The 519,072-nt window shown below is 42.0% G+C and overlaps 6 protein-coding genes across 38 annotated transcripts; 2 read left to right on the top strand and 4 right to left on the bottom strand.

The window, feature by feature from the left end:
- Positions 1 to 31,733: 31,733 nt before the first annotated feature.
- Positions 31,734 to 125,291, top strand: MEF2A (myocyte enhancer factor 2A). Of its 9 annotated transcripts, none has more exons than XM_054213649.1 (11): positions 31,734 to 32,152; positions 68,805 to 69,003; positions 74,786 to 74,989; positions 96,363 to 96,512; positions 99,616 to 99,835; positions 100,018 to 100,077; positions 110,210 to 110,400; positions 112,052 to 112,075; positions 115,734 to 115,860; positions 120,567 to 120,693; positions 121,196 to 125,291. In XM_054213649.1, exons 2-11 carry the CDS (start codon positions 68,950 to 68,952, stop codon positions 121,569 to 121,571), a joined length of 1,533 nt encoding a protein of 510 aa, XP_054069624.1. In that variant the 5' UTR covers positions 31,734 to 32,152; positions 68,805 to 68,949; the 3' UTR covers positions 121,572 to 125,291. The 9 variants fall into 9 exon arrangements, with proteins under 9 accessions (XP_054069624.1, XP_054069627.1, XP_054069628.1 ...); XM_054213652.1 differs by lacking the exon at positions 96,363 to 96,512 and adding an exon at positions 96,166 to 96,297; XM_054213651.1 differs by having other exon boundaries at positions 31,736 to 32,152; positions 96,363 to 96,500.
- On the bottom strand, positions 124,400 to 134,013 carry LYSMD4 (LysM domain containing 4). 4 transcript variants are annotated; one of them, XR_008468333.1, is made up of 4 exons: positions 133,155 to 133,833; positions 131,894 to 132,181; positions 127,122 to 127,825; positions 124,400 to 126,829 (listed from the first exon to the last, which is right to left on the bottom strand). XR_008468333.1 is itself a non-coding variant. In XM_054213667.1 (3 exons), the coding sequence occupies exons 2-3, from the start codon at positions 132,164 to 132,166 to the stop codon at positions 127,277 to 127,279; spliced, it is 822 nt and encodes a 273-aa protein (XP_054069642.1). In that variant the 5' UTR covers positions 132,167 to 132,181; positions 133,958 to 134,013; the 3' UTR covers positions 127,099 to 127,276. The 4 variants fall into 4 exon arrangements, 3 of the variants coding, with proteins under 3 accessions (XP_054069642.1, XP_054069641.1, XP_054069640.1); XM_054213667.1 differs by lacking the exons at positions 124,400 to 126,829; positions 133,155 to 133,833 and adding an exon at positions 133,958 to 134,013 and having other exon boundaries at positions 127,099 to 127,825; XM_054213666.1 differs by lacking the exons at positions 124,400 to 126,829; positions 133,155 to 133,833 and adding an exon at positions 133,923 to 133,974 and having other exon boundaries at positions 127,099 to 127,825.
- Positions 134,014 to 153,884: 19,871 nt separating this feature from the next.
- ADAMTS17 (ADAM metallopeptidase with thrombospondin type 1 motif 17) lies at positions 153,885 to 345,383 on the bottom strand. Of its 2 annotated transcripts, XM_054215400.1 has the most exons (24): positions 345,251 to 345,383; positions 344,190 to 344,551; positions 333,892 to 334,057; positions 317,789 to 317,961; positions 306,448 to 306,531; positions 305,703 to 305,860; positions 299,937 to 299,980; positions 271,661 to 271,766; positions 251,635 to 251,775; positions 250,167 to 250,317; positions 235,598 to 235,699; positions 233,765 to 233,910; positions 228,443 to 228,609; positions 225,616 to 225,743; positions 214,809 to 214,929; positions 212,204 to 212,278; positions 206,298 to 206,378; positions 199,541 to 199,698; positions 195,086 to 195,245; positions 192,978 to 193,113; positions 181,059 to 181,263; positions 176,565 to 176,717; positions 160,858 to 161,035; positions 153,885 to 158,550 (listed from the first exon to the last, which is right to left on the bottom strand). In XM_054215400.1, the coding sequence occupies exons 1-24, from the start codon at positions 345,318 to 345,320 to the stop codon at positions 158,399 to 158,401; spliced, it is 3,417 nt and encodes a 1,138-aa protein (XP_054071375.1). In that variant the 5' UTR covers positions 345,321 to 345,383; the 3' UTR covers positions 153,885 to 158,398. The 2 variants fall into 2 exon arrangements, with proteins under 2 accessions (XP_054071375.1, XP_054071376.1); XM_054215401.1 differs by lacking the exon at positions 212,204 to 212,278.
- A 14,933-nt stretch (positions 345,384 to 360,316) lies between these two features.
- On the bottom strand, positions 360,317 to 409,981 carry CERS3 (ceramide synthase 3). Of its 2 annotated transcripts, none has more exons than XM_054213997.1 (11): positions 409,853 to 409,981; positions 394,583 to 394,765; positions 392,582 to 392,699; positions 390,437 to 390,555; positions 386,657 to 386,714; positions 385,713 to 385,763; positions 384,392 to 384,484; positions 383,984 to 384,112; positions 382,132 to 382,238; positions 380,565 to 380,721; positions 360,317 to 363,987 (listed from the first exon to the last, which is right to left on the bottom strand). In XM_054213997.1, exons 1-11 carry the CDS (start codon positions 409,855 to 409,857, stop codon positions 363,856 to 363,858), a joined length of 1,152 nt encoding a protein of 383 aa, XP_054069972.1. In that variant the 5' UTR covers positions 409,858 to 409,981; the 3' UTR covers positions 360,317 to 363,855. The 2 variants fall into 2 exon arrangements, with proteins under 2 accessions (XP_054069972.1, XP_054069973.1); XM_054213998.1 differs by lacking the exon at positions 409,853 to 409,981 and adding an exon at positions 403,965 to 404,069.
- Positions 400,747 to 424,885, bottom strand: LINS1 (lines homolog 1). 15 transcript variants are annotated; one of them, XR_008468379.1, is made up of 9 exons: positions 421,724 to 423,761; positions 420,024 to 420,567; positions 419,835 to 419,924; positions 419,100 to 419,241; positions 418,240 to 418,830; positions 414,735 to 414,915; positions 409,543 to 413,760; positions 405,416 to 405,440; positions 400,747 to 404,131 (listed from the first exon to the last, which is right to left on the bottom strand). XR_008468379.1 is itself a non-coding variant. In XM_054213991.1 (8 exons), exons 3-8 carry the CDS (start codon positions 420,429 to 420,431, stop codon positions 412,824 to 412,826), a joined length of 2,349 nt encoding a protein of 782 aa, XP_054069966.1. In that variant the 5' UTR covers positions 420,432 to 420,567; positions 421,724 to 423,201; positions 423,774 to 424,368; the 3' UTR covers positions 400,747 to 412,823. The 15 variants fall into 15 exon arrangements, 8 of the variants coding, with proteins under 8 accessions (XP_054069966.1, XP_054069967.1, XP_054069965.1 ...); XR_008468383.1 differs by having other exon boundaries at positions 409,853 to 413,760; XR_008468380.1 differs by having other exon boundaries at positions 400,747 to 401,385; positions 403,965 to 413,760.
- A 229-nt stretch (positions 424,886 to 425,114) lies between these two features.
- Positions 425,115 to 456,731, top strand: ASB7 (ankyrin repeat and SOCS box containing 7). Of its 6 annotated transcripts, none has more exons than XR_008468439.1 (7): positions 425,115 to 425,249; positions 426,084 to 426,178; positions 431,644 to 431,730; positions 436,043 to 436,303; positions 443,395 to 444,000; positions 446,324 to 446,489; positions 454,279 to 454,402. XR_008468439.1 is itself a non-coding variant. In XM_054214386.1 (7 exons), the coding sequence occupies exons 5-7, from the start codon at positions 436,093 to 436,095 to the stop codon at positions 454,416 to 454,418; spliced, it is 957 nt and encodes a 318-aa protein (XP_054070361.1). In that variant the 5' UTR covers positions 425,116 to 425,249; positions 426,084 to 426,178; positions 430,669 to 430,727; positions 431,644 to 431,730; positions 436,043 to 436,092; the 3' UTR covers positions 454,419 to 456,731. The 6 variants fall into 6 exon arrangements, 5 of the variants coding, with proteins under 5 accessions (XP_054070363.1, XP_054070361.1, XP_054070358.1 ...); XM_054214386.1 differs by lacking the exon at positions 446,324 to 446,489 and adding an exon at positions 430,669 to 430,727 and having other exon boundaries at positions 425,116 to 425,249; positions 454,279 to 456,731; XM_054214388.1 differs by lacking the exon at positions 446,324 to 446,489 and having other exon boundaries at positions 443,395 to 444,004; positions 454,279 to 456,731.
- Positions 456,732 to 519,072: the final 62,341 nt, after the last annotated feature.

Raw genomic sequence — 519,072 nt, 5'->3', positions numbered from 1 at the left:
AGTTATTTTTAGGAAGATCATATATTTCCCAGTAATTGTTTTAAATGCATCAAAGAGCTTGCTGATATAAAGCCTGTGATTTATGGGTTCCCGCTACTTTTTAATAGCTGAACTTAAATCCTGGATTCACTGAAGCCATTTGGAAAATTGGGATTATTCCAAGCTGGAGCAAAGGGAGGGAGACTGGTATTTTGCCAAGATCAGCAGTGATTCATTCCCACATTCATGCTCAGCATCCAGTGAAGGGCAGAAGCTGGGAATGCTGTAAGGAGAGCTAGCAAGAGATTATCATGTTGAAGGTGAATCTGCCCTACTCACTCCCTCTGCTGCTACATAAGGTCTTTTGAATGAGAAGGACCAAATTCTGTCATGTTTTTCTTTCATCCTCTCTAAAAGCTGATTTATTCATAGAAACCCCAAGCCAACTAACTTGCCTCCTGTCTGTAAAGCATAGAGAGAACTGAATATTGGCTGTCCCAAAGAATGTCCCCATAGGGGTGAAGGACTGGAGAACACCTCAGGATAAATATACTTTGGAAATCCCTTACAAAGAGATGTTTTAGTGACTGCTTGGAACGAAGCAATGTCTGTATCAGGTTAGCCCAGCAGTCTCTGGCAGCATGAGTAGAAGCTCCAAGAGACCTGTAAAGGGACAGGGCGGACCCAGGACTCATCGCTGGCACATTCTGTCACGCTCCAGTGATATTTGGCCCCTGGACACCCGGAGTGAGAGGTGATCGCAGAATAAATGAGATTGGTGATAGTATAATGTAGATTAGGTGATAAGTCTTCAAGTAATATAAAAAGGGGAAACTTGCTGTGGTCTAAGATTTACTCGGTTTTGTTTAGCTTGAGGGTATTTATGCTGTCAGTGCCTTCACCAGGGTTCAGACTCTATCTCTTAGGACACACAGCTCGACAAATAGTCACTAACACATGGGCATGAGGAATGAAAGGGGCTGTCTGTCCATCCAGGAGCCCGTCCTCAGTCTGTCCCTCCCTTGTCTGTGCCGCTCACAGGGGCTGTGCTCCAGCTGCACGTCCAGTAGCCGCGGCCGTGCTTATGGGGAGAGCAAGGCTTTTACAGCAGGGCAGCTGAAATACTTCTTAGTTGTGAGCCCCTTGGGAACTGTCTTTCCTCAGAGAGATCTGTCCTCCTTGTCCTCGGGCCAGCTGACAGCGCAGTAAAATTTCTCATCGTGTTTTAGTTCTCCCAGCCCTGGGAGAGAAGCGCAGGGAGATGGTAAAGTAAATGGAGCCAAGTGTCCCAGCATGGTTCAGTCCCAGCAGAAAGGAAAGGACTTTTTTTTTTTAAATTTTTCTCTTTTGCAGAGCAGGGGCACAGCCAAAACAGTGTTTTCTTGTTTTCCTGATGTGATCATCCCTGTTGCGTATGTTTGAAGTACAATAATTCTGAGAGCACTGTTGTCATGATCGGGAGGCAAAAATAAGCAAATTTATATTTGTGGATAAGAGGCAGTAATAAACCCCTGAATTTCCAAACACATAGAGGGGCATTGACTTCTAAATACCAAAAATTCTAAGCCCTTACCTTGCTAATTCATGTGGCATTTGGAGGGGCTGTGGATTTTTATTTCATCCTGGTATTTGTGGTATTTCCTGCCATTAGTATAGGAAAACCCTTGTGTGGTAAATGCCGGCTTTTTCCTCCGTTGGTGGCAGCCACTGAGACTTGGGTTCATGAAAGGCAAACCATCCGTTTCAATACTGAAGGATCTCAGAGGTACCTGGGAAGGAAAATCTCATCGGGGTTGAGTAAGGATTTTAGTACTGTTGAGTGCCAGCTGCATGTCTCTGAGCAGAATAAATCTGGTCTTGAGATCCAAAAGTCCGGGGCTTAAAATTCATTGGGTGGCTTCAAAAGCTGTAGCTGGGAAATACAGTTGATAGTAATTTTATCACAACCTCTTAAAAGTAATCTGGGTATAAAGGTTTTGGGTACAAGTGTTGGCCCTGAGTCAGTAACCCAGCCTTCTGAAATTGCTGTTTTTATTGCAGATTAAACTGTAGATTGGTCCATTTAGATTTGTAATGGAAAAATATTAGCCAATGTACTTTCCTCCCCTCCACCCTCTATCATCAGGGCATATATCAAATTGCACTATCTGGCAGGGAGTTCCAAATGTTATTTGAGAAGAGAGAGGAATGCAAGCGATGTCAGCAGAAAACAGCTGAGTAGCGGTTAAATTTCTTTGGCCTGAACCTGCTCCACGGGGAAAAAGAAACGCAACAACTGGACTTGTTTCATTTCACCCCAGCACAAACCATCCTTTGGAAAGAGATGATGTTTGTGAGCAACTTCTCTACAGAAGCCGGGGTTTTGGGATGCTGCTAGGTGGACAAATGCTGTGGACGTGGCAGGTCGAGCTCAACGGGGCCAGTGCTGGCTGTGATCCCTCGGTGAAAGCACTGGACCTCGCAGGGCACTGGCTGTTACTGTTCCTTTGTGCAGCTGGAGCCTGTTGTTTTAGAGGGACAGCTTTGGGTTGCATCTCCATGGCCTGTTAAACTTTTTATCTACATTGGCTTTGAAGATAAAAGCCTTAAGAGCTGGCTCAAGTGAACTTGCCCAGTGCTGCAAAAGAGCAGTGGAGGCGCGTGCAAGGATACTGTTAGCTGAGAAGTTGGACTGAGCTAAATGGTACCCTTAATCCCCTTGATTCTGGCAGAGTCAAGTTAAAAGGTCTTCCCCACTTGGGGTGAAGGCTTTGCACGTGTAGATGCTGGTTCACTTAAGGGCAGCGCTGTCTCTGCGGTGGGAGAGCCCTCTTCTCTGCTGGCATTTGCTTTATTGCCAAGGGAAGAAGTCACTTCTGCAGGGTCTCACGTCACAAGCTGGGGATGCGTGTTGAATTTTTGGTCCACGGAGGCTTTTTGAATAAACAACAATGGAGCCAGCAAATGGCTAGAAACAGAATGGCTGAACAGGAGAAGAAAACTAAGTAAATGTAGCCCTTGTTTTTCTTCTACATGTCAGTCTACAGTGTCATCTGACTTTTTCGCCTTGTGCTCCCCATTTTAGCTGGATTTTGCCTGGTTATTCACATAGCAGAGATCCCCATTTTTCCCCTCATCTTCACAGCTTTTGCAAGCAACAGGAGGTTGCAGTCCCCTGACATGGTCCTTCTTGGGATCTTTCTTTTCTGACCAGGGTTTAGGGTCCCTTCCTTTGCTGGGTTCTTTGGTTTGCCCCATTTCTTGCCTCTGGACCTCTCTGATGGGACAGCTTGGTCTCCTCTAGGAGGAAAACCCAAGTGAGCAAGGGAACAGGAACCAGCTTTTCTCTGATCCCTCCCCAGCTTTGTTACGGCTCCCAAAGGGAGATTTTCAGCAACAGTTACACAACAGTCCTACTTGGATGCTTGAGTCAGATTATTTTTTTTTCCTAGCCCCTGATCTTTAGGATTGTCTCTAGCCTGAACCAGTGTCCACGCTTCACAAATGTTTTGCGTTGAAATATTTTCCAGGTGTAGTTGCCTAATTTATATCAGGTACTTGGCCCTAATTCCCACTGAATTCCGTGGGAGTTATGCAACTGTCACCGCAGAAAGTGCGGACAGGTGTGAAGGTCAATTTTGGGAGATTTTGTAATTGAATGCGAGAGGAGCAAAACAGACTTAAAAAAGACATGCTTTCTGCAATCCTATTTCTATTGCAGTCAAAGGAAAGGTCCCCCATCAATGTCAATAAAAGGAGAAATAAAGTATAAATCAGGAAATCAGAGGAAAATCAGAGAATTTGCCCATGAGTTTATTTTTCTTAGGGGTATGGAATAATTCCATAAACTGAGGAAATATTTCTGATAGTTGAGGTCTTCATTCAACACTAGAAATAACGCAGCTAAGTATTTGTGTATGTGAAATTAAATTCTTTAAAAAATTGTATGAATAGTTTTTCGTAAGTGACTGTAGGAATGACACCAATGTATTGAAACAGTATATTCAAGCTCCTAAACAAAATCCTATTTAGTGCTCTGAATCTTTTGTCTTTGAGTGTATTTCCTCCCTTCCTCAATCCAGTTGTCGGTGAGCTAGTCACATTGCCTAGTACGGCCTTCTAAAACAGATATGTTTTTTTTTTTTATTTGCATGCAAATTGGTAGGAGGCAGCTTGCCTGTAAATACTGTGCTAATCATTACAGGTTCCATGGTTCATCAGGACTCTGGTGCCTAATTGGCTGCGGGATTGCCTATAACTCTCGATAGCCTGATTCAGAGCGATAGGAACTGTCGAATCTACATAATAAAGCGCGTGTGATGAAAGGTGAGTGCACACCTACTTTATATGTGCGTTATCATTCTCATCAAGGTCAAAGCATTTTTTTTTCCTTTCAGATATACATATTCATAGAGCCTGTGCACAGCTAATGAGTCGGAAGATTAAATGGTTGTGGATTAAGAACAAGCCCTACTGTTCTCCTAATTAGATTGAAAGTTACTTAGTTCATCTGATTAGAATTCTGAATTCAAACCAGCTAACGCACAGGCACAGCGTTCCTCAGCTACTTGTGAAATCTGAGCGTAAGAGTCACTGGAACAGATTAACCGTCCATTTCATCCAGTCCCCCCAAATCTCAGAGAGGCAAATGCTGGAAAGTTCACTGGAATCCCCACAAATTTCCACAGGGGGAGGCTGACCCAGGGCAGAGGGGCCATGCTGCCAGGGTTAGTTAGCACACACGATCTCCATCCAGGATCAATTTCAGATTTTTTTAATATTATAGCAGGGACATTGCTATTTCTAGTCCCTGATAATAGCCATATTACCTAAGATACTAAGATAAGTCCTTGCTCTTGCAACTGCCATGCCTTAAAATGCCTGTCTTTTCTCTTTTCAACACATACGAAAGTATTTAATTAGTTATGACTCAAAGGAGTCCTTGCCTGAAGCCCCAAGTGTCGCCGCTCTTCCCCTAAGCTTGGAAGTAGTTGTACTGGTCCTAGGGCTTGGGAAGGGCTGCAGCATCATCAGCTTTAGGAAACCTTGGGAGACAAATGGCCAGGTCTAACAATAGGCATGAGTCAGTCGCTCTGCAGTTAGGTGATTTTGTTTCCTGTTGCTCTGCTGTCTGGGCTGCTTGTTTTGGGGAACAAATCCGTATTAATGTGTTATCTATAACATCCCTGCTTCCACCAAGGGGATCCCTCTGTGCATTATTTTCCTGACTGGTGCCGTGTATCGCTTCCTCCGGCTCCCCAGCCCCGCAGCTGCTCCTGCTGCAGCTGCCAGCGCCAGGAGTTTTGGCAGAGCTCCTTAACGAATGCTGCTCCAAGATGCTTGGCTTAACTTCATGGCACCCATGAACATTTGTCCTTTCTCTCTAATCTTCTGAATTGCAGGAGTGTTCAGTATTTGGGCTTTAGATCCTTCCTGGTTTTATTCAGGTGTAGAAAAAAGAAGAAGGGAGGGTGATGGAGGGTCTGTTTAAATATAAAGAAAAGAGATAATGGTTTGGGGCTACCTTGTCCTACTTCTTCCTCTTTTTTTCTCCCTCTCTTTTTTTTTTTTTTTTCTGTGTGTGTGCATCCATGCATTTATTTTAACTTTTCTGTTTGAAGGGACAGGGGGACCACAGGGTCTGACCTGTGTATTTAACAAAAAGAGAGCACTGAATGAGAAAATTTCAAGTTTTCACAGGTGTATTAAAATAGCATAAGATTCCTGTTTCCTTAATGAAAATGGGAGCAATGTGTATCTTTCCACAACAGATATGAAACAAAGAGAACTAAGAAACGTGTTGGCATTCAAAAGAGCAGGAAAGTAACACTGTTCCTGTCACTGTTAGAAGGTTAAAATCCTGCCTGGCAGCCTATAAACTATTTAAACGATCCTACAGAAATTCCACTTACTGAATCATCTTTGGGATTTATAGCTAAATCCTTCACCCCAATTGAAGACCCAATGTACTCACAGCCCTGCCGGAAAATACACATTAATGAGGGGAAATTGTAAAACTGGCCTGAAAAAAAAAAAAAAAAAAAAAAGCCCTCTTCAGCAAAGAGAGGTCCTTGCTGCAGTCCTTGCTTCACATGGCCACTGAGATGATGGCAGCTGTGCTGCTGTGATCATATGTGACCTAGATTTTCCTCACAGTAGTCCTGTGCTCTCCCTGATCTTGTGTAGGCCTGAATGAATTGAATAGAAGCATTTCTGGATGCTTTCAGAGAGCAATGATATCTTTTTCTTTCTCTCTCTCTCTTTCTCTTCAAACCACAGCATCTGTTCCCCTTGTGGTTTTCTCCCTTTGCTCTCACACAGTGGTTGTGAAAGAGGACAGGGCTGGCGTAGCTTTAATTTGGGTAATGGTGGATGGGGAAATCAGGGCAGGTGCGATTCCTCCTCGGTGTACCACGACATAGCAGAGTGTAAAACTCAAGTCCAGGGATTTTAGCGCTGATTGCATACAAAGGAAGATAGGAGGGCTGTTAGGAAGATGGAGGGGTGAGACTAGAGCATCAGGAAGCCCCGAGTTTGTGCACTGACCATGGGTCTGAGTTTGGCATCAATGCTCTTGGGTACCAGCACATTAAGCTCTCACACCTAGGCTCAGAAATTGCCCTATGTGTAAGCTCCTAATTCTCTGTGGGAGAAAAATTGGAGAGCCTCAGCTCCTCAGTGCATGCCCAAGATCTTGTTAATGCTGTTTGGCTGGATTATGTGTGGGCAGGAACAAGCTTGTTTCGTTACAGCACCCAGCAGAAAGTCTGAGACCATCCCTGGCTGCTGGCGTGGAGGCTGTGGCTCCTCGGACCCACTCTCCTCTTGGAGGCAACTTTTGACTTGTGACTTCCCAGCTCTGACACTGATGCCGTCTGTTTACATGAATAAAAATCGCTCCATTTGGAGGGTCTTGGTTAAATACTTGGAGGAAACTAGAAAGATCTGGTTTGATTTCCCTAGGGGGGACAGCAAGGCCTTGCAGCAAAAAAGGCTGAAGCAATCTGTAGGGCAGACAGCTAGTATTTCCTTCCTTCCTTCCATGCAGATCCTGCTGAGTCTGTCGAAAATTCAAGTTTCTAGGATCGGATACAAATTTTTTTAAACTTAAACCAAGCAACTAGCACTTACAGTCAGAGTCCAGTGGAGACTTTTAGATGCTGTTTTGATAGGAATAAAAATAAACGCTTATTCTCTGCCTCGGTTCATATGTGAAGTGAAATTGTAATGATCCCATCATCTGCTTTGCAGAAAGCTGTGAGGATGACTTCTCTTTAGTGCTGTCTTCAGTTACAGAGCTGTTCTGACAGTGGCGAGTGAGTGTTACAGGTGGTGGGTGGGGGTTCCTTCCGAAATTTTATATAACTCCAATATTATCTGTTCCTGTGATTGACTTGACACATGAATTCAAAACAGTTGGAGCTTCTCTCCCACTCTGGTATAGCAAACTGGATGTGAAAACGACACTTCCCCCTGGAAGCTGATAGTTTGCTGTTGGGTGCATGGTGTTGTGTTCCTTTGTTCCCTGAACATGGCACTTGGCAAGTGGTTTTTGCCACTTCAGGGTTGTCAGTTCTGTCTGCTAAAGGCCAAGATAAAGCTTCACAAAAAGCCTTTCACTCCAGACAAATCTTCTCTGTAATGTACTGACTTGATGACAAAGGAACCAGGAGCTTAGAGGTGGTTTGGATTATTTTTTTTTTGCCCCAAAGGGTGCACTCTTCCCTTGTCATGCTTTTATTTTAGTGTGGTATTTCCTACCCTGCTGTAAACACCAGGGTGGTTTTTGTCTTGTGACTGGGGCAGCGCTTTGCCATGACATTCCTTTCATAACGCGTTGCTGATAGCACTAGATGTGCTGCTGGCTGCGTCCAGGGCTTATCAGAGGGTTTGTACCGAGAGCACTTAGATAATCCCATGAGGGGATGCATTAGCAATAAGAAACCTGTATGACGCAGTGTTGTGATATGTTTGTGACAAAGCAGTATAAAATACACGGGAACAAATTTGTGGTCCTCTAGAAAGTTGTGATTTTGGTATAGCATGGTGAAGCAACATGTAGAGGGTGTGCTGGTCCATAACGGCATTGTTTAATCTGTAAAGTGGCCTCAGTTAGTTACTGATGGCGTAGTGCCAAGGGTGCCAAGCTGGGCAGCAGCATCTGCCCTTCTGAAGCCCCGTGTGAAATGCACATTGGTCACTATAAATGTAAGTAACAGGAATGCAAGGAGTATTCATACCAATGAAACTTGCTTGGCTTTTGTTTTCAGTTGGAGAAAACAGACCGAATTCGTCATAGGGTTCTCAAGGGTGTCTGAATACTTCAGAGATCCTCAACCGCTGTGACTCGATCCATCTTAGTGGAACTTGCAGCTTTGTCTGCCGAGGTGAAGCCTCACCATTTTTCATTGAGTTTTATTCTGTGATATTATTCCTTACACACCAACAGCATAGGGAGTCAGACATGACTTCACAATTACTGTGCTTTCAAATTATATGCAAATGGCCTGACCTAAGTCATAAATTGATATTCTGGCTTGTTTTTACTGACTCCTAGAACACAGAATACAAATCGCAGGCCACCCAAAGACATTGGATCCTATTCTGTGCACCATGCTTTCCCCCTGCAATTTGGCCATTATCTGAATGCTCAGCTCCAAATGGGAGAGGGGGGATGATAATAGATATAGGGACAAGGCAAAAGCCAGAATTCATGTATGAATAGGAATGAAAGGAAACTTTTGTACTGAAGGGATCTCTCCTGTGTATTGTGTCAGGACTGTCACAACCGCCAGCTGCCACAACAACCTTAGGGCAGTGGGATAAATACCTAAATGTAGGCAGACAGCAGTAGTAGGCAATGTATCTGCAAAACTGGAGATAAAATAGACGCAGTCCAACTGCAGATCCAATTATAATCAATGTAGGTTGTTTTAGGGACTTTGCAGAAACCAGGGTTTGACTTCACAAGCTGAAATGAGAAATTTAACAGGGATGAAGAAAGGCGTTACCACGCTATTCATAACACTCCTCGTTAGAAGCTGCCAGCTCTTCCTGCATAAAATGAAGGAAGCTACAGGTAACGGAAAAATAAATTGGTCCCTGTGGGCACAGTGATTTTGACTATCTGTGTGTATTAGAGATGAGTCCGATGTGCTATGAACTGCAGGTGAAGGTGAGGTACGTGGAAACCTAGTACGTGTCAGTGATTCTGGAGAGCTGCTCAGAAATGGTCAGGGTGTAACGCCACATTTTATTCAGGCTGAGGCTAAAGTAAACCCTTCCAAGAACACAGAAGTTGCTTGTTGGAAGAGTAAATGGCAGATTGTGTGAATAATGCTGAATTTTCTGCCCCTTTCTCAGAGTTGTACCTGGTAATGCGGGGCTTGCCAAAGCTATATGAGAACATTATGGTACAATGAGGAATTTGATGTAGTTTCCCACAGGTCAAGCCAGCTCCTCATCACTGGCTCATCTCCTCGTATATGCTTTTGAAGCACTGAGTTGTACATGGTACTGAAAAATGTCTGCAGCTTTTCTAAACCCCCATACAGCTTTGGCTTCAGTCGGAAGCACAGTTCTGTGGGCAGGGAGAAAATGTTCTCTGAATGAATCCATCATAAACATAGCGCCTGTCCTGTAATAGTTGGGGTTGGAGAATAACAAACTAATAAACCAAAGTCTTTTATTTCTACCCTTCTCGTAGATCGTATGCTGAAGGCTTCTGAAAAGTGCCTCTGTCTCTCAGCCACAAGCTAGTTGCAGAGGTGACCTTACAGCTTTCATTAGTCAGATGTGCTGAAGGAGAAATATTTGCTGGCTTTGCCTGGAAGCTCACAGCTGGGGTGGGTTTTAAATCTACTTGGGCAGGGCCAAAGTTCTTCCGTAGCTTTCTCTTGTCTAGAATAGGACTCTCTAGACGAGGATGCTGCTGACCACCCTACTGAGGCTCCCTAGTCTCCTGAAGGCTTTCTGGTCTGTAGTTATCCCTGGATATTTAGCACCGTGTAACATCACAGAGCTATTGCCATGCCCACGTGGCCGTAGGCAGCAGCTGTGACTCGGCTGCGCGTACTGGGCTTGCACGGTTTTGTCTGGCCTTGTACGAGATGAGTGAATGGTGACAGACAGAGAGGGACCAGGCTGGTCTGGAGGACCTGGGTTTGCTTGCCGAGATGTGGAAGTCCAAGCAAAATCTGAGAGATCTGAAAGCTGCTTTCATCTCCAGCTGTGCTGCCCAAAAGGAACTGAGCGTGGCCAGATATTGTTCACACTGCAAGTTTCCCAGTGAGCTCAAGACAAAAGAGAGCTTTCCTCAAGCCTCTCACACACGGGTTGTATACAATGAACGCAGTCCTGGAGAACACCAATGCTTTGTTGAGATATATATAAAGAAGATGGTCTTGCTGTCTGAGAGAACTTAGCACCTCTGTTCTCTGCCCTTTCACATGGTGTCTTTTTAGCTTTCCTGTGGCCAGTTTTGGGTGTAAAGCTGTTAACTCAAGAGCTTTTTTGTGGTCCATAGAGAGTTTTGTGGTGCTTCTCTCACCTTTGTTACAAACATGAAGATTCTCTCTTAGTGTGCAGGTGCACAAAGCTAATGAGTAAATGGTAGAGAATTGGCCTTAGGGGGTTAATTTAGTGCCTTCTTTCAAGCTACAGCACATGGTGTTCTTCTTTAGTAAGAGGACTCCAAGCTTACCTAGTGTGGTTTGTGCTCCTTCTGATGGCAGTTTGTAGGTTCAAACCTAAGGAGTAAAATGTCCCCTTCCAAGGGAGCTTGACATATATTTATGGTGCTAGAAATCACCTGGACGCTGAAGCAGTGCTTGCATTATAACAAGAAAGCCTAGAAATTTTTATATGGGCATTCTGGTTCATATCAAAATAAACAGGCCCCATTTCAACTATGGAAAATAAGACTTCATTGGCCTTGAGGCTGCCATGGAAAATCACAAAAATGACTGTCCTTTTCTTCAGGCTGATTTGTTCTTGTTTATTGTATGAATCATGTGCTCTGCACCCCCAAATGAATGCCAAATTGACTATGCAATGAATTGATGTTCCATTCATGAGACCAATCCGTGGTTGTGTGGCATTTTGGCAGTACCAGTCTCTTCTTCCATGGCCTGGCTTTCCCCAGTCTTTCTAAAAATCATGCACTTGTCCTGCTGGCCATATCCAGCAGCTTGTCTGGTCCCTAAGGGAGCCAGTATGTTCCCTTGAAGTTACACAGGTCTCCCATCTCTGTTCTATTCTCCTCTTTTCCTCCTCACCATCTCTGCTCTGCACAAATTACACCCAGAATGGAGCAGTAGGTTTTGCATAGAGGAGAGATCCCAGAGGGCATAATCTACCAAGTTGTTGCTTCTCCCTCAAGTTGCTTCTTTCACTGTCACTTTTCTCCCCAAGCTCTGTAGCCCAAACTCTCCCTGGCCTCCATAGACTGAGGACAGAGATAGCAGGAAAATGCTGCCTCAGATTAGTTTTTCTCTCCAGTCCTTTCTCTGTATCTCCACGTTTTCTCTGTCTGGTTTATTGCATTTGGGGACAAAGATTTTTTGATACTGTGCAGATAATACGATGGTGAAATACAACATTTGGTAAGTGGACCACCTGTAATCTTTGTCTTCACAGCTCTTTTTCTTATTCTTACATCTCGAATGTGAGATTTGGATTTGCACATTTTCCTTCCCCTGCAGCACAGCCGCCCTGGTACAAAGCATTGGCTTTATTGTATGTAACAGGTCCTAGAAAGTTGCTTAGATCTTTATTTCTGAGCTTGACACAAATAAAGTGGCACGAGCATTTTCAATGCTGTTCTCATTATGAAGGTATAACTTTTCCCTGGAACTCTACAACCACTTTTAGAAAAGAATTGGGAGCAATAAGAGTGAGTGACAGCTCTCCCCTCAAACCTTTTCTATTAACTGACAAGAAAGGATGCCATTTGCTTCCTTTGCAAATAAAATGTATAAAATAGTACTAGTGATACCTGAAAATATCATGTAAAAAGTGGTAGTAAAAGGCAGCCCTAGTATCTGTTGAGAACGGACGTTGCTCTTATTCAGTTTCAGTTGCGATGAGAAACGTACCTTGCAGACCTGACTACACGACAGGCTGTTTTGAGGAGATAGTTGCTTTACATTGTTTGACTGTACAAGGCTTTTAAAAATATGTACATTAAAAGTAGGCAAAAGGATTACATTACAAAAAATTGTGCATGCAAATGCAAGATCCTCCAATCCTTGAAAAATCTTCCCTAATATTATATAATAAGAAATACATATCTGTGCCTATTTTTACCATAATTTGCTTTCATTTGATGCCGTTCAATAGTAAGATTTATTATTACCCGCATGGAAAATATCCTGCCTGGAGGTGGCTGAAATAGATCCTGCAGACAAGTCATCAATCAGCTCGTGTTTATCTCTTCAGAGATCAGTGATATCAGTGGCAGGAACAATTTCAACCAATCCAAGAGTATTTACTGATAATAAAAGGAAATGTTCATGTGGATTTATACTGCATCTCTCCCCAGAGGTCACACAACGTTTTTGCAGGAGGGCTGATTTACTGAGCCTCGTTTAAAGATGAGGCATGGAAGGCTCAGAGGTGCCTGGGCTCCCTGCTTAGCCGGGGCTGGGAGCCCTTACCCTGATGCTCTCTTTTTGGGAGAGGGTCTACCTTTCCTGGTAGAGGTTGGCATGCGGAGGGCTTTAAGATAATGCTGCTCTCCCTGTCCCCGTTGCTAACGAGTTCAGCTAAAAGGATTTAAGACTAATGCAGACAAAAAGATCTTTTACATCAGATGAATAGCATGCAAAACAATTGTCTTCCATTTCTAAGAAGTGAATTGTAGCTTCTAACTTAACTCTGCGATGATTTTAAAGCAGGTCTTATATTTGTGTCCCTGATAGAGAGGTTTTTCAAAATTTTATGACAGCGTTCAGGACAAAGATCTATTGTCCTTGAGGCAAAATGACAACCCTGACTTTACCTAGTATTTGCCTCTCGGAGTAATCAGTCTGGAACTAAGACTGCAATTGTTATTTAACCCATGTATGACAGAAGTTTTCTTTCTCTCACTTTTGCTTTTTTTCTTTGTAAAATTCAGTATTTATACTAACTGAAACAAAGAGCACTTTGAATCACAACATGAAGTGTATGTTTTTTAAGAAGTTATAAAGGGGTCTTTTTTGTTTGATTTTTGTGGTTTTGTCTAAGGAAATTTACTGGAACATTCATTTCTGTTTGAGAGGAAGCTTGCTCTATGTGGACAATAAAGATGTTAAGATCAGGATGAATGTCTATGGGAGATAATAATAGTGAATAAAAAAATGCACCAGTCCAGTACTCATATTTTCCAGGAACTGCAAGAACTCAGTTCTGGGTTGTGTTTTAAATCTAAGCCCCATTGTTCCTGACTGGGTTCTGAGTCTCTCAGAAAGACTTCTTCTTTGTTCCTTTGAGCAGCTTCAATCTGAAGCATTTGGACCGTTTTCATATTTTAAGCAAAATTTTTAAGATCCACATGTCTTTTCTCTCATCCAGCTTTAGAATGTAAAGCAAAGCATCTTTTTACTATTTCCTGTTGAACATGAGCAGAGTACGTTGACACCAGCAAAAGTAATTTGACCTACAATGAGCCTGTGTGTGGGATGGCCAGCAGTTATCAATGGTACGTGATATGTGCCATTAATATATTGCTCCTCTTATGCCAGGGAACATGCCTTGTGAGGCAAAACAGCACGAGCGAGAGCTTCACCTCAGGCATCCTGATAGCCTGGCGTATGTGTTGTGGCGATGCTGACTGTACAGGCTGACATGATTTGTTCTCCCGAGAGATAGAAGGTGGGTGAGGACATTTTTTTCCTGTTGACGCTGTTGCACTTGGTAGCAATAATAATACGCCTGCAGTGTCAAGATCAGAATTTAGTTGTGCTCTTTTACAGGTGAATACCCTAGGGTGGCAGGACAGAGTTATTTCTCTTCCTTTCTTTTCTTTCGAAGCCAATGTTTTGGGGTTGTTTTTTTTTACAAAGCAAATGGTACTTCAGCCGTGAAGCACAGAGGGTGAGCCACCCTCTGATGCTTTGGCATTCACCCTGTCCACATCCAGGAGTCTGAGCGGGGTTTGTTAGTGAGTAAAGTTACTCTCCTTGTAAGAAATGTTATTTGGAAATGCTGTCGCTCACCCTTTTAAAGCACACCAGTTAAACTTTTTCCCTTTCAAAATGCCCACATAAGGTTTCCTGGCCCGGCCCAGCACCCACCTTTTGCCTCCGTGGTTGTGCTCGTTCTTTAGTGCCACATCATGTGTGAAACAGTCTTTCATACCAAGAACTACAAGAGCCCTAGATTCCTGTGTCACACTGCATTTGTAAGCCTAACTCTGCTATTGACAGATTGCTGGTCTGTGAGGCGGCTGTGACAATACAACCTGGCAAATATTAGCCTGGAAAACACTCAGGAGCTTGTTGCCATCAGCAAACCTGGGGTCCCTAAGAGGTCGTTGTCAGCAGTGTGCGGGGCGAAGCCATGCAGTACGATCGTGTTAGCGCTAAGCACAGAGCATGAACTCCTGAGACGGGACTTGGCACTGGCTTGTGCTCAAGGGCAATCGTTGGAGCAGCTTGTGAACAGGCAGCTTGCCAGCTAGACGGGCATAGCTGTGGACAGCTAATAGACCGTGTGTGTGTGCAGGGAAGGCAAGATGCACAGCTGGGAAATGGGGAAGAGATTTCTATAAACTTCTGCTCTGAGGGGTAAGAGTACATTCAGGCGATGCCAATCCATGGAAGAGTAAAGAAATGATTTCTGGCAGCTGAGACAGGTTCTTGGTCCGGCTGAATCTGACAGAATGCTGTGGGGGAGAACTGGAGATGTCACGGTTAATGAGTATGGAAATTATATCAGTAGCTTGGCCATCTAGGTTTTAAATGTTGTCAATCTATAACATGCAATACTTCAGTCTAACGTTTTCTGGCTGCCTAGTTTAGGGCATAAAAGCCTCTCTGTAATGAGGCGGTATCTATAGACAGCAAGCTGTTGATAGCGAAGAAGAAATCTTGGCTTCTCATCTCAACAAGTTAAGTTTAAATTAATCGGAAAAGATGGTGGGTAGGAGAGAAAGAGGGGTTGTTTTCTTTTGTTTTCACATCTTTGACACACCTGACAAGCTGAATTCCCCATGATTTTTCTGTCTCCCTGCTAGGCCTGCAGAAGCACTGTCTTAATTCCTCTCTTCTCAGCTCTGTGCGCACTCCAGCTCATGAGCTATGCAGTGACCCTCTTATCCAGCTCATCTTTGCATCATGGAGCGTGTTTAGAACCTGTGCCACAAATGATGGGATAAGGGAAAATCTATTTACTGTAAATACATTCCTACCTTGCATTTCAGTCCAGCAAGGGATAATTACCAAAACTCCAAGACAAAGGTGTTGTGTATCTTTCAACTGGTGTACGCAAAGGATCATCTTCAAGTCTAATGAGTCTGTGGCTGTTGCAGACGTCCAAGTGGGCCTTGCTGTCTCCAGAAGAGACAGAAAGTGACTCTGGGAAGGCAGAGTGTGGAATCTGACACTACTGTGTAATTGAGGAAAAAGAGGCCCTATGCATTATTTATGAGGAGAAGGCTGGGCTTAATGTTAACAAGTGAGAAGAAAGTGGCTTAAAAACACTGGCATTCTGCTGTTCTCTGTGAGCTAGGCTTCTGTTTTAAATTGCTTGCATTTTAAAGCTGGAAGAAGACAGAGTTATTTTTTATATCGTGTCTTATACTGTGAGTGTGGTGGTGTACAAGACTGGGGGAGAGGCAGGGATTGCCCCAAGGAGTGCATTCGGTTCACTCAAGCTGCGGCAAAGATGTGTCATGCATGCTGCCCTGTAACTAGCTAATCCCAATCAGCTCCAGGCAAAAGATTTCACTGCAAGACAGAAGCAAGCAGGATTGCTACCAATTTGGCATTTCCACTGGTCGGGGGCAGTTTTAAAAGCTGAGGAATTTCCTCTGAATCACTCTGTCCACCAGATGCCTTGGCCATGCCCTCTCCTTGTAACCACTGTCCGGCTTTGGGGTTGGATGAGCTGATCTTGTGGCTTTTGTCCTCTTACGGATCCCTCACCAACAGGGTCTGTCCTGTCTGCTGTTGGGGTATGTGCTGGAACTGGCAGGAGTGGTCCAGCTCACGCTGTCGCCAAGTCTCATCACTACAATGTCGCACAAATGTGCCAGGCTTTTGTTTTTTAGCTGTTTTCTGATTATTTTCTAGAGGAACTAGGCCTGGCAGGCTAATGTCATTGCTCTTAACGATGGCAACGTGTGATTATTGCCAGCAAAAGATAATGTGTTCCAAAGAGCAGGGGATGCTGAGCTGCCTTTCTTCCTCGGAAAACACAGCGTGGGCTGAGGCAGGGCACGTTCCTCCCTCCCTGTGGAGGAATCACCTTTGTTACGGAGCGAATGCTGCAGTTACTGTCTGCATGGCAGTCACATCTAGAGTCCCCAGGCAGAGCTTGAACTCTTGCTGGACCTCCTTCCAGATAAGCACATCCATTAAAGACCCCACCACAATGGGGTAAGGGCTTTTTCCCCCAGTCCACCCAGCAGATGTTATCAGATACTTGCTGATGGTGGCTGCTAACTGTCACCCTGCTTGGGTTGGAGTCCGTGGTCGGCATGTTTGTGTTGCAAATCTGGCACCCAGGACTAATCCATGAGCTTGGATTTCAAAAAGTTGTATACTGGTACCTTCTGCAGGTCCGAAAAGGTAAAGAACCCCGCTACTTACTTCCTTTTGTAAAGGCTACTAGTTTCTCCTGTCACCGTTTCTGCGTTACAGGCAGTTGTCCTTCCTATGGCATAAAATCCAGGCACTTTTTTTGCGTCCCAACTGCTTCCCGGTGTGATCCTGAGCAGACAGTACTTTGCTTCTAGGAAAAAAAATTAGCCCAGTGGGGTAAAAAGAGAATAAGTAGGCCTCTGTAAAAGTCAGGAAGCAAAAAGTGAACACCACTGCACTGGAACTGATGGGGGGAAAAGTACTCTGTTCCTTGATTTCTAACACTGGCTCATTGATTCTTCTCTTTGTTCAATCAGCAGTTACTGCTTTTCCTTATTCCAGGTTCATAAGTACTTAGTGGAGTGGGTTCATAACAGAAATACCCCTGAGAAATCATAACAACAGGGTGCAGAGGAGCTGAAGAACACTGGGATCTTACCTGTGGCCCAGAACAAATGTATTGGAGCAGGGAATTGCTGTTTCTAATAGGCTCTCTTGAAAGTCACTTTGCAGACAGGTTTGTGGCTAAGCTTGCGTTGATGTCCACAGGGGCCAGGAGACACATATCTGAGTGGCGAAAATGAGTAACACTTTTTTCTAGCATGAAAACAGGAGTACTGTTAAGTTTTCCCTGACTCCAGGCCTATTATAGCAAAGAAGGTAATGGCAGGAAGGACTAACGAATAAAGATGATTTCTGCAAAGGTGGATTTGGATCAGGAGAGGCTGGAGGTGAGGCAGAGCGATGGGGGAGGGAGGAAGCCCGTGTGGGGACCGGTGAGTCACGCATCCTCCAGCAAGAAGCACTGACTCATGGGGGAGATGATCACTCTGCTGTTCCCTTTCTGCTAAGACTGACACTCAACTTTACTCTGCAAGCTCCCTGGTTAGAGAGTGAGATTTTGAAGGGAAGAAGCTGGATACCATGGGAAACTGAAGTGAGAGGCAAAGGTGAGCCCTGGCAAGCGCAGCCTGAGTGGTGACACATCTGCGGAGGAACCTGTAGCAGCCGGAGGGGAGAACCCCCTGGTGCATGGGCTGCACGTGGAGCAGCAGTTCCGCTCCTACAGCCAGGCTCTGCCCTGGAGACTTCAACACCTGTTTGTGTTCCCTCTGCCGCAGGGTCAAGGCTCCGGTGCTCTCAGCACTGCTGCTGCCAGCGAGGCACAGAAACTCCTTGGAGCCAGACTTCGTAGCGTGCCATCTGGGAGAGGTGCCACCCACCTCTGCTGTGGTTTGAAGTTAAGTACAATCGATGGGAGTGTGGTTCTGATGCGTGTCACCTCCTGCCCGGCTCTGGACACCTTAACAGATGAAGAGAGCCATCACTTAGTCTGCAGTATCTTCAGATTTCTGAAAGAAAATACATCTTTTTTTATTACTTGTGTACACAGGAGAGCAATTCTGCATGGCTGAGGAAAGGGATCAGAGGGCCACGTGGTTTCTTCCTCCTCTGAGAAAGGAGGAAAGAAAATGTAAAAGAATCCAAAATGAGCCTAAAAGCTGATTCACGCTCAGTTTGTTACATCTTGAAAGAGATTTCTTATGAGCGAAGTGTAAAGAGCCCTAATACACAATGTGGTGTTGTAATTATTTTCAAAGCGGCGAATGGCTCCGAGTGTGTTTGTGCAGCGAGCGTTGAGGGCAGGGGCTGTAACTGCAGAGTACAGCCAGTCCCCGAGTCTGGGATCAGAAAATGTGATAGCAATTGCAAGTCAGTGCTGCAATTTTCTTTCACTTTACAAGTTTTATGTTGGTAATGTGAAATAATTAATGAACCAGAGCAGCGCTGCAGAGGGGGAATAATTTTAATGCTCTTTTTAAAGACGCTACTAAATCAATGGGGCAGTTTAAAAAGGAATGATAGCCTGGAGATTAGGAAACATAATACGAGAAATTAGGCAGGGTTTTCAGAGTGATCGAATCTCAAGGAGGCAGGTACTTCGTGATGTGCTGCGTGGGCACTGGATATTTGGCATACAATGGCAAAGGCAGAACTTGCTGACTTTTAGGCCTAACTAGTCAGGCTCTGCAACCTGGGTCAGAACTGAAGATCCCCAGGACTTGGAAAAGGCACTGAGAGACTGTAAAGCACAAGCTACGCTCCTGCTTTCCACTGTGCAGGAGCAGTATTTTTCCACTCCTGTCATAGGTCTTCTGACTACCAGCTACATAAGCGATGTCTACATGGTCTTTTGAAGGCAGATATGAGCTTACTCTGGCTGCTGTCCAAGAGAACCAGAAGCCATGTAGCTGCAGCTAATGTGCTACATGCCCAAATTACTGTGGCCTGCTGAGAGGCAGGATATTAGCTTGGGCTCGGGGCTCTGGCCAGCTCAGACCATAAGTAAAGCAAGTTTTCGTCTGCATGCAGGAAAGCATGTAGACAAGGACAGCCTGCTTGCATAGGATTTGGAAAGCCATTTTTATCATCAGTTAGGGCAGGTGAGGTGACCCTGTGAAGATCAGGCAGCCACAGCTCACTGTGCATCCTGCCCCAAGCACAAAGAGCAACACCACGTGGTTGGCCTCGGAGCCAGCCAGCTTCTCATGGCCAAAGAAAACTGCTTGGTGGGCTTGATCCAAATTCTGTGGGCCTCCAGTTGGCTATCCCTGTCGTAGGCATACCCAGAGTTTCTCTTCTGTTTTGGATGGCAGTGACTCGTTATGGACAGGGAGGGTTTGAATTCAGTCTTCACTGGCTCTGTGAGTTTCTGCATGAGCTGTATAATGTGACACCTGATTGTCCACACTGAATTCCGAGCTGTGAAGCTGTACGTGCTCGTGTAGTGTGTTTGTGCAGTCCAACTCTTAACTAAGAAGAAAGGCTGTCTCCATTTTGGATGGATATCTTTGTTGTTTTTTTCCTCCTAAACCGTTTCATTGTCTTAATTTTGAAGACTGCTTTGCTTAAGAAATTTCACCATGTATTACTATTTATTGTTAATGAAGGAAGCGCTGTGTGTGCATGTGCATCTCTGTGCATATGTACACGTGCTATGTATAATACAAGAAAGCAGGTATGTTTATATATAAGTACGTACACCAAATTCGGTCTTGCTTATCTTAGAATGATACATAAAGATATTAAGGATCCACATCAAAAACTAAGAATGCAGCCTACTGTGTACTAGGCAGCATCACGGTGCAGTGAATCAGGGGCCTCTTTTACCTGTCGCTCAAAAACTCTCCGGCTCTTATGTTTCCCCATCTGCGACATTTCTGGAACATTAAGGCATTTTAAAAGCAGGAATTTGAGTAACTGTCTCAGTTACTGAGGATAGAGCCACAATTTGAACAGGAAGAAGCTTTAATTAAAACAGACCGATCGGGTGAAATTCTGGCCCTGTTAGGGTCAATGGCACAACTCACTGATTCCTCCATGGAGTCAGGATTTTGCTCGTATCTTGTAACACTTGCCTTTTCTGAATTTGAGGCATTAGTCCTATAACAGAACAGATATAAGCTAAAAATAGAAAACAGTCTGACCTAAAATAGTTTGACATCCATATCATAGTGCTTATTGTCTGAGACTACATCTAAGTGACATGTTGATTAATCCTGAACTGAGGAAAATGTGATTCATTGGAAAGCACTGGGATTGTACCAATAATTCAGTACCAGAAGCTACACAGACATCGACTCAATAAGCAATGTTTCCAGTAAAACTTTATTTGCAAGCTGTCAGATTCATCTGCCATTTTCCCAGCTACTTTGGTTCACTTCTGAGTGGCCTGGATGAAATGTTCCAATGCAGTTCATGTGGGCTATCAGCTACTTTACTACAGCAACTTTTCCCCCTGCCTTTTATTGAAAACAAAACAGTCACATCAAGTCAGGTTGCTGTAAGCGGCTTTTAAGAGAGATGTTGGTTGCACTTAGTGCACAGCTGGGGCCAAAGTGAAGCTGTGTAAGTGCCTGAGCTATTCAGCTGGAAATTACATCTTGTGCAGGAACCTAAATGTCAAGTTCCCCAGTCCCCCTCGCAGCCAGAACTCCAACAACTCCCCTTTTCCCATGACTCCTCTTCACTTTCCTACAGATGTAGCTGTGCTTTCCTTCAGATACAATAAATCATATATGGGAATGCCACAATCTAAAGCAAAGCGAGCTGTCACCCAGGACTTCAGATGACACTTAGCCACATTAACGAGTAAACACAGCCCACAGGAAAGATGCCTTTTGAAATGCACTGTTTGTGTCAGCAGTGCTAAAACTAACAAACCAAAACAATGAGGGGGAAAAAAGGGAATAATCAGATGCACCTAAAGCTATAGGCTATAAAGTCAGATCAGTCAAGAAGAGCTCAAATATGAGCAAATCTTTGGGACAGTAAGTACATAAATTATATTTTCCATAAGCAATAAGGTAGCACATACTCCCCGTGTTGTAAGCAGAGGAAAGCACTAAAAGAAAGACTAAATGTAACCATGTGAAGAGAAGGGAGCATGAGTGAATGTGTTTCTTATTTTGGAACCTTCTCATGGCAAACAAGCAAGACTCGAGCCAAAATCTTCAGGACACAGAAGGAAGTTGGAACCGTTACACTGCCGCATGGCTCATGAGCAAGCTGGCATGAAGAAAGGGATCGGCTATACATTGTTTAGAAGGAGCCACACAGAGCACACACTATAACATGCATCCCCAGGGCGTTTGGAGGCAGTGACTATCAACAGTCAGTGGAACCGGTCCAAATTTATAGCAATGTAACTGTATGATAATTTCACTCTTGATGATGGAGGAGCAAAAATGTGCACCAGAAAAAAAGAAACAACTGGTGGTAGGGTATAGAAATGGTGCTGGGGAAATGGCTTTGCTTTACTTGATAGTTCCCTCAATTCTGACTCTTGTAGTATACACTCTGAAACCAGTTACTCTTCCATTGAACCCCTTCTTAAATACTAAATCCTCTGAAGGAACCTTTCAGATCGCTAACGTGGTGAGAGGAAAACAGTATTAGCTACAGTTCTTATATTTGTGGTTACTTCATGTTGGTACAAACAAAAGTGCTTGGTCTTGAATTAACAATAGCTGTGGTTTAGGTTTTCTTCCTTCAGTGATCCCCAAATTATGCTTGTGTGCATAATTTGGTACTAGAGGCAGAATAAACATCAACTGTAATAGCTGAATTTTTAAGGTTAATATTAAGGCTAAGTACATAACGTTTATTTTCTTCTGAAGAAAGCATGTATACTCTGGTTGAGGGGTAAGATGAAAACCATGTCTCTGAGAGCAATGGCTTAGTTCTGCATGATAAAATAAATAACTTCGATTAACTTCAAGCTCCGGTACCTCAGATGTTTGTTGTCACAGAGCAGCAGCTTGGCTGATTGGCAGCTCTGGTTTAGTCGACATGTGTTAACAGAAATTGCTCAATTTATACGGAGTACTTCAATCTGCTGTTTTAGAAGTTTCTGTCCCATATAGGCTAGCATTTCAGCTTTTGAATAAATGGAGGACTTGTAAGGGTCATTAAAGAAATTGCTAAAGCTTCTGCAAATGCTATAGGCCAGATTGCTGACTGAGACGCGTTGCATGCACGTGTCACTGCAGATACTTCCCAGATAATGGTACTGATTGAGATTTTAATCTGGACAAAGTGCTGGAGGCAACTTTCTTTCCAACACGCAATTATCCTGATAATAATATGCTTATTTTCTTCCTGTGTTCAAAATGTGTGGTCTGCTGCAACTGTGCAGTGTGCGTACAGTGCTTTTTGGAGTGAGGGAGAAAAACAGTAAATAAAATTCATGCCACAGCAAAGGGCACTTACAGCAGAAGTCCCAAAACATGGAGGACAATGTATTTTTACCTTGGATGGATGAGCCAAGTAACCGCCATGAGAAGGGGCTGCATTTCTTCCCACAGGCTGCAGGACGACTCCTTACTGGTTCTCAACAGCCACATAGGAATAAATTTGAAGCACAGCCTGCTGCTAGGACTATGTAGTATAGGGCAAGACTATAATTTTATTGTGCATATGCATCTTGTATCCTCCCTAGTGGGATGCTGATCCATAACGGAGTCTTCTAAAATCTCACACAACACAAAGAATTCAGATTAGTTTCCCACGGACATTCTCCATAAAAGAATTTCTTAGAAGAGAGAGCTCAGCCAGGAAATGGGAACTAGGGGGCCAAATTCCTTCATTCAAGGCAGTCTCCCATTGGTAAAGGATTTTAAAAAAATTGTCCCTATATGACTAATCCCAACTATGCCTCCCTAATTTCAGTAACGCTTTCTAGAGATGAAGGGTGAAGCCATTTGAGAAACAAGCTTTATTTGCTTTTTATTCATTAGGGATTTTTCTGCTAGATTGAATTACTAATAACACTTCATTTATTAAAATTTATGAAACCCAGATTTACTTTTCAGTATCTATATCATCTTCTGATCCTCAGTACTTTTCATCAAGCTCAAGGAATGAAAGCAAATTCAGCTGTTTCATGTTTGTTCGCAATTGACTTTTACCAGGATCATGTCAGCATTGTTACATACTTGTTATTAAATGATGGCAGAGTGCACATTTCTGAGACAATGCGGAATACCCATTCTTACCTCCAGCAGTTTACAACTGAAAATGATAGAGTGTACCAAATCTGCTAGGAGAGCCAGAGAAAGTATTGCTGCTTTCACAGCTACCTCTGTCCTTCTCTCTACGTTGTCTGCGGAGATAGCTGTGAATTTGGCTCACTTTGCACACTTTCTTAGTTTATATGTCTAATTGTATTTGTTGCTTGAAGTGAATGCACGTGCCCTAGGCGATGCACATAAGATTTTTTTTTTTTTTCTTTTTATGGCTAGTTGAAAGTCTTTCCATTTACGTTAGATTAAGCTGTATTGGATTTAGTTAAGCTTGTTCTGGGTAGACACTTTTATTCTGGACTAAAAATGATTTGTGTCAATTTACCTTAAATCCATTCCTAATTGACTTACACTGAACTGAACTAACACCTGATTTATGCCCTCAATTATCCCATTTTAACCAACGGCTCAGGCATGCTGTCCGGTTCCAGCAACTTAACGAGTTACCGCACATCAGTTGAGGCACGGTAACTGCAGCATGCCTTTCTTTAGCCTGCAGCCAACGTGAGGTTCAACGTGTCAGCTTAACCTCAGGGCCAAGAAAAAGAAAAGTCTAAACTGGTTTCTTCCATCCGAGATCGCCACGGGCGAAGAGCAAACACACATGGTCAATTACCGCGGCTCGGTTGATGCATGGTAAGTTGTCAAGCATGTCAGTACGTGAATGAGATCACTCATTCATGTATTCAGACCCTGCAAGTATCATTTTAAACTGGTGTTACATAAACAAGTATAACTATGGATATGGACACATGGACAAATTAGCGTGGGAATAACAAGTCTTTGTGCGTCAGCGTTTTCCATATGCATACCTGCATGAAATGCCATGTGATTTGAGGTAGCCTCATCCTTTTTTACCCAGGAGGAAGGTATAGCTAGGGCATGGTAAATTCAGAGCCTGGCTTCCATTGCAGTTATGATTTTAACCTAGTTTAGAACAGTTCAGCTTGGCTAAAGTGTAATAAAACAGATTTAAACCACTTCTACACCAGTTAAACTATCCCTATTGCGTATTTTACTCTTTGCTTAGGCGGTGCAGCTTTGCAGGTCAGATCTTTGAATTAATAAGAGACTTTCCATAGACTTTATAGAGCAGTATTTTAGAAGACATTTGAAGACCCTTCATTTTAGAGTCTAATTTAAAGATGAACTTGCATCTTTCTTAAAAAACAGCCCCCAGGACGAGCAATAAAAGAAACCCAAGAATCCCAAACTTCCAGCTTTCCTCCCAGATGACACTAGTTTTCTTACTCCACCCTGTGGGAGAGCTAAGGAGAAATTTGCTTCTTTCCAACAAGGAACACAACAGGATTTGCTAAACTGAAACTGGAGATACAAAAGTTCCAAATCCAGGATGAGTCTGGACCCTTTCAAACTATGATTGGGGCCAAGGAAAGATAGGATCAAACACAAAAACTTTGGATGCTTTTCCTTTTTATTCAATAACTTGACCTCAATCTCAGTTAATCTTTCTCTACTTCCATATAATGAAAGGAAAAATATTTGATTAGGTTATGTGAGATCACGTGGACTGGTTCAACACATGGCTGCAGGACCAGGCGTTATTATCCCGGCTAACGTGGACACATTTTGAACACTGCTTCTCACTCTGCTATCAGCCACCGCCACCTCTGCAGTAATGTGACAGCAAGAGAAAAAGGATGGGAAGGTGATAAAGTTTGCCCACGCAAGTAGAAAAGCACTTTCTGTCCAAAGCCAGCTGGCTTGGCTTGGAAATGAAATGGCATTTTAGCGTGAGGTGACCTGTTTACATGTGCATTGGGGCTCTGTCTCAAAACGCTTGTCCTAGATGCAACAGCAGGGGCTGTGAAATAGTTTATCATCGAGTAACCATAGGAAACAGGTGAGCTGTCTCACTGCCAGTTTGTCTTCTAAACTGTTTGACAGATAAGAAACCATCCTCAGAGATTGCAACAAATGTGCTACCGCACTTCATGAGCATATTTTTAGTAAAGGGTTGAGAAAGTATGCAATAATCTTAAATCACAGCCAAGAAAACCATAAACCCCTTAACAAATGCCTGTTCAGATACAGAACTCAGAATCGCGGAACAGTTGATCCATGTTAACACTCTGGTTAAATTTTTAAGGCTTGTTTTCCAAACTAAAGCAAACCTACAACAGAGAATCAAAGGCATTTTTGCCTTTACCTGGAAGGGCCAGAGGGAGTGGGATAGCTGATGTCTGTTATTTATCCTGTGGGACACAGAACAATCGTATTACAAGTACCTGCAAAGAAATCAATGGGAGATACATCAACGACACATTCATACTGAGGAGTCTGGACACCATTATAAAAGACCCAAAATGCACCTTGTAAACTGCCCAAGTTTAAGAATTAAACTGTATCTATATAAGTTAACTGCTTTAAAAGTTTCTTTGTTATGCCTTGAACGTTACAACAGATCATGCAGAGCCATTGTGGGTTCTGTATATGAAGCTTACAGGATCAGGGCAATAAAATGTGCCTTTTCATATATTCAGTTTGGTCAACAGTTTACAGTGAAGCAGAAAAAATGCAGGGAAAATAATGCTTAAATTTACATTTTAAGAGCAGCGCTAGCTGATTGCAGTGGGAGCTGAGGGTGCTCTGCACAAGTCAGGAGCTGGCTTTTAAGAGTTCCGTGAGTCTTTTGTCACTTGAAGAGGCTCCATCAACTTCAAATCTACTTTAAAATGTAGTTCAAAGACTTTTCAGGTATTATGGTCTCCTATATCTATTTCTGTCCCTTTTGTTTCCTAACAGCATGTGATACTGACCACACATACTGCTGTCAAATATAGAAATTAAACTTACAGAAAAAAGGAGACATTTTCTTTTTAATCTCTTGGAAAATTTTCCAGACTAAAGCACAGTTCTTAAATTGATAATATCCCTTTAAGAATTTATTTGCCAGGTAATGTTAGAAGAAAAAAAAGACTTTTAAGGTCAGTTTGAACATTAAAAAGACACCCTTTTAAATCAGTTTCAAATCTATATTAGAGATAATGGCAAACAGTGTTTGAACAGATCTCCAAATATATTCTACACCTTAAAAATGCAATTAACTTTAAAATCCCTTTAAGTGATTTCTAGCTCTTCGGAAAAAGGGCAAGATCTATCCTAAGAAATACTTTCTTGCATAAAAATAATAAAAATAGTTTAGTGTTGCAATATATGACAGTCATAATATGTATAAAGCTACAAAATTATTAACACATGAAGACCTGCAGTTTTTGAATAATGTAGTAAATATGATCGGTTTCTTAGAGGGGTGAAATCATACAATACCATCAGAAGAGAAAAGTACATTTTAATAACAAAAATATTGAAAGTAACTATTTTTCTTTAGATCTGCTAAGCAATCTGTGTGTTCTGTATAAGATGTCAAACTATACTGTGCATATGTACACTTTGCTCTCTCTATAAATATACATGTGCATGACACATTTCTAAAAGCAGTAAATGAGTGCTGGGGAAATACAGAAACAATGCAGTTCCTAAGAGAGGCTTATTTTTTCAAGTTATTAAAAGAAGGTGGCAAGCATTCATGAGGATATGAAAATTTAAAGCTGTCTGCAGGAAACTCTGAAAACCTCTGGTTAAGGCAGCTGCCAAAAAATCTCAGCTATGTTATGTCAGAATGTTTAATTGCAAGCTGCAATGTTAATGAATGGAAAGATATGGCAAAAGCAGGGAGTTTCTGAAGCAACATAGAGCAACCATGAAAATAAAATACCAAAGGTTGTAATCTTGAATACTGTTGGAAGCAGAAATTTCCATCCACGCTCTGACTCCTTTTCCTACTGTGCAGAATTTGCCAGCTGTCTGGCGAAGGGGAGAGGTAAGCTGCTCTGGATATCATCTCCTGGGCTCAAGGCAGCACTTTTTATGTCTATGTGAAGAAGTCAGCTTCTTTGCATTTGTCATTATGGGTGTTTACAGAAATGCAGCTTAGGAATAAGGGGAGGAACGGCAAATGTCAGAGTGCATTAAATAACGTATTTTCTACTTTCCAAGAAGCTCGCTCGCAGCATGATGTTACTATTTATATCAGATCTCTTAAACCCAGCTGTTGGTTCATGTTAACATGTAGAATGGTGAGAAAATCCCTGCAGAAGAGCGTGAATCCCAGAGAGACTTGTGTTCTGTCATTGTGAGGACCTATAAAATATCACAAGTTTTGCTGAGGTATGGATCAGGCGTGCAGTCAGCGAGGCATGCAATATAAATATTTCCCGTGTTGATCCTCCGGTATTAGAAGGCCAACAGCAAAGTAAAACGAAAAGTGCCAATGCTGCAACAGACGACTTCAGATAACTTAGCTCGAACCCCTGGCTGGAAAAGTTTGAAAGAGAACTTTTACCTGTAACTCAAAACTAGCAAATATACTGTACACCCACATTACAGCATTCTTAGACAAGCTGCGTCTGATCTAATCTTATGTACCTTGGCCACAAGTTCTGGAAAAACAAATATTCCCAAGGCAATCAGATTACTGAACGTACCATATAACGATGTGGAAATATTAGTGGTTTACAGAGGGCAGTTTATGAAATGGATTGAGTGAATTTAATTCATGCATTGTCAGGTAATTTGGATTTAACTAAAATAAGGAAGTCTTTTCTTGATTTTATCTGTCTTTAGTGGAACACCAGAGCCAAATAGTAGGGTAACAGCACTGCTCCCAGCCAGGGACAGGGATGTCAGGGGAGTTTGTTCTAAGCCAGCTTTCGGAGAGCGAAAGTCTGTGTCTGTACTGAAGCGGTCATTATGGGGTTAACAGGGTTACCCAAAGTGTTAATGGAAAGGAACCATTATTTGCTCCTCTCTGATTTCCTGCTCCCTAGGTGGGAGTCCCCCCGTCTCCTTTGTTTCTAATGCAAGTTCCCATCCTGAAATGCTGTGAGTACAATTTGGTTTTGTTGCAATAAGCAGTCCCTCACAAAATCTTCATTCATAGAGTACTTCCACCATTGTAAGTGAAACAATGTTAGGAATTAATCTGGCCTGCAATTTTAAGAAACCTTGTTCTTACAAGCTTGTTCTTAGACCTTCCTTCCCTATGAAGGATAACTTAATTGTTTGGCAAATATGCAAAAGCTACATAACATCCCCTATTCCTCTTACCTAGAATTTTAAAAGTCCTGCATTTTGTTTTAATACAAAGTTCACCTTTAGAAGCATGTGACTAAGACTTTTTCTCCAGAAAACAAGATGAAAAAAGCTGATTTCTGGACTATAAGGAACATTTGAAAGGACGCCTGAGGAACAGCCATGGTACATCTCTGGAATGTTTTGTAAGAAGGTCCTAAAATGTAAGTTAAAAGTTAGTGGAGATATGATTTTGGTGGTAGTGCCTCCAAAATACCTTGAACGGGTGGGTGGAAATGCACTGGAACAGAGATCCAAAGGAGAGCTTTATTGCCATAACAACTGCTGGATGATGACTATATTCAACTGTGAGGCTATTTAGTTAAAATTAAGAATACTCGTGTCTTTTTTCCCATATTTTTCTTCATATTTGCTGTTTCTCAGGGTTTATTTCTCCTTGGATATCACAGAAATTACACTGTCTGCTATTTGGCCAAGGGAAGAGATTTCAGGTGGTTCTTTTCAGTCTCTGGGTTGTATGTAAGATGAGCAGAAATGTGTTCAGTGGTTGTTCTCTTACATGTCAAGAGTGATCCTAGCAGATGCTTGTGATAATTTTTCACTTGTCATATTGACACTAAAGTGTGATGTTCTCTAAGGCTTTGTCATGTTGGTGCTTCTACGCTCTTATAAAGATCATAATTTTTCTCTGTAGTGTGGATTTTTCTTAATCACCTACAGCTTTGCATCCTTTGGATTATCCAGGTGCATTTGGCCTTTGCAGTTGTCCTGGAAGTTAAGCCTAACGCAGAACAGGGCCATTGAGTCATGGAGTGGTTTTAGGCATTCTTCTATGGTTTTATTTTGTGTCACCCTAAGGGGTGATATTTTTCATTTACGCTATTGTGACATGTGAGAACATCTGTGACCTCCCCGCCACCCATTCTTTTTCACTAGCAGTCCCAAGAGGGGTCTGCAGAGGCAGATGTCACAGCACATCATCGCGTATGGAAAACAACATCTGTAATTTCAATTGGATGCCGTATTTTGCACTTCCTTTTCTCAATTGTTACACAGGGCAGTGTTCAATTGAGGGAGGGATGCATTTCAGTGGGAAAGACGCTGCTCTGTACCCCTTAACTATTGTTTGTAAGGCATACATAGAAATCCCTTGAGCAACACATACTATGCTTATTCTTGTACTGCCACTGAAAAGGACAGATTAGAACCAATTATTTATCTTTTTGGCTTCCTGCTCTGTTTTTGCCAGCTTAGAATAATATGATTTCACACTGAACATAATTCATGAGTATATCCAGAAGTCCTTGCTTAGGCCTTGCTTCGGTGTCTTACTCAGATTCCCACTGACTTTTGTAACTTAAATGAAGAATTCAGGATTTTATCTAACATATTTTCAGCATATTGCTGTCAAGAGAGGATTTCATGGTATTAATCATTAGATTATAGTAATAGACCTCACAGATATTATGGATGATAGGTATAGTGACGAAGAAGAGAATAAACTATATTCATATAAAAATCAATGGCATTTGGACTGTTCATGTTGAGAATTTTAAGAAAACTGTATGCATTTAAATCTCTTCCCGATTATTATAGGTCAATAACAGTCAGCTTGGAAATATCACAGTAGATGGCAATTACTGTATTTTGTTATGTCTTTGTCTTTGACACCTCTTATTAGCTTTTTCTGAGATCCACAGTAAGAAGTGCATACTCTTGCATTTCTGTTTTGAAGGGAAGGTGGGTGTTTCATAAGTTGTTCAACTTATTTACTGGCCGGATATTTAACTCCCAAGTAAACTGTACGTTATAAATCCTAAACTTCCAAATTTCTGTGAGTTGTGAATTACTGCTTCAGTTTGAGCTAAAAGTTTGGAAACAGACAACAGAAATTTACATTCATTTCTTGGGAATGATCTTGGAGGATCTACCTTTTCCCTTCCAGTGCTGTGGTTATCACACTGCCAGTTGGGTGTTTCCGTCGTCATTTCTTGCATCCTGTTTTCTAACCATTTGTGGAACTACTTTTTGTACTCAGTTAATGATACAGTCTTCCAAACATAAAGAACACCCTCTCATTTGGATTTTCCAGAGAAAGTACTTTTGATTATCATGCCCAGAAGCAGAGACGGGCCCTCTCCATCAGTGATTTAGTGCTTCGAAATGTCTCCCATCATTTCACTCCGGTATCTTGCAGGATAAATCTGGAGAAGCTGTAGAGCGCAGATGATTTTTGGCAAGTATCTTTTTATCGTTAAAATTTTATTTTTGGGTCATTCTTCAGCTGCTGCCTTCTGTGAAGGAGAAAGACGCCAATTTTATGTCTTTTATTATGTGTTCCCGAGTAGTCTTTGCTACTTCCAGCAAAATTAATGGGAACTCTGACAAAGATAATGTCAGGTGGAGATGGATGGAGGAGGAGCCAAGGTGGGCTGTCACCTTAGCCTGGAGTCGAAGACGGAGCTCATGTCCTCATAGAACAGTGATTTTCACAGAAAGCTAGTGAGAAAAACATAGTAACAAAAAATATACATGCATAGTGGGGAGGTGGTGGTGGTTTTTGCGCTGGTGACAGGTAGCTGGGCAGTTTGTGGGTGGAAGAGCTGGTGTTGGTTTCCCGCTGCATCCTCCAGTGATCAGGCCTTGCAAGAGGATGAGGGACTACTTAATTGCGACTTGTTTTAATTAACTCAAGTACGTGGATTTGGGCCCTGAGAGCAAAGCTTTGCCTTGCTGGAGAGATGAGGGCAGGAAAGGGGGTGGGGGGGAGCAGCTCTGCTGGCTGCACGGCTTTCCCACCACGGTGTCTCCTCCTGAGGAGGGAGGCGGGCTGCGGGAAGGGGCTGCGGCCCCGCCGTGTCCCTCAGGCCCCCCTGCAGCCGTTGCCCCCGGCAACCCCTCAGTGCCGGGCGCGCGCGGCCCTGCCCTCGCGGGCCCGGCGCGTGGGCGCACGCGCCGCTCTCTCGGTAGGGCGGGCCCGGCTACGTGCGTCACTGGGGCGGCGGAGGGAGGGACGGGGGCCGCTGTGCGCAGGCGCTGTCGCCAAGGTTGGGGTGGAGGGGGCACGGCCAAGGGCTTCCTGCGCGGTAGGCCCGCGCACGCTCGGCTTTGATTGGCCGCCGCTTCCCTCGAGGTGTCCCTGATTGGGTGCACGCCTGTCACTCAAGGCCCTCACGTTTCATTACGCCCCGCCTACCAACTGCTCTCTGGTTGGCCGGCGCTGCTCTTCTCTGCGGGCGCTGATTGGCGCTGCCGCCCCTTCATTCCGGCGCGCTGCCCTATGGGCTCGCTGCGCCGCAGGATTGGGTCGGCGGTGAAGAATGTAGACCCGGCCGCTCCCCATGGTAAAACAAAATAATCCGGCGATGCTGGATGTTCAGAGCGGGGCGCTCGCAGCCCCGCCGCCGGCCGTAGGCTCACCTCGGGTTCCCCCACGCTTTCCCCCTCGTCCCGCCCCTGCCCGGCTCGGGTGAACGCCCGCAGCGACGTCCGAGGTGACAGGAGAAAGGAGCGGAAGGATATCTTTCGGAGACGACCGTCCGCCTGAGGAGAGAGAGTGTGACAGAGGAAGTAGTTCCGGCCCCGATTGGGCCTTGTTTCCCAAAAATAGCGCCCAGCGGGTATCCGTGCGCCGGTGTCAGTGTCTCCTGAGGAGCCTCAGCGGGGAGGAGGCAGGAGCGGCGGCGGCGGGCGGCGAGGGGACGCGGGCGGGTGAGTGAGCGGGGAGGGGGGGTCCCCGCTTTTGGGGGCGAGCGGGAGGGCAGGGGAGCGTCCCCCGAGCCCCGCGGCTCTGGAAGGTGCCGAGGGTCGGAGGCGAGGAGCGGAAGGCGAGTGAGCGAGGTCGGCGGCAGGGGCAGGGGGTGACGGGCGGGGGCAGTCGCCGAGGGGGGCGGCTCGGGGCGGGAGTGGGGGGGGAGAAGGAGGGTCCCCGCCGCCATCCCCTTCCAGCACTGCCGTACTGATAGGAGCGGAGCGGGGGGTGCCGGCGGGGAAGTTGGTGCGGGGGGCGGGCGGGGGAGGGGCGGGGGCGGTGGGGTGCCGGGGTCCCGCGGGTGGGCAAGTTCCCCGCGGCCGGGGCCTCTCCAGAACTTCCCTTACTGCTGGCTGGAGGGAGAGGATGGACATTTATGGACCAGGCCGACGGAGTCTGCCCGAGGGCTGGTGCACCGGGGAGAGAGGGTGGGGTATGAGGCCCTGGCGTTCGGGGAACACTGAGGTAAGATCGTCTTCGCCTGGGTGGCCGGCTCCGCTCCGGGGTGTGTGTGTGACTGGAAAGGCGGGGAGCAAAAGTACCTTTTGTCCTGCTTCTCGGCAGCCACGTTGGGTAAGCAACATCACGTTTAAAAACAAACCACCACCCCCCCCCCCCGCCCCAGGAGCCTATCCGTGGTATACGCTGGGGAAAACTGTCGGGGGTCGGGGAGGGAGGAGGTGAAGGTACAGATAGTTAAAGTAGTTGTACGCTGCATAAAGGTGTGTTGAGAAGGGGAGGAGAAACTGTTCGCTAATGTGTAAACTAGAGGATGTTTTTGTCCAGAGGGAGGAAAAGATTGAAGGTACAGCTGTGTTGTACTGTAAGTGGGATTTTGCGTTCGGCACCTCTGTGCAGAAGTCGTGAGGATAAGGAAAAGCGACTGTTCTGTTTCTGACTGGAAAGACAGTAAATTCTTTGAGTTCGTGGAGCTGTATTTTCCAGTAAATTTTTACCTGCTTTCGAGATGGTAGGTGGTGAAGAGAAGAGAATTGCTTAGAAAAACTGAGCCATAGTGACTTGTTTGACAAGTGATTAATTTCAGAGTTGAGAAACTGGAGTTCTGTAGGGGGAAAAAGACAATGTAAGAAGAGGGTTTCTTTTAATGCTTAGTGTGAAACCATTGTGTCCCATAGTAACGTAAGGACTAAATTTATTATTAACAGTGGGGAAAAGAGGTTCTGGGAAGCACAAAGGAAGCAACAAAAACAGTAGTAAGGAAAAAAAATGTGGTTTGGTATGGAATTGGTAATATAGACAGTATTTATTTTAAACCTTTTTCACAGTCTGCTGAATTTTTATGTAGCATGAGGGAGGGCTAGAAGCTTTCAAACTTACTTATGTTAACTGTCTATACACAATTGTTCCTTATACAAGTGGTTTTTTTTTTTTTTCATTTTTAGGAACTAGGTATCTATATTTTGATAGATATTTCTGTTGTCTTGTTATTGCTAGCTAGTGTTTAAACAACCTGCACAAAAGGTGTCAGTGCAACGTTCTTATAGTCTATGTTGTCTGTTTTTAAAATTATTTAAAATGTTTACCTTTTACATGTAAGAATGTAATCTTTGGTTATTTCCTCCTCTCTAACAAGTGATTTGCATTTGGGGGAGAAGTGTGAGGTTCCTTTTTTGAACTATCTTTCTCTTTTAGGTGATAGAAGATGTGCAAAATGACGTCTTTCAGTTACATAATTTAGAAGAATTGTAATAAAGCATGCAATTTTAACACCTTTGGTCACCAAGGGGCATAATTACAACATGATATGTTAAAATTCTATACTTGTTTAGCTAGCAAAACAAAAATGAGAGAATGGAACAATTTGCCTTGATGTTAAGGGATTTTAATAGTGCTGTCGAGTTGGAGATAAGCCTTGTTTGATTGAAGGTGTTCAGTTTGGGATTTAGGAAGGAAAATAACCCAGTGCCCTGCTTAGTTATCTTTCTTCTTCATAATTCTTTTCTAAATCTGTAGTTGACATAGTCTTCCAGAAGTAGTAGAGGAGTATCATCAATAAACAAGAAGAATCCTTCAATAAGAGGGACAGGATCTGCTTCAGAACAATTTTACTGTACATGGCGGTCTCTCTGCCGGTGCAGCTCATCTAAACCAGTTTTAATATTCTAGCATTTCTCATGATTTATTTGTGAGAAGGCGTTTACAGATTGTAAACTATGGTAGAAATATATTAGCCTTTAGCTTGTATGTTTGCTTGTTTTGCTCCATTTTTTAAGTGTGTCTTTAAACCAATGTGGTTATACCTCACTTCTATAAATGAGTGGGCCCATAGAATGCTTTGCATATACGTAGGTATCTGGATTTAAATTCCTATAATTTCACATAACATGCCGCTTTCTCTGCGAAACAAGGGATGAATAAATAAGTTAACACTGAATTTTGTGAAACTAGGTAAATTGATTCTACAGAATTGAGTCATGTGGATTAGTAAGATAAGGAGGACTTGGTGGAATTAAAACTTGAAATAATTCTGGAGAATAAAATGGCTCATTATGGCAGAAGACCTATCTTATTTAGGAACCTTATTTGAGCTGAAGTGTGTGCGGTTTACCTTAAACTGGTTAATGTGGGCAGCAAAGCTTTTACGGGGTTTATTTTAGAATGTTAGCCAAGTTTCTTGGATAACTTGTTGATGTCATTCTGTGTATTCTGGGCCTAAGCTCTGCTTCAGAGAGACTAGAAGCACCATGCAAGTCTGCGAACAATGCCATGGTACCTTGCCTGCTCTCAGTCATGCCATGCATAACAAAACACATCTGGTTAATTCTCTAACAGTAATAAAAGTAGTGTAGTATAATGCTATGTAATGTGCAAATCTGTATTAGTTTGGGAAGCAAGTTTATTGCCTAAATAAGAAATATCTTGCAGTTGTAATAACTAATTTGTTATGCCTTGCATGAGAGAGATCTTTGTTTACAGCTCAATTTTTAAAAAATATGTTTTCTAAAAATCAACATTAGTACATTTTATTCACCTCACTAAATTCTTATTTTTATTTTTAAAGGCCACAGGATTAAATACTCTTAGGCTTTGGGCCCATTCAGTATGAGAGCAGCCTGATACTGTGTGTAAAAAACTGGGAAATACTTTTCCTTGACATTGAAATAAACCTTACTTTGAATTAATTTGAACATTATGTGTCAATGTATATACCGCATAGCTTCTTAATGTGCAAAATGGCTTTATTTAAGTTTTCACATTTCTTGTATTTGAAAGCTTTATTTCACATGTGTAATAACGTGTTCTTCTGTTGATCAAATGGAACAAAAGTCCAATTCTCTCTGTGACTAATACGGGTGATTTTTGGTGCCGTTGCCTTTCGTTCAAATTTGATTTCTTCAGCTCTGGTAGTGTAAGCGAGGAAAATTGCAGTATTCCTCTATTTTCTTGTATGCTTTACTGCTAGTGCTGAAAGACTAATGCAATAATTATTTGAGTGGAGTAGCCAATGTGGTACTGAAAGTGGGTTTAGTTTAACTCTTTCTCCTATCATGTGAAGTGAATAAAGTCTCCAAAGGTGCAGTCAGACCCTGAAATAACTAAATATAGCTGACTTTTCCCCTGAATGTTTACAATATGTTTTGGTGTCTTACAAAGGTTGTAAGATTACAGCAAGACACTATTTTGATTGCCCACCCCTTTCCCCCAAGTTAGTTTTGTTCATCTTCCATTAAAAGATTTCAGGAACTCTTATGGGCAGCTAATCAAAATACATTTTAGGTCACTGATACAGTATCTAATGAACAAAGTAGTATTACAAGAGTTAAAAAACAGACTCCAACTACATAATATGACAATTACCCTCCCCCAGCATGTGTTCTGTGGTAGAGTACCAGCTAATAAATAATGCTATGGAGGGTTAAGTTTGTAGCCTGCAGTAGTGTAGTTTGCTTTATTTATTTCAAAGTAAGTATCTGATCTAGATTTCTACCTCTTAACTCCCCTCATACGGTGCGTTCTTATTTTAACACCTGATTTTTTCAAGTTACTGCTTATGGAGTTGAAAGGAAGGGATTTTTTTCTTCCATATTAAGGGACTTCTATTTTTATTTATCAACTGTACTGTGTAGATTTATGTTTAGTGGTTCTGTGAGAATTTTTTTAGATTTCTTTATCCTTAACTCAAATATGTTTTTCTTAAGGAACATAAACCCTTGTACTGTATACTCTCATTTCCATTTGACACTAAAGAGGAATTAATGTCTTGGAAGATGACTCTGTTCCTGAGATTTCAATCCCCCCCTGCCAAAACAGTCACCGAGTTGGAATATTTTAAGTGGTGTATATGGTAATCTTCCTTTCTCCTTTTCTCCTTAATCTGAGGCTGCAGTGAAGAATTAGGTAGAAATGACTATCGGGTAAAGACAGATAAATTTTGTGGCCAGTCTTTTTTCAAAATTTTGATGCAGGGGAATTAGAACCTTTTTTACAGAAAGCACTGTGGTTTTTGTTCCCTGTGTGTTGTAACAGTACAAGTGTGCCTATATAATGAGAAGAAAATACATCCGTCTTAATAAGAGTGTGATTAATTGAATTATTTTGCAGGGAATTAACTACTCTATATTCAAAATGTTAGTGATGCTTAATTAGGTAGGTCTCCCAGTTATATTTGTCTCTGTCCCTGAAGAGCTTTTGAATTCTGCCAAAGTCCTTATGGGCCAACCTAGAGACTTAAAAGTGCATTCTGTATTGCTTTGTGCTCAGCTGGATTTCACTAGTAGTTATTAAGTATTGTTGCATACCTATTTTAAATATACCAAGATAAAACATATTAGGAATTATCAGCCAAGCATAGTTGTGGAAAGGTGCATGCTTTGAGTTAAGTATCTGTGCCATTGGTGACAGAGCATCTTTTACTGGTGTGGTGTTTTTTTTTTACTTTTTTCTTTTTTTTTAATAACGAGCTAAATAACTAGGAGAAAAATGTGTTTGCCTTCACTGTGGTGGTTGGAGGTCACCTAAAAGAGTGGGGTGTGGGGGTGTAGAATGGATGGGTTTGTGCTCGTGGTACTTTTATGGTGATAATAGGGGGGAAGAAGGATTTTTTTCCATTTACTTCAAATCCTTTCAAATGTTTTTGACACTCAGCTTAATTTGAAAACCAGATTGCTTCCAACGTCATCATTTAGGATTTCATGGATTGGACTAATGTTATTTTTATTGTTTGAAAGCTAACCATAGACCTGTGAGAATATGTAAAATGGATATGTCATCTTGATACCTGCAGTAATACTTGCAAGCTGTGGTCAGTATCAGTATTGAGTGCTGTAGCAATATACACAGGCCTGAGCTTGTAATTTTCTGTAATCACTTACAATGTTTGGAAGGTCAAAGGGCATAAATTATTAAACTTTTAGCTATGTCATTATGTAAGCATATCTATAACTGGGCTGTGCTGGGGCTCTGCAGTTAAACATTTCTTTCTTGAAAATATTGGCATATAGAGTTGAGAGAAAGAATTCAGAGGTGATTTTAGTATCCCTTATGTGTAGGAAGGTATTGTAACTGTAAAAAGTTGGGATATGGAAGAATTACAGTTGTAAGAGAGTAAGTAAGTAGTTGAACTTTGAGAGACTCACAGATATACGCACACATACAAAAAGATGAGGGGTCATAAAGGGCAGAAGAGACTTGCCTTGGCAGTGTTGATTAAAGAAACTGTGTAAAGGTGTTAGGATAAGGGACTTTCCCCCCTTGGATCACGCAAAATCTGCAATACTTGAGTCCAGGAGGCTGAGAAAGAAGTTGCAATAGGGTTGGTTTTTTTTCCCCTCAGATATAAAAAAAAAAAAAGTGACAGTTTTTTTAATTGGTCATTTTTCTCCAGATGTTTTGAATTGTATTTAATTGACCATCTTACTGTTGTGTAAAACTTGTGAAGTATAGCTCAGAAACATTGTGTGAGGTTATCAACATTAAGGACATCTTGTTTTTGGTATCATTCTTTCACAGCAACTGCCCTCTTCCTGATATGACTGCATGCATCCTGTTTTAAAAACTGTAAACTGACAAGAATGACTGCTAATAAGTTGGTGTATAGAACAATTAAAAAATGTTACTTTTTTCCAGTGTGAGCTTTAAAGCACTGAGTCTTTTGAGAATATTTGAGAAAATGGTATGTTCCATCATCACTGCACTTGTATTACCTTGTCATGCAGTGAGGGTAATAAACTAAATATTTCAGTAACTAAATATTTTTATTTTTTCCTTGAAGCTGTTAAAATTATTGTGTAATGATACAATGTTTCAATTGGAATTCAGGTGTATTAAATTTATGCTTAGAAGCCCATTGGTTTCACAGTAAAAGGTATGGCATAGAAATACACTGCTCCCTTTCTGTACACGTCAAGTAAAAAGCACTTTCTGGTAAAATTTTTGAGCCTGTAGGCTGTCAAATTATGTTTGTTAGTCTGGGTTTGATAATGCACGTATTAGCTTGGCTAGTTGGCTTTTGGGATTTGAAGCTTTCAGGTGCGGGAGGATTTCCTCTGAGAGACTTCCTTAATATCCTCTTGTGTTTCTTTTGGAGCATTAGGATTTTTGTGGTTTGTGTGATGTTTTTTTTTTTTTGTTTTTTTTTTTTTGTTTTGTTGTCTTGTTGTTCTTATCTTTGTTCATGGCATTCCAATTGTTGGTGTCTTAACTTTTTGTCACTGAAACACGTGTGAAGATGTTTGCTTTGAGAGATGATGGGCTTGACTGTGAAAAAAGTGCAATCAGTAAAAGTATTAATGGTTTCCATTAGGAAGCACTAAATTAGAAGAACTCTTTCAGGGGAAGGAGACAATCCTGCATGGCTGAAGAGAGACGTGATCAGTAGGTGCAGGCAGGTATTAACTGGATATTGGATAGAGAGAATATGGGTATCTTTGCAGAAGTTTTGGTTATTAACAAAAATAGTCTAAAAATTTGTGAGGAGTATGTAGAGCATGGAGTAAGATTGTTGAATATCAAAGAATAATTTTCAGTTTTAAGTAGCCGCTTGTTGTTTTCTTTGTCACAAATACGAAAACTGCTAACGTGAGTAGCCATCAAAAAAGTAACGGGAAACTTACATATTGAATTAAGTAACATTTAAAAAATTTTATTTTACCGAACCTATATTACAAATTTGGATAGAAATACAGAACGTTCAGTGAAGGACACAGAGACATTCAGAAAGTCCCCCAGACATTGTTATTGGTTTAATATAAGTTGAAATTTGAAGGAGAGGGGAACAACAAGAGTTATCATAAGATAATTGTAAAATGATTTTTTTCCTTTTTTTTTTTTTTTTAAAAAGCTATTGGTGAATTTTTCTGTTTATCACTGTTAATTCAGTAGCTTCAAAGAATTAGTAAAATGTGGTGTTTAAATGATTGAAAGTTCTGGATTTTAAAACGTAAGTGATTAATGTTCCTGAATACTGGAGTCATTTAGATGCTTCCTGCAAAATAGGAGGAAAGTACTTTAAAAGCCTAATGATTTGTTTAAGAGATGTAATAGGGTCATGGAATAGTAACAGTAGTTGAAATTTTTAACTGCCTTAGTATTCTGAAGGATGCTCCTAGAGACTTCTAGTTGAAATTTTTTTTTTTTACAGGCTTACCTACATAGGAGGCCTGGATTCACAGTAAGATGAAATGCAACCTGATAGCCCACCATTACCCCACTAGCTGCTTTTCAGTAAATCTTCCTGCAGATGCTTTTAGCACGCCCTATGTGTGAGACTTCTCTAGTTCAGGGGGTTGCAGTCTTTTTTTATCTATTTGTAGATTCCCCATATGTTTTTTTGCTGATGGACTCTTGTACTGTCAAGTTAAGTCTGGTGGTGACATGCTTGTTTTCGTAGTTATCTTTTGAAGATGCCGTGGAATTAGTCAATGAATCCTGTTGTTGTCAAGTACATGTGTGTTTACAATGAATAGTGTGTTAGCACAAGGTGCTTATACAAAGCTTGCACCAGTCTTATCAGAAAACAGTGGTCATTCACTTCAGAAGAGGTGATTGGATCGGAGATTGAAATGCTGTGACTGGGAAGAGAACCAAGTAAAAACCTTTTTTCTTTTTTTTTCTTTCTTTTTTTTTTTTTTTTTTAAAAGAAGCTGCTAAAAGGACTTGGCCAATGTTAGAAGGTTATGATCCAAGCCCAGATCTACTGTGTAGTCATGTTATGAGCCCCTGCAGCACCCTCTGGTGATCCAGGCATGCTTGTGCAGTAGTTGGGGTCCTGGCTGAGCTCCTGAATGAGCAAAACCATCGGGTTTTGGTACAGGACTGAGGAAATACTTTAGAACAAGCCTAGGCTACAACCAACTTGATGTTACTAATGGGTGCTGTTGGGTTTTGCTGCCATTTTTTTTTTTTCTCTTTACCTTCTAATTTTTGTCTAAGAGGAGACGGAAGTCATTAAAGGATCTGTAGACTGTCCTGTTAATACTGGCTCTAGGCAAGCACAACCAGTGTGATTGCATGAGATAAAAGGATTCCAGCTTTATGGCTGGGTTGCTCAGGAGCGATTCAGGTATGGTATGGGGAAGAGGGAAGAACAAAGACAATATGTATATGAAAATTTTTATTCTGTGTACTATAGCCCATTTTATTTATGATATTAAAATATAGCTTGGAGAAGTGGTGGAGATAAATTTAAAAATAGTCTGAGCAATAATAGTAAAGTAGTAGTTTTGCAAGTAATAAAACTTACAGAACTTCCATTTCCCTTATATTTCAAGTCTTCTGTTATTCCCTGATCTTTCAGAGTATCACCTCTACACAGTGTATTTCTTCAAGTTCTCTAAATATCTTAAATGGCCTGCTAGCTGTGGCTAGTTGGAGTCCAGGTGCCTGCTGACTGCCTGAGTGATCCAACAGAACCTGCTGTCTCACTGGTTGCTCGCTGCAGGTCAGGTGCTTTGCTTGGGGGCTGTGTGTAACTGCCAGGTCAAAAGTTCTGCAGCACTTTTATATAAAGTCTTCAAAATAATTGTTAGTTTTACCAATGCGCTTGGCTGAAACTGGCCAATTGAACCAGAAGCTGTTAATGAGGGAGAATAGATTGTGATCATGTAAACCTCATTTTATTAGAAAAGCTGTGGGTAGTACAGTTCCGTCTTCAGGATTTTAGTACCATCATTAATAAAGCTCTAATCTTGTATCAGTAAACAGTGTTATTTTCTTAAGTGTTTTTACTTAACTTTGTGAAAATAAACTCTTAAAGGTAGGATGATTTAAAACTGTGTTCAGTTTCTTAATTCGCTTTTCTGTTAATGTATTTGATTTGATTTAAATGTCATATTAGGCTGTGATTCATTTGTTCAGCAGAATAAAAGTTAAATTTTAAATAGATATTTGTTTTGATGATGCCTGTTTGTAAGTATATGGAAAGATAGTTGTGTAGAACGTTTGTGATTTCTTCCTACCCAGAGAGCGCTGGTCAGGAAGTTGCAAAATTCTGTAATGGTTTGGGGATTTTGTGCAGAGAATTGACTCTGCAGCATTTGTACTCAGGATTTGATTCTTGTTATCTAGAATAGAAGCTCAAGGGGTTGTGATTGCAACTCCCTGTCCCCTGCTTTTCCCTTGCCAGACTTTGGACCATAATTGTATGTAGTTTCAGACAGCAGTTTACTTTTACGCCTGTTTTCTGGAGATGGGGGAACAGGAGCTTATTGGCATCAAAGAAAGTCAGAAGACCTGTTTGTCTAGAAACCGTCTGGATTTTTCAATTTTAACACCTTGTGTCTAATCTGCCCCCCTTCCCCAAGGAACAGAGCAGTGGAGGGACTATTTTCTTTTGTTCTTAAGAGATACTAATAAATCTATTTAAAATCCCTCTCCCCACCCTCCCATGTGAGGCTTATGTCTGTGTTTCATTGAGGACTTTCTAGATGCTATTTTTTTTAAACATGGCATTTTTAAGGTTGAATTGTTCAGTAATAAAACCTACCACAATGTTCCCGAAGATACTGGCTGACTAGTTGTCAAAAGAGGTTTCAACCTGCTTTTCCAATATGCATTCCTTTAATGAAATGTTAATGAGAAGATGATCTGATAAACTTCTTGAAACTTTCTGTGCAACAAACTCAGTCTGAGGATTTTTATTCAGATCTATTTCTTTTAAGGCGTCTATGTTTGTTTCTGTAGCTGTCTGTCTTGCGTGCATATAGATAATGCCTACAAGCAAGGCACAAAGATTTTGGTGTGTTGTTCTAAGACCTGAATGACTAATTTTATCAAGGTGTAAGGAAAAGCAGCCCTTCACGTGAAGTTTCTTTTGTGCTTGTTACAACTGTTAGAAGCAGGAGAAAGTAAGTACAGACTAAAATTTGGAGTTGTGATCTGACAAGGAATCCTCCAGGCTTATCTTGAATAGCTGCGATCACAATTCTTGCTTCTGTCTTATCTGTACTTCACTGCTTTTAATTCTTCATGGTCTCTTCTGCTTGATCTTAATGGCTTATAAGATACTTCACTGGCATAATTAGCTTATCTTAAAATAGTCTGATCTGTTAGCAATATTGGAACAGTAAAGGGACAGCCAGCCCAACAATCATTGGGTTTCATGTAGTGCACCCACAGAGATGTGTCAGTGTTTGGGCCACAGGGGAGGAAGGAAGGAGTAGGTGAGAATTTCTCAAAGATATAACTGGATCTTGAGCATGAATGCTTCAGCCCACTTGTGTTAGTATTTACAGATACTTTCCTTCAGTTAAAGTAACTAGAAAGCATTCTTTGTTTTGTTTCAACTGAGATACAAGTAAAGTCGAATGAAGATCTAAAATTCAGTTCCATGGGTGTTCCTTTGCATAGGTTGTTTTTTTATCCTTGTAGCTTGAGTGTGTCTGGCTAGGTTTGTCAACTTCAATGCTTGAGAGAGCGTGAGCCTCTCTCCTCTTGCCTCAGATTCCTTGTTTCAAATTTAGGAGTATTTCTGGTCTCAGACCTTTAAACTTTGAAGAGTCCTACCCTTAATGTATCTACTTTTTGAGACTCTGTATCTGGGTTTGACTACTTTCTGTGATTGTCGTCTTTTTCTATTTCCATCTCCTTCGACGCAAGCACAAACTTGGGCAAGGAAAGAATTGCAGACATTAATGAAAAAAATTGTTGTAGGTGTGTTAATTCTGAAGGGTAAGCTCTGTATTTTAAAATGCATATTGTTGGAAGATCTTGTGCTGCAGTTTTTGTGGTTGTCACAACATTCAAGGGATTAGAATACTTTTTGTTTCTTGTTACTATGCAGGAGAAGGAACTTGATTTACAATACATTCAGGTTGTTGCCTGTGATGTGATTTATTCCATATTTTCTGGAAGACATCTTTTTATATGGATTTCTGTAGAAGAGTAGCTCTTTTTCTGAAGTTCATAAAAAAAAAAAAAAAAGCCCCCAAATCAGGTGCCAAGTTGCCATGTTTTGTTTTTTTTTGTTGGTTAAAAATGGATTTCAGCATTTAGTATGATGCAACTAGCCCTTTGGTGAAATGTTCAGATCCTCAGTAGCTAATGCTATGCATACATATACTGGCTGCTCTTGACTTTAAACAGAAAATGTAGTTCTATTATTTCAATGTGTAAAACACTTTTTAGGGAAAGCTTGTTCTATTTTTGGATTGATAAATGTTCATTTGGAAGTCTAATAAGACTTTCGTATTGACATTTTTAGGTCCTGTTTTGTTTTTTGAAACCCTGCAAAAAAAACCCTTGTAAGAAATGCTTTTATTATGTAGTGTTTGAGTTTGCAGACCGTCACTGAAAGACTAACTTGGACTCTGTAAGATGTAGTTAAAAGCAAATACTCCTGATAATGTTTGAGTTCTACTTTCAGGTGGATTTCACATACTACCTCCATGCAGGAAGTGAGAAAAGTAGTTTTAACTATACATCTTGCAAGATTTCTTGAGCATTTCCTGTAAATGGCAATAACTTGGCAAGTCCTATGTGTAGTTTAATGTTTAAACTAACCTTAGTTTTACTTTGCTGGTGTTGCTGGTCCTCTTACATATGCAGATAGAGTTGTAGTATAACTGAAGATTGGGAGGTGGAACTTGCTTTTTTCCTGTTAGATCTGTGCATCCCAAAGGCTTGGTACAGGCACTATTTTAGTATCATTCAGTTTCTTACAACAAAATTATTCTTGTGAAACTTCTAGAACAGATTAGACGAAGTCAGCTTTCAGCTGAATTTGGTATTTACAGTCTTCTAATGCTTGCTTTTCTTGTGTTGTGTCTGGATTTTTTTTTCTTTTTCCCTCGTTTCTCCCACATTCATTAACTGTGCTTGCAATGAAGTTTTCAGTGAATTAGTTTCAATGCTCCAGCTAAGTCCTTGGCTGTGATGATGGTGTAAGTGGTGAAGATCTTATTCTGGTATTCTTTCTACCATGTTTCCTTGTGTCTGTTAGACCTATTTAGATGAAAATGCTGTAAGCCTGTGTGCTTGTTCCCTGTTACACTATTAATGTTTATGTCTTAGAAGTATTAGTAGAGAGATTATTAGGAGAGGAAGTCCAGCACAGAAAAGCTTCCTGTAGACTACTTGAAATAGTGGTGAATTCTAACGGGGTTCACATGGTAGTAAATGTGTCTTCTTTAATACACATTAGTCAGATCTTGCTGTTGCCTTCTTTATAATTCAGCATGTTGGCTGTATTGTAGTCAATACACAAGTTGCCTTAGCAAAACTTTCTAAAACACTATAAAAAAATAATACATAAAACCATGTTTGGCAAAAAATGCTAGAGTTCTAATGGTTACTGAGTATGTAGGGAACCATCTTTTCCTCTTTTTGGCATTCACATAAGCTCGTTAATCCAAGTCTTTGTCTCTTTCTCCTCTGCTGTATTCCTGTGCTAAATTAAATTATTTAACTTTTATTTTAGCAATAGGAGACAATTTGAGCAGAATTAAAGTAATGTATCTGTCTAAATGAGTGATACCTAATTGGATTATCATTGTTTGGAGAACACGTCTGCCATCATGCATTGTGAAACTACATTTCTGTTTGAGAGCTACAATAAATATTGAAGTCTCACTATTCAATCTAACGAATGTAGCTCTAGATCTGCACTTTCATTGCCACTCTTAATTTCCAGAATGCACCAGCGGGTTGAGAATTCTGTTCTGGAATTTCAGGACGTCTGTGAAGGGAGCTCTGGCTGCAGTTTAGTGGCAGAGAAGGGCATGTGCCATTTGCCCTCCCAGCCCAGTCAGCCTGTGGCTAGTCCTCTCCTGCTCTGTCTGCTGTGCCTGTCACAGGGGGTTTCAGCCGTTTTACTGCCCAGGGTTCATACTCTGCCCAGGGGAAGATGCAGTGGATCTAGAGATGCTCAGAGTCATTTGGATAATGAGGGAAGATAACGTCTGTATCTTTTTAATAATTTTTCTTGAAAAGGTGTTTCTGGGTTAAAGTGCTGGTTTGCTAGTCTCAGGCAATTAATGTAAGGAATTTCCTAAAACCAGAATGTTCTTCTCCCAGACCTTAGACCTGTGCATCTGATAGGTCTGTGCCATATGCTTAGACATGTTACAAGCTTATAGGCCTTACCTGTATTTCCTATAGAGCAACTTCCTCGGTTTATCTTAATGCTCACATTTGAAAGACTTGCTGAGGTAGCATACTGAACAAGATAAGATGGGAAAAATATTACAAATTACATCTGTCTTACAGATTAGAGACCAAATTAGGAAAACAGCCTTTTAGTCTGTTTAGCTAGAATTCCTCAGATCCCCTCTTAGATCAAAGGTAAAGCTATATTGTGATAGATGTATGTAGATAGGTGTATGCAGGCTAGTTTTAAACTTCTTTAATGTAGCTGTGTAAGTCAATGGCATGTTAGGATACCCACACGGAGAAGGCATTTATTTTTTTTACGCCTACCACTTGAAAATCCATGGTGTCACAAAATGCTCTTTAATTGTAGTACATAAATGGGGCAAACCTGTTTCTTAATGGAGAACATGTCGTAGAGAGTCATGTTTGTCATTTATGAAGTCCTTGAGAAACTAAGTTAATATGTTCAGTTACGACTGTTCACTAGCGAGATGTGGATGGCAATGCACCTGCATTTTTGAGGTGGGCATGTCTTATCACGTGGTCTCATGTGGTTTGTAGCTGTGAATTCCTGTTTCAGCTTTTCATCGTATCTTTAGCAGAAGAGTACTGAAACTTACTTGGTATGTTCCAGTAAGACAGATGACAGTCAGCACCCACCAACTTTTATTCTTTTTCCATTTGTTTCTTTATTAAATGTGGTTTGGTTATTTTTTTACATATTGTAAGAACATTAAGATTCTTTGATTTAGCAAGCCTTACTGCTTGAAATGCTTTCAAAAGTAGGCTTGAAGTTCCTCATTGTTATTGTGTGACAAACTTAAGTGTGTCGTCCTTAAAAAAAAATAATCTTATTTTTGTTTACATATTTAATTTAGATGATTAGACTACAATGAAGTTTGTGGCTTTCAGGACGACTTTTGGTACAAATTTTTTCTGTGGCCTAGATTCATGCCTCTGTTCTAAGAAGAAAGTTTTGGCTCAAGTGGCCTTTAACAAATAAAGAAAACTAGGGAGGTAGAAAATTTTGTTTTGTTTTGATCTGTGTGTATGACAGGACTTCTGAACTGTCCAGCATACAGATCTTGTGGTGTTGATAATGGTTGGATGACGGTGGAGGTAGTTTCTGCTCTGTTGTAATTTGACCTCACTGAATGGATGCCTGACTCTGAGAAGCCTTAACTTTAATTACGGACTTTGTTCTGCCAAATATAACTTCCATCAGCTCCTGCTATTTACAAATATGGAAGATAAAAAAATTAGAAATAATTTTCTAGTGAGAGTGATGCATTTTTATTTCTTTTCAGTTTTCCAATTGATACCTGTAGGTTAAATTAAATTGTGATGTGGAGGACGTCTGTGCCTCAAAGTTTGTCTACTAATCCATTGCTTTAGCAGCAAGTGTTATTTTATTGGCAAACCTTGCCGCCTTTTGAGTGTTTTGCTGTTGAGGAAATTTAAGATTGGTGCCTTGTCTTTGAAGTCGGTTGATTGCTTTCTGACCCTGGTGCAAACGCCTTAATCCTTGTCTCCCTGCCTAAGTGCAATTTAACAATCTCATGTACTGTTCTTTGTCAGTGTGACAGGGCATAACAGTATTTTGAAGAGGAGGTATTGCATGCCATGTGACTGGGCTAAAATGAAGTGATGTAAACAATTGAGGTTATGTTTTATATGATTTTTGGTGTTAGGCTCTGGAAGAGTGAATATGTCAGACTTAAGCTGTTTGTAATTTTTTTTTTTTTTGAGAGTTGGTTGCAAGTAAACCAGAAGTATTTCTCGCCCCCCTTGCCCCTTCTGTCTTTCTCTGCTATTTTTTTGAGCTTTCATTCATTTCACTTCCCAGTGGGTGGATGATGAGTGTTCTGTCAGATTTATCTGTTAAAGTGCTGGTGTTTTTCTCCTGAGGAGGAAAGAGAAAGTCTTGTGAATTCTACTCTCAGTCAGTATCTCATTTTTACTTATCTTAATATCTTCCCTTCCATTTTTGATTTGTCTTCTAATGCTCTCATGATTAAAGTTACAGACCAGTCAGCTGAGATTTTTGTTCCTTTTTTCTCACCTGGGGTCTTGAAAAGTAGAAGCTCCGAAACTGACCATTTATGTACCAATGCTTTTGGAGAATCAAAACAATTACTGTCTGATCTTAAAAACAGACCATCTGCATAGTTTTACATTATGCAAGCTGTGATTTTATTGATAATCGTGTTAGGTAGGTTTTGATTTCTGTTGTTGTGTTTTTGTTTGATTCTGAAATAAGAATAACCTGTAATGCATCAAACGGTTGCAGATAATTTATTTACAAGTCCTCCACTAAGCTCAGTGTTTTTTAAATGCTTTGTATAATACTGAGCATTTATTTTTTTTTTAGTCAAAATATGTTTCATATGATCTGTAAGACTGTAACTTTTCTCTCAAGGACCCTAATATTATTTGCTTGCAGTAAAATTTTGTGGTTTTTTTGTTTTTAGTTTTTATATATATTGGTGAAATTTGGAAGCTACATTTTTAGTGGTGCAGTCAGAAACATGTTAAGTAGAAGGATGAAAAACACGTTTTTTGTAGACAAGTTGTATTTCTTGATCCCCGTTCATAGTTTTGTCTTCATATTGAAGTGTACTGGTTCAGTTACTTCACTACTTTTCTGGGGTTTTTTTATCAGTGTAGCTCTTGTTTGTAGTTATGTGGTTTTTCTTTGTGAAACGAATCCAGTATAAGACTGTGCTAAATGTGTTAACTGTTGTATACTTCTAATGTGCTGGTACTTTTTTTTTTTGTGGTGTTCTTCAATGCTGTGACTTCGCTAATAGCAGGTCAGAATGGTATGTAACTCTTAAGTCATCAAGGTGGAAAAAAGTTTTCAAATAAGATGTAATGAAAAAATGGGTTCAAGTCTGATGCAGATGAAGTGGTGGCTTAAATAATTGAGCAGTAACAAGTCAAATGCAAAATTTATCAGAAGCAGACAATTGGAACATTATAATTCAGCTAGGCTCACATTTTTGACGGTTATGCAGAGGTGAAGCATGGTTCTTGAGGACGTGGTTTGTTTTTTTGTTTCTTTGCAGTCACAGCTTCTGCTCCCGTGGTTTGGGGGATGTTTGGAATTCTTTGGAATCTTGGAATTCTGGTTTGGAATTCTTACCAGCAGTTGCATAGAAATGTGTAAGTGCAAAGATGGCCCAGATTTGATGTTAAAGCTACCAGGCAGAGCACTGCTGTGTGTTAGCACTTAGTTAATATGGTGCTATTTGACCAGATAAAGTATCTCAATCATGTGCTTATATGTGATGCTGTATGAATACGTATTCTGTGGGTAGCTAATATAAGTGTTTCTCCTGGTTCATTAAAAAAACCTCTTCTATATTAGAGATGATTTGATACCTCCAACATGGTCCCTTAGTGCAGAAGTTCTAATGTCAAAATGAAACCTGGTCAATATATCAGGACTACTGTAGACTTCAGGTAGTTTGGCGCTTAAGTTTTGCGTGACTAAAATTGCAAGTGTTATAATGCTTTTCATCTGTAAAAATGTGGTATTCTGTATCTTTCTGTCAGTGCATTATTTGATAAATACTAGTATTCTCTGCAGACTAATTAAGGAATGACTGAATAATAAGCCAGTTTAAAGTATCATCTACTCAAAATCCAACCATTCTTTACAACATATCTGTACTTTTGCCTCTCTTTGTTCTCTTGATATGCCCATAGCATATCTTTATTGTGAATAACTCAGTTACCTGTTGATAGTTCTGTCTGGTTTCCAGATGTCCCCCATCCAGTGGAAAGGGAGGACCAGTGATGTATGAAAAATCTCGCGAAGTTTCTACTTAAGAGGAACAGTGTCAGGATGTGCTTGTAGTGTGCAGCAAACATGCAGCTGCAGCTTAAGTAGGTATATGAGATAACTTTGAAGTAGCCACTGTGGATATGGTTTGACTAGAGTAGCAACAGTCTGAGATTTTTATGAGGACTACCTGGTTAAATATTTACCAAAGGTCTGTATGATTGCCCCTGCCTCCAACTTCAATGCTGAAGTGATTACATTCTTACTGATAAGTATTTGAATTTGGGTTAGATTTATGAAAAGGATTAATGTGTATTCTTCCAGCAGAATACAGATACTTTTCTAATCTCTCTTGACCTCTGTGTTCAAGACTATTCGCCTTTTATTTTAGTGTTTTCTGAGGCAGCAGTCTGAAGCCATGAAACAACGTTTCCCCCTGTGTTGGTCTATAGGCAGCTTTTCGAAGAGATTGCCTTCCTTTCTTGATTAGGCTGGCATTCTCTGTAGCAGTATCCTCTTTTGTAGTATTACATAGGAAAGCATTGTGACAGAGGTTGATACAATATTTCTAGTGTGTGCTCCATTAATTTTGACAACTCAGATTTGTTTGTACTTTTTATGTGCCAGTGTGTATATTTCTATATATGTCAATATATGTAGAGACAATGTGTGGGTTTTTTATATGTCAGTATCTTTTATAGAGAACATTTACTATAAAATTGTTAGAACACTATGCAATGATACTTATTTAAAATGTATTCTACTAGTTACTGTGTACCCAGTTGGTTTAATAAACCAGTAAAGCATTTCAAATGTAGTTCAATATCCGATCCGGTTAATGGACTGTTTTGAATTTCATCGATCGTACACATCACCTATTATAGACTATAGTCTCGTGACCTTTTCCTTAAATTTTCATAGCAAGAGAGTAAGACAAACCAATTAGCTTTGAAGTTTTGAATCTTAAAAATTCATAATATAGATAACAAATGCAAGTCTTACATGTGTGTTTTAAAATAGTAAATGGGTCAAAGTAGCACAGGCATACTCTGTTGGCATCGTTTTCCCTTCAGATGGTTGTTTGGAATGTGAGGCCTCTTCCTATATTTGCTGTAGCAGAGCTGAACTCTAGTGTCACTTATAGAAGAAATTTAATACAAGCAGCTTGTACAGAACTGACCTGCTGCCATGATAGCATGTAATATATTTAGCATGCATGTGTCTAGTAACCGTGTGATCTTATGGAAGTGAATAAATCAGTGAAACTCTCAAAGGTTATAATTTCTCTGAATGTTTTCAGAGTTCTGTTGATTAAATGTTATCAGACTGTTTGAAGAGACTCGGTTTGTAACTAAGATGTAACCAACTGCAGAATTTGGAACACTGCAGCATTGTGTCTGCATATCAGTGTAAGAGAGGACTGAGAATTCAAAAGTAGATGGGTTTTTTTTAATCCACCATAATCTTTGCAGTATTTTGTTTGGGTTTTTCATGCTGTTATGTTTCAGTTTTGTGCTGCCATTATGACTAAAGATTAATTTTTAAATGAAATCTGAAAATAGCCATCTGATCCTCAGGTAATTAATCTTTAAGAAAATCTACAAGTGTAAATTTTGCCAGTGCTGTGATATTGTCAGAATTTCTTGGTATCATCTGTGCTTAAAAGCTACTGTGTCAGTTACGTGCCTTCTGCAGATTTAACAGGTCACCATTTGGGAGATGATGAGCAAGGAAGAGTGGTATATGTAAGTCCTCTATCAAGAGAATGTTACGAGGTGGATAATCTCTTTAATGGAATATAATCTCATGCAAAATCCTAATAAAGTTTAATACTATTTTCTCTGCTGGTTTGTTGCTGAAAGTGTGATGTTGGTTTATTGTTTAAGGTTTTTTTGATGTCTTATGCTGAGCAGAAAGACTGAGATGGCTTATTTGTTGTCTCCTGTTTGTTGCATGATACCATTTACTATGCAGTAGCAGGATTCTTCTTGCACTGTAGCTATAGGCCCAGATTAATAAAAATGTCCTAGGTTGAATCTGAGCAACAGTGTGCAGCTTTAACACTGAATACAGGACATCATATTTCTAATAACCCATTGCTAAGGGATTTACTTTGTCTCAGACTTGCATGATTGCATTCCATAAGCTTGAAGATTCAAGTGGGTTTTGAATGCTTTGGGAGTTCCTTTCTTCTTCAGGTCCAGTGGTCACACGTCATGCCAGTGAGGCTTAGCTAAAAGCAGAGGAATGAAGGGTTCCACCTCCCCCAGCTGTGATTTAAATTGTATGTCTTCCTGCTGGTAACTTTTTGTACCTCTTCCTGTTGAGAAGACTATGTAGGCACTTTCTTCCAGATAATGGATTGTTGGATTTTGTTTTTTGATGGTATTTCTCTAGATGTACTATCATTATGGGCTAGTAATCTTCTTCAAAGATTGAAGATATTTTCTATTGAATTCTTTAGCTTTGGTAGATACTGCATTTGCAGAAAAATTACAAGAAAGCCCAGTGGACTTTCTTTTGGGTACTTCAAGGACACATGTAGTAAAGCAACATTAAGTTTTCTTAAACATAATAGAGAACTGAAATTATTCCATAAAGCATAACAATATTCTGCACTCAGAGTTACATAGCTTAGCATATATACTGTTTCTTAGCCCTGCAAAATATAATTGTGTCAGAAGCTATGGTTGGTCTTTTTTAAGTGTTTCAAAATATCAATAATCCTCTTGCCCAAGCTCCTGAATTAATAGCATATGAAAACAACGAAGTCCGTTTACGGTTCCCATTTTGTTTTTCCATAGCAGGCTGGATTTGAGACACTGCAGAACCACCAGTGGAAACTCAGATCTATAGCAAAAGCTGTGACTTGTTTTTAGTGGGTTTGTCAGTGCTATTGACAAATACTTACTAAGTTCAGTTTCATGATTTAGCTTGCTTTTTCTCATGGCTCTTCTAAATAAATTTTCGTTACAAGAACTGAGTCTTGTGCTTAAATGATTTTGCTTTCAGAATGCCAAAGAATACCATGTGCATCCTTGAAGGACCTTCCCTGGAGGTGAAATCCTTAAAAGTGAATGAGAACCAGTTTCTCTTTAATGTCTGTTTGAATCTACTAAATTTAAAAAGCCATGTCTTTGTTCTACGCTTCATGGCATCAAATGGGATAAAAAGCCACAGATAGATAAACTTATTGGTAACTCTTTCTGCTGTTGTCTTCCATCACGCTTTTTCCTCTGCTTTTGGGGACTTCCCCTTCTCTTGAATGGCTTTCTTCCAGCTGCATGGGGTGAGCATCTTCACTGAAGCAAACTTGGACTCATTCCAAAAAAGAACAAACCAGTGAGACTTGAGAGCTATCTCACCTCTCTATGGAAGGACTATAGGGAGTATTACCATCTAGTTCAGGAATATTTTGGCTTCAGTTCCACGTACTGAAAGAATTAGGCAGGGGTGGCCATTTGAATAAAATGAGGTTTTGAGTCTGAGGATTCACTAGATAGACTAAGTACTCCTTCCTTTCCATGCCCAAACTGACATCGTGCAAATAATGCAAATGGACTGACTTGACAGCATTAAAACAGAAGAGCAGAAATCTTAGTTTACTGTGTTTAAACCAAAGCTCAGTGTGTTGCTGCTTTGTAGGTGCTGTATAGCTATGCGATAGACCTAGTTCATGCGTGCTATTACTGTAGTATCTATTACTGAACTGTGCATTTATGGTAGTCTTAAAATTTTATGTAGTACTTTTTCTGATGTGGAATACTAAAGGGTTTGCATTTTTTTGAGTAAGTGATGCATACGAAGGGGAGTGCCTGCCATCTGTAAAGGCTTCCTAATGTTGTTAATCAGATACTGCCATCGAAATTAAATATATTCAGTGGTAGACAAAGAGGAAGCAAAATCTACAAGAAGCTAGGAAGAATAATTTCCACAAGTATTGGTTGATCTAACATGTTAAGAGTAGTGCCTGCTAAAAGTACAGGGTAAGCTTGTTTTGATTCATATCTTCCTTTTGCAAGCAGGCAAATGTTTATTGTGTGGAGGATGTCTCCACCCCTCCTCCCAGTGAAGCTGAGTGCTGGAGAAAATGATGACACTGTATGTTGGTGAATTCTTACAAATCTAAACATAGACCATAATCATAGGTGTGTCTGTGCAGGGGTAAAAAACTATTAGCTTCAGATGAAATCATAAGCTGAAGTTTTGAGAACTAGGTGCGACTCAGTGGTCAACATTTTGGGTTATACTAAGAAGTCTTTGTTTCAAATCTCAGTCTAAAAGTCTGTTTAGCTTGGCAGCAGGATGAAATCTGCTAAAAGCAACCATCAGTCTGAAGTTTGTCTGAACTGCAGAGTGAATTGCTGGAAAGATACCTTTCTTCGAGTGGGAAATCAGGCAGAATTTTGTTGTCCTTGCGTTTTGTTTTTGTTTTGAATTTTCTTTCCTTTAAGCAAGTCTGAATGCATTTCCTTACAGCTTCTGTAATACTGCCTCAAAGTAGAGAATACGAGATGAGAACTGAGAGTCACCAATACAATTTCTTCATTAAAATCCACTTTACTAAGTCTTCCTTACATTTCTTATGTGTGGTCAGGAGTATCTCATATTTTGGCATACAGCTTTTGCCGTGTTTGCTGTAAGTTGGCTGTTTAGTTTTTGTTAAGCAATGTGTGGCCTCATGCAAAACTTGTGAAGCATCAGTTAGGGGAGAAGGAGCTGAGCTACCTATGTAAGAGCATGAAACTGGATGCTGGAAGTTTCTTGTCGTACGATTTATCCAGAGTTAGAACTTTGTCACTATATATCTGTATGTTGCAATGAGATTTAATAGATAAGTGAAGTTTTTGGGGTGGTGTATGAAAGCAGGTATATTCAAAGGTACACCAGTCTTATTGAGGGGAAAATAGGCTTTTAATACAGGCAAAAGCAGCAGTAATGCAGATGAACATATTAGGTCCTAGTTGTGCTGTCCCTTCTAGGCTCTGTCTTTGCTGATGCAGGTGAAATTGGAGATGAGGAGCACTGGTATCTCTGCTGTTTGCCAGCTAGCTGTCAATATTTATTGCTTCAGCTGCTGCAAGGCTTCCAGTCAGCATGAAAAAGAAAGCTGGTTTTAATGTCCTGAAGACCCGAAGTACTCAACAATAACTTTTTTTAAGAGGAGTCAAGATTTCTTGCAGGTGCAAGAGTGCTTTTAAGCAGGTTCTTTAAAATTGTGTATAAAGTGCATGCCAGTTTGCCATGGTTCACTTTTTTGTTCATATAATTCCATATAATCCTGTTCACCAATTATTTACTTAGAATGAGTACAATAAGACGCTGTAAAATAATTAAGCTAGCATCTGATTCTAGTATACAGAATCCACTTTCATGAATACATTTAATATGCAAGATATTTTTTTTTTTTTTTGCTTAAGGCAATAAGTATATAGGGTTTTTCATGAGGACAAAGTGGTTTATTGTCATACCAGAAAGGAACAGAAAAGATTGCAGATTCTTCCTTGTGTACTGCAGTGATGCTGTTAGAATAAAAAAAAAAATCATTTCTATGTCTAAGTAAGTATCACTTCATGTGCAGCAATTTAACACTGGCTTTAACCACTTGTTTCTCCAAGCTCAAAGGTTGACTGAGGTGTTTGATCTTGCACATGCCACACTTTCACCTACTATGGCTACAGGCAGTATCAGAGTTTTATAATGGGATGCAACTACTCTTACCAAAATAAGATATTGCTGTTAACGTTAAGTGTGGCAATTAGAACTAATACCTTCAAGGAGAAGTCATTCACGCCTGACTGCTACGTATTTGCTCTACAACTGAAATATGGTTCCTGGGTCTCTTGCTAGATTTTGTCAAAAGATGAACAAGAAGACAGGACAGCATGGATAGAAGGGATCCAGCAGTGTGTGTGAAATGGGCACTGTTTTGTGTAATTTTCCTAGGAGGTGAAAATCATTGATGTAGTAATTAAATGCTGAGATGTCCACTTTGACCATCTAATAGTGCAAGAGGCTGAGGCTGATCATGCAGTCTTCCCTTCTGAAGTGATTTCAGGGCTGCTTCTTTGCATTTCTGGCAGTCTCTTTGATAGCGAGGAGAATTATTTTTTCCTTTTCCAAAATCAGAATAGTAAACTGTGTGTGACTGTTTTTTGGTGTGTGGGTTTTCTTTGTGGTGCTTTTCTTTGTGTGTGTGTGTGGTGTTTTTTTTGTTTTTTTGTTTTTTTGTTTTTTTTAAATGCACAATTGCAAATCTGGGTGGCTAGCTATATTTATAGTCTCTGATTCCTCACCAGTCCTGGTTATTGTCAGATCTAGGCAGTCATTGCATCAGATAGTACTTGGCTGACTACGTAGTAAAGATGGAGACGTCTACCTTCCAATTTCAAAAAGCTTGCGTTTGCATCTAATGTTTCATGTCAAAGGTAACTGAATGTACTTGTTTAAATGGAAGAGATTTTCAGTAAGGGTAGTCTACAATAATTTGAGCCTGTCCGGGCTTCTGCTTCAGATTCCTGGCTACTTAATGTAATTGAAAATAGACCAGCTGCCTTTCAAATACATTAAGATACACCAATATCTTGCTTTTCTCAATATTCCTTGTTCTTGTTACTAATACATCTTGGGATGTATTAGGTTATCAGAAGGCCTTTGTATATTTACACATGGATCACTTAATTGATTTTTGCTTGGGACCTTGATTAAATTTTTCTGGGCCGTCACACGGCTTGATGGCATCAGTAAACTTGTTGAGGCTGCACTCAATCCCACCTTCCATGTCGCTGACGAAGATGTTAAACAGCACCAGTCCCCATACCTACTCCTGAGGAACGCCACTCATCTCTGGTCACTACTTGGACATCGAGCTGTTGACAGCAACTCTTTGAGTGCAACCATCCAACCAATTCCTTATCCACCGAGTGGTCCATCCGTCAAATCCATGTCTGTCCAATTTAGAGACAAGGATGTCATGTGGGACAGTGTCAAATGCTTTGCACAAATCCAGACGGATGATGTCAGTCGCTCTTCCCTTATCCCCCAGTACTGTAATGCCTTTTTGTGAAGCCATGTTGGCTGTCACCGATTGCCTCCTTGTTTTCCATGTGCTAGTATAGTGCTAATATAGAAAACTAGTATAGTTTTCAGGAGGATCTGCTGCATGTTAACTAACTGTGTATGCTGGGTTGTTGCCATTGCTAAGGAAAAAATAGTTTCAGAGTTAGTTTTAGAATTAAATTTCTATTTAGAAAACAGTTCTTATCTGAAGGTTCAGTGTACGATAATCAATGTAGTTTCGGTAACGTTTTTGCAAATGAATCAAAGTGGCTAGGTTAGTGCTAATGATGTATGAACACCCAGACTACCAGATATCACCTGCTGATAAAGGAAAAGATTTATATGCAGGAGAAGAAAATATTCTGAATAATATTCTTGCTCCTTTTCTTAGTAGAAACTGAGTTTACTACGGTATGTTTAGATGTTGGGGTATATATCTTAATGTAGTTAACTTTTGTTTTCAACGGCCTGCCCCATATTAGATTTGGACAGTCTTAGCTTGTGATTGCTTTTAGGGATATAGACATCCAAATGGAGGGCAGTAACATGAGCCCTGGGGGGGAGCTGGGGACAGGGGAGAGAAAGAGGGTTATGAAGTACTTGGCTCAGTAAAATGGTTTAGGTTGTAAGGAATTTCATAATTTCATTCTAGGCTGCTTTTAAAAGTGGCTGCTGAAATGAGACAGTTCATGGGAATCAGACTGTTTCTTGACTGTGGGTGCCTAGCACCATCTTCCTGAGTTCATTGACGTTGCCTGTATTCTACCTGTGTTTAAGCTTTTTCCACTATATTACTCCTGAGATGTAGCTGAGTGGATTCATCTCACCAGTATGTTATTTTATTATTTGCCACCTGTCTGCCACAGATTCTGAAACCTTTAGATTGTAAGGAAACAGTCTCCCTGTTTGGAAAGGATCTGCTGCAACTCTCTCCCAACAGTAATGGTGGTTTATTTTACTTAAATATAAAACAACTCATTTACTTAAAAGATGCAGGGAAGGGAATAATTCACTGAAACTTGGTTTTAATCTCTCTGAAGTACAGCATAACTTTTTTTTTTAAAATTTTATTCAGAAGTTTGAACTGGTGGTGTATCTGAATTTTGAAAGAGTAGACTGACTTTTGAACAAAGGCTATGGCAGCCTCAGAAAAAGAATCTTACCACTTATCTTTGTTAAAAACATGTAGGCGTCTTTATGGTTTACTGCATGTCTTATTGAGGCATGCAGGCTGTTTGAAGCATTATGTTGTCATGTCTGTCTGGTTCATAATTGTTGCACTTCAACAATATGACTGCATGCTGTCATTTAATCAGACGTTGAATAAATTATCAAGAAAGCTTTCTGGATAATTGTTCAGTGATTTAAAGCTTCTTATAGATTCTTTCATGTGTGATATCTCTTCTATTTGTCTTCTGTTTTCCTGTCCTGTTCCCTTTAAAAGGGGGGGTGCATGTATCTTGTGGAATCTCTGGAAGGCTGGAAGCATGGATTCGGTAAGAAAGAGAGTATGCTCAGGAGGGAAATAGTTCTGGAGACTACCTCTCATAGCACGTAAAAAACCCCCCTCTACCACCAGCCCCCCAAAAAAACCCCAACCAAACAACCCCACAAACAGGAGTTGGTCAAGAAGCTTGGAGCCTGCAGCTTGTGCAGAGCATGAAGAAAAGCTGATATATAGGATCAGGAAGAAACAGCTAGTTAAGAATGAGCTAAACCTTGGGAAGAAGTTTCCCAAGTACAAAATGGGAGCGTACAGTGCTCTGTGTCACAAAGCCACTGTTGACTGAAGCCAAACTTGGAAACGAAGACTGTCTTGCAAGGGCACAATGTGCAAGGAAGAATCTTGTTTATAATCCTTCTGTATTTCCATTCTCTCATCTACTCACCTTTGTCCCTTGCTAAGAACTTTAATAAAATCTGGTACTTTTTAGTTTGAAGTCTGATTTAAGGAAGTGCTCTGAAGGAGAAGGTATAAGCAGAGCCATGCGAAAGCTATGGCTGCCTTTGTATCTCATGACATTCCTGAAGTCAGCTGTAAATGTTTTTGATTGCTGTAATGTTTGTTCAGTAACATGTGTTGGAGTTGCCGTTCTGTGGCTGTTGTTTGTATTACCTCACCAGTTTGTACTTTGCAGGCAGAGTCAACAGTTTTCCTCTTCGTAAAAAGTAAAAATGAAACACTAGAAGTTTGGTCACTGATAAGTGTTCAGAACTTAACTGAATTTTGGAAGTCTTGCTGCAAATCACAAAATCAGTTTGCTTAAGTACCAAGCTAGCAGAGTTTTCTACATCAGGTAAAAACAGTGTTAAAGAAGATTACCTCATAACTTATGTTCTTTGTTTTTTTCCAGTAGAAGAAACTAAAAAACAGAGGCAATCAAGTGCCTTTTATAAACCTACTTCCTAAGGAAAAAATCTGCTGTGGTTTGTTGCCTTGGGAAACTGTGCCAGTTACACACCAGTCAGTTTTAATATACTGAGAACAGACTCTGTTTTGCTTAACTGGAGAATTGCTTATTTGGCATTTGCTACAAAGAAACTGAAGTGCAGCCTGCAAAATTTGAATACAGTTTTAAAGAGAGTATTTGAAGGATAAGAGTAATAAATCTCAAAACGTTGCCCTACAGTATGTGCTATGTTCTCAATATTTTTTCTGCCTGTCTTCATTTCTATAAATTTTAAATGTTATGTCAGGATGCTGTTTGAGTTAGCTCACTTGGCACCTTGTTTAACTTTTTTTGCTGAATAATGTAGCTGTGAGATGTGGTTATAATACGTCAGAATATATATAGAGGGATATTTTTGTCTAGTTTTTGGTTTATGGATGTTCAGTTCTTTACACGTGGGTTATTTGTTGAGGTTCTAAATGATTGTAAAATTAGCTGCCCTCAAAAAAGCATCCACTAAAAACTTGAGTACTCTTCAGAAAAGATAATCTTCTTAAATCATGTAGTTCTCGGAGGCAAAAAGGAGGAGGATACTCCTTATGGATAAGGATGTCCAAATAGAAATGCCAGGAACCTGACTTTTTAAGGTTGCTTTGACATGTTCTTGTTTATGTTTAAAGTGCTGCTCCCACTGAACTCAGCTTGGCATGGCTGTGTTAAAAAAAGAGAGCAAAGCTTTCAATTTAATTATCTACAAAATGATGAAAATAGTGAGCGACCACATAAATGAAAAAAACAGGTGATGCAGCTTCTCTGAAATTTCATGGAAATCTGACCAAATCAATGTAGTACTTTAGTACACTATTCAGCTCTTGTAACTGTGAAAACATCTTCTGTCCACTTGCAGTCCCCAGCCTTATTCACTGTACGTACTCCAATTTGCTCTCCTGATTTCCTTGGAGATAAATATAGATGTGACAAGTGGGTTAGAAGTGTTGTGAGAACTTCGAGATAGCGAGCTACACCTCTGCCAAATGCATGTTGTTATGCAAAATAAGATTATCTGTATCCCCTGATCTATTGATAAACTGAAGTTGAGATGGGAAAAGTAAGAGCCAAGATAGCAGTAATTAAAGCTTGAGTGCCACTGTGGTAACTGATGAAATACGAAGTCTTCTGGAAATAGATTTCCCAATGATAATACTTTTTCTGAAAGCCATGACTTAACTTAGGGATATGCAACATGTTTTAAGTGTCATCTAAAGATGCATCAATGAGCCTGAAGAAGATTGATGAAGTGTTGAGATGTTGCAAAAACCGGAAGAAAGCTCCATTCTGATTGGCAAACATATTAATTGGAAACTGAACAGTCCTGTGTATGTATTTTATTCTCTCCTCTTGTAAGATGAAGAAAAACATTAAAATGAACCTTTTCATTGTCCACACAGCTGTTTGTTGTTTAGTTAATTACCAGTGCTTGTGAAGGTGTCTTTTCAGCTGATTCTTACTGAACCATTAGGCTAGCTTTAAGGAGTGGAAAGAGTGGAAATGATTTTCTCAGTTGAGAATATAAGCACCATTTCAGTGATCCCCCGATGAAGGAGGTAACCGGCACGAACTTGAACATAGGAAGTTCCATCTAAACATGAGGAGAAACTTTTTTACTTTGAGGGTGGCAGGCTGCCCGGAGAGGTGGTGGAGTCTTTGTCTCTGGAGACATTCCAAACCTGCCTGGACGATGCGTTCCTGTCCAGCCTGCTCTGGGTGACCCTGCTCTGGCAGGGGGGTTGGACGAGATGATCTCCAGAGGTCCCTTCCAACCCCACCATTCTGTGATTTTGTGAATGCAAAAAGTTTGTTTCACAGGGTTCTGTTTTGTCTTCTGTAACAGAGGAGAGCTCTTCTCTAGCAGCTCTTTTTGTTGTGGGTGAAATGGTGTATAATTTAAAGCCATCCCCAGCAGACATGTTCTTGTCAGTATTTGGTAAGGTACGTCCTGGTGGCTCCCTTTTGAGGCAGAAGACGTGTGTGTGCCATTTTTTTTATTGCCACATGGTAGTTAGGTTCCACAGCCATTACAGATTCATAATAACCTAGAGACAGATGTTTTTGATCTTGAAAAACACTTAATATATTTTATATGTATATTTTACTTCAGGAAAGAAATCTTCCTTCTGTGGCTTATGTTGCGCAGAGGTCTGTGCGTTCAAAACCTGTGTTTAAATGCTTTTAGTTGCACTTTGAGCTTGTTGTTATGAAACACGTACTAAGTTTTAAACTAATTAAATACCTGCAAATGCTCTTCTATTTTATTGTGGAGCAATCACATCTAAGCTTAAGTTTAGATTTCTGCATCCAGTTCATTAATTTTCCAGGAGCTGTAAATGGAAAAAAAAGGGAGGATTATCTGGCCAAAAGATTTAAAATTGTGATCAAACTGATGTGGTTGTTCCAAAAGCTGTGGTTCATTCATTAAGAAATTAGTCTTTCTGGCCATAGCTTTTGAGTATTGGGTTTTATTTTGTTAATAGTGTCCAGAATCATCTTTCTTTGTGGCTATTTTTGTATACCATAGAAAAGTCGCTTCTTTCAACAAATTATATGATAGACTAGGAACAAGTTTCTTGAGAAACTCTCCGGAGAATGGTTTCCAGACTCTTACTCAGTCAGACAGTTGTTTTCTTAATCTGTTTGTAGAAGTCTGGCAACAGAATTCGCGTGATTTACTTAAAATATTAAGTTCTGCTTCTATCTAAAATTGGATTTTAATCCAGTATTGAAAGTTTAGTTCTCTTTCCGTCGTCTTCTTTCTCCACTGTTAGCTCATCAGTTTCCAGATCCAATTTTCCAACTGCTTTTTAATATGTTTTTGAGAATGCAAAGATAAATTATTTTAGAAAATATCAAGACTAAATTTATGGATGGGAATAATAAAATAGAATTTAATGTCACTTGAAAATATGTTGTAAAGATGCCTTGATAGTGGCTGTTTTGCTTCTAGAGAGTATAAATGCTCAGAATAGGATGATACGTATTTTTTGAACTTGAGTAGGCCAAGAAAAAAAAATTCTAGCAATGTAACAGTGTGAAAAAATATTTGGGTGTTGAGTTTAATTGAAATGTGAACCCATTTACTTTTAAATAACTAGAGCAGAATTCCATCCTGTCTCTGATCCTGGACAAAGCCACATTTGTCCTGTTATCTAGGAGTGCCTGTATTGTCGTAGGTGATGCTTATAGTTCCCGAAAACTGTTTGGTCCATCAGCTCAGGAAAAATCTCTCTTTAAAAAAATGTGCATTCCAGGAGTATTAAAACTTGTTTTAAAAAACAGGCATTTGAATCTTAGTTCATTTTTCATACATATTCGATCTCTGTAGTTCTGTTTGCAAGGAAATACAGTTATTCAGCTTTGTTTTGGACAGGACTTACTGTATGGAAAAGAATGGCAGAAAAGGCCGTTTTGAGCAACAGTATATTTAAATAGTGTTTGGGAGTTGCAGATCTTCAGTAAGACCATATTTTTTTGAAAGGACTTTGAGGTCTTTTCTAATATGCCTTCAAAACTTAATTTGAAAAGCTGTGTAACTTACAAATTAGAAGGTCAAAAATAGATTTGATTTTAATGTGGAAACCGAGGACCGTGTTTAGTTGCAAAACTCCCTAAATCCACTTTTAGACGTTTACTTAAATGGTCTAGTATCAAAGATGTGCGTTTTTCTTTCCAGCTGAAAGAAACAAGTGTTTTATGATGCATAAAAAAGAATATCAATAAAGAATTGTTTATGGCTTCCTGTTTTTTATGTTGTCCCACTTTTTAAAAAAAGTTATTTTGGCTAAGGGTTGTATTATTGTTTTATAACAATGCTTGTGTATCACTCGCGAGCTGAGGACCTTGGAGCGCTGAGGCCAGGCTCGTTTACTGTAAGGCTCTACTTGGATGTAGAAGAATGGCTTCTAAACTGAGGATGGAAAAAAGATTTATTTCCTAATATTGTGGTTCAGCAAGAAGTGTGACATAAATGACAACATGTAGTCTTGTTTTGAAGGGGTAGGCTGTGCTATTGTTTCATGCTTACATTTTGCATTACTTGCTGCGGTGTATGATGACAGGGCTATAGAAATGTGGCTGTAGGAAACATTTTTGTTACTATTTTGCACACCTCTGCAAAACCCCCAGCAAGAATCTGCGTGTGATCTCTGTTAAGTGCAAACATATACATAGGTAGAGGCCCTTTGCTTGATCTTAATTTTAAAATCTAGCTTCAAAGTGGTAGCAATGAATTCTGGAGCAGGGCCGATACAATGTCTAGAGCACAGTAATGACGTCCTATGGCTCTCAACATGTTTCGCATCCAAATCTGAGTGAATATATTTTGTATCATTTGGGATTTAGAAAAAAAAAAGGTGCCTGGAGCTGTATACTTACTTTATATGGGTTTGCATTCTCTTTGAGGTTATGAAGAAGTAAATGTTACTTTACTTCTGGGCAGTGAAATGGAGTCCATGCAGCCCTTTAAACTTTTGATTAATTATTTTGGTGAAGACATTATTTGACTCTTAATTTTTTCTAGCTGTTTCCACTTAGTGCAAATGGGACAGGGAGAAAGACCCTTACATGTTTATAGGTGCTATGGAAAAATGAAATACTCTGTGTTATCTGCCTTGTTAATGTAAAACAGTCAACACCTGGTAATGGGCCTCTTCTCCATCTTGATATGTATGGGAATATTTATATGCTGGTCACATCCTTGGTAAGCATGCAAAGTGCTAGTTAGAATTACCAGTGGATGTGCAGTTCAGCTGTGGTTTGCACAGTCTGTGCTCATCAGTTCATGTTTAGGGGCCAAATCTACAGAAATATGCGCACAGGCTCTTTTAAGACTGGAAAAAGACCTGTTAACCTTGATTTAGTCAAAATTGTTGTCTGCTATTTATTAAAACTTACCTAAGGTTTAGCAGTGCAAGATGCATCTATACAGATCTGTGTTTTCATGCAGCTGTGGCTTTTGAGAGTTATCATGCAAATTGTCTGACGTCATGACACTCATTTCGTGGTGTGCGTTGCAGTAAATGAGCTGTGATAGGCAGCTACTGTCAAGTGTAACCTGTAACCATGATGGTGAAATGAAGTTCCGAGAAAACAGAGAGGCAGAGGGAAGTAAAAGGAAAATAAATGGAAGGAGTATAATTCTGACACGTTTTTTCCTAACCTGTTCTGCCAGAAGGCTTCAAGACCTTGTGGAGTTCAGCGCGGATATAATTTGTTTCCACTGAACCCTTGAAAGAATCTTTTTAAATAGGTCAAATGAAATTTCCTTGCTTTTAAGTTTGTATAACTCTCACTGTTTATGAAACCGTAAGCAACCTTGACAACAAACAAACTGACCTGAGTTGCTGAAAATACGCAGTCATGAGGGTATATTTTTGCATATGGTTCTGTTGTCTTTCAGTATTTGGTGTGGCATTTTCACATGTGTTGGGGGAGGGAATAAATCCAGAAAATTTGGAATAAAATCTACTTTTATACAATAGTAGAGGCTTTTACTTGGACAGCTACAAATAGAATTTTTCTCGCTATTATTGCAAGCTGTCATTATTTTCTGTTTAAAGCTTATCACGAGGCACACAGGTTTTTTTTCCTTCTTTTTCTCTGTTTACTTTTATTATTTTAGTAGATGCCTGGAAATAATAATATTATTATTGTTATTATTATTATCATCATCATCATTTTATTTATATGTGCCTTTGAAATGTAAAGCAGTTTTGGTGGCTGTAATTTGATTCTGTCACTTAAGGAAGTAGGACTTTACCTTCAGCGAGGTTACTTAACGTTAGTTTCATGGGTTTTTTTCAGAAGTAAATGTGCGTTGATAATCATACGTCTGCTAATTTTCCTTTATTTGGGCAAAAGTTTCTTGATGATCTAGACAAAATGGCTTTGTAACTTAAGAATACCTAAGTATGTTTGCAATGCAACTATGATTTAGCAAAATTAAAACTTTGCTAATTACATTTTTGATGTAACCACATAGTGAACACAGTCTTCTATCTTATATAGTTTTGTCAGTCAGGAAGGAAAATAAAACTGCAACTCCGACATGATCGAGGATTAGAAAAAGGAAAAGTCAGTGCTCCCTTGAGAAATACAATACGCGTTTGTCATTGGTGGTAACTTCCCGTTTGGATGTTCGGAGCCTGCATGAAAAGTGGCTTTTTACTGCACAACTTACTCTGATTTTGCAGTTAGTGTCAAGATCCTTTTTACCCTAACCTTATGCCAAACTTATGTTTCAATTCTTAGCTTTGAAAATCATCTTGTATGTGACTTCAGAATGAAAGGATGCTGTATTTCAAAGCTGGGTTGCCTTTGGCAAATGTGTTTCAATGCCAGGTTTCTGGTGTCCATGGCAACCTGTGCAGAGGGAGGAGAGGCTGTTGCTGGCTGGACCTAGACAGGGACAGACATGCAAATGGAAATTTGGAATTTGCTAAGTGAGAAAAGCGCTTGAGGTTGAAGAAAGTAGCAGACCTGAGATGAGGCAACAGTGGACTGATTAAAGGGGGTGAGGCAGAGGTCATAAATGGGAAAGGGGTTGATGTATTTATGCCTAGTAGAGCATGCTAATTTTAAAAGACCTGAAATGACACCCCAAAAAGAATAGCAAAATGTTGGTCAAAATTACTGTCAGTTTTCCCATCTCCCTTTGTGTGATGGTACGTGAAGTAGATAATAGTGTTTCCCTGCTATTGTTTTTTCCATTAGTTCATGGAAAACGTTTCTGCATCTTTTTTATTTTGTGTCCTTAAGTGAAAATATGTATATATATATATATAGCATAATCTCACATCATATTTCTGTTCCTCTCTATCCTGTTTTCCCATGAGCTCCTTATGTTATTCATTGCATAGATTTGCTTTTGAGTATCTGTTGCAGAAGGTGGAAGAGCTGGGTAAATGAAATAGGACTGTATGAAGAAAGCATGTGGTCCCACAAAGTGGTTTTAAAATTGTGTTTTGAAGCACTGGTCTGTTTCCTCAGGAAAATTTTGAGAACCAGTAAATTTGCCTAGGTGTATATCTAATGCAGTAGAACATAAAATATTGTTATGCCTCTGCATAAATTTATGGTAGATTATCATAAAATTTTATATAACTCATATGTTGTATATTGTACACGCTGTGTGTCCTTCTGTTTCAGAAAGAACAGTGTGTAACTGGAAGGGTAGAGGAGGAGGGACAGGATGGCTGGCCAGAGAATGGCTTTTGCGTAAGAAGTGATTGATCGGTGTGGGATTCTTTAGTTTTGAGTAAAGGTAACTGAAGGAAGATACGATACAGGCATCAAAACCAGGACTGACACGAAAGATGAAGATGACTGTTTACTGCCTCGTATAATTAAAAATATGCAGACAACAAATATAATTAGCAGGATCAGGCTTAAATGTAAGGGTATGTCTTCTACGCTGATACATAACTAAGCTGTGGAACTCCAGGTGCTAAAAATTTACACAGATTCAGAAGTAATATTCATGGAAGAAAATTTGATGAACAGCTTTAAATCTATGATTCCAGAAGTTTCTGATTCAAAAATCACTGAATATCTGGAGAAAATGCTTTCTAAATATTGCTTTTAAGTGATATGTGCTTATTCTGTTCCTGTGTCCCTCCTTTACCATCCTAGTGATGTTTGCTAATAGCCACAGAGAAAATGCTAGATCAGATGGATCTCAGGTCTCACATGTGGTGGCTCTTTGTATGTACTAGTTATGATGGTGAGTGCTTTTAAAAAGCAGAGGAAGGAACCTGGTAATTCTGTATTCAGAGAACTGTTTCAATAATGTATGGTACATCTAAAAAAAATGAAGCCACACATGAAGGAGAAAACAAATTTTAACAGCTGCTTATAGAGACCCTTTTATTAGGTATGTTCAAGGAATGCAACCAGATTTTTGCAAAACTAAATTTAATGTATGACCATAGCATGAGTTGAGGACTTTTTTTTTTTTTTTTTTTAAATTTTAAGAGAGTGGGGCACTGACTGAAGACTGAATGTTTTATGAATTGAAGCTTAGAGGCCAGTGGATATTCTTGGTGTTTTTTTCTTTTTTCCTTTTTTTTTAACAAAAAAGCTATAAATTTATATGCTAGCTGTTGCTTTCCGTGTAAAATGTTTGCTGCGTGCTATTGGTTGTGTAAAGGCTTGTGCATCAGACCTTAGCTAGCTGTTAATACTTCTTTGGCAGCACCTTGGAAGAAATTTTTTTCTTGAAGAAAATAAAAGGAATGTAAGGCTGACGTATGTTTTAAGTGTTTTGATGTATAAACAATGTCTAGTGTGTATCCTTTTGACCAATGGACATAACATAATCTTAGTGGTGATTTGATTTTTAATTCCATGGAATAGTATGTCTAAGTACTGTTGGGCGTTTTATGATGTTTTACCAAAGCAGTCCTTTGTTGATATCAGGTAAATATAAAATGACATCCCTTCATTTTGTGATGTTCCTCCACCTCTGTTTTTCCTCCCAAGCTGTATCAGAATGTCGTGGTTGCTTCCTCAGCGTAAACTGAATGCATTGTGAAGTGTAGCCTGTGACTAATCGCCTCTTGCTGTCTCTACTTATTAACTGTCTGATGGTGATGTGGTTGCACTACTTTCTACACGTGGCCTCAAGGATATGGCATTGTGACACCCATATTAAAATATGCAAGGCTTGATTTCAAAAGACGTTTTGGGTTGGAAAGTTAGAGAGGTTATAAGCTAATAACTGTGGCTGTTTTTACCCCTTTTATTTTAATGAATATTAGGTGGTAGTAGAATAAGGCATACCTATTTCATGTTTATACATTCTACATCTACAGTTGATGTTCCAGAAGCTATTTATTTTCACTTGTGCTCCAGTTTTGTTGAATTAATGTTATCCTACAGTTCAAGGCATATGTTTGGAATACGGCTTAGCAATTCTTTTTACTGAAAATGCATTTAAAGTTTAAGTGTCAGTGTTTTACAAGTCAATTTGGTGCATTAGTACCAGATTAAAATATTATGGTGGCACACTGGTTTTTCAAGTTGCGTGCACCTGTATCTTTCTAAACAATATAACAAAATGAAACAGGTGCTGGACTGGTAATTGGTTATTGGCAAATGTGTAACTTGCATGTTATTGGAGAGAGAGTAACTGTGTGAATGTCTTAATTATTCATTGGTGTCTTGGTAGCTGTGAAATGGTTCTGTTGTAAAAACATTTTCTGTGATCTTTATCTATTTTAAGCAAAGATATTCCCTCTTCCCTTCTCCTTCCTGCTTTCCAATGAACCCTCAAATACCAGCTTATGAAATCAGATATAATTTAGTTTAGGAACAGAAACTTGTTATTACCATGGCTTGGTTTTGTTATTGTGATGATAATTTTACGAGAGAAACAGGAAACACAAAGCAGTATCTCTATAAGGTTTTCTAAAATAACGAATGGAGGTTACTAAAACTTTGTGGATAAATTTTTGAAACCTCAGATAATTCAGGGCCGAAAGCTGAGAGTGGTCAGCACTGCCCCCTTTGACAACTGTAAATTTTTAAGACATCCAACTGAAAGTGCATGAAATTATTGGTCATTTTAAATCTGTAATTTGTAGGTAGGATCTAGCAAACTAGTTGGAGTTTATTTAATTGAAACAAAGTATGTAATATAATATTTTACTAATGAGAATACTCGGTTCTTCACTGAAATTACTTTATGCTTGCACATGTTTTACGGCTCTACAGGTGTTTAATGATGCTTCTGCTTTAGTAATGTGTGAATTAATTTTTTCAAAATTTTATTTTCTTTAGGTGCTTATAAGAAGAAATAGGAACCTTTTCTCAAGTTGAAGACAAAGTAAAAGAAAACTGTATCATGTGTTAGAATACTGAAGAGTGACATTTCTTGGATTAGTATATTTCTGGATTGTGAAGCAAAAGAAAGAAGAGGCTGAAAATGGGGAGAAAGAAAATACAGATCACAAGAATAATGGATGAACGGAACAGACAGGTGAGAAACAAGGAGTCTGCATGAACAAGTTCATCAGTAATTCTAAAAATGAATGGAAATTTTGAATACGTTACTCTTCATTCACTCTTCTGAAGCCGAGCTTTGTCTTCATGTATCTACAGATGGCATTACCAGAGTACAAATAAGAAATGTCTCAATGGTTTTACTACTGTTCGAGGGAAAATTGTTATTTATAAGCAATATCAATTACTACTATAAATTTAAATGGTATCCTAGTCTGTATTTCCAGTACACTGGAGGATTGTGTTGAAACTGACACCTTACTTGATCTAATAGCTACTAGGAACACTTAGTAATGAAGATATAGAGAAAAGGATGAGAAATTCAGAAGGGATGTCATAAAAGTATTTGCTGCAGCCTCTTTGACAGATGAGTTTGACATAGCTGTGGACAATGATCTGCTGTGGGTTTGGCTATAATAATTAACTTTGTTAACATAATTCTATTTAAAAGCATTGATTTATATTCCTTGTAAGAACTGTTTACAACAGTCTTTAAAAATTGTCAGTCAAAAGGGAAGAGTGCTGTTTTAGGGAAAGCTCCTTAGTTGGCTACTCTTGCCCTAATAAAGGGGTGTCCTGTGAATTTGAAAAGTACCCAAAGCTTATGACTCTGTATAGAATTAGTTTTTCCTTTTAACTTCTAAATTGCTACATGAGATATGAAATAAGATTTTAATTGGATATTGAAATATATAGTGGGGTATCTGGAAGCTAGCATTTTTAAGGAAAAGTACTGTAGGAACGACTTAGGATATGTAAGAATAGTCATAGTGTGTCAGACCAAAGATGCTGCTAGGCCAGTGTCTTTTGTCCAATGATGGTCATAAGCAAATAAGTGTAGGGTAGAGGTGCACATGTTACACTACTCTGTAATCCTCTTCCAGCTTCTGACTATTCTTAGCTCAGGGATTTCCTGAGCTGGATGTGGTTTCCGTATATTTAGTAGCCATTAATGGATTTTTTTTTTTTCTGTTTTCCCCACCCCCTGCCGGTGAACTTGTTCAGTTATCCTTTGAGCTGTTATAAAGTTGCAGCATTTACAACATCTTTTGTCTAGGATTTTCTATAGGTCTATTACCTATTGTTTCTTGAAACACCTTTTATTTTATGCGTACTTACAATTCTGCTAGTTACTTAGCTCTTGTGTGGAAGCGGCAGCAGTCACTCCCTATCTAGTCTGTCCATCTTGCTTGTTGTTCTGTGGACGTCTGCCATGTTTTCTTATTTTCCCTTAAAATAACTCTTTCCGGCTGAAGCACCCTAGCTTACTTGTTTTAATGCATAATTTTTTACACACCTTTGACTATTCTCACCACTTCTCCCTAAACCTTCTTGGGTATTGCTGTGTTATTTTTGGTGGCAAAGGGACCCAGAACTGCGCAGCATTCAAGATGCAGGCAAAACATGGACTTACATAGTGGTGTGCTGATGTTTGTTCTCTGTTCTCTTCCTAGTATTTGATTTTCTTTTTTTACTTCTCCTTGTTCTCTGTTCTCTTCCTAGTATTTGGTTTTCTTTTTTTACTTCTCCTGAGCACCAACTTGATGTTAGTGTAGCGTCAGAATTCCATGAGACTGTTTGAGACCATTGCTGCTGACGTATCAGCTCGGAACCCATTGTTTTGTTTGTGAAATCAGGATTGTTTTTCTCCCTGTATCACTTTAAAGCAATGTAAACTCTGAGAAGACTATATATAGCAAGAAAAGTATTACTGGAGTTTGGGAGAAAGCCAAGTATTGTGTTTGAACAGCTTTAATCGCGCAGTGACTGTATGTTTGATGTAGATAAATGTCTTAAGTACACGTAGTAAAAGTAGATGAATTAATAACTTCAGTTCTTTCAAATCTTGCTCTAGAACTACGGGCATGTGGAAGAGGTGGAAATTGATCCCCCTCCCCCCTTTTTTAACTTATTTGGAGTAAGTTGGATAACCTTATTTTTGTTCTGCTTGAAATACAAATAGTGTTATACTATACCCTGACTTTGGTGTGGTGGGTTTTTTTTTCAGGATGAGTTGGGTTTTTTGGATCTCCATCTCATTGTTCAGATTGGAACAATGGAGAGGAGGAGGATTAGTGTATTTGTATCAATTTTTAGCCCACTTACACTATTGCTATGACTGAAGCAAAATAATGGGGATTAGATTCTGGTTTTGGCTCTTTTTTTTTTTTTGGCTACCACTTTTTGGGGCTTTTTAGTGATTAGGAAGAGGCTTTAAGGTCTAACTTAAAAATGGGATTAGGCTTGCCTTGTCCTTTTTCTGTGGAAAATCCAGAGATGATAACATACTGCATCTTGTTTTTAAAAGGTTTTAAAGAGATTAAATAGCTTTTGTTAGCGCAGCTAAATTATTTATGCATAGAGGTATTGATGGTGTTCTTTAACCCCACTGGTGTCCTGTGGTTTCGATAGCTAGTATATAGAGTCTTAACATACTGAAATGCCCTGATGCAAGGATATTTATTAGGCATTAATTTTCTTCTGAGATTTTGTTGTTATTGACCCGGATAAGGAGGGTATTTAGGGTTTGTTTTGCCAAATGAAAAGTATAGTTTGTCAGGTTTTTTTATGGCATATATAGCTGGTTAGTATGTCACTTATGAACATTCATATGAGGTCCCGTGTAGATGTTTAATGTGATGTTTAGGGTTTTTTTTATTTGAAAATACGAGCAGAATGGCATAGAGCTTTGCCTGCAGAGCAAGTTCATATAACTTATGTGGAAGAAAAGCTATTGTTCTATCAGAAGCATCTTATTTCTGATGGGATTGTATGCGAGCTCAAAACAGAATATATAGACCATTACTCTGGGGGATTACAGTTGTCATGAGACTGTCATTGTATTATTAATTAAGCGGTCTTATCTGCTCGAATGAGCTGTAGGACACTTATCTTCATTAAGCCGAAGAGAATAAAGTACGGTAAATTAGATATCAAAGGAGCTCAGTCTTGCTGCCTTTGCTCTCTCCTCCTTTCCCTTTTTTGCTAAGTAACATTAAAATAGTGCTGAGGAAGCCTTTGGCCTGCAATAAAGATACGTATTTTTGGTTTTAGTGTGGTCCTAAATGGCATACTAAATGACAAGGAAAAAAAAAATTGCAGAACTAATATTCTGCTTTCTGAGTTCTTAAATGACAAGTGAGTTGATAATAATCTATGTGCATTTACGTGAGGCTTGTACTTTAGCCATAGTGGGGTTTGGGTTCACCACTGTCCAAATACAATGTGAGAAATTGATGCTAGCTGAGAATCTCACAAATGAAAAATCTCATTAAGTGAAATAGTCTTACAAGAGGTGAGAAAGATAACATTTCAGTAGAGAAGTTAGGATCCCTTGCCCAGGATCGTGCGGGTCCTCAGTGGAACTAAGCCTTCAGTCTTCATTTAATGACTTGTCAAAGTAATATAGCACACACACATCTTGTTTATGATGCCTTTTTCCTGACAAAAACTGAACAGTAGTACCTGTCTATATCTGCTCACACTCAGGTAATATTCTTTTAAGTGTGTTGTAATTGACGTATCAGAAGAAGAACAACAGCTATTTAAAAAACCCAGTTTCCCCAAATCCCCAAAGGAACCCAGACAAAGTAATTCTTAATGTCCCATCCAAGATAGAATAAATAAATCCCAAGTGTTCTGAAAGAAGGATGTATAAAGTGACAGAACTGCTGGGGGGCTTATACAGGATTTGTTTTTAAAAAGCAGATGTATATATGTGGGTAGTACAATTTCCACCTGCGTTTGGGAAAACTACAGCCCATTAAAACCTACGATTGTACTTGGTCAACTTGTTGAATTGATAACTGAAAATACTAGCAGAAGATGCATTAGGGTAAAGCCTGTCAGATTTTTTGGGATCTTGTCTCACTAATGTATTGTAATTGTTAAACAATAAGTAGGTAAAAAGATCTGCTTACCCTAGTTGAATCTTGAATGTGTTACAGCACTCTTACATAAAATTGTTTCTGAGATAGTGCTGTATCGTAATGGAGCTTCTCACCAAACGTGCTTTAAAAGGGTTGAATAAAAGTTTATGGTGAGTACTCACTTTTCATCTGAACATGGAATATTCAAGCCTCACAAGAGGCTCTGTGATTAGTGGTCTTTAAACCCTAAGAAGTTTCTAAGTTAGAAACACTGCACAGGATCTTAGATGGAACTCTGGTTATAATATGCCTGACACTCCGTATTCTCATCTTTGTAGGTCTTCTGTTTATTACCTTCATTTCTGCTGTGGCTAAGTGTTAACAATCCAGGTTTTCAAAAGTCATAGGCACAGTGCACTTTTTTTTTTTATGGAAGTGGATTTTTTTTTTTTTAAATAGCTAGGGAGGAATCTCAGGTCCACAGTATCTTTGCAGACATTTATGGTGGAAGAGCAAAGTACGCATATACTGTTTTAATAGTACAGTTACTGTCAGCGTTCTGTGGACGTACTGTTGTTACTATATCTGTCTGCATCCCTCTGAGACTGTTTATGTGGTTGGAAGGATAGTACATATTTTGTATTATGGATAGTATTCAAAAAGTAATATGCCTGAGATACTTATCTCTGGAAAAAATGCCTTGAGGTGTGTATATACAGAACTTTGCCATCCATCTCCCAAAAACTTGATGTACACCTAGTTAAGCTATAGAAACCTATTAAACAGGTTTGATAGTTTCTTGTGGTTTACTTCATTCTGATCTTGCAAAAGTATTCTCACTGTTGCCTGTAAGTCAGTCATCTGTCGTAGAGGCGTATACTTTGAATCGTAACATGGGGATGTGGATATGGCCATAAACAGAGGTGTTCCCTTCAATACTGAAGCTTACATTGAAAGGCTAGATCCAAAAATAGCATCTTTATTGAAAAGGTCTCATCATACTAACTTTATAGAAGTAGATTAAGTGCCTTTTTGAGACACTTAAGAGGAAATTTAGTAAAAATGTTGTCCTTTAAGAAAAGCTGGCCTTAGCATCTGACCTGTGTCTGATTCAGCTTGATGTTGGATATGTTGATATTCTTATATCTTTAACTGACTGAAATCTTGTGGAAGGAATAATTTTTTAAAACTTTTTTTTATAACTGATGGTGATGTTTATAACTGTCTTTCCCCCTTCCCCAGTGGGCAAATGCTCCTTTGTGATGGTCTGTAATGGATTTATTTCCCCACAGCGGTTCTAATTGGACAGAATGATTGTTTCCTGATGCTCCCAAGTGGCAGAAAACAGCTTAAAAGTATAAGTAAATCTGATTAGATGGTTTAGTAGCAACAAAATAAGCATATTTCTTAGCATTGTATAATTAGAAATCATAGAAGCATAGTAACAGCGTTGCGTCCATTGACGCTGCTGTTTTCTTTGATTTTACTAGAATTAAGGTTGTGAGTAACTTGTAAACTAGTTACAGGATAACTCATCGTCACAGAGGAAAATATTGTGATACCTGGAAAGTCAGCGTTGGTTGAACAGAATGAAATATGGTTAGAGGATCATACAAACTTTAACTCTCCTTGGTAATTATATACCAGTGGAAGAGTTGTGGGGGTGTGATTGTTTAGCTTAGTCTAATATAGATCATTGGCCCTAGAAGTGACACCCAGATATGAGAAGCAGCTCTTTTTTTAAGCTTGTACACATGTTCAGTTGTGTTGCTTGTTAGTAGGAATTAATAGTATATTCCTTAATTGGTATATTCCTTGAATACTTGATTATAGTCTTTCAAACCCTTGTCATGTGTTAAAGAATGATTTATTTTTTTTTTTCTTCTCTAGGTCACCTTTACAAAGAGGAAGTTTGGATTAATGAAGAAGGCGTATGAGTTGAGTGTACTCTGTGACTGTGAAATAGCACTCATCATTTTTAACAGCTCTAACAAACTCTTTCAGTATGCCAGCACTGATATGGACAAAGTTCTACTTAAATACACAGAATACAATGAGCCCCATGAAAGCAGAACCAACTCAGATATCGTTGAGGTAACAATTTGAAAAGACACATCAGTTTTCTTGTCTCCTTAATACTTCAATTATAGAGCAATGTAGAGTATTTTAAGGTATTTTAACCAAATGTATTTAATAACATGAAAACCTTGTTAAAAAATGTAAACTACTGTTTTTAGTCTGGTTTGTCTAAGGCAATAAGTCTTTACGGACATGTTCTTTTCCCATCTGCCCTCCACCCCCTGCCAGTTTCTGGGAGACGTGTTTGATTTCAGCCACATTTGGCAATGGAAATAGAGGTGTGAAAGATGATATTTTTTTTTTTTTTTCTGGGGGAGAGAGGAGGGGAAACATTCAAGGTTTTCATGGAAAAAATCAATTGGATGGAGAATAAGGTCCAAAGAGTGGACTCAGCATAAAAGACAATTACAGTCGCCCCTTTTCTCTTCTGAGGTAGTAGCCACTTTACCAGTCAAATGTTGCACACAGTCAAATCAAGCACAACCTGTGCTGACCCTTGTTCAGCCAAAAAAAAAAAAAACACCCAAAAAAGCGACTCTGTGGAGCAAATGAACTTAATTAAATTTGTTGTCCAGTCACTCTGTATGTCAGGTAAAACATAGCAGTAGAATGACTGCAGTTTCTGCAGAGATAGATATTTACTAAAGGTAGTGGTTTCATCTACTTTTATTATGCTTGTGCTTTAAATAGAAACTCTTTCCAGTACATAATTTCTAAATTAGGTGCAGTAGAAATCAAGGATTTTCTTGGCAATTGGAGCCTTTATGTACTGTAACTGCATTTCAGATAAGAGTCATGTCTCCAGTAGTCCTGTAAATAGACCAAAACAGGTGGCTGACTTAAGTGTTTCATTTAAATTCTGAAGTTGTCTTCCGAACAAATGCCTTGCTTTTTAGGAATGATTTAGGAATAGTGATTAGCCTTATATATCTGAAGGGTCTATTGCCAAGGGGATCACAGAGTACAGGGAGGATACTAGCTGATCTTGTAAATAAGTTTTCAACAAAAATTAAATGAGAAAACTGAGAAATAAACAAATGCCTTGTATTTCTTCCTCAGAAGATTCTCTGTTAACTTGTCAGCCACCCCAACTTCTGTCCTTAGCATTGAGTACTAATAAGAGGGATGATACAAGCATTAAAGAGTTGGAGGAATATTGCTTAGTCACTGGATTAGTATAAATAAGGTATAGCCTCTGTAGAGGAAGGGAAAACCTAATTCTTTCGAGATGAGCTTTTGACTGTGACAGATATGAATTCGAGATAAGGAATACAAGCAAGTCAGTTAGCCAGGCTGACTTTTGTTCTGCATCTGAAGCCTCTTTGTGTTAAGACTTGTGGAAATAGAGCTTCTTCACATCATAAGAACTAAGAACCTCTTCCAAAATAATTGCTGTGCAAGGCTGCCTGTAGGTTTTTTGGGGTCTTTTTTTCAATTTTTTTTTTTTTCAAGGTCAAGTGTCTGACCCCTGGCAACTACATAAAAAAGTGCAGTTGGTAGCCAAGTGTATGTATGGTTTCTATCCTGGGGCAACATCCAAGGGCTTGTCTGCAGATTCTGTCTAATTTTTCTCTATAGGTTTACTGTATTATACTAGTGTGGGATTTGGGACTTTCATTTTTCAAACATAGTATAATTTAGGAGTGCATCTCCCAGTCTCTTCAGGTTAGGCCTGTGTGTTCTTTAGTTTGCTTGAAATGTTTTGGTTTATATTTTTTTTTCTTTCTTAGTAAAAAGTTATTTAGCCAGAGGGGAGTGTATACCTTTTTGCAGGGAAAGTAAGTTCTTTAAGCTTATGACTGTGTTCTAGATGGGAAAGTTAAGTCAGTAGAATGAAATATTTACAAGCTCAATATATGTGTAACGTAGAGTGATGTCTTCTCTCTGGATTCAAGGAAAAAAAATTGTGTGTACAGTATTTCAGGGACATACTCCACAGTTTCAGTTTTTGCAACTGATTGCATGTTAGATTTGCTCTGCCTACGTGGTAACTTTGTAGTCTATTAGCTGTTGTTCTTTATGCAATTAAGAGATTTCATTCATGGTTGGGTTTGGATGGTTTGCTTCTCACTATGTAAATAATGTCTTTAATTTAGAGAAACATGCCTTTTCAGTGGAAAATTCAGAGCTGAATTGGTTCAGTGGAGAATATGATGTGCTTTGGAGCAGACGCAGTGACAGTTACAGCATAGGTAGGGAAGAACGTAGGAGAAGAGATGAGATGGGGGAAGAGTAAGGCTCCTGTATTTTAGCACTAGCAGGTTGCCAAAAGCTCACTGCTTCAAGCAGTTTCACCATTGACAGGTGCTTGTGGCATGATAGAGGTGAAGTTACAGCACCAGCATTTTGGAAACGTTCTGAAAGAACAGCCTAAAAGGGCTTCTCTTTATTGTGCCTATGTAGAAATACTATTTTAACAAATAAAAATTACAACCTACTTCCCCCCCCCCCGCCCCCCCCCAAAATCTGGCAAATATATACTAAACCAATTTAGAATAAGTAATTCCATTTTATGGAGTTATAGTGGATGTATGCATCTTAGTTAACACTTTGGTAAGTCACTTGCCTCCTTGGATATGACAGATGGTATTTATTGTGACGTGGGCTCGCCGTGAAACTAGTCTTGACCCACTGTGTTCCTGATATGCATGACAGGAGGGGTTTTTTGCTGTGCTAGAAGGAAAGCTAATTCTACACAGCTCAGAAGCTGTATAAGAGAAGAAACAAATCTACTGTTACTTATTTTCAGTACTGGGTAGATGGTAATGTTGTAAATGATTAAGTGAAATTGATGAGACATCTTCCCCTTATAGTTGGCTCCTGTTCAATTTTGGCATAGGAATTGCTTTTGTATGCCCGGAGCCTGGTATCTTCTGTTGCTGCTGGAACGTTTGTGTGAAAACATAGTAGGAGGGAGAGTACTGGCATCTTAAATGAATGCTGGAATTTTTTTTTGATACATGCCCTTATGTCTTTCCCTGTACGTGTTACTGTAGATGTGAATGCTCTGTTGCTGTCTTATACCTATTCTTTCCTAATTTTTTTAGCCCTTTTATGTGTTTTCATTGGTCCCATTTTTCTTTGTAATTTCTGTTAACATTTCCTTGTCCCACATCCCCCCTCTTTTTTTTTATTCAATTTCTAAACGGTCTACCTAGCAATAAATTGTTGGCTTTTTTATCTATTTCTTACCATGGGGTTTTGTTTTCATAATTTTCTTTTTGTTTTCTTTCATAGCTACTGGTAACTAGTAACTGATAGGGATGTAAGGAATGTGGTTTTTCAGTCATCTTGGCAGAGTTACAGGCTGGAATTGGAAGTTACAAAACTTCGTTTTAATGTAAGCTTAGTTTTCTAAGTATCAGTAGTATACTTGGGGATGGTCTGTTCCCTGCCATTTGGTACTTTGAAGATTAAGGGAGAAGATCTTGTAACAGATGGCCTGCACACAGTTTTAAAGGATAATTTGTGTGGCTTTTTTGAGCTTGAACACAACCTCTTCAACTTCTTTGCTGTTTGAATCTGTTCTACAGCATTGGAAAAATGGTGAATAGGGAAAACAGGATTGTTTGAAATACTCAAAATCTTCAGAACGTAGGTCTGTGAAAAAACTTCCTTGCTTATCAGAATCAGGTATGATTTGTCTAGTGGGTTTTTTTAGGTGAATTTCTGCATCCCTCTGAAATGTGGAAGGTGAACACAGCTGATGTTGTTAAGGACAGTGAAACTTTGCTTATGATTGCTGATCTCCTGAACTTTTAGTAAAAGGCATTTTACTGAAGAGGCGGTGAGTGTAATGAAATTTTTAATTTAAGTCTCATGAAAGGAAAATAATATATCTTCTGTTGAAATTCCAAAATAACCCTCATATGATTTCAGTAATATAAATTATCATTTAAAAAAAAAATCTTTGATGTTTCTTGCTTTTGGAGAATATGGTTCTGTTCTTATCAGATGAGAGGTTTTGTTGTGTTGTACAATAAGTCTTATTTTTTCATAGTTATTTGAATGAAAGCTAGTGCTCTTGCACAGGTTAGGTGGACCATATATATAGGGATATTGAAAAAAAGTGAAATTTTCATTCATTGTGTGCTTTGAATTCTTGAAAAATTAGGATCATGTATTTAGTTTTATAAAGCTGTAATGGCACAGTTGAAGATTGTTTTACTGAAGTACTGTCTGTGATTTGAAGGACTTGCTGTAGGTGTTGCAGCATGTGATGCTTTAATGTTCATGGACTTTTTTCTGTAACACATTATTCTTGACAAGTAATTATTTTTCCTGAAGATAGTAGTAGAGTACTTCTGCAGACTAAAATGGGAAGAATTTCATGCTTTATCAGGATTCTGTATCCATATGGTCAACAGAATGTTTTAATGTATAAAAGACAATTTGAGAGCTTGGAACGTTCATCCTTTTTTGATCCAAAGGAAAAGAGAGAAATGAGCAGGCATTCATACTCAATCTTCTTTAGTGTAGGGGATGTTAAGATTATTACAGATTCTCTACAAGGCAGCACTTCTATGTCGTGCTCTTCTGTCCCTCAAGAGGACCACAGAAAGCAGCAGTCATTCACTTGTTCCCTCTCTTCTTATTCTGGGAGTCAAGGGCTGAAAACAGGCTCTTCTTGCTGGTTTAGTGTGACCTTTTTATCCTTTTTCCACATTTTGATGTTGCTTGAGTGATACAGCAAAACCGGGTTTATTTAACCTATGCTTGGCTCTGGGTGGGTTGTGCATATTCCGTCGTATCACCTCATCAAACTGAGGTGGTTTGATTTTTAGGAGCCTGTCTAAAATGTGACCTACTTTGCTGGTTGGTGTCTGTGCCCATGAGAATTTCAGATAAGTGTCAGTTAATGAGCCTCTTCTGTGCTGTATAGTTTAATGCTGTTTTCATTATAATATAATGCGCTGTATAAGGCTTAGGTTATACCCCAGATATTGACAGCTGTCCTTGAAATATGCAATAATCTGTAATAAAAATAATAACTAAAAAGTATTAAAAAATCCATCCTAAACTGTCGTGTAATTACTGTAAACATATTCTTGTGAAAAGACTGCTGTATTGGAATAATTACAATTGTTTCTTGGTTTAAGTTACAGCAGGTGATTTGGATGTTTGTACTGAATCTCTTAACTTGGGAAATGCTGACTCTAATAGGAAGGCGCGATTGTGATGACTTGGTGTGATAGTGGTCATGTTATAGTTTTGACAGAAAAGGGGCAAAAAGCAGGTAAATGTTAGCAGTAGTGTAAGTGAACCGCTATAATCTTACAGAAGCTGTATTCAGGACGTCATCTTGCATTAAAATACCAAATGGGCACTCTGTTTCTCTGCCTTTTCACAAAATTTTAATGAAGAGCTCTTACAGGAGCAGTATGTGTTCTTTAGTTATACACATATATAGTATCAGAGATGTGATTGTCAGATCCTAGCTCTGAGTAAGCACGTAGAGCTCATCTGCACACGTGGAGCCTGCAGCATAAAGAAGCAGATGCATCTCCACAGCCAGATGGAGCATATGCCAAGAGACAAGTGTAACAGTGTGGGGAGCATAAACAGAAAAGTTGGTGTTGAAACACTGTGTTTATAAACCAAAAGCTTTTTGGTTTTGTGTTTTTTTTTTTTTTTTTTTTTATCCAGTTTTCTCCACCTCCCCAGCATTGCTTCTTGTCCAGGCTATGGATTACCAAAATGTCTTTTGAACTGTTCCTGGTGCATCATACAACATAGTAGTTTGTTAACCATGTGACATTATGGTATTTTGGTGGCACTTGAATTAGTTCTAGCTTCTTTTTTTTAAAGTTTGGGTGAACCTCATATGAAATTGAAGATCTGGGAACTGTATCTCAATATACATGGATGCACACATACAGAATTGGATGAGGAAGATGTTAATTGATCCAGTTTCCTTCCTTCGTGGATACCTGGTGTATCCAATCTAGATATGCATTTAGCAAGGAATTTGGGCTGCCATATTTTGCTATTTAAAACTAAAAAGTAAGATGGTGGAAAGTAGATCACATCCTTCAAAAATATATTTTTTGAAATGTTTGAATAGAGAAGTTACATGGTAAATTATAAACATACGGTTACAAAGGAAGAGAATGCTCTACAACTAGCTTCAGTTGAAAGTGAAAACTGGTGCTTAATGTAAGTGACTAAAATCTCCTCCAAATCTACATGAAATATCGACATGGCTTTATAGAACTGAGTTAGTGCCGAGAGGCGATACTGTGAATGTTGATGGTTAGATGCACACTAGAGTTTGTGGGAAGGTTGACAAAGCTGATTAGTTAACGTTGTTGTGCATTCCTTCATATTTGATAGATGGAGAATTGCCAGAAGTGGGCTAGACTTAAGGGGAGGGTGGAGAGAGAGAAAGAAAAAAGCAAAATGCTATGGGCTGATAGAAGATTGTGTACTATCATATGTTTGGACCACTTGCTTTGGTCTCCAAATAGCATGGACCATACTGTGGAAATAAGTGGTATACATTTAAAAGAAGGAAGAAGTTTAAAAATGGTTTCAATGAAGTAAGGAAGTGACTTTGTAACCTGCTCATGATGCTGAGAAAATGTAGGCATTATTGGACTTGATTTGCTAAATGATTATGTAAATGTAATTATACTGCATATAAAATTTCAAATAATTTGAGACAGCACACACATGCCTTTGAGACATTTTAAAGAGGTGATTGAGGAGGATTTATGTATGGTTAAGGACTAAAGTCTCACTCTTAGCTTACTTTAAAAAGAGAGAAAATGCATAAAACCTGAAGTGGTCTGGAATACGATTAATCAAAAACATATACACATATATTTTTATATATAAATGTATAGTAACTTGAATCTATTTTTTTCTAGCAGAAGTGTTTACTAAAAACCTGGCTTGTCAACATGTTATGCTTTGGGGTTGTATTTCCCACTCAGGGTTCAGGAACTGGCTTCCTTGAAAAGTTTAAAGTGTGGTCAAGGTGGCAAATATTTATTTCGAATACAGTGACAGAAGACACCTGTGTATTTTGTGTTGAGCAGAAGTTTCTGCTTATAATGGTGTCTGTCTCTTCACTCTCCTTTATTTTATTTCTTTTTAATTTGGGAGATTTAAGTTCAACAGTTAATCCCCAATGTTGTTTTATTTGAGCTGTGTACTGTTATCATTAATTTGCCCCTTCTTGCATTTGTTAATGTTGTTCTATTTTAAAATATTCTTTTAATTCTTTGGCTATGCTGAAATTGCTTTGTTGACATGCCTTTTTTCTTTTTTTCTGTGTTTTTTTTTTTTTTATTTTAAATTACAGATTGTTGGTGACTTTAAGAAAGCTGACAGTGCTAGTTTTTGTTCCTATTTAATGTTATTTTGTGTTCCTTAATTTATGATACATGAAGAATTACCAGAAGTAGGGTAGACTTTTTTTTGTTAATAGCTTTGGCTTGCCTGCAGACAGTCTAAAGCTACACTTCCCTTATGTGTAAACCAGTGATTAAATTCAGTGGTTTAGGGTTAAGAACACTAAATTTTTTTCTACCTTTTAAAACAGTGCTGGTGTTTTAAACTTACCATGCCGTACTGGTATTCTGAATTTTTATGAATTCTAGCGGTAGTCACTAATTAAAGCATGCACACACACACGCGCGTGCACACACATATATATATATATATGAAGTTTGTCTGGAATGCATCTTTATATTTAGTGTCTGAAGTCTCTTGCTAATAATGGCTGTGGTTAGCTGTTGTATTACCACTAGTAATTTTCTGTATTTTCAGTCCAGATTGCTCTCTGTCCTACGACAGTCCTATGACAGTTATACTAGTGAGATTATTTTAAATCTGTGAAACAAAATTTGCTGTGATGTTTTCTTTTTTTTCTTAATAAATGAACAGAAAAAGATAATCACTTAATTGATGAATGACAGCTTACTTGGCTGTACATTAGTAGAATCTCAGATTGAATCAGATGGCTCTTCAGGAAGCTGTGCTGCATCAAATACTAGTAGGGGGCCTTTCTATGGTACCTGTCTACCGAAATCTCTGCAGAAGGAGCCCTGCTAATAGTGGATGTGGATGTATTTTAGGAACCAAGATAACTTTGTATTTCATCTAGGAGATACACGAAGAGTTTGAGTTGCTCATAATGGCATGGTTTTGTCTTTGAGAATTTCTTTTCCCCATTTATGTTTATCTCTCTTTAAAGGGGAGTGGATGATACCATAGGTCCAAATATCATTAGTAAAAAGAAAATAACTAAATCTTTCCTTTCCTTATGACAAGCTATCGGTGTTTTGATCTGGCTGTCTTAATGAAATGGTTAATTGTCCTGTGAGCTAGATGCTTCGCCAGTGTTTTAAATTCTATTCATGGACCAGAGATCATTTCTTTCCCTCTTCCTTTTCCGCCACCTTTTTACAGTTATCTGATGAGATAATGTAACTAATACATTAAACTTTTCCCCTTCTTCTCCTTCCTGCTTCCATCAAATGCCATTAACTTTTTTCCTGAATTTGACATGAAACCCAAAATAAAAATAAATAGATGTAGCTTAATAGGTACAGTAAATGAGTTGTCAACATCACAGTCTGAAAGATGACAGTTCTAAACAGAGCTGGAGTAGCGCTAGTTGAGGCACTTAAGTAGCAATTTTTTCTGTGCACAGATAACCATTTTCTTTGAAAAAATTTAAAGCGTGGCTTGATTCAGTTCCCATCACTACCTGCATATGTAGCTACAAGCTACTCACGATCAGTAAAGTTCCCAGAGAAGTGCTGTAGTTCTTAGAACAGTTCTGAACGTGACAGACATGACTATGGCCATGACTATTCAGTGTCCTGTCCTGCCAGTCCATGGTATAAGCCTCTCATAGTAATCCTAAAGTGTAGACTATATCTAAGTAGAAAGTAGTACTATTTAAAGGTTCTTTCCTGGGTTTCTAGTGGTACCATGAGTTATTAATGTTTCCGTTTGGATGATGTCAGAATTTTAAGTGTTTCATTGAACTCTGGACGTACTAACCATTAAAGATAGAAATAGCTAACAATGCTAATGAATATAATATTTTGAATTTTAATTACACAATGCTAACTACTTTAAATTTGTGTGATTTTTATGCTTTCCTTTGCAGTGTGCAGTATGTAGCTGTAAATGGAATAAATCAAAATATTCAACAGCCCAAAGCAGTAAGAGCAAAACTTGTTTTCACTGTATGTTTGTAACTTATTAGGGTGAGGTTTGAGTAAAGAAAACTTATGCTTTTTCTCATTTTACTGTAGAAAACTTAGACTTTTGTCTCAGACTGAGGCCTTACGATGTAGAACTTGCCATTAGGCGGAGTCTGTGGTGGTTTTTTAGGTTATGGCTATTGTAAGTATTTCTCACATACTTCCTATGAAAACTACCCTTGACTTTGGTTTATATTGCAAATTAGCAGATGTAGTACCATATTTACTCCACCCCTCCTCACAAATCTTTATTAAAACATAAACTTTGAAATAGTATTAGAAGCTAAAATATGTCAAATGTTTTAGACATTTGTAAAATAAAGATGCAATTTGAAGTGGAGTAACTGAGAGTGTTCTGAGAGATTCTGTAAGGATCCATCTTGCATCTGTGGTTCTTTGGCCCGTGAGGGTTTGTTGGAGTTACAGACTTGGATAACACATTCTAAAGAATCAAAACTTAATGAAAGCAGATATTTTTTTACTGTTGCATATAATTTCCATTCTTGGTGAATAATACATACCTCTTACTTTCTTTGGAGACTGTTTTTAGTATTTGTTTAAATAGGTGCTGCTAGTCAGCTACATAAAAACAGAGGTATGTTCAGAAGTCCTTTTTAAGGAATGGTGTCCTGTAAACGTATTGTCTAAGTCCATTTGATTCTGAGTCAGCTAATCATTGCCAGCCGCGTATTCACTAGGTCATTAGTATGATAAAGCAGACAATAGTTCATAGATAACTACAATTGACTGATGAAGGACTTCTGCAATTGAGAATGCCTCTGTACCAGAGATGAGAGTAATAAAGCACCAAGTATTCCGTTCTAAAACGGAGTGATTCTCCTCTCTTATGAAATCCTGTATTTATTTCCCAGCTGTGCAAGTGGTGTTTTTCAAACTGATTCTGCAGTGTGTTTCGAGAATGGTTTTGGTTTTGAAACTTACGGAGTAAGACACACAAAGTCCAGTTCTCACACCCACTGCTCTGGAAACACACGTCAAAGATCTGGTTCTGGATGTAACTGTTCTGGAAACACTGTGTTAAGTAGGATTGAAAATTGACTCTCAAGAAAATCTGTAACAGCTCACTGCTTGTTAATGCTGGAGTTCATGCAGGCAGTCACACAAAGGCATAATTATTTACTTGTATTAACAAGTTCTTCAAGCTGTGCTGGTCTCATGTATTCTGCAGCCCTTGTGTTGCTGTAGAATTTTGTGCTTTTGAAATTCTGTATTGACAGTTAGAAGAGTATATTTTTACTTTGCAATTTCAAAGCGAGGACTGTGGCATCTGTTAATCGAGAGTGAGTGGCTTTGCACAAGCTGTGCATGGAAAGAACAGACCCCAGAACAATACATCTCCTGGAACCTACAGTAAGATAAATAACTGTTCTCTCTGATGCTACTCTTGATTTCAGTGGAGAGTTAATCTAACCCCAGCTTTTGACTTTCAAGCTCATGTGTTTAATAGTGTCTTCAGCTGCCAACCCTGACAACCTGCCAGTGATTAACCACCATGCAGGGGGCAGCAGAAGTGTTATCTGCTTGGTCATTGCTGTTCATCAACCAGTGTTCTAGCATGAACTGTCAAAAAGGAGGGAGAGGGTCAACTATAGGATCCTTCAGTCCTAGTTGCCTTTTGGGCCTCAGCGTGTTTACATGCTGTGTTTCTGTTGAGAAGTTTCTAATACTTTGCTTTTGACTCATCTTAATGTTTGGGCCTTAAACTGATGGTGCTCCTGCAGAAGAGGGCTGGAGGAGTCTCTAGCCTCCAAGAAACACTGGCCTAGATCTTCGTGCCCTCATAAAAGCACGCAGTCGTGTAACTGACACGTGGGTGTGATGAGATACTCTTGATCGTATGATGAAGATTGTGGCTTGTTCATTGCTAATGTTTTACTGCAAGTAGAGTGGCCCATCTTGGCTGTAACACTCAGCGCTCATCTGAACAGAGGGCTTCACATTGATCCTTCCACCTGGTACTCCCTTCATCAGGTACCTGCGCACCTGTAACTGTTTTATTGCCTGAATAAAGGAAGTATTTATGGTGGTAGTTCTTGTGGTACAGACCTATGAATCTCCTAACAGCCCTTATTATATCATATATCATTCTTGTTCTTCGTAATACTTACCAATCAATAGACAGACAGTGTTAATGTCTCACTGTGACTTAGCAATGATAGTTATTACATCTTGTTAATGTCATATCAGTGATGGAATAGTTCACGTGGGAGCTTATGTGTCTGTAATTTATAGTGTAGGCTATGGAATGTTAGTTAAGTTAAATTGGCAGTAGTGTGAATTTTAACATTTCGGTGATGTTTTACTGGAATTATTTATTAGTTGCTTTCAATAGGAAGTAAATAATATGTTTTTAATTAAAAACTCCTAAATTCATTGGGAATATTGTGAAGATGTTTTAGACCAAAGCTCTTATATATTGTCCCACTGAAAGCTCTTCTAACTGTAACAAACCGATGCATTTTTTAATGCCCTGCTGTTTTTTGCATTAACGTCCAATTCAATGCTTGCTGAGCGTAGTGACTTTTTTAAAAAAAATAAAAATCAAGGATGCCAGAGCTAGTCTTTATCCACATGAATTGCACATGATAGAGTTAGGTTTACTCATATTTTGCTGTCCCTGATTCCCATACAGTCTTTTCTCTCTACCTCTCTAGGTCCCATCTTTGATATTTTCCCCCCACCTTTGATTTCCCATCCTCTTCTCAGGTTAGGTAAGGACAGTCTTCAAAGAGGTGCTTTGGCTTTTGAATAATTGACTCTAAGTGACGGTTATGCAAAGAAAATTGTATTAAGTATATTCCTTTGACACATACTTGAGAAGTTCGGTATTCAAAACATGAGTTGTGAAATACTTACTACGCCTTTGTGTCTTGAAGCCCTACATTCTAATGATTTTAATTCAGTAAAAATAGAGATGTATCGGCTTGTACCCCACTTCTCTGTTTCTGGAGAGGCTTGCTGCTTCCTTTTGTACATACTTATCTCAGTTGGCATTTTCAAGTACCTGCTTTCAGTTGTTTTACCCAACTTGCTTATTTTTGGAGTTGTTTTTTTTATGGTAAATATTCTGCAGTAATGTTATGAGCTGGGGTAATGCTTGTATGCCTGTGCACACACACACCACACCTGTTCAGTGCCCACACGTGTGCCCACGTATACTTTTAGCAATTTGTCTGTCTGTTCACCTTCTAGGTGAAACAAAATGGCATTTCCATACCAATATTAAAGGTAATTGAAGCTTGTTATGATAGACATTACTGTAGCCAGTTCCCATAATCTTACATGTGGATGATATTTTAGTAATTGTGTAAACCCTTAGAATCCACCAAACATTTTCTTTGGGAGTAGTTGCTATTTGCGTTGTAATTACTGTTTTGACAATAGTGAGTTATCTTGAGTATCAAGACTTTGAAATAGTTTCTGTTATCCTTTCCAATTTTCAATCTGTAAGGAGAAATTCAGGACAAGAAATGTTTGAAATAGAAATTTGATGTTATGGCATAGGCAGGTAGACCAAAAGAAACACATTCTTTTTATATCTTTGAATTGTAATCAGAGTTCAGAAAACTTTTCTTGGCACACCATGAGTAGGAGATAATATTTTTACTAAAGAACTTCTAAAAGATTATGAAGGATATTATGCAGATGGATTGCTACACTTGGAAACTTTTCATGTTCCATATGGCTTATCTGCAATATACTGTTGCTGAAAGGAGGCATTCAGTCAGCTACTGCTGTTGCTGATTTATATTTTAACCGTTGCAAGGATGTGAAGAGGGTATATATGGGAGGATGTGTATGTACGTATAGATATATCTATATGTTGTCACTTGAGTAAGGATTGAAAAAAGCATTTATGTACCATAAAGCATCTCTTTGAACATTGTAACGTAGAACTCTGTTTTGTTTGGTTTTACCATTAATTTAGTTTGTTGCAGACTGCATTCCCTGAAAGGACTATAAAATACGTTAAATTTATATGCTAAGGAATAGTTTCTGCTTCCTGAAGATGAACATAGATCTGCTTTGTCTTTTATTTTTAATAAAAAGATTGAATAAGATCGACTTAGACCAGCAATTTAGTACTCTTTAATGGAAAAAATCTAGTTGATGGTACTTTCTGTAAAACAGGTAAAATGAAAACCTGATCAGCAGTATAAAATTTAATAAGCTCTAAGTTCTGTAGAAAGTGAAACAATGGCAAAAGCATCAAACATCAGATTTGAGAGCTTGGCTTAGCTTTCACTGTGGAAACAGTATTATCAGTGCTAATGGATTACTAATCAGTTTAAGTCTCAAGAAGTTCATTTAGGAATGAACAATCCATCTTGTTTGTAGGTCAACAACTGAATTATAAAGTCCACAGTTTACAGATAGTGTTTCTCTAAAATCACAAATACAAATAAGGAGCTTTCTTTTCTATGCTTCCTAGTCCAGAGCATTGTGTAATATTCTGGGGGTGGACAGTGGGTTTTATAGCCCATAAAATTGTTAATTTTTTAGTAATTGCTTGTGGTTTATCTATTTAAAATAACATTTCACAGCAAAGATGGTTCAAGCTAGAATTTAAGCTTCATACCATACCACGTCTAAAAACCTTTTGTATGTGTTATTTTATATAAATGAGAGTTTGAATCCTGAGTGCCATCTTTATCATATCTTGGAGGAATTTGACAGCTAGCTTTCATGTTTGGCAAGCCAGGGATACATGTTAAAGTTTGCCAGATACTGGAAGTGCTCCAACATTTGAAACAAGACCGTGTCTTTTCTTAGAGTGGTATATAACAGGGACACCGATAAAACTTCAAATCATGAACATTTTTTGTCTGTAAATGAAGAATACCTTTGCCTAAAACTGAACATAGCAGAGCATTGCCTAAAGGCTAGGTAGGCTGTATTGCTAGGTAGGCTTCTAATTTTTTGTTTATAAAACCCTGGAAGAAGTAATTAATCCTAAACCTCCTTCCCTCCCCCCCCCCCATTCTATACTATTTGGCCAAGAAGTGTCATCATTGTAACAAGTTTTGTTAAAGTACTGTACTTACAATTTTTGATGTCTGGGTATTTTTGCATAATATCAAATTTACTTTTGAATTTTTTTTACTCTTACAGTACCACTACTAATTGAGCACAAGTATGGAAAATATTATTTGCGTAAGCTAAAAGTAGAGTATGTCAATTTTTCAGTTTTTAGTTAGTATACATTATTTTGGTTGGAGACCCTATCAGAAAGACTAGTGGGGTGTTGTTATTTAAGAAGCTAAGCTCTGCAAGTTGCTTAGCTCATGGAAATGTCTGTTGTAATCTAATTTGACCTCTTATGCATTTCACTGAAGTTTTGAAAGCTGGGCACCACTCTGCTTTACTGTGCTGTATGTATTTGTGGCTATAATGAGCATGTGAAATTCTAACTGACAGCATAGCAAAATGTAATTGAAAATGTGTCAGGGTACTGAAAGGAATAGTGTTAGGGCTAAATTTAAGTAGTCTCCTCACCCAAAGGAAAGGAAAACAGCTTCATAATGAAATTTGCAGATGCTTCAGTGGTTGAACTAGAGAATATTAATAGAGCCTGAGGAAAATTGACAAAATTTGTAAACATTACATAAAATAAGCCCATAGATCTGACTATCAACAAATAAATTAAAGCCTACAGAAATAATGCTGGTGAGCTTCAAACATAAAACACCGTCACCGAGTTGAACTACATGTTTTTTTTCTGGCTGTTCACTTCTGATGTGTACGCTGCACTTAGGATTCACTCCTGCTTGTATTTTAGACAGTGGTAAAATTCATGTACCGAACACCGCAGAGTCAAGCACTGAGTTTGCAGAACCATGTTGTTTCTTCAGAGGAAAGAAACAGAAATTCTGATACTTCTGAAGCCAGACTGACCTGCAGGAAGTTGAAAAACTATGAATAGCTTTCAGTGATTAAGAATGCTCCTCGGATACTTGAATATATTTTATACATAATATGGGAGAAATTATTATATGTAAAGGATGATACACTGTAGTATTGTTAGTGATGAAAGTGAAATATTTTGTGTTATAAAAGAAGAAAAGTCCAGCCTGGTTTTAGGCTCACCTTCTTGGCAATAGTATGTAACAGGAAGCAAATAATTAAGCAGTTGTCGTGCTTTCAGCATGACTTTTTGCTGTATGTAAAGTCTATAGTGATACCTGTAGTTCTTGGCAGCTGAAGTCTCTCTGCAGTGGGAAAGGAGCTGAACTCCATTAAAGGAGTATGCTGGTTTTTCTCTCACTGATGTTTCACATAATAAGAATGAAAGTGGTTGGGAGTTTGGTGCTGTGATTACTGTATTTGTCCTTCATTTTGTGAATATCTCAGAAAAGTGGTGTGGCTTTTTAAGTAGGCTGTGATTATCAGTGGTGGCTGAGGGAATGGTTTGCTAATGCCAGAATGGACAGGCCATTCCTTCTGCCTGCTTTTTATCTGTGGTGCTCAGCCCATGCACTGGAAAGCCACCTTATTCCTGCTACAATTGAAAATGAACCTGGCAAAAATAAGTTAAAGAATGGCCAAGGAGAATTTTCTGTCATTTTAGTGAAGAAAAAAATGACTTATTGCAGGGCCAAGCAAACATCAGAGTTGGCGTAATGGTCACCTCTAGGATCCTGCGCTTTCTGTGGCAGTAAGTTGTTACTGTCAGTCAGGTTGTCAAATGGCACCCACAGAGACTTCAGCAGTTCCCTTAAAACACGGGGAAATAACCTTAAAACGTGAATATCTGCAGAGATGGAATGTTGCACTGATCCTGAAGGCTATGGTATTGCCAAATACCTCTCCGCTGTCCTTGGATCTCTGTTTAAGGAACGATTTTTCTTTGTCCCTGATGACTGATAGGAAAGGCACTGCTGCAACCTGGGCTAATGGTGCTGGCTTTGCCATTTTATTGGCGTGAGGTGGCAACTTCACAATCTTTTGCCTCAGCAATGTTGTTCCCATCATGGATGACAGAGCGATGCTCAGTCCTGTCCTTCCTGCACAGATCTGTGCGAGTGCTCGGTGGCTGCGTTTGTGGCCGAGGAGCTTTTGGAATTTGGTGCAAGTGGCAGCAGTGTCCTCTCCCGCCTCGCTATTGCGTGGCAGCTCTCTAGAGCATCAGGAAACTGCTTCATTGGTTATCCTTTTGATAACCGTGGTGTACATGCCTACTGGAGCAGCAGTAATGTTTGGCAGTACTAATGGAGCCTTTCTGTTACTTCAGGCCTGAGGAATACTTACGCTTTTTAAAATTACAGTTTTTAAAAAAGCGTCTGCTACAGCTTTGTGCTGCTTCACAGTTTTACTGGGCTCTGACAGCAGAAACAGAACTAGCCACTGATTTTAGGCGAAAGGTTTGTCTTTTCCCAAGGAAATAATTTTTCATTTCAGTCTTAGTCAGTTTTTGGAAATGTTTTTCTGTATGATTTGGGATGAAACACCAACAAAAATCCTGTTTGGCCAGCTCTGATACCAAGTGCAAAAATAAAGCTGTTAACATGATATGTAGTAGCATTGAGAGCAACAGCCATTTCCTTTTTGTGTAACATTACAAGAAACCCAACACTGAAAATGTTTGGAATGAACTGACACTTTTTGCACTTTATAACACTTTTTGTATATGAGGTCATCCTACTTTTGTGCTTTAAGGCAGAAAAATATTATTTCCTGAGGTGACAATGAACATAATCAAGTTCTCTACAGTTTTGCCAGAGCTGGTAAGGAGCCCAGATCACTAATATCAGAAGCCTTGGCTTTTTAACCACACTCACTGAACTGGAGCACAAAACATGCAGTTGTGCTCTTTTAACCATTAGCAATGTGTCCTGTCAGAGTCGGATATCAAACCCAGGATCTTTCATGGGGAGGGGGACAGTTGGGGGCTGTCACTTAACTCCATCTCTGGTAGCAATAAGCTGTGTTTATTAGTTCAGAGTTTCTGGTTTCCAGAACTGCTGATGACCAGTATATTGAGCCAGTGTAAGTCTGTGTGAGAGAAGGTGCGTGCAGCTGGGCTGGAACAAGCCTCGGGAGAAGGTGGTGACTTGATTTCATGCTGTGGAGGCTCAGCAGGCTTAAAGCTCCTGCATTTCATGCTTCTCTGGTGGATTTTTGTAGAAGGAAACTTACGCTAAGATAATTACACTATGAAGGTTGAAGATCATCTTCGCTTCCTCATGGATCATACAATAAATAACTTTATTGTATTTTTGTAGTCTTTGGTATCTGTATTATTTGTTTCAGTGAAACTTACGTTGAAATGTAGAGAGAAGCTAATTATTTTTTTGTTGTTTTTATTTTGCAAGAAGCCCTTCTTCTGTTCCTTACTTGCTTCGTGCCAAAGCATGATTCTTTTCTTAAATTAGCAAAGCGCGGTGCAATTAAAAATTTGCATATGTGCGGGGAAGTTCAGGAAAATATTGGGGCTCTTGTACCATGTGCTTGAATGTAGTATTTAAACCTTGCATAGCTAGTCCAGCTGTTCTCATACAATGTTTTCTAAGCTCTGACATTAAAAAAAAAAGAAGTATTAAACTAATAGTTATAATATTTGATTATTTCAGTTTTACACAGTGTAACAGAAGCGATTTAAAACTTCTGGGTCATTCTGCAATATCAAGATGACCACAGCTGCCTGTAACACTTGTGTAGTGACTTTGTATGTCAACAACTATATTGTTGTGTTTGCTTGATTCTTTTACAAAAAGGATTTCATACCTGCCTTGGTTCCTTATAAATATTTCACATTATTTTCTGAGAAAAATCAGTACTTTTGTCTTATTGGTTACTTAATCCTGTCTAATATCAAAGCTACACAATCTCAATTACTGTAGGCACAATATAGTGCATTGGCAAACATGTTGGAACAATTTCCAGTAATCTTGCCTACATCTTAGAGGAAGTGGAAAGTAACACGGATTAACTCAAAAGGCTACACATTTCCTTAGATGATCTGGAAAATAAGACTTAACACCAGAAGGTAGTTTCAGTGAGCATCTAATAGCAAAACTTGAAATTTAATGTTCTTTTTCCCTCTTCTTGTAGTAAGAAAACTTATATATTTATTAACCTCAACTGCAAAACCTCCGATTTTTATTCCAAACAAGCTTGTGTATCACACCAGAGAAATAAAATTATCTTCACGTTACACAAGTATTATTTGGTCTCGCTAATTGGTATTCCCCTTCTTATCGTCAGAGTTAATAAAATTTCAGTCTCCATGATATTATCTTGTCAGTAGCTTAAGGAGGGAGAGTTACACTAATTGGAGAAGTAACAAATTTTAGCTATAGAGAATCTGGAGGGTGGAGTCAGCCCTTGTTTACGGAGTTGGCCTTTCCTGCGCCCCCACAGCGTGGTTCCCAGCAGCCGTGGCCTCCCATGTTTTCCCTGCGGCAAGGGCCTGTTATCGTGGCTCACTCCGCAGCCTGTGAGAAAGCTGAGGCTGGGCTGGCTCGCGTAGGCTTCGCCTGGCCCTGTGAACAGATTACAGCATTCCACTTGTTAGTACGAGCCACAGAGCAGAAATGTTTTACTATTATGTTACTGGGCAATGATAAAGTTGGCAGGCTTTTTATGGTTAGGTCCTCAAAGTGGCAGTTCGTGTTTTAGTGATAAGGAGACAGAGCTTTGGATATCAGACCCAGACTTATTATCTGTAACAGTGAACCGTGGCTTAAATCCTTCCACAATGACAGGAACCCCATCTGGAGTGAAGGTTTCCAGAATCTTAAATGGGAGATACTGAGGCATTTTCCTTCCTCATGAGTCAAAGCAGAGTTAACCCCATTGTTATCAAAAATAAAAATAACCGGTCGTCAAGAGGAAGGATGCATTTTTATATTTAACTAAATCTCTTCCTTTATATTAGAACTTTGAGTATAATTTTCAGACAGATCCGGGAGGATGAATTGGCAGCATTACACTGAAAAGCTTTCACTTGATTGTTTTAGAATATTGAAAGGAGCACTAATGAAACTCCCATGCTGCAATAGTCAGAATTGCTCTAATTTTTTCTGAAAGGAGGTGAACTAGACGGTACGTGTATTTCTTGCAAGATACTTTATAGTATCTAAATACAGCTTCTAATTGTGTTTTGGATGCTGCATACAGGGACGCTGAGCACCATGTAAAGACGTATTTGGATTCTATTTACAGATTTCTGTGGGTTGCGGGGGTTAAGTGTAATCCAGATTATACAGTGTTAACATTTTTCCTACTGATATCAAAGTGTGGAAGACTGGCAGGCTGACTTGTTAGGAAGGGCTGGGAGAGGGATAACAGGCTCCGACCTTGAGAGGCCAAACAGCCGGCCCTTGTATGGCCAAGTCCCTATCCGTGTCCAGCTGATTGGGCAGAGGAGCAGGATTGGTGCTGTGACAGGTGCTGGAGGAACCTACACCTGTTTTCCCCATATGCTGATTTAGTGATTACATTTTTGTGGGAGTTCCAGATACTGTGTGGGATACGCGGAGCAAGCCAAGAAACTTGAGAAGGAATTATAGCTTATGGTGACCTGTGATATTAAAGAATTTTGGACGGCATAATTGAATTTTCAAGTACTGCTTTAAAACTGAAATAGAAATAGGCAGTATTTTGCATATGTATGAATAGTGAGGAAGTCTTTTGTATTTTTTTATTGTACTAAAAATTACTAGATAGCACTTCAAGAAAAAATGCTGATGAATACTATAGTCTAAAACAAAATAGTTGGTGGTTTATTTTTTTTTTTTAATCTGAAATTCAGTGTGTTATGGAAACGTAGCTTCTATAGGAAAACAAACGTAATTTCCTTTTGGTGCTGAGAATGTCAGCTTGCAGATTTCAAATCTTTAGGATTTTTACTGTAAAATTCATAGAATATAGATAACTTCTCACAAAAAGGAAACACACAACCCCCGTCATGCCTGTATAGTCCCACTGCTGCCTTATGTACTGCTAATGTGTACTTCTTAAAAAATTTATATTGCTTTCCTTTTGAAACTTCTTTAAAACATTGAAGACTTTTCCATAGGTAATGTTTTAAATCTTGTTTCGTTATAAATGAGAACTGGTAAAGAATGATTTCTGATTGTGTAATAGGGTGAAAAAGAAAATCAACAAGGAATACAAATATCTTTCAAAATTTGGTCATGAGACCGGTAGTTTCACATCCTTTCTTTCAGTAGCTTATTTGTAATGCCTAGATTGCAGACAAGTTGGTTTGTGGTTTTTTTTTTTTTTTTTTTTTCCAGGAGATGTTGATGTGAGTTCTCCATCAGAAAACAGGAAGTAGCCCAATAAAGCAGTTGCATCAAGCAAGTGTAAAGGAGTCTGAAAAAACTTATATTTAGCAAACTAAGTCATTTTAGAGAGGGATTATGTAATTTCTTTTTATACTTTTTTGCAGTTCTCGTTATCATGCAGGATGACAGAAGTGCAGGAAAATCCTGCCTTTATGAGCTACTGAGGCTGTTACATATATTCATGTACTGCACTTCTTGAATTTGATTGAAAATTTTAGCCGCTGTGTTTCTCAGAGTTTAACTGTATGCTCTTTAAAATGTGAATATTAAAATTGGGATGCTAAAATCAATTTATTAAAGATCCAGTAAACTGGCTGTTAATTACCAGTGATGACATCAACTCCTTTGCCATAGGCTTGAATGTTCCTTGAATGTCAGGTAACTCCATCAGCCAGTATCTAAAAACGGTTTTGTATGGAACAGTGGAGACATGAAAGTTACCTGTGAGGTGGCACCTGGAAGAGTCTGTGCCTCCAAATGAACCTTTTCTCTCTGTGTACAATGCCGCTATTTTGAAAGACTAAGCCTGTCTGTTGAACAGTGAGTTTTGTATGTGAAAGTTCCATGTAGTTTCAGTGGCTCTGAATGATTCAGTAGTATACAGAACTTCTTGGCAAGTTAGTATGATTTGTATGTGAATTTTCCAATTGTATTTCAGACCTTAAGAAAGAAAGGCCTTAATGGTTGTGAGAGCCCTGATGCTGACGATTACTTTGAGCACAGTCCACTATCGGAGGACAGATTCAGCAAACTAAATGAAGATAGTGATTTTATTTTCAAGCGAGGCCCTGTAAGTACTTTTATTTTATCTCTACTTTTTATTTGTTGATCCTTTTTATTAACTTCATTATTTAGGCTCTGAACAAGAAGGAACACAGAGGGTGCGACAGCCCGGACCCTGACACTTCATATGTGCTCACGCCACATACAGAAGAAAAATATAAAAAAATTAATGAAGAGTTTGATAATATGATGCGGAATCATAAAATCGCAGTGAGTACTAAAGTATGGTTTGTGCTTCTATTACGTGCATGAGAATTTTCACGGTGTTTGCTTACTCCTGAAAACCACTGCAAAGACAAGAGGATGTAATAGTTTGAAAAGGGAATATATCTTTTTGGAGGAAAAATGAGAAGCTGATACTTGATCTCGTTAAAATACATTTTATCTTTAAGAAGATTTATCTATAGCTTCTCTCACACGCTCTCAATTTTTCATACCTTGTGAACATGAAGTAACGTTTCTGAATTTCAGGAGCGTAGCTACATTGCCTAATCCTACCTAAAATATTTTTATAAAGACAGATTTTGGAGTGGGATGTAGGATAGTTTATTTACATCTTGTAGCTGTTTATCTGTCTGCTAATCAGGATTTTACAGTCTTTTACAAGCAGGCAAATAGAATTGGATTAATTTTGTCATTAAATCAGTGGAATTTTATTTTGCTGAAGACTAGACAGAGACTTCTGCCGAATCGGAGCCCCAAAAGACTGGTGTCTTACTCTTGTTGAGATGCCAATAGGTACTTCCATGGGCACAGAAAAGATCCTTAATAATTTTGTCCCGAGTGCCTGATCCATTTGCAGCCTTAAGTCACTTAATTGCTTTGGGATAGGAGATCATATCTTTCTATAGTGTGATCAGAGGATTGTTCTTCATTTTAGTGCTACCTAATTAAAAAAGTCTGAACCCCACGTATGTACTGGGCAGATTGTTCACATTCTCCTCAGTATCATATATCCTCTTCAGTTTTGGGGGTCTAAGGCTTTAGTGGAGAAGGACTCTTGGAAGAGAATTAATGGCCTCTAGAACTCAAGAAGTTTGAGGGTAACAGTAGTGTAAATTTTGCATGTTTTTCATGACACTTAATTTCTACCTACAAAAACCAATTAGTGTTGAGTATTACAGGGGAAGTATTTTCTAAGAAAACTAATACAGAGCCCTGCCGCAGCCTTTGAATTTTTTAACATTGCCAATCTTGTAGCAATTAAAGTAAATGGACTGGCTAGGTTAATCGGCACAGACCCTGGGGTAATTGTGTAGTGCGTCCCCAAATGACTTGCTGATTATAGAAATTATTTCATTGTTCAGAGCAATAAGACCATCTCTGGGGAGTTAACAGCAAACTGACGGTCATGACACCCAGCATCACTTCTTTTAGCAAGTTCTTTATGCTTGAATGAAGCCAATATCTTTTGTTCCTGTTTTGTTTTGAAGCTTTTGATATCCAGCGCTTCTGTGTTGAGACATCATCAGGCCTAATTTCTCAGTATGATACAGCTAAACTGCTCACCCTTGATTTTCTGTGGTCTTCATGAACAGCCTGAATTGTCTGTGTGAACATCAGTGTAAATAGAAAAGGCAACATTATTTTTTAGCTCTATGGTTCTGTATTTATAGCTTAAATCGGACCTGTTATGGTTCTATTTCCAGTATTTAAGGGCCTGTATAAGAACATAATTTCTTTTGTTCTAGTGCACTCATTACTGTCAAAGGATAGGAATGAGGCAAAGTGTGAAGAATTCAGTCATAACCAAATGAGTACCATAGATGGGCAGAGGCGCAGCCTTTATTGTAAGGTGTGGGGGAAAGCTGTCACTTATTAGTTCTATATTGAGAAGCCTATAGAAAAAATGTTCCAACTGTTTGCTTCTAGCATTGTTTTAAGCATATTTCAGGTATCTCAAATTTAGTTTGAGTTACTTGACAGCATGCTGTTTAAAATCAACCTTTTTTTGTAAATACTAAATAGTTTCTTGAAGTAGATTCCTGTGAAAACAAATACCAGTAGTGCTTGTCATTAGTTAGATACTGTGAATGATTTGCTGGCATTACGTCACTGTGCTTCATTACTTTTTCCTTCCGTCTGTGCCAAAAATTGATAATTATTCTTAGGAATGCTTCAGTAGGGACAGTGTCATTGGCTCTCACTAGTGAGAGATTTTGTTTCTTGTAGAAAATGTATTATGCTCTTTTTGTTAGTATAGTTACTGTTGTATTTCTAATACTACCAAAAATGTCGTCCAGAAGGATCATTCTAAGTAAATTTTAAGCTGCACATGACAAAAGTGCATCTTTTTAAATATACTTGCTAGGTCATGAATGTTTGTGATCTGCATTTGACCTCTAAATCAAAACTATTATCCCTCTCTTCTGTCAAAAAATGCTACTGAATTTTTACCCTTAAATTGTACCTGTGATGGGTTTGTTTCCAGTAATTATGAGAGTTGTGAAAGAAAATAGTCCCTTTTGTTTCTCATCACTGTCAAAGGATAGGAATGAGACAAAGGCCGAAGAAGTTAGTCATAAGCAAATGAGTACCATAGATGGGCAGGCATCTAAGCTTTTGATTCAAATAGTTGTTGAATAACAAACATATATACTTCAGAAAAATAGTTGCCTTTTAAATAACGCTGTAAAAACGAGGATTTAAAAAAATGACATTTGCAAACCAGAAAGATGGAGTGGTTATTCAAAGCAGGGTTTTGTGGAACACAGCTCAGAATAATGGCAATTGAAATGTTTAAATTCAAATTACTGAACTTAGTGAATTTCTAAAGATCTGTTTACTCTTTTGAGTGTTGAAAAAGAAAGTTTTAGAAATTTGTAGCAATATTTTGGCAAGGTGATTAATAAAAAATGTTATTACTAACTTCTTCTTTTTTGTGTAATAACTGACTGTTTATTTTGTAATGTGCATGTTTATGCTTACATTTTGAAGGTGCAATGGTTTGTTGATTTGTAGCTATGTTTAGCTTGTCATTGCTTTGTAATAATTCAAATTAACTGATAAATTTGTTGTATTTCTGAGCCTGCGAATTCATATGAATATCTTCAACTTTTTGTATTTGAACTTTCAGTATTTTATGAGTAATTCTTTTGGAACTGTATTTATATGATGTATAAGTGTTTAACACCATACTCTACAACAAATGGATGTTTTAAAATTGTATGCTTGATAGTTTAAAAACTAACATAATTAATTTTTTTTTTTACTTGCGTAATTCTTGGCAAACTTTAATGTGTATTTTTACAACGTGCTATTTCTGCAAATGTAGTTAATGCTAATGCTGTTGTCTTGTGTTTGTTCCTTCTCATCTTTCCTCCAGCCTGGCTTGCCTGCTCAGAACTTCTCGATGTCGGTTACAGTTCCAGTGTCCAATCCCAACACTTTAACCTACAGTAACCCAGGGAGTTCCCTCGTATCCCCATCACTGGCAGCCAGTTCATCATTAACGGACACGACCATGCTCTCCCCACCTCAGACCACCCTGCATCGGAACGTATCACCTGGGGCCCCTCAGAGACCACCAAGTACTGGCAATGCAGGTAAGATTTCAGTACTATTGTGTTTTCCTTTGATACCCTCTTTTATTTTTTTTATTAAAAAAACCAAGTTCTTAATGGTATTGGTGCTTTTTTTTTTTTAGTAGCTTAAATTTTGAAGTACAAAGTGATACGATACTGTAATGACAGCAAGTTAGTTTAATGCTCTGGCTTTTTTTATTTAGGCGGAATGCTGGGGACAGCTGACCTCACAGTGCCAAATGGAGCTGGTACCAGTCCAGTTGGTAAGTGTCATATCATGTGTTTGTTGAAAAAATAGTATTGTGGTTTTAGTTCCACAGTTATTCAAAAGTAATTTTTTTATTTTGACTCTTTTGAGAAAGTGTCTGTGGAAGAACAAAGCTCATAATTTTCTTAGTTACCTTTTAATTGTAAGGTCTTGTAAAATTCTTATCAGGCACTTAACTTTTTACTGCCATGCCCTTTCCATTTCAGTAATATTTTCATTTTTTATTTTAGTGGTTTTCAGTACTAGCACACTCTTCCTTCTGTGTTTCTCTACAGGTGTAATTGCAGCATTCTAAAGAGATCTTATGTTTGCCAAATTTCTTACTTTGTATCATATCCACTGCGCTTACTAAACTATTACAGTAAAGACAACTCAGCTGTGTTCTCAACTTTAGTATTCCCAAGACCTGGATGTTTGATACAGGTTGTGGTGCCAATGAAAATGAAGAAAATACAGACTGTATTGTTTGTATCGCCATGTGTATCTTGCTAATTATTTTCTAGCAGTTACACAAAGAAAACAATAAATTTTGGAAGCCGATAGCTAGGTTCTGTCTTAATTTTGGAAGATGATCAGAATTTCTTTCAAAAACAAATTAGTGATCTTGCCAAAAATAAAATCCACAGTATTTTTTTTTTATCTTCGGTGAAAAGATATAATAGCACTTTTTCATTTAAATAATGTTTGTCTCCCCTAAACAAAATCTGGTACTCTGATAGAGGGCAGGCAACCTTTGAAATCTATCACGCCACAGAAAGACAAAATAAATGACAGTTCACCCGCTTCCTTCATGTTCCTTCCATTCCTTAAGATGTCTTGGTAATTGAAGGTCGATTCTGGAAATTTGCATAACTCTCCTCGGTGTGCGTTCATAGCAAGGAATTAGAGAAGCAACTGTTGACCTTTCAGTATTTGCCCACTGGCTACTTAGTGCGGCAACTGGCGAGAAGTTCTTTGAAGACAAAGTCAGGCTATTCAATTTATGAATAAAAAAATGCTGCAACTACAAGGCTGAAAGCACAGGATTGACTTTCCACTCTTCATCCATTCTTTGGCTATGTGCAGCAAAGATATGAAATATTAAAAGTGTGGTTTCCATTGGGTAAGCAAGATTTTAAATGGAAGAAACTTCCACAGTTGAAAAAAGATTACTATTTTTAGAAACTGTGGCGGTCAGGTGTTATTTCCATAGTGTTTCTCAAGTCAGACTAAGTAAGTTTATCAAGCCATTTCAGGCCTCTTTACCAAAATCAGGCTTTAATAACAGCAGCCTCAGATCTAACTCCTTCTTTCAATAAGCAAATAAAACAGTTGTTTACAGTGCTTGCTACAGAATATTAAACTGCAGAAATACCCAGTTACAGCAGCTTGGTGAACATATTTAATGCAGTAAAATGTTCCCTTCTTGCATTTATTAATAGTTTATGTGGAAAGTCAAAATGCATCGCTTATCTCTTACTTTCCAGAACATCACACCCAAAATGTTATATATATATATATATATATACCCACTCATTTCCAGAAAGACTTTTCATACAAGTAAGAGTTGTGGCTGTACAGGAACAGTGGAACATCTATAAGAAGTACCTCTAGCGAAACTCAGACACCTGGTTAACACCAGAATGCGAAGCCGCAGAGTACCCTAAGTTGTCAGAGCTCCACTTCCTACTAGGATACGGCATGGCTTCTTCTAAACACTGTCAGGTGTGCAGTAACCTTCTCAATTGCAACTAAAATCAAGAAACGATATATAACCAGATTAAGTAAATCTGCTAACTTGTCAATTTGAGCTTGGCAGCTGCCATTGAAGTGTGTATATCAAGTTAATTATGTCTGCAGACAACAATGGTTTTAGTTTCTTGCTGCATTTATTGTCAAATTCACTTTAAAACCCCATACTGTCTTATTTTAGCTTTCAGTCTTTTCTTTTAAACTTCTCAGGATTGGGAAGAATTCTCCTGTGGATATAGTTGTGGCAAGTCATGTGTCAATTTTGCAGCTCTCAATTTATAGGAGAGATGTCAAAGATAAAGATGGAGTACTGGCATACACGTATTCTCAGGTATTCTTATAGACAAAGGAAAAAAAACAAGTCTTACTCGATATTACGAAGTTTTGAGCATTTGAGACTTTGTTCTCATTTCATCGAAAGATACTTATACACCTTCACCTCTGAGTAAAAAGCAAGTAAAGGTTATCTTGCATAGTTGGGACCCAGTTCAAAGAAAGGTGTTGCAGAAAATGGTTCACATTTAGTTCACATGAGTCTCTTTCTCAAGTCCTGTGTAACTTGATTGGAATAGATATGATTTGCTTTAGCAGTCAATCTGCCAATTTAACAGTTTTGCTGTGGAAAATAACTTTGAGTAAAAATATCTGTGTGTTGTAGCAAAGATTGGTAGGTGGTTTTTTTTTATGTCTAGAACAGAAAATTTTTTGATCATTTTATAATAATTAGAGCTTATTTCACATGCAGCTGCCATAACCCTAAAAAAGTATTTTTAATATTTTTAAAATTTTACCTACCGCATAAAAAACACTTGCTGAAAATTTTTACTTGGCAAGTATATCAGTTTTGAGAGGGGAAAAATGTCCAGCATTATAACAGCGTTTGCTTTTGAGCTATCTTCCTGTTAATTAGATCAAATATTTTGGAGCTAAAATTTTCATGATCCTATTGCCCACGGTTAGTGTTAAACCCTGTTCAGTTTGTGCTCAGCTTCTAATATGCTTCAAGAATCTCGTATCACTAGGATGTGTACAACTTGCTGTTTGTTGTCAACATCATCATGGCTTGAACACATGCTGCACGTCTGTGTTACTGCCTTCAAAAGGCTGTGGATTCTAATTAGGCAAAGTATAGCCTCACTGGCTCTGAGTACCCAAATATGGGAGAGAGTTTCTTTGAAATGGAACTGAAAGGACTTGATGGATAGATCACCTTCAATTTTGTCATGAGGTCTGCTTCGCTGTGTTCCAGTAGATTCGGTATTATACCTTAAATCATCCAGAGGTTGCCAGTGAAGCACACTTCTGGTGAAGTTGTCCCATCCTTGCAGAATCTGAGAATCGGAAGGGCTCAAAAGAAGTGCCACAGTTACCCAATCTCTACTTTTATTTTCTGTAACTTTCGTGTATGATGTTGAGCTAGAATTGTGCAAGGGACCCGAGCTGCCTTCATTGACAAGGTTGCATGAAAACCATAAACCCTGAGACCTTTGGATTAAGATGAGCTCCCTAAATCCTTCCCAGACCTAGTTAATTTTGAAGGAGCTGTTGGAAGCGGAAGGTCTTTATGATCTTTCAAGGACAGAATATTATTTGTTTATACATTTCTTTGTCAGTGAAGTAGCCCTTTTGGTCAGTAATGCAGTTTATGGACCCAGTTATTCTTCTGGGAAATTATCTTCCCTCTTACAATTTTATCATCAGGAAAATGGATAAGAAAGATCAAGTCTTCTTGAGTACTGAATTTCTCCTTTTTGTTCCAGAGCTGCGTCTTCTCTAATGTCCTTGCTAATCTTCAGATTCAGGGAATGTGAAGTAACTTTAAGAATACTGAATTTCTTTGGAATAGAGCCAAAGGATATACCTGCTTGAAAAACTGTGTCTTGTGAGCTGTTGGATCCCTAACAGGAGCCAGTCTAGATCATGTGTGATCTTTTGTCCTGGCCTCAGGAAGGATTGTGCAGAGGCGTGACTGACAGCTTGGCGTGCACCTGTAAACTGCTTCTATAGTGCCAGAAAGGGGTCAAGGCAGAACTGTGAAAGGCCACACCTGTAAATGGCTCCCTTTGTCTTGAGGGTTTGGGTGATTGGGAGAGCTTTTTCTACATGTCTGATGATAAAGGATTTTTCAGCTTGCTCTTTCACAAGTCTGAATCAAGTGGCTAACATGCTGCAGTTCTTAAGAGTACACCAGAAAGCTTCAATTACAAAACAGCTTTCTGTGCATACCTTTCTATTCATGTTGTTTTGTTTATTAAATGAGAGACACTCCAATGAGAGGTATCCAAGTAACTCTGGAAGAACATAGCTCTTGCAGGAATTTTGCTTGAAACTGGATCGATGCTATCAGCCTCTTCCTTAAGAAAACAGACTTTCTTCTCCCTCCACCCCCACTCCCCAGTCTCTATGATCTGCAGCAGAGAAAAAGCTTGGCGCTGTTGTTGCAGATGGCCACTTTAGTAAAGCAGCTGTAAACCTTGAGCATATTGCTACTTACGGTTATGCATTTCTGGGGGTATTTCTGATCTGCTATACTCTCTCTTCAGTGTGACAGATAGTATATGTCACAGGTTGTCTTTCACTAGGCAGAGCTCCTCACTTCCTAGCTTGTATTGAAAGGAGTTTGACTTAACGTGTGTTCAACTGATGCTAAATGCAGCGGACAAAGGTCCTTGCTCTGTAGCATTGTTAGTCCTGGCATAATGTTTTGCCTTGCACTGATCTTTAAGATTATGCAGGTAAATACAACAGTCAGTGTTTCACCCTTCTTTCAAGGAAGAAGTTGAAGGATCCCCGACGAACACTGAGAACAGCCTCTTTAGTCTTAACAGCTTCCGAGCTCTCTGCGAGGAAAAGGGGTACGGAGAGTGAACTGCAGAGCAGCTGGTTCACAGGGCTGCAAGCTGAACCCATTTCCTTTGCTAGACGGTGTCAGCACATAACAAAGTTTGATCCATCCATCACCCTCTGATTAGATCAGCTCACAAGAAATGAGCTGAAATCAGCATGAAAAATATGCGGGTAGAAGAAAGCATTTGAGGTGTTCTTTTTAACTGTAGCCAGATCTCCTTGGAAACCACCCATCCGCATGCGGTCTGTTCAGCCCCTGAAGTACCCTTAGATTTTAGTTGAAATTTGTACATTGTTATGTGTGTTCATTATCTTATCATAATTTGTTATTTCCTAAGAGATACAAGACAATTCAGGTTAGAATTTGCCACACACATAACAAATTATTACTCTCCCAGCTGGGTTAAAAGTATTGCGCTATATCTGTTTGTGTGAAGTCTCAACATTTCTATGTCACCTTGCCCAGGCTACCACAGCACGCATCCTTAGATGTTCTAAACATATGATTCTGTTCTGTCCTTGGTTCTTTACCATTCTTTATGTTGGATTTGTTTAGATACATAGAAGTCAACAAGTTCAGAAAGTAGAACTCTGATTTCATTAACTGTGAACTGTTTAGTTGACAAAAGGACCTAAAAGGCATCCAATTGCCACTGCTAATGTTTCACACAAAGTTGAATAACATTTAGATACAAAAGCAGTATGCCTTTGTTTTAGGTTTGCTGCTGCGTTCTGAATAATAATCCTTGTCTTGAAGAAGGCTCATTTAAAATCTAAATATCCTTGACAATTGTCTCCTTTTATGTAGCTTTAGGCAAAAAAATAATTTCCAGCAACCTGGGAAATGGGGGGGATTTTAGTTTTGTAACATGAGTGAGCATTCCCTTGACATTTAGTCATTTGTATTTCTTTTTGCTGTGCTTTAATATCTAAAGTACCTCCTTAGAAGTATAAATCTTAAGTCGGACATGTTTCAAAATCTTAAATTGCTGTCAAAGGAATACTTTAATTCTAGTCATAGTATTACCTGAAGTATTGATTGGTAAGGATCAGTGGAAATACATTTACTTCATCTTCCTTGAGATGTTATAGTAAAATCTTTGCAAAGCTAGCAGAGGACTTCAGTTTTTTGAAATGATGGTAGAATCGTCAGTGATTTCTGTGCAAAACTGAAAATGGCATGAACTGCAAATGCTGCTGTTTTGGTTTGGTTTGTCTTTCCTGATTTCCACTTGAAGCTGTCATACTAAAAAAAAAAAAATTGAGTATCTAAAGCGCATAGAAATGCTATTGTATTAACTTGCAGTACATTTGTTCCCCCTCCCTGCCCTAGGTCCTACGTGTAAATGTTTTTCTTAAATAGATTTTATCCAGTCTTCTACATATGCAGTGAATCAATGGCTTATTGCAAACACAATTTTCTCTTTACTTCTACTTGTGTGACATTTGTTGGGCTGTATGATGTCACTTGAGACATAGATATTTATCTACTACTGTTGTTATTTTTGCTTAATCTTACATTGCTTAGCTGCTTGTCTACAGTTATCTTCCAAAACTCTGTATAACCGTTCAGTTTCTCCAAAGGTGAACCACAAAAAAAGATTAATGGCATCAATGACTATAATTTATTCCTTGAGTAGTAATAAGTACATGGAGTACTTTCCAGCCACGTGTGTTCATTGTTTCAGCTGATGTGATTTATATAGTGAAATATGAGTCTGGCTCATGTAATTGCATGCTACGTCTTGGGCTGCAGGACAATAGATGAGATTAAGCTGTATTACTTTTCTGAAGGCAGAATATACAATTGTTAAAATGGGTGGGTTTTAACATTTAGCTTCAGAAAAGAAGTTATTTCAAAATTAAACATTTTCTGACTAAACAAGAAGTAGACTAATGCACATTGGCAATGTTTGTTATCATAAAATCTAATTAAACTGTGATTCATATAATTAAGAGCTTATCATCTTTGCATTGGTGTCTGTTTTCCAAATAAGTGTTTCAAAAATGCTTTCATAGTCTGTTTTAAAGATTGAGTCTAATAAAACTCTCTTCCTTTGAAAGTAAAAGCAGTAGTCTTATTTTGCAGTTATGTGCCATTTTATATTCTGTTTCCATTTTTCAGTTTGATAGTGTTTTTAAACATACAGTAATTGTCTTTGGGAGAGATCTATAGTGGGTGGGGTAGATACAATTTCAGTATTATACAAAATAGTAAGTAGAATTTATGGGGTTATTGAAGCTTCAGTTTGGCAAACTGCCGTATAGTTGCATCATCCTGTAATCATTATCTTTTTCTGGCTCCTGACCTTACTCTAAGAAATACCATGCTCTTAGTTATCCTTTCGCTCTTAACTTGTAATTTGATTTTCTTATTAGATTATTAACAGGAAAAAAGGCTTTAAATTTCATATTAACAATGAATATTCTACAGTCTTACTGCAGCCCCAGCATGTGATTCATCAAATAACCAATAGAGATACTTCAGTGTTTGCTAAATGTTCAATGCTTGCTATTTATAACAAAGGGCTGCCATTGGATTAATACCCATAGTATTGCACACTTATGACATTTTTTTGTTTCTCCCATTCTTAATATATTTTTCTAAACATTCATTTTAAGAAATGCTCAGCCTTTTGTCAGAACAAATGCTCTGACTCTGCCCTGCCGCTGAACGATACTGCGCAGAGAAGCAATGGCAAGGACTTTGTTGTTTTTGACAGCACCACTAAAAGCATGAAATGTTTCTGCAGGGTTGGCAGAGCCTTGTAATAAGGGCTGCAGGAAATGACTGTATTGGGTGTGGAAGAAAGACACTGTCCAGATTTAACACACGAGCTACCGAAATACTTGAAAACAGAGGACAGGAAATGGTATCATAGGATAGACTAAAATGCTATACAGAACTTCATTGTTTATACAAAGTGTTATTGTTCTGAAGTTTAAATTCAACTCAGAACACGGCAGCTTTGGCGTATAAAAGGTAACACTGACAGCCTAGTGAGTAATAAAATGCTATGTATTACTAGATTAAAGCCCAGACTTTACTATTTCATAACAGTAAGTTCTTTAAATGTTCTGGCATTTTTGATGGAAATGGAAGATACTGTAACAATTTTTTAGATATGATTTGGTGAAAATTATGCTATTTTCTAATTATTTTTCCTCCCTCGTATCTGTTTCCAAGTCTACTTAGTTTTTACTCTGTGTCCATTGTGCGAGATTTGTCTTGTGATCTGATGCTATCTAGGCTGTCTGTAACTAATGTTTAAACTCATTTATAATGGATAGATATTGATACATAACTGTACTTAACAAAACTATGATTCTGTGAAAACTGTCTCAGTTTCAGGAACCCTAGGGGTAGAACAGAATTTAATTTCTCTTTGTTGTTTGGTTTTTCTGTGTGACCTAGCTGTAGCTAGTTTTCTCCTAGCAGTTAAGAGTATATTTAGCTCTAGTATGTATTCTCAGCTCCAGCTAAACTTTCCAACCACTTTAACTACATTTTATTCCTAACCGAGAAGCATCCCCATAAATTCTGCTGTTTTCTGCAGAGGAATGTAGAAGACTTACTCGTGAAATGTGGTTTTGCTGTGGTTTTTAATACAGAAGGAAGAATGCTGATATACAGAGCTTTTTCTTCTTTCTGCTGTGTTCCTTCTTTCCCCCATAACTTCTGAGTTAAATGGTAGAATTCTCAGAAAAGGTATTCCCATACCTCCCATACAAATGCTTCAGGAAAATACTAAATGAGAATAACTCCTCCTTGCTCTGTTAGTCTTGAAAACCTCAAGGGACGTATCAGATCATCCATGTACGGTCAGGCTTTTGGCACAGTAGAAAGTCTGCAAAGAAAGTAAATCTGGCTTTAAGGTTGTGAATTTACTGCTCATCCATATGTGAACGAGAATCCTGTGGTTGCAAATTCCAGATTAATAAGATCTACCTACTTACATTTTTTTTCTTTAAAAATATTTAGCAATAACTTCATTTCCAAAAGACTTTTATAAAACTCAGTAGAATATCTTCAGATCAGCGCAAGAGCTTTGTTGTAATTCTTACGTTAATCTTTGCTTCTTCCATTTCTAAATGGATAAAATGATACGTAGGGTTCCATTTATGGTGGACAGGGAAGAGGGGAGGACTGCATTTGGCAATTCCCCCACTGTGTAACTAGGGTCAGTAGTAATGGAGGCGGCTTCCTCATTAGCATCCTGCTGAATTCACGCCCAGGGTCTCAACATAAATACTAACGAAGTATCTGATCAGTACCAGTCACCTTCGTGACGAGTTGTGCTGTTACTGATAACGCCTTATTGTTCTTCATTCTTGCTAAGCTTTTAAAGGCATTAAAATTTTTGCTAAAGAAGGTAGAATCTGACACTGACAACTTTCTTATTTTAATTGCTTTTAGATTAATATGTACTTAATGTAATAAAATTGGATTGGGCATAGGGGCCTATTCAAATTAGTATAATAATACAAAATTCGTGCCAGTATGGCGCTACAGGCTATTAGAAGAGGAGACAGTGAACTTTGTGTAATAGACCTTTCCCTGAATTGTGACTATAAAGGCTGCTTTCAGAGCTGCGGTGTTAGTATAAACATAATCTTACTGTGAATTGTATTTATTCATACACACACATACACAAGTTCTGTAGTGTGAACTATAGGGTTCCCTGTTATGAAATTCCCCTTGCTTAATAACTTTTTTTTTTCATTTGCAGCTGAATAAGGTGTGTGTATTTTGGGAATTGTTGCTATAAATATGATAAAATTATTGGAATGTGTCTTTAATTTTTTTTTTCTGTGAAATGTATTTTTAGTTAATGTGATTGGTGCTTTTGTCAGTAGAAGGCAGGACCTGTAGGCTTTGGCTTGTCTAATTCTACTTAGAATGAGTATCAGGAGTAAGGTAGAGAAAAGACCTGTGTAAAATAAATCGATGGGAATAAACAGTGTATATATCTGTGTCCAGAGCTTGGAATGAATTTCAAGGGAAAGGATTTGTTCCCCTCATTGTTGCTAAATATAATAATCAGTATGTATTTTTGAGACCAAAATTAATTTTATTTGAGAGTAGGTACTGGTGTCCTGCAGATCTTGAAGATATTTGAAGAATGTGTTTTAGAAATAGCAACTTTATTCTCACGGGCAACAGTTATGTATAGTTGATGTTCTATGGGGGTGGGGATGAAGTGGGGCTGTGCAAAAGCACATACTTTTTTGCAAGCGCAGCCTGGAAGAACTTCAAAGGGCAAAATAAAAAAGCACAACAGATGTTATTGGAAATAGTTCTTTGACAAATGCTCTTCTCAGCGTTTAAGCTGCCACAGTGTGCCCTTGAGGTGATATTACCTTTACATATTGATCTTCTGATGAAAGTGGTTTTTGTTTGTTCGATTATTCAATACTACACCTCTTATGAGAAGCTTGTTATTAGAAGTTGTACAAAAGAAATATTTCATAATTTGTACACGTGCACCAAACTTTTGTATTGCTACTTCTCTTCAGTCTTACAGTACATTTTGTTTTTCCTCTTTCAGGAAACGGCTTTGTGAATTCTCGAGCTTCACCAAGTCTACTCGGAACTACTGGTGGTGGGAATGGCTTGGGCAAAGTTATGCCTACAAAGTCTCCACCTCCACCTGGAGGTGGTAATCTTGGAATGAACAATCGCAAGCCTGACCTCCGTGTTGTCATCCCACCCTCCAGCAAGGGTATGATGCCACCATTGGTAAGTTAAGACATTTGTTTTATGACTGACTTTGTAAAAGTGAAGTGTTCTGTCCCCATGCACGTAGAGAAATCTCATCTGCTTACCATAGGTGACAGTAATAGAAAGGTGTTTGTATTCTGAAATTTCACTAATGAAGATCTAAGTTATAAGTTGTTATGTTGGGAGTAGTTAAATTTGTAGGGAATCTTTTTTTAAAAGTAAAATAGCAAGTCTGACCTAAATGCTGTTAGAGTGTAATCCTAGAGACACAGATTGGGATTTTATTTTGATTCGACATCTCACTGACTTGGTACCAAGAACTTTGTTGGTTTGGAGGATGTGGGCTTGAAAAAGGTTTATGCATTATTCTGTGGAGGAATGGCTGATCTTATTGGTGATGTGAATTGTATTAACATGCCCTAAAGCACACTTGGTACCTATTTTTCCTGGCTTGTAATGGTTGTGGGATGTAAAACGTAGTGGTGATGATGGTCTGAGAGAAACACTTGTTTGATGTGGTGTGCTGGAATGCAGTCTTGTGTGTCCTGTGGTGGACGTCATGCCTTCAATGAAGGCATAAAAGAGTCATGAGGATCAGGCTCAGTCCCTATTTGTGTATTTTTCAATACTACTGTGCAGTTTGGCATGTTGGTAGTAATGTTTGTTCAGCCTAGATTTGGAATAGCACACAAGTTTCGTGTCAGGCATGAGGCAACGACAGCATTGGGACCAGAACAGGTCTTTCAGGAAGAGTTACTCTATTTTTCCTTTAATTTGGTTGGCCAGATCCTTTGGTCTTAGTCTTTCACTGTCATGTAGAAATTTTAAATGTCTATGTGTATGTTTTCTGTGTATGGAAGAATGAACCACAACCAAGAGTAGCAGGATATAAACAATACAAGTACTCTCTGTATAATTCTTATTTGTTTTTAAGCTACCACAAGTACTTACATTTGTTAACTGGTATTCATGATGAATAATACAAAATTAATCCAAGTAACGAAAGCTATAATTATCCTCAGAGTAAATGATTCTTGAAGTTTTAGGTTTTTTTCTAGGAATACTGAAGTGTAGAAGACAGGAAACAGACTGGCTGATTATTAAAGTGAAAATTACACCTTTAAATTAATGTGAAATAAGATATAAGAAGAGGATCTTGTTAATGCAGTTGTTCCCATGTTAGTGGTCTACAGTGTCTATTTACTGTTGTGTTGTTAAGAACAACATAATACTCAATTTAGGTTTTATCTGTCTCTGAGGAAATTGGAAAGAGATTTCAGAGTAGAGGTGCTGGGATCGTATGATGGTTGTATGTGGAAAATATTTTGTTACTGAGCTGGATGTTTATTGGATCAGTCCAGCCAGAAACTGCTGTGCTCCTTATCTACATGTGTCGTCAGTGTGTAGCTGTGTCCTTGTTTTAGCTAAGCTCTTTCTGCAGGAGTTTTGCCAAAGTGTCTGTTCTTTCAGTATGGTATCTTTTTAACTGACCCGAATTACGTAAAATATTATGCTTCCTAGTAGTATTATTTACAGAATCGGGTGGAAAATTCACATTACTAATTAAAATATATAAAAATCCTGAAGCAGAAATGTGACTTTTTCTTTCATTTTTGAAAGCAATGCTATTTTTAGTAACTGTGTTATCCCTCTTGTTTGCTGAGTACAGTCGGAGGAGGATGAATTGGAGTTGGTGAGTTGGGCTGCTGTTTGATGAGAGAGAGCAAGATGCTGAAAATGTCTTTGACTACAGTTTTTTAACTGTAGTTTTGTTACATATTTTAAATAATTCCAGTGTTCCCTTGGTAGCAGACAAAAATACATTTGTTTTATCAAACTCAAAACCCAACCAAGTTGAAAACACATCCAAAGTCTAGTGCTTTCCATTTGTAAACTTCTGGGTTTTTTTCCTGAAAATATTTCTGTTTTTCTTGGAGGGAACAGTGGAAAAGAGCCTTACAGAGTAACTGTCCATGTGTATATGATATTTACTGTCTTTTATGTAAAATACAAATAACCACCTATCATCCCCTAAACTATTGGCATATTTTTAGAAGGTGGCTTCACGCACGAAGTTCTTCAGATTGTAACACAAGCCCCGTATTACTTCTCTTATTTTCAAGGAGATTACATCATTGCTGGTGAGGTCACCTTTTTGGAGTTTAGAATTATTTCATCCTGCGTGAGATTATCAAACCACAGGGGTGTTCCCTGTTTACCAAAAGGAATAGAGAATTGCAGATGAATAATTCTACCTTTTTCCAGTGGAAAGATATTCTGCTTTTGAAAGGAAGCTCTTGGGATTTGTGCGTTTTCTATTTTTTTCGTTCCAAAAGGTTTTAACATTTGGCATTCTGTCTGGAAAATAACGTAAGGCTAAAATAATTCGTAACTTATTTTTAGAGCAATTTGCAAATTGTTTAGCTGCTGTAGCGCAAACCGTGCAGAAGGTGCTGCATCAGAGTGTGGTTGTAAAGATCCCCACAGAAGTCTGCCTGTTACATACCTTGATTTGGTTTGGAACATGGACCTGTTGCTAATATGAGGCTCTAATTGCATGAAAGCATGGAAAATGTAGTGATTTAGATATATTTCTTGATGAATGCATGCTGTTGGTTGATTTTTACCTTAAACGTGAGCAACAGATTAACAAAAGTAAGGGGAAATGATTTTTGAAAGTCAATATTTAAATTTTTAAGGTTATTGGAATGACTTGCAGTTATAAATGGCTGTCATGCATGTTCCTCCCACCCTTATAGAGGAGTGTCTGGTTTCCAGTGCAAGAAATAGAGCTTTAATTCAATGTAAAAACACTTCATCAAAATAGCATCGCAACTGGAATTATGCAAAAGCGCTTGAGTTAAGGTATTTCCTACCTGCTCCCAATCGCTGTGTGCTTGGCGGTGTGACACGGTGGGACGGGGGGGCGCGGGTGGATTCCCAGATGCTGTGTGGAGCGTGGGCCCTCTAGTGGCGTCCAGAACCGGGCTCCTCCGTTCGGAGGAGAAAGCTCACACAAAGAAAACGGAGTTAGTGGCTTCCTCAAACGCGGTAAAGAAATAGGAAGCACACCTGCAATGTTACGTCTCTTTTTATGCACATTTCGGATGCTAAGTCCCGTGCTAGAAAGCAGTTCCAAATCACGTCTGTGAACATGCGTTCTGTGTGGTCGGAACTAAGCACTGAATATGAGAACCAGGAATGGTAGCATAGCATGAAATAAAGGTACTGAATTCTTCCTGTTACTGCTATAATTTTCACCAGTTTAAAAAATAATAATAGAAAAAAAAAAAAGATCCTGAAAGTTGTCATGAATCTTTGGCTGAATCTGCGAGTACAACAAATATCAGACACACCTAAATATTTCTTAGTGTCTTTGTATGGCCAAGTGTTCAGGAATTACATTCAGAAATAAATTACCTCAGAAAACCACCTTTATTAGCCACTCAAGGAAAACCAACAACAACAACAAAAAAATCCCATGGGGAAATCCTTTGGTCTGGATTGTTTCCCAGTATACTCCTTTAACTTTTCCATTATACAGTAATCCCAACTTCATAGGCTCCCATCCAAGATAGCTTTGGAAAAAGGTCAGTTCCTGACAGATAGAAAAATCTGCTCTAATAACATATCTTCATGCCAGATAAAGTTGGTCTAGTGGAGATTTTCAGAAGTGCGTAAGTGATTTAAAGGGATAAATTACACAGAAAATTGGTGGGACTTTCCCTGGGAGCTCTGCAGCAGAGTGGGTGCATCTGCTGAACAAACGCCAGAGAACCTCCAAATTCTTGTAAGGCTCAAAGATGAGCGTTCAACAGCAGCCGGATGAAACAGAGATCAGAAACTGGTAAAACAGAGATCAGAAACTGGTAGCCAGTGGAAGACTGTAGCTAATTTTAACGTGGTAGCTGTGGTACATTTTTTTTTCTTTAAATGGGAAAGACAGAGGTCAAGGATTGACAGCCCTCAACTCATCGTCACAAGTTTAAGCTTAAAATTGAATAGAGCCATGTTTCTGTACCTGCTCATTCTGTTATTATCAAGAGAATAATCCGTTTTTAATATTGCTCAGTCTCTTGAGTGCTGCAGGTATTGAAATACTTGTATACCTTTCGGAAATTAGGAAAAAGCTAGTAGTAGCTTCAATCTTTTAAAGGCTAGGAAATGGAACTACCAAATAGATGGAAAGTTACTACTTTTGTAGCAAATATTTTTCCAGAGATAGAGAGCACCTTGCTTTAAAAATACATTTTCGGCAATTTGAAATCTAGCTCCCTTAATTGGGAATGCTTCTGTAAGAATGTAGAAGTACAGAATGTGGAGACTTCTGCTACTTCTAGTATTTCAAACACTTCTGTAGGTAAAGCTAAGTATCTGTTATTTAAAAATAAAAAAATGTAGCATTTCCTGTTCTTGGCAGTATCTGGCATGGCTAAATGGTGTTGAACTTCACAGAGGCAACTTTAAATCTTTCTTCAAAATATGAAGAGTAGCGCATTCTGTGACAGAGCAGCTCTGCTGCCTAGTGGCACTCACCACAGCAGTTAATACAAAGTCTTCTAACAGCAAATTTGGTTGAAGAGCTTAATTTGAGTGATGTGTGTGCTACAGAAGTGCATTCTGTTATTAAAAAGCCACATCGTGCCTACAGTTAGAACAGATAATCTGATACAATCTAGTTTAGCTGTTTTTCCTGTTAGAAAGCACAGTTGCTCTATGTGAACTTAAATGTCATTTGCTTTGAAATGTATCTGCATTGTAACAAGTACTCTCTCAGTTTCTCAGGAACCATGGGAACAGCCAAGATTTAGTTATCGCTGAGGTCTTATCAACACAAATGTAGAAGATCTCTGTGTTCCTTTCAGGACAGGTGTAGTCAGCACACTGTCAAAACTGGCAGCTACAATTTTGAAAATTGGATAAACAACTGGGAAGTGGGAGACTTCTCTGGTAGAACTGCATCTCACCATCTGCACTAAAACCCCTTCAAAAAATAAGACTACAAACTCTGAAATCACTTAAGAACTTCTGAGAATTGTTGTGTATATCCCTAAGAAATTGCATTTATTTTTATGTCCTACAACTCTAACACTGTTGAAATCTGCATGCATGGGAAGCCGACCAGTGAATCTTAATTTATTTTTCATTCCAGTTTGCGAAGATCATTTTGGTTGTCTTGAAACATTTTGGCTTGTTTAGAAAATCTATCTATCCTAACAAAAATGATATATTCCTAACTAAAAAATAAAGCAAAGAAACACATTTTAATTGAATGCTGTTATATTAGCGCTTGATTTTCCATTGTTCTAACTGATATCACAAGACGTGTTGTTATTTTTAATCGTTTATAGAATACCCAAAGGATAAGTAGTTCTCAGTCTACACAGCCTCTTGCTACCCCTGTGGTGTCTGTGACAACTCCAAGTTTGCCTCCGCAGGGATTGGTGTATTCGGCCATGCCTACTGCCTACAACACTGGTAAGCGTTGTTTTTAATACGTGGCTTGATTTGTCAGATGTACAAGGCCTTTGTGATTCATAAGCCCAGAAAATTGGCATTTCTGTGACACTTCACTTTATTTTCCTGTACAGTTCAAATGAAGGCTCTTATTCATCAAAAATGAGCCTTTAGCTTGTAAAATGTGCAAATGTTGAGACTTAAATCAGGAAGGAGCTTTCAGTCAGTCAGGTCGTGCACAGCTGAATACAGAGAGACACAGTAAAATGCATCGCTCATAGCAGTAGTAGTCAAGTATCCATCTGAGAACTGAAACAGCTCACTTCTAAGCAATAGTTGATAGCCCAGCGCATGCTGTCCTTTTTGTTCCGCTCTGCTCAGTTCCAACAGCAGGAGGGAATCGGGATTCTACAGGGGACTTCAATGCATGAGAAAGCCCAGATGTACAAAACCCAGACAGGGCCTTCTCCTCTTCAGCGGTTTTATCGAGAGTGAGGTGGGATTCACGGGGAGACATTGTCAGCATTTCGCTGTTGTGACTCTTTTATTATCTGAAGGACCTTAAAACTACCTTTTATCCAAGATGGGTACGATGCGAGGGATCTGGTAATAGAAGTGATTATCAGTTTGCCAGTTTGGAAACTAGTTCATGATGTGGTGCCTCCCACTTTGTCTCCGTACCAATAGAGTTAATTTTGACTTCAATCTCAACGTTCTCTATTTGTAACAGACCCTGTGTGTAATCAGTGAAGGAATTTTTTTAATCATTTCCTTGAAAGGCTGCAGCCTTGATGGTGTCAGGTTGATTACTGTTGATCTGTGATGCATAGTTATATTTTCAAATGCACCTGCAGAGAAGCTACCTTGCAGATAATAAATTTTGTAAGCCAGAGTTAAACCAGCTATTGGTTAAAAGCAAAAAGGGAAACAATGGAAATAATTCCCCAGTTCACTGTTCTTTTTAGGTGAGGTCTAGTTAAGACATTCAAATATAAGTGCTATAATTTGTTAAAACAGGAAATTCTGAATTAGGGACCACTGTGTTGGCAGTGTTAATATTGAAGTCTTATTTGGTAGGCTTTCAGATTAAAAAAGAATAAAAAAAAAAAATTAAAAATATATAATTGCTTCTCTCTCTTGCAGCGATAGATCTTAGGAACTGAGCTACACTGGAGAGCTTCCATTTCTAATGCTCAACACCGGCGCTCTGGCTAGATAGAAGCGCCCGAGGGTGGTGTTCTCTTCTTTCTGTGAATCTAGGGAGATCCACATCTCCGGGAGAGGAGATTCCCCAGTAGCATCTCTTCCCTGGACCTTACTCTTACTCTTGTGCAAAGGTCAGGACAAATAAAAAAAAACCTTCAACATTTGTAGAAAACGGCCAAAACCTGATAGAGAGGTTTTGTAATTATTTTTATTTTCTGCAAGGAGGGACGCCATCAGGAGTCTATACTGTTGGAGAATGAGTAGACAGAGCAACCATCCAGTCATAATGATTACCCCCCTAAAAAAATAGGAGATTTTATACATTTTCTATACTTTTTTTTTTTTTTTAGTTTCTGAAGTCTTCGCTACAGTTTTTCGTTCAGACTTGTGGCCATCTTCCAGCCAAACAACTCACATCTTTTGTTATTTGTATCTTTTTGTATTAACGTGCTCATTAACTGCCATTTCTTACCCTTCAGCACTTTCTGCGCGGGTTTGCCTCAGAGCGCTGCCCCCAGCAGTTACGGGCGTGCGTGAGGTTTGCATTTTGAGAGGGACTGTTTAGTCATCGGTGACAGTAAATATTCATACTGTGGTAGCACCCGACCAAATTATTGAACATTTATGGAAATAATCACCACCCTGAGGGGGGGTTAGTGTCTAAAGAAATGAACGAAGGAGGAGATGGGGTTGCAGTAACAGTATAATGAGCAGAGTGAAGAATTGTGCTTGGTGACTTGTTTTGGATTATGAACTTCAGTATGAATTTGCTGGACGTACAGATCTTGGTTTGATACTTGCCACAAAAATAGTTTATATATAGTATTTAGCGGCCGTTTGAAGTAAACAAGTAGTTCTGGCCCCTGCTTAGAAGACCCACCCTGAGTTTTACCTGTCACCTAACAAATCCCTTCGTTCTCTCATGCAGTCTGACGCTGTTTCGGGATGCAGTGTGGTGTGCGTCCCTCATCCAGAATAACCCATGAGCTGATGGCTAAAACATCAAAAGGATGAGAGGGCTGGAGTCTGAATCTCAGGAAGCGGCAAAGACAATTGAAACTGGTGTCCTGCGCAATGGACAAGTGCTGTTATCACTGGGATGTGATTTTAAAAACCAGCCCTTTTCCTTTGATAATGCAATAATTTGTGAAAAGCTTTTAGCCTTTAGTGTTCTTCAGACACTTTAAAATTGTTTCTATTATACTGAGCCTTTCAGGGGATTTGCAAAAAGAAATTTGATGTTGAAACCAAATTGTCATCTGGGTATTGTCAGGGTCGTCACCACTTAAGTAGCAACTTCAGTTTCGCAGTTCGAGGACTAAGATAAAATTTAGATACCTGAGTTGTTTTTCTGGATTTATAAGGCTTTATTGTAGTGCTGGAAGAGATAGACTCAGCTCTTAGATCCTTAATTAAAACATTGGATATCAATTTTGCACAAAGGCACTATTTTATATAATTTGTTTTGCTGGAGAAGTATTCTTTCTACAGCTTACTGGAGGAAGGGCCAGAACAAACGGAATTGCTTCTTCTGAAACAGGCATTTTTAAAAAATACGAAAAACCCACAGAGATGAGTTAAATAGTAACTCACACTTGAGCAGAGCATATCTAGCCATAAATTATATTACTGGCTTTAGGCGTGTTATTTTGCAAAGGCACAAACTTCAAAGGTATCTTGTTGTTAGGGTGACAGCAGTGATGGTTTCCGACACGGAGAAGACACTCTTTTGCATGAGGCCACTCATGTATGGAAATTGGTGTCCTGCTTTTACTGCTAGCAAATACCTGATTATTTAGGGAAATGGTAACGCCGCTAATTGTGTGTAGTGGTGGCATATGTGTTCTTTGGAAAAGTATCTCCTCAAACCCCTGTCATCAGACACGGTCTGTCTAAATTACCAGAAGATAATTGTCCATTATCATAAAAGCTATAATTGCAAAGAAAAAAATACATGGAAACTGAATTCCTATAAACATTTTATTCAGGTCTGCTCTTACAGAAATCCCTTTGGCACAGAATAGTGCATCCATCTCGAGCATTTACATTCCCTACACTTGCAGGTTGCCATAGGCCTGGCTGCTTTGAAGGTTGAGCCCGTGTCCTAGTCATTGGAGAGCTGTATTTTTTATTTTTTTTTTTTAGATTTTATTTTAGTCTTGCAAAAGGCCTTTGGATTGATCAGCTTGGGAAAAATCTTTCTGAATCTGCAGAAATACTTGTGAGGCTTTTTCAGAGTTCCAATAAAAATGTCAATTGAGAAGAAATCCAACAAAAGCAAAAAGGCAGCTGAGGTAGCTTCACCTGCCGGGGCACAGCTGGGCTTCACACGGGCTTTGGGAAGATCCTTCCCGTGATGTGCTGGCATCGCTGAAAAGCCGATACCCCACCGGCACCGCGCTCTCCTGCCTGCATAGGCTGTTAAAATGAGAAACCAAGGAGTTGTCCACAGCAAACAAGCTGGTGCGTGGGAATGGGGAAGTTGTTCAGGAAAGCTTATCTCAAGAGACAAATCATAATGGCGTTGTCATTTTAGGACAATACTAAAAAAACCAAACATCCCCCTCCCCCAAAACCCTCCACAACCAAAGAAACTAACCCCAAACTAAAGCAAAACACAAACCCTACTTAAGCAGAAGTTTTGGTTGATGAGCCGGCAGTGTACAATAAGTTTGGCTTGTAGCATTTTGTCGCGTTCTCAGGAGACTAGAAATTGTTTTAAGGAAGCTATATTACAAAATAATTAAAAGCAGAGAAGTGTTTGCAGCTGTTTTAAAACCTGAAAGAAAAGCATGAGTGATAATGATAAAATGAAAATAACTTCCCCTGTGTGAATGAAGTGAGAACTGTCGAAGCGTTACAACCTCACCAAAAGTAACAGCCCGTCGCTGACTGTTGATCAGGAATATATTGTACTTTTTATTATCCATTAAGTTGTATTTCTAAATAATTACAGGTTTTGCTCTAAATAAAGAGGTTTATTTTGTTTATTTGATACAGAGATGACAGTTTAATCAGACAAAATATGGGGTAAAGCTGTTGTGGGGAGAGGGAAAATGTGATGGGTTACAGTGGGACTGCACAAATGGAGGGGACAGAGGGGTCACCAGGGCTCCCAGATGCAGTGACTTTGGTCCCAGCACCCCTTAGGTGTCCAGTCCCAGCCCCTGTGCCTGCAGAAAAATGCATAAATATGTTGTACCTGTGGGTTTAGAATAAGCTATGTGAGACAGCAACATGTAGGAATTGAAAGCAGAATGCAAAAAAAATTGTCATTTGGAGGCTTTTGTCCTGTTAAGCTCCTTGTGAAGTTAGGAGGAACGCTCTTGGACTGCAGTTTTCATGTTTGGACTCCTTTTGGCTCAATTGCCTTTTATTTTGGGCAGAAAGCCTTTATATTTGTGTGTGTATCACATACATTCTCATGTCTTTATACATATATATATATATATGTATGTACATATAACAAAAAAGATAATTGATAAACTACTTTCTTGTTTATTTGTCTTTCCCCTTCTTAGATTACTCCTTGACTAGTGCAGACCTGTCTGCCTTGCAGGGATTTAACTCCCCGGGAATGCTGTCCTTAGGGCAGGTCTCTGCCTGGCAACAGCACCATCTCGGTCCAGCAGCCCTCAGCTCTCTCGTGTAAGTACCTCTGGTGTTACAGTACCGCACCCGCTCGGCAGCTTCTGCCACCTCAGGCTGAATAATCTGCACTGGGGAACATTCAGCACAAGACCATTTTGATTTCTTGTCTGCTGGTGACAGTGCGTTGCCTTTCAGGTTTGCTCCTTGGCTGGAAAAGCGTCTGTGTTCCATGTTGTGTGTCCCTTTGTCAGTTCAGTCCTCAAGCTGCGTCCCTGCAGGCCCAGCTTCTTACAGCGGAGTCGCCTGCCTGATGAACTTAAATGTTTGGAAACAGGCAATGCTTCTGTTTGGTTTTAACTTCTATAAATGCAGTTCAGACCTTTTAATTAATGCTTTTTTCAACTTTGTTTCCTCACTTCAGTAAGTTGCATTTATTTACATACTCATTTTGAGGGTGTTGAACCACAAGGCCACACCATCACACAGACACATGAATTGTCACTTTCTTTTCCTTTTTCGTGTTTTCTTATTTCTGCCTTTTTGGTTTTCTTTTTCCCAGTACTGGCAGCCAGCTATCTCAGGGTTCAAATTTATCCATTAATACCAACCAAAACATCAACATAAAATCTGAACCAATTTCACCTCCCCGGGACCGTGTAACTCCCTCTGGGTTCCCGCAGCAGCAGCAGCCACAACCGCAGCAGCCGCAGCCGCCGCCGCCGCAGCAGCAGCCGCAGCCGCCGCAGTCGCGGCAGGAAATGGGCCGCTCTCCTGTTGACAGTCTCAGCAGCTCCAGCAGCTCCTACGACGGCAGCGACCGGGAAGACCCGAGGAGTGATTTCCATTCACCCGTGGTGCTGGGAAGGCCACCGAATTCCGAAGATAGGGAGAGTCCATCGGTAAAACGAATGAGGATGGACACGTGGGTGACATAAGCTTGCGGTGTTGCCTCTTCAGTTTTGTGTTCTCAAAATGAACTGTCCTGACATATCTAAATTTATAAATAAGGACATGAAATAAGTATATTTATATGTATATACATACATGCATATATATATCTTCACATGCATATATATGTGCTAGTGTGTGTAGCATACACAGAATCATCAGGCACTTACGACAAACTTCTTGTATAGCTGCAGATGTCCCATGGTAAAACGTAACAGAACAATCCTGTAGGTATTGATCTAGTCTGGCACTTACCTGGACTCGTTGTTTTAATAATATAACCTGTTTTGCAAAGAAACCTTGTACCCGCATTATAATCCTACCACACTAGATTGCAGAAACCGAGAGGGCTCGCCTGTAGTAACGTCCCTGTGTGTTTTATTCAAGCTGTATGGTTACTTGTAGTTAAGAAATAATGCTTTGTAGCAGCAGAGCAGTAGAAAAGCAGGAAGAAGAAAGCAATACTGTACATAAAATGACCTTTATATTACCCAACCTGGCATGGGTCTCTATTGCAGAGGGTGCATGGAGAAGGGCTGATGCTATAAGAAATAATAAAAAAACAAAACAAAAACAAAAACCCTGTTTTGCACGTGCAAAAAAAATAGTGTATTGGGTCAAAGAAGTGATTTTTTTAATGAGTGAAAGAGAGACATAGAGAACTCGCATGAAATATTCAGAAAATATTAGCCTAGAAAATAGAACATTAACAAAATAAAATTAATATATTAAGTTATAATTGGAATATGTTTGACAAATTTGTTTTTACGTTCATACCTTTGAAAAATATAGAAACGGATTTTAGCTCATGTATATTTTATATTAAAGAAAACAATACCCTAATGAATTGAAGACTATATATAAAGTTATATACAGTACTTTTGAACACATTCTGCTATGAATTATTTATATAAGCCAAAGCTGTATGTTGTAGCTTTTTTGTAGAGTATAGTTTTATCTTATTTTGACTTTCTAGTTTTTGCTTTCAAAGATGAAAAGGAAAAACTTGCAGGCGGAACCTTGGGGGAAAAATAAGCCATGAACACTTATATGTAAATTTAAATTTGAGCCAAACTCTTTGTGTATATAGCATCCTAAATATATTATCACCTTTGGTGTAAGTACCTATGTATTGTACGTTCACCAGATTAAAAAGTATATTTTTGTGGATTGACGCCAACTTGAAAAAAGGCGAGGTCCTTATTAAGTAGAGTATTCACTGTTTAATATTTACTATTTTGTTAAATATACTGTACTTTCTTTGGATTTTAATTATTATTAATATTATTATCCAGATTTTTCAGAGGGTGTATAAAGGGGTTGTCCCCCTCACTGGTGGTGAATGTGTGCCGTTAAATTGTAATCTCTGTGCTGTATGGTTAAGCTTCATTATACATTTTATATATATGTATATAAATAGCAAAGTGGCAAAAAAAAAAAATAATCCGGTGTTAAGTTCATCCTGCATAAATATAAAAAATCTGTTACAACACATTTTAAGGCATCATTTTAAAGCTGCCTCTTCTGAGGAGGAAAAAAAAAAAAAACAAAAAAAACAAAACAGTGGAAAAACTTGACCTAATTTCTCATGATAGGGAAATAACACATATCAGATGAGCACAAAAGGTTTTTTCAGTTGGTAAGTGGTTTGGGATAAAGCCTCAGCCTCAGAAACAAGTTTGTGTTCCTCGTTGCTGCTGCCGTGAAAGAGGGAGGGATGCAGAGGCCTGGCCGGGAGGAGGGGTGGCAGTTGTTGGACGCGGCAGGGCCTGGCTGGGCCGAGCAGGGGCCACCACTCCGTTGAGGGCTTTGGGCTGGGTTTGAGCAGCAGAAAGTCTCAGGAGCCAAACTCGGTTTGGTGGCTGATGCCAGCCTGGCGCGGTGGAGCTGACGGGGCGGTAGGGAGCCGCCTGGGGAGCCCTGTCGGAATCTGGCCTCTTCCCAGGTCCCTCTGCGCGTCCCCCTGTCCTGCAGGGGGGATGTGTCCGCTTGTGCTGGGAACCAAAGTAACGAGATACAACTCAGTAGTTCTGGGGAAGAAACTACAGTGCTGTTTTATTATCCAAACTCCTCTGAAGTTGTCCCTCATATTTATTAAATTCTTGCTTGGGCTTTAAATTTTTTTTTTTTTTTTTTTTTTTTTAGTAATTTAAAAAAATGATGCTGTGAGTAAGAAGTGTGAGAAATGGAAATGCAGCGGGGACAGCGCTCTCCCCGGCTGCTCGCTTTAGTGGGTGACTGAAGAACAAAGTCAGTACCTGCGGCTTCCAAATCCCATCTCTTGTTGTCATGGTAACTTCTAAAAAACGTACAGGTTTCAGTTCGTTCCAGCCACTTACCTTTGGAAATTCTGCTTCATTTATTGTAGGTAGTTGTCGGTTTACAGGAGCGCAGAGGAAAATGAGACTTCTAACGGCAATGCTGTTTCCAAAGCGACTGAATTCACTTACCACTTCAGAGAACCTTTTAATGCTCTGAAAAGTTATGTGATTTTTTTCATTATTTATGCACATATATGAACTTTGCTGTACATCAGAGTGGGAGTTCTGCATTCACATTTACTGTCTATTTTCTTGTGTGCCTTATAAGATGGCTTTGCTGACTGTATCTCAATAGTCTTTATTTCTATGCAGGTTTTTAAACAGTACTATTACTGTTTTCTTAAAGAAAAAAGCTACATAAGGGTTAGAGTTTGTATTGAAATTGCACCAAGGAATTAAAAAAAACCCTAATAATCGGTTCTGAAGAGCTGCCCACGGGCCTGGTCCCGTGTTGCCCCAAACCCTGCACCAGAGTGGGCAGAAGAGACCTCCCCGCGCCTCCGCCTCGGGGGGCGTCTCCTTGCCACTGAATGAGTGGGAATCCTGGGTTTTAATACCAAGTAACTAACTTTGGAACATACTTTTTTTAGGAATTGTAAAAATGTTTTATAAAAAAATAAAAAGAGGACATAGCACAGATATTTCAACAGGTTCAAAAATACTTTTTTTAAGTAATTGTACTGACTGAAGTTGCAAGTGGATCCGGTCCTGGTCTGATCCCATTCAAGTCTGAATGATTGGAGATTTTTATCTTCTAATGTGACAAATCACCTCTCCATCTTTGAGCTCTCACCATAGGATTTAAAAATACACGTTATCAGGGATTCGTCAGAGAAAAATGCTTTAGCCTTTCCTTTCACTTAGAGGACACTAATGCATCAGAAACTTGCGAATTACTGTGCGCACAAGAAATACATAGTAAATAAGGAACAAAATAACTCCTAACAATTGATCATGGGAAGAAGTTAAATTAGAATGTGAAAGAAAGACTTAACAAATGTAAACATTTAAATCTTAGTAGAAACTTTCTTCACTTTGCTGTGCAAGAGAACACTGCTTTGCTATATTTAAAATGGCTTTTTTAAAAGAGATTTATGTATTTGGTAAATGTTTGTAGTCAACAGTTCACAAAGAAGCTGTTCACGGTTTAATGATGATAAGCCGTTTGGCGGCACAAGCTGGACTTTGTTGCCATCCTTGAGACGAATCTTTTAAGAAAAAAATAAGTTAATCTCAATTTTTTCCCTGAATGTGTTGTTTTTTCTTCAATATACAATAAATATTCTAGTGAACTTTTTATCAAATGGTTAAGAAAATGCTAGAGGTTGTTGTAAAATATTTGTATCCTGCATTCACTAAAGTAAAGATACTGGCTTTTACTGTGTACTCCAGCCTCTCTCGTGTTTGCAGATCATGCTCCTCGGGGCTGCATCTTCGCCTCCTGCTCCCTGTGTCTGAAACGCTCTTCACATTCGGCTTTGAAGTGTTGGTTTTAAACTGCAGCAATGATTCTTTTCCCCCCAAAATCTGTCTTGATTATACATATACTTGCTACTACATTCAAATTAAGAACTGATGCCGTGTGAGAACCGCATTGCCAAGAGTTCACAGTCAGGCGTGCTGTTCCCAGTGTCCTGTGGAGACGGGGCTGGGCATGGGGCTGTCCTAGGGCTGTGACACAACACAGTCGCGTTGCGGTGACAAAAAAGAAAGCGCAAGCTGTCTGGGGTGGGTGGTGCCCCTTGTGCTTTTATTTCATTTTGCTTTATTTAAAAATGTCATAACCCACCCCATCCTGAAAAAGAGAGCGATACATTTCCTTCACAGAAGAAAAAGTACAAGGGTGTTTGGTGGTTTTTTTTTCAGTACAAGATAGTTCAAGGGAGGGCAAAGGAGGGCTCTGTCCCCCTGCCCACCACCTCTGCCCTCAGCAGCTGCTGCCGGGCCCCTCCTGCGCAGAGCAGCTTTCAGCTGCTGCCGTCACACACTGCCCCATCCCTGGTCGGGCTCCACACACCTGAGCTGCCACAGACCTTAGCGTCAGGATCCAGGAAAGCATCTACCTCTGCCCGCAGGCCCTGAATCTGCTGAATTACATTTTTGAGACACGTTCTTCTCTGCAGCAAAATTCCCCAAAGCCTCGTTTCTGCACCCCTCTAGTGCGTACTGTTCACTGATGTGACCTCAGACTGACTTACCCACGGCTCGGGACACCACCAGCCTCCGAAGCTTCACTGGTCTTGCCTATGTGCTCAGAAGCTTTTTAATGCAACATCAGCAGTTCACAGAAACATTTAACATGCAGCAGCTTCACCGTCCCCATCCCATGAGGGCTTTCCACTTCTTTCTGTGACTGTCTAAGGTAACGCTGGGCTTCTTTCCTGGACCTTGCAAATTAAACGCAGCTCAGCAGTGCTCTCTCGCGTGAAGACTACAACCAAGGACCTCCAGTCCGTGTCTGAAATTGGGTGTTTGAGATGCACCTTTATGGAGATAGTATTCTTTTTTTAAAGTAACACTGGCTTGACCTCCCCTCAGCAAACGAGCCTTTGAGAAGGGCAGTGATACCACAGGCTTAACGCTCCTCTCACAGCCTCTTCCAATACTCCTTGGCCATCTGTGGTCACGCTGATGTTTTGGCGCTGGATGAGCAGCACCCTGGCAAAAGCAGGGGTTCTGCAATGAGCTCCACCTGCAGAGACACCGGACTTCAAGAGCCATCTCTGAAGGATTTCATCGAGGAGCAGAGGGCTGGGCTCCCCCTTCCCGGCAGTGGGCTTGAAGCATCTTAATAAACATTTACTGAGAAGGATGAAAAGATGAGGTGCTGCCAGCGCCCCCTGTGCCGTGGCACACCCAGCTTAATACACCTGACACCATCATTTTAGGCTTAAGTATGCCAACACTGCCATGGTCCGCAAGAGCTAAAATGACAGTACAGAGAAAAAAAAAAAAAAAAGTCCCCACTTATACGCTAAGCAAAATGTGTTTCTTAAAAATGCAAACAACCCCCAACTTTCCATTAATACTGCACTCTCTGTCTCAGCAGCGAAGGATTTGCTTCCTAGACAAGGCATTAAGAAATACCCGAAGCAAACAACAGTAAATTGCTACAAAATCCTGTCCCTCAACAGAGTTCACGAATGGTAAGCCAGCTGCCTGATGATCGTTATAAGCAGCATCCTTTTTTCCCCCCCCCAAAAAAAATCACCTCACCTCACTTTCAGTCACATTCAGGATTATAACATCAGCTACTTAAAAAAATTAAAACCAATCTGTATTGTCGTCCCCCTGAATGCACTCGAGTCAGCGTCACTGGCGTACAGGCTCCAGTGCTGAGAGGAGAGGCTGTACGTGGCTGCGTCTCCCCCTTAGGATTTTTTTTCTACACCTGAGCTTGGTAATTTCCCTTCCAATCCTTCTGTTGAAATATTTGAGGCTAGTGTTGTGTTGGAGGTATGGGCCACCAGGGCTTGTGTTTTAAAATAGATGATATAAAATACTGGCAAGACAATTCCTATCAGGAGCATAATAAAAACTGCATTCCACCACTGGATGCCACAGTCTGCGCCGTTACTTGTCTTCTGCTTCCCTGACTCGGGCCGTGGCCTCTCCGGTGCCTCCACACAAAACTCCGCATTTAGCTGGACGTCCGCCTGCACCGCGTCCTGAATGTTCTTGTCAATCCCCTTGAAGTAGTCACTCAGGTGTCTGCCCTCAGCAGAGCTGCTCGCGCCATCATCAGGCTCTGGTAAGTCCACGAGCGTCAGGCCGGTCTGGGAGGACGCAGTCGGGAGCGGCCTTAGTTCTCTGCCGTTCTCCGTTAACAGCCCGTGGGTCTTCACGGGGATCTTGATGGACTTCAATGCATACAAGTCCTGCTCCCGGATGAAGTTGTTGACGCGTTTGATATCCGCAACCTACAGAATCCAAAAAGGACACGAATATTACTGTAGCACAACCCAGTACTGAAACAGGAAGTAGCTATAAAAGTAGTGTGCAAGCAGCAGCCAGAAAATAAAAGCAAGCCGTGGCTGCAAGTGGCTCAGTGTTTTGCAGAGATTTCCCAGCTGTTGTGGGGATGCTCCAGGTCCTGCAGGATAGAGACAGTCCCCTATTAAACCAGTCTATAACCTCCTCTAGTGTTCTTGCACCTCATACATGCTGTATTTCGCTCCCTACTGGTTTTCCCTCCCTTTTGCATTCTTTACCCTTCTCTCACTTACTTTCTAATCCAAGTTAAAGCAAGAAGAGTCTTTATAACAGATCCTTTTTAAAACAGTTTTCATACCTGAAACAATGCATGAGTGTTTAAGGTGAGAGGGCAATGGCAGCAAGAGCAGGCCAAACCCTCCCCCTGCTCAGAAAGCAAATTCAGAGTGAACAGAGCTCCATCTTTGGAGCATACGGCAGCTTTGAAAGCAAAACCACAGCCTGGCAGAGAGCAGGCGAGCATCTCTCCCACACAGGCACGAGCACCCTTTGCTCGTGTTCCCAAGCACCACCCCTCTTCTGCACGACAGCAGCTCCACACGGCTCATTTCTGCACTGTTGGTAAATGCTCCTGCTGAAGGCATAGTTACAGCAACAATCTCTGTGCATCATCTCCGGTGGTTCGTGTGTAGGGTCCGCTATTCCCACCCAGCTCAGTGATGCAAATAGTGAGAACAGCAAGGAAGAACAAACCAGATGTACAGCACAAGTCACAAGGACAGCTGGTATCAAAGAAAAGACAAAGGCGAGGGAGCATTTCTTTATTTAATCTTAAATAAAGAGAAGACAGCTTAATACAGTATGCACGAGCAACAACCTAAGTACATGAACTTCTCAGCTGCCCTAAACCCTCTGTCAAAGAAAATGAACAGGACCGTCAGTGAGTGCAAGGAGCTCTCCACAGCAGCCAAGGAGACATGAAAGGAGCTCGAGGGAAAAGCTGGAGGATGCAAAACAAAGAAAACAGCAGGACCCCAAACCAAAGAGAAAGGCAACACGAACAAGTTACCCACCTCTGATACATCACACAGAAGAGACACAGTATAAGGAGTGTGCTTTCAGAGAAAGTTTGATTTGTTCTTTTAGAAATCTCGCAAATTACTGTATGAACTGCATTCACAAGCTTGAGGCTACCAGTGAAACTGGGGAACTAAAAACAACAAAGCACTTCACTTCCTAAGCGAACACGTTAAGTGCCATCAGCACCAAAATCGTTGATAGTTCAGGGCAAAGATCTTTTAAAAGACAATACACGATACACCAGAGGAGAGCGTGAAAACCTCTTCTCCCACTGCAACAAATGTTCAGGGCTACTTGCAGGCTGTGCTGCTGCCAGCTGGCTGCCAGGAGCGGGCAGGCACCAGCCCAGCAGCACAGGAGGTGCCGAGGAGAAGGCCATCCTCCCTCCCTCCCTGCAGGGAGTTCCCAGGGGCTGGATCGAGGAGCTCGCACTGGGCCGCAGGAGAGGGGCCGCAGCAGCTGTGCCTGCAGCGCTCCCTCCCCGCATCTCCCCTCCAGCCCCTACGGGCCATCAGGGAACCACACATCTACCGTGCAGTCTCTGAAAGATGGCCAGTCTGCTACCTCACAGCCAGCAAGCAAGACCCTGCTGAAGGGCAGAGCTGAGATGAATGCCTGAATCTCACATCCACTCCGCGACACTTGAGAAATCGGAAAATGGGACGTTTAATCTAGATCCTAATCTGGTGCCCCTGAGGCAAAAGGAATCCTCAGCTGCTGGTTCAGACTCCTCACAGCTTGCCCCAGCCTAACATCAGGACTTAAACCCTGCAAAATTTTTTAGTTATGAAATAACAATCTCGCCCAAAGCCTCCTAAATGGGGTGGTGCTTCAATTTTTGGTTTTGTTCCAATAAAAACAAATTATTGGGACAGTAAATATCCCCTGCAGTGTCTGCAATCAAACACTGCAATGTTGTGCTAAGGCTCTAGAAACAGAAAGTGGAGCAGCACTCACACAGAAACAAACAAAGCTGATGGGAAGAATGCGAGAACACTTGGCTGCACAAGCCATTTAGGCTTATTTTCTGTACTCATTTTTTTGGCTGCCGTGAGCTCCTCTTGTCCCAGCTAAGAACAATGCCAAAAGCAGGCCAGGACTATAAATGGTCAAGAGTAAAAATGAGAATTTTAAAGTGCTTTGCATCTCTGCCAAGTTATCTGCAGCATACACAAAGCTATTTGTTGCACTGTCTTAATACCCCCACCCCAATTAGGCCCTGACGAGTCTGAAACCAATGACAAGTTCTCATTGATTTCAAGGAAAAGCTCATCCCGGGTTTTTTTCAATACAGTTGCATGTATTTGTGGCTACAAATCTTCCTTATTGATGTTCTGGTAGCCTTTCAGGAGCTGCTTAATTGTGCAAGTAAAACAAAATACATCAAAATCTATCAGTGCCAGTTTGTAAACAGAAAAATGCACAGACCTCCAATAATAACAAGTCAGAAGTGCCCTTTATGGCAGGGAGGAGAACACTGACTATCTGATCCCTCGCCATTAGCTTGCTTTCTCCACTGGCCAAGCCCAGCAGCCTTCAGTGGGGCAGGCAGAGTAGATCTACCTGCACGCACTGGGGCAGACAGGCTCCAGGCATGGGGCAGCAGAGGAGGCAGATGAACAGCCATGGCAGAGACAGGACCGAGTCCTCCTGCGTTACAGTACAGGGGACACAGCAGAACTTTTCATGCCATAAACCAAAAGAGCTGCTCAGAATCTTCCTCCTTTGAGCTCACCAAACTGCTGTGGTTTGACATAAGTGGCAATAATGATGCAATTGCTCCTGCTTAGAGATGAGCATACAGTCATGACTACAAAGTCAACTGCTGTAGCTCTGTGTTTTCACGTTCTACCGGTGCCAATCAAGGCTTATTCAAGTCCTACCAGACTCGTTTCTTCACACGCATCGGGCTTGTCAGCAGAACATAGAAGGGTTTCTTCTTTGTTTTGTTTTTGTTTCTAAGGGAATGGGAGGGAGGAATTGTCGCAATTCCTCTAAGTCCTCTTGCTTCAGCTGCACCACACAGCTGTGTTGTTGAGCAAGACAGACTGCAATAGTATTGCAGCGGTTGAGCCAGTACCGTATCATTATCCCCATCCAGGTCACTGTCCAATGGTTTGCATCATGGAACTTTTTAATCACAGTCTAGCTTGCAGATAAAGGAGGGTCTAAAAATAGAGCTTTAACTGCTAAACAACAGGGTACTTCTAACATTCATATCAGGTAATTAAACTTTTCAACAGTTTTTCTATAAAACTCTGCATTGGAACAAAGAAAATGTATTTTGTAGTATGTCCCAACTCCAGAGAAAATTCACCGTGCACACCTGCTCCCTGCTGCCCGCAGATTGCTGAACCGCACACACTTCTGGGTACGATGGCAATTAAAGCCCACATACATCTGGACTCTGTGACCTGAGCTTTGGCAGCTCTCCTTCTCCCAGTGCACCTGTGTAGACTTAGACCCTCCTTGCAATATCTAAGCTCATACCTTCAAAAAAAAAAAATAAACACGCACGCCTTCCAGACCAGACTCCATCAGACTGGCATTTCTCTGCACTGATCAGTTTGCTTCTTGCTTCAAAAACTGTATGCTCCTTGAGAGCAGGGCTCTCACTCTCATTTCTGCACTCAGCTACCTACTTGTTGCCCTCACTTAAATAACTAAGTACAAATCATGACTGCTGCGCTGCACTTAGTCATTCAAATTAAACAGGAAAGCAGGTCACACAGGGCGTGGGGTTGACAGTATCTTCCCAGGCCGTGAGCACTCTTTTGTTGTTGTTGGGGTTTTTTTTTGCCTGTCTCCAGCTCAGTTTTACCCAGATATTGACCATTCATGATTTACACAGGGCAAACACGTCTCAGTGTCAAAACCACTAGACAACAGCATGCCTCCCTGTAATTCTGGAAACTAAGCTACATGTAAAATTCCTCTAAAGTAATTAAAATCAACCAAACAGAGATAGCTCTTACTTTACAACCATACTGCAGGGCTAGCTTGTTAAGATTATCATCCTCTGTAATCTCCCGTTCCAGAAGCACCACATCTCCAACTCTGTCCCGAGAAGTGCTGCATCGCTGCTGCTCCTTGCCCCTCGGTCGCAATTCCGTAACGTTGAGTTCCTCCTCTGATGACTCTTCTGAATCAGATCGGCCATTGGGAAACACATACACCTGCCTGCCTGGATAGTTGTGGATGGTGACAGGAGCCTGGAAGGATCTTGTCCGGCTCTCATTCAGCCTCATCTTTTATACCAGCGCCTGGAACAAAAATGAGACATTTTGAATTTCATAGAATCATAGAATTGTTAGGGTTGGAAGGGACCTTAAAGATCATCTAGTTCCAACCCCCCTGCCGTGGGCAGGGACATCTTCCACTAGATCAGGTTGCTCAGAGCCCCGGCCAGCCTGGCCTTAAAAACTTCCAGGGATGGGGCTTCCACCACCTCTCTGGTGGTGGAATTTCCTTAATACCAGTGTTTGTTTCTTAGAATGTAAGATTTGGGAAAATGGACAAAAAACACAGTTTTTGCACGCGTGTACACACACACAAAGCTTTCCTTTTACCCAGATCTTCTCGGGGGCAAACCCAAAAGATGCCACTCTAACAGCAATGACAGAGACCCGAGAAGCCTTATGTACACAAGCTTCAACAATGGCTAGATTATTTTCAAACCGTTGTTTTGTCCACCTGTGGACAAACCCCTGCATAACACTACTTTGCTACACATCTTAAATAATACTAGATTTTGTAAAAAAAAAAAAAAAAAGGCATAAAAAAGAGTCACTTGAACCAGGTGTCTCTAATGATGGTAAAAAAATCCATGGAACCACATCAGTTCTCCTACCAATACACATTAAAAACTGGCCAAAATTATCCTTCGCATCACTTTTCCAGAAGTCCTTTGTTCTCTACACTTTAAGAATCCGCATTTTAATTTCATGGAAGTGCACTTTTTTTTTTTTTTTAAATAAGGACAGCTCAAGTCACACCTAATTTCAACCTGAATGACAAGGTCATTTTGTTGCATAAAGGTAAGAACCTGCCTGAGCACTTTGTTTTAATTATTGATAGGTCTACACCAGCAAGTTATTAGATAGCTACTTTTTTTTTTTTCCTTCAATCCTCAGCTCCACAGTTTGTTGTCAGGAATAGGTATAGGTAAGAACAGAACCCCATTGACCTTAATATTCTTAATCTACTCATAAGGGATTGTTACGGTGAAACCACTACCATTTTACGGACTTCATTAGTATTCAGCATGGCAGCCACCGGCTGCAGGCAGGGTCACAGCTGGGCTAGGAGAGCTTAAGACTGAAAGCCACGGTCTCTCTGGCCACTCCTGTGGGACACTTCTGCCCTTCGACAGGCTGTAAGCCAAAGGTGCTCTCCTGACGCTCTTCCCTTATCGCTTCTCCTCAGGGAGGGACAAAACTCCTCCCCAGCCCGGCTCTGGCCGCCCCAAACCCCGCAGCCCTGGGTCGGGCCGGCATGGGGCCAGCCTGGCTCCCGCCCCGCACCAACACACGTGGCGAACGGGGTGCCGGCAACCACCGGGAGGCAGGAGCCCGCCTCCCCGCGCCCCCCTCCCTGTTTCGCCAGGGCGCAAGGCCACCCCCACGCCGGGATCGGCGCTCCGCTCCCGGGCCGGGGCCGCCGGCGGCGCCTCCCCGGGGCACAGCAAGGCGGCGGCCCGCAGCCCCCCTCAGCCCCGGGGGTGTCGACGCGCCGCTCCCCTCAACGCCGCAGGAGGTTCCGATCCCCTCAGCGCCTCAGGGGCCCCCGCTCCCTGCAGGACCCCGCTCCCCTCAGCGCCTCAGGAGGCCTCGATCCCCGCAGGGCCCCTCTCCTCACAGGGGGCCCCGATCCCCGCGGGGCCCCGCTCCCCTCAGCGCCGGAGGGAGCCGGGCCCCTGCTGCACGGCGAGACCGACCCTGTCCTGCCCCGCTCCCCTCAGCCCCGCGAGGCGGCCGGGCCCTGTCCCCAGCCCCCTGCACTGACCCGCCGCTCGCCGGCCATCGGCCACACGCACCAACCTAGCCCCCGCTCTCGCCCAGCTCTCCTCCCATTGGCTAGCAGCGCCGAAAGGCGGACCCTCAGCGCCGCCTGGCCAATGGGCGGCGGGAAAAACCCGTGGAGCGAGGTTGGTTGAGCGGTCAGCGCCGGAGCCTGTTGGCGGGAGGGCGGGCCCCACTTAAAGGGCCCGCGCCCCTGTCCCCGGCCCGGGCGGGACGTCGCGGAGCACTCGCGGGAGCCGGGGCACACGCGGGTGGTGTCGTCGTAATTAGATACCTGGTACTGGGGTTACATAATGCTATAATAAAGTGTCAGTGATTACATTGTCAGTAGATTGATTATACACACAAATATATCCCATCTACAGCAAACTTGGCCCGAAATTTCGGGAGCAGCGAGGAGCGGCCAGTGCGGGCCCGGGGCCGCCCTCCCGTGCTCGGCAGGGCCGGCGGGGGCCTGTGGGCACCGGCCCCTTCCCGCTGCTGGCCTTTGGCGAGGCCGGAGGCTGCGGGGCGGCTGGCGGAGCCGGTGGGGGGCGTTCTGCACTGGTATGTTTTCCTTGGCCCATCCCGACTCGTGGCTTATGTTTAAAAAACAAGCTCAGGACAAGTCTTTTAACAAGTTCCACATGCAAAGCTTTTCCAGGGCGGTGGGAGAGGAGAAGTGTTTCCTCGTAGCTGGTTGCAGGAATTAACCGGGCACTGCTGGCCCCAAGGGCTGGCGTGAAGGTCCCAAAGGAGATGGACTTCTACTACTTCTGCTACTACTTCTAAGTTAAATTAAAGCTGAGCACAGCTGCTGGCTATCCCCTTGCCTTCTCTCCGGGTGCCGGAGGCAGGGAAGGCAAGAGGGGAGAGTATTTCCTCTCCAGCTCTTGCTACCGCTAGGCTGGATGCAACATCAGTTGGGAAATGTCACACACTGGAGAGGAAGGAAGGCTCCTTGAGCGTGGATGTTATTTTCTTAAGCAACAGCCATTGCTTCCTCGCGGCTCTCGCATCTTTGTGGGGCTGAGTGGTGTCGGCAGGGCTGGAAGGGCGGTAGGAGAGTGGCCAGGCAGGACTGCGGCTGAACCCAGCTCCTCCGAGCAGCCAGCACCCCATCCCCGAGCAGGTGTTATGATTTCCATCCTGATTTTCCATCCCTGGGCCAGCTTGTCTCAGGAGCAGACGATTTTGGGGCTCAGCCAGTTTACATACCTTTCTGACCCAACAGACGATGGATTTAGTGTGCTGGAGAGGGCTCTACAAGAGTGGGGACTAGATGAGACATGCCAAAATGCCTTCCCTGAGCCACTTATAATCTCTCTGTGACTACTGAGTTCAAAAGTTATGAGTAATAATCACACTTTGTCAAGCAAATACAGGTTACTCAGGGTGACCTACTCGAACCTGGAAAATACAACTGCTAAGGTGATCTGGAAACACAGGGGAAACAAGCAAACTTTGTTGACAGAGCTAAAGTCTGGATTGGCTTACTTTACTTAACTGTCATTTACTGCTTATTATTTTTCTAACTTTTAAAATATCAGGAAGAATTATTAATTAATCTCATGGGAAGACACCAGGAAATGTAGATGGGAAATGGCTTCATCCTCCAGCTGAAAGATCCTTACAGAATCCTTATGAAAAGGTGGTTTTCTCCCAACAGTGGGGATGAAACAGCTGTTAAGAAAATCAAGCAAAAATGTTTTTAATAGTCAGACTCAAAATCATTTCCCTTCTCAGATTTGTCTACACAAATTGTAAACACAAGGTACTCGACTGGCATCAATTGATTGCAAATGGGTAATCTGTCACTGAGATGTAAACATCCCCGCACAGAGAACACTGCAGGTTTCTCCGCTGTCTCTCATACATTCTGACCTCTTTTCTGTCCGTCAGAAAGTCTTCCAGCGGTCCTAATGGAGAAAGAACGAAAGGCTCAGAACAAAACCCGCCAATTTAGAGCCTTTCAGGCCTTCATTATCAAGTGGAAAGGACAGAAGAAAGGCCTGTTTCGGTTCTTTTTTTGCCTTCATAGGCACTTACACTGCCAATTTGCTCCCTGCCTTTTATGGGAAATTAAAACAGCTCGGGATTTTTTTCTAACTGTCTGTGGAAGATTCTGCAGGGACCCACTCTGCGCTAGCTCACGGAAAGGTCCTTCACCTTTCTTACTTCCAGGAGCCTGACATACAACTCCAGTGGTGCCTAAATAGGACCTGGATGGATCTCGACAAATTCACTTCAGGTAGGACACGGAGAAGCTCCCAGTCCATTTTCTGGTGGTTTCTAGACCTAAGGTGTTACATGGACATAAACCACACCAGCCCTGCGGCAGCACCGTTTGCCTGCAGCAGCAGGACCCCAGGAACCTGCTGCTGTTGTGGTCCCATGACATGACTCTGCTCTCCCTCCCAGCAGTGCGTCTGCAAGAGAGCTATGCTGCAAAAAGATCCCAGTCCTCGTGAGAATTTACTACTTTAAATATGTATCGTTCTTGAGCTATAGGGGTCTACAAGATTCTCTTTATCTTGGCCTAAAATTCAGGTGGCAGCTGTGATAGTTTTACCAGGCCTGAATAGGGAAATGACAGGGAATTAGCGGCCGTTCGCTGAGTGCAGACCTGCCCCTTCTGCCCTCTGGGACCTTCAAACTATCATATTTTACCTTAAAATATTATACTTGTTCTCACTTCAGCAAGAAACCTGCTTCTAGCAGAGTGGGATAATTTCGCTATTAGGTCGTTAATCCAGCTAGGATTTATTACACTGAAAAAAGCACCACAACAGGAGGCTTTTCAAAATGTTTTAGGTACCTATCAGCTTTTTCCAGGCTTTTTCAGTGTGCGCATCCTCCGCTGATCTTTCCAGTGCAACAGCTGAAGCTCAGCCTTGTGTCATTTCCCAGCAGCTTTTGCTGACCCCTTGGCCTTTTCCTGAACCATTTCGCTTCGCAGCAGAATAGCTCAACTCTGCACCTCAGAACAGCTCATCCCCCCTGCTCCTCCAAGCTCGGCTGCGTTTTGTGTAAGCCAGGTTTGTTCAAGCCAAAGTAGAGAGACGTGGTGGCATGTCAGCAATCAGCAGATACATCATTTCAGACCCGGTCCCCAACGTGAACTGAGAGATGCGTCTGCTCAGTGGCTTTGTTACTGCAAATGTTACTGCTTTCCAGTGGCCTTGCTGTGCTGAAGCTCCATTGATGCAAACTGTGGTCAGTACGAAGAATACGAGGCCCCTTAACAAGAAATAAACTGTCCGTTTTGTAGGGGAGCTGATGTTGGCTCTGGGCCAGCTGCATGGATGATGTAATCATTCCAAATAATTGGAATATTTTTGTTGTTAGCAGATAGATTGTGAGAGCTGCAAAGCCCCAAACAACTGAAGTCTGCGTGGGAGCTGAACAGTTCAGTCATTATACACATTCAGCCAACATAAGGGTCCTACATCCCCTGAATTTCAGGAAGAAGTCCTCCTACCCCCAACTTATGTCAATGCAGAGGGCAACAGAACTGAGAAAACCTGTTCATTTTCACTTAATTCAAAGTAGCAATGTGTCCATGATGCTGGGCACCAGTCAGCATTCACATCGATGCAAGCTCCTTCCCAGGGAACGTCAGAGTTAATCACTTTGTGATAAAGAATCAAAACTTTAATGAAGGTTTTGGTTGGGGCTTTTCAAAGGGAGCATAATCTAGGATAGGGATCTCCTCTTTTGTCCCTGTGATTCCTGTAAGCTCTTGCTCAGATCCAGAATTGCTGTTCTCTTCATCACTTTGGTTTTGCCCCTGTTTTTTCAGGCTCACTTCAGACACGTCAGACACGTATTCCTTGTGTCTTTCTTTGCTTCTCTTTAAGCAGCCTTCTAAGCTCTGCAATAAAATCTATTAGTTGGATTTCAGATCACTCAGTGATAGTCTGCCTTCCATCCCTGGGAAACTAATACTTAATGAGCAACTCGCAGAAAGCATTTCCAGTCTCTCTTGCGCTGGTATTCAATTAACTCACCTGCCCGGAGATGGGCCGTTTCACACATCCATGCACACGTTGCTCGTCGGCGCTAACTGATGCTCAGGCTACAGCTGCTCAGGCTGGAATCTGATGGTTTCCAACTGCCCAGGACTAGTAGGAGTAAAAATTGCAATTCATAAATCACCAGGACCATCATTAATTGTGATTTCATCCATGATCTGGGATTAATAAAAGCAAGACAGAGTAAAATCATTCACCTGTTTCCTTCACCGTATAGGCTATTAACAATAAAAATGTAGAATGTGCAGTCAATAAAAGATGAAGAAGGGGACCCTCACAAGTAGCAAACTACTGTCCTGACACTACATACAGCACAAGTTAAAAAAATACTTCTTGAGTGTCTGCTTCTTGTACCAACCAATTATGCCTGTTTAATTTAGCATATACAGGGGAGGGCTCCTATACAGCACTGTGAGGCAACAGGAATCTGCTGATTTTTCTGATATTGCTGAATTATCTTAAAAAAAAAAAAAAAAAAGAAAAAGATGAGTATTCCTTTCTGTCTTTATTTCGGTGTTTCCTAGTGGGAGATTGGGAAGGCAGCTGTAGCAAACCACAGCCATGTTCAGGCCATGGCGTTATAGAAATTGCCTCTATGGCAAATAATTTATAAATGCTGGGCTTTGCTCTGGGTTTTGGACTAATGTAGCATGACCAATTTCAGTGAAGTTACCCCCTGTGCTAAGGCAGAAGTATGAGCCAAATATAACAAAATGATACTCTCCCTGGTGTCGGGAGTGACTAATCTTATGTGGGTACCGTGTGTACATTTGATTGAATTATATACACAGCAATAAGTTTAAGAAGTTGATACAGTAGGCACACAACACAGAGAAGAAAGCCTCAGTTAAATTAAATTAATTATAGGCATATACTTAATATAGTTAATTGAGCTATGGAGGTTACTCTGAGTGCACGTTTGGTAGCATTGGGTTACACCTTCCCACTTTTAATGGTTTCTCCTGTTGGAAGCAGGATTGTCTAGCTCAGCAGGTTCCAAACTTAGCCATGGGCAACTCCACAAAGGAGTGCTACTCCTGCCGTGGACTGCTCTTGAAGGGTCTTGGGCTGAAAATTAACACTCCCAGGAACGAGGGGATGGTTTAGGTGGCCGTGTCTGGGAAGAAGCACAAAGCCTGTGCCTGTGCTGCTGCGCAGGAGCAGCCCCGAGACCTGGCTGACAGCCAGCTTCACATCTTCTCTGCGGGGGTCTCCCCGGCTCGGGGCGACCCACCCTGGATATGGCCTACGCCTTCCTTATTCAAGGGTACCCCCAGTGTGACACCCAGCCCAGCAGCCCCCACCTAGCCCATCCCTCTGAATGGCCACGGCACGTGGCAGACGCTGTGGCCTGTGGCCCTCCCCAGGTAGGACTCTGCTGTTGCCTGCAATGAGGAGGGATTTGTCATCCCTCTGAGTTGGGGTGTGAGGTGCTGGGTACCCCGTACCCCTGACTTCTTCCACGGCAGCAGCACAGCTCTCACCTCCACCCTCGCAAGCTTTTTCTCCCGTTTGTAATGTATCAGGTGTTATAATAAAGACCCAGCTTCATCATTCGTCTCCCGCTCAGACATCAAATTACTCCCACCTACGAGGACTACATTTGCAACTCTCTCACGTATGCTGTGACTCTTAGGAATGAGACTTTTATCTCAGGAACCAGAATGCAGATCTGAGCAGCACTGCTGTCTCCTGGAGGAGATAACGTGTCTTTGCTCAGAGACCTAGTTCTGTGCTTGCCTTCTATCACGCGGCACCGTTTGGCAGGGGCTGCCTGGTTTATGTGATAGCAGACACTGAATTACTTCAGAAAAACAGAGACTTATTCTTTATATAAAAATGAATGACTAATTAAAAGTGGTTTTAATTTTGCAGTTCATATTTTCTTGGGATTGTGCCAAATTCTGGAGTCCGTACTCCACACCCTGTCCTTCTGGAGGAATTTGGCTAGGGAAAGCACTGTAAGATCTGTTCCCTTTCCTCTCCCTTACTCTTAAAATCCCTCCCCCCTCCTCTTCTCCCTTCCTGCAACTGGTAAATTGTGAAGAACAGGAATGTTCCTGGGAAGAAACCCAGGCAGAATCGCATTCAGAACAAGTCAAAGATTTCTTGCATAGCTGAAGCATGTGTTTGCAATCCCCAATTGCCGGCGCACGTAAGCCCTGCCAGCGCATGTTGTTCCCTTCAGATGTTCTCAGAGAGCTCTAGGCAGTGTCCAGGGCACTCTGTGGACAATGTTTAGCTGAGGCATTGCTCCTCGGCCCATCTGTTAATGCTGCCAGGGCCAAAAAGTCTCTCAGTGAAAGGATGGCAACCAGCCAACCCTACCTTTCCAAGAAGCTGTGTTAGTGATGGTCAGAGCCATTGGTCTGCGCGACCCCCCTGAGCCACAAACCGTTTGGGCCAGTGAGAGTTTGGCCGCTGCGACCAGCCTATCACCCCAGGCTTCAGGCAGGCAGTTTCCAGGATTGATGAACTCCAGAATAATTAGCACATGCAGCCCCAACAAAGTACTGCCCAACAGAGGACAAAAGCATGAAATCCCTGATGGATGTCCAAAAGGTAAATTATAACTGTTGCGCAGCAGCAGACAGAGAGCAAGTAACTACAGCCTGTTCTCCCTTCTCTGGAGAGCTGCCACTGACCCAGAGGGAATGTAACTCTTGCAAAAGGTGCCATTTAATGGTTCAAAACTGGAACCTGACAGGGCCAAGAAGGATGGGAATTGGGGGCTGAGACACTGGTTGGAAAAGCACAGCTTCCATGTGTTTGTGAGGAAGCTTTTGTCCTTGGCACCATGCGGAGTGCAGAATATTACAGGAGCGCAAAGTAAGTTCTTGCTCAAGCTGGTGCTGATACGGGGGAAAGGCAGGTTGATGAAAGCACCACTTGTCTTTCCAATGACCTTATCATGTGAGCTCAGCCTGCCAAGAGCTGTCTCTCGCTCTGTGCTCCTTGTGGTCTCAGCCAACAAGCCTGAACGCGCTGTGCTGATATCTGATATCGTTCAGCGTTGCATGGCAGCCTCTGAGTGTTGCACACGCATCCTTTCAGAACGGGACGATGACGCCGCTGTGCTTCCCAGTGTATCGCGTGCCTCCATGCTGGCTCCAGCTCGTCTCACTTCCAAACACGTCCACTCTGAATTTGCAATTTTTTGAATATAAGGTGCCCCAGGGAAGGCCCTGAGTTTGTGGGAGGATCAGAAGAGCCAGAAAGGTCTTCCAATGCAAGATCTTTGACCTCAGTAGCCGAGATGCCGTGCTGTGCTTAGCCTGGCTCTCCTTCCCTTCCAGATAGGATTCCCACATCCTTACCAGTGCTTGGCAACAATAATGAGCAAGTAACACATGGGGGCAGCAGCAGGCTTTCCTTTCTTGTCAATCTGGGAGCCCTTGGTTGTAGCATCCTTGCAAGGATCTTGCAGACCTGAGGTGCTCCAAGATTTGAGGGTGCTGGGCACAAGGCCAGAGTGACAGCTACAGCTGATCAAACTACGGGAAAAGCACGTCGTAGGAGAGAGGGGCTTTGTGGCCTCATGGGACAGGATGTCAGCACTGAAACCTGTGCTTTTGTCATTGCATCTGGTCCTTCTCGGGTTCCTGCAGTCCCAGCCCAAGCAGTTCTGTGCTCGTGTTACAGAGCACATTAAACGGGCAGACAGTTACAGCATTGTCTGCAATGGCAAATACGGCTGGAGTGAAAATCCCAGGTCTCAGTTCAGATTCCACTGCATCCCACGGGACAAGCCTTGCTGAGCTTGTTGCACTACAGGCAGGATGGAGCCCAGCATGTCCCTTTCAGTGAGGTGAAACGAAAAAAGATGCTGTTATCTGACTGAACCATGAAGAAAGATGCAGGGTTCATCTAATACCATTTATTGTCTTAGAGGCTCAATGTTCAGGTAGTGGGAAAAAAGCTTTGATTTTGGCTGTGAAGGTCTTAAAAGCCAAGTGTTCAGAATAGGAAGACTGCAGTCAGGGAAGTGGCCGCAATTTACATAGCAAGGCTCAGGGATTTTCTGGCAGGGCTATTTCCAGAACAGGGTGTCTTTTTTCTTGCTCTGGGTGAGCAGAACTTCAGGAGTTGCTTGAGTGGCTTGGCCGCTCACATCAGTGCTCCCCATTGGGTGAGTAATGGGGCATCTGAGTGGTATTGGCCAAGCTGATGCTGGAAATGGCAAGAAATGAAAAAAACCAGCAAAAGCCAAACCAGTCACCAGAAATTATGATGGATTAATTATAAGGGATGGGAAACAAAACAGCCCTGTGCTCCATGCGTAATTTAAAAAAAAATCAGATAAATGCCCAGATAGGAAAAGCTTTTTCTGTAACTGAGGCTACTACTTTTATACTTTAATTGGAAAGTGCTGTTAACACAACTGCCTGACCGAGGCGAGTGCAATAGCACAGCAGGGCTGTTGCAGATCTGCAGGTAAACAGCCAAATTGCATTTCTCAGCTTCAATCTGCGAATTTCTGAAGCCAAAAGAACAGCTTTAAATTTAAAACTTCTGTTGGAGCTCATGCTTCAATTGGGCTATGTGCCAGGACATGCAAAGACTTAGGGCATTAAGAGTCTCATGTAGATGAAAAGACAGTGGGGAGTCATTTGAGTTGGCTAGTAATGTACTAAGCTATAGCAGGATCTGCCTTCATCCTCTTTAAACCAACTTGTGGGGAGGAAAATTGAGAAAACTGACATTTTGTCACTTGTAATTGTTACAGCAGAAGCTAAGGCTAAGCGCGGCCCTGATTGATAGAACTCCTGTGTCCTGCACACAGCCCAACAAAGGGGTCCCAGCCCCAAGGTGGTTCTGCCCTTTCAGTAACTGGGCTGTGAAGTAGCCCCTGAAAATGCGCCAAGCCACTAACTGACCACCATTATGGACATATGAGCTGCTCTGATGTCTGTTGTTTTCCATTCACTTCAAACCATAATCTCAGGCAACCTTTAACTGCAGAATAACAGGACAGTTTTGCACTTAACCTTGTTCTTCCAAGGAGCTCAAAGTGTTTTATAAAGCTGCAGCCGAGCAATGCTAATAATGGTACCTCTGCTACTGCACAGTGGTTCCCTGAGTTACAGGGAAGTGAACTGATTCACCCAAGGCTGCATTAAGTGGCATTAAGTGATGGAAGATGCATCTGGCTGTCAATAAACACTTAGAAAAGCTGCAATTGCAAACTGTGAACAGTAGCAAAATGACACAAACACTAGCAGCATAATCAGCAGGTACCAAAGAAAACACAACCAGCCACATCAGTTTCTTGTAAGGAAAAGGAAGAAGAGCAAAACAATGTATTTTACTATGTGGGCTATGTCCCTGCTGGTTAATGCTGCAGCCCCCTGCACAGGCAGGCCTTAGATGGACAGGCTGAGAATAATTACTAGGAGTCTATGCAATCCTTTGCTGGGACTCTTCACTGCCAGAAGCTGCTTTACAATATTCCCAGCCTTTTCCCTAAGTATCCAACAGATTTGACAAAATTAAAGAAACGTGGGTCTTGGGATTCAAGGTCACTGGGAAGTCACTAATTGGGCTCCCAGCAGAGCCAAATGCAAGGAAGAACATTGTTAGCAATAAACACGGACAAATCTTCTCTAATTGGAGCCATGGAATGGGTATGTGCTTCTGGGGAAACCTTTGCCTTCCGTCTGGATCATGTTCACCACAAGGAGAAGGGCGCCAGTAGGCAGTGGGGGCTTTTATCATAGGCACCTTCTCACATGAGAGGAGAAAAAAAAGACACACCAAAAGCTTCATAAGCAGAAAAACCCCCACCCATAGCCCTGGCATAGGGTCTCTCCAAAGCGGGAGAGCAGCATTTCCACTTGTTTTGAGGCAAGTGCTAGGAAAGTCTCCTAAAAGCCAAGGGCCAAATGCTGATCTTCAAGGAATAGTCCTAGAGAATGGGTCAAAGACAAAGCAGTTGCCAGCTGCAAGCACAGCTCACATCTCACCTAGGACAGAAAGGCGCCATCCTGCAGCAGTGCCTGCGTACGGCCCTCTCAGCACAAGCGAGCAGCCATCTGTACAGAGCTGAGCTGTATCCGAGGGCTGTCCTGCAGCCAACTGCCAGCCCAGGCCCAGTGCGCAGGCAGCCAGGAGACCAGGACTGAAGGGCTTGAGGATAGAGCTGACCCACAGTGGCTGCGGGAGCCCTCGCCCTTTGTATGCCCACACAGGTGACGGGCAGGCAGCCTGAGGAGCCGCAGAGGTGGAGGCCAGGTTCACGGGCCCACAGTCCAGTCTCACCATGTAGACACCAACCTCGCAGGGAAGACTTTGTAGGTCCAAGTCCTGGACGCAAGACGGGAGTTTCATCCGTCTCCTTCATGTCTCATAGTCTCCTCCATGAAAAGTTGGTTCCAGGGTCATGCCCATGAGGAGACTGTTGACATGGTATGTGGCTGCATGGGAGCATGTTGGCCATGATGCTTGGCCTTCAAATCTGCCATCGTCCTGGGGAAGCTGTGCCAGGACACTGTGCTGCCTCTTGGAGTGCTAAAATCAGAGCAAGTACAACAGAAAAAAAAAAAAAAAGAAGGGGGGAGAGGAACTGTTAGGAGAATTAAAGTGACAAATGAGCAGACGAAAAGTACAAAGTGTAATTTTTCTTTCATGCTCCCCGGTGGGACTTGACCAGCAACAGAATGAATATCACAGACAACCAGGTGGCATTGGATCAGGTAACGCCCCCTTGCCCCATTCCTTAAAATTCAAAACACACAAACGCTGAGGTCTTGCTAAAAGCAAAGCACCGTCCCCTCATCTCATTGCTATCTGTAACCCAGAGCCTGTAGATAGGCAGCTACAGTGAATTAACATGAGCAAAAGTAGCTGTATTGAATTTGCTAACGGAGAAAAAAAAAATCACAGGCATGTTGTTAAGAAAGAATGAGAACTAATTCTCTCTGTTTATTCTGATTCGTTTTGTTTTATTGTGTTTGCCCTAGGAAACATGAGAGCTGGTGGGGATCATATTAGCAAAGAAAATAGAAGAGCAACAAGCTGATAGTTTAGAGTTCATGCAAACATTGTGCCAGTCACTGAACCAGAAAAAAAAGTTGGCTTAGAGGCAGTCACTAAGTTAAGAAAGGATCTATTGATAAGACACCCTTGGGGAACAATCTCAGAATGATGTGAAAGACCGATGGGAAATGGTGCTGCAGAGCCAAGCTAAACAACCGGGAGAGAATACTGCATCGTTTGGGTTTTTTCTTTTCTTTCATCCCAATTCTTCCCCCTTTATTACTAGAAGTAGTATTTTTGCCTGTAAAAATCTTTGTGCCTAAAGAGGTAACACCGGGGTGCGCTCCTGCACCAGTGCTGAACTTCTGGGTAGCTTTGCTTCAACTTGCTGGAGAAAATCATAGTAAAACTATTAGCTATGGATCTCTATATGATCAACATTGCCTGGACTTTAAGCATCTACACTTACAACCTCCCTGCTTGTGGGGAAAAATATATATCACAATGGTTTCAACTTACCAGAAAGCTGCTGTCACCAGCTGCTCTTTGTGGAAATGTCAGAGGAATAAGATCAAGTTCCAGGTGGCCAGAGAACACAAGCTATGGCTAGCCAGGAGGAGAAGATGCTGTCAAACGTGGCATCTGGAGAGGTGAGGAAGCCAGGGCAGCTCCTTGGTCCAGGAGATAAACCTTCATGCCTTTTTTTTCATAGATGTGATGCGTTTATAGATTTTCCCAGAAAGGGGCAGTAGAGACCAAACCCACAGGATGAATAGAAAGAGATGTCCTGATCAGAGAGAAATATAAATAGTGAGAATTATTTGCAATGTTTCTTTTCCTTGGCATATAGAGGCTCCACCATGTGTCCATTAAAATAAGAACAACGGGACCTGTATAGGCCAAAATGGGGTGCTCAGTGTAACACAATAATCTCAGTCCCCTCCGAGATGGCTTCCTTCACCTGCTTTTCGGAGGAAGGCACTAACCCTGCCCAAACATGGATGCTGTGTGGGTTGCAAGAGCTGGCACAAGGACACATAATGCATCGGGGAGCACTATATAACGCACCTCTTAACACTTACGTCACTACAGCAGCACGGCAACCTTTGAGTTGGCTTATTAGCAAGGGGAACAATAATAATTTGGGAAAGGTTTACTATCAGGGTCGTCAGTACCTATACCACGGCTCATCACTAATACAATTTGGCTTCCACCTAACCTTGAAAGAGAGGAGACGAGAAAAAGGGGTGCTTATACTATCAAGATTCCCAACAGTTGTTGGTGTGAGGCAGGGAAGCCCATCCCTGGACCACCTGTACAATCTCTTCAGGCTCTCTTGCACCACTCAGAGTTAATTCTAGAGCCAAATCAAGCTGCTTCCTGAAGGAAAAGGCACAGTTATTTACCTGGAACAAGTCCTGTACGTTTTACTTCATCTAAGCCACTTATCCCAGCCCTGTGCTATTGCTTTGTGCCATTCTCTTGCACTGTCCGTAATCCATAACGAAGGGGATGATTTTGCGGGTGGGGATGTCCAGGAGTTGTAGTCGTGGGCCAATACAACAGGCATAAACCATGCAGCCAGTCTCTTCCTCAAAGAATTTCTGGCCTAAGAATAAGATTTGAAAACATAAAAGCAAACAGGGGGCAACATGAGGTGAGAGACCAGCTATCTGCAGCAGAGGCGCTGAGGCAGGAACAGTTTTATCGGGAAACCAAGAACCCTTTCTGGTCCTGCTCTCAGCATAGCTCAACACACCAGCAAATTTGGCTGCAGAGTGAAATCTTGGCTTCCCCTGAAGCCAATGGCAAACATCCCACTGGCTTCAATGGGAGCAGGACTTCATGCCAGATCTCGTGCTTCCCATTCCTTTGCTGTAGCCATGAGAGCAAGCTTCCCTTCCAAGGCTGTGTCTGCAGCTAGGGCCTTCAGGAGCAGAAGAATGGCTCTCCTTGCAACCTGAGAAGTATCAATGGGAAAAAAAAGACTTCTTTTAAACAGAAATGGTGATTGCCCTAGTGAACAACTTAGAGTTATGGGGCTCTCTGGAGCCCCGCTTCTTTCTGGAATTTTCCCCTTAGGCTTTAACTGCCCACAGGGTGCACAGCAGCTGAAGCTGCCATACAGCTTTTGGCTGTATGAGCTGGCTTATGCAGCTAGCAACACTCATCTCTCCCAGTCTTAACACATCCCTCATGCCATACCTGCTCACATAACAGGACCTATACATAGTGTGACTTACCGCAACACAGCAGCAAAGAGGCAGGAGGAGACTTAGTTGGCCCACTTCTGCTTTTATCACAACAGAGTCGATGCCTATTGGAGGAGGTAAAGAACAGGATGCTGGAAGAGCTGTGTACTGACCACACAGGGCTCTACGTTTGCTCTGGCACGAGCATCTCTCTGCTGAGATGAGCATCTTGAGATCTCCAAGCTATTTGTGAGGTGGTAAGGTCACGGCTCTCATTTCCTGCACATCTTTGCTTTCCTTGGCAAAACTCAAGAATTTTGTTAGGGAAATCTTGGTGAGTGTTTTGTGATCAGTCAAGCACAACAGACTACATTACTGGAGGGTGTATACAGGACCTCCCGTCTTCTAGACATAGTAAAATGAGTCTGTGTGCTCCAGAAATTCAGGAGTCACCAGCATGGTGCTGACCACCTGTATTATTTCTTAGGTCACGCGGCATGTCTACTGGACAGATTGATGTCTGTACAGCTAACTGTTTGCATATCAATTCTAGAGGCAAAGGAAATTCTTCAAATCCCAGAGCACAAATGTGCACTGCTACAGAAAAGCAGGTGGAGATGTGCCAAGTTACAGCTCCTCAGTTGCTACCCCTGTAAAGAATGCCCTGCAAGGAAAACTGGAAAATATTTCATGAAAGAGCAAAGATAACACAAGACTATCTGGCAGAGGGTAGAATTTAATATTAATGGCTTTCCTTTAGTCACTGTATTTCCTGTTCCTAACTTAACCCTCTAAAATCAGCAATGGCCAGAGAAAGGCTATGAACTTTTGCACATCTACAAGGCCTTTCACTGAAAGATCTCAGAGCACTTTGCAAATATTAGGTGCCGCTGAGGGATGGCTGCCCCCTGAGGAGACTGCACTGGTAGACAATGGGCAGATGGTCCTTTGGCTGCAGAGGCCAAACACTGAAATTTGACTTCCGCCCACCTCTGCAGGGACATCTTCCTTCTTCGTCTCCCAGTTCATCACTGGAACCCATGTAAGAAGAGGAGCCGGGCTCCCCTGGAATTCACGCTCCAGGTTCAGTGTGAAAAACTCCTTCCCCCTGGACAGATGGGTAATAGATAGACAGCAGTGATGCGACTGGTGTCATTTCAGCCTATCAGCTACTTCAGGATCTTGTCCCTGGGGGTCCTCAGGGTTACACGGAGACTGCTCCTGGCTGTGCATGGCTCAGCTGCTGGTGTATCTAAACATGTCCATTAAACAACAGCACACTGAAGCTTGCTTTGAAAGTGAGCTGGACTAGCCCCATTTCCCCACCCTTCCCTGCCAACTGGGAACCTGGAGGGATCCAAATATTAGTCAACACGGGTAAAAGACGCACAACACATCTTCTCTGAATCCCGCGGTCCTTCGGTCAGAGGAGATCCTTCTATGCCACCCACATCTTTTAACCTGGCAACGTACCTGAATTGCTGAGCTGACTTGCCAAGAGAGATTTAGGCTGGAAACATCTCTAGAAAGATGGCTCTCATTAAGGGCTGAGGCCTGCAAAAGAGCACAGCGCTGGCTGGGGCACAGAGCTGGGGAGAGAAGCGTTAGTCATCGCCTGCCTCATGTTCGGCCCTTCGGACAGTCTCCTCTTTTGGAAGATGCACTGGTTGGCCCGTATGACTGTTAGCAGAAACTAACGAGCAGAACTGGTTGAAAATTTTCCATCAAAACAATATTTCTGTTTTGCCAGAAGATAGTTTAAAAATTAAGTGGAAAAATTAGAGAAAAGAGCCTGGGTTTTGGCTGACATTGTTGGTGACAAAAATCCCAAACTTGAGATTTTTTAGCCAAAAATGGAAGTATTTGGGGTAAGGTCGGGGAAGAAAGGGGAGGAGCCTGGCAAGTCTTAGGAGTATCCTGAAAAACATCTATGAAAATTTTGACAAATATGAGTATATTTTCGTCAATTTTTTTCCATAGTGAAAGATGCTTCTGCTTTTAGAACCATTCTATGGGGAGGCTGGAAAACAAACAAGCAAATGTGCTTTTTCTTTCTTATACATATGGCTATAGGTACTCCATAGCTTGTAGTATAAGCATAGGCAGTAATTCCTCTAGAGAGATAAAAAAAAAAAGACCAGATCTCTCATAGGAGCTGCCCAAGAGCCTACTACCCAAAAACTGTAATTCTCAGAAAGGGACACACGCAGAGCTGATTCTGCTGTGAGTTTGTACAGCTGATGGAAAGCCTCGATAACCTCGGAGTTGCCTTGCATACAAATAAACCGAGCCATGGGGACAGCCAGGGAAAAGGCACTGCTTGCGAAGGAAGGTACTGTGCACGCAGCTGTTGCAAAACCATCCGTACTTAATAGCAAGCCAGCCACAGGCAATGTTGCTGCTAATAACGTTGCAGAGAGAATGGCACATAAATACCTGGGAACCCGCAGAAAGCTGTTTTCCATCTTGCTTACACAATAATGTGGTTTTTCTTTTTCCCCTTTAAAATTGTTTCTTCAGCAAAACACGGTTGGGAAAATAAGCGGCTGGAATCTTCCTTAACCTCTGGGAAATGCGACTGACAGCATTTCTTGGGCTCAGTGTCACAGTCCCCTCCTCAAGGTATTGTTGGCCAGTATTGTGAAACGATGTGGGGAAGACGCCATGAGCGAGAGCAGCTGGCAGCTCTGGGGGCTTGCCAATGTCTGAAGAGAGCCGCAGTCTGTTAGTTCAAGCAGGGCCCTCCTTCCTTGACACAAAACCGGGCATAAAGCAGATCTGATGATGCTTGAAGTCAACGCAGCACAAGTGGCACAGGAGGTGAATCAGCTCTATGAGAAAACCAAAATGTGACATGATGTTATTAAGCAGCGGGGAGCAGGGTAGGTTTGATTTATAGTGATTTCCTAAGGAATTAGACCATGATTCTGGACAGGATTTATATTTTAGACAACACTTAATTTTTTTAAAGGTCGAATTCAGTCTAGATGTGGATTTCATACCTTTTCCTTAATGAGAGCAGCACTGGGGGAAGCACGCTCAGAAGTACTGACGTGTCCTGGCAGGGGCTCCGACTGCTGCAACTCGCCTTGCTGACAGCCCGAGCTTGACTCTCGTCCCACGACAGCCCAGGGTTACAGTCCCGGCGACTTCCACCACAAGCAGCTCTGGCTCAGAGCCGCTGAAGTGATAAAAGACTTCTTGTGCGATCATCTCAGGAGGAAAGTTTGGTGCCAAACAAAGCTGCAGTCTGGTTGGCCCTTTTTGCCATTAGAGGCAAAATCAAGGGGAAAAATACAGAGCTGGGGAAATAAATGGAAGCTGCAAAATGTTCAAATAATGTCTTTTCCAAGAAAATGAAAAAAAACCCAAACCACCCAAGAATGGCTTGTCTGGCTTTGCTGGCCAGGCCGTGGTTGCACTGATCTTTGTGTAACCTAAAGATGCTGTCAGAGGATACCTGTTTTTCACCAATTCATCGGCAGTTTGAATAGTTTCACTGCCTGTCTCCAGGACGGCTGCACAATCATGTTGTAATATGCAGTGACCTTACAGAAACTGTCAGTGATCTTTCAGCAGCTGATGTTTTTTGGGGTAGCGGAGCCAGCCGTACAGACTGGCGTGCTACCAGTGCTCTCCCGCTGAACAAATGAGCATTTCCCTCTCTGCCAGTCCACATTTTGAGCAGTATCCAGGCTTGGGGGCTGGATCTTGCAGCCCAGTTTCTGTAAGGGGCATCTGCGAAGTGATGTGAATTTTACCCTCTGCTACTTCCAATACCAAAACGTGTGTATGAGGATACAAAACCAGTGGGGAATATCCCTTTCCCTCCCCTGCCAGTGCGTTAACTGCAGTACAGGCTCGCTCACTCAATCACGAAGCAGCTTATACTCATCTCTGTGCCTTTTCAGATTGCTGCTGCCAGTAAACCTAGCTAGCTGCTTTGGGAATCTGCCTTTTCCCCAGGACCACCTCTGGTCTGCAAGCTCTTGAGAGAAGGACCGTTTCTTTGGGCATGGCGTTCCAGCATCCACATGTCTGGGTGTAGCTTCTAAGTGCCACTGCACAAAGAACACTGAATCATTATAAAAGACCTCAGAACAAAAACCAGCCAGAAAGCTGCCCAGCCAGAAACCACCCAGAAAGGGGAGACATAAAGCTACTACAGGAGTATGATGAGAAAAATGTTTTTCTTCAGAGGGCTGAGGGAGGAGATTAAATGCGCTTAAGCAGATGATGGGAGGTATTTTGTATAGACTGCAAAGGTGGTGAAGTTTCTAGCAGGTGCAAAGCAAGTTGGTGGGAGACAAAGCAGTTGCAAGCAGAGCAAGAGCGAAAAGGGACAACGATCATGCAGGGAAGGGAAGGCCACGAAACATGTCTGTGGGGACAAGAGGAGGAAGGACAAGGCAAGCACCTCTGGAGTTACACTGAGACTGCTGTAAGTCCCTGAGGCTTGGGAGAGGCTGGAGATGCCAAGGATGCAAGGGCTCACCTGGAGAATGAGTCGTGCCAGCAGCCGGCCCCACAAGCAGGCGTCCTGTAGGTTCCACCATGGTGAGCGTGCAGAGTCGCTCTCTCCCGAGGTCGAGGAGGATGCCAAGGTCTGTGGCATGACCCAGACAAGTCGCGCTGGAGGCTCCAGCTCCACCCAGACCACAGAGGGATGAAAGGATGAAACACCCAAACAGGAGCCTTTCACAGCCGAACAAGAGGAGCTGAGGGAAACCACAATTTTCAAGAAAGCCCAGCTGCTTCTCTCCAGCCCAGTGGCTGAGGCAGATACCTACCCCAGGCCATGGACCCGGCCCGCGTCTCGGCTGTGGTAATGCGCAGGGAACACATATGCAAGCCCCAGACATCAGCTCAGGACTTTGCTAATTGTGAAAGTCTGTCTGAGTGTCTGGCTACCATTTGGCAGACACGGCAGTTCTGACAATATAATAAATGTGGTACAGTGCAGCCTCCAGGCATTCTTCGTGGGGTCTGTCACATGAAAGTGGCATGAAAGGAGACGAGGTGATGCAAGACACATGAAGGTCAGCTTTGGAGACTCTCTGATTACCTTCTGGGTAGTCACTGCTAAGGGGAGTTTGTGGTCCCTCTCTGCTTACTCTCTTGTTTAAACTCTCCTTTCATAAACAGATAATCCTTTTCATCCAAAGTGAAGATGCTTCAGTCCTGCTTGTGCAAGGCAGTTATGCTGTTAGAAAGTCTCTCTCCAGGCAGACCAGCCCATTTCTAAAGAGTGTGAAGAGAAGCCAGAGACATCATAAAAGGACAAAAAAATGCACACAGAAAAGATAACTGGTCTTTGTGCAAAAGTAGTGTTTGAGGAACTCCTGTCTTCCTACTGACCTGCCTCCAAATCAAGATAAACAGAAGGATTCTGAAGTACAAGGTGTATGGAGAAGTATTATCAAGCACATTCAGCACAGGTCCAAGTACTCGCAGAAGAAATGCTGTTCAGGAGCAGTTCCCACAGCCTGCCTGTTTCTGGGTGCACTATATTCATACAGCAGCAGGACAACAAGTGAGGGAAGTAACTTGCCAGCAAGCAGGTTACCAGGGCTTCTTTTCTTACACCGTCAGAAGTGCGAGTGCATTGAACGTGAGTGCATCTGGCATGGTTCTTCTCTGCCTGGAACTCCACGGCATCTTCGTGTTTGTGCTGACACTCTTCTTCAATAAGAAGAAAGCATACCTTTCCTAATGGACCATCTGGTGTTGGGGAAAGCACAAAGGAACTTGAGGTTTTCACTGCACCAACAGAGCGAAGTCCTCCAACAGCAGTACTCTGGGTGATGGCACGGGGTTGACGCCAGAGCATGGTAATCCATATAGAGCTTTTTGTAAAGAAATTTCCTTCCAGAGAAAACAGGGTTCTGCTAGCATGCCAGAAGGGACCAAGAGACAGCTAAGGCTGCTGTGTACACCAGGACTTGCAAGAGAGTGAGGTGCAGGAAGGAAGCAGGTGGAGTAGATGGAGGCAGAACTAAACTCCAAGCAGCTGAGGAGAAATTATACTTTCCTTCTGGTATTTTTACGCCAGAGCATCAGAGCCATCTGATTCCACCTGGCTTTAATGATCTTGGCTGAGGTGTCTTGAATAAAAAGACAACTGAGATGACAACAGCTTCAAATCATCTGGTTCCTCGGTTAGGAGATGGGGATTAGGAATAAGAGAAAACCAGCAAACAGCTACATGCAAAATAGGCAAACTACTGGATTTATAGAAGAGATATTGGCACATACCAGGAAAATTTCAAGCCAAATGTATGACAACATTCCTTACACCCCTCCCACCCTTTGCCATATCCCAGCTTAATGTAAAGCCTTTTGGCTTCCAAAGGCTTACAGCTATGTTTTATTGTTTGAACAGGTCAACAATTGCAATCATATGTTGACTCCAGGCAATACACAAACACGATGATGTGTTAATATACAGCAACACTTGGATGGAGTTTCTATAATTTTGCTGCTGTTAACGGTATGATGGCAGCTGGGCTGGTATCTCCTAAGGCTACCTCTGAAAACTAGGAAGCCTATCAATCAGTGCTGTGCCATTACCAAGAAGCCAGCGTGAGATCAGTAAATGAGCTCTATTTTTAGTATAAGTATAAACTCAATTTCTGGAAATCATTTTGAGAGGAGGACTCTCACACTAACCGTACTTAAGGCTGCTTTAGAAAGGTGCTGCTCCCATCTCCAGGAACTGTCCATTTAACAAGAATTGAGCTGGAATGGGATATGGACGACGGCATCTTTGTAAGACAGGGTGGGAGAAGATCCTACAGGCATATCTGCAAAAAACATCTTCAACATGCTGAAGGGGGAATTAAATAGCACAAAGTTTCTGGCTGGTGCCTACAACAAAGACATCCAAAACACTTGGCTCTGAAGTAATTCTGTTTATTTCACACCAGGGAAGTGTGCAGCTAGGTTATGTAGATACCTTTCCAATGGATGGGATAATTTTGCTCCAAAATAAATTTCCACATGCTCAGCAGCCTTCATTGTCAGGTTGCGCCTGCGAGGCAGCTACCATTAAACGTACAGCAAGCTGCCACTTCATCTCAGCTCCAACATACATTGAAAGCAACCCTTCTCAAAAGCACTTGCAAAATGGCCCTCCGCCCACCCTCCTCCCGCAGCCTGCTCCGGCGAACGCAGCGATACCTCAAAGGGAGCCTGGCTCACATTTTCCAGACAGGCATTTTCTACTGTTGTGTCATTGACCACAGACCTTGCAAGGCATTAATCAGGTATTAACATTCCCTGTGCTTTATTTTGCAACCCGACCGGGACAAGACCCATCATTTCTTGATTTGTTAGCACACTGGGAACTCTGAGATGCCAGAATTTTAGTGACAAATGACCTTTTACACCTACCACAGCTATCAAACAGTTGGCCTAGACTTAACCGAATCCCAGTCTCAGTCCAGTATTAGACAGATGCGTAATGTGCTACCTACAGCTTCACTCCTTTCTCTTAATTTTCATACTAGCTATTTTGTCCTTTGCACTTTTTTCAAGTTCAGAAACCTTATTAAAGTTGTTATGGAAAAAATAAATTTATTATTCAACATACTCAATTTTTTCAAAATGGAATGATCCTCTTTTCTTTTTTTTTGGTTTTCATTTACAACCGGTTCCATTCAGTTTGACTGTTTTTATCTTTTCTATTTATAACCAGCACCAAAAAGAAACTTACCATGGATACAGTACATATGCAAATTAGCTAATGGAAAAATATATACATTTCACTCTGTAATGAAAAACTTAAATGATATTATTGCCATGGAGAATATATCCCTGTATTATAATAAAATATCAAGCAATAATCGACTGCTAAGATTCTTTTCCACCAACAAAAAATAGCACCATACATGAGATAGTGAGAATCTACACTCAATAACACAATTGTGCAACTAGAAATGTACAGTACTTGAGTAACAGTACAGAGTATTGTTTACAATATGGAAATACCACCACTGTAATCAAAAGAGCGTCAATCTCTTACGAACAACTAAAAAAAGTATTGTCATAGATACACGGAAACAAACAGCTTTCTTTTCACCAGTATGTAGTAACTGAGGGCAGAGCATAGCTGTAAATTCATAGTAAAGCTCCTATAAAATAAAACAGAAGTGCAGGAGTATTGAACAGAATTAAACTTTTTTATTATTATTATTTCCTGGCTATTATAAAATGGGAAGGTTGTCACCATATGAAGTAAGAGAATGTAATAAAATGGAGCTGTGTTGTGACATCAGTTTTTAATTAACAATGGTTTCTGATTATAAAAAAAAAAGGTTGATACACGCTAATCTGTGGGCTGTGAGAGCAAGTGAGGTGGTTTTTTCAGTGCTCAGACATTCAAAAGACTTCCTTGTAAACTAATGTTTCCTTAGGTAGGACCAAGAACTTGAATACAAATGTCCTTTAAGTCCACAACCTAGCATACTGGGACAGGCCACAGGTCTAACTAGCCTAGTATCCTGTTCTGGACCGTGGCCAGTAGTGAATTATTAGTGAAAACCATAAGAATTAAAATCCTTCCTCTCCTGTGCACCTTTCTAGGAGCCCACATTTTGCCTAGAGAGGGTGACAGATCAGCACCAGAAGGAAAAATGAGACCTGCTACTCAAAAGCACCTTTGATTTCTATTAATAGTAAATGCACATACTATCCTTCGAAGATAACAGAGAAGCTCGGTGGCAAATCCTTCAACAGCCTAATGTGAGTATTAGTAATGCCAAAAATGATCAGCAAGGGAGTGGCGTTTCATCAGGCCAGGCCACTTCACGGGCAAGCGTTGCCCATCAAAAGAAAAACAGCAAACTCCAAACAAGTGAAGGACGTAAGGGGACCCATCTTAGTCCAACTGCTGTGGGGTGGGGTGGTGGTAGGGAGGCAGCAAGGACAGTCACAGCCCTGCTGTATAGGCAGGGCTGTGCTACTGCAGGGTATGACAGCAGGCAAGGGGCGAAACTACCACTGTGAATTACCAACATAAATTAGGTCCTCTGGGTTCTGTCCGATCTCCTGGAACTTTCTCATTAGCAGTTCATCTACCTATTAATTTGCCTAACTGAACATCACTGTGGTATTGCCTAAATCTTCCTTGTCACCCCTGCCAGCAACATTTTCCATTGATTACTTGCTAAATAGTTACACAACCTCTGTGTTTGGGCTACAGGGTGGGAATAACAGAAGGAGGTCTGATCATGACTACGAGATGTCAAAAGAACATCCAGTATAATAAAAAACAAGTTGGAATCATTTCCCTGACAGAGAAAATCATCTGGGGCATTGGAAAGCAGATCTGTTTGAGACAGGCACTTGAGAAAAAATTGTGTGCAAATGTGCCTTTGTGCATACAGGCCAGCAAATGTGTGCACACACGCTCATTTGCACCACTAAGCACAGATGCGAATGTGAAGCCCACAAAGTATTAGCCTGTCGATGAACATTAGCTCCTTGTGCTTGAAAAAAACGTAGCCCTTAATAAAACGCTAATGAGCTATTCCAGTGAGGTCCTGGATATTGAAAGGATTGTAATAAGGAAGAAAAAGTTGCTTTAAAGATATGTTAGGTACTAACATATGTTTAGCCCTCCTTGCATTGAAAAAAAGAGGCAACAGCAACAAAGACAAGTTGAGGACAGGTGTGAGCTGCAACCCAGGCTGGCCCAGGGGCTGGGGGAAGTAGCTGGGCTTAGTTCTGCACCCATCTCCGAAGAATAAAACAGTAACACGCAGTTCTAGAGCGAGTACAAAGCTACAATTCATCCAAACGGCTCTGTTCGTATCATGAAGAGTGGGCTGTAACTTAACCACTGCACAACTGGCCTTGGACCCTGGCAAGGAAAATGATACATGTTGGAGCAAGATATGATAGAGAGACATTCATCTGTAGGACTAACGGAGGGGACAAACTCTGCCCTGGGTAGGGCTCCTGTTTCAAGTCTCACATCTCAGCGAGGAGTTTGGTTTAAAGTGCAGAGACATGGAAGAGGGTATCATGTACACAGCACTTGCTAAGTGCTCTGATAGCACCAATCTGATAGCACCAAACCTGACAGCACCACAAAAGTAAGACAGGAAGCATTAAAACACAGTGAGTAAAATCCTAACCCTTACTGAAGGCAATGGAAGTCTTAGCCTTATGGCTTCAACAAGCTCAGGATTACACTTTGAATGTCTCGTATCCCTGACTACTTTTGCCTCGAAAGGCTACGTAACCTCAGAAGTATACAAGAGCAAGAGACAGGAAACACCTGTTCTGCTCTCCACTCCATCCTTCACACAAAGGTTGTTCCAAATCCTGTTTCTGTACCGACCCTATCCAGTTTCATGGTCCTCTTAAAATCCACATTCAGTCTCGTTATCTGATTGACTTCTAAAAACTGGAGAGAAATTAGGCCAAGCGATCCCTCAGTAAACTCTTCTGGATGAAATGATTTCTGGCTTCTCACATCTCATGTAAACGGTTCTTGCTTAAAATAACTATCTACCACTGTTAATAAGCTTCCATTTCATTAAGCTTAGAGAAAAATTAAGTTTCATAAAAGAAACTATATTATTCTGGGGAAAAGAGAGAGAGGATTGTTTTTTTAAATCAGAAAGAAGAGCAGGCCCTATTAGTTGCTCTAAAAATATGACTTGGAATGTTGGATATAATTGTACTGAGTTTTCTGCAGGAATTTCAGAGACATCCATTCTCTGCTATCAGTTTTCACAAGCTTTTACAGCAAATCCTCTCTATAAATTAAGCCTTTCATTTATGTGTCACCCCAAGCCCACTCCACAGTGGAATAACTGTTGGGAATTGAAAACATCAGATGAAAGCCAAGATTAAAAGATTAAGTAATGTCTCTACCTTTGCTGAATTATTTTGCCAGAGGCCTTCCTCCATGGAGGTACCCATAACCTTAGTCAATGTAATCACTTTGCAACTCTTGTCCTGTAACGGTAGCAAGCCATCCAGTGGCTGGTGATTTAATATATTAAAGTAAAAAGCATTAATGAAAAATGTAAGGATGTCAAAATACGATAGAATGATTGGCTCCTTGAGATGACTCTTTCTGTTTGTTTTTTTAAGGTGGATGAGCGGATTACTTTGGTATCCAGTCTATAGAATTAGTTTCAAGTCTTATTAGGTATGCTTTGGAATCCACCACATTGTAGCAACTCATGAAGTTCCAGTACTCAGACCTACTAGTCCGTGATTTACATACAAATAGCTGTAATACCCTAAGAAGTAGCACAGGTTCATTAACTCTTCTGCTGCATCTTGTTTGCATAAAAGTCTCTGCAAGTCTGGCAACAGCGCTGATACCACCGCATGTCTTGGCACAGATTCTTCTCCCGGATCACCCTGCAGTACACTGTCCACTGGTCGCCTGTGCACTTGTACGTGAGAGCAGCTTTGGACGAGAAAAGAAAGGAGAAACTAGCAGATTAGCCAGAGAACAGCACTGCAGGTGTGATCAAAATCACTGCATATGAGGGAAGAAAGGGCCAATCTCGCTGTCAGCACTGGAGATCAGATGATGTTCTTCCTATTGAAATACCAGGCTCTTGGAAGTGCTTACTGCAAGGGTGTAGCTGGACACGGCTGGGGAGCGCAAGCCTCCTCATGTTGTACGTATTTTGCCTCAGTGACAAACTAACTATGGTTCCAGCCAGGCAGAGTGTTCAGAAAACATGACGTGGCTGAATAAATTACTCATCTTGCAAGAACATCTAAGATAGACCTTATGAATCTGAGATGAGAGACTTCATATACTAGAAAGACACTGAGCCACAACCAAGGCTAGGACTCTAATATTTTAGAGGTCCAAGGTTCCTCATAGGTTGTGAAGTAAGACATGTAGGAGTAAGACATGTAGACTTACATGAAGTAAGCATGTCTAGGAAGCGACATGGGTCAGGTGCCTGAGGAACAGAATAAACCCCCTCTGAATTTGTCATCACTGAGGGACACTGGCCACAGATGTAAAAACCCGTTGAGGTGAACTCCACACTTAGATACTTCTGAAACTGTTAACTGGGACGAAGAACATTCTGGAGCGCGGACAAGGCAGCATGGGGTTTGTGGTTTGTAGACTACTGGATTTTTTTTCTGTATAATTTTTTTTGTGAGGTTTCCATTGCAGAAAACAGAAAATTTTGTTTAAAGATAATCCAATGAGAATTTGTTTATAAGCAGGAAGAGCAAAACACTCAAGGATATATCTTTCTGCTAATATCAAATATCACTGTTTCTGGCCCTTGTGATTCCAAGACCAGTTTAGAAACAAAAGCATCCCAAATTACTTGCAGATTACTTTCAGCAGGGACTTGAGCCTCCTCAGTCTTCTAAACACGTGAGCTTTTTATTGCTTTGTCCTAAAATGTGAATTAGGATGGATTTCTTGTCTCATCAGTGTATCAAGGGCTTACTTCTCAAATGAAATGTTTTCCTTCCACTATGCTCTTAGTGCTAAAATATCTGGGAAGTACTCTCATATGTTCTTGAACAAAAGAGGTTAGAAGCTCCCCAGTATGACTGCATTTGCAAGAATAAAGTTTCCCATATTCTTTTAAACATCTGTTAAACTTTTGGGAAACATATTTCAGTTCAGAAGCTTCAGGTCCAGTCCTACTTTTAAGTGTTATTTTAATACTGGACAGTGCTATTAGAAAATGGTTCTCTATTACTTAGCAGCTCTGCCTTTTCATGTGTATGGGAGGCTTCTTAGCCTGGAAGACTGGCTCTGCTGAGAGGGTGAAGGCTGTTCTTTCCAGTAAGCTCTTAGCAGCATTGTTTACAAGCCAGCCCCTTGTACTGAAAGGTAATGGGAGGCACCGATGAGGCTGTGTCAGTGTAGCTGATGGCTTAGTTAGCTTCATCTGACTGGTGATGATGTGTGAAATGTAAAGAAACCAGCTTGGTTCTTGGAGCTGTGGCTGAACACACAGGGCTGAAGTTGGGAAAATATATTTTTATCCCCTTATAAACTAAACAAAAGTGATGTGGAAAATCATGGATTCCCACAATTTTGTATTAACAGAAGCATTCTTAACTAGAGCCATTTCTTAAATACAGTGTTAAGGTGCTTCAGGAAACACATGGCTTATCACCATACTCTCATCTCAGCCAGGTACACAGGGGATGCAGGGAGGGTGAGGAAAAGGACAGTGATAGAAAATCAAAGGGTTCAGAGAAAGAGGCTGGATGCTCTCTTGCCTCCCTGGGCAAATTAATTCATCAAACCACATTCTCGTGTCAGCAAATGAAAAGGGAGAAGAAAACTAAACAGCAATGCTCTACTTATCACGGTCATGTACTTTTCTTGGGGCACAGATGAATAAATTATCGTACTTTACACTCACCACAGTGAAAGCAGGGGGTGAAGGTGTTTGTGACAGAGAAAGATACGCTTGTCAGCTCCCTCACCTCTCTGATCAATCACTCAATTACCCACCCACCATTTGTGTGCTCCTGTTCGTCTCTCAGGTCTATCCACGGCTGAGCGCTCCAGCTTGGGCAAAGTCTGAGGCAGGGATTGATGGATAAAAGGACTTATCAACACTAGAGTTTTAGTCTAGAGTCTGACAGGGGGCCGGGGGGCTCTCCTAATTTCTGGCCTTGGGCAATCCTCTGAAGTCCCACTTTTATCACACTGGGACCCTGGGCTTTGTCTGCTCCTTCACAGGTGGCATCTTCCCCCCCCACCCCCTTCACTCACCAAGTCTGGGCGACGTAATTGTGTTGACGTTTATCTTCTCATTGCACACCTCTTGGTGGCACTGCCTGTAGGCCGCTGGCTTGGACAGGATGGGGCACTCATTGCCATGGCGCCCGGTGACTTTGTGCATACACTGGACCACGCGGGACTGGAGGCCTTTCCCACAGGTTGAGGAGCACTAGAGGAGAGAAGGCACTGAGACATGGTCCAAGCAGAGTAGCTTCAAAATCACACACACACATACACCTGAAAAATCCCTGCCAGAGCTGAAGTCTGCAGCAGGCTGGCAGCTCGCTGTCGTGCTGAGGACTCAACAACAGGCACATCATGTCAACCAGGGACCATTCATACAGCATTTGTCCATGATGATTTTGCAGCTTCAGGGAGTGCTGTGAGCAGAGGAACTGTCCTGGCACAGGGAAGGAAGCTGTTGTCTTTCTGTCTGGACTTGCTCTGAGTCCATCTCCACTGACTGTCCTTGTGGATATCCGTGAGGTTCAAGCAGGCAGAAATGCAATTCCCTCCACAAAGAGGCAAAGCTGGAAAACATACACTGCTTCATTATGGATGAGCAGCTTCCACCTCCCTCTCCATGAGGGACCCAGTGGTACTGGTTGCCTTGCTTTAAAAGCTCTCTCCAAGACTTGGATGGTCTAACAAGGCTTCCTCCACAGAGATGACGACCACTGCCAGGCACCAATACAAGATAAAACCAAAGATTACAGCAGAGGCAGGCAGCTTCTACTATATGCCCGGACCTCTAGAGAAGCTCTGTTCCAGTATACGGGAGAACACATCAGGTATTCAAGTATTCACTCTCATCTATCCTTGCTAACTGTCTGGCACTTGTCTGTCCTCCTGGGAGCAATTGCAAATTGTACTCCACGAGTTTTGGCTTCTATTAGTCAGGAGGCCCAGCCTCTTTATATGCTCTCTTTGTTGTCACACAATTGGAGTCCCTACCTCTCCCTCCCTCTTCCTCTGGCCCAGTCACTTGTGATTTACAATGTCCTACTTGCACGCTGTTCAATTTTAATAAAGCAAACACAGTGAGCACAGTGAGGTGCACCAGCTGGAGTTAATAAAAGAACCTTGTATTTAAAATAAAGAAACAATGGGTTGCAGGACTTTGGTAAGGTTCCTATTTCTGCTAAAGCCACACACAAGCTGTGTGTGGGGAGAGGAGGAGGTGGAGGAAAACTCAGGAGATATAATTAGGATGATGTCAAAGAGATCATGCTTTCTCTCCTCTGCTGTTCCTGAACAAAGTCAGGGCACTGGAGTTCTCTCCCTGAAAAACACTATCGCCTCAAGGTGGTAGTTCTTAAAAACGGCATGCCGAACATGGAAGAGGCTCAAAAGATGTGCACCACTGAGGTTGGGCTGAAGTCCAAGTACGAAGGATGTGTAAGTAGTGTGGATGCTTGTAAGGCTAGGACTCAGGGGCAAAAGAACTCATGGATGTACACAGGCCTCCACCTCCCCCAACTATGGGTGAGAGCACAGCAAAGCTGGGGTCATTTTGTTCTGTAAGTATCACAAAAACCCCTGCTGCTTCTCAAAGATCATCTGATGCAAGAAGTATAGCTTGTTCAGGGCTGGAGCACAGGGAGCTTCCTGTGTGAATCCCTGAAAGGCCTGATAAAAAATGGCCTCAGATTAACAGGACCATGTCAAATAGAGCTGATGGAGTCCTGCTTCGGACAACCCAGTGCAGAAATACATTTGTACAATGTGAACTCTTTATTTCTGGGTAGCAGGAGTTGTAGGATCAGTGAAGCCTGTTGTCAAATAGAATGATGACTCTATCTAATTTTATTCTTTAGTCACTCACGTTAATGACTGTTTATTAAACAGATTTCTTGTATTTGCAGTACTCATCAAATTTGTATTTGCTTTTCTCTTAATTTTCCCCACCAGCTCTGTATTCCTATTCTTTCTCCCAGTGCCTTTCTCTAGGACTGAGCTTCTCCATTCAGAACAATCTCTGGCTCATATTCTTTCTGGACTTTGCCACTAAGGCATCCTGGTGAGCAGTTTACCTCTGTGTTTCCAGCTACGCAGCCCGCTCCAGGACCCGATTATTGTATTCTGAAGGTAGCAGTCATGCGATATTAAAATTGTACATGCATTTTGTAACTGCTTATTTTAAATTAAATACTTTTTTGTTTGTTTGTTTGTTCCTTTACATCCTTCTTAGTTCAATTTAGGGTCAACACACTAGTTTACGACAGATTTTCTGCACTTAGATTTTCAGGTGTTGACTTTACCTCAAAATTTGGTCACTGTCTATTAATACCTCAACAATGGTTATGGTATTTAGGACTATGCTGAATGAGCCCTTCCCTTATATACCCTACAGTGAGCTATTACAAAAAGCAATTGTCACAGTCCCTTATTTAAAACCCCTCCATAACTTCAGCTTCTGCAGTGAGATGTAGGCATTTTGTTAGTCTTGGGTGTCCCTCTGCTCTTCCCAGCACAGTGTGCCCTCAGTGACTTCTACCAGTCTGGAAGCCAGTCAGGCATGGCCATTACATTTGGATTTAAAGTTAACAATTTTTATCCTGATAAATGCAACTATTAGGCCCTTCCGCTTCACTAGTCATATGCAACCTCTAATCCTCAGGATTTCAACGGCACTTTCAGTCTTCGGAGTGCTTTACTAATCTTAATCCTCACAAAACTCTTTGCAAGGGGACTGAATTGTACATCCATTTTACAATCAGAATAGCTCTTATCACCTAGGCATAAAATAACCCATTCAGGCCATGGGGTTCCTTCACGTGATTGTAAAATAGTGAGTCTGAAACCTTTGCATCTGGCTTTGAGGCACTCCCCGTGCTTATGAATGCTCTTAAGAGAGAGGAAAAAATAACAAAAAAAAAAGAAGGAAAGAACGAAAAGAGCATTTTTCTCATAAGGTGAATAAGGTTTTCAGATACCAATGTACAGACACTCACCTACCTTTGTCTGTGTTCCTGTCTCTGCATTTGTTAACCAGCAAGGAGGGCAAGCAATGAAACTTTTTCCACAGACACTGCCAATTCCAAGCCTTAGACAAATAACAGCAGAGTTTTTGCCCGAAGCAGTTTTATTCCTTCTCCTGGGAGACTGGGATCATCACCTATGCTATGCAATTAGTTTTTCACAGCCAGGGAGACAGATTTTAACATCTTTCTTGAACTCTTTTGGGCTTGGCAGCTAAAGGAAGGTTGGACATCTGGCTTATTTTAAGACGAAATTTTCAACTCTGTACTTGGATAGCCTCTTTCCTAGGAATTTCAATAGGAAATAGGAATAGATACAAAATACATACAAAGGGGGAATTGTTACTCATGCTGCACTATGAAGAGAGGACATCATTAAAAGAGGCATAAAAATCAAACTCCAACTGAACAGCAAATTCCCCTAAATACCTTCCCTCCTACTCTGGACAGCTAAATGCATTGCTATGGTCTCTCTGTTCCCAAATATTTATGGAGCAAGTAAGCATATCCACGGAACAATTTTCAGGTCTAGATTCACCCTGTGCCCTCTGATACAGGACCCTCAGACTTGGACCCAGGCTATGAGCAGTTTCAGTAAGGAAAGGTGCTGTGCCCTTCTTGCAACCAGAGGAACTTCCAGGCAGCCAACAGCTGCCAGAGAGAACGTATCGCTTGTGGCAGAGTGCGGCCGGGGCCGCGGGGGCAAAAGTACTGTCATAGCCCAGCACCCGATCCAGCTTCTGTATAACTGGTACAGTCCCACTGTACAGAACACTGGGAGGCTCCAGTGCTGCATGGTGAAACCGCGATGATTGTATTTAAAATGCCGTTGAGGGACAATGGACTTTTTGGCAAATATTCAATTGTTGCACTGTTATTAACAAAAACACTCTGAAAAGTATTGATGTAACTCTCAAGATATGCTCATGTTTTGATGCCATGAGGGGGTAAAGTGATCTGTGAACGTGGAGGACCGGTTTTGGAACCTAGTTTGGAGCTGTGTGGATCTCTGCCTGCCACCTGAGCTGCTCCGCAAGTACTGAGAGAAAACCCACAAGCAACTTGCCTACTCCGGGAAGCTGGGGACTCGGACAAGAAGTTGAATAGAGATGCCAGTGTCAAACAAAGAAGTGTTTTTTTCCTTCCATCCGGCATATCAGAAAAATGCATATGCAAAATTTAACCATAATGCACTAAACTGACAATATAGCCATTGTAAATTGGAAATCCACCCACACACAAAGATCAAAGGATTGTTCAGCACTGTAAAAAAGAGGGGGTTAATGAACAGTTACAAAAAGCCAACCTAATGAGAGCCTTTGTAACTCCCAGTTCAAACACTGCCTGAGAAGGCAAAACGAAGACAAAAATGCCTCCATTCACATTCTTTGGCAGTAACATGCAAGCCGGTGGGGATATCCAGAAGGAAATAAACTCACAAATTGTCAAGGCAGCAGCTGCATTCATCAGCTTAAAGAAGATTTACTTACTGAAAAACTCCAACCTTAAGACCAAGCTATGATTTTTCAACTGGAATGCTATTTCCACCTTAGGATACTGATATGAAAGCTTGAAATCCACCAAAGGCGCTGACAGATGTCTAATTGCTTTGAAAGCAAATGCCTCAGGAGAATATTAGGTATTAAAATAGAATGAATTTACAGTAAGTGCTGAGATCTGTCAGGGTCTTCATCAACTCCTGATCCACAAAAGATATCCAGAGAAAGAGAGGAATAAGAACGAATGAAGCCAGGGCAGGGCTGCCGCTGGGCAGCAGGAGGAACACATACGAGAGCCAGTCCAAAGAATCCCTGTGTTGAGGCTTAATGGGGACAGCAAAAGGTACAGATTTACCACTGCAGAGGACAGGCTGTGATCTGTTCAGGACTGAATGGGGTAATGAAGCATTGCTTATGCTTTAGCTGAGGGCTGCTGGCTAGGCAGGGATGCATTTAGACCACGTCACCTTTAAAAATGTCACTTTTCTGACCTCTAAGAGATAGATGTTAGTCTTTGTTGTAAGAGACTTGCTTTTTCCAGCAGAAGGTCATAGCAGCAGAAGATCCCTTCAGCCGATCCTAAACATACTCCAATATTTAGATATTGGAGGGAGGGAGATATAGTTCAAGATGACTGTCATAACTAAGCTGAAGGCAAGATGCTTTTTTCTTGATTCATCAGTCTGCAGTCATCTGATGTTTAAAGATACTGGTTTGTCCCCAGTTTGCCGAAAGCTGCTGAAGCCAAGGATAACACTATGGCTAAAGCTCCAATATTCAGAGTCATGCTTTACTGACTTCAGAGTTCAAGTATTTCAAGGCGTTAAGGATAGGGTAGAGTGTTTTTCACCCCAGGGGTCTTATTTCTTGCCTCTATGAAAGTCCGAAAGAAAGCAAGATAAGTTCCTATTAATAACATTCTAACATGGCATCTGAGATGAATGACAAATGTCCTGTAATTGCTCCGTTCCTGAGACCTTAATAGCATGCATGTGTGTGCTCTGAAAGTCAGTGCTCCGTACACCTTAACATCAGGCTTTTTATGAGTATCACTAATTTAAACTCTATAGTTCTAGCTGAAAAGCTGCATGCAACTTGCTTTCATGAACACCAGCTCAATTTTCACCATGGCATCATGCTAAAGAAAGAAATTCCTGTCTTTTCTCTGATAAGATCTAATTAGCCCAAAGCAAACTGTAGGCTGTTTTTCAAGCTTCCTTGTTCTTTTCTTTTCTTTCTTTGTTTTTTTTTTTTTTTTCTTCTTTTTGAACCCCAGATCTGTAAAGAGAACATATCTGGTCTTGCTTACAACAATCTTTCATTTGGAAACTTTTGTGAAATGACTGATTTGTTTAATTTGGCCAAGAAAAAATGCATACCCTTCTGACTCAGTATGGGAAGAAACAATAAATTATAGCAGAAAATGCTCATGGCTGATGCGACAGTATCTTAGAAGGAAAAGAGAAAAGCAATCCTTGCAAACTGCCTACAGCTGTGCTTTCAAACACATGACCCTAAGGAACAAGACCTGACCAGTACATCCAGCACGTCTCACTGAATAATTAAGCTTGACTTTGCTATTCTGAAAAGTTCCATTGTGTACAGAGAGTTCAGAGATTAAGAGCTGAATACATGAATATTCTGGGGAGTGACAGTGCCCCTAAGTACTTGTGCAATGCAGCCCAGGTGGATGCTAATGAGGAAATGTCATCCGATTCATTATACCAATCAGGCAGAATTTACTTCTCACAAGCGTTCAAACTGGATTTCAAGACCAGGATCAAGCAGCAATGTGAAATGGTACGGGATTGCCGATAGGGTACGATATTCTAGCATGCCACCTACAGCACCTGTGCCATGTTTTGATCTGTGGCAGGTGCAAAGTGGAAATATTCCACAGTTTATTCCACCCAAAAAACTGCAAGGAAATGATACTGACTCCTGTTGCAGATGTTAGCCTGAAAGAATATCTTGGGAACTGAAGCTCCACTGAACACATATTTTAGTTATTCATCAGTTAACGATCAATGCTATCAAAATGCAACTTATTAAAAAGAGTAATTAAACTAAGGACTCCATTAGGATTACTGAACTTCAGCAAGAGGCTGCTCATCTCCATTATCTCAGTCCCGCCTGAGCATTCTCTAGACAGGGAGCTGCTCAGCTTTGAAATATATGATGCTGAACTAACGCTGCATTTCATCTCTTTGCACAGTCAAACAAGGGATCAATCACCAGCGGGCTGATACTAATTGCTCTTCAAAGATGATCTGAAAAATTGTCACCTTAACGCCTTAGCAGTCATTATAAATCTCAAAAGGCTATTGGGAAGACTGCTAGTGATACATACTGCGTGTCGTAAGGATTAAAAAGTGGCAAAAACCTCTTCAGGTGAGTAGTACAAACTTTAAATGGTGAATTAGCTACTGTTAATATTTTTAAAAACAGGATCCTAGACACTGTAACATCTCAGAGTAACTCAGAGAAAATGAATGCCAATATTTGAACGGGCTTGTCTTTCATGCTTTCTTCTTTTTCACATTAAAAAAAAGAGTAAAATGGTCACGATGGAATTCCATTTCCAATCCACTGATCTTGGTGGGAGGCTTTAATTCTCCAACAAAAAAAAATGCACTTAATGAACTAGGCTTTTAAATATAAAATATCAAAAAGGAAAAGTTATTCTTCCAATTAATAGGATCACTGGAGGCTGTATTGGAACATGAGACAATAACACTGTGACAGAACGTGCTCCACTTCAAACAAAACACTGACGAATATGGTCTTTTTGCAGCACATTCTCCTTTACTAAGGAACCATCAAAATAACTTGTACTATGGAAGTTCCCAGAAACTCCAGCAGAGATGAGCTGTGAGAATTGTTGTGCAAACAAGGAGCAGTCACTGCCTCAAAGGCATGAGCAGGACCTGGTTTCTGTAGCTCACAGTCCCCAGGGGAATGACACGGCCAGCCACCATTGTAGTCAGCATCTCTTCGCTTTCCATGCCTAGGTTTCCAACTACGGCTGCATCGACTGGGGCTGGCAGTTAGCGCAAGTCTGGGTAGAGGCTCAACCTTGTTTTAGTGCCATTATACAGTATTTACACCTCTGACCATAGCTAAAGACATTTCACAGATGCGGGGAGAGAGAATCAAAGAGCAAAAGGGATGGGATTCGTCTTACTGAACTAGCTCTGTTTAGGTTCTCTTTGCAGTCAGCAGAGAGAGATCACCACTTCAAAGGGCAATTCAGCCTTTACTAAGGAAAGGTGATATAAAACTACTACCTGGAGCTGCCTGTGTTACAATGACTGAAAATGGAGCCTAACAACTACCCCAAACAAGGCACCTACCTGTCCGATGGCGAGGACTCAGTGATGTGAACTCAATTAAGTGATGGACCCTTGACCGTACAGAAGCCCGTAGTTAATACGAGCTGAACTCACATAAGTTTTCCTTTCTTTCCTAAAGTGCATATTTCCAGTGGAGGTACGAAAACGATATTTCTAAGTTTGTCCACAACAGAGCAATCAGTTCTACTTGGCGGTGGCAAGACCATTCATGACAGCCCAGGGAGCTCTTTGATTGTAACTCCTGAAGGATGTATTACTCTGGGAGATTTTCTTTCTTAAAGCTGTAATTACCTTAAAGACATGGAAATTCCATGAGAAAACCCATGCAGTTCTCAGATGAGGAAATGGTTAGCATTTCAGTTAATTAAGGGACCACATTCCTAGAAAATTCCAAGGTAAAAGTTGTTCTTAAAGCATACATATTAAGAGTAAAGGATTATCTAAAAGTGATGCCCGGAGTACAACAAACATTCCTAGAAGCCTCCAACCTCTTTTCGACATGCCACTTCATCAGCAGGAAGAAGACAGGCCTTGAGCTGGGCTTTACGCAGCCCAAGGTGACAGATTTGGCTGCAAGAACATGGAGATGTCTCCCCTCCTGTTTCCCCCTTCTGAGGCTTTTACTTCAAAGATCTAAGTCTTTTTTCTCAGAACCCTTGTTCTGGATTCAGGATGGTTCATTTCTCTTCCACTTCAGTTTGTGGAATACAATCATAAAGGGAACAGAGAATACTCCAGCATGCCTTGCGCGTGAAGATGACAAAAAAATAACCAATAGCCTTGGAGCTCTGTCGTGTAAACTGCAAGCCATGTGCCAGAATCTTCATTTTATGCTGAAATCCTTAACTCGCTGAAGTCATTGAGAGCTGGCCATTGACTTTGGTGGGTCAGTGATTTGTTCCACAGTATTACGAACAAAATTGATTTCACTGCAGCAGAAGAGAGGGGTGGTTTCTGCTTTGTAAAACAAACACTAGCTTTTTCTCACAGAGATATCTATTTTCTTCCATGCGTTTCCTCACCTTCCTAAACTAAAGGCGATGGTTTTAGCTCATCATAACTCAAGAGGGTACCATTCTACTTCAGAAACGCAGGGCTATGACTTTTCATCTTCCTTTCTAAAGGGCTGCATGAAATTTTTACTAGGATACTGGCAACAACTTTGCCAAACTGAGGAGCGTCCTCGGCTGATACATCCAACCAATTTTGGGCCATTTATTCTCATCCTCTGTAGCCAAGGGTATTGTGAGATTAGCTGGTGGCAAGAAAGGCTGTCGTTGGCACATCAGCGATCATGCACCAGAGGAACAAACCATGGGGAACCACAATAAGCAGTACAACTTAGAGCAGTCTATAGGGGCAGTAGTTAATTTTAGGACACTGATGCTCTGGCTCCTGGTCGTGCCAAGGACCAGAGAAGCAGAGGGTTTGAATACTAAAGCTTGTTGGGTCCTCTCCCGTCACATCCAGCTCTGTCACCTTCTGGAGAACAACTGACTCGCATCAATGAGGCCTGTAGACAACCTTCCAACATTAGTTTCTAGCTGTGGTGCTGAATGCTCACGAGCAGCCATCAATCCTGAAGTTGTTTGCTGAGCCAAAGTGAGTAAGCGGCAGAAAAGGGTCTGTCAGCTGTGATGTGTGACTGCAGTTTTAAGCGACCATCCCTCCTGCGGAGTTTTCTCTCAATTCAACAAGAAAAGTTATTTTCTCCAAGGTAGAAGAAGATGAACTTAGTTATGACCTTTATGAAGAATTAACAAGTTGTCCATATTTTATCATAAACAGATGGCGGGTCAAGCCATGAATTTGTAATGAATGTTAGAACAAAGAAGAGTTTGCTTCTATATTTATAACAGCTCTGAACATACCTCTCAAACCACAGCTGTCCTTGATTTACTCTTCTTATCATGTAATGTGAATTAATCATTAAAAGTGAGGCGTATAGAGGATTTTGTTGATGTTCCCAAACATTTGGAACTCGGAAAACACGCCTTCCTGGCACTGGAAGATTATAGAGTATTTTTTGAAAAAAACAAAAACAAAACCCAACCACCCAAACCCAAAAAACAACCCCAACAATCTACTGTAATCCTGCCAAAACAATTAATTTGCAATTACAAAATCCTTGTTACCACCCATTGTGATGAATGACTGCTGATCGTCAGTATGAAACACCTCAATGTCTGGCACAAACCCAGTATTTTTCTTGTAGGAAATTAGATTTTTTTCCTCCCTATTGTTAATATTCTCCTGGGATGAGAACCCATAGCCAGCATTTCATAGGCTGAGCAAAAGACTGTAAAAAAACTGGCAACTATTGATGTCCAGGGAGGGCAGGTGGCTATAGGTAATTTTTCAGATGTGCTTTATCACTGCTGACAGTATTTGGCAACAAGAATATCGTTTAACATCACACTTTGCCAAGCTGATCCTTACTAGTACTTTCCAGTTTCTGGAGTGTACAATCTTTCTGGATCCAGTGAAAGTTGTGCCAGGCGGTTATACAAGATGCAAAGTGATAGAAAAAGATTTCTCCTCTACTTTCTCTCCTAGTTGAAGCCCAGCTTGACATGTCACGTATTTCTGTTTTCACCTGAGAACATGAATCTGGGATGGTCCCTACACAAGACCCAAAGATCTTGCGCAGTCCGGCAGGTCAGATTCTTTTCTGCATGGCATTGGCATAAGCCTGCATTAACTTAAGTGGCTGAATTAATCTGGATTTACACTAATGTAAGGGAGACTGATATCCGACCTGCTGTGCTGAGTGAGATCCTTGGCTTGTGGCCAACGGGCTGTAGGGAAGAATGAAAGACAGTTACCCTGGCTTTACACTGGGTTATCTGAAATTAATATAGGCCTTAGTATTTACAGAGCATCTACTGTAACTGCAAAGAAAAAATATGGCAAAGCCAATATATCACAAGGCTTCTATGTATCTTTTCTTCTTCTAAAAATCTTTTCATTGGGCTATGTAATATAAGAGGTTAATGAGCTAAATTGTTGCCTGAGGGATAGAAGTTGCATGTTTAACTTCTACCCACAAAGCTGAAATACACCCTTGTGAAAATCAGCACTAACGAGCTAATGTGTCTTGCTTGTAATTGTACCTTCCTTGATATAATACCAGTTAAAAGGAGAATAGTCAAAAAAATGAAACTGGGATCCCTGAACTGTGCTATTGGCTTGAAATACAGTACTTCAGTCACAGGACAGAAATAGAGTATGTCAAGGCATATAAAATAGTGAAACAATTAAGTAAAACTGGAAATGAAGAAAGATCCATAAAAATGTCATGGAGAATTGCTCCTGCCATGTAATCTTGCCTCTTCAGTTACACCCTAGATGAGTCCAAAAGCCAACTGGAGAAAAGGAACTCAAACAATAGGGCCTTGGCCTGTACACTTGCACCTGAGTGCTTTCCCTGCTGCACTGTTACTAGAGCAGAAGGGGAGAGAGCTGAGGACATGGGGGGAACCTTGGGGAGCGAAAAAGGAGTCCCTGCTGCTGTTCACCTTCAAGCACATCTGATCTCTGTCACCACCATAGCTAGCCAATATATCCAGCCCGCATCTCGCTGCAGCAGGCCCGCAGTGCACCCCCCCATCACTTGGGACACATGCTTTGAACTGTGTGAGTCAGGGCAGACTTCAAGGGAAAGCTGGAGGAAAGCCGGAGTCCCGCAGCCGACCCCTTCGAGTGCAGCCTAGAGCAGGCGAAGGGTACAGACTCAGGCTGCGTGTCCTGCTAACCCTCCGGGAGAGCCACACACATAAAGCCACATTCTGTTCCCTAGCTGCCTGCATTCTTCACAGGAATGTAATCCTTGACATAAAGTTTGTCAGCAAAATACAATTCATCACGAAAGAATGAACTACTGTCTTGCTAAAGCATCGAGAGGCGTATTTTCAACAGTCTAGGAGTCTGAGGCAAGGTCGCTCAGTTTCTGTTGGGAAACTGAGTGACCCAAGTTTGTTCTTTTGACTAGCACAACTACAACAAAAATGTAAAAATGTTTCCAGTGCTAGAACGTTTAACAGCTCAGATTTCAGACAAGGAGGAACTATTTCAAAGTACAAAGAGTGTATGAGATGTTTGTTTCTTTAACTGAATGCAAACTGGATGTGGAATTTCCTTGTGGAAGAAATGACTGAATGGGAGACGGCTTGGATTCCCATTTGTATATTGCATCAGATATAAAAAAGGATGATATAATGAATTGCAATTCTGAAGAATCCAGGCAACAATAAAATACGATTTCAGGTTAACACACCTTCAGTGGCTCTCTTGCTGTGCAATCTGTCTTTCTATGAGGTTTGAAGACTCTCGGGCCAGGAACAGCTTAGTTATGTATCTCATAATACCAGTGCTACATTTGTGTTAAATGCGAAAAATAATAATTACATCCCTTTAAGACAAGAGGTTTAAAAGAGAAGTTGCAGTAGTGCCAAGAAGTTCCAAGTGCAATAGCAATAGTAACGGAGGTTACTGGTTACTAGTTACTAGTAACAGAACAATACTCCGTCTTTAGAATTACAGTACAAAGTCTGTTAATCTCAAGCACTGGATTAACAAAGGTAACTTCAAAGACATTTAAAATAACCTTACAGACCTGGCCCTATGTGTTTGCAAAGTGAACTACACAGAACAGTTCCTCATGCAACACTTGAACTATGCTGCAAATGCATTGGGAACACACAAATATCACGGCCAAGACTGTTGGCTGCATCTGCTCAGTTAGCTCCAAATGCTTTCCCCAGCTATAACATGCAGTAAGGAGCATCTGCAACTAAACCTGTCAGAAAATGGAACAAAATCCCTCTTCTTCAGAGCGTGGACAGGCAATGACTGCAGAGCCGTTACTAAGGCCAGCAAATGAGGTTTTGGATGGTAGGTGCAGGTTAAAGCTCAGCACGGCCATGTCTCCAGCGCTCACCTCTTCTACACAGAAGTGGATCCAGGGTCTGAGAACATAAAACCACAACTTGCCTGGCATAGATATGGAGCTTTTACTGCTGCCCACTCTTGCACCTTCTGAATGCAACAGGATCCAAGATCTTATCTAGGGTAACCATGTCCATTGCTGTCGGATGCAAGGTGAGTTACTTGTATAGGTCTGGGAGCTCTTTAGGGATGTGACCTGTCTTCTCATGCACGGAGTCCATGTATTCTATAAATACTACTGCTAAGAATATAAACATAAGTCTGCCATTACCACCCAAACAGCCTGTTCTATTTACAATCTGTATCTGGACTTGACTTTTTAAATGAGGTTTTTTCTCTGTCGTAGCTGACTTCCTGGTATCTTCAAATGATCTTGGTTTGGGAAATTAAGGATTGCAGGCCAAGTCACCACGCAAGCTGTTTGCACGTAAAGCATCACAGCCCCTTATTTTAATCTGTGATAATTACTACTGTTGGTTAAGTCTCGCTTCCCTGATGATTCTTAACAATAAGTAACAAATGTACAATGCATTAATTGCAAAAAGTTGTTGCTTGTTCTGAGATCAATTTGTATTAATGAAAAAGTTTCCACCTTAGTCAGCATAAAGCGCTCTCACAGGGATTTTACAGCACCGGCACCAAATGTTTTATAATGGAATTTTACCCTGGAAGTTAGAATTTTGAAGAGTTCACTATAACCTAACTGCTGCAGACTTTGTGTTTCTGCTTAAAGGAGGAACTGTGTAAAGCCGGACTACACCAAAGAGGAGTTGCTGATAGCTGTAAAGGCTCTCCACCAAAGTCTAAGCCCTGCGTTAAAGCTTCTGGATCCTCATGATGAAAATCCCTCGCTCAGGATTTGCAAAGAATTGAATTCCACACCAAACATTTCAGCTATCTGGGTTTCTGGGACAATACACTTTCTTCACAGAATTGTATCTACCCATACCCTTTTCTAGCAAGGTAGAAAAGTGGTCCCTTTTGTTTACCCCGCTACTCAGAGAATAAGAATCTAATTGTGTGATCTAAGTGTCCAGTCAGAATTAACCAATACGTCTAGAATTTTAAATGCTCATTATAAACCAAACCTAAGTCCAAGAACATCCTGCTGCACTCACACAGGGTGAAATTCCTGGGAAGCAGAGAGCTGGCACAAGCTCTCTACAGACAGAAGCAGGCCACAAATGCAGCACATCAGCTTTTGTGCCCTTCTGCACAGGGAGGATCCGGAGCCTGAGTTAAGAATGGCAAATAACAAGTGATTTTGCACTGATCCTGTCCTGCTCACATGCAGACACTAAATCCATCAACAACACTATTTATTGTGGCCAATGTATGATTGCAGACTTTCTAGCAGTGAGCCAATATCTTTATCAGATTGGAACCATTCACACAATACTGAACTTTCAATCTGTGTAATCAGTGAATACACAATTATTTCATATTCCTCCCTATAAAGAGAATCCGGGTCAATTTGCATGCCAAAATGTTTTAAAATTCCACAAATAAATAAATAATGTTATTTCACCTGTTAACACAGGAGAACTGTTTGTTTTGGCCAGCTTTCATAGACTCTATGTGCCAGGTTATGAATAAAATAATGTTCAATACTCTAAACATTCTGTGATACAAATTCCTGGCTCAGCTTAAATACAGACCTTTTGTATGTGGCAGGTTCTTAATGCATTCCCCAGCACTGACACCACTAAATTCATGTATCTATGACAGAGTATATCTATAAATATGTGTAATTCCTAATCACAATGTAAAAAAAATGCAATCACAAATAAGCCACTTTGCCCATTATGGGCCTCTGTTTCACTGGATTTTGCTTGCTGGAGTTTGGGTTTTTGGAAAGCAAAACGCAACTACTGTATCCCAGTGGTTTCTGCACATGCCGTACATTCCAGAACACAAAGTAGGCTTTCTTTTTAAAGAACAGTACAGTTACAAAGATAAGATAAAACCAAACTGGAATATAATATTCCTGGGAAATTTTAGTTCTTTATGCAAACATGAAGTCAGTAATGTAGAGGATGCTTTATGAACAACACTGCCAAAGGCTGAGTTTCTCACACTGCCAGGCCTCCTTCCCAAGCAAAACTACCTGTTACTTTAAGATCAGAATGCAAATACAGAGCACACTCGGCTCTGGTTTAATCCACTGTATTCGGGAATTAATTCCACTGATGTCACTGGAGAAACAAAGTTTAGACAGGCCTAAGTGAAGGTAAAATCCAGCCCGGAGGAAGGGACTGATTATTTTGGCTCTGCCTTTAAGTTCACGGCTTTCTTTCATTTCAGGTGGTTGGAATAAGTCTAGGACTGGACTATGCTGTGTAGGTCTCAGACTAACATGAAATTCATCTGCACAGCTCTAGTCTTGCATCTGTGGTAATAAAATAGTGTACTGTCAGACTCGGCACGCAGGACCTGCACGAGGCAGAGGAACAGAATTCAGCTGTGAGTGCTCTCAGTTACCCTCCGTTTCTGTGTGAGTCTGCTTGGGCTTCCCCACGCTTCCCCCCAGTAGTGTTCAGTTTAACAGCAGTTCTCCCAAACCTTCAGATTTATCACCTGTGGGATAAGAAGACTAAGGTCCAGCTCTCTTCTCAGCTCCATACTGATGCATTGAGGGAGACAAAACTCTCACCACAGCCCCCCTGTGAGATTTCCCTCTTTCTCAGTGACACTTCTCTAAGACTTGCTGGGTCATATCCATAAGCCTGTGTCGCAACGTTTGGGTTATAAACGGCACAAGGGGAGTTTAAATCACAGCAAAAGCTCCAGTCAAAACCAGTTAAACCCTTCCTTTCCAAATATGTAAACTGCAAATTAACACAGGCAGCAGATGGAAGCATAGCACTCTGAACGTCTTTGCACTTGGAAAGAAAACACCACGTAGTGTTCACTGGTACCTTAGACCAATCGCCTGTTTTCCATTCGTAACAGCCTGTGTGATCCTCACACTCTTCTTCATCTCTTGGCCTGGTGGCTGCATCACATTTTCCTTGCGAATTTGTGCACGTCACTGTTCTTTTCTGAATGCCCTTGCCACAGTCTGCTGAGCACTGCAAAACAACAGGTATTTGTTTTCTGTTACATGATGCCGAGAAATGATAACTTTTATCTTGCTAACATAGCTAAAAGGAAAAGCTGGTTTTATGAACACAGAGGAAAACTAATAACCCTAAGATTTTCTCCCAATAATTTAAGCCCCTTTCAAACACAAAAGAGTAATTTGAAAAGCATGATATCAGCTTGTGAAATATTTTACTGAAGAAAAATGGCAATTCTGAAAATCAACCCTCTTTGAAAAATACCAGCTGGAATTTTGCTAGAATTGGTGTTATGGAAGAAAAAAACACTAAATCTTGTATTTAAGAGCTCATCATTCATACTGAAAAAGGACACATCAAGATTTACAAGGCAGAACTGCCACATCCCTTGATATATCATGGGAGTAAAATAGTGGCGATAAATGCATTTTTAAATCCCAGGAGCGTGAGGCCACTGTTACAACCACATTTCTGCGGTACAGTTTGCACATATGATGGCAAAGTCACAGTTCTCACACATGTTCTCATGTGAAACACATACGTGACCCTCACTCTCTGTTTTGCCTTACCCTCATCGCTATGTTAGTGACGAAGAACTTCAAATGTCCAAAGGGGACAGCTCAGGAGAGGCACTATTCAGTGAGCTCGGTGTTGTGATCAGCTCCCAACCATGGCCAGCAAGCTAGCCACAGACATCAGCAGGGACAGTCTGAGGACTTCTGACACAGACATCTCTCAACACCAAAAGCATAAGCAGGGACTGTCTGAAGTCCTCTGAGGAAGCAGCAGGCTATTAGAGCTGCTAGAATCAGTCGCTGAAGGAAGACTTGAATCAAACATTTGGGCGCTCTAACAAATGTTCACGCGAGTGAGCACAAATTGCCCACAAATGCTTTTGTGCCTGGGCACTATGAAGGTAGCTTCTAAAGAGCAGGGCTACCTGGTCACCCATTTGTTACCTCTGCCAATGGTTAGCTGGAAATTCCATTTTACTGGAGAATTTGTCTTGATTTGTCTTATGGGAAAAGGACACTGGCACGAACTGAAACAGAATTCCTGTTTTAAATAACCAGTTCAGAAAAAGAGTCACAGCCATCTAAGTGCATGCCACTACACAACAGCACAGCTAGTCTCTCTGCTCTTCATTTTCATGCCATTGCAATGGTTACGAGTGAGAAATTTTCTTGAAGAGCCACTGGGGACAGGTGGGTGGAAAAATGATATATGTACCAACTGAGATAAAAACTAACCTCCTCCAGCATGTCAAGTTCTCCCCTTCAGGGGATCAGCGTGCAAAAGACAGTTGATTTGACACTGAATAAATAGTGAAGATATGAGATATTCTGTGAGGTCTTTTGAACATGTTCCAAGAAGCTTCTCCATCCAGGGGGTCTATGCTGGAAACAAGCGTCAGCTTGATATAAATTACATCAAATGGACAAATCTCAGCATGCCTGTCTAACTGTCTTAAAAACACAATCCAGGCAGTTCTGACCTGCTGGCCTTGTTAAGGACATGAATGACAAGCGTTTATGAGCTGGCAAGCAAACAGACATGCCTTTAAATACTTCAGAGCACTACAAAGTGACTTCTTGAAAATCTGGGAAACCTTCCACTTAATTTACTATGTGCTGCTCATGGCGTGACCTCCTTACGGATGTAACATCTTTGTAACAAGCACAATTGTATAGTTCTGCTAGATACGGGGATGAATTCTTCCAGGCTTTGCAGAATTCCAGAGCACAGGAGTTGCCAGAGATCCCAAGCTGGAGCTCCCTAAAAGGTACCAAAAAGCCATGAATTTGCCCCAAGTTGTACAGACTTTCCCAAATTACACATCGTTTTCCTCAGTCCTCAGGGTGGACTCCTCAGGGCTGCACTTGTTCATCTCAAACTACAAAGCACAATATATAAAATCTTTCAAATGGTTCAATTTACTCAAAGTAAATCAAACTGAAGTGGGAGTATTTTTCACAGTAGGAGAAATCTCTAGGTGGGTTTTACAAGCAAGTCTGGGAAAAACACCAACTGTTTGTTCTTCCCACAAGCTTTTAAGTCATTCACAGATTAATACGGCATATACTTTCCTAGACAAAACAGCATTTGCAAAAGTTTTCCAACAGATCTTTGGTGGTCACATATAAATCACCCTCTTTTAAGAGATTTTTTCTCTCCTCAAGTCCTCTGTTTTCATGAAGAATTTCTTAACATATAGATTTTACAGATTCCACAACAAAGCGGTCTACTAAATAATATGCGCAGTCCCTGAGTGCCCAGCTGAGATCATTAAGTCTTATTTCATTAACAAATTACTTAGTCAAATCCCACAAGGTTTTGTAAAGGAGCGACACAACTTTGCAGTTAAGATACAGCTCCTTTATTTGAAGGAAATCCATATTTTTCTTCTACTGTAGTTCCCCAACAGTAGAAACATTCACCTTTTTCTGACAGTCTCTATTTTTGTCATTAAAAACGGTTTGTTCAAAACAATCTCAAGTGTTTGGCAATAAAAGGAGAACTTAATTTTTTCCCCAATGAAGACTGGAATTTGCTTTGAAAACACACATTTTTGACTGGGGACCAGACATCAGTGTGGTCACCTGTTTTTTGTTGTATAACCAAAAAGTTCAAAAACATACATGAGAAAATTGATTTATAAAATGGTGCCACTACTGTGATATTTACTCCACAACATGAGATTAAAATGTTAAGGATTAAAGTGATTACCACTGAAGAAAGTCCTAGTTATGAGAAGTGTTCAAACTGGCAGAGCATCAAATGTGTCCTGGAGTCAACTGTGCTACAAAATACCAGAAATGTGCCAGAAAAAGAATGAATTTAAAATCACAAGGGGGCATGACAAAAGGTTAATAAATTTATCAAAGGAAAAGTAAGCCAGTTACTGAAAAAATATTATGTATTTGCAAGTGAGTTATGTGGTCACAGATACGGAAAATGTCTACTCTGGAAAAAGTCTTCTGTAACTTACTTACTCCATTTCATAAAAAGGAGAGAGAAGTACCTCGGATTGTTAACAAAAGTCCCCATGTAAAAACTCCCCGTGTAAAACAGGTAGGAACTGCACCGTAAGAATAGTCTCAGCTATAAAGACTTCAGCTGGTACAGCTGTAAGAAATAAAGAGGCCATCATCTGAAAGGGTTATTTCTATAACAAACAAAAGACCCACCAGACAACTTATTAAAACTTTGGTGTGTTTCTCCACATCTTTTGAAATGAAAGAACTCGGAAAGAAAATGAATCTCACGCAGTAGTGAACAGATACAGTGTCCTACTGAAAGGAAACGCTCCTCTCACTTAACTGTCATCTCACTTGCCAAAGCTTTCCTGTTCAAAAGGGGGACAATGGAATCACATTGTGTTTGTTAAGAGACACTGTTGCTCCGTGCGAGACTCCTTGTATCCTGAGCTTCTGTGACTTTTACGCACACTTCTAACAATAATATTTTGCAAAAGCTCTTTGACAGTGTTTGAAACAGGAGCTCACTGTTTCAAAACAGAGATGAATAACAAGGAAAGGTCCTTCCTACAGAAATGACTGTTGCTGGACAGTCCCGTAACACACGGCCAGTCTGGAATGAGACTGGTAAAGCTGTAAGCACTGCACCAAGAGTGAACGGATCATGATTCAGATTTGCCCAGCAGACACAATATCAGAACTAACATGGACATCCTATTAGGACTGTTACTCACTAGGCACAGACAAAGCTGTCCTGCGTTAGCTGAGTCCTGGTTGTGAACTGCAGGCGTACTCCCAGTTCACGCTGTTGCTGAACAAAATCTAGGCTAACCGTCTAGATCACACATCATTTATCTCTGAAATGCCTTTATAATATCTGAGAATAATTTCTTAACTCTCTGCAACTATGGGGAGATCACCTTTTATACAAAGTATAACCAGCTTTTCCATATTCCTGGAATTACACAAAAGAAGGTTGGACAGGGCCCAAAGATTGTACGTTCTCTGTAACATGCAGATGCTTGATAAATCTGGTATTTGTTTCATACTGCATTTAAATGGAGCCAGAAGCCCTGGTGGGTCACTACACTTTTGGCCTCAGGTCAGTGAAATGTTTTTCCTTGCTGGTCAGAGTTTTCAGATGGAAAGATATAGTTACTATAGCATGATATCTAAAACACGCCTTAATAACTATTCTGGTATGGAATAAAAACCTCAGTTTCAAACCGATCATCTCAACAAATGACAGTCCTACCCAGTGGCACTGAGTACGCTGACTGTGACAACACGCTTAATTTTAAGCATGTAGCTGGATTAGGGCCAGCGTATCCGGAGCTGTGTGCAGTCTGGCTCCTTTCTCGTATCAGGTTCCTACCTTTGACCACTCTGATGCTTCCCAGATAGAAAGGCAGTCCCGTCCTTCACAGCTTTGTACTGTTGTTGGTTTGTTGCCAAGGCAGTAGAGGTCTCTTGTGTTAACGTAGGTGCCATTTTGCAGCTGATAAACGCAAGTCACTTCCCGGTGCTGGACACCTTTCTCACAAGTAGCAGAGCAGGGACTCCAATGGCCAGTCACCCACCTGGGAAGAAGGCAGAGAAGGAATGTTAAAAAACTGGTGAGATAAAACATTATGCTTCACTTAATTGTCAAGGCTCGAGTACTTAAAAAAGATAAGATTTTCCCTATAGAAAGGATCCTACAATGTTGTTTCAAAGCTGCCGTAGCTCACAAGGATGTGCCATAACCCAGTCTGGATGGGGTCAGGGGGTATTTCCTTATACTCATCGTTCCTCTGAGCCTTTGGGATTCATCTACTTTGTAAGCACATTTCAGTTGCCATTTCCTTCCCCTTTGATCAAAGTGTGCTGGGAACAAATACACGGCCTTTTTTGTTGTTTGCTTTGCTATGTCTTTAAAGGCTCTTTGGCAAATGCCCAGCACAAGGTTGTGAGGTGTTTGGGTTCCTCCAAAATAAGGACCGCACTGCTGCTGTGAGCAGTCTCCGGCTGTGGACACCCAAGGGGAATGAGGCACCCTCACCCCGCTGTCTCCCAGCTCAGTGTAAGGCCAACTAAAAGACTCCTCCTGACTCCAGCAAATGCTGGAAGCACCGCTGTGGTTAGAGCTGGGCTAGAAGGCAGTGAATAAAATGTCTAAGAAGAATCTGAATTAGGAGGTATGCAGGGAGGGACAATTTTTTTCCCAAAGACAAGCTGCATCGATCTTTACGCTTCCTGCAATCTGTCAATGAGGAACACGTTCCCTCTAATTACAGGCATTCCTGGATGGAGTGAAAGACTGGAACAATAACTGTGTAGGCGCCGCGCACCGGAAGGCTATCATGCCTTTCTCACCAGGTAATTGACCTTCTAGCCTGTTATTTAGGACTATCATCTAGATTAGTACCTTATACCATGAATCTTTTACTTGTCACCCAGTCCTGGGTTGTCTATTATGATACGTGGCTCAAATAAGACCTCTCAAAACTGAGTCTGCTGGGAAATACTATTTCATTTTGCTGAAGGCTCCCGTAGTCCAGGCAGAGCACCACGCATGCCAATTTATTAACAACATTTCTTTTGAATTTGCCACGTAACTTCTCCTGCCCGAATCAAACAACTGTTTCCCATGTTCCTACTCCTGAACGGGGAAAAATCAGTCCAGCATAATTTGTAGGAACATCTTCACTCAGTGCAATTGTCATGAATTCACTTGCCAAATGCTGTGACTGATGACCTGGTGTGACAGCACTGACGACTGCGTTGACAGTGAAGGCAGAAGCCAGTTGGTTTGAGCAGGACGGGATTGGGCAAGCTGGCCACCTGTCTTTTGTGAAACAGGGCCCCGCTCAAATGTTTCTGTGCATTAAAGCAGTTGACACATCTGTGAATTTCCGTTGGCTAAAACAGCTGGCAAGACACCAAACCTGTTTCTCCAGACAGTAGTTTTGGCGCATCTCTGGGGCTGAGTGCTTGGTATTTTGCTTATGGAATGGGAAAATGCCAGCTGGGTAATTGAATACTGGGAGTGAAAGGGTGACAAAAATAGCCCTGAAGTGCAGAAATCAGTGTTCGTGAAAATTAATAGCCGGGCTCCCTTAATATCAGGGCTCTGCCCTGTCAGACCAAACGCGGAGCGAGTTATCTATCTGGGTGAAGGAATTGCTCAACAAGGGCATGGAGGGGGAAAGAGTGACTTTGCTTTATGACCTGAATCTAAGTCACAGGGCCGGGAACGGTTTCTGTACAGGCTCCACTGAATTAATATTCACTTCAGCACTGTACTCTCACTGTGATCTACAGCTACTGGCAAAAGAGAAAGGGAAAGGGACTGAAAGCAAAGGAGAAAGATAAAAATACATTTTTGGCAGAGGCTGTCTGTGAGCTTGCATTTAGGATGGGCAGCATGCAGCACGCCAGCTATTTCCAAGATGCCTTAAGATGTAAGGTTTGACTTTCCTTTCAGGAAGGAAAATTTCTTTTGTTTTTTTTGGTTGCTCTTGTGGAAGGGAGAAATCGCCTCGTTCTTACCCTGTTTGGTGGTCTCTAGTTAGTGCTACTCTCGCACTGATATGACAGAGTGTAACTGGAAAACTGGCACAGAAAAAAAAAAATCATCATCATCACAAGAAGAATGATTGCACAGGGCGTGAGCCAAAACCCAGGGAATCAACACAACGCTGTGCCTATGGTGAAAATGAAATCTCCAGCTTTTTTGACAGAGTGGCATCTGTATGGCCAGCTTCAGGTACTGATCCACTACATCCATCCCAAGTGGAAAGACAAGGGATTTATGGATAAAGTGATTAAATATGAAAATTCCTGCCAGTTTCATATTTGGTAGTGTGCAGCAAGTTATTAGCATAATTACTATCTGCAAGTAATATACAGACAAGAAAGAAAAATGTGATGTACAAATAGTGTCACATTATGGTTACTACTAAATTACACTATAGACAGATTTTCCTCTCTACGCTGTCATTACACCTTTTGAAAACACCTGAATGTGTTTGAGACTTACTTTTAATTTTTTTTTTAAATCGGTAAGTATTTTTGTTATGACAACGTAAAAAATAATTCCAGTGTTCTAACTCAAAAATCCAAGCTAGCTCTCTATTATTAACAAAGCCAATTAACTGTTGTACACTAAGCCCTGTGTATATCGTATGGAGCATTTGGCTTCCAGTTATGTTTTAAGCCTGTAAACTGATCTTAGGGATTTATTGACACCACAGTTCTTTTCAGTTTGGTTTTTCCCTCCCAGGTTATAACCTATCTTCTGTTGGACCATGTGAGTGCTCTAGCCAGAGTCCCTGGAGAGCCTCTCATTTTTCCAACAAGTACAGATTTATGTGACAAACACGCTCATCTTTCTCACAACCACAGGGATGGCTTTATCCGTGGTATTATTCTTTGTAATCTTACCTCTATAGAAGATTCAAGAGCTAGATGATCCCTGCTCGCGGTTAGGTTTAGGAAGAAAGTGATGAGCTTTTAAGCACAGATTTTTTAACCCAGTCAGTAGCTGTCTTTCCAGCTAAAAAATGCCCAGAAGGGTGTATTTTTCTACAGCCTCAAAAGGCTGGGATGGGCAGCACGTGCAATCTGAGAGGGCTGTTTTAAATCTTTGTCTTCTGAGTCTTCCTCAACCTCTGACCTCTCTGTATCTCTGCTGAGGAATCGGGAGTTCTTCTTCTAATCTGCTTTGGCAACACTCATCTGGCAGGCCCCTGGAGCAAACTTGAAATATCTTTTGGAGGTTCAGTTCATCATTTGATCTTTCTATGGTCTGGATTAGTCATTAACCTTGAATTATCCGCTCTACCTACTTGCCTGAGACTCCCGCATTTTCTAGGGAAAAAATTGTCTACAGCACTATGTACATAAACCCAGGGGAGACGAATGTCTGCAAATGAAGCCTTGTAGCTAAGGACTTGGGAAAAAATGCTATGAAGATAAAATGGGTCAAGGCTGAAGGATGGGGTGGAGGAGTGCAATCAAAAGACATGAGGTCACTTTTCAGAGATTTGTAGCCTCTTATAACATAGAGCCATTACATGTTCTAGGGTAAATACTGCAGCCCATTAAGCTTCACCTGGTTATTTCTGTCTCAAGCCCTGCAGAAGACCAGTGCCTGCAGGTTGGTTCTGTTCCTCTGGCTGAACATCCATGACGTATTCCCACAGGCACCCACTCTCTACAGGGATTCTGTTACTTTTGTTCCCTCCCTAACGCTACAGTGAAATTAATTTCCCTGCTTTCACAATAGTAGCTTGGATGTGACCAAAGAGACGTTTGTAATAACACAAATTTTTCTGTTTCTATTAAACCTATTTTTTTAGAACTGGCTCTTAAATACAACTAGTTAAGAGCTTGTACTACTGCTGAATAAAGTATCAGAGGAAATTTGCTAATAAACAAGACATAGCTTGTCTGAAAAAGCACTTGTGACAGAAGCTAATCTAAAGCAGCGTAATCCGAGGGTTCTATTTCTAATAGATTTTATTGCATACCTTTGGGTTTAACATACATTGTTGCACTAATGTAGAGGTGAGGATAACTCCATGTCTAGTTAGCGCTGGTTGTCTTTAGCACCAGTTTGTGGTGCAAAATCATGTCGAAGTTGCTCTTAGCTTTCTGAGGCACCTGGGTGAAACTGTGGCTCTACTGATGTTGGGCAAAACTCAGACCAACTGGCAGTGGGGCCAGGATTTCACATTGGATAATTTTAGCAAGGAGAACTGGAAAAGATTTCTGAGAATCAGTCACATGGAATTGACAGTCAGATATTTTTTGCTTACAGCTATCAAACCAAGTTCATGCTTGAATACGTAGAAGCAAGAAAACACTGTTTACAAATGGAGTCATGATTTACACGAAATACGCACACTCTGTTATTGCATCTTTCCCTACGCACTTCTGAAACTCTCCACCACATCTCTGCCATACTGGGGTCAAAATAATCAGGTGAATCATGACTTTTGGGAACAGGTTGTGCCACACCCAGTCACTAGAAGGTGGGGTTTTTTTGGGGAAAAAAGTACAAGGAACCTAGTAGAATAATACAGCTGCTGATGTCGAAAGTAGGACTCCAAGACTAACATTCCTGTCTGATTGCCTTTATAAACAGTGCTCAGTAATTTTCCAGTACAGTAGTCATTCTGCTAACAGACTTGCCAACTTTCACTCACACAGGTTGCTTTTTCTCTTTAGTGATTATCATTTTGACAGCTTTATTTTTTTTAATTTCCCACCAATTATAAGATCAACCATAGAACACTGTTTTATAATTTACGTGTACCTTGGGAAGTTTTTTTAAATGGATAACTTTGCATTCTCCCTCCTCCTTCCCCCACGTTGAGCAGATCACTCAGTTTTGGAGGACTCGGTTTGGTGTTGGTGTGAGTAGGTGTCCTTCTTGCTGGCAGCTGCCTCACTACACTAAGACACCGAGTATCAGCACTCTCAGAGCCCTTTTGCAGCAAGGGACCCCTACCCTGATCCATGGCTGGTGTATCTTTGATGGGGCAACTGGTGTCGAGCTCCATTCCCTGCCTTTCAAGGAAGGCAGTGCCTTTTCCTCAGCTCACACCACACGATGCAAAGAGTGTGAAGAACATTACAGCAGGCAGCAGTAGGAGTGAATTTCATCATTAAGTATTTTGCTAGATTATCCTGCTAATCCTTCTTTGTGGGTAAAGACTGCACTTAGCCTGAAGAACCTCAAACCAAAGAAGCACAGATCATTTAACATTTTAAACCAAGGAAATGTTCAACCCTAAGGTTATTGAGTCAAACATTATAATGGGAAAAACGTTGATGTAAGCCGGCCTGGGGGACTGCAGCAAAGCTAAGAAACCTGTGTCATGACTCCATGTGAAAACTAATGCCAAATTAACTTCTGCTCTAGCAAGTCATCTTGAATTATTTGATGTAAATAGCCAATAAGGCCTCCTCATTCTATTCTCTGCCTGTTCCCAAGCCTTCTCTCACTTATCTTCCAGAATTGCTTCATTGAGTTCAGTTGCTGGATTTGTCTGAAAATATCCTTTTGTCTTCCAGTAGCTAATTACCTACTGCCTGCCTGTTGCAGTACTTGATGAACTGCCTACAACCTGGAATGCATGGGGTTTTGTCTCCTTCTAGTGGATCGTGATAACCAGAGGTGTCCACAACAGGACTCACAAAGGTGTCCAGAAGAGTCACAGGCTTTCTGGTCTACAGCATTTGGCTTCTACCCGTGCAAGACCTGCTGGAGACCTGCTGCAGCTGCCAACCGCCGGCAGCCCAGGATGGTCTCCCTGAAGAGCAGCCACCAGGGCGCAGCATTGCCCGCTCCCTCAGCCGCCTGCAGCCACCGTGTCTTGCACAGTGTCCAGCACAGTCCTGGCAAATTCATTAAGCTCAAACTGATTCTAGAGATCCCAACTCCAGTTTTGGGAAGTACTTCAAAATGAGCTCTTACGTGGTGCCTCCTTGGATCAGAGGGTGCTAACATTACTATTTATGCCAGATTTCCAGGCTACAATGATTTGAAAGCCTCCCCATGGCTGTTCCTTCTTTTCTTTTTTTTTATGTAACCAAATTCAGAACACACTAAAGGAGATGTTTCTTAGCACAAGGCACAGATAAGGTTTTGAACTCGTTGCCATTGGACTTTATGGATGATAAACATTTGTACAGGTTCCAAAAGAGTCTGACTGCAAAGAACATACCCATTTGGAACCATTAAATGTCTAGCTCAGTCCCTTCAGTTAACAGACACTCCCAGTAAGTCCCTCCAGTTTAGTATAATTTCCATACAGCCCTGCAAGTAATTTGCTAACATTCTTAAGGAGTTTTCCATCATACTGCTCCCCCTCAAATTCTACTGTTTTCAAGACTTTCACCTCACAAAATAAATTCAAAACTGTTCTGCTCCCTATCTCCATGTGATGATAACACAAATAAACATGGTGCAGACCAGAATTAGGGAGACAGACCGATTTCTATATTCTTGGACTGTTCAACAGACAGAGCCTTGTCACAGGTCTATGGTGGAATATAAAGGCAGAGGTGGGCTCTCAGACAGCAAGGGTCATACAGATAAGCACCATGAGCCTAAATCACACCAGGAATTAAAGCAATGGGCACTATCAACCATCACACAGTGAGGCACCGTGCTTTGAGTGGTCACTACCTTTTGGGCTGGTCTGTGAGGTGCTGAGCCAGCTGGGACCTTGGCTGACTTATAACTGGCTTCATTTTCTCCCCAGCGGGCATTACTGTGGTGTGTGAGCCCTTGAAGAGCACGGTGTTGGATTCTAGTCCACAGATAGAAAAGTGTAAGTGAAATAGAAGAAAGAAAGAAGTGATCCGTGTAACCACACACCTGACCTCAGCAGTGTGCCAGTTTTTAGAGCAGATTTGGAGGGAGACAGTAATCAAGGACATAGTGGTAAATGGATGCAACATAGGTGTCCTCCAGGAAAAACTCAGTGGCTGTATTTCTTTGATTAAAATAAATGCTTTTACAGACAAAGGAAATGTAAAGAGCTCCTTTTGCTGTGCTGGAAATACTTATGCAAGTTGGAGAAACTGGTGATGTGCTGGGAAACAAGGATATTAATGCGTAAATTATATGGTAGGCGAGAGCTGGCCACAGTGAGTGCTGTAAAGAAATATCAGGTACGAAAGGAATTTGGGTTAGTTACTAGTGGACTTCCTGAAAGATCTGTGTTGCATTTGATCTAATTTAATATGTTCATTAATGACCTTGGCACAAAAAGAAAAAAAAAAAACCTGCCGAAAAATCGGGGAAAATTCTGCCAATACAAAGTCTAAAAGCGTTGTCAATGCAACGGAGGATTAGGATGTCATACAGGAAGAACTGGATAACCCTGAGTACTGCAATAACAGAGACAGGATGAAAATTATTAGCATACAGTGCAAGGTTAGGTGCTTAGGGACTAATAACAAGCATTTCTGTTTTAAAGTAGGATTCACGTGTTGAAACAAATGAGGAGGAAAACATCGAGCATGACTGTAAGCCACAAATATGATGCAGCCATGAAAAAAGCAAAGCATGTGTCAGGAGAGTTACTGCCAATGAAGACAGAAGAGTACGAACACAACCGTGTAAGGGCTAGACTGGACTGAAACTGGGTTTTTCCATATAATTCTGGTCACCTATGCACTCAAATTATGAATGTAAATAACGTAAATTAGAGCACCGGTAGAGAAGGTGACCCAGGGAATGAAGAATTGATGCACAGTCTCTGATCCAATAAGAAGTTAAAGAAAAGTAATGGATTTAGCCCAGCAAAATGATGGAAGGAGGAGATACCCTGGTTTGCTGTATCATATGGCACTGAGCCCAAGGCAAAGAGCTAGGGAGGGAAAATACTGTACAAGCAAAGGAACAGAGCTGGTGCAAGAACAAATGGCTGAAACATGACAATGAATAATTAAGACTGGAAACAAAAGATCCTGACCCGCAGGAACAGCAAGGTCACAGAAGAGCCTTCCAGTGAGGGAAGGAGATTGTGGAGCAAAATCAGAAAGGAGTTTATGAGATGCTGCTGGTAGTAGCAGAAAACTAACCCTTGGACTCAGTAGATACTTTCAAGTCCCAAACAGTGAAAACAAGGGTTCGGGTCTCCTGTGGTTTTCTGTAGATGAAGGCAGGGATTTCTGGCTTTTATGCTGCTGTTAAGCATCTGCGTAGGAACACCACAGCGGGTCCCTGTAAGAACTCAACCTCTATTAAAATCTATTACAGCAAAGAGGAGGTAAATTAACAGTGTTTGCATACAGGCCATTACAAGTCTAACAGTTGGGAAATTTCATGTGTTTTCGGTTCTCTTCCTGCATTAGAGGAGAGCAGATTCATATTCATAGACCCAACCATGCATGTTGAAGTGTGTGGCCACTGGCCGACCTATGTTTTCAGTAATAACAGCTGATGTGATCTGTGATTTCTGAGTCTTGTGCCAACATGAGTGCTGGGTTTGCCTATATATTTGGGTTGGTGTTCAGTGTGCTGGAAACAACCCATACGCACCGCATGCAAGAATCCAGATTCCATCTGGTTACAGCAGGGTTTTGTAAAAAATATCCAAAGAGCTAGGCAAAGGATTAGAATAAAGAGGTGCTAATAGGGTGCAGTTGGGACAGGAAAGGAAGCTGTAAAGAATTTAATGGAAAAAGAGGGTCAAGGAACATAAAAAATAAAATAGGAAGAAAAAGAGGCATTTTTTTAAAAGGTGAAAGAGTAACAATAATAAAGAATGAAAGATTCTTTTATTTTGCCAGTTTCAACAAAACCCTTAAGAAAATTCTCTTCTCTGACGTTTAATTTTAAAACATGTCAGTGTATCCAATCCTTTTTTCAATCCTGCTTTGTTTTTTTCAGACGCTGGGTTGCACTTGCAGAGCTCTAATCTTCTCCTTGGCCTCATGAAAACACTGTCCCCTGCCCCACGTTATTTGGCTCTCCCAAGAGGTGGCTGAAGTTCAAAGGGATATATAATTTGCAAAGCACTTTGGGATCGTGCTGGAAGAAAGACACTGTTATTAATATCGTACCCTTTTTTTTCCCTCCAGATCACTTTATATATATATAACGCAGGTTATTATTTTTTTATTTTTATTACAATCTCAACAGCAATACCCTCCTCCTCTTCCTCCATTTATACAACATGATCTCACCCCATCCCAAAGCGTTTGCAATCCTGATAACACATGGATGGAGAGAGGAAGCAAAGGGACAGTGTGGGACAGTGAATTAAAGTCACACAACACATCCAAAAGAGAAACAGAGACTGAGTGTCCTATGACCCAGTCCTGTGCTGGCCATAAGACCCTCCCCTCAAGATAAATTCTCTGTACGGCGATTCTTTTAAAATGTTGACTAGAAGTGTAAATGTAGGTCAAAACGCACAACACAGAGCAGGTTTACTACAGAAAGGACAGCATTGTTCTTTCTTCTACACTCAGGTAAAGGGCTTAGGTCTGAGTGGAAACGGGAAAGGACCTTATTGTAACAAGATGCTACAATAATTTTACTTGAAACCCTAAAACAAATTCAGGGCTCATAAAAAAAGCATTGACATGGTGAAAGAGAATGGTTTCTTTAAGATGTTCTTGGTCAGAGAATATGCTAAGCATGCATTTCTAATATCTGGGTGGGCAAACGCAAGTGGAAATTTAAATTCTACAGAGGCACAGAGAATGTGCTTCTGAAAATGTTTCCAGTCAAAAGCATGTTAAGTGTGAAAGTGTGGTCTACACGGAGGGAGTGAGAGAGTGTGGTCTATCAGATCATCAGCAAGGATTTTGTGGCCTTTCCGGGTTCTAAGCACATTTGGTGTTTGCTGTCATTGCTCTGACAAAAAAAGGACCAATGAGAGTGTCACAGTACCAGTGCTAATTGCTCCTGGGGACAACTGTGCTAAATTGTGGCTATAAATTGCCTGCTTACTCCATATAGAAGAAGAGATATCTTGGAATAACATTAAGGGCTGGACCTGAAACCACAGAAGAACACAATCTGGATATAGGAAGAGAGTCTTCTGTTCTCAGGAGGTTTTGTGTGATTTAACATAACCCACTGTCACTGCTCTGGACAGGCAGCAACGTCATGGTGAAAGCGTGCAACAAACAGGAGACTTCACCCAGGGCTTGGGGGCACGGAGATCCCATTGAGAAACAGCACTGTGGGTCTTACGGCTCTAACAGACCTGATGGCCAAGACCTCCCTTTGTTGCTGTCAGCTAGTAGAGGCAGAAGCTGCCTACTTCTTCCAGAACTTTGTAAGTTCCACACGGAGCCCCTCCATATACCTGCCTGGGGTCACTCCAGTATCCTCCCAATGGCTTCACAAAAGGACTAGAAGAAATATTTTGTGCCAAGGCAGAGGAACAAGCAGATGCTCCTTGTTTCTGTCTTTCTGAGAGAATGACATGACAGAAATCCGAGCATCACTGAATTTAGGAAACCTCCTCATGGAAATGACAGTTGTTTCCTTGAAGTAAATGGGAGTTTGGCTCTCCTTACACACCTAGAAGCATGTGGGGTATCTCATTATACCTTTCCGTACCACTGAAAGCAGCATGGCCACGATATTGTACAGCAGCAATAACAGGCAGTGCAGACAGAAAATGAAACCTCAAACAGCTCAGCCTTATTGATGGATTACCTGACACCGGATTTCCCTGCTTCGGGGCACTCTGATTAGAGTGCAGGCCTAATTAGAAGGAAGAGTGTTCTTTCTCATTTTCCCTATTGTTTCTGCCAGGAGGATAGCTTTGTAGGTACGTTTCCCCGGCTTGTCTGATTATAAAAGATGCAACAGCTAACAGGTTGTTTTGAATATGCTTTTTTAGATATTGTTGAGCTTTATCCTAAATTGATGTTATGTTCTAACTACAATCAAAAGTGGAGTCTCCACAATGCAAAACATTACTACAGAGTGAGAGTGAACTTTTTTGTTCGCAAACTGAACAAGTCAATTTGCCTTCCTGTGTTTTGTCATTTTGGCCAGAAACATCTTCTTTTATACAATGCAGATCAAAATTAATTCAGCTAAAAGTGCTTGCCAAATTAAAGGGAACGCTTTCTATTACTTTTAGAACTTATTACTATTAGAACTCTAATTACTCCTACTGATGAGGAAAAGAACCCATCCTGAGGAAAGCATTTAAATGTGTTTCATCATAACTTCTTGACTTCAGCAAGATTCAGGTATGTTTCCAAAACTATACAGGTGTTGCTAGACACTGTACAAATTGCACGTGAAGAACAGACACTTCTTGCCGAGAGAATCCCAGTCTGAACTACGCTAAAACAGACCAGGCATGCAACACAGCAGGTCAGCTGTAGTGGCTTAAAGGTTGTGGGTTGTTTGCAAGGGTTTTTGTAGCACTGTTTGACAATTAATCAGACCCTACTCCGTGCTGACTAGAAAAAAAAAAAATGTAGATATGCAGACACTGCATTCTTCTCTAGCTTTATACTTCAAGTTGCACTGTCACCCAGGAGGCAGCCAAGGGGAAAAGGACACTATCCCCAAGCAATGCAGGAAGGCAGCTTGCATGGAATCTGGCCTTACTGGCCACAAATTAAATGGACTCAGAGGTAATGAAAATCTGACCTGCTCAACAAAAGGAAATGAATATTACAGCTGGTTACTAGGGCTAACAATACGTTCCAATACTTTTAGACATTTTCACCATGTTCACCAGAGGGAGGCTTTGGAAATAAGCGATTTGTGAAAGAAAAGCATATTGGGTTTTATTATTTTTTAACTCCTTACCGTGACTGGCAGGGGTGTGTGTTACATTTCCTGACCTGGGGCTCGGGGCGATTCGCTCGTTGGCAGTCACTGTCATTCACCAGTGTCATGGTCTTGTTAATAATTCGAGTACAGGACACAATGGTTTTCCGTTCACCTACAAGTCATATAAAAAACAACTCTGAAAAAGGAAACCCGTGGCTAAGAACAAAATTACATCAACTCGTTAACCAAAACTCAAAACCTAGGAGCTCCCTACTTTCTCTACAAGACGTAACCTATACAGCCCTGCCACCTCTGCAAGCAATCTTATTTCCCACTTCTGTCTCACCTTCATACTGTTCTGGGTTGGTTTGGTTTTTTTCAGAAAAGCTGTAAATCTTTCTCCAATAATTGTGAAATTGACTGTTTCCCAGGAACAACATGCTGGATTTTCTCTTCCTAGTGTTTAATGTGAAAACGACCTTGAAAACAATTTGCTTTCACTTCTGGTTCCTCCTCCACATGTAGCTGTGCCCTGTAATCACCTAGGACAGATGTTCCAGCTGTGTAACTGTCCACCCCTCAGTGACAATGACAGAACAGCTGCCTCTTGCTGCTCCCCATTCAGAAAGAGTCAGCTTGAAAAGGAGCGACCGGGGTTCAAGAGTGATAAACTGGGATTGTTTATATTTCACAAAGAGGTGAAATTAAGCCACCCAAATAAATTATTTCTCATCTTCTAGTCCTCCAGGTATATTAGTTTAAAACTCCTGCCAGTAGGAGACGTCTCAGGAGTAGTCAGCTCTTCTCGGAGTTTCACCGAGATGGAGCAGCATGGCCCTCAGGGTTCAGCCTTCCACTGTGTGACACCAGGAAAGCTGTGCCACAGGGCGGCATGACAATGACCAGGTGTGACAAATGCAATGCCATCCCTGCACCATGACTTTGCATTACTGCTAACTATTTTGGTCTCTCAGATCCTCTTCTTAACCCTGATTCTGCATCAAATTGAGTTTATTCATGATCTGCAGCAGATAACAAAAAACAACTCAAATTCTGTTAATAAAAAATTTGTAAAAGTCTGTATGGAAGGGAAAAGGCCCCTCCCAGCTTGGATAAGTAGTAAAAGCATCTGACAACCAAAATATAAGAGATCAATTGCCATCCAAGCTACTACTGGTGGGAACCATGTTGCCAGGTACTGATCTGATTCAAATATGTGGCAGACTTGCAACACAAATCAAGAGTCACAAATAAATTTCCTACTCATTCATGTGAGGGTTTAATGGCTCTAAGAAATTACTGTTTTAAAACACGAGTAAAAGTAAGTGTCCATTTTAAAATGAGTTCTATTTACAGTAAAAAATAAATCCATGATTTCACTACACTGAGGGCAGTGAGCCTTCAAAAGTGAAGATGAACACTCTTTCCTCGTGTCATAATATGATAAATAATTTGGTCTGCTGGTGAAGAAAGACTGGCCAGAATGCATGGAAATGATCCCTTTTCCTCAGGGAAAAACCTACTTCTTCCAGCCCTGAAAATTCAATGGACAGTGGCTGACAAACCAGTCTCTGGTTTCACAGACATCGATTCCCCCTCGGGTTTCAGCAAATCTGCTGCAGCACATCCTAGGGATCATCTGAAAAGTGTGATTTGCAATGTGCTCATGTGCTCCCAAAAAGCCCACCCCACATTAAGAGGGCCTGACGCAATCTCCAGGAGTTGTCACAGCAGCACTGCCCCCGTTTCATCCCCGGGGAAGGAAGTGTCTTTCAGTGAACATGCCTGAACACCTGTGAGAACTCTGCTCCAAGAATGTGACGGAGGTTTGAGATATGGGGCTGCACACAGCGCCTTGAGCCATCCGCGGAGCACTAATCCAGGTGCAGTTCCAGCCTACGGTAACGAGCCGACAAAGCGGTGTCCCTGCCAAAATGCTGGGTGAAAATTAACTGTGGGGCTGTGGATGATAGCTGGGAGAGCTGGTGAGAATGAGTCTCATTTGAGTTCATTACAGCAACACCCATTCCCATGGCCAGCTTCCTTTATGCTTTGGCAACACTGTCTTCTGCAGGCACCTCTCTAACGGCTGGTGTCTGCAAACACCGTACGGCAAGTCCCACCAAGCTTCCAAATGGCCTTACCTCCTCCACACTGCACACTGCACCCTTCCCATCCGCTGTGCGTCCAGATGTACAAAGAATCCTGTTGCTTTTCTGGCTCACTTCTGTTTTCAGCAGTATAGTTTACAGGAATGGTGTATTCATAATGAATTCCATAATTCTGGTCATGAAATAACAGCACCTGGTTCAGCAGGAAAAGAGAGGCGGTTACAACACACTGTGTACTGGGAACGCCAACAGACTGCAGAGACAGTAACGCTGTCTCGGGCCAATTATTTCTAAAATACAAGTACCTTGTGAAAGGCAACCAAATCTTTATCTAGAAACCTGAAATTACAGTGGTACTGGTAAAACAGGGCATCTGCAGGATGCAATAACTGCCTATGATTTGTGAATATTTAAAACAGTCATGGAGATGTCTAAACCTGGAATTAGATGCATAACTTTGTTTAAGCCTCAAATGTGATGAGCTGGCCACTGGCTATCTAAAGAGAAATAGTGAGACAACAGGAAGGATTAAATCAGCAATTTGCGTATAATAACTATTTTAATGAGCATCTAGAGTTAAAAAATCACTCATCATACCTGTCCTACCCTTGTTCTCCAGAAAGCAAGTTGTCTGCAAGCCTCATGCAGAGACTCAGGTTTATGGTTGGGGACCTTTGTAGAGACTGAGGAAGTTCTGGGTTAACACTGTGCTGCTTATGGATCAAGGTCCCGGGCCACCTGCTCTACGCTGACCTGCTTGAGCATGGAGTTTGGACGAGACAACCTCCAGAGGTTCCCTTCGACTCCAACCATTCGGTGATTTTGTGAGCTGCAACATTTACTGTTGCATTTGAGTTGGGCTGCAGCAGCCCATAGTTTGAAGGCACAAAACTTTATTAACACATCTGAAGGAACAAGGTGATCCTTCTCAAAGCAAAAATAACTAATGCAAAAAAAAAAATCACATGCCTCCTGGGAAATGTGGCACTCAAAGTGAGCGTGACTCTTCCTGCTGACAAGCTGTAGGAGCAGGATTTTATTGTCTCAGAAACCTGAGGATAACAAGGAAGAGCCATATCATACAGCTGCTGTCAACACATGTATTTTCATACCCTGCATGTTGCTAGAGGAAGGTGAAACCTGCTTCCAGCAGCAGGCTGATTATTTCCCATGGAGTCACATGTGATGTCTCTAGTGTTATTACTCAAAAATTCACTGACTATTAACAAAGACAGAGGAACAAAGAAAAATGCTTAGTTTTTCACCCCAGTGAAACAGTGGTGACAGTTCTGGTCCTGTTTAGATTTTCACGTTGGGCTTCATTTGTTTCTCACTTTCACTGGCTTGAGTCAGAAGTGTCTAGAAGATACCCAGTGGAGTATGAGGTCCATGGAATCTGAGTTACCGCACTATTAACGGATGCCACAGAAGTACTACTGTAATGCTGATGGTGTGGCTTTAGACTTAGACTTATTAACCCATAATCTCGGCAGCATTAGACAGGTGAATTCTGCTGGCTCTTGTCACCTACTGAAATAGGAGCAGCACCTTATCAAATAAGATATTTTGAGTAGGGCTATCGTAAGTGAAGCAAGCAGCCGCCTGATTAAAAGCAAATTTGCAAATGCTATTTTCTCCTAACAATAGTTGTTTCCCATTCAGATTTGCAGATATCACTCCTACTTAACCAATATCTCACTAAAGCTCATTTAACCAAAAAAATAGCCATATGTGCTGAAAGAAGGGGTCCAGCTTGCAGCCACTGACATCCCGGAGGCCTGTGCAGCGAACACTGTGGGGCTACACAGACTCAGCCCCCCTGAGTTGCTCTGCACAGCGCATAGCCCTGGGCAGAAAAGCAGCTTCCAGAAGATGTGGGGAGCAAAGATATGATTTTGCTTCAGCTACAGAGGGAGCCTTACTACCAGAACTGACTATCAAGGCTGGAACTAGCCAGTCATCATTACAGTTTCAAAGATGAGTGTTGTTTTTTTCAAACACAATTTGAAATACCATGCAGTCAGAGGCAAAGAACTCAAGTCCTGCTCTGGCTTTGTTTAAGCGCATGAGAGACGAACAGCTTGTTCTACAGAATTGATCAATAAGTCTTGTCTAAAGCATCTTTATGCTCTGGGAGTGTTTGGTTGTCCTCTGTTGCCGAGAGGAGGTCTAGCACAGGCCTAGTTACACAAACATTAATTTCTCCAAGAAATATACTTAGAGAAATGCACTTGGAGAAATGCCTCAAGTATTAAAAACCAGCTCCTAAAAAGAAATCCTTATTATCTCAATATGGGTGCAAGACTAGTGAATCTAAAGGCCCATATGAAACCAATTTCATGCAATTTCGTAGCCATATATAATTGGGGTGTGTGTGTATGTGTGTATAATTGGTTTCAAATGCAGGTCACAATGGATTGACTGAAGCTTCTGGCTCTTTGTCAGTCCAGTGTATTCCACCACTGTTTGAACAACAGTTTTCTATTTAGAGGTAACTGGTAACCATCCTGCCTTTCTGGCGTTGAAAGAATGAAACCCACTACCCTGTATCAAGGAAAAGATTAATATCTGATTTGAAGAAAAGACTTCACGTGTGCTTTGTTTATGACTGGCAGCGATTTTAAGCCACATGTTTTTTTTTAATGGTCTGGTAACTTTTACTTTCCTCCTTTTTAATCATTTCTGGGTGGAAGGTGAAGAAGGAAAATTTCCTCTGCTCATGAGTGCTGAAAACGCCAGTCTGTACGTGAAAAGGATACTCATGGAGAACTTCATAATCATTAGTTTCCTATGCTAGTTGCTTACTCCTTAATGAAGGGGAAATGAGTATTTCTTTAAAAACAAAGCTCTACTGATGCTGAATTTTGCAAACTCTGGTACCAGATTTTACCGCAGTACACCTCAACGAAGTAACGCCCTGGAAGGTTCCAAGACCTGGCAAAGGAACCCTACACAGCATCTTCACAAACAGTAACTGGGCAACTTCTTTTTCTTACATGAGGTTAGGAAGACCTTGGCAGTACAAGATGCTTTGTCAGAGTCCTGGTTTCAGGAGGGAAGACTTGTGTTAAGGAAGGCCAAAGTCAAGCAGAAGCTGACTTTTCTGATGATGAAGATGGCTCCTGTATACACTTCCCTTGTGTGGGCAGACCTTGAATGACATGGCTAAGTCAGGAAGGTGCCGGTGTGCCCAAATCTGCACCACTATTTCAGTAGTAACCTCTTTGAATTCAGCTTTACAGTGGTTTGTATGTGAACCCGGTAAACTCACTCATCTGTCTGAGAAAGCAAAGAAAAAACACCTCATGTTCCTGTGCAGCATATTTTGACACAGGGAAAGTACTGACAAACCAGAGAATTAGTATTATTTTTTGTGTGTGTGTGAAAAGTTCAAGCAACTTTTGAGCTTTTCAAACCGGGCCATGAAACGTTGCACAATGAACAGCAGCAAGCCAAAAAATTCCAGTGAGGAAAGGCAGAGACTTCTGATTTTTAGCATTGCTTACAGACAGCCTTCAGTGAACAAACGTGGCAAAAAGTCACAAGGAAAAGAAACAGTACACAGAATAATGTAATTGGATAAAGAAGTTTCAGGAAACAATGCATACATTAAAATACTCTAAGTTTGTATGCAAACCTCACTATAGAAACTGTAAAGCTTTCTGCAGACTTTCAACGAGTAACACATACATGAGACAGGCATTATGAGACACCTATCTTACAGGCAGAAACATTAAGGTTACCACCAAGATTAAGGGACTGGCCCGTGAGTCCCTCCATCACCCATCAGTGACAGGACTGGGACTACAGTCCTCGTCTGCTCACCGCTGTGGACTTCTCACTCATGTTCTCATATAGCAGCCATATAACTGTTTATAAAATGACATGCCTGGCTAACAGGACTATGTGGAACATTATGAAAAACTTTCAAGAATGCCTTAAAATACATAAAATTAAAAAAAAACAATATAAAGAAAAGACAGAACATTTCTGTGTGCAACTAAGTCACTACAGAGGGTCAAGTTCAAATGCATCACCTGCGCATCCCAAATGCACGTCTCTTCTGTTAGAGCAACAGTGTATTTAAATACAGAATATGTTCCGGCATCAACTGAGAAGATTTTTCAGCAAATATCATTTCCTCTCTATGAGCAGGTATGTCCATGAAATAAAGAAGACCCCTGGAAACCTATGTCTGCTAGAATGGACCTGTCACATTGTCTGCAACACATTACAGGAGTATCCTGAACTGGACACGAGCCTACTGGGACACTGCTTGTTCTCCCACAACAGAGCATCATTTATTTTTGCATGGGGAGCTGTAAACATAGAAGCATAGGTTTCTCCAGCAAAAGAACGCAAAGAGGCACCACAGCAGTTTAAAAAACTCTGGTGAAGAAGCAAACAATCAAAATTTAACTTTTAGCTAGGATATAAACCCTTTATGTTGCATCACTTAAGAAACACAAACAAAGGATATAAAGTTACCATCAAGTGCAGTGGTATTTTAGTTGGTCCTTTGGCAGAGATTTTCTCCCACAGACCCCTTCGCACGTACCGGACAGTAGTGCCTGCGATCTGAAACTCACCAGGAAGCTCAATTTTCCAGTCGCTGTTAATGGATCTCTTACTGGAATCTTTTAAAGCTGGAATGAATCAAACACCATGGAATGAAATATTAAGCGAATCTGTAATTACAGTATAGACTCTTGAGCTTCTGTCTCAGCCCACCTGAAGTACAAGATGCAGTAGCCTTGTAACGGACATGAGTTTATAAGAAAAAAAGGTATAATTTTAGTTGACTCGTCATAATGTTTCTAACTTGGGCATATTCTGTATTTCAGTTGATGAAGGCATTTCTAATTATATTAACATTGCTATTAAGTAACAGTAATGTCATACAAACTGGTCTCACTAAGGTTTTATTACATAAAATTATTATGTTCTGCTTTCTGAATAAGCAACGCTCTGCAGTTTCAAAACTTTGAGACATTCTCTGTGCCATTCCACTGCCAGAAAATTTAAAAGGAAGAAAAAAAGACTGTGCAGAAGGAGTTATAAAGGAAACAGAAGGAAGGAAAGGTAACTACCCACTGTCCTTGAAAAATACTACTAATTTAGAGCTAAATGGCAGAACACAGTTTGACCTATTTCAGGAGCGTGTCCCAAACCCACACGTACTCATGGCATGTTGTTGAATTCAGTTACGTACACAGCTCTGCTTTTGCAAAGGAAAGCTTGCACAACTGAAATGTTTTTCTTGGATTTTCAGTGAAGAGAGATTTAATTTGGATCTAAAACTAATACTAAAATACTACAGCATTGTGCTAACAAGCAAGAACCACAGAGTAGAGGTGACTGACTAGGAAAGTGCAAAACTTACTAGCCCATTTTCCTTATGCAAGCTGAGCGGAGTGCAAATTGTAAACAGAGAGCATAATTAGAGAACAATCAGTCAGGGACATAATTCTTCCTAGAATAACCTGAATATTATTTGTCAAAGGTTACACAGGAAACATGTAGGCGTGTACGTAAAATGAACATGCCTGCAATATCTATCGGAAATTAAAACTTAGATCACTTTAAAGATTATTCTCAAATCTAACTATTTAGATTTTAATCTTAGAAAAATGGATGGTACCATAAATTTGGACACATATACCAAATTGGCAGATGTGGTGTAAGAATCTAATACCACTGAGTAGCTGCTTGAGTATGACCTGAAGATACTTCTGGTAAAGCACTTACATACTTGCAGTGTTATACTCTTACAGCTATTAAAAATGGTACTTGGAGAGACATAGTATGAGAGCACCAGTGGCTGCCTGGTAAACTGAAGCCTGGTTTGCAAGGCAAGATCTGTATATTTTTATGCAGACTGCCCGTCCTGAGGCTGACTAAAGTCTGGCAGCAGTTGGGTTCAAAGATTCTCATTCAGATAGTATATAAGGAAACCTATGCTGATCTTCAAGCATTAACATAAAATTCATAGATCATTTATCTCTAAACTCTCCTTCCAAATGTCGCAAGACAACTCTGCATTTTTGTTAGTCTCCAAGTAGAACCAGATTCTGAAACTGTATTTTCTTAAACTTTCCTTGAGAAAAAGATCAATCAAATCTTGATACACGCATGAAGATTTGCAAGTGCAAAATGAAACTGTTCCTGAGTTTGTGTGTGCGCTCCATAATGCAAACATTGAACAAGTTAGTACTTAGTTGTCATAGTTATAAAGAGAAGACAAGTTACAAAGCAGAGACTGGTCAGTGGACAGAATGCGAACTTGGCAGATCAGTGTAACACCCGCTTGTGCTCACACTTGGAGGGCAGAATATTTCAGCCTGCAAGCACAACCTACAGGCGCAATCTAGAGTGGCCCTTAGGTTGTTCTAAACTACTTCTGAGACTTTTTTTTAAGAGTTAAAAAACCAGACAGGCATTATAAAGCTCCATCAGCAGAGGTTATGGTCAGGATACTTCCTGACGCCTTCTTTGCTTTCAAAAGGCAGAAGCAGGTGACATACTATCTGCCCCCAGGTTTGATGGAAACCAGGCCGCAAATAAAAAACAACAGCTGGCAAGGAACAGCCTGCCACAGCCACCCTGCCTTCAGAGTCCATGAGCTGGACACACATGCATAGATAGGGTCAGATACTGTATGATCACATCCGTCCTGTCAGGAGGTGCCTCTATGCATCAGTAAGGACAATGAAGAAAGCTCTACTGCAGAAGGAAGCCCTGTAAGATGAATATTGAGAAGAAAAGATACTTGGAGCAGCACGTCCTTTCTTCCAGCATAACCTATTGCATCAGCATCACTGATGTCCCTCCAACACTGAAAGACAGCTCCAGCCATAGGGACATCACATTACTGTTGACTTGTCAGTGAAAGCTGATTTAGGGATTTATGTGTTTTCTACGTTAGAATGAAAGCACAGTGCCCAGAAATATTTCAGGGCACATTCAATTTACCAACTGAGCATCATTAGAGGTTCCAAAAACAGGGTGAAAGGAAACTGCAGGTATGGTTACCCCAGGAGGAGTGGGATGTATGTGGGGGAGTGTTTTTTCTGAGGGAGGTTCTCTTTGGCACATAGACAAGGGGTATGATGATGTCCTGGTATCTGCATGCTACAGCAATATAACTGTCTCCGGCTTACTTCTCTTCCTGCTTTGTTCCTCGATCTAAAAAGTACCTTCTGCAAACTTCAGACAAAATTCTGAAGCAGGATTGCTTTCCTCTGCCAAAGCCTAGTGGCTTTCAGGCAGATCAAAGCCGCCATCACGCTGTCCTCGAGGAGCTGTGAACATGACTAATCAAAGCTGTCATGAGATAGAACTAACTCCATGCAGTATGGCTGACTAGTAAAGATACCACAGCACATGCTCAAAACAGTGTATAAGAGCTTGAATGACTAAACCCATGCTTTGGTTCCAGCTCATCATCAAAGGAAGACAGCTTGCTGATGAAAACCAAAATTTTTAATCTTTGTGGACCTCTTTCCTGGGAAAGGTTTGATTTGGATTGCTGCAGGCACTGCTCCCTTAGTGACTGAGGAGACAGAGAGTTGGGAATCAGCTCTGTTCCCAAAGGTGCTCCTTCAGGACTGCAGGAATTACACTGCAGACTCAGCAGAGTATTTGCGTCGAAGACTTTTTGCCATTGTTTGTCTTCATTGCACGCAAGTGCCCCACCAGTAGAGATCAATGCTGCAGCTATAAAACCCCTACGTCTCTTAGACGCAGGGTACTGCTCTTTCTGCAATGGCTTTTGTCACGCGCAACTCTTGCAGGCCTGGCTCTGCCTAGCCCCAGAGGTGATAGTACTAAATTCAGTGGGGTGAATAGGGCCTTTTGCTCTTATTGAATGCTGTGCTCTTCATCCAAGCATTGCAAAAGCACTTTGAAAGACAGCAAGTATCCTTACTGCCCTTTTAGAGAATAAGTAAAGCATGTAACAAAGAAGACTTTCCCAGCCTCCCTGAGAGCTCAGTGGTAGGAGCTGTGGAGACTGGGACACACGCAGTCTTCTCTGACAAAACTTGTCTAACTGTGGTGGAAAAGCCCAAACAGGAAAGCAGTTTTGCCAAACAGTCCTCACTGATTTAAGCTAGCACCCACAGGATTTATTCTGCCTTGGACGGCTGGTTGCAGTTCTCCTGTGGCTCAAATAGGGTAGCAAAGCACAGCTCTTTCTCTTCTCCCCACTGTGGGTTCATTTAGGCAGTAGCAAGAATCCACAGTTACATCTCAAGCTTTTTCTGGCTCAAAGTTGTACAGCAGAAGAGCAAAATAAAAAGGAACCCCAGCAACAACCCGTACCTTCTTTTTTTCTTGTTGGCTGGAAGACAGGAACTGACCAATCTATTTCTAAACCTGGCATCTAGTCAGATCTTTATTTCCACCTCGCGTCCCTCCAGCTTGCTTCCCAGCCTGTGGACACAAACTGCCGAGGCATTTCCTGTTAAAGGTGGTTTTTAAGTGTTACAGACAGCCAAGGCAGCCAGCGTGGGTTGCCTGTAGGTGGAGGGAAATTCTTCAGGCACTGCTCCCAGCACATGGAATAATGATTCCAAATTATGCTGGGCTCATTTCCAAAGTGCTGTACCCGGTTCTGAGTGGAAATAGGACCTGATCGGACTCACCTGTGTCGGTGTAATTGAAATAGAAAATCCTTCCATACTCAGACTTGGATTTACAACGCATTATGAGGCCTGTCAGAGTGATTGGATTTTGTTTTCTTGGTCACCTTTTTTATCCTATTGGAACATTCCTGCTGCTATTCTTCAGCTTAGGTTAGCAAGACATTGGGAATCTTTTCTTTGTATCCAGCGTTCCTTGAAAGAGAAAACCCTGGAAAGCTTAGAGAGGTTCTCCTGCTTCCTGACCATGAAACAAAGAGCTAAAAGCACGCAGAAGCTTTAAAATAGCCACATTTTTATCTATCTTTATATGATGCACACAGGGCCAAGTCCTGCTCTCAAATACACACAGTTCTAATCTTCACCACCCAGTGGGGAAATACCTGCTTTAGTCAAGGTTATGTGGTCACACTAAAGGGCAGTCCCTAGCTCCACGTAAGACTCTCAGTGCTCCAGCTATCTGCCAAAGCCCAAGCCCCGGACAAATACCCTGTGCAAATCCCACCAAGACAATCAAAAAGGCTGGCTTCCAGAAGGCAGAGTATTTGAAAGACCCAAGGAAACAGTGGCTCTCATTGTTCCACCAGTGCTTTGCTAGGTCAAATATCTTACGTGTAGGCGTAATTCTCTCCCAGGAAGCTGGCTGCAGCAATAGTGGAAATACTAGCAGTAGTGATGCGTGCTTCCTACCAAGAAGTGGCACAAATGCCAATGCTTTTGACCTAAGGGCAGCAGAATGACATAATTTACCCTCTTTTTTCCCTTTGAATCTGGAATAAAAGACAGAGAACAAAAGCATCTTTCCCAGGGATATTGCCAACTTTGGTAGCGTCTCAAGACAGAAAACCAATAGCACTAGACCTGAAATCTAAGACACAATCACTATGTAAATGTTTTCAGCGGCATCCTATGTCCCAGTACTGGATATTAATGTCTCCTTCTGGCTGCAGAGATGAAGCATTATAAGCAAAAGTCATGGAAATCAGAAAACAAGGGTCCTAGTCTGAGATTTGCTACTGACTCCCTGCATAGCCATGAGCAAGTTGCTCATGGTTCCCCCTTCACAAAACAGAGAGCAACAAGCTTCGTAATCCTCTCAGAGTTCCTACCACAGGCTTGATATACCTCTGGAAGCAATGCCATCTTTCAGAATGCTTTTCTATCCCAAAACCTTGTTGTGTCTCTGCTCTGAGAAGCTCACTTTGAGAGAACCAGAACATGCACAAGTGAACACCGTACCTAATACTTCCCAGGCTAAGGGACAGCTGGACCATGCACCTCCTCCAACCACTGCAATGAGAATATCAGCATGTGGAAGGGCTGAAACACTGTTTGATATGGAAGGACAAAAATCACGTGTTAATGAGCTCATCAACAGCACGAAGAGCTTAGGTTTGACAATGCAGGGACCTATAAGCTGCAAAAGGTTCACTGAACGTAGGAGGAAGTTTGGGATTTTCTCTTATCCTTTTGTTTCCCACACTGCATAAAGAACTTAAGAGAGACAGAATTCCCCCATTTATACGTGGACATGCAGCTCTGAGTATGCAAAGCATGTTTCAATGTGCTGAGTGTTCTTTTGGGCCTTGGACAATTTTCCTTCAACTCCCTGCTCTGCCACAGGCTTGCTGTGCGAATTCAGGGCAACGGGGCATCAGCATTTCTGTGACTCGGTCTGCCTAGGAGTAGATGGGAGATAAAGCCCTTCATCTATTGCACAGTAATGACACAAAAAGAAACACCTGTAACATTGAAGAGAAGAAGCAGAAGACCAGACTGACAGATATATATATGGTAGCTGACTGGTTGCATTTTACAAATGCCCTTCCAATCTTTAATCTAAGCAATTTGTAACTGGACAACAAATTTGTTGATGGGCTTTGCCCTACAACAACCTCACATACAAATCTGACCCAACACCCACGTCTAAAACTTTGTTTCCAACAGGGAAAAGAGGAGAGGAAGCCTGTTCCCCTCAAAAGGAATGAAGAAGTAGAAATGAGAAGAGGATTAAACAAATTGTTTGGCTTGAGAAAATAGAGGCAAGTGGACCAGAGGCTGCAACTGGCCCATCTCAGAGTGCAGGATCAGGTCTTGGGTACAGCATCAAGTGATGCTGTAGGATCCTGCCGCTGCAGGAAATGGCATAGACAACTTCATGGTCAGGTTATTGAGGGATATCAGTTGCCCTGTCCCACCTCTCCTTCAGTCTAAGCTGGGCACCTTCCTATCTGTATCTCTGTCATTCCTTTCTCTATATGCACTGTTCTCTTTCCCGCTCCCCCCAAAGCATTGTGTGCTCCTGGCAGCTACATTCAACCCAGTGCCAAGTTCTGTTCAGGAACGTTTCTGTCTATGTAAAAGAATTCTCTGGTTCTTTCAGGTTGCACAGGGCCTGTAAGTGTCACATACTATCACATGAAGCAAATATCACGAAATAAAGCCACGAAAGCAGAGAGAGATTGCAACAAGAATGAAATCAACAGCTGCTTCCTGGCAACAACAAACCTATCATCTTACAGGTCATTTAGAGAAAGGTCATTTTAACAGAAAGCAGAGCCCAGTTTTGAATCAAAACTTTTTTTTTTCTTTTGTCTTTTTACCCAGAAAACTGTGAGCAGGTTTATCCTCAACCACTCTGATCCGCCGGGCACCTGCAGGGATCACAGCTGCTTCGATGTAACCTATGGCAACAAGAGAGCAGATGGATGAGAGCATGCCACAGCCAGCCAGAGGCATCAATCATTCAGTATCTCACCGTGAAAAATCGACTCCTGCCAGGTTGGGGAAGGGGTGGGAAACACTTCAAATGAGATCCCTACGTTGGCAGCCAAGTTTCACTGCTGTGACATGCATGGTTATGACTAACATTTCAGCCTGAGAAGAGGGAGAGAAATGCACGTGTGCTGCCTAGTTGTGACTTAAGGCTTGTGCTCAGGCCTAATTAGATTTTCTTCCCTCGAATCAGCCTGGCTCTCCTGCGGTACTGATAGGGATGCATGAGGAGTGTTCCTGAGCGGATGCAAGGTGTCACTGTCAGGAGCAACACTGCAAAACAGATGTCTGTGATTTGAAATAAAGTTTCCAATAGATGTTCCTGCTTTCCCCTCCAAAAACCAGCCTGCTTCAGCCTTGATATGTATCAGAAAAGGACTCACTTCCACAAAACATTTTGATGATGCTAAAACTAAACAAAGGGAATTAGTGGGACAACTGGGGGAAAATTTTTTTTTTTTTACTTACACTTCAGCTTCGTACAAAAAGCCTGGAGGATATAATGGTAACGGTCGCCTTGCATTGGGCTGCTAAACAGAATTCCACATCTCGGATTTAAAGCAACAACAGAACTGAAAGGAAATGTAGCCTATTTTCCCGCACCACAGAGCCATGTGGAGTTACGGGGTGGAAGTGGTGCCTTTAAACTATAAAGCTGAGGAACATTAGGGTCCATTCTGCCGTGACCAGCAGAAGTAGGGAGGTGACTGTCCCCCTGTACTCAGCACTGGTGAGGCCACACCTTGAGTATTGTGTCCAGTTTTGGGCACCTCAATACGAGAGAGATCTCGAGGTGCTGGAGCGAGTGCAGAGGAGGGCAATGAAACTGGTGAAGGGCCTGGAGAATAAATCTGATGAGGAGCGATTGAAGGAGCTGGGACTGTTTAGTTTGAGGAAGAGGAGGCTGAGGGGAGACCTCATCACTCTCTACAACAACTTGAAAGGACATTGTAGAGAGGTTGGTGCCGGCCTCTTCTCATGGGTAATTAGCGACAGAACAAGAGGGAATGGCTTCAAGCTGCAACAGGGTAGGTTTAGACTGGACATTAGGAAAAAATTCTTCACAAAAAGAGTGGTCGGACACCAGAATAGGCTGCCCAGGGAGGTGATGGAGTCACCATCCCTGAATGTGTTTAAGAGTTGTTTAGATGTGGTGTTAGGGGATATGGTGTAGGGGAGAACTTTGTAGAGTGGGGTTGACGGTTGGACTCGATGATCCCAAGGGTCTTTTCCAACCTAAATGATTCGGATTCTATGATTCTATGATTTCAAAGGACTGGGAGCCAGGCAGAGTTTTTCCTCTGGCTTCATTGGAATCTGAATCAGGCCCCTGTAAATGACACTAATCTCATCACAACTATGACTTGATTCCTTCTAATTGGCCACCCAGTTTACTTCGCAGTGTATAACTTGGCACTTCTTTTGGGTTATTGCTCTCCCCTTTCTTTTAGATGTTAAGTAGCTTATCCTGTACGTTCCCTCATCCCTTCTTTTGCTTTAAAGGGTTGTGTGAAACTGTTCTGTGTCAGTCCTGCCTTTATGGAAATTGTGGGCAGTGTAGAGCACTGGGTTGGAGAAGTGCTGGCATAAGGAGCAGTGACTCCGCTAGCATTCAGCAATGTTTGGGGACCTATTTTAGGGACAAGTGCAGCTGAACGGCCGTGCTTCTGCTACATTGATGCAGGGGCCTCAAAGGAGGATGCTGACAGCCTCATGCATCTCAGGACTAAGTGACTGCCTTACCACTGTGACATGGAGTGAGACAGATGGGGATTTGGGGTCTCAGATTGTGGATTCATTGCTACCTGTCTGAATCAGCAGAGTTCCCAGCCCCTTTGTTGTGCTACGAATACAGCTTGAGCTCTTGGGTTTCATGAGGTGCGCTGGGTGGTTCGCTGATTAGGGGCAGACACCCTCCCTCTTTCCCTGATCACTGTATCTGAACGACAATTTCCATTTGACCCTTCAGCTCCGTTCTTTTTGCACTTGCTTCTCCTTACTTACGCTTCCCTTCCTCAGGGTATCTCAGAAACAGTCAGTCATCCCTTGCAGGAAAAAGAGAAAGAGGGAGAGCAGAGCTGCAAACCACGTCTGTGTACAGAAGCCAGAGCAGTGGCTCTCCCATCTGCTATTACAGAGTGGGTTTCACTGGGAAAAATCATTACTTCCAGGGTCGATTTTTTTCAGGCAATACTGAAATCTGTTATGAAATCAAAGCAAACAGATGTTGGATTTTATTCTAGACATTGCCAGGAGTTGGTTTTTCCTCAGCTGAGATACCAAATTACAGTCAAAACAGAGTGTTTCAGGAATCAAACATCCTCAGTGCACCCCATGCATCTGCATATAAACCCAACCGACAATTACCACCAGACAGGAGCACACAGCAAAGGTGTGATTAATGACAGTCCGTCATGGGGAAACAGGCCCTATGACACACCCGAACACCCCTGTTAGGAAGCCAGTTTGGAACATGCCCAAGTTTCAGGTGATTTAATGTACCTACTGGGGAACTATTTACTTATTTATTTTTTAAATCACCTGCCAGGTACAAATGGCCAGAGCTAAATCACGCAGGGGTTGGATACAAAGTTACACTGAATTCAGTGGAAAGCCAGTCACTGACTCCGGGGAACTTTGGATCTGTCCCCTGACCTAGCAGCAGCCAGGAGTGTGTCACTCTGCCTTAGAGGTGAGCGAGCTGTGGAGCCACGCTTGAAGTTCAGCTAGTGCCATAAATATGCTCTCATTTCATCACTATGCCATGAGAGAAACACCACGTGGAAAAGTTGACTTTTATGTTACTTTTTACAATAGTAAATAGTGGAGTGTAAGTTATTAATAGCGTATTAGTTCTGGAGACTGTTTAGTTTGGTCTTATACCAGATTTTTCTCCTCCTGTAATTTCTAATCCTGATTGATGACTTTGGGGGGTTGTATTCACAGCTCCTGAACAAGAAGAAACGTACTGTGCAACTCCCTGAGATCATGTGGCACAACCCTGACTGCTGACCTTCACTCTTCTTCTGTCAGGGAACTGCGAACCACTTCGCAGTTGCATGGATCTGACCTGTCCTTTCAGAGATGATGCAGAATTCTTGGGCATGTCCCACTGGGAGCGTCCTGACACTCTCCTTCATTATTTCCAGCAATATTGTGTGAGTTAGTGGTCAAATCCTATTGCAAACGTACTATATACCACCCATGCAAATTTGCCACAGGTAAAAACTCAGATTGATACCACCGCTCCAGTCTGGTCCTTAGAGCTAATGTGACGCTTCTGGTCACAGAATATTCCTGATCTTTGAGATAACTGCACCAGAAAACACCTCCATTGTTTTCCAGGCACATTTTATTAAGCAAACCGTAACTGCAGATTGCCAGAAAGATTATCAAGCGTCAGCTAGTAAGACAAAAAAAAGTCTCAGAGTTGGCCCTGAGTCAAGGACTCTCAAAGATCTGTTAGGTTTTAGGATAACTGTCTGCAATGCAGGGTTTTGCAAGGTTGGGCTTAAAGTTCTGCTTAAAATGAGGAACTGGTTAAAGACTGATGAGATTTGGCAACTATCAGGCAGTATTTCTAGTAATTTCACCCATAAATCAGCCTGTTAAGATGAAGCTTTGAAAGTACAACAGGAGAACTTCATTATTTGATAATTTATAGTGCTGTATGTAGTATACTCCACCTTGGGAACAGTTACTTTGGCACGCACCAATCTTTCTGGATAATCTGCATTACATCAGTGTCTCAGGAATGTAAGACCGTGATTGAAGCAAATCCTAGATACAAATTTTATGGCGTAACTCGTATTAGGAGAGACACCAGAACAAAGAGGTGGCTTTGTCATCAAGGAGATTAATATGTGAACAGTGGCTACTGTATCTTCATTTAAATGCTGGAGAGATTTGCAAGAGGAAAGCAGCTCACACAAGAAAATCCATTGTTAGCCATTGTTATTATTCCCAGAAAGAACAGAAAGTTTAGTGTGAACTTCAGAACGTCACTGGTCTACCACAAAACTGTTCTCCTTGTTCACTTTGCAATGAAAGATGGACTCTGAGGTAAAGGAAAAATTATCCCATGGCTGAAAGTACTGATCTCTGGGCACTGTACCTTCATATCTTACCCCTGCATACACATGAAACTTAGGTATGACGAAGTCAATTATCAAACTTCCCAAAAGTGCTTTGAACAAAGAGCTTGGGGTAGAAGTCAAGGGAATCAGACTGTCCTGTCTACCTGCTGGTCAGGGCCAGCAGAGCTTCCTTAGTATTTTAGGGATAAGTACCAGCTGGGCATCTCAGTTACCACGACCCTTCCCACCTTGCACCTTTTGCCAAGTGCCAGTTGTTGCAGTGGAGCAGAAATATGTCCAGCGAGAATTACATGTCCATTTTCTGAATAGCTGTGGTGATTCTCACTTGCTGTTAGCTTGAGAGTAATTCCTCCATCAGCATCTGTCCACTTCCAGCCATGGGATAGCTCATTTGGAAGAAAATCATTTCACTGGGGAGCCATGGATAGATTTCAAAGCCTCCTACTATTGCTGTGAAGTTGGTTGCTGGGATTTCTAACTTGCATGTTCTGCTTAAACCCTTACAGGACATCCCAGAGTTAGTCCTAGGGCTCTATTTTCTCATCTTTTAGAGGTACATCCTATTGACAAAAAACGTTTCTTGTGTTGGCTAAAGATGCTCCCAGCCAGCACTACAGGTCAAAATATCCTTTCTTTCTTTTAAATATGTGCTGGACAAGTAATGTACACAATAAAAAGCCTGCTTTTTGACCATCTTAAAAAGAAAAATTCCTAGCAAAGATACACTCTTCATTTCCCAAAACGATAGTTACAGCAACTGGCATATCTAACCTGATTATGTTCTGCCATTACAAAAACCCAAATAATTGTGGTTCTTCTTTTGGATCACAAGCAAACGGCAGCAACAAAAATCTTGATATGGCAGAGAAAAATCAAGAGAGGCCGGTGCAGGTCTCATTCTCAGTCCAGGTCTCTGAGCACTACAGGCGCAGCCTTGGAGTCTGGACAGAAGTCAGTGATAAAAGAGCTACCCAACAGATACAAGCCAAAGAGCTGTCCTTTATTTCTAGCCACCCTGTATAGTGGCAGGGAGACAGAGATGGACTTCAGAACAAGTCTGTGTTTGTTTTTAAAAAATTATATTGTAGAAATAGGTACACGGCATGCTGCCAGTCCAAAGTAAACCTCAGTCTAAACAGTGCATTCAGTTGGCCTACTGAAGACAGCCAGCTGCACGCAAGTGTATGTGATGTTTCGCAACTCAAATAAAGGCTTTTGACCTCCTCCCCAAAAGAGAAATGGAATCCATTTCTAGCTGGATCACCCTGGATTACAGGTGTCAAGACCTGAAGTGCTGGACCTCCTATGAGGCACTTTGAATCTTCCACCATCGTGCCCCACCAGGGTGGCAGAACCTCATCTGTGACATTATGGTTGGGGAAAAAAAAAGAAATAAGCCCAGTTCTTTTTACTTAATGAAATTTGACTTTCTTTCATGCAGGTAGATTTTCTAAAAGAAAAGGATCCGTACTTGATATCTTTGACAAACCAAGCTAAACAGTAAAAGGACTTGAAGTTTACCCATGGCTTTCGATACCAATCTCCCCATCTAATCCAACCAAAAGGAGACAAAGAACCAACACCAAAGGATGTCACCAACACCCACTGACACTGCAAACAGCATTCAAGTATCTTACACGAGAAACACTTGGGAACAGCCTTTGCCTTTGCCATCACACATGTGGAAACCTTCTTACAATGACTATTGGTTACTAAGAAACAGAAAGGAGTTGGCATGGATTTAGTTCAGTTAATAGGGCTTGACAACATAATTAGCAATCTCAGGACATATAGGGACCAGTCCTGCAGTCAGTGGAGTCCCACGTGCAGAGCAGCTGAGGAACTGGCCCAAAGGTTGCAGCTGCAATTCCCAAAATAGATACCAGTCCAAAACAATCAGTGTCTTGATATTTGAAGTCTATTCTCTTCTGAAATAATAAATCAACATACTTGACTCAGTGTGTTGGCCTTGACGTGGATTGCGGCAAGTTCATGGGGATTTTCCACTGACCTGTGCAATCCTTTACGTATCCAAACCCTGAATTTGGTACTGTAGTCATATTCTGTGTTCACCTTTGCCCCAGCTTTTCTCAGATTTTGTATGTATTTGCTTAAATGCCAATTTAAAGAAAAAAGGCCAATTATTTTCTTGAGTAACCTCATGTTCGCTTGTGATATCTCGAACCCAGCCTTGGAGTTTTGCCTACTGCATAAGATTCAGTAAGTTAACCTGAGGATCCGATTCTGCAAAACAGCAGTATATGAACAGAAATTGATGGGAGTAACTCACAACGCATGAAATATTTGCAGAATTGGGGCTGTGAATCAACAAGTCTGTTTTCAGCATCTAACATAAAAGAAATCCAAAAGCAGGAGAACATGAACAATGAAAAATTCAAAGACTGTAAATATTCTTTCCATTTTAGTAGTCTGGGACACTCATTAGAAGAGCATAATTTAAAAAAAAATAAAAAGCAAAGATACTTTTCAACCTAGATGAAGATTGTTTGGCATATCACAGATGGCACTTTTAAAAACTATTCCACATAAAATTCAATTCGCTTTAAAATTAATAAACCAAAACATCTAATAAATGTTTATGACATTATAATTATATAAATAATTATCTTACAGATTACGTGAGATGGGTAAAGGTGCAAACACTGCATTGATAAAGCAACGTTTTGACAGGCTTGTGCTTCTGAAATGATCGGCAAAGAAAAAAGATCAATAAATGCTTCAACACTAGCTACGATTCAGTCAGTCATCTCAGTCAAACTAATAAGAATATTAGGTTACAAGGCGCTGGGGGTGAAAGCCTCCTGTAGTGTCCTGGCAGCCAAACAACCAGTTAAGGCTGAAACTACGGCCTGTTCCTACAGCCTTGTAAAGTTACCACCCTCAAGCAGCCTGTCTAGTTGGAAACGGGTGCAACCTCCTGGCAGTGACCCAGAAATTTCTTATTTATCTGCACAAGATGTTTTGTAGTCTCATTGGAAAGGATAACAGATAGTTACTCTTCAGGAGCAATTAAGAAGTTCATGAACAGCTATAAAATCCACTACAGAAATGAAGAATAGTTTTTTCAATGGAAACGAGAACCTTTTCCCACTATTTGCATCATATACAAATGCCTTGACATAAGTAGATGGAAAATAACTGGGACAAAAGAGTCAAAGGCAGGAATGCAGGAAATCATTCAACGGGTTGGCCTAGCAACGCAAAAGCACAAATGCGCTCCAGAAAGATGTGCTGCAGGTGGGAAATCCTACCTGCATCTGAGAGGAGATGACAGATCACAGCTGGCTCCACAGGTAAGGAGGAGAAGGGTGCAGGGGAATTGGTCAATGAACAAAATCCGAGCCTCAGACTTCAGTACTGAGACCTTGATTCAAGAAAGTTGCTAAGCCCTGGTGCTGCTTTAGTAACTTAACAGAATTGTGTGTGCTTAAAGAGACTCTTTATGTGCTTTGCTGAAGTCAGTCCTGGAGTAGCACATGTTGAATGTATTTTTCCATACAGAAATGGCAATTCTATATTCACTGAATGTGAAATTATCTTTTCTGGACAATTCCTTCCTCTTGGAGCAGCTTGCAAGTGCTGAATCTGGCTTTCCCTCCCTTTGCCCGATTAGGACATGGGATAACAGGTTTCTCAGAAGTGCAACACAGAAACTCTGGAACAAAGACTAATTCAAACACCAAGCTGTATATACATTAATGTTTAAGAAGACAGGGAAAGTTTTAACTTAGACCGGAAGCTCTCGTATCCTATACCAGACATTATTGCTGGCAGGGAATCAGTAAAAATGTTCAGAGGGGAGTGCTCTTTCATTTAGCTGAGATATCCTGATTGTAACACGAATCATCTGCAACATGCATCATTCTGAGCTCTCAAAGAGCTCAAAGATGGTGCTGAAATCAGAATTCCCTCCCACTGGACAAGATACCCTGATTTTGTCTCTTATTTAAAATTAACAGCACCGGTAGCATTCAAAATGAGAAACACGACTTCATTCTGAATTTCAGACAGAAGCAATGGCTGGTATCTGGACAACTGAATAAGAAGCATTCAGAATATCACATTTAAATTGAGTTGGGTTTTGTTTTGTGTTTCTTATGCATTTACTACAGCAGATGAGTCCAATACTATCCAAGAGGAGCTATTACTACCACTCTTCAACTCTCCTCAAGCAGTTAAGAGAACCTTCACTCCACTAAAATGCTGCTGAGGGTTACTCACCCATCCCCTTGGTGTGGTTGAAGTCGCCTTTCACCACTTTACAGGTTTTGCCATCACCACTGCAGATTCCACAGCGATCCTCTTTGGCAGCTGAGCCAATGATTCCATCGCAGCCAATTTTCTAATGACAACAACCAGAGGTCCCCATTATTTTGTTTGCAAGGTTAAAGTATCTCTAAACATTGAAGTCAAGACTAAGATAGACATCTGGCTGAAAACCTGAGTGGGAAGAGAACACTGAATCAGAGGGGCACTCACTCGGAACAGCGTTGAGTTGGTTATTCAGCAACCCCCTTCTCTACCACTAAGAGTATGAACTTTGACTCAGAAGATGTAACTGAAAAGAGTTTCACAAACACTTGTTATTCCAGATATCATCACAGATTTCATACTAACCCTCTTTAACTTCCTTCAAACATAACAGATTAAACCAATGGTTTATGTTTGTATAGCGATTTCCATTTGAGGAGGTCAAAGACATCCCAGACAAATGGAACGCTATTGTGATTCTTAGTTCAGAGAAGGGAAAAATGCGACTTCCTTAAATGAAAATTGAAAATGAAAATTAATCCAGAATCCTGGTAACAGCCCTTCACCACACAAAAATTCAGAGTGCTGTTACAAGTTCCAGTGTGCTGCTCACTGAATTCCGGAGCACTGAATGAGCTCTGCTTCACACTGGGATCTTAACGGGGAGTGTAACATTCAGTTCTGATTACACTTCTGCAATACCTGAAAAAAGATCTCATTAATCAAATGCCTCAAGATACCTGCAATGCAAAAGCACTTCAACGGACGCAGGTTAGGTTCATATTTGGTCAATCTGTACCATGCGATTGCTTACACAAGTATGAAATTTTCCATATGCTTGCACTGTATTAAGCTTAGATATTCAACTGTAAAAATAAAAAAAAAAAAGAAAAACTAACAATTTCACCGAAAGCTTCATTTTAAATGGTATTTTCATAATTTTCTATACCTTCCTAAACTTTTTCCAATAAAAATCTGCAGACAGGTATTACTAGAACAGTCACAGTATTCTCCCTGTAGCTATAGAGGCTGGCGTGGTAATCTTCCCTATTCACAAAGCATTTCCAGGTTAAGATGGTGACAATTGCACATTTGTAGAACTTGCGGTTGATAAGACTTATTGTCATTAGTTTATGTAAACCGTTTTCTGTCCATGTAAGACCCTCAAAATAATCAGCAATGCACTCTTAAAACATAAATTTCTACTGAAATAAGACTTGTCATTATGCAAGTTATTAGCAGAGATTCTACTATTAAAAATAAGTTGAAGATTTATTCTCTGTAGATAAACAGTTTCTTGGCAAACGAGTGAGCAGGGCTGTCACTAATAATACTTATTTGAGTAAGGCCGTTGGGTCTCTCCCATCCTTGCCTTCTTATAATAAAGCCAGAGGAAAGTTGGAGAGATATCTTAGGGAACAATCAAAACAACAAACATTTTGAAAAATAGGGTAAGCAGTGAAATATTAAGAGAACTTGGCCTGTTGATCTCAGACTGTCTGTGTGTAAGCAAAGTAATTTGGACCCGAACTCAAACTTTCCCCTTGTTTCAGAAGACACTGGCCACTGCCTAAGTGCAGATGTATGACAGGGATCAAAGACTGCCAGCATTCACACGTGTTCTGACGGCAGTGTTTGCCTGGGTAAATCATTAGAGACAGACACCTGCTAAGAAAGGGTGACCATCCTAAACACATACAAGGGAAATGCTGCTCGTTAAGTAGAACAGCCTGTAAGTTGGTGGACAAGAGCTACAGGAAAAAAACTTAATAAATGGGAGTTAAAGGAAGGTATGAAGAAGACCGTGGAGTTTCTGTCAGTTGCAATTCTGAAGTCTAAACTTCACACCCATGTCCAAGAAACAATAATGGGGTATTGAACGTGATTCTGCCCCCAAAACAGAAGGATGTCCCAGCAGTTCTCCTTCCAGGAAAATAAATATGATTTATTAATGGGGTTGCTGAAAGGCAGCTGGAAATCTATGCCTGCCTGCCACCCTGCTGAGATACTGGAAAGGCTGCATTTAATTTAAGATTCTAGTGCTATCTTTTATTGTACTGCATTGTTATTAGCACTATGTGAGCACACAAATGAATAAAGGGAGTATAATAAGTGCTGAACCACACTTATTCCCAGTGCTACATGAGGAGTCTGCAGGACTATAACGGAGGCAGGCAAAGAATGGGGAGACAGCAATCACATGCTTTACATTTACACTGTAGTTTCCCAGATAATATAAACCACTGCAAGCCAGCAAAGCCTCTCAAAGAATAAGTCCCCCCTCTTCTGACACTGGGGTTCAAGACAAGCCATTTCCTCCCACATTTACTAGGTCACTGACAGACTTACTTGAGAGACCCTTTCTGAAGGCATGGAAAAAGCACGCACTGAATCCACAAACATACCTTTGCTGGTTTTTACCTTTTAACTTCACCCTAATTCCCTGTGAGTGGAGGATCTGGGAATGGCCCCTGCAGCGTTCAATGGCACCATCCCTCCCATCCACAGCGCAAACTCTACCGTCAGTCCAGGGCTTGAGGATTAAAGCCCCCATCAGATCTGTGCCAGGAAATGGCTTCTTACAAAGGAAAATCTTTAAGAGAATAAAACAGTTTTCTTTCTTGGCTTCAAGATGAAAATTGGTGTGTTCTTGCCACTTTATGGGGGAAAAATACCTTCGAAGCACTTTACCCTCATCTACATAAACATTTGAGCCCATTCTCCCCTCCCCAAGCCTTCCAATCATTTCTGAAGTAAAAGTGTATTTAATAACAGTACATAATGAAACAGCTTTTGTTAAGATTTGACAATGGATTCCAAAAGCTGCAAAGTCATTTAGAAACACATTACAGTGACCACCTCGGTCACTCGGATCCTTTGAAAACTCCGCACATTGAAAATACTGCCACTCTTAAAACAAGCAGCAAAGGGGAAGAGATAGGGCTGGAAGGACGAGGAAGTAAAACACAGTGAGCATCGCCCTTCCTGGGAGGAAAGGATCTGCCAGCAGGCCTTGGACTGATAATTGAGAAACACGTCCAGCTTCCTCCAAGGTGAGAAAGACTCTGAAATTCCAGAACTGGGGGCCAGAGGAAGCCTAAGCCCCACCAGACCAGGGGAAAGAGTCTGTACCTCATCAGCTTCGGACTGACGTTGTGCTGTGTGCTGTATGCATTATACCGTCAATTGTTAGAGTAGACGGAGCTGTCCTCAACCTGCAGAAAGCTTTCAAAAAAAGCGTGGGCTTAATTAACTGTATGCAAAGGGAAAATCCCAACTCTCACTGCTCAAAAGTCAAGTTTTCATAGTGCAGAAACAATTCCTTAAAACGAAATAGTTCGACTGTGTTTTTTGATCTTTACCATCTCTAACATGTTTTGCGCTGCTTCCTGTACAGTCCAGCACACCAACCAGGGTAAGGTGATTTTTTTAATTAACAAACAGAAAGGCAGAAAGGGGAAGCTTTACATTCTGAGGAAAGACAGACCTTGCCAATAACATCCTGTGTGTTTTCTGACCCAAGAGTTATCCTGCAGGTGAGCAGAACGAGTCCATAGGCCATTCCATCCAGCAATAGCTGGATGCTTTCAGTGCCATCGGTCTTGAATGGACTGGTGAGAAGGGAAGCAGTTTTGTATTCTTACCAAGATGATCCATTAAGGAGTGAGCAGGGCACTTGGAGCTTGTTTGTCTTCAGAAGGAAGAATAAAAAGTAAAAAGCCAGCCTGGTGTTACCACCACCTGTTTAGTAGACTATGGGAGCATTTGCCACTGTCAGCCCTGTTTTTGGACTCTCGGAGCTTCCCTGTACTATCCAACATGAATTTGGACAGTGATATCCATAACTTTGGCAAAGGGACTGATATTGACACCACCCAGGAGTTCCACCTCCTGCCTGTACTAGCTGTTGAAAGCCTGCAGTGCCGCAGTACTGCTATTAACAGCATCAATTGGACAAAGAGGAAGTGGATTTTAACCAAAGCCAGTCCCTTGCCCATGTTAAAACATGGGAGTGCTGGCAAGAAACTTAAAGATAGTCTTTTGGGACTTCAAGTCCTCAGCATGGACAGTCACAACTATATCCACAGGTTTCTTAATGATCTTCAACCCAGGCAGTCTCCTACTCTGACACTATGTTTTGGAACTATACATTGACCTTTAAATTGGCAGGTAACCGCAGGTTTGCTGAGCCAAAGGCCTGAAATTCATTCTCTCTGAGCTGATATCTCAATCCACCCTTCCTTCTCCCCCTCCCTCTTCTTCTCATTTTTATAATTAAACATCTGAAAATACTGCTTGTTGGGTGGTATTTCCAGCTTCAGTCACTGCTGGCTCCAGCATAGGAAAACTCCTGTTCTCTTCTGAATACACATCATCTGGATTCTTCTGTGTGAACTATTTTCTATTCTTCTTGGATATTTTTTAATGATATTTTTATTTGTATTTACAATGGCTGTGCAAGAGCTCAATTGATACAGCCTGCGTGAGTATGTTTTGCTACATAAACACAATTATTTTTGTTATATACACCCACCCTGTGCAAGAAATGACATTGTAGGCTCACAAAACTGTAATGCTTCCCATATGCTGAACTAACTAGCTGTCTCAATGGATCAAATATAAATATTGATGCAACGTGTGCCATTTCACAAATTAATCATGTACAGAGCATGTTGGTTATGACAGATTCATCTACGCTGCCAATTTTTTGTCCATAATATCCAGTGTCCATTGATACCTCCAGGGATGGGCCACATGAAACAGGAATGTACATACGTGAGCAACTGACATTCAGATCCGAGGGTAAGACACTTCTTATTTCTTTGTTTTAAACATGACTGCCCTTGCGGAGGGTTATGGATGCCTGTCAGGATTTGTACACGAGGATGAGCCTGGATCCCTAATCAAGTAGTTAATCTGTAAATTACATCTATTTCTCCTCCACAACAAATTTTGTGTGATGGATTGAAGTCCATGTAGAATTTAGTTCAGCAAATATCCTGTTGTTTCCCAAGCCTTCAGATTTTATCCGAATCAGAGCAGCTCTGTTCAAACAGGAGATATGCACAGCCTATTCTAAATTAGCATTATCGTATCTGCATTAGATATGCAATTACACTTGCCCATTGTCTTTGTGTTTAGATCCTTTAGCAGTTCACAGAGATGATAGATATGAATATTTTCGATAACCACTTTTTCACATGTAGAGCTTGAAGGTTGTGTGTCAAACCCCCTGTGTTCTGGCAGCAGAGCAGGCTGTACGAGCGAACATGCAAATAATACACAGCCTTTTCCCATTCCAGGAAGTCCTTTGCTTCTGTTCTTTGGTTGCTTTCTGCAGCTACCCCTCTCTGATCCTTCCAAACCAGCTTCATCTGAATTAACACCTCTGACCTGATTCCACCCTGCCTCTGCCCTGGTTTGCACAAATGCCAAAGGCTGCAGATACCAGAGGATTCTATATCAAGCACCCATTCTTTAGAAGAGGCATCTATCATGTCAGTTCTGGATGTGAAAATTATATATATTTATCAGTATGCGATAGATCTGTAGCCTCCCTTCTGGTTGATTCTTGGCTGCTCACGCCACAAGCAAAATCTAAACCCCTCCAATGTAGATATCACGATGAATTGTCTATTACATGTTCTCTGTGGGTTAACATAGAAGAAAAATAGGGGGAAACAGCATGATTTTTTTTCCTATCCCACTGTAAAGTACACCAAGAAGGTAGTAATATATCAACAGTGTGTTGTTTTTTGCCGCTGCACCTTACTCATCAAAAGCCTGATACTCTTTTTAGGCCTCAGATTACATTGCTACAAACCCAGAAACTGAAAAAAAGGTAATTATACAACAGGTTTCTGTAGTTCAAACAATCCTTCTGGATTTTGTGCACATATACTATATCATCTATCAAAGTACAGTGCTAAGCCAAGCTGCTGTATGGGGACAAGCCACCCAGTCTGGAACATCTTGTACCACAGTTTGTAATGCAGAAATATGAATAATACATGGAAAATACTCAAGTGAGGAGGCAAAGCCAGAACTGAATGCATCAATCAAATGCAAGAAGTGGGTACTGAGTGCATAGAAAACTGTTTGCCAGCAAGTTGTCCAGTAGACAACTGCAATTTATCCTCTGCCACTTGTGGCCCCGTCCTGACACTCTGCCTATCCAATTTGCCAAAACTATTTTTGAAAACATGTCCGTTTTCAAGTTTGTGTTCCTCTTTTATACTGTATGACAATCGCTTTTGGAAGAAAGTCGTTCTGTAATATTTTTGTTCTGCCAGGACAGCCTAATGTGTGTCTTGTCATCATTGAATGTACTGTGGATTCATCAGCAAGTTAAAAGTAGCTGTGACACGACAAAACAATCATGAGGAAACTGTGGATAGAGCCAAACATCTTCACCTCTTAAATTGTTAAACCACAGCCTTGTGATTTAACACAAAAGACTGCCCTTGATCTCTAGCTCAGTTCCGCCATACAGGAGGCCTCTCTTTTCAAAGAGACCTTAGATTACATGCTGAAGTACAATCTGTAGTCCCCACTGGAAAGTTCTCATGCTATCATGAGCCTCAGACTAATCCTCCTTTGAGAAAAGCCAGCACAAAGTCATGTGCGTCATAACAGTCAGCTGAGCAGCTTGTCTTCTCCCCACACCACTGCTGTGTGACATCTGACACCTTTTTTAGCTCTACTTCTGCCAGCACTTTTCTATTAACATCGGCAGCACAAACAGAGTGAAGAGCTGTACGAGGTTAGAAAGCACACTGCTTCCATGAACGTTGACTCATGAAACATACACCGACTAGTCTTGAAGAAGAACAAAACCCTCAGGGAATCCTCTCTCTGAAAGCCATTTGTCACTTGAAGAGAAATATGAGAAGATAAAAGCAATCTGAGATGCAGGTTGCACTGCCCTACCCCATCTTCACCATGACCACAATGTCCATGCTAGAAAAAGCTAACTGTGGAAGCAGACAAGAAAGAGAGGCTGCAAAGCTTAGATGAGCACTCACCCTCCTCTTCCTCAGATGCATCAGACTGCTCTTGTTCTCCAACCTGCCACAGATTTTCTGTCTCTGAAAAATCTCAGCAGAAAAGAAATTCTCCTTGCTAGAAGACTATGTGAATTTCAAGAAGAAAAGATCAAAGACCTACACACACATTGAACAAAGCATCTAGTTTGCTCAGAAGATGGTAAGGATAAGTGCATTTGTAGTTACTCCACAATATTTCTTCTAAAGGCCTAGCTTTATAAGGTGCTCTTCTATTTTTGAGACCATCTATTGAAGCCCTTACGTAGCTTTTATTTTGTCCTCATTCTGGCAAACTTCTATCACTATCACAAATGAAATGTTCAGCCTCAAAACCAACTCTAATAAACAAGGACAGGACAAAATTGAATGAAAACCTTATGATTTGTTTCACAGACAAGAAGGAAGATTATAAAAAGTCTAGGTGACTTAGGAACTCCTATGCTAAACTTAGAGCTGACTTTGCTCTCTGGTACTTCTGTGCATGACCAAAGTTTAACCAAGTTTACTCACGCCAGCTACCTTCAGGTGTAAGAGATAATAAATACAGGGATGCTGCTGCTTAAGACGATTTTGTTTCAAGGATAGTGAGGCTGAGACCAAAAGATTTCATTCACACTGGTTAGACTGGATCTCAGCTCATGGCTTTAAAATGAAACTGTAGTAAGTTCAGAAAGTACAGCTGAAGGAAAACTCTCCTCCCTCAGTGCCCAAATGCAGTTAGGATATTTTGAGGCTTCAGAGAATCTGTTCCTGCCTATCTTCTCAAAACGCCCCTCTCCTTGCAAGAACAGTTTTTTCTTTGCCATGTTCATCTACATTCATTCATCATGCAACAAGGATGCATGTTTCATTTAGGAGCATCTACTGCCGAAGGGAAAAGAGCTATTATGTTTCCTGGACTAGATGTTCACAGGCAATGGTTACTGCTAATTTGTCTGTTACACTGTCAATGTGTCATTCCTGCCTTTGAGAGCCTTCAAGTAGAAGAATTACACAAGAAAATAAATAACAGTATTACCACCCTTTGATTTCAGCACTTATTCTTTTCTCCAGGCCCCCTGCAATGCTTGTTGCCAGGCTTTGTCTACACTGGGTAAAGAAATGAGGAGAAGAGTAATTAAATGAATATGCCGATTAAATTGGTTTAATAGGCAGCTAGTTAGACAAGTATCTATCTGTGGCAAATGGGGTACACAGTCACATATGGCAATTCTCAGCGCTAAACTGCATATAAGGCAGAAGAGTATTATAAATGAGTTCACAAGGCTTTCAAATCTGCTCGGCTTGAATTGATCATTTCGCATTTTCTCTCAGCCAGATGCAAATGGACTGAATGTTCTGCAGCTGTCATCACCTCTCTGCACAGTTAAAGGCAGTTGCCCCCGACTTAGAGTGCAATTTGCTTTTCATGACGTACCTCCAAAGCTCTGTGCTCATAAAGGTTTTCATTTGGAGGGGAGCTGGCTACTGCTCCTCACTGGAAGGAGAAAATGTACATTGCCATAATGTCTGATTTACCATTTGTGGCTGATCTGAATGTTTGGAGCAGTAAAGCTGGCTGGCCCAGAGTAATGGCCAATGGCACACAGCTGGAGGTGCACAGCTGGCCTTACTATAAAAGGTTATTAATGGATTTTGTAGTTTTTTCAGATACAGCTGAAAACAGAGAACAATTAAGTAACTTGGGATGCACCATGAACCTGGCTCTATGCAAGCACTTTGTATATTAAAGAACACATAAAGAATCAAACCTGTGCTGGCTCCCCAGCAGCTCACTATTCAGATTCTTCATTTGAATAAATTAGAAGGACTGAATTAAACACGCCTCTTCAGCAGCAATTGGCAGGGAACAGTGTCTCCTGCAGCAGTGCAAAATTCAATCCGAGCAAAGATTTTTCACTTATCTCGTTGCATTGCTATTAGTAAAGCTGCATTATGCCCCCAAAGCCTCTCATATACCCAGGTGAATATTGTGTTCACCTATCTCCCTGCCTGGAAGCCTCAAAACATTCAAAATTGCTAGTTCTTAATCACTGCTCACACAAATCAGAAATAATGCCAAATTTGGCATGCCTTGTGCCCCCAGGGCAAACCAGCATATCTCCAGTGAAGTTTGTGGATTTCAAGGGTGATTCTAGAAAGCTGTTCTGGTGGATACAACAGGCTGGTTCATACTGAAAAGAGGCATTCCTAGCATAGGATACAAATCTGGATGAGGATAAACTTAGAGGAAGATCAGCCAGGAAGAATCCAGCACTGGTAAGGTTGCAGTATCCAATTCAACTGTCTTTCACATCACTAATGTGTGTGCAGCAAACTTCGAACACATGCTACGTGATCAGGAGAAAAACCACGAAGTGTTTGCCCTGTCATAGTGTCCATGACAAATGACTTGATTCCAACTGCAACATATTGCTAGAAGCATCCATTACAAATGACTTCCTGTAATTTATGATCTTTAAATAAACATTCTATTTTCTCCTTTCGCTTGTCCAAACCCTAAATCTCCAGTTAGTATGGGTCTACACAACTCCACTAAATTTTGCAAGGAATCTGAAATACCAGCTCTAACAGATGGCCTCCCTAGGCATTCGATGTGCTGCGTTACAAACTGTCTCACTGCCCAGCAAACCCTGAAGAGCTGTATTACAAAGATCTCCCACACCTGATTTTGGTTCTATGTGTAATTTGGCTAGAGAGAAACAATTATCACTGTAACCATTATAGTCCATCCCACTTTCACTCCAGGAAAAGGGACCAAATCCGAAGGCTCTTGAACAGAGTCCTCTTCATTTCCATTCTTGACTTGTCTGACCAGACGCAGAAGGGAACAAGCATGTTCAGGGTTTGTCCAGCCCATCCAGGGACAAATAAGGGGACACTGATTTTCCCCTTGTGGGAGAGCAGAAGGAAGCCCACCCTACATTCTCTCTGGTTTGCTCTTTATGTGACCCAAGCAAAACAATGCACATGAGAAGCAAAAGAAAACTGCCTTGGGCTGTGCTCTGGGCTGCAGGATCTGCTCCTTTAAACTTGTATTTTCTATTGCGTGGAGTTTTAAAACCTAGTTTGTGGGAGGAAGGGAACCTTTTTCTTACTGTAAGGGAAAAGGCCTTTCAAACAGTTTTGATGGGTCCCTACACTAACTCACCTTGGCATTATCTAGTAATACAGTTGATAAAAATCACACAAGGGAAGCTACTGGCTCATACCGCTGCAGGAGCCAAGGAGCAACTGGTATTAAAAAGCTTCCTCAATATTTTTAGACAGGAATCAGGTAGACCTGAAAAGCATCATGATGCTGGCGATGTAACACTTGTAACAGGGTGGTGACAATTTATAATCCAGTTTGCAGCATCAGTGGTTTTTCAGTGATTACTCTAATAGCCAAAATGGAGCAGTTAAGCAAGCCAGATCTCCACTCCCATCTGCTCCCCTCAACAGAAGTCCCTTCCCACCCAAGCCATTTGATGACTACACACAAGCAAATGTGATCATTGAACATTCCCAGCTGTTCAGTAAGAAGCTCGTACCTCGGGCATTTATCATAATTCTCAGACCAAGACACGGGGCTGTGGGGCTCTTGCAATGGGTCTTATAAAATAGGGTTGCCCTCTCACCTCTGAGACAGCCCCCCAGCCACCCACGTGGACGCCTGTTCTTCTAGGATATACACAGCTGCCCCAGACTACACGTAACACTAGAAATAAAACAAAAGAAAGTTACTCCACCTGGCACTTGCCATGTACACAGAGGTCGGTCTCGTAAGGCCCACATGGAGTACCATCGAGGACTCTGTCTGTCACCAGCACAGGGGAATCCTTCCCCAGTGGAGAGCAGAAGAGCTCACAGGGCTTATCTGGAAAGAGAAATACCAAAGCAACTGCCTTTAGGAACAGCACAAACAAGAGTTTTCAAGGCAAAGGTGATGCAGTCTCTACATGAATGGATTTGGAAAGATACCTGTTGATATTCTCATCTTTGAAGAAACATGAGCCTTTCAATTTAGGCCTGTCATTTCCCCACTTTAAAATATCAATATTCAAATAGTTACATTGATGAGTCTGGTCTTTTAAGACACAGAAAACCATTTAGTCAGTGCATTTCTATGTATCTGTTTGCGAACGGAACATGCTTGTTACAGGGAACATTCAGCAGCCTGATATGAGTGACCAAGTCACTGTGTGAGTGTCTCAGACAAAATTCAGGCTGCAGCCAGTGATTTAGGAAGAACAAGTTCTCCAGTCCATTGCTACTCTTGATGGACTGACTTTCTTACATCAGTGTGCCCGTAAGAACAGTTATATACATAAATTTAAAGCATTCTTGCATACATACTACCTACTATTTCCTTGAACTGATATTTGTGGCCCTACAAACATTTCTGTCAGCAAACTATGCAGCTAGAATATCGAGAGAAAGAACCCCCAAATTAATTCGAAATACATCAGTAGAGAAAAGTTGCGTTTTTCATCCATGCTAATAGCAATTGTTATATTACATATTACACCTGGCTTTGGAAAAGCTACCATTGTGTTTAGCTAGAGAAGGAATTGAGTTAAAAAGCTTTTTCAAACATTTGTATTATTAGCTGGCAGCATACAACAGTTCTCAAGGTTTACTGACTGCATTTGCCATACATTTAAGTAACAGATATTTAGGCAATACAATGTTTTTCCTTTTAAGCTGACTCCGCTACTCACAGACTTCATCCAGGGAAGAACCTATAGACATTCAAATGGAAACATGTTTTGTTCTGCATAGTCAAGTACTTCCACTCCTCAGACATAAGAGAGGAGGTTTGCCAATACATAAGGCTAAGTGGCATAGGCCTTTTCTAAGTTTCCAATGCAATCAAAAACCTGCAGTCAGCTCCCACTTCACTAAAACATGTAAGTAGAGTTCAAGTACAGTGGAGATTAGCTCCAGGTTTGTTTAGATCTGTATCTATTTAAATGCTTCTGAGTGTGGCGCTTTGATATGCTGAAAAAAGGTACTGGAGAACATTGCATAGGTGCTCTAACACGCTTCAATAAACAATGACACTGAGATGGGAAGCCGAGCTGCCCTCTGTCCATCTGTCTTGCTTGACAGAGGATCTACAGGCATATCCTGTGGATGTTCAAACTCCCTGCCTTGTGTCTGATGCAAAGCAAATTCACAGAGGCTGGATTTTGATTTCACTTGCAGAGTGAACAGAGGAGCTGGGAAAGCTGTTGAAAGAGCAGCTTGTGCAGGAAACCGGTAGCCTGACCGCCTCTGGACAGCCTCTCGTAGCAAGATCTGCTACAGGCCAGGAGAGGTTTCTAATTTGCATTCATGGAAACTGGGGTAACATGGCTCAGGTAAGCGAGGCTTTGGTAGACAGTGAGAACAATGTTGTTTTCTTGTATGTATTATCTCGTAGCAATATCTCATTGAGTCTTCAGGTGGCCAAAACTTGGCATATTCCCTTTCTGTGGCTGAATGAACTTCCCACTGCAATATGCTACTTAATTCTGGCAGCACTGATCAGAGAAGATCACTGAATCATCTGTTTTTTCCCCTCTCCTATTTACAGGACTCTCAGCAGCCCGTAGTTTCTGACTGTAAATGGAGAAAGGAGTGAAACACCTCTGGAAAAAACTGGGAGAGTTTTCTGTGACTGAAGCTCGTCAGGAAAGTAGCTCCGCATTGTGCATTCACCCAGCAAAACTATCTGGGGAGGGGAGCAGAGAGGAATAAAAAGCAAACCCAGACTGTCTCCTGGGGCATCTTAAGGAATTGTGCTCTTGGAGGCTCTGCTATGAGAAGTAGAATGCTGTCCGTAAGCTTGTCCCGGTGTCAGACCTAACTTGTCATTGCTAGCACACAAAAGGGCTTATCAAATGTCTGGTCTTCTAGTATCACTTCCAATACCACCCTCCTCTGTTCAAGCCTGTCATTAAGATAACCAAATGAAACCAGCCTTGTCTGTTTTTCAGCAGAATGCAGCAAAGGATGTTTGTTTCTGCAGAAATTCAGTAAAATTACTGAAAAGAAAATTGGTTCTGTTCTACCTCAAACCAGGACAAGAAAGGACATTATTACAATCCTTTTTCATACCCCCCCAGCATCTGCTGGAATAGAAGCTGAACAGCAAGATCCAGCACAGGAAGCATTAAAGGAATGTAAGTAAGGCAATCATGCCGAAATGCCCAAAATTGACACACATCAAAAACGTCCCAGGAAACCCTTCTTTTTTCAGTTCCAAATTAATTTGAACATTTGAATGTTCAAGCTCCCATTCCCAAATACCTGCCTGTTCAAACTGGGAATCAAGCTAAGGCACCTCTCCCCAAGTACTACAAAAAGGTGAGTAAAGAACTGACAGCTCTGTATCTTCTGTTAAGAAGGCTAAAAGAAGAGCAGGGCAGAACCAAGAACAACTAATTGTAATTAGTCTTTCAGATGTAGCTAAGGGAACATATTGCAGCCTTCTCGCCAACATATGCGAGTATTGTGGATGAAATCAAGACGGGTTGAGAAGCCGCAATGAAAGAACAGCAAGGTTGTACAGAGGAAGACGAAAAAACTTACCATCAATGATGACAGCTGTCAGGAGGCTTTTTTTCTTGTTGGTGTATCTGTCGTGGGCCTGGCACTGTTGATCCCTGAAGCTTGGCGCCCCTTTAGGGCAGGGTAAGTTCTCACACACAGTGTGCTCCACGCTGGCTCCCCGGCAATTCTTCCCGCCTGGTCCCGGGCTACCGCAGGAAAGACAAACCAGGGTCAGCAGGAACAGCACAGCTACTCACAGGCACACCTTCACCTAAGTTTCCCTGCCCAAGGCAACTCTGGAAATAGTAGGAATGTTCCTTGCTAGAGGTCCAGTCCTGCTGTCAGTGTCTCTGACAGAAAACTATTCAAGCTCCATTGTGGATCCATAACTGGCTTATCATAACAGATGGTCTGTTACAGAAGCATGTTCTTTGTAGCATCCCATATACAGATCAATAAATAGAGGCTGCCTACACAGTGCACACCTCAGGTAAGAGGTAATGCTACTCACCTGTGGGCACTAAGCAGTCTTCTTAGAAGATACAGAGTGTTTAACTGTTTGTATTCTGGTCACGATCCAAGGGATTTGACTAATTTTACACTGCTGTCCTAAATTTCTTCATTGACTTCAACAGCAATTCATTCGTGTCCTAACATATTTTCAGGTGGAGCAGGTAAATGACTGCGAAAGAAGGGAGGAGTGCGCGCGTGTGTGCCTGTGTGTTTGTGTGCACCAACAGTTTCAGGACAGGACTTGAAGTAAGGTACTCCCAAACTTTGGGTTCTGCCCTGACATCAGGCCGGAGCTCTGACTAACCTTTCCTGTGATATGGGACAAGTTTCTTAACTGATGCTGACTTGTGAGGGTTGGGCTTTGGAAGGTGCACTGAGCGTGACACCTAAAGTCTAAGTATTATTTACTTTTGCACAGTCAGGCAGTTCAGAAGATAATTTGTAGTTCCATCAGAGATATCAAAGTTAAGTATTTATATTCTTAATGGGGAACCTAGAGGCACCATGGTGACACCGCTGTGCCCAGGATCGCACCAAATACCCAAGAGAGAGGCAGGCAACACGGAATGTTTCACCGTTCTTTTCCCACCATTCGCTTTGCCCCCTGCCTCAAACACTCTCAATAATGGGGACACAGCAAACACCTCTTCAGCATATGTCCTCTAAGGTTCTGTTTTCAGCAATTTGAAACTAAAATAACATGGAAGTAGCTATAACCTGTACCGTAAGTAGGGTGTCCAGAAACAAATCAGTGCAGCAGATAATCTCCATCCACGAAAACCGTGCCATTTTACACATTTGGTTTTTAAACGTGCAGGAAAGGCCACTAATCCAACATCAGGATTAAGCACCTGCAAAATCTATTTATTCTTATTTATGATTCCCCAGAGAAGAACGAAAACTCAAACTCTGAACAATAGCCTATATTTTCTTTGCAAACCAAACCAAACCACTAATAACAAAAAACCCAAGTAAGCAAAAGACTTAGCCATCCTAACAGATAATTTCTTTAGCTACTTACTGATACTCTTCTGAATTTGTCACGTACCTATCTCCACAGCTGTAATCAGCAAAGATGGATACGTTCTTGCTTTTCTTTAACAGATGGCCACAAAAAGGACCTCCAGCCAAATTCCAGTTTTTAGCAGTATGGCATTTCATTCCAAAAGCTTCTTTCCCCCTCCCTCCCAGAAGAGCAATGAACATCAAGTTGTATCACTCAGCTAATTAGAAACCAAGGCCCTCATTGTATATCATTTAGTTGTGTCAGTGGTCCTAGGAAGAGTTGCCCTGTTCATTTACATGCTGGCTATAGGACTGGGTCTTTGATTTCTTAGCTGTGCTGGACTTGATGAATTCAGCATTTGGTGCAACAGAAACATATGATTCTGCAAAGAAGAGCTTTATGCCAAATTTCAGCCTAGATCAAATTTTTACAGTAGCTCCATAAATCCCAGAAAAAGTGTTTTGTTTTTTCTTAAATGGAAATGCTGGTCTCCAATGACACTGTAACATCACAGAGAGTCACCAGAAAAACAGCCTGAACAAACGCCTGCTTGCTTGCACTGCTAACACCTCTTTTCTGCCACGGACACGTGCAAGGCAGCAGATGTGCTGAGACTGATCCAGAAATCTTCTGGGAGGATTGTGTCTGCTGCCGTAGACTGGATGAGACAGACACTCAGTCCAGATGACTAGAAGCACAATGCAAGCTTCTTCCCACGTGAATCCTGCACTCAAATACACGAACTTTGGTGTCAGCACCATCTCTCTGGCTACAGTAAGAGATGTAGCCATTGAACGCAAGTGACTCTCTACATATTTGTGTGTACATGCACAGGAAAAGAACAAAACAAAAAAGAAATCAGTCAGAATACCCAAAGAGTAACAGAACACTCTCTCAAGAGCAGGGTATCAAGATGATGGCCATGAAACAGGAGCCACAGCAGGACTGCTATTTGCTGTCTTCATCAGCTGTTGCCTTGCCTTTAATCTTAAAATGTTGTTAACTTGTGAGGAACTTTCTATGTTTGCCAATGCAGACTGGAAGCAAGAAGCTCTCACTGTTGGTCATAATGGCCACTGGCAATAAGAAAGTAATAGCCAAATCCATTAGGAGACAGACTTCCTGAGCACCCACCACTCCCAGTCAGTGGGAGTTACAGGAACATAGTGCCTTTTGACCTGCACTCCTCTGTGTGCAGGCTCTCTCCAGGCTCTTCAGCAGTCTGACCTGTCTTCCCTTTCTAATTAAGGAGCAAAATGAACTGTCTCCGGCTGAGGTAGTGTCTCCCAAAATCAAGGAGTTGGATGTGCTCATCTCAGCAGCCACAGAACGACAGAGCATCCTACAGATCTGGGGGATGTTTCTATTCCCAGTATTTCAACACAAAACAATACACTCAACAAGACATTCCCACCTCAGCTCCCCTCTGTCTGACAGCATCATACTTTATTTGGTAGTATGTTGCTGCTTTCTACTAGACTAACTCTAGTAAAACACTAGTAGAATATAGAGCGTCTATTCAATGGGTTCAAAAACAAGCAGATAAACAGACATGGACAGGCAGTCAGAGAAACGGACAAGACATTGCTCTGCCATGCTGATTATGTTCTGCTCTTACTGTTTGGGAAGGGAATGCAGAATTACCGACAGTAATCTTTTACTTAACGGACCTCTGTAATAGCATTTCAGTATTACAGACCTCTTGGCATGTTTCAACAGGATACTGGGGGTTTTCATCATGTAAGATGAAGAAAAATGACAGTCACTCTCTCCAGTCTCACACAGTTACGTAGAGCTTGTTCATATGCCTTTCTTTTCCTGCTTCACTTCGTGTTTGTGGCTTCATCACTTCCACCTCTCCAAACGCTGAGGCCAAGAGCCTGGGCTTCATCTCTATCAGATTCTGCAAAAGAATCTGAAAGGAAAGATCCCTGTAATCCCAGGTCTCAAGCCCTGTATAATACGGGCTCTAGCACTGCCTTTGATTTCCAATAAACAGTATCATTCAAGCCCACCCTGACACATGCCTGAAAAAGTGACTGTGCAAGATCTCCTGGTAGACAACCTCATGGCCATCTTCCACTGTATTTGTGCCAAGAGAATCCACCCATTAATGGAACTGAAGAAATCAAAGCCCATTTATACTACCATGACCCTTTTACATGACAAGAGGGGACTGGAAAAGGAGTGAAGATCCCATTCTGATGCTCTGTTTAAGCCAGTGGTTTTCTCTTCAATCCCACTGTACGACAATAGTCCACAGCCTAGACAAGAACACAAGGCAGTACAACTCAAACGTCTGCATGTGCAAACTGGCTCATGACACGCTGCCTTACAACCATTTGTAGGCAATGCATGCAAATACTCCCAGAAATCACAGAGAGGAAAAACCAAATCAAACGGTGAGGCAACTGGTTTAAAAATACTAATAGTCCCATAGGCTCAAAAGTCAGCTGGCAGGAGTAGAGATTCCAGTTAAAAAAAAATAATAATCCCAAGACCAAATATATATAAAATAAGAGATAAATCCCTTAGCCAATATTTTTGGACAGTGAATAAACCAGCTGCAGAAGAAGTGGGCTGACGCCAGGAATTTGAAGCAAAAGAAGATCACGTGTGTATCCCCAGCCAAGAATGTATATGAGCAAGAGAATTTTAAAATCAGTGTGCAATCTTGGAGGGAGCATTTCCTGTAATTTAAGGAACGATGATGAATGGATTTAGGTTTGGTCAGCACTGTGGTTAAAGAGACGTTTTGTGGCTGACAGCAAAGAAACCAGTTCAGTCCCTTGTTCAGGAATATGAGCTGGTAAAAATCAAACCTGGACATAATAGACATGCAATTGCAGTTCAGCGTTATTTAAGGAGACAAATAAACAAAAATATCCCTTTCACATGAATACAGCTCAGCAGCAGCCAGGGTGTGCCTATCCATCATCTAGGCACGTCTTTAAAGTGACTATGTTGCTAGCCAGAATTTCAGCCCCTATTTAAAAAGAAAAGTTACCTGTGCTTTGTCTGTGGAGAAGACCTTAAAATATGAATAAAGGTAGAGATACACAACTTTCAGGGCTGCTCTCAAGATCATGAGCACCCTCATTCATCTCAGAAGTTATAATGCAGACAAACCGGGGTGGTCAGTTAAATGACCACCGTGGAAACCTGTTCAGGCCTCCCATAAGAAGAAAAGACTTCCAGATGTGCCTCAATTGACCTGAGGATGAAGGATGGCACATGGGAGATAACATCACTTGCATTTCTTCCTGAATCAGAAAAAAAATCCAAGCCCAAGCAGAGAGCACAGGCTTATTTGTAGTCACTGTGCAGGAGCTAAACAGCACCCACTGCATCTGTGTGTGGGAAAACTTCCTTTCCGTATGGAGCACTCCCTGATGTACAGAATATCTCAAGGTGCTTTACCAACACAGCTATATGACACTATGACCACTGTTAGCCACTCTATCACTTCCCAAGCCCAGAGCCAGCACACCCTGCAAAACTGAGCTCTAAGACATATTGGCTGAGTTTGGTCTGTAGATCCAGATCAACCCCTCCTCATCCACTGCAATGTTGGAGAGGAAAAAGCACCATTTTTTCTGCCATTTTCTGTATCTTATGTTTGAATAATTGCAATGGGCCACTTCCAATGGTAACACTTCGAGCCACTTCCACAGAAGTTACTGAGTCACTCCAGGATTTTGACCTGGTCCTTGCTGCTTGTGAACAAGAAATCTCTTTTGTCCTCTGCACAGCTCTGCTGCCCATTTCTTCCCTGCACTCTTGCAGCAAGGATCATCTAAGTGCTATATGCAAAGAGAAATGAGCATGATGTGAAGACTTACGGGGGATTGTCGCATTTCCGCTGTCTGAATCGCACTCCTGTGCCACACGTCCGGCTGCACATGCTCCACTGACTCCACATGCTCCAATCTCCATCGACATGCTCAGGGATAGGAGTTTTACTGACGCACTCCCCAGCTCGGCACCACTGAAATGCAACTGTGTTAGCACAGGCTGGAAAGAAGCCCTGATTCTTGCAAACATTCCTGCACAGGTGGACTTAAATGGATGTCTGAGACATTACAACAAGCCCATGTTCAAGTCTGTAGAGATTCAAGGCTTCAGTGAGATGGAGGTGGGAAGACGAGAAAGGGAGAAGGTGAAACACAGAAATTTAAGTGTCACCTTCGACAACACCCTGAAGGGAGTTCTGTCATTAAAAAAAATAATCACAGAATTGAGCCCCATGCGTTATCAAGCAGATAATTATCTAAGCGCTAAGACTTAAAGCCACACTCTTCACAGAAACCGAGTCCAAGAAATTATACCCCAAAGCAATGTCTTCATCAGCAGTATTCCCAGTATGTACAAAATAATTGAGGTATTTTGGACCTAACTTGGCTAAAGCCCCAAACAACCTTTGATTCTATTAGGTTGCGCTGGCTCCTGACCAAGCAGCAAACTTGGCCTGTTCTGCTCTGTCCAGTACACGACACAGTAAGCACTGCTAAGCAGTCTCACGGAAGAATCACCAGGACTCCTGTAGTTAGAAAAACATTTATCTAAAAATCTTTTGTCTCAGTTTCCTCGTCATGCTTTCCATGACCCAGCTTTTCTTGTCATTGTTTATCTGCAAGCAAAGAAAAGGCCTCTAATCTTTGATTTTGGCAACGAACTTTTTAATTTTACTCTTTCGTACCTCCCCAATGGTACAACAATCAAAAAATATTAGAATCCAAACCCAGTAAGTCGGGGGCTGGCACTTACCAAACCAGTCAGGTTCCTTTGCAGCCTGGCAAGTTATCAGCCACACTGGGAGAATCACCCACATACATTTATGAACTACATACCACCTACCACAGCCCATCTCAGAGGTCAAACGTGTTCACTAAAGACACCTTCTGTTAGCACAGCAGGTGAGCTGGGAGGCAGCAGCTCAGCCTCGGTAACTCCCACCCACAGGAAATCCCACTAGCATTGAAGCCAGTTACTGGAATGGTGATTTTCATGGGAGGGAGGATCCACCAATCTGAGAGTTTATTTTGTGTTTCTCATAACAATTTTCTACATCAACCTGGATTCTGGAAAGCCCAGATATGCCTTAGTCATCTGAGTATATAGATACAGTACCGCAAATGATACTTCAAAAATAACTCACCATCACTGAATTTGAGCTCAACACATTTTGAGCTACTTTTAGAAGTAGCCTCTTTTTCTTTCCCCATCTTTCTCCATTTCCCAAATGTCAGCCTAAATGCTCTCCACACTTTCTACTTCAAATATAGCCAAGATGACTACTGCCTTAGCTTACCCGGAAAAAAACCTCACTTATGAACGACCACTGGCAGCATTGAACAGAAGTGACAGGAGTGAGCACCTAACGACTCACGGGGTACTCGGCCTGTGCACTTAAGAGTGAAGCACAGGGTTTTCCTGCAGTGTTTGTAGAATGCCTAGACCACAAGAACTTGACTACTGAGGTCTCCAGAGGCTACTGAAATACACGTAACATAAAATCAGAAAGACTTAACCCAATCCAGCTGTTAATTGAGCAGTTTCTGTAACAGAATCAGTATAAAATATGGGTTTATGGTAAATACTGAACATCTTGGAAACATTATTCCACAGACAATGCTGGAAAAAACAAAGTGATTGCTACGGAGCATTGTGATTACCTTGTCTGCGCCACATTCAGTGCCATCCAGAGGGGGGTCCAACTTTGTTTTACACGATGTATCTCCTTCCACCAAGCACCAGAGCCCAGCACACATCAAATGCTGTAATCACAAAGCAATGAGGTGCAGTTATTACTTTTGGAGATGTCAGCTATCATTATGGGATACACAGCAAAGCCCAGGCAGTCTTTCTCAAGTGAATCCAGAAGGATCTAGTTGGTTTGGGAGCAATTATTCTTTAAGGATAGATTGGCATTAAGTTGTGGGGCTAGAAACAGAAAAGAGACTGATAGATGCCACTGTCAGGAACAAAACCCACCCAAAACAAGAAGTGCATTATTTAAACAGATTTCTTTTCACAACAATAAATCTGGCCCATTAAAAAAGATGCTTTGGAACCATGCCACATGCTTAGATGTCCGAGCTGCTTAATTATTTGTATTTTTTAAAAAGATATTCAAGTAATACTCAGGTCAGCCCTGCTGGACTTGGTGGTAGCTATAATCAGCCAGCAATGCCCCTTGGGAGAAGACGACCTGAAGGCAGAATGAGAAAGAGGAAAGGATTTCATGGTGTGCCATGGAGCAGAGGAGGAGCTTGGTGACAGGCAGGGGCAAAGGTAATAAAGGTTTGGTGGTAAGAAGTAACTGCTAGAGACCAATGTGCTAGGGAAGGTGAAAAGTGAGATGTGAGGTTAAGAGCAGCACGAGGTACAGCACATCTCGCTACCAGACTTGAAACACATTCTGGGTATCATTACTCAACATTGCTGCTCTGCTCAGCCAGTGTGTGTTGCAGGGATATTAATGCTGACCACACTTGCGTGATCTGTCAGATCAATAACATTTTCAGAATTTGAGAAAAAGAACCAGGAAAAGGGGCCTTTACATCATTAACATTTTCCACAGAATCCACCGTGCTTTGCATTCCATGAAAGTGGATGATTTCAATACAGTGCTACAGAATTGAGTACCAAAAAAAAAAAAGAAAAAGAAGAGCTACATTTCTTTCCACTATTGTTCACATTTCTATGTAATGGTAAAAAGATGAGAAGCCTGACTCTAGTGCCAGCTGGTCTTGTCAAGATTTATTGCACCTCATTAAATAGTTGAGTCAACACACTTCAACCTTATGGTTCTTTCACAATGTAATGTAAGAGACTGTGGGTGCTTGTGTGTTTTGTGTACATGCATGTTGGTATGTCTACATTAATCAGATCTGTACAGCAGAGGGTGCAGACGAGATAAATCCCAATACCAAGAGTGATGATGTAGAACATACCGAAACAAAATAGTTATCGCAGCAGTATCTGCATCCTGTTTTATTTTGACATTTCTTTCTGGAAAGAGGATTTTGCACTATTTAAACCAAAAGAACATTCACAAAAACTAGAAGCAGACAACACAATTCAGCAACGTCTTTTTCAACCACAACACAGAAAGTCATCGTCAAACAAACAAACAAAATACACCAGGGAAGCCTAAATCAACGCATTTTCAAGACATTTTCCCCAAACTAATAGAGCATATGGGAAAATACCAGACTTTGGTAATTTTGACTAAATGACTGTGACTAATTAGTGGTTTACCCACGGCTCTGAAAGCACTTAAGCAGTAATTAGCCATAAGGACATCACCTCCTGTTGCACAGATAGGTATACTGAGGCAGAAGAATCGACAAGCCAGAGATTTCAGGGCTTACTGAGAAATCAATTGTTCACACTGCAGCTCCCAGATTCTCAAAACCCTGCCTTCCCTGGAGAGGACTAAAATCAAAAAGTAAATCAACTAACCGTCCACAAGTGTCACAGAAAGAACGCTAATCTAGGCAATAAACCACTTAAACTGAAAAAGCTTTTCTCCTTTTTTCCTAGCTGTACAGCTACAGCACCCCTGTATTTGGTTTAACTCACTGGGATCTAAAGGTGAGGATTTTTTATGTTAAGCCTACACATAGGAATGATTAAAAAGGATTCAAAACCAGTTAAGCTATGTTAAAGAGCACGTCACGGACCTAAGTGGAAGGTATCATAGGAGGTTCTAGCCACAGTGGCAGGACATGCTACATGCAGCTACACGCCACAATTAAATGCAGTCTATGAACATGATAGACTTACTAAACTCTAACAGTTTCTTTGCCATTACAAATAATTTTATTCATGACTTATAAATGTTGTTACTGTTAAGCCAAGGTCAGGAATTAATTGACAATCTGGACTGTCTCTTCTCCCTTGATGATTGTGGACAGTGATGTTGTGAAAGCACTACCAGCAGTGCCTCCTTTCAAACTGTGGCTGGGGAATACTGATCATAAAACGAAGGGAGGCTTCAGAGATGAAGGGTGGAGATAGCATGTATTTTCACTTTTCTAGGCTTCAGCCTCTCTCTTACACATAACCACAAGGCTTCAGAGCAGAATCTGATGAGAAACTTTCAGCCTGATCTCTTGAATGACCCAGAGAGAAATTTTGCCTCATGGTTCCAAAAGGAAAGCCTCTGCCTTCTGCCAGAAAGAACATCCTGGCTGAAGATGTAATGGAATTCACTACATCCCTAAAGACGTTGTTTTAGACACACATGAGCACCATTGCTAAATATCTGTACATTTTGCAAGGCCAGTATTTGTTAAACTTCAGCTTCAAGTCCCTTGATTGTAAGTTGCACCTAAATTAGTCAGGGTTAAATTCCCATCTTTGATGTAAAACTGGGAGGAAGAAGGGGGGGGGGTGGTGGTGTGTGGAAACAGAAAATTGTAAAAATGAAGCAACTTTTTGTAAAATTTTGGTTGCCAACCAGGATTCCTCCATAGCTCAGAAGAAGGTGGAAGGCGATAAACCCAGCTAGCCAGCCCAGGTAAGAGCCACGGCCTGGGGGAAGCAATGGGCACAGATAACCTCAAACAGGGGTGTCTGCACCAGCAGAACTACAGAACTGAGCCCAGCTACGGATACAGCAGGCGCAAATATTCACATACACATGTGTATATATGTTTGTGAGTATATATACATGTATACACACACGCACACACATGTACGGATAAATGAGGAAAAATCTCTCTTAGCAACACCAACCTTTTTGAAATTTCCCATCTTTGAGGTATGGAAAACATAGGATTTTTATAGTATCCCTGTGTTTGATTCCGAACACTAAATGCAAAGCATATTTCAGGAAACAGTTACAGAAAAATCTGGTAACTGCGCTTGAGCTCTGTGTTCTAGTGCCATACCACTACAAAGCTCAAACACTCGTTAGTGCAGTCCCCTGTATTTAATACAGCATTCAGATACCCCAGCAAAGATTAAACCATCAGCTTTAGTATTGTATGTTCCCAAGACGTTTTATCATGTTAATAGCTCATTTCAAAAGAGATCACATATCCTCCTCAGCTACAACAGAAACCCAAACAAAAATCCCTATTAAACAGTCCTATAGTTAACCAGTTGCAGTGACCGACTTTTTAATAGTTAAATAGGCAGCTTTGTGGGGAAATATCAAAGTGAGAAATGGCAGGACTTGAAAGGAAGTTGCTTGTATATGAGTGGCAGTTCAGAGCTTGCACTGATACAGAAGAAGCCATCAAAAGAGCCGTATTACTGCTAATGGTAAATTCAGCAACCAGCTTTTAGAAGGCAGGTCTCTGCCTGCAAAGTCTTCCCTACAGCAGTCAAAAAGTGCCAGTTAGGATTTTCCAATGATAGATATTTTTCACCGGAGAAATACCGATTTGTTGAAATTGTCTGTGGGGAAAGGTCATCTTTGGATCAGCTCCCAGCTTGAAATGTTTCCAAGAGCAAAATAAAATAAAAAAAAGTGAGATGGTTTTTGGAAAGTAATATTTAAATAAAAAATTATTTTTTTTTTAATTGAAATGCTTGTTCAACTGAAACCTTAAGGAATTTAAACAGACAGAAAGTAAAATTTAAAAATTGAAATAAACCTGGAAATTTTATAAAGGTGGAAATTTTAGACTCCCAAAGACTCCTGGAAGACAGGAAAACTTGTCTGCACATCTGTTAGAAACCAGTCCCGAGAGAGGTCACAGTCCGGAAACTCTCAAGCTAAGAGATATCTGCTCGGCTTCTGATTACAGGTATTACAATGGCATCTATTTGAGAAAGGGGCCTTACTGTGCCAGGTGTTTTCTCTTCCTCAAAGAACTTGCAATCTAAACAGAATCCTGGGAGCCTGGAGAGAAAGGAAGCTTTATCCCTCTGTTACAGGAGGGAAGATGAGGAACAGAAAGGGATTAAATGTCTTGCTGAAAGTCTGCTGGGAAACAGGCAGAAATGCTGCTCAGAGCTCTGGAGTCCTCTGCTCAGTGTCACAGCCACAGGCTCACGCTGCCTGCTCTGGCTAAACTTCAGGGTAAAACCAGAAACAACTCCTGGGATACTCCCAGGAACATGTCTGGCTGTGGGCCTTCCCACCTTTCACAGCTTTTCATATTTTGTCACAACACATACTGTTTCTGAAGACGGTGTTTACCTTACGTGTAACTCCATCCCACCCGTGTGCCAGCACAAACTCGCAGCGTGTGAAGCACTACGACCACTCACACGCGGCTCTAGGGAAGTAATCTATTTTAGGTTCTTTAACTCAGGGCTGCAGCTGGAAATGAGAAGAAGCCAGACTTAATTCAGCCAGCTCTTTGCCCACAGGCAGTAAGTCTAGAGTCTGCTAGTTTCTGGGCTACCCATTGCATCACCACGGTTACTAAAATCAGCGTGATTCTGCCCAGTGACCTCATATGGGCTCAGTGAAAAGAAAGGGCTCCCAATACTCCCCCGTCTCAAAGGCTCAGATTATTACCTATAGGATGGAGCTTCCAGATCTCCAAAGCACAAAGAGAATACAATGAATAAAGATGTTCTTCCCATCAGGGAATAACTCTACAGAAGCTAGTTCTCTCCCTACACCTTGGATTCATCCAGAAAAACAAACACTTATTTCTCCTGAGAATTCATTTGTTCTTGCTGCCTATTGCCCACTGGAAAGAGGAACCTCTTATTTCTAGCAGCAGAATTAAGCCACTGTGAAACCAATTTTGCTGTCAAAATGAGGGGATCATCAAGAAGGACTCAGAAAGAGTAAATATCCTTAAGGAAGAGGAGCAAGACACCACATAACACGCAGGCATGCTTATAAATAGGCTGGCTTTCAATGAAGTATCAGATCTCTTTTCTTTTGCCAAGGTTTTGGCTTGGCATATAGCTAACCGTGAGAGAAAACGTGCTTATAAACATAATCCTCATTAACACCGCTTAAGTACAATAAACACACAATTTACACACGCTTTCCTGTTCAAAACACTACGTAAATGTTCTTGAAGCCTCATAGCATGCTTCTGAGGAGGAATTCTTTACACAACAAGGTGAGAAAAAACGACTCCAATTTCTACACTGCCACTGCCTTCAATTTTGGGTACATAACTGACAGTCTTGAATGGATCACAAGTTTGCCACTGCTATTAGATGGAGCTTCTTGCTGTCGAAAACTAGATGAAAAGTGCTCAAAATCAGAATCCTGTAAAATTGGAAGGCATTTTTGAAAAGGAGCCATGTGCTGCCCCAGACGAGATAACTGTGAAGCTTGGATACACGTAGCAGTGGCCAGCTGCTGACCTTTCGCTAGAGCTGATATTCCAAGGAACAAGTGGTAGGTCCAGTAGTGGAAGTATCTGTCCATCTGTCCAAACGACAGACCGGATCCAAAAGTCAAGGGAAGGCTTGATAAAGAACCACAAGGGCTATCCTAGAATATTCAGGCAATGGTCAATATCCACTAACTTCTCATTTTAACAAAACTGGGCAATAATCCCACAAATTCATAATGTGTAATTTTATTCATTAATGACAATGTAGAATGGATCTCTTTACTGTTGGACAGAAAGTATCTCAGACTGTATTACAAAACCCAAATCATATAATCTTCTTAGATACAAGTAGAAAAGCTTTCTTAAAAACATTTCCCTATTTTCACTACCTGGTGATCACCTTGTTTCTTCAGAACATGCAGAAACATACGTGCACATTATGCTTTTTGGATGGACCACTAACCTGCCTTCTTGGAGCCAACAAACAAATTTAGAGTTCATTCCCCTTTATATTAGTTTTTTCACTTTATTAGTTCAATGAACGACCTCTTCATCAAAACTTGTGTGGGTGGAAAGTCACCAACATCAGACACAAGTGTATAAAAGCAACAAGATTGTTTTAACTCTTGAGGAAATGGCCCTTGACAGTTAAAGAACTCTTAAGGAAATGGTCCTTGAGAATTAACTGCTTTCCGGTGCTACTCTTTTCCTTGGAGAACAGTACAAAAAATTCAACATAGTCATTTCCGAGATTTGTTAATGTTCTGTATCAGAGAAAACAAAACAAACTGAACCTAACAAACATGAAGTGTGTCACGCTGGGTTTGGTTCTCTGAGCAAGATGGCTTGATTTGCACCACTCCAACTACCAACACAAGGATCCCATAGGAAATGTACCCTTTTATATATGGAGTGACGCCAAGAGCTTTTGTGATCTACAGTTAAAACATAAGAATGTTTCCCCTTTGTCTTTCAGGGAGAAAGGCAAAATCTCTGTCAGCTTCCAGAACACTAACTTACCATGACACATGGCTCACCACAGACACATCTGTATGTCTACGGTCTGAAATAAATTAACTGGTTATAATCTTCAGTCAAATAGCCTTTCTAACAGCAGACGAAAGCCGAAGGACTGGCAAAATCCAGAGCGCTCATGTTTTGACAATGTTAGCAAAAGGGAAACCAGGCTATTCAAGAGCTGCCCACAACACACTTAGAGACAGGAAGATGAGCCCTGACCTCTCTAGAGAGGATGCAGCAGGGATCTTTTGCCAAGTGTGCCATCATCTCTCAGAGTAAAACTGCTCCTAGGGCTCTATGAATGGCTCTGCAGGATAGATGGTAAGAGACAGAGAAACATAAAAATTCTTCTTTTGAGAAGGGTTTGGCCGACTGCAAGCTCTTCACCCCTTTCCTGTGAGGAAGTTAAATTGGAATTAATTAATTTTATACCAGAAATGTGCAACGTAGTATCTGGAAATTGTTCCAATCTGGGGCAGATACAAGAAACCAGTATTTTGAGAAGTGAAGAGTGGACTGAGATGCCTGACTGGAAACACTTCAAGGAGAGCAACCTTTCAAAGCTGGTAGAAGCTCAGGGCTTCTGGAAAATCACGCAGCTTCCCTGAGACTCAAAATCAGATGCTAAAAAATGGACACCTTCAAACCCATTATTTCATTTGAAAGTTTAGGCCATGATTGAAGATCCTGAGCATGCGTCGGGATGAAAGAAAAACTGACAAAAGCAGCAATGGCAGGGACACTGCACAGAAATGCAAATATGAAGGGCTAGTAATGAAGCTGGTCACAAGAAGCTCAATAAACCAGAATGGATCCTGCCAGAAGAGCAGTGGCAGACTCCCATACTGCCAGAAAAGGCACAAGTGAGTAGAAATACTTTTTTCAACTGTACATTGGGAAGCAAAAAATGAAACACAAAATCACTGTCTCTGGTTTTAGCAATTTCCGGTGCTCTCAAGGCAAACAAATGCCTTCTCCACTGTCTGAAATATTTCTTTGCAAAGCACCAGTTCTATTTAATTTTTTTTTATATACCTGGAATTAAAGTAATAGTCAAAAGAAAGAGATTGGAAAGATAGTATTAATGAGACCACAAAGTAATTTTGCGGCAAAGGAGCCTATGCTAATCTTTTCAGTGCCTTTAGGGCATTTACGAAACTAGCTCCTGTGGGTCTATGATTCATAGACACAGAAATTCAAGTAGAAAAAGCCAGGCTTTATCCACCTTCCTACCAACACAGAATTCTTTCTTGCTGTATGTGCTCATCAGTTTTGCTGAGCCCAGTTTTCAGCATCTTAAATGAGAGAATTCCACTGTACATGTTACATCAGTTGAAGAAATCACGGAATTATCTTGACATGGTCAAACCTGGAAGAAGTAGAGACATGTGGTACAAGGCACTTGAACAGAGTCACTCCTTTGAATTAGACGTTAGAAATTTTGTACTTTGACTTATTACTGATTTCTCCCACAGTATGCTTAAAAGAGCTGCAGCTAATCAACTATGTCACAACCAGAGCAGCTATATTAGCATGGTATTGCACACGCCGTGTGTTAAGTGCTGCTCTGAGGTTCACACTACAGGTACGCCCACCAAGAAAAGGCTTATGAGTTCACAGTATTATGCTATCATCTAGCTGAGGAGAAAATATCTGACCATGATGAAGGAAGGGCAAGAGCTTCAGGCAAGTTTCATAATCAACCTGATCACTTCCACCTAATATCGTGTTTCCAACTTAGAGCCTGAAATTCTGACCTTGCACTTTGCAACATCGATCTCGTATTGTCTTCAGTGAGAGTAACGTTCACTCAGTAACTTCCAGTGAACTCCTTGAGCCGTAACACCTGATTGCAGAATAAGGAAAGTATTGATCTTTTAAACAACAGGCAGTGCTGTCCATTAAAAAAAAAATGGAAATTTAAAGAATGAAATCACAGATTGTGTTTCTTGGCTGTGGGAAAAGAGAAGGAAGGGACAGTAAAATAAATATAGATACGTACACACACTGTTCAGATGTGGTTGTGAAGATTATGGGAGTTTTCTCTTGAAGTGTTTTGCAGATGGGAAGTTCCCAGAAGGCCAATGGGAGAGGTCTGAATGCCCTTCAAGCTTGTTATACACTATTTTCAGGCTGATACTCAATCGCATTTTGGCTAATTTTGTTAAGTTCAGACTTCAGCTGTAGATGCCACATCACAAGGCTACACTAATTCTTTCTCCCTCCCCTTGTGTCTCAATAAGAAATGTAGGATTTCCAAGTTCAAGTGCTTGATTCTTAAGAGGCACTCTCTATTATTTTTAAGAGTTTATTATTTTTATATTCTTAAATTTCCACATTGTATTTTTATAATTTTATTCTGGTTCCCCTCTCTCTTTTTATTTTTCTTTAAACCACTGCACCAGAATGTGTTTTGACCATCTTCCAAACTGAAACACGTACAAAAATTTCTGAAGCATTCCAATAATTGTAAACTGGGCTGTGCTGCCCAGGCAGGAACTCTGCTTCTCTCTCTTTCTTTCTCTCTCTTAAACAAAAAGTATTTCCACTGAAAATAAAGAGAAAAAGGTCTTTTTGCAACATACAGCAGCAGTGAAATAGGACACTTCAGTTTCATGTGAAACAGGCAACGTGAAAATAGTCTGAATTTTAACAACCTACATTAGGAAAGCTATAAAATCTAGTATGGCAATTAAGTAAATTGTTACCTTTACTTCTAAAAAAGAAAATCTTCTCATTTTCTTTTAGAATTGCCAGGCTTCTGTCCTGCAAGAGTCAAGAAAACCAAACCCATCCTTTTCCAGATTTATTATTATTATATTTACACAGAAGCTAGAGTGTGTAATGGAAAATTATGTAGACAAAGTCCTTGGTTGTACAGAAAATGACAATGCAACCTATTATTTTCAGGATAAATCAGCTCCCAACCTAATTACCATGTTCTTGTAAATATTCTATACATTACTAAATAATAGGGCTTACTATCATTGTCTGGATCTTGCCAATGACTCTGCAAAGGAAAAACAGACAGAGGCCCATTGATTCCCATGCATGGAGTCCAAGAGTCCACTCCACCAGTCTCTTTGCAAGATCAAGACCACAGAGAGACCCACAATTGCTTAATTATATTCACGACCATACCATCAAACATGAAAACTGAAGGGATATGTAAAATCCATTTGATTACTACAATTGTTGCTCTTCCTTTATTTTGTTTTTTGGTTCCTCTCCTTTTCTATTTTAGCCCAGAAATACAGTCAGTCTCCTTTGGCTTACAATCAACTTTTCTCCCTTGTTCTGTGCTGCTGCTCCGTGGCTCGTAGATACTGGGAGATAAATGTATTTGTTAAAAAACAACTTGAACTTAAGAATAAACAGTAGAGCCAATTCTAGCTGTTTTAATTTTTCTAAAAACAGTGTCATGTCAAAATTCACATTCCCAGTTACATCCCAGTTGACAGTGTCCCTTTTTCAGAAAAAAATCTCTGTGTAGCAACGCTAATCTCTTTCCACATGCCATTTTAGCCTAAGCACAGTTTTGACTCAAAACAAGACTGAAAGATAATGGTTATGTAAAAACCCGCAAAAATGTGTTAATAATAAATAAGCCAAAAGGCATATAAAACAAAAAGCCAAACACTGGATACAAGAGATAGAAATCACATTTTTTTCCATAAATATAATTGCAGTGCAAAAGCCTCTGTTAGTAGGCATGCCAGTCTGAAAAATAAACCCAGTGCTCTGATTAAACACACAGTATATTTTCATGTGAGATTATGAATAACGTGTTTTTAGGCATTTCTCGTGGAGAAGCACCATCTCTGCTCTGTGAGAGATTCAGCATAAACCATCTGTGTGCTTTTCCTCTCACTGACAGCACTCCTAAATAAAGGGGACAGCAAAGAGTTAAAGTCTGCTCTCTGCAGAAGTCTTCATCGCTTGAGTGGGGTTGAAGCTTTTTGCTTCCTCTCATGTAGGGGTCAAATGAATTCACAAGACTTGATTCATAGAGCAGTGTGGATCGAAGAACAGAGGTCAGACAGGTTCAATTTCCAGTAATTTGCACAACCTACCATGTTAGCCCTGGACTCACGTCAGCACTTTGCAACCAGAATCCCAAAAGATCTCTGTGTTTGGGGCACGCTGATAATGCACTATGCAGTGTCTAATGTGCATTGCTGTTCAGTTTTTTCCGCAACCCATACCATGATTTTGTTCTGAGTTTGTGCATGATACCGACACCTATTTAATTTCTACCAAAAGTAACTTATCTCCCTCAAAATAAAGATCACGGCGCAAACTCTTAGGTGGGCCAAAAGCTCTTCTAGCCCTGCAAGGGGCATGACTGTACCATGTCCCACGTAAGAACAGGCAGCACGGCTGGTATGGTAGAAGCACATTTGTATGTCCTGCTAGATAAGCTTCTCATTGATCAGACAATGCCAACACTTGCAATGGAAAAGATTAACAGAAAGCACCATGTGAAAGCACTTTTGATCCCTTGACATATTACTGCAGAAAACTATGTAACTTAGATATGAAGGGGGAACTACTGAAGGGTCTTGAGATACTCATTAGCACATATGAAATCATCTCACTTGAGAACTGCCCAACTTCTATTTTCTTATTCAGTTCCTTGGATCAAAACTAATTCTTCCACAGAGCCATGAAAACATGTACTTTCCTGATGATGAGGAAGGGCTCACCCATCTAATACTCAGCTTAAAGTTAATCCAAACCCAGCCACCTTGATGTATCTCAAGCCAGTAAACTACGAGCAGGGCACACACCAAAATGGACTTGCATTCCCTCAAGGGGCTGGCAGGTAATCTTGCCATTTATTACACATACAGTATCATAATAGAAACGGTGCTTTTCAAACAAATAGAAATTGATTATTCCCTGCCTAACAAGCATCCAGTCCAAAAGCCTGATTCCACAGCTCCTCAAACAGGTGGCACGCACCAGTAAATCTTACCTATCACGGATGTTACAGAACCAGATCCTAAATGATACATCTTGGAGATCATAGATTACCAACAATAGGCTATGACTAAGGTGATTATTGTATACTTATGCTGTTAATTAGTTCATTTTTTAAAATTTCAGTACATTAAAACATAGGTGCAGTGTCCGAGCAAGTTAAAAAGGAATGTCAAGAAGTATAGTCTATGTAAAGCTGAGGCTACCTCATATGTTTTCATTTTTGTTCTGCAAATTCAGAGCACAATAGCTGCAGGATAGCTGGTTTGGCAAACTTATCATTCTGAGGGCTACTATTTTGTACTAGGGCATCTGAGTTATCATTAAAAACAAACATGGAAGAATAATTTCGGAGATTCAACCTGAAAGGTCTGGATAAGGTTGAATATCCACAGATTAACTATCTGGTTAGACCAGTGTCTGAGGGACAAACACTGCCAAGCATTTAGGCACCTGACTCTCTCTGACGGCAAAGCAGATTACATTCCTTTTATAATTTGAGCCTTGATGCCTTTAAGGGAAAGGGTTTACTGCACAGAAAGTCTCTGCAGTTTCTCAAAAATGTCGAAATTTTGGATTCATCTAATCTCTGAAATTCACTCTACAATCAGATTATGTGGCATTTTTGAATATAGGTCCTCTAGTTTGCCTGACATAACTATGTAGCTCAACTATCTCCAATGAAATGTTATAATGTAACTCTTTTATTAAATAAGAAAATAGACAGTAGACATACGTAATCATAAAAAGATTGAGCAGGCTCATTTCCTGAAGTTTATTTCCTTTTCGTAACAAATATTTACTGTCAAATGTTTATTACTTTTACATTTGGATTTTTTTAATACTTTATTGAATTAAAAATACCACATTACCATTGGCTAAAAGAGGAGACGGCTATATTTGCCAATAATTTCTACAGCTAATGCCAATGACTAGTGCCAATTTTTTTTGGTTCATATTTTTGTAGACAGCTTTGAGACTTAGGATACAAGTATTCTGCAGATGAAGCATGAGAAACGCAAAGGTGAAAAGAACAAAAACTTTGAAGGTTTAAAAATTAAAGCTGATCATTTCCTGTAAAGAATTTCTTTCCATAGCCTTCAAACACCAATTCGGAGTAGCGTAGCAGGATGCAAATATTTACTTAAATTAATGGCATGTGACACAATTGATCCAAAGCTTCACAGTGTGAATACTAACTCTTAACGGATGTCTGTAACAGACAAATATTTCTAAATAAATGATTGCAAACTGCTTTTAATCTGCTGAAGTTCTACAAGGCTTTTCATTAGAAAGTACTAAAGTCCTTACGAAATATGCTTTTCTTTGGGATACGCTAAAGGAACGAAGAAGGGAAAGAGGACAGTTTTCATTGTGTTGTAAAGATGTCAAATAATAAGACCGGTGACAAATCTTGGGAGCCACAACCACCTGCTGTCTGTATCTTACAGAGAAGGACAGGGCTTCTTGGCTTGTTATTCTGGCAAGCAACTTGTCCCTGAAGCAATTCCAGACTGGACATGCACTTTCCGCATGAGAAATGCTGACCACCTACCAATAGGCTGACATTCTCATTAGACACTGGACCATCCAGAAACAGAACGTTTTTTATTGCAACAGGGGAAATAGCAAATAGCTATTCCAACACCAGTCAGACTGGGTGACACCCACACAAGTGGAAGAACTTGAATCATCCCGGGTAGATGTGGGGTTTTCTTTACGGACCTATATTCTAACACTTTGCTTCCAGTACAGTAGTCCTGGTGGTCTGCATTTTCTTGACGGAGCTGGAAAATACAACCTACCCAGATTCTTTTCTTATTGATTTATATTAGCTAGTTTCCAAATCCAAAATAAATAAAACAGCAAATGTTAAATTAAGAGCATGTTTCCAGGACTTGCATGTGTTCAAGAGTTTTAGTAATTTGGCACTTAGAGACCTCAGTTATCACTAAGTATTATTTTCTTTGTTAACACTGATTTAAGATCCCAAGACTGTTCTAAATGGGAATAAGAGGCATCTAAAACATACAAATGGTTAGTTAATGACAGCAAGAAACCTGCCTGCTTCATGCTCGTCTATACAGGACAGAATGCTGCCAGCTGGTGCTGGTGACAGGACACAGTGCTTCATTACTTTCTCCTGAATACCTCCGAGGCCACGCTGGAAGTAAATATTTCTCCAGTCCCTATCTAAAGTGCGATGCAGAAAAGCTCTGGTCAGAATGAAGACATCTAATTATATACAAGACCTTAGGAAAAGTTTAGCTACCTAAATTCCAGAGGACACGTCAGACAGCCTCATCTCAAATACGGCCTACTTTTAGAGACACCAAAAATCAGTGTTTGCATTTTGCCAACCAACCATGTGATATAAGCCATGTTGCACCCACATCCTGACTAAACATCATGCTGCTTAGAAAACACACAGGAGGGGGCCTAATTCTGCACAAATCTCTAAACGGCCTAATCAAACAAGCAGTCATTAATAATTCCTTGGCACAGAGTTACAGTCAGCTCCTAAGAACACTGTAGCGGTCTGAAGGTGAGGGCTACTGAAAGATCCAGTCATCTAAGCTGACTCTGTGGAAGTAGGCAAGAACTCTTGTGAGAAGAGACTTTTGACCTCAGCTGAACTGCCAGCAAAACAATCTCTACCGAGTACTTCAGCAAAACAGAGTCAAAAGGGAACTGTCTGTAAATTAAGACCAAGTACAAACAAAAGTTTTCCTGGGTCTGCTCTAGGAGATTAATAAAACCAGTGCGGGGAAGGAAGGAGGACTGCGTAAGAATGTGCTGTTGACGTGAAAGTCAATGGGAGTTTGACTACTGATTTTGTACCAGTAGTAGCGAACACACTGAAAATCCCATTAAATAGTTCTGAGGAAAGTACAGAGTCCTTTTCTTCCCCAGTACTTGACAGCTTTATTTCCACTTCCCACCTTGTTTCCAGGTACACCCCACGAGTTCTTACCTCCATATTCTTACAGAATGTAGCATTGGTCCCAAAAAGTATCTGGCACTGTTCATCAGCGCTGTAGTGCATTCCAGGCAGCTTGTGAGGGAGCCGCACTGCGTACTGGCTTCGGGGGTCTGTTACCAGCAAGCAGGTGCTGACCTTGGACCTGTGGAGTGTAAGAATTAAATACGCCTTTACGGGAAAGCACCTTTGAACTGGAGTGTTAGATCACTGCTGCAGAGAAGCTGTCGTCCTCTCTTTAACAGGGAATCTGACGACCTCACCTGAAATGGTGGTGACTTTTCACAGTATATGTCTGGAAGCCTTCTAAATCATTGAAAACTATGGATAGGAATGCCCTTGGGAACTCACCACTGGCCCCAGGCCTCAAGGCAGAACCAGCTATGTTCGCATCATTCTGGGTTAAACATTCGCCTAAATTACTGCTAAAAATCTGATGGAGTCTCAATTCTGCCCTCAGAATATCTCGTCCAAAGCTTCATAAGCCTTACAATGACTACTAGAAAGTCTTCTATCATGGCTCACCTGAATCCCCCTAGCTGAATTTTAACCACTTGACTTCTTTTGTTATCCGTCACAGACATGAAGGAAAGATTTTTCCCTTTGCCTTCACAACAACCTTCTACAAACTGGAATATCACTTTGTCATCTCCCCTCTATAAGGGACCAGAGTGAGCTCAGACGCAATTTCTTTTTCAACTTCATGCCTTTACAGTAACAGCAGATACCCCAGTTTCTTTTATTATTTTCCTTTCTCTCCCACCTCTAATCCCCAGAGTGGGAAATTTTCCACGGTGAACCCATTCCTAACAACAAAAGCACCGGCCACTGTGCCAGACGCTGTTTGTCAGAGAGCTGCACTGTAGGTTTAAGATCACAGTTACAGAGTTCAGACAATTCTAGTGCTTGCTATAGTACATGAGAGTTAACAAGCAGCAGGATAGAAATCCTTCCTCAGCTGTTGAATATGATGAACTGAAATATGGATGCATTGGGAAAGAAATTTGTAGTGAACTGTTTAAGACCAACGCTCACTGAGGAATGAGAATTACCTCCAGGCAAAGTAAAGTTTCCATAAAAGAAAAGTTATTTAATAACAAGAATGACAGTAAAAGCCACAGCACAAAGCTGGCAGCAGAGATTTTTTCAGGCCACCTAACCACAGATTTTTGTCAGTGCAAATATGAAGGGCATTTTTTGTAAAATGAAAGTGATCCGGGATTGTTTTTAAGAAACTATTAGTACATTGACAACTGCATATAATTCTTATACCTCTCTGCAAACCTCAGTTTCAAAGGGGCTACCGTAATGGAGACAGATTCAAACTTGCACACCCTAATGACACATGCACACACTTTTCTTTTTTTTTTTCTTTTTACGGAAAATTGTTTAGACTTTCACTTTCAAATAACGCATTGGATTCTTGCCTGATAGGATTTTTGTTAATCAGCACAATCCTTACTTTAGGAAGTTTTCAAGGTCATCGCGGCTGCATGAAGACCAGGAAAGGTCACTTGGGTTCCTGCCCTTCACCCATTCTCCAGACATAATATGAGACCTCCCTGCGCAGGGCTGATGATCATCATCATGGCTCATTCCCATGCTGTTTGATTAAAACAAAACAAGACAAAAAAATCTATCAAGTTACGATGTGGGTTTCTCATTTCCAATTGGACATAGTAACGACAGTCTTAGCAATTAACAAGTCTAAAACAGGTTGCACATATAACACAGAATCATTCACCTACTGCTCTGGGCACCTGCTTCAGGAATAAACTACAGGTTCCTTTAATTTATCCTTTTCCTTAATTTCACAAAGGTTCTAGTATTTGTGTGTTTTAAACTTTTAAATGTTTACGGACTTTCCTGACAGGAAATGTAACTATTTGAGGGTTCATGAGAAGTGAACTTGGAGACAAGATGTAGCACAGCTGAAGGATACCTGCGAGAATATCAAAGCTAGTATTTATTGAAAATTTTTGACTGCTTTCCCAAATCTAGTGGATATGGTCCCTATAATCACACTAAGAGAATGGTCAACAAATTAATACTAGAGATGGGCGAATTTTGCTTGTTGTGTCAGTGTGAATTTGGAATATCTCTACCGTTAGGAAAAACATTTCTCTAGATTTGTGGTATTGTACAATCTCTGTCTCATGTAACTTTGAAGCTGATCCATCTTTGAGTGGTGGGTTGGACCAGATGACCTTCAGTGGCCCTTCCAACCTACATGAGTCTATGACTCTGTAACAGCAATGCTCAGAGAGGAGCCTGCGGCACAATCAAGCCTTCATTTCTGCACGCACTGTCCAAACAAGCACCAAGACTGTCCCATGCCAGTCTCAGCCAGAACAGAATGTGACCTACTCAGCAAAACAAACCATCTAAACAAACAGCAGATTGTATAGTATAAACATACATGGAAGAATTCAAACACATTCAGTGAGGATTTCAAAAAGTATTCAGAAATAGAGAAGTATTACTTTAACCTCCATCCAGCTTCCACTCAGGACCCTTCTATCATTAGTGGAATCTCTACCGCTGGGCTGCTACAGTAAATCACTGTTCAGAATAAATCTCTGTTGCCACTATAGGAAGGTGATACTCCTCTGCTGGAGGTTAAGCCTTTGTGAAGAGCCTTCATGGTGGCAAAGACGGGATAGCTGATGTGACCAAGTTCACCTGCTACATCAGTGAAATGTCAGAAGTCCTGACCGGCAGTCCTACGCTCAGCCCTTTGCACCATGCTGCCTGGCAGCAAAAGTGAGTTAAGGGTTTCCCCTCCTACTTTGAAATGATCATTAAAATAATTTTTTAATCATACAGAATAATAACATTTTGACACATTAACTTTCTTCCTTCCATTCCACTGTGAAATGGAAAATGGCTTTCAGACAAAAGATGCCTCATATGGCCAGTGTCACTCTCCAGCAAAATCACAGTCACCAATTAGGGGCTGAAAACACACATTAGTAGGAACTCACTAGGTCTCCAGCTGGCTGGACGGAGCAAGCCAGGAGCAGTCCTTTTAAATATGGTGTCACACTCTTTAATCCATGCTATTTCTCTACAAACCAGAGGCTCCTGTTTGCTTTCTGACTATGCTCTTGGCTTTGCTTCTCTCCAGTTTTGGGACTCAACTGTTCAAAGCCTAAACACGACATACATTTCTAGTTGCAATGAACCAAAACCGACTTCAGCAGTTTGATAATTATGGCTTAGATTAAACCACCATCTATGCTATTTTTAGCTTAAAGTGAAGATTATACGGTGGAGTCTATTATTTTAGGTTTATCTCCAGGGACATTATTATTTCTAGCAAAACTACATTTAACATAATTTTTAGACTCAGAAGTTCCTAGTTATTCTTGTTTTTAAACATTTGTGGGTTTTGAACACAGCACAAACATTAAAATCAGGCACATTTTGTTTGATGCACGCAGGAATAATTTAACAGTCTATTAGTAACTCTAACTTCAAAACAGTAAAGAGTGAAATTCCTGCTCCACTGAAGTGAATGGGAGTTTTGCCACTGACTTCAATGGAGCCTGGATTTCACTCCAAATATTTTACCCATGTTGTTTCTACACACAGAGAAAACTTCACATGCTAGGAAGAAAGTTCCAGCAGTATTCCTCCAATGCAAATAAGCCCATCTAAAGTTCATATTCCTAAAAGTCAGGAAAGGAAGGGCTAAGTGCCACGAAGCCAAAGTATGTGAGCTTGCTGGAAATCTTCCAGAGGAAAGTTTGCCCAAAAATGCCAGTTTAGAAGGCTTGTGGGCATGCAGCTAGCGCGTTAACTTCCCTAATGGAAACAAGGCAGGGTTCCCCAGTTTCCTCCAGCTTGCCTCCCTTGTGACTGCCACAGTGCTCAGGCTCAAAGTTGAGTCCTTCGGGTTTCCACTCTGTCAGGGCTTCTGTGGGACAGGACTTGGCAGCCCCCCCATTCCGGCACCTTCCTAAACGGCCTCCTGGTCGGCACCTCAGCTGTTCCACTTGAAAAGGGTGAAAACAAACCATCTTCTTGACTTTCCAAGTGTTTTAGGCTCCCTGATTTTATCTCTTCCACAGAAGACAAGTGTTTGGTCCAGAGTTGTTAATTAAGAAATATTAGCTTTCTGATTTACTTCATTTATTCTTTAAATTTCTTGAAAGTGGGATTTTTTTGTCGGCAAACACCAAGGGGAACGGTTACCAATTAGTACATTCCTGTCCTTAACTTTATTTTAAACCTGACCTCATGAAAGATGTCTGCCTAGGAGAAATGCTGAGGCTAACTTTCATTACTCAGCTTTGATTTTGCAGGGGCGTTTGAGGCAGATAGAATGTATTCTCTATAAAGACTGAGTCAGAATTCATATCTCAGAGTTATTTACAGGCTTCTTCTGAAATTCGTCCAATTCTTACATGTGTGGAAACCAACACCTTTCTGAATCATTCCTGATTTCTTAACAGAAATACTTTAAAAAGTCATAAGCATAAAGGAATTGAGCCTGAGCTATTGGTATAAAGCAAAGAAGCTCTGCTAAGTCAAAAGAATGGTGCCAGTTTATATTAGCCTGGGATCTGGCCTCAAGGTACATAAGCAACCTCTACGGGCCTCTCTGTGATGAGTTTCTGGTAGAATGAAACCAGCAACACCTTTGGAGCCTGTTTTAATTGGCAGTACAGGACTTTTCCCAGCATCTACTTTACCTCACAATGACTCACTTGAGGAAAGGATTAAATGACCTGCAGGACTAAGGCATACCCTAGCATGCTAACACATTCTTTTCTGAAGTTCAAGGGTCTCCGGCTACATCAAAGGGATCAGTTTTTCCTAAACACATAGTAAACGTAATGCCACGCTGATTCTTTTCACTAATGAATAGTCCCCTTCCTTTTAACAGAAATAAATCAGACAGAGCATTATGTGTTTGTACTAAACAGCAGTGCAAGCGCTGATTCAGTACTTTGCATTTTCTTTGTGATCATCTAATCTTACCTGCTATTCAGAAGTTCACATGGAATTAGAAGCAGATAATCAGTCTCTTGAAATATTCTGCCATGGGAAGGAGTTCTATTCTTACATGAACAGATCTTGAAAAAAGAGCCGATAAGAATGGCTCTTAGATTAGAAGCACCAATGTCAAAATGGCACTACATTACCCTGCAAACCCACTGTCCTCAGTGCTCACCGAGTCATGACTATCCATTTTATCAGCAGCAGTGAACACGTGCTGCATGTTATCTTTTACACCACAAAAGCCAGCAGAGCCATTACAGATGAGCAGGACTTGATTTCACTTTGTGCTGTTACTACCACAGTCACTATCTCCATTCTAAGCACAGGGCAGATTTCAGCCTTCGGTTCATCACATTCTCCTCCTGAAGACAATGAGATTCCACAAAGGCAAGCAAGAACACCTTAGACTGTCAGCCCTTAAACTCCTTTCATTCTATGTTTATTCAGAGTAAGCACAACGGGACTCTGGTTTCACACTCCAGCTTCTTTTCTAATATAAATAATGCATTAGTTATCAGTCAAAGACACTAGGGCGTCACCGAAGGAGTCCTGCAGCATATTTATTGTTGCTCATCATATGTGAGTCCAGAAACAAGCTGACTGACCAGTTTGAGTTCTGACCGTTAACATAATCACAGCAAGGCAAATTTTATCAGGAATCGCAGGGAGGCAGCAACAACAGATATCTTTGATGCTGTTTCTTTTGTAGAACAAGACTTTAAAGTAGGATTGCTATCAATAAAAAATAGCATGCAGTCTCTCAGTGCCCTGGCCTTTCTGAAGTCTGTGCTCCTTTCCAGGACGCTATTCTCTGTCGGAGTCTATGCAGCAATTAGAACTGCGTCAGGATGCCAGAATTACACTCTGGGCCTGAGCAGGCCAATTTCTTGTGTAACCCTTTTTAGCTAAATACAATTAACAGCCATTTGTTTTCTCACAGCAATGCTAAATAAATGCACTTGCTTTGTTTGTTTCAGTCATTAGTGGAGCTTCTCCTCTAGACAGTTAATGTAACTAAACTGCTCTGTTTACCCTTGGTGCCTTTTCCAATGTTTCCTGTTATTCTTTAAAAGCCTGAGCCAAAGCGCACCAAAGCCTGTGGAAAGCCTCCTACTGCCTTCAATGCACTGTGCGTTGCACCTCCAAGTTCTTAAGGTCATGTATACAAATCTCCATCAGAACCACTATGACTCTCAATAGGTTTCCTATTAAAAGCCCCGAATCTGAGTTTAAGGATAACGCCAAGGGCTGGGGGAAACTGATTTAGGAGATGTTTTAAATTTTTTCAACAGCTGTAATGGTGGCTGGTAACAGACTACTTGAGAAATCCCCAGGATTATTATTGTGCACTCCCCCTCTGGTGGGGAGAGATGATGAAGTAGGGGCAAAAGGCAAGTTTGATAGAAAATACTATCAACAGTAAAAGAAGGGCTTTTCCTCGGAAAAGGGCAGAAAGAGGGTGGCAAATGAAAGAAAAAATTATGCAGAAGGGAAGCACAAAAAAACCACACCCAGAAGTGGAAACACCGTGAGCTTCTACAATCCCTCTGTTTCAAATAAGTACTTCAGCTGGCTGTTAATAAGAGCTTCTCCATAGCCTCCCATGAGAGCCAAACCATTCCATTTGTCTGCAAGTAATTGAGGATGAGTCAAACGCCAGTTCACTTTAGAAAGGAGTGACACTTAGGACTAGCAAGCCTACCCAAGACGACCTGGCTGTCACCCCAGCTGCTTATTAAACTTCTGCACAGCACACAATCGATTGCTCTCTGCACAATTGGCACTAACCTCAAAGTCACCATTTCTCCAAAGAGCAGCGAGGCTGTCCAGCTACCGAGAAAGAAATGAGGACAGTGGTTTGTCTCTCACTTCTACAGACAGAGAAATCCAAAGGAGAGTCTTTCTTTTCCTGAAGAACCAACTCACAAACTCCTGCAACGTGTAAGCTTGGCAAGACGTTAAAAAATGCTCCCTGGGGCCACTTGCCCTGCAGACCAGCATGGACTCAAAGATTTGAGCAAAGGGCCTGCTACAGCAATGTCCCAAATACAGAGAGGGACAGCAGAAGGCAGTGATCTCTCGCTCTAAGTGAAAAGCTCAGTGGGGCCACTAAAGTATTTACATTCTTAGCTGATCTTTTTTTGCTGGGAAGCATGTTTTCTCTACCTGTGTTTATAACAGGAGGCTCCTAGCCTGCAGATGTTTTCTAAAAGGCTCTGTTTCTACAAGGCAACAGTGAACTGTTGAGAGTATGTGCAGTACCAGGAACTACATGTCACAGCAAGGTAGGTCACTAGTGACCTTCTCAAAAGAGCACATGGGAGAAGTCATTCCCTGTGACCCAGCTTGCCACGACTCACCCAGAGGTAATCTGGCATTAAGTGCATTAACTGCAGAGCCACAATTAATTTCTTTCTAAACCCCACTGGAGAAATATAAACGCAAAGGGAGGGCTGACCGGACAACATCCTCGCATAGTGCAAGAGGGAAGGGAGAAGGGGAGCTGGAGCTGTTAGTTTATCTGCTCTGGCATTTCAGTGTGGGCAGGATGACAGTGCTCCAGGAAAGCTGCTATTAAGACACACTGTGGGCACAAATGCCTTCTGTTTATCTATATGAAGGACATAACTGAAGGACAAAATTCTTCCCACTTCCTATTGGGTCTCCATGAATGGTTGAGAAGGGAGTCCCGTCTCTATAGTCCATCCAATCTCAACCACAAAGGAAGATGCTGCTATGGAAGGAGGTTATACAGGGTGTGTGGCTGACAGCTGAGAACATTAAACACGGCCATTAAACTCAAATCAATATAGGTCACTAAGCAGAGAATGTACGTCAACAGTTCTCAGCAGCTACTGACTTGGGCTGGATTTGAACCAGCAACTTAGAAGTGGGAGACAGTATATCACATAATCAAGCCTGTGAGCCGTCCAGTCCCAAATCGAGTTCAATGTTAGGAATTTTTATTAACGTTTGAAATTGAAGCTGCATCACTGGAAAGATGCCTACTTCTGAACTGGTTCAACATGTTTAACATTTCAATATAAAATGCTGATATCTTGCAAGTTATGAGGTTTCCAACCAGTTGAGAATACAGGCATAAGAGAGGCAGAACTGAAATGGGGTTGCTCGTTAGAGCTGGAATTATAATAGGAACTGCAGTGCAAAATGAGGACAGTAAGTTTAAGAGAGTGACCTAGGAAAGTTTGCATCTGCAAAGCAACCGAAGAGAGGCAGAGACAGCCAGAGGGGTCAGGAGGGAATCCACGTGAGGCTCGGATGGAGGGCAAACTAACAAATGCTGGGGAAACATGCTGAGGTGAGCTGAGCTGGGGAGGAGGCAATGAAACAGCTTGCGTAACCTTCTTACAAAAACAACGGTCACTAAGACTGTTGGCTTAATGGAAAACAGGCTTTTTCACCTTGTGCTTTTTAAACATGTAAACACAGTCACTTAAATATAACTCGACTATTTCAGAAGCTATTAGGGGGTACTTTGGGAAGTTGTGATGAAGAGAGAGAGATGACAGTACTTAAAACATCTGAAGTAATCAAAGATGGTCATTGTGTACACAATGTTATCTAGAACAGGATGGCTGCTGAGCTATTGGTTGTTGGGTTTTTTTTATCAGAAGAGACAACATTTAAAGGGAGCCATGACTACTGGACTCTTGTTTTCATAACCAAGTTTATGTCACTCTCCAATAATGAAGTAACCAGATATTTTATATGGTTATCTACTCATCAAGCAGCCAAGAAGTCAACAACAGCGAGTGAGAACACACGAACGCCTATAGTGAATAACAGGGTGGAAAGCTGTGGTTTATTCAGCTGCATGACAGATCCAGCCCTTTATGATATGGTTTTCATTTAAAAAGAATTAGTTCTTTTGCCATGGAATCTGGAAGGCAGCAAGTATGAGCTTGTGCTGCAAGGGACAGATAGCACACATGAGAGACTAACATGGCAGGAACAGGCAGTGTGACCTTTTACTCGCTCAAACATTTAATCTAAAAGCTTGCTGCCCATGCGGTCCTCGACACCTGCAACAAAGCTGGCCAAACCCCACCGACATCAATGGCAGTCCTTTTATATGGTTCGATGGAAGTCAGACCAGGGCCGTGAAGAACAGGGTGAATCATCTTATGATCTCCTCCTCAGCTATAATATCACACGCTCACACTACTGACTACGTTTTCCAGCAGATATTTGCTCATGTGACTCTCTCCTGAGAATTCTTGCCTCTTTTGCAGAGTGGCTGATTCACAGCGGGGCAGGCACTGCCTGATGTATTCTAAGACTTTTGGTAAGGTGCAGGAATCCAGTTGCGATGCAACTGAACACTTACCGTGCTAAGGGCCTGCCTCCACTGCATCGAATTTGTAGGATGTGGGCCCAACATCGCAACCTTTTCCTGAAAAAGCTTCATAGTGTTTCTAGTAAGAATCACCAGATTCTGAGAATGCAGATGGTGGTGTACCATTTAGCAGAAAGAGGAGTGCTCCACCAAACACAAAGTCCTAGAAACAGCTAAAGTTGATCAATATGCGTACAAATAAAGTTGGCAAAAACTCCACATTGAAGAGTTAGCATTACCTCAAGAAAACATCCTTCTTCTTTCTAATCTTAATGCTCACTCCTTTCCAAGTCCGATGTAGAATCTAACACAAATCTCTAAACCTGAGAGCTGTCAACCAGAGTAGCTCCAGCAGCATGCATTCAGAATCAGAAAGGATTGTGATTACACAGCGTAGTGTGAACCATTCAGTACCAACTCTCTAAGCACAGGTGGGGTCCTGTCCTGTTCAGAATCCTGTCACTCTGAAGGAAGACTTTTAAAGATGCAAAATAAGGTACAACTCCCAGTCATCGGAGGTGAGCATGTAATGGCTGTTACAGCCCACTCCCCTACTGCATAAGGACTCAAAAGTGGCCATAGTGGTCCAGTCTTATCGTGCTGATGGAGAAGGGACTTACCTCAACCTATGCAGGTGCTGGAGACAGGGGAAAGGCTCATACAATGAATGCAATCACATGACCATTGCCCAACATCACATGGGAATGACAGCCCAGGGCTAAAAACGCCCCTTCTCTGCCCTCACACTCTCCCAACAGGATCAGGAGCTCAGCGCACTTACGCTTAGAGTAACAATTTCACTGTCTTTTGCGTTCATGAGAGCTTGCAATGGCTTCCATTCCAGCCTTTCTTTTTTGGCCCTATGGACCTTAACATCACACGGCATGTAGATTCCTGGCCTTTACATTCCTAGAGCACTACCCCGTCTCCACAGCAGACACCCACCCAGATGCTCATCATTTCTAAACCCTTTTCACAGGCTTTGATACATGCCAACAACCCACAGAAGCAACAGGTTTCTGACACAACATCATCAGTAAGAGTCATGGATTGCTTTAACAGACTGACCCCTGTTGAAGAGGTCAACACAGGTATATCAAAAAACACTCACTATAAAATGTGTGTCAGTTACTCTTTACTGAGAATCACTTCTCTCAAGCTATCAATGAAGAGACACTGGCTACTTGTGATCAGAGCTGAGCTGTGACCCTAAAGAAAAAATAAAGTTATCTGACGGCCAAAGGGTAACAACCCCAGGAAAATATATGCACTAAGCTGTTTCCTTGCCCTCCAGAAGATTTAATCTACTTCTTGGACATAAAAAATGCTCTCTCACTTGCTTCAGTCTGGTTGCAGAAAACAGGGAATTGTTGAAGAAGGGGCAGAGTGACCATGAAAGAAACAGTGGTGGGCAAAGAAAGACTGCTCATTTCTCTCTTCTGGTGAGCAGAGGCTGCTGTGCTCCATTGCTCCATCTGTAGCTCCTTGTATGCAGAAAGCACCCTGGTGCATCGCAGAAGTAACATGCTGAAGGGTAACGAGCTGTTTGCTTTCAGCACTGCCTGAAGTGGGTGAGAACGAGACCTCAGAAAATGTGACATGCATTTCCCTCAGAAGATGAAAAGGGAATATAAATTGTAGGGTGGAAAAAAGGCAAAACCCTGGGATAGCTGGGTGGGATTTCCCACCCACTAGGGAAGAAAGACAAAAGCTCAGTAAGAACGGCTGACGGGTCTGTCACTCGAAGTGTTAGCAACCTAAGGGGAAGCTCTTGCAAGTGATCACTTGAGTCCGCTTTTCTAAAACTCCTGTGAAACCAGTGAAAGCCTCCAGTCAACTACATTAATGACTGAAGGTCAAATCTGAATGAAGAGATACAACACGAGACACCCTTAAAAGAAAATGCAAGGAGAAGGGGGAGACAGCGGAGCATATTTGCCAAATCTGTGCAACACAAGTAACCACAATTGTCCCACACTCTACTCCATCAGGAAGCCACCCACTGCGGAGCGCTGACGGAAGCGGGGCAGCCTGGGAAATGCACTGTAGGAGGCAGGAATGCTGACTGTCTTCTCCACACTGGGAGATGAATTCTCCATTCCTGGAGGTGGGAATGAGGAGATAGCCAATATCAAAAGACAAAGAGGCGTGAAGTAACTGTAATATACATAATATTACCAGCATCAAGTCTTCTGAAGTCCCCAGACAAGCCAGTGGATACATACTTTATGGTTCCCAGAGCAGCAGAAGTCCTCTTCATTCACAAAAAGGAAATATTTTTCAGCCTTTTTCTTTTATTCTTCTTTCTTGGTCTCTGTTGCCAATCATTGCAGGCTTGCAGATTCAGTGCAAGAAAAACTCCATCCTATGTGACCCTCTTACAATGATTCACCAAAATGACAGGTGACTGTAGTGGACAGTAACAAACCTGTGTGCTCTCTTTTGCTTGCAAGAATTAAAGAAAAAAAAGCTGTCTAGAAAAAATTTTGCACAGGAAATGCATGATCCAACTGTATTAGTTGCAGTTATAATACAGCAATGGATCAGTCTGCCATAGTTCAGCTCCTGTAGGAAAACCCAGTTTGCCACATTACTTTAAAGCTATTAAACCCAGGCAATCTACATTTTCATCAAAAATCAACCATAGTTGCTCCTGATGGCTACTAGGGAAGAGTTCTGCTCTCTGGGGCTAAATCTGTCCCATGTTACATAGCAAGCAGCTTTCCTTGAGATAAAGGAAGTGCCAGACAGGAAAGAATTTACCCATTGAAAGGTACTAGCGATTGTGTTTTCAAGAGGAAAAAAAGGAAGCTGTGCTTTTCCTTTGAAGGAAAGATACTTTTCCTAAGTAAAAAGACTACCTGAACTAAGAAGGGAACTGTTTCTAGGGCGCATTTCTTCATCCTGTCTAGTTTTAACATGTATAATTAAAATGAATATTTAAAATGCCAGATTAGAAACCTGCCACTGTATTAGCTATCTCCAGAGTGATGCCGGCAAACAGCAGGGTGGTAGGAAGGGAGGCCAGCTGGCAGCAGGTGGAAGAGACAGGCAGCCTTTGGACTCTTCCTGGCAGGTAAGAGTCAGATACCAGAGCGTGGACGTCAGGAATTTCTGAAAGGTCTGACTGTCCCATATATGAATAAGATCTGGCATGCAAAATGAGTGTCTCAGCAGACTTTGGAGCAAAGAAAGAAGGTATAGTAAAAAATACTCATTTTTAAGGCTCAACACCCTGAGCTAATTAGAGCCCAGCAGGAAGGAAAATTTTCAAGTATGTGAGAACAAACCACTATGATCAGACTCCTTTTGCTTTGATTTGTTTTACCTAAACAAGAACAAAAGCAGAAAACTGAGAAAACTGTGGATTATTCTCCTCTTTTTTGGAAAGTGGGGTTCAAGTAAAGGCATAGACGACAAAACCCTGCTGGGTTGCATCTAGCAATGGAAAGAGGCCCAGCATCTGATGTAGGGAGGATTTTGCAAGTGGAAAGGGATCAGTGAGAACAAAGAAGGCCCATTTATTTCGTTTGTCTAGTAAATTCTTTTTGCTGAATTTTATACCCCAACACAACTGTTGGCCAAAAGGCAGCCAATCTTGTTCCACTATAGTGCAGCCTTCCACTGACATAACAGTAAAGGGAATCACATTTTTAAAGGCAACAACATTTCCACTAGCATTGCTGCTGCTGAATTACTACCGAAGGCTTTTCCAAGTGACAGTCTGGGATTTATCACCTTCCCCAGCTCTGCAGTCATTTTCACCTGGAACCTGTTGAATTCAGCAGGCCAGGCAGACAGCATAGGTTACAGGCTATTGGAACCCAACTGCTAGTGGAAAAGTAAATATTTCAGCTAGATTGCTGCCCTTTTATATAAAAAAAAATTATTATTATTTGGTAAATGGCACTTGCAAACCTAATATTTCCTGTGTTGGTGTGTACTGTAGAGGTTGCACAATGGGGACTTGTACTGTCCCTGTGTTTTGGGTCACTGGGTGCACAAGGCTGCTGCCAGCAAAGCCAATGAAGTATGAAACCAGAACCCTTACAGCAGGAAGCATATGCAAGATTTGCCAAATCATTATGGCTCAGCTATTTAACATGGCCTTGGCTTACTCAGCAGAATACGCCTTCAAAAAGAAAGACAGCTGGCAAAGCCACAAAGCTATTGATTAAGCGAAAATTGTGTTGTCTGGGAGTTTCTAAATGACTGTTGTTTGCCTGCTTGGTGCAGTTTTATTATGTTAAGTAAAGCTGTACAAGATGCTCAAAAACAAAGAAATTAGAAGGACTGCAAGAGAATGTTGTTTCACTAGGGATTACACAGAAATCTTCCACAAAGCGTAGAGTAAAACCATAGAAACCCTTGCCCAGAACCACACTAATGCTTGCCACAGGAGTCCAGAAAGCAATGGGAGGTGGACGTTCCCACGCCCAGTTCCAACGTGGTTACACTCCAATACTGTAAACAAACTATTAAACTTGGAAGATACAAGGGTGAGAAAAGAAACACCATGATAGAGGGAAGGTACCCCACCACCATGCTAGGATTAGCGGGTTCAGTAACGGCACCTGTAAGTATCTTGCAGTTTTACATAAAATTAAAAAAACCCACCCAAACCCAGGCCTATTATCCAGAGTCTGGCACATGATACTACTTGAACCTCTCTATTTCTCCTTCCCAATTTTCTTTCTCTCTGCTTGATTTCTGTATGTGATTTTCTTTCTGTGACTTTTCTCTATGTGATATCCTACTGTCATTGCAAAAACAGCTTGCCCAGACACGGTTAATAGGACAGGGATATTCTACTTCCGGGATTCCGATTAACTTACTCGGGTATCACATACTGTATTATGTTGGCAAACACACCTTCTGTTTAGTGGTGCTCCATCACTACCTCCTCCTCAGGTCAAACCATCCATGCCTGCAGAAGTCCCCTCTGATTTTTTTTTTAATTTACATATGTTTAAATCTGTATCTGTCTTTGATCTCTGCTTACTTTTGACTAACTTAAGACATGGTTTTCAGAAAGTATTATCAAGCTACTAATATCAAGCTACACTGATACATAATAATTTTTTTTGGTCTAAAACAGACCCCTGCGTATTGTTACCAAAAGTGGAAGAAGCATCTCCCGTAATTTTAGGCTATACCTAGTTCTCTCTCAAAACCAGAATATGTTATTAAAGAATTGCTTTGACTAGATCATGCTGACTCCGATGTACAAACGTATATGATGAAATAGCGTTCCATTATGTCCTTTCGGAGTTGTACAGAGAAGGGCAACTTAACTGTGAAAATGTGCTTGCAATTATCTGTGGAAGAAGAATGAAACCTGGGAGGAGGGGAACAAGAAAAGGGAGCCTGGGAACAGAGAGAGACATTCCACAACAGATTTACAATACAAATGGCAGAAAATAAAATTAGCAACTCCAGGGTGGGTACGGACTGTTGCCAGCATTTTTGGCCAGCCTCAGGGTACGTCTACACGGCAGTCAGTCACTCCCAGGAATCCTGCAACTGCAATATACGGGAACAGTGACATACTCCTGTGAGATTTAAAATGGAGAGTGCTGGTACTAGTAGAATATAACTGAGGCAGTAACTGCCTGAATCATACTACCCAGCTACTTGGGAAGTCTTGGTGCAGCAACACAGTGACTAGTACCTGAGCTTGCTAGAGTAAAGCTTGCATGGGATTGCCTCTGGCTCCAGTCCTCCTTGGGATCCAACTGACCTTGCTTTTCAAACCCCTACAAATGCAGACATACGAATTCCAACACATTGTCTTTGGCAGTATGGTCAAAACAGCCACACAGGGTTTTACAAAGGCACAGAGGGAACTGCACCACAGCTCTTCACCACGAGACAGAATCTACATCCAAACTGCCAGCAATGGCATTGGAGAGGTATATTCAGTCGCAAGACAGATCCTGTCAGCCCCAGGCTGCATCCCTGAGCCATCACGAAAACGGATACTACCCTACAGGCCCACAGGATCGACGCCTCTTTGCAAGGTCTCTCTCTAGTAAAACACTCATGCACAGGAGTGAATAAGATGCTTGTGGGCATGTGTTAAACTAGTCTTTAACTACATGCTGAAATACTACCCTATGCATGGAAGTTTGGCTTCATTTGCAAGACGGAGGGATTAGAGTTAAAATTGAAGTTGTCCAGATAACCCTGAAACTGAGACTTTGGTGGTTCTACATGTTTGGTTCTGCAACTTCAGTAACGCCGGTCTCAATGCCTTTCGGGAGGCAAGAAGTAATCTGGGGACAGATTGCTTCCTGGCAATTAGTTCGTGTACTTTTGCAATAGCAATGAAGAAAAACATTCCACAGAAATTCAGGGCAGGCAGAACCTGCCTGATAAATGTGGGACTAACTCATGCCTCTGCTACACTTCAAACAGCAGTTGCAAGGTCTGCCTTCTTTTCTGTGACTGATCTCGCTGTCAGCACCATAGCACTCTAGGATCCTACTGGTTGCTTTGTTCGTACTTCTAAAAACCAGCTCTTTACAAATGCTATGAAGAAATCCTTGCATTTGCCATCATTACAACGCAGATGGTCGAAAAAGCAACACAGAGCGGAAAAAGAAGCCCCGATGGGAGCTTTTCTGAAAAATAGGGTTAATGTTTAAAGTCAGCCAGGATATGAACTACGCTCGGCTGCCTACATCAGTAGAGCTGTGCGTTCAAGGCTAGACTATGGTGAGCTGCTCTAAAAAAGACAGAGAGGGTTGTTTGGTTTTTTTTCTTTCAAAATAGCTTCTCTGCTCCCACGTCCTGCACTTAAATGTTATAATCCCAGGATAAAATGGGACAATTTGTAGCAAAGATCTCTCCATTTTTATACTGTTTCCAGTACCACTCCCCTTGCACCATGACCATGATTTGCCTGGCTGGCTCCATCGCTGACAGCACTGCGCTGACTGGAATCACAAAACCGACTGCTTAAGAAAAAGAAACAGTTTTACATCAGCACGCTGTGCGCTCTGCAGCACTGCCTGACTGCTCAGATCTGTGTCCCATTTACTCTGGTCATCCTCAGCTTCCACATGACACTTCTCATTTTTAAAATGCATTATGACCAAATCTTTATAAATGGCAGGGTGCGGGGAGGAGGGGAACCATTAGTTTCCTGTTTGGTTCTTAGGAATTAAGTTTGTATGCCCGCACCACACTGACCCGGCTTTGCCAGTGTAAGTTGTCACAGGACATTATCCTGTGCCTCTTGGATCTGCTCAAGACACATTCCCCCTCAGCCTGCAATATTTTCGCATTCTGCCTTACAATTATTTGCATGACAGAATCTCTCTGCTGGGTGCTGCACCAGACAGATCAGATTATTCACTAGTCTAGTGAATCGACTGTTTATTCACTACTCTATTAGCAAAAATAGATTAGTTTATTCACTAGTTTATTAGCATAAATATCAGGACACAAAGGGAACATCCAGGGAGTGCTTTTCCCTTACCTGCAACACCACTATTGCTTGAGACAGACCACAAAGGCCATACTTAATTATGCAGCAAATAATTATGCACCCTAAAGTCATTTTAATCAAGCTACATCTACCAATGCTTAAAGGAAATAATCACACTGGACAGAAATCTGCCAGTTCTAAACTCTTCTCTTGGCTTATTCCAAATCCAGAGCTCTTTGGTTTGTGCACTATAGGCTTTTTACCTTTGGACTCATTTTTGTCCTCATCTGTTTCAGCTTCAAGTTTGAGACCATGCGGTTTCAGACTGTTGGCAACAGACTGCATCTTGCTTATTGTCAGTTGATTTTGATTCACTTTCTTAAGGGCATCTGACACGGCGTGGCTTCCAGCCATACCACCTCCAGCTATTCTCTCACCATCTAGACAGTGCCAGGTTCTGCTAGCTCATGAATGGGAATCTTCCCTACCAACCCAAGCCTGCCCCCCACCCCACAACAGGAAAGCCGAGGCTGTTGAAAGAAACAGGAATGGCAACAAAGCTGGCATTGTTGTCCTGAAAAACCACTGGCTACAGCTCACCCGCTTCATTTAGGGGATAACGGATATAAGAATGAATCCCAGCCTTTGTTTAAAAAACTTATTTGCCTTTTTCTTTGGAGAATGACTTGAAAATGGTAACAATGTCACTGCTGTAGGGAAAAAGAGAACCGGGGTGGGGGGAGTGGGTGGAAATGGCGCTATTTTTCTAAAAGTCACAGTTGTTCAGGGTGGTCTTTGGGGTATGAATCTCAGATCAACTTCACACTCGTGAGGTTCATGGAGAAGGAGGAAAGCACCATTCAGGATCCTGTTGACAACAGTAGGGCATTTTCAAGCTCTAACTGATGGAGTTGCCCTGCTAGTCTGAGGAAAAAGGAGAGTAAGAAAGTGTTGAGCATATTCAGCTGTTTACAGTATGAAGACCCTGGACTTAAACTTTTTAAGACTTCAGGGACCACTATGATCATTTTGTCTTCCCTTTTGTGTAGGTCAGAACACAGTACTCCACCCAGAAATCCCTGGATAAAACCTAACTAACTGTGGTTACATTGAAGTGTGTTATCTTAAGAAGCATCCACTACTGACCACGCTGATTGAAGGAACAAGGCTTGCTGAGGGTCCTCTCTTATATGGTAAGAAGTTGATTTGCAGCCTCATCACATATTCAGTGGTCTGTACCCTGCCTATTACCTTTTTGTAACAGCAAAATTCTTCTCCTGGACACTTTGTAGGAAAAACTGTATCTAAATACAAACGGATGCTCCCTTTCTGTCCATGGACAAAAACTATTGCTCCAGATTTGAAGATATAAATGCAACAGATGAAAGTCCTATCAGTCACGGAATCACAGAAATTCAGAGTTGGAAGGGACCTCTAGAGATCATCTAGTCCAACTCCCCTGCTAAAGCAGGATTGCCTGGAGCACATTACTCAGGACTTCATCCAGGCGGGTTTTGAAAGTCTCCAGAGAAGGGGACTCCACAACTCACCCCATCATCAAGCAACAACAACTCTATAGGTTAAATCTGAAGATGAACTTCTACAGGACCTATAAGCATCACCCTAACGGATCTATTTAATGATGTCTCCATGTTTTCACAGTGCAGCTGTCCGTAATAGTGTTTTTTTGCAGTGAGTCCAAATGACATTAATGGCAAATTGGGGATCTGACACATCAATTAGTAATCCATTCACTTTTTCCAAAGTCTACATCAGAAACTATCTGAATGCCAAACTGGGCTTGTGATCTCCATATACATTTGTTAGTCTTAGGGTAAGAAGTAATAAATCTCAGCTTTTCTACATTCGTAAGAAAATAAGCCTTCAATAGTCACAATTATGGCTCTCCAAAATTTATATTTTTGCCAGTATGGATGTAAGTTTTGATTGGATTTTTTTCTTTTTAAATTCAGAAACTTGCACCTAGTTTTCCTTAGTTTTCATTTTTAAACCTGAACGTCAGCTTCTTTGTCTTCATCTCTGCAATGTGTTTCCTTACATTTCACAGTCACTCAAAATCTAGAAGTTTGTAAGTAAAGCACGCAAACGTTCCTTCTATTTGCACAAGATGCGCTGAAACAGGACTGCTCAGAGCATCCTGTTGCAGTTCAAAGACAGACAAATACGGAGAGGTCTGACACCTAGTAAGGTCAACCAAAAGACAACTGTTGACTTCAAGGCCAGAAAGGCACCAGTAAATTGACCAGACTTTGAACTAAGTAACTAGGCCACTGGTGGATCACAGTATAGAGGGATGATTTTGATACTCAGGTTGGGTGATGAGAGACAGACGGCATTTTTTCCCCTCTGTTTTGATTTGGCACACTGGAGTTTGATTACGCATGGTTATGGCAAGGGAAGAGGGGGCAGAAGGGCTGGAGGACTTGCTCCAATGGGTGATAGAGAATTGCAAGTCATTGTAACTGGAACATGTCCCCAAAACACCTGTGGCACCAGAATCCTGCCAGCAGATTCTCTAATTTACCCAGCTAGCTGCTTCAGTTGGAGCCTTCCGGGCTCACTTGCCTTCTCGGAGCTACATTCCCCAGACACAGACACCCCAGGTCCCTAGACTGGCTCTTACAGACCCTCCAAGCCCCTCCGGTACTCAAGTACTCTTCCCAGTCTCTCTTGCCTGACCCTGTCCTAGTCTCTTCTCTCTCAGTAACGTGGCTCATGAGGCAGCTCTGTTAGAAAATGCAGTTTCCTTTGTCTTTTGTTCTTCTTCACCTGTAATCTTCATTTAAGCTCTCCATCTCTCCCCACAATTGGATCTATGACTCTCCTGAAGCAGAAGATTCTCTGCACAATAGCACATTCACTGTCCAAATCCTCCAGAGTACTAAACCCAAGCCGCTCTCTGTCAACGCCTTTAGACCTCTCATTCCCACCTCTTGAAATAGTTTTCCAAGATGGAAGCAAAGGAAGTAAACCAGCAGAGAAACTACATCATGGTCTTACCACCAAAATTACACTCAGAAAAGAAAACAGAGTTTGCTATTTTCTGCAGAGATGGAGAGCTGTATCCAAAAGCATTATATTCCCTATTTATGTTGTGGATTTTTCGCAAGGCATTATTAGAAGGAAGCTTGACAGCTCTGCTGGGAAACTTGGCAAACACCAGGGCAAACCAGTCTCACTCTTTCACACAGCTGGATTTTCTGCAGCTCAACTATTTTTCCCTCCTGCTCTTGGCCCATCCAAAGATGAGTGCTGAATTTCCCTTAACATTACCCACAGGTTAATTTGTTATTAAGTTTAGGCTCAGTTTAACATCTTGGCATGCAATTTAAATTAAATCAAAACCAAATGTCCTTCATTTCTGCTGAAACCACCCTCGGTTTGGCTCGGCTGCCTTTGGTGTCACTGGAGGGTGAACAGGAGATTCATTTTCGTCTTGTCATTTTTGGTAGTAACCTAAATATCCTCCAAGCAACTTTGAAATATATTGCCATAAAATAATTATTTGTCATAGAATGAGATTGGCCAGAATCTGAACACGATACACATTGGCTCTGACTTAGCTGTCAAATACTGTAGGAAAGGAGGATACAGCAGACACCTAAACAGTATGAGTCCTGCAGGGTGCAGACAGTGCTTATGCACAACTTCTTACCATAGCAACAATGGTGGGATTTCCAACCTTCCTTGCAGAGAGGCCAAAGGAAGGAGTACTTGAAAATCCCATAGGTACAGCCCTTGCCCCTGTATACATGCGTTCCTGGTCTAATTATATACCTTACACAGTCTAAATGTGACACTGTGCAACCAGAGTGATGTCAATGGAAAGGGAAAAAAGCTCGTAAGTATTATGAGTAAGTGCATATTACACTTAGCCTGGAAAGCAGTGAATGGGGATGATGACCTTTGGGTTAACTCATTAACTGCACTAAGACGATGTAGGTGACAGTTCCGGTCAATTTTGTTTTCTTCTGTCCATGGGATATTCACAGGCAGCTTTAAAAATTCTTCAAAGTCACCTGCAGAAAGTACCTGGTAATCTCATTCTGCACATTGCCGTCTGACTAGGAATTATCATGTTATTTGCTGTTTTTTCCAGCCAGTGTTCAAAGCATGTTAGTTAGCTGTGACTGAGCTGATAAATCAAGTTATACGATTTCTTTCTGTTGATCAAATAATACTGCTTAAGGGCATTTCCAAAACACTGATGTTTCAGCCCCAGTAGATTACTTCACATGCAGAGGTGAAGCCATTACCAAAGTATTTAACTATTAAAATCCTTGACATAGACACCTGAACTTCAGAGAAAATTTAGCAGGTTCAAAGGTTTTGAAGTTGGTATAATTTTTGTGGGCCTATGTTACGGCATAAACAAACGCAGAATTTGTCCCTAACTATTACTATCAATCATCGAAGAGAATGAGGCCTCTTTGTGTTACTCAAAATCAAAATATAGAATGGAAAATAGGGGAGGATGAAATAGAAAAATTTATGTGTGCTGAGTGTAATATTTACATAAGCCTCCTAAAAATTAAGTTATTTATCAATCTATCTGCTAGTTTATGAAGTCACAACAAACATGCCACACTAGTAATTTCACTTGTATGGCTTCAAATAAAAGTATGCTACAGTGGCATCAGTAAAGAAAGAAACAGAAGGACGAGTTCTTACTTGTGCCCAAGTTCATGTGCGATTGTAAATGCCAGGTTGAGACCGTTGTCCTCAGCAAGAACACATTTTCTCTTGGCACTGCAGACACCTCCCAGGTAAGCAATTCCTGCAACAGAGGCACAGAGAATGTTCCCATCAGAATCAGTGAAACAGCTCATTCACTCAAAACATACAGCAGTAACTCAATCAAAATGATAAAAAATGTGCCCAGTATGAAAAACATTAGATCAGTTTGCACATAAAATCATCTGAGTATTTTGTTCATCAACCTGTTGAAAAAATCAGTCTCAAATTTTGTCAGACAGGAAGCAAGTTAAATGCACTCACCTTCACTGCTTTCATTGGAAAATACATTTCACTGTCCATACAGACTCAAAAATTCACCTAAGCTTGTCTATTAATGCCCCATATTACAATGTTAGAAGATGCAGTGAAGTAGCCTTTACAAGCATTTAACTGGACTTCTCCAGATTTTCAGAATAAAGCTGGGGAGAAGAAATAAAACAAAAAAAGCAGAGAGTCTCTGAAAAGATCTTACATTTTCCCTTATTTTCATACTTAAGAAAGAAAGAGTGGCAGAGTCAGAAAAGCTGGCAAACTCTTGAGGTGAGTCACAAAGCCAGTGTAGGTGGCAGAAGTCTACTATGACTTAGTGGAATTTAGGATTTGATCCCACAGACAATTGCACAGTACTCTCTAGGCCTGTCTGTGTGGGTTGGAGGCTGAAGTAAAAAAGGAATGAAACTTCTGCTATGGAAAAACAATAGTCCTTATATGCCCTTCCTGCACCCAGACTGTCCCCTGCAGAAAGCGCCGCTGTACTTGGATATGTCGTGATGGCATCACAGGCCACGCACAGGACAATCATCTGCTGATGAGATTTTGTTTCATCTGGCACCTAGAAACCACAGTTAAGGCAGCGGGAGTTATGCACAAAGATTAAAGACAGAGCCTAAGGATGTCTCTATTTATACAAGTCCTCCACTGCTAAACGGGCATCTCAAAAGCCACACAAACAGTTCAAGTGTGCATACAAACAACATTTCCAGATAGCACGCAGCAACCTAAACGCTGAGTTCATCTTGCCACTTCAGACATCCTTCTGCCATGATGGAAGAAGGGGAAGCTTAAAGACCTTCCACAAACATCTCTCAATTTTTTTCACAGCAGATATATTTGCTTACATTTAACAGAAAACAAGAATTCTATTTCCTCACTGTAATACTGTTCTCACAGGTGTTGCTAGGATCTAGCTGCCTTTAGTGAGTAGACCACAATCATGACAATCATGCAATGGAGACAGGATCTCTTTTTCTTTTTTTTTTTTTCTTTCTTTCTTTTTTTTTTTTTTTCCTTCTGTCAGAGTTGACAAAGCTGTGTTTATCAGGGTGCAAATGGTGTAAAACTTTGGACCTGGAAGAAGTGCAGTTCTGTTTTTATGAATTTTGACAACAATATGGATATGGATATTTACTGACAGGAGGATTCGGGATGGAATGAAGGGATGGGCGATGGCCTTTTCATTCAGCACTAGCAGCAGCGCGAAGGCAGTGCAGAAATCAGACACTAACATTTGCTTACTTTAAAAGTGCTGACGGTGGAAGGCCAGATTCATACCACATGCAAAAAATGAAATCAAGATATAATCTTTTTAAATCAATGATCATAGAAGGCTGGATTTCAGCACTATTCTTAAACTGACTTGTTTTTTACTCGCAGAATATTCATAAAGACGCCAAGAAATTGCTCAGGAATTAATATGCTACTTTGAGAAAGCGATTGCAACCTCAGTCCACACACCTGATGGATGGCCTAATGAACAGGTCATAGAACAGAATCTCAGCTGTAGGTGCTGCAGTGTGTCTTGGGCTGTGAAAATGCCTTTTGTTTCTTTTAAAGATCACCAAACATTTCTGGTTAATTTCTGAAAGGAAAGTAGATATTTCTCCTGATTTATATCTGCTGCCATGCACCCTTATGGTGACTTACAAATAATAATATCCTCACCAATAACAGTCTTTTGCTTCCAACTCTACTTGGGATCAGCAATTTCTGGGAATACTTTTGGCAGAAGAAAAATACTGTTTGGGAAAATGTTAGTTTATTGTAAAGCCAATAGCAGAAGGTCTCAGATTAAGAGGAATTGCCAGATTTTGGTTAAAGGGAAGCAAAAAAATGAATATTTGAGTCACAGAAGATGAAAAGGAACAATCAGGTGACTCAGCCAATCCTCTGCTTCTTTAGATTTGTGCCTTTGTGCATTTTTGAGTTCTTAAATGCTCTCCCAGTGTGCATACATGAAACGGGGTATTTGGGAGGAAGGATGCTTCACGTCAAGTAGCTAACCCACTCCATAGCTGCCTCTCCACCGAAGCATACTGTCTTGTCAGAGGAGACAAAACTGTGATGGCCCATTGGCTGCTGGTAACCCTGATCCCTGGCTGTCAGAGAGGAAATCTAGTGAGGGCTGTTGAATTCACCTTCACTCATTAGCCTTGCTCAGCCCAGGCGCTTCCCACAGAAGTTGTGACCCTGTGGCACAACTACCATCTAATCAAAAGCTGCTCCTGGAGATCCTTTTGCCTCTTGGGGACAAGGCAAACATAGCTCATAATGCACTGACCCAACTCAGCTGAAATACGCTTTTACTAAATAGGAAGTGACATTTTGGTTACCTTTCAGCAGTTTTAGGTACAGCCAACAGCAACGACCAGAGCAGGATTCTTGCTGAAAATGTTTCATCCCTACTACTAAACCTGATTATTCTGCCTTTATCTTCCATTTAACCAGTGATAATATATATCTCAGTTGCATCTGACACAAGAGGTTTTAACTGAGAAGCAACAAAACAGTATTGCATCTCAAGCTTGGCGGTCCATCAGGCAAACCAGTTTAGCTTGAAATGATTCATGCTAATCTCCTTCTGATAAATTTCATCAAATGAGGCTGAGTCAATATTTGCTGTCACTTGGAGATGGAAGAGGGAAGTATTTCCATGTCTGGGAGCTGTGGTGATGCAAAATAATCTAGAGTTCTGTCAATATATTAAAAGAGGTTAAATATCAATTAAAATGTCAAATACATTATGTCAAATGGCAATTCTTCTGAAGTCTTTGTTTAGTGGTTCTAATCCCCACTGCAGCTGACTGGCAGTAACACTGCTCTGTGCTAAAAGTATCATTATTCAAAGGCGGAAAACTAATGACTGCGGACTTCTACATCCACCAGTGGCTGAAAAAGTGACTGTGGCTCACTCACAGACTCTTAGTCACCTTATTTTTATTAGTTATTTTCAATGCTTGATATTATCCCTGTGTGGCCATTTTATAGTATTTGCAATGACTAATTTAAAAATGTAGAAATCTAAAATTACTTTACTGTTACAATTATTAGATTATAACATTGTTACAATTACCGCTCCAATTCTGTTGGAGCGGAGCCCAGGGATCAGACAATATAGGAACACAAGTGGACTGGGCAGGAAAACCAGTAATCCTAGAAGAGCAGACAGCAGACAACTTCGCAGTACGTGAGATGACCTCAGTAAGAAGTCCAGCTCATGAACTGCTGAGAGCTTATTAATAAAGAGTCATTCTGGAAGAGCAACCCAGTTATAACAAATAACATTTTAAGCCTGAAAAAGCCTGCCTCAAAGATGTTTTTGAAATATGTATTTTCTATCAAAGCTATTTCCTAAGACTATAATTTTCTTTTGGACCAATACATTTTACCATTAATTCTTTCATTATAACATAAATGGCAAATATGCTATTGATCTGCATACATAATGTATGTTCTTTAGTAAATATATCTGAACCATTAAGGCAAATGCAACTTTTTTGAAACCTAATACAATGATCCATATAATTGACATGCACAGAAAAATACACCTTTAACCAACAATGACAGTAGTACAATGCCTTGGTACCTGCATTAATATGATTTATTTTCTTCGTTGGGAAGAACGGAAACTGCTGTTTGCCTTGTAAAATTCCAGATTTTTATCTGAGCATTTCAAGGCTGCAGAACTGGAATGGAAACTTCATGAATTCAGACATCTTTGTGAAAATCCTGGGATGCTGTGGTTCTACCAGGCTGAGAATAATATAAGGGGAACTTCTCTTATTGGATAATTTTGCTTCTGGCCCTGTCTGAGGGCCAGAATTCTGAGACAAGTGTGTGGAAATTAAAAATGCTGAAGAAAGTTGAACTGGTTTTTGGGGTTTTGTTTGTTTTTTAAAACACAAGAAAAACCCCAACCAAACAAAAAAAAAAAAACAAAAAAACACACTTCTGTGCTCATGCAAGTAGACGGGGAGTGGTTTTCTTCAGGGGGGAAAAAGGTCCTTATCTTTCCAGGTACACTTCTAACTGCCAGCAATTACCACAAATCTATTTTTAATATCAAAAAAAGTCAAGCAGAAGCATCAGTGGTAGAGGGAAAGGAAAGCCAATTACTATTTTTACTATTACCAAGTGTGAGGGTTTTTTCCTTTCTCTCATGAGAAATTGCATAATTACAGCCCATAACTTCTGTGCTTGGGTTTGAACACGCAAAGCTATCTGCACTTCCACAGCAAACCTTAGGACACAGGCAACTGTGTAAACTCAGATTTCTCCAAAAAGTTGTCATACATAAACAGTTTGCAGCTGTTGGCCTTTCTGCCAGCTAATGAGCCCTCTGCTAGCAGTATCTCTAAGGGGAATGATTACATTTATCCTACCAGCTCAGCTAGGCATTAGGATATTACATACTTGCCACAGTGATAGCCAAAGCTGGAAGAAGACCAGTTCTGGTGCGTGGCTTCACATTTCATCCTATTTGAAACACGCAGAGCTTCCTTCTGATGACTGTGGAATACTCACTCAGCAAGTGGTTTATCCAGGTACTCCAGCTTTCAACTCTCTAATGTCTTGTTTTCATTGCACTCCTAATACTTTAATCTCTTCTTTTGCCAGCCACCTCTGCATACAGAACTTTTACTTGATTAAAACTTGGCTAGCTTTCCTCTTCTCAATGTATTTGCTGTTGGGAAGGGAGCCAAACTTGAAGTCCTGAAGTCTGCTTGGCACAGATGGAGACTCACTGCATATCCACATGCACAGAGCAAACCTCCCATTCCCCACCATTACTAGTTTGGTGTTGAGCTGATGTTTTTCTCATCCTCCCACGATTTTCAATTTGTTCAGATCGCACATTGCCATCAATTACGCTCCTGCAGCCTCTCTTAACATCCTACATATAAGTAAAATCAGGAAAACCTAGAAGTCATTCACGCACTGCCTTTCCGTTCAATGGCAATGATATGTCTGACAGAGATGCCCTGCCTGTATTTACACATCAAGTCAGTCACCAAGGGAATCTTTCAGTGCTTATGATACTTAAAAATGAAAAATACTTTTCCTTTCTATAAAGCCTATATATAAAAGGTTCCAAAATTTAAAAAACATTAAAGAAGTACCCACTAAACTGCCTCCAAGATAGGTAATAACACAGTCCCTGTTCTACAGCTGAATAAACAGAGGTCCCAAGAAGTCAGTGGTATCCAGGTGAAAAAAAAGAACAGTATCCATGGAAGGACCCTCTCCAGCATGTACGACACAGAGACTGCCCTACTGAGCCTCTAGTTCAAAATTTGGTTTACAGGGATTATCCAGAAGAAGCTAACAGGGTGAGATGTTCCTTCATTTTATGAGAATGTGCTAATTCAAAGCCAGACATGCAATTTTAGTGGCACAGATTAATTTGGCTTAATGCTGTATAGTCATCTAGATGCCAATTTCTGTTAATCTTGCAGTAACAACATGGTTTCCATTAGAATTTAATATTCATGGATGGAAACTGTTTTCCTTAGCAATAATTTTCATTGTCACTGTATTTAATGAAAACCAAGCTGGAAACAATACACTCATTATGAATCACAAGTACAGGAATTATAGTACAACCATCCAACGCACGAGAGAGAGCTACAGTCAGGTACGAAAACAAGCTAACAACCATGCCAAGTGCTGTACCTGGTGCAAGTCATGATATTTTGAACTCAAGTCTTTATATCAGAAGAGCTTCAGATGCCATGGACCATCTGATGGAGGGGGGTCCCAGGCACTGCAAGAAGTCAGCCATAGCCTATTTCAAATAGGCCTGCCCATAAGTTTGCCTTTACCCTTAAAGGGAAAGTGAAATATGAAATAAACTCAATCTCCATGTGCCTGAGAAAGAAATCTACACCGACAACAGGGACACCGTTTTTCCTCTGTTTGTACTTAATCAAAGGACAGAGAATATAACTCACTGTCTGTCTCATTCTCTTGGCACCGTACAAGAGACAAAAGTGAGTCCAGGGAAGAAATTGGTTCACAATTCTCTTCATCTTGTTGAATGGCAGAACATCCACTCCCTGCTGAGGGCTTAAATTCCCTCCAGGGTGGGAGGTGGTTGAACCATATCAAGGAAACAAGGCAACATAAGACTGGTCCAAATACAACCCTCTACACAGGACTGGGTAGGCACTCAGATAACAAGTGAACAGGCAAAGTAAAAGACCTCAAAATGAGTTTGCAATTCTGTAGAATTTAAGCTAGAATACTATCCAGGCAGGTGTATTGTGTATACGACTCCCCTCCTTTTAGATGATGGAGGAAAGTAGTGGAAGTAGCTTCCAGCACTAGTTTTTTTGACCACTGGTAAGCCCATGCCATTTCTGCAGGCAGAAGGTGATCTCGATTCCTAGGAATCCCAAGAAACCTGTAGCTAAGGGCATGTGAGCTTCATTCCTCCAACTCTACAGCACATATTTGGTTTCATATGAGGTTTTCAAACCGGTATCCAAGTCCCTGTATATATTCCTCCCTGCCTCACCGAGAAACTGGCAAGTACTACAACAACTTTATAGAAAAATGAGCTAAGACACAACGTTCAAGTAACTGGTAAGATCACACAAGCCACCACGAATTCTGAGAATACACATCAGAGCCTGACTTTCTGTACCTAGCCAACTTGTTGCAAATATGCCCATCATCACAGAATCCTCTTCTTGCTTTGGAGAATCTACCTTATCCTGAATTTCAACGTGACCTCTATAAAACTCTGTTCCTTGCCTCCAAACCAGCATGACCTGCAGCGATGCAGCACGTTTCCCAGAACTCAGTGTACTCTGTGGCTGGACACCTCCCCTGTGGGACTGAGTGTTGTCCTGTAGTGCCCAATAAAATCTCCTCTTCCCTGTAACTCTGAAAACACTGTCACTTCCAGTATACACAACTGCTGTCAGAATCCCAAAAGCCCAGCAAGAAAAATAAATAGCTGAAACACAAAGTGTAGTTACTTTCTGAATCTCTTGATTTTCATTACACACACCCTGAAAGACTAACAAATAACATCTCACCCTGATATTCACAATGTGATGTTTCTAGAGCTGATAATGGAATACTGCTCAGAACACAAGGTCCTAATAGCACAAATGAATGAAATACACGATATGTTTTATAGGGGATACTTTTCTGACTACTGGGAATACTTAAAGATACTTGCTACAGAAATCTTGCTATGGCACCCAAGGGTCTAGCAACTGGCCCTGGATAACATTTCACAAGACCAGCAGTCTATTTGTGAGAGCCAAATTCAAGCCTTTGTCTTTGTGAAATGACGGTGATTCATGCAGATATACCCAAATCTTAGCCATGGCACCACTGAAGCTCATCACAACTTTTCAGTTGGCTCTCTCAGCCCACACTGAACTCTGCGCAGGAATGTGCTGCCCCCATTTTCAAACAGATCAGCTGACACATAACTGGGGTTTGTCTGTGCAAGTTGCCCTACTTGACACCTTTCTGATAAAAAGGCCTTTATCAGACCAGATCTTTTCATGTCTGTAAACCTGCAAAGAAGGCAAGATTCTGAATATCATTAGACCTTAAAGGAGTGCTTTTGCTATCTTCTTTTTCTCTTTGTTTAATTGCCCTGCGGGACAGCAATTAATGGAACATGTGGAATCCTTTCCCCAGCATGGCCAACTCTCAGCTTTAGCTTTCAGTCTTTCTGAGGGGCTTTTATGTTTCCTGGGAACCCTCCTGTGGTTTTCTGAGTTTAATGGATGCATCATTTATCTCCTCCTTTACTAATTCGCCCACATGCAGACATTCCTCAAGATGTCAAGAGCCTTATTCTAGTGCTACTTGCGTTGGATTTACACTGTGCTAATTCACTGATTTAAGCAGAGCCTCTCCCAGTGTACAAGGGGCTGCCCAGACAGTTGAAAAGCCCTAGTGATCGAGACCACTCCTGACTTTAGGGATAACTGTCCTCACCCAAGCTAGTAAAAGGTCACTTCAGATACCAAATGCATTGAGATGAAGAAAGATGACAGATGTTCTAACACCTTTGTGGCCTAGAAGAGGCTTTGACCAAGGCCTACAAAAACATGCCAGACAGGCTATTACCACTGCATTGTGCCAGCAAAGAGCAGACAACCTTCGGAAACCCCCAGAGGTTTGGCATGGGCATCTTTGAAAACCACATTCCTTTCCAAAACCATACAACAAAGATTTGTGATCACAAGCCTAAATATTCACCACGCTGACCATACCTGAGGAGAGGTATGGCGTTCACAGTAATTCAAGGAAAGCTAGAAACAAGTATACTGGTTAGTCTCATAGAGCAGATATCCATCAGGAGTGACACGGTATCACTGATCTTGCCTTGGAGCAAGAGAATGCATTAAAAGACCACCTGAAGCTCTTTCTAGCCCTAATTTTCTAAGCTTTTACAATAAAACAATGGGATCTAAGACCTCAGCAAAGAAGGAGATTAAAAGAAATACCCTGTTTATTTGACATCTGCTCTTTGTTCAGCATGACATCCTCTATGCCATTAACATGACTCCTCCCTTTCAGCAAACCCTTGCTTCCCTAGATGACAGCACATTAATAAATCCTCTCCATCTAATGTGACATGAGGAGTGGCTTAATTAACTGAAGCAGAGGAAGCAGGGTATCATCTACATGTTTACTCTACTTTGATATGCTAACAGCCACATTCCAGAGAGCTTCTCCCACATACTCCCCAGCGACAGGAGCCTGGACTGCTGCTGAATGCAGATCTCAAACAGGCGAAAACACAGTTCCTTTCTGCATTCCTGTTTCTCTAGTTAAATCTGAAGTTTTGGATATTTAGTCCAAATCAAACCACCATTCCCGAATGTAGGTTCCCAAACCCTGGCAGCTAATTCACCATCTGTTTATAGGCATCATTACACAGTGCTGAAAGTCTTCATGTTCATGCACACACATGGAAATACATGGGCTTAATTACCCAAAGTAAGATATATTACAACAGCTGTACTCCCATTAAGAGGAAAGGCAGAGGAAGAGCTAGCTAAGTGCGTCTGAGAGAAGTACTCCAGTTGGGGAGGGACTGATTGACTGGATGAGTCAACATATAGTGCAGAGAAGTATACAGAAGCCTGGCATAATTCAAATTTAGTGAACAAGGGGGAAAGACAGATGGGAAGAGATAAGGGATTCAGAGGCGACAGGGACAGAAAAGTAGCAAATGGAGGTAATATGGGTTTTCCAGAAGTCTTCAAGAAACATGACTTTGATCTCATAAGCAGTGGGGAGTCACTTCCATGGGAGGCAGGGGTCAAGGAGGGCATGAGATAAGATCAGAAGGGAAGATGAGCTCTCTGAGAACTTCTGTGTGTACTTACTGCTGGAGAAAAATGGATCTACAGCCCTGGGTCATATGTTTCTGGCATCACGGGTTCACTTAAGGAAAGGTAGGAGCTGGACTGCAACAAGGCCTGATGAGGACACTGAAGTATTCAGGCAAGGAGACCCGTGCCTTAGTGTGGGTAAAAAAAGTGGCACATAGCATAAGGAAAGCACAGCTGTTAGAACTGGTATAGAAAAAAACAATGGAAATCAGTGGGATACAAGCTATTGAAAGAAAAAGAGACAGGCACAGGGCACAAGGTTGTTCAAGGGTATCTTACACCAAAAAGGAATCAGATCTAGCAGAAGTCAGGAGAGATCTGATGCTTTTGAAAGACTACAGGAACATGTGACTGTGAACTCAAAAACACCATCACCAACAACTATGAAACGAAACTGTAAAAGAGTATTTGGATTCTGGCCCTTGAAAGTCACTTCTGCCTGGGTCTCAAAGGCATTTGGATTTGAAAGTCTTCTGTTGGCCTCATTTTGTTAAACAGATGTAGACTGCACTGCAGAGATGAACCTGCTGGTCCTTTCTACAACCTGTTGTAGAATAGAGCAGGATCTTCCCTTCTCACATGCATGCAAATATTGGCATGATAACATGCAAAAGACAGGCAACCTGCCAAGGCAACAGGAGGACTCGGCACTGGATTCAAGATTTGTGCAGCTGGTGAATAACTTTCACTTCAATGGCCAAAGGAGCAAGACACGGGATAGAAATGAATCCACGCCTCTGACCTGCTGGATGGCTTGACAAGAGCAGAGTGCTCCACCTGTTCCTTCTCTGAACAGCTTTCACGAGTCTCACCTTTCACTTTCTCAGATGTTACTAAAAATCAAAATTATTTCAACATTTCAGTTTTTTCATTTTGACCTGTCCTATTTGGTGGAATAGGCCTGAACTCAAGAATTGCTTCAGTGTCCCCTAAGCTGCATCTATCAGGAAATCAATAAGTCACCAAACAAAACAAACAAACAAACAAACAACTCTGCCATCAGAAAGGAAAGTGCCCGAGGGCTACCATGTCCCATGCTTACCACTCTGACACATGCCTATGTTAGTCCATTAACACCCATCCTGTTCACAGGATGGGTTCCCATCTGAAGCTATAATCTTCCAAGAAATGGAAAACAATCCTGGCATTACCTGCAATAGCTACAACTTGGCAAACTGTGTGGGGTTCCAAAATCAGCTTTGAGACAATTTTCATCTTGCTTTTTCAGATGAGTTCTGTGACTTCCAGTTTTGAATTCATCAGTTTGTCCCTGCAACTCATCCGAGCCATCTGCTTCAACAGAGGGCCTGAGTTCAGAGAGAACGAAGGGCAATGAAGAAAAAGATCAAATCAGAGTTTTTAATGAAACTGCTAAAAAAAAAAAGGAACATGGAATTCAGCAGCAGGGATCCTGGAGCCTTCAAATTCCTCAGTATCTCCTTTCCAGAATGAAGAGACAAGGTCAGACTTGGCAATAAATCAGAAAAAATATTTGGAGTCTTTGTACCAAACAGCATCTGCTTTAAGAGCTAACAGTCAGGGTCCAGCATTCAGTTCCAGTTCTTTTTCGTAATTGCAAACACTAAGAAACTCATGAAGCTATTCAAATAAATTAAAAGCTACTTTTAACAGTTTCAAGAGCTTTGCTGAGCCATGCCTATCTCAGCCTACCGTGGTGTTAGTCGGGGGTGGGTTCATGAGCAAGGATCAGTCCTGCAATCGTTCAACAGCATTCAGCAATGTATCACGAACAATGTTTCAGTGTCTGGAGAGTTTCAGCACAGTCTGCTGAACAGGACAGTTTTGGAGATGAACACCTGTGCTGCTGATGAATGGCATTCTTCCACGGCTCTCAATTAAATTCTTTCCATGTTTTTAAAGAATGACTAAGCAATTGTTACTCTGAAAAAGTGAATGAATCTATACTTTTGAAACATGTTAATATTTAAAGCGTATTTTATTTTTAGGCGCTGTATGCGTGTCAAGCTGTTCTCTTGGCAAAATGAGAGCAACTCAGGCGACTAGCAGAGCAGGCCAGCAGAATGGGATGATTCACAGAAATCAAACTCTGAACAGATGCTTTTCCAAATTGCTTCTGTGATACTTCTCAATTACAGCTTCTACATCCTGACTTACAGAGCTGTCTTAGCTCCTGGCTTCACTCTGTCAAGCTGCCAGCCAACACACGCACTGATAAACTTGTTTAGCAATTCTTGGTTCAGCCCTTCTGTTTTAATTCTTTGCTGAGTGCCTGACTTGAGAAAACTGACAAACACAGGGTTTTTGCCTGATAATGTTAATGGGGTTGAGTTACTCTGTCGAAGTCAGATCTTGGGCTGGAAAGCTTGTACCATGCAAGAGAATGAAGCCGGTCCCTAATACCTCAGCACTGGCTACTACCTCTGCTCCAGCAGTAGGGAGCGAAAACGATCCTTCCACATTGGTGGACAAAAAGAGGAGACTACGGCAGTGCCATGGCTCTGCTTCTCTCCTCACACAGTACCACAGTAAACACATTTATTCTGGTAGAGCACGATGGTATGGTGGAAGGGAAGGTGGCAATGTAAAAAACCCTCAAAACTTACTGCAAAATGAATGGCTTGATTTCCTACACATTTGCATTTCCACTTGGGGTTTTGGATGTAAGTGTGGGTGATACAACCTTTCCCTCAGCGGCAGCATCAAAGGGAGAGGGCTTTCTCCTCTAGTCAGCTTCCTAGTTTTCAGAAAACTTCCAAAAGCCTATTATTTCTGAGATCCATATCCTCAAATGTGACTCCAATTTGCCAATGAGTTAAAAAGCTATTTGGGAAAGACTGTCATTGGGGTAGACAGACATAAGCACAAAGCACACACATTGCATACACACACTCATCAAATCAGGTTAGAATTGCCGTTAACCTAAAGGGCCCTCCTCTGAGCTCCCAAACAGAGCTGTCTGTTTCAACTTCCACCCCACAGGAAGGGACGGACCCACATGGTACTTTACATAGGCATAACCACATCACAGCACCAGCCTGTCACAAGAGAAGTAATTTCAGAGGTAATGTAGCTGGAAGTGTTTTTAATATGTCCTGAATCTACTTTCTTTAGTACCTCTTTCTCTAAATTACTCAAAAATAAAATGTCACCTTTAAAGTAACACAAGTTAGAGAGAAATTTTCACTAAAAAAGAGACCAGTGTGAGCTTTTTCTCTCACATAATAAAAAGAAATCTCTCATGTTCAAACTCGAGCTCCTGTGAAAGAAAGCACAAATTTGCATGAATACCACTGAGCTCCTTGCGATGACTGACAGCAGCCAGAAGAGTCCCTGGTGCCTCACGGACACAAGTCAAGGCACAGTCCCAGTCCTGAGGCCTTTACAGTCTGAATTCAGAAATGACAGCATGTGAGGCTCGTGGGGAGGCTGCACCTGCAGGCAGCACTAAAGAAACTTACTGTCAGTATCCTGCAGGATCCAGCGGGACATTTCCATGCACGCGTATTCATGTTATTGCTCTAGGGCTTTATGCTAAAGTACCAGGACCAACAAAGGGAGAACCGCCTCTTCTAGTCTCACGTGCTTCTAAATAAAATACCCCTGGGAAGTGCAAGAAGTTTCTCCATTACTTGTACGCCGTCTGGGTGACATTTCCAGTTCTGAATCAAATCTATGCGTCCCTGATTAAAAACTATGTGCTGAGTCTGCACCATGGTTTGCAGGGGTTTTTTAGCTGTCAATCTCACTCAGTAAGTGGCTCGTGGAGAGAATTTGCAACGGTAACAGCTGTGCTTCCCAGCTACGCAGATAGGGTACTTTTGTATAAGCTTGCTTTAGTGCCCAGTGGCAGCGGCCTCCTGTCAGCTGCCATGTAATGAGATGCAGTTCCCAACAAAGTCACCAGAATAATGACAGCATCAACAGCTTCATGGCATTCACAAAAAACAAGTTGAGTACGTATTACATCTGATGTAATTGTACCCACTATCATAATCACGATGGGCTTGATCAAAATCTGACTGAAATCAAGAGGAGTATTACCACTGGCTTTGGAGAAGTTGGTTTAAGACTTTTCCTGGCTTCTTTTACTTAGTTCCACACCCAGAAGGCTGGTCTTTTTTAGTTCCATGCAAAGCCAAAAAGCTTTATTTACTTCAGTGTTTAGATCATGTTGTGGCTCACAGACACTGGTGTACAAGGGGGTATTCTGCATCTCTGTAAACACAGCAGTTCATCGAACAAATATGGACTACAGTTTTCCCATGTCTGAAAATGTAACAAGCAATAAAGATAAAAATATAAAAGAGAGGGATCTTCTGAGATACTTCATCAAAAGTTACTTTTAAATCTGTTACTCGGACAAGGTATCTAACCATCACAGCAAACACACCTCTGCACTGCATCACAAACTGAAGCAGTCAAGAGTCAGGGCCCAGCACGGCAAGGACCAGATGCTCTCAGAATCCAGGGCCTTTGCTCTGAGCCAAGAGCATCGCACCCTTCTCCAGTCCCCAGTTTCCGAGAGACAGCACAGAGAAAGCAAACATGCGAGAGAGCTCTTCTCCTTCGGGAGAGGGAGAAGGGAAATGGGAAGGTTGAAGTGAGGCAGATAAACACATAGAAAGACATAGAAAGAAACCTGGGGCAAATCAGAGAACATTAGTTCTCTGGGAGGAAGAGACACGAAACTGAAACATAATCGAGTTATCAGACTCTCAAGAGGCAACTGACATCTCCGAAAGAAAACTACAAAGCTTAGGACTTCAATAGTCCTAAGCAACATTTTATGTGGCAGGATCCGATCTGGATACAGAGGGCCAGGCAAGAATCACAGAGAAAACCACCTGCAAGGGCAGAGCAACTCCAGTGATCAGTGCTGCTTTGCTGAAGTCCAAGTCAACAGACACTTGTAAGAGGCCACCAAAGGCATTTGAAGGAGCAGCAGGACTTCCAAGAACCTATCAGGAGCCAAGACAAAGGGCAATAGAGGTGTAGTCAGGAACTTCATCCATACTTGGGCCCAGACAAGACCAAGGTGGAGATGGTACTTTCTCTCTGACAAACAGACATAGCTAGAAAAGAAGACAAACGAGGGCATCGAAGATAAGGAAACATGTGTCTACAGATTTCTTAAACAGATACAAAATATAAATTCTAAACAGAAATTTAACTTCAATCTCTTACTTTCCTCTCGTTTCAAGAGCAACAAAGTCTGATTAGACTGATGGACTCATTTTAGACCATCAGTTTAACTTTCCAATAAATAAAAACATCCACACAGAGTTTCTTAATTTACTGGCCAGTTTTCTTATAAATAACTGCGGTGTTTACTCTATTTGTCTACTACAGCACAAATATTGCTGTACATGCTAGAGCTTGATGGATGACATTATTAAAACCAACAAATAGATCCTCAGCAGAACATTAATGTGTACCCAGCAGTCTAATTATGGTCAGACAGAGCCTTAATACAAACAGATCAGGCAAAATAGCTACACAAAAATGTATGACACAACTACACAAAACCAACAAATATCTTCAACCTGCTGACTGCTCATGACCACTAACTAAAGTAGAAATACAAGGCTAATTCCAAGCTAAGCAAACACAGAAATCCTTAGCATTCTACAAATCATGCTGAAACAGTACAGAAGGAGGAAGATATTTGATGGGTTTGGTCTAGGATTTTTTTTCAATTTTTCTTTTAAAATCAGTTCAACATATTTCTATCTGCTGATTGAAAAGGTAAAAAGACTTGTCAGACAAACACCCTACCAGATTATAGGATTCTGAACCTGAAATTTAAAACTGTATATAAGTATTTAACAGGACGCTTGTGTCCAAATAAAATTCCAGGCATTCAAAGGACAGTTTATATATAAAAAAACATATCTATACACACACCTCAGTGAGAATTAGGCTAAAATTTCACCATCTCCTACAGTCACCTTCCTATCTAAATCGGTGAGAACTTGATGAGGAAACTCCAGTATTTTCTACAAGGAAGATCTGGTCAAAATCAGGTATGTAAAATTCAAAATACTCTGCCATGCATTTAAAGACAGTATTTTTTTTCCAGAACGGGCATTATCAAAAGGTGTATGCATTCACATAAATGGATATAGAAATGCAAACACATGCACAGATATAGTCACATATTCTTGCATTGATCTAACCAGGACGCAAAAATAAACAAAGGACCAATTTCTCTCTAGTCTGTATCCCAACCCAGAGAATCATTATACCTCTTCAAAATAAATAATTGCCCAGGGGAAAGAGAAAGCTACAAGTGAACCTATCATCAGAGCCACTGATCACAAGTGCCACGTTGTATTCACTCAGGGTTAATGAAGATCAGTATAATTTCCCAGCTAGAAACCCCTGCAATCTACAAGACAGCTGAAAAGCAAAATGATCCTACAAAATCTAAATCTTTCACTGTATACCAGCACTGTTGATCACTAGTGCCTCCTCCCTCCCAAGGATGCGCAAAACTGCAAAATCTTTTTTTTGGCCTTATTGCTCTACCCATTTCTCAAAAGACACGAGCACAGAGGCAACCTTTGTTCCCTGTAGTATCTGAATAAAAATTTTGAATTGGCAGAAATACAATGGATCTTTTATCAGTACTCTTTCCTACTTACTCTTCAGGCCACTCAAACCAGTTATTTCTCATGTTCCACGACCACAAACTTCAGACACTAACTACTGCAATGAAACTCCGTTACAAGCTTTTAGAAAAAGCTAGGAATGTGAAGCCTACTGCATCTCCCCCTTCTCCTTGTCTGTTCTGGCAGGAAGAGTCTTCGAGAATTCCAACAAGTCACTGAACCATGATCTTGCTTCCTTTCCTAGAAACCATGTTGGCTTTCTTTTATCTCTTTTTATCTGTTTGGCCTGTTTGCTCACCTCTACCCGTTTAAACTTTACCAAGAAATGAGGCTGAAAGAATTCTTCTGGATTTTCTGGACATTAAACAGAGAAATGTGAATTTGCTGATTCAGCAGGCCAATCCTCAGCTGAGCATTAGCTCTACGCCAGATGTTCTAAGGTGAGGCCAAAAGATGACCAAAATTATCCCCAAAGACATAAATTCTGAGCAAATTATGAAGTTACCATCTTATCTTTGGACGCAGTCTCCTGTGGAGTACGAGAATCAGCTGAGATGGCTGACATGATTACTACCTGTTATCTGCATCGACCCTCTCTAGAGTCTGCTGTCAGGAAACAGCTCAGGCAGGCGCTTCTCCAAAAGGGAAGGGGCACTGAAGTTGAGTATGATCAGGCAGTAGAGGCAATGGCCTCACTGAAAAAGGCGCAGTCCCACTGCACCCAGGCAGGGTGAGCGGAGAGGTTCTTAGCGGAGCTTTCTTGAAGTGCTTTCCTCAAAGCTGGACACCTGAACCATTACCTAAGGTGGCACAGCAGCCAAACTCCCAGCAGGGCTGGGGATGCTCTCAGGGCCCTGACATTTGCCACCCCTGTAATGCAAATGCAAATGCATCCTGTATTCCCCTGAACTGCCGTGGTTCACAATCCTACATAATGAAAAAATGTATGGTAAATCATCTTAGTCTTCTGTAACTGTGTCATCCTCTTTCTCAACTTCCTAGGTGCTTCTCTAAACATCTGTTCCACTTCTACAAGCAACAACTACTGAAGGAAGTTTAGCTCCTTGATCACTCAGTTTTATGATCTACCATTTAATAAACCACAGGATTCGCGGTGCTGACATACAGAATCCTTGTCCAACAGTAAAGTATAAAGGACTAAAAAGGGGGCACGCTGAAATATGATGGATTTTTATTTACATGGCATGATTTTTCAGGTGTAGGTGTAGATAAATTTGCATTTAAAGTTTAAATTCACTTCCACTATGGGCAACAGAGCATTTATACCCCTTTTAATGGCCCAGTTGAAACCTCCAAGTAGGTGAAATTTACACACTTTTTCATTTACAATTATAGCACAAAACAGTCACAGCTGATCAGCTTGGAGTCAAGAAACTATTAAATACAATTATATCACTTATGCTTTGCTGCATTCTAACCATTACTGTGTGGGACAGAACCTCTAAAAATAGGATTGTATTTCTGAAGATATTCTGTGGTGCAAAGTCCTGTTACAAGCCCAACTCCTATTTGCATTACGTGTAGCACAATCACACCTGAAAGACTTGGAGCTTGTGCTGAGGCAGTGGAAGTGGGAGAACTGTTAAATAAAACCCTACAACATTCCAAGGACTTAAACTAACTTTCAATCTACTGAGTGCACTTGGTGTAGCAAAATCCTTCCAGGACTAGACACCCCACAAAACAGGCTAAGTATTATACTAAGTCATGTTACCAGACGGTTAACCAAAGTTGAAAAAAAAAAAAAAAAAACAAATGAAAATCAGTGCAGTCAAGCGTGCTTCTTGGGGATGGGGGGTGAAGTTTTATGCACACTTCCCAGTGCTGTTTTCTTGGTTATCACTAGTAAAATCTCATCTCTGCATTATTTAAAACTTGCTCTCAAAATTGCATTTAGTCTTGGCAGCTGCAAGACAAAAGAAATGTAAAAGTACAGTAGGCAACTATCCTTCATTTCCTTCCTTTGGTCTTACATATCCCGTGTGCAACTGGAATGCTTCTATGTGATTATCCAGTGGAGCAAATGCTACAATGAATGCAATCATGCCTTATTACCCTACGTGTCTGTAGCCTATTGCACAGCTATGTACAGATGTTTTTACACAGCTTGGTTTTTTAGCTACAGGGTCTATAAAACAATAGAAACTATCTGAAATGTTTTCAAGCCAGTAAAGGATAAAGGCACTGTAAAGCAGTCAACTGGATAAAAGCCATCTATGTCTGACAGGAGGAGAAGAAAAACCTCGGAGGTTTCTCAATTATAAATGCGTCAGCTTCTTAAACAATATGTGGCTGCAGTCTGCAGCAAATTGACCTGGCTGGAACGCGTAAACAGAGGTAAAAATAAAGACCCAGGGAGTGGAAAGAAGAAACACAAACCTCTGACCTGTTGAAGGGCTGAATCATTATTTTACTGACAGCAGGTTTGACACTGTAGAAAACAAACATTATTTCTCTTTCCACAGCCTTATATTATATAAAAGAAGAGTAAGCAGGATGAGCTATGAAAGCACAAGAGGTGATTTTACTTTTTAATGTTCATTCTTTTGAGAATCCCCTAGAGAAACAAGTCTTCAGCAAAAGGAAGTGGATGGAGTTTGGGTGTAAAGCTGGTGAAGCAGTGCAGAAAGCATGTAAAATCTGCAATCTGCAAGTCTCTACTTATACGGACGAGGTGAGAGACAACAGCAAAAATACTATAAACCCCAAAAGACAGAAACGGTCTGTCCACGGACCTAATGTAATGAGATTGTTCTGCTCATGTCTCCCTCAAAGGCTTCTCAGCTTCACGCACACAGTAGCAAGGAGCAGTTCCAGAGCTTTTCTTGACAGTTGTTCGGCCGTGTGTGCTTTGCTGGACATCAATTAGGCTTCTGCCTCCAGCTTGTCTGTTTGCAAACACAATGACCACTTTCAGAGATAAACAGCAGAGATTTCTTTAAATCGTGATTAAATAGTATTTAGCCATAAGCAAAGCCTTCGCTTTTCGGCAGTGTCCCACAAGTCATCTCTAATTTAGAAAATAATCAAGACAGAAAACTGCCTAGGGGATTATAATTCAGAAGTTCTAGCGTAATATATTCAGGTGAACCAAAAACGTAAGAATTGCCTGTCACACAAAAGAAAAGAAACATTATAAATTTATGTTTCTGATTATTTTTTATTCCAAGCTAGCAGGAAAATCTACTCTATTTCTTCTGAGGGACACTATCACATAAATTCATTGGTAACTCTTAGTTAAAGTGTAATAACAAGTGCTTTTCCCCACAATGATTGCATGTCAAAGACCTAGGAAGGGGGTGAGGGGTAAAAAGATGGGGAAGGGAACATCTTATGCAGGTATCTGCCCTTTGAGCTAGGAGACTGAAATTCCCAGGTGCTTTGTGTACATGTCTATATAATTTCACACAGACATAAATGGCCCTGGAGTGGAATGCAGCACATGTTTGCACCCGTACCAGTCAAACTGCACAATGATTTAGTGCATAAAGTGAGTTATGACATGGAGCTGAAATGAAAGAATAAAGTCAGAGTATCAGAACAAATATCAACAAAGTCACGGCAAATATCTTCCCTCATGACATGCTCCTTTTAATAAAGGCAACAGAAAGGAGCTTAGTTACACAGCGGTTTGACATTAGGCTAGGATTTGATTTGAAGTCCTAGATGCCTGATGGGGAAGTACCATAACACAATTCTTGTGGCCAGTGAGTTTTCCGAAGATATCTTTCACTCAAATAGTAATCAGCACCCGCCTCGTACAACAATGAGATGTGATGGCCTGAAGGATATTTACTCAGAAATAGGTTGCATTTTAGACAGTTGTTCTCTTGTATTTATCAAAACACGTTACCACGCGCCATCAATAAAACCATGGGAGAAGGTAAAGTTTTTGACTTAAGATAAGCTTAAACATCCTGCAGCACCTCTGGGGCAAGTCACAGTAAGGAAGACAAAAGCTCTGGCATAAAGCCTGGCCGGAAGGTCTGAGGGAGCAACAAGAAAAGCAAGATTTAAGACCAGCAAAGATACACTAACAAACAAAAGCAGGGTGGTAAGCTGATGAGAAGATTTTGAACATGCTGCCTTAGAGATGACAAAGACTATGTATGTATTTCAGCAAGCCAGCTTAAATATCTATGATCATTAATTACCAATAGCAGTTTAATGGTGGAGGAAATGAAAGGCCAGGTACAGAGCAGGAAGTGTGTTATTCTTCCCTGCTGACAGTGTTTAGTTCCAAATTGCTGAGAACAAGCTAGCTTCAAACATACAACACCACTGCGAGGCCTATTGTTTTATCTTGTGGGATGGGTGCTTACTAAGACGACAGACAGACAGATAAATAATTGGAAAATAAAAGTGCTTGAAACACATTTTGGGGCTACAAAAGGAGAATGATGTATGGAGAGGAACTAATAAGGAACTGCTGGAGGTTTACGAAGAACAAAGTGTAGTAAACGTAGGGAAATTCCATGACCTCAGTGGGTAAGCCATGCGGTTAGAGTGATGGAAGACAGACCATCCAGGCCTCTCCGGGGAGAGGAGGCTCTTGGTGTCCAGGCCCAGCTGAACAAAGAGAAGAAGAAGGAACAAAATTGAGCAAGAGCTTCGAAGAGCTCTGAGCTACCACCAAAGAGAAATAGACTCCTGGCAAAAAGGCAAGGGAAGGGGGTTAATCATGAGAGCAACTGAGGGTCTGTGACACTGCAGAACTAGGGATTGGAGACACACGGAAGACGGAACAATGACAAACGTACAGAAAATCTGTCACTAACCCCTCCTCCACTAAACGTTTTTGTCTACTTTAATTACACAAGTTAATTCTTGCCCCCAAGACATGAAACAACAGAGAGAAGATGGAAGAAAAAAGTTGACATAACTAGAAATTCAGTTGATAGCACTCGCAAATCAATACATTTTAAGAATAGAACAGACTGATCAATGACCTCTTTTCTACAAAAAGACCTTGCAACAGGACCATACAAGCTCCAAACTAAGGACAGTACCTTGTGTTTGGCTACTGCGTCTCTTCCAAAAAGACAGTCATTTTTCATCTAGGGAGACCAAGAATCCACCACTGCCCTTAGAATATGGAATGAATGAAGACAAACCTAAACAAGACTACTGAGCTGCAAAACAAACCCAAAGGCAAATGAAATTCAAATGTTCTGCTTTCTGTAACAATAAAAAGAGAAAATTAGTCTCTATAAAATAATATCAGCACTCCACCCAACCAACTACATTACACACATTGTAAGTTTTCATATAAATCAATCAGAAAGTTGATGTATTTAACAATAAACATGTAGTCTGTTAAAACTGGGAAGCCCACCTTTTTTATTTTTTGCAAACTGGATGGAGGGGAGCAGATTGTGTATATATGGCCTTTGTTTGTATTTTCGATTGTACTTGTCTTACCAAAAGCAGAGTGGTCAGCTTCAGTGGGGTTTCATTTTCTGGCTTTCATAGCCTATTGGTTTTTTTGCAAGATTTTTAAATATTTCAGAGATTTTGAAAGCTCAAATAGCTTAATAGACATGTCAACTGATTTTCAGAAAGTACAAAGCACCCTCTTTAGGATATCAGGCTTTCCAAAGATGTCCCAGGTAGCCCAAACCAGCTAGTCTCTCTAGAAAAAACCTCAGCCAGTTTTTTGACAGAGGCCCAAAGGAGTGTTTGCTTGTCTCAGGCAACATGTAAGAACAGGACGAGGATCCTGACCCCACTGAAATCACTAACAAAACTCTGAGTCCAGTGTAAGCAGGATTTTCCTCTGGTCTTTAGCTGTGAGCCTGTGAACAGCTGTGTACATGTGAAACAGCCTGGCTGAAGCCATGCCCCTGAAACATGAAAGAAGGAAAAGCGCACATGGGACACTGAAGTGAGGAAGAGCAAGGGTTACGGCAGCAGGAATTCCTGATTACTTGAGTGGCTGCGCTCATCCCAGTGCTTCTATTAAAATTTATGCAATCTTATATTACAGTCACTTGGCACACAAATTTTTAGCGGGAATTTGGAAGAGGAGAGATTGCTAGCTGGTGAAAAGAAATTGGAAGGCCGTTGTGGGTAGGGTGGGGCCTGAGAGATGGTAGTGATGAATATGCCCAATAGCACAGTTCTGCACTGTCTGGGTTGTGCAGCTGAGCATTTATTCCCTAGCAACCAAAAGGCAAGGGAAAAAGTCTTCCACTGCACTGTACCATGGCTCCCCTTGGTTTCATAAAGCCAGCAGCCTGGCTCTCTGTTGCCCTACATAGCCACAAGTGACATAAAAATTTGCAATGCTGCGAGGTCCCTTTCTTCCACAAACACCAAATCAACTTGGCAGTGTTTCTTTAAGGGGCATTTTAACCTACAGTATGTTAATTTTAATGCATTAAAGTGAGTTTGATTTTGATCTGAAGGACAGTCCCAGCAAGGCTTTTGCTAAAGCCAGGCACTGCTTCTCTAATGAATTGTTTTAAGCAGCAGGTATTTCTATTTATTCTGGCATCAAATAAAAACCCGCCCTGGAATATACAGAAACATTCAACACGAACCACTATGGAAAATGTTTTTAATGTGAGAATTCCTTTTCTTTTCCACTCACAGCAAACCAGTTAGTCTTTTCCCTTTCCTTGGGGATTAATTCTCTGTTGTGACACTGTTAGGGGATTGGAATCAGTATTACACAGGGAGGAAGATTTAAATGAACAGTACACACTACAGGCAGGACCAACAGGAACTGTCACTTGCTGTGGACAGGAGGCCACCCGACTGCACAAGCAAACACCGAAGGAAAAGGGAAAAATATGCTGCCGTTTATTCAGGTGTTTTACATGGAATAAAAAGGGATCAAATCTACTTGGAGACACAGACCAAGTAGATTTGCAATACTTGGGCATATTTTGAAACACTTTGCTATCATAAACTCATAAGAAGAAAGCAGAGTGTAGCTACAAAGGGAGGGACATTGGCTAATAGCACCATAATATGCAGCTCTCTTTGATAGTACTTTTCACTTTGAAAGAAGGAAAGGACTAAGATATGAAGACACAGGTACAGCAGGAGGATGTCATCTGTGCAGTCACCCAGCAGTGCAGTGGCAAAACCAAAACCCGATTTCCCCATTCACATATCAGTGATTGGAAGACTCAAGAAAAAGGACACAAACTATGCAAGGGTTTATAATCTTCAGGACTCTCAACAAATTATCTTTGAGCCCTTTAATTAAAGCCAGACAGGAGATGGGAATGTTTTTCACAAAACATTCGCTTGTGGAAACAGTCTGGAAAACTATGTTTCTCAATCACCTCCGCTCTGATGCTCGGTTTTCTCCAGGCAGCTATTCCTTTAACTAAACCTGCCCATCTGCAGTATATGCACTATACTCTGCTTTCTTTTCCCCGACATCAAGCCACAGAAAAGCACATGTGACTGCAGCAGAGGTAAAGACATTTTTAACCAGGGCAATTTAAGGATATTTAACACACATTCTCATTTTCCATTTCCCAATTCCACAGTGCCCCCACTTTTATTATTAGCTGAATAAAGGGAAGCTTCAGCTTGGATCTGGGGTAACATGTACACTGAGGAATCAAGGCCAAGCTCTGCCTTGAAATATGCAGGATCATTCCTAACTAACCGTAAAGCTGCTTATTTGGCACTAGCAGTGGAAACATTGAACGAAAGGGGCATTCTCAATCTGCTTATGTCACAGAAAGGTTGGATTCTGACAACGTGCAAGGCTCCAAGCTGCAGCCTGATATTAATAGCTAGACATTAAACTCTCAATTTGGCTGGCTTAGAGGCAGCTCAATTGGAACAAAGATTTTTCTGCAGGAAACGGCCGATCTGGTTAGAGTCACATCACGAGAGATGAGTCTGAAGCAGCAGCAGACTGCAAACTTTGTGACTGGTGTGTGACGAGCTGGTGTCGCACAAAGTGAACCTGCCCTGCTCAAACCGCAGAGCACACCGGAGGTGCCGCAACTCAGGCTGTTGAAACACAGTTGCTGCAAATGTATTGCGTGCAGACATCTTGTTTTCCTTCCGTCCACCTCCTTTTGAATTCATTCGTTCTTAGGGCTAACTTACACAATCAAGTAGGGCAATGAGCATTTATAAACTATTTTTTAAACAAATGTGGTTCTGTTTCTTGACACAGCCAGTGGGGTATCACCCCACAAAGACATACCTACATATTTTCACCATTTTTGAGCTTGTTTCAGCCATTATGTAACCTTCCACACTACCTTGGCAGCTGGGCCAAGAAAATTTGAACGAAGTCCCCAGAGCAACTGGTTTCAGTGAGGGGCCCCTGCCAGAACACAAATACAAACCTCCTGCTGCTGTTTTCTCTCTGTGTCTGCATGGCAGGCAAAGATTCCAGACAGGTTTTTCAATATGGATCTTTTTGAGCACAAATGAACACCTCTTATAAGCCATTTAAACTTCATAATCCCACTTCCGAACAACTGCTGAGCCTCAATACTTCCATCAGGGAAAGTTTTGCTTCCATATTTCTCACAAGGTAAAGAAAATCAAGGCACTGTCACTAAAAACTCCGTTACCTACAGCGCTCTGAGTCCTCTTATTTCAATACACTTAATCTAATAGATTCTTTATAGCCTCTTAAACATGACTAAGCAACATCAGATTCCGGACTTGTATTGCATCATATACTCAAGGACATCACACTGCTTTATATGAGAACTTCTTAGGCTATGCAATCTCCTTTAGCTTTGCACTCAAAATCCTCATTTCACAGAGGTAGACAGAAGCATTCAGAATGTAAGTGACTTGCCAAATGTCACACAATGAGTCAGTGCCAGAGCTGGGAATAGAAATCAGGAGTCTAGAGTCCAGATTCTCTGCCTTATATAGAGCAGTAGCCTTAGTCTCCTAGTTTAGGAGCGTGCCTGCTCACCAGAAAGCCATTTCTTCCTTTACAGGATGGCAGTGTACCACATTGCAATGGCCAACTCCATCCATAAGCAGGTATAAAAACACATATGCATCTGCTGAGGCCACGTTCTTCATATATAAAAGCAAAGTATAAGGCAAAAAATGAGAGCAAGTTGCTGTTAGAGAGAATTTTAGAGAGTGCTATAACCTCAGCATCACCATCAAGACCAAATGCGATGTCACTCCTTGGGCTAGCTTCTTGCTTTCACAGGCAGTCTTGATGATTTGGAGGGGACTACCTGTGGGAGCTGGAGTGAGGAATAGGAATCTGGCAACAATAGAGACTGCTGAAATATCAACATAATTCTTCATAAGCCAGTATGGTCTACCAATAGGCATCAGCCTACTTCGATTGTTGCACTCATATTAAGCCCAAGTAAGTGTTATGCTACGTTGCTATTTTTATAACCAATATATACATACATACACACACACACACACAGGGGGCACGGAATGGTGGCTATGAAAACCTGTTTCTCTGTGACTGACACCTATTTTTCCCTGTTCTAAGGAGGAAAACTGGAGAATCTTTCACACAATTTGAATTTAGTATTCTAACGCTAACCACTTTATCAAACCATGCCACAGAATTATATTCCTTAAATAATTCTTCCTCTGCTGTGACACATATGCAAACGACACAACAAGGTCAAATTCCCTTCTGGTCTAACATCTGTAATATGAATGGATTACATATGGGCTAACTTTCATCAGTAAAGGAAAATCACATAGTTATATCACTAATACAATACCTTTGGCAGAGAAACGGGAATGAAGCTAATACAGTGCTATACCCATGCATAGAAGGCAGAGACAACGATCTCTATGTAAATCACAAATATTTGATATATTCAGACACATTGTCCATAATTATCAGATACTGTCCTATGGGTTCAGGACACACGTAAGGACTCAGAAACATGAAATATCTGTTTTACGGATAGGAATACATCAAAATCCAGCATTCTCCAATTTGATATTGCACCATGTCCTTAGCAGGCCAATGACCAGAGGAACTGGTTGCCTTCTTAAGGCTCTACCTCCAGTCACTAAGCACAAGAAGTATTTCTCAAGGCAGGGACAGATGAGATACCAGTGTGTGGTGTAACTTGGTCAGACTTCATTCAGATTGCAGCCCTACTGGAATAGTTCCTAATTTTATGGTTTTGAAGAAAACTTTAAAAATAAGGTCCCAATGTATACAACACAGAAATAAGGGTCTAAATTTGTAGATGATCTGAGAAAACTGCAGTAACTCACCAATGTGGGTACAGGCAGTAGTGCTTGAAAATTTATGTTATCAAAATATTTACTTATTTCAACAGTATTTAAGAAAAGATGGTATCATATGATGGAGGATTTCATCTGTACTCAGAGATAACGCATACTGCCTCTGGGTTCAGACAACAGAAACACTGGGGCACAGAAAACGTGTAAGTGAAGACAGTGCTTTGCTGCCACATAATGAAACCATCAGGGGAGAAGGAAAGAAGAGTAGGATTGAAAAGAGCAAAGAGGCCAGACTGGTTTTGTCCCAGAAACATTCACCTTCTAAATATCTTGGAAAAAACTACGCTAGAAAGAGAAACAAATGATTTTAAGCTGTATTGTTCTGATCTTCCACTTTCTCCACTGGAGCCACAGCCTGCAGCAAGTCACAGCACAAGAAATTACTTGGGTATTGTAGGAACAGAAAAGAAGTCATAAAAATATTTCCTTAGTCATGCTGTCTATGGTAATATCATTCCCTGAATAGAAATCTTCAAAATACTGTCTTTAAAAATGGAAAGAGCTCTGACCTTAGACAGCATGTGTCTTCCATCAGCTTTGCTTTTTTTTTCCCCCCACTTCTTTATTGTATCTTACCACAGCCATCTCCAGATGCAGGTACACAGTATAAAAACCTCCCTCAGTGGAAGCGTGTTTTCCATTGGACACAGAATAAACACATTGTGAGGGATTCCCACTGGAAAGAAAACTTGGACGTAGAGGCCAGTCCTTGCTCGTGTTTGAAAAAGAAAATGTATGTATTTTTCAGCTCTTTTTTTTCCCCTCCTTTCACTTGATCAGTCCACAACACAGAGAGGGAAAGGCCTGCATTCTGAGATGAGACTTCTGTAGGTAGTCTCGGAGCTCCCGCAGGGCACTTTCCCCCATGCTCTTCATCACCCACTGTCATCACATAGCGAACCCTAGTCTGCGAGCATCTCTCTGAGCACTGGAGCATAAGATCAGCTGAAAATCAGGATCCATTCCAAGTTTACACAGAATGTAGGATAAGGGGCCACTTGACTTTGAGGCAAGTCTTAAAAAAAGTCACGCAAGCATCATAGAGAGGATGTTGAGCTATGCCTGCAAACACTGCTGCTACTGTGGTGATTAAAAAAAAAAATACCAAAAGAACAGGTACAGTGAAGGTTACTGCTACCTATGTTAAATAAATAAATAAATAAACAAAGTATTTAATGTGTAGGATGTAAGGACCCTGTGTACCCAGGGTTTGGTTACGATTAAAGGCAGTTAGGAAGTAGGAGGAGTAGGAGGCAGAAGAGAAGATTTAACTTGGCTTTCCTACAATGAGGTATTCTTCTCTGGTGTCTGAGTGCCAGTTTGATCTGGGAGTATTACACAGGTTCTTGCAATTGGAAATACATTCATTAGTGAGCAAATTCTTGGTTTAGGTGAGATAGCACTGAAAGGAGCATTATACAGACACACCAAAAGACATAATCTCCAAACATCTAATTCTACATCCGCTCTACAGAAGTAGAAATACTTAAGATTACTTCCTGACCTCAGAGACCTCCAGTGCTTGAAGGAGTTAATATTTAATGGCTTATTTATAGTTCATATCCTGCTCAACTAATCCATATTTGCATCACAGAGGTATACAGAATAGCAAAAGCAACATTAAGGCAAACCAAAGAATGAAAGATTGCCCAGAAAGCTCCTCTTAGCAGACTTGGCTATCAAAACACTCTCGCTACTTCTTTGACTTACCCACAGTGTCACAAGGCTCGTCTTTGTGTACGCAGAAATCTGTCCTAGAAAGAAAAACAGAACAGAATTGAAATGTATCCTGTGCCTCCAGACTTCAGGCAAGGAAAAAGCAGTGATGCATGACTCACATATCATGGGTGTTGAGGTTTGAATGTTGTTTTTTTAAAAAACTGCTGTGCAGTCTACATGATGACAACAGAGATAGCAACATTGATTGCTACCACAAGATTACAAGCAATTATGTGAATCAGCTCCATATTTAACAGTCCAATTTAACAGACTTATGATTCAGCATGTAAAAGAGTCCTGCCTCACTCTACGATGTCAGACTTCTTCAGCAACTGGATTAAAACAGAATCTCTTCTTTTCACAAGAGAACCGTAACAAAAAGGAGCAGACACCCTGTGATGCAACAGCACCATTAAAAGTGGGAGAAAGAGATACTGGGGTCACTTCCTGGAGACACAGCACTAATCGTATATACCCAGAAATTCTCAGTTCTTCACTTTTTTTTCTTCCACTGGAATAGAAAAAGACAAGAAAGAAGCAGGACTAAATGGAGAAAGACAGACATTGACAAGGAAGAAGAAAGAGAATTTCAGGATTTGCCAGGTAACAGCTAGGTGAACTGGCTTCAGCTAAACTTATTACAGTCAGATTTGCTATTTTATGTTTTGAATCCAACACAGAGGTTCAAGAGACTTCATTTGGTCTCCGTTACTCCCCACATCTCAACCACTCTCCCCAGATCTCATCAAGGCAGGAAGAGATACTACATATGCCACTGGCACCCACAAATCAACCAGGGACCCATGGAGCTGTATTAAATACAATAAAAAGCCACCATCTAAGTGCTGACACTTCATGTGAGATTTTGTAACCGAGATTCCTCACGACAGAAAAACAAGTGTGGGAGGAAAAGTAGTTTATAACTAAATTAATGGTTTGAATACATTTCAATAAGCACTTAGACCTAAACTTTAGGAGCTATCTTGACCAGACCTGCTTTGCAGTGCTATCCATTATGAAGAGGAGCTGGAGAAAAACATCACATGTGCTAAAACATTTCAGAAGTTCCTTAACCCAAGGGAAGACAAGGAACCATAATGTCTATCATTATGGCTTTCCTCACCCTGTGGGGAGGCTAGTGAGAGAATCGTATTAGTGCATTTGAAGTGTGTCATTTGAAATGCCTGAGTCCCCAGTGGGATTTTGAGTTTAAGAGTTTGGCAGGGGGAAGATTAAAAATACTTCGAGAGAGATAATACTTAGCAAAAGAAAATACTTAGAGAAAGATTAAAAAAGCTTTTTTCTTGAAGCAAAATATGAAAGTAGGATTTATAGGAAAAGGAATTTAATGCCCAGGACTGTGGCTGATGAACCTAAGGCCTTCACACCAAACTCCTTTGAAAGTCACAAATCAAGTTGCCAAGGGCTTGGAAGGAGAGAAACAACAGCTATTACCAGCTCTTGTTAAGCAGACATTGAAAACTAACCATGCTTTAATGCAGAAAAACCATAACAACCATCAAAGTGTTAAAAAATCAGATAGGAACAAAAGAAAATCGGAAGCTACAACCACACATCAGCCCCAGCTTTCATTTTTCACTGCAGCCTTACTGTGTCTCGACACCTTGGCATTCCAGCCTTTCCAAAGAAGACTAATGACAGTCTCCTGACAGAGCTGGCACAAGCACGCCTGCTTGAGTTCCCAGAGCTAGCTTGACGGAGGTTTATTTAAGGACTTATTATGTTATATAAACTGGTAAATCAAACAGATGCTTTTCTTGTGACAACAGATAGCTGAACTATTAGTAGATGGCAGGAGGCCATTGCTAGAAAAGCATCTTTCTTCAGGGGCTGGCCAGCTCTGCAAATAAAGTACAGCAATTTTGCTCCTTGCACTTTGTGTTCTACACTGAAAGGTGTCTGGCACTTTCAGGCAGCACCCTGGAGAAATTACCACCATGTTATAAAATAAAGGGTCCTGCAAACAATCCAGCACAACTTGCAGACTCTCCTACAGAGGTCGAACAATCCCTCTCTGTAAAGGGAGTGCTGGGATGCTGTCCGGTCAGGGAAGGACTTGAAACAGGTCAGCAGGAAGAACTGAACATAGCTGCCCAATTCACTGCATGTGGGCCTGCAAGTATGAAACCTCTTCAGCACATCCTTTAAACTGTCATAAACACAAGTCCAAGAGAAACCATCCTTCTATTCAAAGATCTTGTATCAAAATGCTAGGCTTTAATCATCCAGTCCTATTGTAAACATTTTACCCCCAAATTCTGCAGCCAAACAGAAAAGCACATCCAAAACCTTTAGTCACAAATGAGTTTGGTGGGTCTCAGTCTTCTTCCAAAGGCAAGCAGCCACCCCACCACAAAACCTATATACTGAAAACTCCTACAGTCCTGTCCTGGCAATCAGAGGGGAGCCAAGGCCTGAAAAGCCATTTAGAAAGATCTGTCTCATTTGTGGATCAGTCACACCAGCGAGGTAAGATAGCCCCATCATGGCACTGAAATTGATCTGCTTTTACAAAGATTTCAATCACAGGTCTCTCTCTGGAGCATTTTTGAGCTTGACTGCCTCTATATTTCTGAAGTGAGAGCTTGTCATGAATGATATTATAATGATACTTCAAGGATATAAAAAAAAGATATCTTAATATTCATTGCATGTGCAGAGGTCTCTTATCACAGAGACATAGTTTTGTTAGCAGAATCTTTTATAGAGCTATGTTGGAATAAAACTCTGACTGCAGTTCAAATCCGAGATCTGACCTTATCACCCTAAGTCTTGGATAATATACTGAAATCACACGCTGTAGCTGTGAAGCAAATTTACTCTTCACTTTTAGCCACTGACTGAATCAAGCGGGACATGTGTTCTCATCTTCTAGGGACCTGTGAAATTCTTGGTCATTATCACTTGTGGTACTGTGCAGAGTGTTCCCATTAGGAGACTTAAACAATTCTAAAATAAATGAGAAGTCAGTTGTTTTGTTCAATGAAAATAGCCAGAAAAGAGCTCAGAACTCCTCCTACAGTCACTCTTCCATCTGGCTTACACAAACTGGAAAAAAATACCTAACTGAGCTAAGCTAAATTCTGCAATTCAAGTCCTTCCTGTAAGAAAGAAGGACAGTAGTTGAACTGTGCAACATGAATAAGAAGTATTCTGTTTAATGGCCACTTCCCAGCATCCTTCAAATGACATCTTTTGACCAGTTTAACCCTGCAGGGTCATAAAGCTAAAGGACAGAGGAAATTGGTACAGTCAAACATCTGCCCAAAAAACGCCTTCCCCATCCATATATACGTTTAATAGCACTATGCGCCCAGTTTCCTCAATGCACATTGAATTGCTTCATTTGCACATTTAATGTAAAGGCAAAGAGGTGGAGAAATGTGGAAGGGAGGAGAAGGCTGCAAATAGAATAACTACACCAGCATATCAGGGAAAAAACCAAGTCTTTCCTTAATGACAGCTCTGAATTTTGTTCCTATCAGTGTTGTGTCATTCTTTGCTCTGCTATCACATCACCTATAGCCTTGTCAGTGACCCAAACACCTACAGCCAGGAGACGTGAGAATGTCTGAAGATTTCCTACGGAATGCAAAAGACAGAAGATCAACAGGGGGAATGTGTTTCAAATGAGACATGCTTCTAAAATCACTGAGACACAGATTCTGCAGACAGAAGTTATTCTGTTCAGCTGCCCATTGAAATATGAAGGACATTATCCATAGATGCCAGAGATCTGAATTTCTGCAAGTTCAAAACCAGAATTTGAACAAGAAAAGTCTGATGATTATAGAGACCACAACACTATACTCAGACCTTCAGAGCTATAACAGATTATTCTCACTGTCTCATTTATTTACTGAACTGGATCATCATATTTCACAGACATAGTATGCCTCTTGTTTGGAATTCAATCAGGTGGATACTATTAAAATCCCACAGAAGGGATACTTGCCACCTAGGTAACCTACTTTTGCATACAAATGAGTACATGGGGAACATCAGTTAGAGGTGAAGTTTCAAAAGGCAAGTGTGCCTTGGTGTTTCAAATGAACACAGCCAGATTGGAACCAGAGGGATTTCTTCAGAGGTTGACCCCAAAGAATCTGTTTCTAGTCCTAAAGCTGCTGCAGCTGCTGAAAATTCAGCTTCTGCTTTTTCTGGCACAATTACTTGTGCTGGACATGCTGTTGCTCCCATATCCTCTACCACTGGTCCATCTGTACAGTCTGGGGAGGGTCCAGGGACACACACACACACACATCCAAAGCCAAGAGTAGAAAACCTCATTTTCCTGATGCAGGAATCAGGCTGCTGGGCCAGCAGTCTTCTAAACAATGCTGCATCCTCTATGCAGCAGAAGCAGGATGGGTTAAGGATGACAAGACACAGCAAGAAGGAAGGAAAAAGACTACATGTACTTTGGGGTCAACCACTGCTGGCGTATCAAACAGGAAAAATGCTGCTCTTATGCACAGCAATGTGCTCCCTGGCCTGAACTTTCTGATAAAATCAGAATCTAATTTCTAGACCAACCAAACCTGTATCAAACCAGCTATTCTGGCTGCAGACCCCTGCAAATCTATTGAACAATTCTTCCTACACATTCTTTCTACCATTCTTCCTCAGATGCCTGAGTCCAACTCATTTAGCCTGACATTATGCATTCAATTTTATAAGCTGCAGAGAGACTGCACAGATGAAATGTTCTGCTCATTCCCTCCACCCCATGCTTAGAGCACATCAGAAGAGATTCTGTATGCCTCACTTGTCATGCAGGACAACTGGATGCGCAGATGAGTTTAACAAAAATGTTAGTTATTTATTTAGGCTCTGATCCAACGAAGCACATGCTTAACTATAACCAGGATGTGCAGCCCATTGACTTCAAAGGAACTATTCACCCTGTCTAAAATGTTAAATATCTGCTTAAGTGCTTGGCTGGACTACATTGAATACAGAGGAGAGAGAAGGATTTGGGGGAACTGCACACATGTCTGTGAAGGTGCATTCTTAGGAACTTTTCTGGCCCCGTGCCCTGCTCACCAGCTATTTTATTAAACACTCACCAAAATCCCATGGATAGTTTGCAATGTGACTATTTACACAATAGATTATTACAATCAGAATGGCAGTTTATGCAAAACCATGCATTTCTACTTACATTGTTGGCAGAGAAAAAAAGGTGAAAGAGGTGAGTAATATTGAACTGCCGTACAGACATTTCCTGTCTCAAATTTGGGTAAGAAGGGGGCAGCAAGTAGTGTTTTCCTAGCACATAAAACATCCATCTTACACTATATTTTTGTGCTCACTTTAATTATTCAGAGATCATTTCTATAGCCATGCATTCTATATTTACATCTTAAAGTATGCAATCAACTTAAAAGACCATGGATTTGCTCCTCCAAAACCTCACCTATTTTTTCTACTTGTACCAGCTGGTGTTAAAAAAATATCATCACCTGTGCTGCAGCCATGTCTTGCCTGTATCCTGAGCACGACAACGCTCGGTTTCAGGAGGAGACATGCTTTTGCATACCTTGCTAAGTATACACAGACGCAAGACAAATCACTTTCATCGGAGTCATTTGAGCCATCCAAACAGTGTGTAGGTAGCAAATGTATCATCATCAACAGATATTTTTCTTGGATTACTGCTAGACCAGATAACCCCATCGTTGACTGTGGGCCATTATTGGTTGAAGTAAACTGATAAACCAGACCTTACTATACCTGGTTACAAAAACAGCAGCATCCACTGGAGGGGTGTCATCCCTCGCACCAGGAACCTGGTTGTTACCAAGGTATTTTGCCCCACCGTATTCTTCATTTTGCCATTGACAAAAGCTCTCCAGAGATCTCTCTCCATGATGCCCAATAGACAATTTCGCCTTTCGGAAAAAAAAAGGGATACAAAAGAAATATCAGTCACAGTCTTTACATAAAGCGTTAAACTTCTGATGAAATACCAGAGGCTCAAAGACATAGTGTGATACAAAGAAAAGTGTGAAACCAGCTTCATCTGAGCAGGTGAACTAGGGACTTTGGATTCCACACCAACTTCCATCATTTGATCTACAGAACAAACTCCATCAGCTGGCCGCACTCATAAGATTCTAATACAGAACTACATTCACAAGTCTCGTAAGTCTGGAAGTTATATATTCGATACCAGAGCCATATAATTTTTAATCTTTGTAACAGTTAACTCCTGAGACTGGTTCTCAACTATTAGGTGGACAAAGATTTACCAGGAAGGATAAATAAAAGAATTAGAGCTCTTTTCACTCCCATAGTGTGGAGTACTTCCCACCTTTAATACTGCCTGGTGTAGCGTGGCTCCCATTGCTTACAATTTATGATCATGTGGCCAGACCTGCCCCACTTTCCCCCCCACCCCAGCACAAGGATCCTGCTCTGCCTGTGAGACTATCACAGTACAATTACAGCAGCAAGGTAAAAACGAGTTAGAACTCACAGGACGGTTGCGGAGCAGGACTAGTTTGGTCACTCGAATGCTGACTTTAATTCCAAGACTTTGATGTTGAAACATGTTGTACACCTGTTAAAATGCAAATAAAACATCCACAGTATATCAGTACAATACCAAAACCTAGTAATAGTTGAAGGGACTAATTGTGACTAAAGTTAGACATTTATCCTTCCAAAAACTGACCCAAAACAAACCCAAATGGGTTGTGCTACTACACTCAACAAAACAAAGAATTTTTAAGAGCTACTGTGTCACCACTCTAACAGTTCCACATACTACAGTGTAGCTAAAACACTTGCAAAACCACAGTAGGTTTGCTCCTATCGTACTGCTTTTGGCTTCACCACCTGAAAAATTTGTCACAGACTAATCTGAGCAAGATTCAGCATTCAAGGCAAAAAACATTAAAACAAAGAAATGCTTTTAAATGGAATAAACAAGAGGAAAAGGGTTCCTCAGCAGCAAAGGAGAGAAATATTCCAAAGGATCCGTAAACATAAACCAAAGTCTCAGGAACACGGACATACGTTATGAAGCATCCAACTAATATGGATCTTCAGCATTTAAATATCAGAGATATCTGAATGCAAGAGGAAATAATGGTGTGTTTTAGACTTCAGGAAATAGAATGGAAAAGCAATTTCCCTCTGTTATTTTCATATCTTATATAAGAGAATAGTAATAAGGCAGCACATAATGACACAAGCCTCAGGAAATACAAAAATAGCACCGGAAACTACCTTACTACTTTCTCCAGATTTTGCATTCCAGTTCAGATGCTTCACCTCATTTTTATAGGTTAGAACATAAGATCTTAATTGATGCCAGAATTTTATTCCACCAATTTTTCCATGTACAAATGCTTTATCTAGACTATATCAAAAAAGGTGAGGGCGGGGTTTATTTTTAAAAAGGTTTAACATACATCATAATAACCTTTGGATGAATATTGTATTCCCTACTCAGTCAAAAAAAATAAAATCAACATCAGTGAAGAAAGACTCTTGACTACCGTGAGGCAGGATTTGGCCTCAGGTAAGCTATACTCCTTACTCACATCTCTTTTGGCTAGAAATATCACACAGGCTCAGCTAACTTCCTACAACAAACCCAAGACCTGAACACATTTTGGATATTATGTTTTCAACGCTTGGTATTTTTCCTATTTGTGCAAATACTCAGGAATGTGCTCAGTGTAAGAGTGTTCTTAAGCTCTTTAGTGTTTGGAGTTTGATTTAAGCACACACATAAATGTTTCCTATAATTTAGGCACAGACTGCAAGACAGACGCTACTCAGTATTTGACCCACTGACCTTTAGCATGAGCACAATAAGCCATTTATCTTCCCTGTGGCTGGTATACAAATGCATACAAGTGCTGGTACTATTTGCTTAGCTCGGGGGTATGTTGGTAGAGTAGCTAAGGCCTCTCACTACAGACCTGGGGGGATAAACTTGACACTTGCAGAGAAGGGCTCTGATGGTGGACTTATGTGTAAATGGAGACCTGGACATTCAGCTGAGAGGGTCAATGGGGCATCATGCTCATCAAGTCAGTCTCTCATGTCAGCCTCTACAGAGGTTAACAAACATTTGCCTGTGATGGATGCCTTTGATTTGCCTAGATCACTGCTAGCTCTGACCATCCCATAAAGATTTTACTCATAAAATGAGAATACAGCAAACTGGTTCTTATCATTAAGCCTAATGGATAATGGTGCTTGCCTTTCCCCCAGAGGAGACAAGCTGCCTGCCTCCAGACGCAGCACAGAGAGATCCAAACACCACTGACTTCAAAAGGTAGTTTTCACTGGTAAAACATGCATAGCAAGAACCAGCTGCTGGTGAGTTTAGCTGTCAGCCCCTCTTCCTTTTCTCTAGTGCTCTCCATCCTTAGGATAACTTTGACTGCATTTGTATTTGCATCCATCACTGATCTCAGAAGAGCCCAACCTAGCTAGCAGCAGCAACAATTGGATTCTAAACCAAAATACACTAGGCATGCAAAAGAGGCTTTACTTTGCTTGTTTATTCAAGCTTTGTTTGCTTATTCTCTTAAATGGAGCCCAAAGAAGCCCCAGGTTGATGGTAGTTTGTGTTGCCTAGTAGGAAGAATAACCTTTCCCTCTGCTAAATAAGCCTGACTGGTACAAGTTGCTGTTCTACTTCAGCACAACTAAAGCCTTCAGACACAATTCACCTAGAGAAGAGACAGACCCTTTCTCATCAGAGATCTGCTCCAGCTAGCTCTGCTTCCATCCCCCACTCTGAATACCTCAGAGGCTGAACCAGACTTTTGAGTCCATGAGATCTGACTGGATTAGAAGGGAGACGCTTGCTTCAATGCAGTCAGACTGGTTCCTTTGCACTGCAATCGGTACTTTAATGTGTGTACAGGTAAACATACTGTAACGTGCCTAACACCACAGCGCTGGCCTATGAGACTCTGATAACGACAGGATGCTGATTACGCTGCAGCGCAAACCCAGGTGTAATAGCAAGTTGTTTAACTACAAGGATCAATCTCCAAGTAGATCGTTTATTACTGGCAAAAGGCAAGAAAGTACAATAGCTAAAAATGCCAACATGTTGGGGTAAATAATTTCTTAATGAAGGTTCAAAAATTTTTCTGAGAGATGGATAGACAGTTGCCAGAGGAACAGTACTTTGTTTTGTTTCATGCAACTCTGCACTCACTGTTTCTCAGGATTTTAAGTGTGATCATAAGCTCAGCTGAAGAAGACATTAGCACTGTGATTTAAGAGGGTCCAGCACCAGAACTGCAGGACACAGTCAAAATATCACATTTATAATTTCCAATCTTCTTTCATGAACCAAGTTGAAGAGTAGAGAAACATCTCCAGTTTCATCTGTCTTCACTGATTCTTCTATTTCTTTTCCTGTTAGTAAAAAGCCCCCTGTAAAGTTTTATACAGAAAGGTCTACATAGATTTAGCTGGGAACTGTTCACACTCCACCCACAAATAAACTTGTCTTTCAAAATGAGCTGAGATCTGCAGGCAAATTAGCAAGAAAACAGACTAAAAGCGTGCCCGCAAATTGGTCTGCGCAAGCAAACACAGCTCTTATTCATCAACTGAATACGGAATATGTATACTCTCATCACTATACTGAGAGGCCTTCTCAGTTAAAACAGAGTGCAAGAGAGTTCTGCACAAGTGATTTGACCTTGCATTTAGCCCAGACATAGGACTGCGAAATGGAGACACAGAGGCTGAGAGGCAACGAGCCATGCGGCACTTGAGCTTCTCTGATTAGACGCCTGCCAGACCCCACCTCGCCGCTCTCTCACAACCCCTCCTCAACAGGACAGGGGGACAAAATAAGATGAAAAAGCTGGTGGGTTGAGGTAAAGAGAGGGAGATCGCCTATCAATTACCATCATAGGCAAAACACACTTGACCCTGGGAAAATTTAATTTATTGCCAATTAAAATAATTTGCATTGAGAGAAACAAAGATAAATTAAAACAACTCCTTGCCCTCACCTCATCCCATCACTTTTTTTTAGGCTCAACTTCACTCCTCCATTCCAGACTCCTCTACCTCCAAGCCGTGCAGGGGGATGGGGAATGGGGGTTGTGGTCAGCCCATAACAGCTCCTATCTGCTGCTCCTTCTTTCTCACACTTTTCCCCTGCTGCAGCATGGCCCATCCCCATGGGCCACAGTTCCTGTTAGGAGAACCTGCTCCAGCGCAGGCTCCTCTCCACAGGCCACAATATTCTTCAGGGAATACCAACCTGCCCCACCGTGGTCCCTCCACAGGCCACAATATTCTTCAGGGAATACTAACCTGCCCCACCATGGTCTCTCCACAGGCTGCAGGGCAATCTCTGCTCCAGCACCTGGAGCACCTCCTGCCCCTCGTCCTTCTCTGGCCTGGGCGCTCACATGGATTTTTCCCCACACTTTTTTCCTCACTGCCTATGCATTCTTTTCCCCTTTCTTGAATACATTTTCACAGGGGCACTGCCAGCTTTGCCAAGGGGCTCGGCGGAGTCCTGTGGTGGGGGCGTTGCAGAACCGGCTGCAACCGGCTGTGACCAGCCCAGGGCAGCCCCGGTTCTCTCCTCACAGAGGCCCCCGCAGCCCCCAGGGCACCTGCACCCAATGCACCGTCCTTTTAAATGAAAACCCCAACCGTCTCAAATAGTGGTCTTTAAGGCTAGAAGGAACCCCAGCGAGAAGACAACCAGACCTGAAATGACTTGATGAAAAAATATGAGACCGAGTTCAGTACAGGTTATTCACAGCCATTTTGGCAGCACGCAGCCAGTGTTAAACCAGTCTGTGCCAGGTAGGTTGTGCCCAAGGGATGCGTTATCATGGAATCCAGGTGTCTTTAAAATAAAAGAATTCAAATCCATAGGTCTTTCCTGCTGAGAACTGCATTCCATCGTGGCAGCGACCACCTTGTGCCCTTCCCACCCAGCCTACAAGGAAACCATCACCCACAAGCTTGGCGTGTCAAAGCTGTTCAGACACGACATCCAACTGGCTATCATCGGCACACGAGCTAACGGCGCCAAGCGAGGTGGCTGAGATAATTGGTACCAGGGGAGGGGGAATGGGATTTCCTAGTGCAGATGTTCTCAAGGTTTCCTGCTGTGCGGACAGCATGCATTAACAGAGAGACTGACTCACTCACAGACACCTCCCATCCCACTCGCAATACCATGGGCCACCCTCCCTCAAGCCTGCAATTGCATCACACCCTTGAGGCTGCTGTGACCACTTCCAACAGGGGAAAAGTAAAAATATTTGGGGTATTTTAGAACCCTTTAATAAAATAAGGCAGCTGGGAACACAAGCGTCAGCTACATGAAACCCACTCACACACTGCCGTGGAACAACATGCAAAGGTTGCGGTTTTAGGATGTCAGCTCAGTGCCAGAAAACAGCTTGGCTGGAAGAGCAATGGAGGTTTTTGGTCACTGGGCTGAAGAGAAGGGATGTAAAAATTTGTCAGTGTGGCTGAAGCGTGGTCATGAGCACTGGTTCCTCTGTTGCAGGTGAACTTCTACGCTGTATTGACTTCCATTCTGTGAGGAGTCATCAGAAGTAGAGAGAATACGCGTTGGAAACAGAAAGAGGTATGGTAAAGAGTCATACAAAACAGTAAAATGGAAGGGGAAGTGCAGAAGAACAAGAAAAAGAATAAAGCCCATCTCTGACATCTCCCTCCTTCATCTGCGTTTCCCTGACAGAACCTTATTGCACAGAATGCCCTAAAGAAAAGAGAAAAGCTTGAAGCCTGGACCATCCTTCTCCTCCTCCTCTGTTTGCATTCTTCCTGCCTGCCTTTCTCCTTATGGCTTTGACAAGGAAGGGACAGAATAAATGCAGCTTTGGCATGAGCTGTCCAGGCCTGCCCCAGCGTGCATAAAGCACAGCCTAGACATGAGGAATTGGACTAAGAGAGGAACTAAACTACATCAGTTTACTTTTTTTTAATTCTCAAGAGCTTCCTCTGCAGGTGGACGGTGGGAGGGAGACGTGTGTGTTTCAGATGTTTTGGAGTTCAGAACAGCAACCCTGAGGGTTAATTGACTTTTTTCTTTCCTAAGCATTGCACTCAAGTAAGAGTCTCCCCATTGCCTTGGCTGCTGGACGACGTTTGGAGAGCAGAAGCATTAGTCAGGTTACTGAGGTTGTCTTTCACTTGTTTTGAAAAGTGCTATAGGATTTCTAACACCCACCTAAAGCCAAGCTTTCAAATTACCCAATTAAACATTATAAAAAAAGTACATATTCATGGCTCTTTATAAGATACAGTTGACATAACTCTTTCTCCTGGGGCTGCTGGAGTGAAAAGAGAAATCTGTAGACAGCGATCAAATATTTATATCATTTTGCCTTACATCCCTGTTCCCATCATGAAAATTCCAGATCAGGGTAAGGGAGCCAATTATCAGTGGCAGCTCTGGAGCCTTTATGTGCCAGTCCCCAAGAGAACAGACATATAAATCCATCAATGCATGCATGATAAAAATGATTTTATCTGCTTCTTTAACATAGAAAAATCTCTCACAGGGGAAATCCAAAACGAAAAATGATCTGCAGAGTGTAAAGGCTTCAGAGAGTAAACCAGTATTATTCCTAAAGAAAAACATAAAAATTTTCCCTCTTAATGACATCCAAAAGATCACTAACTTCAAGTTACTGCTTGCTGCTCCAAAGGGTTTCCACACTAATTGCATGGCTTAGCAACAGCTGCAGGAAAACTAACACATAGTACAGTAACTTACCACTGCATGCTGTATTCTCTCAGAAAAAGTCAAGCAAAAAACCAAGCCACAGTTGTAATTTATTCCAAAACCACAAAAAATGCACTTAGAAGAGAAAAAAAAAAAAAACAAACCCAAACAACCTTTTTTTTAAGGTTTTCAGACACACAGAAAGCAGGTTTTAAATTATTATGTTGTGGTCTTGGAAATTCAGACATCTCTGTCGCTAAATGCTCAGAGGGTCAGTCTGAGTGGGACTTGGGTTTGCAAAATAAGCCCTGCACAATTGCAAGGAGCCAACATTCACAACTTGCTGTTCAGGTACTAGCTCAAACCAGTCATCCTCAACTTTACAAACACACTATGGCCACGGACAGAATTTTCCAAACGGTCTCATACCACATTTATCGTATGCTTCAGAATCATTAGAATCAGAGTTTTCTCCAGGAAGCTGAAGGCCTAAGCCATGAACACCAGCCACAGTAGACGCCAGTGCAGTTTGCCTGGTCTGTTGGGACAGAGAAATTCTTTTTGGCTTACTGGACATTTCTCTCAGATGAAAACACATGAGGAAACAAAAGCATAAAGCTCCCGCAAGAAAGCGGTGAATGCCTCATGCTTCAAAACCTGCTCCGGAACCAAGCCTAAAGTGGCAGCTATTGTGAGCAGATACACAGAAGCACAGGGGAGAGGAAAAGACAAAGCCAATGCACTGGTCTTCTAGCTGCTGGCTGAAAACCTGAAGTTCCGTTTAGATGAAGCCATGAAGTGTTGCAAGAGCAACACAGAACCTCATAAGAAACAGAACATCCATCCAGCCTCCACATGGATGAAATGCAATGAGAAACTATAGTTGCCAGATGCAGACTAACAGAATGGGTGAGCAAAATAAGCATGTTTTACCACAAAGGCACTTTGTTTTAGAAGTTATAGGAACTTCTAAACACTGGTGGCTACTGAAGAAGGGCATGAACAAAGGCAGGATGCAAAGGGGAGACAAGAACTGAAATGCAAAGACTGAAACACTGTGCAAAAGCTCAATACCAAGGGAGTTTAACTTAGAAAAATAAATCAGCACATACATATATTTAAGTAGCTGGTTTTGCCTTTCTAGAATTCTGCTGATATCTCTCTATGTCCATGTCCTTACATCCAGCATGCCCATAAACTCACTGCCTTGCTGCGGCTGCAGATGTAAATGGTAGCATTTGACAACTTCTTTATCAGCTTTTTTTTTTATTATCACAAAGCCATGAGGAATCGCCATTAGGAAAGTCACGCTGAATCAAATACCTTGCCAGAAAACAAGAACAGGTTTCATTATAGAGATGGTGACTTAAAAATAGTCAACTGAAAGCCCTGGAGCCGTGCTTGTTCCTACTCATACATTACAGAGTACCTTGGAGGGAAATTCTTCCATGGTCTTGAAAAAAATCTGTCTTACAACTTCAAATATTAATTTATTAAATGGAAGAGTTTGCACCTCTACAATGACTTTCAAGTAAACAAGTAACTTTAGTGCGAATCTATCCTCTGTTCAAGGGGATGGTCAGAACCACAGAGTTTCATTGAAAACACAGCATTTGCTATTTGAAGTACTACCTGTTATTTCTGCGTTGCAAAAGGGGCTTGCTGTGTTTCTTAGCTGTTATTCTAGAGGAGGTGGTGGGGTTTTTTTCCCCTAAGATTCTCATTTACCAAGGGAGCAATAAAACAGTATTTTGTAATGCTGACTTTTTTCCCTTCAGAAATTCTTGTAACATAAATAGATATTAAATACTTTAAGGCAGATCACTTTATTTAAAATGTCTATAAATATAAAATGCATTAATAAGACCTCTTAATGCTTGTTTTGTGGTTTGACAGTAAACGTAATGGCTTACAGAGAGGAGTTAAGTTAATATACCCCTGACCAGTAATGTTCTATTTGCTTAAATGCAAGCATCCAAGCCAAAATTAACATTCTGGTTTCTTTTAGAGGCAGCCCGCCATCCTGCAGTGTGGCTGAATAAGCACTGCCTAATATCATGGGGCAAATCCTGCCCCCCAAACAAACGGTCACAGAAGGCTGACAGAAGTCCTACCGAGGCAGGCAGGAAACAAAGATCCCAAGCCTCCAGGAGGGTCTTCGTTTGTGTGGTTACACAGAGCACAACCGATCCTGCACCAGAGAAGGATGTAACAGATGCTGCCCTAAGGAGTGAGGGTTGTACTATTCCTCATATCACAGTTTTACAGATGGGAAACTTCCACACAAAAGATTCAGCATGGCTGGTTCAGGCACCACCCAAAGAGTGTGGCTGAGTGACGAGTTCAGCTAAGGCCTACCTAAACCACATGACTATCCTGTCTCCCTGAAATACATTTTCTGAATTATTCTTCAGCCTCTTTTGTTGGGATGAAGATCAGTTTTCATTATAGCAAATGGAATGTTAAAATCCCCTTTGATTTCCTTGAATTTCACCTTGTTTTATAACCTCAGAATAAAGGATTTATGCAATGATGCCATCTACGTGTTTGCCTATTATTATTCCTTGGTATCTTCTGATCTTGCCAGACACTCACAACCAGTCTCCTCAGGGAGGTAGGGGCCTGAAAGATATTACGTTCCTACAAGTGTGGGAATGTAGGTGGCCAGACAAAGGAGTGAGACTCTGTTGGTGCTCCTCTGAAGGCTGAAAAGCTGAAACATAAATTCAAATCCTATCAGACATCAGAAAAAACACATGGGTGAGCCCCTAAGAGCAATGACTTAACAGTGGGAAGCATTTCAGCTGGACTTTGCACCCTAGGAGATGTCAGATAAATGTGTTCCTCAGCCAAGAGTCCTCTTCCATGTGCACTCTCTAGTGTCTAATAAAGGGGTGAGCTCACACTACAGCATCAGAACCTAGCTTAAAAGTCCATCAGCCAAATCCATTGGAAACTAAGCTTCAATATTTGCTTAGTAGATGGGTTTAGAGAACCCAACCCATCTATCAGCGCCTCCCGACACATATATATTCACACCTGGCAAGCTGATGTTGCTGAGACGTTCTCCAGTACTCCTCAGCCTGGACAGACAACAGTATTCATGGCCATCTTTTGTTTAGGACTTGGTCTATCAATGTATTGAACCCTAACAATATTCACAGGCTGATAAACTATACAACATAGAGATGCAGTAATGGCTACACTGAAACAATTGACCTGTTGGCACGAGGATCATCAAAATAGATGATTAGACACATGTTTTAAAAACCCTCACAGCGTAATGCCCTGTCCTAGCCCTGGCAGGACTGTAGAGCGCAATGGCAGATTTTTGTTATCTCACTGATGAATCAGTGCAGAACAGATTTTATGAGGACCCCTGGGCTGCCACTGCAAAGAAAAAAAGCACCCATCACCCCTCTTGAGGTCCCAATCATCTGACATAAGGGAAAAACTCAGACCTGACACATATGTTACACCTGAATATGCACTTCTGTTAGTTCAAAAAGTGACTTGAGAAGCAGATTTGCTCCGAGCTGAACTTATGTTCTGCCTGCTCACTGCAAAGCTGGTATGTGAATTTAAAGGTGGAGGACCGTGGCTTTGAGAAGAATAAGGCTCTTATGCCGCCAGCAAACACATCCTTAAATGCAAGAAAGCCAGTAAGTAGACCCTAAAATGATGGTGACATGAATGGATTTGTTGCAAGACGACATTTCCGACAAACCCACCCAAATAAATGTAGAGACACAATGAAGCCCTATTAAGTGACTATTGTCACAGCATGCTACAAGGCAAAAATAAAAGGTGGAGGAAGGGACATAGAAAAGCAGCTTGTTAACAGAAGAGGCTAGTTAAACAAATGCCCTGCTTAATCAGCAAGGCATTTCACTACAGGAGAGCTCCCTCACACCAGTGGTTGAGAAAGGAATACAAGACGTCTTAAAAAGCTGTTGTCCCATAGCAGGATTATGCACTGAGCATCCATCACTCAGCTCTTCACTGGGAAGCATGACCAGTCAATTACTATTATGAACCGCTTTTTTTTTTTTCCCAAGCCAATTTGCTGCTCATGAACAACAACAGAGCAGTAGTCAGGAGCATGAATGGTTCCTGGATGTTACAATAGCATGGGCAGAGGAATACACGCTTCCTCCAAGGCTTCCTTGTGCAAATGCCTCTGGAAGGACCCCTGCCGTCTCTAAGTAGAGTTTCCAAGTGTCCACATCCAGTTTAGCCATTATCTCTTTATTGGCACTGCCAACAAGTGACTGAGTGAGCATTCATTGTGAGAGGCTTTGTGTTCCCTTATCAGCTGAGACTGAAGGCTTAGCTACTAGGACAGCTAACAAATTAACACCCACGCTTCATACGAGCTTGTGGTTTCAAAAGGCTTTCCTCACTCCTGGCAGATTCTCTGCAGAATTTCTAGAATGCTTCTAAAACCCAACTCCATCGACTATTCAGAGGTATGATCGGGGCCACTTCATGTAGCGCAGGAGGTCCTGGGGTAAAGAGAATGGGATGAGCTAGCAGTTTGGTGATAAGTTTGCCATGTTTTCCACAGCAAGGGAGGCAGCCATTTTCACTATGTAAAAATCAGAGATAAAAAGTGTTTCTAACTGACTTAAAGCCAGATTTTCTGCTGGAAATCAGTATGACTGCTGTCTTCAGTAACAATTTGACTGCCTGCTATGACAACGACCCACAGAGAAGTATCTCTTATGAAACAGGCATGCCATGGAATTCTTTAGGAGCCCAAGAAACACGTGAGACAAGACCATCTATCCACTCCGGGACACTCTCTCCCAAGGTAAACAACAGCAGTACAAAAACATGGTAGAAGACACCACTGCTGAACAATTATGGAATATTTCTTAACTGAAAATTTCAAAAAAGCTTTTTATTGTGATGTCCTTAGGCAGATACAGGGAATCACACCAACGGGGGAGAAGAGGCACACAATGCAAGAAAACCAAAACCTTTCCTCCTACCTCAAGGTCAAAACAATTACCTGGTTCAACTGTCAAGGAAGCCAGCTTTAACCTACCCTTGATATGATATGTTTACTCTTGATTCTTCTTTTGAGAGTAAAGCGCCTACTTACCATATTCATAACTGTGAGGATGAATCTTTGGGCAGCCTCGGCACCATGATATTGGACCATATCAGCATCTGCCACCACCAGAGTTTCTACTGTGTACTCGTTGGTAAGTCGAATGGCATTTCTCCTCTCTCTCCAGTCACTGGTTGATTTCATTTTCTTTTGTCTCTTCTTTTCTAAAAGTCAAAATACTTATTAAGGCTGTCAGATCATAATAAAACATTTATACTCTTTTCAACAAACTTTCATGTGCACATTCAGATTGAATGACCTTTAATTAAAGTGTCCTTTGTTTATTAAAAGAAGAAACCAAGAGGTTCTGTTGCAAGTACATCTGTACGTCTGTATCCAGATTTGCATGAGACTACCACATTACATGCAAATAGAAAAGAGGATGGGAAAAGAGAAGAAATCCAGAACAGTAAAAGATGAGCTGTAATTCAAACCAAGAAGAAGTCATACTCTTTCAAAAGTTTCAGAAACTGGAAATCCTGCTTGTGAAGAGCGTAACATTCCACTATAATGGAACAAGTGCTAATTATGGAAAAATCCGCTGAAGAAAACTTTAGCATAGGAGACCATGCTTCGGGATGCAATGTGCACTCTAGAGTCTGCAGGTTCTCCTTCGCCAGGGAAGTTGTAAGATATTCCTGGAGTCAATATTTCCATTAGTTGCATTGTTACTTGCTACGAGCATTATTAGAGCAATGTAACAGAACACAAGATAGAGTCTCAAAAATTTTAAATTAAGTAAGATTGTTTTGGAACATGCACTATTGGCCAACTGCAGAAGTCTCTGGATGAAACCCAGAAGTGCAGAAGGTCAGGCTAGATAAAACCTTCTCAAGCTTTCTTTGCTCATTTATTGCTATTGGCACAAGCGCCAGCACCAGCAGCTGCAGTCACTGGCCACCTACGTGCAGAGCTCACATGCCTCTTTATTGTGGTACACGTACCAAAAGCAGGGGACTCCCTAGACCAGCTGATCCTTAATAAGCTTAAGTTACAAGAACCTGTGAAAAGGACCCATTCTAAGGACTATGAAGTGAAGCAGTGGTCAGCTACCATTAACTCAAAAATTAAAACACAGAAGTTAAACCTCCCTTCCTCCAAACTAAGAGACTAACATATTAGTAATTTTTCCTCTTCTAAACTGAAAGGTGAAATGTGTTTCACAGCTCAAAGGCAGATGTGCAAAGCAGCCGAGGTATGAACAAAGGAGAAATTAGGTTCAGATCTGAAATTGAATCTGCTCACTTCGTTGCAGTCACAAAAAACGTATTCATGTTTTCAATTGTAAAATGAAAGAAAAGCAAATGAAGTCATTAAAACAAATTTATTTTGCAATAAGAAACAAACTGACAAGATTCATTGAAATCACATCTGCATACTGGTCAGTCTGCAACATACTATGGATAAGATACTGACACTGGTATTAGCGCTGATTTCTTCTAATGAAATAGGGAGCAGAACACACAACAGGTCCTGAAACAGCATAAACACAACATTCAATGAAAAAGTGACATGGGATAGACTGTGATGGATGATCAGACAGATACCTCATGTCACGCTACACTTGCTGCTCATTTCCCAGAGCAGAGAATTCCCTTCTCATTTTCTGTGGATTTAACTTGAGGCCCTCTCTTAGCAAGGCACCATTCTGCAGCAGGCAGATCTGAGTTAGCATTCACTGATCCTGTTTTTCCACAGCCTGTTTACCAGCTCCCTTAACATATATTCAGCCTGAATTCCCCTTCTTTCCCAGGCTCATAAATGCACTCACATCCAGATCATCAGTTTTCCCTGATGGACCCTCTTGTGTTCAGGGTGATAAACTCCATCAGCTGTAAGCCCCCCAAAGCCCACCTGAAATGGACTCCCTGCCTTCTGCTCATTCACATGTTTTCCGTCTTGTCAATACACACATTTGCACGTGTCCATCCCATATCCCTATTCTGAGTTGTCTAGCAGTCATCCCGTATAGCTCTGCACATGCTTTTCTGCCCAAGGCATCAACTGTCAACACTGGGTGAACATTTTAAACTGAGAGAACAACCATGAAATTTGATTTGAATCTTTTAAAAAAGAGTTTGGAAATATCCCCCCGGGTCTAAAAAGACAGACAGGAGCCCATGGACAAGGAAAAAATGAAAAATTGGGTGCTCATAAATAACGGAAGCTACATGCCAGCTGCAAAGATGAAAATAGTTTCAAGGCTTGTTTTCACATGGACTGCAAAAAAGCTACAGAAAACTGTGCAATCATGACAAGGCTGCCACAGAGCAGGGAATCTTTATATTTCCAAGTGCTGTAGAAAGGCAATAAAATAAAATGGAGTCACGATACCAGAAAGAAGAAAAGATGAATGCACCTTTGATTTGCCAACTATGGAATGGAGATGACTTCACCAAACTTTTGTGAAAAAGCTCACGTTTGTTTGTTTGCTTATTCATTTCATTCCATTCCATTCATCCACCCATCCCTCCCTCCGCACAGCCATGCACCTTTAGCTGCAGTACTTTCAAAGTTATCATTTAAATACCAGGGGGAAAAAATCCAAGAAAAAGGAAGAGAATGCAAATTATTCCAGTCTTGCTGCTAGCAATCAGAACCTTCATGGAAGCACTTCCTCATCAAATTTTTATTTTGGTAATCCCCTAATAAATTAAAAGTTTTCAGCTGATGTAAATCTCCTACCTATACACTTGTGTCAGAGGAGCAACCCACTATGCCAGACACTCTGTGGAGAAGAGGTCATGCCATGGTCATTTGCCATGGGATTGCCCGGGATGGTCTCTCCTCCAGAGGCAGATGAAGGAATTGGCGAAGCTTTGCCGATTCGACTTGGCACCTCTTTGCAGAAGGCAGCTGTTCAAAACTCTGAAAGGTGTGACTTCTGGAGAGCAGCAGCGTAAAGGGACTCCTGGCAAATTGCTGGGTAGTCTTGGTTCACACTAAGCCTCTGGCCCCCATTCCTCCATGAGTTTTACTTCAAGCTGTGGATTGGCTCCTTTCCACTGGGTGGTAGGGATTAGAGGTTGTGTGTGGAAAACTATCACCCCACAGGCTTGCCTAGAAACACAGCCAAAGTGACCTAACTTAGAGAATCTGGGCTCTCGCTCTCATCCTCTCCCTCACATTGTCCAAGTGTAAGCTTACAGAGCACTTAAAACAGCCAACGTGTAATGGACTCAAGGGAGCTTACAAAAAGCTCAGGTGGTCACCAATGATCCGCTACGGAAGAGGTAAGGGAAAGCAACACAAACTACTTGAACAGGTGTCATGTGTTGTGTCCCCCTGCCCTGCAAACTTTTTTTTTTAAGTTTGTAGCTCCTCTATAGGGTAACTCGTCTTTATTCTTTTTGTCCTCCCAGAGGGATACTTTCAGAGTGGTCTCTATTTGCATCTTCCTGCCTACCACACATGCAAACAATTTTCCAGCATAATCAAGCACATGGAGAAAACACAACTATCATTTACATGGATGAACCATCACAAAGAGAACAAAAGAAATACACACATCCCCTATTGTAGACATTTGATGAAGACAAGAAAAAGATCCAAAACCAAGAGTAAAAATCCTCATTAAACGCATCTGCAACTCATACCTGAGGTAAGTCAACTTTATGAAGGTATCAAAAAAACCCCCCACATCTCTAGAGCCTCAATTCAGAAAGAAGCCAGCCCAGAGAAGTCTCACTCCTGCCCCACATGATTTATGGACTATGGGCAGAGAATCCCTCCATGAGTACACGAAACCCCAAAGTAAAATAAACATCAGCCATTAAAACAAGGATTAAATGCTTGGTGGATTCTTTATTTGAACAAACTGATGTTACAAATTTTGTGGTGCAGATGTTAAGTGTTAGTGTGAAGGCATAAGAGGCCATAAAACATGGGCAGGAGCCTGTCAGAGGAGTTTACATTGCGGGGAGCATACATATCCACACTGCACACTATTTTAGGAGTCAGGTGTTCCCTGCTTAAGAGGTCAGACAATTTGATGTGAAATATGAGCTGAAACAGTCAATCTACAACACAGCACGTATATGCTAGGAGTGACTAGGCACAAGGGATATTACTCTTTTGCCAGTCACTTTGACAGTGTGTTACAGAGTCTATCTGGCCAAAGATTCTACAAAATTCAGGACTGTTAGGTGATGGGAGAAGGGCAGTACACCCCAGATCCTCAGTATAAAATGGATGTAACATTGCACAAATTCATTGGCCGGCTTTTATTTACAGGCTTTTACTTTTCCTTGTCTAGCCACTTACAAAGCAACATGATCTTATCACATTCTGCAGTCTAGCAGTCTTTGCAATCTTCTTCAGAATGGCAAAAAATATATAGTCCCTACTGTAATCAGAAGCACAACGGAGCTCTTCTGAAGCCTCAGTAGAAAACTCCTTATGTTCAGTGCTTTTTATGGCAACCCGACAGATGTACAATTCCAAAGCAACCGCCCCAAATGACCTTTTCCTATTACACACCAAAAGCCCTGTCTAGCAGTGTCTGGGTTTTGGCACATTCTTGCTATAACTGCAGAGTCCCTTCCTGCTCCTCCTACCTCCCTTCCAACAGTATTTCCCAGGCTCATATGAAAAGAAACTTCTTCTCCTATAGCCTTGCACTTTTTTTTTTCACTAATCTTTCCTTTTGTAATTTTAGCTACCTCATTCTAGTTAAACCTACTGAAAGTTTCTGGATGCAGTTCAACAAAAGCCACAAATAAAAGTAAAATTGCAGAGTCCTTTCTGCAAGGCCAGGCTTCTCCCTAGCAGCTCTTTTCTATTGCTGCCTTAAAAATCCTCTCTGGTTCTTCCTCAGGAAGCCGTCTGCTAACTTCTCTCCACCCATGACCCCTTTAACATCTCTACATACCCTCACACGGAAGGCAAGCTGTGTTTTCCTTTACACTGTTACTTCAGAAGCACAAAAAGAAGGCAAGAGCATGTGAGTGGGGCAAACAGCTAACACTAGTTTTCCTTGTGCCCCAGGAGCTTCTAGAGAATCTTTCACTGCTACTCACATTAGGTGGGTTTTACTGGTTTCACTTAAAAATAAAAATCATCACCTCTCCAAAGCAAGAGAGAAAGAAAAAAAGAGATCTTGCACACAAATCAAGCCTAGAAATTAAAGAAAGGAAGTTCTTGCGGTATATGCTTACTAGTTAATCTACAACCATACACCAATCAGAGGAAGGGCAAGTTTGCTGAATTATCAGAGGGAGAAGATGTCACAAAGTTTCTCTGGTACTAGATATAGGATGCAAACACCTCTCAAAATGCTATCAATTCTGTGTTTAAACAATCTTTATACTGCATCTATGTCTCTTAGACATTGCTATTTAATCTAGAAACTACATTAATTTCAAAGAAATTTTCAAATCTAGCATAATGCCTTGATTTCACTTCAAATCAAGAAGGCAAGGTGTAAGGTGGAGCCCAGAAAAGAAGTGAAACAGAAAGTGGAAGTTAGCAGCAGCATTTACATCCCAGGTCCTAAGCAAAAGCAAAACCTAAAGAGGATACAGGCAGGCTTCTTTCTTAGTTTGAATTGAGATCAAGAGGTGGTGGGTTGAAACATAGAGAAGAGTGTGTGTTATTTAAAAACACCTCAAAAGAAATATGCTACAGTTAAGTCAATCTACTCCTCATGTTTGTATCTGACAGCAGAGCGGCTTCCAAACCACTTATCGAACAGCTTCTTCAAAAGACTGACTGCAGAGCATCACCACGGTGGATGCACACAAGCTATAGAAGTCAGCAGCCTTGTTTGCTCAGACTGGGGATTAGGTTGCTCACAGTTAAAAGCAAGACAATTTTGAACAGGTTTAGAGCTGTGAGACTTCCAGGATGACAAAACATTGGCTGCAGAAGTCAGCCCACTGAAGGATATGTGCTAACACAGCCTGAGCTATAAGAGCAACCACAGCTCCCAGGACGGCTCAGAGCTGTGAGATCACCACAGGCACATAAAGGCGGGCAGCTCAAAAATTCATGGACGTCACCAGAAACATCCCTTGACTGTCTCCTGTGGGCTTTAAATCCAAAGCTCTGTGCATTGGTTACCTTGCAGCTGCAGCTCTCATCCATACAACAGCAAAGATGTTCTTTTCAAAGCACCTATCTCCTGAAGGAGAAAAAAAAAAACAACAAAACAAAAAACACACACACACGCACAAAAAGCCACACTTCAGCTCCAGGGGCCTTGCTCCACACAGTTGCTTCCTTGACACGTTTTCTGTGGCATCCACCTTGGAGTAGACAAGCAAGAACTGAAGAAGGAAACTAAGAACAGACCCTATTGGAGGCACCACCACAGTCAGCACCTCCCAGTCTATTTCCAGCCATGGGAACTTCACCTCTGCCAGGACACAACACAAAGTTGTCCCTGTGCACTGGACTTTTATACCTCCATTAAAAGCTTGGGATTTCAGATTTACCACAGGTAGCTGATGCCAGTGCGTAGTCTGAAGCTCAGGGATTAAAAATGGTTGCTCATTCAACACTCACAGCTGATTGCAGACTGAGAGCTGCCCTCTCATTTTTAATGCCTTGTGCTACAAAATGGTTATACACCTTCAATTCCTTTCTGACTAGAATGGCTGACAAAATCATGCATCAACTGGTAGAAAAATCATCGCATAGCAGAATGATCCATTGCTCCCTAATCCAACTCCCAAAAATATTTGTTGGGTTTTGTTTTGTTTTTTTCACACGGCCACTTTCATAGCAAATCACAAGTTCATGACTATTTGTCTGGCACAGCAGCAAACGATAATTTGACACAGAAGTCATGAACTCTGTGCTGCATCTCAAAACACCACGGACATTTTATTGCAAGGATTGTTATCCAAGTTAGTCTGTGGCTTGGACGCATCAGTTAAAACCTTTTTCTTCTGCAAAAACATGCTCAGTCGTCAATATAACACATCAGGACTTTGTCTTTAATGGCAGGTCTGTAAGACAGCACAGGATAAGCACTATGATTCGCTGTCCGCTTGCTGGTTCAATTTGGCAGCAGGGTCTCAAAGATTGCCACCTCTTGAACGATGTGCACTTGTCTCCTTTCAAAAGCACACCTTCATTGTAGGATTTCCATCCAGCTAGAAACACGGACTCACTCGTGTAAGACACAGAAGACAATTTAATGGTCCAGAAAGCAGGCACGGTGAGCATGGCTTAATGGTATGACCGTTAAAGTGGGAATGGAAATATCTGCTCCGCCACTCCCTCTTAGCCTTTGTGCCTCAGTCTGTCATCCTACATTTGATTTTCTCCGTTACTAGTTGTAAATTCTCTGAACCAGAATTTATTTCCTTTGTTTGTGACAGACACACAAAGATTCCACCTTGCTTGGGGCAATGGGAGAAGATCCTATAACACAAATATAATTATGTCCAAGTGATAAGGAGTGATGTACAAAAGACTCTGAATTCAGACTCCTCAGTTTTGACCACTTAAACTCAGCAGATCTGAGACCAGTCACAAAACACAGTCCTAATCCACTTTAGGGCTTTAGAGACTACAAAATGTTTGGCTGCAGTTATACTGTGAAAAATGGCATCACTGGCCTCCAGATTTATTTTATTTTAATGAGCCTTTAGCAAACGTGCTTAGCTTGCAAAGCATGTTTTTACAACTGCCAGCCTTACCAACTCATCCTGGGCTTTGGAAGCTGAACTCAATCACTTCTGCTGAGGCTGGAAGAGCTCAGGGACTCACCAAACCAGGGCCTCCCCTCCTAGAGTCTGACCTCACCATTACACCTATATCTCGAGGGAGGCGGCACAGACCTCCTTGAAAGCCAGGCAATTTACTTCTGGTGATTTGCAAAAGCTAGTAAACAATACAAGTTCATCTCCCATAACAGTGTTGGCTCAGCAGGTCAAAGTGAAGTAAAAAGTAGCATAATAGTTATTTTTAATCCCTAATGTATACAGATATGTCAAACTACACAGGGAACAGATCAGCTGAGAAAGAAACTGGCAGTTTATAGAGCAACTTTCAGATCCACAGGTTCTTGGTACTACTACCAGCTCAGAGTTAGTAGCCCTAATTAGCAAATAAAGAAACTGTTTAAGAGTTAGAGGTTCTAGTCTAAAGGACCTCTAATTTTCTATGCCTTCAGTCGCAAGTTCACAGTTTGGCACATCTATGACTGATCACTCATAATTAGAAACTACCTCAAAGGAAGCTTGGAGCTTTTGAATAGAGGCAAAACCTGCCCCAAAGTGTTCCCATCTTGGCCATACAAACATGTAGGCGTCCAACACTTGGTAGCTTTTTTAAGTGATACCCCAAGGGATCTGATGAAGATCAAAGGTCAAACAACATTAGGAATTGATGCCAACAGAGTACCAATTCCCAACTCCTAGCTCTAACCCTGAGCTATGATTTATGATAATATGGAAAAAACAGAGACAGCTAAAAGGTAAGTGATGTACCTTAGACTCCTTAGAGCCACCTGTCTGCCTTTCTAGCCAGAATGACCACTGGAATAGCTGTGAACGGCCCCAGACAAGGACAGCATACACCAGACAATCTAGCTCACTACCACCTGGAAGTTTGGATTTTGTTAAACTCTAATGGAAACTAGCACTATGTTTTATTAGGAACCAAGTGAAGGAGCAGCACAGCTCTACTTCCAGAGGAAGAAATCCATACACTATGTGTATTTGCATGTCCTCTTTTTTTGTCTCTTTTGCACCTTGACAGTAGAGGAAGAAGAAACTGGAATCCCTCGTGCTCCACATTATCCATGCTGCCCTTATGCTGAGGGCTTCATCCAGAACAGACCAGCAATAAAACTTCACTTGCCACATGTGATGGAAAAGGACACTTCTGAATGGTAGGCTGCTCCAAAAGGCTGCTGTTTATCAGCCATAAGGAAACAATCACACACTTACACGGAAAATCCAGACTCCCTGTTTGGAAGACCAGGGACCTGGAAAAACCAAGGGATTTATCCACACAAGTGAGACACACTCCCATGGGTAAAGTGCTCAATTTCTGATACAGGGAATACTTCTATGTGTGCAAACACCTAATCACGTTACATCTTCTGCATAGCCCATTGTTGAAATCCTTGCTTTAATTCTTCAACAGATGCTTCCTAATATGGACTAATACAGGTTGCATTACATCTCTCTATTTTTAGTGCACGTGTTTTTTGGCCATAATAACTGCTATTTCAGGCCAAGTCAAACCTGCAGAGAAAACACAGCTAAGAGACAATGATTAAAGAGGAGGAAATACAACGTAGCAGTAACATGTGTTTAGGATTTATACCTGTTCGGGGAAAACATTCCCTATATTTGATACCTGCATACGAGCGCTTATTTAAATTATTACCAGCTTTGATCAATCGTTAAAACAGTAACTAGACAGAGAAGCAACACATTGTTATTTTGTGAATTAAAATGTTGATCTTCCTGTTTTTCACTATATGCTTCTCTCCATGCAGCACATTTGCATTAAGTGAAAACCGGTTCATTTAAACTGACAAAAGGGTTTAAAGCAAACCCACATTTAAGAGTAATTTATGAGGTCTGTATCATAAACATGAAATAACAACCTTCCCTCTAAAGACAAGCTGCTCTCTCTCATGCTCCTGGACCATATTTTAATATCAAATCCCTTCTATGTAAGGGGACTTTAATACATCACTGGAGACCTTTGGAAAAGTTATAACAGAACTTCTTTCCCCAAATAAATTGGAAGTTTTATGACACGGTTAAAGGAGATTCCTGTGCTTTCAAAACATGGTTTGATTCTGTCTTTAACATTGGTATTTTCTCTCACCAAGAAAAGAGACTTTGATGGCATAGGAAACATGCAAAATATGTGACCAAATCTCAGCAAATTAGTTAAACTACTGTTGTTCGTGATAGTTAGCATAACTATATCCATTTACTGCAGCTGAGCGTGTGGTGGATATTGTCATGCAGAAACAGCTTTATTGTATATATTATAAGGTTGCAGAGACACAAGGCAATGAAAGAAGCCCTATCTCAGGTGTCTTCTACCTCCACTCTTAGGTACAGGAGGTTAATAAAGCAGATGGTATAGCTTCCCCGTGGTCCTCTCTGGTCTGCCCATTTCCCCTTTGCCATGAGCTCTTCCTATGGGGTTAGAGATTGGCGGGAATCCCAGATACTGCTGAAACACAGATTAGCCCTGCAGCTACCTCTTGTCCCCACAAGTAAATTGAGAAGGCTATTCATGGAGGTCTAGGCCAAACCTGAGGGCACTGCAAAAATCACGTATGATGCATTAAAAGAGATCTCTTTCTCTCCCCACTTGGCTCGCCTGTAGCAAAATTCTTACTTACATGTATTAAAACCTACAAACAAAACTCCCTATGACTCCATTCTTTCTCCAGAAAGACCACTAGTCCGGGACCTTTGACGAGAAAGTTGTCAAACTCACTCTTTAAAATCAGAATAGCGTGTGATAGCAGACTTGTATCCCAGATGCAGCCCAGTGTCTAGAGATGAGAACTGAAGAAGTGTTTCACATCACTGGTGTGAAGCTATTTCCCATGTTCCTAATGATGCCATGCTTCAGAGCAAATGAAACCCAACCTTTCCTTCCTTCCCCCTCACAGCATATGCACCTGGAAACCTTTTAATAGGTTTTCTGTTTGCCTCACAGGGGCTCATGTTCATGCCTGAGCAGAAATGTGCATTGTGACTTGAACTCTTTCTCCTGCTGGATGACAGGTGATAAAAATAATATGTATACACATATCATATGACTAACAATAGCACCTGGACCATGGTGAGAGGATCCGTCCTTTGCTGCTGGAGCACTTCAGAATTTAAACAAAGGAATTAAAACATCAGCCCTGAATCCACAGACCTGGGATTTTTTTTTTTAACCCATTAATAGGCACTTTCAGATTCAAATCTCAAAGATCCAGTCATGCAAGACCCTAAGTACTTTCCCATTCCTAACTACAGCCAGATTAATCCTCTTTTACAGATTATTCCAGGAGAAATTTGGCTCCCACAACGTTCTGCTGCAGCTCTAAAAATAATTTCAAGTGCTGTAGGACATGTTATGCCACTTAGACTAAAGGAGTTGTTTTAGAGATTTTAACAACCACTTCCCAAACCAGACTGCTAGCATTACCTAGCCCTGAGGAACTGTTCAGCTCAGTTTCCCTCTCCCATGGCTGGGACCTGTGAGGACAGTACCACACTTCTGGGTGGAACACAAGAGGAATGCTCTTGGAAAGCTGTGCTTTCTATCCCCTCAGACACATGGCATTTCTTGATTAAATTAATTTTGCCTTCTCAAAATGCTTTCCTCTTTCCCCTACAAACCCTCACACAAGTCATTACATCACCGTGCATCTTTTTTTTTTTATAATCAATTAAGTTCATATATCACATATATCATATATCATTGCTGCCGGCAGAAATCTGCTATTGAGCAATTTAGCCTGTTTAAATTTTTAATGACATGATCAATAACTAACATTAAAAATTCAGTATTTGATGCTTTCTATTTTATTTGAATCCCAACTAACCCCAGATCATGCCAGGTACCGCTGAATTACAACATTTTAAGAAGAAAATATCTTTAGAGGTGATTCTTGTTTGTTCAGAAAATACAAGAACAGCAGCAAAGGACTGGAAAATGCCCAAGCATGGCAATTCTGTGGCTTTGAAAAATACTTGTTTTATATTGTATTTACACAAAGATGTATTTTTCTGTCTATGTTGTTTCACAATAGAGGATGTGTACCTAAAATGCTTAGCATGTGAATATTTCCTAAGTATTTACAACCTCCATTCTTTCCTGACAAGTTTTAGCCTGGGTGAGCCAAATTACAAGCCGGTGAAAAATAACTTCTAGTTCAAATCTGATCAGTCCTTCCCTCTGCCGATGTTGGTGAGTACCGTAGTAGAGAGACCTATCCCAGGAGAAACTCTGGAAGCATGCCCCTAGATCATCATTTCCACACAATTTCATTAGGAATGGACCTTTTGTGTGTCAGACAGGATTAATTTTTTTGTTTCTAAACTCCTTGTGCACAAAAGTTAATCCAAACCAGACAGGAGTCAATTAGGTCGTTAACGTGCTAAGCCTATTAACAACCATGACTTACATTTCTTTCCCGCAACAATGAAAAACATTCTGGAGTCTGCCTTTAAGTGGCAAAGCCCATGAGCAATTTCATTATTTTATGACACGGCTACTTGAAGCAGTGGCTGTTTGCACGAGGAAGCAGCACTCCCCACTGTGCAGCAGTCCAGTGACTTGCTCTCTTTTTAGCATAGCCAGCCTGCGGTCCATACAAAGAATCAGCACCCAAGGGATACGAATTCCATTCCCAGCTGTTTTGCAAACTCCTGTGTGATCTCGGAGCAGGGCAGGGAATCACACAGTCCCAGATTTTCCTCATCTACCTGCTGGGGGAGGGACTAAAGCTATCCTGGTCTCATGCAAGAGTCAGAGAAGCCCATGCTGTCCCCTTAAATCCAGTCCTAGCTTAGTCACAGAACAAGATCCATAGCCTTAAATAAATTTTACATCAGATTACCAGTCTCCCTTTGCCTCTGAACTCAGATACTCACTCAGCCCATGTGGCCTGGCCACCACCTTTGCACGAGCTGAGCTATAGTAGCAGTGTGTGCATGTGTGCTCTTAGCCCCGCAAATATGAGGATTCTCAACGACTTTTCTTGCAGTAGGGAATTCTAGTTCCTCAGGCTGTCCGTGGATTAGGAACCTAACAGGTATGTAATTAATTTTGCTGACGCATGGGGCAACCACATCATGTGAGACCAAGGGTCCACATACCTCATGCCATAATGTTCCCCAAGCTCATGACCTGCCTGTCAGCTACCTCTGGGGCAACCTGAGGAGGAAAAAGCTTGCAAGGAGGATCCCAGCAACCGTGGGGTCTATTCGCATTCACAAAGCAGACAAGAGCAGCGTGTAGTGGGTCCCCAGATGTCTTCAGGAAGCAGCAGTTGCTACTGCAAACACTTTTTTTCAGCGTTTCCTTTTAGTGTCTTATTTTTATGGTTCTGATACCTTGGTACTCACCTCGTCTTTCCATCTGTGATCCCATATTATTACCCAGTGTCTCCCCAATTTCCTTTCCTTTAGTCCCTCTTCTCAGGGAGGGAATTTCACTTCTGCCGAGGACAGGCAGCACCCTGCCCCTAGACAGAAGGTTCAGTGGCAAAAAGGATGAGGAAGATTTCCTGGACTGATTTTGGTTCAATTCAGCTTTTAACTAATGGCTGTCATATTTTACAGTGTAAGCATTTTGTAATGAATTTTCTATGAACACCGTGCTGCAGCACCTACAGTACTTGGTTAGGAAATCAGAACAGTGCTGAATTCTGATATCTCCTCTAAAACAGACATAGGGGATCTGTAACTTTAAGCAGAACGAAGAATTCATACTCAGAGAATCAAAAAGAAGATTGGCTTGGTCTGAACCCATGAGAATGATAAACCTGCGGAACTACTAAGAGCTCAACACCACACAAGAGAAAATAAAGGTCCTGGCTATAGCATTTACCAACAAGCAATGCCAGCTAGGAGGCAACCTTATGAGCAAGCACGGGTCATCTCTGCTGGTTCACAGGCTTGGTTAAATTCAAAACTTGAGAGATACAAAAACTGAGGGATACAGGCAAACTAAGTTCATGACTGCCTATTCCAGTTAGTTCCTTCAGACTTCTGCTTCCACTGCTGTTGCAAATAAGGAAAGCCTTTTGTGCCTCCCACTGTTGCCATGTCCCTTTTGTGTCCAACAACAGCGCTCAACTGTTCCCATACTAGCAAGTCTTACTCTTGCACCCATTAAATCTGCCATCCTGCTTCCCATTTTGTCCCTCTGGCAGTCCAGTAGAAGACTGCGTAGATGCCTTGACCCGCAGCCTCCATTTAGCATGCAGCCCATCCAGTACAAGGCAGAAGCTAAAATATTGGTGGGGTAATGGGGCAGGAGAGCAATAAAAGGAACAGAACATACAGACACACTGAAACCCGAAGAAGAGATTTCACAGAGTTCATAAAAAATACCCTCTATGCAACCTACCCACACAGATTTCCAGAAAGGATAAAATTCAATTGCTCCAAAGAAGCCAAAAACTAGGCCGGTTTATACTAGCTGACAATCTGACTATTTGGCTTTAAAAATGGGAGAAGACAGGATATGATCAGTGAATAGGGGCAGCCATGTTCTCTTGAAAAATGGTAGGAAATAATATTATCAACAGCTGTTTTATTATTAACATCAAACAAAAAAATCCCCACTCGAACAAAAAGGGTGCAAGACAGCTGCATCTTTTCAGAATTTCAGCTGCGAAGCATTAGAACATCAGCAAAGTTTGCAGCAGCTCACAGGCACACACTCTTTAAATGCAAAAATATAGTAAAGGTACTGACCTTCTGTGGTGCCTTGGCTGGAGGAATATGAAAGACAGGAGAAAAGTATTGGCAGAAGATCATTACGAAATAATTAGATCTCCTTATTATTAGTCTCCCATTCCAATGGGGACTCTAGGGCTTAAAATCAGATCCACAATCATGACTTTTTTTTTAATTTATTTTAATCTAAAAAACAACTTTAACAGTGTCACGCTGGGTCACAACTGAAGACTGACAATTTGGAACATGCCACCAGCACCTCCTATATCCATGGAGAATCATAGGATGTAAGTCCAGGATCTTAACACTGGCAAGGTGTGTCAGCATGACACTGGAAACTGAGTCCAGAGCATTAAAGAATGCCAGGCACATAATTAAAATCCAAGTCATTGCCATTTCTTAGGAAGTCCCATTGAAACAATCTACCTCATATTGCTATTTAAGGATAAAAGCACTAGAAATTGCTTGAGAGGTTGTTGTTTGGTCCAGAATAGCTTCGTACACGAGGCACATCTGCATTTCAGTGGCTACTGTATCCACAGCCAGCAGAACAGAATGGCAGACAAGAACTGCTCAAGCACTCCACCACCTCACTCACACAAGCTCCCTGCTGTCACAGAGGTACTTCCTTCAATACCCAATCCAGCTAGATTAAAGTTAGCCTAAGGATATCTATACGAGTTGCTATCGCATTTTGGACTCGGATGTCAAACCTGGGTTCACACATCTCCAGGAAAGCTAGAGACCTTAAAAGTTTCTTTGCTGTCTCTGTGAGCTCCTTCCCTCTAACACAAGGCAAAAGCTAAAAGAAAACAGTTTAATTTATCTCACAAAACCTTCAAGCAAGCAATTTAAAAGCTGCACTCAAAGAAACAAAAAGTCCTATAGCATGACAGCTGGAGCCTAAGTTTGACAAGTCAAACACCAGAAAGAAAAAGCAAAACCAAGTTAAAAAAGTTACCTTGCTCAACTACATCTGTCAGTTTCAAATGCACCTAAGTCTATACGAAAGCAATTAAAAAAAAAAAAAATACAAAGTTGACCGCATACCCTGATATACTCTGTTACGGATGGTGTGCTCTGCTAGACAGAAGTAAAAATGATGATATGTGAGAAGCTGAAAACGAAACTAGATTGTTGTACAAAAGAAATAGTGCATCTCTTCCCCTCTCCAGATATCTTTTCATCCTGTTATGAGCTGGATCCCTGGAGCTGGACTCCACAAATGATACTTCTGATTAAATTATACAAAAGTATCTGCAGTGACCCTTTCTGCATTCTGAAACACAAGGATCACCATCCTAACCATGCCTGCTTGGCACAACTCTAGTAGAAAAGTCAGACAAAAGAGGACGCCTCACCACTGACTTCAGTTTCAAAACCTGGACCTTTGCTAAAAACGTTGTCAATACCTTGCCGAGCAGTGGTCACGTTGCATGATTAAAGCAGAAGTTTACTCTGACCCATCATAAAATTTATCTTCTTACAAATTGAATGGTACAGCATAGGTCCTAACAATTTTGATATTTGTGATGGGTCTCCTTCTGCCTGAAGTAGCAGAAGGATTCATTAACACATACCATTTTTCACTAGCTCCAGCTGCCTGAACACTCAAATTACAAAATACAGACATATCTGGCAGAATAACAGTTAAAAATATAATTGCATACTCATGGCTGTTCTCTTGAGCCACTTCAAGCTCACCTGCTACAACCTTGCAGTGCTCATCAGGAATGTGCGACTTCATGGGATGGCTTGATTTTGTGGATCGTCTACGCCTGATGAAGTGTTCTTTTCCGCTAAATGAGGTCTCTGATGTATTCACTGGTTGTATTAGCATGTGCTCTGATCCAATTTGGATATAGCCAACCTGTCCACAAAAGAGAAGAAAACAACCCCATCAGTTTGGTATCCTAACCTTGTCTATCAACCCAGTCTGAACCTAGACCACTTCACTGCAATCATTATTTACAGTGTGAGGAAACGTAAAGTGATTATGATCGTATTTAGTCTGTGTAATACAGACTAAAGAACTTCATCTGCTTCTCATATTTATTTTTCATATCATTGAGTACTATTTAGAAACATTGTGCACTGTACATGTACAAAGGTAGGGGTTCTTGTCAACACCTTTCCTTTCCCTTCTTCCTCTCCCTCCAGCTACAGCACCACTCTAGCTGGAAGCATAAATACGTATGTCTTACGAGATGCTCAGCTCACATGAGGACAAATGAATTCTATCAACAGAAATCCTTTCATAATCACCTTTCTAATTGCCAGCTAGAATTGCATTGTTATTAAATGGCATTTACTATCTCAGTGAGCAAAAGGGTGAGATTGCCTGCAAACAGGAGGCCGCCTATGTATATCACTCTGGCAGACAACACTAAGTGAATTGAAGTGATGTTGGAAGTGCCACTTGCAGAGCCACCCCCATTTTTTTGTACAGGGACCGAGTACCTCTTCTTGACTACAGTAGTGGCCACATAGTAAGCACTGCTCTCCCTGCAATCCATGGGTCGGGTTTCAGAGGTCAAGCTGGGAATGGACTGTTGTACCTTCCCAGTTACAAGATTTTCCACCATCCCCAGGATAAGTAACACAAGGAAGAGAAAGACGCTGTCTAAATAAGAGTAGACTCCATAGACTACAGGTCAGAGCACTAAACCCCTGCCTTTCTTGCACCAAGTCCAGACCTTACACCAGGGCTGGCAAGAACATCTTTGGAAGGCAGCTTCTGCCCCAGGAGAGCCCTCCTCTGCTTGCAACCCAGAGTTTTAAAGGTTCTTTTATGCCTTTTCCACTCCTTTTCTGGCATGAAAAGGAGAGAGCGAAAACAAAGATATCACCCTGAAACTTAACAAAGCCTCCAGATTTAGTAATCAACAGTGAGGTTATAATACATTGGAGAAAGTGAACACGTACAATGAGGGTTTCTTTCTTACTTTTCATTCTACAAATCAACTGATTATTTATATTGCCATTAAGTCTCGAAATACAGCTCTTTGCTGTATACCCCCCGGAGAGAACTCGCTAGGTCTGACCCAACTTCTCCTTCTAGCAACAGGAAGCCTCATCTGTCCTGCCAGGAGGCATCAGATTGTGCCTATGGTACACCTTATAGGTAAAGGAGCTCACAAAGGGGTCCTGCTAGGTCGCATGCCTCTAACACCCATCCTATATATACAAAGAGAGACCAGACGTTTTTTTTGCCCCTCCCACTGTGTTCTGTGCCAGCCAGGCAACCATCCAAATAAATGCTCTGCACGTACATGCAAATACTATATATTCAACAGCTGACTGTACTAATATGATTTATAATATACATTACATACATACTGTATATTGTACATTTCCACACCTCCCTGCCAAATTCAGTCCTCACGTACACCCAGGAAATCCCTTTGGCCTAGTGCTTCTAGCAAGAGGAATTTCTGCTAGGAGAAATGAGAGCTATCCTCTTTTGACAGCCATACTAACTGAACATTCAGGGGAAACCAGGATCTCTCAGAAAGGGTGACTAATTTCAAAAGTGCACTTGGGAGGAAAAATAAAAATAAAAAAAAAAAAAAATCAGTGTCTCTATTTGCCACGGCTGCAAAGCATGACGGTAACAACTAGTCGCTTGCCTCAAAAGAGACAAGAGACACTTCTTTGGAGGTCTTTCAAAAGAGACCTTGCCCTTTGGGACAGGTCAGTGATTAAGTATCAAATGCCTTGACATCTCCCAGAAGGGCCTCCATGTATGAAGAAAAATTGACTATTTCTTGGCCCTGCAGAAAGCATACCTGTTTACAAGACCCACTCTGCCCTGCAGTTTCCAAAAGGGCTGCCTCTTCATTTAAATTACAAGTTGGGCTTTGTCAGAATGTTTCAGAGACAGCAAAAGCTCTAGTGACTTATTCTTCCAGCCTCCTTTACGATGCTCTCCACTACTTCCCCTCCTTGTTCCAATCTTCCAGCTGGGAGGTAGCCCCAGCCCCCCTTTTTAATATAGGTTTTAATTATTTAGAAGAAGGGTTGTAAATCTGGTGCCATGGTACTAAAAGCCACACCAGAGCTCCTGAAAGACTGCCAACCATTTTTGTTGGTGCCAAAAATATGTAAGAAGTAGTCAGTTTCATCACCACCCGACATTATCCCAACTTTCTGGCATCAAGTGTGAAAATAATTTAAACCATTGGAAAGGACTTATGTTTCACATTTGGTTTGGAATTGTGAAACCTATAGAGGGAAAGAGCCATGCGTCTTCACCCTGGAATAGGTTAAGAAGCAATCTCAAGTTTAATCTGACAAGCCAAGTAGAGTTTCAAGCAGGAAGGATTTGCAGGATTGGGCCTGTAAAGTATTCCTAGGGAGTTAAAGTTTTCCCCAAACTTGCCAGTTGGGTTCTAAAGAGTGCTCAAACCTGTTGGCCCAGATGAGATCTTTTGGACCTGGTAACTTCGATACTCTGGTCATTATTTCGCTTTTTCCATAAGAAATGCATTCCTCATTTTGCCTCCCTCAAATCCTCCAACTACCAGATACTATACTGTGCTAATCTCAGCATGAGAGAGAGATCAGACATCAGCACTAGACAAATACTCTACGCTTTTCTTCTCTAGTCTGTGTGATGTTCGGGAACAGCAAAAAGCTGGATTTTGAAGATAAAGAAGTAAAACAGAAGACCACGTAACTGTTAGAGCTATTTTTCCCACATCTCTGGAAATCATTCTAATTAAATAAAATGCTTTGGATCTGCCAATTCATGTTTGCCTGGGGAGATGCATATCAAAAGCTGGGATACTCCCTCTCATCCTTCTTTCACTGTGAGAGCTCGTACGAACAGGACCTGCCACTGTGCCAGACCCCAGTATTGTTTAGTGTCCGGGAAAGCAGCTGCTGCCCACCCCCACCATCCCAGAGCACCTGAGACACAGGAGTCATCAGGAGCCAAAAATTCAGAGGGGCATAGAAGTTCATCATCATCTGCATTATTAATCTATCCTGGATTTTACAGCTGGTATGACGAGACCATATAGCTGACAGAATCGTGTAACGCAGCTAACAGGAAAGGCTGGAATGATTTCAGCCTCAAAAGGCAGGCAACCAAACTGACAAGTTCATTAAAATAAACAATAATCCACACTTCCCACTACAGCCCCACTCACCACTGTGCTTAACAGTGGCTATATCTTTCATATTAAGGATATTTCAAATCCTTAATTTAGAAGTCAGCTCAACCTTGCTCACTAGCAAAAAAGTCCCTGTTCTCTAAACCACCAAAATATTCTCCCATGCTCTTATCCGGAGTTTTACACATACATTGGTCACACAAGCAATCTGCTCGTTCTTTAATCTACTCTTGTACTACCAGTAGCTCACTCTTCTACACATTATCTTCCTTGCTACCGGAGTTTTTCCTCCAGCTAAATGACAGCAAGGAAAGGAGGAAGGTCCTCACACCCGATCACTGGAATTACAATGGTAATAATGGGACTGCTAGTGCTGGCACTCAAATAGCATTTGTAATCGCATCATCCTGCTTCGCTGGCTTCACCATTCTGTCTCTGTCCTCTGGTAGTACTGGAGGAGCTACAATGGCTCGAGGGCTAAGTTGGGACAGGAATCCAAATCTTCAGTGTTCTCTGCACATGGTTATGGACCTTCCCACATGTTAATACTCTCCAACAGTTACACTGTTTTTCCAGCCCTTTTTATTTTCACAACATCTTTGAACAAGATATGTGAAATGCTGAATCTTTAACAGATTTTTCTTTTTCTCCTAAGTGTTCATTAGTTACATACATATGAACAAGCTGAAAAGAGAACAGTTTTAAACATCTGACGGATTCCATCCCCTTCTCAATTTCTCCACTGTTGCACTGTAAATCTTAGTTTAACCGTTTCCTCAAAGTTAAAAGGAAATTAATATTTAAAGGGAAGAACAAAAAATAACACAAATACAGTTTAATAAACTTCATGTGGCTTTTAGTCCTGTCCTTATTAACCATGCTTCGCCTCTAAGTTAGCTGTTATTTACAAGTGCAATTCAAGCAAATTTAAAACAAGAGTCTTAGGTCTTGCTCCAGTGTCATTTCAGGTTTACACTCAGGTCCGAGAGCAGATCACATGCAGAATATCTGGCTGCACCTCTGTCCCAGCCTGCCCCAGCCTCCAAGACTGCTAAACAAGGAGACCACAACATGCTCTCCCTTTCATCCACTGTGGAAGGGGAAAGAAAATCCCAGCACAAAGAAACCCAGCATGGTAATTTTAAGAGGTTTAACTTTTCAGCTCATGGACCAGCTGTGGATGAATGCCAGACAGCTCCTCTCCCAGACAAGAGAATTCAGCAGAGCTGAAGGTTTCCTCAGGGGATATCGTATCATCTTATAATCCTACCATGACTGCACTGCCCTGCTTCCCATATCAGCGGAGGCTCTTGCAGTCACCTGGAGGGCAGCACCGCCCTGTTGCACACAGAAAACACTCACTACCACTGGACAGGGATTGAGCTTGCCGAGCCTCAGATGTCTGCTCTAAACCAGGCATCGTCTCCCTCTACACTCAATGAAGAAAGTAAAATACCCTCCCCAGTGACAATTCACCAATCTAAAGCACCTAAGAAACAGAACAAACCACCAGGGCCAGTGCTCTTTACAAGTGCCATCTTCATCGCTCACTCTCCTCTTGATAACCAGAGCCAGGCTTAAAACCAACAGACCATGCCTCTTCTGTTCTTCCTCTTTTTCCCCAAGGACAGAGCGGATCTACCGTTTCACTAGGAGTCCTTTGAGTTATTGCTCGTTCCCTGGAGGCTGCAGTCCAACCTACTCAGTTTTCTTTGCCCTGACTGGCCTTCCATATTGGATCCAAAACCACACTGAGACATCCTACGTAGGCACTTACGCCCACCTGGATATCAGTGGGAGTTCAGAGACTCTAGAAGCAGCTATGCATCCAAACAGTTTGTATCTGGTCCCACAACATCATTGGTGACCAGCAATGTGGGCAATAGCAGGGGCAGAATTTCCCAGTTACTGCAGCTAGCTGAGAAATGCATTTCTGGCATTTAACCTTGTTTAGTACCCAAATGCAGTCATGACTTTATAATAATCAGCATTTTCTCTTACCACTTCCATCAGACTTACAGCATCTCTACCCAGCCTTCCCGAAAAAAGCAAACACCTGGCTGACACAAAATACAGATGGATGCCCTATCATCTCTCTTTGCCTGTACTTGCCAAAGCTTGTCTACATCTACACCCTCAGAAAGTTTGTGGATGGTACCAAGTGAAGAGGATGCACCAGAATGAAGAGCCAACGTTCAGAAATATTTCAACAAGCTGGAAGATTTGTGCACCAGGAGCTGCATGAGGTTTAACAAACGTAAACGTACATGAAGCTTGGAAGAAAAGAAGCCCTTTTCTCCTCTCTGTAGATTGAATGAGACTATGCTACAAAATGTTTAAGGCTTCCCAACTTCCAGCATGTATTTCTTACAGTGTAGCTTCAATTACTCTAGTCCATCCTGTAATGAGAACCTCACTGTTCTCATTTCATGAGCCCTTGTAATGTGCATCACTCACTTCCACCGATGCAGTCTGCACAAGGAAGTCTCACTGAATTCAAAGGAGATGAAAACATGGTGTGAAAAAGTTAAATGAACGAGCCTGAGCAGGAGGGAGACACAACCTCTTCTCTTATCTCACTTGAGAAGCACAATCCATTTTAACTAGCGACAGGTCAAAAGGCAGTCCTGAACCCAAAGTCAGAGATTCCAGATTTCAAAATGAAAAAGAGAAGTTAATTAAACATCTGCCTCTAAATGCATCCCAGTGATTTTCACCTTTCAGATAAGGTTCCTGAACAGACAAGAGTTTTCAAGCTCATTTCTAAGTCAAAATCTAATGCTCATTTTAACATGAGCCCATAAGCCTCTTAAAGCTGTAACTGTTTCAAAAATTTAGGTACAAGAAATACAAGAAGTCTACACCAATTTTAAGGTACTGACGTTGCAGTCCAACAGACTGGATAGCAGTCCAGCACTTCAGCATGTGAAAGTGACCCTAGTACGAAAAAAAAAAAAAAAAAGTAAATTAATACATCAAACGAAGTCTTCGGGAATCCCACATTACAACTGTGGAAGAAGTCTCCCCAAAAGGCACAGAAGCCTGCCTACCTCACTTATCTTGGGTCCACAGGACTGATAAGACCTGCTAGGACTCAGAGAAAGCATGTTGCAATCACAGCACAAATACAGGGTGCTGAAAAGGCCTCCTCTACTGTGCTCTCCAGGCGTCAGTCAAAAAAGCTCTACAGAAGGTAACACTGCTCTGTCAAACTTTGACAGAGAGGGTAAGGGCAGCACACAGAGGGCAACAGTCAAAACGCCACTGTGAAACTGCACCTGAAAGCAATAGATGAGTAGTTCTGAGATGTCTCGAGCAAAATAGAATTTCCTTGCTGGAGGGAGACCTAACAATATGTCATCTAGGAACTGATCTCAGAAGCAGAGACCTTGGTCTACTACACAAGTCAACTCAAGGTAACACAGCCAGAACTTTCCAAAAGAGAGGCAATTTCCTGTACTGCCTACTGTCTTCTAGTGTTGGTCAGTCGATTTGCAGAACTTTGCTCCTACCTGTGTCTCCCCAGCACCAGGAAAGGACAGTTAAGTCCTGCAGCGTGGTCAGAATCCAGGTATTCACACAACTGCGTGCCCCAGACGGAATACAGTCCTGCCAAGTTGAAGGCAGTAGCGCTTTTCAGGAACATGGTACCTCTTGTCTACACTGCAAATCCCAGGCTCTCAAAAGGAAGATGAGGGTTGGAGTATCCTCACATCCGGAACTTTAACTGTGCAGATGAGACCTTAGGTACACCGGTCCTAAACGTGCTACGGCCTCACGTAGCTACAAGGGTACGGCCACCCTTCTCAATGCAATTGCAAGCTGAAGCAGGAAACTACAACATGCTGGTTAACAGCAGCATCTGCAAACAGAGTTTAAAAAACAAAACACAACCTCTAGGTGCCACACTGTGAATCTGATATCATTACCAGGAAGCAATTGCTCGGTCTGGTTGTAGCTCAGTTTTCATGCCACTGTGTCAGGGATTTTGTTTTTATTAGAACTCCACTTGCCCTGATCATTTTATATCACTTTTTGTGTGATTTATGGCATAGTTGAGGAATACGATTACAACAAAGTCTGAGCCAGCTGGAGATCAGGATACAGTATTATTACCTACTCTACTTCTCAGCAACCATCTTTTTCAAATGAGATGTCCTGATCATCCAGTTTGAGTCCAACGAGCACTCCCACACTGGAGCTTTCAGGAAATCTCCCACTGCAGCACTAGCACTGTTCAGAAGACAAATGCCAGGATAAATAGGCTGCAAGGTTTCCAGTACCAAGGTCTTTCTTCTAGCCCAGCATGCAGGCCTTGTCCGTATCCCCCACCTGTGAAGCTGTGCTGCTGATGAGGGCAAAGCCTTGTTCTTTCTGCTAAAAACAGGGATTAAGGAAGCAATGGGAAAATTCAAAACCCACTGTAGTGATGGTCTTGATATTTTAAATTGGCAGACTAGGAGGCAAAAAATTTGGGCTCTAGAGTCACCTGATCTCAGTTCCACTCATGGCAGATTCAAGACTTCCTAGATAATTTGAGGCAAACTCTTAATTCCTCTGATCCCAGAAAACATCTTACCACTAAATTGCATAGCTTTCACTACAGGTATGCTGATTTAGTGTGGTCACTGCAAAAGACTACGTAAACACTGAAAGCAGGCTAAGATCTGACATGTTTCATGTTTAAGAATAGACGAAGAAGACAAAAAGGTCCATTTAGCTAGAATAAGAAGGTCTATCTACATGGTGACGTGGATCAATTTAATCAAACAATTGCAAAAGTTAATGAGGTTCATCCTAAGTTTAGGTTCATCCCAAAGACGCTTCAGTTTTCTGTTCTCTAGTTTTTAGTTCACAAGGGTGTTATAAACCTTAACTCACTCGTATGTATCATGCACCTGCTTTTAGCCCTTTTCCCATTCCTGGCGATTATCTGAATGAAGAGTAAGTGAACAGATTTCCCTAACAGGAAAGGAGTATTCCAACATGCAGAAACACATCTCCCTCAACACATCTGCCCACACCACCCTCAGGACCAGATCCACAGGCAAAGGTGAGCAGAGCTTTACCAATGCTGCCACTTACACATGCAGCAGTATTGGCCTTGGTCCCCAAGAGGTGCCACAAATGAGCAGCTTTGCCACTTTTTGATCCCAAGTTCATCTACCTGAGTTATGTCAATTTAGTTGTTGCTTAGAATTCATATGATACAAACGGATATTGCAATATTGCAGCTTATATTTGCAGAGTAATGAACAAAGACTAACTAGTCTTGTTTCTTTTCCAACTTTTCTACTGGGAATATCGCCAATCTTTTCCACTCCCCCTCCTCCATTCCCTGATCTCAGGCAGTTAATACTGTGCCTACAACTACATTCCTCTTTTTAAAAAGGTTCCTTCTCTGCCTGTTTGTGCTTTTCAGCTCTGCTGGAGTAGGTAGCTTTGGAAGCCCAGCACTTCATGAGCGGGATTAACAAAACGTGCCTAGTGACAAAAGCGTAGAGCTGTTAGTGATTTAAAGCTTGAACTGGAGATATCAGTTTTAAACTCTGAGAAGGCCCTCGGTGATATAAAGCTCAATTTACAGGGCCACTCAAATACTCAGCATCTCAGAGCCACTATTTATTTTTTTTCCCCCCAAACCTGAGGCACAGCGCCCTCAAATGGCTCAGGAATGAAGGCCCGAGCCCCAAGCGCAGAGCACATCAAGTGCTTCTCACTGCAAAGTTTAAAACAAAATCTCCATCAACAGGCCTGTACCGAGAAGTTAAGCACACATCCCAGGAATACGTATGCTTAATGCCCCAGTGACTTTCTGAAGTACTTTCAAGTTATCAACAATAATTACAAACTAGACATCACCTTAAACATCTAAGTCTTCACCACTGAGAAACAGAAAGGCTCTCCCATGCAAGATCACCCCTTCTTAGCAGGACGCTCAGATGAGAACACAGGCCCTGCAGAGCCACCAGAAAACGTGACAACCTCAGGGAGAGAAACCCTGATTCATGAGGTGGGAAAATGAGCGGGATGGCTGTGCCGGAGTACCAGCTGTCCCTACAACACAGCTCCCACAAAACACCCACACACACCAACACCGACCGCACGAGCTGGGTGGAAAGGGCTGGCTGAAGAGCCGAGGAGCTGTAGGATTGAGCCAGGCGGGCGGGCAACCAAATCCCCCCACAGCGGGACCCAGCCACCAGCCAGATGGCAGGGGTACAGTGACAAGACGAGGGCCCGTCAGCCAGGCTGCTCCGCTACAGCGCCCTCAGGCCCTGCTGCCCGCCCACCCCCAGTGGCCTGTGGCTGAGGTACGGCTGAAGCCGGGGCAGCTCCCACACGGCGGAGAGCCGGGGCGGACAGAAAACCCACAGCGTGTCGGCGGCGAATGCTAGCCAGGGCCCGGGGAGGCGAGGGGCCGGGCGGGAGGCGCACCGCGCTGAGGCGAGGCGCGGGCACGGGCCCCATGGCCACTCAGTCGGGGCAGCTGGGGACATCTCCCAGCGCAAGGAGCCGGGACTGACAGGAAAGTCTTGCCGGGGGACACCAGAGACGCTCGCAAGCGCCCGGGGAGGCGAAGGGACGGGACGGGCAGCGGGCGGGAGGGGCACCGCGCCGAGGTGAGGTGAGGAGCGGGCGGGAAGGGCACCGCGCCGAGGTGAGGTGAGGAGCGGGCGGGAAGGGCACCGCGCCGAGGTGAGGCGAGGAGCGGGAGGGGGCCCCACGGCCGCTTCCCGCCTCCCCCAAGCTGGGAGCGGGTCGGGCAGCTCCGGGGCTGACAGGAGAAGCCCGGCGGGGGCGGCGGAGGGTCCGGCCGCAGCCCCGGGGGAAGGTCGGGGGGGGCGGCCCGCGCTGAGGGGAGGCGGGTCGGGGTGGCAGTACCAGCCCGGCGCAGGTGCTGAGAGAGGCGAAGGAGTCGCTGCGGTTCAGCACGTGTCCCGTGTAGAAGCAGAGCCGCTCCGCCGGGGGCCGCTGGGAGCCGGGCGCCCGCCGCCCCTCCCCGCGCCGCTGCTCCACCACGAAGCCCCGGGCGAGGAAGCGCAGGTCGCGGCGGAGGTGCAGGTAGAGCTCGGCGCCGGCGGCGGGCAGGCGCAGCAGCAGGGCCTCCGCCGTCGCCCTCTGCCGCGGCAGCGCCCGCCGGCGCCGGGGGCCGCCGCGATCCCCTCGCACGGCGGGCGGCAGCAGGTGGATCTTCTCCAGCGCCACTCGCTCCGGGATCACCACTTCCAGCTCCGCTCCGCCAGCTGCAGGCGAGAAGGAGAGAGGCTCAGGCGCTCGCACCCCCGCGGCCCGACGGGGCGGCCGGGGGCTTCGTGCCCCGCCGGCGCACCCCCCCGTACCCCTCCGGTGCCCCCGTCCACCCCCGCGCCGGGACGCCCCGTCCTGCCGGGGCAGGACAGCCCTGCGCTCGGATTTCAGCGCTGAGATTCATGCACTGGAAATTGTGAACAGGCTGCAGAGACAATGGAGCCAGCGGAAGAAAGGGATTTATTTCTCTCTATATATACACACACACACACATATATATATATATTAGAGGCAAAAATGTGCAGGGAAGAGAGGAATAAAGCAAATGCTAAAACTACTTGTATCATTAAAATATATATAGAGAGAGTTCAGACACAAGCATCGCATTTCACCAACCCCAATAAAAATCTGCAGGGAGAAGGGGAAAAGCAGAGCAAGCCGAAGCCGCAGCCAAGGACAGTCAGCAGCTTTCCACATGAAACGTTACAGCAGCAGCGGCGAGAGGACAGGAAAAGAAAATACAAAAGCCTGGAGCAATTCATCCTGCAGACTGGGACCGCGGCCACGCAGGGGATCCGGTGCGTGCCCTGCGGTCCGGGCCGGCGCCCACCGCCCGCCCCGCCGGGGACCGACCGGGATCCGACCCTTGTCAGCGCTGCCGGGGAAGGGGGACGCCGGGGGAAGGGGAGCGCTACCTGTGCCGGCGTCCAGTCCCCAAAGCAGCAGGCAGGGAAAGACGAGAGGCAGGAGGCAGCCGTCAAACATTTTACGGCAGCGGCGGGGCCCAGCGCGGAGCGGCGGCGGCGGCAGCGCGGCCCGGACTGAGCCCTCCCCGCCCTCGGAAAAAGTAATCGGCGCCGCCGACAGCCCCGGCGTGGTGGGCGCCCGGCCACGCCCCTCCCCACCGCCCCGCGCGCCCATTGGCGCCGGCTCCCGCCGGGCTCCGCCCACGACCTCTCCCATTGGCTGAAGGCGCCGGGCGGAGGGCTGGGCTGGGCTGGGCGGGGAGGGGGGGTGCACGTGGGTTGGGGCGGCCGGCAGGGGGCGCCCTCTCCTGCCCCCCCCTCCCCGCCCGCGCCCCCGGGCAGGGCCCCGCCGGGGCAGGGCCCCCCCTGTCCTGGGGTGGGAATGGGCGGGCGCCGGGGCAGACCCGGCACTGGGTGGGTGCCCACGGAGCCCAGCGAGAGGCATGGGAGGGCTGGCAAAAAGCAGCTGGCAGGTGGGCTCCTCCGGCGTGTCTCCTGCATATCCCTGTCTCCTGCATGTCCCCGTCTTCCCCACTCAAAAGGGTTTAGACGCTGACTTGAAAAACTTTAGAAGCTTGCTTGAAAAACTCACCCATCCCTTCATGTCCTTCTTCCGCCGCCGTCTGAAGTACTGACCCCAGGACTCAGGAGAGCAGGAAAAAACCAAGGTTAGCAATATACAAGCGCACAAAGATTTAAGGCAGTGATACTCCCGGAAGCACTCATCACATGTCTGAAAAGAAGAAACAAGTGCACAAAGCTCAGCAGATCTAAAAATTGATTTTTACAGTGGTGGACAAGAATGGGACGCTAATTTAACGCAGGGAGGACCAGTTGTTCAAGCTACCTAAGAGGGCAGTTTGGGAGAGGAAGACAAGGAGGAAGCTACCTGCCAACTCCCTTTCCCTTGCCACTCTGTGTGGGGAAGACACATCCTCACCCAGGCGCAACCATTTTCCTGAGATCCTGCAGCCATAAGAGCTTCTTCCTACCTGATGGTCTGGGCACGTCCTGTGTGTCCTCAGCTGCCCAGGGGTCAGGAGAAGTCGGCTTGGTCCAGGGGCTGTTGAAAGCAGTAGGGTGATTTCCAAGAGTGGAAAGATTTCCGCTGCATTCGGTGGGCTTTGGATCGGATCCTGTGCTCCTGGCGTGACTGAGTTGTGGAAAGCAGTAAAGGCCCGATATGTTAGCAGCTTTAAACTGCTGTGGCCCAGCAGAGCAGCATCCCAGAGTCTAAACTTCTGCAAAAATCTGCAAGTTTGTTACTGAAATTGTAGAAGAATTCAAAGGAAGACCCATAAAAGAGTGTGAATGACTCTGGCAGATCTCCGTGCAGCACTTACACAAGAATTGTCCAGAGTTGTACTGACAGCGGTAATGGCTCTGAGTCGCAAGCGAGGGGAATTAGATTTGGATGCTCATCCCTGCAAGTGAAGGCAACGGGAGTAGTGCTAAGAAAAGGGGCATTTGAATCTAGGAAAAGGACTGGTAAGAGAGATGAGTGGGTTAACACCATTTTCTCTCTTTCAGGCATTGGACCGGCAACAAGAACCATGTTTTCTTTGCGATCTCCTCCCGTGACAAGTAGAGAGGCTGTTTGAGAGCCAGAATCCTAGAACTGCCTCCAGCCCTTCACCCTGCCGGCTGTGCTCTTCCAGGGCACCGAGGGCCACCCTGCGGCACGTGGCGGGCTGGCGTAGCACCTCAGAAAGACCTATCTTGCACGGGGCCTCTGCAGCACCATATGGGCATGAGCGCACGCAGATGTCCTACCTCCCGCTGCGGTCTTGGGGAAGCTCCTCGTCTCTCCAGTGCGGTGGCACTTGGAGGACCTTACCAGCAGTCAGCAGCAAGAGCGAAACTGAGGACCTGCAACCAGCTCCCAGGAGACAAAATCTGAGTGAAGCCAAGACCCATGGCTCAAATTCACTTTTTTAACATGAGATCAGGTGAGATTTAACAGCTCTGTGTTTTTCTGCCTCTTTCAAGGCTCAGTCTGGTCTTTAACGAGTAAGTTACTAAAGCAAAAGGACTGGCCCAGAACCCATTAAAGTGAGACAAAAACTCAGTTTGGGACTGCCTTGGTCTATGTCAGTAGTGTAGCATAACACGGCTAAAACAAAACCTCAGAGCCTGAATAACTCTCCTGACCTGTTGCGAACCAACAATTTCAGTGCCTCCCTCCAAGGCTGGGGCCCCGGCTGGCACAGCAGCTCTGGGCAGCAGCTCCCCCACGGCTCTTCCACCCGTGGCAATCCTCCACTCCTGAGAACCAAGAGGCAATTTGATTTGTGAGCTGCCAAATCTGGCCTGAGCCCTGAACAGTCATGTTTAAACCCAGACCACCAGCCGTCTTCATTTGCTGAGGGACCAAACCTGGTGCCTCATCTCTTCCCTCAAAACAGTTTGATGAAGGGCCTTAGATTTGCTTAACTTTTTAGTAGACCCTTTCTCCCACCTTCCAAAGGCCTGTGCCAAAATAATAATAACGATACAGTGAAAGAATAAATGTAATAGTGTGGGGGAAGAGGGGCACTAATAAAGAGAAGTCTGTAACTTACTGCACGGAAGGGCTCGCTCGGTGGCTGGGCTGGCCAGCACAGACTGCGTCGGGGTAGGGCTGGTCCCTGCTGAGCATCGGGGAGTCGCAGAGTGTCTGGGCAGGGGCCCAAGAGGCTGCAACACCCCACAACAGGGGCAACTTCACAGGCAGGCCTTGGTGTTGGCAGGGGCTGGAGCCAGGAGCAAGGGACAAGCCCCCGCAGAGGTACCCACACAACAAAGGAGGAAACTGTCTTAGGAGCAGCAGTGTTTTTATTGAATCCAAATCCCAAAGCTCCAGTGAGACACGGGCTCTCTTTATTAATTTAACACCATGAGCTTTTCAGAAATGCCTCGAAATTGTTACTGATAAGGGTAACACGTGTGGCACGAGCAGGCTGTGGTCCTGTCGTGGTGATTGCATTTCTCCCCTGCCCCCAGCCCGGGGGGTGGTGGGGGTTTCTTCTCCTTTCACCATCACAGAGAGGGGGTTTGGCCCCGTGGTTTCTAGGAAACAAGCCCTCTCCCCCTCTGAAACTCGTGTTTTATTTTTTTGCAATTTTAAAAGTACATTGAGGAAGCCAAGTTTCATGGCCATTATTGCACAGTTAATAACCCTTTGGAGACTGCAGACATGTGTTATATACATCTTCCCCAGCAGTCATTTGGCTCGCCGCCTGGAAAATGCCAGCATGCGAGGGGTTAACTTAGCCATTACTCAGCCTTCTCCCTTCTCTCCAACCACCCTTCTCCAAACCCTTCCCGTCCTGGTCCTGAGCGGGCAGTCCCAACCTCACAGGTGATGCTTTCCTGCCTGGGACACTCCGATGCCTTCCCCTCTCCCCCTGCAGCTCCTCGCCTGGCTGGGTCTCTGGGCAGCAGGGATTTCCTCCTCTGCTGCACCTGCTCTGGCGCTGCAGAGTTTGGCCAGGATGGTCGGGCACGACTGGGTGCGTGCTGCTGTTACCTGTGCAAATGCTGCCCCAAAGAAGCCAGAGACAGCTTAATGACAGGTAGGGACCAAGAAGAGCTCTTTTGTCATTTAAAACAATCAACCAAATATGAAGAAGTAGTTCTGTAGGTGCCAGAAGTGGGTTTCCTACAGATCGTTTTTTCACAGTGAGCTAGAGGTTTGATTAAAGCTGCTTCCCTGGACAGAGGGTGTTTAAGGCTGTGCTTCTTCATGTTGGACTCACTTCCTATGGTTGGACTCGATGATCTTAAAGGTCTTTTCCAACCTAGATGATTCTATGTGGAGTCTCCAGGATCTAGTACCATTGAGGCAGCTCTCAGCAAAGACAATTATGAGGTTTTTCCTTCCAGCAGCCTGAATTCTCCCGAGCCCTCAAGAGAAAAACTCTCTCTGGGACATCTTGTCAAGTCTGGCTGAAAATGGACAGCCTGTTCTTGAGCTCCTGGCAGTGCAGAGCAGAAAGAAAAGCGACTGTGATACTGGAGGTGTCCAGGCACAGAGCAGAGCCACCAGCACCTATTGTCCTCATAGGAGCACGCAGCCGGCTTCAGTTCAGGTAAGTCCATGGCAGGAGACCTATTCCTTTCTTTCTCCTAGCAGGGAGCTTTTTTCATGGGCTGACAAGGGTTCCCTTTTGTCACAGGGAGTGTGCTTTAGTTGAGATGTGTCTTGTCTCACAAACAGCGAGTGCATTGCACGAGGTTTTCCCTGGAGATCTTTTCTCTAAACACTTCCCCTCTGCCTGTCTCCGGGGGCCTCACAGTTTCACCCAGCTGCAATGGGGAAAAACATCCTATTTCCATGGAATACAGAGAAAAGAGAAGAAAAATATTCCTGTGGGATAGGGGCCGAGGAATGGGCTCCTGAAATACCAGGTCACTTCACGCCTGCCCCGGTGAGAGTGGAGATCTCACTACATCGCCGCACTGGTGCCACTACTGTCTGCACAAAACCTCCTGGGGCATCTTGCTGCCTTGGCACAAATGTTTGGAGGGATCGGGGTGCAACACTGTCAGGAGCAGAAAATGACATCGCATACATGCCACTGTGGGTGAGAAAAGCCAGGAATATAAAAGAATGTGCTCCCAATTCTCCCAACACAGCTGCAGGGTGCCAGGAGAATCCACTCCTCCAGTGCCGGCAGTGCTTCACGTAGAGAGATCAGAAAGCTAAGTGTACCACCACCTCCATCCAGACCACACTGGGATTTTTAAACAGAGACGAGGCTAGTCCGGGGTCTGTTTGGTATCTGAGAGCTGCGCATAGATAGCCATCACCCAGGCAATAATAATCAGCCACACGTCACTCCCCAGGCATGCAGGAACAAATGGACAAAGGAAAGAGCTGTCCTTTTTTGCGGCTGACCCTAAAGTTCAGCAAGGCTTTTTATGAAGTCCAGCGTTGCCACCTCTTATGATGTTATCAGGAACCTGGGAATAGCTGGCACTTTCTTTTGTTCTGTTTTATGGTTTGTTTGGGTTTTTCCTCTACAGGCCTTGGCTCCTGCAATCACGAGACTGATTTCTCATTTAACTCCATCACTCCGTGTTTGACCCCATGACGGGCTGGGAAATGTGAGCTGCGAGAAGCCTAGAGGCTTATTGCCTAGGAGCAAATGAAGAGCTTCGCAATCCTAGGTTTGTTTAAAATAATCCTTTTTCAAAAAATGATGCTGTTGATCTCTTTTTTTGGTGTGAAGGCAGATTTTCTGAATGCTTGGCATTGACAACAGCAGAGCCCTTCCTGCAGGCACCACCTCCCTCTTTCCCTGGCACGGGCCTTCCGCTGGTCATATCCCACATCTGGCATTCCCCTTCTTCTCAAACATCTCCATTTGTATCCAACACTTGCCTTGGGTGAGGATCATCCCCCAAATCAAATATGTCATATAAGGCTCCTCCTTCTCTGCACATTCCTTGCAGCAGGGCACAAGAAGCCCAAGGAGGAGATTTGTAAGCCAAGAAGGTGGTGCATGACTTGGAAGAGAAACAGAGGTGATGCCGAAGGGATGCACAAGACAATACAGCCATCTGCATGGATGTCTACAGGGGCCTGAACGTGGTGGCCCAGTGCAACTGCACAGACCTAAAGTGGCTTCTTTCCATCATGAAAGTACTAATAAGGGCAACTGCCGGCTTAAAACCCTCTTGATAATGTTTCCCTATTTCTTTAACACCTCTCCCTTGAGCACTCTCTCCCCCCTTCACAGCGTCTTGGCCAATTACACTTGCAAAGCAAACAGAAAACTCAATATCCCCACGAGCAGGGATTACCAGGGGTCAGGGGCCCTCGTCAAGCGCTGTGGCAGGGGCTCCGAGGTGGGTCACGGCACAGGAGCCGGCTCTCCTCCAGCCAGCAAGGCACTTTCCCGGCCCTGGAGAACGAGGGGGCCCACAGTCGCCACAACCAGACACTGCAGGGCTGGGGTGCCCCTCCTTACAGCCCTCCAGAGCTGCAGGGCCACGAGTGGGGGGAATGTGCCATGGTGGAGAGGGTTGTCCTCCAAGCACAAGCTCCACTAGATGGTGGCACAGAGCTGAGGAAGGACTGTGTCCTGCAGCCCCCCAGTCTGGGTCTGAGAAACAGCCCCAAGCCCGTGTGCTCAGGTAATTGTTGCTCTGGACTTTTGTAGTCTAAACCTTCTTCTTTTGTCTCATCTTCAAGCTGCTCCCAAGCTGCCCTCAAAGCTTCGTTAAACCACTTGAACTAACTTTTACACAAATTCATCAATCAAAATCCTCCACTTTTTAGCCGTGAGCAGTGATAGGACCAACAACGCAACAGCATTCAGAGTTACTTTTCCCCACAGGACCAATTTTCACTCAAGTTTGTGCGAATTTTCCTGGTTGCTCCCATTTTGGATGCAGAGCTGTGCAGAAGCATTACTGTAACGCCACTGTCAGAAGCAGTGCAGAGTTCACAGCCCAAAACCTCTGGCTGCCTGGAGCTTTTAAAAATTTACAATACAGTTTTGCTAGCCTTCTCCCCAGACTTGGCTGCTCTGCACTTCTCCCCCTCGAGACCACTCAGTCTTGGTGATCCCTCCCCATCATTTGAGTCAGCAAATTCCCCAACGCTGTCCCAGGGTGACAAACACCCCCAGCAGGGAGGGAGCTGCGGGCACCCAGCATCCAGCACATGCTGTCCCACAGCCTTTAGTGTGAACTCCACAGCCTGGAGATGCAAACTGGTACGTTTGGTCAACTGGTGTTGCTTATCTATGTTAGTTATCTAGTCTAGGGGTCACTTGGAGCACCTATCTGGGGAAAGAGACCCACATTTTGGGCTCTTGAGCTGACCCAAAGCAGCAAAAGCATCTTTGTTCTCAGGGGAGAAGGGAGCAGGGCAGGCAGGATGCGCCGTGACCGTCGCACTGCCACAGCTGTAATGCCGTGCACTTTGATAAGCACTTGTGCGAGTCACGCTCTTCTAAGCGACAGCAAGGGCTGCCTTTTCCTCCGCAGCCTCAAGGAAACCCAACTGCCCACGTCAGCAAAGTCTGCTCGGAGTCCCTAGGTAAGAACCGGCCAGACGGAGGGCCAGCACGAGGTCTGGAGGGAGCAACCCTTCTGGAGTCTGAAACACATCCTGCTCTTTAATCAACAACAGCCACCAATACCTCATCCCAGTCCATTTGGGGCCAATATTGTCATTATTTGCAAGGTCGTACAGTGAACCAAGAACAGAATCGGGATCCTCCTCTGATGCTAGATCCTCTCTCCCAACAGAGCTGGCAATTGACTTTGGCTTGGTTGCAAGTATTCGTTCATAAAAGCAAAATATTAGCGTCAATCTAGGACTTTTATAACTGCCTGCTTTCGGGCTTTCTGGGCTGGACACCCACAGGAGTGAGTGGAGATGCGTTTCAATTAACCTGCTGGCAGTGAGGCGTCCCACCGGCACCGTCTGTGAGCTGTGATGGAGGAAACTGTGCCAACAGCTGGGTACCTGCCCATGGCAAACCCCAGGCACAGCGAGTGCCAGGCAGGCAACCTCGAAGCTCCAGTCTCTGCTGGGACAGTCAAGTCAAATCCAGCTGCCTCCTGGCTCTGAGAGAGGAACCTGGAGAAGAGCTGGGGTCAGGTGGGAACCAGGGGGGCTGCCACCCACAGTCTACAGCTCCCGAGTGCCTCCTGCTCATCCTCAGCCATGCACGGAGGGAGCTCAAGGAAACACTTCATTCCGCTATCAAAGCAAACCGGTTCCCAGCTGTCTCCGCAGCCACAGCTGAGCGCAGCCTGACGACGAGGGTTGTGCAGAATGGGATTGAAGAACCTCATTTAGACCAACAGATCTCTCTCTCCTGCTGACGCTCGAGGGGAGCGTGGGGGTGCACAGGCTGTGTGCTCGGCTCAGTGGGCTGTTTCAGCCAGGGCTTAGCACAGCTATGGAGCCGCCGGGCTCCTCAGCACGCTCTTCATGGAACCCAAACCCAAAACTTCCTCCGGGCAGGAACCCAGCAGTAAGGGAGGAGGTGTGCACTGTGCCCCTCCGCTAGGTTTCTAGGGGGAAAACTCCTATAACTGCTAGATTTTGGTCTTAATTGTTTGTCTCTCTGCTCTGCATTTGTAAAAAGCCCACTTTGTCCAGCGTTTAACACTGCTTAACGATTTCTTCAACCTGGGGCTGCAGTAGCCGCTACTTATTTGCATTAAAGGAGTTTGGGCACAGCTTTCTATAGCGAGCACTTCTCAGTGGTGCCTCCTGCCAGCACACTGCAATGGTTTTGGAAGTGTTTTGGGGCAACATTCTTGGAGTGCAAAACCCAAAAGCTAAGTCCGTGCCCCTGCACATCGTACCTGTCAGGGTGCTGTAGCCCCCAGTCACTGAGCAGCTTGCCTTGTACCTTGTCTTTTCCAGCACACAGCCAGCACCCAATTAATTCCTCCTTCTGCCTTGGTAAAAGCTGTTGGTGGGGAGGTGTTGCCAGGTGATGCAGGGCGGGCTGTTCACAGCCCTCAGCCCACGAGCACAGGTGTTCTCCCTCTCTCTGGTCGACCCACTCAGCGGTGTGGGGATGGACCGAGTTCTGGGGGCAGGCGGTCCTTGGGCACCCCCATCCTCCCGTGATGAGGGCACCAGGCAGGCAGGCTGAACACGGCTGGGGTTAGTACGTGCTGTAGGGTGCCCTCTCAGGGCATGCTCACGGGGTTTTTTCTTACACAAAGCTACTTCTTGGTATTTACAAATCCTCGGGTTGCTCTGGCCATAATGCTCAACCCCTGTTGGATTTAAAGGATGTGAGATGCTCCTCAGTCTCCACCTCCTTCTGTGGTTGGGATGTGACGTCCCACTGCTCCTTTCCTTGCACATGCACACACTGAGCCCGGCCCAAACCCTTCTACCCTTAGAGCTTTGCTTTCTGTTGGTGAAGGTGCAAAACACAGAGCTTGGGGTGGAGAGTCTGTCTCCTAAGGTGGAATGGCAGTGTAACCCTCGTTATTCCGAGAGTTTTATCATCCTTATTTGCATTAACAGACCTTAAAGATCTAGGTGAGAAAGACGCTTCACTTACTAGCAGCTGCAGACGCTGTGGCTTGATAAATATGTAGTTTAAATAGGTAATGAAAAAAAGTCCAAGCAGTAAAGCCAAGCCGGAGGTTTAACACCCTTCCTTCCCCAGCCCCTACCCCCAGGCACACCGGGCAGAGCTCTGGTCCCAGGGGACTCGGCAGGAGAGCGCTGCACCGCCGGGGAAAGGCTCACTGGTGGCACCCAGGCAGGTGCCAGCCCTGGGGACACGGGCACGCCGGTCCTCCGGTCTGGTCCCAAACGCTCGCCCTCGGTTCAATTTGCAGCGCGTTTTTACCGGGGCTGTGCCAGACGCTTGTTTCACGGACAGAGACCGGCCGAGTGGGAAGTGCCGGTTGCAAGGAACGCTTTCGCACCCCCATCTTCCGTAGAATCGGTATCTTTCAAAGGAAGGCGGACAAAAACGCTGCGTGGGAGCCGTGGCGGAGCGGGGAGCGGTGTCCTGCCATCGCCACCTCGTGGGCCCCGCCCGCAACAGCCGTGTGCCCGACGCGGGCGGGTTTGGTGGCGCCCGGACCCGCGGCGGGCACAGGCAGCCCCGCAGCCCCAGGGACCCGCCGGCCGGGGACGGGCGACAAGCCCCGAGGCACGTTCCCTTCCCACATCCGAGGCGTTTCCTCCCTGCCCGGTGCCGGCTGCCTTCGCCTGGGGACCAGCAGCGCTGTTTGCCGCGCGTTTCACACGGGCACCCCCGGTTCTACCACGCGACAGGACAGAGGAGCATCTCTGCCCCTGGCAGGCAGTAAAATCCTCTGTGATGGGTAAAACGGAGAAACTGAGAGGTTTCAAACGGAAAGAGGGTAGATTTAGATTAGAGATTGTGAAGAAATTCTTGGCTGGGAGGGCGGTGAGCCCCTGGCCCAGGTTGCCCAGAGAAGCTGTGGCTGCCCCATCCCTGGAGGGGTTCAAGGCCAGGTTGGACGGGGCTTGGAGCAACCTGGGAGGTGTCCCTGCCCAGGGCAGGGGGTGGCATTGGATGGTCTTTAGGGTGACTTCCAACCTGAACCATTCTCTGATTCTCTGTCCTCAGCATTGTGTTACACAGCGGGAATTCATCTTCCTCTCCCGAACATTCAGTGATAGGAGCGTGGCCCTTCCGTGGCCCGGAACGAGGATGCTCAGCCCCGGCTGGCAGCTCCACTGCCTTGTTGCTGCTGGCGCCCTGCATCCATCAAGATGCGGGACTAACCCCACAAGCTGTGGCTGAGCGCCAATGTTTGGTTTGTATAATTCTCTAAATGTTAAAAAAACCCCAAACCGTTGCCCACACAAGGTGGAGCAGCCATATTGGCCTTTCACGGTGCAGAAACGTGGCGGTGCTGGTTTACGATTTCCCTCATTTCAGCCACGCGTGCCAGGGCAGGAGAAGGGGTAGGCATCCCAGCTTCACTCTTGCTTGGATTTTATGCCAGAGCAGGGTCACGACTGGGTGCAGGAGGGGAAGCTGCAGCACAGAAGTGGGTGCGTGGGGCAGTTTCCGAGTTCAGTGAATGCTGTGCACGCCCTGCTGTGTACTGTGTGTCACAGGATGGTCCTCACTTCAGGCAAAAGGGGCTATTGCTACAGCGGCCTGTTCGCCGCTCAAGCGCCGTCCTTGCGGGACCCAAAATATTCAAAGGGGAAAAAAAAGATCCAAACATGCAACCGCTGTCTGACCTCACTGCCCCTTGCAATAGGGAAATGTATGAAACATTCTTTGGTTGTTGAATAATTCCTCCTTTAAAATAGCAAAGGAACTAGGTAGGATTTGCATAGCCTGATAAGATTTAGCACAACCCGATAAGATTTAGCTCCTGCTTCCCACAGATTCTTCTGCTGAAACACTAGGACTTCTCCTGCATTGTACGCAGCCCGTGACATAAACCAAGAAACTTACCCAGATGTGCTGGCACTAGAAGGGCCTTTTAGCAGCTGTCTCCTGCTCCTTGGTATAGAAAGCAAACACGCAAATCTTCCAGGACTCGTCTAGGGCTCTTGTGGAGTATCAATCGGCCAGGAAAAGCACAAAACCAACGCTGAGATTCAAGGGGGAGTCAGGCTTGTCCAGCAACTGCAGGTGAACCACAGGGTCGTTGCCACAGCTGCAGGTCTGCTGGCCTTCACGTGTGGCTGCCCTGGCCCGGCCCCAGCTGAGTCCCTCCCTGTCCCCTCGCTCGCGCACTGGGAACTTTCAAAAGAAGCGTTTCCCAGGTCCTGCTGCCTTTGCTCCTGCCTCGGGAGCTCATCGGCTGGGCTCAGTCTGAAACTGCTGGTGCTCAGGGACGAGGAGTTGTCCCAGTGACAGAGTTCATCTCGGCGTCCAGTCAAAGCTGGCCTCTGCTGCTTGCAAAGGGCTGATCCCCAGTATGACCAAACTACCGTCTTTTTCCTCCTCCTCCTGGGGCTTTTTTTTCTTCCTAGCCTTGTTACTGCTTTGCTTTGTGCTTCTTGGTGATGTCAGTTCTGTGTTTAAGCTGTTGCTGTGTCACCACAGCCATTTTGCTCCAGTTTCTCTCTCTGCTGCCTTTTCTCCCCCGGCTCAGCAGCGCTCTCAGCACTCACACGCTCAGGTGGTCACGGTGACCACAGCTCGTCATTTGCCTCTTACTGGGAAATTTGGCCTTGGATCGCAGGCTTCAGCGTCAGCGCCCCAGTCTCTGCTGAGATTTTGAAGGGCGCAGAAGGAGAGGAGGCAGACTGCTTGCTGAACGGGAAGCTTCTGGCTTGACGGGGGAGGGACTGCTGTCCCAGCCGTGTCTTTCAAGAGACACGTGCCCAGTTTGGGCCGAGGCAAAGGCAGAGCTGTGTTCAGGTGAGTGTCCTGCAGACAGAAGATCTCCTTTTCCAGGGAGGATTTTCCCCTGGGCTATGGGAGGAGGAAACACCGAGGCCATGCCCTGATGGCTGGAGAACGCAGCGCCATGCTGCCCTTATCATTTTAGCTGGTCGCTTGAGGTCTGGATCCTGTTCTCATCAGCATCATGGGAAAAGCTCCTGTGAATTTCAGTGGGAATTTGATCATCTGTTTCACTGATCAACTCCAACTTTTTTTAGACCAGCGTCTCTTGTGGTAGGAAAAATATGGACTTTTCACCACCTGAAACAACTGCCTGGGAGCTGTTTCTTCCCACCCTGGCTCAAAGCAGGGTAATATTCTATGGCTATAAGGACATGCTTCTTGCACTTCAAAGTCACTGTGGACAGGGTTTTTACTTGTTATTCCACTTAATTTTTCTGACTTTGAAATGATTATGGGGTCTCCTCTGAATGCTTTATGGGGTAACAAAAGTCCAGAAGACCAGGGCTCTTTCCAGCTGAATAAATAGAAGATATTTTCATAAATCTTCAGACTATCGGAACATCAACACCACTATCCTACATGGGTTGTTATGACTTTGTATTTGCAGAGTCAGATGTTGAAGCTTAGACTTGTGCTTCCAGCCTTGTCTTCTATTAAGCTGGAAACTTCAAGTAACCCCCCAGAGGGTACTTCAGTTAAACAAACTCCCAGAGCCCTACTTGAGGTTCTCTGTAGCCAGCCAGGGTGAAGATTACATTGCTTTGATCACCTCCATTTCCTCGACTGGGAATCCCATCCTTTGACAAGGGATTAATGTCAGGGCTTTACCTCCTCTCTGCTGCTTACGATCTTAACACACGTGGATGACAGGATAGAAAGTGAAACTATTATTTTTTCTTCAGGAGTCCTAGTTTTCTGGCCAATGGTTTTCCCTCTCCCCCATCACGTCCCAGTACTTAGTGAAGTTTTCCTTCTCGTGTGTGCTATACCAAAGAGCGTACACTTCAGCAGGCAAGTGTGCTACCTTGGCAGCACGTGTAGCACTGCTGCCGCTACAGGTTGGAGCAGAGATGGGGCATGGAGAACCCTCTGATGAGGAGGTTCAGCAGCCACGCAGGTGACCAAAAAGCTGCGGGTGGCAAGCTGGATGGCAAACGTGAGCCAGGCCATGGGAATTCATAGAAATGATCCAAGTTCCGCACTCAGGGTGTGCCCGACCCCTGCAGCACAGAGCAGCTGGTTGTTGTACACATGCGTGGCAAGAACATCCAGAGCTGCAACTGTTGACGGTAACAGCCTTCCTCCCCTGGAACGTGTTTCAGAGCACGAACCTACCTCTGCCTCGTACCCGAGTGGGAGAGGTGTCGCCCGGGGCTGCTGCTTTGGTGTCCACCTCTCAAGCTTTTGGTGCTGGCTGCTCTCACAAGTGGGCGATGGCTGCTCTGACCTCGTTTGTCAACTTCTATGATTCTATAAAGCAAGTAGCACCACGCAGGAATATGGAGACAAGAGTGAGAGAAAGTGCTCCCCACGAAAGAGCTGGAGGAAGCAGCCTTTAAATGAGCCTTTCACACCTATGGCTGTAAGAAAAACTTGTGTGATGAGTTGGCCATGCCCTCTGCTGATTTTTCTTCTCCTTCTTCACGAAGTTCTGCTCAGGAAAGGTCAGCTCTCTCTCTGTGGTGCTGGTCACTCACAGTGCCTCCGTACTGTCTGGCACACATTGGTTACTCTGTCTCTAAAACACGGACATCGAGTAGATTTCATAAATTTCATAGCAGAAATCACATTTTCAGTGGGAACACAGATGTCTCGTGTGACCTTCAACAAATCAGAGGTGTTCATCTACGTCCATACTAGGTCCATGCCTTGGGCAGCCAAAGCTCAAACTCAACAGGTGAGAAAGAGACAGGAGGGAACCCACAAAACTGTCTGGAAAACGGGAACAGACATTTTCGGTGATTTTGGACACGACCAACAAAATCGGCTCAGAGGTACATTCTTGGCTCACGTGCAGCTCCACATAAAAAGGCTCCTCAGCTCTCGGGCAGCCAACAGCCAGCAACCGGCTCGCTTTGGCCTTTTCACAACCGGGCTGTGTCCTCATTCTCAGCGCGGACTTTCATTTCTGCCCGCTGGTTATCTGCTGTTCTTCAAACCCACAGCTGGGGGAAGTGCCTGTGGAGATGGTGTTTTTCTTTCTAAATCAGCAAGATTTTTTTTTCGTTCTTCACAGTTTGCAAGTTGTTTGTAGCCAAAACTCACATGTCCCTGTTCGATTTGTTTTCCATCTACTTTATAGCTTTACTCACAAGCTTAAAAAAAAATGAATTCAGATAACAAAACCAAAGTATTCTGCTGCAGTTCATTATTTGGGCTAAAACACCTTCCCGTATGTTTGTTTGCCCGTGGGAGGAGATGGTAAGTCAGAACCTCTGTGATCTTCCTGATCGGGGAGGCAGAAATGGAAAGAATTAGAAACATGGAGCAGCTTTTCAGCTGATACAAATCAGCACAGCTCCCTTGTTTTCTGTAGAGCCTTCCTGCTTTTGCCAGCTTAAGAGCCACGTCCAGGTTGTCACCGGTGCGCTTCTGATGAGGTGTTCAGGCAGTAATCCCACGGCAATCGAACAGGCAACAGCTCCTCAGCCTATCTATAAACATAAGCGCTCCTGGGAAAAAAAGAGTTATCTCTGTATTTCCATCTTATTCCAGCATTCCCCAAATACACGTAACTTCAGAAGCAGCCCTAATACGCACAACAAAACCCAAGCGAGTGAAGATACAAAAGCGTGTTGTCATTCTGGAGTGAGTAGTTCCCAGTGTACAGAGGACCACTTTCCAGTGCTTTAGTCAAGGCATGAATCTTGAATAACACAAGTGATGGATGATGCACCCGTTAACTTTTGCTTCCTCTCCACTCCTGAATTGTCCAGGGGAAAAAAAAAAAAAAAAAAAGGGAAGTTCATTTACAGCAATCGCAGGTTACCTTACGAAGGGGGTGGGTCATCCAGCCTTTTCCAGGCAAGGGGAAAAACTCGGAAGAGTAAGGAATTAGCTCCCAAATAGGCCCCCATTGGAAAGCTGGGAGGGAATGGAAAGAGGAGAGGAGGAGACCGCAAGGTGGGGAAAACAAAGAAATCCTTACATAGATACCTATTTTTAAAAAATATTTATTTATAGCGTGTAGCATAACTGACCAGACAAATCCAGTGGCATTAAGAACAAAAAAAGGTAATTATACTGAATGATACAAATTGGCAAAATGAGTTCTGTGGAGTAGAGGAGATCTGTAAATCAAATCCAGAGTAGAGGGGTAAATCTACGTGGTAACCAAGTACAGAGGCAGCAGAGGATACACGGACAGGACGACCTGAACAAAATCCAGAGAAATTAAATGGAACAGAAGAGTTTCCGTTGATTCTAATGGACTAAGATTTCATTTTCATTCTGCAATTATGTCATAAATAATTTGCTATGATCAAAGTGACATAGCAAAACCAGATGCACAGTGTCCAAGCATGAAACCAGGACCCATTTTGTGAAATGGTGAAAATAATGCATCAGAGTCCGTCAGCTGGGCTCGTATACGTGGCCTACAATTGTTCTGCACTGGCATTTTGAGACTCTTTTCACGATAACATTAAAAAAAAGTGCCCTTACCAAATAGACTCAAAATCTTGAAGCACCATGACATTAATTTCTTTAGCATGAATCGTGTTCCCCATGACCTCGGCTTCTTGTTTCCCAGTTTCCATCAGTAAGAAGTGGAAGATGAAACACATGTAACTTCAGGAATGACAAATCTGATGTTAACGCAGGACACATGTTCAGTCCCACTGTGACAATCTGTTCCCGCTTCTTTCTGTGCTTTGGGTGTCTATCTCCAGTACCTCGTGGTTTACATTCAGAATTTTTAGGTCTCATCGCTCTGGTTGGCCGTGACAGCAACACCCCGGAAGGGCCTCCCACGGCCTGCTTTCCTTCCACCCCCTCACTGCACTGTGACGTACTGGTTCGGTTGTTTACTGTGCTTAGACTTAATCTTCACCTTCAGGACATTATTTTCTTCTATATTCTTCTGTACTCGCCCAAAATTTGCCTCAACTTTTTACGTTTGAATATATTTGTCTGTCTTTTACTCTTCCTTTAAGACCCTCGTTTCACATCGATTTAAAACAACAGGTCTTGTAATCAGGTTGGATACTGCGCTCCAACATTTTTCCTAGGCAAAGCTCCAATCGAGTTAATTGGCTTCAGTGGGAGACTTGTCCGAGCAGGAAGGGCAGGATTTGGCCTCAACGAGACTATAAATTCCAGTTTAAAACTCAGTAGTTGTTCAGAGGCTCGCTCCTGTGACAACATCGCTCTTTGTTTCCTTTGCTGAATTCCTCTCCTAGTCATAGCAGGAAAGCTTTCTGGCACCAAAACCAAATGACAATACCCTGGCCATCTCCCAAACCCCCGTTATGTCTTGTAGGAAGCATCCTTGTCTCCACTGCTCTCAAAGGGAGTGTAAAGCCTCCAAGACGTCGGGTTTCTACATTTTGTTAGGAAAAGCCAGTTCTTTTCATGTAGGCAATAAACAGGCCCCGATAAGCAACCGTGACCCTGCCAAGCTCACCAGTTGCTTTAGGTGATGTAATAAGTACTTACACTTCCAATAAACCCACGCTGCAGTATTTAAGGTATTCTCCACAGCGATGTAAAGACGCACGCTGCTCTACAGCAACTACTGAGGGAATTCTGCCCACTCAGCCCCAGCAGCACTACTTCAGGAGTCCAGTCCCACCACTGTACGCTTCCCATCCCGCTCAGAAGCTGTAGGCTGTACTCCTTTCTCGGTGTAATTCTCCTTGTAGTAAAACGCAACCATTCGGGATATTACAAGGTCCAAAATATAGATAAAAATTAAGCACATCCTAGTTCAACAGACCGTATGTAGGTATTTTCACGCTACCAGCCTCGGTAACAAAGTACTCCTACAGTTTCTTGTAACTGCACAGAAAACACTTCACTCTTCATATCTGAGATCCCAAACATTTCCCATTCTTCCACTGAATTATATCCCCCTTTGCCAAGAAAATCTTGAGAAAACAAGTCAGCCATATAGTGCTTCCCGTGTGTCGCCGAGTTCCTGCCCGAGCAGCCTTAAGGGGAAAAGAGCCTTTCCCGACCAAAGGCTCTGCACCGAGGCTGTTTTAGCAGCAGTCCCCCGGTCTCTATCGAGCTACTGGATTTAGTTCACCAGATGATCTCAGCTACTGTAGAACCACGTGGAGAGCCTCTCACCTCTAAAACTTATGACACAAATCATTTATGACCTTTCGAGCTAAATGCATCTGGAAATGAGACTGGTACCACCCTGTTTAGAAGGCCTGGGCTCTCCTCGGAAAGCCCCAGGACTGAAAACGCTGCTGCACTCTGTACTGCTGTTAGAACAACAATGCAAACGTAGGGTAGAGGCACTTTTGGTAAGAGGAGCTGATAAAACATCCACTGTTCCTCCACTTCTTGCAGCATAAACAACGGTATGTGGCCTAAGTCACACACTCACAGGCAAGTTTGGCTCCAGCTGATGTTATTCCCAATTTTCAAGAAGAGCAGAGATGTAAATACAGATCCTGACGTCAAATGACTACACGGCCCTGGGGATGTGACATTCCTTGCTAGCCCCACGCTCCCCCGCTGCCCAGCTACCTGCAGCGAACACGCACAGGAACCACAAACCAGAATTCAGCAGACTGGCTCCTGAGCAGCCAGTCATCCAGTGCCGCTGCGTGAGACAAGCTCACGAGAAGGGAATGGATGAGAGGTATTTTTAATCTCCTGGGCTGTAGGTGTGTCAGGAGCAGGAGGTGTTCAGCAGTTTTGAAGACAAAAAAAAGGGCAAAAGAACTTGTAAGAAGACCCAATTTTCATTCGCTATCTTCCCTCCCCACTGCATCTTCTCTTCTAACACTGGGCCAAAATGACTGAGATGAAAGATATTTGTGAAACCTGGTGCTCAATGGGGAACTGGGGCTGAGTTTTGCTATTGTAAAAGTGACTTTTTTGATAGGTAAATCTTAAAACACAGTATTTGAGCTATCATACAGCATATTTTAGAGAAAGACTATACTTCTGCAGTGAAGTGGGCTCTTCACAAGCAAATAATTTGACTTCCTCCGAGTTAGCTTTCACTGGCCTCCAGGAAATGAGATCTAACCCACAAAAAATAGCCATTTTGGTGAGGGTTTAAACTGACAAGTAAAGACTAAAATGCCAGTCACTGCACACCATCGTCAAATTTTTCCCACATTGAGTAATTTTGGTTCCTAATGGAGTTCACACCACCTACCTACCTACCTACCACGAGACATCTGTGAATTAAACTGCCTGGTGAAATCTACCTTGTATCGGAATGAAAACCAACGTTAGAATCAATAGGACGCTAAAAGATCTGATGCTCTTGAGCTTTGACCTTGTTGAGCACTGTCAGAGTGGAACAGTCAGTGTGTCCAAACACACCTTTCCAAACTCTTAGCAACGATTCAGAAAGTGGGTCATTAACACATTTTGTCAAGTTATGCAGTTTTTCCCTCCCCTCTAAACTGGGCTTTTTTCCAGGTCCAGTAGCCAACAATAAATCAATCACAGTCTCTCATAAGCCTTTTGACTTAAATTCTATCCTGTAGGTTGGGTTAAAAACAGAGCAGAAATCCCTGCAGGAGGTAAGGCAGGAGGGAGCTAGTGGTGACTGCTGTTCAGGAGATGTTTGCTTGACCCACAGCCGTTCTTGTTGCCATTTTTTGTGGACTCCTCTTCATTATCTGTAACAGAATCTTCCTCCTCTTCATCGCTCCGGTCATCTTTCAAGTCCTAGGGAAAAGAAAGCGCCATGAGCATATTCTATACTTACAGTGTTTACTATCAGATAAGTTACCAGATTGCTACTATCAGTGCAGTCTGGACCTTCTAAAAAGGCCTATGGGTGCCAGACAAGCAAATATTTTATTTTTAACATGAACTGTGCATCTGGATCTTTGCAATGGCTTTGAAAAAACAGTCAATTAATTTCATTAGTCAGGTGCCCCCATTTGTAATTACAAGATGAAAAGACGGTGCATAGAAGTTCCAGAAAATTTAATTCCTTTCTTGGAAATTCCCCATCGTCCTCTGAAGACAAAACTCCTGTGTCCTCCTTTTGCCTCAGGGAAAAAAAAAAAAAAAATGCGCTAAAGGGAACAAATGACAGGGAAGCTCTAAATACACTAGAGCTGCCCCCCAGAAACACCCCCTCCCCAAAAATGGAGGCTGACATCCAAGGAGAGACCAGTTAACACCACCTTAATTTTGCAGAAGCTAACATTCTTTAGACAAAATTTCTTCCATGACCTTGGCCCAGTCATTTGACCTCTTCTTGCTTGTTTCCGCTTTCCCTTGTAAAGCGTTACTATTAATCCCTGGGTGCTGTGTGATTAATTAACAGTGGTGAAGCGTGGGGAAGATGAAAAGAACATTGCATAAAAGCTAAATATGATGAACACACTTGCCCAAACACAGAAGTTGAGAGGCTGCCTGCTTCTGACAGGTGTAAACTAAACAGTGACTAGTTGTGCCAGCATCTCCCGGTATTAACTTTGCTTGGAAAGACTTACTGACCCTAAGATATTCTTCCTTACTTGATGGTGTATACATCACGTCAACATTTGCAAAGGGGAGGCCATGTCTGCACAGCTATCGTATACACGTTGGGTACGTCATCCTGCTAAGGATCTGCCAGGGAGGAGGAGATGGCTGCTCCGTTAGCAGGGATGAAATGGGGTCAGTGAGACAGCCTGCCCTTCCGAAAATCCCTTCCCAGGGATTTTTGGAGGAACATCCTCCATAGGAACAGCCTCTAACGTTTGGCAACCATAATCCATCCCCAGACGGTCAAACATGGCACTTGGTAATGCATGTTTCCTCCACACAGAGGAAAGACATTGTGTTTACCCCGTATTTCACAGCAAAGGTTAGGGAGAGGCAAGACAATTCTGTGCTTTTTGGCACGGTATGTAAAATATACCATTACTTTCCTATTTCTCAACTCCTACCATAACCCAAGACCCTACAACGTGTTCAGAAGTTTGGTTCAAACAATCGAGGCTTCCACATTAAAACCAAACGCCTCTACTTCCCTTTCAGTGCAACAAGCTCACACGAACAGCACCTGCCTCCCTGGAAGGACTTTCCATCCCAACCGATGACCTGCTCTGCAGACTCAGGGTAGAATGCTCTAGTGAGAGATGCTGTAAATCAAATAAACACTTCTGCCTAAGCAGTGACTGAGAATGGAAATGAGATCAAAGCGGGCACCTAAGACACCTCCATCAGTTTCATGTGTGATTAGTAGCTGCCACTGCTTATCTCTTCTCGATACTTGGAAGGTGCCTATTAGACCTGATATCACCTGGTAGACGCACACGATACCCTCTAGTTCTTGTGTTGGAAGAGAAGGACAATAGTCATTCCCATTCCTCATGATTTAATAGACCACCTCTCACTTAAAACCAGGAGTTTCCCTGTAGCTCAGGATGAAAACTTGGGCCCTCACACCGTGGCTGACAATTTACCCATTAGCATGAGCATATCTAGTTTGTTAATGGGAACTCCCAAATTTTAACAGCCAGCGATTCAGGAGACAGTGATGTAGACTGGAGGCTTCTCTTCCTAACAGAGTAATTGCCCCCAGAGCTGCGTGCTGGAGCTGGCAGGCACGTTAGCCCTTCTGCAGACATCGGCTGCCTGTACAGCCCCACTGAGGACCGCTCCATCATGGATAATTTTCTTCTCCTTGTCATCTGCCTGGACCTCAGCTAAACAGGCAGAGACTGCACGTCCTTCCTGCTCCTGGAGTGATGTGCCACAGTCAGTGACGAGGCACAGAAAGGAGAAACCAGCGTTGCTCCTGCCCATCCTGTATCTGCTCTCGGAGTGAACTAACAATTTCACTTTCTTAGCCTGCTGGTCTGATGCCTGTCTTAAGCAGCAAATTCATACAGAGAAAATAAATGACAGCTCAGTAATAACTCACCCAATTGCAATCTCATAACCCTTTATATATTACGCTTCCAATAAAACGTATAGGACTAGAAAGAAAATTAAAGCCTAAACTCTGTCTCATCATATAAACTTCCTGGAGATTTTCTTGTGCTTTTTCCCTAACAACACGCAAAGGGTATCAAAACAAACAAATCTTACTGTAAATACTGTAAAATAAACTTGGCATACCATCAGTTAGAGAAAAGGAAAGACAGCCTTTCCCACACAAACAATTTATGAGGTTCTGCTTCTTTCAGATCACCTCTCTTGCTCCTGGTAGTTTTGTAACTTGTATTTGCAGTAAAAGACAAATGTTGAGGGTGTGGGGGGAGCCTCGATACTTTTTTGCCACGAGGAATGTTTCAGGAAAAAAAAAAAAAAAAAGCAAACTAAACCCAAGTCCAGTGTTTGATGCAGAATCTGCCACTCACTGGAAGTGCTCTCATCTTCTGGAGCCGTCCCTGGCTGAGGCTGAAACGTGGGGAGTGACGGGGGAGGAGAGTGTTTGTGCTCCGTGTGGAGAGTCTTGAGTCAGGAAAGTTCACGAGTGCGTATTTCATTTTGAGTACCTCATCACGGTCCACAGAAGTTGCTGGTACTCAAGCACATGCTTAAGAATAGCCAGTAATTTACTTTGCTTTGAATGATAGCTGATAGGTGACATCAGCTTCTGTTTCCTATAGGAATGAGCTGGCATTTCCAGCATGGAACTGCAAACTCGGATAGGATTTGCTTCCCAGTTTTAATGCTGTCAAGCTGGATGCTCTCATTAAAGGCCCTAGATGTACTAATTGAAAAACATGTAAGTGTTTTTTCCCCTCACACTGGAAATCCCTGCATTTGAGATACTGTCTTACGTATTTCAAAGCAGCAGGAATTAATTGCTTTGTAGTCTGAAGCAACCATTGTAAATTCGCTTAATTCTGGGAAAGAGTACTACTTCTGAAATCCTGACATTAATCAAGAAAAAAAAATGCTGCTAAATCAAATCTAAGTTTTTATTATATTTTTAATCACAAACTTGCTTCCTGACCAAATGCCTCTCTGAATTCCTGGTGTATAAGGGCCTGGCCATTTTTGTCTAGCTTAAGTGACAGAAATACAGTAGTCACAACAGAACAGAACTTTAAATAGCAATAGCTTCATCCATAACTAGAAAACCAAACAAAACTATCTTGGCAAACTGTTTAACAGACCATTATAAATATATTAAGATATCATGAGTGAAGTTTGTGCCTCTTAACTTCAACCTTCTAAAATAACAAAAAAATTGTAACATTTATAGGATTTTCCCTGCTTTAATACCAAGATGTTTTCTCTGAGCTCCTCACATCATATATTATACTTGTGTTTTCCAACTCAAAGACTCTGCTCTTACTGTCCCTGAGCAACAACAGATGAATATACTATCAGGAACGCAAGAGCTGGCAAACTGTAAATACCACAACAGAGGCCATCATTAATACTCAATGCTTTGGTTTAATGGCATCGACTGCATTTATTATACTTCAGATGGTTTAAGGTAACAGACAAAATGGATGTGTATATTTTATGTTCTGGATGACTAACCAATTTAATCTTTCTAAATGGATGAATGGTTTCAAGGTTTATGAGAAGCAACACTAATGCTATAAAGTCTGCAAGAGAGCCATTTGTAGTGAAGCCAAAGCCGCAAACTTTTATAATCTTTTTTCCTTTTGTTTAACCCTTCCACCTGCTGCTCAGTCTGCCTCTTTTAGTGAAATGAACCATATTTGTTAAGGTAGTTTTGGCTTCTTGCATTTCACTGCTATTAGAACATGTATCATTCAAGTCATTAGCACCGCATCTTATTACATGAACAGGAAAGGACCTTCCAAGAGACTCCACCAAGGAAAAAGACCCCTTGAAATTAAGACACTAGCAAACTCCATAGGCGACTTCCCAGCCTTTTGTAAGCAGAAAAACATTGGTCAAATCTCCATCTAAACTAACAAAGAATTTACTCCTAATTGTGCAAGTTTGTCTCTCAATAAAGTACTCAAATCACTTCCCTCTTGACAGGCTCTTGGCACTGCACTCTCTGCTACAGCTGAAGAGAGCATCAGGAGAGGGACACGGCTGTGCTGGAAGGCAGATGAAGTGTGGGTTTCCAGTCCCTACGTGCTGGTGATACCCTCTGAAGCTCACTGGAGAAGGGGGACTGGGTGGACGCCACCCTTTCCTCCTTTACTGGGCACATAGCATCTTTCTCCATACGCATGCTGAGGTCGCCATGCAGCCAGGGTTTCGTACCTGCTACACATAGTTAAAGTGGTGAAAAGTGTACGAGCAGAGGGACAAATGCTGCCAGGCGATATAAAAGAGAAAAAAAAAAAAAAAGAGAGACAAAAAAGGTATTGTAGCAATGTGGATCAATCCCGTAAACAGTGAGGAAGCCTTAGCAACGTGCCTTCTGCTTTCTCAGAAGGGGAAAGGCAGTTGTCAGCAAACCCATCGTTGGGTCAGCGTGGCTTACTGCAGATTGTCAAGCCGAGGTCTCAAAAGGTAAGCTGTTACTGTAATGACACGCTCTGAAACAGAAATACCTACTGAGGCAGCATAGAGAAAAAGAAAAAGAATCTGGCTGAGAGACACCTGAGCAGAAGGGGTTTCTGCAGTGAAGTTCAGTTGCTGTAACATTTTTTTCACTGATCAGCTTCCAATCCAGCTTCTCCCTGACAAAGGCACATACTTTTCAGGAGGCATGCAATAAGTTCTGTTGGCATTGTGAAGGCAATAGCGTAGTGTCTACTTCATAAATTCATGGTGGCATGGGGGATGTTTGTTTGTTTTTTCAGCTAGCCGGCTGAAAGAAAGCGGATGATACAGGCCTCCTGAGCCTTACCACAGGCTCCGTATCAGTTCGGGTTCTCTCTGACTGGTACGACTCTGTGTGTGTGGGGTGGGAGATTTACCAGGCCTAACACACCTGGTGGATCAACATTGACTCAGGATTTCTCAGCAGCATAAGGAGATTTCAATTTTGCCCCTGCCTGGACGAGACTAAACCCAGTTAATCCTGGAAGCTGAGCTCGCTCCTGCTGCTAGGAAAGCGGCAGCACAGACTGGTGACCAGTTTCCCCATTCCCACTCACTGTATCAGACTGACATACCCAATCCCTGCTGGGCGCTCTGGGACACTGACAGGGAAGATGCCTATGACTCTATAGAGAGACAGCGAGTGTCTCTATAGGATCCAATGACTGCGTCACCCTGAGCATGTTCATGTAACATAACTGCACCTATTTGGGAGTAGAACTTTTTAACTCTACCAACAGAATGCCAGCTGACAGTGTAACACAGCTTGGTCTGTTCGTTCTCCAGATAACAGAGGTCACATACTGCAGTCAGGCCATCAGTCAGCTCATCACAGATTGACCCTGAGAATGACCTGCACCTGAGATAGGTCAGGTCATGTGCTTACACAGGAATAAGCTGTTGTAATTAATAGGTGCCACAGAAGACATATTTCTTCCATTTTTTTCATATATGGATTACAGCTGCATGGTTCTGCATAATCACTGAGTCCACAGGTAGCCTCTTGGATATCATGAGCACAAGGGAAGCCAGGTCGCCCATGAAGATGGCGGGGCTTAAGGATATACATTTGGGCCTTTTAAGTTAAGCATAATTTACACGCACACAGTTAACTGAATTTCTTCTACCAGGTACATATATATAAAGACAATTCACAGCTGATTCTGAAATTCTAATTATGTATTTTCTGATTTGGTGAAATTTTGATTTTTGGATTTTCAAGTGTTTATTTTTATCCTTTAGTTGGAATTTCCTGACTCTTAAATCTATCTTACATTCAAATCCGAATGTCCTAAATCTTATACCTTAATTCTACCTTAAGAATATTTTCATTTATGTATCTACAAACATATTGACTGACTCTTGATTTTTCAATGTAAAGACAATAAATTCCACAGCACCTGCACATATGGAAACAGCTTGCAGTACAAAGATGAAAGCTATTAGTCAGGTCAGCAACCACTGACTCAAATAAAAGAGATAATAAACATGAGAGATAATAAAAAGTCAGTCCAAATAGATAGAAGGGGGTACTTTTCTAACAAATAATACTATAAAGTTGATGAATCTCTGAGTTCAACATGTTTAATTCAACATCAATAATTCAACTCAGCTGACATATGACTTAATACATCTTTACTTTCCTGTGGAGACTAGGCAATATACATTTGGATTCAAGCAAACTGTTCTATATTTTCATCCTGGAAGATTTTATTGGAAAATATATTTCCCTTTTCAACTTATACACACTAGGTAACATAAATAATGTTGCTCTTCAGTGGAAGATGTGCTGCTGGACTCTGCTTTCTGCAGTTTTTAAATGAAGATGCAGACTTTTAGATTAATTGTATTGGACATCTTGTGGTCAAAACTCCTCTTATTCAATCTCTTGCTTCTATGTAATACCCTTTCCCCAAGCTTTCCACTGAGAGTTTTCAGAGGGAACTCACAGAAGGGGTGTGAAAACCAAATGAAAAGAAAAGTTACACTAATTCCACAAATATTGAAAAGAATACTCTCATAAAACTAGATGTTACTATTAGAACATGTCCCTGATTTTGATTGAAGGAATAAATTTAACCTCAAAAAAAATATCACTCATGTTGTCACTCAGCATAACACACCTGTAACTGGAGCTATAATACCCTGACTGTTCAGAAGGAATAAATCATTGTTTACAGTTAATCAGGTACTCTGTGGTTTCAATAAAGTCTGCTCGCTGTGTTATTGAAATCCACTAACTAAACCTTGCACTCAAGTGTATGCGGCTTTACGATAATGTCAAAAGCCCAGGAGGTACTGAGTGAGTCATAATGTCCCACTGCTTTTTGAATTATTCCAATTTTAAATCCACAGTTGGCAACGAAACAAAGAACAATATAATAGGCATTTGATGCTGTTCTCTTTAGTGAACTTTTTTTTACCCTAGGACAGAACTTGCATTAAGCCAAAGAGTTCAGTGGTATGAACTTTTATCAGAACATGCACTTTTATTCCTTATAAATGCTTTTTTGGCTACAAAACAGCTGATCAGACACTTGGACTTTTTTCAGTGAGGTATGATACTGCACTTAAAATGAAAGTTTTGAAACAACACAGCTGCTAAAGAATATTCCTACAGAAGCCTTATAGTGCTATTAAACTAACCTGAAACCACAAAGTATACAACCATGTAAATGACAAGCGCTTCTCTATAACAAGTCCGTTAAGGTGCTCGTTTCTCTGCTTTCATTGTTGGGAGGGATTCCATTCCTTGTGTGGTATATCTAAAGGTTATCTCCATTCTTAAACATTATCAATCTAATTCCCAAGTCACATACCTAAGAAATAATGTCTTTTCATCTGACATTCATATCACAATACCTAAAATCCTTTCAATATAGTATTTCTAAACGCCCTATATTGAGGCTGGATACGGAATACTTTAAGTAGTACCTAATGAATGAAGTTTTTTGAATAGCATTAGAAGTCCCTGACACTTGTGTGCTTAAGGCATTTGGTGGGGTATTTACTTCACTGAAGTTCAGCATTCTGAAAGTCAGGTAAGTGCTCAAAGGTTGTTATCTAGGACTGCTCCGTAACCAACAGAAAGCGAAATGGGTCTCCCCAGAGGGTGACCTGCCCCACCACTGCTGGGGTGACAACACTGGAGACACCACTCTTCCTCCACTGATGACAGAGGGATCCTTGAACTTGAGCTGAAGTTACATGAGACAAATCCTACCCTCCACATGCTTCACGGCCATCACTGCCTGATGAGACTGATGGACTGATCAGGTTGTTTTTCTCCTTTTCTAACAATAGGAACTCTGCAGCGTGCTGTGCCTGATCAAAAGTTAATAAATTGTGTTACGGAGGACAGACTGCTCCTTTTTTCTTCCTTCTTTGCATATAATGATCATGGAGCACTCCCAGGTCCTCCTAGGGAAATATTTTCTTAAAATACAAGATAAGACAACTTCCTTTCTCAATTGATATTAATCTATCATTAACTAGCTTTATTTCAAGCTCTTCCCCACTCCCTTTTTTTTTTTTAATTGATTCAGCAGATTGCAGTACTGTGAACCCCTCTGAAAGTGTGAGAATTACTTACCTCATAACAAAGTCGTAACAAAAACTCGTAACAAAGTCACAATTAAAACCTCTGCAGCATATATTAAAAATAGTAAATGAAGGCATCAAAAGTTCTGTAGAAGGTCTAGGGTTTGCTTTGTGAATTGATTTTGGCAGTTGAAAAAATAAAAACATATGCACGCTATTATATATATATAGTTTTTATATAGATGCATATATAGCAACAAATAGAACATTTCATAAGTATCCTGCTAGAAAATTAGAAGGTATGAGCAGTTAACAAGGGAAGCCAGAAAAACTGTCAGCAAACGCCCTTCTGTGAACAGCAAGGTAAGCCAATTAATCTTAAAGCAAGAGCTTTACCAACATTTTTCTCTTCTCTGAATTAGGAACTTCCACATGAAGAGAGTCATTTGGATCAGGGTTCTACTACAAGCAGAGTTGCCTCGTGTCAGACGTACATGCAGAGAGGGGGGCGGAGGTGCTTGTTTGGCCAGATCCATTGCTGGTGAAAACTAACACAATCCCACTGACTCAAGCTGAGCCATGCTCATTTATACCAGCTGAGAACCTGGCCCTGCACCAACACCACAGACTTCTGCTGAACTGGCCAGGGCAGGAAGCTTCGCTTTCAGAATTACATATAGTTTTGATTTTCTATTCTTAGAGGCAGCGGTCAACTGCAGCTCCTACTGAAGTCAAACCCAGCAGCTTTGGAACGAACAGACTTTTATTGCAGCACAGACGAGGCCCACACAGCCCCATTTATGGCACAACTAATGCCAGAGAGGCAGAGGAAGCGTCCGCACACCCAGTTTGTTGGACTGCGGCCAGAGGACTGAGTCTGCTCTCCTGTAGTCTTCTGTGTGCGTAACAGGGCTGTGGGATGGCACTTTGTCCTAATGCTCCCACTCCAACATAGGTTCATGAGCCCATCTATTCCGATCAAATGCCTGGAAATTATTTTCTTCAGTTTCTCATTAGTTTAATTCTCCCTAATGATCTCAGCAGTCCTTAACTTATGTTTTCTAAACTCTACTCTACTAGTGAAAGGTGGTGTGGAATTATGGGCATTCTAAGCAGAGTTTATTAAAAAAATGCAAAGAACATTTTTGCTGTTTTGAAATCTGAGAATTATATTTGGGCATATAGTATAACGTATCTCCCAGGAAGTCATTGCTCAGCTGCTGACCCCTTTCATAACTTGGAGTAAAAAGTAAATCGAAATAGCAATTTGCTTTTTAACTCACAGTGCCAGGAAATGAACTGGTTGAGGCAAAGGAGACCAGACAGTGCTCTTGGATTGGCACGTAACACACCGCACTAGAGAACTGGTAGCTTTTCTTCTTCCACAGACTCTGCTGGGCTACGTACTTTGACAATATTGACAATATACATTACTGAGGTCAGCCTTGACTTCAAATGCCCAGTAAGGGTAGGGCTCCAGAGCTCCCCAGCGTGCATACAGTGGCTTTTCTCCTTTTTGCCTATCATTGTAAACACCAGCCAGCAAACCTCTTACTCTTTTAAGCTTTCTCCTGCCTGCCTCTCACCCCTCCTCCATCAGATGAATTTGGCAGCATAAAGTGAGACATGTAGCCAGGCCTTGAGCTTAGCTAGATTGCTGTAGCAGAATGGGAAATACGCAGATGAAAGAAAGTCGTAACAGGAAGTAATTTCCCTTTACTAGGGCACGAGCCTTCATGCTGCTGACCTGGCTGGCTTCCTCCCATCTCCAGGCTATTAAAAAGCTCATGTCCCAAAGGCAGTAATTTGGATCAACTGGGAAGGTTCCCAGATAGACTAGTTTTCATCTCTAAGAGGGAAAAAAAAAAAAACAAAAAACTTTCGTTTGTCTTATGTTGTTCCCCTAATAAGCTATCCTCACAAGAAAATCTGCTATAAATATTTATCTGTTGAGAACCAACAAATTCAACTTCTCCATAAACCATTTTCCTTTAAAACAGGGAAAAGGCAACTCCTGCTAATCTAGTTCAAACTCCGAAGCAGGACATCAGTGTGTATTGGCCCTTACCAGTCTAGAAAGCAACCACAAGATCTCCAGTCACAGCTTTTCCACAACTTCCCAGTCCCAGAGAGTCATGACATTGTAACTAATTGCGTTATCATTATCCTCTAAAACATATTACTGCTTTTAAAATGACTGCTTGGAATTAAGGCAAGCATGCCCATTTGTCTGATAGCCAAGGGTGCAGTACAGGCATAACAAAACATGTCAGTAAAAGAAAACAAAATTCTTAAATGCCTCTAGTTTAGGAAACTAAACCCTGTCCCATGTTTAGCTCCTCTAGAATGACGTTTTCTGAAATTAATGACTTCTCACTGAATGTGTTAATTCTCATGAAATTTCATTTTCTGATCTGAAAATAGATTTTTTTTTTACTGCTTTACAAAGAAGAAAAAAATAATCAGCTGGAAGTCTGACTTTTAGGAATCCAATAAACTGCTGTGCCTGCCAGAACTGAATATACATGCTTCATTTTCACATCCCAGCAAATGCTGCAAGCTCAGCACTGTTGTGCATGATCAGGGTCATCTGATGACCCCTCACAGCTGCAGTTAAAAGTCAGAGTTTATTAGCTGGGAGCAATCAGGCTCAGCTCACCTGTGGTGTGTTTAGTGCACACCGAACAGCACATGGCTCAGGCACATGAACACTGGATCCGATTCTATTTGCCACAAAAGACTTAAGTGTAATCTCTTTAGAGGCCATTCTACTTTCATGTTACATAGAGCTTTTTACCTCTCTGTAGTTTTAAAAGTAAGGTTTCTGTTTAGGATTAAATATCTCAAGTTATTGCACAGTTCAGTGAGAAAGTCAGCTCTGCCTCAGCTGTCAGAACAGCGAAGTGCTCGCAGTCACAGCACTCCTGGGTGAACGGAGGCTGAAGAGTGACTCTCGTTTAATAAAGGTAAACCAGTAGATTTTAACCACTGTGGATCTATGGTCTAGTTTTAAAGGATATAGATCTGATTCTAAAGGTAACTAAGGAAAACAAAGCAAGTCCTAGGGGCTTAAATTTGTTATTCAGAAGTCTGTACTTCCACGGTGAAGTGTTTAAGGAACTGCAAACCAAAACCCAACCCATTGCTTCAAACAACATGCTGTGGGTCTGTGTTTTATGAACAAGAAAATTCACATGAAAATTCTCACCCAAGTTCAGCATTGAAATTCCATCCTCCCAGGACCCATGTGGTTACAAAATAAATATAAGATTCAAATGAATTCTTAAAAATAAAAGTTCTGCTTGACACAAACAGATCAAGCACAAAAAAGTAAGAGGAAAAATAATAAGAAGATTCCAGGGAAGGAAAGTTCTGCAGAAGCTGAGGCGAGCCTGAATAGCCTCAGACTAAACTCAGCTCAAGGCACTCGTCAGGAACAGGTAGTACAGCCTCTGGGAACCATATAACTTAATTTAAAAACTAATACAAAGGGTTATAGCAAGTCTTTAAAGAGATAAATTCACAACAAGATAGAAAGTAATATAGGCCAGCACCTCTGCAGGTGTAAAGAATCATTACTCTTCAATATAAGTAGTGAGGGAATGTTTTATAAGAGCATATTATGTCTGTGTTCCAAAGGAATACAGACCCTGCCTACACATTAATATTAAAACAAGGCAAGTATTCTAGTCCATGGGCACACTTTTAGGGATACAGTTCTAGTAGTATATCTGCTTTTGATACAGAAAAGGGAGTAACTGATTTCAGGAGTCTTTATATGGCTAACCACTTTCATGGCAAGCACTCTACTGGCATCCCAGTATCAGTAGGTAAGAAAGAACGAAAGAAAAAGTTAACTTGAACTAACAGAGATTTCTCGGTATGAGACAGAACAAAATGTTGAAGTAGAAGAACGATTGCTGGAAAAGGCAGAAGTATCATTAACAAGTATTTCACAGCTCTCATTTCAACCCCAAAATAGTATTTTCTTACCGTTTTCAGCTACCACTACTCTGTCATTAGTCATTCTTTGAACACTAAGTCTCACTGTGCCTTTGGGAATTTGGACCAAATAAGGAATGAACAAACCATGAACAAGGATACACCCAAACAAAATCTTTAAAAAGCCTGGTTACCAAGTACAAAATAACAAAGGAATATTGAAGACACTTAGGTGGGACCCAGCTCGGTTTTTTTAATTTTTTTTTTTTTTTTTTTTTTTTTTTGTGAGTGACAAGTTAAAAAGCCTGCTCTACAGCATTATAAGGTCTTCTCTGCTTCAGGAAGAAGCAAGAACCATGGTGAATCAAATAAAACAGCAGCTGATGACTCCTAGATAATGCTGATCATTAGTAAGCTCATTGTCTTACTTGAAGGGAGTCTGATGGTGACAAAACAATTACGAGAGAAAGAAAACATATTCCTGGCCACATTACAGTCCATTAAAAACCTGCCATTACCTTCTGCTGTTGGTGGACTTTGCATCAGCCCTGAAGTATCTGAGTCATGTGGACATCATGCCCATTTCCTACAACTTACACATATTTTTCAAGATTTAAAACACTGTAGTCTCAAAACATTAACTCAGAGTGTAATGGTTTTAACATATATTTTACATCTTAATTTGTCATAATAATGTGGCTATAAGCTGCTGTCATTCGCTCCCTTTTTCTGACCTTGGAAGTAAAATGTTTAATCTCCATGGGATTTTCCTGGCGAGATATTTTAAATCAGTGCATATGTACATACTTCTCTATATGTTTTTTCAATTTTCCTAAAATATTCTCATATGTGCAGACATGATGACTAGACATGTTTCAGTGGTGCTTGAAACTTGATACAAGTGGGTAATTTAACCATGTAATTGAACAATATTACAGAAACACAAGGAGTTTCCTAGCAACAAAAGGCCTTGGACATCAAGATGGCAGCCAACAGCTAACATTGCAATTGCCTGACCGAACTTGAAAAGAAATTATACTGAAAAACATCCTTCTTCCTCTCACAGCAGAACTCATCTAAGATACACAGCTACAGGTCTGACCTTGAAGGGCTTTTCTTGCATGCGTATGCCTTCCTCATATACAAGGTCACAAAATGTCACATGACAAAGGACATTTGGGTTTCCTTTTGGGTATTTTTGTATTTTCCAGAAGTAAGAACAATCTTTGATTTGAAAAATATAATACTCCCATCCTCTCAAGTTAACCCCCATAGAAAATAAAAGAGCTCTTAATGCAAAGTAGCTGAGCACAGCTTAGATTGTCAATGCAGATTTCCCCCTTGTTAGGGTGTTTCTGGAGGACTGGGCCAGGGAAAAAGTGGCAACAAGTCCCTTGAGCCTGGACACCAGCGCTGCTCTCTGCCACTGGTTCCAGTGACAGAGACTCCCATGCCTGAGAAAATAGGACACAGAGGGACAGAGCAAAATCATCTCCTCCCTTCTTCCCTTTTTCCTCATTTCTATTATTCTCTGGCTGCTGTATTTGGGAGGAGGAAAATGACAAGATTTTTAGTCCAAGTCCTTTTTTGCTGAAGCAAGTCAGTCAGCTGAGCAGTTATCCCAGAGGAATGAGGATAATGGTCCCCTTTATTAGCACAGAGGGGAGGTGACGCCTGAGATGAACAGCTCCTGACCAGCCAGTCTCAGACGAAAGCCATCTCTTCCTGAGGGGGAAGAGTAAAGCATGGAAGAACCTACAAACTCACAAGGCTGCAGCACTCAATGTCATTTCTCTATTAATTCCTGCCTAACAAAGCCTCCTGCCACAATCTGAAGACTACTGAACCTAGACTCACAGCTGTGACACAGCTCTGTGCCACCCTCTGAATAACAGCAAAGGGGACTTGGTGAGCACGTGACTTCCTAGAGACTTGGGCCCTCCTGCTTACGTTCCCCACCAAGTCACACATTTCACATCTGATCGAGACAAATCCCTTAACCTGTCCTTCAACAAGGCACAACAGCACTTCCCACTAAGAATATATACATTCATGCCCATTAACTTTCAGACAGTACGATGACATGGTCCAGAAGGTTATAATCGGGGGAGACACCTGCCCCTGGAAGGATGCTAGGGGCTGTGAACTGCTGCTGCTGACCCCACCAACACAGGGTGGCTCAAGGCACCGAGGACACTGAAAACATTCCTATGTTCAGTGCTTCCTTCAGTTAAACAACAACATCAGTCCCTATTCCCAGTTACATGACGACTTCATTTTTCCATCTGAAGTAGCTAACTCACTTCAAGAAAAATGTCAGAAATTACTTGTTTTCTGAATGAAAACTTAAGAGTCTCGGGCAGAGAAACAAAACCCTCCTAATACAAGGATGATGGTTGACTGGTATTTCACTAAAATAGCAACAGCTATTTGTGTGGAGTATGTCTATAACAAATATGTCGGTACAAAAATGCTGCCTTGCAAACACCATTCTTTTCAATGTTGGCTTTACAGCTTTGGAGGCGCTGGCTGCTTTCACAGCCAAGTTTGCCACTGCTATGGAAAACAGGCTGCACATGCGAGCCAGCTGAAGTCATACAGACTGAAAAGGGCTAGGGCTGCTGCTGCTACCACTGTAAAAGTGTTATTTGGAAACCGTCTTCTCAGAGAGCTGTATAAGGAATCAAAAATCCAGGGCAGGGATGAAGGCTTGATGCTTTTCCATTTTTTAGCAATGACTAATATGAAAAATCTCCTATCTCAAAATAAAACATTTCTGCCCCTTACAAAGGCATATAAGCAGGCAGGGCAGAATAGCCTTATATAGCTGGCCTAGTCATGTCCTCTTCACCCCTGTATCTGAAGACCTTCTTGCATTGTACTCATAACCTCAACCAATGTGGATGAGAACTATGCCAAAGCCTTCCTCTTCCTCAGCTGGAAGGCAGAGGGATGTCCCTTTTGATTTCACCACAAGAGCTGTATGAGGACAGTGCAGAGAAAAGGCCAAAAATCAAAGAAGAAAATGAGAAGTAAAATACTTTAACACTCACTAAGCCAGGCCAGAAATAATTTTGCAATTAATCTAACAGAGATAAGTGACATGCAAGAAATACAAGCTTTTCAGTGTCTTAGAGGATATAGAAGCATATTTTAGAAGCAGAACAGTGCAAGCCATTCCTTCTACAGATTTGTCCCTTATGTACAGCTGTTTGCTGTCTAACAAGGGCTGAGTTTGTAACTGCAGTTTTCATCTAGGGAAGACATTTGGTCTCCCTATGATATCCAGCTGTCTACTTGCATAAGGTTTGAGGGACTCCAAGAACTGTAGGATGGTTTCTGTTATCAAAAAACAATTAATACGGGTAGAAAGGAATATTTCACTTTAAGATGCTTCACAACATTAACTGCTTTAGATAAAAGGACAGAATCAGCTCAAATTTTTTCGTCTTGATCCTCAAAAGAAATACCTTTTTCAATAGCACAACTTAAGTTTCACCTTAACTAGGAAAACATACCTGTCAATGCTTATGCCCAGTCTAAAGAGATATTCTCCAAAGTCCTTTTCTAAATGCTTTTTGCTAAATGTCCTATCAACGTTGCACCCCACCGCATACTTCATGGCAAGAGACCTTGAGAAAACATCACTACTTCAGACAATCAAAGACAACCTAGATTGCAGCAAGGTTTTCTTTATAGCTTTTTCCCACATGGATTTTCTCTACAAGGTAAAAGCAGATTATGGCAGCACCAGACTTGCACTGTTTCTCAACTCCAGTTGAGTATGACAGCGTTTCATTGTGTCATAATATAATACCAGATCAGCTTCATACAGTTTTCTTAATCCAAACCCAGTGTTCAAGCATAGCTGACCTCAGATTTAGACAAACCCAAAGAACTTTGACTACAAGTTTTCTGTAGTATTTAAAGTTCTCATCACTCACCTCTCATCTCCTTTGTTGGTGTGCCCCTAGAGAGTCCAGTGAGAAAAGATTGCTTTCACTCAGAACACAGGAATTTCTAAAGAATTCTGCACCATCTTAGGGATTCATTTTTTGGGACAGCTCACTTCTTATTTATTATCAGAGTAAAACATCAGATACAGGGAAGAAAAGGCTCTACCTGAAGTTTTGATATTCTGATCTATGACCTCAGGTGTGACGAGGAGAGGTAGAAAGCACATTTGAACATCTCTATACTTTGTAGACCCTTATCAAAAATGCTGACACAAAAGTTCAGGAAAAGAGTAAGAAATTCCAAGGAAATCTATTAGAGGTATTTGCAAATGTTTGATACTTTGCACATCTTTCCACAGAAGCAAAATCACTTACCTTTAAGCAAAGGAACCTTCTCAAAATCTTGAAAATTAAGTAACCCCAATATAAATGCAAGCCTTGAAGGATCAATAGCTGTCCATTGAATAAAAAATATGCTATAACAGGAGTTGTGGAGTAGTACGTAGGTTGATACAACGTGGCACGAAGAATCCTAAAAAAAAAAATAAAGGTCACTGTTATGGTGCAATTTTTCTTCTCTACGCTGTTAACAACTATTTGCAATTTCACATTCCAGACTGATTAACTATTTCCACAAAATATTAAAAAGCTCCGCAAAGATGACAGATTAATTAACAATCCCTGTCTTAATTAGATTATGCATCTCCGTTGAAATACAGACTTCAGATGATGAGAAATTTGAGTCTTGCATGAAAGTATTCTAAATAAGGTTAAAAAAAAACCCATTCTTTTTCATCTTGAGCTCTGTGTGGTCTAGATACTATGCAACTCAGAGCTTGTCTATGCCATTTATTTTTTAATGGAAATTCTTTCTAATCTGAAATCCACACTCCAGAGAAGATACTACAGGCTTTGCAACAGGGCTTTTTGCTAATTAACATAAGTTTTGTCCATCCTCAGACTTCACTACTTCTATATTATTTGAGGCTTTTTGAGTCCCTTTAATCTCATCACGTCTTGGTTCCAAGCTCAAGAACAAGAAACTCAGTGAAGCAAAATGATTGGAGATCACTTGTATAGTTAATCAAAAAATAACAAGAAAGTAAAAGACATCAGCATTTCTGAAAGAAAATACTACAGGAAATTAAAACCTTGTGTTGATCAAGGTTCAGAACTATTAATTTAACCAGTTTGAGTCTCCAAGGGTTTGTCCACATCCAGGGAGGGGCATGAAGGCAAACTAGAGCAAGTCAATGAAACTCTGGATGTGAAACACATTAAATGCTTTTTAAAAGCTAAACATGTTAAGCATTAAGCACACTAAGCACCCTTGTGGATACTCCAAAGCATCTTAAACCATAGCACTCCAGAATCATGCAAGTATTTAGCAAGTTATGATTTATTTGCATTGGCTTCATAAATTAACTGATTCACCTTAACTTTTCTGAGTGTTCCTCATGTGAGCAAGTGAGGTGAGGTACTACTCAAGGACTACATAGCAAAAAGAAGGCACTACAAAAATTAACTACAGTCTTATAGGATTTACACTGTACTCTAACTTTGCAGGTACAGCAGGAGGGATGGAATGAAAGGGAAAATTATTTCTCCTAGTTAAGTAGCTCAATCCCCTTGAAAATGCAGGAGTTCATAGCATTTAACTAGCATTTATGAAAATAAGTTAAATACATAAAAGCCTTTATTTCAGTTAGCATATTTTCAAGAGGTTCATCTAAAAACTATTTTTACTTAAATTAAATTTCTAAAGAAAATAACAGTTTTTGTCAACTTTTCTCTCTGGCTTTTAATAGCCAACAGTGAAAGTTCTGCTTCTGCTCTTTAAAGTACAATCCATTCCTTTCCTTTTCCCATCACAACCAATACTAACCTCTCAGTGGAAATGGGAATGAAATAAAAGCCTGTGGCTACGTTAAACATTACTTACCAGAAGGGGAACAGGATGATTCTCGTGATGAAGAATGCAATAGAAAAGATGATAAAGAGCATATTGCATGTTTTCTCCCAGTGAGCATAATTAAACATTTTGGCTGCCTGCAAGGAATAAAAACCATCAAACATATTACAAATATTCTCTGAAATAAGCTCCTTTCTGCATTTTCATAAACAAGGACTCATCTTCCACCTGAGCAGGAAGAAAATTTCCTCCCTGTTTGACATGTAAAGCAATCATTTTACTGATACCTAATAAAGCAGTATCAAAACAGATTCTTCGTTTATATTTCTCCTTTTATCTTAAAGGAAAGAACTCTGTATCAAAGGCCTAAAGAACAGCTCTCCGATCAGAATATAAAAGTGTCATGAAAACACAAAGTGCTCTTGAAAACAGAGGTTCATCCCTCATGCCTGTACCAGACTCAAAATGGGCTGAATCAAAGAGAAGCTGCTGGCCACATCTGCACGCTCAGGAGCGGCAGTGACCCCTTATACACAGACACCCCAGTGCATGTGCATTACTGACCCTTCTCTGTGCTTAATTCAGCTTCTGTCTTCTCCTTTCTGAGAGCTGGAGATCCCAGTGCTGGTCTCTATCCCGCTAATGCGTATTATAGTCACCGCTTCTCCCCTAGCTGAACTGTGTGACTCCCAATGCTTCATTTTGGAACCACCTTGGGCACTGTTGAATGAAACAGCTATTCTCAAGTGTGAGCAAAGCTTCAGGTGCCAAGCCTAGGTTTTAAACAGCAGTTTGATGAATTTTTTTTTTTTTTTTAATTTTTTTTTTTGAGTGGCAGGGCTGAATTAGATAATTCTGATACCCAACTTCAGTTTCTGCCTGAGTGCTGTCCTACCAGTTGTCAGTTCAACTGTTTGTAAGGCCACACAGTTAATTGAACCATAAAGCAGCTCAGGATTAAAAGTATCCTGGTAGGTACACATTTGATCTGGACCAATCCCAACTGCACGACCCCCCAACTAGTTGTTCCAATGTAACAGACAGAGTATCAGGAGCAGAAACAAACAGTAACAGAAAACAGCCTATAAGGGCTGCTTACACTGGCACGTCCACCAAAAGAGGTGATGAAACTATGCTCTCAATCATGGTGTTATAAAACCAGGATAACTCTATTGAAGGAAACACAGCATGCATTTGTCTTCCAAGAAACCCAGAAGCAAGTCTCCATGACCACAGTGCTGTGTGCAGAATGAGACGCTGAATCTTAAACATTTCTAAACATTGATATTCAGTTCAGAGAAGGGACTTCCCCTTCAGTCCAGGGGAAGAAACTTTTCCTCTGCCACTAGATACCTGTGATATCTTGTTCAGGGACAAGTTGAGTGTCTTCAGCCAGAAGTGTATAGTGTATAATGTAGATGTACCCCTTGGCTCACCACAGTTCTGTGAATGCTGACAAAATTAAGCCAGTTTGGAGAATTAGCCAAAATTTTGGCTGCTAAATTTGCTTGAGAATTGGTATCATGCCAAACTGTTCACAGGCTAGCCAACTTGGTCTAATTTTAACAGTAAAACAAGAATAATCCAGGGAGGCAGCTGTATTTCCAGTCCCCATTCTGTACTGAAGAACTTCTGTTCTGTTCTTTTCTCTCACAATGGATTCTGTAACAGAGTATCAGCTTAAACTACCTAGAAGCCCTTTTTTTATCTTACAATTTATGAATCTGTGAAGCCTTGTCTCTGCGGGGATAGGAAGGGATCATACGAACCTTGTGGCAAAAAGATGTCACTGAACATAACCTGGGCAACAACCAAAAAAAAAACAACCCCGAAACACCAACAAAAAACCCAAAACAAACAAAAAGATAGAGGGCAGGGTTACCTCGAGCCAGAAATCTGCGGTATCGTGCACAAACATCACCAGCGTTCCAAGACGCACGTAATTGCCACACCAAGAGCCACTCATCAACCCAATGGCTGCCAAGTGATGAATGACATGAGCCAGAAAATCCTGTGAAGGAGGGAAGAAAGAGGTAGATGCAAACAAGTACAGCCCTTTAGGCTCTCCGAGCGGATGAAGTGACAAGCAAGGCTTGTCACACAGAGGGAGATGCCCTGGCAGCCAGGAGAGCACGGATGTGTGCAGGTGTACCAGGGACAGACTGATGCTGCCCTCATGTGGCTACACTAAATCCAAGTATTAAGACAGTGCGTTTCCTTATTAGACACTCTTTTTTCCCCCCCCTCACAGAAACAGAGGTTCAAGCGACAAACAAGTACGACCACTTGCCTTCCTTTTGTTGTCAATCCCAAGTGTAAATAAAAGAGACCAATAAAAACCAATCTCAGCCATGTAGTACCAATATTGGGATGGCAGCAGAGTCTGTAATGAAGAAAACCACAGTTAACTGAGAATAGCAAAAAGTGAATGCCAAGTGAAATTACTTCTTTTTTCCTTTCCTCACTTTTTCTGCTCCTCTGCTGAGTCTTGCTTAAAAAATTAAACTAAACTAAATCCCTGTTCTGGGCTTCATTAAGAAGGATGTTCTGGGAGCCAAATATTTTAACCTTTACTCAGACCAAACTCTCAGTTTCTACAGTTCCTCCCCCACCTCTGAATTTCAGCGTGCTTTTTTCTATGTTTCTGTCAGAGAACTACACGCAGAGTGCTTCTGCATTTAATTACAAACAACTGCAAATAAACGAAGCCCTCCATTTTGGTGAACAATTAACACTTTAAACATTCACACATCCCATGACTAAAATATCAGCTATTTATGCTAAAATCCTATGCATCTGCTTAGGGCTAGATGCTGAGCTTGGCTGCTCCCTTGGTTCAATAAGTTTCCCAGGTGGCAGGAAGTAGGCTTGGTTATCAGATCCCATGGGCAAGAGAAGCTGGGAAAACTCGGCTGGGAGGCAAGATTCGTTTTATTCTTGGCCCTTTGACTAAGGCAGGAATAAGAGGGCAGTGTGATGGGTCAGAGATTTATAAAAATAGGAGTGGGGAGCACGTAAGAACCTCTGGCAGGTGGGCAAGAAGGCAGTTTGCTCGGAGTCATCTATTATGGGACCATTAGTAAAATATTTTAGGAAGAAACGAGAGCCTCATGGGGGCATGGGAACAACCAGAGTATTGAGCAGCGATGCCCAGAGCAGGGACTCGCATTATGCCAAACCAAATCACTGCAGAGCTCCCTCCACCTGCACTACTGAGCAATAGGGCCCAGAAGGCACACGGCACTCGGGCTGCTCGGTGTAACCCTCTGCATAATGCTATTCTGCAGTGCCTCGAAGCACCCTCAGGTCTGGTGCAAGCTGAGGGGTTCTGCACTGAAACCCGTAACACAGATGGCATCTGCTGTGCGAAACTGGTAACCTGCGATGGGTGGAAATAAGAGCGGTCTGGCTGGAGGGCTGAGTTGCAGCACAGGCAGATCACTGAGAAGTCCTGCAACAGTCAGCAGGAGGTACCAAAGAAGAGCAAAAGGCTTTGGTGCCACACCTCTCCAGGTGTGCCCTTTGGGAGGGGGAGTTCTGCGGATTACCCCTTCCAATGGGGAAATACCTGGAATGCCTCAAGGCCAACGGCCCAATGCCAAAAAGCTCACCTGAAACGGATAGCCAACCCACGTCTGCCATATGTCGTAAAACCAAGGTTTCTGGGGAAGAGAGATGATTCAGAGACTGATCAGCTGAGCAACAATAAGTCATCCTAACTCAAAATCTTCAATACTTAAAATTTCTTTAAGTGAAGCAACCTAAGAAGCTATAAGTCTTGATAACTGTTCCCCACCAATTTCTAAAGGGATCTTACATCCCAGATTTATTGTATTGGTCCAAGCTTTTTGGCTTCTTTTCAGGACACCTGAAACATTCCAGTTCATCATTTCATCATCTAAAGCAGTGGGTGTGTGTTTTATTACTGCAATTACTCAAGATATGTTGCCACAGTGATTAGATTTTGCTGTGTTTACCAGCCACACACGCCACTGGTTCATGATGATAAACAGTGTTTGGGCAGAAGAGCCAGATGAATGCAGACACGCTGAGAACTGTTCTGCTGCTCAGGAGAAGCATTAATGACACCCCAGGCAGTGCTCACATAGTTACAAGCAGCACTCTCTCTGTTATTCCCAACTTCTGACTCAGCAGCAGCACCTCAATAAATAGCCGTGAATTACACCATTGTTGTGACCCCCAAAAATGCTGCCAGAAAAAAGTTTATGGCCCCCTTTGAGAAAAACACGGCCATGTGATACATTTGTAGGTGTTAACAGGGCATGTTGTAAAAACATCTGTATGACTTCTTAAATCTTTCCTTAAAAATACTGATTACTCATAAATTACCATTGAAGTTCAAAAGATAATTTAAAAGTTAAGAAAAATTCTCAGTGCATATTGCAGCCTATCATCTAGATTACATTCAAAGATCAGAACACAAATAGCCACTGAAACCAGTGAGTCTTTCAATGGGCTTCAAGAAGATCTAGAAATCAGTCCTTACTTTGTTAAAAATACAAGAATATCAATTCTTTCAAGAAAATTAACTTACATCATACAGAAATATAAATCCAGCAATGGAGGATGTAAGATAGAATGAAAATCGCCAGCTGCAAAATTAAAGTGAAAAAATAAGAACAAAGCATTATATTTTTTATAGATATTGTCCTGAGCCAGAATTACTGCAAATCATTGCATACCACATACAATCTTCACATAAACGTGTCCTCACACTCTACATTAAGGGTTGTCACGTAGTAACTACATCTGAATTATTGATAATTAAATATTTAAGCTTTGACTAATTGCTAAAGTAGTAAGTTATTTTACATTATCTCAATACAGATATCTTGATTGTGATTACAGCAGTAATTTTCCAGCTAGGCATGATCAAGAGAAGAGTCACAGCAAACGTACTAGGTTCCCTAAAAATTAAGTTTGATAACACCAACCTTTCCTGCTATATCAATCCCTCTAGAATACGCACACTGGACTAAGAACATCTCACAGCTCCCTAACTCCAGAAGGACTTTCAGCCACGTGGCACGTACTTTCCAATCAGTTCAAACACTGTGAACACTGTGAGCACCAACACTGACTTGTTTTAATTGCTGGGTTAATTTCTTTTGATCTGTCTTAACACTGATTGTTGAAAATAGGGGAGCCCTATGAAGCTTTAACAACAACTACTGGATTAGTTTATGTCTTACTACAGAGGTCTGAATTAACTATAAACCTCAATCTTTGACTAGGTTTGCCAGCATTTAGTGTGATCTGAGGTTTTTGTGACTTAAATGGATATTCTTCAAGGCAGATAAAACTTTCAGGTTTTAACCACCGAACTGGTAAGTCAGCAAGGGAAGAAAGTTCTTGTGTATCTTAGTGAACCGAAACTATGTTGTTGCTTTTATATGTCAGAGCAGGATGCTGTGATTTGGAGCCAGCAATCAGCATTGTAATGACTCTGGAGCCTGCGTGGGAGGTATTGTCCCTGGGACTGGGTGCGGCTGGAGACTCAGCCAGAGCGTTCCCACTCCCACCTCTACAGGTGATGGAAAACTTCTTCCTTTCCACTCTCCTCCTTGACAGGAACAGGCCTGACCTTTCCCAGAGCAGCTCTTCAAGATCAGTAGGAAAACACCGTGAGACTTCACATGGTGAGAAAGGTCGTGATCACAGAGACAGGCACATGGCCCCAAACCCTGTGAGAACATTTTGTAGAACAAGAGGGGAAAAGCAAACTGCCTCCCAGAAAAGCTAAATTTGCTAAAAAAGGAGGAGTGAGAGTCTCAAGAAGAACATTGTACTAATGGATTGAGAGACGTATAAAAATTAGATTGTGGTCTTTGGCAAACATTAATGAAGTGACACATGAGAGAAGATGGTAACTTGTCTGGTAAAAGCAGACGCTCCTTTCTGAGCCCTACATTACCTGGAGGCTGAAATCCCGGGTAAAAGAGTTAGATGTTCAAAGACCGAGCCAGCATTTTACAGGAGAAGCAAGCAAACAAAAGATGAGGAAATAGAATGGCAGAGGCTAGACAAGATAATACGTCTCATGCCTGCGGAAGAAGCCAAGGCAACAATTATAAAATTGCCACTTGATACACTGGAAATAAACAATTGTTTTACTTTTCACCTTTAAAGCATTTTTCCTCAGGTGATTTGAAAACAATACTTCAAAAACATTCACTGCGCAGACAGAAAAATTCAAAGGTATGTGGTGGAAATAAGAAGAGCAAACGGAAAGGGAGAGTGGAACCCACAAGTGTTACCTGGCTCAGAGTTAACCAAGAGATGCTATGAAAAACACCACCATGGCACGGGACAGACTTTTTATACAGGGGCTGATTCTGCCCTCCTGCCTCGTATTTCAAGCAAGTAGTCCAGTGGATGTAGGAGGACTGATTCTATGTAAAGTGTAAGTGATTTTCCGATCCAAAGCACAGAACACCTAACAGGACTGTGCCATTAGTCGCCAGCACTACAAATACATATTGAATGCACTTAGCAATAAACAGTGCTTCAGATGAACTCATTATGCACACAAGACTGCCAGAGCACTACCTCATTTTGCATTTAGCCAAGCTTCTTTATGAATTTGGTGAACAAAACCTAAAGTAAAACTCATCTAAATTCACCAAATTTTACCCAAGTTCCTGGCCACCAGAGAGAACACCAAACAACAACTATGCAGAAGGATTTTCTTACTTAACTTCAGGAATCTTTTCTCTTCAATTGAGTCTAACAAAAAAGAATTCTGTAGGTGAAGTTAAAGGCTGGTAAGTCTTTTAAGGCAGGGAAGGTTTCATGCAAAGGCCTTTCCAAACCCCAGTGTTGCTTAACTGGGCACATTAATAGCTTAAGCATGGCTTTAGATCTGGCTCATCAGATTTTCCTTGTGATTCAGAAAAATGATCCTGGAGATTGCAGGCTTTCAAAAATTTCATAATGCTCATAACAGACTATTAACGTGGAATAATTCTGTTCCTCATTTGTTGCCTTGAGAATTATATTCAATTAAATTCACGGACAAAGAGCAGAGCAAGGTTCACAAAATTGCAGAAGAGAAGTCTGTTTGCTTCATTCTCACTCAAGCTGCCAAGCAAATTTTAATTTTAGTCTTTGGCTACGTATTACTAGAGACATGCATCCATGTGAGGTAGGTCTTTTATCAATAGCAGGAAATCTTATTGTCACTAGTAAAACAAAGTTAACTGATCCACAAAACAACAGTAGAAATAAACCATGGATGTCAGCTTGCCAGGACAGTTTACTCAACAGTGAGGATTCAGAGCAACACATCTATATTTACCAACTGGATTTATGTCCAGAGGACATCAAATTATTATCATATTGATTCACACTGAAAATAATCTTACTAAAGTACTCAACTTTGAGTTCTGTAGCTGTACTTTTAAGTCTCATTCCTTAAGCTAATCTACACAAAAGAGGTTACAAATTCACACATAGTCGTGTGAATTTTTGCGAATGTAATTAGGCTAGTCAAAAATCTAAATACACAGGACATGAGGAAAGTGTTTTATACTGGTTCAGTCAATTTCAGTATCCAAAAGGGATGAGCTATGTAAGTAATGCTATGCCCATTTGGGGATTTGCAAGTTGTATGATGTTTTGGACGACACTGGAATAGTTCAATAGCAATATGTTTAAGCTCACAGAATTTCTCACACATTTGTGTAAGATCAGACTCTTGAATGCTTTTCCAGTTTTCAATTATATGCAGAAGGTTTTGAAACTTTTTACATATTGATTATTACCACTCAAAATTGCTCAATGGCCCACTCAGAGTGTTTTTGCAGGTTTTGCACAGTACCCCTCGTTCAAGCTGTGACACCTATCATTTAGTTTAGATGGCAAGATTCCTGCTCTTGAACGGACTTCCATACACATAATAGCAACCCAAAATGACAGCATGGGTATATACACAAAATGATTGAGTAACCATTTTTGTTCCGTTATGATTACTGGCAGACAGAAAAGTGTTTTCCTATTCTCTGCATGTTTTCATAAAGCACTATGTAGCAGGCGTGTACAAATAAGTCCATTATTAAACAATGAAGAAAACTGTAAAATATTTTTGAGATTTTTTTTTCAGGACAAACTGTTAACCTAATCTTTTAAAGTCACACCATTTGGAGAAACAGTACTAGATCCTTTCAATTTGTTTGTGTATGCACAAACCAAACCCCTTATCAGACAGACCCAGCTTTCTGGAAGCGAGTCGCCCTTAAAAGGCACCTGAGGACCTCAAATCATTTTTTTCAAAACAGTAAAATCCAAAATAATCAAAATCATTGTCTTTTCTTACAAAGCTTCCTGGAATTTCCGAAGCACTGTTGGGATCTCAAGGTTTCGCCGTCTCCTAAACCACTTTTCCACCAAACGGACTGTACAGTTGCACTTTTTGGCAAGGCCTTGAATCTCTGACTGCAAAAAATGGAATAGTGTTAGCAACAAGTTGTACTCCACTGTACTTTTCATTAATTTTGTAGTTCACAGATCATCTTTGCACTGTTGTAAGGTCTTAATTTAAAAATATTACTAACATTAAATATCTATGGGCATTTACCCTGCAGCAGGCTTCCTGGTTTAATTTTGGCACTCACGGAAACCCTGGATTTTTGAGACACTAAATTACATAAATAAAGCAGGCATGAAATGTACAGATCCACAAACTGTGCTATTGTCTTTCTGGTGGCTTCTGATTGTTTCCAAGATGCAACTTCTACTGCTAAGCAAGAGGTTGGGCTGGAGGGGAAAGTGCCAGGTATCAACATACATGGACAATGTATCTAATATCTTACTAATTATAATTATTATATTTAGATAAGTGTCTCAGGTGAGATCCAGGCCTGGAATTGAGATGACCTAAGCTCTGTTCTCAAAACTAATGTCCTTCTGTGGTACAGGGCAAGTCAGTTTAATCTTACCGAGCAACATCCAGACTGCCTTTTGACAACCAAAAATAAATTAGCACTAGAGCATTGCCTAGAAATGCACCTAGTTATTCAAGTGCAGTCAGGTGTCTCTACTTCATGTGTGCTCTGAAGGTGAAGTGGCTCTGCCATTCTAGCACGTGCTAAGCACAAGGCAGCATGACTCTTGCATTGCTGGGTGCTCAGTACCCTGGGTGCAGCAGCCTGCAGGTTTTCTCCCTCTCCTCCATCCCAAGTGCAGAAGGTGCGGGCTGACCTCCCCTGCTGCTGCAGGAGTGGAGGTATCTGTTCGACCCACCCCTGGGGAAGTTCTTTCCCTGCAAGTCTAGTATGCAAATAGTGGGTGGCAGCAGCGCTGCCTCCACCAAGGTAAGTCTAGTTCAGTTGGTCTCCTACCCTCAGGGAAAGCTCTGGTGTATGAGCAAAGGCACCTCAGCTGCCAGGGAGCGCAGGAGTGCAAACAGCCTCTGTGCTCAGCCCATCCTGCTGGCCTGAGAGCTCTCTATTTGCCATGCAGGAATGACGACTTTGTTTTGGCAGACAATGGAGCCGAGACACCCTCAATTGCCAGCCAGGCCTCTGTGTGCTTTCCCGAGCACAGTGGTCCCCAAGCTGGACACCTAAGGGAGGAAGCCTGAATCCTTCCCATGTACCAACAAGTATAGAAATGCTGTGCCTCCTTTCAGAGATTAATTGTCAAACTGTACTCGTGCAGAAGGAAGGTATGAAACAGAGATTGGGATACTTGCCCAGATAGAGAAGAGCTTATATGTGAACGCAAATACGTCTGTTCCTGGTGATATCAGCCAAAAGCCAGTGATATGATAGCAGAGTTAGGGATAGAAAGCGAAGTTCCATGTACCAATAATTACCAATATCCCTTATTACTAGAAAACACATACTTATTTTCAAAAACAATGTAGTAACACTGCAACTGTTTGGTAACTGTAGTTAGGTAAGTGAACTTGCTGACACTGCGTTCACAACAAAGTACCTGTTTCCCATCAACAATCAAGGTGCCTCATTTTTTGAGATAGTAAACATTGACTATTATTTTTCTCTTGTTCAATTTTAAAAACAAACAGCAAGGTACTAGAAAGATTTTCTCACATAAGCCAGGATTAAGTGTGCAGCAATATAACAGATCAAAAGGCTTCCATGCCAGTGTTCCAATATTATTGCTTGCAATAAATATGATACCACTTTCCAACAACAGATGTCAGCTGATGTTTTCTCCAGACAGAATGAGTTAAAGATGGAACACTGATCTTCACTGCAAATATTATTAACAGTCTAACCTAGAACAGCATGCCAGAAAATTAAACATCTTAAACATATTTTCTGTTTTGGATGCCATATACCCTTGTCAGCAGAACAGCAAGAAAAACCCAAATAAATTAAGTCATCTGTCAATCAGCTGGAACTCATCCCATGATGTCACTGCTGATAGCTGATTCAAACAGTAAGAGTGGGGTTTTCCAAAACCAAAACTAATTTATAAGAATGAGAATCCTTACTTGGGATGGATGTTTTGAGCACTCCCGGAAATAACTCTCTAAAACAGGATTAGGCTGTGGCTTCACACGTCTTACATTCTTTATACCTAAGGCTTTTGCTAGAGGTATAGCAACATATCTGAAAAGACATATCGTGAAAAACTTTAAAAATACAACACAGTTACAAGACCTTAGCTGTTTTCATGCCAGGCTATGAAGAAAATAAATCTGAAGCAATTTAATCTGCCATAGGATATGACGGTGCACTGTGAGAGAAAGGAATCTCCCTCTAGCTCATTCCAAGACAGAACCATAGCATTTTAGCAGTCATGCAAAAAAGCAGACCCAAGGACTTAAGTTTGTGGTCCTGAAATGCTATAAAACTAAAGGAAAGATCCTGATTTTTGCGTCCTTGTGTTTTTCTATGATTCTATGATTGGCATTAAGCAACAGTTTAGGGAGAGTGAAACAAGGACAGATGCTGTCTCCACATGAGCTGCTACTGGGATACTTTTTCCTAGTGTCAGTCACTTAGCACATTGCTTCACAGGGCTACCACTGCTCAAGGCACTGGATTCTGCTTGCGGCCTCCAGCTTGTGGCACACAGCAACTCCCCCAGAGACTGAAGGCTTTTCTTTCTCTTCCATTTTCCGATACAAATTGCTGCAGAGCATGCCAAATGCTTCACTCTTCTACTCAGACAGGCTTTTTTTTTTTTTTTCTGAAAACGCCCCCCTCACTCCCGCTAATATCAGCAATTGATTCCTTATTACTCATAGCAACAGTCAGTTTTCCTTATTCATGGGCAGATTCGCTGCAGGCCAGATGTGTGGGCTAATTATTCACACGAATGATTTCCAATAGCAGCGCAGTGAGACACAGTTGGGTAAGCATTTACTCAGGAGACACTGTGAATGGTTATAAACATATGACCCAAATTACTTTTGATCTCTAATATGAATGATCTTATCTGGTTCTGTTTTAAGTCTGTCCAACTTATGACATTCCAAATTTCCTCATTCTATCCTGAAATAATTATAAAAACCTACTAATCACATTCTTTAGAGCAAAAAAAAAAAAAGAAAGTCAAGCAAAAAATACACAAATAAATTAGTCAAAGCACTGCAAATCTCAATGTATTTGTAGCTTTCTTCTGTGGAGCCAACCTCTGCTTGTCCCACAAGATTCCAGCTGCAGGAGGAATCCATCTTTCAGTGCCAAAGTGAGAAAAATAAGGAATCAGCATTACTAGATCTGCATAAAATGTTCATGCGAAACTTTGAGATCCCTCCAATCTGCTTAGTTTTGCTACAGCTAAACACCTGGGATCTATCAGCCTCACACAAATGTTCTGGTGAAGGACCAAACGAAAGGAGAGGTTTGGTGGACAAATACCTCTACCCATCCACCAAAGGAGAAAAAGCAAAACGAAATCCAAATGGGTTTGTATTAATTGTATTTCTAGTGAAAGGAGATAATTAGAATTATCCAAATGGTGTTCTAGATAAGCTAAACATAGTAATGGTAGGATTAGAGGGAATGGATTAAAACTAGAGATGGGATGATTCAGACTGGATGTTAGGAAGAAGTTCTCCACCATGAGGGTGGTGAGACACTGGAACAGGTTGCCCAGAGAGGTGGTGGAAGCCCCATTCCCAGAAGTTTTTAAGGCCAGGCTGGCCGGGGCTCTGAGCAACCTGATCTAGTGGGAGGTGTCCCTACCCATGGCAGGGGGGTTGGAACCAGATGATCTTTAAGGTCCCTTCCAACCCTGACAAGTCTATGATTCTAGATAGAAATCTTTTCCTTCTAGATTGGCCTCAGCCACGTGTTCCTAATAGTGAAAATATTTCCCAATTTTTCACCTGCCATATTATCTGCACTAGATCTTTCTAGCAAATCACCAACTAATCCTCCTTTATAAAAACTTAATAACGTTTATCTAAAGATATCCTATTTTTAACAACTTTTTAGCATTAATGAGTATTAACATTAGCATGAAATGTGTTCATGTTTCTTACCTTTCACTGAAGAATCGGATAATCAGCAATACAAGAGCACATGGTATTGTGGCATATAATTGATGTGGTTTTGGAAAGACAAGTCCATCACGGTCTACAAAATGTTCCCATGTGCAATTGATAGGCATCCATATATTCTCCCACCAGAACCAGCTGTTGAGCGTCTTTAATATGTGCGCCATGCTAAGCAAATGAAGAAATAATTGACAATTATTCCTGACATGTTAAAAAGGAAGTGCCTGAAATAAAACATATTGAACCTTGTGGCATAGAATAGTGGTTCCCAGCTGGCAGGACATTTCCTAAAGATAAGGTACAAGCAAATAGCAGATGATGTTCAGGTCCCAAAAGAACAAGGTATCGTGGCCCACATGGGTTGCGGTGGTATTGCAGGTCCAACAGAGGGACTCTACAGAGATCCTGCAGGCACTGTAGAGATGCTCAGGTGTCCCCAGAATAAATCAACAGCAAACAGACCTAGACAATAAAGTCAGTTTTCTCAGGAAAAATTAAAAAAAAAAAAGAAAAAAATCAGTTACAGGAAGCTGAAAACCCCTTGATTTAGAGCATGCAGGTGGGATTATAATTCAGCAGAAGATAAAATAATAGAGCCAAATTTTGAGCTGGTATAAACCAATACAGGGCCTTTGAAATCTGCAGGGGGAAGAGGTAACCTGCTGTCTCATTTTAGTCATTCCCATTAGACTGCTTAGTACCTGGTCAAATCTTTTGCAATAATAATTTATAATCCATCAGAACAATACACAAAAGATACTAACGAGAATGATCTTCCCCAGGCTGCCTTCATAAATTAAATATAAGTGGTTGGAAGGGTGGAAAAGAAATGAGAAAGTCCAGGGTGTGACTCAGTCCCGTAATAACGAAGACATTTTGCTGTTGAATTACTGCTGCTTAATATGCTAACAGCAACATGCACCTTGATCCTGATTTTGCAAACACTAGTGCACAGCAAGCTTTTTTTCGGATTTACAGGAAATACTATGATTTAATTGTGACCAAATACTAGATCAGAACAAAATGTCTAAAATCAGTTCTTGAAAGAAAAAAGATATTTCACTTAAAACAAAACATTTCATTTTTGTAAAAGACTAATTTTTAACCTTTGTATTCTACATTATATTTTTTAGAAATTTCTGTTATTCCTCATTTAGTTGTAAGGACTTTACAGTACAATCATGTTCTATATCCTACAAAAATATTCTAAAATGGAATAAACATAGAAGTCACTATAATGTTTTCCATAAGGCTGAAATAAGTAATTTTTCTATAATTTCTAGGAATAATAAATTTAAATGACTTTTTTCATACTAAAATTTCCCGTAAACCAGAAAAAAAAAATACAAGGAAATAACTGGTTTCACTGAACCATAGTTTCAATGAAGAAACAGCTGAGCTGGGAGAATATCAACCAAGTCTCCTCAAAGCGTTAGACATCCCATCAGAAAATCTCACAGCAATATATTTGGATCAAGCGATAAGATCAAATCATGCTTAGGACAGACAATTGTTCAGGCCTTTTCACGTTCCTCTGCATTTGGGCGGGGGCCACAGGAGTTTAGCTTTGCCTGCAGCCAGACGTAGCTTCCACCCATGCTGGATGAGGATACCCAGATTAGTGCACCGAAACTGGCTTTCCAGATATGGACACGGCTGGCTCTGAAGCCCACTTTAATCAATAGCTAACGAACAATCGCCACGATCCACAGTGGGCTGTTTCCACTAAGCTGAAGTTTTGCAGCAGGTTTGTGAAACAGCGACTCATATCCATCAAACAGAGCTGGGTTAACAGACACTGTGAATCAATTTACTGGCCAAGCACAGTAGTCAGTATTAAAATATTAATAACCCTGCCATTTAATCTTTTTAAGTGCCAAAAGGGGACAGTAAAAACTTACTGAATGAATTGTGTGTGTATAAGCAAATGCAAAAATAAAGGAGGGAGAAATCACAATTGTTCCTGCACCAAGACTTTATATGCCAAGTCTCAGCCTAGAGCAATTTTTTATTGCTGAATTATAAACTCCTGGAAGTAGGGATTTATAATGGGGCTGCTAACAGACCCTTAACTACAGCTACCAGGCGCCATGATAATGAAGCAGGGCTTTGAAACATGACATTTTAGGTCAGACAGAAAGGCTTGCAGACAAACGGCCCTAGAAGACCAGGGGAAAGACTCATTACACAGTTCTGTTTCCTAATACGTGTATATTTTTAAACTAGACTGTGCATTGCAAACTATCACAAACTGTAACTGTAGTAAAAACAGGCCAGTCTATTATTACACAGCAGAAAGAGCACTAACAGCTGGACTATGGTGAGATGTGTTGTGACTAAATATGCACCCAAATACTTGAATCCTACAAGAACTCTATAGTGCATATTTTCATATTGGATTATTGGAATCTCACTTATTCATGTTTTCCTTCCACGCATGGATGCCTTACTGTATAACTACCTTCGCAAGTCTTAAACTAGTTAATAGATCTCTATTAAACTAAGCTCATAAGCATATGCTTAATCTTAAAATTTAAGGGAATTCGGGGAATTTGGGGTCTGATGAAGAGTCCATGGATTTCAGTCGAAGACCTGCCTCATAGAAAGGTGGGTTCTCTGAAATTCCTTCTTGTGTAATCCCCTGTATTTCTCCCAAATCTTGCCTGGCACACAGGGGATTAGACTATCCCTGATGAATGTTGTCCAAGTAATTCTTAGAAAACTGTTGATGAGATTCCACATTTGTCTGCAACCTATTCTTATGTTTTATTACCTTTAAATTGGATGTTCACCCTACATTTAACCTATGTTTTCACTGCAGCAAATCAGGCCGTTCCCTGGGCAATCTTGGAGATTTCCATCTTCCTAATAGCAGCTGTTTGAGTAGTTGGGCTTTTTTCCTGTCTCCCTTCAGCTTCAGTTCTTATCATAAGGTACCTGGATGGTGAGGATGTCCTTCCAAACACACCTCGGCAGCAGCAATGCGAGCATTTTACAGTTTCTCTTTCTGTCCTTTTGGCTCTTAAATGGCTGACAGCTGTAGCTGTGTGATTAAGTAGTTTTATCCCTCCTCAAATCACGGAGATCCTGAAACATACAGGAACTCCAAAAATACTATTTTGTCAAATACAAAGAAGGTTCTCTTCTCCTGTACTACAAACAAGCCGTGGTCCTTTCAGCTTCCTGAGAAATCTCTCAGGAAACACACACACACTTTGTATGTTTTTCTGGATGACAAGGAAGCTGATACCTGACAGAAGTCTCCATCTCAGGCAGCACCACCCAAGACAAACCAACCAGGAATAACTCAGTGCTAGCTTTATTTATTGTCTCCTTCTCCACAAATACATATTTTCTACCTCCTAGAATTAAAATTAGTGTTAAACAAAAGATGAACCCATCTATTATCCCATACCCTCTGCAAAAAGGTTCTTTCAATGCTCCCACAGCATCACACGTAGACATAATCCAGCTCTATGGTTTACTCACCACTTTCAGCAACCACTGTCCCAAATGCTAATCCTCATTATCAGCTCTCTCCACATTACAACTTGACCACTTCATTCTAAATTATTTACTTTGAATCCTTTTGATCCTAAACAATGGCTGTGTAAATCGTGAAAGAAGAGGCCAGAGGATGAAGAAAAGGAGACAGACAGAGAGCACACAGGTCATTTGTCTCTAGCAAGCTTTGTCTGTTAGAAAAACCATAGCTGCCACTTGCTAATCTCTCCTCCTTCCAATTACCAGCTGCCTGGGACAATTCTGCCAGAGTGACTACTCAGAACCCTCAATCCCACATCTGTATCAATTCACCAGGCAGAGACTGAACGGCCAGAGAGAGCAAACCCTGCTTTCAGACCGCATCAGGTTAAAGGCACATTGCCAGTACCACAGGTGAGAAAATTTTCCCATTATTGTTTGCATGCAACCTTTTCTGGAAAAAAAAAGGTTTTGGTCTCCACAAAAGCTATTCTTCTGGCATATTACATATAGACCAACCTCAAGCACTTATATATATTTTAAGTGATGTCTCTACTGTTTAGTTTTGGTTTTAACCAAAAGAATTTTGGCAACTTGTTAAATCCTAACAGGTTAGGAAGGCCAGTAACCCCTCGGCCATACAGCCTTACACTGAGAACACCTCTTCCAAGTGCCCATAGCGTGGGTGGGAAAGGGAAGGCCTCCACCACAGGTCCTCTTGTGAAAGGGACTAATGAATAGCTAGAAGTCTTTCAGCTGTCCCTTCTGCCACCCAGGGGCTATGAGCAGTGATGGTGCAGGCATTTCCTCCTATAGTGCCTGAAATCTGGGTGGGAAACAGAAGAACCAGTTTCTTATCAACTGGGTCAGTGGAGTGTGTTTTGCAACAGCCTCATTTTACGCTGCCGAGAAATTGTCACCTCCAAGAAGCATTATGACTGCAGTTCCTTGGGACCCAAGTTTGTTTCCCTAGTATATCAGCGTAAAACTAGAGTACACTTAACTTTTGTCAGCAGCTTGCTACTACACAAAGGCACGTGTTCCAGTGTAACCACAAGTGGTGGCAACCAGTTCCAGTGCTGGGATCAGGCCATAGATGCTGGATTTCAAAGGCAGCTGATCTTTTCAGTTTGTGTAAACTATCACAAGTTGTTATCCTCCCCACACACACACTCTGCTTCCAAAGAATGGGCAGCAGATGCAAAGGCCCAGCTTATCCTGATTCGGGACCAGCTCTAACAAGAAACTTGAAAGCCTACCCAGCCTGAACCTCCTGTTCCTCAGAGTGCTGAGCTCAGAGCCTTTTTTCCTTCCTGCTCAGAACAGCACCAAACAAGCAGTAAAATGTGTTGAGTGAGAAGTGACAACAGCCAAGTGACCCATATTCTGCCCAACCTAGGGTGAAAAAAAAAAAACCCACACAAAACAAAACCCAAGCCACCCCTGCTTCTTCACAGATTCCTATCCATAGACCAGCAGCACCGGTATTATTTTCGTTGACAAAACTAGATTTGTTGCCCTTGCTCTAGAAGTCAGTCTAACAATAAAAAAAGGTGTTTTAGAAAATTGGAAATTTCACCTGCATCATGGAAATTAAATACTCCAAATGAAGAAATCTAATCACCTCCTTGCTAAGGAAGGATCTCCTCTGTAGGCTAATCTAGTTTTAAATGGGCTAGTGTGAAACAAGAAAATCAGGAATGATTACTTCAGGAACTACATCCTTTATAATTAAAGGAGAGCCTACACAGTTGGGAAGTACCAGTGTGAAGTTTCTTTCAAAGCTTTGTTCCTTGGATCCTTGATATAGTCAGTTAAAAAAAAAAATCTGGAATTTTAATGCCATTAAGCAATAAAGGACAAATTTTGGTTTGAGAAAAGCTACGTGGCTACATTTTGAAAAACAAATTCAGGAGCTGCTTTGAAGTGGAACTTCTGGCTGCTGCAGTCTGGGGAATGAATAAAAAGAAAGAGAGCCAAAGCTTTGATTGTGTTCCCCAAGCAAAAGCTCTCGCTTGCAAAAAGTGAATTTCGAAAACCAGAACGAAGAGAAGGCAATACTCAGTTTTGAAGGATTGCGAGAATTTCTTATCCTTATTTACTGCATAAATTAGAAAACCCAAAATTCGCTAACAAAAACATGCAAGCGAAAGAAACCTTAATTTCTCTAAGCATCTTATTAGACTGTCTACTGGAGGCACGACAGGAAAAGAATGAAATGAGCAAAAAGCAAGAATAACGTAATTCTCCTATTTCTCTCCCCATTTGGTAGAGCTGGTCAAGCTGGTGCAACAACTGTTGGGAAAAAAAAAAAAAATCAAGTCTCATAGGTATCAAAAGAGAGAGCAAAGCAGTTCCAGGCTATTACTCATCAACATTAAACCAAGTGGTTTAAAAGAGTAAATAAAGATCAGATCCACCATATCTTGGGTGGTTTTGCTTAAAACTAATACATGCAACAGTTAACACACAAGTTTCAGCAGCAGATTTGTGTTCTGCTAAAAATAGATATCATGCTGTTAAAGAATCCCAACTGCCATCACCACCATTAAACAGGTGACAAAATAGGGGACCTGCATTTTGTTCCTAACAGTTGTGCAGCCTTTTTCCTACTGAGGACAGTAGAAGCACTACCTAAGAGATACCTTTCAAAAAAAAAATCTCAATTGCACAGAAAAGTGAGTTTTAATAAAAATCAAGAAAACCCGTAAGTACAAACAATAACTTGTCAATAGTTTATCATTCGTGCAAGTGTTGACAGTTGATATCATGCCATACAGATTTTCAAATGTACAACAGCTGCTTTATACATCTTCTGGACATATTTGCAACTTGCAAGTTCGAGAAATCACAGGATGCAATGCCAGATTAGCTTTTCCACTAATAATTTTTTATGCTAAAAAAAAATAATCATTAGTCCCTAAGGCCATAAGAGCAGCCCTGACCTCCACTGGTTTTTTCCAAACACATTCATTCAGGCATCAGTTATTAGTTGTAAGCGTCTGCCAGTTGGAGACATTGCTTATTCCTCCTTCTTGGCACCATTTTTTACATTTGATTGAACAGTGTTTTGCACCTAATTGGCATAAAGGATTTGAACTATGGTCTGCAGAGGAAAGAACTGAATGAAGGATATTTGGTTGATGCTACCATCTCTTTGCATCTTTTCTTTTCTCATCTTGTTCATCCAAATGCGAAAAGACGATTCCAGTTAAATTCCACACAACCTGAGCCACAGCAAGAATGATACCTCACCCATCAAGGACGATATCTTGTAGAAGCAGTGGCAGCACAGAATAAGAGAGCTGTTGGAATTAGAGGTTCTTATGATGAAACACTGAAATACTCCATACACATAGAACATCTGAATTAAGATTGCTATGAGACCTTTCACTGCAAGTTTACTCCCTATCTTGTAAAAATCTCAACTGTAAACAGTTTAACTGCCTAGTTATAGGGCAATTAAGAGTATTTTACTTCTTTTACTATTCTATCATATTACCTTGTAACATGGCTACTATTGTAACAGGCACTTTGAATAATTCTCAATTAAGGTGGCAAGTGAGTTTTATTATATTTTTCTCTGTTCTCTGAGGGAAAGATAACCAGAACCATTTGAAAGAATTCATTTTCTGGGTGAAAGTTACCATGCTGTCTCTACTTAAAGGTAAATCACTTTTGACCAGCTAAAATGGTTTTACCTGATTGCAGGCAGCCGAGGAAAGTGAAATACAGTTCTCCCACTGTACAGTTACAGTGCAAACTATGTCTGATTTTAAGCTTTAAAAATCCTAACATTGACAGTGTTGGATAAAGAGCTATGAAATAACTCAAATATCTGCAATAATTTTGAGTTAAAAAAATAGTTCTTTAAAAGTGTGCTCTATCCAGACTACAAGGTTGTTAACAGATGCTTAATTCATAAGAAGTTTTAAACAGACCTAGAGGGACAATACCGGTTGCTTCAAGAACTTGTTAGTAACACTTGTCACAATGTAAGGAAAAACCTTTTTTAGTACAACAGTTTTCTTCAAATTGTAACTATTAGGGAAAGATGCAAAAATGATTATTTTTTGTAGCTTACCAAAATTTTATTTGAAATAAAAGTCTGAAGCCTAACTTAAAATGCTAAGTTATATAATGGAGATTTTACCAGAGTTGTGAGCCTTCTTGGTCACTTATTTAAGTTAAGGGTTAAGGACAGAGAAGAACAGAGCAGCATATGGGCACACAGTGGCCAGGATAAGCATGTTATTAGAAGTACAACAGTACCACAAAACATGTGAAGACAGCAGAATAGTAAGGAACCAGAGAGAGGACCTGAGGGTACAGAGGCAGAGGTTGTTGGCTTCTCCACCTGCACAGTGGATGACTCAAAGTTTTAAATTAGCCCTTGGGAGGTAGGGAAAGGGACAGGGCTGGTGCATTCGCACTCTGGAAAACTGTCCTATTTGCACCTTCCTGAAACAGGGTCTTCAGCTATCATGTACACACAGGGGCTCAAACATGTACATTGACATTAACGATCTCTACACCACCCTGAACAGCAGTTAAACCAAGTCTATTGCACTCCACTGTTCTCAGTTCTCCTCCCGTAGGTTGTCCCCTCCTTTGCAGTTTAACCTGCCAGACATTCTCCACCCACAGAGACAACTAAAGGAGGAGCCAGAACACAACTACTATTTCATTATTTCAGGCACTGTTTCACATGTTTTTCATGTCTTAACAAATGCAAGAGAGACACCTTCACCTAAAAGTGTACCAGCATAGCCTTTTCATCAACACTGGCATCCCAGCTGAAGATCTGACCCAAGCTAAGAAGCTAGATAAAATAGGTAGACATTACAAAAAGTAAGAGGGGAAAAAATGAACAGGGTTCCTCCATCTGAATGTTATAGCATTACTATGAAAGAACCCTTTCTGGCAGCTTGTTTATATGCATTATTTATAAGCCCTAGCTTCTTCACATCTTCAACAGGTAAGTGTAATTAAAACCTCTGTTAAACTGAATTTCTTACAGAACATTTTTTTCTTAGCATTTTACAGAACAAAATTAGAACTAGCTTTTTCAAGCAACTTAAATTCAAAGGTTTTTATGCAATCACTTACATCATTAGCTAACATTATTTTTCCTGTTAATAAATTTTCCTCCCTTCCAGTTCAGAAAGAAGTGATCTTAAAAGCACTTAATAGAATAACGATACAAGAAGCAGAAAAGCAAAGTGACTACTGTAACCTGTACTACTTTTCTTTAAAATAAAAAGCAGTTCTCATAGGTTGGAATATTTAGTAGCAACAAATAAAATCTCATTAACACCTATCCCACTCTTTATCTGAAGACTATCAAAAGAGTTACTCTAATTTTCCCGTGTAAAACACGCAATGTTAGAGACCAGCACATGCGAACGATTCAGACCATAATCTGATGTAGGTAGGGGAAGAAAAGAAAAAAAAAACTAGGAAAAAAAAGGAAAGAAAAAGAAATTCCTACCTTTATGATGTTGCAGTCAAAGAGAACATAAGCACATTAGCAGGGAAGAGGCATTACGCTCACTACTTTGTCAAAGGTAAACACGCCCAATCTACAGAACTCTTTCAAATTCTTCACAGACCCACCCAGCAAAGTTGCACTTCAAGATTTCTGACTGAAGGCAATCCTGATGTCATATGTATCCAGTCAGTGAAACCTGGGAGTAGTAATGCCGAGTGCCTTCCCTTGTGCTTGTTTCAACATAGTAGATGAAGAAATGTTTGAAGTCACATGGTATTTTGTTGCACGATGAGAGTTTGTCTCAACTTATGTTGCTCTATACATGCACAGGAGAATGCCGCGCCTGCTGATCATGCAGAAAGAGAAACCCCAATTGCATCACTTCACACTCACGTTTTCAGATGCACTATTAGATGAAGTATGGGTTTTCAAATAAAGTTAGAGAAAGGTTTCTGCTCCTACTGACCAGCCTCAGGAATACTTCCACCTTCAATTAACTACGTGTTCTACACAAAGTGTTCCAGCTCCTCAGAAGATATAAAGTAGAATTTTTGAAATTCCTAAAGCAGAGGGAAACATTCACATATATGTTTGGTTAGAGATACCATATGAAAATGGAAATTTTACTTAACCCTACGTGATCTTTCATTAATTAATTTAAGTTCCATGACTAAGGAATAAGGCTGAAATTTACTCCTTACCAGCTCCCTCCAGTTTCAAATAATAAGTAACAGGATGCAGTAGTGTTGGCATTACTTAGCATTCTAATGGGCAGGACACCTTAGTGTTGCTCAAAAGGAACAAGAAAACCTCACCAACAAGCCAGGAGCAGAGAACCCTTAGCCCTTTCTTCCTGCTTGCAGTCAAACAGCAACCCATGAAATAGGAACAGACATGTCACAGTTGAACCGAAGTTTCACCTTGCCTAGCATACTGTCTCTGAAGGAAGCTAATCACAGATGGCTATGGAAGAGTACAAGAACAGAACAAACACAAAACAGTAACTGATGATACCCCCCAGCCATCAGTAGTTTGGATCTCACAGACTTCCTAAGCCACAGATGGTGTCTATGTAAATAACACTGGAGAGGTTCTCCACCCAGCCCTAATTTCCACAACTCCTTTTGAGTGTATTGAAACTTCCATCATAATCCATAAGACTGCAATAAAAGAATACGCAACCCAGACAATATTTGGATGCTGTTCGTGTCCCTCCAGAGAAAAGTGTGGGTTTGTTCATATAGTTGCCTTTTTTTTTTTTTAGATATTATATTTTGCAGCTATTGCAAGTCTTCAGTCCTTCCATAAAAGTGGGAGCAGTATTCAATAAACCAATGCACCAGAGAAATATTAAACATGAAGGATTATTTCAGAAAGGTAGTATTATGGCTTTGCTGTTGCTTTAAATTATCTCCATGCTTTCCCACACCTGAACCACTAGTATGAACTAAGTAGAACATTTAGGAACACTTTGCCAATTAGGAAAGCCTAGAGCAAGCTGATTCATCTATCACTTCGCTAGTACTGTGCCAGTAATGTAATAGGTAATTGGCAGAAACACCTCTTTATTATGCCTTAATCCACAATTTCTTCACTGTTACACTAAATTGCAAAAAACCATGCTTGTTTGACTGGGGGAAATCTGGGGCTGCTACAAATAATAAAATGGGAAAAATGCCTTTCCGTATTTTTTGAGGAGAATTTGTTAGGTAGCACTCACCACCTACATAGGACTCTATTACAAGATTAAAGATATTATATGGTAAATAACAAGCTAACCATACCCTCTTGATCAAAGCTGCCCACTGACCTTTCAATTATCACTGCACTTTGATACTACTTACCTTTCAGGTATCTTAAATTTGAATGCTGCAAAAAAGAAAACCAAACAACAAAAAGCATCTTAGTCTGTATATCTCCCAGAGAAAAAAAACCCAACACATTACTATTCCTTACTTGCAGCATAACACCTACTCAGTCAAAGAACAATTAAATGCAAGTAAATAATGGAGACACGTATTCGACCCAAATAATTATTTCACATATCACTGGAAATGATGTACAAGTTTTCAGAAAAAAAAATAGAACCAAGAAAAATTCACTAAGTTCACTTCTTTCTGTTTTCCAGCCAGTTAAACACATTATTAAATTACAGTGAATCCACACAGTGGATGCGAGCTTTCACCTGAGCTTCTAATCAGTTACATAAGAAAGATTATAGTATTAGTTAACTTTCCCAACAGGGAAAACCCTCTTGGCAAGTCTTTGAGACTATATTAAATCTTAATCTCCTAAACTCAGAGGTGTTGTGTATGATGGCACCTGCAGGGGGAAGAAGAAAAAAACCACAAGAAACCAAGCCCACAAATACAAAGGGTTTCTTTTGTTTTCCTTTATAGAAAAATATTAAAATTCACCTGGAGAGCCCACAGATGTTTTAAATACATTGCCTATTAGTACTTAATAATTTTGCTAACTGATTATCTCAATGGCAGTTAATCAAATCTCAGTCATATGTACACACAGAGAAGAACGAGGAATCAATTTGATCTAATAATAATTCGGACTCTGAATTCTGTTTTACCACCAGTGAAACCCATCTGCTTGCCATCTGACATTCCTTCAAGACTAAGGTAAAAAAACTTGGTATTCCTATACTTTCTGCTCCTCAAGAACCAACACATATCTGAAAATGAATCCTTTCAAGTCACATGTTCAAGGACATCAATATCATAACTCATAATCTTGCAATCTGTACTTTAAAAGTTAAGCTCCTCTTCTTCACATGAATTCGTATCTTCTCCTAATATACCAACCTTCCCCTACATAAAAGGGATGAAGAAGTCCATTCACATTCTCTCAAAAACCTTTCTCCTCAAGACCTTTCTTACTAGGAAGTATGACCTGATTCATAACCCATACAGAATTTTAGGTAAGTAGGGGTTCACTTCTAATTAATTAATAATGCCACCTGTCATAATTGAAGACTAGATACCCGATTTTGAACACAGCAAGCATTAAGGTAATAAATACTTATTGTACATGAATGCCATTGCAGGACTAAATCAGGAATACAGAAAATGTAAACACATAGGCTGAAATCTTCAAAAGGCTTAAATATTTTTAAAGTATTGTTTCAGAACTTGCTTCCTGTGAATTTTAACAAGAATTAGAAAACTCAATACTTTGAGAATCCAGGCCTTAACAACAAGAAGGAAGATGACAATTGGATAAAAACCGGGTGTCTATAGTAATACTGGAAGGACAAAGACAGTGGAGAAGTGAAGGAACACTAACAAACTCTACTGCTCACCCAAGCTGCCATCTCCTCACTAAAATTCAAAGAACAGGATCATTAATAGGCTTCAAATATGCCTTAGAAAAAAGGCTCCAGGAAAAGATAATGGCATTACCTGAGGACTGCTTTCTAACCAATTTCTCTCGCACACTTTGCAATTAAGGGATATAAATACCACAATTATGCTCTCTCTTTCAAGCTGTCACAAACTCTTGGCTGTATTTCATTTAAATACTGATCATATAGCGTATCAATAAGCCTCCAGGACAGCAATTAAGAACGCTGTCATATCCAGAGGCACACAGATGTACATGTGATTTAATGAATTCATCTGGTTACAGTTTGGTCAGCGTTCTTTACACAAAATCCTAGTCTGTTTAATCTTAAATCATCCTTGGTGAGAAGATGCTTTTCTTTCCTCTTGATTTAGCATCATCTTGTCCATATTGTCAAATTCACCTTTCTAATAACCAGAAACACTATAGCAATTCAAATATAACCGCATATCTATATAAGGTACTTTTACTAAGTATATTCTAATATGTTTGAAAGAGTAAATTAGCAAGAAGAGTAACTTTGATTGCTCACATTTATAGTAAGCAGTGTGTTAAAGCTTGCGTGCTACTCACAAAATCTTAGCAAGAACAACTGTATCTAAGGTTTGACTTGTATAGTTCACCCTTTCCACCCCAGATACAGCACTGTTAATGCACTCAAAACTCCCATGTGCAATTACTACTTTAAGATGCAGAAGACTAATATATAAAATGTTCTGGCTGGAACACTAGAGATTTAACAATTAGTCCAACCAATTCCTTCAGAGAGTTTTTTTTAATTAGTTTCCAACAATCCAAATAATATAGGATTAAAAAAAGATGCCTTGTTGATCCTTGGAGCTGGAAGCACTGCTTTAACAACCATATAAAAATAAACCTCAAAAACTTGTAACACTTGCACATAGAGACAACACTGCAAATGTTGTTTGATTACATCACTAGGAGATTCTTCAAGCATCAGTCTTTATCCATCCACACAGAACACAAGCACAAAATATGGACATTTGCTTGGTGAAACTGAAAGGCAAACCCTTTGATGCTTCACAGCCAGCAATTTCCCCCTCTGTGCCAGCTCATGAGTGAAAATTTCAGAAAAGACTGGCATGAACTAGTCAATATTTTTAGTTTAGGTGAGGAAACACTCCTTTAGAATCATCACAGAATGTGCTGGGTTGGAAAGGACCTTTAAAGGTCATCTAGTCCAACCATCCTGCAGTAAGCAGGGACAACTTTAACTTGATCAAATTGCTCAGAGCCCCATCAAGCCTGGCCTTGAATGAATTGGTCCCCTTTAGAGGGACCAATGTTCTGTTGAAGATGACCAAGTACTAGATTCTTCTCTGAGGAGATAAATAATTTTTAAAAAATTGGGTGAGTTTTATATTTGCTGCATAAGGGTCTTTGCCGAATTCTCGCAGCAGCTGGTGGCAGTTTCAGCAGAAACCGAACACCATTTCAGACATGATTTTCTTGAAGAATATAAATGCTATCAAGGAAGCCAAGTACTGGAGGTAAGTTTCCAGAAAGCATTAACTTCTGTTTCAGTTAAACCCCTACGTGAAATAGCTATAAAAAGTATGTAGTAACAAAGTTACTTTAAGAACAGACTTTGTCAAACTCCAAAAGATTACAACTGAAGATAAAGCTAGCATGCGAAGGATAAACATTGCGAATGTAGGAATAAGCACACAGCATTTTATCATTTCGCAGCAAATCTTTTTACTTAATCAATACGCCCTGGTTTGCAAAACAGGCTTTAAAATCTTATCCGTTGTTTTCTATGTAGCTATTAGTTACTTCAAAGTAGCTGTGGACATTCGGAAACTCTTTGAAGGTCCACAGAAAATCTTTCAGGTTTCAGGTCCCTAGCATCAGGATGAGATGGGGCAGAATAGTCAGCAAGTACAATTAGCAGCTAGAACTCCTGACAGTTTCAGGACACAGGCATACAAAGGGAGCCAACATTCAGCAGTGTAATTACTTTTGAGGCCGCATGTGCTACTTTTTTTTTTGAACATTTCACAATTTTTAAAATCTTCCCCCTGAAAGGACACTGCTGACTGATGAACTCATGTTTTGCAGCACAGGTGAGTAGGAACCAGAAATAATTAAGGACATTTTAATTCTCCATGCAAGCTTTTTACCACAAAACGTGTTGTTGTATTCCTTCCTTCCTTGCTGTATGTAAACCAGCATCAAAGCAGCTTGTCTAATAAAGAGTGTCTCTGACAGTTATCAGCAATAAACTCATTTGCACAACATTTTAAAAAGACAATGACTTGGAAAAGCTTAAAACCCTGAGATACTACTCAATCAACTCCAGGTCCATGCCTGTTGAGCTAGTGATAGTAAGAGACTGCTGTCATCCATTCTGACACACAATTGGCTTCTAACAAGATTTCAGAGTGAACCAGGTAGTCTAAAAGAGTTGTACAAAATACAACAAGAATTTACAAATTAATTTGGACAACTCTTTAAAGGAAAATACACAGAAGTAAAATTGTAATGACCACCGTATTTTCACTCCTACTGACAGTGAAAGGCTGTGATAAATACTTGACACTGACTTCAGACACCATCCCAGACTGACTTTCCAAAAAGTACAAACAATACTTACCCTGCAGTGATAAACCCAGGAAAAACCAAGGCTCCTTGTTCCCAGCTCTACAACAGTACCATAAGTATAAGAATTCTCAAGGTTGGTTTTTATTCTTGTATTACAGGATTAAAACTCGTATTACAAGTCTTAAAACTAGAATGGAGAGCAGTCATAAAAATATTGGAGGAAATCCAGTCTGAAGAACCACAAGCAAGGAACCACCTAGATTCAGCTGTAATTGCAATCAAGCTCTACAAATATTCCAGTTCAAGAATATTGCTTTTTAAAAAGCACATCCTGTAAGCAACTTCTAGTGCTAACTGCTTACCTCATTAAAGCATAATTTATTCTATTGATGTTGAAGGTAAACTCCTCAAAACAACTGCACAGACATAAGTGGAGACTGTGGACCTTTCAGGATAGAACAGAAAACTGTCTCCAGACAGGTCACCTGATTTGTTCTGTGTCTTGCTTTGAAATAATAAAAGGAAAGTTGTTAGATATCAATATCCAAAGGTGAGGCCTATCATCCTCCTAGTAATAGTACTATTGGCCTGCTTCAGAAGTTCTAATTTAACATTGGTAACAGGTTCTGCAGATAAGTTAATTTGCTCTAGCAAATGAAATAACAGCTCTGCCTAAGAGATTTCGATAGTAAAAACTCAAGACCAAAAAACCCTCCAACCACCCAGCTGACATACTCACCAATGGATTAAAATACAAATTATTTTTGCAAAGTGTTTTGTTTGTGCTAGACTTTTTGAATGTAGCCATAGAACTAGTAGCTACCTTCACTGCTCACGCTCATTTTGTGTGCAGTGAAAAAAAAAGTTGACTCACATCAGTTTTACTCCATCTCAGGTCCTACAGTTCATAACTGGTAAAATATCAACGCATTAAAGTTGCCAGATACAAACCACATTTACCCATTTTTATCACTAAAACATTCTGAGAATTAAAACAATGGCTTTCTGAGAAGTGAAACATGTGGGAATGATCACTATTAATAAGCAACTGGGCACACAATCAACTTCGTGCCTGTAAGAATTAAGCACATTTGGACTGCAATTGGATTTGCTGTATTCAAAAATCAAAAATTATGGCTCCTACACTTTTTGCTAAGTTCTACACACTGTTCTGAGATGTCTAAGCTTTTACTTCAAAAAAGGTTTTATAGTGGCAGTAATCACTGACAAACAAGACAACTAGCACTTAACAAAACCAAACTAATCTCCCCATTCTACCTTTCCCACCCTGCTTATCTTATCATTGTCTGAGACTTACTGTTGTAATTTAGATACTTCCCACTGGCAAAGTATAGACTAAGAAATGCTGAACTGTGTTCAGTGAAAACAATGAAGTTACTCAATTAAAATAAACTACTCAGCAAAGGCTAGATTAGAAAAGAAGTGAGGATAGTGGAAAGGATTTCACTGAAATCTAAATATCTACCTACGTTTAAAATTGTGATCTTGAGAAACTCTTGCTCAACTGCCTTGCCAAAGGCAGTTCCCTTGTTTGAGCTGAAAAGTTCCCAAGTTGTGTGGAGTTGCATCTTTGAACGTGCCCAGAGGCATTTTACTCGTGACAGAAGTGAGCAACTCAGCATCTAGAGCATAACCAAGTTCAAACAGTAAAGAGAAACCAAGCATTCTTCTGCCCTGGGCAACTCAGAGGTTAGGTTTTAACTGAAGTAACTATAAGCATGAACGGAAAAGTTTCCATTCATTGACATTCTCACTGACTCCCATGCACAAGTTCCCTCGGGAAGAAACCAATTCACAACGAATGCACAGAATACTCAGATCTCCTACGTGCCAGTGAAGGGGATCACTCTTTCCTATAGAACTGCCCAGTGACTACAGCTGTCATCCTGAAACAGTAAGACTGAGGTTCAAATCTCTCTGTCTGAGAATTCATACCATTTAAGCATCTCTTGAGAACACTGTGATTTCCAGCTAAATTATCCCATAAGTTTCAGCTAGTTTTCTTCCCCTACCAGTAGTGTTGATTCACCAGTTCAGAGCTCAAGACTAATCTAGAATATGGACACGGAGGTTTGGGGGTCAGAGTCACCTGCTCCAGAGACTGTTCATCTTAACTCAGTATCTATTTTAATTTAACACTACATAGCTATTTAAAAAGAAGATAGAGCTTACTTGGTTCTCAATGAGAATACAGCACTTACCTTCAAGAGATGATCCTAAAAGGAAAACTGCTTCTTACAATTCTGATGAGGTCTGAAATTTTTACAGTAGTCCCTGTTGTCAGTACTTTCCCATTGCCTAACCCTTGTAAGATCATTACGCGCTGCACATTAAGCACACCAACATTAGATGGCTTCCTGCTAAGCGCACACACTGTTTTAGATCCTATTCTGAACTAACTCTCCCCAGGCAAAGTCTTAGACACTTACTTCTCAGGTTATTCAAATTAGATCTAATAAAAGATGTAAGTATAAGAATTTAAATTCAATATCCATGTCACTGCACTGCAGACACTTAATTTCGAGTTATCTGTTTCTGATTTAACAAGTTTACTAAGTAGATATTCTATACTTATACAAAATATATAATAGATGCGAGGAATTCTGCTGCATTACCTAAGCTTGATTTTACATACAGTTCTCCACTAAAATGCTCTGTAAATACGCACTACATGCATCAGTCCCACACCTACCTTTCAATTAAAGGAATATACCATTAAGAAAAACTAAATGCAATTTTCAGTGAAATGACAACACTGCTGATTAAATCAGGCAAAAAGTAACAGCTAAAAAGTACATCCTAGACATCAGTTAAGCACTACAGCCAAGAAAAGTGTGGCATGTGTTATTGTGGTAGCACATCTGAATGTCCACTTAAAAGCACAGATGCAGAACTCATGGTATAAACATCAAAACTTTCACCAACTAAAATATTTTATTTAGCTCAACCTCTAAGCAGTCAAGTGTTGCATTAACACTGCACTGTAGTCCATAAATCACTACCAATCTGGCAATGACTTCATATATAGAATGACATTAAGTATAATTGACAATACTTTAAGTATCATATGTTGTTGATATGCTTTCACATCAAATTTTGAATAACTAACAATTAATCCTTATATAGCGTACACTGACATACACAGCATGAATAAGCTTAGGACCCCAAGGTAATGGGTCATATCACCGAGTGCAACTGCAGATTTTTAAAGGTGTCACACACGTTTATCCTGTTTCAGGTTAAATACACTGACAGGTGCAAGAGGCATAAGCTTTAGCAGTCATTAATGTAATGGAAACATCCACTAGTGTACTAGTTAAAAAAATAATCACTAGTACACTTCTTTGGGTATTGGGGATTCATATTCTCACTGATCTTCCCAATGTGGCTCAGTAGTTTCAACAATGCAGATGGATTATATGGGAAAAGATTTCTTCTCTGCAACCTAGAAATAGCTTTTTGCAGTTCTTCCAAACATTTTGTTGACTTGTAAAACATTATTCTTACTGGAATGATGTCATCCGAGGACGCCATGCAAGTCAAACAGGATGAGTTATTAGATCCCTTTTGTTTCAGCGGCAACATTTCAGACTTGTGTGTGTTCCATTTATCATCTGTGTAGGTGCATCCAGTTTCCCTTCTCCTCGTCTTGCTCTCATTATTTAAAGGCACCTGCTTTGTGTTTACCAAGCACTCTTTTCCATCTGATTCTAATTCAGAGTCATCTGAGCTGTCATAATTAACAAGGCTTTGAAGAGAACCCAGCAGAGATGTACTATCAGTGCATATCAATGAGTTAGACTGGTTAGACTCTGCAACTTCATTATCACCTTGCTCTGTTGTAAACACAAAGTAATTGTGAGAAGAAGCCAAAGATATTGAAGTCTGTGGTTCTTGTTCACAACAAGCATTTTGCAAACTCTCATCAGTCATATAGCTTTGTTTTTCTTGATGAAGTGGCTTGACAGAAGAAATTGATTGAAAAGTGCCATGTTTGGTATCAAAAAGGTTACAGACATCCACAAACTGTTGCCAGTCTTTTCTAAGAAGCTTTAGGTACCTTACCAAGTACTCCAGAAAGCAAGTTTCTGATGAAATCAAAAAATCTAGTAGTACTGTGGAATCAAATGCAATCTTTTCTAGAAAAAATAAAAAGATACAGTGAGGATTATATCCACTTGCATGCGTAAGGCAGTTCCAGGTTTCCTCCCCTTTTTGGCTTAAGGTATCAGCAGCATCATGCCATAACCTGAAAAGTAAGTCATAAAATTGATTAAATTCAATGGAAGTTTACAGTTTGATAAAAAACAGGTATGTCCAGAAAATGGAATTGATCTTTTTTGATTTTGCCAAAAAGTAAAAACAAAAAAAGAAGTTTTGATGTTAGAATGAAGGCAAGTGGAGGTAGATCAGACAATTTAGGAAGCCAAAGCACTTAAACCAGGACTTCTTAAATAGCACTCCTCCTTAGGAAACATTCTGGAATAAACAAAGATGCTTACAATACATTAATTGTTGTTTTAGTATTTTTGTAAAGCTGAACACAGACTAACTTTCAGGATGCCAAGCACATTGGAAAAAAAGCAGCCCACTTTTATTTAGGTGTCTAAGAAGAACTGTGTTTACCTAAGATAGTACTTGCCATACCTTCATATTTGAAGCTTGAGGGACCTTTTATATATTAGCATAATATTTTATCTAATTTAAACAACAATGAAGCAGTGAATGTCCAGGACAAATTCATGAAGAACACAGGTCAGCTATTAGCAGTAACAGTTTTTACCAACTAGCTTGTCCAATCCTTAAAGGGCTACTTTGACAGAAGTCCCAGAATTCTTGAAGTTTAATTATAATATCACATTCTTTCCAAACTCTCAGCGTTGAAAGAAAACAGTCTTGCCTTTTATCTATGTCTAACCCCTATTTTAGATTGTTAAGTCAATTATTCTGAATTACAGGATATGATAAAGTATTTAATAGGAAACACTTGCACAACTGCCTCATTTCAATCCAAAAAAAACTTATTCAAATTATCAGCAAAGTTAACTGCTCTCATGCCACACAATATTACATTGTCCTGAGGTCAGCGTTGTTTGTTTTTTTTTTAATTATTAAAAATATTTTTTCTTCATGCAAGAGTAATCAATGGAAAAGTTATGTATATCATAACCACCTCACTAAATTACAATTTTTCATAGTTCTGTCAAATAAATGCACACTAACCTATCAAATTTTAAATAAATGAGTAATAAAGCTTTAGCAGCTTCCCACATATCATCATCTTGCTCTATAAAAATCAAGGAGAGCCATTCACAGTGATGTACAACTGGGTGAGACTGTGGGGAAGACTTCAGATGACTCCTCCAGAATATCAACAGCTGGGACATGGAACTCTGAAAGTATCCTGAAAGAAAGAAGTAACCATGAATTTTGATATATATTTTTTGTTACTAAACAACATCCAATTTTTATTTTTTGAGTTAATAGCGCATCGCAGTTCATGAATGTATTTATCATTCCTTAGCTCAACTGATTTAACACAGCATCAAATTTTATTGATTAATTCTTGCTTCTCGGTACCAGATAAATCAAGAAATATTTTGCAGAAAACCATAAGCAGTTATCTGACCTTAAATTCAACATGAATGGCTAATTGTATCAATTTTAATTGCCAATGTTAACAATTGTAAGTAACCTGCAGAAAATTAATTTACTCAGGTACAGGACTCCTCCCCCTTCTCCCCCACAATACCGATAAAACTTAAGGACACAATTTATTCCTCTAACAGCATTAATTTCCTTGGAGTTCACGGAAGAATAATCAGAGGTGACCTAAAAAGTTTTAGGTACAATAGGGTGAATCCTCTCACATCAAAGCTTGCAGGCTAATGAATAAAATTATACCTCCAAAATTTTGTACCTATCAGGAAACCTACAAAAATGTGACTATACCTACACAGCTGGGATTTGTACTTTCCTTTAGCAACCCAATTAGGTAGCTTCACTGGTACACCACAAACTGAAGAAAAGCGAATTGCAATCAAGTCAGTGCCATGATCCAATAAGAGCACTTTGCTGAGATTTCATCTCAGGTACTTCTCCACACATGATATAATAATATAACTGTAATGTTTTGATAGGACTGAAGCTAACACACCCCCATCCCCCAGTGCGATTCACTGTAGAAATTCACTGCAGTGATCTGTAGTTGATGGGAATAAATTGTCATTTCTACAATAAAACAAAGTATGAACATTGTAGTATAGACATATTCTTTATAAAATGAGTTCTTCATAGACGATGAATGTTTTCATACATATAGGCTTGGGATAAAGGTACCTTCATGAGAGGATTAATGTAAGCAGCATTTTTCCTGCAAATATGTTTTTCCCCTCCCTCTAAACTCTGCATTCCTGGGTGGGAAGAGCACCCTCAAAAATTTAAGCCATTTTAGAGCACTAGCTTACTCTTAAAAATAACTTTGTATTCATGTGACACACAGATTCTTTCCCTTAAGTCAAGAAACTTGTCTCTTCAATACTAATGACATACAGTAGCATGGTACCAGGTAGCAGTTTTTCATGTAACACAGCATACGTTCAATGTTTAGAAAACAGAAAAGATATAACGGCATATATCTTTACCCCACAGGCACTCCTTAAGTAAAAACTCTAATTCTGTTGGACATACACTATGGCTTGAAGAGCACAGTTGCATCATTTATATAAAACAGTGATTACCGCTTTTGAAAAATTTCCTGCAACATGGGAATCAATTTTACTTACCACATCATTATGTGGTTTTCCTTAATATTCGACTTTAAGATTTGCTTTTCCTCTTAGTAAATAATAGGAACAGAAGATAATCTTTGTTACTAATAGTTACTATTCAGACTGAAATTCTTCCCTATAAATCAAAGCTATCTGGAAATTACTCTCAAAACTGAAATAAATTAAAGTTAAGCCACTGTAATTCATGTTAATAAAAAAAAAAGATAAGATCAACCAGGTACCCGGAAGGGAAGTTAGCATATTAAAGCATTTTGGTGCTTGTTTTAACCACTTAATTTAATGTCACCAGAATAGAAGCACCATCCCTTTCAACTTGAAATTCCTCTTGACAGTTGAGGTATTTGAATCTAATTAGAGAACTCATTTTTGTGTCATGAATCTAGAAAAGAAAGGAGAATTTTTTCTTTGAGAAAATTTTCCCAAAGACATCTAATAGACTTAACCTACATTTTTCCTATTCACTTGTTCTTAGACAATCTCAGTCTCTATACATTTTTCAGAAGGTGGATCATAACTAAAATATTCTCTACAAATACTTATAAAACTCTAATCTAAGAATGCAACTGGCATCACAAATAAAACATCTTCCAAAATCTGGAAAAAGTGACAGAAGCTATCTTACAGAAGTCTGTAGCTCTTTTGCACAGTCAGATGAATTAAAAATTGATTTTATGCTTGCTATATAATGTAGACATATAAAAAGTAAAATAACATTAACATCTAGAACTTGTATTAAAATGCCTCAATATATTTAAAATGCTGTAAACTTTTGGGCTTGTTCAAAAATAAATAAATAATTTTTTACTTTTTGCCACATCATCAATCGGCTGACATAAGGAACACACATTTTCACTTGTATTTGCCTAGAAACACTGCTTCAGAACCGCCTCTCCACTTCTGCCATGAAGCCTGTAATCCAGGGACAGCAAGCTGCTTTGATCATAGGATTTGCACATCCATGTTCACATGGTTTAGCATCAGAAGATGTGCATCATGTGCCTCTCAGAGGTAAAGAGGCAAGTGGGAAGATGGGATTCCAGGAGCGTCTCTCAAGCAAAAAGCCTCACCCCAACACTTCATTACAGCATAGGAGAAGACTACTAACTAGCTACCAGTGTGACACAGCAATGCATTCTCTTCCATCAGGAATGCAAGTTACACAGCATTCCCATGCCATCCCACTACCTGCCTTGTGGCATAGCCCTAGCACAAGAGCCAGATCTGTTCTACTAATAATCCAATTCATCTGTTCAATAGAATAAACATACTCACGTAAGCAGGTATGAGAAGTATGCCTTACACCTACTAATTCAAAGGACTAGACCTGTAAATCAGGGTGAAGAACACAACCACTATACTCTGCCAAGTCACATAAATTTCCTGTCTCTAACTTTCTAGCTTCATTATTTTTACCTTTTCTACTACCACTGGTTTTGCCCTATTACATTACTTGTCTGACAGTAATGCCTAGTACCTTCAACCAAGACAAGTACGTAACACTACTAAAGTTCTACCTGCACGTTAGAAAACAGGAGAGTGTTACCTGCAGTACCTTTTAGTTCCCCACCCCGAATAGGGTAGATACTTGTGCTATGGGCTCTCTTCTTTTCCAAACCGAGAAGAGCCTAGTGTTCATAATCTGGCTCAACTATTTCAGATATTAACACATGTTCATAACAGGAAAAGTTTCCAATCCCAAATGTAGCTGTTTCAAGCCCCCCATATTGCACGGCTAAAGAGAGGATAAAACGCAAGGAGACAACTAATTAGGCAAGACACAGTGATAGCAGATTTCCTGGGTGGGTCTTCTTGTCCCTCCCTCCCACCACCACTAATCCAGCTGAATTCTATTTACAGTCTTAATGAGCTATGACTACAAAATCTGAAAGCTTTAGAACTCTTGCTCCTTAATGAACAAAACTAAAAGAGACTATTACCTTTGTTTTCAGGTTCTGTAGCAGAGTTCTGAAACTTGAATTCCAGTGCTTTAAGCACAACCAGACTTAAGGCTCTAAGAACAGTTTGGTCAGAACCACCTTGAGTATCACCCCCAGGAGCAGCTTCGCTGCCTCCAAAGTAGCTGACCTTTTCACTGAGCGGGATCCGATTAAGCCAAGTCAAATTCACAACCTGCAGAACAGCATCACTCAGTGCAAGCATATCCTCACATAAAGATGGGTTTTGTAAGAGCAGTGATCCACTTCTGGCATCTTCTCTAGACTTGTAAAGGACACATTTTTTAAGGAGCATAATGAACTTCTTCTTGATTAAATAGTGAATTGATGAGCTAATGAGGTTCAGGACATAAGAAACTTTCAAAAATAATACTCTCTGGCATCTGAGTGGTAGTTCCAATTCAATTCTGGAAGCCAGAAGTGCTTCAAGCAGATCTATAAAACTGATCAAATTGTTTGCAGCTTCAGAATACGGTGAAGTATAGTGGTGACTGTCAAAATGATGGAACAGAATGGAATTATAAAATCCTTCAAGCACAGCATCAAGAGGAGCCAACAACTTCTTCAAAATACCTACAGCAACAAGAACAACGTTACGGAGTTGGAGTGTAATACAGTCAGCTAAATCAACAAGTAAGCAGAAGACAGGTGGCTGTGACTATTCTCAGTTTTTAAGCATGTTTAAACCACTACATTTTTAACAGTACTTTGTCACCCATTTTATAACGAAAAAAATAGTGGTTTTTAGACAGGCTAGATGTAACCTAGATGAGATTACAAGTAACATTCCTCCCCCTAGTGGGCACACGTGTATCGATACCATCATAACATTGCTACAATACCTGCTTTGGTTAAAACTTTATCTTTCAGTATGACCTTGATAACAGTTGCAAGAGTCCACAGACATTCTGCCACCTGGGTATTCACAGGGAATCCTGAGAGAGTCTTCAAACTAAAGGTGAGCCAGGTGACATTTAATGCGTTCTAAGAAAATTAGTTCAAAAAACCAATCACGTATGCTTTACAATTGCTATGCAAATTAAACCATAATACAATGATTTAAAATTGTACATTTAAAAGACTCAAATGTAGGCATAGACAAAACACAGGTAGAAACAATATATCTGTCCAGAGCCTTTTAAGTACATAGGCCTGTATTTACAAACGTGAAATCACATACACATGCAATAGAAGTTATCTGTATTGTCCGGAAAGGGAAAACCAAACCTCCTAATGCCATGTACTATAGACAGACAATACCTGAATTCATAATACCCAGACAACTTTGCAAGAAATATTACAAACATATTTCTCATGCTCAGAGATGCTACCGTGGAGGCTACAATATACAGCAAGTAAAAGAAAAACAACAACTCGAGTAACTGGAATATTGAAAGAAGAAAATACAGAAAAGCATTTGATTAACTTTCAATAGGTTATTACCTATTTTTATCTACTGCATCACCTAACAGATATCACATAACTGGAAAAATATTGATAGTGTAGATTATTGAGTACTTGAAGGCACATACTCAAAAAGTCATTTTTTAAGCTGCGAAAAGTTACGCCATACTTACCTCTTCCTTCAGCTGGAAATACACTAGAGATGCTAAACTTTTTGAAGCCATGTGAGATAACAGCCGATCATAACTACCAAGCAGACAAATCTGTAGACACATAGAAAGAAAAAGTAGCTAAGGCATGTTCCTTTTTTTTTCCACACCCCTCCTTTTGCAAAAATCTTTCAGAAGTTTATAAAAGCTTACCAATTTTGAGTCAATTTTTGCCTCCTTCAGAAGAAGGACAAAGATTTCACTGTACTTCTGTCTCATATTGAATTCAATTTCCTGGGACTCTGCTTTAGCAACCATCATCTTGATCAAGGTTAATTGAAGCAGCATCACTTCTCGTGGACAGAATGAGGGGTTCATGTTTGCAAAGCTATTTGATATATCATCTGTTGTAGGGACAACCGCATCTGACGTATCAATGTCCTGATGGCTCCTAATACCACCATTAGTAGACAGCAGATGCATCCCATTACACGATTCATCTCTTTCTAGTGACTGCTCAATACACAGATTAAGTAAAGAGGTATAATGATGGCTTTCCTTTGCTAGTGGAATGCCTACCAGTACGTCCTTATACATCTGCTGCAGAAGAGAGATCTTCATTATGAGAACATTCAATATTCCAGAAAATGCTGTATATTTTCACTGATTATCCACGGCCACTGCAAATCAGGTTCCAAGTTATTTTTATCCAGCAAGAGAAATAGAACGTCTATCAGGCATTTCTCTTCTAAGTTACCTAGAAATAAATATTTTGCTATTACTGAACTTAACAGGGTAACTAGAAAGATACAAAAGAATAACACACATTTTTAGAGTTCATACTACCATTATTTAACTTATTTTGAAAATATAAATTCACTGTTTAAAAACAGCAAGAGTCATAGCTGCCCAAAACTGTCCCAGTGAGACATTCAAATGATACAAGAATGGATACGTGGTGAAGAAGTTTACAGTTCCAGTATTACACTACTGACACCAACATTGACTTGCTGGAACTAACAAAACCAAAGATAATTATTACTAGGGACTACTTATGAAAGATATGAGAACTTGGATCAAATCTTTCTCTATGTTGCTAAAACTTCGTTTCTTTTCTGACAGATTCCTCCAAAAACAGGGACAAAATTTCAATTGAAAATTTGCACCTGAACTGGCAATGTTTATTGCTCCACTACACTAAGGCTGGGTATGCCAACACCTCCCAAAAAAAAAAAAACCTGAAACCAAAGGCGAAGTCTCATCTTCGGCTGCGCATAGGCTCAAGGTGAGTAGTGTGAACATACAGGAGGGGAGAACTGGAGAATTTAGTAATGAGGAACAAAGAATTCCCTTATGTCTACATGTGCAGAACTCTTGTTCTGAGCATCTAAATCTTGAAACCCAAAATAGGTTTTCAGACAATGCAAAGGACAAACAATGCCACAGGGCTGGTCTCAAGGGCCCAGTGACTGAGAAGTTTAAAATTAAAAAATACTTAAAAACCACAGTTTAAAACTTAAGAGCCAATGAAAATACTTAACCATATTCGGGAAAGGTACAAAAACCCCCAAACTTTATCACAAAGTCAATGGAACATATCTTCCAATCACAACACTGGAATATTCACTACAGCTTAAAAAGAAGAATTGAAATCTCTCTTTAAAGTATGAGCACCTAAGTACCCACAATTTTCTAACCACTGTGTAAATGGCTAGACATATAACCTATCTCCCCAGAAAACAAAAAGGATATATTTAAGAACATCAGGGTTTCTTTTTGATCTATATTAAGACTGATGCTAATCTGTAACATTTATCTTTTTAGGACAGTTTTAACATGTTCTCTAACCAGAATCCTTTTAATTAAAAAAAAAAAAAAAAAACAAAACCAAAACACAAAAATGAATTCATTACCTTTATCTACTGCAAAGTTAGGAGTGGGGCTTATGTTGTTTATAGGAATTTTCTTTTTGCATGTTTGTTGGATTCCCATCTTTTAAGTCTGGCATAATCAACCAGGTAGACTCCTGAAGCCATCTGTCTATAGTCGGCTTTTATTTAATGCTACATTTCCCCTTTCTTACCAAAGGAAGAACCCAGCTCATTTTCCCAGCTAGTAAGAAATTCTAAATGTTGTCCCATCTACGTATCAATTACACCTGCATTTATCATCACACCAAATATTTTAAATTATTATTGCTTTGTAGCAGAATATTAGAAAACAATGAAACTATAGAATTTAGTATATGAGACTTTTTTTTTACTTTATAATCTTCAGAAGTTTTTAAAACACTGTAAAACATTGATAATTACACCTTCATTTTTATAATTTGATTTTTTAACTGCAACTGAAGTATGCATTGACAAAATGGTTTCCCAAAGCTGCAAAGGACTAGGGATAGACCAAGATATGCTACCCAGACTCCTCACTTCTTCTACCATTGGGCAGTATTTAGAAGATAGTTTAAAATTAGACAATAAGAAGTTGCCTACCAGGAATGATCTACCCTTCAATCTGGTATGGTATTTTTAAAGACATATTCAGCAATGGCTGACCTGACAACTCCAAAATGTTCCTCATCTGACAGAACTAAGAACCCTTCTCTCATCCTTTCCCCATAATCCACATTTTAGATGTTAAGAATGAACTGATACTTCAGACAGTAATTTTCTTCTTCATTTGCAGAATCTATCTGGAATTCTACTTCAGGTGGAAATTTATGACCTGAAACCTTGTAAAATTTCTTCAGAAATCACTCTGAATATTTTATATAGCTATTGTTCCTATCTTTGAGTTTCATTTCTTCCTAAATGAACCCCTAGTAAAGTAAAATTATCTCAATGCATTTACTTCTGTGTTCCAAGATCAACTTGAATTATCATCCTACATGGTAAATGAACAGATCTCTCCTGGGCAAATTCATATGATATAGCAAGGTTGTTAAGGCAGATGAGATTCAGAACTCCTCTAGGACATGCACTATGAGATTTTACCTTCACCACGTGATACTGGTTACGCTTTCCCCGATTCTACCATAATACATTTATATTACACCATTAATTAGAAGAACACTTTATAAAAACATCTATAAGATATGTCTCACTCACATATGACAACGGTTCATGAATAGAAATCTTTAAAGGAAGTTAAATGAGGGGGCTTATTTTGAAGACAAGTACTTCAAAGAGGGGGAAAATGTCTGACAATCACTAAATTTGTTTCAGACATGGTAAGAGAGCACAGTGAAAAGCTCAAAGCTGAAGAATAAAGAAAAGCAATCACAGTCACACACAGGAAATGACAAACTCCAACGCTTACTTGTATTATTTATTTGAGTTATTCATGACAGCACCTAAAACCAATTAAGGTAATGCCTCACAGTGCCAGACTCCTGCATAAAGAGTATGAAACAGTTTTAAAAGCATTATCTATAGACTGATCAGGCAAAAGCCAGAAAGGAAAGCTATACAGAAAAACCCACAAATAAATATTTTGCTATACATTATTTTCATGACTTCTTTAGTTAGGCTTTAATAGCAAAACTAAAGTCACATGGAGCTGCAAACAGAATGAGAGAAAAAACTCGACAGAAAAGGAAACAAAGAACTGGAGATTGCAGCTGAAGCCTGTAAGGTTTAAGGACCATCAGAAACAAAGCAAGGGAAGTTTAAGTGGCTGGGAACGCCTCCAGAATATCCTAAATTGGAATTATAAAATATGTATATTTCTCCTGGGTGGGATATTTAATTTAGCACAAAGTCATAGAAAGCACTGATTTACCTGGACCAACATTGCACAAGTAGCAACTGGGAGAAAACAAACTATCAAAAAACCCTATTTTCTTTAAAAAATTAAATCAGATAAAGCAAAATGAAACCACAGGCCACACTGTTGGGTATGAGTCTGAAGGTTCTAGATCTCATTACAACGCAATGGTTGAATCAGTCAAGAAATAAAATATACCTTGGACTACTTGCAATGACTTCGTAGGCTCATTTCTCAATAAATATGCTTCTGCTTAATGACGAAACACCGTGAAAGCCTCTAAAACAATGTAATTTCCTTCCAAAGATTGCAAATAACCTCTGCTGCGAGCTATCCAATCCCTGAATGTTAACTTTGATACCTAAACGTGCCCGATGCCTGATCTGCTCTTCTGTGAGCATCTTTAGCCACCAGAGATAGGACTAGACAGACCCAATCTGACCTCACTGGCTCCTCTCACACCGGTGCTTCAGAAATGACAGCACTAGGTTAGTGGCAGGAAGACCTCGCTAAAAGCCACCCTCCAGCCCGACCAGGAGCCGGGGCGAGAGCATAACCACCGCCCCACAACAGCCGGCGCAAGTATCACCCGGGAACGGCGAGGAAAGGCCCAGCACAGTGCTGCCTCCGCCAGGTAAGAGAGGGGCCTGCAGGCCCTCCTCCATACGTCCCTCCAGAAGGCCCGTCAGCCTCCACAACGCCGGCCTGACGGCTAGCAGAGGCCTTCTGCCCCGACGCTCCCCTCAGCGCCGCCTCCACCCCTCAACCGGGGCAGCTCCCCACTCCTTCACCCACCCAGGCCCGCTCCGAGCTCTCTCAACCCGCCTAAACCCCTTGGCGGCCCTTCGCCTGCCCGCCGACCCCCCTCAACCCGCCCCGAGCCCCCTCAGGCCGGCTCCTTGTCAGAGCTCACCTCCCCGTCAGCCCGCCCCGAGCACCCTCAGGCCACTCGAGCCCCGTCAAAGCCCAGCTCCCCGCCAGAGCCCCCTCAACCCTCCCCGAGCCCCCTAAGAGCCCGGCTCCCCCTCAGGCCGCCCAGAGCTCCCCTCAGGCCGCCACGGCCCAAGCCCCGCCCCTTCCCCCCCTAAGGCGCGCGACCACCCCCTCCAGGCCCCGCCCCACCTGGAAGCCCGCGGCCCCGCTTAGTCACCTCGAGCCGCCGCGCTCACGGGCCCGGCCCCGCCCCCCCCGCTGCTAGGCGACCGCTGCTAGGCAACCGCCGCGACTCACCCGCCCCCGGGAGACAGGACGCCGTAAGGCACCACTCTCCTCCGTCCAAACGCCGGCAGCCGCCGCAACCACCCCCCGCCTCCCCTGTCGCAAAGCCCTCCCCCTTCCCCTGAGCCTTTACGGCAAGTGGGAGGGGACATGGGCGGAGCCGCCGTCAGCCCGGCGCCCAATCAGCATTGGCGGCGGCCGGCGGTTGGGGGCGGGCCCAGCGCGGCGGCAGGGGATTGGCGGCGGCGGGGGTCAGTCCCTGCCCGCTGACCCCGCGGAGCCAGCCTGGGGGGGTGGGGGGGGCGGCTCGGTGCAAAGTGTCCCCACACGGCCCGGCCCCCTCCCGCCGCCGGCCCCGCCGCTCCCCCCGCCCTGCCGCCGCCGCCAGCGCGGGGGGCGGCAGCGCATGGGTGAGCGCCGGGAACCCCCACACGCCCCCCCGCCGGCGGCAGACAGGTAACGGCCGCGGAGCCCCGTCTGCCCCCGGGCTCCCTCACGGGAAGGGGAGGGCGGGGGGAGGCGCGACCCCATGGCCCGCCGCGGGGCCTCCCCTCGCCGCTGCCCGTCGGCCCCCCTGGCCCGGCTCGCCGCCGGCCTGCTCCGTCCCGCTCCCCCTCGGCGGGCTGCGAGGGGGCTCCCCCCCATCGGGAGGGGGTGCTGCCCCCCCCCCCCCCCGCCGGCTCGGCTTTCCTTCCCCCAGAGCCGGCGGGGGGCGGGCTCCGGGCCACCCCGGCCGGCGCCGGGCCCGCTGCCGGCGGAGTCGGGGGCTCCCCGGGCGGTGGGTGAGGACCCTGGGGCCCCTCCGGAGCGCGTCCCCGACCCCCGGCGGCGCCCGGGCTTGGCTTCCCCGCCGCCGGGCCTGGAAACTCTGCGCCGGGGCTCGGCCGGCTGTTGTGTGGTGTGTGTGTCGGGGGGTGTGTGTGTGTCAGCGCTTGACGGTCCGTGAAGCACGAACTCCTGCAAGGGAGTGATTTTGATTTCCCAGCAGCTCTGCTTTCTGGGTTACTTCCTGTCCCATCCTTTGGTACTTATCTTTTACTTCAGTTCCCTCAGGAGCTGCCTTGACAGGGCAGCGGTCCTGCCGTTATTGCCCTCCCAAACTCTTTAGTATCCTGAGAGAGCACCCTTCTTTGCCAGTTAAGATCCCGATTTAGGTAAATAACCCTTTCCTTCCTAATTTTTGAAGGCTCTTCCTATTTTGACCCACTATTGCTTTGGTATTAACCATTTTTGTTCTCCATTACTCTCTTTTATAACAGTGTGTGGCTCAGTTCTACTTTTATTTTTCAGGTTTAAGCTGCCTTAAAGGAGAATTAAAAATTGTAGCTCCAAAGAACAAAGTAAGACTGAAGAGAGAAAACGGCACTCAAAAAAACCCCAGAAAGGTGATAATTCATGTAGACTCTCAGAATCATCCTAGACATGTGGTTTGGATGCGACCAAGGCCTCTTGTGTTTTTGATGGATTTGAATAGGTAGCATTAGATTTCTTTGTTCTCTTAAAACCTACTTGCTATCGAGCTTTAAAAGTTTGAAAGCTCTGAAGCCCATTTGAAGTATGGTTCCTCTTCTTGTAATGATTTGTCATTTTCTAAATTTAATCTGCAAACATTATTTTGATTATGAATTGCTACTTAATGGTGTTTTGTGCCTCCTCATCTCAGGAAGGTCACTTAAAGTTACTTCACCCCCAGTAGTTAAAAGGGTCTTTTATTAAAGCCTTTTCAGAAATTTAAGGGTGCAACACTGGATTTATTTCTGTTCTTATTCTAAAATCTATATTTGAGTAGGTCATGGTAATTGCATTGTATTAGTTTAGTCGTACCTAACTTTTGTGTGGGTGTTTGTATTATAACGGAGCTGCAAAAATTGAAATTCATTTCATTGGATGGTGTTTGTTTTCAAGTACGTACTTTTTGGGTTGAGATCACAGAAGGAGATAATGCTGTTAGGTGCTTAAGGGAAAAAATTAAAGGAGTCATCAAAACTGAATCCTGCTGGTAGGAGGAAGGTTTGGTTTCAGGGGGAGAGCAGTTCGTAGGGAGAATTGCTTGTTTTACGTGGTAAGATGAAGAGATGCGTTCTAGAAGGAGAGAGAGTGGGGCGGTGAATGATGTCAGTTTGCCTTTTTCTGCATCCTACTGTTTGTGTGCTCCAAATAATGGAGTTTCTGCACATTCTTTTAATGCAAAGTCTGTCTTGAATCCATTCTAATCTTTTAAAAATGTAGATGAGTTTATGTTATTTTGGCAAATATATCCTCTGTGTAGGTCCCTCTGGTCTTTGTCATGTTATCAGAGATGTCATTGACTGCATCAGAATGTTTTTTATTGTCAGCAATAAATTACTTTTTAGCATTAGTTGCAGGGGAAAGAGCAGTACCTGTTGCCAACAGTCTTGTCACGGGTGGATCATTTTTCTAATATAGGTGTCTTTCGCGTATGATAAAAAGTGTCTGCTATGCATCAAGGATTAAATAGGAAATCCCCCAGTAACCCAAGTGCAACAAATTCTGAGATGCATTTTGGAAGTACAGGGAAGAAATATTCCATGTTATTTTGATGGCATACTGCAAAGCCACGAGTAATAGTGGAACATGCCCAGTGTGATTGCAGGAGGGATTTTTATGCTAATAGGTGAGACGGATGCACATTTGTACAAATTTACCAGTACAGTTATGACACACTTGTGTCATCCAAAGTTGGTTTATTACAACACTTTCTTTACAACCCATCCGGTGCATCTAACATCAGGGCTTGCGTTAATGTAGCTACAAACAGGACACCTCTTGGTGCTGATAAGTCATAAGATCTTTGGGATTTATTAACGGAAGGAAATGTAAATTTTCATTAGATTTGTGAAACTCTTTCCTAATGTGAAATGCCAGTGCAGCAAAGTTTGATTCAGATACAGAGACTGGAATTGAGTTCGCAGGAATCAGGGAATTAGCTTCTGGCAGAAATTTGCACATGGTCAAAACAAGGAAGAGAGATAAATGATACGCTGAAGTCCTGCTCTTGATCTCTGGAAGAAATGCAGCATATTGCAAGTATAGCTAGCCCCTTAGATAAAGTTTCACATCCATTTTTTTTTTTAATCTTCAGGCTATATACTCATTTGGGGTTTTTTTTGCCTTGTTGTGAATTCTAAATCCTTAAAGGAAACGTTCTGTCTGAGAGGTTGTTTTTCATTGTCCAGCATTTGCTTACAGAATGATACTATCGCAGTGAAAAACTTGCTTTATCCACTGAAGTCATCCAATGAATTTTGTCCACTTGGATTCTTTTAGGCTATATTAAAAAGAAATACAGAGCAAATACAAGTCTTCCAGAGATTGTTGAATGAATTAAACTCCGTAAGTGGCACTCGTTTTGTTGATCAGCTGTGCTACGAGCTACGACTGAAGTAGCTGTTTTAATGTGGTTTGAACTATCCATTGCTTTCTGCTTCTGTCATTCTATGAGATATTGGTGTTTGGATTCTTTAGTGACATCGAGTCGTGTTAAAATACATAAATCTCATGCATTAACACTTGCTATGAATTATTACTTACTTCTAAGGCTGAGCTTTCATTCGACTTTTACTGGTTAAAACTTAGAAACAGCAGCTCTGTAAGTCAGAAGAGAGATTGTGTTTTATGCTTGGTACAAGAGGATCTCCAAGCATGCTGCAGAGCACAAGCTCCCTGCAGGTTGTCAGCGCACATGTTGAGGGAGGAGAGTTGAGGCTGTGCGAACCTGATGCGGCACTCTCTACTGAAAGAGATCCGTAAGGCCTTGCTTTAGCACTAGCATTGAGGTCCTTGATTTGGAAGGATTTGCAGTATTTTCTTCACTGGACTTTGCTTGTGCCTAAGGTTGCCAGCGCACAGGTGGGAATTTTGAGGATGGTTAATAGCTGACGCGTTACCAGTGCTTGCTGAAGGTGAGGTCTCTTCTTTTGCTCTCCAGCTTGAGCTGGGTGATTTCACTAATTCTCCACCAGGCCCAAAAGTCAGCCCTTACTATCTCTCTGTGAAATGGATAATGGTAAAATGATACCTCTGTACTTCAGTTTCAGCCACCTGCAGAATGTAACAACACAACAGCTGCTTATTAGTATATAACACCACCAGTCAGCATCATGCAGTGCTATAAACACCTGAAGTTGGAGGACTTTTAGATTAACTCTCTTAGTTATTTTAAATTTAGTACGTCCAAGCTATAAGGTGGCATTACAGAAGCTCTGACGAAAAATGTGTAACTTCTAATGACCACTTATGAAGAGTGAAGGCTTCTTTCCTTTGAAGTAGCAGTTCCTCTGCAATGTTTTGGATTCATGCGCTGTTAACTCATTGCTTTCAGACCCAGCAATTCGCATGTGTTGCTTGGTGATTTTCATCTCAGCCACTTGGATACCTCGCTTGATGTCTGTCTGGGATGTAGCGCAGAACATCTAGCAGAAAATGTATTCAGGATTATAAGGCTCTGTGAAATTTTAATATTTCACATGTTATTTGCAAACTTTACCATTGTGATATGAGAACACAAATAACAAAGTGATTGTTTGCCTGACTCTCCTCTCTGAAGAGCTGCTGAAATAGGAAGCTGAGCAACATATGAAGACGACAGTCGCATTTCATTTCTTTGTCAAACACATATTGACCATTTTTAAAATGCCATTTGAGTGAGAACACATTTAGCTTGTTGGAGTTTTGAAATGGGTGGGAGAAGTGGGTTGTGAGAATAATGCATGCTAATGTGATTGTCCTTATTCCACAGGGCTTTTTATTTTGGTTTTGTTTATTTGATTTTAATGTCTTGTAATAGTTCAACTACAGCAACTAGGATCTACGCTGATTAGGTCTATGCTAGATATTAAATGCTGTGTGTAATGGTACACTTTCCTTGTTGTATAGGGTTAGGCTAACATCTGTAAATCACGGTCCTTATTCTGCTCTTGGATGTGTAATCTTACAGTTCAGGAATCAGGTCTATCTATTAGCTCATCTGAATGAGCAAAATACTGTATTATGAGGTTTGGCTTTTAGAACCAACCTTGAACTTTCTTTAAAGTAAATATATACATATGTCGGAATTAATTTTCCACATGGTGTTTGCAATGACTTTAATGAAGTGACACATTGATGTAGAAAAGTCTAAGATCTCTTTGACAACATGAGACATTATCAATAGATAATGAAGTGTTTGGCTTTTTTATTTAGTGTGCTACTTCTGCTACAATTATTAGTATTTTAAGCAAACTTCGTTAAGTCATTGAGTGAGTGAGCTTTACTTTCGCTGAATATGACTTCTTTTTATTAAAGTTGCAGATCTTACTCTTGCCATATGCAGCTAATTTTCCTTTGGGGGGAAAAAAGCTTGTTACTTTTTTAGTGGAGCAATCTGTTACCTTGTCTGTAGTCTGTGAAGTCAGTGCAATTCTAATTTGCATCAGCTAATAAAAAATGTGTGGGTTTTAAAGTGAAAATCATGCAAAAATAAAAAAAAAAGGTGAACTAACGACTGATCATCTATGCAAAGAAACAAGGCTAGAAATGTGATCAAATTAGGTCATGGCAGTGCAATTTTGTGCAGGGCTGTGAGCGTATCTGCAGACCTTGTATGTTTTATCTTGGGAAGCAAAGCTCTTGGAAAATGTGCATAAGAGGGATGAAAAGAGCTTTTTTTCATCCTCCTCTTCTGAGCTATCATGAGGAAAGCAAGATTTTATGTTGCATTAAGTGACAGAAATTTTAACTCAAGCTAAAAGCTGCACAGTTCATATAATTGTTCAGGTGCAACACATTTGCAGGAGAAACAAGTCACTGTTGGTTTTGTGTGATCTGCTATGTGATGAAGTAATTAATGCTTTTATTATTTATTTTATTATTGCAGCGCTCACACGTGATAAAAGGGTCCTGTCACAAGAAGTTTGCAGCCAAAGTGAACGAAAGGTCAGATAGACAGAGGTGTACAAAGAATTAATGAAATAACATTGATTAGTATGAGCTCTGTGAGAAATGGTCAGATGTTGGGACTGATCCTGTTAACTGCAGGTCACAAGGAAGGAGGATAAGGAGGGCTAGTCTGAAGAAGGAAACTGAATAGAGGTTGTAACTGGAGTTCAGCAAACTTTGATACTGAAAGGACGGTTTTTTATATATGAAGGAAAGAGGGGAGGTTTTTGAGGTGGTGATATTGCTTGTATTATGTTTGTGGAATGCAGCATGTGTTAGCCTGACTTGTTGTGTGAGGGAGACATGACTGTCTGGTGATGCCAGAAGCCCAGTTGAAGGACACAGAAATCAATGTTCTATGTTGTGAGGTTTTATTCTTTAGATAGGGAAGCAGAGATGGGATGGAGGTTAAAAAAAAAAAAAAAAAAAAAACCAAACACCAACACCCAAACCAAAAACACCACAAAAATGGGTTGGGAGGAACTAAATGGATCCTGAAGTTTTTTCCTGGCATCTGGCTCCTGCAGGGAGATATTGAGCAGTCAGGCAGAAATACCTACTGTAACCTTTGCATCCGTTCTTGTTCCATGGCAGGAGCAGATACGCGTAGTCCTTAGAGAAGAGTTTAGACTGTTCCTTCAAGGTTTACTCCAGAAATACAATTGCATCTCTCGTTTCTCTTGTTTGTTATAAAATACTCTCTGTAGCCTTTTCCTCATCTGGCAGAAGCAAACTCTCTCCACCCCAACCTCTGGAGGACTGTCTGATAATGAAAGAAAACACACTTCAGGGCCTTTTCTGGCATTACTGCATTACAATGTAGCATTCTAGCACAGGTACAAAGCAAAAATAAGTAAACTTCTCACTTTTACTCTTTGCAACTAAGAAATTTTTATTTATTTTTTGTTTTAAGGGGTAGCAGGTTTTGACATGCATGGGCACACGTGATTATGAGTAGTGAAGACAATGAAGAGTGGCACATCCATCAAAGAGTAACAAGGTAATTCAGGAATACATTGTATTTATCCCATTGTACTTGCAAAATCAATTAAGTAGCTGCTGTTGTCCTCCATTTTCACGGCACTATATAATCACTACAACCGAGAATGTAAAGGTACTTTTTTCCCTCCCCTCTGCTTCATTTCATTTTTTCACTTGCATGGAGAAAGCCAATATGTAGCTATCAAAATGCATACTGTGTTCTGAATGAGATTGATTACAGTTGCAAAACATTAAATATTAAATGCCAAATGGCTAATGACTTCCAGTAGTCCTCCCTTCCTTCTCCAAAGATTGATGCTGTAAATGGGGATTTGCGAAGAGGAATTTTAAATGATCTATGGAGCAGAAGTGAAAATGTTTTCAAAGCTGGTGTGTACCTGGAACTATCCTGAAACCTTTATTGTTACAGTTCAGTATTCTTGTAATTTGAATTTCATTGCTTGCCGTAGGGGTGAGATAGAAGAGTAGATATTTACAGAAACTGTGCAAGTGATAAAAGGAGCTGCTTATGCCTGACTTTTGTCTTTTGCTTTGTATGTTTTAGTACTTATGTACTTTAGTACTAGCTAATTTGAATATGCTCTGCTAGTCACATGCAACATATGGGGCCAGTGCCAACTTTTTATAATGCTGCATTACAAATATACCCACCAGCTGAAAAGTGTGATATAAAGCACTTTGCTTTTTCTTAACCAACTGTCTTCATAGTTATTTGCAGGGGGGATACTGCTGTCCCGTTAAATGAGAAATCCCATTTCTCTTCATCTGTTTAATCATCCTGTCTTCCTGTAGCATTTTGAGCAACTAGTTTGACCTTAATTTTCAGATTTTCACGATCACATCAGATCTTGCAAGTATTAGCCCTTTACAAGAAGGGAATGTAAAAATGGCAGTAGAAAGTTTTTTTTATATTAACTTTTGATTAAATATTCTCAGTTTGAGAGAAAAGTTTTCATATCTTGTTTTTGTACACATTCAGAAAGTAGGGCTAAAGGGGCACACTGATTTTTTTTATTTATTTATTTATTTTATTTTTTTTAAGGATTTTCCCCCGGCTCATACTTACTATCAGTCAGCTTCTACTATCAGCTTTCCAAAGAAAGACTTTGTTCATGTAGTTGGAATTTCATTAACAGTACTATTAGTGGTGTGATCCAGAACGAAGTCAAGTTCACCGTCTTATAGGTGAGCGTGTTGCAAAGTGCTAATTGGAGTTTAGAAAAGAGCTTAGCAAAAGCTTATTAGAGTCAATAGAAATACTTCCATTGTCATCAGATTAACCAAGTTTGATTTTGGAATATGCTGCAAAAGCTGAACTATTGAGTTAGCAGTTGCCAGTTTGTAAATCCCCTTTTCTTCCAGTGTCAGATAATAGAGTTCATACTATAAAACAAAACAAAGCCAGTACTTAAGCCACGTATAACCTATTGAGCTAAAAAGTCTTCTTTCATAACCCTATGCTGAAATAGTGATTGTTGCCATACATGGTAAATTGAAGCATTTATAAATGTCAAAGACAGGCATTTGCTGTATGGAATTTCCATATTTGCAATGTAAGTAGGGTCATTGTAGCTACCTGTTAATTTTGAGTTTACATCTATCCAAGAAGCAGATAAATAACTTCTTTGCAATGGGCACAACTAGGGTATAGAAGAACGAATATGCCTTTACCTAGAAAGATGGCAATGAGTGATGTTTTGGCTTTTGTCTGTGTGTATATCTGGATTACAGGAAAACAAGCGCCCGGTGGGATATAGGGAGTTGATTGCAGTGTCTTTTGAATGACCTATGAATCATGAGGATCTGGAAATCCTTATGATATTTACGTAAAAGAAGGTTTAGGTGGTGATGTGGCTTGACATCCTAATAAAACAAGGTTGCTGTAAATTTTGAGTTTTGTTTAAAATTCATTTTTGTCTTTAGAACTTTTCCTTGTACTTTAATCTTGATTAACTTTACAGAAGTCTAAATACATTTTTCTTTCTCCTTTTTATCTTCTAGTTCTGTGTTAATATCCACTGCAACAGTTTTTGAATATTTTCTGAGATTCCTATTGTTGAGCATTGCCTTTCTAATAGCCTGCTTTTATTCTCTTTCTTCTGATATTCCTTTCCATTCTAGGAATGCCTGTTAATGGGATATGATACACAACGTATGTGAAAATGTAAATGCTTAGCAGACTTTGTGTACTGTGGAAGAATCCCTAAATACCTGTATTTTTTTCTTGTCCCCAGCTAGGTAGCAAGTAGAACTGCAGATGAGTACTTTACAAACAGCGCATGGAGAAAGTACTTCTTTCTTTCCCAATGTGTGCTTGTATCTCGTCTCTTTTACAGTGGCTATTTTAGATAGCCTTTTGGCCCAGCTCTTTCATATCCTTGTAAATTACCTGTATCAAGGTAATTATAAATTTAATTGTTCTGGTATATCTTCTGATGGTATTTGACAGGGCTATATTAACTGCACTTACGTGTTTTCAGTCTCACATATTATCATCTTTGTGTTTGATTTTTGGAATGTAGAGGTTCTCTGCAGTCTTTAAGTACTAATAAAGAAGTCCACGAGCCAAAATACAGATAGTAGACTCTGATTTAAAAAACAAAAAAGGAAGGGAGAAAAAGGAATAAGAAAAGTAAAGTTTTCAGTTTGCGCATTAGTGTTACTAATATTCATGTGCAGTAGGTCACAGGAAAAGATTATATTAGTAAAATGAAAATATTTTCACTGAAGCTTAAAAGTGATATATTTCTAGGGAAAAAAAAACAGAACACCACCATAGTTCAGTTGCTCTAGCAATTCAGTGCTGTTTCATGCAACAGTTTAGATCATCTGTTTAACCAGTATCTCTGGAGTTAGTGATACTAACCATGTTGTGATTTTTAAAAATACGTTGGGTTCTGGAGATTTTTCATTTTGCTTATTGCTCAGATGCTTTAATTGTGGACTGTTGTTTGATCCTGTCATTTCTGAAGAAAATGTTTGCTATTTATAATTTGTAAGTGTCCCTTTCTTTTGCAGTTCAGTGATGTGAACCCTGTACTGTGATTTTGCTAGCAACAGTGAGAGCGTTTGGTTTTTTTTATCCTATGTATAAGATGACTTTGCTCTGCATACAGAGAGTAAATCTTAGCATTGTTTTTCATTAGAATCATAAAGTCATTTTGGTTGGAAGAGACCTTTAAGATCATAAAGTCCAACCATTAACTTAGCACTGCCAAGTTACCACTAAACCATGTCCCTCAGCACTACATCTACGTGTCTATTAAATACCTCCAGGGATGGCGGGTCAACTGCTTCCCTGGGCAGCCTGTTCCAATGCTTGACAACCCTTTCAGTGAAAAAATTTTTCCCAATATCCAACCTAAACCTCCCCTGGCGCAACCTGAGGCCATTTCCTCTTGTCCTATCTCCTGTTCCTTGGGAGAAGAGACCAACCCCGCCGGCTACCCCCTCCTTTCAGGGAGCTGTAGAGAGCGAGAAGGTCTCCCCTCAGCCTCCTTTTCTCCAGGCTGAACACCCCCAGCTCCCTCAGCCGCTCCTCACCAGACTTGTGCTCCAGACCCCTCACCAGCCCCATTGCCCTTCTCTGGACACGCTCCAGCATCTTGATGTCCCTCCTGTAGTGAGGGGCCCAAAACTGGACACAGTATTTGAGGTGGGGCCTCACCAGTGCTGAGTACAGAGGTAGAATCACTTCCCTAGTCCTGCTGGACACACTATTCCCGATACAAGCCGGGATGCTATCGGCCTCCTTGGCCACCCGGGCATGCTGCTGGCTCATATTCAGCCAGCTGTTGACCAACACCCCCAGGTCCTTTTCCAGTGGGCAGCTTTCCAGCCACTCTTCCCCAAGCCTGTAGTGTTCCATGAGGTTGTTGTGACCCAAGTGCAGGACCTGGCACTTGGTCTTGTTGAACCTCAGACCATTGGCCTTGGCCCATCGATCCAGCCTGCCCGGATCCCTCTGTAGAGCCTTCCTACCCTCATGCAGGTCAACATTTCCATCCAACCTGGTGTTTTCTGCAAACTTATTGAGGGTACGCTCGATCCACTTGTCCAGATCATTGATAAAGATATTAAAGAGAACAGGCCCCATTACTGAGCCTTGGAGAACACCACTTGTGACCGGCCACCAGCTGGATTTAACTTCATCCACCACAACTCTTTGGGCCCGGCTGTCCAGCCAGGTTTTTACCCAGCGAAGCGTACGCCCATCCAAGCCATGAGCAGCCAGTTTCTCCAGTAGTATTGAATTTTTTTCTAGATCCTGGTCCCAATCCTAATTTATTAATGGTATATATTTATTCAAGGTAACTAGTGTGACCTCATGACGCTTCTGTAAAAGCCAGATTCAGCTAGGATGTTACACCATCACTGTCGGAGAAACCCTGAGCTACAGGAAGAGTTGCAGATTCAGGCTGCAGTTGCTGCTGGCGATGTTCACACCGTGCGCAAGATGCTGGAGCAAGGATATTCTCCAAATGGTCGAGATGCCAATGGCTGGACCTTGCTTCATTTCTCTGCAGCAAGAGGGAAAGAGAGATGTGTCCGTGTTTTTCTTGAACATGGAGGTGAGTTGCCTAGAGAGAAAAATCTCAATACCCATCTCACAGCTTTCTATCCCAGTTTCCATTGTGGTTCTTTCCAGCGCTGGTTAGACAGCTGGTTAGACAGACTACTTCTGATTATTTTTTTAAAATTATTTTTTTCTTTCTTTGGAGTAGTACTTCATCTCTGTTTCCTTCTGATGCATGCTCAGTGAATGAGGTAATAGATTAGCTTTATATCTTAAAACCTTACTACTTTTGGGGGGTTTTTGATGGGTGGTTGGTTTTTTTTCTGAATTGCCTAGGAATTGTTCAAAGAATGAATAAGCGTTATGAAAATGGGGCAGAAGGGCTTATTATAAAATTAAATGCACTCACAGCACTCGCTTATAGTGAGTGCTTTTATTCTCTGTCAGATGGTGTTATTAGAGGAAGGCAGGTCCTTGAGTTGAAATCCTAGGGCAGTTTGTTTTATAATTCTTGAGCAAGTTAACAAGTCCCATTAAAGACTAAGTTTCAGTACTGGCTTTAACGTAGTCTGCTAAACTTTATGGAAACAGTAGTCTTTGTGGAAGGACTTTAGTGTCAGCTAGTCCGGTTGAGTTTATACTTCTCCTGCATCCATCCGTAGTGAAGCTGTATTTCAAGAACTGATTGAGTTTTGTTGATGTAAGTGGTATACTCGCTTGGGTGATGATTATTACCCCTCAAATGGTACAGTCAGAATTTCTTTTTGCTGTATATTCTTTCGAGGCCACCTAAAGTTTTAGAAATGGATAGTCTTAATCTTTTAATGTGTTACTGGAGAGGAAAAATAAGAATCAATAGATGTTCTCCACATTCTGATTAGTGCTCTTAAAAGAATAGCATCCTCTGTTTTGGTGCTGTTCTTATCACAAATGAATTATGAACTAAGATGTTTCCAGTCCTGAGGAAACTGAAATTACCTTTTTGATGCTTTACGTATCTGAGGCCATATGGGCCCCCTGTGTGTATCGCCGTATTTGTCAGATGTATGGATCATCCTTAAAATTGAATGCCATTAATAGGTTGTGGTATTTCCACAATTAGCGGTATGTTCCTTAAGAGGGATAGCGAAATACAGCCTGAACAACTGGGCTGCAGTTGATACACCTGCTGCAGATTCTAACCATATCATACTGGCAGACCCTCATGTCCTTATTGGAAGGTGGGGAGAAGCTACTAAATTGCACTGATAAATAACTTCAAATTCTACTTTTTAAATGTAATATATGTGGATAATCTCAAGCCTTTAGTTTCATAATTCAAAATTTTTAGGCTCTAAGTCTTGAAATATGTTGGGTTTAGCTCTGTAAACTTGAAGATGATCTGAAAAAAAAACAAACCAACCAACCCTTATGTATTCCAATGTATTTTCATTATATAAGTTTTGATATTAAGTAGCTGCTGATGCAGTGTTTGTTTTTTATTTTTGTTCTTACTCTTTCCTATATGAAGTACCAGCTGAATCTGATGCCTCGTGAAAACTGCCTGTAATGAAACATCCTTGTTCTGGAAGCAGTATAGCATTTAATCACCAGGACTCGAAAGTTGAGTAACAAATAGTGTGAGGGTTAGTCATCTACAGCAGCCTTCCTGTAGCTGAGCCTTGCTTCAGAAAATTGGCACTGTTTTGTGCCTTGCCTTGTTTTCCCTCAAAACAGAGGCGTAAAAGATAATGAGTATTTAAAACATAATAATGTCGCAAATGAGCTATTAAGTAGCGAATGAGCTAACTCTTAAAAGCCAAGTTAATCATGCCTGCCTCATTAGTGAGAAGTTTGTGTATACCTTTCTTCACACAGTCTCCACCTTCCTCCTCCTGAAGAAGTGGATTATTTTGATGTTGGAGCTTCATCCCTATGGACCAAAATGATACTGGGGTGAAGGAATAAGTAATTTTCTGGTGTGAATCTTATGGCAAACAAACTATTGAACCGATTACAGAGGGAGTGGATGGAGTTCTGGAGGGAAGAGATGTTAGTGGGAAGCAAGTGGTGATAGTTGTGGCTGTCTAGAGAGATGATGAAGCAGAGCTGGAAATATTTTCGTAGTACATGAATGAGAAAACAGCACTGGGCTGTTGCTGAGGGTACAGTGCTGTGCCTCGGATCTGAGATGCTGGAAGACTACTGAGGTAGTCTCGAATGGTAGTGGGATGGGGATGGAGTTTGGCTAATAGGGGCTGAGAAGGAATCTGGTCACTCACCTGGAAATAAAAGGTAGCTTCTTATGGGAGTCGCGACCTGGCCGCCTCCTGCTTTTGCTCTTTTATTTCTCTTCCATCATTGCTCACCATCAAAGAAAAGAGCCATGAGAGAGAGTTGTGCATGCAGAATGGCTGATTTGAGTGGAGGTGGTGAAATAGGTGGAAGCTTTTTATTATCTGCTGAGCAAGGAGACACGGATAGATGGGGAAAATGTATAAAAAAACCCAGTCCAGACTAAAGGGTGAAGCCAGCAGAAATACCAACTAGATGCAGAAGTGGTAGGTTCAGATAATAAATACTCTTTAGCAAGTGATGAAATGCAGAAAGTTGATCGGAACCATGCATAGACTTAGTTTTCATGAAAAACAGTAAATTTTACTTTCATAGTGTATTTGTCTTCTTTTAATAAAGTGAAGATTCTATGAAGCCAGCTCTTTCTGTCCATAGAAACAAAGATCAACAGGAAAGCAACACAAAAATAGGGAGTGTAGTTTTTAGTAATCTTGGATTTTTGTGTAACAACCTTTTTTTTCCCCCTTTAGCGTAGTTTTTTTTTTTGCTTTTTTACTTTCAAAATTACATGAGACAGACAATCCAGCGCTGGACAAGAACTATGTTTTATTAATCCCCAACATCACCGTTAACATTGCAACCAGCTAAAGTCTTGAAAGTGTCTAGTTAGCTGTCCCTTGGCAGTATCTTCTCAAGACTAATTGGGCAGGATGGTTTCTGGTTACTTGTGTTAAAGTGAATAAATGATTTACTAAAGCTCCTAAAAATTGAAGAGTAACAGAAGGAAGCAGCCAAACAGACGTATTTATTTATTTTTAGTCTTGGCTGCAAGGTATCTAAATTTCAGTAGGGTCATGCAGAATCCGGGAGAAACTAGAGAACGCCAAATGCTCATCCCCCTAAATCAGCTCATAAAGTGTTTCGGTGTCTGAACAGTAATGCTTTCCTGGAGGTCTTTTGTATCAATGTTGTCCTAGAAAATTCAAAACAGAAGCTATATGTAGCCATGTTTCTAAACCTTGTGGTCAGAATTAAGCTCTAGTTGGGGGAAGTAAGCTTGAAATAATAGAAGTACTTTATGAAGCCAGAAGCATTGCTTCCTTGGCTTCCCAAGTTAGACTATGATACGGTGACCTAATGAAGGTGTCATGAAAGAAGGGAAACTGTTTCACTGAGCTGTAAATTGAAACTCTAAAATATTAGACTCTTGTTGAGGAATCTATGTATCCTATAGATTACAGTACTAGAAAAGAGTTTCATTAACAGTAGAGCTTAAATGACTAGTTTAGGTGCCCAACTTCAATATGAAATAAAATAATCTGAATATCATTCAGTATTGCAAACTTTCAGGTGAGATTAATTGCAGTAAATTGGTACCCTTGATAAGCAGTTAAAGGTTTATGCCACAGTGTTAAGCCATATATTTAAGAATGTTAGAAGTGACCAAATGCAGCTGTTCCTATTTCTAGGTTCTGCTATTCCCAAATTCATGGGAAGCTTGAGAAGAAATAACTATAATTGATGGTGGTCAGAATGGAGGCAAGATAAAGAAATGCTGGCAAGTGCTGTGCTGCCTCCATCCCTTCCTAGTTAAATATGCTTGTACCAGGTACTTTTTTTACCCCCCTTGCAAATTCTGAAAGGGAAGCTAGAAGAATCATTCCAAATTCATTTCTACCTTGCTTGTGCCCCAGGGGCAGAGAGTTACTTTACACCATGATGCCAGTACCGAAGCCATATAAAAAGCAAACAAAAAAACCCCAACAACCCAAGTTCTTAAGGCAACATCAGCCTTGTAGCGTCACTTCTACTAACACAAGGACTGAATGGATGGAAGTTGTGTGCAGCATCATGCGCGTCTGACTTCTGCTAAAAGCCCTTGTGAAGTTCCAAAGCTTTCCAGGAGATGGCAGCAAAACATTGAATGAATAGCAACAGACAAAGTTTTGCTCTTGTTAAAATTGTTTCCCCAGTCAAGGGGAAGACTGGTATTATTAGCTCGCTACAACTGCATAATCTTAATAGGAATTAGAATATTTTTATCGTGAGGTTTTGCTACCGGGTTTACTTTTGGAAGGTTAGTTGTTTGGGTTGCTTAGTTGCCCAACTGAGAGGCTTTTTCCCCCTATTGTTGAGACATTTTCTCTTACATGACTTAGTATTTTTTTGGTTCCCTTTAGTGGTCAAAAGCGATGAAATCTTGGGAGGAGGGAAGGTGTAGAAAGTTACTTAAAACCATAGGTAAAGGGCATCCTTATGTTGCGAGTGCATTGTTGGGTTTGGATTACAACAACTTGTCTAAAAATGCATATATATGCACACACAAAAGTTGGGGCATGTCTGGTTAAATTTGGAAATAGCATAGACTAAACAAGCTAGTGGCAGTATCCTGCCCCTCAGTTTGGGGGGCAGAAGTGATTGACTTGCATGCCCTATGCAGTGTAGAAGAGAGAAGGCATAACATGAATTTTTTTTTTTAACTTTTTTTTTTTGTGGAAAATGGCCCTGGCTGCTGCTGTCTCCTTTCTATTCATGTCCATCTTTTTCCCTAATTCTGCCTCTCAGAATGTATCATCCCTCTGCGTCTTAATTCTCGTGCTTACGCTACTCACTTTATTTATCACTAGGAAATAATCTAGAATAGTCTGAGCAGTGCAAAGAAAGAGACCCTGGGAGCAGCGACAATCACTTTGAAATAGTATCTTTGTCTTTAATGACTTTGTGGGTTGTACTGATTCTTTACTATATTTTGGACTTCTCATCGTAGTGGAGGTTAGGAACCACCTATTCAGTCACTGACTTCATTTTCCTGCCCACCTATGGATGCTTCAGCAATTACTTTAACTCAGGTTAGTGCAACTTGACAGAGTCCTGAAACTTCTGCTTTTCACAGAAGACTAGGAAGGCTGTCACTACTAAGGGACTAAACTTTCCTTAATCTTTCTCTTGTTATTTCTAGGTTCCTATTCTATATGCTAGAGGCAGTTCTCACATTTTATTTCTCTGTAGAGTCAGGCTGCATTAGTTTATGTGTTGGATTTTTATTTTTGTTTGTTTGTATTCCTACCCTCAGTCTTCACTTTAAATTTTAAAAAATCCTTAAAGTTACTGGACCACCTTTGCAGCTGTATTCTGCACACTTTCTTGCCATTCCTTTTATTTAGTATATTATATTTTGGTATGATATCTGTCTCTGTGTGTTATCAGGATATGGTCACAGTAGGTCCATACTGGGAAGCTTATTCCTCTTGTTTTGTGTTAGCACCTTTGTGTGTTCAGATGCGTTCAGACTAATCTCGCTTGCAATTTATATTGTATTGTGAACTTACAGTTAGTCTGAATTTCGAGATGCAGACTCTCACCCTTTTTGAGTGTGGTGGCAACCGAGCAGAGAACTCTGCCCTCTCTATGTGAGTACAGGAGAGCAAGTGCTTCTCTTGAGCAATGTGTGTGAGCATTCGGTGTTTCCAGCCTTCAGGCAAGTGTCTTTGAAACCTGTGTGGTCACAATGTCCTTTTTTTTTCCTTTCCTTTCCTTTCCTTTCTTTCTTTTTTCCCCTCTAGACCACTGTTACTTTTCTTCTAAATGCAGTATGTATAGATGAGGAAATGAAAAAGAATTCAACGTGCCAGGATGCTAGGACAGGGCTGCCAAGGTTATGGAAGGTTGACAGACACCCTTGTGCTTGTCTGCACTTGGAGACGATGTTCTTTGTGCACAAATGTCGTATGGTCACAGAGCAGACACCACCACAAGCAACTGTGAAGGCCAGACCCCAGCAGTTGTTTCAGTAGATACACAGGAATACCGAAAACATGTCAACTTAAGGCTAATGTCTTGTGCAGACAGTATCTCTCTTTACCAGCGAGGGGCCTTAGTTTAGGAAAGTGCCTCAAACTTCCAAACTGTAATTTGTGCCTTTTAGCCTCCGCCAGGCAGCACCTACAGATGGTGGAAGGAGAAACCTCACAGCCTGGCTTGTTCTCTAGCTGGGAAATGTTAACGAGGCAGGCGCCTTTCCTTTTGGTAATTAATTTGGTACATGGGAATAGTCACTTGCTTTTGAAGTCTGGGTGTATTGAGGAAATGAAGTAAATTGATTTGTTTATTTAAATGTTTAAATTCATAAATCAAACTGAGTTTTTGTGCCGTGTTGGGGGGAAAAATATAATCTCTGTATTCACTTGTACTCTGCACTAACATTTTTCCTGACTTTTTCCATAAGTGGATGCTTACATTCTTGTAAAATCTTAAATTTTTGTAAAACTATAAATTCAGAACAGATTCATCATCTTTAAAAACAGACTTTATCAAGATAATCTAAAATAACATATATCCTACATGCTTTGGAAATCCTGCAGACCACAGAGAAACATTTTACCTAATACAGTATTACACCCTAAAAACAATAGAATCCTGCCAGACCACAAAACATCCGCAGTTTGGGACAGCAGATGTTTCTACACATGCTTCTTTTTAAGACCAAGAAGCAACACAAGGGAAAATAAAAAAGCTGAACATTGAGAAAGAAATGTAATATTGTAGAGCTGGAGGAAAACTGGATGGACAGAGAGATTCGAGTAATTAGCCTAAGAGTGCTAGGAAGATGTGGAAAACTATTTGTCAAATAGAAACACATGTATATGAAAGACAAAGTCTTTTTTTTGGTGTGACTTTCTCAAATATATAATTTAACTTTTTCTTAAAAATAGCATGTTCATGAAAGGAAGAATTAGTTTGAAGTACAAAAAATCCTGTCGTGCTATGCCTGAAAAGACTAACATTCAACCGTTTGATTATTTATTTTTTTCTTTGCAGCACTGGATTACTGTAATGCCTTCTAATTATTTTTTAATTTTATTTTAACTTCAGCTGATCCCACAGTTAAGGACTTAATTGGAGGCTTCACTGCTCTGCATTATGCAGCCATGCATGGCCGAGCGAGGATTGCGCGCTTGATGTTGGAATCTGAATATAGAAGTGACATTATTAATGCAAAAAGCAACGATGGTTGGACTCCCCTCCATGTAGCAGCCCACTATGGCAGAGACTCATTTGTCAGACTCCTCTTGGAGTTCAAGGCTGAGGTTGATCCGCTCAGTGATAAAGGTACTACACCGCTTCAGCTGGCCATTATCCGGGAGAGGTCAAGCTGTGTGAAAATCCTCCTGGATCACAATGCCAACATCGACATTCAAAATGGTTTCCTGTTACGATACGCTGTGATCAAAAGCAATCACTCTTACTGCCGAATGTTCCTTCAGAGAGGGGCGGATACAAACTTGGGTCGCTTGGAAGACGGACAGACACCCTTACACTTGTCTGCTCTTAGAGATGATGTGCTTTGTGCACAAATGTTGTATAATTACGGAGCAGACACTAACACAAGGAACTATGAAGGACAGACCCCACTGGCTGTTTCAATAAGTATTTCTGGAAGTAGCCGACCCTGTCTGGATTTCTTACAAGAAGTGACAAGTATGTATGTAAGAGAAGTTAATCACAGGACACAGTGTCCTCTAAAAGCCTTCTTTGAATTTAGCCCCAGAAAAAAAAATGCTTCCTCTCTGCCCCTTGATGCTATTTAAATGCGCTAGAGAATTTCTGGGAAGGTGAAGGGATTGTGATACTGGGAATCTCTTACTCAGCAAAGGTGCTAATGTTAAGTATATTTCGTTTAAATTAGTTTTGTTTAAATATCTACAGGGAGCAGTCATTTTTAAAAAGCAAACTGTAAAATCGCATTTTATTGATGGCCTTAGCACTTAAGATGTTTGGGGGGTTGGGGTTTTGTTTTGTTGTTTGGGTTTTTTCAGTGTCTTCTTTTTTTTTTTTTTTCTTTTCTTAATCATCGTGCAAATACTCTGCAGTTGCTGGCTTTTTCATCTGGCACTACGACTAGGGCAGAAAAGAGTTTTTGCTGCTTTGTGTTCTCCCACATTCTCTCTCCTGCTCTCCCTTGCACCAGACAACAAAATGGCATAGTTCATTCCTGCGACTTGGAGGGGTTTCATGCGCTGTGTAGCTTTGATTTGATTTTGTTGATGTCTTTGAAATATGCAAGAGATTTTAACTCATCGTGACTTCTGGTATTTAAAAAGAGTATTAGGCTCTTAATATTCTGGTCACTTTTGATTATCTGTTTTTGGTGTATAAGATCTACTGAAAGTTTTCTCTTCCTCTCCCGTTCAACATGGAATGCTGTAATAGTGTTTCATAATTACAGTATTCCCTAAAGCATTTAGGAATTGTTGATTAGCAATTAGCAGGAGTTTGCTAATTCAAATGTGTTAAGATGGCCTGATAAATTGTCATCCTACTAGGATGATATTTGTGCTATAGAGGATGGGGTATTTCATATAGGCTTTTTTCCCCTACAGAGCCTTTTATTTTTTTGGACGTGGTGGTTTTTAGTGAAAATAAAGCACCCCATGTACTCTGTAAAGAAACCGAAATTCATTGTGGACTGGGGGTGAATCAGCTGAGATCTATTGTCAGTAGCTGACACAAATAAGCATTTCGAGTTTCATTTTTGTCTTTGTGATTTGTGGTGGTGTTTTTGCTTTTGTCTGAGACCTAAAGAGAGAATTTTTGGAAAGGTAGAAGTAGATAGTAAGAAATACAAGCAACTAATAGATTTTAATTTGCCCTCCCCTTCTCATTCAAACACTTTTCTTTCTAGTTTCCTTTTTGGAAGCCTCTGACTTTATATTAGCACTATCAGGGTTATTAGTAGATGATACAATATTCAAACTTCCAAATTTTCACGGGCTTAGGACGTGTTGGTAAGCAGAAAGGCTCAGGCTGCTTCCGTGTTTCCTCAATCTCTAAAGACTAATTCAGAAAGTTGGAAACCGGTACTGTAACTCACTTTTAGGGTGCAGATTCCGTACCTTAAGGGTTTAATGTTAAGTGAGAAGTAAATTCTGCTACAGAAAAGCCGCTTAAATTTGTGGCTAATGTAACAGTGTTGGAACTATCCCGGTTTTGTGCTGATGGAGGGAGAACTGGGAAAGCAGGGAGGACTAGTGCTGACAGAAACACTTCAGCTTTGTACTTTGCAGCAAAATTATAATGAATATATGTTTACAAACAGCTGTAAACAGACTCTGTTGCCCTTATTATAAATATCCAAACACTGTCTTCCACGGTTTTCATGAATAATCGCTTTAGTAAGGTGGTGTAGGAGAGAAGAAATGGCTAAAGAGTGAGCTGGGATTTTGGTAGTGGAGTTTCCAATTAGACCAGGCTCTGTAGGGGGAATTGTTGAGATCTCACGCTGTAGCACTTCGGGGAAGAATCTTGTTTCTGAGTCTATTGCAATTTATATTTACTAGAAGAAAAAATTACAAAATTTTTAGAGAATTCTTCTAGCGGAAGGCTTCCTGAAATTATCTCTTGTGGTTGGTAACAGTGCCTTGGGTCGTAGGACTTAACGGGAGTTTCTGGTTTGTTTATTTGAATGTTTTACCAACTCTTTTATATAGAAATCCATAGCTGTAAGTTTTATATGTGCATCGGAAGTTTTGAAGAGTATATTTGATAGTAAAACAGGAATTACTTTTCACTTTTGCAGTAGATAAATATTTTTAAGCTTAAAGGTTAATAATATATGTGAATTAGGAAAGTTATCAAACTGATCTGTGTCTTCAAGTGAAAGCAGTTGCATGCATCGTATAAGTGGGATACTATTTAGCAGTCTACATGTAAGTAGCTTTTTTTTTTTATACTCGGAAAACGTATTTGTACATTTTCAGTTCTTCAGAAAACATCATATGTGAATTTCTTTTTGTTTTGGTAGGTATTGTAATCGGTAATAATCGCAGCCTTTAGCCCAGGTGCCCGGTTGTGAATAACAGGCAAGAAACCAACTCTCAGAAATACTCAGTATTGGCCCTGAGAGTCTGCAAGAAGATATTGGATTTTGGGGGTTGACCCTGAAGGTCTGATATTCTTCCTGGTTACAGGTAGAGATTCCTTTGCTCCTAGAATAATTCCAAGAGGAAGTTATTCTCTAGTTGTGTCTCACTATTTAAGCACGAAGCTGGAAGTTAGGAACAACAAAGTTTTTCATTGTTGTTGACTTGGTGTTTAGACAGTCACTCATGTCTTATTCCTTTTATTTATTTTTTTTTTCATTTTTTTTTCCTCCCTCCTTTTTTGCAATAGAAAAATGAGTGATGTCTCCCTGTGGAAAAAAAAAAGACAATATTGAAGGTGAAAATTACTCAATGATTTTATTAATCACCTTCCTTTTCCATATATGTATTACAGTTTCCTACTCCAAAAACCGTTTATTGGCAACCACTGTAGTACCTGAGATAGTCTGATAAAGAGCTGTTTTGGAGTACTTCAGTATAATGCTTCAGTTTTATGAGATCTGAACTTCTCGTCAGGACTGTGGATGGTTAAGCTTGGAATACACTAATGCAAAATTAAAATAGAGATGCACGTATATAATATATATATGAAGATAGAGATACATATAGACATTTATTTTTTATTTTTTTGGTAGCGTATATGTCTACAGAATTAACATATGCAATTACAGTCACGGATGGAATGATTTATGTTGAAGGTGAAGTTGAATGGGATTTGAGAATATTAAAACTTAAAAAGAGAATATCAGAGGTAGGAAAAAATACGAGTATTAGAAAAATACTTAAAAGTTTAAATAAACTTTAAGATACTAGAAATTCAATTATGATCTCAAAAAGGGGAATAAAAAAGCTTGAACCCTTCCCCCTCCCCGTAGCTCTCATTTAATTTAATCACTCTTCAGATAATGTTGCGGACAAGAGAGTCTATGAGTAGCTCTGCGAGTTGCTTGTCTGTGTCCAGGCAAATAGCTGCGTAAATGGAGACGGCCACGGTAGTGTAATATGGCATGTGTGTTAACAGGTATCAAAGAACTAACTGCAGATCTGGAACAAGATCTAAAGGTCCTTAAATGAATTAAACTACAAATATTTCATCTGCATTCCTTTTTTTTTTTTTTTTTTTTTTATTTTTCAAAGGGCAAATCTTTGGCTTTGACTAGAGAGTGTAAATTTGTGTTTAGATTTATATAGCAGCGTAAATGTGCAGAAAAATTAAGACAAAAGTCCTGTTAAGGAAATCCTTATACATTCTTCGTCTCTATTCCTTTGCTAAATAAAGATAACTTTTCAGTAGGATTTTTTTTTTTTTTTAGTTTTACTGGAAGAACATTTTAAGAAGGGTCTCTGCATAGTTTAAACTCTTATGAATACGGAAATGTCATAGTGAATTAAGTAGATTTCTACATATTTTAGTACGCGGATAATTGCAAAGGAAACAGTATCTTCATGTTTGTTATAACATAGAAGAACTTTACTGGAATTGCGAGCTTTGTCTGCTTCCTTGGGTGCTGCTGGAGTCCTGCACTAATGAATGTGGTCTGCTTTGTCATCCCGAGTTATGCAGGGAATTAGGGCAAGAGGCTTATTTTATAGTTTTCATTTTATCTGAATCGGCGATAAACAAATACCATCTGAATCATGATTACTTTCTGCAGATTGCAGGTACCTGTTTGTTAAATAGTTTTTGATACCCTTATACAGACATAGCCTGCTCTTTCTTTCTAGAAAGAGGGAAGGTACCTTTCAGATAATTGTTTAACTGTGCGATATTGGACAGTGTAGCTGCTAAATCAGAGTGCAGTTGACTGACTGTGTTAAGCAGTTGAGTCATTTTTATATATCTATATACAGACGTATACTTTGGAAGAGGTTTTTTTGAAGAGGCCTGTGGGGAAAAAAAAATAATTAAAATTTCTACAAGTGGTACGTAAGGTAGAGCCACCACCCCCCCGCACTTGCACACCTAACCTGTACTCTGTTATAATATAAAAATAGTGCAACAGTGCAGCTTAAGCCTGTCTTTATGTTCAAAGCACTTTACTTACTGTCTACCAAAAATAGATAAACGTTATGGTATTGAAATTCTTAGGTGAATTTTCATAGCAATTTCAGTAAGACTGAATTTATAGGAACGTTACAAAATATTTAAAAAAAAAAATCTTATACAAGCGCATTCAAATCTTGATTTCATTGCTAAATACACCTGTTATACTTAACATTGAGCTTTACTGGCAGTCTGCTTTTCCATATATAAATTTTCAGTCCAAAATACACTCCTCCTTGGTACATATTTTCTGTGCCAGAAATACTGAAATTTAATAGACATCTAAAACTCACTGTGGAGAACTATTTTTCAGCGAGCAATGAAAACATACTTCAAGCTCAAGTATTCTAACGGAGGCGTACTGAACACAAAATTAAACTAGAACTTTTAAAATAACTTGTATGCTATCCAGTTAAAAAGATTTAAAAGCGCTTCTTGTCTTGTTGCTAGATTCCGGTTCAAGGAGTTTGTTCACTTTCTCCATCAACTCTCTGTCATTCTCTTTCTCTCTAAATTCAGCCCTGCGTGTCTTATATTAATATATATTTCAGACCTATAGATTCTTGATACTAGCTTTTTCTGGCATTTTGAATCCTCTCGAGTTAATTCTGCAGTTGTTTTTTATGGAGTACAAGGGAATGCATTTCCCAAACCTAGGGCGACTCCTGTTGCAGTGAACCGCTGAATTCCCGTTCGGCTCAGCAACAGCCATTTGCAAGGTGATGGCATCCTTTTGGTATCATCCTCTTTGTGCTTCCTCGTCGATGTGTTTCTCACCTGGTGAAGGGCAACAAAATCATAACTAAATTAAATTGTTGGCAGTAACAGAGTTCCTTCACAGTTGTGAAATAAGAGATGGATTTAATAGTTATCTGCAGATATAAATACTTATTCCAGTAGTCTAGAGGAACTGAGCTGCTGCCAGCCATACGTCAGCCTGGTTTCCACTTTTTTTTTTTTTTTTAATGTCTCACAAAACTTTTATTTTTAAGTTTCCTTTGCAGCTAAAAAGAAAGTACCCAATGGTTTCTTGCTACTGTTTTCAGCCTTTCACAATTCCTAGGGGAGGGAGAGGCTCAGTTTGAGAAATACCACTGTAAGCCTTTTTTCTGGAGAAATATATTAATATTGCAGAGAAAACTGTGGGCGGCTTCTCAAATGTATCAGTGATGTTATTTTTCATTTTTTAACTTCTTCAAAAACTGCCTATCCACTTCAAATCAATGACACTGATTGTTTGCTTTTAAAAGTACTTTTTTTTTTTTTTTTTTTTTTTAAGTGGGTAGAACAATACATCAGAGAGGATCTTCTCGCAGCCTACAAGCGTATTAATTTCAGTTACTCCTAAGTTTTCTCTTGGGTAAGAGAACGGGTCAGTTCATGATTTGTGCTTTGCGCAGATGCTCTTGCATCTTCAGCGGAGGAAAGTGGTAGGGATTCCCCCTTTCCGCCTTTACAACACTTGCCTAAAACTGGGTGAGGGTCCCGACAGTGTTCTCGGAGGTACAAGGTCTAATGTTACACCTTAATGATCCTTAAATATCGACCTGTTAGCGAGTTAGTGTTTTATTTCTTAGGGGGCATGGTCTGCGTAGGAAAAAGGGGCAGGCACAGGTTTAAATGCATAAGCTGCGGAGCATTTGTAGCGATGACATACTGTTCTTTGTATAAGTAGTAAATCCTAAATGTAAGTCTTGTCCGTCTCTGGGATAAACCAGCAAACTCCCAGATAGAATAACAGAAAAATCGTGAAACTGCAGGAAGGAAAGGAATGGAGTATTGAGTGGAAATTCAGGATTAATTGTAATAATTTCTTGCTGGTAAAACGTGCAATTTTTTCCCCTTGCTTTACCAGAGAAGGCCAATCAATTAATAATAATTTGAAAGGTTTATTTCATTATTTAAGTAAAATAAATATTAATTATTTAAGGAGGAGGAAGCCCAGGAACTTACTGTGTTAGCAGTTGAAGGACTGAGTTAGGAAAATGTTTATATTTTGTACATACTGAAGTCTGCTACCTCTAGAGAGAGGAAAAAAAAAATCACGAAGCAATTCCTCTTTATTTTATAACCCTATGTTTTACATTTCTTCTGTTTGGAAGAAACCTTTCTGTCGTGTTTGGGAAACTATGCGCAGGAAGCGCCTTGGTGGGGATTTCTGCTTTCCATTACAGCACGTAGCATGAGCTGTGGAAGATACGTCTCTTTTTTTTTTTTTCTTTTTTTTTTTTTTCTGTAATGAATACTTCTCATTTATTTGATTACCACTATAAAACCTGCAAAATAAATCGACTGAAGTTACCTAACTTGTTCCGGTGAACACGTTAGCAAAACCTTCAGCTCTACGGCAGCGTTAGGTGTTTGCTGTCCTGATGGTAACTGGGGCTGTAAAACAGCCCAACGATAACCCGGCTGCTCCAGAACAACGGCACTGCCGTCATCGAGGTGTCCCTTTGAGACCGGAGCAGGATGTGTTGGGTTTTTTTTAAGGCAATCAGTAGTTTTATATCACTGCTTTGCGTGATGGTGGTGATTAGGTCAAACTTACCTTTCATGTTTTTTGTGTTTTCTTTCTAACTCTCTTCCTTTCTAGCTCATTTGCATAAATAACTTTACAGACTTGTGATGTAGGATATAACCAAAGTTGCTACTTCCTAATTGTTTTTAAACAGAACTTTATTCATTATTTAACTTGTCTTACTCTGCCAAATTACTAATAACATTTTTCATTTGCCAAACCAAGGTTCACTGACATCGGTCTGTAATCCTTTATTTTTTTTCCTTTTCATTCAGATGCAACCAAGAATGAGTAAGTGTTCTAGACACCGTTTCTAATAAATCACAAATGCATTAATAACCCTGGAATTTGCAAGGCGTGACCTAAGACACTAACAGCCACTAGATGTAGCAACTGGTGCTTAACACTGGCGATGTCCATTGTTAACACATTCCCAGGAAATATTTTTAGGCTTATCAGGGGAAAATGTCATACATTTGATAATCGGGTCTTTTTGAATTAACTGATGACCAATTTCTTCTGGGTATTTTAAGTTGTCTGTTCCATTTTGTTCTCAAAAAAACCCATAGGATGTTAATTAAAAGGCATTCATTTCTGAAACCAGAAATCAGTGTCTCACAGCTGTATTATTGTGTACTCTAACACAGAAAATACACATAAAGATCTGTAGTTCTCTGCACCCTCTAACACTGCTATTTGCAGTTAACTTTTGGAAAGGTACATCCTTTCTGAACCCTGTTTGCATTCACATTTAAAGCATTAGAACTATTTCTTTATCACCATAGAGATTCCTCTGCTTGGTTTCTTACCAAAAGTAACTTTTCTTTCCCTGAAGCTGTTATCCGAGTTATATAAATTCATTCCTTCAGGTGGAAAAAAAAAAAGTTGCTAAGAAGAAACCACCAGTGGACAAAGTAACAAATGATCTGTATTCTAAGTCATGGCTGAAGCGGATAATTAAAAATAAATTGACATTCAGGTACCGTGGGGATAAGTGTAATAAAAGTATTTTAAACTTATGAAGGGAACTCAAATTTTCATGCTCTTTAATTTCAAATCTTATTTCTTTAAAAACAGGCTGTGACTATTTTCATGTGTTACTTCTGCTAGCTTACCTCGGATAATTTTAGTGCTTAAGATAAATCCCAGTGTATACCTGTCTGTCAGCCCATTTCTACAGGAGAACCTGTGCAGGGAGAAAAAAGGGGGAACTCCCTATAAAGGGTAACGGAAACCATGTACAAAATGCCCCAAGTAGAAAACAGGAAATAGTTTCATAATCTCTTTACCCTGTGCTTACCAGGAAAGTCTAATAAACTCATAATGTCAGTGTCTTTAGCTGATAGAAGGTTTGTTGCTGAATGAGGAGGAGGATGGAAGAAGGGAAGGGGTCCAAAGCCAGCTCTGGGGCTGACTCGGGCAAGAAAAACCCTCCCGTCTCCTCCGAACAGGTTTGTGCCCGGTGAGCTGACAGCATCCACTGTCCACCGTAGAGCCCGCCCGCATCGCAGCCCCGTACGGAAGGCATTTCCTCTTTCGAAAACGTCCTGCTTAATTGGTGGCAGCTCAGGAAAGCTAATTGGAAACGTCCATCTAAGTTATTTAAAGTCACTTTTGTTGTTTTGTGTTGCTTTTTAAAGAAATGATTGATTCAAGCAGTCAGCTCAGTAAAATCACCATGCCTTTCTTTGCAAAAGCGAGCACTGTCTTTTACCATTAACGATTATACGGATAATAGAAGACTGCAATAAGTTGCTCTGTTGGCGACAGATTATCTTGATACCAGCGTAAGCACCTACATTTTTCATGGTGCCGAGTATTTTGACTCGGACGGCCATCAGGTGCCTTTTTTTTTTTTTTTTTTAATTTTTTTTTTTCTGTCTCCAGGCCATGACATAGTTAAGTCGATGATCAAAATATTGACTAGCACACCCTCGATGTGTTATTTGGGTAATTTCAAAAAAGATATAGCAGAATGGGGGGAAAAAGCACAAAGGCGGGCAGCTAGTTTGGTCAGAAGTTTGGAGTAGTTCCCATGGTGGGAGGTTATTAAACAGAGCAAATGTCTTCAGCTTTGGGAAGAGGTACCGAGCATGAGTGGAGGATGGAGAATAATATGAAGGTATGTAAAATCACGACTGGCGTGAGAACAATTATTCGTTATTTTTTTCTGTAACTCAAAGAATGGTAGGCACGCAATGAAGCGATCAGGAAGCAGATCTAAAATAAATAAAAGCACTTTGTAGTTTTCCAGCCAACGCCTAATTATATTGTGAAATTTGTTGCCACAGGATGTTTTGGATACTGAAAGTATGAATGGGTTCAGAAAACATTAAAGAGATTTACAAAGGGCAGGCCGTTCACAGCTATTAAAGACACAGATCTGTGTGCAATCTCTGGTTTCGGAAGGCCCAAAGGCACCGGTGCTGAAAGCTGGAAGGGGATATTGGGACAGGATTTCTCAATGTCTGTTGTTCTGCTCTTTCTTTCTTCTTCCTTGGGATCCATTGCTGGGTTCTTTCGGATACAAGGCTAGATTAATCTTTCTTACGATACGTTGCATGGGGGACTGTTTGTCAAGGTGTCTGACTTTGAACAGTTTCCTGTTAAGAATGAGTTTGAAGAGGAACCAGTGATTTTGGAAAGCCCTTGCCAGAAATTCTGAAGTTCGTGTGGTGTCAGTAAAAGCTTTTCCTCTGTGAATAGCGGGTAATCATATTTTCATCTCTCTCTGTTTGACGAGGTTGGGGCTGCATCCAGAGCCTAAAGGCTTCGTCTTTTCATTAGAAGGGAAAGACAATCTTTAGCTCTGCCACGCAATCCTTGAATAACTTTTATAAATCCTCGCTCTCTAAGGAAACTGCCCAGTCCTGTTACAGTGGAATGTAGACATTTTTGTCTTAATGTTGGAAAAAAAGCCAGACTGAGGGTTTTTTTTTTTCCCCAGGTGTTAAAAGGATAGGAAAAAAAAAAAAAATCCACAAAGAGTTAAATGGAGGAGTTACGCTGTTCTCCAATGCATAAGCGTATGTTGCCACCTCATGAGAATCCTCACATGGATAATGTCACTCTAACCTGGCATCAGTAAAATTATGTGTGTGTAAAAAATGTTTTTAGGGTCCATCCGTTGATTTCATTGAGTTATTGTTCATTAGAAAGGTATTAACTTCCACCCTTTTTTCCCTTGTAATTTTTTCCTTCCCTCTGCCTCTTAGAAAACAGCAAACATCTGTGATTTTACTGAGTAAATGCTTTCTTAAACTACATTTAAAATGTGATCATTTTACTTCTATGTGTTCCTTTTGTCTTTTCAGGACAGCCCAGAAACTTGCAAGATCTATGCCGAATTAAAATCCGTCAGTGTATAGGCCTTCAAAACCTAAAACTACTTGATGAACTACCGATTGCCAAGGTCATGAAAGACTACTTAAAACACAAATTTGATGATATCTGATATCCATGAAGACAAGAACTCTGAGCAAGATTAGTTATATTCCAGATACTGAAGAGGCTTGTTGCCTTGCACAAAGTATATCCTATGCAAATTCTGATTTTTCTGTGAAGTCAGAAGGCAGGTATACACTTCCTTGGGTTTTTTATACCACATGCTAGAAGGTCTTAATTTTTGGTTTCTTGGTCCAAGTTTACAAGGTCCAAGCTTTCTATACGATATGACATTTTAAAAATTGCTGTTGGCTTTTTGTTTGTTTGTTTTCACATTAAGTGTGCAGACTTGCAGTGGAGATGGAAGGTAGCCTCTCAAGGGAAGCGGTTGGTTTGAATTGGCACGCTGAGCTATTATTCAAGAAAATAAAGTTTGGAAATCAAGGCACCAGTCCTGCAAAAGGGTACCAATAGAAAGACCTTCAGAGCCCTGTTGTCTGTTGGGACTCTCGTCTCTGCCAGGGTGTATGTTTTTGCAGGATCGAGGGAAGAGTTGATAATCAACATGTCCTAGGGTACTGTGATAGAATTTGGAAATGAAAGAAAAAATGCAGTTACCCTATTCAATTTGAGGGTCTATACATTGGCTTTTTTGATATTCTTTTCCTAATTACTGTAGTTGGGATGCCCATCAAATTCAGGCCCTCTTTTTTCCTGACATTCCCTGTTAAATGGGCGGCTGTTTCTAAGTCTGTTTTTAACAGTGACAGTACACTACAGAGAGGCATGGCCTCTGTATTTTTTACATTAACTTAAGAGTAAACAAATTTAGGTTTTTTGAAGCCAATGTATTCTGTTTCTCATACAGTGCCTCCTGTGCAATAATCTTACTGATGTTTTTTCCCTTTATGTGCGGTTCTCCCCCCCGCCATTCCTCGTGCAGTCTCCGTGCCTGATGTGTGAGAGCAGGAGCTGCTGCCTCGCTGCAGTGGAGACCTGACGTTGCTGAAGTCAGGCGGCGGTTGCTGTTCCTTTATTACTCCCTGAATTTCATGAATGTATAACCTGCTTTATTTCACTTTCAGTTGAAATTTTATCTACAGGTTCTCAACCAAATTGTGTCCACTTAAAAAAAAAAAAAAAAAAAAAAAAGAACAGAAATTGGCCAAACCCTTTTATTTTAAAGGCAGTGGTGGATTTTTTTTTTTTTTTTTTTTTTTTTTTAGTTGCTCTAAAATTCTGTTTGTTTCACATTAGAGAGCGGGAAGTGCACGTAAGTTATTAATGCGTTTTATCTGTCCACTAACGACCCCCATTCAATATGGAAAGTTTAAATTTTGCAATTAATCTGAAAGCAGCAACTGAAAGGAGTACTGAAATTCGGCTACTGAATGTGTTTCTCATCCTAGGTATTAAAAAGATCTGTTGAAGAGTTTTGTTTCCGGTCATAAAAAAAAAAAAAAAAAAGGAAGTTCTTGCTATCAAAAAAAGATTGGGCCAAAATGTGCAGTTGTTTCACTCTCTTTATTTTCAAGGGATTACGGAGTCATCGTAAGGTTCTTGCCAGTGTCCCCTACTTTTGTTTTGCCATCCTACTGGCTCCAGAAGAGCCTCTCTACTATCAGGAGTGCTTTTGTACCAATTATACCAATGGAAGGGGGGAGATGAAAGGAACGGTGATGGCTTTTAAGTTTAACACTGTCACTTTCAAAATATTTAATATTAAAAATATGAAAAGCAAGGTGAAGCAGGTATACTCATATTATTTAACTGTGCTAGTTCCTTTTAATATCTTATAACCCTGGACTGCAGTTCCTCGAGCACAAACCTTATCACTGATAATGGATGCACCGGATCTCTGGCGAGCAAGGAGGATTATCTCTTCCCTATTGTGCCTGGCATTGCATCAGGTTTCCAAACAATAAGTGATTTTGGGGATTCATGGCTCAGAGGATTGGTAATGGGATGTTGAACCTTTTTATCTCCACCTCGTATCGGTTCAAGTCCAGCCTGCTTGTGAAGAGTGACCAAAAGTTCACGTCTCGACAGCGTGAGCCAGCAAGTACCTCCAACCTTAGCACCACGCCGTGCGAGCGGTGGTCGCCTCCGGGCAGGAGAGCTTTAGAGTGCTTCCTCCAGGTTGTATGGAATGGTGGTGGCATTGTAGCGGGGACAACCAGAGAGCGTGGGTGGGGTGTGCGTGTGAGCTTGTGTGCGTGATGGTGTCTGTCACCTCCTCGGAAAGATCAGCTGTTGTGGTCTTTAAGCTCTCCAGTACTGAGACAGGACAGGCGTTAAGAATCGACTGGCGGGTTTTCAGCGTGAATCTTCAGTTTTGTGACATGAGATCAGAACCTTAAAATTGCTTTCTTTTTTTTTTTTTTTTAAAAAAAAATACTTAGTATTGTTCACTACATTTGTAAGTTGGTCTAAACCAATGTCCTTCCCCACTGAATTTTTGCAGTAATATTTTCTAAGGTAATCTAGAGTATATTTTAGTTGCAATCTATATTAAGGCAAATTATTTGTTCTGTCTGTTGCTGTGACTGAAGAACATTATGGAAGACTTTGTTGGTAACAAGAATGCTATTTAATGAAGAACTGTGTAATTCCATTATTTATTGTTTGAGGTTTGTTTTTTGGTTATTTCTTCTAAGTAACTGACGTCTAAAGGGAACACACCTACATTTCAGGCCAGTAAAAAGCCGTTCTTTTAAATTAATTTTCATCCTGCCCTCTCTCCCCTCCCCAGGGTGGAGGGAAGCCCTCGCCCTTTCTTACGATGCTAAGCCATCTCTTGTAGCTGGTTTCTCTGACCTTGATTCTGCAAAGCACCGCAGCACCTGCGTGTCTCTGAACTTCCTGATAGTCCTGTCCGCTATCTGAAGTTGTACATGTGCTCGAGTGCGAGTGAAGTCTGATTATTCGTTGATAATCAATAATTTCAATAATGGGGAATTTGGTCTTTTTTTTTTATTATTATTATTATTTCAAATATTGTGCATAAATGCTTTGAAGAACAAACTGAACTTTGGTTTTCATTCGGACTAGAATGTGGAAGGAGGAGTGCGTAATAGAGACTTGTTATGTAGCCTGGTTCCATTACCTTAAAATTCACAGTTGAACACTTTTAATAAACCTTAAAAAATTGGCAAATACACCAAAGAATCAATATGAGTAAAAGACTCTGATCACTAACAAACTGCAAACCTCATCCTTTAAAACAAAGCAGAAAGTTTTTGTAAATATTTATGTTTATAAATGTACAGCAGAGTAAGAGTGTTTTTTAGATTATTTAATTACCATATTTCTAAACTATTTACATTATAGACAATACTTGTTAGTTTGAAAAGCTCTTGAGTGGGGTTTTTTTATTTGTTTTGGGTTTGTTTTTTTTTTTTTTTTAATTCATTATCACTCATGCTTGGAATAACTCTGGCTTCCTTGGGATAGCGTGGAAAATTCAGTTTTCTGGCTCTGGTTGGCAGTTGTAGACCACATCTGGACAAACTCATCAGATAAATACCCGGAGGCAAAAGAGAATATGTAGCCTGTTTACCAGGGTGGAGCTGGGCTAGATGAAAAAATTGGATCCTACCTTTCTCCGTTTAATCTGTCGAGAGCCCCCAATGACATTGTGAGAAGAGCAACTTGCAACCAACCCACGACTCTGGCTTCCATGCAACGCTGTGTTACCAATATCATCATGTATTTTGTTCTTCCTTTGCAATGTAAGTTTTTGCTTTGGGTCAATTCGAATTTAAAAAGAAAAAGAAAAAAAAAAAGTTAAACCTGGTTAAAACCTTCTTTTGGGTTTATGTTCTGTTTATTTCTAATGTAATGTTTTAATAACATAATACCACTTTACACATTTTTCTCTCAATGTTTGTCTGTCTCTTCTCCTCCTTTTCCCTTCTCCGATGCACGTGACACTGCGTATGCGTTTGGTACTCAAATTTGCCCTCGCAAATAGGAGTTCGGATGCCTCATGAATTTTGATGTGATTTTTTGGCAGTAAATATGAGCATAAAACTCGCTCTAGAGCAGGACTTTGGAAGGGAGAACAAACTGGTCTTTAGCTATGAGTAATTGGGTTTTCCCTGCTCAGATTCCAGTGCAGCCACTCAGGGTTTGCCAAAAGGTTCACCTTTCCTCCTCAAGTTCATGTACTGACTAAGATACAAAAATGGACCAAACAGGGGTCACGTTGTGCAGTTGAGTCTGTTTGGTGTCCATTTACTACTGATAAAAGTTGAATAAGGGGGATGTATATGAACATTCTTGGCACACAGATGGGAATGGGAAGCATTTGTTTTCAGTCATGAGAGCAATGTACAACCAGAAGTTGCAGTAAGGTTTTGTCTCCTCCTCCAAATTTTTAGGGTCCTAGATGTAAAGACATTACTGCTAATGGGTAGCAGGGGGGAAAAAAAAGATGTTTTCCATTGCTCAATAGCAAATTATACAAACATCGCTGGGAGAACCTACGCTGTACAACCAACAGTTGTGTTTAGAACTGTTGATGGTGGTTACTAACAGACTGGCCAGCCTTTGACTGGCGTATTTACTTAATGCTGTGTTAAAGACTTCGTTCCTGTTTATGTATCATATTTCCTGTTTGAGTGTTCACTTGTTAAGTTTAGAACAGTTAATGACTAACGTGACTACTTAAAAAAAAACCTGATTTACAAGCTGTTGACAAATGACATGTTCAGAATACACAATCTTCCCGTATATTGGTATCAACGTGCGATAAGGAAGCGTGCTTATTTTATATGGGAAACCACTTTTTTTTACCATAGCGTATAACAAAATTTTTGTACCTTTGAAAGCAAAGGTAACGGAGGTGATGAAAACGAGCAAAGAACAGGCTCTGCCATGTCTTTCCCCAAACAGCCTGGACTGAAGCATTTAGATTCTCTTTGCTCTAGTCTCTCCGCTCTGCTTTGGTTGGGGTGCCACCCCCTCGAAGGTTTTATACCGTTCTTTGAAACGGGAATAGTATTGAAAGGCTGAAGTTTGTTCTTTTCCTATATCACTGGCGTATTGAATCTCTTCTGTATTATTCTACTTCTTGACTTAACGTTATTACCCAAAATAAAGCTCAACACGGGATTTAATCCCATGACGATAAGAAACAACCCAGATATATACATGGCTTTATGAAACTGTGCTACCAGGAATTCCTCAGCCAGTGCATTCCCCAGGGATCCACAACGTGCAGCTGGAACAGCAAAAAGTTGGGATCGAAAGCTGCATTGACTTTTATTGGGAAATCTCCAGCTGTCTAAGTGAAGAAATCGGAACTCCAGCTGTTTCCTCCACATCTGGGATCTCTAGTGCTGCTGACTGCTGTTTGTGAGGTCCCAGGTAAGTTCTAAATGCTGTTAAGGCTTGTCTTCATGCTTGCAAGAAGGATGTTTGACACATCTACAGGGGTGCTTGTAAAGGATCCGAAAGCATTTCTATGCCCTCTCTAAACCTGCTACGTTTTTCTGGATAGTGGAGTTTGTGTCGTCTTGTAACAAGTGTGTCTGAGAGCCATGGGCGCTACAGAGAGCGGGCGTTTCCCGGGCTTTGACTTGATCTGATGCAGTGTTTTGCAGACCCCTCAGCATCCGTGAAGTATTCCTAAAAGGTCTGGGAAAGGTGAATGAAAGCAAGCTTATAGGCAGTAAGTTATACAAGGGTAAATGCTTTTAAGAGAAAATTGTAAGTCTGTAACAACTGACGTACAGCAAATAACATCTATTATGTGTTAAAGACCACAAAATTCGTCATAACTCTTCTGACTTGCCAAAATAAGAGATTATTTGCAGTTTTAGTACTCTCCAAATATATCAGATGATCATCTCCTCCTGTTTTGTCACAAGTAACTAAGAGTTAACGGACATATTCTACTAAATCCTGTCCTCGTTTCTGACTTAGACCATTGTAACTCCACTGAAGGTGGTGGTTACTCAACGTTTAATCTACTGTGAAAGAGCAAATAATTGCTTTGGATGGCCAGCTTGCAGTCCTGCTCCTTGCTTTATGGCCTAATGAGGAGACTATTTTTGGCTCAAGTGTTTGCAAAACACTTTGTGAAGGAGAACTAAGAGAGATTCTGTAGTTGGGGCCAAATTTATAAGCAACCAGTAGACAATTATTATTTTTCCCCGTAAAAACATGGCCTGTTTTGATGGAGTTGCTTAAATGCTTTGATATCTAGCCCTGAGTTGGTGAGAGACATTTCAGTTTGATTGTCCATTTTCTGTCTTGAGAAACTTAAAGTACCTCCTTAGTCTCAAATACAGCAGATTAGTTACAGTAGATCTGTGGCAAAATGTAAACTCATTTTATTTTAAAGGCTTAATTAATTTTAAAGCAAATTAAATTCTATATACGTCAGTGTAACAGCAGGTTCTTCTGTTCTTTGCTGAATGCAGCTTGCTCGCAGCCAGCAGTCTGCGTTCACAATGTGTTTAGAATAGTAGGTTGCGAATCTGAGTAGCATCTTGTTGGCTGAAACGGTTAGAGCTGCCCTCGTCACTCGTATGTCTTAGCCGAAAATAAGGCTGGGAAAAGTTACATGTCTGCCCTGTTCAGCTACAAGCCAATTCTGTGTGATTTTTAGGTTCTCATCTGTTACTACCCGACTATAGCATTTGCATGGGATAATAGAAGTTTAGATTCAGCTTCATCTAGTGCTTGATTTGTAAACCTCAGAGGGTGCCCAGCTGCAGGACGTGCGTTATGGAAACGTGGCTTCCAAGCCTTGCCTCTCTTAAGCAGCTCAACCTGAGATCCATCCCCGAGCTGTCTGGATATTGCTCATCTCATAATGGGTTTTAATATAGCCGCTAGGAAGCAAAACCAAATCATTTTTAGAGAGCAGTCAGTCTGAAAATAAAGTGACCGGGATATTTGGTAGGAGGATGAAGTTTAGATGTGGGATTGTGTGTGTGAGAGCAGAAAATGTGGCTTTTGATCTTACAGAAATGTTTGGTATGTGGGTTGTTGGGCTCAGAAGTTTGAATGTCCTTAATATCAAATAATCTGCATGAGCATTTGAGTCTGTTCCTTTTCTACTCTGTGTGAGCGATTTAATGGTTAGTGAGCCAGAAAAAAATCACTGTTTTCTTATGGTTCAGGCCCCCTCCTGATAAGTGGAAGACTTGAATTAAAGTTCCCACTCTGAACCAGGCAAAGCAATTAAGGATGGGGATTTGCACTCGCGTTCCCACCTTTTAGTGCTGTGATTATAGGGTTGTAAAATTGTGCCACAGAGGGAGAGCGTAACAAAACTGTTACACAATCCCCGAGGCTGACCCTGAAAAGTCATTCATAGCAGGTACCCAGCTGGAATGGAGCTCACCCTTATGTCTCTTGCATGGGTGAACAAAAAACTGATACTTGTGGGGATTTTTTTTTGTCCCTACTTAGCTGTAATCTACCTGGAAAAAATAATTCAGACCTCTTCTTGTTCCCTGAGCACCTTACCTTGAGCTCTGGTGGTGTTTGTATTTATGGGCACCCACCTGCTTCCAGCTCTAGTCTTTGATGTCAACCCTGACCTTCTCTTCCTCTTCCCAACCTGTCCTCCACACCAGGTCACCGAGGAGGGCAGGGAATGAGACCTTCCACCCTCCAAAGGAGATCGCCCCGGCAGGTGGGTTGAATGGTGGGATTTCAGGCATCACGGGGCGGTGACGTTCACCAGACCCAAATCTAGTGCTTGGCAGAGGAATGGATGGAGTGATCTCTGCAGGCCTCTGAAAAGAGGGAAAGAGCCTGGGTGGAGCATATGGAAGGATATTTAGGCTGGGTCTGAAAAGAAAGAATACATTTTTGTGTAAGTTGAGTATGTAAGTAGGGTGGGGGCAGCTGAGCTGGTATCAAGGAGCGTGGTCCTAAAATTGTGTGGTTAGAAAAACGGGATGCTGTGAAAACAGACACAAAGCGAATGTTAGTTGAGATGTGTCGAGCAGGACTGAGAAGGGGAGGTAGGATATTGTCCGAAATATATTTAGCATTGTCATTTCAAAAAGCGTGGCAGCTTACACCTCCAGCTCTTTCCTCAGAGGAACGTGCCATCGCCACAATTTTGGGATATTGTGGATGTAGTGGGTCAGTCTTAACGCCATCCCCTCTGTCCTTCGCCTGTCTCAGGAGCATTAGTTTCCCACTGTGTCAGCCTCTTCTGTGACATTTCCTCATGGTAGGAAGGCAGAGTAGCTTGAAAAGGAGACTTGGTGAGGAAGAGGAGACTGGGGATGATAAGTAAGTGATAATTGTAACGTGTGCCTCGAGTGGTGATTGGGGGAAAGACACTTTTCTTTTTTATAAAACCGGGATATCTTACCCTGCGTTTTCATTTACTTCAGTTCCAGTGTTTCCTCGCAGATCACGGGTTTATCTTGTGTCATCGCTTTAAGGCTCAAAATCGCTTAGCAAACTTCTTTTTCATCACAACCAGTTATTATTTTAATGGATCGAACTGACTAAGGGCACAACAAAATCTTATAGTGACGTATCCGCATTATTAGTGCTATATCCTATAACTCTGCTTTTAATTTGCTCATGTCCAAGTAAATTAAAAATTAAGTGGCTTTCTTTAAGAGAGTCTCATCGGTTGTTATCAACCAATATTAGAAAACACTTTAAATAATTCCAAATAAGCCTTCTTTGAAAGATACGTACAGATATGGGCTATTTGGTAAATAGCTTTGGATAACCTCTGCTGCTAATTGAGCCTTGTGTTTGGCGTTTTCTTCTTCCCAAGCTTGGGTACAACACTGATTATTTTTCCCCTCAAGCCATTTTGCCAAAATTTTTGAAATCTACCATTTTGAGGAAACAAAAACTTTGCTGAACTTGAATTGCGTCCGCAGTTCATTGGCCTTCCTTCTGTCTTGGTAAGAGAACAGCTTTTAATGACAGCAGACCCCTTGTTTTAAAAAGCATTTTTAACGGCCCCCACATTTCACCCAGATGTTCCATGTCTTATCTAGTACTTTGTTAATTTGTAGTTATCTTGTCAATAAAGTTGCTTTTTATCAGATACATGTAGTATAACAGTTATTAGTTATGTTCATGTATACAGCTGAACTTGCTGGCTTTGGGTATTTCCTGTGCTTCATAAATACATACATAATCTCTTGTGCAGGCTCAGCTGTTCTCAATTCTAATGTGATTCATATTGTGCTGCGAAATCTGACATTCTTGGCTTGTCAGAAATATTAATATATGTTGCTGCCATATCTATTGAAAATTGACATGTTTTTTGCAGTGCTTTAATTTTCACTTCTTTATATTCCGGCATTCCACGTTGAGCAAGACAGCATTGTTTGCTTTTAAATTTCCCTCTCCTTCAGTCCTGAGAAACCAGAAATAATTAGATTATATCTTTCTCTTGGCTTGCGTCGTTTTCACTTGTAGTGAATTATGCCATGCAAAACTGTATCCCTCCAGTGAGAATTTGGTTGTCATTGTTATGAGCTACATCTGGACCGTATAATACTTTGTATTTTACACTACAAAGACTCTTTGCCCGTGGCTCGGAGTCAGAAACCATACCTCGCCAGCAAGTAGGAATAGCTCTTTCCTCGAGCAAAAGTGCCACGCTTGACCTCCCCGGGCCTTTCTGCTGTGGACAGAGCTGTTGTACAGACAAGAACATTGCTCTAAAGCTCCAAAGGTGGTGTGACCTTGACTCAGTAGGCAGCCAAAATGACTGCGGGAATGTTGACCTCCATATGCAGGTCCGGTTTTTTTTCAGTGGGTCGTGGGAGACCAGAAGGGAAATTTAGACTTCCATCTCCTTGAGCCAAATAATCTATCCCGATGGCTGGATGAAAATTTATCTTCAGGAAACAAGTTTGAATGCACCTTTAAGGTCCATATGATGGCAAACCATAAGACTTTACTGTTCCGCCACTTCTGTGTTTAATTACCCTACCGCAGAGGAGCTGAAGCTTTTGTTTTCAGGTTGAGTTTTTCTGATTTCAGCTGGAAAGCAATGAATGTTGCCGTGTCTCTGTAAAGTCTTTCATCTTGCTGATGGTATCATTTTCTTGTATAATCAGGGGGATAGTAAACGATTACTATTCAGACTTCCTCTTTAAAAAGAGACTCAGAGTTTGTGTCTCTCACTCCCCATGTTGTTTTTGTTGCTGTCGTCATCTCTTATTCCATGCTCTTTATCAAATATTTGCGTGGCGTAGACCTACCAGTGCTTTACTGAGGCTGTTTGATTCTGACAAGACACTATAAAACCAAACCTCCTTTGGAGGATTCTCTTGCTCATGAAATAATGAAGGAGCAATGCCACTTGGCAGCCCAGAGAAGACCATTAAAAATATACGGACTTTGGTTTTGGTCCTTTGATTGTTTCCCTCCCCTCCCCCGCCCCCCTCCAGCTTATCTCCTAGGTCAAGAGAACATCAAGTGCTCCAAGGAGAGTGCCCTTGTAGGCAGAGACCTTGGAGGTTGCTCTAATTGCTCACCTCTAAAATTCTTCCTTCCATAACAGCCATACTCAGAGCTGATGCGGGAAGAAACACTCTTGTTGACGCATAAAGCTGTCCTGATCTTGAACTGAAATAGCATTTAAGTGCTCTCTTTCTGTCCGCACAGAAGAAAATGCGTAGCTTGGTGTTGAAGCTGCATCTCTCTTGTTCCCTGTCCTCATCCTGTCCCATCTCTTTTTCCCAAATATATTATAGCATCAGCAAAGTCAACTATTCTGCAACAAAAAAAATCTTCTTGGAATTGAAATCCTAAATACCTGTTTTGTATACTATTAAGAAGCTTAGGTTTTTATTATAGAGGGTAAATGAAGTCCGGATACAACTCCACAGGTTGCTGTTGATCTCTGTGTAGTGTGATCTCTTGTAAAGACAGGAGATGAGCTGACGCTCGGTGAAGTTCCCTTGACTCATCTCTCTTACCAGAACGTACGGCAGCAGATACGTCATGTTTTTTAAGTAGGTTTTATTCTCGAAGTAGCTACTCACAGCTGCCTTTTATTCCTGCAGTGCACAGATGGGAGGTTACAGTACAGTTCTTCCCCCAGAATGATGTATTGCTATCGTGACCTTGACTTCTGCTCTTGCGGAGGTTCATGGCCATAAAAATCACTTTGTTCAAGAGCAGTGGCTGTAACAAATAAGCTTAGCTAAACCATCACTTTTTCACTCTTACTGATTTCACTCTTCTGCTTTATGACAGAGGTTAATACAGAGAATTAGATTTCAGTGACATTGTTTAAACCTCTTTATCCTTGTCTAATTAAACTGAATACTTTAAAGATGATTCATATCGCTTGACACCCTTGCATCTAAATACTCTTTCTTTTAGATGGGAAGTAAAGGAAATGCGCAGACTAGAAATTCAAATCAGGCTTCCTTTCAGTTATTGAGGGAGGGTGGGTTTCGTCTTTAAAACTTTCCCTAGAAAGCACCGTACTTTTCCGCTATCTGGTGTGATGATAGCCAGCTCCCAGATAGGCAGATTCCCAGAAAATGTGTCTTAAAGGGAAGAGTTCAAAAGCTGTCTGGGTAACCCCAGTTTCAGTGCAGACCGGCATCGTTACCTGTTGCAGAGTGGCACCAATGAGTTTTGGAAGTTGTTGCTTCACCCAGCCTAGACGCCTATTGGCATGTTGGTTGGACCCAGGACTAGGTACAACCTTCCCTCAAGCCCACCACCCATGTCCCCGTGCATGCGACTTTCATATCTTGGGAGCTATGGTGTACGCCGGTGAAGAAGTTTATGGGACGGGGGAGACTGTTTGATGCTCCACGTAACGTTCCTCTCGCCATAGGACAGCTGTGGCTTTGTGGCAGATTCTTTCAGGTTTTGTCAGCTCAGTCAGCAAGGAGACACTGAAATGAAAGTTTTCTGCCTTAGAATGAGTTGTAAGGCAGTCATATAGAAGCTACCAGGAATTACTTGGTTTTGCGTAATGTTTTTTGTACTGTCCCTTCCAGAAGGCATGGTGTGAGTAACAAGGCAGGGTTGAAAGATGCTCTGGTTTCCCTTCCTCCTCATTGAAGGACTTAATGGTATAAAGAACACAGTATTTCACTGATGTTTGTTGCTGTTTCTGCTTGTGGGCTTTTCACAATACTGCGGTCAGGAAGATGACAAGATAAAGGATGACTAGTGTAGATCTGCTCCCTCTTTTAGAATAGGAATAACCTCCTTTTCTGATTATATTTCCTCTCCCCTCCCTTGGAAAAGTTGACTCAGAAATCCATCACAAAAGAAATAAGTTCATTTGAATTTCTATTGAACCCTGAAAAGCCGCTTTTATAAAGTTTTATTTGGAGGCTTTCAACAGTGGTCCTTTGACAAGAGCAGAAGGCAAAAACAAAACTCCCAGTCCAAATACTCCAGCGTCAGTGCTCGCCCTCGGCTCTTGTGCCATATCGCAGATGGAAAATGAGACCGTTCCTCGTTCCTGGGGGGATGCTGTGATCTGAGTCCTTGATAGCTGTAATTGTAAGAATCTCTACCATGCAAGGAAAAATTACTGTTAGCTAATTGGAAAAAAAAAAAAAAAACCTCCAGCAGAAATCTGCTTTACTCTATTTGGAGGTAAGAGAAGAAGGAACTGCTTGAATACAATGACTTATTTCCCTGCGCCTTTACAAAATTTCTGATGTTCTTCTAAGTACGAATATGTACGTTCAGCCTTCATTATTGATAGCGTGTTGAATGGTGATCACATGTACGAAGAAGAAAGACTCTTTTTTTTCCTTTGATACAGCATAACTCAGAAGAACAAAAGTCTCCAACAGATACAGAGATGAAAACGTTCTCTGTTCTCCGTCCCGTGCCGCATGTGTGTCAGGAGCAAAATGGTCGTTCTCTGTTCTCAGCACGACGTGAAAAAGGTGCGTTCTGCTGAAAACAAGAGCAGCGGTTTTAAAGCTACGTTAGGAATATACAATAGGTGTGTCTGTGTGAACACGACAGTCGTTGATTGCATCACTGGGCTTTTTGTGCCAAAGGAAGCCGTGGGTGCCCTTGTCAAGGTTAAACCCTCATGATTGCAAATCTGACTGTAGCTTTGTTCTGAATTCAGTATGAATCACGGATACATGGTCTTGCTCCGAAGAGGCTAGATGGCCTATGCTCGGTTACCAGAGCTTTTTCTTACTGTGCGAGGAAAGAGAAGTTGTAGAGCAAGGATACCGGTTCCTTCTGCTGAAAAGATCTTTTTTTTCCCCTTAATGTAAGGCTTTAAATCCAACCAGATTTTTTTCTCCTAAGTCACTCAGTGAGGTACACGAAAAGCACCCATCGCGTCAGTGTTTGTGCTTGCTGCCGGGCAGAGAGAAGCCTCTTCACGGTGCGGGTTTTGCACGTGCATGGCCCCCCGAGCCCTTGAGCCCTGTGTGCGTCTTCACTCCTTCCCATCCAAAAGCGAACACTTCCTCTGAGGGCTAGAATGGAAAAGTTGTTTCTGCATTTTTCATCTTCTGTAAGGTAACTGGAGGCTTCTAGGTAAAAAACGTCAATGTATGAAACTGAGTCCTACTTGTTAAGCAATAATTAAGACGGAGATGAGATTGGATGTAGGCTCGGGTTAGCTTACTCTTGGAGGAGTGATCAGTGCAGAAGACAACAATTGGCACGCTGTCGTTTCAGCTGGGCAAAGAAATAATTTTTAAATAAATAACCTTCCCCTGGTTAACCGTGATACTGAGGGGCTTATTTCAGCGCTGGTGTTTGTGTGGGACAGGCTGCCCGACTCCTTATGGATTGCACAGGTTATTCAAACGTCGTTCTCCGTAACTCGTTCAGCTGAACTATAGCTGACACCAAGAGTTTTTCTTCAGGTAATACAACTCGGGACGATGTGGCAAGTCTTTATTTTTTCCCTTTCGATTGATTGTCTTGTCTTGAAAGGCAAGTTTTAAAGAGCAACCTAATGCGTCTGTAAAAGATGTCTACCTGGTTTTGGACATGAGTTATAGAGGTCTGAGACCCAACGTTCAACAGCAAGGAAATTCTCTGAAGTTCGGAAATATCTCAATGAGTTCAGGCTGTCAAGTTATTTTAGTACGTCAAATTTCTGTACACTGGACTAACTGTATGTTTTTAAAAGACATTTTTAGGAGTAGAGAAATAATGTCATATATAATAGGTCTGCTTTATATAACACTGGGTTATGTGTGTCTTGTATTTAAACGGTTCTCAAAATAACAGGTGGCAATAGGAAGGCAAATAATGGGAGTAATACGAGTATATTGAGAAATATTTTTTTCTTACATCAACATTTGAGTTTATTTCTCAAGGGTTAAAATCTGACAAGTCACTTCTGTGCTTGTCCCTAATTATATACCAGCCGGCATCCATGAGACTCAACACTCCGTCTCTGTAGCTTGTTTATCTGGCCAAAAAACTGACATTTCTACGATTGAAAATACTTTTTTTCATTAAAAAAATGCAGGGAGTGGGGGAGATTTTACAGATAATCTTTCGACAGGGTCGCTTCTGGCATTTTTTTGAGCGGGTTGTTTTTGCAGCTCTCATGCTGTTCAATGCGACGAGGAGCCCCATGGAGGCCTGGGAATTGGGTGCTGGATTGCTGCTGGCAGCCGCCCGCGCGGTCCTCGTCCGTCCCGGGGACAGGGCACGGTGTCATTTGGCCCTGCCACGGCGGTTCCTTTCTCATGGCTCCCCCACAAAGGCTGACCCTGAGTTTTCTAGACTAAACAGAGATGATGTGTAATGGCCGTTGGGGTCAGGAACGACAAGAAACGAATGGGTTCAGGCTGGGAGCATTTTGCTGTAGCTTGCTAGTTTGTGCATGGGGATGAAAATGTGCGTGCCTAATAAGAATCTTTAAAGATGTATAATCTCCATAATGAAGCCTGCTCTTAATTAGCAGTGTGTTCTAATTTGAACGTTTGCATGCTGAATTCTGCCTTCCGGCTCCTGTAATTCAAGGCCATGTATTTACAACAGTTGCTTGAATCCTAAGGGTTTTCCCCTCAAACCACCATTTCTTATTAAGGGTTTCTAACACTTCTTTTCGAATATAGGCACAGTGGTTAACGGATTGTTCCCTGCCCCAGTTCACTTCCGGCAGTTCTTTCCATCCACTCTTTTTGTAATAACAGAATTAAAGGGTCTGTTAAAAAGGCTTGTGAGCGGCAAATGAAGCAATAGGCAAGCAAATAGCGTTTGTATGCAAATGCTGGAAGTGCTTTGTCGTGTTCTGTCATCTCTCAGCTACCTCCATGCATCCAAAACTTCATCCCATCAGTTCTTTGTGCTGAGGCTCTATGCCAAAGCCTGGTGCAGTCAGTGGGTCTTCTCGTTGCCAGTGGTGGGCTTCTGACTTGGGTCTGAGACAGGAGAGAAGCAAGATCACAGAATCACAGAATGGTCAGGTTGGAAGGGACCTTAAAGATCATCTAGTTCCACCCCCCCTGCCCTGGGCAGGGACACCTCCCACCAGACCAGGCTGCTCCAAGCCCCATCCAGCCTGGCCTTGAACACTTCCAGGGATGGGGCATCCACAGCTTCCCTGGGCAACCTGTTCCAGCGCCTCACCACCCTCACAGTTAAGAATTTCTTCCTGATACCCAATCTAAATCTACCCTCTTTCAGTTTGAAACTGTTACTCTGTGTCCTATCATTACACTCCCTGATCAAGAGTCCCTCCCCAGCTTTCCTGTAGGCCCTCTTTAGGGACTGGAAGGCTGCTATAAGGTCTCCTCAGAGCCTTCTCTTCTCCAGGCTGAACAGCCTCTGTTACCAGTCACTCCAATTTCACCAGGAGCTTGCCTATATTGGTAAGGCTCTTTCTGTGTTGTGAATAAAACCAACTCGCAAGAACCAAAGTATAGTCCGGCTTTGGAAACTCTTGCATTGTCATCTGCATCAGCCACTGTCTTGATCTGGTGACCTCAGGAGCTGGAAACGTTGAGCCTGTACTGCCTGTGTGACAGAGCCAGCCACTCTAGCTGGAACTGGAAGAGATTAACAGTTTTTGTAGCTTCTGGCAAAAAAAAGAAGACAGGAAGCATGTTGACCAGTGTGTCAAAGCTCAGTTTCCTTGTGTTGGGTTCACAGTGAAGCCGTCCCTTGAGTTTGCAGAGTGGGTGATTTCCATCCTTATCCTCCATCCCTCGTGCCGGCAGTGCCTGGTGGGAGCTGTGAGAGGCCTGGGTAATCCCTCCGTTCCTCAGCTGAGACAGGCTGGAGAGCTTCCAGACTATGTCCCATCGGTGCCGTTACCTTTGTATTACTGGGAATCACAAGGTGCTGTAGTGCTGGGGGGAACGAGGGAAATCTGTGTTGGTTTTATGTGGCTTTTGAGTTGTTCAAATGGCTCTAATAAGCTGCTTTGCATTATTGGGTAGGCAGGTCAGTATCTCAGGAGATCTCCTAAGTTTGGCTGTTTTCACTCGAGCTTGATAAGCAGGAAGGATAGTCCCCAATGGGAGGAGAGGGAGAGAAGGAGCAAGGAGACGTGTGGCATGTGCAACCTGGAAAACTTGCCTATGAGCTTGACTTGACTCCATCTAGGGGAGGAAGCTGATGCTAATGGCTCTGCATGAGATAACAAATTATACTCGAGCATGTGTTTTCTGTATTCATTACAATGTGTCATGGGGGGGTGGAGAAACAGGATATATAGTGTGCACATATTTCTGGGGCCTCAGGAGAGCTACCCAGATGTTGAAAAGAAGTGAGGAAGAGTTGGAGATAAAGGGAGAAAGACCTCCAGGGTGGGACTGTAAAAGCTGATCCAGAATAGGAGTCGTCATGTTTTGCTCACAGTCACACCAGCTGGCTTCGAGTGGCAGGGGAGCTTTCCAGATAAGCTGTGGTCAGTAGGAGCGTAAATAAGGAATTTGTTCCAAAAGGGCGAAATAAAAAAACTGAAGGATACAATACACCCATAAATAACTATTGAAACAAGCTCTCCTTAAAACAGCTGCCGGGTAAATTGTCCTAATGTTTAGCCGTAGGTGCGGTGTGAAATGCGGTGATAGTCTGCTCTTTGTCGGTGGTTCTTGTGCGGTCGTCTCAAACGGGACGTTTAAGGAAACCCTCCTGTAATCCCGTCGCCATGTGTAGCTGTGCGCTGGAGATGTTTCTGATCCGTGTGGTTAGCTGTCAGGGGCTGCGCTAGTGACTGGTGGAGCTCGGTACGCTTGATCACTGTGTGCTCGCAGCATATGGTTTTGAATGAATTATCCCCTTCCGCTCCTTCCCCGAGGCTTTCCCAAGGCTTTCCTCCTGTCCTGCGGAGCCTCTCTGGAAGGATGGCAGTGGGGTAGGTGCGTCAGCCCCGCTCACCCAATTTGGTTGCCTGGTGACGCTTCCGTTTTTCTCATCGCTCCGGTGACGTTTTGCTGTATTTTAATTTAATCTCCGATCCTGCTAAAACCGGAGTTCAGGAGCTCTTCTGATGCCTGAGCGTGCAGTGGTTTTCTTGCCCTAATCAAAGGGCATGCTTTTCTCTACACGTACACTTCTGCAGAAGTGGAATTTGCTCCACAAATTAAAAAAAAAATAAAAAAAAAATGTACAGGCTTTCCCCACCATTCCCTGTCATTTTGTGTATTCGCAAGAATCCAGACGCTGCTGCTATCACTAGGTAAGGAAAGCCCGGAACATTTGGCTTTCTTGTGAGTAACACCGTGTTTCAGTTGTCCTGAATTTAGTATGCATAAACTCTATTTAGTTATTTATTCACAAAAAACCAAAGCCCTGGGAGATAAGAAGTCGGAAACCCATTTCCTGCTCTCGCTGATCTGTTCCTATGTCCTTGCCTTTCTCACAAGCGGATTTTCGGAAGCGAGTTGTGCCTTTGCAAAGCCCTTCTTGGCAGAAACTTCTCGGATGCATCAGCCCTGCGGAGAGTTTGCGTACTGGAAAATGCCTGTGACTTGTATCAGCTACTCGCTGCCCGGGCCGTGGTGGGGTCAAAAAGTGAGATTTGCAAAATGCACCGTCACTAAGAGACGTCCGCTAAGCGCTACAGGGTTCCCATTGCATCTCCCAGGTCTCTGGCTGTAGAAGCGCTGGACCGTGTTTGGTGCAGTACGGTCACAGTCACGATCTCCAGAGCATTTAGGCAAGGCAAGATTTGTAGGGAAAGGGATTCCTCCTATTAGTTTGTCTCAAATGGTTTTGAGGGGAAGAAAAACTCCCCAAATTATTACTTTTCTCCCCAAACCTTGCTTGAGGGTTAGCTCAGCAGAACTGTGACTATGACTAGCAGCTGTTCACGTTGCAATTAATCCGTTGAAATTCTAATGCGGGTAGATTTGCTCAATCAAAAAAATACATCGAGGGACCACAACCTTTCCAGAGTCCCGAAGGAGGTCAGTGCTCACCCTTCCTCTGCTCCAAGGGAGGCAAAGGTAATCTGCAGGGGTACATTTTGATGGCTTCAGCTAAATACTTGAAAATGGCAGAATTTTATCACAAGTGTTGTAACTTCTTGCGTCTGCTCCTGTTGGAGTCAAGTGGGTGGATGAGAGTGTAAATCATCAGAGAGCTGTGAAGCTCGGGGTGATGGGGCAGTGCAGCGCAGCTGACAGATAATGGGATGATATCATCCATTTCCTGGAAAATTAGATGTTTCTGGCCAAAGCATTCCAGACCCTGGCTGCTTAACTGAGCTGGAGAGTTCCTGGAATATTTTGAACAGATCTTTCAGTAGTCCAGGTGTAACGTGATTAAGGATGAGTAACAGCAAGATATGACTCAAGGTCAAGATTTCTGGTAACTTTTCTGTAGGCAGCAGTAAGGATTACAGGCAAGGAAAGTGAGGGGGCCTGAGAGCTACGGTCAAGATGTGGAAAAAATTTAACATGGGGTCATTAAGCGGTTTAACCTTTGTCACTTTGGGAGTGGAGAGCATTGTCTGAGCTGTGTTACTGTCAAATACGAGAATGTTTAGGGTTTTTCTCCTCTATAGGAGGACTCAGGAGTTGGAAGTATTGAAACACCCAAAAATGCCATAAGGAAGGGTAAGATTAGCAAACAGTAGACAATTTGCACGTCCAACAAGTGGTTTGGAAGACGATGGCATTGCTGAGCTTTTGGGAAGGGCGACTCCTGCATTTTGCATAGGAAGGAAAATGATTTCTGGTTACTGATAGAATCATAGAATGTGTTGGGTTGGAAGGGACCTTTAAAGGTCATCTAGTCCAACCCCCTGCAGTGAGCAGGGACATCTTCAACTAGACCAGGTTGCTCAGAGACTCATCAAGCCTGGCCTTGAATGTCTCCAGGGATGGGGCCTCCACCACCTCTCTGGGCAACCTGGGCCAGTGTCTCACCACCCTCAGTGTAAAGAACTTCATCCTAATGGCTAATCTGAACCTGCCCTGCTCTACTTTAAACCATTGCCCCTCGTCCTGTCGCTACTCCTTTCGGTTACCTTCTGCTGAGTCTGTTGTCTATGTCCAGCCGTAACACACGGGCACAGTCCTTAGGAGAGAGGCCCAGCGTCAATGCTGGGAGGTAGGAAGAGACTTTCTTTTCATTATAACATGAAAAACCAGGAGGGATTTTACTTGCCAGTTGCTTGATTTCAGAATTAAAATGAAGCGAAAATGGGAGAGGGAATTTTTATATCTACTTCACTGGTGATAAATGTAAGGAAAATGCACAACAAGGTTTGGTACCTTTGGTGGGGAGAATGGAGGAACTGCTCTAGCACCGAGATAAGGCTTCTCATGAGCAGGCACACCTGCGTCACTCGTGCTGGAGCAGATGCTCCCATAAGGGCAAGCTGGTTTGAGCTCCGCTCCTGAAAGAGGCTGGGTAAAAAAATACAGGATTATAGAGGTTAAAAGAATACACAGTGTCAACATAAATGAAGAGAGCTATAGGTGAACCTTAGTAACACATCCAACATCTTTCCGTCACGATCCTCAGGACCATAAAAATAAGCCAGGGCCGTACATGCTTCATCCAGCTGCTGCAATCAAGGTGCTGGTGTGTTAAGACAGAACCCGCTTCTCTGGGCTGCTAAAAGACCCATCTCACTGTTCTGGTAGCTGGTGGTTGTTGCTTAGCAAAAAAAGAAGAAGAGGGCACACGTCAGCTCTGGTCCCTTCTTGTGGCTCTTGCTGATTTGCTGTGTCTCCGTCCTGGTGCTTTAACAGCCCTCACTACGTGACCTGCCCTTGCTTCCACTACTCTTTTCAAATCTCCTTATAATCTGGCATCAAAACATTCCACGACAATGAGTTCCACGACCAAATGACTGCTGTTCAGAAAAACATACTTTTCCTTTTCTGCCTGATTATTTCATTGGTTTTCCCCTAATTTTTTCACATTAAGAGAAAAGAAGCAAATTTTTTCTTCATCTTTTCCATTTCATTTACGTGATGAGCTGCCTTCATGCTTCACCTCCAGTTCCAGCTGTCATTCACATACTCTTCGCTTTGCACATAGCCTGTTTTTTATCACTTTTCTGGTTTTACTACAGACTCCTGAGGGGTGGGGAAGGGCGATTCTAGAGCTGAGTGCCACGCTCAGGGCATGGGTGAGCTGTGGATTTACAAAGCAGAACAGCATCGCTTATTTTGCAGGCTTCTCTGTTCTCCCTGCAATTGGGACAGCTGTTTATTTTAAAATGTTACTCATCGTAATGACAAGACGTCTTTTCTTAGTGGCAATAGCTAATTCGGTCACCACCGCTGTCTGTATGGCAACCCTAGTGGTTTGCTCCATGTGCGTTGCTCTGCCTGCGTTACCGTTGTGGTACAACGGCAGATGAAATTCACGGTACCATAAATTTTTGCAACACTTCGCAGTAGGTTCTAGTTTTGGATACCCTGAAGGGTTTTGCACTGTTGATGAGGTTAATTGCCTTTGTGTTCACCCTTAGGAGCCAGTAATGAATGTGGAGCATTCACGGTGTCTCGTCCTCAATGACCGAGGATGGGAAAGACCAAGCCTCGAGCTTTTCTCTCAACTTGGTAAGAGCACATCGATACTAAAGGAACGGGCCACCAAATTCATAGCAACCAGAGCGGAGCAGGGAATTCCAGGGGTGGGATAGAGGAGGTGCTTTGAGCCCGAAACAAGTGGCACAGCTCACGGGAGAGGGGCAAAAGCAGGGCTCACTGGAGGAGGCTTTAATAGCTCTTTTGGAAGCTGGCTGCCATTCAGATGAACCATGAACAACATACTTGGATGGGAAGTAGAGAAGAAATACAGGGGTTTTCCCTGCACCCATCCATGAGCAGCTACCGGGGATGGGCTCTTCTGGTGATGAATATGGCCGGCCCTTTGTGTTTGTTTTTTCCGCCATCAGATACAGACAGACACTAGAGTTGCTAGGTTAAGAGATTTTCTGGAATCCAGGGGCTCCATCTGCTCCTTCAAGCACTACTGCCTCTGTTCCAGTGGGGTGTTTTGTTTTGATTCAGCCGGAGTTTAATGGGAAAGGTTCGGGTGATTGAACCTCTAACCCCTCGCGGTTCAGCAGGCCGTACGGGAGGGCAGGACCTCTGCACTTCTACGAGGAAATTCATGCAGACTGGAGCAGTTTCTCATAAACAAACTGAACGTACATTGGGGTGGAAATTCATCTTTTGCGATATAAACAAGAAAAGTACATGTAAGGAGGAGTGAAGCTTGGAACGTTAAGTGCCTGGATGTCCAGTCCAGCTTCTGGATGACCACTTGAGCTGGTAGCGCGGTGGTAGACGAGAGCGTATGTAGCTTAAAGAGACCTTAGAGTGAAGAAACAACTGATCTATCTTCATCGCCGGTAAACATTTTAAGGGGAATATTTATGTGGATTTTTTGGTATGTTTGAAAGTCCCAACTTAAGGGATGACAAAGTCTCAAAAAAAAAAAAGGTAACTGTCATATCCCTACTCCAGCTCCTAGTAGTAAGAATAGCACCGGTGGCAGGCAGCTTCAGCATAGAAGAATTTTAGACCTTACATTAGAAAGGAAACAGGCTGTGTGCTGGACATGTTGAATTTTCCAGTATACAATGGAGGGTATTCCATTTGCACCTGAGCTTTTGAGGCCTTACCTGAAGGATGCGCTTACAAAGGCAGAGCTGAATGAGCTGCTTAAACTTTCTGAATTGGTCACCCGAGTTGCTGAGCTTTGGTCTTGTTAGTTGATAGATGCTTTTGCTCTTTGATTAACTGTAAGTTCCATTTATTATCTTTATATAGTCCCATAGGATGAGCAATATACCCCACTCCTGCATTAAACCAGGGACCCGTTTTTTCACAGAACACAGATACCAGACTGATTTTTTTTCCTTTGTATGGGTTGGGAATGCCAGTATTGCTACTGTGGTGCAAAGGAAATGAAATACATCCACAAAACTGCGACCTCTTTAAATGTTTGGTTTGAAAATACAACACAGGATGCAATTTTTACCCGGGGCAGCTGTGTTTGGCTTTGCGTTCAAGTGCGTGCAGCTATACAGGCAGCTGCTACGTGGCTGCCATAGCGAGCGCTTCATAAGAAGAATGACTTTGCTATTCATATCCCTTTTACTGTCAGAGGCCTTATTTGCGCATTTTACAAGGCATAATCTATGCCTTGTTAAGAAAGATTTAAAAAGCATTATTCCAGGAAGTTAACTTACCAAATTTCTTCATTTCCCCCCCGCCTCCCTTTCCTCAAGGGACATTCCGCACCGCTCCGGTTCCAAGCTCCCTCTTCACATACTGTTTGTAAACACTGCAGACTTCCCCGATTCCCTTCGCCAAGGCGTCTTTCCTCCCCAAAATGGACTGTCTGGAATAAGCTTTCACAGAGAGCATAGCCCTGGGTTTCTTCTCTTTTTCCTGAGGATGGATCTTCGTGCCATCTGGAGCTTCGTTCTGCTTTTATATTTCTCCATCTTAAAAGCGCTGCCACATTTCTGTGCTCAGTTTTTCACTTTTCACTTGTGGGATCTCCTCTTTGCTCTTACCCCGTGCAGCTTCTCCTTATTTCCTATAAAATGATTTATTCCCCTGTTGTGCTGCTCAGGACTAATATCGACCTCAGCGTAGCAGTACAGCAGGGAGCTGGGGCATCGCTTCTGACAACGCAGTGGTTGCGTCCTTTTATTGTCCTAATGGAAGTGTGTTTTTGTGTGATATAGCTTCCTTTATCGTACCCTTTAAGAAGCGCAAGTATGTAGTGTTGTCCCTTATTGTGAAAAAGACGCAGCAGTAAAGATGTATTGTTACCGTCTTTCTATCTTCAGCATCTTCAGGCAGTTTCATGCCTTTGACCTATGCCACCTTTGACTTTAACGCAGACAGTTACCTCTAAAGTATAAAGTCATAATAAAGTCTACAGTGATTATAAGAGCGGGAAAATACCCAAACTGCTGCTTTTATTCTTTCTTAATTAAACTCAGATTTCTACCCCAAAAATGGCTTTGTTTGCCAGCTTAGTAGATGCTATATTTCTAGTTTTCATGCATATTTTCCCTAATTCAGGCTGTCGCCTAGCAATTACATTTTGTCATGGGATAAGGTTTAAATGAGTATTGATTACGGTGGGTTTTGCCTATTTATGAAGAGAGCTGAGTGTGCCTTTCTTTATCCTGTTTCTGTAAGTACTGGAAACTAGGTTTTACGTGGCTTCACCCAGAAGTTTGGGCAGTTATTGTGACAGTGACACCATGAGAGCCAAGAAAATAAAAACCATGAAGTGTCGCCCCACACTCTCCGTTACCAGAAAAGATCTGGGTGCACATTTATGGACAAGGCTCTTGTAACCAGCGCTGTTTGGGGTGGGCGAGCAGTAGTGTACACCAAGGTCCCTGGTAGGTTTGTGCCACAGAAAGTGCAGCGCTGGCATCTCTGTGCTGTTACTGCTGTGCCTGGTAACATCCCCTTGCTGCTGGAGATGAAATCTATGTGCTGAAATCCAGTTTATGGGTGTGCTGCTGTGGACGGAGGGGCTTCTGCCCCAGCGGTCCTGTTCTGCTCCCTTCCTTCTGCCAATTAAGCAGCTACGGAGTGGGTCAGCATCTGGAAACCAAACTCTCTGCAGAAGGCATTTTTAGTGTTGTTTGTTAGGTTGGCTTTCAGCGGTCCTTCCCAGCAATCATCTTCCTGTCCTGCTGCAGAGCAACTGTGTTCCTGAATGGGTTTTTAAAGCTCTAAAGCCGTGCTGATACATGCCTGTATCAGGAACAGGGTGGTGAGTAGGAACAGGGTGGTGAGTAGGACCAGGGCGGCGACTGTAGCTCTACACTCGGCACTGGTGAGGCCCCACCTCAAATACTGTGTCCAGTTTTGGGCCCCTCACTCCAGGAGGGACATCAAGATGCTGGAGCGTGTCCAGTGAAGGGCAATGGGGCTGGTGAGGGGTCTGGAGCACAAGTCTGGTGAGGAGCGGCTGAAGGAGCTGGGGGTGTTCAGCCTGGAGAAAAGGGGGCTGAGGGGAGACCTTCTCGCTCCCTACAGCTCCCTGAAAGGAGGGGTTAGCCAGGGGGGGTTGGTCTCTTCTCCCAAGGAACAGGCGATAGGACAAGAGGAAACAGCCTCAGGTTGCACCAGGGGAAGTTTAGGATGGATATTAGGAAAAACATCTTCACTGAAAGGGTTGTCAAGCCTTGGAACAGGCTGCCCAGGGAAGCGGTTGAGGCACCATCCCTGGAGGTATTTAACAGACGAGTAGACATGGTGCTTAGAGATATGGCTTAGTGATGGTTTTTGGCAGAGTCAGGTTGATGGTTGGACTAGATGATCTGAAAGGTCCCTTCCAACCTAGGCGATTCTATGATTTTAACTTGACTTTTCAATCCCAAGCACTGGGTAGCCAGGGTCAGCTTGGGGATGCCACTTGCCCGACTTGCCAGGAGGTAAGCACTCTTTGCTCTTAATGCAGGTGCACGAATGGCAAAGCCTCACTTAATGATAAAGTCTCTTTTGGTGTTTGATTCAGTAGTGCCGTGATCTCCCCAACCCCTTACCTTTCTAATTTGCTTCACTTGGAAACATTAAAGCTCATTAATGTCCTCAGACTTGGGATGGTTAGGGTTTTTTTTTTTTGCCATTGCTCGTGCATTTATAAAGTTGGTTACGTGGAGACTTTCCACGCGGTAAGGTGTTCTAGCGTGTTTCAGCTCGGCTGTCCTTTGCCGGATCCGTAGGATGAGCCCTGGAGCTACCGTGGGAGCAGAGTTCAACCATACAGCAGGTTACTTGAACAACGTCTATTATGTACTCTGCTGTGTAGCAGAGGGAAAAAAATCATGTCATTATTCCCTCTGGATATTAAAACCTAGTTCAGCTCAAAGATGATCTATCTGGAAAGCAAACAGCTCCCTGTCTAATATCATCAGTGGGTGCTTTTTCAATATCCTGTATAATTTAGGGCTGAAAGCACCTGTCTTCTCAACCAGACGTACAAGGCACTGAGGCGTGACGGGCTGAAACCCGGGCACTGGAATGCCCTCCTGCTGAGTTATTTCTTTAGCCATAATCTACAATCACTATTTAGCTGCCGTCAGACTTCATACTGCGTTTGCCATAGGCCTGGTGGGACTGAAAAGCATTAGGAAAACTTGCTTTCGAGCCAGCGAGAGCAGCGATGCGAGCGTGTGCCTGCGAACCGACGTTGTCTCACGTCTCTGCAACCGGACATCTCTCTAACACCTGTAAGAGCAGAAAAAAGGGCTTGATACAAACCAGGAAGGGCTCTATTTCAGCGTAAAAGTGGGAAAAAGAATATGAAACGTGAGCTGATTAGCTGGGTCTCAAATGCTTGAAGTATCCAGCCATTGCCTGCGCAGTAGTTTGTCGTGATATTAGCCTGACAAGGCCAACCTTGGTGACAGCCAAGGGGCCATACATTTCTTGAAATAATTAAGCAAAAATATCTCACACATGGCTTCTCCCTGAGAATGTGGCCTTATCGGGTTTCAATTTTATTTTGGTTTTGTTCTGCATTATGGCCTGTTCTTCCCTGCCTGAGGTTGGTTGGGGGGGTTGCGGCAGGGGAAGCTGAGAGGGAGAGAGCAGAGGACGCTTCATTTAGTTTGGAAAAATACATATGACTTGCAGACGAACGGCTACTCTGATACTTTTCATTACCGCTTATTACCACTTGTGATTGTGGCACTAACTGAAGATTATGTTAACAATAGGTCTGATGTTGCCTGTTCAAGTGTTGAGATAGTTCAGGGATCGGTGTTAGAGAAAGTCCTTCGTTTTTAAGAGGGGCCTTGTATGATGTTGATGCAGCAACCGAAAAGGATTGTTATCCACTGAAATTATGAGAATTAATTTTTTTATTGCTAAATAAGCCAGTAACTTTTGGTCAATGGTAGTCAGCAGCGAGGGGAAAAGAGCTTTGTGTCGTCTTTCTGGTCTAAAGTCACTGGGAATTTTGGCAGAAGCCGTGCAACCGTGAGCCAGGGCGGAAAAGCTGCTCCGGTCACCATAGGAATGCCCAGGTATTTCTGATTTAGTTTTTAAGAGAGAAAATTAAAAAAAAAAAAAGCTATATTATTAAAATGGCTGCGTGTGCCGATTTGAGGGAAGCTTCTCCTGGAGGACACATCTCCTCATATTAGCAGCAAGGATGGATTAACTGGGTGGAAGAAGATGCTTTTTGAATCTTGGTTTGGAGCGTGAAGAAAAATAAACAATGTTTTGTTTATTTTGAGGCTTGGAAAAATGAACTTGCTGCTTACATCTCCATTCAGACTCCTTTCTTGTTTGCATAACTTTGCAGAAGGTTGACTTTGCAAAAAGCGGGCAGTGACTTCAGTCTCTCAGGTGGTATTTTCTGAGCAGTTCAAGTTGATAAAAAGCCAAAAGGAAAGATTTCACTTTCCGTCTTCATCCCAGTCATGGTTTTCCTCCTGCTCTCTCTTGCCAGCGCTAAACCCCATGTGGGCATCGGGAGCCTAGTAGTGGTAGGCACTAGGGTTGATTCTTATTTTTTTTTTTTTTTTCTCCTAAGCGTGTGAGATCTGGTGCTGGCTGAAGGGAGGAAGGAAGGACGTGAGGCCAGGATCGGCTGCGGTTGTCAGCAGGCAGCACTTAGACAAGCTTGAAATGAATGTGGGGCTCCAGTTGTAACGCCAATGAAAGTCGACAGCTTGCAGAAGCGTTGTTCAAGGACTCAACCTGCTGGACTGTGTCCTAGGAAAAAATAAAAGTGAAACTCTCCTCTGGCTGTTCAGAAATTTATTTAAAGGGCCGTTCAGAAGCAGAGCTACCAGTGGTGAGATCTGGTGATCTCAGAGCTCCAGCCTTTGGGAAGGATGCCTTTTTGGACACAGCAGAACGTGTGGATCACCACTGCAGTGCTCTGGATGACCACTGGTGGATAACCCTGGCAATGCTTGAAGGTCTCTGTGTCCTCTGTGGGAGCATCAAAGCCTCCCCGTGGTGTGAGGGTACGTTCAAAGGCACAGAAGGTTACAGAAGAAGCTGTAGAAACACTTCAGCTTGCTGTTCCAGCATCAGGAAAGAAGTAATGAGGCTGAAAAAAAATAATCCTTATTTACTCTTCTTATTTTATTTGAAAGATTGTTCTTCTTTTGATACCTTGAAAATTAGCACATGGAAATAATTGGTTGCATCATTTCATAGTAGGCTGTCGAAACCTCTCAGTAGCTTCAAACTTAGTAGCTGGAGAAGGTCATGGGACACTCGCCACTTGGCATCCAGTTCATGGTTTTTATTGTTCTGGGGAAATAAGAGGAACGGTTGCAGGGAAATCTGGTAGAACAGATGTAATAATAGATCCAGAAGCACTCGCTGGATACAAACGCTAAGCTTTGCTTTCTTCCGCAAAATGAAGTAAACACAAACGTCTCTTCACTTTCTTTCTTGTAACTTAGACTTTTGAGGTCTTTAGGTTCTAAATTCTAAATCATTGTGCTTAGAGGTATGGAATGATTCTTTGGGCATAACCTGGAGATTTTTGGGAGTTTATGCTTGTGATCTATTGACCCATTGTATATGAAATGTGGTAATACACAACCTATGTATGCGTGGGGTTTGTGCTGTTGAACCTGTCATCTTGTTGCTGTTTCAATAACGTTGCATCCTTCCTAAATGAGCAGAAATCCAAGGAAGTTGAGTTGCTTAGTTTGGGGTTGTTCAGTTAACGATATGCCTTGGTTCCAAAGGCTGGAGTCGATATCTTTCAGTGTTAGAATCAATTCCCACTAACCCAGTTCAACAACGTAAGAAAGGGATGGAGGTCCCAAAGGTAAAATGTCCTTAGCAGATTTCAGTAGAACTGGCAAGTGAGTGAATAATGCGGACCCAGCTGTAGCATTTCCATCCCAGACAATGTTGGAAGAGCTCGAGTGGTCACAGATGGTCACCTCAACCATCAAATGCCAATCAGCTTGGGACGCTGGAGGTGGTCGGTTCGCAGACAGCACTGGGCAAGCTGTAGTGACCCAGCCATGCGGTCCAAGAACACCAGAGGCAATGGGAGTAGGAGTATGAAGTGTAAAGAAGAGGGAAAATCTGGTACACAAGACACAAACCTGCAGTGAATCAGTTTCCGTCATTCCTGCAGCGTGAGGAACCTGGATTCTTGGACGCCAATTGGGATGAAATTGGTCCCATCTAGGGCTGTATAAAACTGCTGAATATTCTACTCTATTTTCTCCCCCCCCTTTTTTTTTAATCTTTTTTCCGGGGGCGGGGGGGATGGGGAGCGTAATTAGGTTCAAGTACTGTTAAAGGCTCAAGTACCGTGCGACCCTGCGGAAAATGAAGTACTCAGAAGGATAGCCATTTTCAGTAAGTGGACTTGATCAAGCATAGATAATGGGGAGTCAGACCATCTTTGAAAAGCATGATGTGTGTCACATAAAAGGATTGCAGACTTACTGTTATAAGTTTATTTAAGTGGAGAGAGATTTGGATCCTTCTTGGGACTATTGGCATGGAAAATTAAGAGGGATTTTGCTGGGGAGGTGCCTGGAGGCATTGCCTCTGTCTTGGTCATATTTATGCACACAAAAAGAACCAGAAACAGGATTGTTAACCTCTCAAACTTCTCCAAGGCATTGAATAGAGGCTTGTGTTTCACGGAGAGAAAGCAGGATGTCATCTGCTAAAAAAGCAATTTTATATTCTTTAGCGCGGGTTGTGATGCCCTGAATCTAATTTAAGGCTTTGAAGTATTCTGAACCTACTTGCATTATCACCAAATCCCCTCCAGTTAACGTGTTCAGGGAAAGGCACATATCTTAAAAGAAATAGCCATGCAAGGAGCCTTCCCCGTGATAGCTGAGACTTTCGTGCAGACATTGCAGAGCGTAATCTAAAACTTCCTTGGCTGCAATTAAGTAAATCTTGTGTCCTACAGCAGTGAGATAATATCTCCCCAGAAATGCTTTTTAAAAGTTTCCTGTTTCCATTGTGTTCTCAATCCCCATGGGATAATATTCTCATTCACTAAGTCCTGGGCCCTTAAAAAAATACTAATTAAAACAGGTGCGAGTCAATGGGATTCCCCAACTTTTGTTTGGCTTTTGCTTAAGGAGCGTTACAACACGCCGGGTGTATTTGGGCAGTCTGGGGAGATGCCGGTGTTTGCAGGCAGTCGGGTGAGCCCAGGGACGCGAGAGGCTGGCGAGGGAAAAAACGTGGACTCTCAGGATGCACATCAGACCCTTTTATTCCATACTTTGTCTACTTTGGCAAAGGTTTTCCCCTGTCTCTGTCCCATACTGTTTGTGTTTTGGCTCCTCTCGCTGAGGAGGTGCTGCCTCACCACGAGCGCACCGGTGCCTTGTACGCGTGGATCCAGTCCCAGCTCTGCCCCGACTCAGTGCGTACCCCAGCAAACGACGTCACATGCCTCAGTTTCCCCAACTGTAGTGAATGCCGACCGAAAACAAGGGCACAGAAACGACGCAGCAGTTCCCAAATCTTTTTAACCCGCTTTTGTGCAACCCCCTGGGCTTGCTACCCACCTTGGGATCCACCAGCTCACCCTTTAGGAGGCGCTTTGAGCTTCTCCAATGAAAGCTGTTGGACAAGTGAAACCTTTATGGAGCTGTCTGCTTGCAGATGATGTCTGGTTCCCCAGATGAACCTAATCCACAACTGACTGGTTTGATTCTCTCTCCCTGATCTGCTGGAGACGCTGCTCTGAAGTGCATTTTAGGAGGAGACCACTGTGTTTCTGAGGGCATTTTGGGTCCGCTGCTCCCTCCTAGGGAACAGGAGAAGGAAGAGAAAATGGTCCATAAAATTTCCATTACTCTGAAAAGCAGAAACATCTGTTGGAGACTGCAAGTGAGGTTGGAAGTGGTATTTACCAGCAAGAAGCTGGCATCTAGTCTGTTCAGACCCTCTGCAAAATAATTCTTGCTTCCTCCCATGGAAAAATAACGTGGAAGAATCTCTGAGTCAGGATCTGCCCCAGGCACTTAGAGGCAGCGAACTCCGCACTTCTTGGCCAGGCTGTTGTGCCTGCGTGTGTGTACGGGGGGTATACGCCTGCGCTCCGAACGAGGGGCATCTCATGAAATCGCAGCTCAGCAATGAACTGTTTCTAATAACAAGTCGTACATAAGGTCAGCTGTTTTGCATCACACGTTTTAGGTTTACAAACTCAGGTCTTTAAAGCAGAGTTTCAGAAAATAAGCTGTATTTTTTAATTTATTTATTTATTTATTTATTTTAAAGGAGGCAATTGGAGGAAGTGGCAAAGTTCCCAGGATGTCCAGAGATGTATGGTTCCTCCATTCCTAGGAAAAACATGTGTTAGGGAAAGGGGAATGGCCTGCTTTCTAAGACAGTGCCTTGGGTCTGCGTGATGCTTACTCCTCATGTAGCCCACGACTGCCTCTTTCATGGCAATCTTGGTGCTAGAAGGGCAGGCACCTTCTCTGTGATTGCAGTGTTGCCCCATGAGAAGCTGTTAGCAGGAGTTAGAGGTCTTCAGTGGAGCCAGTTCCCTTTTCCTGCTGGCGTTCCAGAGGATGGGAGTGTCCTGCTGCCCTGGCTGCACGTGCTTCCCAGCGTTACTCTGGGCCCTGTTAAATCAGCCCTCAGATACGGAGGAATGAACTGCCCCTGGATTAGTCAAGTGTCCACATGTGTTTTAAAGGAGCGAGAGGTGCGTGTCTTCTGAGGTAGGTGTCTTTCTCCTTGGTTTGGTCCTTCACCAGACCCCAGGTAAGACCGGGTGTGCTCTGGGTGCCAACCAGAGCAGGCTCTGCTGGGAAAAGGGCACGAAATCCAGAGGCTGGACAACCTCCTCCTGGTAGCATCCTCTCCTGCCGGGTGGGGGTCTTGCATCCCTAACTGATGGCAAATTTATCTCATAAAGTACGACAGGAAGGCAATTAACGTCTTTTGGCTTTCATCGCAGGATGCCTTGCCAGCTTCTTCTCCCACTCTGTTTTATTGTGGAGCGTCTCATTAAAAAGGAAGGGGATTTAAATGCTGGTTTGAAAACCAAGAGGCGAGAAAGGCTCTTTTGTGTCATCGTGGTGCGGTGTTTCATAGTCACAAGGTACTTCATTTGTTCAGATCCCTACCTTGCTCCAAGAGATCTGATGAGTAAATGAGTCACAGTGTGCGCTGAGCAGAGGCTGGTCCTGGGCTGTGACATCGGCTGCTTTTTGGAATTAAATTAATTGTGAGATCTACGCATCAACTGAGCTGGCTACCTGTAATATTGGTTGATTTAACAGGTCATTTCCTTGGCTTTGTGTAAATCGTTTTGAGACCTGGTTTTGTGGGTGCTGCCGCTTCTCACGCTGTGCGGCATTATCCGAAGAGTCGTCTTGAGTTGCCCAAGCCTTGCACGGGAGGGCATGGGTGAAGGTGCCAGGGAAGAAGCCCACACCTGTGGCAAGACCCTGATCCCCCTGCCTGGGGCTGGTGCAATGCTTTCAATCTCTTTTTTTTTTTTTTTTTTTTTTCCCCCTTCCACCTGTGCCGCACAGCTGGGGAGCGGTTGGAGGGTGCAGTTGTTTCGGGGGTTATGTGCGTCCCTCTCCAGCATCCAGACCGAGCGCTGTCAGATCCAACATCCCAGGCTAAACCATTAGTTTGACTATACATGGCATTTCTTTCTGTCCTTTTGCCAGGTTTTCTTCTGAGAGTAATATATGTACGTTGCAATGTTAGCTAACGATGCCAAGGACTGCTGGAGGAACTCTTGCAAATGACCTTTTTTTTTGTGAGATAATCTGTGGGTTATTAAAAAGACATATATTTAAAAATCCTAAAGTCAACAGATTTGCATGAAAAATTGTCTGCCTTGTCTGGCTTACTTGACACTTTGGCTGTCTCGGAACAGATGGGACAGTATCCAGCTGTGGGAAAGGAAATACATTTAATGTTCATATTGTGGTCATTGAAATGTGAGGGGCACCAACAGGCTCATAAGGAACCATTGAGAAAATCCCCAAAGCCTATCAAAGCCGAGGTTGCATAATTTTGACATAACAGTGCTGCTCAGAGTAGCTGTGCTAAATCTAATAGCTGTCCAGGCTGTTCTGTCCTGTCGTGAAAGATTAGGTTTGATTAAGACCAGTGTGTTTCAAGAAATCATTTGTCCCTGCAGATCCACGCAGGATGTTCTTGTGGGCTTAAAGAAGAACCTCTGAGGAAGCAGAAGGCTAGCAGTTTCTGGAGGGGAAAAAAAAACCTTCTGAGAGACACAGACTGGGTTGAAAAGAAAAAAGACTCTCAACTGTCCCTAATTTTTATTAATGTTCCTGGTAGAAGGGATTTTCTCCTCCTGTAGGATCAATCACTTATTGCCGTGGTGGGTAGGAGTTGCTTTGGGTGGCATTGGCCCTGTGGTGCTTTCTTGAAACAGTAGAAGTGACCCCAAAATAATTCCGTTTGCGCAAGGAGACTAGAGGTGAATTAAGAACTGGCAACGGCTTCATCCATACCGCTCCTCTTCCCTGCCTTCTCGCAGGGAGTTTTGGCAACGACAGGAACAGCCGGAACCCCGCAAGGACTCCTTATTGCCGCCTGTTGGAGTGCTCCCGAAGCTCTGTAGCTCCATGCCAAGGGCTGAACCGGCCCCGCAGCGTGGAGGGCAGCTCCCTCACTGCAGCTTTCTTCAGCCAAGCAGGGTCCCCTGCAGCATTTCATGGCTTCCCTCTTCTTGGGACCTTTTTTTTTTTTTTTCTTTTCTTCTTTTTGCTTAGAGATGAGCCTGGATTTACCCCTTTCCTGACTCTTGATAAAATTGCTCTATGGGCCATCTTAGCCGGGCGTAGTGGGCAGAACAAAAGCTCTGACCCGAAAGTCTTGAGCGTTCAGATCCACCTCCAAACTCCACAGCTTGAGCCCATCTCCACTTTTAATTATACCAGACTATTCCCATGTGTCTTTGTCTGCAAGAGACGCGTCCCCTCCTATCTGTATCTGCTTTAAAATTATATCAATTGCTGTTTTTCTAAATCCCTCTATCAAAGAAATCCTCTCCCCTCCCTACTAAATCTCTTGCACTTGGAACTTCAGGGAACGGAGCAGATGCAGTTTGATGCCCTCATCCAAACTAATGATTTGTTTCTGGCCGAGAATATGTTACCATCAAGGGGTTTTAATATTCTGCAGAATTTAGTGGAGGCCAATAGAGTAGGAGGGGGTTAGATGCTCTGCCTTTGCCAAGATGTTTATGCAGGAGGAATGTTATTTATGTAAATCTGGAAGCACTCTTGAAGCGATAGCCTTGCTCTTGCATCTCAGACTTTTTTCATTAAGTCGTTGATCTTCCTTCAAAAAAAACTTTTTTTTTTTTTTTTTTTAAATAAAAAATCCCTCTGAAAACCTAAAACTTGAGCATGAAAAGTGCTTGGGGAAAAATATTTACTGCACAACTGCTCCAAACTACCCACATTATACAGACCACGGCAATTTCTTGAAGAATGCTGGGGTAACAACCGCCTGGTTCAGGGTTTCACGCATCCTCTCCCCCTCTTCTCCAGCTGCCTCCTTTCTCCTTGTAAGTGAAGTTATTGCATGCTCCAGCATCTGACCGGCCTCTTTAGGGTAAGCCTGTTTCACCCAAGCAGGCCACGCGCAGGCAGTAAACTGAAAAATAAAGCTTGGAGAAAATCCTAATTGCCAAAGTTTGTGCGCTAGGGACAAGTACCACTCCTCATCTTCCAGTTGTTCCTTTCTCGCTGGTACGAAGCCCTGCAGAGACCGTGTTTCTTGCGTGAAGCAACCGAATTCTGGCAAAACTCAGTTTGTGCTCCTGAGTTTTTTTGGAAGGACTTGCTCTCCTTGTAAAGTTTTTAACGTGTTTTATACATTTCCTCCCTGTAAATAGCATGATAAATAAGCGCCGCTCACAGCTTTGCCTGTTAAAACCCAGCACGTAATGAGCAAGTTTGGCGGGGTGGGCGGAAGGGCACAAGGTGGACATCTAGGAATGTTTTCCTTTGTAGGGGACGTCAGGCGAAAGCCCAGGTGTCAAAGCTGGGCAGCGTCAGCCGTGGTATGGCCTGCTGGGTGCTCGTTGTGTGTATCCGTGTGACATGGAGCTTTGGGGGTGAGGAGACAGGGATGCAAACTCAGCGGATAGGGTGGTGGCAGGTAGAGAAGGCCTGGGCAAATGTGTTGCTCGGGGATCAGGGTGTGTATGAAGCTTCACAAATTCATTCCCTGGAAGGATACAGGTAACAAACTGGCAGAAGCCTTTCTCCAGAGCCCCGTTATCTGTCCTGAAGAGCTTTAAAAAAATCTCTAAAATAGCTAATGGCAATTCTGGATCCCTGTGCAGATACAATGTGGAAGATCACCAAAGCTGGTGGCGCTGTGACCTGCTCACTTCGCCTTCAGGTGCCCGGTGAAGCTCCCACTGCGTGGAAGAGGCTCCCTGTGCAGAATTATTTTGCACACCGTGGAAATCAAGAGCTGTGGTGAAGCAGATGCTGTCTTTCAGGTATTTGAATGTGATGATTCCCACACAGGAACATGCATCCAAAATTGTTAACTTGTGTTCTGCAGCCCGTATCGTTGCTGGAGCAGCTGGCGGGCCCCTGATGCCGCGTGTTAATACAGTAAGTGCAATGAAGCAGCAAGTTTGATAAGCAACGCGTTCCTACAAACTGATAACAGGAACCACTCGTGACTGGAAGTGAGCAGAGGCTGAAATACCCTGGGAAATAACACTGATCAATAACGTTGCCGATTGCTAGGGTTAATGGGGAGTTTAGCCCATACGACTCTGCATCCTGATTTAATGCAAAACTCTTTGCTTGGCATGTAATTCCTTATTGCAGATAATCGACCTCGCTTATCTTTTGGGGATTTGCAGTATCTGCACTAACAGCAGAATTTGACCATATCTGATCCTCTCTGAACCCTGGCCAATCCAATGGCAAAATCTCAACATCTGCCTGGAAACTATTTTTGCAGGGCATATATGGTAATGGTGGTGATTCAAAGACAGAAGAAACGCACCCACAGAGAGCACGGCTGGCATCCCAGACCGCTGTCTTCTGCCTGTTGCTCGTGGATTCCCTGGGTATAGCACGTTTACGTAACCCACAGTAGTAGCAAAGGTGGTGTGAAACAAACGGTGACAACAAGGTCAAATATTAATGCTTTTATAACACAGCAACCCAAGCACTTTCTGAATGCTGGGGGAAGTGGAAGGAAACCGTTTCACAGTTAGCACCTGACTACAGCGGGGCCATCGTCATCCAAGTTTGTCTGAAGCTGAAAGAGCACAGGGAAACATCTGGAATCCCCCATTAATTAACCCTCTATGGTTTTGCATCCCAAGCCAGCTGAGATGGCTACTTTCAGCAAGGGAGGAAAGAAGTGCTATGGGTCGGACCCATGGGCATTGGCAGATTACACCAGATGTGCATCTGCCTTGAAGCTCCGGCCGTAGAGCTAAAATTAACTTTTAGAAAAGAATGTTAAGAGCAACCAAGATGCTTTTTTTATTATTATTATTGTACATTTTCTTTTGTCATGTATTTTGTTGGATTTTTTTTTCTTCTAATAGTAGGTATGAGACCAATTATCTGCATTTTCTCTGAGCAGTTGTTACTGAGGTTTATTAACATCTGGAGTTTGACCTAGACCATCAGTGTGTGGCACTGGTAGCAAACAGGATTATGATGTGGCAAGGGGACATTCTTATGTGCATAAAGAATTCTTGGACTCCTTCCTGCTAGGGATGCTTGGATCCCTCAGAGATGGGTGTGGGGTTTATGAGGAGGGGGAGGAGGGGTTACTTGCTGGCTTTTGAGCCTTGATGGGTAACACCCTACCCGTGGGGCAAATAGCAGGCAAATCAGAACCAGGAAGTGATGTGGCACATGCACATGAAAAACGATGGGTGGGGAATGTTAACCAAACTCGAAAGGAACTTGGGATAGGTGCCAGGTCATGTTCTGGTTCAAGCCCTTTGCTTGGCTCCTAGTTTGTCTCAACTCAGTGGCCCACTCGGCAAAACCCATACCTCCGAGAAGGCCGATGCAGCGAGGGGCAGGAAGAAAGTCTCTTGTTGTTTTTGTTTTTAAACACAATTTGGACCAGGACGTGATGGGGATTGTCCCTTGGACAATTGCTTACTCATGGCTCTTGCGTTGCTCAGCACCCTTCCTGCTCTCTATCACACAGTTCATCTTGAAAGCAGCTCGTGCTGGCAGCATGTGTTGCTGATGTGATAGGAAAGGTTTCTAACGCATGCTTGGTTTCTTCGTTGGAGACTAACAGCAAGAAATGACTCCAAGAGCCAGTGCTCAGCCACCAGCTCTAACGCTTCACAAGTTTTAAGGGAAATCTGGAAGTGGCTAGCCTTGGAAAATCACTGAGGTCAGCTGCTGCCCTGTCTGGTGACTAAACTTCTTTAAGGACGGCAGGTTCCTCTTTGAGCTTGATGTGCAATTTTCACTCCAGTATGGCTCTCTTGTCTTGACAGCAGGGTATCCTTTAGATACCTAATAGTGTCTTCTGTCCTACTCTAGCCACGATCTGATGAAGAGCCAAGTTTAGGGGTACGGTAGGTCTCGGATGTATTTCTGTGCCTCTGGTTGTGAGCCCTGAAATGAGTCAGCGTTGGATCAGACGTTTTCCAGCTTCTTCATATGAGAAGGCCGGTTAGCCCTGACATCACCCTGGAATGACCAGACCACAGCAGTGGTCAAGCCCTGCGTCCTCTCCTGAGATGCTGGGCTTCAGTGGGCAGGAGGGCTGTAAGAGGTGTAGGACAAGGATTCCTGCATTTCACGTGAGATCCTGTTCCACCACAATAGTTTTATTGACCTTCCACATCATGTGAGAGGTGCAAGGTGACCATAGCATGAGACAGGATTTATCTTTTGAAGGTGGCTATTCAGTAGAACGAAAGACTGTGGATTAAAGAATGTATGTCCTTCAAGAAATGTTGAGTATCTGAGCCCAGGGAACCGTAAGATACATATGATTTGATGAAATAATTGAGAAAATATGCCTGGTTTCCTTCACTGAAACATGCAAGCCATCTCTAAATGCTCATTTGTTATGTAGAGATTTTACTGCTTGGATCCTAATTTTTCACAGCTGTAAACAGAAGACAAAGGGTGGTGGAAAAAAACCAGTCCTAAGTAGGAAGGAAGAGGTGTGTGATCAGAAAACCTTTGGCAAGTTAAGAGGATTAAGAAAGGCCCCAATGTTCTGATTTTAAGTTCTCTGAGTTGGACTAACATCATGGATTAGATTTGGGTGGTTAAGAGGAAGAAAATACCTCATTAAAAAGAAGCAATTGGGTTTAAAGTTGTTGTAAGACAATGGCTGAAACAGCTCAACTGGAATGGTCTCGCTTGCTTAAATCTGGGGTTTTGTGTGCGTGTGTGTGTTAATGCCCTCCCCCACCTCTTCACTCCCAATCTAAAAGCCTGCAGGATTTGCTTTAAAATACATTATTTTATTTCCTTCTCTTGGTATTGCTGTATTTGAGCTGCGTCGCACTCGACAGCGAAGCGGGGCTGACGTTGGGAGCCAGGAAACCTCTGCTCTGGGGGCTGCGAGTGCTGCGAAGCGGCGCTGAGAAAATAAGAGACCGGTCTTATTTTTATCCAATTATTTCACGTCCGCCTCTTCCTTTGCAAAAGTAACGTTGGATTTTTGTGCCCTTACTCTTTGCAAGGTAGTAAACCAGTGGTAATTAAACAGATGACCGTTGTGGTGGGATTAAACTCTGCAGTTGAGAAGGGGACTCACTTAGGGCTAAACTCTGCCGTCCCTTTCTCGGCTGAAGCTTTCCGAAAACACACACCATCAAAATCACGGGAAGGGGCTCCATATTTTGGAGAAAGAGGGGGACAAATACTGATCTCAAAGGGCAGGAGCAAGTGCGGTCAGCACGGCAAGAAGGCAGCCAGGAGGTTGTAGGGTGGTAAACAGCAAAGCAAAAAAAAAAAAAAAAAAAAAATTTTAGTCTGTGTCTGTGACCCCCTTTCCTGAGAAATCACCTGAGAACTGTTTAGTGCTGGTTGAAGGTTCCTGTGGCAAGGTTATCCATGATTTGAAGCTCTCAGGTGGCTCGCTGACAAGTGTTTACTGGTTCTTGGAAGCCAATGGGAGAAGAGTTGAGAGTGCTGTGGCTTGGGCAGGTGCAAGCCCTGTCGGCATCCTCCCACGTGGGGCTCCATCCAAGGTGGACATTAGCCCAAGAGGGTGTCAGAAGACGCCATAACCCTCCTTGGTTAGGCAGGTTTGGGTTTGAAGGGGACTTGTGCTCTCCCTGATGGCAGCGTGCTCTGCCAGCAGCGCCAGCAGCCAACCTTCATTGACGTGTGTGGGACTCTGTTCCCTTGGACCATCTCACCATCACCTCGGCTGCCTTCTCCTGCGCCTGCCCTCCAACCAGGCAGATTTTTTTTCATTTTCATGCTGAAAGCAGAGCAGTTCCTCTGAGAGCAGCTCTCTCTCAGCCATAATATCTTGCCAATGGAAAAAGTGACACTAAAAATAAACTTGTTTCGGAAAGAAGCAAAGGCAGCTTCCAAAAATCCCGAACTAAAAAGAAAAAAGGGGAAAAAAAAAAAAAAAAACCACCATCCCAGTCTAGACAGCTGCACTAGGTGGAGGCAATAACAACCAAAAGGAATAAATTAAACTGTGGTTAAGGGGAGAATTCGTCTCCCCTGATTGCAAGACAAAAGAAACCCAATTCCTTGTTTGTAGAAAGAGATGTTTGGGAATTTCTTGGGCCAGCTGAGGGCCTATTAGAGTGATGTGAACTGGAAATGGAGTTAGAGGGCTTTGGCTGGTTGCATGACCCAACTCCGGACCACACACAATACGCAAGGCTTTGACAAGGCGGCGAGTAGTGGTAGGTGGCGAAACTGTCTTGTTATTCCACTGGAGAACAAAATGGACTTCTGCTGCGCGGCCTCGGCACCATCCGCGGTGGCGACGGAAGGAGGAGCGAGTCTCCCTCCTTCCAGATGTCTACCTCTGGTTCTCAAAACTGCCCAGCAGCTACAGCTGTATCAGCGATTAATGGATGCAAGTTGTGACCGTGGTTCTAAACTTCACAAAGTAAAGTGGCGACTGTGGTTTTAAAATCCGTGAGGTGGTGGATTTCCCCTTTTTATCCTCCCAGTCGCGAGCAAACCCAAGGCTGGGTCCCGCCAGTGCTCTGGGTGGGTTTTGCTGGTTTTAGTTTCGTGTTATTCCTGGGTGTTGTGGCTGCACAATTTGCAAAGGGATTTGTGTCTTTTTCTGTGTCCTAAGGCTTATATGAATGTATGTGTGCCACACAAACTTTGACTTGTTTGCCAGTTATTTGATTCGGTGTGGGCAGGATTTCACCCTGTGTCAGTGCTCACAGAGACTTCAATGGAAAAACTTTACCATATTTGTTTATTTTTTAACTTCTAAAGGAACAGCTGAAAAGGAATAGCCACGGTCATATTCTGTCGTCTTTGTCCTCTTAATGAAATCTGTCATTCGTCTGTGGATGATCTGTCTTGTAAAAATGAAATATCTCTTCAAGAGTGGACATTTAGAACACAGAAAGGGAATGTAAAGGTTTATGTTTCAGGAACCGTACCTGGAGCCTGCCTGGGCGCTGGTTCCCGTCCCCCAGCACACGTAGCAGAGGGAGGACCTGCGAGGTGCCGCGCTTTGGGTCTCCTGTCCTGGGAATGGGCAGTTGACAGATAAAAATGAGGCCAGGTTGTCCACTTGTAGTCATTAAGGGTCGCTTGACATTTGATAGAAGCCTCAGTGTTTGCCCTGGTGTCCGGACTGAATTCCGGTTTGCTTATTAAGATTTTTCCTACGTGAAACTCATCCCGTAATTTCTGCTGAAACCCAGGTTTTACTTCAGTCTTCCCGCAGCCTCGCACCGCGGAGGGGCTGCATTTCAATGCTAAACAAAATGTGGGGGTTTTTGGTATGACGGGTTAGTAACATAGCTCAAGTCCACTGGCATCCAGCTGGAAAAAATGGCTTTGCTTATTTATTCACTGCTTGCGAGTTCCCTTTTTAAAACGAATTATTCTTTAAAAATGGGATTGTTGCAGTTTTTTAAGGTAGCTGTTTGCAACCAGACGCATATAGCCGGTGAAACCCCGGTACCTTGGCCCGGCAGATATTTGGTTTAATGCCAAACCTGGCTGAGAATACGCGGGGTGTCGTGGCATTTTCAAAGCCAGGGTGAGGGCGTCGCCGGCACGACAGGCGGCTGCAGAGGTAGAACTCGAGGCGTTTGATGCTCAGAGAGGGTGGGTGAGGGATCCGCGTCCACGGGCTTGCTTCCCGCTCCCGGTCTGCGGCAGACGGGGCTTGTTTGCTTGGGAAGCGGTAACACCACATAGATGGGTTGGGTTGGGTTTGGCTTGTCTTCTTCCTGTGTCAGGCAGGTGTTAATAAGCGGTGTTGGGGGTTTAGCCTGTTTTCTGAGGGAAACAAGCCTGGCGTGAGCACACCGTCTACATCAGGCCGGCTCCTTTTTCCCCTCCGATACTTTCTGCGCCTTACGGTCTGCAAAATACCTGCCTGTTTGGTGAAAGCAGTGGGGTAGGGAGAGGTGAGAGGTGCCTGTTGGCATCCCCCCGAGGGGCCAGTCGAGCTGTCGCTGCAGCCTGTTGTGAAGCGCCAGGGAGGGAGACGTTGTGGATGCTCCAGCAACAGAAGCTTGACTTAGAATTTGCTCCTACAGTGGCATAAATTGACCCGAGATACGCAGCCGCAAAAAAATCCCTACCTTGGCAAGTGCCACCGCTGATAGGAAACTTCATTTAAAGTATTTATGTTTGCCTGGGCGAAGTCACCCTGCTAAGCAGCAGGTAAGCTCACCTGGAAACGAGGAGCCGACTGAAGCTAGTTAGTATAAAGGGGAACCCGCGAAGATCTCTGCAATAACAAACCCACCCTGCGCAAACAAAAAAAAATAAACAGGACGATGGGAGCTGTGCGGTTTTTTCCCCGGCTGCTTTGCAAACATCAAACACCCCGGTGAGGTACGGCAGCCTGGCTCAGCCGCGGCCGGGCTTGCTGTCGGGACCGCAGGGACCGGGGCGGCCCAAAGAAGGATACGGGCGGGCAATCGTTGAGATGTTTCTGTATGAACAGTTGATAAAAGGCATCGTGCTATTTCTCTCCCACCTGATCTACTTCCTCCTCCCCGGCTCCTTTTGATGTTTGCTTGCGTGGCGATTTCTCACAATGTGAAATTCATCCTGGTTTTAATGGTTTGGGGATGATGGGGTTTTTTCAGATGAACAGAACAAGGATGTGGAGCTCTGAAAGATGCCTCTGCTCTTTATCAGCCATTTCTTTCAAGTACTAAATGCTTTTTCTTTCCCTTTTTGTTCTGCAAAGGTGGATTCTTCCCCTGCGCTGTTTACTAATTAAAAGTTAGTTGGTAAAGAATAAGCATATTGTCCCCGCCGCGGTTTGATCTATTGTTATTAGGGCTCTGTGTTGTTACAGATGAGATCAAAGAATTTAATTTATGATGGGTGGATAGGTCAAGTTCAGTCGTCTGAAGCGAGCGCTGGGTAGAAAGCAGAGTCAGACAATAATGTCTTAAGCAGTAGCCCGGGCAATAAGCTTTTCCTTAAAAATAACACAGCCCCACTTTCTCCATTTTTGACTCAAGAAAGTCAAGCGGTCCTTTGGATCTAAATATTTGAGGACAGCTGGGCGCAGTCTATTAAACCCCCCCTGCCCTCGCTTGGTACAATATCCACGGGAGATAATACAACACCGGAGGAATCCGAGGCTTAAGATAAAGGAAAAATCCCAGGACCGTGGCTGCGTGTTTCGGCCAGCCCCGTTCACAGGTTTGCGCCGTGTCTGCGTGCGTGCCGCCACTTCCTCTGATATTTTTAATGTGATTTTAAAATATCCCTTGAGCTTGCAGCAGGAATCTCTAATTAAGACCTAAAGTTGATGCTGCAAAGTCTTAGTCACACCCTAATAACAAAAGGGGAATGGGGTGGGGGAACAAATTTATTGGGTCTGCTTATAGTCTCTAGCTGCAATATTTTCCTTGAACTCTGCTCAAAGAGGAATGGGTTGGATTATTTCCATTTCATCTTTATTTATTACACACCAGCGTGCAGCACTGTTATGAAACCAAGAAAGACACCCACCTCTCCCCCATGCCTGTGGAAACCATGAGGACTGGCTGGACATGCAAGATGAGTAACCTGGGAGCAGTTTCTGGGCTCTATTATTAGTACGTGTCTATGAACGCATGGTGAACGTAGCTGTATACGTGGTTGGTGCTTTCCTTGTGTTCTGCCCAGCTGGAGCCTGGAAGCTGTTTTGGGTGGGAACCACAATTCCTTGGGTCTGCTTGGAGAGCACTCAGCACACCATGGCTGCTGGAAGAGGCAGGGTAGCTCAGGGATGTGGCTTGGCTCGTAATCGGGCAAAAGGAGCTTCACTTTCAGCTCCGTCACTGGGTTCTACCCCCCCCGAGTACATTTTTCTGTCCCAGCAAGGACTGCAGTTTCCGTGGGCCAGGCAAACAAGGCAGCTGAGCTGTAACCCTTGCATAAGAACCAGTGCAAAAATGTCACTGCTTTAAAAAATAAAAACACCTTGACCTGCTTCATGAAGGAGGTGACAGCATTCGGGCTCTGTGGATGGGTTTCCGTGGGCGAGCAGCCTCCGTGCCCTCACGTGGCAATTTGGTTGCTTGCCCAGAGGGTCTGTGTTTTCCCTACTCGTGAAGCTTTGGGTTTGATCAAAACCCCCATCTAAAGACCCCAGGGTGCCCTCCATCGCAAAGGACTCCTTCTCCAGGTCCCTCGCTGTCTTGGCTGGCTATTTCTTGTCCACTTTGGTGGGAGTTTCAGCTTGTCATGTTGATGCCTCCACCTCCTCTGTCTGCTCCTGCTCCCAAACTGCAGCCTCCGTTCCTCAGTCGTGCGGGACACTGTGGCCACAACCAGGGAACGGATCTGGCGTTAGGGAACAAAACCATGGAAGTTACTCATAAACTGGGATGTTTTTGCGGGGTTATTTTGAAGCGAGAGCAGTTCCTCAGGCCAGTTCAGAGCGTGGCCATGCACAGAGCTGTGCTGGCGGGGCAGGAGGATGCTGTGCACCAGGAGGGGAGGGGATGCTCGGGGAGGGGGTGCCTTGCACTCACGTCTCGGGTGGGCTTCCACCCACGACAAGGCGCCAGGGGACCGGCTGCAAACAGCTGGTAGAGAAACAGCTTCCTCCGACGGTTGTATCACAGGAGTCCCAGGATTCGCAGCGCTATTTCAGATCTGGTGACACAAACGCAGTATTTTCAGTTCCTGATAACATCCTCAGTTCCTGATTTGCCCTTTTTAGGGACTTTTTTTTTTTTTTTTTTTTAACATTGGGAGGTCAAACTCTGTAAGGTGTAACTGCAGCTGGTACAACCCCACGCTGAGCCTCAGCTCAGGGAAGGTTTGGTCAGGGCTGGTCTCCTGTCGCTTTCCATTTTCTCTCTCACCCATACGTGCAGACCGATAACCCGCAGCTGTAACGGGGCAATATTGGAACAGATGATGCTCTCGGGGCATTTTTTTAACCCGACGAGAAGCTGTGAATGTGTGGTACATCGGCATGTTCTTGTAAATCTTGCAGCCCAAGAGTTAGATCCAGGACACTCCAGCAGTCCGGATAAGCCTGGGGGATGCTCACACACGTTGTGTTGCTCATCCAAACCCAAGCCCCAAAACTTTTAAAATTTTCCCATTACGGCTCTGTCTGCCAGTCAGCTTGGAAGCTTTAAAAGGGGAACTGGTGGGTGGTACAGTGTCTGTCTTAGTGTCTTCGTCGCATTTACTGCCTCTTCAGTTTCTGGAATAAAAGCTTAAGCTTTTATTTCTCATGACTTTACAATGTATCATCTTGGAAATCAGTCTTCCCCTTTAGTTTACTTAATAACGCTGTTTAAAGTCATCAGCTAGAAAGCATTTGGTGGCGATTACAAGAAATCTTTTCAAACCCCACTTCTCTCTATGGTGAGCGAGAGGGACAAAGAAAATCTTTTACAGCTTTTTTTTTTCTGTCTCAATAAAATAAAAGCAGCCCCCCTGAGAGGCATTAGTAACTGTTGAGAACCAATATTTAGAGGTAGTAATTTATCTTCATGTTTATAGAAACCACAATTAAATATTTTAAAATCTCCAGAAAATTATAATTAGGGATCCGTAGCCAAATTTTGGGGGGAGGGAGGGGAAAAAAAAAAAAAATTAAAAAGGCTTTTAATGTCTAGGGATTTGTGTTGTTTGTTTCTGTTGACTAATATATACAGTAAACTGCCTGAGTCCCGAGGTGACTCACGGGCTGTGCAGATGGTGAGCTTTCCTCCGGGCTCACTGAGTTAATTGAGGAGGAAGAGATGCTGCGTAACCGCCTCCTCCCCTCCCATGTCCTCGTCCCCTGCTGCAAAACCAGAGGGTGTGTGAAAACCCCTCCTGGAGACCCAGCTGCAGGAGTATTGGGTTTTCCAGGCAATTACATTTTTGGGAAGCTTGTGCTCTGACCCAATGTGAACAAAACGAGATTAGCCGGGGTCTTCTGGAGGCTGCCAAGGCGCGACAGCCATGCGAAGGATGCAAGCACGTGGGAGGAGAGCGGATCTTGGAGGACAAAGTAGCTTCTTTCAGGGTTGAGTCTCCCAGGGCTGGTTCCTACCCTGGGGGGGATCTTGGTGTGAGCAGTGCTCTGCCTTCCCGTCACCGTTGTACCTGAGCATTTGCCCACCTTCTTGAAGATTTTTGAAGAAGTAAAAAAAAACAAAAACAGAAAAACCAACCACCCCCCAAAGCCAACCCCCAACACCCCCCCCCCCCCAAAAGAAACCCCAACTCACAACTGAAAAAACCCTTACCCTGGGTGCCCCCCTTCGCTGCCTGTCCCTGCTGCTTTCACGGTTGCGCGTGGACCTGCAGAATGGAAATACCGCGGGCAATTCCCTGGAGCCCCCTCTTGAATGAACCTGGGGCGCTTGGATGCAGTGCTGAAGAGACCCCAGCTCCCCTGGGGCACCGAGTTCCTTCACCCAAACTCGCCTCTCATTTGACTCCGCGTTACCCAGCGAGCTGAAACGTCCTCGTGCTTCGTAGTCGGGATGACCGTTGGTTTTGAACACAAATATCCGTTCCCTGGCCTGATGCCGGGGAGCAGTTCCCGTTGCGCAGGGCGCAGGGGAGGAAGGCTCCCACCCGAGTGATGCTGACCGCGAGCTGCGGCCGATGAGATCTAACGGGAGGAGGAGGGGGACATCACAACTGCTTGGGTTGGTCGTCTGCTAATGGTGCCTAACTGGAAACTGAGCTCCTGTGTGAACCTGGCCCTGACTGTGAGTACCGAGACTTCCCGAAAATCCTGACTCTATTATAGTATCTTTACTATGCAAAGCCGCTTCTTGGCGTGGGGACGGATGCAAGCTTGTAACAGTATGCACTTAGTTATAGATGTAATTTTATTTGCCTTTGTTAGAATCTTTAATATAGAACTCAGTAAAAAGACCTCTCTAATAAAAAATGGCTCAGAGAAATAGCAATAAACAGGTTTTATGATATGGAAGATGCATTTTAAAAAATCCTCCTAAGAAAAATGATCTTAAGTGTCTCAAAAAAATATGGAATATGGGAGATTTTTTTCCCCCCGCCCGCTGCAATCAAAGATGGGTGGTCTGTGTGCCATGTGAGCTTCCTCGCCCCGGCTCTTGTGGGCAGGAGAAGCGGAGCTGTGCTCTGTCTCCGTAATGAACTCTGACTGTCCAGGAAAGCATTTATTTTTGCAAAATTAAAAAGGGGGGGGGGGGGGCGGGGGGAGAGTCAATGGATCTGTTTATAGCTATATAAAAAGGCAGAAAAGTTAATGCTAACATATGTTGCTTCATGTTCCCAGAGCAAAAACATTTGCGGGATAGTAGTCCGGAGCGCAGGTGGTAAGCCATCAATACCTTTATTTATTTATTTTAAAGGGATGGCAGGACAGCTCATGTAAGGGAGGAGGTGAACGTATGGAACCCCTCTAGACATATTATATTCACGTGTGGATACTGTAGGCATTGTATTATAGAGGTTAAGGGTCCGTGCCCGCGTACCAGGATCTCTAAAGCTAAATCATCCTCATGGCAAGTCACCAGCTGAAAGATACGTTCTCCTCTGCTTGTGTTCCACCTGCCAGAGGCAGTAACGCGCCGGGCTGGGGACTGTGCCCAGGCCCCTGGTGCAGAGAGGTCCTCCTGGGAGCCCGGGGCTGGCTTTCTGCATCTGCCCACTCCTTACGGCGAGGTTTTGTTCAGCAAAGGGTGTCCACACCAAGCGTGGGGGCTTGGTGCTAAAGGGATGAGAGGACGACATGTGCCATTCGGGCAATTAGTGAAAAACCGTGCAGGTTCTCCTCTCTGAATCGTGGTCACGATCATGTCTCCGTGGTCATGGAGAGCGAGCGATGTGATGGGTAGAGCAGCTGTGTGAGTACCCTAGCGACTACTGGATTCGATTGAGGAGATCCTGCCTAAATGGCACTAATTATATGCCACTTCCAGTGTCACAGCTTCCAGTCGAGGAAATGCTTAAAAATACTTTCTTTCTTCTCCTTATCGATGCAGACTTTTGGGGCAAGGGACTGACTCCTGGCATGAGCTTTTAGACTGTGTAGCCCAAAAGGTACAGGCTCTTGTAGGCAACTAACCACGTACCATGGTGTAGATGGTGTACTTGTAGGTAACGAACCATCATGTAACCATGATGATGATGATACCCAGACATGACGTCTCTCTTTACAGATCTACACAGACTGTATCTTTTTCTTTAGGGATGCATATTAGAGATAAATATTTCTTTCCTTAATCTAAATGTTTGATTGGCGATTACTTGTATCTCACACGGATTTCACTGGAGGAGTCCGCTGGTAGTTAATTGTGACAGAACACAAACTTGACATCTTTTCTGTTGCTGTAAGTGATCAAATAGAGACAAAACCCTATTTCCTGCATTACTGCGTCTTCTGAGGGGGAGGCGGGGGGCTGCTGGTGTGAGATCATCCCCTTTCAGAGGACGGTGAACTGGGCTAAGAGACCACAATCTAAATACAGATGAGATAACTGGCAAGGCTCCGAGATATTACTTCAGGACCTCATATATCCTCTCTGCCTTCAGGATCCAGGTGTTGCAAGTTACCGAGTTGATCCTCCTGACATCAAATAGGGTTTCCTCAATTCATAAGACCAACAGAAGGGTTGACCATAAAGATTCAGGACTTACAGGTTTTGTGATGATTTGATTTGCAGGGCATGTGGCGCTGACATCATCTTCCATCGAAAGGGAAGGTCTTAAGTGCTTGTTGTATCAGGGCCCATAGTTTGCTTTCCCATTCAGACCAGGGACAGGTACTCAGTATAAGTTGGCAACGTTGGAGCTGGGACTCATAGGCTCTTTGCTTCCTGTCCTCCCTGTCTAGGAGATGGTCTGGTGGGACAGCAGGTGGGACTCGAGATCGGTGTGGGAGGCTGGGCTCTGCTGGGCCCCTGGCTGTTTTCTCTTGGACCGTTGTCCATATTGACATATTCACGGAGCGCTTTGATCATTGACAATTTGTTTTCTGCCAGAAATGTTCCACCAGAGAGTTTGAAAACTGATCTCCAGAGTAGGTTAACTAATAATTAATGATGCTTTCTCAAAATGCATTCCCACAGGACCCATTGCTGGTGGTTTGATTGAAAGTATGAATGAGTTAAGCTTTACCCCATCTCTGCAAGTTAGAGAAATATGTCATTTTAATTTTTTTTTCAATAACACGAGCAGATTTTCAGAGCACTAAACCAGACACAACACAACAAAACTCAAGAGTTTTGTCCATTTTCCCCTAACTGTTAACGGAGATGAACTTTGTCCCGGTGTAAGTATCAGGATCCCTTTATGCCACGTACAAGGTCAGCCCCATCCGGCCCCACACCATGTCACACCCATGCAAAGGCCACCCGAAGACCAGCTGAGCAGGTCTGTCTTGGACTGGGTGCAGTAAAGAGGTTTGGGGAAAATTGCTCCAAAATTTGAAGGCTTTGCTGGTGTCTTTACTAGCAGTATCTGCTTTAAAATCGAGTGAGCGCTGGCTTGGGTCTCTATCTATTCCAGCTGTAGCGTTATGGCACGGGGACAGAGGCACTCTCCTAGGTGTGAAATACTGCAAGGAGTGAGTTCATTTTGAACACGAGGGTGGCCTGGCAGCGGGCGATACCATGGAGGGAAGCGGTTAGACCAGGAAAGAGTCTGAACGTCTCAACTGCAAATACGTTTCAAGTTCTCTTGTTTTGAGAACATTTCCTAGGGTTTTAATTCATCGGTTTGCTTGTTTTTGTGATGGGAACGATGGTGGTTACCTCACCGCTCTGGGCTCGTGCTGATGGAGGGCGCTGTGGGAAGATCAATCATTGCTGTTGTTGAGGCTTCACCGATAACCTCTGCCCAGGGCTGGATGAAGCTACAAACGCTGCCTGGTCTTCTGAGATGGGAAAGCGGTTTTTTTCCCTCTCTTTTATGTATTTTCTTAATGTGTGTTGATGCTATATGTTATTAAAATCGATTACCTCCTTCATTTATTTCCTTTCCTCTGGACCCAATTACTTTGCATCTCTTTTTTTTCTTTTTTTTTTTTTTTTTTTTTTTGGAAAAGTAAGCTGAAGCTGATACGAGAGAAATAATATCCAATCTGTATTTCTTAAGGTACAGGACGAGTCTGTCAGGCTGTTGGCACAAAACAACAATTGTTTTATTGTTGGGGTAAGTAAATAAGAACAAGAAGTCTTAAGTATTGGCATATGTTGATACTTAGCCAAAAAGGTCTCTAAACAATACGTTTTCTATTCATTCCAGAAACCTCATACTCCGTTATTTCTCATTTAATGCTGTTGGCAAATACCCATGTCACCATCTAATTTTGACTGTAGTTCAACTTTTTTAGTGCAAAGCTAATCCTCATTATAGTTGTAAACATGTGTTTCATTTGGCCTCGTGCTCATGTGCTAAAGTGACAAGGGCAATCTAGGGTTTCTATCAGAAATGGAGATACATAGGTAAGCGTTTTGTTCCATCTACTTCATCTTTTATGCAGTGAAAATCAGCCCGGTTGCTTAATAGGGAAGACTGGTTTTATCAACCTCTTTGTACTCTCGTGCTTGGCCTGTTTCCTGCTCCGCATCTTTTTTGGGGAAGATGGGACACACCAAGGAGAAAAAGAACAAGTGAATCTAGGAACGATCGTGAGAGCCATCAGGATCTTGTCTAGCAGCTCTGTGTGTGTGTCTTCTACATCTTTAGGTGCTCTTCGGACACCAATTTTTTTAAAAATTATTTTTATTTTAATGAGCCTTTGTTTTCCTGGAGGAGATTTACACGTTCAGTCCTTAACAAGGCCCTACTCAAAGTGAATCTTCTTTAAAACGAGACTTCTTATAAGGGATCACAAATCAGCATCCCCGAAGTCACCATTCACTTTCAGGCAATTTTATTTTGTAAAATGTTTTATAGTTTTTAATGGCAAAATTCCACCTGACTTCCCCGCCTCCGGTGGAGCGAGTGGCAAACTGTTTATCAAAATAATCTGGTGTATGGGAGCCTGTGGGTGACTACACTTGGGCTTTAAGTGTTGCCACCAGTCACCAAACTCCTTAAAATGCAGCACATTAAAACCAACAGAAACCCCTGGGGCTTCCAAGGACAATGAGACACCGCTAACCTGAGTCAAGTGGGACCAGAACTGGTTCCTCTGTGGTTTCTTTCATAAGGATAGGTTAGGATAGAATTTTATATTATATTTTCAGTTGGAAGGGACCTACAATGCTGTCCAAATGCATCATCTAGTCCAACAATTAAAATTATTCCATCATAGTGAAGCTCCTGGTTGAAGTGTAGATTCCTGTTGGCTCTCTTGCTAATTGTGAGGTTAAGATGTCACCTAGGAATAGGTCAAACAGAGGAAGGAGTCTGAAGGCACAAGGTGAAGGAGGAGTTTTGTTCCTGGTTGTGGTCTGCAACGTGTTGGAGGTCAGCACGGTGGTTGCAAACCACGACCATCCTACAGCGGTAATGCCGAAATAGGAAGTCTCCTGAGAAGTTCTGGAGCAGACACAGCCCATCTGCTGGGGCTGGGGTGGGTACCACAGCTTCAACAGCTGGCAATTTGGTCACAGTTTGTCTGCGCTACAAGAGAAATAGTTTGCCGCAAGACATTTTTCTATATTCAAATGCACACTTGAGCCACAAACGTTTCTCTGTGTTTGCATATACCACCAAGTCGCTAATTGTCTTCTTGTATTTAAATAGGTCCCAAATTCAATCCATACATTTCCAGTCATTATCACCCCATTATCCTTTCTCCTTTTTGCTATTTTTCTCACCAAGCCGTGGTAAACCCCAGGCCCTTTCTCAAACATGTGGTTGATATAAGAGGAAAGGAAAGTTATTTTCAAATATTAAAATGTTTTTAAATACTGTTTTATGGCAATCACGGTCATCTGCAAGAAATCAGTTTTCAAAGAAGCGTTTGATGGACTGACAATCATTTGAGCCCGGGATGAGATGAAATGGGCCAATTCAAGCCGGATTAGGGCTCACTGTTCTGGAGAGCACATGAGTTTAGAACAGACTGATGAAGCTGAATTTTGAAACTACCAATTTGGCTTTTGAAGTGTGTCGGGATCCAGACAGGCAATAGCAAACTAAGAGTTTTACACCATGAAGTGGTCACCCCGATTGGACACTGATGGAAAATTGTGGCTGTTCGATAGCTGTTGGAGCGCCTGAAGCATCCACATAACAGCATGTCTCACCATCTTTGGCGCAACTGTGTTGGTAAGCAGGGCGAAGAACTGGACGAGTCTCGTGGTGACCAAGGCTGGAGGAGACCTTGTTAGATTGCGCCAAATGAGCTTGGAGGTGCAGCACGTGGAGAGCTCGCCTTGGTGGGGCTGCGGGGTAGGTTCAGGGCTCTGACATCTCCAGCGGACACGTGAATGTGAAATCAGTTCCTAGAGGAAAGAATTCTTTCTGCCTTTAGCTCAGTGGGTTCTGCTTAGGGAAACCTCATCATTTAGGTGAGGTTTTTTGACTGTGTTCTGCTGGTTTTTTTGTTGGTTTTGTTTTTTTTTTTTTTTTAGCGTGGCAATTTTGTAGGGACTAATGTGGTCCAAGGCATTGCTCTTGGCACAAGGCTGCATGCATCCTAGGTGTCTGCTTCGTGAGGATCAGAGCTAGCTGAGAGCTTAAGAGTATCGTAAGAGTATGGAAGAAGGTGACATGCTTTGTAGAGAGGGCAGCGGTAAGGAGAAATGATAAATATATCAAATAAATCATCCCATCTTTCATTGCACCGAGCAACAAACCTAATCACGACCTCTCATCCTCTTGATTAAAGCTCTAGAGGTTTTACTGCCTCCACCCAGTATTTCTGGTGTGTTTGTTACGTACCTTCCTGTAACAAGGTTTATTGCTCCCCGGTGCACGCAGGCTGTTTGTTCCCTGCGTGCTTCAGTTTATGTTTTCTGCCATTAGCTATGGATATTCGTTTGTATATTCAGAGAACATTCAATGTTAGGTTTCAATGTGTTAATATGGAAGAAACTAGAAAAAAACCCCAACTCCTCCTTGGCTGGAATTCATCAGGTGCTCAGCAGAAGGGTTGCACTTCAAGTTACTACATCCACTGTGTGTGGCTGATGGACCTAGAGTATGAGCTAGCTGCTGAATTTTCCATCATTTACAATGTCTTTACTGGATGTCCAGGTTCGAAGCAGCAATAACTGGGGGTTGTTTTGGGGGTTTTTTTGTTTTCTTTTTTATTTGTTTCAATGCTGGTAAGGAACGGTCAAGGCTTTAGTGATCAAGAGCCGACACTGGCGCTGCTTTAAAAATCATTCATGCTCTTCAGGTGTCCGGCTTCCAAACTCCTTAGGGCACAAGGGGAAATGTAAACATTGTTCTGTTATTCAACCTACTACATAAGAGCATTGAGTTTGACAAGGCTCCAGGTACCCCCGTGTCCCGTCCTTACCTAGATCGGACGCTGATATCCCTCCCCAGTGACACACGATCCTGCAGGCTTGTTTTCACTATAACAATTGCCCACTGTAAATGTCGGTTACGCTTCTCCGTGCCTGCCCTGCCGGGGCTGCTTCCAGGAGCTTCTTGCCGCCTTTCTCAGGATTCAAGCTTGTAGAAGTTCTTTCTTAAATACTCGTATTTAAATACAAGTTGAGGTGTGTGCTGCATTTACTTAATCTGTGTAAGCGGGGAGGTGATTTCAGATATTCTTTTGAAGCTCATACCAAAAGCCTATCCAGACTTTTTTTTTTTTTTTCTCTCTAAGATAGATATATGGGGTATTAAAAATTGTGAAACTTCTTGGTAGGGCGTGGGCCGCGTTGGATGAGGCTGTCTGCAGAGCCCAAAGCTGGCTGCAGAGCGCGAGATGGATTTCAGGTTGTGCCTTGGGTAGGCTCTACGCTGGATCCCAGAGAGATAACGGAGCTAACGAAGCTGAAAGCGCTTGTTGCAGAAACTACGTAGGCACCGAGGGCCTCGGCAGAGGAGGGGAGCGACGAACTGAAGGTTCGTTACTGAGAGCAAAACCTGGCGTCTTCGTTTCTGCCCTGATCTCGCAGGGAAAGCAGAGCAGGAGCCGCCCCCGCTGCCCCCGCCGTCGCTACGCCCCGCTCTGCCTTTGATGAGCGTGATTCATATTTATACCCAGGCCAGCAGGGATTGCCAGGCCAGGTCTGGCAAATGCTAACGCTCTCACTTCGCAAGAGCACAAGAGCATTCAAAATGCTAATTTAAAGTATGAGACATATATAAGAATTATAAGCAGTAATAAACGTGCTCCAACCCAGGCAGGAGAGAATTACTTCTGATCAGCTGGCAGAGCTGGATTTAGAATAGGACTCTGGACTCTGGACTTTGGTGTAGTTGGAATTAAGCTGGATTTCTGCATTGTATTATTTTTATAGTCTCTTCCCATCCGACAGAGATCTCTATTTCTTTGCTAACGTAAAGCGTATGACCCTGTGTTGCGTACGCTGCACATCGTTCAGACGAGAAGAAGGCAGGAGCCCACTCCTCTGCCAGGGAATCTTTGTGCCGTGGTGGTTCAGGGCTCCCCAGGCTGGTGGGCGCGATGGTCCTCCCCAGCATCCGAGGTGAGACAGCTCCTGCCCAAAAACCCACCCTCCGTCTTGCTGCACTGAAAGCCCTTCTCCACCGGCCCCGAAAGCAGCGGGGAAGCGTTCCCATCGAGAGCAGTTTACTTCTCTTTACTTACCCTTGACCTTCAGGTCAGGAAACCTTAATAATTTCCTTTTTATTAATTTAATCCATAGTTCCTGGTAATTACCATAAATTAAGCCTGCTGGGGGGAAAAACACAGCCAATAAACTACAGAAACTGCTGGCTTTATTTGGGTAACGTCAGTACCTAGAGGATCATTTCCTGTAGGTCAGTCCCTTGGTTGTCGTGATTAACTTAAGATCAGACCAAAAGGCAGAGAGTTTCCCGTCCACCTTTTAAACGAGCCTCGGACGTGCCAGGAATTCTGCTAATGCACAGGGTCCTGTTAAATGCTTAACCTTGGTGTGAAATGAACTTATTCCTGCCCCTGTGCAGGTACCGAATATTTCCAGTGGACCGTTTCTCTCCGGTTTGAATGGACTTGTCTGGAGACACCGGTTTGTTCTTCCGGATGATGTTCACACTGGTGAGATGAGAGCAGCGGGCACGGCTCTCCTTTTAATGCCCCGGAGCTCGGCATACGGATGCAAATCATGCATTAACTCCCGAGAACAAAAAAACCCCAAATAACCTGGATTTGCAATGGGAAAATATATAGTGTTATTTTGCAAAGACCCTTCTTTGGTCCTCCTTAGCAGCGCCTTTGGAAATGGGGCGCTTGGAGGACAATGAAGAAAGTGGGAATTATAACAAGCCCGTGGGATGAGAGGCTGACTCCGGGAGCCCGCGGAGGCCCCACTAGTTAAAGGGTTGCTGGTTTCCTTTTCTAACTGGGCTGAAGCCAGGCATTCCTGAGTGGCACCGGTCCTCCCAGCGCTGGAAAGGAAACGTTCCCGTTTGTTAGCTGTGGAAGTGCACGCCTAAGCCAAAGGTTACCAGGCTGAGGTGATATTTTTGCATTCCTACAATGTCTTAGCTTTTTTTTTTTTTTTAAATTAAATTCTTGCAACATGAGGATTTAATCCCTTCTGGTATATACGGCGTGTGTGCGTATGCGTGTGTGTGCGTGTATATATATATTTTTTTATTTTTTTTCCCTACAAAAATTTCATCAGGCAAGTTATTTGTGTTTTTGAAAATTGGCTCAGATACAGGGTCAGTAACTTTCCACCCAGAGCCCATGGAAGGGTTTGGGGTTTGAGGCTGAATAGAGGGTCAAGTTTGAGGATTGTACTTGACTCGAAACTGGATCTGGGGTTGAGAGCCACTAGGGATGAAATCTCTTGCATTATTTTTGAATTTTTTTTATTAAAAATAATGGAAATAAGCAGTTTTCTTGTGCCCAAGTCTTTTAAAAGCAGAGTTCTACCACATAGAAAATGGTACTAAGAGAATTAGTCGTTTCCACTACGGAATTGGGTTCGAAATCCTATGCCAGAAGGGTAAGTTTGGAGTCATAGACTGAAAATTAAGCTCCAGCATTTTGATTATAGTACTGTGATGGGTGGGGGAAGAATGCAGACGGTACCCTCTTCCTGCTAGCAAGGAGTTAGAAATGATTTGGGACCAGATGGGTGCCCCTGGATGGGGCTGCGGAGCGGTGGAGGTGGCTGCAGGCAAAGCCCAGGCTCCGTGTCGCGGGCCCCAGGAGCAGATATTCAAGCCCAGGGTTACTTAAATGAACTCCAAGCTTTGGCTTCAGAGCACAGGCTTTGTCTCTGGTTGCTTTGAGCTTGCCCACTCTCTGTATTTCATGTCTCTGAAGGCTTTTCTCCACCGAAGTGTTTAGCTGGAGCTAAAATCAGTGTCAGTGCCAGGGGAAGTGCCCATGCGTGCCCTGCTAAGAGGACCTGGACAAGGCAGGTTTGGCTGTGTCCTGGCTGAAGGTCTCTCGGAGCAAAAGTGCTCGGCTGAAACGAGGGTCCTGGAGCTCCAGGAGCTGGTTCTCTTCTGGTGGCTGCGCAGCTGGGGATGTCCCACAGGGAAGCCATCATGGCCAGTTGGGGTTTGCTCGGTGACGGGAGGTGGTGTCCTGAGCTCTTCCCTTGCGTCGGCTCAACGGAGCCAATGTGACGGGAGAAAACGCGGGTTTTGCTCAATGAAGGTCTCTCTTTTTTTTTTCTTTTTTTTTTTGGTCACTACTTCCTTCTTTGGAAGAAAAACACTTCCTCCAGGTCTTGACATCTGCTGCTATTTAAAGGAACATCATCATCAGCAATCCATTCCTCCTGGGGTCTCAAGGTATATAAAGCCTTATTCTTCCCAAATATGTGATTGAAAACAGATATTACATGGTGGTGTCCCTTCAGATGCCATGTCAGTGATGGGAAGCTTATTAATTAATGGTTCTGCAAGACAGAAGCTGGCAACGAAGGCAGGAGGGCAGATGGAAGGTTTTAGGCAGCCTTTAGCACCCCAGGGCGGGTGGGTGGTGGCCACCTGTGGACATCCTGGAAGAGGGATCTGCAGCGCTTGCAGGTCTCCGCTTGTGCTGTTATTCGTGTTACCTGGGGATTCCCTCATGACCTCGAGCGGTTTTTCTTGGGGCTCTGGTGAATGACCGAGTCAGAGGAAGGATTTCTCAGGTTAGCAGCCCCTTCCACTATTTGTCACCCCCGTCGTACGCCCACGTGCGCGCCCCTGCGCTGGTGGAACCAGGAGAGTGATGGGAAAGTGCACCTGGAAGCTTCTCGGAGGGTCCAAGCCACGGAGAAAGCTCATAAAACACCTCCTTGAGGCCTGTCTCTTGCAAGAGGCTGTGTGTAACCTCCATCCTCACCCTCCGTCAGGTGGCTCGGAGGGGGAGAAGGCTGCAGAAACGCTCTCACCATACGCACCCCCGTGCTGGTGGGGAGCAGACGGCTCTTGCTCCGTATTTAGGTTTTGCAGGTTCGGTGGTGATGGTAATTATTTCTTCTAATTGCAAGCCACCGGGAAGCGAAGTAGAGCTCTGAAGCCAATAAAGGGAGCCTGCCGCCCCCCTGGTTAGCCCGTGCTGATCTCCTCCTTTAACGATAGCTTTCGGTAAATTGGAATCGCTCGGCTTAGTGGAAGGAGAGCTGCCCCTGCCTTCCTCCCTGCCTTGCGTGTGCACCCCCCCACACGAACAGGGCAAATTTAATGACTTTGCTGATGGCAAGTTAATTGTGCTCGCAGCTGGTCGGTCCTGTTGCAGTGTTCTGACACAGAGACGCGGGCCTTCGCCTGTAGGGATATTTGGTTCCTTTCTCTTTCCACATCGAAAACGTTTGTCTTGTGTGGTTTTGTCCTTCAGAAGCAAATCCCTTTGGGAGACGTCAGGAACGGCTCGGAGCAAAGGGCATGGATGGGACAGCGCTTGGAACCGCATCATCTTTACCTCCCTCCCCAGGCTCTCAGCAAATAACCTTTCAGTTGCCAGGGCCATAAAAAATGTCAAGGGTGATTAAAAACGTGACAGCTGGTGCATCTATCTCAATGCACTCGGGTCCTTCAGGTTTTCCTCGCTCCCCCCGGGACGGACTCTCCCGATATCCGTTGTCGGTCTCCAGCGCTCCCCGTGGCCGCTGCCTGAGCGCCCGGCAGGATTCGGTCCACGCTCGGCGCATCTCTCCAAGCTTTGTGTCCGCTTTGATCCCAACCGTGCCTCCGTCCCCACCGTGCTGGGTGTCCTGCCCGCGGGCTGCGCTGGGGAGCCTGTGCTCCGTACACCGGGCCTCAAATGTTTATTACATCTGGTATGTTTTCTATGCAAAACAGGGTTGTTTTTTTTTAAGAAAGAGGTTTGTTGTTTTTTTTTTTTTAAATGGACTAAAAATTTTTACTGGGGCATCTGGTTTTGCGAATATTTGAAAAAGTTGACATTTTTTCAATCTTGGCAGTAAAAATAAGCCAGCTTCTTGCCCACGGCAATCAAAAACTCTGAAGCGGATCATTTGGGGGGGTTTATGTAACTATTTTTATGACACCGAATGAACAGAAGATGCTTTTCTCATTAGAACATGTTCCGTATCCTAAATAATAGCTGCTGATTTCTTGGCTTATGTAGACCTACGTGACTTGCAGCAGTTAAGAATTTGTCACAAAGTTTCGAGAAAGCTCTGAAAGTGTGAACGAGGAGAAAGAGGAGCTTTTGTTTTCCTTCTGAGATATTCATGTTCTTGTTGAAGGCTATGCCTGGGTTCACTCCGCTGATGTTTTTAACCGTGAGACTTTAACCGGTCTCCCCCAGGACGCGGGGAGCTGAAGCCGGGCGCCGCGGAGAGTAGCTCAAAGGTTCCCCAGGCAAACTACAGGGATCTGAGGGAGTTCAACCCCGGGGATGGGGTGAACCCAGGCACCACAGCTGCTTCAAGCTTTTTACAGCTATAGCTTCCTGGGAACGACCGTAAGGTCACAGGATCCGGCTTATTTGTGTGTTGCTTTCAGTAGAATTGTGATCTTATTTTTTTTTTCTCGTGCCTGTTGCACTTGGATATAGTTTTGACAGAAGCCAAAAAGAGACCCCCTGGGGCAGAGGGAGGAATTGGACCCGCGTCTCTCACATCCCAGCTGAGCTCCCTGATGCCTGTGTATGGCATGGAAGGGCAACACAAACGCTTTTATTTTGTTTCATTTAAAAAAAAAAAAAAGAAAAAAAAAAAAGAGGAGGGAGGGGGAATAGGAATGAAAAAATTTCTGGAACTGATCCTGTACCTGTGTGCTAGAAAACCCCCTGCGTGTGATGGCTCCCAGTGCCAGGCGGCAAACCTTCTTGGGAAGAAATTCTTTGCTGTGAGGGCGGTGAGCCCCTGGCCCAGGTTGCCCAGAGAAGCTGTGGCTGCCCCATCCCTGGAGGGGTTCAAGGCCAGGTTAGACGGGGCTTGGAGCAGCCTGGGCTGGTGGGAGGTGTCCCTGCCCAGGGCAGGGGGGCGAACTGGATGGTCTTTAAGGTCCCTTCCAACCCAAACCATTCCATAATCTTGGGAAGCTTTAGCTCCAGCTGAGACAGAACTTTGCGCACCAAATCCAGGTGCGTTTTCAGCTTATCGTATGTCTGGGCACATCTTGATGCTGGCGGGAGGAAGGTGGCAGGAATAAGGATGGAGGGATGGCACTGGGAGAGCCCCGCAGCTGCAGCTCGTGCCCAGCCTTGCTCGTGGCCATCGTTGCAGTCACCGTAGTTGTGGTTCGCTGGTCCATAAAATCCATGGAGCAGCGGCTCTGCTGAAGGGTCCATCACCCACCTGACCCAGGGTGAGATGGCTCAGGGACCTCCATGACCAGAAATCCAGCCCTGTGGAAGGAAGGGAAGGGGTTTCCACTGGTTTAGCCGGGCGAAGTGGCTCCCGGTGAGCTGGGCTGACAGCGGTGCCGTGGGATGGTGCTGGTGGAGGATCCAGCCCGGCCCTTGGGGTCACGGCGGCCACCGCCTTGGCACAACCACAGCACCAAACCGCACCCCTGGACAGTCCCGCGGTGCAGTCTGGCCTCGTGCCTGGATTGTGAAAGTGCGGTAAAGGGCAGAGTTGTTGTTTTGGCCTTAATGTTTGTCCCACAGCATTTAAAAAAAAAAAAAAAAGAAAAATTCTGGAAAAGCCCACAAGGACAAAGTCCTGACATATTTGGTTTATTTAGATTTACTGAAGTGCTGCTGGGCTTGTCTCAGCCTGCTGCCGGTGCCAGGGTTTCTGTAACGCTCCCCGGCTCCGGTTTGCACATGCATATACACACATGTGTGTAATTAGTCGCATATATGACCTGTTATAGACGATGCTGTTTACAGCATCCAGTACACACACAACACAAGCTGGACACTTACAGATTTGGATCATTCTCTCCCACCACCGGCAGCCCCGCGGGCTCGGAGTAGCTGACCGAGCCGCTTCCCCCACCGGCCTTGGTAACCCGTAGCTGCACTGGATCACGTCCTTCCAGAAGAGAAATTCACTCTTTGCTTTGAAGACAGCGAGGGCTGAGGCATCCGCCGCATTCCTTCCTGACGTGTTCCAGCGGTTGGCTGCCCTCGTTCAAAACCAGATGTCTCCTCTCCGATCTGAATGCTGCTGACTTTGAATTCCTGCCATTAGACCTTCTCCTGCTTGTTCCTGAGAGAGGTGACGAGCCCCAGGTTATCAGATATCCCAGCTGCCACTGCCACCCAACGGAGCACGCACCTCAGGTGTCCTAAACCAGCTTTCTTTCCCTCGGTGTTACTAAAGCAGAGCTATTGGGGTCAGAAAGATCAACGACATCGTAAAACACTTCAAGCGTATTCCTTTGCGTTGTGTCTTGGCTGTGGTGGCCGTTGGGTGGAAACAAGGCTTTAATGTGCACAGCCGTTGTCTGGTTTTCCCATTGCTGATTCTTCTTTGACCTACCTGCTTGGTAAAATGACATGGTTCTGTCCTTAGTTCAATTTTCCTCCTCTTAGAAAGCGATAAATCTGTTAGAATGTGAATTTTCTTTTTTTCCCCCCTGTTTTTTATTTATTTATTTATTTATTGCTTTATAGCTTGCCATAAATATTCCATAGTATCACCTTACAGTGATTTTTGTGGCTAAGGGGTTGATCCAGTTTCTGGTTGAGCAATGGGTGTTACTTCCACAAGGAGTTCCCATCAGGATGCAGGGGAGGCAATGGACAACCTGATCGCTGGTGCCGGTGAAGCCAGCGTGCAAGTCTTCATGAAGAAGAAAGTCAGGATTTTCTTCTTATCGATAGTTTAAAGGTCAAACATCTTTTTGTTTCTCAGCCTCATGTACAGAACAATTTAGCTTTTCACTGTGGTGCTGTCCTTCCACCTCCTTCCCCTGTAGATTTTGCTCTTAATTTCATTTCCTTGCAGCCCCACCTTTGGAAGCCAAGGCAGGAACACCGGCAGGACAGTGTGTGAGACCAGGAAATTTCCCAGAGGGGTCTGATCCTGCAAAACGCCGGGGCTCTGCTTTCAGGATTGAATGTTGGGCACTTATAAATGGAGGGGGAACCTGGTCTCAGCTCATTTTAAGCAACATTGGCATTTTTTGGGAGTCAATTTAGGAAGACTGAAAGGAAGCGAAGTGGTGTTCATACAGCCAATGGAAGTACTTGCGCTCTCTCCCAGCCCCATAATTACATCGTGGTAATTCAGAGGAGTAGCGCGTGCTCGTTTACGGAATAAGTGCTACGGAAGAATTATCGCTGGTCAGAGGAGCTATGTGCTTAATGCAAAAAAGAGCCCGAGATTGCGAAGCTGCTCGGCGCAGCCCATAGCTGAGGCATGTTGTGATACCCCTGGGTAAAGATCAAACTGGAAAGGACTTGCCGACATCTGATTCTCCTCAATTTTAGTTGGATCCAAATCTAGCAAAAGGGCATTTTTATGTCTGGTCACAGTCCAAAAAGATATAGCAAAATCACCTGGAGTTACAAATGTGTTGCAGAACCTGTCCCTAATCACATTAAGAGCTCTAAACTGTAAGGCTCAATTGTTTGCCAAATGAAATATTCTCCTCCGGTATTTGCAGAAAGGAATTACAGCCTGTGAGTAATGTTTTTCATTTGGTATCGAAGTACGGTTTCTGCTTTATGGACCCAATCCTGAGCTCGGGGAAGGAGTCGTTAAAAAGGCTTTGTTTGGCTGGGGAAGAAGGGCAAGGTTACTCCGTCTTCACATCCACCTTGGGACTGGGACCCTCGGACCTGGGGGATGACCCCGCCAGGCTGGTCCTACCTGCTTTGCGTGAAGCCGTGGTATTGGTGACACAGGGGATCTCAGACGATGTGTTCTGGGCTCTGGTTTTCCAGCTGGGCTTTTGAGCCCTTGAGGTTCGTGATGTCAAACTTTCTTCTGTCGTTCTGTGAGAAATGGTGGTTGTTGGGGACTTTGAGGTTGTGCTTAAAAAGCCAGGAAGGCTGTTGTAACCACAGGACTCTGGTCTCCAGAGCTCAAATGACAGTCCCTAAGGTTGTGAGGCGCGCTGCAGAAACGTCTGGCAGCTGCTCGGGGTGCGCTGGTGTCCCTCCAGCTGCTTCAACACGTGACAGGGACCAGTGGACTCTTGCTCCAGCTTTCAAGTGCCCCTAGCCCTTTCTTTTGGTCCACGCTGCTGTTAGCAGCTGTTGGCCACCAGCCGTGGACTCTGGTCTGCTGCTCACCTGTGGTTTGTGCACAAACTCCCGGACTCCGTATCCCCCAATAAACCCTTGAATCGGGTGACGTGGAGCCCTTGCAGCAGGTCAGAGGAGGGGACAGCGAAATCCAAGAAAGCAAAATATTCAAGGCACCGAGTCCACTGCTGAGAGGAGAAGCAAGGCGAGATGGTTGAGAGAGCTCCAGTCTCCCAGACATCGTGGGCGCACCTCACGCAGACTTTGTAAGTACAAACTGGGAGAGCCGAGGCAGCTCCGAGGGCAGCGGGGAGATGCTCTTTGCTTAATCCAGCGCTGCCGCTGAAGGAACCGCCCATCACGCCGCGCTTAATTACATCTACACTGGAGGAAACGCTTGCCGAGAGTCTCCCCGTGTCCCAGAGAAAGGAGAACCCAAAATGGCTCTGTACTACCCGATACGTTAAGCTAGGGGCAGGAGGGTGGGGGAGGCAGGGTAATCCCTTGGGAAGAGCAGAGCGGTCCCTCCCGGGTGCCCGGCGAGCCGCAGCCTGCCCCCGCCGTGCCCCCTCCTCGTCCCGCGGGAGGAAGCGCGGGGCCGGGGCAGCAGCCGTGCCCTGGGGATTTTGGCCTGACTTCTTGCAGTGTCTTAATGTGCCCCAGCTGGCAGCAATAATTGGAGAGTTATTAAATAACTGTCTGCAGTGACATACAATCTGCAGAGCACTGTCCCAATTATTTTTCATTTGCTTCCCTCTATCTCAACGTGTCTCTATCTGCCCATCCTGTCCTGCCGCCGTTCCCATGAACGGTTTACTGTAGCGATTGTAGGGTACCGAGATCTTCTGCAACAAAGAAACTACTTTATTTTCTGCCATGGTTAATGCCCCAGTTTAATGAGTCCTTCATATCATTCTCACCACCCTAAATTAAAGGGTAGCCTATGCAATTAAACTGTTTAGGTTTCAGAATGCCCCCTCTCACAGTTATCTACAAAATGGGTTGAAATGCAGCTGCTACTAATATTGCTCGTATTAAAACTGGCAAAGGAAAAACCACTTTCATCTCTTTATTTTTAGTAGCCTGCCTTTACTTTCAATTAAACCAATTATTTGCACCAGCTTGTTCCTGATCATTGTCCCATGAGATTTTCCTAGCCAGGAAATATTTTGTGCGACACATAACTCTGGATGCTTAGACCTTAATGTTTGTGTCTTTCAGGAATAAGGAGAGAGCTGGGATTTGCAGCCGAGTCTTAGCCTGATTTACACTAATGTTAATCCAGAGTAAAGCTGTAGTCCGCAATGGGTTTACTCTAGGTTTAAGCTTTGGTAGATCAGAATTTGCTCTTTTTTTTTTCCATTTTTTTTTTTTTTTTTTTTTTTTTAAATAGAAGCTAATGAAGAAAAGAAGTTCCCTGGCACCCTTCTCCTCAGGTCTCTTCTTTGCATCTGGACCATGTCGCTGTATTACCAAGGGTCAGAAAACAACTTGCATTAGTAGAGCATCCTCCAGGACCCCTGGATTCTTTCCATCAGGAGCTGCTTCCCCCGTCCCCGGTGCCCAGCCCACTCGAGGTGAAAAGCGGCTGCTCCTTAAGGAGTGGAAAGAGGTTTGTCACCGCTTGGGTGAGCGGGGAGGAGAGTGGGGACCCCCCCAGCACACAGCAGCGCTGAGCAACTCGGGGGCTCGCACCCAGAGGTCCCTCCCAAACCCCACCTCACGCTCTGTGGGATTTTTATCAGGGCAGGGAAGGTTGGGGCGCACGGAGAGACAAAAGAGAAACACTGAAACGACAGCTGAGGGACAGGAGGGAGCGACTGGGTGTTTATTTTTAGGCAAAATGTAATTACCCGCTGGATTTAGCTGAGTCAGTGGAGCTGCACGTCCCAACCTCGCAGCCCTGGCGGGGGTCGGGGGTCTCCGGCAGCGCTGGAAGCAGCAGGTCGGGCGCAGCGCCTGGGGGGTTCCCTCTTGTTTGCCTGGGTGGAAGCAGAAGCATCCATCCCGGCAGCCTCGCCCTCCGAAGCACTCGCGCGGGTAAACACTGTCGCGTTAGCAGGGTCACCTCTTGCAGAAAGTGCTGTAGACTCCAGGAGTCAGAAGTTTTTTTTTCCCTCTTGTCCCCAAAACGTCAAAACAGAAGCGTGAATAAATGGGATAAGAAAGAGCTCTTTTCCGGCGTTTAGCTGAGAAGGGCTCTGCAGCAATCCAAGGCATTAGATTTGTGATGCCTCTGCAGTGAAGTTTCCTCCTGCCCCAAACCTGTTAAGTTCCAATATTCATTTTAATGATCTCATTTTCAGAAACAATGGAAAGAAAAACGATACATTCAACAGAAATGAGATTAGAAAAGGGAGGGGAATGAATTACAAATGCAAGAGTCTGTAGTTGTTCCAAGGAAGATAAATCCCATTTTAAGCGGTCTCCAGTGAAACAGCTTCTTACTGAGAATAAAACAAAATAAACCTGCTTTTGTTGATAAATAAAAGTGTGAGGCAGTGTCAGGGAGTGTTTTCTAACACTAGTTGGTTGTCACGGTATCTTGGGACGGACGATACCTGGGTTTTATTCTTGGCCTTGCCACCGTCCCTCTGCAGCAAATCATCCAACACCCTGTGCTGAAGGTGCAGCACGATCTGCGAAAATCAAACTCAGGCGAACAAACGTACAAATGGCATCAGTGTGTAACTCCTGGTGAAGCTGTCGCTGCCAGGCTTCTACCTCAATAGCATCATGAGCTCTGGAGTGCATAAGGAATTGGAAGGTGCAAATTAGTGTCATTTCAGCAGCCCACAATTTGCTTCAGACTATTGTGGGAAAGGCTGTCGCTGGGAGAGATGTTTTAATTTGGGACTGGATCTTGCATGGCAATGAACTCTTGTGTGTCCCCCAATGTAGACACGATGCCAGTGTCAGGTTTTCTGTCCGCGTGAGTGGCAGGCAGCAGCAGAGGCGTTTGCTCTGCAGAACTCTCCCCGAGTCCCTTCTCCATCTCGTCCTCGAGCTGCAGCGAGGAAGGACCGTATCAGGGATCACTACGCGGGACTGAACGGCAAAGACCCACCAGCCCAGCAGCGT

This window comes from Rissa tridactyla, chromosome 9, assembly GCF_028500815.1.
Source record: "Rissa tridactyla isolate bRisTri1 chromosome 9, bRisTri1.patW.cur.20221130, whole genome shotgun sequence".
NCBI classification, from domain to species: domain Eukaryota; kingdom Metazoa; phylum Chordata; class Aves; order Charadriiformes; family Laridae; genus Rissa; species Rissa tridactyla.
The sequence above is the reverse complement of the archived record's forward strand: the minus strand, read 5'-3'. Positions and strand labels throughout refer to the sequence as shown.

What these genes read in the sequence shown, in the direction of transcription:
- CERS3 (XM_054213997.1), bottom strand. An exon ending in GCTCAAAACATCCATCCCAA is followed by an intron (nt 390,556 to 392,581) that starts GTAAGGATTCTC and finishes CATTTTTTGCAG; the next exon opens with TCAGAGATTCAAGGCCTTGC. An exon ending in GGATTGACAACAAAAGGAAG is followed by an intron (nt 384,113 to 384,391) that starts GCAAGTGGTCGT and finishes CCTCCTTCACAG; the next exon opens with GATTTTCTGGCTCATGTCAT.
- MEF2A (XM_054213656.1), top strand. Translation starts at nt 68,950, where the DNA reads ATGGGGAGAAAGAAAATACAGATCACAAGAATAATGGATGAACGGAAC. An exon ending in AAATCGCAGTGAGTACTAAA is followed by an intron (nt 96,513 to 99,615) that starts GTATGGTTTGTG and finishes TCTTTCCTCCAG; the next exon opens with CCTGGCTTGCCTGCTCAGAA. An exon ending in ACCAAGTACTGGCAATGCAG is followed by an intron (nt 99,836 to 100,017) that starts GTAAGATTTCAG and finishes TTTTTTATTTAG; the next exon opens with GCGGAATGCTGGGGACAGCT.
- LYSMD4 (XM_054213667.1), bottom strand. Translation starts at nt 132,166, where the DNA reads ATGAGGCTGAATGAGAGCCGGACAAGATCCTTCCAGGCTCCTGTCACC. An exon ending in CCCTGCAGTATGGTTGTAAA is followed by an intron (nt 127,826 to 131,893) that starts GTAAGAGCTATC and finishes TGGATTCTGTAG; the next exon opens with GTTGCGGATATCAAACGCGT.
- LINS1 (XM_054213992.1), bottom strand. Translation starts at nt 420,431, where the DNA reads ATGAAGATCTCTCTTCTGCAGCAGATGTATAAGGACGTACTGGTAGGC. An exon ending in TAAAGTTTTAACCAAAGCAG is followed by an intron (nt 418,831 to 419,099) that starts GTATTGTAGCAA and finishes TTGTTGCTGTAG; the next exon opens with GTATTTTGAAGAAGTTGTTG. An exon ending in TACAGAACCTGAAAACAAAG is followed by an intron (nt 414,916 to 418,239) that starts GTAATAGTCTCT and finishes TCTTTCTTTCAG; the next exon opens with GATACTTTCAGAGTTCCATG.
- ASB7 (XM_054214383.1), top strand. Translation starts at nt 436,093, where the DNA reads ATGTTACACCATCACTGTCGGAGAAACCCTGAGCTACAGGAAGAGTTG. An exon ending in TGTTTTTCTTGAACATGGAG is followed by an intron (nt 436,304 to 443,394) that starts GTGAGTTGCCTA and finishes TTTTAACTTCAG; the next exon opens with CTGATCCCACAGTTAAGGAC. An exon ending in TTTCTTACAAGAAGTGACAA is followed by an intron (nt 444,001 to 454,278) that starts GTATGTATGTAA and finishes TTGTCTTTTCAG; the next exon opens with GACAGCCCAGAAACTTGCAA.
- ADAMTS17 (XM_054215400.1), bottom strand. Translation starts at nt 345,320, where the DNA reads ATGTTTGACGGCTGCCTCCTGCCTCTCGTCTTTCCCTGCCTGCTGCTT. An exon ending in TCAGCACCTGCGCCGGGCTG is followed by an intron (nt 334,058 to 344,189) that starts GTACTGCCACCC and finishes TTTTGTGGACAG; the next exon opens with GTTGGCTATATCCAAATTGG. An exon ending in CATTCTGTAAGAATATGGAG is followed by an intron (nt 235,700 to 250,166) that starts GTAAGAACTCGT and finishes TTGTGATTACAG; the next exon opens with CATTTGATGTGTGCTGGGCT.